At 39.8% G+C, this 441,167-nt stretch overlaps 1 protein-coding gene across 5 annotated transcripts; it reads right to left on the bottom strand.

Annotated features, from left to right (window-relative positions):
- Positions 1-16,142: 16,142 nt before the first annotated feature.
- Positions 16,143-377,359, bottom strand: SLIT2 (slit guidance ligand 2). Of its 5 annotated transcripts, XM_036330006.1 has the most exons (38): positions 377,146-377,359; positions 373,573-373,644; positions 372,325-372,396; positions 360,629-360,700; positions 180,177-180,248; positions 167,249-167,320; positions 161,636-161,707; positions 158,678-158,841; positions 155,925-156,063; positions 141,042-141,113; positions 140,534-140,605; positions 134,947-135,018; positions 133,288-133,431; positions 133,012-133,175; positions 132,009-132,032; positions 128,187-128,337; positions 122,828-122,902; positions 121,039-121,182; positions 117,466-117,609; positions 115,696-115,862; positions 114,478-114,610; positions 110,223-110,291; positions 104,243-104,314; positions 103,656-103,727; positions 101,879-101,950; positions 99,034-99,197; positions 82,860-82,984; positions 82,611-82,708; positions 81,232-81,371; positions 62,141-62,234; positions 55,322-55,459; positions 54,975-55,215; positions 53,328-53,458; positions 39,561-39,715; positions 36,914-37,208; positions 36,512-36,723; positions 35,219-35,447; positions 16,143-16,585 (listed from the first exon to the last, which is right to left on the bottom strand). In XM_036330006.1, the coding sequence occupies exons 1-38, from the start codon at positions 377,322-377,324 to the stop codon at positions 16,537-16,539; spliced, it is 4,632 nt and encodes a 1,543-aa protein (XP_036185899.1). In that variant the 5' UTR covers positions 377,325-377,359; the 3' UTR covers positions 16,143-16,536. The 5 variants fall into 5 exon arrangements, with proteins under 5 accessions (XP_036185899.1, XP_036185907.1, XP_036185915.1 ...); XM_036330014.1 differs by lacking the exon at positions 132,009-132,032; XM_036330022.1 differs by lacking the exon at positions 16,143-16,585 and having other exon boundaries at positions 31,971-35,447.
- Between the last annotated feature and the right edge of the window lie 63,808 nt (positions 377,360-441,167).

Genomic DNA, 441,167 nt, shown 5'->3' with positions numbered 1-441,167 from the left:
AACTTATGGCCTTTTATCAGGGTGACTATATATTGTGGGGGAAAAAGAGACTACTTTCCAAAAATTTTCAGACACAAGCTCTGAACTGACACTGATTCCAGGAGATTCACAGGTCACTGGGGCCACCAATCAGAGGAGCGGCTAATGGAGGGCAGATGGTTAATGTTCTTTTACCTCAAATATGTCCCACGGTGGCCCCCAGGACACCCCCAAGCTATTGTTATTTCCCCAGTTCTGTAATACATAATTGGATGTATAGACACACCCAGCAACTGGCAAATTTTCTACATGGATTCCCTGACTGGTGGGGTGAAGGTTATGACAGTAGAAAAGGTCACGTCGGAGCCAGTAGAACTGCCTTTACCTAGGAAAATAGTAAATCAAAAGCAATACCTCATTCTTGGAGGAATGTCAGAGATTATTGTCACCATCAAAGACTTAAGTTATGTAGGGGTAATGATTCCCACCACATCCTCATTCAGTTCACCTATTCGGCCTGTGCAGAAAATAGATGGATCTTGGAGAATGACAGTGGATTATCATGTACTGAACAGGTGGTGACTCCTATTGAAGCTCTTGCAAAGCCAGAAATACACCTTCACTGTCCTATATCAGGAGTATGTCAAGTCTTCAAGCCCATGCCATGATTTAGTCTGTAAGGACCTTAATCACCTTTCCCTCCCACAAGATATCTCACTGGTCCATTACATTGTGCTGACTGGACCTAATGAACAAGAAGTAGCAACTACTCGAGACTTATTGGTAAGGCATTTGTTTGTCGATTGTGGGGAATAAATCTAACCAAAATCCGCACCTCCATCTCAGGGAAATTTCCAGGGGTTCAGTGGTGTGGGGAATGTCGAGTTATTACTTCTATGGTGAAGGATAAGTTGTTGCATCTGACCCGTCCTACAGTGAATAAAAAAGAAACAGTGCTTATATCTTTAGATTTTGAAGGCGACGTGTTTGTCATTTGAGTGTGTCACTCTGACCCATTGACTGAGTGAGCCTAAAAGCTTCTAGTTTTAAGTGGGGCCCAGAACAAAAGAAGGCTCTGCACAGGTCCAGGCTGCCATGCAAGCCCTTCTGTCACCTTGGCCAGATGAGCCAGCAGTTCCAATGGTGCTGAAGTGGCAAATAGAGATGCTGTTTAGAACCTCGGGCATAAAGCCATCAAGTTATTGAGGTGGATGATAAGCAGTTTTAAACTTTTCCCAAATTCTCCCATCTCCTTCATTTTTCCCTCTGCATACTTCACCTGATGTGTGTCCACTTGGCTGGACCACAGTGTCTAGATATGTGGCCAAACACTATTCTAGATGTTTCTGTAAGGAAGTGTTTGAATGAAATTAATGTTTATATTGTGGACTTTGAGCAAAGCAGATTGCCCTCTGTAATGTGGATGGGCCTCATCCAGTCAGTTGAAGTTCCAAGTAGAACAGAAAAACTTCTCCTGATCAAGAGGAAATTCTTTAGTAGACAGCCTTTGGACTTGAAGTGCAATATCAGCTCTCCCCTGGGTCTCCAGCCTGCTGGTCCACTTTGCAGATTTTAGACTTCCTAGCCTCCATAGTTGTATCAGCTAATTCCTTAAAATAAATATTTCTACATATTAACATATCCTATTGTTTTGTTTCTCTGGAAAATCATACACCCGATTCCTCCACGCTGTGGAGTAAATTCCAGTTGTCCCACTGAGCAGAATTGAAAAGCCACATCAAAGCTCGATAAAAAGGTTAATCTGTGTTCTCAACTTCCAAATCTCAGCCCAGAATTTCTCAAATACTTATTCTGTGTTGGAAAGCACTGGCTGAATTTGGTCTCTGGCTCCCACATTGAGTTACCAAAAGAGATCAGTCTGACTGGCAATAAATTGAGTCTAAAGAGCAGAGTGAACGTATATGTCCAAGGTAGTTTATAATTAATGTCAAAAAGTTAGGATGGAACATTCTTTTTTTAAAATATATTTTATTGATTTTTTACAGAGTGAAAGGGAAAGGGATAGAGGATTAGAAACATCGATGAGAGAAAGAGAAACATCGATTCAGGTGCCTCCTGCACATCCCCTACAGGGGATATGCCCACAACCAAGGTACATGCCCTTGACTGGAATCAAACCTGGACCCTTCAGTCCTCAGGCTGACGCTCTATCCACTGAGCCAAAGCAGTCAGGGCGGATGGAACATTCTTAATTAGCTATCTTTACTGGAAATATGACCAGCCAATGGTCAATTCTTGCTTTTACTATTCACCCCACACAGATCATCTTACTTGACTTATTATTGTTAACATATGAATAGCAGAGATGAAATAAATTTTAATTTAATGTATAATTTTATATTAGAATTTTTATTCAATTTTTAAAGAAATAAAAATATTTCAAAATAGATAGGAAAGATACCGCCAGCACTTATTTATTTCTCTAGTGACTAGTCTGTAAGAGAAAAAGACCCAAAAACTTTAGTCAAATTTTAAGAATTGGCCACTAGGTGGTGCTGACTCACTATCTCTCTTTTTGCTTCTCAGCCTTCAACCCCAGCTAATATTTTGTATTGTCAACTGGCAAATTGAAGAGAGAAAAAATATCAAGGCTATTTACTGATGATGTTGAACAAGGCAGAGGTTTTATTAATAGAGAACCAAACACATTTTTTAATTCAATTGCTAGCAAAATTATTCTTCTTATTGCCATATATCTGTACCGTTAAAAGCAGAAAATAGGATCAGGATTGAAACATGTACAAAGGATACGGCCAGGCTAAATGCAATCAGCATTGACTGGGAATGTTTATCTTGATCAAATAATAAGTGCAGGAGACTGACTATAACGTACTACATCTGCTGAGCTACTTTGAAAAATTGTTTTTGACCACATATAACAGACCAGTTGCATTTTCATGATTACTGCACTCAAGGACACTCATAGGGCTTGCAAATGTCAAGGGAAATGCTTTCTGCTGGGGAGACTTTCACCTCAACGTGAAGAAAAAAGGGTCCCTGTAAGAAAATTTGCTTGGGGCCCAGGACTTAAACTTTATCATGGGTTGTCAGTTTGGGTTACATTTATTTAACATGAAACTTGTCTAACCTGTATAAAACATTCATTGTGGTCTATAATGGTCTTTCAGCAATGGCCTGATTGCGAGGTAGAGCTATAATTAGGAACCATGGGAGACATGAATAATACGGTGCCATTATTTTACATATCCTTTTTAGAGGCAAAATTCTGAATTTAAAATGCATCAGGATCTTTGATAAAAGGAGAAGATCTTGGGAATTTCAATAATGGAGCCATCCAAAAAAACACTGTAGGCATTCCTCCCTAAAAGTCAAGATGAGGGCGTATTAAAAACCATAACTGTTGAGCAAGGTATTCATGGGCCCTAAAAAACATGTTTAAGAAACAGGGCAAGAAAGTATTAATGTGCTTCTCCGGAGAAAAAGAGACAAAGATACTGGTTAAATTTAACAGCATCTGAGGTAGTTTTGAAGACAATTAAGTAAAGTCACCTTGAACAGCCAAAGCTGGCATAAGGACCAGCTACCTAGCCCAGGCAGGTCCCACCCCTCAGCCTTCTCCCCACCTCCTTCCAATGGCCCAGTCCGTGCTCAGGTTCATTAAGCAGTCAAACTTTCTAGGTGTGTTGGGGGGCTATCCTCCCCAGTCTTTAGCCTCATCCTGTTCTTATTCATGACTAAGCTTCCCTGAGGCTTCTTTCTCTTAAGAGTGATGGACTCGGGTCCCCCATTGAGATAACAATGAAGGAAATAAACGCATACACGTAGGATGCTATTTTCCAGATGCCCCGTCCCTGTCCCTCTCCAGGTAGTAAGTAGGAGAGAGTTTTACAAGACACTTAGCAATGATGCCCTGGGAGTCTGAAGGAGTTAACTTCTCTCTTCAGACAATTACCACCAAAGGGTTACTTCTGAGAGGAAAGCTATTTTTTGAAGATGTGAAGCGCGAGACTGAAGTGAGGTGGGGGCTGATGGGCACTGTTAATATCTGTAAAAAAGAAAAGAATAGGATTCAAGAGACCTCCATAAATCAAAGAAAAGACCTTTTAAAAGTAGTGATGTGCGCCAGATGGCACACACAGAAATCAATATTCCGAGTCCTTTGGGAATGGGGTGCAATTCTTTCAGGTTGCACGCAGCTTCTGTGGGTGCCTGGTTGATACTGTACAGAGTCAGATTGAATACTGTACAAGTATACACACACACACACACACACACACACACACGGCTAAAAAAGTTACGAATGCTACCATTGTATCAGGTGTGGACAAGCAATATTTCAGCTATGGTTGCTTAATTTCCAGGACATTTATGTTCTACTTTAAATTTAACCGTATAAAACTAGATGTTGAGATTAAATAAAGCAATTGAAGAAAATAACAATAGCATCATGTTAAAGGGATCATTCATTCCTTCATTCTTTCACTCACTTAATACGTACTTTGTGATAATATAGATAACAGTCTGCCTGTCCCTTGAAGCGGTTTATAGTGCAGTGGATGATTCCGAAGCACAGCCACGCACAGAGAACAATGACCAAGACATCTCTGAAGCAGGGCAGAGGAGGTCCCAAGGACCTCCTGTATAAAATAGCCTCCCTACGCTGCTTTCCAGGCTCTGTCTCTCAGTTTCAAGCCCCCTCCCTCCCCCGCCTTCCATATTCTTCTTTGCCTTGCCAGGGCTGCATCTCTGCAGACTACATTTCCCCTATGCCAGAGGGCTCCCTATTAAATTCTCCTACAGGGGGGGCTAGAAGAAAACTGGAAGGCAGCCGAAGTGGGGAGGAGTCTTGCCCATGTTTGTTGGCTTGCTGTACCCGACAGTGACAGTGTCAGGCCAGTTCAGTGGCTCCTTTCAATGGACAGACGTGTGCTATACTTTCAGAGGCAGCCTTAACATGTCCCTAGGAGACACTACCACCACTTGGCCAGTCATCCCCAACTCTCCCCAAACTTAATCCCACCTCCACAGGCACCAACAGCAGCCAGCAAGGCCACCTTCTCTTCAGTGGTCTGGATCCTCCCTCCAGGAACACCTTTTCCAAGTTTCCAGGTTCTATTCACTACATCCTGCTCCCTGTGTTCCCCAGCCCTTGTGTTAGCAGCAGGAGTTTCCTGTAGTTACTACCTCCGGTGACCGCAGTGTCCTCTTCTCACTGGTGCAGGCTTTGTCATCTTATACCTGGTCAACCCACTCTTCGTATGACATTCTCCCCATTAAAATTGCTGATGTTTTCTTAACCAGACCCTGACTAAGAGCCTCCCCATCACTCTCCTTCTCCTACATCACTTCCGTCATTGCATTTGTCAACACCGGATGCATGAGTTATCTTCCTACTCATTGTCTCCCAGGGCAGAGAATTGGTGTTTGCTTCTCTACTGAGTCCAGAGCTCTGGGAACACTTCCTTCTACTTAGTATGCCCTTAGTTCGTACTTATTGAATGAACAAGGGAATGAATAAAGAATGATGACTGACTGACTGACTGAATGAATGAATGTAAATAGTTAGGGCCATTACCAGTCTACTGCTCTTCTCCTACTCCCCACTATCCTATCCTATCCTATTTCCACCCTTGTCACTCTTTTACTTTCCCTAGACTAAACTTAGCTTTTACTGTCACCTCCTGTGCTAGTGGATACAGGGATAAAACCATCAATATTGGATAGTTTAGTCAGTGATTCTCAAATGTCCCTCCAGGGGACAAGTGGCCATGTCTGGAGGCCTTTTAGGTTGTCACGACAGGGAGGTGAAGAGCCTCCTGGCATTTAATGGGTAGAGGCCAAGTGCTAAACATTGAACAATATGCAGGACATCCCGCAAAACAAACAATTATTTGGTCCAAAATGTCATTATTTAAAAATCTTGGTTTAGACATTAGCCTGTTTAGAAGCCAGGGATGCACCTTTTGGTCCTGTAACTTTGCTTCTTTGTCTGTAGAAGGCCAAGCATTCTCAATGAAAAAAGATACAGCTCGCTTGATCATGGCCAAAGACCCAGATGTTTTTTTTAAAAAACTGTTATTTGGAATCTTGTAGACAGAATATCCAGATGACTGGCTGAATGTTGGGCTTTGGCAGAACTCTTTTTAGAGTTATGCAGACAGAGCCCATGATTAAAAGTAGCGTAATGATATAATAGCTGGAGGGCCGGGGGTGAGGGTGGGGGCTGGGCAACAGGTTGTTTATGAAGGTGCATAAGGAATGTTTAAAAGAACAGAGTGTCTTCTTTTTACAATTCAAATCCCATAATAATAATTATAAGAGCCAGCTGTTTCCCCCACCCCCCAAATAAGCCAGAGTATAGCCATTAACTAGAGATACAAAGTTTAAAAATGACATAAATCACTTGGGTATTTGCATTTTGAAGGTCATTTTTGGATGAACCAGGTGGTTTCCTCCTAGACCTCAATTATCAAAATCTATTTTCTTAAAAAAAATTTTTTTGACCCGCTTGGGTAATTGCTATTCTGATGAACTCCGACCCCAAGCTTCTTCCTCTACTCCCACACTTCCTTGAACAAGTTCACTCTATCATGTTAGCCACCACAATATCCAAGAGGTATATTTTTCTCCTAAGTGTATGGCAGTAATCCCATTTCATATATCAAATGGAATACAAAGTACTGTGCGACTGTCATAAATTTCCCAGCACAATTCCCAGAGTCATTACTTAGTGTCATCCTCTTTCCAAACGGCACTTACTAACTTTTTAGTAAACCCATGTGAACCTTCATCCTTATTTATCATCCTTTAAATTATAACTCCACTAATCAGATAATTAAAGATGGTCATTAAAAGGACATTTAGTTGGGTTCACATACTTGCTGCTAAAATGCAGTTGTTCAAAGACATTAAAAATTGCATATCCCAAAACGTACCTGTGAGATTTGCCAGGTCAAATAGAAATGCTCAGTTAAACTTAAATAACAAGTAAACAACACTTTATTTTTTATTTTCAAAGGTTATAAAACAAATGTATTTTTTTAAATTTTATTTTTCAATTAAGGTTTGCGTTTAATATTATTTAATATTAGTTTCAGGTGCACAGCATAGTGGTTAGACAATTATACAATTTAAAAAGTGATCCCCCTGATAATTCTTTTACCCACCATCCATAGCCATGACAATATTATTGACTACATTCTCCATGCTGTACTTGATATCACTATAACACTTATTTTTTGACATAAGTATGCCCCATGAAATATGTGGGATGTAATTGTACTAAAAAATGTTGTGGTTCATCTGAAATTCAAGTTTAACTAAATGTCTTGTATTTTTATTTGTTAAATCCAATGATCCTAATGCCTGTCTGTCAAGAGTCTTCATTTTTTTTTTTTAATAGAAGAAGGCAACAAGAGCCTTAGACCATAATGCAAAGAGCTCACACCTATTTTTAAAAAAATGTTTGTTTTTTTTTATTTCAGTGAAAGGAAGGGAGAAGTGAGAGGGATAGAAACATCAATGATGAGAAAGAATCATTGATCAGCTGCCTCCTGCATGCTCCCTACTGGGGATCGAACCCCCAACCCTAGGCATATGCCCTGACTAGGAATGGAACCATGACCTCTTGGTTCATGGGTCCACGTTCAACCACTGAGCCACACCGGCAGGGCTATTTTTGTAAACCCCTGTGGTACAGAATTGATTTTAAGTGATGTTAGTAAGCATACTTTCTTTTTTGGAATCTGGGAATCTTCTCTCTTAAAGGAAGAGTTGTTTGCAAAATAATTAAAATCCATATGTATGTTTACATCACTGAAAACAATGCAGTCATAAACTCTAGTTTCAAATTATAGACCCACAATATCCTGAAAACAGGCTCTGTGACATCAACCATTTATAAAGCATATAGTTGCTGCTTCCTTCATGCTCTAATGAAACTAAAACTCAGTGCCCCTCACCCTCCGTAATCACAGTTCCATGGGGAAAACCCAAGGCTCCCCTTTTGGTTGATGATCAGTGGACATGGCATGTGAAGAAAATAACTCCTGGGCCATGTCACATATGGTCCTGGAAGCAGACTTGGGCTCAGCTGATTTGATTACCTGAGTTTTCTCCTGATTAATTCTGAATGACACAGAGAAATCAATCATGAGGACAGACAAAATAATCATCGAGTCAGTTGAATCAGTTCTGTAAACTTGACCTTAACCTCCTCCTTCAACCCATGCTCATTTCAAAGAGGTTTCAATAGATATGAGAGGGGGGAAAAAAAGTTAGGGAGATAATGTTTTCCTCAGAATCTGCTGTCTAAAAAGCCAATAATTTTAACTAATTCCATTAAACACAATTTACTAGCATTAGGGATCTTTTTGTTTTTCCTCTTACATTCCTTTACCTCAATGAGAGCACACACTAAAAAAAATCTTAATTCCATAAAACATCTACTTTGAATTGAATACCATACACTAATTCAGCCCCAACTTCGCAACACAAAATAGTTAAACAAAATTTCTTCTAATAATATATTGGTGATTTGTATCGGTGAAAACAATATACTATTAAAAAATGAAGTTACATGCTTGCCTTCCTATATTTCCAGGTATGATAACAGAAGTTTCTTCTCTCCTATAGATGCAAATATCTTCTCACTTTAAAATTTCAAAGACCAGATTCCTAAATACCAGTTATTTATGAGCTCATCACATAGTGTTTAAAAGCCTGCTGTATCAAAGATACTGCTCCTGGCTACTAGACACTAATATGAGAGAGGGAAGGAGAAGGAAGGAAAGTTTTACAGTGAGCACCAAATGTGTCAAAAGACACAGTGAGAAAGTTTTATAAAAGTAGAGCTGCCCTGTCCTAACCAGTTTGGCTCAGTGGATAGAGCATCAGGCTGTGGACTCAAGTGTCCCAGGTTCGATTCCAGTCAAGGGCATGTACCTTGGCTGTGGGCACATCCCCAGTAGAGGGTGTGCAGAAGGCAGCTGATGGATGTTTCTGGCTCTCTATCCCTCTCCCTTTCTCTCTGTAAGAAATCAATAAAATATATATTAGAAAAAAAGTAGAGCTGCCCTGGCCGAGTAGGTCAGTTGGTTAGAGTGTCGCCCCAATATGGCAAGATTGCGGGTTCAAACCCCACCAGAGCATATAAAAACATCAACCAATGAATACATAAATAAGTGAAACAATAAATTGATGTGTCTCTCTCTCTCTAAAATCAGTCAATCAATCAATAAAATCTTAAAAGTAGAGTCAATAGGAAGATTTGAATAATTACCTATATCTAAGAAGTCAAAGAAGTCTCCTTAGAGTACTCCATGATTTGAAGAACAAATATGAGTTTGTCACCTATGCCAAGAGAACAAGTATATACCCATCACAAAAACAAACCAGCCTCCACTCCCGCTGGAACAGCATGTGTCTTGGGGGCATGCTATGAAATGGTGTGCTTGGGAATTCCTGGCATTTTAGGAGGTTTGAATACCAAGTATGAAGTGAAGAGTAGGAAGAAGGCTACAGAAGTGAGAAGGGCATTGGCATGCCCTTTCAAGTAAGGATGGGTCACCTAAGAAAATCTAGGGCCTGTCTAAGGGGGCAGATTGACTCATGGGAGCTCAAGGTGTGGTAGTCAACTGTCATTCAAGTGAAAAGAGAACTGCGAGTAGAAGCATCTACAACAGTGGTTCTCAACCTTCTGGCCCTTTCAATACAGTTCCTCATGTTGTGACCCGACCATAAAATTATTTTCGTTGCTACTTCATAACTGTAATGTTGCTACTGTTATGAATCATAATGTAAATATCTGATATGCAGGATGATCTTAGGCGACCCCTGTGAAAGGGTCGTTCGACCGCCAAAGGGGTCGCGACCCACAGGTTGAGAACCACTAATCTAAAGCGAGGCATCAACGAATTTGAAAGATAGAGGAAGCTTGCTTTCTGACATATGGACAGAATTCATTCAATCATCAAACAATTATTAAGGAGCTGTAATGTGAGCACCCGGCTGGATGTTCAAAGTGGAAGACAAAACACTGTATCTCCTTGTACAGTGGGGCCTTGACTTATGAGTGTCCCGACTAACGAGTTTTTTGAGATACAAGACGTCTCTCGGCCGATTTTTTGCTTTGAGTTGCGAGCTAAAATTCGGGTTACGAGCCAGCTTCAGATACCCCACTGCTAGTTGGCACAGCGAACGTCACAGTGAACGCCACAACATCAGCCCAGCATCACATGTCTCACTTGTTCACTTTATGATTTGACATACAAGTAATTTGAGTTACGAGCTCCATCACGGAACGAATTAAACTCGTAAGTCAAGGCCCCACTGTATTACTTTTCGACTGCTGCTTTAGCAAATTACCACAAATGGTGACTTAAAACAATGCAAATTTATTATCTGACTATCTTGGAGATCAAAAGTCCAAATGCATCTCACTGGGCTACAATCGAGGTGTTGGCCAGGCTGCATTCTCTTCTGAAGGGTCTAGGGAAAAGCTTGTTTTCTAGCCATTTGCAGCTTTGAGAAGCTACCTGCTTTCCTTGGCTTGTAGCCTCCTTGTCCATCTTCAAAGCCAGCAAAATGTCCAGTCAGATCTTTCTCACATCACATCATTATGAACAGACCAATCCAACTCCCTCTTCCACTTTTAAGGACGCCTGGATTACATTGGCCAACTTGGACATTACAAGATATTCTTCCCATCTCATGGTCAGCTGATGAGCAAACATTTCCATCTGCAACCGTAAGTCACCTTGCCATGTGACAACACATCCATAGGTCCCGGAATTAGGACCTGGACATCTTTGAGGGGAGGCATTATTCTGCCAGCCACCCTCATTTTAGAAGTTTATGGTCCAGCACCAAGAAGTTCTGGCGGGGTGCACCACCCACAGAAGCCACATGAGTCTGACAAGACAGGCTTGATTTGAGGAAAAGTCCAGAACATTAAGGACAGGTCGGAACGTAAGGCCCACTCCACTCATTAGGTGAGGTCTATGCTGAGCATTGAGACCGTGTGTATTTATTGGAATAGAGAAGAGGACTTTTTGTTTTATTTAGGCTACTCCCTATCAAAGATGGAGTAGCTTGGTAAAACTAGAGGAGAAAAAATCACTATTAAATAGAGTAAGAATAAAAGACCAAGCAAGTTTGATGTTCTTTTCCAGGTAAGATATGCAGTGAAATCTCAGTGGACAATCTTTTCCGGTTGCTCGGCAGACTGGCTGTGGTGGCTGAGTTGTTTATCTTTAAGAAAACACACCTATATCATTTTCCTTGACAACTACAATATAATCTGTCTGCGAGTTGTTCATCATTTTAGAAAGGGTGAAAAAAAGTCTCTTCCAGAAATTGTTTGAATCCGTGAGCTGAAATGATGATAACATCATAAGAGGCATCATAATTTATCTGGAGCATGTAAATCACCAGAGGCCCCCTCTAAGGATGCTCACTAAAATGATGAATAGCTCTGTGAGCAGTAAGATCAACCCTGAGGAATTCACCAGTGAGACTTTGACGGGAGAACTGCCTCCAATTCTCTCCCGGTTGGGAACAGCAATGACTTCACAGATTTGAAAGTTCAGTCTCTTAACCACTTGTTAAAACACTCAGTTTAAGACTTTATCCACAAGAGGCACCGTCTGGAAAGAATTGAACAATTATCCCAGGACACAGATCAAAATAGAAGCTGGTATGGGTAGCACTGGCCTGCTGGACATGTGTTTTTTTCACCTGAGTTGCTGTGTCCACTTGCTGTTGCTATGCCAGTGTAACTAGTTTTATAGACAAACTAGTGGCCCAGTGCACAAAATTCATGCACATTAAAAGGGGATTCGTTAGAGGAAATATTTTAAAATTGCTATTTGCCCTTTCTCTATAATAGAAGTGCCAGAGATTAAAGAAAATTAGTAAAATTCATATGAAAATCTTCCTCCTGTCAGAATCCGGGGTGAGCCACAGGACCCAGAATCAAGTCCCCGCCCACCCGCGACGCCTCAAAATTGTACAAGATCCAGACCCAGCCAGACCCATCCCCATTAGGCAAGATCCAGACTGGGCCAGTCCCACCCTTGTCAAGCCCCGCCGGGTGGGGGGCACAGCCTCAGGGCCCCGGTCAAGCCCTGCTGGGCAGGGGGTGCAGCTTCAGGTCCCCCAGCGCACCCTCAAGTCCCCCGGCCCGGCACCAGGGTGGGCGGTGAGGCCTGAGGTCCCCTAGTCCAGCACTGGGGCGGGGGTGCACCTTGAGGTCCCCTGTCAAGCCCCACCAGGAGGGGGGCATGGCCTGAGGTCCCCTGTCAAACCCCACCAGGTGGGGGACACAGCCTCAGGTCCCTGCTGATTTCTTGTTTTAAGGCCCATTACGGGAACTCAGCCTCCTCTGTGGGCGTAGCCATCTTGACTGTTATGGGGTGGCGGTAAATTTGTATATTCCCTCTTTATTAGATAAGATAATCCTGCATCTTCTAAGACAATAGGTCTCTCTTGTGTCTGTAGACATTTTCTGATCAATATATAACAGTGGATCGAGGTTTTCACTATATAACTCAGTGTAGGTGTGGATGATATAACTCTTTTTTTTAGTTTTAATAACTATTATGGGCTGCATGTTTGTGCACCCTGAAAATTCCTATGCTGAAGCCTAAACCACAGTGTGGTGGTATTTGGAAATAAGGCCTTTGTGAGGTAATTAGTATTAAAGGAGGTTATGAGGGTGGGGCCCTCACAGTGCAATTAGTGCCCTTATAAGAAGAGGAAGAAAGATCTCTCCCTCTCCCCCTTCCCACCTTCTCCCTTAACACATGCATGCACAGTGAATGGGCTTATGAGTGCACAGTGAGAAGGTGGCTGTCTACAAGTCAGGAAATAGGCCCTCACCAGGAACTGATCTGCTGGCACCTTGATCTTGGATTTTCAGGCTCCAGAACTGTGAAAAATAAATGTCTGATGTTTAAGCTACCAAATCTGTAGTATTTTTGTTTTAGCAGCTCAAGCTAAGACTGTAGCTGAAGAGTAAGAAATATCTTTTAAATTTATATTGTCTGTATTTTTAAATATATATATGTATATTTTTAATTAATTTTAGAGAGGAAGGGAGAGGGAGAAAGAGAGAGATAGAAACATGGATGATGAGAGAGAATCATTGATTGGCCATCTCCTGCACGTCCCCTATTGGGAATGGAGCCTGAAACCTAGGCATGTGCCCTGACCTGGAATGGAATCGTGACCTCCTGGTCAACCATAGGTCACCACTTAGCTACACTGGCCAGTCTATATTGTCTGTGTTATATGTGGTAGCATTATTATCTTACCATATTATAGCTAAGAAATAACAGTTGGAAAAATAAAAGTGTTCTGCTGAAAGTCTCCTAGCTAGGAAGCCCCAGAACCCTTGTATTCTTGACTCCAGGGTGAGAATCTTAATCTGTGCTAACCTAATTGGATTAGTTTCTTGGGTTGCCCTAACAAATGACCATAAACTGGTGGTTTAAGACAAAAGAAATTTATTGTCAAAGTTCTGGAGGCTAGGATTAAAGTGTCAGAGGACCATGCTCACTCTGAAGGTTCTAAGGAAGAATATTTCCTTACCTCTTCCTTGATTTTGGCGGGTCCCTGCAGTCCTTGCCCTTCCTTGCTTTGTCAACCCAGCACTCAATTGCTACCTCAGTCTCTACATGGTTTGTGTCCCTGTGTCTTTCTGTGTGTCTTCTCCTCTTTGTATGAGGACACCACTCATTAGATTAAGGTTTCATCTGAATGACCTCATCTTAACTAATTCAGTCTGCAAAGACTCTATTTCTGAATTAGTTCACACTCTGAGGTACACATAAATTGGGGGAAGGGGAAACTATTCAATCCGCTGCTCTATTTTTTTTTTAATCTCATCTTCCTCCAGTTCCTGATCTGAGCATCCTTCATTCTTGACAGGACCCTCTCTTATTGAGCTTCCTCACTCTCTGTGCACATTTCTGCTCCTACCCCTTGGTCATAAGGTTACCCCTGCCTTCATAGGATCTTTGCTCATAACAGTCTGTGTTCAAATTTCTCAAATATAAGGACACCATTTATCTCAGGTTAAGGCCCACCCTAATGAGCTCATTTCAACGCAATTACCTCTTTAAAGACCCTATCCCCAAATACAGTCATATTCTGAGCTGCTGGGGGTTAGGACTTTGACATACGAATTCTGAGTGGGCACAATTCAGCTCGTCACAGGGTGACGGAGGAGGTAGGTATGGACTTCAGAGCTGGACCAATATGGGTTCAGAGCTCAGCTCACACCACGTGATCTCAGGGAGCCACCTCCACGCTCTGGCCTCAGTTATGTCCATTTTGAAGGAGGGTGAATGAGACTTTGCAAGGCAGGTGCTGCACTTAGAGCCAGCGCTTGGCACAGAGCAGCTGGCTGACACATGGCAGCTGCTACGCCACTGCTCATGCTCAGTGTCACCAGCATAGCCATGATGCTTCTCAGATGGCACATCCTCTCCCACGGCCTCCTTGCTAAGTTTCCGGTAACTGGAGAAGCCTCACAGAAGTGCTGGCCCAGCAGATCCCACCCTGTTATCAGGATGGTTGGGGACAATGACAAGTTTTCTGGTCTCCCTTTTGTCTCGGTTCCGGAGACGGATCCTACACTTTGTGAACCTCTCCTTGACTGTTACTGGAAGAAAGGAAAAAAGAGAAAGAGCTGTGGTCTTTGCCTTCCAGTAATAGAATGGAGTCTGTTGCCTTGGGGTTTGGCAGAAAGAGGTGCTGGTGGCAACATGACAGGGTCGCGCCCTCCTGCCCACGGTTGTTGTTCCCACTGAGTGCCCCCCTCCCAGGACAGACTGGGGCCATGGGGGCCCACAATACAGCCTGTCACCAGGCAGCCCTGGGAAACACAAATCGCATTTTGGAATAAAACAAACAAACATCAGCCTTTGAATACTCTCACGCCCAAGGTCATTAAGTGTCACCCGCAGGGCCTGTGGGACCCCAGGAAAACATCAACCCCGTAGGCAGTCCTTTGATCTCACACCTTCTTTGGAACGATTTAATCAATTAACCATGAAGTCCCTCCACTTCGTTTATGCAGACCTATCTATAAAACGACTTTGGTCTGGCTGACACTTTACTGCATCCGAGATCAAAGATGGAAGCAAATACCATATTCAGCCAGAATAATTCTAAGGCTTTTCCCCAGCACACTCCTCCCCCAGCTCTTAGAAGCACTTTTCTCTCAAAGACAAAAAAGGGGCTGGGGGTGGGTTTGGATGTTGATGGACACAAAGAAAGCTTCCTGGGGATTTAAGGAGCCCATCAGGATAAGAGGCGCGGTGGTGGCCAGCTGAGGCTGGCGGGCTAAACGCAGCTGGAACAAAGTCCATCTTAAAAGTTGAAACTGTGGGTGGGAGAAAAAGAATAAAAGGCACTCTCTGAAGGCATTCTGAGAGTAGCCCCCTGTTTCGGAAATCAGGACATCACCGTGAGATTAATTAGATCTCCGAGAGCAGGCAGCACATCTCCTGGACTCAGGATCGCAGTCTAACCTAATCGCCTGCTATTAGTGATCTGTCATCTTCAGGAATAAGACTCCTTCCCAGGCATGTGTGCTTTGGTGAGTGGAGGTGGGAATAGAAGGATGGTTCCCACCATCCTGCCACTAAAGGAAGAGTTGAAAATGAGCATTTGTAGGGAGCCTACTGTGTCTGGGGCCAGTGCTGGGAACTTAACGTATTATCTCAACACTCACCGTCACAATAGCCCTGCTAAGGCACAGTAGACTATCCACGTTCTCAGAGGACGAACCCAAGTCTCTAGGCTGTTCAAAGGCTTGTTCAGCGTCTGCCAGAGGCTGCAGAACCCCAGGTCTTTAATAACATGAACTTATCATCACTCACTTGTGTAATTTTTCACCCAAGGGCTCCATCGTGTGAAAGATTTGTTCCACCATACACCCCAACGTAATTTATTTCCTTGATTTCTAGTTCAGACATCTATAACTGCTGATCATAGCGTTTGGTCAGCATGAGCTAACCAGTGTTAGGACCCCACGCTCATACACTCCCAATCAAAACAGAGGAAAGTGCAGACTCATCGCAGGAAAATAAATTACACCGCTCTAAACGATTGAAATTAATCATTACTCTTTATTAAGCGCCTCTCCTATGCCAGTTACGGTCCTGGGCACCTCACTCACCTGTCATTAATCCTTCCCAGGATTAAAATGTGAAACAGACATTACTCTCCCCAACCCACAGACATGGAACCCAGGCTCAATCAGGGGAAAGGCTTCCCCAGTCTCCCTTTGCTAGTAACTGGATTTTGAAAGTCAAGTCTCTCTCCCCTGGCTTCTGATCTTGACTAATTATCTTGTCAGAACACTGGTTGAGAATCCAGACTGGGGGAGTGTTGATGTAGGAACTACTACTATAGCATTAAAGAGTGATCTTCTCAAAAGGTTCTTCCAGAAGAGTTCTCTAAGGTGCAGAGACTCACCGAATCATGCTGGTCGAGGCCTTGACCTGGAGGTGAACACCCAGTGGCTTTTCAGCACACGAAGCTCTGTGAATCCAGCACCAACACACTTCATGGGCTGTTAAGTTTCATTCCGAACTCATATTGGAAGTATTTCCTGCTGCGGTTCCCAATAGAGAAAGATAAGGGTTATTTAGAAACTTTTCAAATCACTGGCTCTAACTACTGTCAAACTTAGCAGAGGAAAAATTACAAAAGAACAAAGGAAAAGGGGTTTTCAGTCCAATTCCAAGAAAAGTCAAGAAACTGGAGATAGAAGTAGAGTCTCTCTGGGTGGAGCTGAACCACCATCATCATGGGAAGCAAAGTGGAAAGTTTGGGGTGAAAGCCACATGTGACCATGGAACACGAGACGTGCTGGTTTCAATTTCTTAGAGGGTCGCGCATTAATTAACACATTAAATAAAATCTTTATTGTGGGTTCATTTTATATTTATGTGAGACACTGCATTCACCTTTTTGAAAACTATACTATAGAGGTAATGGAAGGTCGATGATGAATTTATCAGAAATGTTTCTCCTTGGAAACACACATCACCCTTAACTCTGGACCATTTTAACAAATGCATACAACATTCTGAAGTCAACACAGGCAGCAAAAGGGACTTGAAGTGAATCCCAAATACCACATTATCTAATTGAGCCAGCACTTGAATAGGCATGAAGTGATAATTATCATTCTTCCTTTTTTTTTTTTTTTTTTTTAAAGCAGAAGAGTCCTATACACATATGAAGCCTCTATAAAGGGAACTAGAAGAAAAATGAGTTGCCCTCACTTAAGGTAGGGAGGGTGGGCTGGAGCCCAAGTTCTCAGCCTCTTCCTCACCCGACCTCTACACCCTCTGCCAGTCCATGGCCACAGTTGGAAAATTACTGGCCTGTATCAACTTGTGGGTGCCCAGTACCTCCTACCTACTCGGGCTCCAAAACTGCATCTACTTGTCCCTGTGTTCTCAGATCAGCCCCTTTATTGTCCTTTAATGCATTTACCATATACCTTAAAAGTCTACTACAGGAGAAACATTGAACTAAATCTTTTTGGCAATACAAACAGAAGTCCAATATAAACCCACCTCCACTACATTGAGCCTCTAGTACAGCGGTTCTCAACCTGTGGGTCGCGACCCCTTTCACAGGGCTCGCCTAAGACCATCAGAAAACACATATATAATTACATATTGTTTTTGTGATTAATCACTATGCTTTAATTATGTTCAATTTGTAACAATGAAATTGGGGTCACCACAACATGCGGAACTGTATTAAGGGGTCGCGGCATTAGGAAGGTTGAGAACCACTGCTCTAGTAGGAGAGAGGATATCATGCATTAATAATAGCAACTCAAAGTAGAAAGTAGTTGGCTACTTTTCAGGCTAAGAAGGCAGATGATAAAGGTATTACCATTATAATTAGCTAGTTATTAATATAGGAAGGAGCAAAGGGAAGGCCAGACCTTATAAGCATGGCTATCTGGGTAGCTTCACCAGGAATCTGCAATTTCACACTCCCCAGGAAACTACCAGTCCACTCCCTACAGATCCCTGGGGGAAGGGACTGGGCAAAGGGGGAGAGAGGCACATGTGCATTAAGTTAGGATGATATAAGGAAGGTACCTGCCTGTCAGTCTAGTCTGGAACAAAGATCATTGGCTAGAGGGGGTGGAGTTAATGCAAGCCCAGAAGAATTTGTGAATACATAATTTCAAGACAAAGAAATTCTTGCTCTCTTGTTCCTCTGGTTTTGCTCCAGCTTTCTTGCACTTGTCCATGTTCCCTACATAGCCATGTGGCCCTAGAGGCCATGGCCATGCGGACTCCAACAGGCACTGGACTACAGCTGGGAACAAACTAAGCTAGCCTGTTACTGGATTGAACAGTGCAAATATGGAATGGAATCTCTGGGCAATGGCTTTAATCCTAGCTCTGCTAAGGACACAGCTGGATAGAGTGGGATGGAAGGAGAGGGGACTTTGGAAGTTCAGGGGTTTAATTCCACACATATAAATGCTACTCATTCTCCCATGTCTCAGGAAATTCCTTTTCTTGTGACATTGTTTGCCCACTTCCACTGATGGGGACATAGAGGGCCCAGCACTGATAACAAGGACATGTCTGAGTCTCTGTGTCTCTGACATGGGAAAGTAACACAATCTGAAATATAATCATAAAATAAAAATCACTACTTAACAAAAACTTATTTGGGTCCCAGGAACCGTTTCAAGCATGTCAGGTGTTTTAATCAATAACTTCACAAGGACCTGGATGGCAGCTGACATCTTTTGCTTCAGTTTTCAAATGAGAAAAATGAAGTGCAGAGAGCTTGAATAACTTGCCTAAGGTCACAATTTCTGCATTGCCAATTGGGGTTACCAGCTAAGATCTTGGTTCTTCTCCTTGACTCAGAATAGCTTTTAAGGTCAACAAAAATGAAAGTAAAGCAAAGTGAGACTTATTGAAGATACACTCCCAGTGAGGATGGGCCAGTTGAGAGAGACAATGGACTGGAACTCCTGGGTTCTATGATTTAAATGAGGGATTTTCTGGGTAGAGAATTTCATTCGCATTCAGGTATGATTGACAGGAAAGGATTATATATAACTACTAGAGGCCCAGTGCATGACATTTGTGCACTCAGAGGAGGAGATACCTCAGCCTGGCCTGCACCCTTTAGCAGTCTAGGAACCCTTAGGGGATGACTCAGGCGGAGCGGGCCTAAGCTGCAGTCGTACAACCTTAGCACTTCCATGGAGGTGGGAAAGGCTCCCACCACCACCACTGTGCTTGCCAGCTGTAAGCCTGGCTTGTGGCTGAGCAGCGTGTCCCCTGTGGGAGTGCACCGACCACCAGTGGGCAACTCCTGCATTGAGCGTCTGCCCCCTGGTGGTCAGTGTGCGTCATAGAAACTGGTCATTTCGCTGTTGGGTTGATTTGCATATTACCCTTTTATTATATAGGATATGTCTTCTATGCATGCCCTTACCCATAATGCATACAGAAAACCCAAGGTGGGGGGTGGGATGGAGTGGGGTGAGGTGGGGTAGAGTAGGGTGTCAAAACCACAGTGTAAATTTTATCATAATTACTCCAGGGCCCTAAATTAGGCCACATTGAGGTCATGTCATTTTTTTTCTGAGCTTGCTCCAAGAGTTGGCTGGTTCCAAATCTGCACAGGGGTGGTGTGCTGGCTGCTGAGCTGCCCATAGAGAGGCGGTATGAAGGCAATGTTGGTCTGACCCCTGTCAGGACCCCAAAGCAGGCCCCACCCCAGCCACTCATGTCTAACTTCCTACTAACAGCTGGGATTTGAACCCTGGCTAGGTAGCTTTTGACCTGCTCCACAATCTCATTTGTTACCAAGGAAATAATCCTTTGATTAAATTTCCATTTTTCATCAAACATATTGACTCCTACAATCCCCTAAATACTTTTAACAGCTATCACAGGCCATGCATTGAGCACATCACAGAGAAGACTCCCTTGCCTGTACAGAACTTTGTGGTATGGAATAGGAGAGAGACAACCACACTTTCAGTATCACAACTAACAGTATCACAAGTACTGAAAGGGCGAGGACTACGCCCTCTATCTTACCCTGGGTCCTCCATTTTTGGGCAGAGCCATGTGCTAGGCAAGGCTTCTTCCCGGAAGCCCAAGCCTCTGCTAGCCACACCCAGGATTTCTCTGGACTAACCAATGATAATCAAGGGAAGTGCACCCCATCACTATGACCACATCCTGTGTAATGAGACACCGACTTGCGCCTGGCCAATCGGCGGGGCCCACAGTCCCCTCTCCTGCCCTTACTCCACCCCCCTATAAAACTCCTCTTCACACCGGGCTAGGTCTCTCTCTGCCACCTGCTGCTGTGTCAGGAAGGAGGGTAGGGGAGCCAGACCCAGGTTTGAAATAAAGGACTCTTTGCTTTTGCATCGGACACGGCTGGCTCCCTCGCGTGGTCTGTTGGGGATCTTGAAATCTGGGCATAACAGTACTACAATAAGAGTAACCAAGAATAAGAAATGGCCAATTTTTATATCCATAGTGGTCTACAGTTTACAGGGTTTTCACATGCAATATCCATTTTATATTCACATACAAAATAATAAGTGAGGTAGAGACAATGAGATGGAGAAAAATATATTCAACACAATTCCTCTCTTGGTTTTCATTTTGTGAAGGAAAGAGACATTTAGAAGATGAGCCAAAGGGCCTAGGTGTGGAGGAAACAGTTTGGTTCCCCTCTTGAAAGAGAGCAAGAGAGAGAGAGGGAGGCCAGGAGGAGGAAGAGAGAAAAGGTAGAAACCCTGGGGGAGGGGTGTGGGAGATAACTAAAGGCCAGTTCTATAATGTAACTTCCCGGTGAGCCTGGTGAGACCTCCATATCTGTTGTCAAGTGTCCCTTCAACAGGTTATCCAACCACCTACTCACTCCAGTTTCCAATCACATGGAAAATTTGTGCTGATATAGAACAGGCCCATTAGCAAAATAAATAAATAAATAAATAAATAAATAAATAAATAAATAAATAAAAAATCACTGCTTACATTTTACTGTTTTCCTTCTTATCTGAATTTTCTGTTGAAGAATAGAATTCAAATAAGCAAATTTAAAGATCTAATTGATTTATTAAGCAATTCACGAATCTGGCAGCATCCAATCCAACAACGAAAAGGATGCACTCAAGGGCTGTATAAAATAGAAGGGTTTTATAGGAAAAAGGTGAAGCAAGGGCACTATTAAGGATAGAAAAGAGAGGTTTATTTTTAGGCCAGGACATCTTTTTGGAGGGAAGGGAAGGACAAGGGCTTTTATCATGCGGATTGCCTCTTCTATCTACGGGGAAATGGAGAGGGCCCAAGGACACAATATCTCATTGGTGTTGACCAGAAAATTCCAGACTGGTTGATTAAGATTATATTTCTGGGAGAGGTGGAAATAGCAATTAGGTCAAAAATTAAATCTAGGCTTGGTATCATGGGCTTTAATACAGGTGACACCATTTATGGGTTTCTCTTTAACAATTCGAATGGTATAGTTCACAATTAGGAGAATACTGCTTATGCTATTCTGTTGCCTGTTTTTCTCAGTTAATATGTTCTGAGCATTTCCCCAAATGTCTTAGTATCACCTGAATATTTGCTCCCTCAGAATAAACACGACAGCTTCCCTTGATATACCTTGGCCTTTCACAAAGCATCTTTAATATAGTAGGCAGTTGACAGACATGAGCAGAGTAGGAGCTATAAGCCAGGTAAGGAACAATTGTAGGGTGGGTCCTCACCCCAGGGTGACCTTTCCTCCCCTAGCATATTGCTGGTCATGCAGTTCAACCCTCCCCTGACCTTTCCTCCCCTGGCATGACACTAGTTATGCTCTTTTAGAGGAGGAACAGGGGGCCAGAGAATAGCCTCATATGACTCCCCTGCATGTCTACTCCTTTAAGTATTAAGCCTTCCATACAATGAGGTTCTGACCAGCATCAATAATCTTAGGAACAAAGCATGGGGTCTGTTGACCACAGAAACAGAGATTTGGTCAATAATATATAGGCCTCAGTTGTGTTTCAGCTCCAGGCTCAGAAAAGAAGCAAGAGGCAAAGCCATGGCTAACATTTGGACCGGATGCAGTGACTAATGACCCTTACCTTGGAGCTGACCAATCCATGAAGACCACAACTCTGAGGGGACACACCTGGAAAGCTGATAAATATTTTATTGAGATCCTCCTCTAAGACTTCCCCTAAAATCCCTGGCTTTAAAACCCTTAGGAAGAAGGACCCAGAGCATTCTTCCTCTCTCTGGAGCATGCCCATGCCTTTCCCTCTCTCCTTCCCCCAGACACATTCTCTTTGCCTCTCTTTGTTCTAAGTTCCAAGGGCCCTTCTTGGCCTTTGTAACTAGTTTCCTAAGCCCACGCAGCCCAGCTGGCTCACTTTTTCTACCTCTGACTTTGTAAACAAACTTTCTCCTGTAATTTGATTTGCTTGGCTCTAAATTCTTTCCCAGCCAAACTCAAGAACTGGGATTGCTGAACCAAGGTCTGGTAACATTCTGGTGTTGCTTTGCCACTAACATCCTTACTTGGTTTCCTCACTGAACTTCAGGACAACCTCTTTGACTTGGGAGGGACAGCTATTCTTACCTAGTCTAACCGGTGAAATCTCAGCCTGTGGTATTGCTGTCTTGGCATCCATTGTTTGGCCAAACAACCTTCAGGGACCCTAAATTGATAGTAGCCATCTCATGGAAGTGCATATGCTAAATAATAGCCTGCATAGTTATAGCCAAGTTCCTGATATGACTTCCCCAACAGTCTTCGTGAACAACAGTTTCCCCTATCTCAGGGCCTTTTTGGTTTGAATTGACCAAACTAGACTTAGCACAGAAATCTCAAATCATTTTACCCAAAGACCCTAATAAAGGCATGTGCCTCAGGCCTTACCTCTCTCTCAGCCAGAACCCGGCCTTGACCTCCCCGTTGACCTCTTGAGGAACACCATTTACTTCCTCCAGGACCTATGAGTAATAAAACTTCTTGATTTCAATTTCCCTTTGGTCTATTGTTAAATTCTGCTCACCATCCACCCTGTGTTCCACTTAACACATGTTAATTTAATGAAGCATTAACACCTGTCCAGGTTAAACAACTTGCTAAAGCAGTGGTTGGCAACCTTGGCTGCACATTAGAATCACCTGGGAATCTTTTTAAAATCCTGATTTCTGGGCCTCATCCTCTGGAAATTCTGTTTCTTTGTTACTAATGTTGTGGCCCCACCCCATAACAAAGAAACAGAATTTCCAGCGGGTGAGGCCCAGAAATCAGGATTTTAAAAAGATTCCCAGGTGATTCTCATGCGCAGCCAAGGCTGAGAAGCACTGTGCTAAAGGGTAATAGAAGGTCAATAAGAAATAACAAGCAAGCTCAGGTTATCCCATCAATTTGCTTGAAAACCTGGTTATGAGAGTGACTATGCAGGATACATATCGAGAGTCTACGCAAAATCTACAGCTCACTATAGTCACACAAAATACACAGATAATTCCAGCCCTGGTTCAAGGTTGTAAAAAAAACATCGTGCCTGGACACTTATTAAAAGTGGCAAGAAAGACTTTATGCAAGACTATTGCAATAGGGAAGAGAGACTGAACTCAACCCTGAATATAATTAGAAAATGTAGTGATTTACAGGCAATGGGCAGGGTGAGGGACTAGATGGAAAATTACCAAGAAAAGCTTTGGTAGGCATTAACTAGTGGGAGGATAAGAACTTAGAGACCAAGAGTGAGGTTAGAGAAGCTCTATTGGCTGTCAAGGGTGGGAGGGATTCTTGATACACTGACTTAGTAAGAATCTTTGCTAAAATCGAGCTCAGCAGGCAAAGGACAAGACCTAGTCAGGGAGAGGACTCCAAGGAGCCTGATGAAAGCTTGGCTAAGACAGGCGTCCTTGCCATGACCACTGCCATGAGGTTCAAGTAGCCCCTGGACTCCCCTTGTTTCTCTACAACTGAGATTGTGACTTTTTTTTCTTTCCTTTTCCATATCCCTTTGTCTGTCTTGGGAACTAAGACGTTTGCAACCTGGAGTGATCACTTCCTTTGGCAGCTGCTCTGTTTGTCCTGGGCTGGTCCAAGGCCAGGGAGAAGAAGAGTGGGGGTGGGGATGGTTGATGGTGGCGTGGGAGAGGGGAGGATTAGCTGGGAATTTATCCATGTGGTGTAAATTTTCTTTTTCTTTTTCTGGGAAAACACTTCCTGAGTTCTAAATGTCAGGGAATTTACTCCACAGAGCCGAAAACTGCTTCCATGGTCCCAGGATAACTTCTTAATGAGAATACAGAGTCTGTGCAGCCATTTGTAGAAACTTTTCCTGTACACAGTCTTATTATATTTGCATGCATATTTATACAAAGTCATAGCCCCAGAGAGAAAACTGCTACTGTCTGTAGGTTGAGAGACCCTGATAGTGAGGGTAATTGTAAAAGTTACTACTCTGGCCTCGTTTGGGGATCATTACTGTGACTTTAAAATTCAAGATATATCATTTTCCCAGAAAAGGCAGCCTGAATGCAGACACAAAGTCTTTGGGTGATTAATGATTAGAGTCCCTTAAGAGCGAGCTCTGGAGGAGCCAGACAAATGGAATTAAAACGTTGCATGTTACTTAACATTCCCTCAGGTGGCTCAGAAACTCCCTGCATGTGGGTCATTTGTTATATCCTCCTAAATGTCAGCTACATTTCCAGCTATCTAAAAGTTTAGTGAGAATCTTGATTGAGGTAGGGTTGCTTTTTTCTTCCACTCAAATGATGATTGCCTTTAAGATTCGTGTTCCGTTATTTCCATGGCCTTTGTTTCTGAACAGGAAAATAACAAGATATGAATACATATCCAAAAGAATGCTGTAAGAACGAGTCTCCTAGTGCAGGGCCTGGCACACAGTAGGCCCTCAATAATAGTAAGCATTGTTATCAGTATTATATGCCATGAGCATTTGGTGTTTTGATCTGTCCAGAATCGAGTTCTTATGATTGAATCCAATTCCTGTAATTCTCTTATGAACACCTCTGATTTTTTTTTTTTTTTTTTGGAGGAGGGGTGTAGAGGGCTTCAGATCATGCCAAGAAGATTGTACCTTAGCAAATAATAATAATAATAATAACTAATTATTTACCAGCTGCCAAACAATGATCTAGCACTTTTCATGGCCGGTCTCATTTGCTATCCACAATGACCCCCTGAAGGGTGCACTGGTGAAGGTAAAGAAAGGTGCTGTTACAAAGGGCTCCAGAATAGAATGACTTGAAAACCACAGAAACGAATTGATTCTGTAATAGTTCTGAGGCAAGGGGTCCTGGCTGGCTGGCTCCGCTCTGCTCTACGTGGCCGTTCAGCAACCCAGTTCCTTCCCAATGGGTTCCTCAGTCATTCTTTCTTTAACCTTCCCCAGCTCTCTGTCCATGTTGTGGTTATGGTACTTACCACTTTATAGGGCAATTATTTGATCATGTGACCATGTCTTGAATGTGACTATTAGTTTTTTCCAGAACAGAGAGTAACAGCGTCCCTATATTGTATTGCAATTATCTAGCACAGGGGTCAGCAAACCATGGCCTGTGGGCCTAATTTGGCTTGATGCCTGCTTTTATATGGCCTGTGAGCTAAGAATGGCTTTGACATTTTTAAATGTTTGAAAAAAATCAAAAGAAGAATAGTATTTCATGACACATGAATATGAAAATTTTATAAAATATAAAATTCAGTGTCTATAAATGAAGTTTACAGATTACCCGTGGCAGAGTTGAGTGGTTGCAAAAGAGACCATATGGCCACAAGGCTAAAAATATTTACTACCTTGCTATTTACAGGAAAAATTTGCAGACCCCTGATCTAGCACATTGACATTTTTTTTTTGAGCAAATTATGCTGGTATTGACTTCAAGGGCAGGAAAAGTCTTGGCTTGGAGAAGAAAGGAGGCGAAAATCCCTCACAATATTGTGATAAATAACTTCACCTTTTGGATGCCCTGTAGTTGGTGGCATTAGTGGGATCTCTCCTGAGGAACAGGAAACACTGTACTAAGACCTGGGTCTGGCTCCTTTTTCCCCAGAAAGAAAGATTAGCTTTATTCTGTCACCATCTCCATGTTAATCCAGAAGAACAGGGACACTGTGCCTCATCCCTGAATGCTAGCTGCCCAGGGAAGAAAACACAGCTCTCCTGGGTGGAGCTGAAGGGAAGGGGGCATGAAGAGCAAGGCTGTTGCAGGGGGAGCGAGGGAGGACCAGAAAGGAGTTCAATAGCGTCTCTTAGATCGAGTATTTGGGAGAGCTTACACTTTTAGTTATATCAAATCTGTTTTTAAGAATATTCAGTGACTTCATATCTGATGCTGAATACATTTTTTTAAATAAATCTTTATTGTTCAGATTATTACAGTTGTTCCTCTTTTTCCCCCATAGCTCCCCTCCACCTGGTTTCCACCCCACCTCCTGCCCTTACCGCCCCCACTGTCCTTGTCCATAGATGTATGATTTTTGTCCAGTCTCTTCCCACACCCCCCACACTCCCTTCCCCCCCAGAGAATTGTCAGTCCACTCCCTTTCTACGCTCCTGATTCTATTCTATTGAATACATTTTTAAATTCTGTCCCTTACAAGATGCTTCATGATCAAGCAGGCAGCCCCAGTTTCCATTTGCAGTGCCAGTTAATGCCATGTCTCCCCTCTGGGTGCAATAGCCCCATTCATCCTTTCTGGTTCTCCAACACACTTCTCACCACAGGCCTCTGCGGGCTGATTCGCTTTCTTCCGACAACGCGTTTCTTTATTGGTGGAGCTCCTTATCCTATATGAGGTGTTGCTCAAAGATCACCTCCACACTGAAATCTTTTCTGACCAACTTACATCAAAATAGGCTCCTTCCTGTTGTTATTTTCTATTTCAAGAGCCCTCACAACTTATTACATTTTTAATTATATAATTATTTGTTGGTTTACTTGATTTCTTGGCTTCCCAACTAGAACATAAGTCCCACAGGGCAGAGGCCACCTCTCTTTTGTTCAGCATATTCTACCCAGCACCTAGCACGTGCAATCATTCAAAATGTATTAAACAGCTAAATTTGGGGATGCGAAGGTCCATAGATATTGAGTAGCACACAGTCTACCAGGAAGACTAGTATTTGAGAGTTTAGAACAAGAAAAGCACTTGGATTAAGTAGTAATCGTCTGGCGCTATATGTTTTATGGAAGATATCAGACATAGATTTCTTTTCTTTAGAGTTTGGCCCAGAGTTAGTCGCTGGCCAGTGCTTCCTTTGGCATTTTCCATGCAAATGACTAACTCTTGTTGTAGACACTGTGTATGGGAGTCATGCTTTCAGATTGCCCCAGTCACCCTCACCTCTAGCTTCATTCCCTTGTGTAGTCTCCTTCTAGGCTGGGTCAGAGCTGAGCCTGTCTTGAAGACTCTAGGAGTGATAGTGTGTGCTGTGTTGTGATCACAGCTGTGAAGGGAATTGCTATACGACAACTCTTAATTTTCAGACTATTTTATTGGTACATTCAGATGTTAATTCTCTAAAATATGGAGGCATTTAGAAGAAAGGGGAAAGAAAGGGAAATAAAGTTAAATGAGGAGACAGAGATATAGGGATCCTATTTCACTTTCTGCATTGTAAGATCACCATGCTTTTCCTGCCAAATGATACGAGACATTTCTAATCAAACAGAGCATTGTGCATGTCATTCAATGTGTTCCTGCTAATTTCACAGCTCCAAACAGGAGCTGACAGGCATCAGAAGAGAAAAATGGCAGCTAACGTAGGAATAATAGAAACGAGAAAATCAATGTGGAGATGTAATTGAAAGTAAGAACTGGTGATGGAGGTAATTGAATGGTAATATTGTGAGCAGAAACCAAGTAGGATCCAATAACTGCAAGACTTGGCAGTTTACCGATACTTCCCTTCCTGGGATATGCACGCCTCTGAGATTGTGGACAGAGAGGTTATCGGGCACGCTCATTCAAAGAGACTCTCAGTTCTAGTTTATTTCCATGTTGCTGTTGTTGTTTTCATTACAAAGGATGCGATGACACCTGGAATGGCTGTGCAACTAGGGCATGTTTGATCCCGTCTTTGTGACGATCTCAGCAATAGAATGAATTGCTTCCTGTCCTCACTCCGAGGCACACCTGACCTGAACGGTGACCTGGAATTCTGCAGCTGCCTCAGAAAGCTCATTCCACCTCTCCAGCCTCAGTTCCTGGAAGCGAATCCCACTGAAAAGCGCTATTTATTTTCCTTTACCAAATGAGAGATAAAAGAAGATTTTAACGTGTTTTTATTGGGAAAATGAGTGCTCTTAATGGGCATTTTTCTTACAAAGCCAAAATAAGTCCGCGTGAGAAACATTTCTCCAGCATGACTGCATGCGGCCCTTCACAGCCTCTGCCTATCCATTCCGGGAATCAATACTGCATTAAGGTTGGAGTCGGAGGAGGTGGATTGTGTGACCTTGGGCGAGTCACTTAATCTCTCTGCCACAGTCGGTGTGAACAAACTGAAAATAATTCCAGCCGCTTCAAGGAAGGAGAGTAAGATTAATGGTAGCAAGACTTTTAGACAATTGTCTCTGTGGCAGTTTCTTCCACTCCCTTTTTTGTGTGTGTATGTGTGCTTTTTTTCAATGTTTGATTTTCTTTAGACTCTAAATTCAACCACCCACATATTGACACAAAGACAAAGCTACTTCCAAACGCAGGATGGCAATGCCTGCACTCGGCTGAATTTTATATCTCTGCACACAGGGAGCACTCCTAAGGGTCCTCCATTTCCCCTTTGTGGGAGGAAGAGGAAGACAAAAGAGAAATCCATTTGGAAAAGAATTCTTGCCCACATGTTATTCTCTTCACCTCATTGGGGTGATCTGGTGGCTTCTCACTCTCCGGCATCCTCTTCCCTCAACCCCACTGTGTCTGGGCCCTACATTTTGTCTCCCTTTGTTCCACTAGCCCATGTCATTGATGACACAGTTTGGTCTTGCTCTTCCAGATTCCTCTATTCCTTCTAGGACATCCCTCTAGTGTTTGCCCCATACCTTCAAGGCTCTGACTATAGGGGATTAACCAATTCTACTGACTCACTGAATGAGAGCCTAGTGACCTCACCAACTCTTCCAGTTGCCATCCTGACTCTCCTATTCCTTAGCTTTTATACTTTTTGTGAGGGTAGTTTTCTCTCACCACCTCTACCCCTCACCCATGACTATCCAGCTACTTCTTCATGACTCTATTCAAATTGTTCTTTCTTCACCTCCATTCTGAGATCACTCCATTCCAGAAATGTGAGCATCAACTAAAGTTGAGTCTTAATCCTCTGATCATGTTCATTCAATTGTGTCTTTAAATATATTTTATTGATTTTTTACAGAGAGGAAGGGAGAGAGATAGAAAGTTAGAAACATCGATGAGAGAAACATCGATCAGCTGCCTCCTGCACACTCCCTACTGGGGATGTGCCTGCAACCAACGTACATGCCCTTGACCAGAACCAAACCTGGGACCCTTGAGTTCGCAGGCCGACGCTCTATCCACTGAGCCAAACTGGTTAGGGCTCAATTGTGTCTTTAAATTAACTCACCCATTTTCTTGGCTTCAAGTACCACTTCTATATGGGTGAATCTTACATCTATGGTTTTAGATAGCTCCTCCCACAATTTGTTTTAAAATATTCTTTCCTATCATTTGTCAATCCAAAAGCATACATGGAAGGCTTGAGAAGGTTGCATTAGGAGGGATTTGGAATACCATACTAAAGAGTTTGAATTTTTATCCTACAGAGAGTTGATTGAAGATATTTAATTAAAGATATTAAATACATGATCTAGATAAATTTATCATTTTTCATTCAACAGTTGGTTGGAGGATGGGTTGAGGTCAGAAAGCTGGGCTTCCCTGATTAGGAACTCTGGTTCTCAAGCTGTTTCCAGCCTTATGCAGTCACCATACTGCAACCAAATCTTCAATTCTTGTGCATCAGAAAAGCAGAAGCAAATAGTCAAGCTCAAAATAAGGAGTAAGGCTTGATTTCCCCTTCTTCCCTGCCAAATATATCCAATGTCATCGTGAATTATTAATTCTTCCACTGTCACAGTACAGTCTGTGTTGTCACTTCAAATTCATTTGCCATATTTTTCCCTTTTCAATCCTGGCCCTTACCTTTTTTTAGACTTAAGAAATAGTCACCTGATCAATTCATTTTAAATTCTGCAGCCATCTAAACATTCCATACTGTAGGTCTGGAGAAACCGTTCCCCTATTCAGATAATCTTAGTAGACTTATAGGCCGACCAAGAACTCTGAACTACTTAGCCCTCACCCTAAATATAACCTGTATCATCTCCACCACATGCTTTTGCTCAAATCATTTCATTAGCTCAATAGTGAGTCAATACAATGTAACTGTTCTTTGATTTTCTGTATTGACCCACTACTTCCCTCTTTCCATCATTCTAGGCATGCATTGCTATCATGGCTCTTCTAGGCTCAATCCACATCTCCAGTAGTTTATTTATAGACTACATCTCTTGAGATTCAGAGAAATACTATTGCTCTTCCCTAGTATTTCTTGTAGTTTGGTATCATTGATGAGACCGGAACATCCTAGTAGATGAAGAAAGATTTTACCTTGCCAGTTGGAGGCACAGCTTTCTAATATCCTCACACAGCTGCACCTTAATGCACAGGTATTTGATGTTTTCCTTTTGACCCACTTCCTGAGCCTCTGGCCTTGGAATCCAGAGAAAGGAATGCACTTCAGTTTCAAAGCACTTGTTGGCCAGCAGTTACTTATTTCAATCCAGCCTCATCGGCATTTGAGTTCATGAAAATTCCTCTAAATTCAAGATGTATTATTCTTATTTTTTAGTGCTATTGTAAGGGTTTATATTTTCTGTTTCTTCAGAGGTATTTAATTTGGCAGTTGGGGAACTGCATTAAACACAACTAACTAGTTGCTATTTTAAAATGGAAATCCATTTTTTGTTGACATTTTAAAAGTTCACTGCAAACAGATGCTCAAAAGAAAAACGTGGACTATATGGAGTGAGTTTATAAAAGCAGAAAGTAGCCGCTGTATTCCACACATGAAATACACATATGCCTCACTCTGGTCAGACTTACTTCGTTTCCTGGACCACACCAGAGTTCTTTTGCGACTCAGGTCTGCACGCAGGCTGCTTTCTCTGCACGGACCCCACCCTTGACCCCCACATATACTCCCGTCCGCCTCCATCCGAGATCCTACTTTATTCTTTATGACTCAGCTTAAATGTCACCTCTCCACAGAGGCAGTCCCTGACCTCTCAATATGAACCCACTGTTACACCATTTTCTATCTTATAATTCCGTTGAGGGCTCTTACCACAATCTGAAAATAATATCAGTATGGTCGTTTGTATAAAATCTATTACCTACTCTAATCTCTACTCCAACTGCATAGAGTGTTTGCTCTGAAATGGCAAAAGAGCACTGGCCAGTGTTGCTCAGTGATTAGAACATCAGCCTGTGCACCCAAGGGTCTTGGGTTCGATTCCATGTTAAGGACATGTACCTCCATTGCAGTTTCACTCCCCACCCTGGTTGGGGTGCGTGTGGGAGGCAGCCAGTCAATGTGTCTCTCTCACATAAATGTTTTCTCTCTCCCCCTCTCTTCCTCCCTTCCTTCCTTCTACTCTCTCTGAAGAACAATGGGAAAAATATCCTCAGGTGAGGATTAACAAAAAAATAAATTAAATGGCAGAAGAGGTGTGCTTTATCTGACACTATGTATCAAAGTCTAGCATAGTTTTTTGCATGTGATAGGAGATAGGAAATAATGTGTTTTTAAATGAAATTGGAGGACACAGACATGATTAAGAATGAATAGCTTATGTAATTTACATAGATTTATATACTTTATATAAAGCTTCATATACTTTTAATAGTCTATATATTTTCACAAACATTCATTTTGAAATAATGGTCGCACTATGAGGCAGATGATACCATAAGGCTTAAAACCTTTAAGTCCTGAATCAATTTCAAATTCTTTCAACCATTTCTCCAGAAAGAATTGCTGCTAACTAAGCAAGCCTTCAAAAAAAAAAAAAAATGCTCAGAGCAATTTTAAAGCCAGGGTTAGTCTATTCTTGCTTAGAAATAATTTCAGGAAATCTGAAAGATTGAAATAGTTATTTAATAAACATATCTTAAATTGAACACATGTCAAATATCCATGGCATTTCCTGATGGGGCCTCACCAGTGTGAGAATTTAAAAGTAAACACATTAAAGATGTTTAATCACTCCATCTTTGCAAGTTACAAATGTACATTATTCCGTGCAGTAGCTTTGATTCTGAAATGTGCAAAATGTTTTTTAACGGTTGCAGTCTGCTGGGAATTCTCTAGAATAGTTCGTTTCCCTCTTAAAGTAATCTTATGGTCAAGGCTTTCAAAGTGAGGAGCCTTTTATAACATGAGCTATTGCCTTTAATTTGTCTCATTTGCTGGGAATTATTTGGCTATTGAATTTTCTCAAAGAAGGGCTCATGTGGAGGAAGTAGTGCCATCATGGGGCAAACAATCCCCTAGGAAACTTGCTAACTCAGCCCAAATCTCCGGCAAGTATAATTCTATTTTGTGCTTTTATAAGCAGGAAAGAGGAAAGAATACAGTTTGGAAACTACTAAGATGTCTCTTGTTTTTCCTTTAAAAAACAAAAACAAAACAAACGTCTCTAATCTAGATTACTTAAATCAACATGGTCGAGAGAGAGAAAAGCTGAGCTTTGGAAATGAGGCTCGAAGGGTTAAAAGAGCCTTAGTGGAGGGTTGTAGTTACGGAGCTGCTGCCTGCCTCTCTCGCACATGGACACAGGATTTCAGCTTCTCTGTTCTGGGCTGTTAATGCCTGTGTAAAGTGGGGAGCATGACAACCCTGTACATAGGTTTGCAGTGAGAGTTGAATGAGGTATCTCAGAGAAAGCCCTTGGTATAGTGCCTGGCATATAAAAAACAGTAGCTATTAAGATAGCCTATACCTATGAACACAAATCTAAACCATATCATTATCCTATATGCTCTTTGCTTAATGAATGATACACAACTCTTGGGGGGGAAAAAAAAGAGCAACTGATGGAAATTAAAAAAATGTTTTACTATCACTATGTATTTCTATCATTAAAATGTAGACATTTAAAACAAGAATGGATACATGTTTGAACAATTTGTGTCTGTGAGAGACTGTGTGTGTGTGTGTGTGTGTGTGTACGTGGGTGATCATGATATTTTTACTGGAAAATCAAGAAAGCCTCTTAGGATGATGCTATTTCCCTGTTCTGGATGGGCCTTGCCATTACTAACTCCTCCTGAGAGTGCCCTGGAAGAAAGGGAGTCCTGGTTTCATTGTTTTCCATCTGGTTCCAATTGAGGAAAAAAGAATAAAATAAAAAATACCATTTGTGCTTTACTTAGGTTACACCTTATACTGTTTGGGGGAGAAATGAATGGAATAGGCACTTTTCCTGCTAGCATAGAATGTGTCCTTCTACTCCTCTCTTCCATGTGGCCATTCCCAAGCCCCCAGACTTGACACTATGCTAACTGCCAGCCAACTTCTGACAACAGAAAATACAGGTTCTCTTCTCTGTTCTTACTGAATCACTATGACTAAGGGATTCTTAGGGCCGGGACTCTAAACACTGTGCAATTTCTAAGAAATTCACCAAGCTGTTAATGCAGTAAATATCTGTTTAATTTACAAACATCAGTAGTGTCACTGATATTAGTCTGGAGAAAGACAGAGCACATCTGAATGATACATGTACATCTAATTGTCTTTGTAAAAAGAGCTTTTGGAAAGAAACATCTGCATCTTTACAGGGTACCCTGGGATTCTGAGGAGGGAAGAGCACAGTCCACTATAAATCACTCTCAATTCTACATTATAATTTAGCAGCAAACATGTTAACATGAGAACATTAGGGTCATAAAGGAGCTTTATTGTTTTGGGGGGAAAAAATCACAGTTCTTGTCATTACAGCCTTTTCTTTTGCCACTCCACTCCCCCAAAGGGCCAAAAGGGTCAAGGACGTATTAATTTGTAACAGATCTACTTCCTAGTGTCAATTGCTACATGCCTTCTCTGTTTTGTGAGGACAGTTGCAGCGGCCACCTTCTGTACAAGGACTGTCTCACTCATAGACTTTACAGGGCTCTGCAGGTGGCCTGAGTGAGGCCAGTAGGTCAGTGACACCAGTGGTCAGATGTCTAAGTAAACAACAGACCAACACATCTTTATCCCCAGATATTACCCTATGTTAGTACTATTGCCAAAAAGATCCTGATTTTTAAGTTTGAAAAAATGTACAAAAATATCAGGACAATTATAAATTAATATATATTAAAGCATCAAGAAACAGCAAAAGGATGGCCTAACATGTTAAGCACAATGTACTTTGATACAATAAATATTTCTCATGAAAACGGAATACTGTATAGGGCTGTTTAGAACTCATAGAAACAAAAAAAATCATATTACTAATTTATCAATAATCTATTGGTTCTTTATCATCTCCTTTATCGTTTATATTACAAAAAAATTAATACTGGAAAATGGTCGATAAACACTTTTGTGTGCTTCTTGTGCTAGCATGCCGACCTGTATAAAAACACGATAACATGTTAGCACCCCCATCCTGTCTCCCACGAGTGGGACCCAGGTCCCGGGGCCTCTATATTTTGCACAAAATATTTCTCATCCAGGTGTCCTATCTGCGACTCCTGGGCTCCATCCCTCCGCCTCGCATCCTCACTCACACATGTGCTTGGTCCCCGTGGGCCGCAGTGACTCAGATGCGGGCTCACGGGCCTGTGCTCGGGCCAAGTTCAAGTTCAGGCTCGCGGTTGGCTCCCTGGGTATGTGCTTGGTCCCCATCGCTATTCCAATGCCTCCGGGTGACCTCCCTTCCCACTTCTCCGGCGTCGGGGAAGCTGTGGTTCACGCATTTCTATTTTTTTTTCTTCCAAATGCAGAAAAAAAAGGTCTTTATTCTCATAATAAAAATAAGTGTGTTCTGTATCTTACAATATATTTCAAATATTTCCACTAGGAAGCATTCGCGAGTCCAGCGTGGCCAAGCAGGAGACAGCATCTGCCAAGACAGCAGCCCCGAGAGGCGGTTAGGAGGCGCACCTGCTGCAGCCGCACTTGACCACCTTCTCGACCTCCTCCACGAAGGACGACCCGTCCGTGCATTCGAAGGAGTATTTCCGCCGCTTGCTCCGCAGGGGCCCGCAGCACTGGCCCCCCGCGCACCCGCCTCTGCACTCCAGCCGGGACACCTTCTTGGTTGTCTGGCAGGCGGCGTAGCCCTGCTGTTTCTGGTAATAATCTCTGATCCGCTCCCCTTGGCAGGAGACTTCTAGGGAAGAACACAGAGCACAGGCTGTGAGTCACGCAGAGGGAGTGCGAATCCGCCCTGGAGCCAGCAGGGGGCGCCTCTCCTTCCTGTCCCTTCCTGCTATTGTCAGTTACAGGGCATATAGGGACTGGTGGCTTGGCCTGCTGTCCTTAGAAAAAAATGCTTCTTTGGGGCCTTTATTTTCAGTGAATATTATCAGTGTGAGCTGTAACTACTATGGCCAGTGGACTGACAAGAAAATTGGGTCCCTAACCCTTTTTTTTTTTATGGCAAAAATGTGCCTCTTCTGTTTTTACACTCCCAGCAGCTGGATCTGTTTACCGCAGGGAGACGTTTCCGAGAGTATGCGGTTTAATTTATTAGACCTGGGGTTTAACATCATTCAGTCTGTTACTTGATACAAAGAACATTCCACGGACTTCATAAATTACCCCGGTAAGAACGAGTTCAAAAAGAGCCATCTGCTCAGAGCTTCCGTGGGCACGTTCCCCTTGTCTGGTCCCTCTTATACACTCAGCAGCATCTGGGCCAGCTGGAGGCCAGGGCGAGCTGGTCCCACAGACACGAGGGAGGAGAGAGGCGGGCCAGCACCTCAGACCCGCCCCATCCCTCGCACCTGCATAATACGCTGGGATAAACCATTCTGATTCTAATGTCAGAGGTGGTGTTATCCTCAAGCTAGAGCCTCTTTATTACCTCGCTCTTTGTGCCAGGAGACACACTGGTAATATATTTGGGTGAGAACATCGGATAAAGGTAAGAAAGGAATCCAGTTAGGTGGGCTGCTACCTACAGAAGGCAGAAGGGAGGGTTTTCACAGCAGATCAGCGTGGGAGCAAACAGCCGAGGCGGGTACAATCTTGACTCGGAAGGTGAGGATAGCTCCCGTCTGCTGCCTTCATGACACTGGGAAATCAATCAGCAGCAGCAACTACAAGTCCTGGCCTTCCTGCTCTCACTCCCCCCTCTCTGGCTCACTCCCATTGTCTCCCTTTCTCTCTCTTTTCAAAGACAAGGCCCTCTTGCTTTTCTAAGACGCGGAGGTGCCCAGCTGGTTGGCTTACCTCGGTCACAGCTGTCCCCGGTGTATCCGCTGCTGCACTCGCAGTAGGGCTGCCCCAGGCCGGACAGCCTGCATTTCCCGTGCTTACACTTGATGGCCTGGCAGGGGTTAAACAGGTCCTCCTCTTCGTCACACAGGACGCCCCCGTGGCCCTCCAGGCACTTACAGCTGTAGGAGAAGGCGTTGATGGGTAGGCAGGTGCCATGCACGCATCTGCAGAGAGGAGGAAGGCAGGAATGACGATGCATGAGCAGAGAGGAGGAGGATGGAGGAAATATGAAGGAGAGAGTTTAAGGGGCTGACTCCCTCCCTCCCTCTCTCCCTTTCTCCTCCCCTCCCTTTCCTAGGGTTTGCTTTGAGGATTGCCATATGCATGTTTCACTAACAAGTAGCCCGAACTTACTTATTTCCAAGACAGGGGTCATTGGTTCTCTGGTCACAGAGGAGCCCGGTCCATCCTTCCTCACACTCGCAGGTGAAGCCGGACTGGCTGCTGGCCTGGCATGTGCCGTGGGCACACACCTTCTTGTGGCACGGCTCACAGCCGGGCAGAATGCCGGTCTGCATGGGCACCTTGCGGAAGTCCTGCAGCTCGCTGTTGATGTAGAGGTTGCGGATGCAGCCGTGGAAACTGGTGCCATTCTGCCCGGGGGCCTGGCGCAGGGCGGCAGCCACGTTGTTGTTTTTCCCGGGCATGCCTGGGGAGGGACAGCGAGTCAGAGGTCAGGCTCTTTGGGGACTCCTCAGCCATTGACCACCCAGATGCTCTTAGCTCTCCCGCAGGGTGGCAGTATGTGGGACACGGCTATCGGAGAGACTGATGGCATGAGCATCTGGTCCTGTGGTCTCAACCTGGATGCACTTGGGAATCCCATGGGCTCTTTGAAGAAATACTATTGCTTGGGACCTCAGCCCAGACCTCCTTGATCCGATTTTCAGGGCAGGGTGGGGAGGAAGAAGAGATGTGTGTTTTTTTTTCTTTTTTAAAAATTATATTTTCATTTATTTCAGAGAGGAAGAGAGAGGGAGAAAGATAGAAACATCAATGATGAGAGAAAATCACTGATCAGCTGCCTCCTGCATGCCCCACACTGGGGATGGAGCCTGCAACCCGGGCATGTACCCTGACTGGGAATCGAACCATGACCTCCTGGTTCATAGGTTTACAACTCAACCACTGAGCCATACCAGCTGGGCGAGATGTGTGTTCTCTGCTTCTCTTTTTAAAGAAAATACTCTGGGCAATTTTAATGTACAACTAGAGAAAGGACCTAGTTCATTGATGGTCAATCTTCAATTTTTAATATTTGTTTCAAACCAAACCTGACATGAAGGCATACATATATAAAACCTAAAAGCTGAGCTACTGTTCCCAAAAGGCAGGATTGGGAAGGGGGTGGGGGTAGTACTCTCTCCCGTCTCCACACTCAACCCCTCTACCTGGACACACCCCCTGGAAGCCTGGAGTTCCACAAAGCAAGGTTAGTAATCTCTGACTAATCCTGCCTCTTAAAGACAAAAGGCCCAAGGCCCAAGGGTCTACTCAATGTCACCCAGCAGGACTGAGTTAGAGTCAGGCCATGAGATGAACCTCTGCAATCTCTCATCACAGTTCAGTCCATCCGGATTCAGAGGGTGAGAGCTGGGGGTTCACAGTGACTGTGACCCTGGTCCTGCCAAATTCTAAGCTAGAAACTAATCCAGGTCACCACTGGTAACATCCAGAGCACAGCCGTGGATGCCAGGGCCTCAGACACTCGCCATGCTTCCTGTCAGGACAGCACCTCATTCACATCATTGTTTTTCTTGCTAATTGAGAGGGAAACCATCCTATTCCAAGACATCAGAAATACAAAAGAAATTCCTCCAAACAAAGAATCAGCAATCTCTGTATATATTCATTCCACTAGTGATAGTCATGGAGTAACCCACATTTGGCAACACTGAGGAATCTTTCCACGGCCTAAGCCAGACCCAGAAATAGCTCCTGGATGAGATCCCACAGGAGGCAACTGTCCAGGTCGCGGTGGGAGAAGGGGAGGATGGTGGAGGCTTGCAGAGAAGCTGATTTCCTGCTGGCTGTTCATGTCCTCCTTGTGCCTGGACTCTGAGCTTCTGGCTGGAGGGTTCAAGAGGGGAAAGCCCTGGCTCTCACTTTCTAGGGGGTTCAATGGTTACAATGACCAAGAACCTGAGTACTCCCTGGGTCCTGCCTCATGGCATCATCATCTTTCCCATTCAAAGGAGCCAGAGTCAGACAGCTAAGTGCACAGCATCACAAGGCTAGAGGTCAAAGTCTCTATTGGTGGTTCTGGGTGCACTTGGGCTGGTCTAGGGCTTGGTTTTCTCATCTGCAACATGAATGGATGGACTAAAACAGTTGTTTCCAAGCTGGTCATACATAAGAACCACCAGAAGCGCAAGCCCGGAAGGCGGGGCCCCAACCCCTTTCTCTCCCCTCCCTGGGATTCTGACTCAGCAGGAAGGTATGTCATGCAGGGATTTAAATGTTAACCTGCAACTCAGGTGATTCTGATGCAGGTGCTTCCCCATCACACTTTGATGGGTACTGAACTATGCACTTGGCTTGAAGTTCCATGAGTTCAGGGTTTTAGTCGATGTCCATCTGGCCTTGGAGACTGGGCTGCAGTGTAGAGCCAGGTCAGAAGGATGAAGCCTGCCATTTCCAGGAGAGGACCATGACAGGAAGTTCCTTGCTCTGGGGTAAGTTCCTCTCACCACTTCCTTTTCCATAGACCAGATTGAATAATAAGGTGCATTTCTATAATGTGTACATCATCTAGCATGTGATAGACACAAAGAAATACCAATGTTCTTCTCCACCCAATGACCCATTCAGTTAAAACCAGAGCTGGGATTACAAATGGTTCCTTAACAGCTTATCTGGGCTCTTTCTTTTCTATCCTTGCTGTCTTTCAGGGATGGAGCAGTACTGGTCAATGACCATGGGACCAGGCGCCAACAACTTCAGAATCAGGCTTTGATGACAATCACACATCAGAACCCACTGGATTTGGAAGAGTGCTTACCTCCTACATAGAGTGGGGAGTCAAAATTCAGAGTGGACTGCTTTGACAAGTTGGTGATGATTTTGGGGCTCCCTCCATCCACGGAGAGGGAGAGACTCTGGTCCAGGGCAAGTAGCTCCACAATGTGAAAGTTTCCATCATTGATCGTCTCCACGCTACACACAAACAAACAAAAACAAAACTTAGATGGTGCCTCCATGTTCTTCATATTAAAGAAAAGAAGTTACAATACAAATCCAACAAGCACTTCGTGGGAGAACATACTCCTGTCTAACATGAATAAAGATAAAAAACATTGGTTGATTTAAAAATAAAATATATGTTCAAGGTGATAAAATTTCTATTCCTAGCCAAGATAGAAGCTTGTTCTTCCATTGGGAGAAGTGGAAATGAGTACATTTTATCATTATCCAGTCATTTTCTCCTAATATATAGAAATTAAAAAGACACTTGATGTATTTGTTTTAAAATGCCACAAACGTTCCATTTACAAGACAAGGAACCTACACCTGCGTCAGATACCTCCTACATACGCTAATGTTAGGAGATAATTGCCTCTGCTCTCTTCAATCTGCACATAAGACATTAGAATCAAACATACACATGAATACAGGAAGAACCAAGGTGGTAGGATCACTGTACTTTAAAAAGTGTTTATATTGATCGTTAGAGAGAGGGGAAGTGAGCGGGATAGAGAGAGAGAAACATCAATGATGAGAATCATTGATCAGCAGCCTCCTGCATGCCCCCTACTGGGGATCAAGCCCACAACCTGGGCATGTGCCCTGACTAGGAATTGAACCAGTGACCTCTTGGTTCATAGATCAATATTCAACCACTGAGCCACATTGACTGGGCTGCACTTTTTAAAATGTGTTAATTGATAATATACTCTTACTTTCTTTGCAGTTTTCAGAAGGCCACCCATCAAATGATACTCCTGGGAAGAAATCTACGTTTAGTGAAGAGGAGGGAATGCAGATTAAACAGAAAGCGTGACATAGTCGTATCTAGAAGTCCAGTGCTGACAGTGGTTCTTCAGTTTCTCTTCTATAACTTTGTAGGGCTGGGTCCAGCAATTATTCCAAAAAGTTTGAGGGGGCTTACGAAAAGTCCCAAAATGGTTAAAAACTGAGGTCAATGAACCGTGAGGATTGGGAATAGGATGAAATTGGGTGCGATCAGTACGTAGGTGCTGTGTGGCTGTGAAGTGGGGCTGTACATCTCACAGGAGTCCTGCAGTCAGCAAAGATGAGAACAGGACCCAGGAAGAAAACAGGATCAAGGCACAGTGCATGTTGGGAAGATACTCACCTTTCAGTATAGATGCAAAAGAGGGCATAATGCGAATTGGGCCCAAAAGTAAATAGCGAATATTACAGAATTAATATAATAGTGTTTTGACTGCAAAGACTTTTTTTAAAAGGCTCAAAAATGGAAATATCAGAGCATATGTTAGAGAGATTGTGAATACCCAATATTCTCTACACAAGGTGTTTCCTTAAATTCCCAGGAGCTGATATTTAGATTTGCTAACAGGTCAAGCCTGGGAAATAACAGAAGAATGTATTGACATTTCTGCTCAATGCTTCTCACCACAGAAGTCTAATCTTTTCCTTTTTTTTCCCCTGCATAAAATAGATTTTGTGATTTGACAACAATATAAAGCATTTTGCAGAACTGTGAAAACACCTGAAGTTCTCTATTTTAAGTGGTTAAAGGAGCTCCTGTGTACAGGGATCTTTGATAACCTGTCTCAAATGTCATCTTTCAAAAATGTTAGATATAAAAATCAATATTTTTGCCTTCTACACATTTATTATCCCACTAAAATCAACATTTAAAAATGCTATACAAGGACATTGTTTTCTAAATAAATTTGCATTGCAACTCTTAGTGGTCTTAAATATGACGGTTTTCTAAGGGGATATGCTGAGTAGAAATATCAACTAGTGTTTAAGCATACAGATTTTGATGTCAGGTAAACCTGGATTTAAATCCAGGTCTTGAATTTATTAAATTTTTGACTTTAGATAAGTTACTTAATTGCCAATAAATTTCAGTTTTCTCTTCAGTAAAAGTTAGTAAATATTTATCCCTCTTATAATTAATGGGAGGTCTATAGAGAATGATTTTTTTTTAATGCAGAGCAAAGCATCCAGCATATGGAAAGAACAAAGTTAAATGTTAGATATTAGTATCGTCTAGACCAGGGGTCCTCAAACTTTTTAAACAGGGGGCCAGTTCACTGTCTCTCAGACTGTTGGAGGGCCGGCCTATAGTTTTTTTAAAAAAATATGAACAAATTCCTATGCACACTGCACATATCTTATTTTGAAGTAAAAAAACAAAATGGGAACAAATACACTATTTGTATTTGCATGTGGCCCGCGGGCCGTAGTTTGAGTTCCCCTGGTCTAGACTAATAAAAGGGTAATATGCTAGTTAGACCAGGTCAGCTGGCCATCTTCCAGATGTCCAACTTTCTTCTGGACAAAGCCATGGTGGTGGGGGCTGAGGCAGAGGCAGTTAGGGGTGAGATCAGGCTGGCAGGGCAGAGCAGTTAGGGGCGAGATCAAGCTCACAGGGGGTTAGAGGCGATCAGGCCGGCAGGAGAGGGCAGTTGGGGGTGACCAGGCCAGCAGGGGAGGGAATTTGGGGGTGAGATCAGGCCGGCAAAGGAGGGCTGTTGGGGGTGACCAGGCCAACAGGGGAGGGCTATTGGGGTGACCAGGCCAGCAGGGGAGGGCAGTTGGGGGTGACCAGGCCAGTAGGACAGGGCAGTTGGGGGCACGACCAGGCCAGCAGGGGAGGGCAGTTGGGGGCTAGATCAGGCCGGCAGGGCAGGACAGGGCAGTTGGGGGCAACCTGGCCAGCAGGGGAGGGCAGTTGGGGGCAATCAGGCCAGCAGGGTAGCAGTTAGGGGGTGATCAGGCTGGCAGGCAGGAGTGGTTAGGGGCAATCAGGCAGGCAGGCAGGTGAGCGGTTAGGAGCCAGTGGTCCCAGATTGTGAGAGGGATGTCTGACTGCCTAAGGGATCTGACCTAAAGCGGCAGTTGGACATCCCCTGAGGGGTCCCAGATTGGAGAGGGTGTAGGCCGGGTTGAAGGACACCCCCCCCCCGTGCACGAATTTCGTGCACTGGGCCTCTAGTATCAGTATATAAATAATGCCATGCTATGTCAGAGTTTTCTTCAGAAAGAAACTAGTTCAGTTTCATTTTTAATAATAATTTTAAGATTAAAAGACTGGCAAAAACACAGTAGCTTGTTTGGGGGCATATCTTGTTCAAGTTACTAAAAGTTTTAAGTAAAACATTAAAATAAAGATATACATAGAGAAAGTAGTGGTCAATCACTTTTTCCTTTGTGATCATATGCAACCCTCAAAATGGTTTTCTATCAATGTTCTATGAACACTGACCTTAATTATTGTAAAAATAAGCCCTATGTACTGGGGAATGGGTTCTGGGTCACATGGGTTTTAGACAATCAATCCAGGCTTGTCATCGTCAATGGTGGTGTTTGCTCCAGTACAACTGAGTATGCAATCTTAAAGCAGGAGCCATGTATTCCTTATTTATTTACTCTTTAATGTATCCAGTAGAGTGTCTGGTATATAGTAGATGCTCAATAAATATTTGTTACGTAAGTAAAATGTGAGGGAGTTGTATTAGGCATAACATATATAATTTTTTAGTAATACTAATGCGATTATAGTTACACATAGTCTAGAGACTTCAAGCAATCTTCAGGAAGGACATCTAAACAATGCACATTATTTAAAATATCTGATTTTTCAGGGGCCATATCCTGAAGGACAATGCCGGGAGATAAACCTTATTCAGCTTGTCCTAGGTCTCATTAGATTTGTGACACTGGGTTTGTGACACAGGTAGTTTTCCTCTGCTTTATCTTCCTCATCAGGGAAATGTGATTAATAAGACCAAAGAAATATATAGCACATACTATGAGCCAGGTTCTGCCCTAAGAACTTTACATGTATTGACTCATTTGATACTCATAACAACTCTAAGGCTTGGGCACCTAGGGTATTCAAGGTGGCACAGCCTGTGGCCAAAGGAATTTGAAGCCAGGTTGCCGGGTTATAGAGTGTGTGCTTCTAATTATTATGCGTCACTTTTACAAAGAAAAGACAACACACCTAGAGTACCTAGTACTATACAATCAACGTGTATAGATGATTTCTTTCCCAAATAGCCCAGGAATAAAGTTCTATGGAAAACGACCTCATATGATGGTTGCACAATTTGTACATTTACTAAAAATCAAGAATTGTAAAAAAAAAATATGCCATAATCTTATCATGAGAGTCTGAAGGCTATGAGAAGGCATCTGAAGTGTATAGACATGAAACCTGGATTTGGATTCAATTTTCCCAATTACAAAATTCAGACTGACTATGTTTCTCTCCTCCCGAAAGCTTTGTGTCAAAGCTGATCATTCTAGAACTTGACAAAAGTTATCACTGAGCTGAATTCCATTTCTTTTCCGATGAAGGCCACACTCTGGCCTTTTAACAGATGTGTTGTGAATTTAATATTTTTATTTTAATATATGTTTATTGTTGATAGTATTATAGATATCCCCCCCCCTTTCTTCCTTCCCTCCCTCCTCCCAGCCCCTAACAGCCCCAGATCTTCACTACCCTATTGCCCGTGTCCATGGGCTATGCCTATTAGTATATAAGTTCTTTGGTTTATCTCTTCTTGTCCCCGCAACCGCACATTGAGGTATGTCAGCCTGTTCTATGCCTCCATTCTTTGGGTCTTATTTTGTTGGTCAATTCATTTTGCTCAGCGATCCCACTTCTGGGAACACTAGTATATCCTAATATTTTTAGATTCTTTGTTTTCTAAGGTGGCATTGTGGGGATGGGGCCTGGGGGGGATATGTGAGAGCTAAGAGTATTCTAAACTGGTGTTTCACGCTGTCCTGTAAAGCATACCCTAAACTGGGGAAGGACCAGGAATGCCCTTTTAAAATAAGGCAGTGTCCGACACTGCAGTTGTTACACAATAAAACAGCCATCATCGATTTTACCGTCTATCACAGTCATCGTCTACCTACCCACTTGCAATGCACAGGTCCCTCTGCGTTCTGACAAGTATTGATAAACTCTCTCACTGCCCCCTCGGGAACTATATATCTGATGACTCACAGAAGTCACAAGTGAACCACTTAACATCGAGCCTTTCCACTGGGAACATAAATTGCATTTATTACCATTATTATGTAATTCCGTTTTGCTATACTCATCTGTTACCTGACGTTTTTTATTTTTGAATTCCTAAATGGATGTATGAAAACAAAGCAGTTACTCAACTGTGTCTTGTGGTCTGCTACAGAAAAAGAGTTTAAGAACTTGGGGCTTAAGAGAAGAGAGGTTCTAACCTGTCTCAGATTTTTCTAATTTATGTAGGACACATTAAGAGTGACTTTCATATTTCTATCTCCACCATAAATCTTGAGTTATTTCAGTAACTGAATAAAGATAAATAGTTCATTGGCTTATGCAAGGTCCAGCTTTTTGCTTTAAAAATTTAAAGTATCTGTTGGCACATTCTGTGCAATTAAATAGGGATAAAAAAAACAGACAAATTCAACTGGTCACCTCATTTCGATATCTCTTGGCTGAAGATACTTCAACTGTATGGTGGGAGGGTAATAAAAATTTCCCTGCCTATCTGTTTAAATCAAAAGGAATGTCCGGGCCAAAGGGGATCAAAGGTATTTATGTATATGCATAAGAGTTTTCACAGGGACATTTTATAAAATAATGAGTTTATCAAGTAAAGCTATATTTTACCCAGTACTTCAGAGGCAAATTATCTAATTAAAATGCACTAAAATAGAAAGTGAATTCTGCCTTCAGTCAGAGCCCTATGTAAGACAATAACATTTGCACTTGGGTATTTATTCTTTAGCATCTGGATACTGAGCATGAAGAGCATCCATAAACCACAATCATTATGCACCTACTATGTGCCTATCACTACACTAGGAGCTTTGCACTCATTGCTTACAATTCTCCCAATCACACATGAAAAACAGATCTAATTCCAATTGCTCAGATGAGAAAATGTAAGTACACAGAGGTGCAGTAACCTGTTCAAAGTTATAAAGTTGGTAAAAAGTGGTGTCTTCCCCCGTGTTACATCGAGAAGGGCCAAGTTTTATCTTGGAAATGAGAAGACCATATTGATTCTGTTTCTCCAATGAGAACCAATTTATTTATTTATTTATTTATTATTATTATTATTATTATTATTATTATATTATTATATTTTTTTAAGCCAAGCCAGTAAGTTGCCTAACTCAGAGGCTGTGCACTGAACCAAGCCTAAGAGCCGGAGGGGAAATTCCCCTAAAGGTGTATGTGTTCCTTAACTACTGAAGCCAATGAATGCATGGTACAATCCTGTGCTTCTGTGAGCTATTTATTTGATTTCCTGGATTTTAAAAAGTTGACCATGTTTTCAAAGAAGCTGTCTGGTTTGGAAAATGACATTAATTTGAATCTAAAAAACAAGGCATGCCATTTTTATTAAAATGTTTAAAGTTTCTATCGAGATGACAACAGTCACTGTGAAAGGCAATAAATTATCAGCCTGCTTGAGAGAAAAATGAATTACTCTGTTTCTGTCCAAGGGATTACTGCTGATGGTAGTTTTAAGTTTAGGCTGTCATTCATTCATTCATTCATTCATTCATTCATTCATTCATTCATTCACTCATTCATTCATTTACTAATTTGTTCATTCACTTATTCATTCATGGCACTATTGCCAAGTCCTTTTTGATGCTATTCTCTAAGCAGTTTAAAAATTAGGCTACGTGTGATATTCTACATTCATTCACTAGTTAGGCAGTTCATGTCATCTCTGCTGATTGGATCCCTTAGACAGCAGGGATCTAATGTTGGTGAATGTCAATGACTAGCTCTCTGCAGTCAAATGCTCTACCACTGAGCTATATCCCCTATGACTAGCTCTCTGAAACAAGAAAAAGAACCTGGATATTTAGGGATTTCTGTGGTGGAAATACTCTCCACATGGCTGATTTCAAGGCCAACATCAAGCATGATGTCATGGAACTCAGATATGAGAAGAGATGCACATTCAGAGCTTTTATAAAATTGGTTCTGAAATCATGGTCCCTGGATGAGAGTATCACTTGGGAACTTAGAGAAACAAAAACTGGGGAACATATCTGAGATGTGAGTCAGGAGCTAGAGGTGGAGCCCAGGAATATGCATTTTAACATACTTTTCAGGTGATTCTGATGCACACTGTTTGAAAACAATTGCTCTACACCACTGCCTGCATGTCTGGCCCTGTTAGCAGTAAGTGTGTCTACAAGAAACCATGACCTTTTGAAATCAGATGTAAAAAATAAAATGAGCCCTGGCTGGTGTTTCTCAGTGGTTAGAGTGTTGGCCCATGAACCAAAGGATTGTGGGTCTTATACAAGTCAAGGACATGTACCTGGGTTGCAGGATCCCCACCCTGGCTGGGACGAATGTGGGAGGCAATCAATTTATGTGGCTCTCCCGTATCGTATCATTGTTTCTCTCTCCTCTCCCCCTCCCTTCTACTCTCTCTAAAATCAATGGGGGAAAAAAAAAATCCTCCAGTGAGGATTAACAACAAAAGAAAAGGAAATAAAATGATGAAACGTGCATGCCACTTTAGTCCTAATGGGAAAGAAATAATCACTATATCTTGGGTTTTCTGAATCACACTTAAAGCAATGTTAACTATTCCCTCTAGACACAATTCTGTGAGATAATGGTTCTCATACAGATTCATTTGAGACAGTAACTGACATCTAAAATGAAACTTTTTAAAGCAAAAATTACTCTACAGAAACAATAACTTAACATGTGGTTATGTTCCCCTAATTTTGTCAGATTTCATTTTACTAAAATAAAATCCATTTCCATCAACATTGAAAAGAAACCATGCAACTGCAAAGATGCACCTGTTGCACAAAATCATTCCTTTGTGCGATGTTCCAACAGCACATTAAATAACGCACAATTTGAAGAAAAGTTTACCATAGTCATCTTTTACAACATAAAATTACACAGTTAAACGGAACTTAAACTGAACAAATCCGCCGAAACCGGTCTGGCTCAGTGGATAGAGCGTCGGCCTGCGGACTGAAAGGTCCCAGGTTCGATTCCGGTCAAGGGCATGTACCTGGGTTGCGGGCACATCCCCAGTAGGAGATGTGCAGGAGGCAGCTGATCGATGTTTCTCTCTCATAGATGTTTCTAACTCTCTGTCTCTCTCCCTTCCTCTCTGTAAAAAATCAATAAAATATATTTTAAAAAAAAAAACTGAACAAATCCTCTAAGGTAAGAATACATAAAAACACCTCGTATTCAAACAGCAAGTGGTGTACTTTTCTAATGTCAGCTAACATGGAAACACATTCAAGTTTGAAAATTTAATTTAACTCAACAAAATATGTAGTAAGCAACAGGGTTGTTGCTGGGTTTTGCTATAAAGATGGGGAACGAATACCTTTCATCAAAGTTCACATCCTAGTTGTCTGAGCAAGGTTAGAAGTATTTGGATAAATGCCAGAAATTAGTAGGAGCAGAATTAAGACTTGAGACCAATTTCAAGTTGAAGGTAAAGGAAGGAAAAAAAAAAAAGATTAATAGTAACTCCACTACATCTATATATATATGCCCGGGAAGCTTGTACCGCCTCTCAGTGAAGTTAGGATCATGACAGGGACCCAGGTTTGGGTGAAGCAAAGGAAATGAACCCAGTTTTGGATACTCCGAAATGATAATCCCAATAGCTATCATTTTTACTATTTGGCATGCATTGTTCTAAATATTTTACATGTATCAAATCATAAAATTCTTACCACAGTCCCACAAAGACAGAACTCTGATAGGTTATCACCATTTACCAGGTGAGGCCCAGAGTGCTTAAGCCATATGCTCAAGATGCACAGGTAACAGACAGCAGAGCTGGGACTGGAATTAAGTCACATTGTCTTTAGAGCACCTGTTCCTTTTGATTACTTGAATTTTCAGTTTGAGCAAACATTCAAATAGTTCAAAAACCCAAATGATATCGAATGGTATTTCACATACAAGTCTTGCTTCCAACCAACTGTTTCCTCTCTTCCCTAGTTTGTCTATGCAAATACATGGAGATAGAAATGCAAAAATTCACCCATGTTTGACACTGTTTCTGCCTTAATTTTTTTATCCCCTTTGAACTGAGCAATAGACCTTGGAAACCTTCCAATGTAATACATAGAGAACCTCCTCATTCCCTCCCTCCCTCCCTTCCTTTTCTTTTTAACAGTGCATTCTATTTTGTGAATGTACTGTACATAGTTTACTTAGATAAAAACTAGGTTGCTTCCTAACCTTTGTCTTTATAGCCAATGCCACAGCAACTTACCCAACACACATGTTATTTCTATGTCTTCAGCTATATTCGTAGGAACAATTTCCAGAAGTGGGATTTTATAGGTTAGAGAGTAAATACAGTTGTAATTTTGATAGATATTTTCAAAATGCTCTCCATAGAAACTGTAAACAAGCTATACTTCTAGTGTTAATGTATAAGGATTGAGGGTACACTTTTAACTCCTCTGCTACACCCCAGAAAGAGCTACCAGGAAAATTTTCCTGTATTGCTACTAGGTAAATGAGAATGAAGACAATGAAAATGGGGAGTGAGGACAGCGTTGAGTTTACAATTCAATATTCAGAAAAACCTTATAGGGAAGATGCTACATTATTTACAGAAATGAGTTCTGAGGTACAGAAAATTATGTACCTTGCCTGAGTTTATATCCTAGTAATTGGCCAAGTCTAGATCTGAACACACATCTTAGGCACTATGATTCTTACCTGTCAAATACCAGGGTGTTAAAATAATTTAATTGTTCCCTGTGGTCTCTATTATACAAAACCAAATTTCTATTAAAAATTGGAAAATTGATATATGCATATTATATCTATACTAATAAAAGCCTAGGTGGCCCTCGTGCATGACGCTGCCACAAGATGGCTGCCACAAGATGGCCACGTGCACAGCGGAGGTGGGGCCTGGCAGCCGCTCCGCACAGTGAGGCCTGGGGGTCCTGCGGCTCTGCTCGGCATGGAGGAGGCTGGTCCTGGCGTCTCTGCCACCTTGCGTGGAGGAGGCGGGTCGTGGCAGGGGAGGGCAGTTGTGGGCGATCAGGCCAGCAGGGGAGGGCAGCTGGGGTCAATCGGGCTGGCAGGGGAGGGCAGTTGTGGGCAATCAGGCCGGCAGGAGAGTGGTTAGGGGGCAATCAGGATGGCAAGCAGAAGCAGTTAGGGGCAATCAGGCAGGCAGGAAGGCAAGCAGTTAGAAGCCAGTGGTCCTGAATTGTGAGAGGGATGTGGGTGATCGGGCCTAAACTGGCAGTCAGACATCCCCTGAGGGGGGTCCCAGATTGGAGAGGGTGCAGGTTGGGCTGAGGGACAGCCCCCCTGAATTTCATGCACCGGGCCACTAGGCCCTCGCGCTCTCTCTCTCTCTCTCTCTCTCTCTCTCTCTCTCTTTATATATATATAAAAGGCTGATATGCAAAGTGTCCCCTTGGGAGTTTGACTGGGAAACTAAGAATATGATCGCTTGCTATAACATGCGCTGACCACCAGGGGGTGGCATGGAACGAAGGAAGGCCCTGGCTGGCAGCCAGCAACTGGGGAAGGAAGGCCCCGGCCGGCAGCGGAAGACCCCGATTGGCTCTGATCGCTGGCCAGGCCTAGGGACCTACCTGTGCACGAATTTTATGCACAGGGCCTCTAGTTTACATGTAATACATATTAATCAATTCAGTCAGACTATCATCTCTCTATTTGAATTTCAGGTAATTGTTGTTTCTTTTCTTTTCCTTAAAAAATGTAATAACTTTTCTTGAGTGTTGTGCCATAAACTGAAGAGCAAGCATTAGTTAAAAACGATGCTTTTCCTAGACTTCTGATTCATATTGTAAAATGAGTCACATGGTATTAATGGTATTTATAAATGCCACAGGGTGTACTCTATTGCTTGTTAGGCAAAAATGGTAATGAACATAAACTCAAAATAAGCTCTTTATAGTAATTCCTCATTTGGATATAACTTATCCTGGTTTCTACAACTTATCTAGAAATGCTTTAAATATACATATTTTTGTGAGAACTAGCTTTAATAAGCTAACCTCAAGAGCCTTTATTATGGTTTCTGAAAGTATTCTACTGTTTCACTGCATAGAATAAAACAAAAACATCAATCCCAAAAATGAACCACAAAATCAATATTCTGCAATCTTTTTATGGGCTGAATCAAATTGAGGCTATATGATTTAAGGTCTATCAATACCTTCAGTGTTGGGACTAATTCATTACCATTTGGAGATGGAGAAACTATCTCATTTCACTTGGAAACCAATAATTATGTGTTTGTTTCCATGATGTAAATATTCCCAAATGGGTTAGCTCACCACCAAAAGGATTCCATTCATGGCTACAATTGGCATTGACTTTCCTGGAACTGTTATGGAGGATTAAATAGGATATGAAGGCTTTTGAAACACATTGAATATATATATATATGAATAACACAAACAACATACAGGCCAGTATCTCTACTTAGTCCCAATCAATGCCCACATATTAGTTGTCAAGCTTGTTTGGCCTACAGATGCACTGTGTTCACCACAAAGGGTATTTTAAATTATCAAAGGGTATTTAAATTATCTATGACAAATTCTGAATAATCTGAATCAATATTTAAAGGAGGGAAAACTTTATAGTTAAAAAACTTCATATTTCTGCCTTTAGTTGGAAAAGCTGGAGTTGTAGCAAATGTGGCAGATTCAGGGAGAACTGAGGAGATGTAGCCTAGTCCTGTTTGGACAAAGATTTGCTTTTGGTTCACCCCATCACAACCACTCCTATTGCATTGCCAACATCAAGCTGTTTGTAATAAAGGAATAGGTCTCTTAAACGTTAGATCTCTTCAAGAGAAACAAAATGATGCCCAGGGCATGGCTCAGTGGTTAATCATGGACCTATGAACCCTGTGGTCATGGTTCAGTTCCTGGTCAGGGCATATGTTGGGTTGTGGGCTCAATCCCCAGTAGGGGGCGTGCAGAAGGCAACCGATCAATGATTATCGCTCATCATTGATATTTCTATCTCTTTCTCCCTCTCCTTTTCTCTCTGAAATCAATAACCATATATATATATATATATATATATATATATATATATATATATATATATATATATAAGCAACAGAATGAGAATATATTCTTTTCTTTCAATTGGTCTGTTTTGTTCATTTAAATTACCTGCCTAGGAAAACAGACTGCATATAGCGTTATGACCCTGCTCTAAATGTGTGACTACTCTGTTTCTACATGTGAAGAAATTTACTAGGTAACTTTTCTGCAGGATGACAGAGTTAGTGTTGAGACAGGACAGAGGGACTCTGAAGGTTAGTCTTCTGCCTCATAAATACCTTCCCTTTCACGTCGCCAATGCATCATCAATATCATTATATTATTTTAAAAAAGACTTCCAAAATGAATGATAAAATTATCTATGATAAATTCTATGCAACCATTGGTTTATTACATGAAAGCTCTCTAAGGGCAGGAGTTTTGTTCCTGAAAGTTTGGAACAGGGCCTAGCACACAGTAGGTGCTTAATAAACATGTGTTGCATGAATAGTAACTTTATATTTCTCACTGTGCTGAGTTTCTACTGCAGTTGTTTCTCTAGAGCTATGCTCCACAGATCTTTACGGGCTCTGAAAGCTCCAGTGTGACTTACATTACATTACTGGGACTAGTGGGCTCATTGTTTTCTGGCATCTGATTTGGCCACAGGGAAGCACCAGGCAGGAGATTGTTGGGAGGTAGGAGAGTGAGGTTGTGTATTTAAAACCCTGGTTCCTTCCTTGGGGGCTCACTTCACTGAAGGTCAGAGCTCCTGCCCTGCAATCCTCTCCACATCCCTTTTCTGGTCCTGTATTTCCATAGCCTCTGCCTCCTCTCACTCCTACAGGCAGATGGGTGGGAGCAGCAGCCCTCCTTTCTAGCCCCAGGGCAAAATACTACCCCTACCAAGCTTTGTAAGTACAGGTGTTCCCCACTTTTCAAAAGCTCACTCTACTTCCACTTTACTTTAAGAGAGACACTGCATTAGCACCTGCTTTCCTAACCAAAAGAAAGGAATCTGACTGAAGGAATGGGAAGATAAGACACTTTAGCTTTTCTTTTAGAAAGGGAAGTACTAGTAGCGTTTGTTTTTCAGTGAGCCTCTGTAGAGACAGTGAGGCCCCGGGGCAGCAACTGTGGTAGCCTCAAGCTCCTTCCCAGGACCCATACCCAGAATCTCAGCATCCCGCCACCCTAGCTTTGAACTGCCTGTGAGAATATCTGTGCTCTACCTCTGTGTATTTTGTGCGTCCTTTAGCAGATATGTCCTAAGATAATGGCTTTTCTGCTTTACTCCATTTCGGTTTACAAAGGGTTTTGTGGGAAGGTTCTACTCTTGGGTAGCGGGGGAGACCTGTAGTCCTATAATATGACTTTCCCGCAATTATCCAACTCATGCCATGGGTAACACACTCATCACAGAGTCTGCTGGAGCCAACTGATCCCTCCCCTCCGCATTACAAAACAACAGAGAAGCAGTGCTTCATGAAACAATAGTTTTCACCTTTCCCAGTAACTGAGAGATCTTCACCTGTAAATGGCAGAGGCCGGGTGAGAGCCGGTGTCGTAGCTGGCGCGCACGCGTCCCCGGTAGAGCTCTACAGCGATGTGGTCCTTGTCCCCCTTGTACAGGAGGATCCCACTGTCTTCATCGGTAGCGATCTAGGGGGGAGGACACTTCCGTTAGTAGGATGGGTCGTCACCCAAACACATTTCATCAAAAAGAAACAAGACTGCTTAGTGAAGGGTTTTTTTCTAAGCTTTATGTTTTCCTTATGGCTATGAGAAAATACGATACTGTACGTTGAAATCATTACTTGAAAGATGGCCTAGTCTAAATTACTTTCTTGCAAATAAATTCCTAAGGAACTTTAAAAATACATTCATAAACATATTTTTACTCTTCCTGTACATATGGGCAATGCCAAAGCTTCAAGATGCATGTCCCATGAAATATGCAAAAACAAGGAATTTACATACCTAATTTACACTTCGGGAAATTAAAGCTGGAAAATATTTTCCACAGCATTAGAGTGCACAATATCTAACGGAAATCAAGCTTTCCTCCTTAGCTATCAACTATATTTTCTCAGCAGAGAATGATAACGTCTAATCAGGAATAAAAATGGTGGTGTTTCTGTTCTGTTGAAAAAGAACAATAACATGCACCTAAGTAAACACCGCTGCCTGTGCTTGCACTTGCAGCTTTTCACTCACCTGCTCGCCCTGCTTCTGTAATGGACTGTATTTATGGCATATGTGAAATGCGACTGCGCTGAGCAAGGTCGACTTTCATATTTCATATAAAGAAGCAAATTCTTCATAGTGATGGCATGAGAAGAGGGAAATCTCTCTTTTTGCCCTGCTTTCTGGCTTTTAATGAAGCAGTTCTGTTAAAGTTAGGACCTAAGCCCAAACAGCACTGGGCACTTCTCATAACAATCAGTGTGGCTCTGCTGGCAGCCAGGGAGACAGGCTTTTTCGTGAAGAAGGCCTGGCTGCCTCCCGGGGTCCCATTCCCCGTGACTTCTAAAGAACGCCCCGCCCCTCCCTGGGTGCCAAGGTAAACCAAATGCAGAGTGGGACTGATAAGAAACAGGCTAAAACCATTTGAACTCAAAACATATAAAATATTTTATTTACTGGATAAAACTAACCTGCCCCCTGTCACCTACAGGTATTACCTCTAATCTACTCTGACCTTGTCTACAGGGCACTGAATCACTGACTCAGAGGTAAAGGTGACTTGGTGGAAAGACTAGCAATAAATCTGTTTGTTAATTTCATGTCTATTCTCAAAGGTTTCCGGTTGGAAAGTTGTAAGATGCTGGCTGGATATTTTGCAGAGTGTAGAGCCCGGACTGCAGTCATAAAGATAAATGAATAAAAAGCCTTTACCCAAGCACAAAACAAAGATATATATTTTGTTACTGTGTGTGTGATTTTCTCAAACAAGTAATGAATAAAAATGCCCGGTTCCCACTTAGCTTAGAAAAACATAAATGTTGGCGAGAAGACTGACGCTTTCCCACAGGGGGTGCTGTCTGTTATTGTGTTCTGCGGCCTGTAACTGTCTATGTGACAAATAACATCACTCCCAAACCACCACCGTGTTTATGCTGTAGAGCTGGATTTGGCTTTCGATGAGATCGGCTCTTGCTGGTGGGGGGAACCTTACCTGAAGTGAGATGTTCGTTTGAGGCCGAACCTTGGCCGAAGGAATTTGAAGATAGGACTCCTTGTTTACAAAATTCACACTAACCAGCTTCTCACACTTCTCCCCCTGGTAGCCAGGCAAACACTGGCATACGGGCTCATTTATCCTGATGATGCACTGAGCTCCATTCTGACACTCAAAATTGTCACAGGGGCTGGTTCGAGGGAGGACCATGGGCGGAGAAAATTCACAGAACAAGCCACTAGGGAAAGAAGAGAAACATGCTGATTAGGTGTTACTGAATGGCCACTGTGCACGGAATCCCGTGAGCCCTAACTCTCCACACAGATGTGAACTTCTCTTCGCACCTGTAACCGTCGGGGCAGATGCACGTATAGCCGTTCACTGTGTCCGTGCAGTGGGCCCCGTTTTTACACTTGTGATCCTGGCAGTCGTCGAAATCCACGTCACAGTGCTCGCCGATGTAGCCTGGGGTGCAGTCACATCTGTTTGAACAAGCAAGTAAATGATTTCAAACCCAACTGAGCCAAAATAAGTCAAACAGTTGCATGTCATCTAGGAAAAGATGGCACCATCTTTAAAAAATGTACTTAGACATGCTCACAGAGCCTCAAACTAAAGGAAGCCTAGAACACAGTACTGGTCTGCAAAGTATCCCATGGCTTCTCACTGGGAACTGTCCGGGGAATGGTGATTTTTATCGCCTGACCAGAGTGAGTACCCATAATCCAAATAAGAATAGAATCAGTGCACAGGGTTCCTTCTCTCTATCTTGTTTGCTTTCCCACTTTCTTCCTCCCTTCATCCCTCCCTCTCTCTGGCTCTCTCTCTCTTCTTCCTTTCTCTCTTTCCCTTCCACCTCCCCTCCTTCCTTCCCCCTCTTCCTTCCTCCCTTTTCCCCCACTTTATTTACCTATAGTGTCCACTATTTTCAGCTCTAATTCATTGGAGGAGTTGAGATGATAAAAGCGCTATCTATGTTGTCAAATTTACTAGAAAATATTAAGCAATTTCCAAATAAATAACATTTAAAAAATTGATAATAGAGAATAAAATGCATTTTTATGAAAAAATATGTTAACACTGGATACCCTAATCCATAATAAACCCAGAGAATCATTATGGCAGAACGGGTTAACCTAATGGAGTGAGACAGGGAAGCTGACAAAGAATCCCGGGGCCAGTCTCTTGCATAGCTTCTCAGCCTGTTCCTGCTGGTGGAGGGCCGGTGGTCCTCAGCTGCTCTGATGCTGAAGGACCAGGGATAACATACAGGTGATGTTCTTGGAGCACTTCCTCTGTGCCAGACCCCGCCCTAACCACTTGGCTTATGTGGATTCACTGAATGCTCTCTGCCAGAAACCAATTCCAGCATGTTCAGCAGGGCTGCATCTGGGAATGGCTGAGGGCATTTCCCCAAACCTGAAAAGGGATTATTGCTTGGCTGCCAGAGAGCTCAGGGCATCTTAATCTACATGTTATTGCCTCCTACTGGCCAAACACCTGGACAGCCATAGGCTAATTCCCCCATTCTGACAATGCTTGTGTATATGAAACCCTGACCCTTTGAAGTGTATATCTCTGCCTCACCTCAGGACAAATTGTGTTAATGAAAAGCATGGGGTCCTGGGATGAGGAGACCTTAGACCTAAGAACTTAGAATTTAGCTCCTTCAGCTAGGCTCCTCTGACCCCCAATGCCTTTCAAAATTATGCTTCGTCTCTGGACTCCTATTTAATCTATGCACAGCCTTCTCCAGATTTGCTGAACCCTTCTTGATGCTGGGACAAGAACCCCGGCAGCTCTCCACAGCCCCGTGACATTGGTGCTACCATTACTCCGCTCTACAGGGGAGGGAAATAGAGGACACGTTGTTTAAGCATGTTACCCAAGGACATTCAGCTTGTGAGTGCCACAGCCAGAAACTGAACCCAGGAAATCTGACAAGAGCCTGGGTTCCTAACCGCTGCACGAGGCTGTTTGATAATTAATCCTGTAGGGCTGTCTGTAAAACCTGCCCCTCTCCAGTGCCGATCACTGGAATCTCTACTATGACAGCAGGTCTCAGGACTTGAGTTGCTTGAGGGAAAGCAGTGTGGCCAGAGCAGGGGTTCTGAGCTATGCTTTGTGGAGCTATAGGGGACCATGGACCCCTACAGATATGGCCATGGCAGGGGGTGAGGTGTTTCTGGTAGCTTCCCTCCACCCTCTCTCTGCCTCCCAACACTCTCTTGTTGTAATTTATCAGTTTTGCACACTGGGCTCCCATGAGCATTTCTGTTTTGGGTTTAAGAAAGGCTTCTCTGGCCCTGGCCGGTATGGCTCAGGTGGCTGGGCATCATCTCATGCACCAAAGGGTTGTTGGTTCAATTTCCGATGAGGGCACCTTTCCTGGTTGTGGGTTCAATCCCAGTCAGGGTACATGCAGGAAGCAACCTATCAATGTCTCTTTTTCCCCTCGATGTTTCTCTCTCTTCCCCTCTTCCTTCCTCTCTCTCTAAAATCCTACATAATAAAAGGCTAATATGCAAATTGACCAAACAATGGAACGACCAGTCGCTATGATGCACACTGACCACAAGGGGGCAGACGCTCAACACAGGAGCTTCCCCCTGGTGGTCAGTGTGCTCCCACAGGGGGAGCACCGCTCAGTCAGAAGCCCTGAGCCAGGCTCATGGCTGGCGAGTGAAGTGGTGATGGTGGGAGCCTCTCCCGCTTCCACAGCAGCGCTAAGGATGTCCTACTGATGGCGTAGGCCCATGGGGAGCGGGCCTACACCATCAGTCAGACATCCCCCGAGGGTTCCCAGACTGCGAGAGGGTGCAGGCCAGGCTGAGGGACCCCCCCCTCCCCGAGTGCACAGATTTTGTGCACCAGGCCTCTAGTCAATAAATAAAAAGAAAAGGTTTGCTGACTTTAAGAAGACAAATATGGAAACTATGGTTTAGCTTTACAGAATTTGGACTTGGCTGTTAGAACTGGGTTTATATCCTGGCTTTATTCTTAAGTGTATGTCATCTTCACTAAGTTACGTAATCTAAGTGTTCATTTCCTCATCTGTAACATATATAGAATAAAATCATTTCCATCTCATAGGTTTGTTAAAAGATTTAATAAAACTACCATCTATAAAATAATTAGCATAGTGTTTGATTTATAATGCATGATCAATAAACGGTAGTTATATTTTTAAATAATTCCATTAAGTCTTTATAATTCTATAAAGCCTTTATGGTTAGGCTGTAGCAATTACCCACTTTTCTATTTTAAAGCCATTAGGGTTTAAGTGAATGAGGATAATTAAAAACACCCAAGTGAATGTGGACATTCCTGAATGCCAGGGGCTTTGTCTGCAAATCAACATTGGGATTTAAGAGCTACTGGATAACTGATGAATTAAAATAAATGGGCTAGCACACAGACTTTCAGCTCTGCCTGTGTGAATTAAGACATAAAACTAGCTCACCGCATAAGCGTGCTTCCCCTAGAGCCAGTGGCTTCAGTGCTAAATCATAACACTGCAGAGTAAAGAAGTCTGAAGTGACGTGGACCCTAAGTGGCTGTAGACACTGAAATAGATGGACAAGCACCAAGAGAAGAGCCTCCATCCATGTTAATGTGAGCAGAGCTAAAGGGCCGAGCGTTAAAAGAAAGAAGTGCTCTGAAACACACTGAATTATTTATCTGAGAAAAGAAATCAAAGCAAAAGATAAGAGAGCCACACATTCACCATAGTGGCTAAGAGCTATTTTATATTCTCTTCTCTACCAATGCCATTTCTCAAGCCCCTTAGAACTTGGAGTCACATTATAACCAACATTTTTTTCTTCTTCTTTTGGTCTTTCTTTTGCTCCTCAGATCTAGCTTTAAAACAGGAAGAAAATATTTAATTAGGAATTCCTTAAAGTTGTATTATCAATAAAACCTATCATATTCCCTCAACTCCATTATCTGGCCAGGAGTGAGGAAGAAAGCAAAGACTATAAAATATACTATTTGGAAGCCCAAACGCTGACTAAGTAAGATGCATGCTTGAAAATACTGCTTATGGCATATCGTGGTCTAAAAATATCTCAAAGCAATTTAGGAGATTTATGAGGTATATAATGAAGCAAGAGAAGTAAAACCAGCTCTCTCAGCTTAGTAATAAGAAAATGAAGTAACAGTACAAGTTGTTCAAACAACATTTGTCAGGAGAGATTTTTCTTTAGCAGCATTCAAATAGTTTTGGTTTTTAAGTCCATTTTCTTTTTGCACCTCCCTTTCCCACAATGTGCAGTTTTTTAGAATGTGGGAGTAATGGCACATACTAGGACTTCACCTCCTTTCTGCTAAGCTACATCCAGCTGTAAAACAAGCTCACAAATGACTGTGAAAGCCACAGGTTCCCAAATCAGCGAACCCATAATCCAGGAAGATGCACTTTGAAGAGTGTGCACCTAGAGCTGCCTGTATGGCTCAGTGGTTGAGTGTTGATCCATGAGCCAAAAGGTTATTGGTTCAATTCCCAGTCATGGCATATGCTGTGGTTGCCGGCTTGATCTCCAGTAGAAGGTGTGCAGGAGGCAGCCGATTAATGATTCTCCCTCATCATTGATGTTTCTCTCTCTCCCTCTCTGTCTGAAATCAATAAAAACAACTGCAAAAAAGAGTGTGCAACCTCAAAAATTAAAAACAGAACTACCTTATGACCCAGCAATCCCATTTCTGGGTATTTATCCAAAGAAACCCAAAACACTAATTCGAAAAGATATATGTACCCCTATGGTCATTGCAAAGTTACTTACAATAGTCAAGACATGGAAGCAACCTAAGTGCCCATTGATAGATGAGTGGATAAAGAAGATGTGGCACATCCATACAATAGAATAGAACACGGTCATGAAAAGAATGAAATATTTCCATTTCTGACAACATGAATGGATCTCCAGGGTATTGTGCTCAGTGAAATAAGTCAAACAAAGACAAACACCATATGATTTCACTTATATGTAGAATCTAAAGAACCAAATAAATGAACAAACAAAACAGAAACAAACTCATAGATACAGAGAACAAACTGATGGTTGCCAGAGGATAGAGGAGTTGGGGGACTGGGTGAAAAAGGTGAAGGGATTAGAAACTACAAATCAGTAGTTGCAATGTAGTCAGGGGACTATGAAGTACAGCATAGGAACTGTATTCAATAATATTGTTATAATTATGTATAGTGCCAAGTGGGTACTGGACTTATCAAGCTATCACTTTGTAAATTATATAAATGTCTAACCACTAAGCTGTACACCTGAAACTAATATAACATAATGTTGAATGTCAACTGTAACTGAAAAAAGAGTATGCAATCTCATGATGGTAATAGAAGACATTGAATTAAAGATTCATCTTTCTGAAGATGAACTTTCTCATTCTGTAATGGTTTCCATTGTCTTACTAATATTTTATCTTATAATTGCATTGCACAAAATCCTATGAAACCTATACAGCAGCTAAGCAGTTATGGAAAACCACCTTCTTTGCTGATGATTTTATCTGAGAAATGATATTTGTAATGGAAGTGATAGACTTTCAACTTGCCAACTGTGGGCAGATCAAAGACATTAGGAGTTCAACTAATTTATGTACAGTATATAGATGAACAAAAATGCAATGCAGAATTTTGTATAAAGATTTTACTAAGAATTCTGTGGTTTTTTGGGAAGTATAAACTAAAATTTGAAAAGTAGTATAAAAGATATTCTTTTCCTTTTTAGTAAGTCATCAAATGGAATCAGTAGATGTTGAAACTGTATCTGTATATTCTAAAATGATAAATTTTAAGCCAAGTTGCATCAAAGAATTAAATACATCTTGAGAATAGATATTTTTCAGATTCGTCTTTAAAGGCAGTGACGGGGTCTTGGTAATACTGACCCTTACCTCCCATCCTACAGACATTGTCTGATGATCCGTTGACAAATTTCAATGTTAAGAGTCCCAGCTTGAATCCCATCTCCTCTCACAAAACTGTTCCTGACCTGAGTCACTTTTAATTCTCTGAATCCCATGGCAATGATGCCTGAGTAATTTCATCGAGAAGATCAAGTATGTGAAAGTGAGTAGCTATAGAGCAGTATAAAAATATAAGATGGTACTATTGCCACGTGCCCTCACCCATGGCAGGTGCTCAATAAAATATTGTGGAAAGGAACAAATGATGTTATTTGCTAGTTGTCTGATGTAAGCACAGCTCAACTCCTGAACCCGGGTGGGTCATCCCTGAGCGTCCGGCTTACCTTCCATAGTAAGCCAGCTGCAATGTTAAGAAACTACAAAACTCCTTAGGGGTTGCCTGTGTTAGAAGAATCACCCAGCTGGGAAGTATATATCTGAGCTCCAGCTCTGCCCATGAATAACCTTGAGATACCTGGACAGCCACTGACCACTCTGGGCCCGGTTTCCTCATGTTTAAAAGGAAGCATTTGGGCACAATGGTCTCTAAACTACTACTGTCTCTAAGGAGAGAAGTTGCTGTTGATAGACCCTTGAGATATTTCAGGATTGTGCCAAAGATGTAATTTAATTTGATACCAAACCTATTTCAGGAAGATTGCTGAGGAAGACATAAAAAATGATTTTGAAGTTCTGAGTTCAGGTGAGGGAGCTCTCTACTCGGAGTGGCTGTATGCTTTACCATCCTCCCCAAGATGTATATAAGGTGAAGGGGGTCCTATCAATGAATATGCTGAGACAACAGGCATGAACTGGGACTGTCCCTGGACAACCTGGGACATAGGGCCCTCTCTCTTCCTCACCTTGGAGAGTTAAAACACTGCTGCAGATCAAATTAAATTAAACATTCAAATAATAAAGAACCTACCAGATATTCCAAATTTATTCAGCCTTCAAAGACATTTTCATAAATATAGTCAAAGGCTATTTTACTTCATGCACACCTTCTTAGGAAGAGTCATGGATAAAAAGAAAACTCTCTCTTTTATTTTATTTTTCAGTGTACTAAAGCAAAGTCCATGCTGTTTATGACCATTTATACAAATGTTTGGACCCCAGAGAGTATGTCCCTTTAATCCTGAGCAAAGGTGTGAAGCCAGAGCCTGAGGGCAGGTGGAGAAGAGCAGCTCCCAGCAGAGGGGGCCCCCAGGTGAGCACCGAGGCAGCCCCTGACTTACTTGACTCCCTTTGGCGTCAGGATGCACTTGGAGTCGTGCTGGCAGGGGTTCAGGTCCTGGGCACAGAAGTCCAGCTTCTCTTCACACAACTCGCCTGTTAACATGGCAAACAGCGTTAGTTCAGAGAGGAAGGTGGGCAGCCTTCCGGCAGCAGGCTGTGCCATGGGCCTTACAGTGTGACCCAGCTTGAGATTGGGGGGAGAATAATCAATCACAAGACAGAAGCAGAGGATCCAAACTGCTGGTTCTGCTGGCACGCAGTCTTATGATTTGGGACAACACAAGTATTGCGATCTGTGACGAATATACTGTTGGATTTAGACAAAGGAAATCTGATTGCTTTTCATGTCTGTTATTATATTAATGTTATTCTGGACTTTTTATGGAGGTATAGCATCTACCCAGAGGATAAATGAATAGCTAATAAATATTCACAGGCTGAGCCCACTCATGTCACGACATTCGCATCCAGGAACAACCCCATCGACCACCATCCCAGAGGTCTGGGGTAAATAACTGCTGTCCTGACAGTTAGTACCACAGAACAGTCTTGCCTGTTTCAGAGCTTGACGCGGGTAGAATCATTCTGTATTTACCCTTTTATGTCTGGCTTGGTCTATTTAACGTCTGAAAAATTAATCCTCGGATCTTCATAGTCTCCAAGGTCTAATAAGTCTAGAATAAGATATTTTCCCCCACTTATGACTTATTGCAATAGCTCCAGAGAATACTTCTAAGCTACCTCCGCCAAGATAGACATGAAAAAGCAAAAGGAAAATCAATCTAAATAGAGAACATAGACTTTTTTTCTGGGCATCAGCCAGTTTGTAAGGAATAGTTTTTGTCAATAAAAGTGAGTGAAGAGCATAACCATGTGGAGTCTAGACACACTGTGTTAACTGCATGTCTGACTCTTTCTTAGAAACTTTCTTCAGATACAAATAACATGGTTCTTTTTCATTTTCAGATATATTAGGTCAAATAGGATTTTCAGAGAGAGGACTTTCCCAATCATTGTGTGAGAGATTAAGGGGACTGGAAAAATATAAAAGTTCTTTTCTATCTTACTTCTGAATTAATTTTTAATTATTTTAGTGACACATCTATAGGCTGCTGTTCATTTCCAAGAAACTATTGGAACTTTGGTTTGTTCAACATGTGTGGATTTAAATAGTACTGGTTTAAAAATGAGGAGTTTGCAGCACATCCCTTGTTAGAAGACTATCCTTTTAGTAACGCTTTGCTAAGGGGTAGAAGTAGTTGCCTAATAACTAAAAGTGGCATATTATTCACACTGCAAGCATCTTTTTCTATGATGCAAGTATATAAATGTGCTCATCTAAGTGTTACATCAACTTGATCTATGATAAGGTAGGTATTTTTTCTCTGTCTCTTAAGATGAACTCATTGCACTGAAAGTCTCATATATTTCTTGTACAAGAAAGCTTTTTGTGTCCCTAAATCTGTACAAAAATGTTTTCTCAACCATATATGATGAGCTATTTTTAAACAGGGTTTATTTAAAACTTTGTACTTTCTGTTAGTATAAGAAAGGGGTACATGCTTTACTTTTTATTCACTTTGATCTGATCCTATTCGACCCAACCCAACCCAATCCAATTAAGCCAATCTAAACTGTCATTCATATAGATTTACTATATGATGTTCTGTGCTAGATGCTGGGGCTACAGGATGGATATGATGGGTCCTGCCCTCAATCATCTCCCAATCTACACCCAGGGGAAGTCTGAGCTGGAGATAGAACATAGAGAATAAGACTTCAGCTCTGAGGGATGAACATAGGAGTTGTCCCTTTCTTCTCCACTGGATATTTCTTCATAAGCTTGTTTTGGGCAAAAGGTGAGAAAGGAAATGATTCTAAGCAATTATTGGCTAAACAGATTGGCAAGTGTGTAATCAGTCACAGCTTTAAGACTAAGTGTGCCAACTTGAGTGTGAAAAGCTACATCAAGGTCAAATATTTCTTACCTTATAAGGAATCTATGCTCTAAGAACAGCATAGCAGCAATAGTAATCATTGCTAAAGCTGTGCATGATAGTTCTTTGTGACCATTACATAGCTACACATTGGACTCTCTGGTAAGATTGATTACTTCAAAAAGGATTTGTCTTCTTGTAAGTATCACCAAATACTGTAATATTAACAAGTGTTACAAGAGCATTTTCTGCACCCCATTACTGCCTAATTCACTATTCAAGCCCAATCTCCCATTCCTATACTCTTGGCACCTGTGTCTATTCACTGGCTTATGAATTTATCTCAAATCTGTTCCCAAGCTGATGGTGTTTCATTTTGCTTTAGTAACTTTAATAAGTTCTGTTTTCAATTTTTACATCCATTCTGTGTCCCCTTCTTTATGAAAATTTCCTAGATATTAACCATTTGTTATTTATGTACAATTTTTATATGCCATGTCTGCTTCTGCCTATCTAATGGTACATATTGTATGCCCTGTTACCGACTTAACAATTATATAGTGCTTACTACTATGTGTCAGAGAGTTCTAAAGGCTGTGCAAATATGCTGTCACTAAATGTTCATGAGAATCATATAAGGTAAGGTTGTAGGGTTGTTCTGTTTGGGGAGCACTGCATATTATTGGTGCTTATTTAATTCCCTTTCTTTGAAAGTACATTGAGAGCAGTATGCTTGGCATGCATAGCTTTACATATTTTTAGAGTATGGTTTGGAGAAATACTAAAATAATAGTTATTGAAAGAAAGAGTCATGCTTTTCAAGGCAATAACTCTATCTTGCTGATCTATATTCAACTTGGATTTCAATTTAACCTTTAGACATTTTTTTCTGGTTCATTTTATTGAATAGTCACTCATGAATAATAACTAGGTTATGCTCTTTTCTTTAAACATTATTTTAGATTTTCCCCTGGCCAAATGTTAAAATAAATATTTTCATTGGGCTATTTAAATTGTTGTAATTGCATTGGAGTATGCCGTATTTGGGGGGAGGCAGCCTTTAACGTTTAAATAGTGTCCCATAGTGGTGAGACCTAGGAGCTCAATATAAGATGGGAAATGTAGCCCTAACTGGTTTGGCTCAGTGGATAGAGTGTCAGCCTGCGGACTCAAGGGTCCCAGGTTCGATTCTGGTCAAGGGCATGTACCTTGGTTGCAGGCACATCCCCAGTAGGGAGTGTGCAGGAGGCAGCTGATAGATGTTTCTCTCTCATTGATGTGATGTTTCTAACTCTCTATCCCTCTCCCTTCCTCTCTGTAAAAAATCAATAAAATATACTTTAACAAAGATGGGACATGTAGCAAGCCCCATAGATAAATGCAGGACTTGAATATCTCCTTCTCAATCAGCAAAGAAAAACTGGATGTTTGAAAATACCACTGTATTTCCAGGAATAATGGAAATAAAATGCACTAGCAGTTCTGTGCTCATATGTTTTTAGCCACTAATGAAAAACTTCTCATGCCCTAACCGGTTTGGCTCAGTGGATAGAGCATCAGCCTGAGGACTCAAGGGTCCCAGGTTCGATTCTGGTCAAGGGCATGTACCTTGGTTGTGGGCACATTCCCAGTAGGGAGTGTGCAGGAGGCAGCTGATCAATGTTTCTCTCTCATTGATGTGATGTTTCTAACTCTCTATCCCTCTCCCTTCCTCTCTATAAAAAAAAAATCAATAAAAACTTCTCAAAACCTCAGAGTACTGAGAGGAAATTATGCTCTTCTTCTTCCTCTTTTCTTCATCTTCTTCTTTTTCTCCTGTTACTCCTCCTCCTCCTACTTCTTCTTCTTCATCATCTTCTTCTCCTTCTCCTTCCCCTTCTCCTCTTCCTCTATATCATCATCATCACCATCACCACCACCATCATCATCATCATCATCATCATCATCATCATCATCATCATCATCATCATCAGTATGTGTGTAGTCAAAGCAAGACGTGTGAGTGGAAAATCAGGAAGAAATAAAAGGTACCTGACTTTGCTTTTTCAATGGCCCAGGGCATGCCTCAGGTCATATCATCAGTGGTTGCCCCCCTTCCTGAGATGATGAAGTGTGAGGTGACAAAAAGGAAAAATGGAAATGTTCTTTCCATATAGTTAATGTTATAATCTGTTAATTTTATAAGCAGGTCTTTATATTTTTAACACGGCATCAGGAAAGATAAGTCAGCCCATTGGAGTGGATAAGGTCAATGTGGTTGAATACAGATTAAATTTCGGTGCCCAAGAACTCCTCAAAAGACAGGGGTCCAAACAGACCTTGACTGTGTAATTTGACACCAATCAGGAAAGCTTATTTATTTGCTCTCAGCCCTGGATCCTTAAAGGTCCCCAATGATAAAGCAATAGTGTGGACTACCACGGTTGCCTGGCATTTATGATCTCACTTCTGATGAGACAAGGAAATTCCTCTTCCTCATGCTCCTAGTTTTCAGCTCTTTTGTTGATGAAAAGTTACAAAGTTGTGTGTGTGTGAGTTGTCTGTGTTTTCAAGAAATAGAGAGTGGTCAACCAAAGAGCCTATTGCTACCACTTCAGGATATGAGAGTTAATGTATGATTGGTTCTAACTTGTAAAAAAAAAAAGCATCATGTGTCTTAAATAGAGATGAGTTTCTTTATAAGAAAATAATGTCTGATTGTGTCTGTCTGGTAAAAATGGCAGAGAGCGGGACTGAAAATGCCTGAGTTCTATAGTTACACTAATGTGCGCTGTGATGGAACAGGGGAAGAGTGATGTTCACTTCCCTAAAAGGCTGTGATTCCTCAAAGCCTACTCTAGAAAGAGATACAATTCATTATTTACTGAACACCTGTACATGTGGATTTTATGAAGAACTTTATGTACTGGTAATGTGACCATACATCCTGGCTTGCTCAGGACAGTCCTGGTTTACACCTGTTGACCCAAAGTAATTTTCAATAGTGCCCCCATGTACCCACACAGATGCCCTGACTCGGATGATGTATGTTATGGTCATATGAGCAGTAAAAGCTGAATCATCAGAGTTAATGTTCTGTTTGGAGTGACGAGTGAACGAGCATAAAGGGAGAAATCATAGGCAGAAACTACTCTGACCGGGTGAGATGACATTTGGGTTGCTGAGTTATTGCTTGGAATGACCTTCTGCAACTTATTCAGTATAAAAGAGTGGACTGGTTGCAGAGAAGTGAACTGTTTTATTGCTCTGGGCCCCAATTCTTCATTGGTGAAATGAGGTTCTGAAATTGAAGGTATACAAGGTCTACTGTGGCTCTGAAAAGTATTTTAAAATGCTTATAAAGAGACGGATAACGCAGATAGCAAGTTAGCAGAGGGAGCATCACACTGAACTGCACAAAACAATGTTATTGCATTCAGTGGCAAAAACAAAGTGCCAGCGATGCCCAGAGCCCCCTAAGGTACCAACACTGTGAATCTCATTGCAAAGAGGCAGAAATCTCTCTGCACTTTGATGGTTCTTCCGGGAAATAGTGCCTGGAGTTGGCCTTGCCTCCTGTTTCATTTTAGATCCACGAACCGAACTGATGCTAATGTTCCTTCCTTTTTAAACACGAGGGGCCTTTCCCTTTTATCTTCATTTGTACTTCTGGTATCTTCAGTTATCGTTTTGTTTACATCTTATTACCAACTTACCAAAATTGTTTTATACCTGTTCTATAAACTTCTCCCATGGAGTGATCTGCCTATGGCTTTTCTAATGATTCTGACAGCAAATCAGATTTCTAACATTATCCTATGTTTTGAGTGGCAATTATGTGTGAGTCCCTGTGTTAAATGCTTGGAGTCTAATGGTGAACAACAATGACAACAAAGAAATGATATCCCTATTCTCCTTGAGCTTATACATGAGCAGTGGAGCAGAAGAAAGATATTAATCTAATAATTTCACAAGTAACTCTAAAATATATGATAAATGCTGAGCAGAAAATGTCCAGGTACTCTAGAAGAGGGACTGATTGTGAGGGAGGCTTTTCTGAAGTGAGCATGGGATGTGAGAGAGAAGTGGGGGTCTCAAGGGCTGACAGCGGTTCTGTGCAGGAGGTGGCATGGGGAATGTGAGCTCTGAGAGACAGGAAGTGAGCCCAGGAGAGTGTAGTGCCAGAGATGGCCACAGAAGTTGGCTGGGCCCACTTGGTAGAATGTCTTTAATCTATGAGCATTGATGGGGTACCATTGCAGGGTTTGAAGATGGATGATGTTCAGATGACAGCTGCACTTTGAAAAGAACATTCTGGCTGTAGTAGAGGATGGATTACAGAGGGGCAGATATAAATGGACATGATAGATGACTTGGCTTGCGCTCCATTGGTGGTAGAGGAGATACAAATGGCCTGGAGAGGTGGTCAGGAAGCCAAATAGGTGAACATTTGTGATGGATTTGGATGATGAGGCAGTTGAGGGAAGGAGGTGTCTGGAACTTCTAGGTGTCTGGTGTGTATATTTGGAAGTGCTTTTTAGCGACACGGGCAGCACTGAAAGAAGATCAAGTTTTGTGGTGCAAAGATCAAGAGTTTTAACTATGGTGATGTGGTCTTATGGGTTGAATGTGCCCCCCCCCAAAAAAAAATACATATGTATGTTGGAGTCCTCCAGCACCTCAAAATGTAAACTTATTTGGAGGTAACCTCATTATAGAGGAAATCAATTTTAAAGAAAAAACACACAAAATCATCAGGGTGGGCCCTACTCCAATATGGCTGATGTTCTTATAAAAAGGGAAAATGTGACAGAGAGAGAATATGATATGAAGAGCCACAAGGAGAAGGTGTCCAGCTACAGGACAAGCAGAGAAACCTGCAGCAGATTCTCCCTCACAGCACTCAGAGGACCAGGCCAGTTGACACTTGGATCTCAGACTCCCAACCTCCAGAACTGAGAGACAATACATTTCTGTTGTTTAAGCCATCCAGTCTCTGGTACTTGTCATAGTAGTACTAGCAAACCGATACAGGTGGTAAATTCTAATTTAATCAAGGTTTAGGGTGGGGAATAAAAGTATACTTCCTTCCCTCTCTCCCTCCCTCCCTCCCTCCCTCCTCCCTCCCTCCCTCCCTCCCTCCTTCCCTCCCTCCTTCCTTCCTTCCTTCCTTCCTTCCTTCATGTCTCTTTCCTTTCTTAATTCATCCCATGTGGTTGTTCTCTCCTGAGCCTCAAATTTTCTCCTGGGTCTCAGAGCTTCTCCAGTTGTCTGTAATAAGTGATGCACATGGTCCAAGACCATGACCTCTGCACTTCAAACGTGGCAAGGTCTGCACAGAGTACAACAGAGTAGTCTGGCATCGCCTTTGTTTGCTGCTCGGGCTAGAAGCCTCTCTGCAAAGCACTGGTTGACTGGGACCAATAAACCCTCAGCCCTCCCTCCAAAGGGAGCCGGCATTAACAGTTAGGGCTTGCAGGACAGGCTACCCAAACATAAATAAGTGCCAATGACAGATGACGTTAGGCTATTAAAGGTGACAAAGGCAAGAGAACCACATATGGTGGTGTCTTAGCGAGGGGGAGAAAAGTGAGTCCAATACCTAGTTCCATCAGCTTTACCATAAATTTGGAGATTGGCTTGAACTTTGAATAACAGCTGCACTTCAAAATAACTACTAATATCTGTACTATCCTTAGTTATAAAAATGATACTCTTGAAAGTGTTTTATAAACTTTAATTATGTCAAAGACATCAAGACAACACAAGTGGAGGATACCAGAGCTATTACCAATATGATTTCTGTTTCCCACACAGGCACTCAAATTTCTTAAACAATATTTTTCTAAAAAATACTGGCTTAACTCATGGCACTCTTCCAAATTCTTAACTATGGTGATGCTTTGGCAAATCAATGAATAATGAAGATTCCATCTAGTCCATGGCAGTTAAATGTTTCCTGAAGTGAATAATAGTGTAAAAGAAATTAACCACTTGTAATAGCATCTATTTATATGTACTCTGGAGTGAGAATTTTTTATTTGACCAAAATTTTAAAAAAGGTGCTTTGGTTTAATAATTTTTATAATGTAGTGTTGGGGGAAAATATCTTGAGTTCTATCCAACAAACGATTAAAGTGGGAGCATGACAAAGTCCTTACCCTATAACTTCCAATCTGTAATATTTAGAGAAATGAGATGCCCAATTTTTCAGTACCCTGTAGAAGTTCCATTTAGAAACTGCCTAAATGACTTATTATTGTTTTTACGTATTACTGAAAACTATGCTATACGGTCCACAAATTTATTATTACCGCTAAAGAGATTTGTTCTCTTTGTAAATTGTTTTAATCAAAGGCAACGTTTGAAGAGTTACTGGGATGGATGATGCATTGCTTTCTATCTACCAAGAGATCTGGGCAACAGAATGTCTTACCTAGGCTTACTCAGTCCACAAAGCCTGCTTATCAGAGAAGTTGGTCATACAGTCTCTGGATTAGGATTTCTGGAATTTTCTAATTCAAATCACTCTGTGTTAAGTATTGATTTGCTTTACACTAATGGAGAAATAGGAAAGGGTGGATTTGAATTAATAAATATCTCATCTGAATCTTTCTAAAAGTTAGACCTTTAAATTCAGGTTGGGCATGTCTGTCTACAATAAAAATAATTTCAGTTATGAGTACAATGGCACTTCTGAGATATTGTACTTCACTGTTGCTAGTTTCTGCTAATGTAGCCAGATTAATTTCTTTTTCCCTATAACAGAAAAAAAAAAATGTCAGAGTCCATTCTGAGGCTCATGGGTAATGAATGGGGTGGGGAGGGTTCTGTGGCTGACGGTGCAGCCTATCCTTGTTCCTATTTTTAAATTATGCAAATATGTATGTATGTGTGTGTGTGTGTATGTGTATATATATATGTATATATATATATGTATACATATATGTATATATATGTATGTATATATATATATATATAATTGATATTGACAATAACGGAAAGGGAATTTATGACAGCAACTTGAATAACTGGACCAAAATTCTAGTGTTATAACTAATCTGTTATGACATTTTCAAATATACTTGGAACAAGGAAGGAAGTCTGGTTGAATTCCTGACAGAATCCCCAGGACACAGATTTTTGGAGGGTCAAACGCATCATTCTTCAATTATTTGCATTAAAGCTCTTACTTGGCTCAAGAAAAACCTGAATAAATGGTACCAGTTTACTCTACTTACATTGGCACAGCAAAGGAAGTTATAAAAAAAATTATTGAGCCGAAACCGGTTTGGCTCAGTGGATAGACCGTCGGCCTGCGGACTGAAAGGTCCCAGGTTCGATTCCGGTCAGGGGCATGTACCTGGGTTGCAGGCATATCCCCAGTAGGAGATGTGCAGGAGGCAGCTGATCGATGTTTCTCTCTCATCGATGTTTCTAACTCTCTATCTCTCTCTCTTCCTCTCTGTAAAAAATCAATAAAATATATTTAAAAAAATTATTGAATAAAATAAGTGAGATTTAATTTTTGAACAGTATACTACTTGAGGATAGGACCTTTATTTATAGTTATATATTTGTGCCTCTTTATTCCCATTGCATTACCTAGCAAATTATCTGTCACAAAGTAGATACTTGATGGCTGCTGGAAAATGTGACAGATCACACTTATTGAATTGCATCTGGAGGGAAAATATGTTTTTAAATGTTAATAAAGGCGACCCCAATGGCATGAGGGACCATGTAAGGAAACAGAGAATATAAGGAAAATGGGCAGCAGATTTGAGTTCTGACATCGGCCTGAGATGGGCAGCCTGTGGACTCAGACACTCCTACACTCTCGTCTGCTAAATCATGACAATCCCAAGGGGAAATGGAGGGGATGAACCTGAGAATCAAGGAAGTGTGTGTGTAAGCACTTAAGTGCATGCTCGAGAAAGGTTATGATAAATGGATCTGAATGACTCTCACTACCAAATTTTAAAAACTCCATCCAATTCCTATCAGAAATTGTACATTTCCCATTTAATTTAGTTCATTAGATTCCACATATAAGTGAAATCATATGGTACTTGTCTTTCTCTGACTGGCTTATTTTGCTTAGCATAATGCTCTCCAGGTCCATCCATGCTGTTGCAAAGGGTAAGATTTCCTTCCTTTTTAAGGCTGAGTAGTATTCCATTGTGTAAATGTACCATAGCTGTTTTATCCACTCCTCTACTGATGGGCACTTGGGCTCCTTCCAAATCTTGGCTATTGTAAATAACACTGCAATGAACACAGGGGTGCATATATCCTTTCGAATCAGTGTTTTGGGTTTCTTCGGATATATTCCCAGGAGTGGAATTGCTGGGTCATAAAGCAGTTCCATTTTTAATGTTTTGAGGTAACTCCATACTGCTTTCCACAGTGGCTGCACCGATCTGCATGGCCACCAACAGTGCACAGGTGTTTCCTTTTCTCCACTTCCTCACCAGCACTTGTTTGTTGATTTATTGACGATAGCCATTCTGAAAAGTGTGAGGTAATATTTCACTGTGGCTTTCCATTTGATCTTTATTTGTGTAAAGAAAAAGATTCTCACCCTATCCAGTTTGGCTCAGTGGATAGAGCGTTGGCCTGCAGACCGAAGGGTCCCAGGTTTGATTGCAGTCAAGGGCATGCACCTTGGTTGCGGGCTCCTCCTAGGCCGGGGCCCTGGTTGGGGTTTGGGCTCGTGCAGGAGGCAACCAACCCATGTGTTTCTCTCACATCGATATTTCTCTCTGTCTTTCCCTCTCTCTTCTACTCTCTCTGAAAACCAATGGAAAAATATCCTCAAGTGAGGATTAAAAAGAAGAAAAACATTCTGTGTCCTCTCTCAGACCTTGCAGTGGAGCAGGGAGATGGGTGAACATAGAGGGTGGACACAGATGATGAGATTCTGGGACTCATCCCAGGTCAGGTTAACTGAACTGGACTTGCACGAAAATCATCTCCATTTCCTCCTTTCTTGCTGGGCCAGGCTGGAACTATTTGTTGCAGGCTCTGCTCAAGCTATTCACCGACATTTCATAGCACATTACCATGGGCAGATGCCCAGTCCCTAATCTTGTCAGTGCTGGTGGTAACAACTGACTTCATTTCCATTAGTAAAGGATTACTTATAAATGGCGTGACTCTATTTCTTATTTTTTCAAAATAGCCAACATTTTCTGAAGATTCTTTTTCCGTATCTGAGGCTTTCTTATTTGTGTTAACTGTCCTGAAATGTGTCCTCTCAGTTGGAAATAGTTAACTGACCTTCGCAATAGGATCAATAAACAATCCAGATCACATGCACTTCCCTGAACTTAATGAAGTCCCATTGTTAGTAGAGAAATACCAAGAACTGATCCTGAGGGACTGTGAATTCCTAAAAATATGGGAGCCGCTCATGAATGTCCTCTTGGTGCCAAAATTGTGCAAAACGGGACACGTGCACAAGCAGGGCATGGCCGCAAAGTAACCTCGTGAGATGGAGTTAACCATAATGCAAAATAGGAAAGCTCCAAAAAACATGCTATAAATGTGGATATGAAAATGTTTCCAACAAGGACAATCCTTTTATGTTCTCAATGATGTAGAATGGATTGCTCCATAATGCCTGTTTGCCAGAGAATTTGATTCATTTTCATAGTCAGGGGTCTCTCTTTGCTCATGAACTGGTGGAGTAACTATATGATGCTGTTGATTTTCCTGGGATATGAGGAATGATGACTTTAGCAAAACAACTGACCTAGTCTGAACTTGCAGTGAGGACCAAAGCCAAAGATTTTGCCTGGTGGAGAAGGGTAATGTTTTATGCATTTTTGGAAGCTTAGCACAGTGTCCTGCATAAGGTGTTTTCTCAATAAATATCTCTTGAGTTTTCAAAATGGAAAAACTTACCTCCCCAATAAATAAACAGAAAAGGAAGTCTTTTTCAGTACTTCCTCATTGGAACTAAATAATGGAGCTAATTCCAACAGCTACTGAAACTGCAGAAATATTTAAATCCTTTTTTAAAATAAATAAATCCAAGTTGGATTGAATAAGGCTTCGTTAAGCTAGACTGTTGTTCTGGGCTCAGTGGTCCCTGCCTATTAACTTAAGAGCAAACAGGATCATTAAAATGTTTTCTGAGGTTCAAAGGCTTTTAAGAAGGCTTTGCAAGGTTGAAAGATGAATGCAAACCACACAATATCATTAGGCTGCCAATGTATTCTCTATAGTTAAAACAGACTGCAGGTATGTCTGCAACTATATTAAATCTGCTATAAAGACCTTACACACCTCGAGGCGGAATTAATAACAGAGGGGTCACTATTTTTAAAAGATCATGAAAATCCAAAAACATACACAAAACCTAAAAAATGTAACCAAGCCCAAGAGTTCTTCAGCATTTACTATTTCCTTCCACTTCAAAGTAGAGTAAGGGGGCGAAGAGAACCAAAGGCTTAACACCAAATAAAGCCTTTTCATCATAGTGAGCATAAAAAAATAATACTTTTAAAAAAGGCAGTACTAAAGAATATGGGGAGAAAAATTTCATTTACACATGTAATTTCCATTAGGCAGGATTTTCTGTATCAAAATAATCCTAAGAATTTCTATGCCATCAGGAATGGCATCAGCTCATCTATGTCAATGCAGTGATGATGGTTGGAATTAAATGATGCCAACTTTACATCAGTCATACAAAGCAGCTCTGATATCTCTTGCAGATAGACATGTAACATTTTAAAGTGTTTTCCCATCTATCCTTCCATGTTATTCTGAGGTGGGATAGATGTCATTATCCCTGTTTCACAGAAGGAAAAAAAAAGGAAAGGAAAGGAAATAAAGACTGGGAGTGGCCCCATCCTAAATATTAGGATGAGAAACCTAAGCTTCTCCCATTAGCTGGACGAATTCATCAGCATCCCAGTGATGGAAAGTAGACTCGTCATCAGGGGTAATTAATTAATTAATTAGTAGATTAAATTTGCAGGCATTGATTGGATACTTCTTTTCCCTCATGTGTAGATAAAACAGACTGCTTGTCAGCACCTGAATTTTGTGGTTCCCTTTACGCTTTCCAAATGCACATCAGGGGCATTGTGTATGGCAAGCTGGCGAGACAGCAGCAGAAAAGCTTGTTGGGCATCATCGGTCAGTTGGGGCCATTGTGAGAGGTACCGATTCTGAGCCTGGACCGTGGCAGCAGATAAGCAGGGACTGGTCCTAGTGCAAGTCCCCCAAGTCAGAGGGCATGCCGTGGGGTCAGCAAGGTTTGGATGGACCCCTCTTTACAAGCTGTGGATCCTTGGGTAAGTGCTTTCTCATCGTTTTATACAAGTTATTGCTCCAACCCTTATTGTTCATGTCTACAGGGATTTAAATAGTTTCCCTATGTCAGCTAATTCTAGAACTTTTTTTTTATTATTATTTAAGAAAATTACCCTCATTGTCATAAAGAAATTGAAATTTCATTTCTAGTTAAGTTTGGGGTTAAAAAATAGAGAACAGTTTGACTGCTTTTAGAAGCAGATTCAGTCATCAGCAGATTCTTGGAAAGAAAAGACATGTTTTATAAACCTAAGCATGAAATTTAGTCAACACATGAAACCACGTGGTGATTGGAAATACGATCGCACTGCCAGGCTTGCTCCTGAGAGCGCACAGAGCTACTTAAGGGCATATTCCTGTGACAGAACAATTGCTATTCTGTTTCTGAGAGACTCAGACCTTAGACACCCCTGCCCCAGACCACCACATGAGTTAGTACTTGGAAAAAGGAGAGATGGTATTTGACCAAGAATGGTATTGAATGCATTAATCCACAGAGAACTGACCAGGCTAGATTTTTACATTTTACAATATGAAACCTTTTTTCTTTTCATGTTTGTCAACTTAATTGTGTTTGGTAAGTGACCAAACACAGTAAATCGCCTGAATGACGCAACAGAAAGAAATGAAGTCCTTAGCAAGAGGAGACAGGGTGGGCTGCTGTATAACGTACCCGCATTAGCCCTGTAATCTTCCTGCCAGTGCTTCACAGACAACTGGCACTGTCAAGACAGGCACACATGGGGCTCCTCAGAGGCCGCTGAGCCTGCCCTTGGCACTTAAAGACTTTTGGCCAACAGATTGTGTCAAAGTCCAATGTTATTAGCAATCATTCTGAAACTTTGAGATAAGGCTTCACAAAGGTTCCGTGGTGATTTCTCAGGCATGCCTACTGCCCTGGTCATTTCTAGGACTCCCTTTCCTGGGCCCTGATGGATTTGGGGAGCCATATAGAATATATTGATGTCAATGATTGGATATGGCTCTCTTTATGTTTTAAAAATACTGCCTTGCCCGGCTGGCATGACCCAGTGGTTGATTGTAGACCTATGAACCAGGAAGTCATGGTTTGATTCCTGGTCAGGGCATACACCTGCGTTTCAAGCTCAATCCCCAGTAGGGGGCATGCAGGAGGCAGCCAGTCAGTAATTCTCTATCATCATTGATGTTTCTCTCTCTCCCTCTCCCTTCCTCTCTGAAATCAATAAAAATACATTAAAAAAATACTACCTAGTACTTATGATGTACTGTAACATGAATTCAACAATGTCATTCTGTAAACCAACCTCTTGGGCTTTGACATATTTATTTTATAAAATGTTTACATAAATCTATACACCTTTCAATATTTCTCTTGTTTCAACTTACTAAAGAGATTACTTTAAGGTTATTGAAAAATTCCCAGTATTGAAAATACTTCTGTCTATACCCTAGGTATACCAAATGATCTACATTTTTCATTATAAAAATAATTCATGTTAGTAATATCTTTTAAAGAGTAAAAGCAAACAGACAAGTAGAAAGTAGCAGTTATTAGTCTTTCTTTTTCACCACCCTCTTCCTGCTCAGAGGTTTCTTTCATAGCCTTCTACAATTGGGCAAGTGCATGTCAGCTGCCCTTTTTATAGTGCTTGGCATAGCTGCCCATACAGCAAGGGCCTGCATGACTGAATCAGCATATTCATTTCAGATTTCTTCCACATTCCTTTTACATGTACATATAATGACATCCATACAGCTTTAAAAGAAAGAGGGAAACAAATAAAAATCATAGTAGACTTAAAAGGCGACTAACCTTTTTCCACCTCATTCAGATTAGCAGCTGGCAGCGACAAAGACAGAAGAGACAAAAGACTATTTACATTGCGATACAACAGCAGAGCACAGGAAGCTAGTGTATTTATAACAGAAGGGCCCAGAGTGAGCGGGCGGGCGAGGAGAAGTGAGGCTTGGATTCCTTACCTACAGCCGGCCAAGCGCACAAACAGGGGGACAAGAGGCGATAGGCAAACGCCATCACAGGGAGCCAGGGATCTGTGTCTCAACCAGGTCACTTAACCAGCCTTACTTTTTAACACGTGCACGTCATGGTTAGTGTGTGGGCATGGGAGGTTAGGAAAACGAAGAGATAAGGGGACAACGTGGAAAGATTAAAATGGTCTCAATGTTTTCCACATCTTTACATGCCCAACAGGTGTGGAAACGTTCGTGTACAGAATTTTGGTAATCCCGTTAAGTGACATCCTGGGTTACAGTGTGATCAATTGTGTGCCATCTTTGCATGTGTTCCCATGAAAGTAGGGTTGATTAAGAAACATGGTCTTGACAGAGCAGATCCAGGGTCTGACTCTTGGGAAACATGCAAAAACACATTTTCCAAGTCAACACCTAAATTCATACCAGAGTTTAAGACAGGGCGCCAAGTTCTCAACATGGCAGGGGTGCCATGTTTATAATTTTCATTTTTGTAAGTTTTGAGCTTATGTGATTGCAGGGATTCCTTGAAAATGCACCTTCAAGAAATGCCTTGGTTTTAGAAAGGATACAACAATGATTTTAAAAAATAAAACAATAAAAAACAATTTCTCAAGCTAAAATTAAAACCCTAGAGTAAATTTTAAAATTATTTGCTTAGCAATTTCTGAGTCTGACTTGCTCTATTCTTGGTGTATTTTAATTTAAAATAATACTGAATCAAACTTTTCCAAAATTAATTATGCTCACTCTTTAGAGTAGTGGTTTCAATTTAGAATCACATGGGATTAAACTTTTCAAGAATTAACCTGTCTGAAGAATTAGCCATCAACAACCATCTATTATAAACTGGAACAGATAATGGACTGAATTAAGTAGAAAACAACAGTTTTGATAACTGGGGGAGGGGAGGGTATAATAAGTTTTAGATAATATAAAATCAATATTGACCCTTAAAATGTATGTTGTTAATCCCTGAAGCAGAAAAAAGCAGATAGTTTTGTCCTCTGATAAATCAATAACTATTTACTATAATGTGCTGGTCACACAGGCTTAAATAAATTTAATAAACTTCCCAATGGTGGTTCATTTTATTTTTGATATTTGTAGTCGTGTTTTATAGCCTGCCCATCATATCGAGATTTCTCCGTCAAACTGCTTTCAGATCTCTGCATTTTCTCCATTAGCAATAGTATGTCCAGTCCGACTCTTGCCACGGATGCCAAATGTAAAGCCTTCCCCCATAATAATTTATGAGCTTTTTCCATGAAGTTTTATTTGTTCCAACTAAAGAGTTCACGTTCTCATCCATGCCTTTGGGGCATCGAGTGAAAAATCTTCAAACAGAAAGCAACTTGTGACTTGAATGATGTTTAAACAATGACAACATTATTATATTCCCTGAGCATAGCAGGGTTTCTGTTCCCAGATCGCATGCTCATTAATCAGACTCCAAACTTACATCTAAAACAATACAGCCGCATTATACGAAAATTCCTCCCTAACTGCGGACTTGGATGAAGCAGGATATAAAACTCCGGAGCCCGATTTATATTTTCCTATAATTAAAGGCCACTATGTGCCACTAACTTCAAAATCTGCAGATGGTTGTTTGATATTTTGCAAATGAGCTCATCTCACATATGGACAAAAATGCTATAGTGAATAGATGAGCTACAAAAGGGCCTCATTTAGATATTTGCTCTAATGCCAAATCATCAAACTCTTTACTGCCCACAAGACTCAGCCCAAAGTCAGAGTGGTAATATCTTCATGCTATTACGTTTCTATTGAGCTCAGTACTTTTGTTTATACTTTGCCAAAATTCAGGCAAACTGATATCTGTAATAGCTGTGCTTAAAAAGACTCAACGAGTCTCCGGAGAACCAAATGGCTCTTGACAGATAGTCCTGGCAGGTTCCCACGTGATAGCTTTAATAGATGTCACATTTTGGCTAAACAGTGGTTTTGCTAAGTTTTGTTTTTTTTCTTTTTATGTTTCAGAGAAAGAGATCTGGCACAGAGAGATGAGGCTTCATAATATTTTTCAGAGGAAGCCGCACTAAACGGAGTCACTTCGGGTGGAGATAACATGTGGGCCAGAGGATCAGGTGTAGGAAGGGAGGTTGGAACATGTAGGTTGAGAAGATAAAACAGACTCAAAAGAAACAGATAAAGAAGAAGGTACAGCAGATCTCAAGCCAAAGCAGGGAACCCCTCCAAACCAACTCAGAAGAATCTGCCACCTTCTGTAATTGATCATGAAAAAAAAAAGAAAGGCACGTGAGAATCCAAAGACCTCAGCGCTCTCAAGCCTGGGTTGTCAACACAAGGAGGATATTGACCAATTCCTGGCTCTGGATCTCATTAGCTGGCCAAGGTGTGTTTGAAGTGCTTTGGTCCAATTTCTCCGGGCCAGAGTATACTGGTTTAAATAGGCCTCAAAGATTACGTGAATTAAACTCTTTCTGTGATGATGATAGAGCAATGGAAGAAAAAGAAAATGATTCTATCTAGGTAAAAGATTTTAGTGCAGACATTGGGCTTTATATACAGGTCTGAATGAGACTATGCAATGCAACTCAATTCTGAGGGGAGGCCCCGGGGCTTCAGTGCATGCCGAATACACTTGCTCTCCTTCACTAATTCAAAATATCAAAGAACACTCAAATTCTGCCCTTTAAGGAGCCCAAGGGCTGCATATACATAACAGAGAAATTGGCGGATATAACATGTTCAGTTTTCTACTGTAGCTAAGTATATTACTGTATATGGCACTGGGTGCTTCACTGGTATAAAAAAAAATCCAACCATGAGAAGGCAGCTTCAGAGGCACTCAGAGAGATCTGGGTTGTCAAAACAACACCCCATTATTCTATCTTGCATTTTCCCATCAAGAATAGTACTTAGTGAAATGCAGAGTTGGGGCATGCCATAAATGCTTAAATGTCCATGCTTTCCTAATAAATCCTGGGACAGTTAGTCATACGATGTGACTTCATCTTTCATGTTTGGAGATGCTGACCTTAGGCATCTACATAGTTATTTCACCCACTGATATTAACTATGTATTACATCATGTGGAAATACATGCAGCTAATGAAATGTACCCAGCCAAATGAAAATGGTAACTTCAAAAAGAGTGACAGAACTCACTGCTCCACTTTTTCTTACAAATAAAATGCATAACATTCTCTCAGTGGTTTATTAAGAAAACAAGATTGTAATTGTGACGTTTCTTCTTCATAGCCACAAAACTACATCAGAATAGATATTCTGACATAATAGCCAAGTTATAAGCTTGATGTTGACTTTACAGCCAATTGGCTTATCCAGGGAAGAAGTTAAGTAGGTTGAACAGCCTTATGAGATTTATCGTCTCAAGAAATAAAACGTCAGAAAGAAGGTGACAGTCTCATAAGATTATTCAAAGTGGTCAACATTTTTATATTTGTATTTTATTTTGAAGAACATGAGTTATTAGATGAAAGCACTCATTGGTGAAGAAGCAAGTATGGATACAATCTAAAATGCTTAATTATGTTTTGACTATATTAAAAAATGCCCTTTTTACATGTGTTGGTTAGCACAGAAAAAATGCGTTGTGTGTGATACCATTCAATTGTGAGACTAATAGGTTCAGTATGTAACTCCTGATTTTTCTGGATAGCAATAACATGATAGATAACCGAGCTTGGCAGGTCTTTCATTGGGTTGGCTGAAACCATTGTTGACTTTGGCTGTTATTTACATTACCTCTAATTTCCCAAACACCTACCAGTTATTGAATTATGCAATGGTTTACTAAACACATGCAGCAAGATTCCCATGATGCATTCAGATACATGGACCGATGGCTGAGCATTTCCTACCTGTGTACTCAGGTGGGCAAAGGCATGTGTAGTTGTTAATCCCATCAACGCAAGTAGAATTATTTTCACAGTCATTATCTTCACAGTCATCAATATTGATTTCACAGTGTTCTCCTTCAAATCCATCAGCACAAATACACCTGAACACCAAAGGGGGGAAAAGTAAAAATAATAATAATAACAACTCTGCATTTAAAAAAAAACATGTGGTCTACATATTGAAAAATACTAAATACACTTTTCAATTACAGAACTTTTAACTACAAAAAATTGACTTTTAAATGACATGTTGTAAGCATTCATTCAAGGTAATATCCTGCAAATCAGAAACAATTCGAAAAAAATTAATGCTGGATGGAAATGGCCCTGTAAGTCAATAAATCCAATATATCTGCAGATCTATAACACAAGCAAAGTTTACTCTATTTTAATCTCAAGTTGTGCTCTAATAAAATAATCAATACATCTTTGCTCACAAGTGACGAGGAACTGGTTCTGATTTTTTAAAAAATGACAACACCTACTACCCTATGTATAATGTTCTTGATGTCTCAAAACAAAACCAAAAGGGAATTTGAAAAACAAATTTTGTCTTCCTTGCAATTATAAAATGTGAATGTTCTCTTTATGCCTCAACAAATGCAATTTTTTTCCATTGACATAAAACTCTGTACATTTCTTCTTGCTAGGTATCAGAATAATCTTTGAAAAGCCCTGATGAAAAAGAGACAGTTTCATAACAGAATGCAGAAATGAAGCCTATTTATTATAAAAAGTGATATTCCTAACAAGCTTTAGTAGTACATTAGCATTCTTATGCAACATTATTAGTGTCATCATAAGAACTCTATTTCATAATTCATGAAGTACATTTGAGGTAATTGTACTGTATGATTAAATAATTCCAGATTAAAAATGTTCACAGCATGGTTGTCTTCTTATATTTGGGGTTGGAAAAGAATCATTAATTTTCTGTTTCAGTGGGACCTACATCTTTTCATTACACACTGTCTTTAAAGCAATACACACAGCAACAAATGAATACATAACTTTCAGTAGGAGACTAGTTGGCTATTGATTAGCATAATATAGCCACTCCACTGTCTTGATCTAATCTAACTTGATTAATCATAATGTGTGCGTGTACATGTTTTACAATTTCTGGATTTTGTAGCTGCCTGAGCTGAAAATACTGAAACACCTCTATTTGTTTTTATGTTGCAATATCTTAGAGAGGGACTCACACATGTTCTTGTGAATTGATTCCTGGCATTCATTTTAAAATAACGTCCCCAGATTTGAAAAGAAGAATGTGTGTTTGCTTAGTTATTCTTGCTCCAATACCTCAGACACAGATCACAGACTAATGAATGACCTACCAGAATCCATCTTTGTCACCTTCTTTTAAGTGGCAAGTTCCTCCATGTTTACATGGGTTACTGATACATGCATGAATTGGGACATCGCAGTCCTGCCCCTGGAGAAGGAATGGCCAAGCAGAGTTGGGTGTAAGTAAAGTAGTTGTTAGCACAGTAAAATAAGGTAGTCGACAGCACACTAAAATGAGGCAGGCTTAGCAATGAGAGCGATGCTTTCAGATCATGGTTCCTATGACAGCTTTGACTCACCTTGAAACCATATGGACAGGTACAGCGATAAAAGTCAACTGGATCATTGTTACAGGTGCCATCATTTTTGCATGGATTTGATAAGCAAGGATTACATTTAGCTAAAATAGTCACATCCACAGGACCTAAAAAGTAATTGAAAAATATGAGAAACTGGTGCTTTCTATTTTTAGATCACTTAGGATTATTTTAATGCTTTAATGTAACAGTATATTTTGTATAAAAGTTATCGGTCACATATCTGTATATAAGTTTCTTCCATGACAAAAACAGAAATCAGCATCATCATATTATGTGGAAGAATGCAACAGGAGGCCTTTTCATTGAGGGATGGTGAGACTCCCCAACATCAGAGTGGGACTCTGGGTTTTGATTTAGGTGGTTAGTACCTGATGTTAATCATGCTAATGTTACAGGGTCAGTCCCTTCAACAGGCAACTAGCTTCAGTAGTTGAGCTCCATGGCCACTGCCTGTATCTTAATTTCAGCCAGCTGCCATGGAAAGACATGTCACCCATCCCAAAGAGGACTGTGTGTGTGCCTGTGTGTGCGTGTACATTGGGAGATGGGTGAGTGAGTTTTATGAATAAGTAGAAACTCATCAGTTAAAATATAAATTCATCAATTAAACATGAAATATTATGCACCTGCCCTGATAACATTAGTTCAGTAGTGTTATTTTCATACAGGAGATACAAAAAACAAAAAAGCAAAAACACCCTGTTTATGCACATGGAAATAAACCAAACACACGATCTCCTTCTGTATCATTCTCACCCAGAAGGACTTCCCAATGAAATGATCTCTACTTGCTATCCCATTTGTTGGAAAATATATATTTTTTAAAAAACTCACGATCCATAAAAAGTTTGGATTCAAAGCAGATTCAGTTGCAGCCCTTTTCCTTTGGTTGCACATATTTATACCATAAAAGGCTAACAGTGTAGAATCTGCACTGTCCTCACTTAAATTACGTTCCACCACCGAAACCGGTTTGGCTCAGTGGATAGAGCGTCGGCCTGTGGACTGAAAGGTCCCAGGTTCGATTCCGGTCAAGGGCGTGAACCTGGTTTTGGGGCACATCCCGAGTAGGAGATGTGCAGGAGGCAGCTAATCGATGTTTCTCTCTCATCGATATTTCTAACTCTCTATCTCTCTCCCTTCCTCTCTGTAAAAAATCAATAAAATATATTTAAAAATAAATTACGTTCCATCGATGCTGCTTTGCACTGGTGGTGAGACCTCACTATATGGTCTCTTGGCAACTGTCAGATGAGGACATTCTTTCAAGGTGACATCTTTATATATAAAACTAGAGGCCTGATGCATGAAATTCGTGCAAGAGGCTCAGCCCTTGCAGCCCTGGCTCCATCCGGAAGCTCATCTGGATGGTTGTTCTGCTGTTTGGTCTAATTAGCATATTAGCTCTTTATTATATAGGATACAAATATTTTAATCATGTCTCGCTATCACTGGTCTCTCTAAAAGACTTTATCCTCATTGAAACAACAGCAACAATTTCAATCACATGTTTGATCACATGTCCTTTTTAGCAATGTTATTTGAGTGGATTGTACAGCATGCTCCCCTTTACTGTCACTGCTCTAACCTTCCAAGGGACATCTCCCCAAACAGTTGTATGGCTTCTGCTCATATAAAGTACCTTTCATCATATTTCTCTACCAATCAGAGTTCATGTTTGTGAGTTTTTAGTCTACCAACAAAAACTCATGTATGAAAGAGAATATGGGCATGAAAACTGCATATCTTTTTTTTCTTTAAATATATCTTTATTTATTCCAGGGAGAGGGAGAGAAACATCAATGATGAGAGAGAATCATTGATTGGCTGCTTCCTGCACACCCCCTACTAGGGATTGAACCTGCAACCTGGGCATGTGCCCTGACTTGGGATCGAACCATGACTTCCTGGTTCATGGGTCCATACTCAACCACTGAGTCACACCAGGCAGGCAAAACTTCATATCTTAATAGCATTCTCTAACCCTAGGAAGTGCCAGCCAAGCACGTATAATGTTTTTGAAGTGAAATAAAAAACAGAATAGTTCTCTGTATTAGTCAACTTTTCTATTAATAAGAAGCTTGAAATATAGAGATTCCTCTTCCTATTTAACCATTTGAAATGCATGACAGATCTGGGGATGGTGGTGTTAACAGGAAGGGTTATTGTTCACTTCTAGTGACACCTCAGCCATTAAGGGAGGCCTTGCCAATGGCCCCTTCACTTTTTCGTGGAAACCAGTATAACTAATGCAGCCTCTATATCAAATTGCAGTTGGGAAATTTCTGGGATTAACACTGAAGTGATCTTTATAGAAATTCAATTTCTCACCCCTCCCAACTTATTTATTAATTAAGGACAAAACTTTAGCTAGTCAGCATATTGCAGAAATGAATGGTGGCAGTTATTTAAAGCAGAAAGTTAAATTAATGAAATACTCCACAATAAATGACTTTGTATTTGCTAAAGTTATCACACTTAGAATCAGCGATAGGAAAGGAAATAGCTAACTGGTAATGGATTCCTTAGCTAGGCCAGAAGGAAAAAGAATCTAATCTTGAACAAAGGCATTGGATAAAGCAGCTAAGACTGCATCCGGCAAAACGGCATGTCAGCAAATGCTAGGACTGGACATGTTCATCTGGCCACTTCCCAAGACCTTGAGAAAAATTGTCTTTTTGTCTATTTCTGTGCTTTCAACCTTGTAAGGCTGTGGTTGAATAGAGGAGTTCAGGGTTGACAGTTTCTAAGTTTATTTTATGGAATGTGACATTCTTCAAAAATTATGTTTGATTATTTAAATGAGACACTAAAGGGAGGAAAAACTGGATACGTGGATACAGTTTGAAGAATTCAATAGAGTATGCAGGTGACAAAATTGCCAGGCTGACATAGTCCCTGTCGAGTTTAACACAAAGTCAATATTCATTTAATAAATACCCACTGAACAGTATCATATTAATATGTACAATATAAGTTCACTGCATTGGTTTCTGATATAGCTAATCCTGCTTAATTATTTTCTATATGGAAATTCTTACTGGAATACAAAGGGAGATCATTGTCCCCTTGTATATGTTCAGTTTAGCTAAAGGAATAAAAATAATCAGCTTTACCACATACGCAGGCCTCTTCTAACACTTTCTTAAACCCATGAACTGTTTTGGTGACATCAAGGTGTGGAAAATAGCAAAACACTGAGTTCTCACTCCCTCAGGTTGGAAAGTTGCTACTATTTGCTTCTCCTTTTAAAAATACTTCATTGAAAGTCAGCTTTTAATGATAATTTCTTATTTCTAGTACTCAAGTCTGAGTAAAGGGTAATTCAAAAGCTGTTTGTAACTTATATAAATTCCAAATAGCAGCATCCTCTGATATGCCCAAATACTTTAACTTCCTTTCTACTTTATTTAGACTGGAATTCCACCTAACTAAACATCCTTCTTATACTGTGACTTATACATTTACATGGTTTATCTAAACCTTATTTCTCTGTTCTAATCCCTTGGAACTACAGTTGACCCTTGAATGATTCAGGGGTCAGGGGAACTGAACCCAAAGCAGCTGAACATCTGCATATAACTCTTGATTCCCCCAAAAGGTGTTTCTCAGTAACCATGGGGATTGTTCCAGAACCTCCAGTGGATGTCAAAATGCTCAGGTACTCAAGTCCCCTATATAAAATATGCTCAGGTCAGTGAGCACAGTCTACCCTCAGACTCCCAATTGCAGACAGAAAGCACTACAGGTATTAACTGAAAAACACACACAACAACAACAACAAACACACAAAACAAAGAAACAAACAAAACAAAACAAAAGCCTCATGTATAAGTGGACCCATGCAGCTCAAACTCATGTTGTTCAAGGGGCAACTATGCCTTATATCCGGTTTTCTCCTCTCATTTTCCTACTCATGTTTTGCTTCTTTTATAAGACCATCTTTTATCTCCTGTTTGTCTTCAATTGATGATTCATTTTCTGCCCAGGACACTTTCTCTGAGATCCTCTCCTGTAAAGCTCTTATTCAAGGGAAATGACATCTTTAATCTGCTTTCCTAATAAGATGGTATCAAAGTTAAAGGAAGATGCTAAAAAAAGAGTCATAATGAAATAGTGAAGAATTTGCACAGCTCTCTAGAAACAAACCAACACTTGCAGGATTTTACAAATTTGATTAGTCTCAGGTGAAAAGAAGGTGCCCAAGGAACAGGAAGTAGAAAAGCCTTTTAGCATAATGCATAGTAACGGACAGAAAATAGGAAGTCTATCAACCCAAGTTAGTAATCTAAATTTGTCTCTTAAACATGTAAAGTTAGGAGAATGTTGGCAGCCATTTCAATGGGTGGTTTTCAGCATTAAATGAGATGCTAATGAAAGTTTGAGTACACACTACAGTGAGTGACAGCTAGCACAGAAGCCTCAGTGAGTTCTGACTCTCTTCCCTAGACTTCCAAATAATTGATGATGGGGGGAACATGTGTGGTTTACTGAAAAGGAGACACACAGTATTCCTCTGCTTGTTTACCAAAATTTAACACAGACACTGGAAAATTAGAGCTTGCCATTCATTCATTCATCACAAGTTCACTGAGTACCTTTTATCTATGTCAGGAGCTGCTCAAATTTGGACAAACTGTAAGGGCTATTATTATTAAAACCCTGGGGGAATGGAAGTGGGTGCCAAGAAATAATTATCCATTGAGCAACAACACTCGGAGTTAATAATTTTACATTTTTAAGACTGCAAGTTTGATTTGTAAATTCGGTATGGACAACCACCAGAAATAACAGTACAACACAGAAAAACGAGAGGTTCTCTTTAAGGAATGACAGTTTGCTGCGATATAACTTGGCAATTTTCATTCTTTCCTCTTTCCCAAAGTAAACTGGTTACAAGAATTGTTAAACCCTAACTGGTTTGGCTCAGTGGATAGAGCAGCGGTTCTCAACCTGTGGGTCGCGACCCCTTTGGCAGTCGAACGACCCTTTCACAGGGGTCACCTAAGACCATCCTGCATATCAGATATTTACATTACGATTCATAACAATAACAACATTACAGTTATGAAGTAGCAATGAAAATAATTTTATGGTTGGGTCACAACATGAGGAACTGTATTTAAAGGGCCAGAAGGTTGAGAACCACTGGGATAGAGCATCGACCTGCGGACTCAAGGGTCCCGGGTTCGATTCTGGTCAAGGGCATGTACCTTGGTTGCAGGCACATACTTAGTAGGGAGTGTGCAGGAGGCAGCTGATCAATGTTTCTCTCTCATCGATGTGTCTAACTCTCTATCCCTCTCCCTTCCCCTCTGTAAAAAATCAATAAAATACATTAAAAAAAAAAAGAACTGTTAAATTATTTCCAAAACATTAGCCCTCTTAATATGTGTGTTATAGAGGAGAAAAAAAAATCTAGCTCCAGGGATACAGGATTTACTAATGTCACTGAAATGAAAGAGGCTAGTCTAAGGACTGATTTAAGACTTGGTCTTGATTTAAGAGAGCCTTCCAGCATCAGCTATCTGGACTGGAGGTGTGTTTAGCTTAATAATTCAAAGGAAAATGAAAAGAAAGTTTGGTTAACAATTTGTCTTTGTCAGTTACTTTAATCTTTAATGGAAGAACTGCCGGACCTCAAATCCATTAAAGCTTGTAGGCAGCCTTGCTTACTTGACTCAAATCACGAGCTGTGCACCTGACACCAATACTGCCACCCACTGAGAATTGTATCTCACTTTGATTTATGGCTGAAAACTCCAGACACACATTTCTAGCTATATCCCAGAGCCGCCTTCATTCTGGTATTCCTTGGAAACATGAGTCAAATAACAAAATCGTCTAGCACTATACTTGTAAGAAGTCTAAGGTATGTCAAAGACAACTAAAAATAAAATGTAGGGGGTATTTGAGGTTGGGCACAATTTAATAAGAGGTTTTCATTTAAAACTAAATACTCTGCACTCCCCTTGCTGTTACATTATTGCATTTCTTAAGCACGAATACCAATCACATATTTTAAAATTCCATCCTTAAGTCATTCAATTATCAGATATTCATTGAGGATCTATTGTGTGAAGAATACTATGCTAAGTTTTGGGAATTCAAAGCGAAGTGAAATAGTTGAGTTTTTAAAGACATATTTGTATCAATTACAGAACACAGCTGTATGAGGATGTGGGTAATGGAAATGTATGTTTTGGAATATGTTTTAAGTTTCTGCAAGCGATCAAGGGGAGTAATTCACTAAATGTGCGAGAATATGAATCTGAAGTTCAAAAGAAAAGTTATGACTAGATATGTGAAGCCATGAGGTTGAGATCAATTAATTTAATAAGGCTAAGGAGAGGACCCCACCCATGTTAATATTAAAGAGAGGTGAAAAAACAAGAGTGGTAAGAGGAGTCACCACAGGAATAAAGGCAAAGAGAATGTGCAAGAAAGAGTTGTGGCAACAACTATCTAAGACGAAAAGAGAGCAAATGAAAGTAACTAAAGAAGCCATGGAAATAGTCAAGATGGAAGTCGCTGGTATCTCTATAGTTTTATTGGAGGGGTGGAGACGGTCATGAGATAATAGGTAGTTAAAATCCCATAAATCTGCATAAAAATCCCATAGATGGTTAAAAAACAAAGGATGGGTATTACACCCCTGGAATCACCTGGCTTGGCCATTTGCTACATACACATGCAACCTTAGGCCAGTAAATGAATTTCTTGAGTTACATTTAAATGGAAAATATCAATAATTATTTTATGGAATTACTGCATCAGAGAGAATGTGAATGTATTTATTTAAGAAAAAATACTAATCATTGGTTCTCATCACTTATGAAAATAAATGTCTCTAAAATCTAGTGTTTTAAAATCTAAAATGTATAATAAAAATAGCCCTTGTTTATTTTTTAGTCTGTAAAGGTATTTGTTTTATTACAATTTATTTTTAAACACACACACATATGTGATCAAGGGGAGTAATTCACTAAATGTGTGAGAATATGAATCTGAAATTATAATAAAAGTCATGACTAGATATTTGAATCCATGAGGTTGAGATCAATTAATTTAATAAGGCTAAGGAGAGGACCTCGCTCATGTTAATATTAAAGAGTGGTGAAAAAACAAGAGTGGTAAGAGGAGTCAGCATAGGAATAAAGGTGTGTGTGTGTGTGTGTGTATTGCTGATAGTATTACAGATATTCCCCATTCCCGTTTTACTCCCCTCCCTTATTTGTTTTCTAAAGATGGTGTTTTTGGCAAATAACTAGTACACACCTGAATATTTCTTTAGCAAGTGAGAAAATCATAATCCTGCAAACATAAGGTTATTTCAAAATTATAACTATGTGCTAGTAGTGCCAATAAAAAACATAAAAAGTGACAAAGTTCTAACTAAAGCTACTTAAAAATGATATACTGAGTTTTTATTATTTCTAATTTGGGCTAAAATTATTTATTTATTTATTTATTTTTATTTTTATTATTATTTTTTATTGCTTAAAGTATTACAAAGGGTATTACATATGTGTCCATTTTATCCCCCCGCCCTAGACAGTCCCCTAGGAATTTGGGCTAAAATTATTTAATTGCCTTCATACTTTATTTCAATCACAATTATAGCAACTAATAATTTTGAGACATAAAAGACCTCCAGCTTGTTAAAAACTCCCCCTGCAAAGAAGATGCTGTCCTTGCTGAGAAAAACAATATTACAATGTAATTGCTGGAAGATACAGAATTTCCCCCAGGATTCCAGAATCTAGAAGATTCTTAACATATAAAATTAGAGGAAGAGACAACCACGTGGTGGTAAAATGTCGAACATCATGGGATACAAAAGAGCCTCAAGTTTTCTTGACGCTTTAGCTGGCCTTTACTAAAAGAGGAACTTTGACACCATATCTCTGCCTCTGTTTGAGCTCATGGCTACCAGACAGAGCCCATTGGGCCTTTTCCTCTCATCTCACTCTGTTCCACTTGACTCAGAATCTCCCGATGGCCTGATTGGTCTGGTAGTGGTATCAGTTATAGTTCCATAATTGGTTGGTTTGAATATTAACATTAATATCATATATACATATATATACATATACACACACACACACACACACATTTTTTCCTATCACTAAATTTCCATATTGTTTTGGAGTTGTCTATTTAAATAAATCCATTGGTAAACTCTAAGCTCCATGAAGGCAGAGTTGGGTTTCTTCTCTGTTTTACTTATTGTATTCTTAACACCTTAGAACTATCTATGCCTGATACATACCAGGAACTCAAATAATATTTGTTGAATGAAAGAAGGAACACATCGTTCATTTGCATTAGATTCTTCACTCCTTAGCACATTCAAGGGTTTAATAAATGTATGTCACATTAAACATGAACTGTTTAGCTGTCTGTGTAGCTAAATCTTTCTGAACCAAGAGCAATACAGGGAATATTAGACATTAAAATATTTTACATCCCATGCTGACTTTCTCAATGAAAACCCGGGGAGGGCAAAAACCTCGGCCTTATTGTGAACTGCTTAATCATTCTAATTTCCTCTGATATTTGAAAGATGAGAGCAGGACCTCTGGGTTACAAAAACAAGTCATACCCACCTGTTTCCCACTCAAGAATGTTTTACAGGGTATTAATTCAGTATGCTCTGATCATCTATTTCATCTCATTAGTTTCTTCCATTGTTTTTAATTTTAAAACTTTATTTAAAAAGGGAACTTGCCCTGGCTGGTTTGGCTCAGTGGATAGAGCGTCGGCCTGTGGACTGAAGAGTCCCAGGTTCCATTCCGGTCAAGGGCATGTATCTTGGTTGCGGGCACATCCCCAGTGGGGAGTGTGCAGGAGGCAGCTGATCGATGTTTCTCTCTCATCGATGTTTCTAACTCTCTATCCCTCTCCCCTCTTCTCTATAAAAAATCAATAAAATATATTTTAAAAAAAATAAAAAAATAAAAAGGGAACTTGATAATATCCATGGACTCACGAGTTTGCTCTGCTGAAACTGTGAGATTATACCATAAAGAAAATACTCTGAAAATGTAGGATAAAAATTGTTGTGAAAAAATTAATTACTCAAGATAGTAGCCCAGTCTTTCCTAGCAGAGGAAACCCCTAAATTATATTTAATTATAGCTATGTGAACATGTCTTCAAATAAAGAATATTCCTCTTTTTGCTGTAATTGAAATTACATATTTACAAACCTTAATAGAAGGAGTATGTACTTACATGTTTTCATGAATAAAATAAAACACATTAAACTGGCATAACTACAGGAAAAGTTTCATTAAAATATAAACAATTCAAATTATAAAATACTTAAGGAGCATCATTTTATTGCTTTTAAGCACTCAGATTTCCTACACTGAATTATTCTAATTGAAAATTAGGACACTTTGCCTCCTACCAATCCATTTATTATGTTAATATGTATAGCAGCATGTGAGTGGTTCAAACTTTCATTTCCTCAATAGTGGGGGTGGGGGAGCATCTTATTTATAGTGATAATTTGTTTTGAAAATATTTTTACTGAAAATTAGGACATTAACTTCAGAGGCAAGCTCTGCAGTCAGATGGGGCTCAAATCTGGCTCCTTCACTCAGCAGCTGAGTGATTTTTAATTAAATCATCTCCCTACATTACAGTATTTTATTCTCTCAAATGTGGAAATAATTGTATCTGCTATAGGAATGATGTGAAAATTTAGAGATACATAGCTACATAAAACTCTCAGCACAATGCAAACTGCTCAGTACAAACTGGCTTTCGTTGTTGTCGTCACTGTTATTATTTTTAGTAGTCGTGGCAGTATGGGCAGAGATCCAATCTGAAATGTTATAAATGGTGAACTAGCCCAGAACCTTAATTATATTTAGGTATAGCAAAAGTGAGTACATCCCGAAGTCTGCTAAATGCAATTATGCTGTATTTGTTGACTTCCGAATGCCTACACTGCTGGCCAACTGGTGCACACCCATGATGTTTGCTACCCAGCTTAGGGTAGCACCTTGAACATTATAGAATCCGTTAATTTGATAACTCAGTGAATATTAAACTAAACTGCCACAGTCCAGCTGAGAAGCCTAAGCCCTTAAATCATCTGTCAATTAACCAGTCTCAGCTCAGCCGTTTCCTGGAAGCCCTGGAACCCCTCCAGCACTTGGCTCCTGCTCAGCTCTGCTCCTGCAGCTCCGCCCAGGAGCACCCTGGTCCCACACTGGCCTGCTTCTCCACACAGGTGGCTTAGACACACCTGCACACTCACCCTCCACGGCCACCTGCCTCTGAGCCCTTGTAGCAACTCTTCTACCCAATATGGTAGCCACTAGCCACATGTGGCGATTTACAGTCACATTTAAATTACATAAAATTTAAAATGCACTTCCTCAGTTGCACTCGCCACAGTATGTGCCCAACAACCACTATGGCTAGTGGCAACCATACAGGATATTGCAGACATAGTATATTTCCATCACACAAAGTTCCATCAGGCAGATAGGCCAATATCCACTCCCGCACATTTCCATTCACAGGACAGTAAGTACCTGAGACTCTATATAGTCATTAACCAAATGCACAAAAAACGTAAGTCAGTCAGATAAATCTTGAGTTAAACAGATGTGTATGTACGTATGTATATATGTATACATGCATGTTTTTGGATTTGAGAACATTTAATCAATTAATGGGAACCAGGATGCTCTAAGGATGGAATATAAGTATGTAGCTTTTCTCAAATTTGTGTTACCATGACTTTTTTTCCCCCCCAAAAAATATCTCTGGCAAATTCTAAATTTTAAGAAATAGAGAGAAGCACTAGCATTTTTCAAAATAGAGTACATGTATCCTTGAGCACAGAGAAGTGTAATAGAATCAATCTGTAGTTTCTCAACTTCCCCCACACAATCTTTCTGAAACCATTCTGCCCACATTCCTAAGAATAAGAGTTATGCCAGTTTCCCTTTCCCTTTGACAATCATCTCCACTTTACAAAGGATAGGGTACCTCTCAGCCCACCAGGAATCCGCTACAGGGCACTGCCCAAGGAAACAGAGTCACCAAAGAACAATGCAAAATACTGCAAAGGCTCTTGCAGTCAATGCACATAATCTCAGAGAGTCATTTCCAATAACATTCCTCTGTCAATAACAATATTAAAATATGGGTAAATAATTATGCTGTCCCAATCAATGGCTCAAGTATTAACGGAAATAATTCATTTAAAATAAAAAAAACTTAAAAACTCACAGATTTTTGGTGGCAGGAAACTTTTTAAAATTTTAATTATATATACTTTTTTTGGTAACAAAGAACGATATAATTCTCTGAGGTATTGGAAATAGAAATTCAAGGAGAAAAACGTAAGTTCAAGGAAAAAGAAAAAAGAAGAATCTTGTTTTTGTCTTTTTAAAAAAATATATTTTTATTGATTTCAGAGAAAAAGGGAGAGGGAGAGAGATAGAAACATTAATGATGAGAGAGAATCATTGATCAGCTGCCTCCTGCAAACCCATAACCCGGGCATGTGCCCTTGACCGGAATTGAACCTGGGACCCTTCAGCCAACACTTTATCCACTGAATCAAACCGGCAAGGGCTTGTTTTGGTCTTTTAAAATTAGCTGTTACATTAGATTCCACCAAATACATTTAAAAGAGTAATGGCAGAATTTTTTTTTAAAAGTCAAACATAGTGCACTGCAAATGACATATTTTGCAACCATTTATAGTTATGGAAAAAAAGCATTGGATGCCAAGTTAAAAATGTTTGTAGGGAACATAGGTTTTGAAAATTCCTTCTTTCATCAATAAATCATGGAGAGTCCCTCATCATGTTTGTTGGTCTTTTGAAGAGTCATAATAGAATTAGTGGTTAACCTATGTTGGGTGCTTTCTGTGTGTAAGGTAACGTGTTTTACATATATATTTAATTCAACTAATCCTTTCCCCCAACTATATGGAGGGATAATTGACAAATATAATGGCATATATTTAATGTGTACAATGTGATGATGAAATATACATGAATATTGTGGAATTAAGATAATTAACACATCTGTAACTTTGCATAGTTAACAGTTTTGTGTGTGGTGAAATTGCTCAAGATCCACTGAGCAACTTTCAAGTATACAACATTGTATTATTATTATAATTTTTTTTTCTCAGAGAGGAAGGGAGAGGGAGAGAGAAACATCAATGATGAGAGAAAATCATTGATAGGCAGCCTCCTGCATGTCCCCAACTAGGGGTTAAGACTGCATGTGCCCTGACACATGCCCTGACCGGAATTGAACCATGACCTCCTGGTTCATAGGTAGACACTCAACCATTGAGCTACACTAGCCAGGCCAACTCTGTATTATTAACTACTGTGATCATACTGAACATTCCATCCTCTCAACTTATTCTTCTTATAACTGAAAGTTTGAAGCCTTTGACCTATAGCTTCCCATTTTCGCTTTCCTGCAGCCCCTGGTAACCACCATTTATTCTTTCTTTCTATAAAATTGGCTTTTTTAAATTAAAGATTCCACATGTAATGATTTATCTAGTGTTAACAAAGCTCTTTTGGGTAGGTACTGTCATTGCCTCTGCTTACACAGGAGAAAACTGAGGCACAGTATAGCTAAACTGCTCCATAACTGCTGCAAAGTGAACCTGGTTCAGCCCAGAATAGGTCAGGCCGGGCCTCTGCTCTCACACCGTGACCCCCTGCGCACAATGACCCACCGTGATGCCCTGAGCACTATGGCCTACTGTGACCCCCTGAGCACTACGGCCTACTGTGACCCCCTGCGCACAATGACCCATGGTGACCCAAAGTACCCTATAGCCTACTGTGACCCTTGCACACTATCACCTATCGTGACCCACTGCACACTAAGACCCACTGTGACCCAATGTACACTATGACCTACTGCGACCCCCTGTGCACGATGGCCTACTGTGACCCATGCACACTAAGACCCATTGTGACCCATGCACACTAAGGCCCAATGTGACCCATGCACACTAAGGCCCAATGTGACCCATGCACACTAAGGCCCAATGTGACCCATGCACACTAAGGCCCAATGTGACCCATGCACACTAAGGCCCAATGTGACCCATGCACACTAAGGCCCAATGTGACCCATGAACACTAAGACCCATTGTGACCCATGCACACTAAGACCCATTGTGACCCATGCACACTAAGGCCCAATGTGACCAATGCACACTAAGGCCCAATGTGACCCATGCACACTAAGACCCATTGTGACCCATGCACACTAAGGCCCAATGTGACCCATGCACACTAAGACCCATTGTGACCCATGCACACTAAGACCCACTGTGACCCACTGCACACTATGACTCACTGTCACCCATTGTACACTGTGACCCCCTGCACACTATGGCCTACTGTGACCCATGTACACTAAGACCCATTGTGACCCATGCACACTAAGGCCCAATGTGACCCATGCACACTAAGGCCCAATGTGACCAATGCACACTAAGGCCCAATGTGACCCATGCACACTAAGACCCATTGTGACCCATGCACACTAAGGCCCATTGTGACCCATGCACACTAAGACCCATTGTGACCCATGCACACTAAGACCCACTGTGACCCACTGCACACTATGACTCACTGTCACCCATTGTACACTGTGACCCCCTGCACACTATGGCCTACTGTGACCCATGCACACACTAAGACCCATTGTGACCCATGCACACTAAGGCCCAATGTGACCCATGCACACTAAGGCCCAATGTGACCCATGCACACTAAGGCCCATTGTGACCCATGCACACTAAGGCCCAATGTGACCCATGCACACTAAGACCCATTGTGACCCATGCACACTATGACTCACTGTGACCCATTGTACACTGTGACTCACTGTGACCCATTGTACACTGTGACCCCCTGCACACTATGGCCTACTGTGACCCATGCACACTAAGACCCACTGTGACCCACTGCACACTAAGGCCCAATGTGAACCATGCACACTAAGGCCCAATGTGACCCATGCACACTAAGGCCCATTGTGACCCATGCACACTAAGGCCCAATGTGACCCATGCACACTAAGACCCATTGTGACCCATGCACACTAAGGCCCATTGTGACCCATGCACACTAAGGCCCAATGTGACCAATGCACACTAAGGCCCAATGTGACCCATGCACACTAAGACCCATTGTGACCCATGCACACTAAGGCCCATTGTGACCCATGCACACTAAGACCCATTGTGACCCATGCACACTAAGACCCACTGTGACCCACTGCACACTATGACTCACTGTCACCCATTGTACACTGTGACCCCCTGCACACTATGGCCTACTGTGACCCATGCACACACTAAGACCCATTGTGACCCATGCACACTAAGGCCCAATGTGACCCATGCACACTAAGGCCCAATGTGACCCATGCACACTAAGGCCCATTGTGACCCATGCACACTAAGGCCCAATGTGACCCATGCACACTAAGACCCATTGTGACCCATGCACACTATGACTCACTGTGACCCATTGTACACTGTGACTCACTGTGACCCATTGTACACTGTGACCCCCTGCACACTATGGCCTACTGTGACCCATGCACACTAAGACCCACTGTGACCCACTGCACACTAAGGCCCAATGTGAACCATGCACACTAAGGCCCATTGTGACCCATGCACACTATGACTCACTGTGACCCATTGTACACTGTGACCCCCTGTGCACTATGGCCTATTGTGACCCATGCACACTAAGACCCACTGTGAACCAATGTACACTATGACTCACTGTGACCCATTGTACACTGTGATCCCCTTCACACTATGGCCTACTGTGACCCATGCACACTAAGACCCATTGTGACCCCAAGTACACTATGACCTACTTAGATACATTTTTCTCACCTAAAGGTGCAAATGTTGGAAGCTTATATTTTCAGCTAGGTTTTCAAGCCTTGGAAGGCAAGAACATAACACGAACATCTGTATGTTCCATGATAGCTAGGGTTTAGTTTTACACATAAAACATGTTTAATAAACATTTACTGATTATACATTTAAAATTTTCAAGAATTTCTCTCCTCCATCTAGTAATGATGAGTGGCTTGCTTGAAAATCTACAAATTAAGATTGACAGTAACCTTCTATCCCATCTTTGGTAAGGAATCTAAATCCATGCATTTGAGCCCGGCCAGCATGGCTCAATGGATGAGTGTCGATCTATGAACCAGGAGGTCACAGTTTGATTCCTGGTCAGGGCATATGCCCAGGTTGTGGGCTCCATCCCCGGTGTGGGCATGCAGGAGGCAGCCGATCAATGATTCTCTCCCATCATTGATGTTTCTATCACTCTCTCCCTCTCTCTTCCTCTCTGAAATCAATAAAAATATATTTAAAAATAAATAAAAAATAAACCCATGCATTTGACTAGAAAACATGGAAAAATATACAAAACAAGTTTAATAATGTTTACCTCTAGGTATTGGGATTTAGTTTTTGCAGAAATGAAACATTTCTTATTGTTTACAATTTATTCTTTAGATTTTTCTATGTTGGGTATATACTATTCTTGTAATAATAGAAAAAATATTTGTTAATAAGATGCTATTGCAGATTCACAAATACATAAAACAAAGGGGAAACCAGGGACATAAGGAAGGAAGGAAGCCACAGCCATATTATACCAGGAAGAGGGCAGCACGAGAGGCCAGAGGGGAGGTTTGGCCTGACACCGGGGGGCTCATGTCCTTACCTGGCGTCAGGAAGCCACAGGGCCCTGGCAGCCCTGGGAGCGGGGCACACGTTCAGACAAAGCGAAAGCAAAACATGTCACTTGTGAGAGGCTATGAGAGGAATTTCCAGAAATTGTGCACTCTTCACTTCTTCATGCAATTTAAAGAAAACTTCGTAATTTCCAATGGACTCTTTCTGCAATTTATTTGAAAAGCCTAATTCTTTACTTGGGTACCTCAGATAACTGCTCTGTCTTGCCCACGCGTGGGTGGAAACAGTAGTTACTGGGGCTTTTCAGTGATGCCTTTAAAATCTAGCAGCAAATGGTATTTTTTTTTCTTTTGAAATAAACATGGCAAATTTTATTTACAGAAATACAAATGATTAAATACCATACCTTGACATGTGAATTTTTTGGACGGAGTTGTGAGTAACAGTTTATCCGCCATTTCTCCAGGTCCGGCGCAACGGGCAATACCCGGTTCTTTATATTCCGACTTCACCCACTCGGATAACCACTGCATGTTACAGTCACAGTAAAGAGGGTTGGCTCCAATTGCTCTGAAAAACACCACACACACACACACACACACACACACACACACACACACACACACGTATTATTTCCTAAGGGAACATAAAGTGATGCTCAGTAGAAATTCCCTATAGATTTACTGGCAAAAACAATTGGCAAAAAAAATGAAGACATTGGGTTACCCATTTTCCTGGATTATGTGCAACTGAGATTTAGTGAGTCATCACAAGTGTTAACACACACCTGAAATTTAGACAGCGACTAGGTATTTGCAGAGACAGGTTTAAATTGGGTGGAGATCAACGCTGCCTTCATTCGCCAATTATTTAATGAGAACGCAATCACGGTGCTGGGTTCTGGGGACCCCAATATGAGACCTACATTACTCTTAACTCCCAAGAACTCCTGCTGTGAGGGAGATTAACCTATACACATACGTGCACACACACTTCCTTTAGAAGTGCTCTAGCAGAAGGATTTACAAGAGGACTGTGGACAGAGGATAACTCCGTGGGGGACTGGTGGTTAAAATGTTTAAGCTTTTAGATGAGTCAAGAAGGTGGGAAAGGCTGGGGAGGATGTTCCAGGGTAAAACCAGTGAGCACACAGGCACAAAGATGAGAAAGTGCCTGGGAAAACAGAGACACTAGTTCGCCAGAGCTGATTTAGACCGTCATTGGATGAAGGTCCCTTTATAAAGTGTTTCATTTCAGAGCTTTGGTTCCTACTCACACAGGTAGCAGTAGTGATAGGAATAGTAATCAAGGTAATAGCTAACATTTACTGCGTCATTCTATAGGCAGGGACTGTGCTAAGCTGTGTATTTACTCGAATTACATCATTTTATCCAAAATAGCAACTCTCTGATGTCAATAGTATAATAAAGCATTTCACAGATGAAGAACCTGAGGCCAAATAAGTTAACCATTGGGTTTGTAAAATTGCCAAATTTGGGCACAAGAGATACATAAAATAGCATTTAAAAACTGATTAATTCTGATTGATAATTAAGTTCAGATTAATAACATTTTAGGTCTATGGTCTACACAAAATTGACGTTACTGTTTTATTAGAAAATCCCCATAATATGCTTGTAAAATACTTTACAATACTTCACATTGCAACTTTAATGCCCAACTCTAAACAAAAAAACTGGAGTAAAAGTTAAGCTCATATCTGCGTCAGATTCAAACTCTTTTTACAAATAAAAAATGAGCAACATGATGTTTTTGAGTCATTTGGTCTTTTCCTTAGTGACATTTGCTAAGTCCTTACTATGTGAGGGATGCAGCAGAAAAAGTGCATAGAGCAGAGCTGTTTATAACCTAGGGAGTAAGAGACAAATGCATACATTAAATACAGGAGTGAACGGAACACAGGACAAAGAAGCTCAAATTGCCCTCACTGTGAGTGGGGTGGCCACAGAAAGGGATGTTCCCCTGAGCTCAAGTCACGCTGCCCAGGGCAACCCTTCCTGCTCCATCACCCTGACCTAGCGGATGGGACGGCCACGTCCTTCTTTGTGCTGCATGTTCTGGTCTGCCAGAGAGCACCACAGTCTTGCACCCAGAGCTATTGGCTTTCATTAACATCATGTCTCACTGACACCCCTGAGTGGTCCTGATGTTGACTTTGAGGTGCTGGGGTTCAAATATGGAAAACAGAGGTCTTGCTTCCTGCACCCTAATCGTTTAGTTGGAAGGATTAGTCACTGTAGGCACCAAACAATCAGATGTGCAAACACCTGCATGGAGAACACAGCCCCCATAGGACAAATTCAGATATAGCATAATTGACAACTAACTCCTATCCTCCGCCCATCCCCCTGTCTCAATTTTCTATAATCATACCTTGGGGTTTGGTGGGTTTGGGAGGGAAGGGCAATACCAAGAGGGGACATGGCAGGCAACCTCTCTGGGGAAATGGGAGCCCAGTGACACTGACATTTAAGCCAAAGCAGAGAGCCGCTCCCTGGGAATGCCCATGCAGCCTGCCTCAGGAAGGCTGTGGTTCCTAGGACCGCTCCCCCAACTTCTGTCCAGGTTGGCCATGGTCTTAACAGTACAACCGAAAATAACAGAATCATGAAATTTGACCCAGCTGAGTTTTTGGATCCCATTTATCCCATATTTTTAATTTCTAAAATTGCACTTCCAGGAAATATGGAGGTGCACATGGCTGCTATGACAAAGAACACAAAGAAAAGTGTTTCACCCAGTGTGAGGATTTGGCTATTGCCCTCTACCACATTATAAGGTCGTGAACTCTGTCTCATTTATTTCTGCATGGAACCATAGCTATTGCTGAGTCATATTTGCTAAATAAACGAATCTTGTTTGAGGCAACAAGGTAGGCTTCATGGAAGAGGTGATACTTGGGATGTGTCTTAGAACAACTGGGTTTGGAGAGACTGCATGGAAGAGAGCCAATATTTTAGAATCAGGGAACAATGAGAGCAAAGGTATTGGTTAGGACGTTGGGTGAGCAAAGAGAACTCAACTAATGGGGAGTATGGGCCAAAAGAATAAATGAAGGCCATCTTGTGGAGTTCACCATATCTACATTGAAAATCTTTACATTTTCTTTAAAATGAAACCATTCACATGTGATGATGCGACAATAAAAGGGGCAGCAGAGGATGCGTGTTGCAAACTCGCTTGCCAGGGACAGTTGGAGCCTAAACCCACACCATGAACTAGGTACTCACAGGTGTGATAATGCAGAAAGATCGTTGAAAGCACCTTCAGGCACAACAGAAATGTCATTTCCATGTAAAGAACTAAAACAAGAAAAAGAAAATTCAATTTCCTATAACTCAGAGAGTTCAGAAAAATCCCCATGCATGTATATGAAACTTCAGTTGATGATAAGCATTTTAAATCAGTGCAGACAAGATGGTCTAGTCAATAAATAGCTTTGATATCTATTTCAGAAAGCAAAAAATTAGTTCCTACCTCAAGTCGTATGCATAACATAAATTCTAGGTTGAAGAGTTAAATGTAAAAATAAAACTGAAGTGTAGTAAGAGAAAATACAGAAGAGTTCCGTTTTATAAACAGGATAGGAAAGGGTTTCAAAATCATTGTGTAAAACTCAGTAACCATAACGAAAAGGAGTGACACATTTTTGAGGACAGAAAATATATTCATACTATAAAAGATTACATATAAGGAAGAGGATGGGGAATATTTGCAACACGTATTAGATACGAGGAATAATTCCTTTGTGAAAAGACCTGCAAACTTAGAGTCAAGTGCTAGATGTACAAAGATATGTAAGTTAATAAGGGAAAGACAAAGTACCCAATAAAAACAGGGCAATGATATGATCAGGCTCATAGATTAAGCAGCACAAATGCTCAATAAAAAAAATATATTCAAATGCTCGAGTAATTGGAATTGCAAATTAAATCAGAAATGGGAAATAAAGTTGCTTTTGTCATACGATGAAAATGAAAGGATTGATGATATTCAGTATTGGCAGGAGTGCTTTAAAGCAGGTACTCTATTAAATAGTTGGTGGAAAAAAATAAATTTGTAAATTGACAAAATCCCATTTGAAGGGCAATGTGATGTTTATTTTTCGTATTCTCCCAGTACACTTGACAGTAATTTCCCGTGCAAATCATTGCTGAAATTACTAGCACATTGGTACCAAAGTGAACGTGTGGGCTGTTCTTTAGAGTGATGAACAGAATTATGAAAATTTGGAAGTAAAACATATGATAGTGAAGATGTGACAGAAAAAGAACAATTCCTATTTATGGCTTTTAAAATTGACATAGCCAGGGAATATGTATATCATCAAAATAACCAAATGTGTTGCCCTCGCCAGTTTTGCTCAGCGGATAGAGAGTGTCAGCCTGTGGACTGAAGGGTCCCAGATTTGATTCTGGTCAAGGGCATATGCCTCGGTTGTGGGCTCAATCCCCAGTTGAGGGTGTACAGGAGGCAACCTTTCAATGCTTGTCTCTCATCATTGATATTTCTCTCTCTCTTTATCTCCCTTCCTCTCTGAAATCAAGGAAAATATATTAAAAACAAAAACAAAACAAAAACCAAATATATGTAAGGGAGGGTCATAAAAGAACATCAAATTGGATAATGGTAAATTCTTAGGGACGGCACTGGGCTTGAGGATCATGTTTTATTTTATATGCTTTAAAATTCACTTATTATGTAACCAGCAAAGACAACATTTCCTACATTTCTTTCAGAATTAGTTGACTCTATGTAAAACATACCTCTAAATATTGTATATTATCAAATAAGCAATTACAGCAAAAACATGACAGAAGAGAAAATTATATTGCCCAAATTAAAGCTGATGAACAATGATGTAGTCAGATATGCTTTTCCAAATTTGTAGTAAATCCTAGTGCATATAACCAAACACACCCAAGGATCAACAAAGCAGTTAAGCCAGTAGTAAAGAGACAACTCGATCCCTGAGAAGAATTTCTTTGTTGAACATCAGATGCTTACAGTAATCGAAGAGACTTCAATCCATCGAAGGTTCGCGGAGGGATACATCTTAGACGGTTGTAACTAAGAATCCTGAAAGCATATAGAAGCCAAGTGGTCTTACTCAGGCATCCCAAAAGGGCCAGATGTCATTTTTAAAATAAAGTGGCTAAGAAGAAGGTTATTTTAGTATCTTATAAATTGAGAATACTGACACCTAATATTGTTTAAAAAATATTGTATTGTTTTAGTGAAACAACCTATATATTTCCTAAGTAAAGCCCAGAAAGCTTCCTACCTCCACAGGTGCTGAGGCCTCAACTATGCCCTCCAGAAGGTGACCTTCTGCATACATTTGCTTACGCATCTCCTCTAACTCCACCACAGGTGTAAATATCCCTTCTGTCTTTTATAGAACCCACCACCTTTTGTAATGTCTGTGTTTGTTGGCTGATTGAGGCATTATTTGTCTGTTTCTCCCAGCAAGTATTTACATTCCTCAAGGGCAAAGATGCTATCTGTCTTGTTTACCAGGAATGTCCAGTGCCTAGAAAATGCACTGTGCCCAGCGAATTAATGAAAACTCAGTACCGCACTTTCACACTCACAAGGTGAGGAGCTGGGTCATGTTGCTGAAGCTCTGGTTAGAAAGGGTGCTTATTCGGTTGTTACTTAAGTCTCTGAAAGAGAAAAAGAAGGAAATGGAGTCTACTGTTAGCACAGACATGGAAATATTCATGATTCATAGAAAGAGAAGGTCTTTTTGTTCAAGGTCATAGCAACAATGTTAGCACTCAGCTTTTACCTGAAAATAACAAGACATCGGGCAACCTTCTGGAATAGACTATAATGTTATTCACAACGATTCATGCGCCTTGCTTGGGCCAATGAGGTGTAGGCACCCGAGCCAGTTTCACTTCAGAAAAGATTTAGAGCGAGCTCACTTTTCCCATGTCCTTTCTCCTCTCTCTCCTGTAAGACTTGTGACCTTCCCCAGACCCTGTGACTGTTGCCTGGTCCCAGAACAAAGGCATGTGGAGGCCAGTTACAATGGACACATTGTATGGGGGGAAAGAAACCTTTGTCTTTGAAAGTTCCATCAGTTACACATACTTATTTTCTTGGGAATATATCCTCACCAATATATCCTCTCTCTCTCACCCTCTCCCTTCCTCTCTGAAATCAAGAAACACATATTTGAAAAACTACCACCACCACCAACAAAATGCCTTAATTAAAAACTCTGCTCTGCCCTTGCCAGTTTGGTTCCATGGATAGAGCATTGGTCTGTAGACTGAAGGATCCTGGGTTCCATTCTGGTCAGGGCACATGCCCAGGTTGTGGGCTCAATCCCCAGTAGGGGGCATGCAGGAGGCAGTCAATCAATGATTCTATCTCATCACTGATGTTTCTATCTCTCTCTCCCTCTCCCTTCCTCTCTGAAGTCATTAAAAATATATTTTTAAAAAAAGCAAAAAAATAATTCTGCCCTTGGCCAAAGTCGCCAATACATACTAGGTCTTCAGTAAATATCTATTTATTGAATGATAAGTAAATGAGAGAGATGTGAATTATTTACCGAAGTTAAATGGCTATTTATAAGTGCATTTTGTACTATGGGTTATAATTTATATTCAGTGAACTTGATCTTATTTTTGTTATATATAATACTAGGGGCCCGGTGCACGAAATTCATGCACTGGGGGCTGGGGCTGGTCCCTCAGGCCAGCCTACCCCCTCTCACATACTGGGGGCCCTCAGGGGATGTCCTACTGATGGCTTAAGCCCCCTCCCTGCTCCCCTTAGGGAGCGGGCCTAAGCCGCAGTCTGGCCTCCCTTTGTGGGAAGCGACCAGGCTGATCAGGGGAAGGCGCCAGCCCCCACTGCCAGTCACCGCAGCCACCAAGGTGTTTTCATCAACACAGACTCCAGTCCCTTCACCATGAAAAAATGACAACTTTCTTTAGGCATTTTCAAGATGTGTCTTTCATAGGATATGACATTTCTTTATTATTTTTTTTTATCCTCACCTGAGGATATGTTTCCATTGATTTTTAGAGAATGTGGAAGAGAAAGGGAAAGAGCGAGAGAAACATCAAAGTGAGAGGAAAATTTTGATTGGTTGCCTCCTGCATGAGCCCTGACCTGGGCCCCGGCCAGTGAGGAGCCTGCAACCTAGGTACATGCCCTTGATCAGAATCGAACTCAGACCCTGAGGTCTGCAGGCCAAGGCTCTATCCACTGAGCCAAATGGGCTAGGGCAGGATATGACATTTCTTAGCCCTCCAGCAGCGTACCTTCGTTTTTTTCTCCAGGAGTGAGGTGGAAAAACCCTACATCACCTTCTTGGATTCTTATTACCCAAGTTACTAAGAATATTACCAGAGGCATACAGAGAACTTAGCCAATGAGCAGTCAGAAAAGGTGTTTCCTCTGTAGTTCACACTGATCCCCAGCTCAGCCCCTGCCCAGGCCTAAGGCCTCTGGCTAGGGGTTAGGCCTGGGCAGGGGACACCCAGCCCACTCTGATGGCTGGCTTGCCCTTGCCCAGGCCACAAGGCTCTGGCCGAGCCTTAGGCCTGGGCAGGGGCCCCCTTGGCTCTTATTGCAGGCTCAGGCCCTTCCCAGGAGCCCCCTGGCTCAGATCCTCCCTAGGGTGCTCAGGGCCCACATGGGGCCTACCTCAAAGTGACCTGGGAGCCCTCTGATGTTTCCTGGACCCAGGCCACTGGTGCCTAGTATGCAAATTAACCACCATCTTAGTTGGGTTAATTTGCATATTTGCTCCTGATTGGCTGGTGGGCATGGCTGGTGGGTGTAGCAGAGGTATGGTCAATTTGCATGTTTCTCTTTTATTAGATCAGATATGTGATATATATAATATAATGGCATAATATACATATCCTATCTAATAAAAGACAAAAAGGGTAATTGACCGTACCTTTGCTACACTTCCCATTGGCTAATCAGGGAGATATGCAAATTAACTGCCAACAAAGATGGTGGCCGGAAGCCATGCAGCTGAAGTGAGCAGGAGGCTTGCTTGCTCCAGTGATGGAGGAAGCCAAGGTTTCCCGCATGCTGCGGCATGGCTCTGAGCTCCAAAAGCAAATAAGTTTCAATTATAGAAGCTAAACAAACCCCAGATACCTGCTTTCAGTAGGCCATAGCCTCAGACCTGGAGCTGGCTCTCAGCTCCAGTGACGGCAACAAAGTTTCAATTATAGAAGGCAAATAAACCCCAGAATTAAAAAAAAAAGAAAAAAAGGAGAGGTTGGGGGCTTCAGTCGCCGGCCAGCCTGAAAACGGCCCTCAGCCCCTCACCCAGACTGGCCAGGCACCCCAGTGGGGACTCACACCCTAAAGGGGGTGTGGCCATCCTGAAAACAGCCATCAGCCCCTCACCCAGGCTAGCCAGGCACCCAAGCGGGACCCCCACCCTGATCCCGGAAACCCTTCAGGGCAAACCAGCCGGCCCCCACCCATGCACCAGGCCTCTATCCTATATAGTAAAAGGGTAATATGCAAACTGACCCTAACAGCACAAAGACTGGGAATGACTGGTCACTATGACACACACTGACCACCAGGGGGCAGATGCTCAATGCAGGAGTTGCCCTCTGGTGGTCAGTGCGCTCCCACAGGGGGAGCTCTGCTCAGCCACAAGCCAGGCTGATGGCTGCCAGTACAGCGGTGGTGGTGGGAGCCTCTCCTGCCTCCTCAGCAGTGCTAAGGATGTCTGACTGCAGCTTAGGTCTGCTCCCCGCTGGCAAGTGGACATCCCCCGAGGGCTGCCGGGCTGCCAGAGGGATGTCTGACTGCCATCTTAGGCCCAACCCCCCGGGGAGCGGGCCTAAGCCAGCAGGTGGTCATCCCCCAAGGGGTCCCAGACTGCAAGAGGGCACAGGCCAGGCTGAGGGACCCCCCCCCACCCTAGTGCACAAATTTTTGTGCACCTGGCCTCTAGTAATATATAATGAAATATAATCATATATAACATTTACATATACATATTTTGCATTTTGCTTTAGGAAAAATTATGAATATATACACCTCCATATACAGTGGGGCTTTGACTTACGAGTGTCCCGACTAACGAGTTTTTCGAGAGTCTAGCTGTCTCTTGGCCGATGTTTTGATTTGAGTTGCAAGCTAAAATTCGGGTTATGAGCCAGCTTTAGATACCCCACTGCTAGTTGGTGCAGTGAACGTCACAGTGAACGCCACAACATCAGCCCGGCATCACGTGTCATTGTAATGGTGAAAATTGATTTGACATACGAGTAATTTGAGTTACGAGCTTCGTCACGGAACAAATTAAATTCGTAAGTCAAGGCCCCATTGTATTCAACAATGACACAGATATTAGTGAAGGTGTATATATTCACTAATGTTTTCCTAAAGCAAAATGCCAAATATATAAATAAGAGAAAAATTCATGAATAAATAATTTAGGATATAATTTATGTTAATTTATGTGTATTTATATTCACAAAATTTTTTTGAAGTAAAATATATGAATCGTTAAATGCAAGATCCAGAATAGCTAATTATCCATTGCTTTATTAAAGCACCAAAGGGATCAGTAAAATGGACCTATTAAATTATGAAAATAGTAGGGATGCTATGGAAGCTCTAAAATCCATGTTCTCAACTGCTGAAGTACTATACCTACCTTTTAAAAGGAAATAAATATATCTATATCAGCAAAATGACTCCTTGGTGAAACCATCTGTGGATCTACAAAGTCTCATTTTTCATTTTCAAATTGGTTTTGAATAATCACGCACTGTCCCACAAATGACCCGATTCTGCTCAAGTGACCCTTTGGAAACTGCAGCAATTTAAAGGTTTATTTAACAGAACAAAATGCACATAATCGCTTCTTGCTGCTGTTAAACAAATAACTAGGGCAGAACAAGGCGCCTTGGAGGGTATTCCTTTTTCCTTAATTTCATAGTTTGTCATCTAAACAGTCCTGGGTGCTTCTTACAAAGTGTTTTCCCGTATTTTTAAGGAAAATTGAAAATCGTAAGCATCATTTTCACTAACTTCCACCTCCCTAGTGCAGCGATTTTCAACCTTTTTTCATTTCATGGCACACAAACTCATTATTAAAATTCCGCAGAACCACAACTATATTATAACGTTTGCTGACTTCACACAAAAATAGGTATACCTTTGTTGTTGTTAATCCTCACTCATTTATGTGAGTTATTTTTTTAGAGAGTGTGGGAGGGAGGGAGGGAGGGAGGGAGGGAGGGAGGGAGGGAGAGAGGGAAACCAATAATGTGAGAGAGACACATTATTGGTTTCCCCCCACATGTGCCCCATCTGGGGCTGGATATAGAACCTGCAAACCAGGTACGGGCCCCTTGAGTAGGAATCAAACCCATGACCCTTCAGTGCATGGGCCGACATTCCAACCACTGAGCAATACTGGCCAGGGCAGAAAGAGGTATAATTCTGATACATTCAAAATTGTTGGCTATTGTGTTGGCTATTGTCATTTTTTAAATTTGACAACCGAAGGGAAAACATATCCGTGCCCCTGGCTAAATAGGCATAGCATGTTCTAAAAATTCTTGCAGCACTCCACTTGAAAATCGCTGCCAGAGGGTAATATTTACATTGAGAAATTCAACATCTTCTGCTCCCTCGGTTTCTAGAATTCACTAGTTAGGAATAAACCTCCTTATTACAGGAATAATAGAAATCTGCCTCCTAAGCCAGTCATATTTACTCTAAAACCAGATAGACTTAAACAAGATAAAGTATTTCCCTATACATTCACTATTGTTGCTAATATTTTGTTTTGTGAGAAATGTTATCAGTTTCTATCAAGGCTACTCTAACTGTGACATTATATTGGGTGAGGTTATATATTTTTAAAAATATTTTGCACATAACTAGATAGAAATTTTTGTGTGCTTAAATATAATCTTATATCTACTTTAAAATGGTAAAAAATTATTTACATACATGAATGGGAAAAAGATATTATCTTAGGACATCAAACCAAACTAAAAAAACAACAATGTTTTGAAATTTATACTCAGAATGCCAGCATCTTTGTCACATTTTCTTAAATACTGTAGAAGTAAACATAGATTTTGTAAAATGAATTTGAATACTGGAAGCCCATAACAATTCATATTTTATTATATAAAGAGAATCAAGCCTAATAAACTAGATTTATGTTTCCAGTGAGATTATTATCATCTACCATCTCTTGTTTAAATTCAAGAATAAAAATATGTTTTTCTACCTTTCCTTGGCTTGTTATAAAATAGCCCATTTCATTATGAATAGCAGTACCCTTCGTGCCAAATCTTTACAATCCTTCGATACACAGACTTAACTGAATTTGTACTTTGACGAGAGGACCTTTTCTAGGCCTCGCCATGGCCTGACTGATACACAGTAAAGCCGGAGCTAGCGATCCAGGACCAGGTGAGCGAGGGGGAGCCTCTGACTGCGAGTGAGTTATATTATCCGAAAGGCTCACTACATCTCTGCCCCTTGCTATCCCATTTTCATGAAATAGAATGAGAAGTCAAAGGCAGAAACATACCATACGTTACTTACATAAGTGTTAAGTGTTTGTAGTTAGAGAGTTCCTTAGGAACCAATGTGAATTGATTCCCATCCAGGTACCTAAAAACAAGGAAACAATATTATTATGATTATGATTATGATTATGATTATGATTATTATTTTAATCCTCATTTGATGATATCTTTTCCATTCATCTTTAGAAAGAGAGAGAGAGAGAGAGAGAGAGAGAAAGAAAGGGAAGGAGAGAGGAAGGGAGGGAGGAAAGAAGGAAGGAGAGAGAGAGAGGGAGAGAGAAAGGAAGGAAGGAAGGAAGAAAGGAAGGAAAGAAGGAAAGAAAAGAAAGAAAGAAAGAGAGATGCATGGATGTGAGAGAAACACATTCACTTGTTGCCTCCTACACTCGCCTGGAAAGGGGCCAGGGATAGAACCTGCAACTGAGGTATGTGCCCTTGACTGGGTAGTGAAACAGGGACCCTTCAGTCCATGGGCCAATGCTCTAACTACTGAGCAAACTGGCTAGGGCATATTTTTTAAAAGTAACAGTAGTGTATCCTGGAATAGTTGAAGAATATTTCACTCTTACTGGAGGTAAGGAAGCATTTAGTGATTTTAACTTCAAGATGTCATGTTCATATCCCAGCCGGCGTGGCTCAGTGGTTGAGCATCGAGTGGTTTGATTCCTGGTCAGGGCACATGCCCTGGTTGCAGGTTCTATCTCCAGTGTGGGGCGTGCAGGAGGCAGCCAATCGATGACTCTCTCTCATCATTGATGTTTCTATATTTCTCTCCCATCATTGATGTTTCTATCTCTCTCTCCCTCTCCCTTCCTCTCTGAAATCAACAAAAAAAAAAATTAAAAAAAGATTTCATGTTCCTAGCTGAGACTGCTTTGAAGAGAAGAAAAAGAAAAAATTGCTTTGTCCAATCCAGCAGATTCTTTTGTGGATCACTTGGGCTAAATTCTAAAATCCAGGAGAGACTGGCGGGTCCAGTTCTTCGTGGTTTTCTAAGAAGGCAGGCATGTGTCCCGCCATTCTCTTGTCAGCAAGAAGGTTCATTCAAATAAGCACATTTGTAGTCAAACCCCACTTTGCTTGTGTTTATGTGGAGGCAGTACCATGAAAGGCATGCACTACGGGCAGAACCTTGCTGCCGAGGGTGAGACCACTCTTTACCGCCGTAATATTATCAGCATATTAGTAAACAACAATGAATGTTTTGAAGGAGATACTTGGGAATTTAAACAGAAGTAGATTTCAATTAATAATACCTTAATATAGTTTTTACCATTGTATATCTATTTGCTGGTATTACTTGTAGGAGGTTTCTTAGAAAATCACATTTACCAAGTGCACAAAAATAGCATCTATATGCAAAAGTAATAATCAAATAACCACAAGTAAGTAAAGTGTCCTTTTCTGATGAGACTCAGCAGAATAATCAGAGAATATATAGGCTCTGGGCTAACTGGCAAGACACCAAAGTAAAGGAATGCTTAAATATCCATGATGACACACACACATGCGCGCGCGTGCACACACACACACACACACACACACACACACACACACTAAATTCTATCTCCTCCCAGGCTCTTCTCTCCCAGAATATGGATGGGGAGGGGTAAACATTCTTTCACTAACTTGGGCCACCTGTACAGAAGTGCCCACAATCAATTCTGGCGCAGGGGCATGTGACCCCCCTCCTGCCTCAGTGTTGGGGCCAATCTCAAGATCCGGGGTTGAGGTTATATTTTTTGCAGGATACAGCAATAACTGAGAAATTGCCTAAGATAACAGTCTATTTCAACTATTTCAAAATGAAAACAGTTATGAAAAAGTCACAAATTATCAAAGTACATAGTAAATATCTGATTAAGAGCCAGCACATGAGATGAGTCCTCATGCCCACTCAAAATCTCTGACTATACTTCAACTCCTCTCCCTCCTTTCTTCCTGTAGATAAATGTTTTCTTATTACCACTAGAGGGCAGCATAATCCCATGTACTTCAACACTCTCCCTTCATTTCAGAACGTAGTGCTATGCATGTTTACATGTAAAACAATCTAAGAGGTATGGAACTGATTAAAAATAATAGATACCGTTTGTTTAACATTTTCCACCAACATTATTTCACCAAATTCTTTAATAATTCAATAAAATAAGCACATGGCATTTTTCTAATACAAGCATACATAAAGAGAAATACTGCTGACTCAGTGTAGTTCTAAGAATAAGCTCTCTGGGGGAGTAAACCTAGAATTTACAAGAGATGAGTTCATTCTTCTCATCCCTGTAATCTATTTTCTTTAGCAAAAGAGATTACTTTAAAACATTTGTAAAGAAATAGATGGAAGACTTGACTACATGATAAAAGAAACACGGAAATGGCATAGACAGGACATGGATCAAACAGGTTCTCATATATGTTTTAGTAAGGAAATGAAAGAATGTTAAATATTTTAATGATTTTTAAAAAATATTTTTATTGATTTCAGAGAGGAAGAGAGAGGGAGAGAGAGAGAGAAACATCAATGATGACAAAGAGTCATTGATTGGCTGCCTCCTGCACACCCTCCACTGAGGATGGAGTCCACAACCCGGGCATGTGTCTTAACCAGGAATAGAACCGTGACCTCCTGGTTCATGGGTCGACTTTCAACCACTGAGCCATGCCAGCCGGGCAAATTGTTTTCAAAAATCAAGGTCAAAATTATTTAACGGGAAGCAGGTAAAATGACTAAGAGATAGCCAGTTAAATGGTCCAAGAAGAGATTTAGCGTCAAGACAATCTGAATGGTACGCTATGTCCTTGGTGGGGTGCACCTAGAATCAATGCATACAGACTACTCCATAGGCATCTAGCTTCCCAATACTGAATGGAGGGAAACCTTCTGAACTAAATACACATTAAAGTGAGAATTAAGTCTTTAATCACACACCACACACACAAAAAAAACAGTGCTTATCATTAACTAACAACTGCGACCGATAGTCAGAGAGGGAAACCGATCACCTCACAACTATTCAAATCCGAGAGGGGCCTTCTGTGCGCACGCTAAGATCACACGGTTTCTGTCTAAGTGTTCCACTCAGGACCAAATTAAGATTCAGAGAACTGCACAGGATTTGAAAACAAGTTTTTTGACAACTGAAGTGGCATCTCCTTAAACCTCATTAAGACTGTTCCGCCTGGACCAAAGTTTATCAAAGCTGCTCATTGGGGGTACTTGGATGCATCCGCATTAATGACAGGTACGCATTTGCATGAGGTAGAGTTGGACTTACATCGTTTTTGACGCATGGTTCCATACAGACAAAACTCAATGAGGCAAAATAACTTAACTGCACGTCAGGCATGTGTACATGGCCCGTGGTACACAGATGAAGGAATGGAACAGAGCACGCATGCATACCGTTTAAACAGCCTAGTCTCTGATTTATTCCATTGCCCACACAGAGCACCACATAGCACAAGGCGGCTAAGGAGGTGTGGGTGGTGCTTAGTGTCTGGATATTGTGCCTCGGCAATGTACTCTGTGGTTAAATGTCAGTAATGAAAATGTTAGCGCTAACTGGCCCCACGCCCTTTACAAACCGAGGGACTCTGATTCAAGCCCAAAGGGTAGTCACACATTTCTTTTTAAGGATTATGCCAGCTTCTCCCGCCTCGCCTCCCAGACGTTAATGCACCACATATGGTGAGATGTTCTCCTAGGAGACACAGGGGTAAGGGATACTTAACCAAATGGGATCTCCTGACACTGTGGATGAACTAAATACACAGCATTTCCCACGGTGCACTGGATGGGACATTAGTCTTGCAACATACTCCATGGGAAAAGGGCTATAGAAACAAGTAAGTATGGGAGCTACCTCACATTTTACCACCCTCTCTTGGAGCTCCACAGTGCACCTTGGCATAATAAAGGCACTGAGAAATCCTGCAGGGAAAGAAGAGAAACACACACAACTGGCATTTCCCAAGGTCTCTGAACCAGCTTTCGTATTATTTGTTTAAGGTTTTTTTTTTTATTGCTTTAAGTATTACAAAGAGTATTACATATGTCTCCTTTTTTTTCCCCTGTCCTTGACAATCCCCTGGCCTCCCCTACCCCCCAGTGTCTTATGTCCATTTGTTTAAGGTTTTATGTGATACTAATTAATGGCCCCTAGAATGTAATCTGCAAACAGGACTGTAAAAACTTCGGTGTGAAGCCCATTTCCCTTGGAGTATGACATATTAATTACTCAGAAAAGAAAGAAAGACAAGCTTTTACTTACAATTCAGTGACATCTCTTGGGATTCCTTTGGGCAAACCCTTCAAGCCTTTGTTACTACATCGAACCACTGTGTCCAAGCAGGTGCACTCCCCGGGACAGCGGGACAGTGGGGAACAGCTATTGTCATCATTTCCTAAATTGCCAAAAGACATACAGGGAAACCCAGATTTGCAGCTTTGAAGAGGTTAGAAATGATTTTATGGCTTTAAATTAACGTAACAAGCACCCATTTCGGGCCATATGATCACTGATGTGGAGGGCAATAAGGATTTACAGACACCATATGTTTCATACAGCTCCGTTTCTAGACAGCTGAGGGCAGAATTCCAGAAAATAATGTCCAGTGTGTATCATCAGTACAATGATAATAGTTACTGTCTTTGTGCAGTTATTTATATAAATTATACTTTTAATTAGAACCTATGTGTTAACTGAATTAAGGAGACAGACGTGAAGAGGCATAAAGGGACAGAGTTATTTCAAATGTTTCGCAAAAATGGTGTGGGTCCCTCATTTTTAAAAATATATTTTTATTGATTTCTGAGCGGAAGGGAGAGGGAGGGAGAGAGAGATAGAAACATCAATGATGAGAGAGAATCATTGATCGGCTGCTTCCTGCATGGGGATCCAGCAAACCTGGGCATGTGCCCTGACTGGGAATCAAACCCTGACCTCCTGGTTCATAGGTCGATGTTCAACCACTGAGCCACGCTGGCCGGGGAGGGTCCCTCTTTTTAAAGTATGAACTCAAATCAGTTCTGCATTCACTGGCAATAATTACAGAACCTGTTTCGCGTACTGACAGGGTTACTCCAGTAAAATGCCATGATACATAGAGTGCATGAAAAAGCGAAAATTATTACTTTTGCTGGATTTACTAGCATTTCTATTTTAGAAGTCAATTGCTTTTCTCATTTGGAAAAGATAGCTACTGGAAGAGATGCTTCGTGTAATAAAGAAATGTTAAAATGAAGCTGTAAAAACAGTACCAAGGGCCAGTTGGAAATTGGAAAATCTACAGCCTTCAAAAGCACAAAGTAGATGTGGAAAGGAAGGTGCCCTCTGAGAAAGGAAGTGTCCTCTGGCTAAAACATAACAAAGCAACGAAAAAGGTGCGCCAGGACTATCTTCGGACGGATACGCGGGGCAGCTGCACCCTTAGCACCAGCACAGTCACCTGGACGCCTGGGGGCCACAGGCCGGGCGCGGCCTCCTTACCATCATCGCAGGTGAAGTCTTGAATGGCCACGTCCTGGATGGGGATCTCTTTGAGGAAGTAGGGTTTCTGACAGCGAGGGTTGCCCGTTACAATTCTTTTCTTCCGGAGCCATTCTCCCAACCAAGCCAGGTAGCAGTTACAGTTGAAAGGATTGGCCAAGAGGTTTCTAAGCGCCACATGCAAGCAATGCAGAGTTGAGGTCAGTCAGGGTTTCTTAAAAAAGAAACCTCCTTATTTCTCAAAACCCCATTCTACCACTTCCCACACCATTTCTGCTGAAATGGTTCCTTATGTTTCATAATCCCCCCCCCCCCCAGCCCTCGATTCATACCCCATCACAATATATGGGATGCATTTTTTTTTTTGCTAAAATACATATGTGTAAAATTTACAAAATAACAAGACTTTCATATGCGGAATTCTTTCAAATAATTTCACGCAAAAAATAAAGTGAAAGCAGCAATTTAGGGCTTATGCAGTGGATCCGGAGGGATAGCTCATTTATAGATCATTTAAACTTGTCTGAGGTCTGAGCTGCTGTCAGACTCCGCTGCCCTGATAACGCAGCAACTTAATATAAAGATGAAGGCTGATTACCTTATATTATTGAGTTTAACCTGACAACAGCTATTTCATTAATTTGTCATTTCAAGATTTCCATTTCTTATTTGCTCAAGAGAATAGGTTTCCCATCGAAGCTGACAGCTGAGTTGATTAAATGCCAGTTATAAAAATGAATTCACTTCCACAAATCTCTGCACTTTTGGCATCTCACCACTTCAGCACAAACCTACTGACGATCCCATTATTTATAAACATGCCATGTTTAATATGCACAAATTAGTCACCCCATGTAAAATGTCACACTTTATGTGGGAAGGGGATTAAGTACTTTCCTGATGGAGGGACGCTTTCCTCAAATTATTTCTTCAGCGACTTGAGCTATGTTGAACATACTCCCGCCCCCCCTTCTTTTTTCATTCTTTCTAACTACCTTTAGAGTTAGACTAGTATGTCACCATTACAGGGGAATCTGATTTGATTTGTAATATTTATATTTTCAAACACTGCTTCTTAGATACTGATATGTAATATGCCTGCAATGCATTGTTCGGAGGTGTGTTTGTGTGTGTGTGTGTGTGTGTGTGTGTTTGATACTTTCTAAGTTCTGTGTCTAGACCTAACCTCCTAACCTACATAAAATATCCGTATGGTAAGGCTCAACCTATTTCTTTAATATTTTCCTAATGTCACAGTTAACGCCCTCTAGTGAACAGCCCTTCTTGCTGGTCAGGTCACCCGGATGCAGCCCCTGTCACTGTGAATGGCCCTGGAGCATGGGGTGGTGGAAATGACCCCATCAACTGTTTGGATGATACTTATCTGAAGAGCTGCCCGTGCAGGAACACTCAGGAAAAGCTACAGCATTTCCTTTGCTTGCAGCACAGTTGAGTTATAATAAAATTAAAATTTCAAAATGAAGCCACAGCACGTTATTATTAAAAAAAAAACCTGATTGAACAATACTATGATCTTGGTTACATTTTCATATAAGATAGTAGGTAATCTTTTTAGAGAAAGTTAAAATAAGTTTAACATGAAGAAATTTGTCTTAAAAAGACACACAAAACAAAACACCACCACCACTTGATCCTTGATCACATTTTTATGAAATGCCTAACAGTGCATTAAAGTGTTATCAATGAAAGTAATAAATGTAACAGGGAGACCCAAGTAATACACAGATGAAGACTATTTTTCATACTCACAGAGTAGATAAGGAATGGAGAGTGTCAAAGGCCCCTGGTGCAATCGTAGTAATTTGATTATCATATAAGGAAAGCAGCCGCACAGAACTCAGCCCTATGAAGCTGTCATTCCCCACACAGCTGATGCGATTACTTCTCAACATCCTGAGGGGGGAAAAAGAGAACATTGTTATGAAGATAAAGCATCAGGCAATCACTTTTGCCTATTTGAGGACCAAGATAACCCCTCTTTGCAAATCTGTAGCGCTCAGGACTGTTTCCTGAATGTTCTCTAGTCATCGGGAAGCCCTGTGGCTATGTACTGAGAGGCTTGTGCAAAAATAAAACAATGATGACACTCAGTTACAAAAAGCCTAGGTGTGGATTTCCAACCCCGCCTGAGGAGGGGAGGATGCGTCCCTTGGAGGTCATCATTTTGTTTGCCTGATTACATAACGTCCTAAGGCACCTGCAGCTCTGTAAGCCCGTAAGGCCCTGTGATCTGTGTATTCACTGCAGTACTGCATTGAAGGCTGAACAGAGAGGAGGCAGAACAGAATCAATAACCACAGCAGATGAAGGGCAAAGGGCATCTCAAGGACTTCCAGGCCAAGTCAGTGTCAACATCAGCAGAGGAGTCAAACTTGACTGAACGTCCACAGAGCCTGCACACATCATTTTAATTATGAAAACTGTTTCATTGTTTAAAGTCCAGAACTTAAAAGAAGCAATAAAGATCTCAGTTGTTCACAGTGAAGGTGAAATGGGTCTTCTCTTTAAACAATTCTGACCATTTTTCTTTCTTTTTCTTTTCTTTTCTTTTTCTTTTTTTTTTAGTTATTATCATTAATAGGATTAACACTGTGCTCAAGTTTTGGCTCTGTTCTTGATTTTTTTTTAAACTGATTATTTGTGGGGCTTAGAAAAATTGCAGAAGGTTTCTAAAATCTCCACATCAAAATGAGTCATTGCCATAAGTCTTACTCAGAAATGCTGAAAAGTTCATTTCTTTCCCATAATTTTTCTAATCGTGAGTTGATGACTCTGAAGATTGCAAGATGTAAAAAAAAGAGGCAGAACAAATGAACACCAAAGTGTTCCTTTAAAATCCTAGGATAAATAAGAAACACCCACTTCTGCATCCCGCCAACTCATGGGTAAAAAAAGAAGAAAGGATGAAGCCCTCATGAAGACATCATTTTATGCTATGGCACAAAGGCACAACAGAAAGTATTTCTATCAGCTCCACCCTTCACCGTGAAGAATCAAGAGCACTTGGTCTCACCCTTGTTGGAGTGAGGAACGCCTGGAAGGAGGTGAAGAAAGCTTAGCTTTCTGTCACTACAAAAATCCCTGCCACATTTCACCTTGGAGCGGGGATTCAAACCAAGACTCACTGAAATATGGACATGCACTGCTAAGAGATTTAGTAGTCCCAGAGGGTTAAGAACTCGGGGGACAGTGGGGTGTCTTGCGAAAATCTTTATAGTTCCAAGCTGAAAGTTACCACTGAGCGGAATATAAGGTCCAGATAAAGCTGCTTGAGGCCTTTGACTACCCCGAGCTTGGCTCTGAATGCTCCGTTATGTTCGTTGTGATACAGTGGGATTAAGTAGTGAGCCAGTTGGATGTCTGGCTGAGGTGCCAAAACTTAAGAGGCACAAAAACAGGGCTAGGAACATAATGAAGGAGAAAGATGAATCCTGTGAATGAAACTAGTCAAAAGAAATGTTTTGATAAGGTCTTTGCTGTGGTGTTATGAATGGAGCTGTGTTCCTCTAAAATTCATATGTTGAAGCCCTTGTTGATACCCAATGTGACTGCATTGGAAAGAGGGCTTTTAGGGAGGTAGATAAAGTTAAATGAGATCTTATGGGTGGGGCCTTAATAGGATAGGACTGGTGTCCTTGTAAGAGAAAGGGACACAGAGCTCTGTCCCCCCAGACAGAAAGGAAAGGTCAATAAAAACACAGCAAAAAGATGGCAATCTAAAAGCCAACAAAAGAGCCCTCCCCAGGAACCAACCCTCACAGCACCTTGACCTTGGACTTCCAGAACTGTGAGAAAACAAATTCCTGTTGTTTAAGTCATCCGGTCTGGTTTGTCATGCAGGACGGCAGCCCAGGACAGACCAATACAGTTGGAGTTACAGTTCCTGTTCCTCCTACTGCCCGTTCAAGGAGAAGGTTCCAATGACAAGGAGTCCCTCAACTATTGTCTCCGAAGGAAGAATTCTGCTTGCTGCAGGATCTGGGTTTTGATGAGTTAGTTACCTGAGACAGCCTGGGGGTGGGGAGCGGGGGCAGGAGTAGATGCAGCCACCCGTGGTATAACTTTTCTGCCTTCTTCTACACACTCAGTATCTCTGTCCTAAAAGGCTGAAGGGATATTTGAATATTTGCATAACATCTTGAAGAGGCTCCAAGTTAACCACGAGAGGGGTCAGCAGGTGGCAGCTGGGTCCTGCCGGATGGTTAGGTTCCAGGCTGTGCCTCAAGGGGCACAATTCTACTTCCCTGGGCAGAGGCTGTTGAGCAGGATTTGAAATTGGGATGCTAGTAACATCCCCACTGACTGGAGGAGAGCTCTCTGCTGTGATGAAGAGCAGGCCATAGACTTCCAGGCCCTCAGTGCCCTGGTTGTGGCTCTGAGGGCTGAGGGAGAGGAGAGGGTTTAGGGGAGACAGTGGAGCTGGGGCCCCTCTCCACTACCATTGCCTAGGGCTGCAACTTGGTGACAAAGAGTTTCCTGCTGTCTTCAGAGTTTGCTTTGTGTCTCTCCCAATGTTCAGGCCACTACTTTTGTCAAACATAATTACATACTTTGGAGATTATAAAAAGTACACAAGTGCTCTGTAGAAATCCAAGTAACTCTAGCATTGTCCTTAGGAATCAATCCAATTCCATCCTCCTTGGCCAGCAACCTTTAGAAACATACAGAATTTCTTTTCCCCAAGCTCACAACCCCGGGGCAAGTGAGTACTCGTAACTCTTGGCACATTTGCTTTGAAATTGGTAGTAAAAGTTCCAACACCAGTCAGTGTCTTTTGCACTAAGACCTTGCAGGGCTGCCAGAGGGGTTCCCCAGGTGAAATGATATTCTGCCAGGGGCTGGAGAAGATGCTGAAGCCAGGGACCTGGGTCCAAGACAGTCTTAGAAGGAGGGATTTGAGGAAAAGGAAGAAGAACCATTGTTCTGAGGCTGATCAGAGGATTTAAGCTCCACAAGGAGTAGAGCAAAGACCTTCTTGTTGTGGAATCGCAGCCAGGAGAGACACTTTTGCTCTTCTGCAGGCAACATGCTAAAGTCAGGGTATTAGAGGAACAGATAATCTGTATCCACAAACAACGTGTGTGTGTGTGTGTGTGTGTGTGTGTGTGTGTATGTGTGTGTGTGTGGGGGGGAGAGAGAGAGAGAGAGAGAGAGAGAGAGAGAGAGAGAGAGAGAGAGAGAGAGAGAGAGAGAGAGAGAGAGAGAGAGAGAGTGCTATGGCTGGAGTGATGAGGAAGAATGGAATCTCCATCCCCTCCCAGGATTGTAATGACCATGAAGTACAATCCTGTAGAAGAATCACAACGCGATGAGAATACTTACAATGTTTTGAGGCTTTCCAATCCCTTGAACATCTTATGCTGCACATTTTCCAAACGATTACTAGTGAGAAGTATTTCATTTACACCAGATGCTCCTTCGAAAGCTCCCTCTTCAATGTCTGTAATCTTATTGTTGCTAAAGTTTCTAAATAAAAAGTGTTGAAACACAGGTTTTACACAATCTCTTTCTCACAATGAGGGCACCGAGACATGTTTGATCATTTTCTCCTACTGAACAGTCTCCCACCATCTCCAATCTCTGCCCTGCCCAGGGCTCTGAAGGGACACCGCTTTGGGATTCCGCCAAGCCAAAGCCATAACAGTTCTGAGGGGTAATGTTTACGGTGAAAAATACCAGCCTGGTCATTGTCAACATGGTCTGAATGGGTCTCTAGGAGTATACAATTCTTGAGGTCAGGTATTGAGTTGAATAAACCTTTGTTTGCCACAAAACTTAATGAGGAACTTTTCAAAGAAATGCTCCTGATTAAGAAGTGTTCCTGAATTAATGACTAAAAGAAGGCAACTGAGTAAAAAGGAGGACGGGCTAAAATATACCAGCATTTACATAGCTTCAGAGATATATCCAAATATAAGTCTGTTCCCGCGAAATTTCTCATGTAAAAATGGGTCAAAACAACCAACTCCACTGTCAGAATTTTGTGTGATATGAAAGACTACCATGTTTGCCCGGAGGGCAAGAATGTCCAGTTGAGGCAACACCTTTCTATACGTTCCCTCTTTCTCTTTCTCACTGCTCATTCCAAGACCAGGAATGTCCACAGAACGAGGGTGATTTTTACGTATCATTTTATGCCTCTCAGAACATTGCCCAGAGTAGCTTCTCAAAAAATATATATTGTATAGAAGGGAACCTTATAGCTAAACAATAACAACAACAACAAAAAAGAGCAGTTCATGTCAGAGACAAAGGAGGACAACTAAGCCAGTAGAAACTCTTTGGGAGACAGTATATAACCCGGGGGTCAAGCACACAAAAGTAGTTTTAGTCCTCTCTGCCTCTTATAGTCTATGTGACCGTGGGCCAGTTACATGTATCATGGAAGAATGCTTCTTCCCTCTCTCATATGAGGAGGGTGCTCCATGGACTCTTGGCCTCTGCCCTGCGGCTATCATGGAAGAATGCTTCTTCCCTCTCTCATATGAGGAGGGTGCTCCATGGACTCTTGGCCTCTGCCCTGCGGCTCCCTCCCCTCATTCGCAGGGGGGTAGAGTACTGTTTTGAATGTTGCTGAAACTGCTGAGCTGAGAAAATTATGTTGAAATATGAGTTGTAGATATGTAGTCACACAGATGAGCTATCAAGCCAGTTTAGCAATTATTAATTTTGACTATCTCCTAATGAAAGTTTAATGAAGCAAAAAGTCAAATAGTTGACATGAAAGTGCTGAAAGAGAAATAACAGCACGGTTTGGGGAATAGCACAGGAAGTTACAACACATGACTGCTCCCCCGCCCCCACCATGTGCTTAGATGCTGGATTCCTGCTGTGGGCCCACAGCAGACCAGCTGTCTGAGCTACAGAAAGATGACACTGCTCTGCTAGGGAAATGGAGTTGGCATCATTGGAATATACAGAAAAATGCCAATTACTCTGGTTCCTCTCAGAGATTACCCTCAATTCGTGCCACAGGTAGTCATTATAGGAACATTTCTCTGGATTTTTTATATTTTCCAATTTTCAAAGAAATCGAAATAAAACTGCCAAGGGGTCGGAAAAACACAACAAAACTCAACAAATTCACAAAGATGGCTAATGCACGGCTTACATTTTACGTAACTGAGGAAGTTTCTTGAAGATTCCTGTAGCTTCCAACACGGTGAATTCATTATTATTGAGACGCCTAGGGAAAGAGAAAGAGCAACGTTTCAACACCAAGGGTCAGGAAGGGATTGCGTTTTATTTCTCATACAGAGGGATACCATTATTTGATCACGACCCTGAAGCAAACTATAGGACACATATCACGGAAGACCTGTGGGAAATGCCCTCGCGCCCTCAATATCCATGGAGGATTGGTTCCAGGACCGCCACACATACCAAAATCCACGGGTACTCAAGGCCCTTACATAAAATGATGAGGTATCAGTACATAACTTACACACATCTTCCTGATTACATTAAATCATCTCTCCATTACTTATACCTTATACAATGTGGATGCTATGTAAACAGATGTCATGTTGTCTTGTTTAGAGAATAATAACAAGGAAATATGCCTGTAGATGTTTCACCTTTGGAACAGGCCACCGCTGTAAGCCTAATTATGTTTGAGTAGGACATGTCAGCAGCAAAGCAACTTTAAAAAATATTTTTGACCTAAGGTTGTTTAAATTTGCAGATGTAGAACCCAAGACTATGCAAGGCCAACTGTACTGAATTTTTCCCCATTTCACTCAAATTTTAATGATCAAAATAAAATATATAAGAAGCACATAGCAGAGAAAGCCAATAATTGAAAATCAGATTAAACGCTCTTTATTTTTACTGTCCCCTCCCTAAGAAAGCATTTTAGGCCATTTTTTTTTTTCCTAATAACTTACTCCATAATTTTTATTTATTTAAAGGCTTTAGTGTTATATAATGTATATGCCATGAAGTTCACCCTTTTGAAGTATATAATTCAGTGGTGCTTAGTATATTCACAAAATTGTGACACCATTTTTTGCTACTTAATTCCAGAATATATTCATCACCCAAAAAAGAAGTCCCATACCTATTAGCAATCACTCCCAATTTGTTCCCATGCTACCTCACTTCTTGGCCACCACTAATTTACTTTCTGTTTCCATGGATTTTCCCATTCTGGTCATTTCATATAAATGGAATCATATTAAATGTGGCCTTCTGTGTTTTTTTGTTTGTTTTTACTTTGAATAATGTTTAACAAGGTTCAAACTAGTTTTGCATTTATCAATACTTCATTCCTTTTTGTGGCCAAATACTCCTCCATAGTATGGACATACCACATTGTTTAGTCATTTATCAGTGGAAGAAGATTTGGTCTGCTTTCACTTTTAGATTATTATAAATAGTGCTGCTCTGAACATCAGTGCACAAGTTTTTTCGTGGACGTATATTTTCAGTCCTTACATCTGTGTGAAATTGCTGGGTCACATGGGAAATGGAGGTCTAACTGAGAAATAGCCAAACTTTTTTCCCAAAGGGCCTGCATTATTTTACAGTCCCAGCAGCAATGTATGAGGGGTCCTATTTCTCTCACTTATGATTGTTATTTTTGTGTGTTTGCTTTAATGGCCATTCTAGTGGGTGGGAAGTGTTACCGCTTTGTGGTTTTGATTTGTATTTCCCTAATGCCTACTGATACTGAACATTTTTTCATGTGCTTATTGCCCATTTGTATATCTTCTTTGGATAAATGTCCATACAAGTAATTGCCTACTTTTCAATTGGATAATGTACATTTTTATTTCTTAATTTTATGGTTAAGTTATAAGAATTCCTTATTCATTCTGGATAGGAGTCTTTTATCATAATATATACGGTTTGCAAATATTTTCTTCCAGGTGCTAATTTTTAAATGTATAATTTTTTAAAAAATTCTTAATTTCTTAACACACACGGCCCTGCATCTAATACAATTCTTGATTGACAAGTAAGCCTCCTTAACGCATTCTCCTGCTGGAAGATGGGATTTGGATTTACTGTTTGTAGTATTATAGGCAATAAGCATAGCTCCCAACATGACTGTAAAAATAGAGTTCAGGGCTTTGGCTGCATGCTCTCCATGCCTTTCTAGAAGTCCTGGAGCTCTGGAATAGCTTAATGAACTAACAGGAATAAAAAAGCACCACTATCATCACAGGGAGCTAGTTTCTGTCATCTCTCTGAAAGCGTTACATTATTTTTAATTATTCCAATTGTTCAAAATTCATTAAGTAACAGGCACGAGTTTAGACACAGCGGGAGATCAACTATAAAACACAGTCCCTGCCATCGAGGGGCCGTAATCTCATTGAAGACAAAAGGACTATGCATGCACAGAAAGACAAGCAACTATGCAAAGTGGATAATGACAGATACCAGATGGTGCTACATATCAACATGGCTACGATGTTAAGAAAATGATGAGATTTCACCAGGCTTTTCTTGGATTTTTTAGAACACTAACATTAAACGTCTCACTTAGAAAAGTCAGTAAAGGCAAAACGTCCACGGCATAGTACCTATAAATGGTTCAAGGAACATATTTTAGCGGCAAGCGTGTGCCAGGCCCTTTGTTAGGGTGATAAATATAAATCTGATCACACTCTGTCTTTTCAGCTTTTCCTGCTATGCTACGCTTTGTGTTTTAATACCTGATAATCACCAAGTTCTTCCAGCCACGAGTCAGTGAGATAATAAAACAGATAAAAAAGACTATCTTTTTCAATTCATAATGAACAGTCAAAATGGTGATTCTCAAACTACTTTACATGGTTGCTGTAAAGACTAAATATGCAAAACATCTATGCATTGTATAGAAATGGGTTTGGGCATAAATAATGCCTAAGAATTAAATATCAAGTGAATGCTATTATTAGTAGTATTACTAGGTACTAGCTGGATTTTTGAGAGATAAATTAATTTCTGCAATTGTATCTTGGGCCAGAAAGAAGAAGTAAGATAGCCTCTAAAATATTCTTGGCCCTGGCTGGGTGGCTCAGTTAGTCGGAGCATCAGCCCATACACCAAAAGGTCGTGGGTTAGATTCCCAGGCAGGGCTCATATAGGAGGCAACTGATGGATGTTTCTCACACACACCAATATTTCTCTCCTTCTCTTTCTCACATAATCTCTCTCTAAAATCAATACACATCCTCATATGAGGATTTATTTAATATATATGTATATATTATACACACACACACACATATATATATATATACACATGTATATTCTTGTACATAGAAGAGTTATGCAAATGTGTATTAACAAAGATCAATGTAATTATTGAGAATAAAAGGGTAAGACAAAAATCCTAATATTTTGATGCTTTTGTTTCCTCCATCCCAAACTAGATTCTGTAGGAAGAGGGACTTACAGTTCTGCAGTGTACTGGAGAATGAGTACTGGGGAATGTGTACTGGGGGATGTGTACTGGGGAATGTGTACTGGGGAATGTGAACTGGGGGATGTGTACTGGGAATGTGTACTGGGGAATGTGTACTGGGAATGTGTACTGGGGAATGTGTACTGGGGAATGTGTACTGGGAATGTGTACTAGGAATGTGTACTGGGGAATGTGTACGGGGGAATGTGTACTGGGAATGTGTACTGGGGAATGTGAACTGGGGGATGTGTACTGGGAATGTGTACTGGGGAATGTGTACTGGGAGTGTGTACTGGGGAATGTGTACTGGGGAATGTGTACTGGGAATGTGTACTGGGGAATGTGAACTGGGGGATGTGTACTGGGAATGTGTACTGGGGAATGTGTACTGGGAATGTGTACTGGGGAATGTGTACTGGGGAATGTGTACTGGGGAATGTGTACTGGGAATGTGTACTAGGAATGTGTACTGGGGAATGTGTACTGGGGAATGTGTACTAGGAATGTGTACTGGGGAATGTGTACTGGGGAATGTGTACTGGGAATGTGTACTGGGGAATGTGTGCTAGGGAATATGTACTGGGAATGTGTACTGGGGATATGTACTGGGGGATGTGTAATGGGGGATGTGTGCTAGGGAATATGTACTGGGAATGTGTACCGGGGATATGTACTGGGGGATGTGTACTGGGGGATGTGTGCTAGGGAATGTGTACTGGGAATGTGTACTGGGGATATGTACTAGGGAATGTGTACTGGGGGATGTGTACTGGGGGATGTGTACTGGGGGATGTGTGCTAGGGAATGTGTACTGGGAAATGTGTACTGGGGGATGTGTGCTAGGGAATGTGTACTGAGAATGTGTACTGGGGATATGTACTGGGGGATGTGTACTGGGGGATGTGTGCTAGGGAATATGTACTGGGGATATGTACTGTGGGATGTGTACTGGGAAATGTGTACTGGGGGATGTGTACTGGGGAATGTGTACTGAGAATGTGTACTGGGGATATGTACTGGGGGATGTGTACTGGGGGATGTGTACTGGGGGATGTGTGCTAGGGAATGTGTACTGGGAAATGTGTACTGGGGGATGTGTGCTAGGGAATGTGTACTGGGAATGTATAGTGGGGATATGTACTAGGGAATGTGTACTAGGAATGTGTACTGGGAATGTGTACTGGGGGATGTGTACTGGGGGATGTGTACTGGGGAATGTGTACTGGGGGATGTGTACTGGGGGATGTGTACTGGGGGATGTGTACTGGGGGAATGTGTGCTAGGGAATATGTACTGGGAATGTGTACTGGGGGATGTGTACTGGGGGATGTGTACTGGGGGATGTGTGCTAGGGAATGTGTACTGGGAATATGTACTGGGGATATGTACTGGGGAATGTGTACTGGGAATGTGTACTGGGGGATGTGTACTGGGGGATGTGTGCTAGGGGATGTGTACTGAGAATGTGTACTGGGGATATGTACTGGGGGATGTGTACTGGGGGATGTGTGCTAGGGAATATGTATTGGGGATATGTACTGTGGGATGTGTACTGGGAAATGTGTACTGGGGGATGTGTACTGGGGAATGTGTACTGAGAATGTGTACTGGGGATATGTACTGGGGGATGTGTACTGGGGGATGTGTACTGGGGGATGTGTGCTAGGGAATGTGTACTGGGAAATGTGTACTGGGGGATGTGTACTGGGGGATGTGTGCTAGGGAATGTGTACTGAGAATGTGTACTGGGGATATGTACTGGGGGATGTGTACTGAGGGATGTGTGCTAGGGAATATGTACTGGGGATATGTACTGTGGGATGTGTACTGGGAAATGTGTACTGGGGGATGTGTACTGGGGAATGTGTACTGGGAATGTGTACTGGGGATATGTACTGGGGGATGTGTACTGGGGGATGTGTACTGGGGGATGTGTGCTAGGGAATGTGTACTGGGAAATGTGTACTGGGGGATGTGTGCTAGGGAATGTGTACTGGGAATGTATAGTGGGGATATGTACTAGGGAATGTGTACTGGGAATATGGTCCGGGATTCTGGGGGGAGAGGGACTTACAGTTCCGCAGTATACTGGGGAATGTGGTCTGGGATTTTGGCGAGCTTTTGATTGGAGCAATCGACTGTGGTCCCTTCGCAGCGGCACTTTTCAGGGCAAGCCAAGTCTGCAAAGCAGTCCCCACTTAATTTTGATCGATAGTCTTCTGTACCTATTGAGGAGTCAAGCCAAGAAAAATAAAATAAAGGAGATACTGAGTCTAAAGTTCAGAATGCTTGCTAATTTATAGGAGGAAAAAAGGAAGATAACTATAGATTATGCAGCAGGGAGACAACTTGGGGGAATTTGGTCAATGGATGTCAGGAGAGGGTTAAAACAAGGGCTTGGAATTTGCTGGAAAAAAGAGTAACCAGATTCACAGGACAGGAAAACATTAATAGAGATGAGCTTTTCACAGCGGTACTGTCTGCTGATCCGGTTCTGAGCCATTCTAGCCTATATGACAGCTAAGCACACAATGGCTATTTCGTTGTTAAACAGATTTTTTTTTTCTCAGTGTCAAGAATTTAAACGGTATCCAGTCATCCACATCTCCCTATATATCATTTTAAAATTAGGGCTTTCCAGGCAAATAGATGTACTCAGGTTTTTAATTTTTCTATGGTCTTTGATTATTCTCTCCCTCTCACTTACTCTTCAGAAATGCCTCCAAGGCCCTCATTTTTTTTTTTTTTTTTTTTTTTTTTTTTGCATTTTGATTGTATCAAGAGAGACCAGTCAGTCCTGAATTAAGCCTCAGCAGCTCGCCATGCTGTAGAAAGCTGCGTGACGTTCCATGGTGCTTGACGGAACCATGTTTTCCTCAGACCTGGCAAGCACATGGTTAGATCAAGCACAACAGAAAATCTCGCTACATCATCACTACACCATCCACTAGGCCAGGGGTAAGACGGAGAGGAAAGGTGAAGGGAAGCAGGAGAGAAGCTACAGACGTTCTGGAGATGTTGTACTGTGTACGTGACATGCATTCGTCCCACAGAAGGCCTATGACCGCAGTGAGAGCCTTACTACCGAGGGTTCCTGGAAACACAAAGGGGCTACACGGAAGGGACCCTCCCCCGTCCCTCAGAGCTGCAGAATGGAAACAACCGCTTTCGGGATCAACATCCAGGAAGAAGTTGGAGGTGAGCTACAGGGACAACAGAGAAGCTCAAAAGATCTGTGGTTTCTTCTTGGGGGAAAAAAAAAGGGCACAAAGGACCGAGACTAGAAGGTACGTCAGGATTGAAAAGGGAGGATAGTATGTTTCAGATCAGGCACTTTTACTTACAGCCCAAATGGTGAACTCCTGCAAAATTAAAAATCACCAAGAAGGAAAGAAAGACAGTAATCCCCGTTAAGATTAATAGGCATATATATATATATATATACACAACTAACTAAGGTCTCTTTCTTCTTTTCTTACTGTGGCAATGATCAGGGAATGGCACGTGCTTTGTAAACTTTCCTAATAATTTTTTGAAGCAAAGGGGTCTTGCAGGAAAAGCAATGGCATCCAAGATGCATACAAATTAAGCCCTTGTCAATTCCTTGAAAAGATGAATTCTCTGCAAGATAGATTTTCTCTTGAGTTATCACGGTAATATCTAGAATGCCAGACAGAACAGTGGTAGGCAAGTAAACATGTGAAATTAAGTGAGAAACGAATCATGGAGAGCTGCAAGGACTATCATGAGCACGTTTGCATTAATCCTTAGGTTGTGGCTAACATGCTTTTGAATGACCTTTCCAATTTATAAATAATGTCATTCAGTTAAAAGGAAATCAGGTAAATGTTTTCAAAGCTGAATATAATAGTTTCATTACATTTGGAAATTAATGCCATGACATTTATTGAAAATCTGTTGTACCGTGGTTGAAGCTTTTGTTTTAAAATTAAAATCAGAAAACACTGGGAACAAAGTCTAAATAAAGGTACAATAGGTATCTTACATTAAAAATAATCCACCTTCAATACAATGACAGTGATTCTTATTTCATGGCTCAAATTTTAATTTAAAGCTGGGAAAAAGTATTCTTCTGAGTCCTGAATTCTATAATTATTATTTTAAATAATGTAAATTAAATGATCAGATAGTGCCAATTAAGCTGTGATATCTGATAGAGAAGGTATTTTCCAAAACCTATTTTGGCTGCTGTCAATAAAGGGCCAAAATGTATCAGAATTTACTGAAACAACCTGACTTGTTCTTTATTTGCTGAACTAAAATATTTCTAAATTCTTAATGAATTATATTTAAAATAACCCTTGCTGGTTTGTTTCAGTAGATAGAGTGTTGGCCTGCGGACTGAAGGGTCCCAGGTTTGATTCTGGTCAAGGGCATATGCGTGGGTTAAAATAATATATTATGTAATAAAATAAATATTTCAAATATATTTAGTGTATAGTAAGTAATGAAGTATATTAAATATAATAGATTAAATAATTTGGCAACAATGATATTAACCACTAAAATTTGGGGATTTAAATAATATAAATGTTTTATCCCAGAGGTGTTCTAGTGTTTAGAATATAACTTTTTTGGGGGTAAGTAATAGCTTTCAGATAACTTTCTTCTTAAAAATTAGGTAAAAATAATGAATTTTAAAGATTGCCAGTGAAAGCCAATCAACCGCTGTTCAACATGTTACTTTTTATTCAGCCAATGTAATATATAAAATATTATTTGATCATTCAAGCTCAAAATAAGTAATAAAAGAAAATCTGTTAAATGCATAACATTATTCAAATAATAATAATTCAATAATGGCAAGCAATACCTATTTCCTTAAAAGAGAGACCAAACCCAGAATTCTTTAAAAAAATAGATATGGTTTTTCACACTAACACTACAGAATATATTTTTATTTATAGATGTTAAAATACATTATAGTCTAGAATATACCCAGGAGATGGTGAATGTGGCTAATCAATCACTACTTAACATATATTTTTTAAATATAGGCATTTAAAAAAAAAAACACAAGTCAAGAGGCATTTTACACAATTGGCAGGCAAGGAAAAAATAAGAACATATTTCAAAGAGCTAGTTCTAGAATCCTCAGCCTTGATCCTGTTAGGATTGTAGTGGTAAAACATTTCAATTACTTTTCTAAGCACATTTCATCATTCATTCATCAGCCTAAATTATTCAAGGCACTCAGTGCCCGTGAACTTTCATGCTGTCAGGATGCACGTCAATGTTGCTTTTGTGAAGTTAAACTGTGACCCCAGGTGTGCAAGGATGTGAAGTCACAGAGCAAGTGCAAGTGCATTTCCATCAGCAGGAAGCTGCTGTTTTTGCATAAAAAGTGAAGCAACAGCAAGCCAAGTCAAGCAAAAAGTCACAGTTTTCTAGTATGAGAACTATAAAAAAGTAAATCCCGTGACTGAAAACCACCATTCTGTGTGCTGGTGGCTGATTTCATGTGGAACTAGCTCTTTGACAACAGGGAGTCACTGTCTTTAAAACCAGCTCAACAAGCTACATTTTAAAAACAGGTAGAAAGATCAGGTATACAACGTAAGGAGAGAAAATGGTTTAAGTAGAAGGCCATAGGTTCAAACATTTTAGCTACTGTGAGAAATTTTAGGTAATGTGCCAAAGTGAGAGAGAGGGAGAAACAAGGTGGGTGCTTAATAATATCTATATTTAACATCAGACGCTGCATGCAAAGGTCAGGTGTTCGGGAAACGGCTATAAGTGATCTATGCAGAGTACATCTATCTACACAGCACCCACTGTACTTTCAAAAGCATGCATATCAAAGTTTTAGAAGCTATATTTTTTTAAGGTGAGGAAAGGGTGTCTGTAGTTAGTCCTACTACCGAGCAAAACCTACCTGGAATGAAATACTGCTCTTTAGCTAAATAAAAAAAGAGACAAAAAATAGAAGACGTACCTGAATGTCAGCAAGCAGAGATATGAGTTATATTAGATTAAGAATGGACTAAAGTTACTACAGGTAATTAAGTGAACATGTACATTTTCAGCAGGGGCTGAAGTATAATAATGTACAGTGAGTAGTAAACACATCTAGAACCTCGGGCAACAACCAGCTTTGTCTGGACATTAGCTTTTTAGTATGAATTAACTTGCCGGATGTGAACTATGCCTGGAGTGGTAGGGTAGCATACTACTCAAAACATACAGAATATATTTTATCATAAGAAAATAGAACAGATTAGACCAAAGCAAATACTAAGTTTCAATGCAGTAAGCTTTCTGTTTAATAGTAATACAATGCATCTAGAGTTAGCTTTCTATCAATAAATGTAATATTCCTAACATGTTAACAGGTGGCCTTTTGGGGAAAAAAATGTATCCTTACAGTCCTATTCAAAATAAGAGAATGCAAAATGAGAAGTCAGTATCCAGTAAGGGATCAGGAGATTTCCCCCTACTTCTGAGCCTAAGCAAATCATGTGACCAAGTCTCAGTTCATTTCCTGAAGCAATGAAAACATGATTAATTACCTGGGGTTCCTGGAGGAGAATACTACAACAAACATGAGACTTAACAGGCTTCAAAGGCACTGAGAGTTAACTAAGAGGCCCCTGTTCAGTTTGGACCCTGGGAATACAGTATGAAGTAGCCATGCATCTTTTTTTCTTGGCCAGCAGCCTGTTTCTTCTGCTTCATCTACTGTTAAAAAAATGGTACACCTAGGAGGGCTATCTGAATTGTGTTTACGGTTCTCTTTATTTTTTTCTATATGTATAAAAGACAAAGACATATGATTCTACAAGATTTGGTAATTCAGGCAAAGGCCAACTGTCTCTAGCTGTCCTGTAACCACTGTAGTTGGTGACACAGGGGGAATGCCACATGTGGGCAGAAATTACCTGAACAACGGAATTTCTTGCTTTTGATCTGTCCAATTCTTTTGTTTGCCAGACGCCGGGGGCTGGTGCAGCGGGCACCACTGGTCTCGATCGGGTTGGTGTGGAGATAATCCGCGAGCCACTTGAGATGGCAGTCACAAATAAAGGGGTTTTGGGCCAAATGCCTTTCGGAAACACACACAGAACACTTTTATGCACGACTTGCAAGGAACTCAACTCCCCAGTTTTGAGTGAAAACAACAGTCATCAAATATGATTCGAACAGCATGTACATACATGGTCTGAATGGCCCGGAGAGGCGAGAAGGTCCCCTTGGCGATGGTCTGGAGCTTGTTGTCGTACAAGGAGAGAAGGTTCAGGTTGTGCAGGTCCTGGAAAGCATCTACCCGCAGGCAGTTTATCTTGTTGGCGTTCAATAATCTGTTTGATCAAATAGTCGTAGGGTTAAAGGGTAGCACCTCCTGGACTTACCTTCAAGTTTCCGTCCTTGAGAAAAAAAACCAATGAGAAATACATTTCTTTTCATCTCAACATGGACATTTAAACTGTAATACTTTAGGCACCACAGGTTGAAGATTTGGAGTTGTTTCAGATAAAGCAAGGCTCACACAGTTGAAAGAAAGCCCAAATCTAGTGGTACCTATACATTTATTCAATAAAAAGTGATTACATGTATTCTCTAGATGTAGAGCTTTGCAGTAGCTGAAGGTGGGTGAGACCCAACCTCTGCGGTCAAGGACACCATAAAGAAAAAAATAAAAGCCATAAAACACTAGTCCATTCAGCTGCTCTATGAAAAAAATAATATTCCAAATTAAATTATTTTTATGATATTGACTTTTCTATTATAATTTTTTTCAATTACTATTTACATTTAATATCATTTTATATCAGTTTGAGGTGTACAGCATAGTGGTTAGACAATCATATACTTTATAAAATGTTTCCCCTATTTCTAGTATTTTACCTAGCACCATACATAATTATTACTATAATATTGACTGTATTTCCTATGCTGTGCTTTACATCCCCATGACTATTTTATAACTACCAATCTGTGCTTCTCAATCCTTCACTTTTTTCACCCAGCCCCCTAACCCCCTCTTCTTTGTCAACCATCACTCTGTTTCCTGCATCTATGAGCCTGTTTCTGTTTTGTTTGTTTGTTTATATTGATCTTTAGATTCCACATATAAGTAAAATCATACATTTGAAAACTGTAAAGTAGACTGACTATGAACTAGTTGAGAGAAGTAATTACATCACACTCATCTTTGCATCCACAGTAGCTGGGCCGATCTTAATAACAGCATATTTTTTTCTAATTTCCTTTTCATATAAGCATTAATTAAAATACCTGGGGTCAAGTCTTAGTCTTATAAATGTGTACGGTAAATTGTTTTTTTGAGGCAAAAGAGACCTAGCTGTTGTCTAAGCAGACTGGTCTTTAAAGATATAATCCAGGGATTTACAGAGAAATCTCTTACTAAAGATTAGTTTGAGTGCACTGCTGTGTTCTGGCCTCCTGCACACCATCCTTGTGCTGGGGGGTGTTATTCCAGCTTGTCACTCTTGCAGATTCTTTGCACAAAGGTGGACAAACATATCACCATGTTTTTCTCCTTTCCAACTATTGTTAAATCAAACCAGAGAAGCTTCACTAAGGGCAGGGATTGTAAAAGCATTAAATGACAGAGCAGATAAAATGCATATATTCGTGACAAGTGTGGAGAGAAAGGTTTGGGGACAATTTCAAAGTGTTGTGTCTTCAAATAAATAACTGTCAACAATGTTAGCACTAGGCGAATCTTTTCCATTTTATTAAACTATGTCATTTTGGGTCGAATTTTTCTGAAGCCCCCATGAAAATATGAAATGGCACACGGACAAAATATAACATTTGGTTCGACAGATCAGCAACAATCAAATACTTACAGTAGCTGTAAGGAAAATAATCCTTCAAATAAACTCTTTGGAAGTTCTGTGATTTTATTTCCATAGAGAACACTGGAAAACATAATTTAAATGAAAAAAAAAAAAATGTCAGGCACCAAACCAGTATAACAAGTTAGTCCAACACATCTGTATTCAGGAAAATAGGAAGTTAGTAAGCACTCTATACAGAGATGATGCTTATGATAGAAAGTTTGGAAAACAAGAAAAATTAACAAAATGAACACAGTTCATAATTTTATTGCCTTTACATAAAACTGTGCACTGCTAACTTGTCATATTTTTTACATTTATTTGTAAAGATAATATGTATCCTGGTGGTCATTACAGCATTATTCATGGTGGCCAAGATATGGAAACAACTGGAGTGTCCTTCACTAGATGATTAGATAAAGAAGATGTGGTACATATATACAATAGGATACTACTCAGCCAAAAGAAAAGATGAAACTGCCATTCGTGGCAATATGGATGGATCTTGGAGAATATCATGCTAAGTGAAGTAATTTAGATGAAATGGTCAAAAACCATATGATTTCACTCATATTTGGGATATTAATTTGAAAGCAAGAAATTAACAACTAAGAAAAACAAATAAACAAAAATTCATAGACAACAACAACAGCATGGTGGTTACAAGAGAAAGAGGGGGGTGAGAGGGAGGTAGTAAAGAGTAAAGTGGGTCAAATATATGGTGATGGCAGGAGATTTGACTTTGGGTGGTGATCACATAATGCAGTATAGAGGTGATGTATCATACAATTGTACACTTCAAACCTGTATTAGTTTATTACCAATGTCAACCCAATAAACTTAATAATTTTTTTTCAAAGCATAATATAAAGGAATAAATTACCATATAATTTTAATTTTGTTTAAAAATTAAACAAAAACACAGACACAGAAAAAAATGTGAAATATCTTTGGATGGCAAATGATTTGCCATCCAGAGTTGACTTGAATTTGCATATATACAGTTTTTCCTTAATTTTTACATTTTCTACAATGAACATATATTACTTTTGAAACTGAGAAAAAAATAATTCTAAAAGAAGTGGTTTTGACAAGACAATAGTGTGGTGAATGCTCTGAGTGGGAGGGGCTCAGGGGGTGGAGAGGGTAAATGGGGGGTGGTGGGAAGGGGACATATAATACTTTCAATAATAAAAATAAATATAAAAATACAGATTTAAAAACCCTTTCAAACAAAAAAATATTTTGAAAATTAAATAAGTGGATGCCATAATACATGAAGAAAAAGTTTAAATGAGAGTCTAAATAATTAATATGTCTGGTAGACAGCAGTACATGATTTCTGTTTGAAAAGGAGGAAAATAACAATACAAGAGAGATAAATAAGAGTGAGGATAAAGCTTCCCTTTTAAGATGCCAGTGAGAGGTGGGATATATTATAAAATTGAAGAAAATTCTCAAGGGAATAAATAAAGCTGGGTGCTATATTGTGTAAAGAGACTTTAAATCTGTATAGATTACCATGGTAAAGTTACATAGCAAAACAAAAAATTCATTTCTGTAGAATATAGATTTTTTTTATCTTTAAATTCTTTATTAGTTAAGGAATTACAAATGTGTCCTCATCCCCTCCATTAACCCCCATCTTCCCCCGCCCCCCGCCCCCCCCCCCCCCCACTCATGCTCTCATCCCCCTGTTGTCCATGTCCATTGGTTTGGCTTATATGCATGCATACAAGTCCTTTGGTTGATCTCTTCCCCTTACCCCCACCCTCCCCTACTTTCCCTCTGGGGATTAATAGTCTGATCGCTGTTTCTCTATTTCTTTAAAATAGATATTTTAAAGGTAAATCAATAACAGAAGAAATAATTTTAATAGTCAAAGAAGAAAAGAGATAAACCTGTATTGTCAGGGTCAAGGAGGTAAGGGAACAAAGAATGGGTAAAGTAAGAATAAACAAAAATGTTTTAAGATCAAGAATAAGAAAAGAGGAGCCTTTAGAAGCACAAAGGAGCAGATTACAGCATCAATTCACGATACTCAACTCATTACTGTTCAATCAGTTCATTCAACAATCGATATTGTACACTTACTATGTGCCAGGAACATTGCTAGGTTCTAAGCCTGGTGCCCAATTACACTAACTCCAACTCTTATTTTTTCAATGTTTATCATTTGTGCATGTCCCAGGCACCGATATGACCAAGATGAATAAGGTATGGCTTCAAAGAGCAACCCAAAAGAATAATTTGAATACTGAAGGAGTTTCATATTTTAAACCGATTGAGAATTAAAGGAGGAAATATAATGCATAGAAGTAGTGGGAGGCCCACATAAGAATTTATGGGCAAATAATTTGGTAGGTTGTTTATTTGGTAGGCTCAAATGAAAGGAGGAACAGCTGGGAGGTATGTCATGTTTGCACTGTGAAACTTATTTTTACAGAAAATCATTGTTGTTTTTTTATATATATTATGTTTAAAAAGATAATTTTTTTTTGGTAAATGAGACAATTTGGGTTCATGGGAGAAAAAGGGGATCAGACAAGGATGGAGGAAATCTATCTGTGTAGGTGGCATTGGGTATATGAACCCAAAATCTTGAAACTATTATACTAAAGAAATACTACATAGGATGGTAATAGGATTTCTCCACAAAAAGGGATAGCAGTACTAGTGCTGGGTATGTTTTTCTTACATACAATAAGATCGACATGATAAAAAAGAAAAAGAAGCAAAGATATAAAAATCTATAAAAATGAGGGAAAGATGTGTCATCACATAAAGACATCAAGTGCAAGAAGGTCAGTGAGAATGTGTGCTGTGCTCATAAGAAGGAAACAAATGTTAAAAAGAAATTAAAAGGTGCCCTGACCGGTTTGGCTCAGTGGATACAGCATCGCCCTCCAGACTCAAGGGTCCCAGGTTCGATTCCAGTCATGGGCCTGTACCTTGGTTGTGGGCACATACCCAGTAGGGAGTGTGCAGGAGGCAGCTGATCGATGTTGCTCTCTCATCGATGTGTCTAACTCTCTATCCCTTTCCCTTCCTCTCTGTAAAAAAATCAATAAAATATATCTTTAAAAGAAAGAAATTAAAAGGTAAAAATGAATTCTACTGAAAAGAATATAAATACATGAGGGATTTGCATAATACCATCCAAAGACCAAGAATGACAGTTTTCTTACATATGACTTATATCCAGCACTCTATATACAGTGCACAATTATGCTGATGGAGAAGTTTCTATAGTTCTTTGGAACAATAGGAACATCTTAATGCAGCTTCTGCACCTGCTGCTAGAAGGAAGGCTAGGAATTCTAAACTTAGTTTTACCATTGGAGTTTCCACTCTAGGATAGTAGGTCACTATCTAGGTACTAGGATGCAGCAGCACTGGTGCCCAAGCTTTGAATTCACCTGTCCAGTTAGATCTCCTACTCAAGACAAAAATATCCAAACCAGAAACCTATTAAGATGGCTATCATGTAAAAGGTGCTATGGGCAGGTTTCATTATCTAAATATACGGTAGAGAGCTATACTTATAAATTAAAAACAATGTATATCTGAGTAAAACACTCAGCAAGTTTAAAGACAGTAAAGAGAAAGCAGAGGTTACTCCCATTTTCATTTCCCTTGAAAACCTGGAGTAAAATGCATGGTCCCAAGCAGGAGAGTTAACAGGGCTCCAAGGCAAGACTGTAGGAAGTGTGAATACAGAAATTAGAATCAAAATACAACAGCCCTTCACTGCAGACCTCCGTGGAACTGGGGAGCTACTTAGGGAAGAGACGTAATTACAATAAGTGAACTACAATCTTTTGCAAAGGGTTAATTAAAGAAATGGGAAAAGAGGAAAACTATAGCTTGAGGATTTGGGGTTTACAAATTCTCTGGGATAATTAAAATCCAGAAACATACAAATTGATAAGAATCAGAAGAATCTGTCAAGGCCATGTCTGGTATCTCTTGAATTCTTCTCTTTGTGCTTTAACAAAACCAGCAGGGGAGTAATCTTGCCCCCACCTTAGAGACAGAACAGCTGAAGCACAGGGGACTTAGTAAGAATTCTCCACGTCTCTTGACATTTACTGACTACCTTTGAGGCACAGACACTTGAAGGACCAGGAATTGGTATATGGACTTGACTTCTGTTCTGCCCTTTTGGCTGAATTTACTTTGGACAGTATTATTGTCCAGAATAGCACGCACAGTACTTTATGGACAATCTGGGTGATTTAACTGTGTTTTACATTAAACTTTGGTATTTTAGAATCTGACAGCCCACCTTGAGGGCAATACAGGGCTACACTTTACATCTTCTGCCAACAATTGTTTCCCTAGCCTTGGACTTTCTGGAGTAAAACGAACAAATAAACACCCCAAACAAACAATGAACCTAAGCAGACACTGCTGAAGTGATAGTTTCTTATTTTCTTTTTTAAAAGAAATATGTAGTTTTCTGAGCAGAGCAATCTGAACACCCACGTGCCCAGGCGAGCGCATCTGTCTCGTTCTCCCCTTGGTGCAAGGGCGTGTAGTTGTTATATAAACCCTGGTGTGTATCTGGGTCTTGCACATTTATATCATGGAATTCTCACTGGCTCCCAAGGACTTCTGAAATTCATAGAGCTCTGCAGTAATTTACATCAGTAGGAACCATTCTCTAAGCATCAACTCATTAAAAATACATACAAGCCTTCGCTTCCAAACATTACAGTTAGAATCTGAAATAAAGGTTACTTTACTTGATGAACTTCTGAAAATTTTTACAAGTTTAAAGGAATGACAGACTTTACCTATTTATTTTAGAACCACTTTAGCTATCTCCCTGAAAGTCCTTTTGACATTAAAAAGCTGTAAAACTGTTCTTATCTTTGAACTGTTAGAGATTAAAGCTGGCTCTTTCAGGGGAGTCTGAAGGTGAGAAAGCAGGGAGTTGAGGGGTCTCTCCCTGGACACCTTCCACTGTTCTCTGCAAAACGCCAGCCAGCATCCTTCTAGTGGGGACTGACGCTGTCCCCAGAGATCTAGCGGCTTCAGGATTATAAATACAACATTGACAACAAAATAAACATTTCCCCTTCATTTCAGAAACAAAAATGATAAAAAGGGGGCTCTTTACTCTTGCTCTCTAAATAGCAAAATTATCAAGTCCTAAAATATATACCCTAAAACTGGCTGATTTTTTTTTTTTACTTATTGATTGATTTCAAAGAGGAAGGGAGAGGGAGAGAAAGATAGACACATCAATGACAAGAGAGAATCATCCATTGGCTGCCTCCTGCTCACCCCCTACTGGGGATCAAGACCACACAACTCAGGCATGTGCCCTGACCAGAATCGAACAATGACCTTCTGGTTCGTAGGTTGATGCTCAACCACTGAGCCACACCGGCTAGGCTATAACAGACTGATTTTAGTGACAGGTAACACTCCTCAATGAAAACAGTGGAACTCACTAATGACTAATCATAATTAATGTTATTAATAATTCATAATACAAAAACTTAAAGGAGCAATTTTTAAAAATCCAAATGAAAACACAGAGCCACGATTAAGTGTGCTTTCCTTCAGTGCTGTGGTCAATACTCACAGTGAATTCAGGGAGCGCAGTCCTTGGAAGGCATCTGGTGCTAGTTCGGAGATCTGATTATTGCTCAGGTCGCTGAGATTAGAAATAGGGTTAGGTTATATTAAATACAAGGGCAGTGAGATTTACTGCAGGAGAAAGCTATTTATTGCCTTTGTATGCTGATTTTGCACCCATCAATACATGTATATAATTTGTAACATGAAACGTCTAAAGTGTCCTACATTTTAAAACGTCACCACCCTTTTAAATCAATTATTGACTGTTTTCTTAGTTATAAAAGATGCCATGAGAATCACTCATGTGAATCAATATGTAAAATTAGAGAGAACCTTAAACTATTACACAGTTTAGCTATTAATATTACATACTATAGAACTAGCATCAAACAGTCCCATCACTTAATATTTAAGCTAACACCTAAATATTCATACTTAGATGGATGTCTTTGCACAGTCATGACCCGTAAAATTTTAAAAATTACACATATTCCAGAACATTTTTCACTCACATTCTTCTAAGCTTTTTATACGGTGAGAAAGCTCCAGGAGGGATGACCTTGATTGAGTTCTGTTCCAGACGTCTGCAATAAAAAAATTCATTTTTTAAATGGAAACCTGAGCTCTCAGCTATGTTTAATTCAAACCCGCGATTCATGTCAAGAAGAAAAGTTGATCCACTTTATGAGTAATATTTTCTTTTTTTTCCTAAAAAATGACCATTATAGCTAATTGTTCTGTGACCTAAATGTGGAGCAAGATTGGAAAAAAGACACAAGGCAATTAGAACAATAAAAAATCCTAATTTTTACGCATTGCACGTCCATTAATATTTAAGACTGGACTTTATACAAAGAGAAAGCACCTGTAGGGAATTAATTCAGGAGTACATTTTAATAACCCTATTTCAGTAAGAGAAATATGTAGTAACACTGGGTAGATATATAACATGTTTTAGAGATAATTATAACTCTTCCACAAAGGAAATTATTGTAGAATATTAAATCTTATAAACCTTTTATGTCCTCTACAGAAAGTGTATTATACATTGAAAAAAATTGTTATGCTCAGAAAATTAATTTTGAAGCTTCTTATGAAGCAAAATCTTAAATTCTAAATCCATAAGTACTACAGGCATTTTCAGTAAGACTGTCTGGATTCTGATTCATTATGTGAATATTTCATGTGGAAAGCACTGCAGCAAAGTGCATTAAACACAACTGAAGTATTTTTATGATGCACTAAAATCAAACAGTTGAAAATAACTCTCATATTTTCTACTCTATGGTTCTGCTATCAGAGAAAGACAAGATTCTACCCACCTGGTTATGAAAGAAAAAGAAATACATATGTATTTTAAGTGTTTTTGTAAATATTTTAGTCCATCAAAAATGGTGCCTCTCAGCCTCATGTCTATCCATATACATATCCTATTAAACATTTCCAGTCCCCTTCCCCTCTTCTCTTCTGCCCTATGTCCAAGACAGCTGGCTTCTGGGAACTAGGCTTTTTGCCTATTGGCTTTTGTGTGACTTGGCCAATGAGGGGCACAGATTGGAGACTGAGGTAGGAATAGGGGAGAAGCCAGGATATTGTCCCCTCAGGGAAGGTTCTCAGCAGTCCTTTCCTCTCTTCCTAATTTCACCTCTGGCTGGGGCCACCTCCTGACTTAGCATAACCTCACTTTATTCTTAGGTCATTGTAGTCCTGGGGGTGAAGAGCCTTCTAATTTCGGTGTCATCTTCTAGGACTGTTGAATTCATTCCTCATATTAAATCCCTCTACTGAAATACCCGGCATGAGCTCCACTTTCATGCCTGGATTAAATATATATATGTATATGTATATATAAATAGATGTTATATCTACTTATATATTTATAAATGAGAGTATACATAATGATTAAATGTGTCATATACATTGGCTCATTTTTATTAAATGCTGGTAATACTTTAATATATACATTATTGATTAATGAACATCAATTCAAAACAAATAAAAGATCCCTAGGAGATTTAGTAACATTGATTAGGTATTGGTCTTTTCCGGTTCCATAGCCCTTTCAAGGCTTCTCAATCCTCATTGCTCTTGAACTCAATGTGGCATTTGATATCGGTGACAATCCTTCTTTCCTTGCATGTGACACTACATTCCCCTGGTTCTCACTCTACTTTTCTTTCCCTCACCTTATCGCTTTGCTTTCTAACCCCCGACACACTGAGCTATTCCTCAAGTTTCTGTCCCTTCCTCTCTTACACAAAAGGTAAAATCCTGTCTCTATCACCTGCACCATTAGTCATAATTCTCCCTCTAAAAAGCAGAACTAATTCTGTTTACATTCAAGATAAATTCAAGTTTATTTATAAAATATGTAAGGAATAAAATTTAATTGCCCATAATGCACAACTAAAATTGGTGAGTTTATTTCTTATGCATGCATACTTATTATTTTCTATAATTGAAGTATTAGCATACAAAGGATTGGAGTTGTATCCTTTATAACAAATATCATATCATACATGTTTTCTTATATCATTAAAATTTTTGGAAGACATTATTTTAATGTCTTTTAATATCCAATTATCAAAATGTTTTCCCAAATCATTTCCAATTATTAGCCATTTAGGTAATACTTTTACATCTTTATTCATAATACTGTTCAGTCATGTGAAGGTGACTGAAACACGGCCACCTTTGGGAGCCTTACTTTATTTCCTCAGGAATGGTTAGCGGTACCTTTCTCTATATGCCCGAGGGCATTCTCTTCCTAAGGGCTTTTATCTTCCTGTATTCCATTTTTTTACAAATTTCTCCTCCACCAAGTTGTTGGCGCTTACGAGGCAGATTTACCCCAGAAGACAAGAAAAAACTTTATGAAGAAAATGTGGATTTGGCACCTCACTTACCTATGTAGGTTCTAACAAGGCATATTTTTCTCAAAAGTTCTAAATGTAACACAGGGCATTTAAATAATTTCCCTAATACATTATAGACTAGAACATTACAAATTGATGGTTTAGAGACACTTTTTTTTTTTTTTGCTGTAATCCATTCTTATAGTTAAATTTTAAGGAGTTTAAAATGTAATCAATAAAAATAAAGTTAAAAGAAAGCCATAGTTGGCATATTATTGATTGTAGAACTTTCTTCAAACCCAGGCCAATGAAACATTTCATTTTGTTAAAGATTTGCTCAAAAGATTATAATGCTATGATGAGAACAAATTAAAAAGTCTGAGTGACTAGATTTCACTGAACAGTCATGTAAAACAAGGTCATATAACTACCTTTCATAAATTTCAGGTTCTTGAAAATAAGAAAACCAGGATATATTTTATAAACTATAAACCACACATATCCCAAATGGTATCCTTACTCCTACAAAATAGAGGGGGAAATGTTTAAACCAAATTATTTAAAAAATCAATAAGAAAAATATTAAGACTTTTCAGGTGAAGGTTTCAAAAAGCAAATGAAATGTACATTTTCTATCTCTGCTGTCCTCTGACCTTCTATTTTAATAGCATAGAATCTGCTGAATTTATAAGATGCAAATATGAATCCATTGTTCCATGACGAATCAAATTAAAAACATTTAGGGTTATAAAAACAGATAGTGTAATCGCTAAAATCCACCATAATTAAGAGCCTTCCAAATGCTAGTCCTTCATAGAAAGAAAATTCATTATTTGGAATTTCAAAGTAAAAATATATTTAGAAAACTAAATAAGGGAGGGAGAAAATTCTATAAATCACGTAGTGTAAGAAAACCTTTCTTTAATGTATAAAAGTAGACAGGACCTTACCATTTTCCTTTTTCTCCACAGAATGTATGTGAACAATTCTAAAACATTTAATCACTGTGTATGTGTGTGTATCCATCTCACACTCTCTCTCCCTCTCTATCTATCTATCTATCTATCTATCTATCTATCTATCTATCTATCTATCATCTATCTGTTTTATGTAAAGCAATTTGCTGCTACCACTTCATCAAAACCATAAGGAAGCTTTAGTTAGAAGCTCAATGAGATAAAAAAAAAATGAAGACAGTTTTCGAACTGCTCCAATCCAACAATTTAAAATAATTTAACCAATAAAGACCTTTCCTCTCCACTCACATACATTTTTCTCTTATTCATTAATTACTGATTTTTATATGAATAAAACATGTCTTGATACTTTTAGAGTTCCTAAAGAATGGATTGCAACCAATATATGTCACCTTCTAGTGCCTAATTCAGATTATAGAAAATGAAAAAACTATCACATCTTACATCAGTAGAGTATTCAGCGCAGTGTCGCTGGGCAATTCAAAAGCTCCAACTAGTTCTGAAGCCACAGAGAAGATATTAAGTGATGTGAAGACACTTGAGCTCATGGTTCAATTCCCAGGCATTAGTCTCAATATCTTCAAACTAGATTATTTTGACAAACCATACAAAATAACATTTACATGCCAACACATAAGTAGCTCTCTCTCCAAGAGACATTAATGTTTTGTATCTGTCTATACACAAAGATGACCATGTGTAGCTCAGTGATTAGAAGCTTACAGAGATTGGGATTACATTATATTTACGTCACTCATTGGCTTTCTGGACCTTGCAAAGCTACTTTGCTTCTTTGTGTCTTAGTTTCTCCTTCTGAAAAATGAGGAAAGTAAAACCTACCCTAAGTGTGTTGGTAAATAATGAGATGTAGAAGAAAATATATGATATTTTTTTTCTTCTTGCACGAAAAATGGGAAAAGAAAAAAATATGAGAATATACATGAGTATATATGTAACCACACATATGACACTTAGCATTACATAATGCCTACAATACATTTTAGTCACACACATATACACATACACATAGATTATATAATTGAATAAATCTGGTACATGATTTGATCTCTAATATAAAATAAATACATATGGTTCTAAAAAATGTTTTTAAACAAATAAGCAGTACAGATTTGCAGATAACTTAGTAACTATTAAACACATATATCATTCATTTATGTATACATATAAATATATATATACATATATATGTATATATATACACACACACACACACACACACACACACATATGTATGTATATATAGTTGCAATTTCCATGATAAACATGTTTAACATGTGGCTTAGAAACTAAAATAGTTTTGACTGGCCAATGTGGCTTGAAGTTCAATTCCCAGTCAAGGCACATGCCTGAGTTGCTGGCTCAATCCCCAGAAGGGGGTGTGCAGGAGGCAGCCGATCAATGATTCTCTCTCATCATTGATGATTCTATCTCTTCCTCTCCTTTCCTCTCTCTGAAATAAAGAAAAACACATTTTAAAAAACCTCAAAAAGTTTTTACAGCACCAGGAAAGTATGAGATTGGATTGATGGTATCTGTAACATACACAGCCCAGATGCCGATTATGCATGGCAATAAAACTGACAGTTCTTTGCAATTTCCCCATCTGCTTTTAATGTAAATGGCAAAAGCAGCTGCCAGAGCACAGAATATAGATTTGATGGGGTGAAAGGGGGTGTGGGATGACTCCAGCTTCTGAATCTGGGACTTGCCAGTGTGGCCAAACCTCCTCAGCCTAAGGAACATCAGCCGGCTTTTGAAAAGGAGGAAGCAGGGATGTTTCTCTGAGGTTAGGGATTCTCTTGCCTCTTACATAATATTTCTAAAGTGGGGACTTTCTATTTCTGGAATGTTACTTCTAATGTGAGTAGTAAATGCCATTGAAATCCTTCATTTGTCCCCACAGGAAATGGCCCAGGATTCTTTTAGACCCGAATATTATTTCTGTTATGTAATTGCAGTCTCCAGAACTTTGTAAGTTTAATAAATATTTCAGCAGCTGAAAGAATATTGGCCCCTAGAGGGACCGACTTTGCATATACTAACGTTTTTGCATTAGGACTGTGCCCACACTAATTATCAGCCATCCCTTCCTTGCTTGGCATGACTTATTGCTGAAAATTGTCCATTTCCTTAATCTTATTTTATTTCTCGTGACATCATTCTAGGGTACATTCCCCTGAGTGTAAACTCAATTGGTGTTTTCATAGTAGAATTAATTCTTTTTTTCCACTTGGCCTTTGGGCCTGTAAAGCAAGACAAAAATGAGTGTTTGTTCCTATTGGCCTCATATTTCAGGCAGTGACCCTTCGAGTGTTAACATGTTCATGCATGCGTTCCTATGGATGCATATTCAAACACACAGGTACACTCAATGCACACATCACCTGATTTAGGTTTAGAGAGAAAAGTAGAGGCATATGGCTCATTAATTTCAGGGGGACAGAGTATAGATACATAATGCCAGTAACACTACATTTTCATATGTGATTTTTCTTTAGCAATCCAGCAAAGAAAAACAGAATTTCTGTTGCTTTGTTTTTCATTAATAACTAAAACCTGCCCTAGCCGGTTTGGCTCAGTGGATAGAGTGTTGGCTTGTGGAGTGAAGGGTCCCAGGTTCGATTCTGATCAAGGGCACATCCTTGGGTTGCGGGCTCAATCCCCAGTGCAGGGGTGCAGAAGGCAGCTGATTAATGATTCTCTCTCATTATTGATATTTCAATCTCTCTCTCCTCCCTTCCTCTCTCTGAACTCGATAAAAATATATTTAATTAAAAAAAATAACTAAAACCTCGTGAACACTTACCATGAATTAGGCACTGAACAAAGTCCCCCATGTGATTTTACTTATAAAAATAATATGCAAATTATCTTAAAACATCGCTTATTTGATAGTATTACTCAATGAATGGGTAGCAGTTTGCACTCCCCCAACCCTGAGTTATTAGCCAAGTTCTCCATTATTTTCCCCCTCAAGTTAGACAGCACCGTGATCACTAGTGGAATTTGAACTACATAAATTTTCAACTTAATATTTCCAGCTGATTATATAAATATAAATTAGAATTTAATTCCTAAAAAAAAGACTTTCATTAGTCTGAGAATGAATAATACTCTGACTATACCTCCCTGCCTTTACTTTTATGCTGAAGTCTACCCAGGTCTTATTTCACATCTGATGGTACCCACTTTTTCCGGTAGATGATTTTGGGAAATTACCCTACAGCACAAGGGCCACTTCTTGGAGTCTCCTCCCATCACTGCCTGCTGCTACGCGGCCTTCACCATGGCACAGACAGGCTGTTGCTATCTCATCATCACTGGGCTCCTTCCTTCCAAACCACTCTCCACTACACGATGGGAGATTTTTCTAACACATCTAACCATGCTACTACCCTGCTCCACACTTTCTTGTATCCTATTGTCATCCAAACAGGCCATCCTGCAAGATTAGACTTCTGCTTTATGTTCTAGCATCTTAAAACTCTTAATTTCTCAAAGATATACTCCTCTCACTTGACTGGGATTTTGCACATGTTCTTTCCTGTCTAAAAAGCCCTCAATTTCTCTGTTTCAGACTTGAAGATTCCTTGATTCTCCAAGGCAAACCAAGGGGCTCCTTTCTCTGTGTTCCCCGTGCACATGCATTTTATGAATTATCATATAATTTAAACATTTCTATTTGTCTAAAAGTTCAATTCTCTGCAGGGTAAACATTTTGAAGGCTAGAACTGAGTATTGCTGGATTCAGAGTCGGCACTCAGGGGGGAAGGGTGAAAAGGGTGAGAGGGATTACACATATCCATATGTATTTTTTTTGTATGTAGAATTTAAAAGAATTAAGCGTTCAAAATTTTGGAAGGAGCCAGAGCAGCAATAGCATGCAAAATCTGTTAAAAATATATGGTAAATGTGTCTAAACAACAACAAAAAAAAGAGGAACAAATGTATGTTTTTAAAGTTATACTTAGTATCACAAATGGAGGCTGTAATCAGATATAGCATTCATGAATTATTCTTATTTCCACTTCGTTATATGTATGTGTGCCAGTGGTCCAGGAGAGGCTAAAAGAACAAAAGGACTCCCAAACCTCACTCATATCCCCTCCATCATTGTGACTCCTTTTCAGCCGTTTTTATCACTGACGGAGTACGAGTAGTCCAGTGAGTGTACACAGGAAAGTGAGTTTCCATCGTATCTATTTGAATAGCATGTCTGGAAACAGTTCTAGTCTCTGAGAATTTGCAATCCATCTTAGAAAACGTTGAAACAACACTTAGTGTTCTGATAACATTGCCACACCCCTCCCCTTCCCATGATTTAAACTCTTCCCTGACCATCTTCTCTCAAACAAACAGCGGCAGCAGCAGGAGCAGCAACACAGATTTGTAGGGCTCCCAGCTTCTGAGCCCTAAAAAGGCAACCAAGAGTAAAACCAGTAGATATTAAGACTCACAGAGACATTCTAAATTGTTACAATTTATGTTCTTACTAACTATTCTCCATGATGCATGGACTTTCTGTATAATGTTTTGAACAGGTGACATGCCACAGAAAATCTATAACTGGATTGAAGAGGACTAAATGTCTACTTTATAGCCATCCATCACACTGTATTTGTAATTTTATACCTCGAAATGTGATTTAAGAAATTAATTCTGAGGATTTGATATACACAGAATCAATTTGCTATTAACGATTTGTTGCCATGGGCCAGTTCATACACAGGCTTGCCTCTGGCCTTCCATCTGAATGAAAACAAGGTTTCAACAAGCAGAGATCAACATAGCGAAGTACTAGAAACAGCTTCTTTCTTTTAAACTTAATTTCACCTTATATTACACATTCTATTCCTCCCCAACCCTCCCCCGCCCCGTCTTCATTAATCCAAATCCCTTTGTCATATGGGGGCTTGGGGCGTATCCTGATATGCTAAGTGTTGGGGCAGAAATGATGAGGAAAGAAACATGGTCCTGCCCCCCTGAAGCTTGCAGTCTAATAGAATAGTGTGACGTGATTCAAAATATCAAGTTAAAGAAATAGAAGTTCTGTGCAGATGAAAGCCAGGGGGAGGGAGGATGTTTAACACAGAACAAGACAATGACATTACAGTAGTCTAGGCATGAGACAATTTGAGATAGCCCTCAGTTTTGCAAGCATTCCTGTACCTGCATGCCTTCTCTATGCCTCTTCCACGTTCTTTTGACGTGTAAGTTTCTTAAAGTTCTTAATGTCCTGGTTTTCTGAGTAATCAGTTAGTTTCTACTGATGTTTTCAATGATTGCCCTGTACACTGTCCCAACAGGCTGAGCCATGCCCACCTTCCTTTGGCAGCTGGATAAAGAAAGGGACATGAACTAGGGAGACAAATAAACGTAAGACTGAGGCCAGTTTAGCCATTTCGCAATTGAAGAATTTCTGTTTTATAAGATTTCCTAACTGTTTTGAACCCCATCTTTTTAAAATAGCAAAATGAGGTTGGCAGCCTTTAGGCCTGTGAGGTAAGTGTGCATGGATTCCTTGCGGAGGGAATGTGGCCTTAGAGCAGTGGTCCTCAACCTTCCTAATGCCGTGACCCTCTAATACAGTTCCTCATGTTGTGGTGACCCCCAACCATAAAATTATTTTCGTTGCTACTTCATGACTGTAATTTTGCTACTGTTATGAATCGTAATGTAAATATCTGATATGCAGGATGTATTTTCATTGTTACAAATTGAACATAATTAAAGCATAGTGATTAATCACAAAAACAATATGTAATTATATATGTGTTTTCCGATGGTCTTAGGCGACCCCTGTGAAAGGGTCGTTCGACCCCCAAAGGGGTCGCGACCCACAGGTTGAGAAACGCTGCCTTAGAGGAAGATGCCTAAGACATCTGTAAGAAGACTGGAGTGAGTATTATATCTAAGGAAGGAGGAAGCCTCTTAGATGCGGGGCTGGTCAGCTTTGAATAGAGAAAAAGGAGCTCTCAGATCATGGAGAGAGTGGAATCCAAGTGAGTGCGAGAAACAAGAGCTACAGGCCGCTCCATTAAGGAGCCTACTCATTTACTTTTCCCGATGTTATGCTTAAAAGGCACTATTTTCTTTTCTACACGAAGAGAAGGACTGCTCTTTCAGGTTTTATTTTTTAACCTTGTTTAGTGCAGCTCCATCCTTTCACAGATAAATCATCTCTCAATGCTTAATTTTTAAATGATCCATCCATTTAATAAATATTTAACTTATATCTATCAAGTGCCTACTATGTGCTGGGTGCTAGCTTTGTTGCTGGGCATTCAATGGTGATTAGACCAGAATCAGTTCCCGTCTTCATCAGAACCTCAACTTTAGTAGGGAAAAGGAACAAATGCACAAATATACATATAATTACAACATGTGATGAGTAGGTGCAGTCAAATCTGATTTCTAACCTGCAAAGGGGAGGACAGAACCTGGGTCACGGTAAAATCATCAGGATAATGAGGCCTCTGGGAGGAAACCACCAATCTTTACTTAACATTTGCCTCTGCACTAGTTTTTCCAAATACACCCCACAAGGGTCAATGAGAAGATCAAATGATATAATGTGGGTATAATACCCAACATTGCAGGTACTGGACAAATGTTAGTCTCTTTCTATCCTTCCTTCTCCAAGTTATTTCAATTCTGACTTTAATTATAGGTGCAAGCACAAAATAGAAAAGAAAAAAAAAAGATGGTCAAGGCTTTTTTGGCACTTGATTACTCCAACACAGAGCACATACATACTTTCTTTTGGTCAGAATTATATTATGAGACAGTTGCAGGAATCAGGACATACCACATAGGAAATCAACTCAACATTATCGAGTGAAATATATAATAACCTCCAATAAAGAAATTCTACTAACACTTCATGGTAAAATCCAGATTTAAAAGGTACTTGAAAAATATGGGTGTTTATAATGTTCAGTTACTTATATATTAAAAACCTGAAATCTATAAAAAAATTTAAAAGGTGGATATCTTTATTTTCACATTTTCTGAATCTTACTAATGTCCTTTATTCTAATAAAAAATAAGTGTAATAAAAGAAGTAAGTTACTAAGCTGGTAAGTTATGCCAATATAACTGATGGTAATGGCGGTACTTTGTTGGAGTTGAAGATCAATATGATTTATTATCAGCTGCTCTACTGATAAAGCTGATAATGTAATAACCAGAGAAGTAAAATACACCTAAAGTTTCACATATATTGTCATCTCAACTTATAAATTTAATTTATTCTAGCTTTACCGAATACACCACCTCCCCAATATGGGCAAAACCAATGGGACATATTATTTTGTATAACTTTTATGTTACTAAATTCCACCATTATACAAAATCTATAGAGCATGCAGAATACAAAAAAAGTAGACTACATGAAATAAACCATTTTAAATGTCTCGTGTTACTTTCAGTCTTTCCTTACTTACAGCCTGTTTGACTTTAGTGCCTCCAAATCTCTCGGTGGCACTTAGGCATTTCACAAATTTTGCTCATCACCCTCTTCCTTGCCAGTCTTGGTTGGGTTCCTCAGATTCTTACACACGATATGACCACAATCTCCCAGTCCTCATACTTGACACTCTGGCATCATCTTTGGTTCATTTTTCACCATTATTCTCTCATCTCATCAAATTTCAAATTCCCTTATGTCTACTTCTCTATTAGCTATCATATCTGCTTCCACATCATCATTCTGACAGCTACTTATTAGCTCCTGCTCTCATGACATCGCCCTTCGATCAACATCATAGCCTCCTAGAGGCCCCAGGCCTGGTATTCTCTCCTTTTGCCAACCACTGCATATGCTGTCCGATCCATTAATATTGAAGATTCAGATGAAAACTCCTGTATCCAGCTGCATTCCAAATAAAGACAAAGATCTTTATACTATCCAAGGCCCTCCATGAATTGGCTCCAACCAAGCTTTCTCACTTTATTTTCCTGCTCTCTCAAGTCTCACATACCACAGTGAGCTCTGTAGTGTCTTGTATTACCGTTCTTATTGCCTTTGCTTACGATGTTCAATTAAGATAGAAAGTCTTCTCGTCTCTGCATTTCTATTCACTATCTATTCTTCAAGGCCTACCTCACAGGCTACCTCCTATATAAAGGCTTCAATGATCAAGGCATCATTTATTGAATGATTACTATACCAGTGGTTCTCAACCTTCCTAATGCCGCGACCCTTTAATACAGTTCCTCATATTGTGGTGACCCCCAATTTCATTGGTACAAATTGAACATAATTAATGCATAGTGATTAATCACAAAAACAATATGTAATTATATATGTGTTTTCCGATGGTCTTAGGCGACCCCCGTGAAAGGGTCATTCGACCCCCAAAGGGGTTGCGACCCACAGGTTGAGAACCACTGCTATACGCTAAACGCATAAAGCTCTACATGTATTAATTACTCCATCTCAAACACACAATAACCCTCAGCTTCAGATGTGGAGACAGTGTCGTGGATGAGAAGTAATTGCCCACGGTCTCACAGATAGTGAACAGTGGGTAGACCCATGGTCCTAACTAAAACTTTCTAACTCTGGTTCACACTGCCACCCCCAATTTACCCGCTCTGCAATAAATACCTTTGACTTAATTTATTCCTTTCTCAGAGTTACTATTTTGTACCTCATTTCATAGCTTTTATTTTGGATGTCAAATGTGTTGGTCTCTTGTGGAAAGGCCTCTGGATATTCATGCTGTCTTTATATAGTGTTTATTTAATAATGCTCAGGCCTGGACCGGCAATGCCTTTGGTTGAGCATCGACCTATGAACAGGATGTCATGGTTCAATTCCCATTCAGGGCACATGCTCAGGTTTCTGGCTCCAGCCCGAGTAGGAGGAGTGCAGGAAACAGCTGATGAATGATTCTCTCTCATCATTGATGTTTCTATCTCTCTCTCCCTCTCCTCCTCTCTGAAATCAAATCTAATATAATAAAAGAGAAACATGCAAATTGACCGCACCTCTGCTATGTCCCAAGCCATGCCCACCAGCCAATCAGAGCAACTATATGCAAATTAACCCAACCAAGATGGTGGCTGGCAGCCATGGAGCTGGAGCAAGCAGGAGGCTTGGTTGCCCCGGCGATGGAGGAAGCCAAGCTTCCTGCCTGCCCTGGCTGGCTATGGCCTCCACTCAAAGCAACACAGTTTCAATTATAGAAGCTAAATAAATCCCAGATACCTGCTTCCAGCCAGCCTCCACTGGGAGCTTGGGTGGCTGGGGGCCATGGCCAGCCTTCAAACGGCCATCAGCCCCTCACCCAGGATGGACAGGCACCCCAGCGGGACCACCACCCTGATCTGGGACACCCTTCAGGGCAAACCAGCCAGCCCCCACCCATGCATCAGGCCTCTATCCTATATAATAAAAGGGTAATATGCAAATTGATGCTAACAGCAGAAAGACTGGGAATGACTGGTCACTATGACACACACTGACTACCAGGGGGCAGACGCTCAATGCAGGAGCTGCCCCCTGGTGGTCAGTGCGCTCCCACAGGGGGAGCTCTGCTCAGCCACAAGCCAGGCTGATGGCTGCCAGTACAGCGGTGGTGGTGGGAGCCTCTCCAGCCTCCTCAGCAGTGCTAAGGATGTCCAACTGCAGCTTAGGCCTGCTCCCTGCTGGCAAGTGGGCATCCCCCGAGGGCTCCCGGACTGCCAGAGGGATGTCTGACTGCCAGCTTAGGCCCAATCCCCTGGGGAGTGGGCCTAAGCCAGCAAGTGGTCATCCCCAGAGTGGTCCCAGACTGCGAGAGGGCACAGGCTGGGCTGAGGGACCCCTCCCAAGTGCACAAATTTTTGTGCACCAGTCCTCTAGTAAATATATAAACACATAAGCAAATAAATAAATGCTCATGCCTGGATAGATGAATATATGTGTACTATTCCCTATTCTAAAACTACTATCTACTTCATCATATACTACATCTTCTAAGATGAAAGTCCTTCAGTACCCGTGGCTTGGAAAGTATACAGAGAGATATCCTTTTTTGGGTTTATTTTCTATTGTGCCTTGGCATGCACTTCGTACTCCCGTTCGCCTCAAAGGTACAATCTCTAAAACATAACTCGCTGCCACCGCTGCCCTAGGCTCCTGCTGTTTCTCCTTTGTGTGATGTCACCCACCTCTTCTAAAACTATATATTTTTCTCCTTCCCAGATTCAGCTAAAAAAATACTAAGCACGTGTCTTCTATGCAAGGCAGTGTCCCATCAATCAGAAATAGGATAGGAATACTATGTGCCTTCATTATCCATGTCTGGGTCAAATGGCCATAAATTCTAGAGTTCCTCAGAGGACCCTGTCTAAGACAGCAAAGCTGTAAGCACATGTTTAAGCACACACTAGATACTTTAAAATAGTGACAATGGGTCTTGGGAACTAAGGTTATTCTCACATAAATAAATTAGAGCAGTGAATTGGCCAAAAAAAAAAAAGGAAAGGAGTCTAGACTTCTGGTGGTGAACACATGATAGAGAATATAGATGTTTTATTATAAAGTTGTCCACCTAAGATTTATATAACATTATTAATTAATGTCACCCCAATAAATTATTAAAAAATAAAAATGAAATAATAAATGAATAGTTTTTGAAAATAACTTCATCTTTTTCTGCCTACAATGTAGATTTATCACAAGAAGTGGTCCTACATTATTATTTCATCCAAAAATGCCCAGTGCTATTTGTTTAGTTAAAATTTAGAACTGGCTTCTAAAACAATAATATGGCACCTAGGTGGATAAGAGGTGCTTTCTCAGTGAGTGAATACCGAGGTAAAGATTTTCCCTAATGTTTAATGCTCGAGCTGGTTAAAGGGGTCCCTCTGACATCACACATGGCCTTGTTTCCTGCACATGACCTTGGTTTGGCAGGGACAAATGCTCGCTGTAGCTGCGTACAGACAGGTATGAACCACTTTGTCAAGGGGATTTAACTTCTGATGGCTTTAACATCAACCCAAGTAGGCTCAAATGCTCGCGAATTTAAGTATCTTATATTTTTGACTTATATTATTACCTTTTTTTATACTTTGTGGCAGATTATACAATAGTTCACACACAACAGCTAAACTGCTTTTAAAATGTGAGCTCTTGAGGAGACCAAACACCGTCTAGCCATCCTGGTTCTATGATTTATTACCCCAGCTGCCTTATTTCCCTCCGCTCCGGGCTTGAAACGAACTGGGGAAGACCCACACAGTCAGACTAGTAAAGCCCTGCTTATTGTCCCTAAATAGCCCAATAACCCCTTCTCAAGGGAAGGAAACGTACTATTTCTCCTTAAAATGCATTCCTTTTCCTTCTCCCTGTGCTTAAAAAAGACAAATCTTAGCCACTTCGACAAGATACTTAATTAAACAGAGTGAGGGTCAATACCATTCTGAAAGGAACATTTGTCTAAGCTAATTGATCAGATCTGCCTTTGATAAACCCAGACTCTCCTAAGGAAAGTCAGGGTCTGGATCCCTGGGGAGGAGGAGGGGTGCCAGGGGGTTTCAGGACACATACATTTCTGTGATGGTCTCAGGCAGATTTGTGGGGATCTCCGCGAGACCTTTCCCACGGCAGTCTACGATATTGTTGCTACAGGTGCAAGCGGCTGGACAGTGCAGGATGCTGCAAGAAGGAGCCATAAATGACTGGTGACCTAAAACAAACAAACAAAACAAACATAAACAGCAAGTATATTCTTCCTCCTGAAAGTCATAATTGGGAGACATGCAAGCTTATCTCAAATAACAAACAAAGCATGTCAAAAACATTTCTCTATATACCTGATTATAAAATGGTCTTTTGTTTCCAAAATATACTTTAGGAAGCATGCATTTATATAATTCTGGGGTCAATATCCAGATGAAGCAAATGAGATTTTTAAAAGGAATTATCGTATATAATAAAAGACTAATATGCAAATTGACCAAACGGTGGAACGACTGGTCGCTATGATGTGCACTGACCACCAGGGGGCAGACGCTCAATGAAGGAGCTGTCCCCTGGTGGTCAGTGCGCTCCCAAGCGCCGCTCAGCCAGAACCCGGGCTCATGGCTGGCGACCACAGTGGCGGTGGTGGGAGACTTTCCTGCCTTGGTGGCAGCGCTAAGGATGTCTAACTGATGGCTTAGGCCCACTCCCCCACAGAGAGCAGGCCTAAGCCATCAGTCAGACATCCTCCAAGGGCTCCCCGACTGTGAGAGGGCAGGCCAGGCTGAGGGATCTCCCCCGAGTGCACGAATTTTGTGCACTGGGCCTCTAGTACCAATTATAAGTGTAAGGCTTGAAATCATGGTGAGAAAGTCTAAATTCAGATTCCAAAAGTAAAATTCTATTCAAAACTATTCTGTGTTCCAAAAATACAGCAACTTCAGACTAGTCTATACTTCATTTTCTAATAAGCTTAAATAGAGCTTGGTCTTTACTAAACTTATACAGCTTAACTTACTTTACCTCAAAAATAAAAATGTCCCTCCTGGTAGACATAGTTGTTGATTTTAAATAAGAAATCACGTGACCATAAATGTGGGGGGAAACTAGATCATACTTAGTTTAATGTCTGAATAGGTTCAAAATGACCATTTTCTTTGGAGCTATTATAATGATTTGTAACATGTCACTCTGACATTGTTAATTGACATGCTTTATTTTTTGGCTTCCTGTGGCCTAAAATATTGGCAAAGGAGTTTCCCGCAGGTATATAATTTAACTACTCATTATTTGAAAACAAAATTATTTTGAAATGAGATTTTACTTTTTGAAGGATGCACAACAGTGTCAGCAGTATTTCAGCAAATGTGCAGGTGCACACACTGGCCCTGCAGCAGGGACAACCCTCTCAGGCCTGCAGGGAGAGCACCCGCGTGGCGGGGACATGCCAGGCAGTGGCAGCAGGCTCTTGCTAACCCTGTCCCTCCCAACACCTCTCAGACTCCACAAACACACTCTCAGTCTAAAAAAGAAACGTGAACTTGCCTTCTTCCTCATCTAGAAAACGAGGGGGTGGGGGGAGGGAAGTGAAGAGAGAAAAAGTGGTTAGTGACAAATTGTGAGTCATTTCATTATCTAATTTTTTAAAAAAAATTCAACTAGGCCTATTGAGAACATTTCATGACATCACAAGGAAATTTTGTGTGGGTTATAAAAAGTGTGGGAAAGTACATAAAGAGGACTAAAAGGTAACAATAACTTAGAATCCTATATTGGCACCTCTTCTCATTCCTTTAAGAAACTGGTAACCATTTATGCCTCATTGTTTGTTGAACAGTCAGTTCTAAAGGAGAATCAGCCCTGTATTTATAAAGGAAATTATATGTTAATATGGATCAATAAAATATAAATTGGGGCAAAAATAAGTTTACAGTTTTTGTATGGAAAATAATACAATAATTAATAAATACTAATACAAGAATAAACTCTGTGTTTTGCATACTCACAACTGTAAACCTACTTTTGCCCCACCCTGTATTAACATATAATTTTATAAATATATATAAATATCTATCTACCTATCTATCTATCCATGGATTGGGTATCAGACTGCCTAGGCTGAGATCCTTGGTTTAAACTATATAACCGTGAACAAGGTTACTTAGTATATTTTTCTCAGTAATTTAACCTCTAATATAGATATTACATTTCCCTAAAACTGTTATGAGGGAGGTAAAATGAAGTGACTATATGTGAAATACTTGGATTGGTGTTTAAGCAGAGGGAAAGAACTAAGTAAATGTCATCTACTGATATTTTATATCACCCATGTCTTATTTTTGTTTTCAGATTTTTGTTACTAAAGCTAGTCATTTACGTCTTTTAAGTAGACTTCAACCCCTACTATATATGTATACACAGAAAGTACTTTGTCACTTTGCAACTATAGTTATTTTTTTTGAATTTCCCAGCAGAGATCCAGGGTTAATTAATCATATTTCCAATTGTTAAGCATAAAAGTAGATATAAATGATTACTTAAAGGGAAAATAACGAGCAGCAAAGAGTACTAAAATCTAGGGATTTCCTATATTTCCCCTGGAGTGAAAGCTGAAAAAGTCTTTCATCATTCCTTAGGTACAAGTAATCAGTAATTATAAAGCCTGCACTGATGTCTTAGAGCATATTATTATCACCACTAAAACAGAGGATTTCCATAGAGTGATTAGCACACAATTGCACACATTAGTGAGCAACACGAAACCCTGAGAGCATGCATTTTTCACAGTGTCCTTGAAGACAGCATACAATAAGACCACACCAAGGCACTTTCTCCCTTACCACTGCAGACAAATTCTCGCTTCTGAACCTCAGCGACATTATGGCCCCTCAGGTGGGAGGGGCCCATGCACTGAGTGTAGAGGCCCACGCGAGGCCTCTGCCGCAGCCAGTCCGACAGCCAGGCCAGGTGGCAGTCACAGTACAGGTTGTTGGAGTGCAGTCGACTAAATGGCGGGCAAGAGGTTTAAAGCAAAAAAACAAACACACACACACACACACACACACAAAACAAAACAGAAATAGTTATTTCAAAACTTGGAAAAATCTTTAGTAATAATATATAGCTCTGTTTCTTAACATAGAATTAGATAAAGCTTAGCAACTTGCAATCATATTACTTGTCTAAAAATGTAGCTGGTTCACAACCACAGCATCGAGTCTCTCTTCTTTCACCTGCGATCTAAGTAAATATGCGGAAACTGGAACATGACCGTGAGAATGTTTTGCCTAGGTTCATTCAAAACGGTGCAGAGAGACAAATCCAAGGCAAATCACTCTGCAGTGCCGCCATACTGATAGCCGATTGGTGCTGGGGGACGGGCGGGTAAAGAGGCGGGTAGGGCTAGGAGGCACGTTAATAAAACTCGTGGCTCCCAGTTTGAATTATTAGTTAGTCTCTGCAGGAACTGCTTGCAAAATCTTTTTTAGGAGGTCACTTTCATTTTTTGCTCGATAAGAAAGAATAATAACTCAACATAAAACACTTCTTCCACCCTGGGCAGGTGGTTCAGTTGCTTGGAGCATCGTTCCCTACATGGAAAGGTGGCAGATTTGATCCTGGTCAGGGTGCATATGGGAGGCACCTGATGGACGTTTCTCTTTTCTCTTTCATATCGATGTCTGTCTGTCTGTCTCTCTCTCTCATTCCTTCCCTCCCTTCCTCTCTCTAAAATTGATAAACATCCGTGGGTATGGATTAAAATAGAAAACATTTCTTTCAGGCCCTATTATGATTTCCTTCTTTTTGTACAATATCAGAAAAAGGGATCAGCAGCATTTGGCTCTTGGGGACCTGCCCTCTAAGAGTAGAAACTGGAATTAAAAGACATAAGTGGCTGGGAGTGAAGGAATTAAGTGAGCCCCCTCTGTGCTGGCAGGAATCCACACCCGATCGTGGATCCCTTCCAAGTGGCAAATAGCACTTCACCATTAATAAAACATCAGACAAATGTATCCACTAAATTAGGTAAATGACTTCAAACTGGCTTTTATGTTTTCTCAAACTAAAGAAAAGGACATCCAAAGCTATAAATCAAAGCATCGTTCCCAGAATCATCTATGACACAGTAATACCATTTTAGCCCTTTTTAGCTGATGTGCTCAATTCTAACCCAATAACAGTAATGGATATTAAAACGGAACTCAGTCCAGAAAGATAATTGGACCATAAAAATGGAATTTTTAAGTAGCAATGATAATATAGAATAATGAAACAAGCAAAGCAAGGGAACTGAAAGTTAGATGGCTCTTTTACATTCTCCTTGAGCTTGTAGATACGGAAGAGCCTTGTATGAAAACTAGACAGCAGACCGCAGAGCAAAAAGCTACATTGTGGGAAAGGTGGGCAACTTCGGCTCAATCTGCGTGGAAGTCAGAGTGGCGTGCTTTGGAAGCCAGTGGCACATCCTACATCATCGTTCTCGAAGCATTTCCATCGGAACCACACCCAGTACAATGGTTCAGTTACATGGGCACACGTGATATAAGAAAGGAAGATAAAAATGGAAAAGCCAGATTAGTAAGATGGACTGTGGTGGGTCTCTACAAGAAAATGAGGCACATTATCAAAAATGCAGATGATGGATGAGTTTACGGTCCAAGTGGCTTTATTTTGCAAAGAAGAAAAGCTCGATCAAATTGTTTTTTTAAAATTAAATTTAATAAGAAACCAATTTCATTAAATATAGTTGGAGTGAACTGGGCTATTAATTTGGACAGATTAGTCTCAATCTGATAGCCCCGAGGAAACGAAATCTAGTTCTATGTGCGTATTTTCAGAATTCTTTTATTTTGCTAATTCATATTCCAAGAAAATTATAAAGATGGAACATTGTATACAGAGATACACTTTAGTGAGAAAAAAATTAAATTAAGATTGATATTGCCTAATTATTAAAAATCTGTCAACTCAATTGATTTTTTATTAAAAAAGAAAATAAATATAATGTTTCCAGTTACCAGCTGTTATAAAAAAAAACATATTTTGAAAAGCCAATAAAAATATTGGCTTTTCCAAAACATACTTAAGAACACATACTTTACCCAAAAGTCCAATGCTTTGGTTATGTTTCTGGCTATTTCTCACATATTGTATATAATATAGCTCTTTGAGGTCAAGGTGATTCTGAAACTGAGTTCAAATGAGATTCATCTCTGAAAATGCTTTGAGTAAATATCCCTACCCTGGGCTTTAAGGATTAATTTTTCTCCAAGAGAAAAAAACACACATAGCTGTAGCAAATACTTTATTAGAGAACCTTTTTATTCACCTAAAATATTTTAATGTCCATCTGTAACCCCTGAAAAGATATTTTTAAATAGAAATGCTGACATAACCTTAATTACAGAAACACTAGAAGGTGATGCTGTAATTTTATGTTGCAAAGAATGTTGGCGAGCTAGTTTAGCTTTATTAGGTCTGCTTGACATACAGTAATAAAAACATAAAGATTTATCATTTATCATTTCTGACAGCCAATCAAGGAGTCTTCCATTTCTTAATGAAATGTGACCTCCACAATAACTCAAAGTAAACTTCCCAGAACACATATCATTTAAAGGAAAGCTTTCAAGTTTTCAGAATAATTTGCTCAAATATCATATCTAGAACTTTAATAAAACTGGTGTTTTCCTTGTCTACACCATAATGAACTACTTGTTCTTTGCTTACTAAAAATAGTATTCAGGGGGCATCCCTAATTGATTAGATTGACCTTTATATATGTTGCGACTACTTACAAAGTCCTAAGCTTAGGCATGTGGTTGAAACTCGCCACAGAAAGTCTGGTAATGTTGTTATTGTTGAGAGTGCTGTAGAATAAAAGAAAATAATTAAAGACTTCAGATATGAAATGTACTAATCATTCTATATATGAATGTAAAGAAAACTTGTAGTGATTATGTTTATATAAAACAACTACTGGGTTGAGATGGCATAGAGAATGTACTATATTATAAACAAGATGACAAATAAGTTGTATATTTTAACATATCACTGTGTATTCAGTTTTACCAAATATTTATTACAAATGTATGGCATCAGCCACAGTATCTTTACTGTTTCTATGTTGCTTGATGCACCTGTACCTGCATGTATGTCTGTTTATGACAAACAAGCCTGAGACAGTCACAATTGGAAACATTAAGTAGTCACATTTCCTTAGAGAGGTGTTATGTGTATTAGTGCCCGTGAGTAAATGAACATATTTGAAAGCTCCAACTGAAATCTCACAGCAGTGTCATGGAGTCGCTTCTGTCAGGTCCTGAAACACAGTCCTGCTGATTATTATTTCCTGTAGACATCAGCCACTGTTGAAATCTGAGTAATAAGAATGATATCTATATGTGCTACTTGCTCTGGGTGGGGATGAAGTGACATTCTGCATCAGTATATTAAAAGCTTAATATATTCTAACAGTTTTTAGCTGCAGCCAGATACCGTCCTTTTATTTTAGGGCTACGTGGTGATGATCATGGTTTCCTGAAACTAGACTACGTAAGATGGGTGGTCATGGGAGATATGGTGAAAATAAGCATAATTCTTTCTTGGTTCAAATTTTTCCTATTTCCCCCTAACAAGCATTGTTAGTTTGTTATTATTATTTCTACTGCTACTTCTCACTTATTCATCCAATATTTCCTGAATGGTTCTTATTTTTATGGCAATATGGAATATCATAAAAATAAAACAGGCAGGCATAAAACCTGTCTGAAAATAGCAAATAGGCCAACTGGTGAGATGAATTACTCAAGTTACAAAAACTTAGAATTAATAAGATGAAGAAAAGAATTTGCTTTTCTCTCCCTCTTTCTCTTCGGAGAAGTCTGGTTGTGACAACAAAATGTGAAGACAGCTATTCCAGGAGTGTGTGAGGACAGTGTGGAGACGGAACATGATTCTAGCATATAGTACAGTGTTGACTAAACAGGACAAGCTGCTGAAGGAGGCGAGAAAGATGGGATCAATAGCCCAGGTGGATACCTTTGATATTGGAGAGGGGTTGTAATTAGAGGTTGCAAATTCATTTGCCTACCTAGGCCAGGCAGGGAACAAACATGAGAGAAGCAGGCTGGATATGCGAAAATATGATGAGGGAGAGAGAAGGAGAGCAGTGCACAGCTGGGAACCAGGAGGGCCCTGGAAAACTAGCGATGCTCTTCTTTGTTGTAGAGTTAGTATTCAGCTCCCACGGACTACTGCTCTGTGGTACTGGAAGGCTGCTGAAGAATGTGATTTTCTCAAGAAGCTCGAGTTCAAAATTTTTAGATCAATCCTCCTAATTTTTAATTTTAAATACCGGCAACCAACTCAAATATTTCAAAAAGTCCATGAGCCAAGTCTGCTTGGGTGAAACAAGGTACATTTGTGAGGCGACGTTAGGCCAGCTGGCGGCTACAGTTGTTAAAGGTGCCATGCGGGGTGCTCGGGGGTTGAGGGATTAACTTAAACTTCTCAGCAAAGTAGGGCACAGCAGTTACATGTCTGGAACATGCACTGACCCTCTTTGCTCTCCAGTTTTGCAATGTATTGAATGATGTAAGAACTAATCCAAGTGATTTGAATTAAGTCACATAGGGGGGTAAAAAAAAAAAACAAAACAGCCCACTTTATGCAGGACCTATAAAGCATTGAATTGGTTGGTTCATGCTATCTAAAAGCCTGTAGCATTTTCCATGTACTCAAGTGAAATGAGATTTCTTTTCAAACGCCATTTAAATATATCCTGATGTTTGCACTAAAAGGTTTCACTTCTCAAAGGGATTTGCTTTCCAATGACCCCTTTTTCCGCCCTAAAAATTGCTGCTGACTTTCTATAGCGAAAATCTCCAGAGTACACACCATACTAAAATGTGACTTGGGGGATAAGATATTTTTTAAAGTAATTCAATGCAGCAGACACACATTAATTTGAAACTATAATTTCTTATGATGCCACAGAAAACAGAATTTCACTTAGTGCTGATGCTGGTGGCTATCAATTTGAAGTCTTCTCTCAAAATGTTAGTTTGCATAGTGCAACTGAAGAAATAAATTATCTTAGCATCTTTATTCAGTATCTATGTCGGCAAAGCAATTTTGATACTGGTACCTGGTAATGGAGCAATACGTGGAACCAAAGAAACTGTATTTAAAGGTTAATAATAAATACATATTAATTAGGTCTGATGATATGTTTATGCTATGGTCATGCAAAAGTCCATTTCTGTGTTCAACTTCAAAATTCTCTCTTTGTAATGAGAATGTATTCTTGTACAAAGGACATCTTGGTGTTGAAATACAAAATGTTATTCTTGCTAATTATGTAGGCCCCTTTGGACTTACACCTGGACTTATTTTTTCTATTTTCTTAGTGCCAGGCATAGGATTTGGCAGAGAGTTTGATATTTACTGGATATGAATCACCGTGTTTCAATTAAGTTAAATTATGTGCATTCTATAGAAAAAAAAACACACCTAAAATTAGCAACTCAAGGGATATATTTCATTTCTAGTCTAGCCTCCAAAGAAAAAGTAAACATTGATCTAGATTTAATTTTCAAAGTTATTTTTGGGATAGTATCTTCATATTTAGGAAAAAAAAGTTCTATATTTTACCAACCAGAATTCCACAGTAAGGCCATGAACATACAGGTGATAAACGGCCTACTTGCTTTCATCTGCCTAAACTTCCCCTTCTTGAGCTTTATTCACTCTCTCTACCTAACCTGACACATTTTCATCAATGGCCCTGGATCACCACTCCTCTTGTTTGGCCTCAGTATATTCGAACATTCGTAAATGGTTCATTGAATTAAAATTTTAAAAAATCTAAACCATTGGGAGCCTGAATTGATGTATGTGCAAATTAGCGTCCTTTCATTATTCCCACACAGTGAGATGGTCTCATCTAAAGAGCTATGATTGGTAAAAATGCGCGAAACAGAGAACAAACTTTCTGCAACCCTTTAGAAGTGAACTCCATAAAAAAGCTCCTGAGGAAATGTTTATAATAGGCGAACTTCTTTTACCTAGCAAGGTATTCGGGCTTGATGAATTCCAGTGGTTTCAGTACTTCATCCAATTTTTCCTTTAATTCATCAACTAATTTCTCTAAAGGTTATATGAATTATAAAAATTTTAAAGTTAACATATATGATAAAAGAATGTGTGCTTGACTTTATAAATTTTCAATATAAATGTTTAAATCCTTTTGAAAGAAATGCATACTTTCTGTGCCGATTTTATGTATTTATTTTATTTTATTTTTTTTAGCAAACAAACTCAGACCAATCTGTATCTTTTTGAGACATACATATTAGGTCCCCAAAAGAGCTTTAAATGTTAGATTTCGATTTTAATTCCATGAACCATAAAATGTTTATTACTCTCTGATGTGGTCATGATAGGAGGTCTTTTTAAAGCCACTTTTTAGATAGTTTGCTCACACAGCACACAATGAATGAGGTGATTGTGTTTTCATGAATTTACTGTTTCCGAAAGCAATTATATTAATTTACAACAAATAAGCAAATTAATAGTCACTGTATTAACTGGTAGCGGGATTTTACTGCCAAACACAGTGCTTGGCACATGGCAGATTTGCTTTCTCACATATTCTCTCTCTGTCCATGTAAATATGTAAATATTTCAAAGTATACATAGTATTTATATTCTTTCTGTCACTATAGAGTACTCAACATATACTCAATATGTTATATATAAATTATTCCACATCTAGTAAATATTTAAACTCTTAATAACAAAGTACATTAGGAATTTTCAATTTGTCCAAAACACTCAGCAAAATTTCCACAAAATGATTGCTATCATTCATCTTCCTAGTTAGGAGCACTGATTTAGTGTCAATTTGTTTGGCTTTATCAGGCTCCACTGAATTAAATAACTTCTGTGGCAATCTCTTCACATACAAAGTTTACTGGCATTGGCTACAGTCCTGACATCAGATGAGTATCACGAAACCATAGCTGTATCCTAATTATTCTGACTCTGAATTAGCATCAGTGAGCTTCGTGTATTAAAACTGGCTCTGGAACACAACTTAAAAGGTGGCCTCATAACTACACTGTGTATGGTTTGCACTTGGAGTATTTTTCCTATAGAAAAAGTTAAAAGTTAGGCTGTTATCAATCAAAACCAAGATGACTTCTCCTGTGGTCAGAGAACAGTATATATTCTTATAATAGTTTACCTCAATGAACTTATTCTTACATAAGCCTTTAAAAATAATTAGCAATAACATCACATGACGCAGCTAAAAACTCTATTATTCAATTATTCACAATTAAAATCAAAATCATATAGAAAATATTGCTAAAATAAGTCATTCTGATTGAAACATTACATTTTTTTTTCAGAATTACATCCTGTTCCTCAAACTTAATTTATAAAGCAATGGAATCCTTTTTTTCAGGAGGCTTTTGTGATTCCTAGATAACTTTAACCAGCTGGGCTAAAAATTCAAAACTTCTTCACATTTAATTCAATTTTGGATTTCTGCATACATTGAGTCAGGGATAAATGAGAGCATAGAAAAACAGTTTATATGGGGGAGAAATGTATACGTATATTTCAAAAGCTGTAAAAAGCTGACACTCTGACTGGAAAAAAAATTTCATAAATGGACAGGTGGCTTCCCTTGCTTTAGGAACTCTAGTTTTCATTAAAATTATTTTTATTATAATTAATCATTTAATTTAAATTAGGTTACTAAGTCGAGGATCTGTAGAGATTATTCAGTTGCTTCTAACCAATTCTGTCAGTCGTGTCTGCCCAGATAGTTCAGATCTGTGAGTTGTGCTTTACTAAGTCAGTAGTGAAGACTTGAATGGACCTATTGGGCCGCTCATTAAAATTAGAATGTCAATTTCAAAAGAACCTTGCAAAAACGATGTCAAGTTATCTGGTCAAAAAGGACATTTTACAGTGAGACAATATCTTTCCATTGCATAGCAACTACAACCTATACCCACATATCAGCTACACAGAGGTTTATTTTTTGTTGTGATTTTTCCTATACAACTGATGTTATCTTATGACTTAGCAATCCTGGAAATTCCCACAAATCCCGTGAATCAAAATAGTTTATCATAAGAAGAGACACGTCAAGGACATTATGTGTGAACATTTGCGTGTCTCTCTTACATAGACCATGTTACCTTAACATATAGCTATGCACAAGGTTTTGCACACACCCGTTTGGACTCTTCCCTGTTTTCACCATGAGTTATTAAGGCATCTCTTTACTAGACCATTTTGACCCTGGGTTTTAAGCTAACAGATAAGCTTCCACATTAGCATCCCCCCCGGACACAAAGCTCTCGTGAGGAGTCAGAGAAATCAGAGGTACTCACAGCACTTCCAGGTCCCGGAGAGCCCTGAATGCCCCATCTTCGATACAGCTGATCTGGTTGTAATCCAGTTGCCTGTTAAACGGATGAGAGGATATGTGGAAAAGGCTGAAGACTTGCAGGGTGAGGGAAAGGAAGTCTCTTGAAGGGACTAAGAAGCCCTGTCTGCGGGAACTGAAATGCTCCCCCAAATACACTCATCGGCTGAAGAATGTCAGGAGCCATTCTGGCCTCCATGCCGCCCGCCACTGAAATCTCTTTTTGTTCTGAACTGTCTGTGCAAATAGCAGCCCTTGGAGAGCTCCTGTAAATAATAACTGCACCTTATATTAAATGCCATAGGAATGCAATTTCATTACATCAAGAAAAGCTATCCATTAAGAGCTTTCAGCGTCATCTTGCTGAAACAATTTCATTAAGGTAAAGGACTGTAAATCACTTAATGTCACATGCACCCCCTCAGTGACCTAACAGAATCCATTTATCAGAGAAGCCCAGCTGCATGTTAATTTCACTATCCTTGGCAAGAAAGAGCGAGACTACTTTTAGATTTTCTCCTTTTTAAAAGCAGTTTTCCTTCGAGAACTCCAAATCAAGAAAGAGAAATGAGGTACCATAGATCTTCCCGCAGTCCCAACCAGGAATCCACGTAGCAAGCCAGCAGTTGTTCTATTTTAAGCGTCACTATGCTCATAATTTGCATTGTTTATCATTATATACGAATTCCCTGCCCTGTAAAGGCGGCATCCTTTTCAGTGAGGGAACTTCCTGAGTGATACCACTCTCCAGGAAATAAGTGTTTAAAATATTAGGAAATCAATAATCATTTTTGTTTTTCTCAAAGATGCTAATTTCAGCCCAAACCCCTACAAAACATATACTGCAGCAGCAGCGTGAAAACGCTACCTATATCTAAGGTAAAAAGTTAAAAGGCTGTATCTGTTCCTCGTAAATAACACAAAATTGAAACAAATGAATCTTTTTTTGCAGTTTGTTAAAGTTCAAAGTTTGGAGAAAAAGAATAGGCTGCTCCAAACTTGGTTAAGTCTGCTTTTTCCTGTCACTTGTTTTTGGAATTAAAACTTCTTTACACAAAGGAATTTACTTTGTTAAAATGAATGGTTAAGTAGTAAATCCTACCTGTCCTATCATTTTTTTTTCCCTAATAAGCAGTGTTTAAATCTAGTAGCTTGGTGCTTAGCGATATTATTATTCCAGTGAAGAAAAAGTATTTCAATGCTTCACTTGGGATAGAAGCGGGATGTTTGATGCAATAATCAGAAGGGTTGTCAGCTCCACGTGAAGCTGTGCAGGGGCAAGACTGTGATCAGAGGATGACTGCATCTCATCCTTGTTTCCAGCTCAGAATTCACCCAAAGGGCTAATTCATATCCGAGGTCTGTTCTTACAACCACTGTTTAAACATTCCCACAGAATCGCCGTTTTTCTCATAAAACTACTGGAAAAAAAGTGCAAGGAGTGAATCCAGAGGGGCCTCTTTGAATTCCTTACTTTAGAAATTATGTACCTCCACAATGTCTCATGAAATATACATCTCATTTCACGAGGGTCTCCAGGGGACACAATCATACAGGAGGCTCTCTTGATGTCATGCAAATGGTACAATCTAGGACATGCCATATTAAAAAACAGGCAAACTCTGGAGAAGATGCAATTTTACTGCTTTTGTCAACGAAGGCTTTCCCCAAATAATAGCTACCATTCATGCTGCTGTAATAGCCCAAAGCATTCTACTTATTGGGAAGTAATGCAGAAGTATGATTTTATTTTCACGAAGATTTTAAAGACCTTTGATATAATACGGCGGCTGCGGTTCCAAGGAAACACATTTTCGAGTGCTCTTGATTTTTACAGATTAAATTCATTTAACGATTAAGCGAATAACCTTTTTTTATTTTAAAGTGCTAAATATATATCTACACGACTATTCTCTAACCTTCCAGACGATTTATCAAAGCCATTTAAAAGAGGACAATGGCATGGAGTGTTACCCTTGACACACTACGAAAGAGAAATTGTTTCCAGACAAATTGGCAAAATCTTTTAATGCTCTCAAATTTGCCTAATGCAGTCTCCAGGTTAATCTGTAAAAGGGTGAGCGGTATGTTTGCCCATATCTTAATATCCTGAGCTGTCAAAGTATAAATCAGTGCTGACAAAGCTTCTTTTAAATCATGCATACTATCCACAAAGGGGGGCCAGCACGCTGGCGGGCACTCCAGCAAACCCTGTCCTACAAGAACTGAAAGGCAGGCTACCTTCTGTCTCCCACCAGACACTGAGGCCCCCTGGGAACTTCGCTAATTTCACCTCTGTAGCATTGCTCTGGGTCACATGCTTCCGATTCCTAACGGAGATCTTAGCACTTATTGGTGCTAAAACATTAAGACTATTTGGCTCTCACAGCACCAGAGGCTTCCTTAAAAGTTTTCTGGATGCCATCCTATCTCTGTCCACATATCTTCTGAGGACAAAGTTATTTTTATGAAAATGTGACCTGTGAATGGACAATCAAAATCAAAATGAATAATTTTTTCATCAACTGGTGGATTTTATTCTATTCAAAGGAATGTTTATGGAAATAGCCAAGCCCGCATGACTGCCCATGAGAAAAATTCTGCATAAACTTCCATTTGTTTGCATAGGGTTCAAGATAAACAGTGTCAAAAGTATGCAATAGTGTAATTTATTTCAGGGGTTCTGGACTATTTTTCTGCACCTTGTTTTTTTCTCAAATGGCTCACTCCCTTCTCCCCTACCTTTCAAACCCTGGCACTTCTGCTTTCTGTAAACGAAAAAGGATCTGTTGTCAGCCATGCATTTGGAGACAGGCAGCCTGTTTACACGAGGTTTCCGTTTGTGCCATGAAATTATTTTGAATTAAGGAATTAGTAAGAGGAAAGTTTTTTTTTCCTTCTTCTCCAAAAAGTAATGTCACAACTGCCCTCGCTGGTTTGGCTAAGTGGTTAGAGCATCGACCCACGGACTGAAAGGGTCCCAGGTTTGATTCTAGTCAAGGGCATGTACCTTGGTTACAGGCTCCATCCCTGACCTGATGGGGGCTCTTGAGGGAGGCAACCAATTGATGTGTCTCTCTCATATCGATGTGTGTGTGTGTGTGTTTTTTCTCTCTCTCCCCCTATTCCTTCCATTCTCACTAAAAAATCAATTGGGAAAATATCCTCAGGTAAGGATTAACAAAAAAAACAAACAATAACAACAACAAAAAGTAATGTCACAACTATTCAGCCAGACAGAGTGGAAATCTGTTGATTTGGGGATGCTAAGAGCACTAGGCACTTCGGGGCGACTTCAGGATGCTTTCCTGGCATAGGGGCCGCTTTTATGGAGGAAGCAAACTACCACTTTCCTGATTTTCTGGGAAGAAAAACATGGTAGAGAAGGTATGATCAGTAGTTTCAGACCAACAGCGGACATGTGCTAGCACAGAGTTTTGTGTCTTCTCCTTATTTTTCTACCTCCAACCCCTTTCTGTTTAAATTCCAGATCTCCCCTCTGTCTGATCCTTCACTGCCCTAGTCTGTGGTGTGTTCTAACGCCTTTGCTTTATCTTTAATTTCATAAAAATGAAAATATTACAATGAATAGAGAACCTTCAAGACCTCTCTTGGCACCAACCTTCTATGATTCTCTTTTCATTGGCAACACCTCTCCTGGTGCCCTAAAATAACTCTAGACACCCGTGTTTCCCGCCTCGTACTGCTAAATTTAGTCTCCGACAACGCACTGTCTTTACTTAGAGATGGAGCTCTCTGTGCCTCACAAACAACAAATTTCTAAAGCTGGTCTGATATTTTTAACACTAAAAATAATTTAGCCTAGTTTCAGATTTTGATCAATTCTAGATGAGAGACAATATATAATGTTGCTAAATATAAGTTTTAAAAATAGCTATATTAAATGACAGAAAGGTAAACCGTTGCTAACTTGGCATTCTGAAATGTAGTCAGAGATGTTGTATTCTGTTACTTTTAAGTGTTTCTCAGGGATTCCTTTTTTAATTTGTTAAGTTTAAATAGCATACTATGTTTGAGTTATATGTATAAAACTTTCCTTCCTAAATTAACTTCAGTTCGTGTTTTTTTCCTTACCCATAGAAAATTTATATTTCACTTCAATATCTTATTACAAATCGATTTTTGAAAGAATTAGAACATAAACTATTCTTAACTCTGAAATAATAGTGAACATAAAACATCTCTAATAATTTCTAAATCAGTCAGGTTCCCTCAATGTCTCAAAATAAATTATTATGACTCTGCTCTGGCTTTCCAGGTGTCTTTTTCTTAAGTTACAGGAAATACAAGTTCCGTTCATATTCATATGACTATTATAAAATGGCAAAATCCAAAATTTTAGCTGACTTAAAATGCATCAGAGTAATAAGGATCAATATGAGGGCATGAGAAATTTTTGCTATTTGGGAACAAAGGTGATGGTGCATATAAATTAACTCATTGAACGCCATAAGCGTCTGTAGATGCAAACGACAGACCTTCCCCATATGCCACGTGCATCTATAAAAAAAAAATTTCCCTAAGTGGCAGACCTGACCAACTTTAAGATCATTGTTTTTGTGAGAATTTTCAGCTAAAAATATTCAAGAATACCCAAATTGTGAGTAATATATTTATTTTTATAATATTCATTGCAAAGTGATTTTTTAAATTAAATTCAAAATATCATGGTATATGGGATGGTTTCCATTTTGGACACGTGCCAGTTAACTGGTGAAGTAGGAGAAAAAGAAAAAAATGTTGTTAAGGTTTAAGGATTTGGGCATGACCCGTTCTATTTTTTTCCCCTTGCATGTATAAAATTCAGGCCAATAAGTGCCTAAACATACAAATCTCATACAAATAACAATTGTTTAAGAACTAGTCTAAGATTTAAATTACAATGAATGGAAACATAAGAATGATGTAAATTGATCCATATAAATAAACATCCTAGACAGAAGTTTCAGCGACTCTTATCATTTACCTCAGCATAAAATCACAATCTGAGTTAACCTGGGTATTAGTCAAGAAAATAACCAAGATAAGGACCATTCTGAGGAATGCAAAATAACTTTCATTATTTGTGAAATTAACCTTTTGCAATCTTTCAAACAACATTTTGTGTTTTGCTTTGTTTTTCATAGGAATAAAGAATTTCAGTTTTTATTGAAATAATTTATGGGATGAAGTTACATTCAATTGTCAATTGTTGGGAGGAAACAAAAGTAGCTTTAAGAGAGACGAAAACAAAAATAAATGAAAGACAACCAAGTTGATCTGCATGTTCTGGTAACACTAAGCAAAATAATCGAAGGTGGTGGAAACTGAAATTGACTATAATTGCGACCAGTTGTGATGAACAAACATTTGGTCTTGTTCAAAAGATTCACAGAGACATTTGGTCCAAGCCAAACTGCGTACCTAACCCTGCAATTTTCAACCTTTTTCATCTCATGACAGGTAAACTAATCACTAAAATTCTGAGGTATAGCATAAATATGCATATTTTTGCTGCTCCGATGAGAAATTGTATTATTATGATTATTATTCATTTTTAATCCTCGACTGAGAATATGTTTTATATTGACTTTTTTAGAGTGAGGGGGAGAGAGAAAGAGAGAGAGAGAGAGAGAGAGAGAGAGAGAGAGAGAGAGAGAGAGAGAGAAATCGATAGGTTGCCTCCCATACACATCCTGACTAGGAATTGATCTTGCAACTTTTTGCTGCACAGAATATGCTCTAACCAACTGAGTGACCTGGTAAGGGCCATTGTATAATTTTGTAGAAATCAAAACTATGTATAATTTTGATTCATTTACAGCAGATGGGTCTTATTGTGTTAGCTGCTGCCATTTTTTTGGTTGACAATCCAAAAGGAAAGAAGTCAGTGCCCCTGACTAAATAACCAGGTATTGGCGTGTCTTAAAGATTCTTGTGGCACACTGGTTGAAAATTGCTGACCTAAACCTTTGTGGCATCACCAGTCAGGCTTTGAGTCAAGATGGGTAATTATTGCAATACAGGCACAATGGGATTATTGGACCAATAAAACATGATAGACTTTTAAATGTCTTAATTCTATAAACAAACAGTAGAAACACATTCAAAGGACTATTTGAAACCAGGGACATTCTAAGCAGAGGCGTTCTGAACAGCACCAAATATCAAGGACCACTCAGCATGGACCAAATGTTGGCTGAATGCTTTGGACAGGACCAGATGTCCAACAAGGGTATTTATTCAATGCACAGCAATTGGCAGAGACTGTATATGCACCATCTCATTAGTCCTCATAACACCTTCAATAAAACGTAAGTATTATCATCTTGATTTTATTAACGAGAAGCTGAGGCTCACACACTTCAATAACTTATTCAAAATAGTAGTAAATAGTTGGTGAAATTTTGATTCAAATTTAAATTTATGTACATTTGGAACCCCCACTCAATAACAAGTGGCCAGGGTAACAGATTCAGGAGTTATTCATTCTGAAAATGGGTAAGTGTGTGTGTGTGGGGAGGGGCAGGCTCAATTAAATCTCTGATGGCCAAGTTTCAGGGAAGAAGCCAGCAAATGAAGAGAGGTAAACAAATCCTGAGAAGAAAGAGATTGCAGTAGTCTGAAGTAAGCATGTGTGAGGGTCGGAAAAAACCTGATCCTTAAAAATCTGGTAGATTCCAGGAAGACAAAAAATAAAAACAGCATTCCCTATGATGGAGATTGGCACAGAGAACAGTTGTAAGCAGAGGCTCTACACTGTTTACGGTAAATGTTCTCCAGAGAGAGGCCATTTGGGCTTGAGCAAAGAGCCTGTGTGCAGATTAAGTGGGAGAGAGGGATGGGAACCTGGGTGGAAGTCAGGTATGAGCAGTTAGATTGTCTAAAGAGACTAGCTGCTATGCCATTTAATAACAATCACTTCTTTCTCAGGGAAGAGTCTATATTCCTATAGACCCTGCAGAACTATGACAATATTCTTCTGTGTCCATAAGGCTTTGCCATAGTATCTATAACAAAGTGTTTTTTTATATATAAACTAAATGATTTTTAATGAATTTTTATTGATTTCAAAGAGGACGGAAGAGGGAGAGATAGAAACATCAATGATGAGAGAGAATCATTGATTGGCTGACCCCTGAATGTCCCCCACTGGGGTCAAGCCCACAACCCGGGCACCTGCCCTGACCAGGAATGGAACTGAGACCTCCTGGTTTATAGGTCGAAGCTCAAGCACTGAGCCACATTGGCCAGGCAATACACTGAATGATTTTAAAACAAATAATGACGGGATGAAAAAGAAGGCTTTGTGAAAATAAATCTGCCTGCAATGTTAAATTACCTAATGAGAACATGAAATGCAGATCAAAATTTAATTTTCAGGCCACTGAATAGTATAGAGGTAGCAAAGAGAGGCTGTTCAGTGTTGAGGAATGTAGGAACCTAAAGAGCTGGCCTGTCTCCAGTACAACATAACAGCCACAGCAAAATCATGCCAATTCCTATTTTGTACATATGTGAGTTGGATTCACAATTAATCAGACATCCTTGTGTTTTATTTGTTTTGGAAAGTGTTTATGAAGATTGTATAGATTCATTGTTACATGAGCGAATGCCATCATTGACGGAAGCAAATTTGGAGAGGTTGTTGGAAGCACACTTGAGCATAGCTGTTGGGGATTATCACAGAATTCAGTGTGCTTTTAGAGTGAGTATTAACCAGGAAAATAACAGGACCACGGACAGTTCCCATGGACAGTTCTATGGGCATCTTCCTGATATATTTCACATTCAAGGACCCAACAACAGCTGGTTACCTCTTATGTCGATAGACAAACTTCTGGGTGTTAAGGGGAGCTCTGGGCCTCATAATACAAAACTCAATGTACTCTGTCTAAGGGTAGAGCCATCTCTACAGGTCTGTTCAGACGGTTTGATGTCCCACTGAAGGCCTGTGGCATCTAATCCAACACCAAGGATAGCAGACCCCTTGAGAGAGGAACTGATCTCCCCTTCTCAGTCTCTTCAGCCTCATCTTACCGAAAACACTCTAGAAAAGAGCTGGGGTCCCTAAAAGCTACAATTTCAATTTGATGCCAATAGATTTTATTTGTATGATAATTATTTAATAAGTATGTAAGTATGAAAAGAAACATCTTGCCCTAAACATGTAAACTAGCTGATTAGAGTAGACATTTTGCAATTCTGACTTAAGTTATGTGACAAAGCTAAAGTAAGTTTTGCATTTGTATGGAAAATATATTATAACAATATAAATCAACTCTTCTGTTTGCCAAATCTTCTTATTGCCAATAATCACTGCAACCCAAATTGGGTAATTTGTTTCCTTAAATGTCATGGTCATACACATCTGTTTCCCAAATGATACCATGACTTACTCAAAGAGAACTAAGCTAGATCCTCTTTAACCTAGGCTCTTGCCTATCAATTAATGCATGTCAAAAAAAAGAATAAATGTAATATTTTCCATAATGTACTTTTTACCAAGAGGAAGTTTTCCCGGACAATGATGGTAAGGTTCTTACCAGATGGAGGGTTAATGCATTTGGGATAAAGCAAGTAAATGGAAGGGAATTTATTTATGAACAATGAAAAGTAAAGTTTCACTGGAACATGCTGTACATTTGGAGGATGTACTGCAAAATGAAATTAGAAAAAAGGCAAGTGTGATTTATATTACACAGTATAGCTGAAATAATGCTTGTTGAAATTTAATTATTTTTAAGTATCCATCTTGGACTCACTAAATAAACTAATAGTGAAGTATGACAGAGTTTGCTTTTGTGATATGAATAACAACTAGCAATCTGCTTAATTTTTAAGTGTATATATTTGTACTTTTTTTCATTTAAATCCTAGAATAACTATAACTAGGGATGTTTTCTTATAAATACAAGAGATTTTGGAAGGATTTTTATACTCAGAAAGTACATACTGAGAGAATAAGCTTGCAAGGCTCAGCAATAAAGCAAGGTTTAATTTGAATATTCCCCTAAATTATTCAACATTATTCAATTAAATGGAAATATCTCATAAATCCTTGTTTAAAAAAAACACAGTAGCATAATGTAACATGTCTTTGTTTAAGATCTGATCAGAAGGCAGTGAAGGCTTTACTGAATCAGTGTTAAATACATGAGATATATGCAAAATTCATTTTTTTTAAAAAGTGGTATAAACTGTGATTACCATTTTGGTGAGGCCTGGGTTGGTAAAGATAAAGTATCAATACTTTAATTCATACTTGATTGGGGAGTTGGAAAACACAGATGTAAATCTTATGGAAAAGTGCAGCCGGGGACTGTTATAAACACTATAATTTAGGTGGTATTTTAATATGATCTTGTTATTCTCCAATCTTACCGTCTAAAATGTCAGGAAAACGCAAGTGGTTTCCATTGCAGCCAGAGAAACTTAGGTAACAAAATAAAATATAAAGAATTTTAATCCGGTTAAGGAATTAATAGAGAAAAGCCAAAAGGGTATGGGAAGTCAGCCCCGGAGATGCTGAAGAGCAAGATAAATGTCCCTCTGTCTGGCATGGTTTCTGTGTGGCTGGCCTGCAGGAAGAGGACTAAGATCCGCTAATCCGCAAAATGTCCGCAGCATCAGTTTCATATTGTCAGGACGCTGCCTTGAGCATAGTTGGCCAATCCACCCGCTTAAAGAAAGGCCTTCCAGTGAAAGTCTGCTAATAACTGGAATTTGCTCTGAGTAAGGCCTGACTGTGGTAAATCCAATACGCCCAATACGGTGCATCAGGTTGGCTTTTAGTGCTAAACAAAATACCACCTTGATGCCACCTAAGCACATATTCCTTCTGTCTAACCTTTGTTTTTTTTTTCCTCTTTTACTCTCAATGACCAGGAACAGTAGCCATCCTGGCACCATACAGGATTGTCCAGATTGTAAATGCATATCCTGGAATGCAAATAGGTCTGTACCTCTCCTTCCCACACTGAATATTACTAATATTATTAATGCAAATATATTTGGCCTTTATTGAGGCATTACTTGATAATGTATGGTCACCCCTTTAATAATATTATGAATTCAAGTTTACCCTCATATTAAATATACTTTACCAGATATATATATTTTTTTCACTTTTTTTCTTTTTCTTTTATTTTTTTAAAATTTGTTTTATTGCTTAAGGTATTACAAAGAGTATTACATATGTCTCCTTTTTTCCCCCCTTGACCTTCCCCCAGCCTTCCCTACCCCCCCAGTGTCTTGTGTCCATTGGTTATGCTTACATGCATGCATACAAGCCCTCTTAAGAGATCAACCAGATATATTTTTAACTTTTAATGAAAAAAAATTGAACTTTATATAAAGACCCATGAAACTGGACATTTTTTGAACAATGTAGTTTGAACTATATTTTAATTATAGTTCAAACTATATTCATTAGCTATGATCCTAATGAATTAAATAAACCTAAAAATGCATTGTGGTATTTCAACATTGCTCTGATAGTCTTTCCCATTGTTACATGAAAGGCAGTAAAAATAGTGGGAATAAATTCTATCTTTGTACAGCCTCTTTAGTAAATTCTGACTTCCTCCATCCCACCCTTGCCACTATTTCTGAATATAAACCAACCTCTCCAGATTCCTTTATATTTTCTTTTATAAACTCTTTCCTACAGAATTCCCTAATAACTTCAAACAATCCTTTTTTTTAATATCTCTTGCTCTCCTCAGCACCTATAGCACTTAATATCAGCATCTTGGGTGAGTCATTTAGCACTTTCTGATGTATTTTATTTTTCCATTCTGTAGCTCATGTCTAAATAACCCCTAATAGACATGGGTTTCTTATCCATTACTACTATTGCAAATGCCCTGCTTTTCTGTCTTCTTACTCTATCTTTTCCAAGGTTAACTTCTAGCTGTTGATTAGTGAGTACTTGCAGAATGAAAACCACTCTATTTCACTGCATTTTACTGTTATAAACAGTCTTGTACATATCTTTCTCCCCTAATACTCACAACAAAACCAAGCAATTATTATGTTCATTTTATAAAAGTGAAAACTAAGGCTAAGTTTACTAATTTGTCATAGCTCCAAATCCAATAAAAACCAAAAGATTCTGAGACTCCAGTACTAATCTCATCTCATTGAATACATAATAACTCTCTTTAATTTTGGGGTGGGTGGGGATAACGCATGTGGGGAAAAAAGATTTTCAAAAATCCTGCTAAGTCAATAATGCATTCCCTTCAGCACACTGGCTAGCACTTCACTTTTTTGTTATCTCTAAACTTTTAAAATCACTTTTTTTTTTTAAGGATAAGAGAGGAGGATATTACCAAGAATCTCACCATGACCTGCATCCTGTTCCAAACTGTATCCTTAAATTTGGCAGAAGGATTACTTATAGACTTGGATTCCATGAATATCTTTCCTAAGAAGCAAAAGCCACCTGTTTTAAGGACTTAGAGATAATACTATGGTAAGATTGTAAGTGCATTCCCAAAGGGTGGTCAACTGTAGCCATTACTATCCTTTTACAGTGACAAATAGGCAACTTGAGTAGGTGCTACATAGGATCTTTATGTTCCGACATAATATACAGAGGCCGTTTTGAACACTCTATATCGCCGAGTCTACAGGCAGACTTCTCGGAGCCCTAGCTAAAGAAGATAAAGAGAAAGCAAATAAAATCCTTTGAACATGTAAACACTCTTAAAAAACTAGGGCCACGATTTCAATGGCTCTACACAGTTACATCCAGAAGCCTCTATTTCTCTCTTGACTTGTACATGTAGAAAGTACACATTTAAAACAAAAACCATGTACACGGGAGAGAAGCTATAGAAGCCAAGACGTGTAGCATTATAAACAATCATCCTCTTTGACGAGGAAGAACATCTGTCTCACTTTTTCCATCGAAAAAAATGTTGGATCCCACCATGGAGAATCCTGAATATAAGTTAAGTCTTGACACAGCCCCTGCCCGGTTTATGACCAGTTAAAAAGTACTGAATTCCTGATAGTTAATCTCAGCATTCAGGGGCTTCTCTCCCCCTACATTTCAAGCTAATGCAAAGGATAAAGAAACATTTTATTCCCTCACTTTCACAGTGAATCTAAAACCATCATTTTCAAAGGATAACATGGTATTTTAAAATGTATGAAAGTATATACTGGCAATATTAGTATTGCCACTGAGATTTTAAATCCAATACATATCACCAGAGCCACGGGCACTTAGAACAAACACTACAGTTTAAAGATTGATCAAGGGAACATACAGAAAGCAGTATTCTTTTTCTTGTTCCTATTTAAAGAAGGTTATGCATATATTCTTCCATAAAGATATGAAGGAAAATAGATGTAAGAAAAATATTCACACAAAGGGAAATGCATAATTTTTCTCTTCTCATATTGTTGGTGTTTAATGAAAATGGTGATCTAAAAGCTATTTTAGAAAGCTATAGCTCTAGGCTGTAGGTATCTCTAACGAGAAAATATTATCTACTCTTTCTGGAAAAAATAGTTTATAGTCTGCATATCCAATAAACAGCAGTAACAACCAAAAAGGGAGTTATTGAAATAAGCTGACAGTAAAAGGCAGAAAATACATTGCAAATATCTTTTAATCAAATCACTTCTCAGATTTAACAAGATTAATCACAAGGTTTGAAGAATGAATTTGATAACCAGTTCAGATTCAAGACATCTAAATGAGAATCCTTGCCGATAAATTGTGAAAACAATATAAAACTTACTTTACAAGCTCTCCTAATCAAGCATAAAAATACATTGGGCTTTCACCACTTCTCATTACTGTTTCTTTAATATAAATTTAACATTAAAATAGGATGGCTTTAAAAAGCCGTATACATTTTTAAAAAACTACTTACAAATTTTTAATGTCAACTGCTCCACGGAAAGCCTTCCTTGGAATTGCCTGAATTTGGTTTTCACTGAGGTCTCTAAAAAATAACAAAAAAAGAGAATAAGATTAAGCTATAATATATTTGATTATTTTAATCAATTTATTTGAGAAGTTATAGACTACTTCTAAAAATGTACTAAAAACATCATAATGAAATCCATAGCATAACATGCAATTTCTAATACAAACATTTTATATTTCTCGTATAAATTACAAGTTTAGACTAAATGGTGTTTTGAAGTACTTTTCCAGATCTTTAATTGCATAATTAATTCTAGAATATGGTTCTCTTAAATTTAAGAGTTGATTCAATTCTGTGCAATAAAATATTTATTCAAAACAAATAGAAAATTTTTCATAACTCAATTTCAAGGGGTTCTAAAGTGTTAGCACTGATATTTCTACATCACTGACATAACTTACAAAGTATATAGGAAAGCAGTCCATTTTAACATCCCAGAGAAGAGAGTGCAACAATTGATAAAATCTGCGCAGTATGATTAAGTTTTCATAGCACTTTAAGTAATCTTGAAAATGGAACATGGCAGTACTAACCCAACAATAAAACAACAGTTCTTGCATGAAATATTAATAGCAAGTTGAATTAAAACCTTCTTTAAATAATTCTATTATAACCATAAACACAGCCTGTCTTGTATTTGCATTTTAATTTAATTGAGAAATACATTTTAATCAAAGGAGAAAAGCACTCTAAGTCGGAATGAGAAGTTAGTAAAAAAAAATCACTCATCTCATGAAATAGAACATTATTTTACCTCCCGAGTTCGGATGCAATTCCATGTGCTCACGTAGTGTTATTAGCCTTAACAAGTAGGATATAAATACACAATGAGCAATGCCACTGGAAAGCAGAAAATGCTTGCCTCATTTTAAGCAACTACTACATAGCAGAAAGTTGAAATATCAAATAAATAAATGATTAAAATAACCAGTATGGTGCTAAAATTATCACTAAAATTTTAAGATAAGTGCTGCTCATGAAGAAATGCGAAGCTACGAACCACGGAGCATAGCTGATGAAAACAGAGCCATTTTCCAGCGATGTGGAGGCAAACTGGACAGATTCATACTAAAGCTTCTCATGGCCAGAGCTCCTTGTTCACACACTTATGGCCACGCAATAAGGATAATTGCAGATGGAAAGATTTAGTGTGTGGTCTTGACCTCATTAACACTAAGTTTTAAACAACTAAGATTTGCATTTATAGCTCACTATCCACAGTGTTCAAAGAAAAATGTTTGCTAAGCAATTTGTAAAGAAATAAATATTAGTCTATTTAAAGAGTAAAGGTCTTTAGTTGAAAAAAAAAAGGAAGCAAAAACACATACATTATTTCCAACAGTGAACGTGCAGTATGTGCTTGAGTGGAAGTTCGGGCGGCCACCCATTCCCTAAGCACTGTGGCTCCGTCACTGCTTCCAACCATTTTGGGAAATCCCTAAGAGTGATAAAGCTTCATTTCTCTAAAAAGTCCTAATTTCTCTAGCTTGTCTTTAATTGAGACCAACTTCCTTACTTTGTTTACTTCCTTACTTTGTTTAATTACAGAGAGTTAACGATATGTATTTAAAAGTCCCGATACTAGAAACAGTGTTCGAAGGAGGCTACTGAGCAAGGAGAAGGTAAAGAGAGATATTGGAGAAAGAAAACACATCAGAAAGTAATAAGAAATGAAGAGGGACAAAAGATTGAATTCACGCAAATCTGAATCTATAATGCTCCCTGAAAACCAACAGTAGTGGTTCTACTGTGGTGTCGCTATTAATTCAATGTATTCCCATCCAGCCAGCCGGAGCCATTTCATTCACCACCTGCGGACTCACCTCTGCTGAGTCTCTAGCCTAGCACAATTTGTCTCCCCGGGTCACAGTCTCAAATGGGGAGACGTGGAGTCGGGGGAAAGGCAGGGGATATTTAGGTGGAGCATGAGACATCACTGAGAATCCGTGGATTGCAATCAGAACCCATTCCTTCTGAATTTGATTTTAGTCCTTCTGATTTCGTTCTTTTGGTTTGAGGCAGAATTCTAGAACAGGGAAGGGTTTTACCTGCAAACCCTACCAGTCTGTTCTTTTTACGAAAGAGTGAGCAACTGTCTGTTTCAGAGGCTCCTTCCTCCCCGAAGGTCAGTGGTGTCTGTGTGGATTATGTACATTACTTCCCAGGCAATTCTATGGGGTCTCTGTCTGTGCCAGCCCACTCTGCAGGCAACGCCAGTGTGGATTCCAGGTCCCTTCATGGAAGTGGGCATGGTCTTCATGACAGGAGGAAGTTGCTAAACATGTTTTCAGTGCCTATTGTATTTAATAGTTAATTTTAAGAACTAATAGAGTATCAAATTTGATCTATATTTCCTTTAATCTCCATAACCATCATGTACAGTAGGTATTATTACCCTGGTTTTACAGGAAAGGAAACTAAGCTTCAGGGATATCAGGCATTAGTGCTAACCGATGAGACAGATTGTTAAAGTAAATGTATAGAAACAAAACAGATACATATTGAGTCTAGATTTAGGGAATTTAAAGGTGATACCAGGAGGTACTTAATCAATCTCAATGTGTCCTTCCTGTGGCTTAGAATTTAGAAGGCTTTTTCTTAACGCATTCTAGCCTCTGATTTATGGCATTTGCAAAACGATGGGTAAGATGGTGTTAGAAGAACGGCTCGTATTTTCTACAAAGAATCAAGTGGGGACTAGCCGTTATTTCTAGCCAACACATTGATTTAATATGTGCAAGAAACTGGATGATGTTGCAAGGATTGCTGAGCTGTGTAAAGCCCATTCCTGGCTTCAGGAACTTTCAAATCCAGTAAAGATCCATGCTCCTAGCCAAATGAGATCTAAAAAGTGAGAAAATAAGAGTAAGGAGAAAGGTAATGTGAATGCGTTAAGATGTAAAGGTAGAGGGCAGGGCGAGGGTCAGCATTTCCAGTAAAATAAATTGCACAAGCAAGAATACGGAGGTGGAAAAAGAGAAACATTTATAGGAGTAGCTTTTGGTCAGGTTTGTTTAGAGTGGAGTAATGGGAGATGAGATTGGAAGGACAAGTCGATGGTATAGACTTTTTGGTACCAATTAAGGAGCGAGCTCTTGTTTTAGCAATGGTAATGGATGGAAGGGTAATGGACAGAAACAGGACAGAGACTCTTCCTTAGATAAAATAAACTGGCAACCAATACCTGGGGTCAAAGGCTCACATTCAGAAGACCACATACAAGACTCCTGCGCTGGCTGGAGAAAGGGTAGTGAGAATCTCAAGCAATATAAGAACCATTAACACATGGCTTGCTTATCCTGGGCCAATTAATGGGTGAGGCATCTCTCGCTGTAGATAGAAAAGGTGGAGAAGATAACCAGTGGTATCAGAGACACATGAACAACCAAAACACAGAAATAAATTGTCTGTGAATATGAATAGGCAAGAGAGAGAGGAGACAGAAGTGACTTTGAACTTAGGTTCGGGGGACTGTAAACAAAACTGAGAAATCAGAAGAGCAAGTTGCTGTGTCCATTATGAGTTAGAACAGCGGTTCTCAACCTGTGGGTCGCGACCCCTTTGGGGGTCAAACGACCCTTTCACAGGGGTCACCTAAGACCATCGGAAAACACATACATAATTACATATTGTTTTTGTGATTAATCACTATGCTTTAATTATGTTCAATTTGTAACAATGAAATTGGGGGTCACCACAACATGAGGAACTGCATTAAAGGGTCGTGCCATTAGGAAGGTTGGGAACCACCGAGTTAGAGAGATGTGATATATATCACCCAGTTTGATGGTAACAAAGTTAATATATGGTAAATAGGCACACGTAGTACCTGAGAAAGGTGATCTAGGAGATCACAGTGGTATTGAGTCATTGGAGGCTTGACGGATTCAAGATACTTTCAAGATACAATGGGATCCTTTTGAACCTTGATAAAAATGATTGAGCTCAGTAATTCTCGCCTCTAGTAATGGGGCTGGTGATGAGGGGCAGGAATACAAGGAGAGAGGCAGTATGCCAAAAGAATTACTAGCATAGACTGTAGACCTCAACTATTAAATTATATCTCCGCCATTTATTAACCAGCAGTAGAGGCCCGGTGCATGGATTCGTGCACCAGTGGGGTCCCTAGGCCTGGCCTGCAGGGATCAGGCTGAAACCTGATCTCCAACATCCCCTGAGGGGTCCCAGAATGTGAGAGGGTACAGGCCAGACTGAGGGACCCCACCTGTGCATGATGGGGGCTGGGAGGGACCGTGGGAGGGCTCCAGGGCATATCTGGCCCCATCTTGCTTGCCCAGTCCCAATCCACCAAACCCCAGCAGCAAGCTAACCTACCCCCTGGTGTCTGCCCCCTGGTGGTCAGTGCACATCATAGCAACTGGTCGAACAAACGGTCAGACACTTAGCATATTAGGCTTTTTATATAGGACTAGAGGCCGGTGCACAACAATTTGTGCACTCGGGGGGGAAGGAGGGGTCCCTCAGCCCGGCCGATGCCCTCTCTCAGTCTGGGACCCCTCGGGAGATAACGACCTGCTGCCTTAGGCCTGCTCCCGGGTGGCAGAGAGCAGGCCCAATCCCTAGGTGCAGCCCCTGGTCGGGCTCAGAGCAGGGCCGATTGGGGAGTTGGGGCGCCGCCTCCTGTCATGCACAGAGCAGGGCGGATCGGGAGGTTGCGATGCCACCCTCAGTCACGCTCAGGGTAGGGCCGATTGGGGGGTTGGGGCACCGCCCCCTGTCACACTCAAGGCAGGGTCAATGGGGAGGTTGCAGCGCCACCCCCTGTCATGCACAGAGCAGGGCCAATCAGGGGGTTGGGGCGCTGCCCCCTGTCACGCACAGAGCAGGGCCCATCAGGGGGGTTGGGGCTCTGTACCCTGTCACGCACAGAGCAGGGTCGATCAGGGGGTTAGGGAGCTCCCCCCTGTCACGCACAGAGCAGGGCCCATCAGGGGGTTGGGGCACCGCTCCCTGTCACACACAGAGCAGGGCGGATCAGGGGGTTGGGGTGCCGCCACTGTCACACTCAGGGCAGGGCCGATGGGGAGGTTATGGCTCTACCCCGTCACACACAGAGCAGGGCCCGTGGGGGGGGCGGGGGGTTGGGGCGCGGCACCCTGTCACACACAGAGCAGGACTGATCAGGGGGTTGGGGCGCCGCACCCTGTCACACAGAGCCGCAGGGTGATCAGGGGGTTTGGGCGCTGCCCCCTGTCACTCTGATCCCAGTGCCAGGAGGCCTCGCGGCTCTGTTGATCCTGGTGCTGGGAGGCATATTACCCTTTTACTATATAGGACAGAGGCCTGGTGCACATGTGGGGGCCGGCTGGTTTGCCCTGAAGGGTGTCCTGGATCAGGGTGGGGGTCTCCACTGGTGTGCCTGGGCAGCCTGGGTGAGGGGATGATGGCTGTTTGCAGCTGGTCACACACCCTTCAGGGTGGGGGTCCCCACTGGGGTGCCTGGCCAGTCTGGGTGAGGGGCTGAGAGCTGTTTTCAGGCTGGAGGGTGATGGAAGCTCCCAACTGCTCCTTTTTTCTTTTTTTTTTTTTTTATACTCGACCAGCTTTAGCTCTGAGGCTCCAGCTCTTAGGCCTCCGCTGCTGAAATCAGGTATCTGGTTTGTTTCGGTTCTATAATCGAAACTCTGTATCAACTCCAGCTCTGAGATCCCAGTTCGCTGAAAGCAGGTTTCTGGGTTGTTTTTTTTTAGCTTCTATATTTGTTACAATGTTTGAAACTGCAGGCTCAGAGGCCAGCAAGGCAGGCGGGGAACGTTGGTTTCCTCCGTCACTGAAGCAAGCAAGCCTCATGTTAGTTTCAAGCTGCCTGGCTGCCAGCCGCCATCTTGGCTGGCAGTTAATTTGCATATCGCCCTGATTAGCCAATGGGAAGGGTAGCGGTCGTACGCCAATTACCATGTTTCTCTTTTATTAGATAGGATGTGACCTTGGGAAGTTTGTATACCCTTTTTTTGCTTCAGTGTCTTCAGATGTAAAATGAAACAATAATTGTGTCTACTTCACAGGACTGTTAGGTGGATTCAATGAATTCATACTTTAAGAAATGCTCAGAAATACCTGCCACATAATAAGCACTATAGAGAATTCGGATATATATATATATATATATTACAATTATTCCATTAGGCAATGCTACATAGCCCTGAGTGGATTTGCTTTGTTCCCTGAAGATTATAGAAGAAAAAGTGAAACATAACTTATGGTAATGTTTTGTGAACTGTGTGGAACGAGAGGAATGAGTCAGAACTACTGAGTTAGCGAGATGGAGCTGCCAAGGATAGTCTGTAATTATATCACTAGGCAATAGAGTGTAAAAATGTATTCCAAAGTAGGGAAGTGGCTTGATTGGACTTGATTTTTAGGAAGATTAAACTGGAAATTAAATTTCAGAGCAGGAAGGGACAATGAGCAGTAAAGTCATATTGGGCAGTGTTGGTGGAGAAAGATCGGTCCCCAGTGAACTAGGAAATTCTACTTGGAGAATGTTGAGTAATAAAGTTGGGAGTTGGCCCCAGGTCAAATTATAAGGTCTTCAATGTAAATTAAGGCTAGTGTCATCTTGGGAAGAGCTGGAAGACCCTCAAATTTTCTGATTAAGAAAATAACAAAATTCAAAAAGTACAAAGAAAATTTGGGGAGAACAAGTAAGGTACTTGGAAAGCTGGGATTGAAGACAAGAATAGTTTTGTGATATTTTGGTCACAAATATGGAAAAGTATTGCATGCTCATAGATTATAAAAATTAATATTGTCAAAATATCCATACTACCCAAAGCAATCTACAGATTTAGTATAATCCCTGTCAAAATTCCAATGACATTTTTCACAGAATTACAACAAACCATCCTAAAATTTGTAGGGGACAAAAAAGAGTTTGAATACCCAAAGAAAGTTTGATAAAGAAGAGCAAAGCTGGAGGCATCATGCTCCCTGAATCTAACTATATTATAAAGCTATAGTAATCAAAACAGTATGACATTGCATTAAAAACAGACACACGGACCAATGAAACAGAATAGTGTGTCCAGAAATAAACCTGTATATATATGGTCAACTAATTTGAGAGAAAGGTTCCAAAAACAGAGTGAAAGGATAGCTCTTCAATAAATGATGTTGGAAAAACTGGACAGCCAATACAAAAGAATGAAATTGTATCCTATCTTACACCATACACAAAAATCAACTCAAAATGGATTAAAGACTTGAACATATGACCTGAAATCATAAAACTCCGAGATGAAAATATAAGGGGTAAGCTACTTGACATCAGTTTTAGCAAATCACATATCTGATAAGGATTTAATATCCAAAATATATAAAGCACACACACAACTAAATAGCAAAAACATTAAACCAGCGGTTCTTAACCTGTGGGTCGCAACCCCTTTGGGGGTCGAACGACCCTTTCACAGGGGTCGCCTAAGACCATCGGAAAACACATATATAATTACATATTGTTTTTGTGATTAATCACTATGCTTTAATTATGTTCAATTTGTAACAATGAAATTGGGGGTCACCACAACACGAGGAACTGTATTAAAGGGTTGCGGCATTAGGAAGGCTGAGAACCACTGCGTTAAACAATCTGCTGAAAAGTATGCAGATAAACTAAATAATTTTTCCCCAAAGTCACACAAATGCTAACAGGTACATTAAAAAGGTACTAAACATCGCTATACAAATAATGCAAATTAAAACCACCATGTGATACCACCTCACACCTGCTACAATGGCTACTATAGAAAAGACAAGAGATACCAAGTGTTGGTGAGGATGTAAGGAAAGGGAACTCACAAGCACTGTTGGTGGGGATGTAAATTGGTGCAGCCACTGTGGAAAACAGTATGGAGGTTTCTCAAAATATTAAAAAGGCAGGGATTTCATTCATCTTGTTTCTACAGAACTCCTGACATGTGATAGGCCTTCCTAAGGGAGGTGAGGAAAGATAAAGAAACCCTGAAGTAAAAACTGACAAAAACATGGCAACATGCCTTAGAGACAGAGATATTGAGTATAAGCCTGTGCCTGGTGCCCTGATGAGTAGTCACATCTAATATTATAGACACAATGAGGGAAATAAGGAGAGAAAACTGGACTTTCGAGAGGGCTTTGAGATATATTGGTATCAGGCAGCACAGGGGAAGTGAAAGGGAATGTTTCATAAAACGCTGGAGATCAGAAATTAGAGCTCAACGAATAGATCAGAGAGAGGAACACAGATTACCAACCCTTCGACCATGGTGAGAATGGAACTATGCACTACATACATGAATCTTCTTTCAGATGGTACATATCAACACACTTCACATCTGCAGGTCATTGTCCCTGATGCTCAGTGTACTCACAATTTCAACATGGGAAAGTGGGAAAGTCAGCTGTGCTTTTCATTCATTCATTCATTCATTCATTCATTCATTCATTCATTCATTCATCCATTCATTCATTCATTCATTCATTCATTCAAAGGCATACATTGACAACACGAAATCTGATATACCCACAGCTCTGTGATAGTTCTGTCTCCTCTCTGATGCTTTTGATTACCCACTTGACTGCTGCTTCTTGAACAGCGGGGCTGTCTCCTCTACATATGTCCTTTCTTTTCCAGGCCTTACTACCATCCTACACAGAATAGGTTCTTTTATCATTCTTTGATAGAAGTATGAATGGTCTATTTTTAGGTATCACTGGGGCTGTTCTTCCACTAGAAATTGTTTTGTCACTGAGAGCCTGTAGCAAATTCTAGTAGTAATAATAAATATATATTTTTCTTCTAATCTCTAATGTAATTGATAAGACTGTGCTTTCTATGGGGTCTTACAGTTGTCAGTTAGTTGTATAAAAGACTTCATGACACTTAATAATAAGAGTCATGAAGTCTTTTATACAACTAACTGACAACTGTAAGACTCCACAGATATTTAAGTGTGAAAAAGTGTGCACTTCAGAATAGATGAAATAAGATGATACCCAAAGCTAATCTATATTGGGCAATGACTATCAGGCCGCACAGTTAGATCTGTTTCCATAATCACATCAGGATGTACTTTTTAGTCTCATTTAAAGACAAAGAACTGAGGTTTACAGAGGCTACACAATTTCCCTGAGCTCATAGCGCTAGTAAGCTAGAGGAGCAGAGATTCGAACTTGGCTCTGTTGTCCTCCAAACCTCATACACTTAACCACAGCTGTCCTGCCTCATACAAGAAGTGGCTTCTGGAGAGGTCTGGCTCTCTGGCACTGTGGTTTCAATGTGTGGTTGTAGGATCACCCAGAGGAGTTCTCTGGGGAGGTTGTTTAAACAGCAGACAGACCTCAGCGCTCCTCTCCAGAAACACTAGGAGAACCTCCGAGGGAGCTGCCCAGCAACCTGCCTACTAGGTAACATGCTCACTGGCTTTGAACTGCACGTTAGTAGCCCACTGGCATATCTACCACCAATGGTACTTCTAGCTTTTATAAACATGGCGCTCCTTTACATCCGTCCAGTTGGAAGTAGTGAATGCCAATAGTAAATAAGAAATGAAAAGCACCATTAAAGCCAAGAAAACTATGCATAGCATGAAAGGCATATATGTAGGATATAAAAGGCCAATTTTCTTATTGTGTTAACATATACATAGCAGAAAATTGACCATTTTTACCTCTTTATGTGTACAGTTCACCGGCACTAAGGGCATTCATAGTGTGCAACATTCTCCACCATTGATCTCCAGGACCTTCTGAGAGGACATGCTAAAATTCTTTTCTCCACAATGTAATAACCTTAAAATAAGGATACTAACCATGAAATGATAATTCACAATGTGAATAATTTCCCTTTTCTCTTTCTTCTCTTCAAAGTAGCATCATTGCACTACTGCATATTCATATCAATCTTGCCAAGTGATATTTAAGTCCCATGTGGGTTGCCTATCAGTACTCCTATTAAGTGCATTCGAGGAGGAGTTACCTAATTGGTTAGAGTCATCAGGTAATAAAAGACAGTGTATGGCAACAAATAAAAAATAACCTCCCAATCTATGTTTTTCATTAGAAGGGCCACTGAACCAATAACCCATGTTTTTTTGTCACCTCTGAGCACAGAGATAACCATAATGGCCTCACCTCCCCAAACCCTTCCCCAGATGGCCTGGTATTTGGAAGGTGGTATACTGGGACAGGCCTGGAATTGGGTTTGGATAGGAATCCTTGGCACTCCTCCATAAATATGTAGGACCATGTGATCTCGGCTAAATTACTGAGATTTTTCTCAATCATGTTTTATTTTCTCTAACTCTAGAAACACTACCAAACATTCCTGTGCCAAGGGTACTGTAGGGATTGGAGGGTCTGATGTTTTCTATGTGATGAGTGAAGTGCCTTGCCCAGTCTTATCACCCCAAAACACTCACACATGTTACTTTCCTGCACTTCCATCAGTTGAATTCAATTCAAATCAGGAATTATGTTCTGAGCGCAGTGTGTGCTGAACACACTTCTAGCTCTTAGAAATAAATGATGAAAATAATACTGTCTGTGCTCAAGGAGTTCATATTTGGGAAGGAAAGCAGGCCAGTAAGGTGATCATTACATGACCGAACTGATAAATATACCAGTAAGAAAATAGAGTTGGCCTGGAGGTCAAATCACCCCCAGTATTGCCGACAACAATCAAGGCTTAACTACAACAAGACTGCGCACAAAGACCACAAGGGGGTGCACCAAAAAAGCATAAAAAATGCGGAGACAAAGAAACATGACAGAAATGGAGGATATAGAGCTAAAAACCGCAATTTTAAGGTCTTTCAATAATTTTCTAAAAACTGCCGATAAATGTAGTGAGATCCTCACGAAATCTAATGAGACCCTCGATGTTGTGATAAAGAACCAACTAGAAATTAAGCATACACTGACTGAAATAAAGAATATTATATACAGACACCCAACAGCAAACCAGAGGAGTGCAAGAATCAAGTCAAAGATTCAAAATGCGAAGAAGCAAAAAACACCCAACTGGAAAAGCAAAATGAAAAAAGAATACGAAAATAGTGTAAGGAGCCTCTGGGACAGCTTCAAGCGTACCAACATCAGAATTATAGGGGTGCCAGAAGATGAGAGAGCGCAAGATATTGAAAACCTATTTGAAGAAATAATGACAGAAAACTTCCCCTACCTGGTGAAAGAAATAGACTTACAGGTCCAGGAAGCGCAGAGAACCCCAAACAAAAGGAATCCAAAGAGGACCACACCAAGACACATCATAATTAAAATGCCAAGAGCAAAAGACAAAGAGAGAATTTTAAAAGCAGCAAGAGAAAGAAAGTCAGTTACCTACAAGGGAGTACCCATATGACTGTCAGCTGATTTCTCAACAGAAACTTTGCAGGCCAGAAGGGAATGGCAAGAAATATTCAAAGTGATGAATACCAAGAACCTACAACCAAGATTACTTTATCCAGAAAAGCTATCATTCAGAACTGAAGGTCAGATAAAGAGCTTCACAGATAAGGAAAAGCTAAAGGAGTTCATCACCACCAAACCAGTATTATATGAAATGCTGAAAGGTATCCTTTAAGAAGAGGAGGAAGAAGAAAAAGGTAAAGGTACAAATTATGAACAACAAACATGCATCTATCAACAAGTGAATCTAAGAATCAAGTGAACAAATAATCTGGTGATCATAATAGAATCAGGGACATAGAAAGGGAATGGACTGACTATTCTTGGGGGGGAAGGGGTGTGGGAGATGCGGGAAGAGACTGGACAAAAATCGTGCACCTATGGATGAGGACAGTGCTGGGGAGTGAGGGCGGAGGGTGGGGCGGGAACTGGGAGGAGGGGAGTTATGGGGGGAAAAAAAGGGAACAAATGTAATAATTTAAACAATAAAGATTTAATAAAAAAGAAAAAAAAGAAAATATACACTGTCCCCAAAATAGAAAAGGAAGGAGTATTTCATTTTGCCATTGCCTGGAGTGTTGAGGATGGTAGAAGATAGTGAAAACAAAACAAAAACTCAGCTATGGGGTAATTTTATTTTTTCAATTGAGGTATAATTGACATATTACATTATATTCATTTCAGGTGCATAAACTAATGATATATATATATATATATATATATATATATATATATAATGATAAAGTTACTTAAGCTTACATATAGATTCACAGGATACATGTGCATACACAATCTACTTTACTCATGTATTTTTTTTCCTGTTAAACCTTTATATATCCATTTCCCTCTGCCTCAAATAGTTTCATGTTTTCCTTCACTTAGTTAAATCAACTCTTAAATAGCCTTGGAGCGGCCCTTAAGTAGCCTTGCTTCATTTTCTCTGAAATAGCCTATGGAGTAGGCTCCCTTCCCCATGTTCCTATAACATGTTATATTTAACTGATATACTGGGTTGTGATTGCTACATTACTCGTTGACACATCCCACTGGAGCTGAAAGTTCCCTGAGAATGGCTACTGAATAATTCATCATGATTCCCTAGTGCCTAATACAGTGCCTGGCTGTGGCCAATAAAGCATAAGTAAAAATGTCCGTAACTGAATAGCAAATTAGTACTATACTTAATGACATTTAGGTTCTCAAGTAAATTACTTACTTAACAGATATTTGATGTCTCTCTTAGGATATCTTATATGAAATGTCATCTCCTACTCTGGTAAATTAAGACTATGATGTACTTATTCTTTGGGCTTCCTAGATATATGGTAAAAATAATCTTTTGGAGATCCAAATACCTTTACTGAGATCAATAAGATAAAGGAAATAGCAAAGTTGGAATGATTGTGTAAGTACAGGTACCACACATTTTAAAAGGAAAAATCATCAAAGCCTTTATTCAATCTAAACTCAGTCTCAGCTGATACTTACAAACACTGTAATGCTCTCAATATGAGTGAGTTTAATAATTTAGTCAATAAAATAAGATGTCAACTGAGATTATTTCCTGAACACAACTCAATGCCTTTATATCAGAAATCCACTATTCACTTATTAAAACATATCAAAAATGGTATCCTATTTTCTCATCAAAATAATGCAAAAGGAAGACCAAGTATGCATAGAGATGAATAAAGAACAAACACAAACTAATGAGTATACACATGTGTAAAAAATATTAGGACATAACAAGATGAAGTAGAATATAAATCAGAAAATGCTTTAGAAAGAGGAGAGCATTGAGCTGGGTCTTAGGAAAAGTGATGAGGATGGTTTGGGCAGAAGAAATGGGAAGTTAATGCTAAAGAAAAGAGCAGCACAGGAAGACAAAGACACAGATATTTTATGGGTGACATCATTGGGAGTGAATGGTAAGAATTTTGCTGCATTTAACATTTAATTAGAAGGAAAAAAGAGAGGTTGTATTGGGAATCCAGAATAATAAAATTCTGGGGAGTTTTCAGTTAATCTTATTATCAGTAAGAAACAAGACGAGTGAGTAACTAAACAAGATCTAAGGTTTCAGGAACATTTGTGCTAAAACCACTACAGCACAACATCTAGATACATCACAACAGCAAATTTTGTTTTTGTTTTCTTCTCCCTATTTGTTCTTAATCATACATGTTCAACGAAAAGCCAATGAAATGTGTGTACTCAATTCTGCCTTTATAAAAACGTGTGGCATACAAAGATAATCAACCATCAGTTTCAGTAGAAAAACACCCACAAGTCAGGAATTGATCAATAAAATTGGCAAATGTCACATTTCAACAATCATGACCTCCCCCCTAAGAGAAATTTTTGCAATAGCTTTAATAGCTTTACTGAGACATAGTTGATATGCTAAAACATTACCTATCTGAACTGTAAAATTTAAGTTTTTAGGTTATTTATGGAATTATGAAATGATCACCATTATCTAATTTTAGGATATTGTTATTACCCCCAAAGAGACCTTGTACTCATTGGCAGTCACTCCCCTCTCCCACCTCTGTGCTACATGTGTCTGCACTTCATTTTTTATTGCCAACTAATATTCCACTGTATGGATATGCCCTATTTTATTTATCCACACTTCAGTGGATAGACATAATAGACTCTGTAAGGCAATTTCAAAAATCAGTAACTACCTCTAGAGGAGACTACTGTATTTAGTATGCTCCTTTGTGACATTTTTGCACTTGATTTAATATTTCCTAATATAACAGAAGTCCAATGATTAGTCCATGGCCCTCAGAAAGTGGCTACTGCTTTAGACCATCTTGAATCTTTTCAGACACCACACTCTCCTCAAAGACTTCTTTGTTTTGGTTCAACTGCATTTATTGGATTATGTGTTCTTCCCCTAATTCTACCTCTATAAATCAATGGCAGGATATATTCTTTTGATCATGCTCACAGAATTTGTACAGATAAAAACAGCTCTAGATTTGTTTTGAACTTGGGATACAATTGTTTTACAAAGTGGGAATACATGTTTTTCCTCTCACTGCTTTCTCTCCACATATGTATTCTGTACAGATATAGAGCTAAATAAATATTAAATAATAAATATATTTTCTAAATATATGTGCATGTGTGACAGAAAGAGGGAGAAAGACAGAGTGAGAAAGAGAGAGAGAAGAGAAGCTTATATATGCTAACATGGGTATATAGAGAGATATATATTAGTTACATGGACATTACTTCTACCTACTTGTAATTTAGGTAGGAAAATTGTGAAATATTATGATCAAAGAAAGTTTGTAATTTCATATTTAAAAGACCTCAATGATTTTCAATTTAAAACAAACCTATAACTCTAAAATGAAGTAGTTTGTGAAATAATTTTTAAAAAAGAGTTAGGGAAAAAATAATTGCCAAGTATGTTTATCCTAAACACTCTTTATAGATCCTCACTAGTCCTTTCCTTTCTTAAAAAAAAGGGCAACTTTCAGGAGTATGCTTGTATTAATCGTGAGGGTCTTTGTCTCTTACTTGTTCTAAAGATCTTTAAAAGATGAAATGTAATCTAACGGTGCTGAAATACTGCATCAGCTTTTAACCAAAGAGCCGACACTGCAGTGCTGTTATTTTATTGCTCAGGACGTATGGTTTCCAGTTGAGTATCCCATTAACCTCAGAGTGCAATGATATCATTTTAATTATATAAATTGAAACAGCAATATATAATACCTATATCATGTAAAAATGGATTCACTTTATGTGAAAGTGTCTCAACTATCTTTCACTACGAGGCAATAAATCTGTTTTAGATGGCAAACCTGCCTGTAAATTTAATTACTGGTAATTTTATTTTCCTCCCCAGTTTAACCTCTCTTAGAGTATGACCAGGAATATCATAAATCTGTACTTCCTTTGGAAACTACTGAGTAATGATAAATGAGTATTTGCCCAGATTTCAACTTAGAAAAGCAAATAAATATAAATGTGGGTTGGAAATAATGATGCCAACCCAAAGTCATCGCAGCTTAAACTCCTAATTTGTCAAAAAGTATAGTTTACTTACTGAAGCTCTTTTTGTTATAACATAGCATTAAATAATGCATTTCATGGAAAATGATTATTTTCATGATTTAAGAGCCAAAGAGCTGTGTGTGGATTTTAAAGGAGTTGCACACGAGAGAGATGTGTTTGCATTCACTTAAGAGAAAGACTAGTTTACATGTAGTGCAGTCTTGTGCATTGAATTACCTGGTATCACTAGAGTGTCTCAAGGATCACACCACAGGGAACTCATGCAAGATCAGGGAGAAGTTGGCAGGGGCAGGGGAAGGGTTCCCCATCAGTGCTTGCTCTCCTTCCTCAGAATTCCCTACAGGGTAGCTATTTCTAAAGGGAGGAGAAAGGAAGCATGGCTCGGAAGGGTGAAAAGTAGAGCATTTCAAGGTTGATTAAATGTGACACATGCCAGGTGAGAACAATCATATGTCTTCCTGTGAACAGAGAAGAGTACAATGTGTGCTTAAGAGCCACGCCGCTCAAATAGGAGCGTCTGGACCAACATCTGGGCTCTGCCTCATGCCGGCTCTGTTACTTTTGGGCAAGCCATTCCATCTCTCTAAACCTTCGCCCCCTTCATCTCTATAAAATGGGGATAATAAAAGATGCTTGGTTATGGCTTTAAAGAATTGAAAGCCTGTGCAATGCTTGGTGGATCTCAGCCTAGAGAAAGCACCGGAAAATGCTAGACTTGCCGCGAGCCACGTGCAATTGCGCATGTTTCCTTCTGTTCCCTCTTGTGGGCTGGGTCTCTGCCTTAATCATCTGAGTTTTATCCTGGAAATGCCATGTATGAACTCTATGACCTTGAGTTAGATTGCTTAACTTCTCTAAGGCTTAATTTTCCAACCTTTAAGACTAACATTTAGAACATTATATAGAACTGTTGGAAAGATGACATGAAATATTTATCACAGGGCCTCCCACATATTAATAATGTTCAGGAAATGTTACATATTCTCATTTAATGTGGAACTGTACACCAACAAACAGGACTTTGAAATATGACTGTAATGTAGGTAAAATTTTAGCCAATTATACCTAACAAAATACGACTCAGGATAAAACAGAATAGCCCTTTGCACAGTTTTGAACTATGTTGCTGCCATTATCAATAAATACTTAAAAGAATCCCAGTAAGCACCAAGCTATTTTAAGAGACATTTTAAAATTCAGAAAATTTAAATTCATCATATACCGTTCCTGAATTACAAAGCAGGATAAGAGGTTCATAACCCGTATCCGGTTATGTCATAATGTTCTGAATGTATAAAGCCATTTTACAATTTTTGAAAGGCGATCTTAAGCTAATGTCTCCACTTAATGCATAAACCACCCTTGATTATGCAGCTAGCAGACATTTTGTGGGAACGGAAGTCACATTTTCATGATATCCTGACTTCTGAGTATATCTAAAACACAAATAACCCCAGATATAAAATGGGGAAAGCAACTGTTGGTTCTAAACATGGCGAGCTACCCCGGGCGGGCCTCCATGAGGGCGAGAGTGGGGTCGAGCACAGGGTCTCCATCACCCCTGCCCGCCTGCCCTGCCAGCAGAAAGGCCTCAATCCAAGCTCAGATCGGCGATTCCTTGTCCACTGCCTGTTGTTCCATCGTACCGTGGTGATGGGGCGGAGAGGAAACTGCTACAGTGCAGAGAGAATTAAAGAAGGTTAGGAAAAATCAAAGAACTAACTAAGAGCTGTGTTCAAGTAAGAAAGGAAGAGGGAGAAAAGAAGAGGGTAGAGAGAGAGAAGGGGTGACAGGGGCAGGGTTGGCAAAGGAAGACAGGAAGAGAATGAGAGAAAGAAATGATGGGAGGTACCAAGCAATATAGAAGCAAGATGTTGGCAACTTGTGCAAAAGAAGAAAGAGTCAGAGCTGAATGGCTCCAAGTGCAATTCCATTCCATATACTTAGTTTAAAGGGATTTGCTTCTTCTCTGAGACATTGTTCTGTCGCTTTACACACATCACACAGTTCATGCTCATAACACTAAGAAGCAGATCCTATCTCTAACACACCAGTGAGGAAACAGAGCCTTAGAAATGAAAGGAACTTACTGGAGCATTTAACAGGTACTGGGGCTAAAGAAGTGAGCAGAACAAAGCCCCTGCCCTCGGGAAGCTAAGGCTACAATGCGACAGGCTGGACTTGTTCCTGGTTTGGAAAGATGCTCAGAGTTTGCATGAGAGAAAGAACTGATGCATCTAATATGCATATTGCACACACCGTTCACATCTAGCCACTTGGTAAAGTTTTCTTTAGCTTGTGACGCAGATTTTGCCATTAGGACACCCCATCAATTCTACTTTGACCATGTCAGCTTATGCGATTTCAATAAAACAATTTCCTTTAAAATCTCCAATGCAACTCAAATACTTTGTGTTTCTGCCAGCTGTCAATGGGCACTTTGACCCACCCTGAGTTACCAAAGCTCTTTTCATATCGTACATCATAGCATTTCAGTTCAAGCTGATGGAGAATGGCACTCCCGCTCTACGGACTCTTCCATTTGCTTTAACTCTATTTAGATGCCAGAATAAACCCAGGCACAGTTTTGCTGTGTAAGTCCATCTATTGGCCCCGAATCAATTCTGCCCAACAACTGTTCCAAAAAAGCACTTAAATCAATTTGCCTCAAAGTACTGCATAAAATGATATATGCACAAACTATATTTAGTTAATACACATAGAAAATTAACCCCAGCAGAGTCAGGCAGGACTCGCATTGAAGCACAGTTCTCAGTTGCAGTATAGCTTTGTGAGAAATATTCATTGATAAAATAATTCCAACACGCATGCCATGTGTGTGTGTGTTAATAGGAAATTAACCAGCAAAGTATGAATATTTGTTTTTACAAGATCTTGGGAAATATTTACACATTAACAAAACTTAATATAACATTTTTTTAACTTGTATTTTTTAAGTGGCATTAGAAGGAAACAAAGGGTTCATCTGCAAAGAAAACTGCATCTGCCGTTTAAAGTGAATGAGTGAGGTTAAAAAAAAAATGTCAGTGGATGAAAGTTTTCCTTGATCAGAAATGTGGGTAGAAGTTTCCCTGTAGAGCACATCTTTGGAAATAGGATATGGCCTCCTCCGCCTGGAGTGGTTACATGTTTTCTGGCAGTAGGTAAGGGGATGGGATGGTTATCATTTCCCCTTTCTGATATTAGAGCAATGGGCCATGAGAAATCCAGGTAGGAGAAAATGGAATAGAACTGTAAAAATCTAAAATGTGCTTACAATACGGAACTCTAATATACAATTGATCTGGGGTGCTCTGTTTGTAATGTCACACTGAAGGAAATGTAGCTGAATGCCATAAGGGTATCCTCCTGACTGAGTCAGTTTGATGGGATCTCATAGCCATTCTTGTAGCCTCACTGGAGAGGGGGAGCAACATTATTTTAATTGTGTGTACAGGGAGACAGAAGTACACGTACTTCTCTAATGTTCTGTTAGAGATAAAAGAAGTATTTTGAACATACAATGAAGAGTCTGTTACCCAACTCTATTTTGATTAAGTTCAGACTTTATCAAAGGTACTTTTCTCTATTCAGGAAACCAAAGTTGATGACATTGTAAAAAACAAACAAAGAGAAAGTCTACAGGTTCTGATACTGACTATACTCTTAGCAGGTTAGACATTTCAAATTATGTTTTCAGGAACACAGACAAAAGCATTGAGCTGTCATTTCTGAGGTACATAACCATTGCAGTGGATTTTAATTTGTTTAGCAAGTTATAAATTAAGTAGCTTCAATCGTATTTTTTAATGTAAATACTCAAGCTTTCATAGGTTTGTGTTTTGCCTGTACTGTTTCCAGTTTCTAATTATTGGTCATTTTTAAATTCCTTAATAGTCCAATTAATGCTCACAAGGTTGATGTTCTATTTTCTTCTTTCTAAGCAAATCAAAGCTAAAAATACATGTCTCTGTAAGTTACAAAGCAATGCAATAGAATAAGATTTATACATTGTCTCTACTTTTAATGAAGCCTGCCATGATATCCATAGTTACTAATAATAACAATTAAGAGCAATTGAATTTTCAAGAAAAACAATGAATCTCCATAATCCAATACAAACTCAAAACAGAAAGCCCTTTTAGAAATGGGGGGAATTTTATTTTCCTGTTACTCCTGAAGGGAACTCATTTTTAAGAATCATATTTTAGGATGCTTACGCAACTATGGCCACTTGGTCACGTAGAAGAGTAATCTTTAAAATATACAACCAACGTATTTAATACCATTAAACTAGTGCATTCTTACTTAGCACACTAGTATTAGTGAACATTTTTGAAGGATTATGAAGTGGGTTGATTTAAGCCTCTCAGACAGACAATGGATGACAAGGTACGTAGATTGACATAGCCTGGATCATGTACTTTCTGGGCTCCAAATGTTGTCAGTAAAGGCTTAGTAATACCCCATTTCCTTTTGGCCAATCAGTTCTTTCTTCAGACTCACTCTTAACATCTTCCCAATGAGGAAGAGCTGTGGATTCCCCTAATACTACTTCTCATTCCCTTCTTTCTCCTCGACTATCCAGTGAGTAAAATGACCAAAAACCCCAATAATTCTCCCTTTATTGCTATTGCCAAGTGATTGCTTCTGAATTAATTATCTGCTTATTTAATGTGTATGTGTGATAGAGAGAGAGTGAGAGAGGGGGTGGAAGGGGAAGGGAAGAGAAGGGAGGGGAGGGAACTTGAGGGAAGAGAAGAGGGATACTGAGTCTCTTAGGTCTCACTTTTTTCTGAATAGTTGTTTCTTTCACCCCAGCCATGCCTTGGCAAACAAAGACACTCACCCCTCCTTCTCTCCCATAGCCTCTCTCCTGCAGAAAGGGCAGGGCACCTACCTGTTGGCTTTTTCACAATCTGCAACCCATTTCCTTCCAGGAAACATAGGACATGGCACTCTCCCTGTGAGACTATCTTACCTACTAACTCCATCTTTTTCTCTCCAGATCAAGAAAGAATGTTGGGATTCAAAAGAGAGCACTGTTATAATAGGGATCACCTCAAACAGGCTTTAAAACAGGAATAGTTGGAAAGAAGCTACTTTAGCTACGATAACTCAAAGTGACTCCTGATGCACCACAGGCCCAGGGAGAACCTCTGGATCTTTCATTGGTAAGAAGGTTGCATGGGCCTGACCCCTTCTCCCTTCTCCGGATGCCCAGGTCCCTCACTTTCAGCCCTGGCGCCTCATAGACTATGCTGCCTTCCCAGCTGACAAGGAAAACTGTCGGGCTTAAAAGTTGTTGCCAAAAAACCTAGAATTATTTTATTTTATTTTTTTACTTTTTAATGAATGGTCTTAGGAAGTCAGAATCACATAATGTGTGGCTAACAGGGAAGGAGAGTCGATGCTGTCTTTTTAAAGGATGGATGACCTTCCAAAGAATATCCTTCCCCTCAGCCAGCCACCTTCTCATCAGTCTCTGTCCTGCTCACAATTCCTATGTATCTGGAAATCCTGGGTTTTACCTCTAAGTTTCTTCCTGCCTTGTTCTGGGGAAAACACTAATAATAAATCATACCTCAACCCAGCCAGTGTGGTTCAGCTGTTGAGCATTGACCTATGAACCAGGAGGTCACGGTTCTATTCCAGGTCAGAGCACATGCCCGGGTTGCAGTCTCAATCCCCAGGGTGAGGTGTGAAGGAGGCAGCCGATCAATGATTCTCTCTCATCATTGATGTTTCTATCTCTCTCTCTCCCTTCCTCTCTGAAATCAATAAAAAAAATATATATATAAATAAAATAAATACAGGCCACCAAAACTAAAATGTATAAGATGTTCACCAATGCTCTCATTTGATACAATAAAGAACAGTTGGGTGTACACTAGAATTTTGAACATCATTTATTTTGATGGTGTTAACTATTCATTCTCTGTACATACAGTTAATGATGTGAAAAGCTGAAATTAGGTCTTGAATTTAGGGTTGTAATGTTTTACATGTAAAATTTAGTGAACTATTTAAATAGATACACGTGCAGAAGGGTCTTCTTGATACAGTTGTTCATTGGCAATAATGCATATTTCCTTTTAACTGTTCTTAATTTGCAATATTTTAAAATATATTTTATTGATTTTTTACAGTGAGGAAGGGAGAGGGATAGAAAGTTAGAAACATCGATGAGAGAGGAACATCGATCAGCTGCCTCCTGCACACCCTCCACTGGGGATATGCCCGCAACCAAGGTACATGCCCTTGACTGGAATCGAACCCGGGACCCTTCAGTCCACAGGCCGACGCTCTATCCACTGAGCCAAACCGGTCAGGGCTAATTTGCAATTTTAAAATTGTAAAGTGCTTTTGTGTAAGCTACCTGATGTATTTCTGACAGTAAGAGAAAAGACATTTGGACAGTTAGCCTTGCATACTGATTTTTGGCCTTCCTTGGCTCCAGACTGGCTGGAAATCCTGGATACAATTTCAAACACTTTCTCCAAACTTCCCCCATAACTTGTGCATCTCTCTTTCTTCTTTTTTACCCATCCCTTAAAAAGTAGCGCTTCCTCACTCTCACTCTGCATCAGTAGGTGAACGTGGCATCCAGGGCTGACGGGAACCATGGAGCATTACATTGAGTCGATCCCTTCCTTACTGCAGAGCCGAGACAACCTGGGCCACCAGAGAAAAACAAGAGACCAAGCCCATGCTCTGCTCTATTGTTAACAATATAGGCTTCCCCTTCATCTGCTTGCCTCCGGACACATACTGCTTTAAGTGGGCAAACCACTGAGAAAATTCCCATCTGACAACCGGCTATGCAGAAGGGCCAAAGGAATTAGCGGTAGTTGAGCAGGCAAGGTTTGCTTCAGTGCTTTAAGCTCTCAGACAGTTGTGCCCAGAGCCTCGAGCAGCTGGCTTCTGCCTCTGATGGTGAGTGAATGAGAGGGATGCTACGGTTGGAGTGATGGCTTTTAGACAAGAAGGAAGAAGTCTCCATGGCATTTACGAAGCATCCACTATGGGCCAGGGTTTTGTGTACTCTCCTCATTAGCCTATTTGACATCCTCAGGGAACTCAAAAGGCAGCCAAGGGTAGAGAGTCACTTCATCTCTCCAAGGCTGCCAGACTAGCCAGTGGTAGAACTTGTGTTGGGACCCAATTTTATGGAGCTGAAAAGTCTATTCCACTAAAACAGTGACTCTTATATTTCATGAGAGAAAGGGGAATGGAGAACCCTTTGAAACTTACAAAATCTGTGGACCTGTTACTGGAACAATATACATGGGCACACCTGCAAAATCAAATACATGACCCCAACAATAATAATAATATTCTCCTGCAGCTAAGTATGTTGCTGCTCACAGAATACAGTAAAAACAGCCTAGTTACATCCAGGATGGAAATGATACCTCCTAGAAGAAATGACAGCGATAATGTCTAAAAGAGGAGATGGCACAAGTCCCTTTCAATCTTCTGCTTTTACGTAAATCCTTTGTAACATGTTCTATAACGGGCATTCCTACAGTTCTTACTTGAGAAAAATTCATTTAACTTTGGAAAATTCTTTAAAAGATCTTTTAAAAATAGCTCCACATTAATAGTATAAAAACATGGTGAATTCTTCAAATATGATGTTCAGGTCAAGGAACATCTTCTTTTAAGTTAACACGTTAATATAAAAACACAATTCTGGAAAGAGTAGTCTTTAAGCACTCTGAGTTACTGAAACAGAAACCAATTTGTCATTTTAATAGCAGATACTTTAATAACAGGGCTGGCTGCAGAGCTCTCTGCATTAATGGCCAGGAGAGGGGCAGGAGGATGCAGGAGCTGGGGCCAATCAGTGTTGCCAGTGCTCCACTGAATCACTGTCTTCAGCTCCCTCTGAGGCACTGGATACAGAAAGGACACCGATTTTGGGTCCAGGTAACGGGGTTGATGCTATTGTTGATGCTATAAAGAAAGTATGGGTTTGGATACCCAGACAGAATGCAATTAAACCTTCAAGTATGTAACAGAGACCTAGGCCTCGGAAGCAGAGCTGAGCGTCCCTGCAGCATCACAGAGAGCTTCCTGCAGGAGGTGGACCTGCTCATTAAAGGTGTTTGAGTGCAATAGAAGGTAAGACATGGAATTGAGAAATTGGCAAGCTCAGAGACTTTAAAGAATTTTTCTCTTAAAAAATGAAATTAAAGGCATGTACTATGTTATTAAAAGATAGCAATGAAAACAGCAATGGTGAGACCAAGTATTTATCACACACTGTCCTGGGCTCTGACTGTGACATCATTGCTAATTCTAAAAAATTTTTTAAAAATACTGTGATGTGGTCAAAAGGTTCTCCATTTAGAATGATGAAGCCCAAATCTGACAGAGGTGTGCCTGACTCCAGAGCCTGAAGACAAGGAAAGCCACTTACTAGAAAGGCTATCACAACTGCCATAAAACCTGCAAGATAATTAAATGCCAGGTAAGTTCCTTTTCCCCCGGAAGACAACTTTTAGAGAAAACAGCAGAATAAAAATAAAACAAGAGAATGACATGACTACACATTTGTGGTTTTCACTTTCAGGGGCGCCCGGCAGTCCCCCTTCCTGGAGCCATTCTCATCCTTGTCCATTTGCCACGATGTCAATTGGTGCCAGTGGTTTCCATGATCATTCTCTTCAAATTTCCCACCTTACCCTTAGCCTCCTGGATCTGGAAAAATAAGTCTGTTGTCTAATCCACTGAGAGAAGTGGAATTTCTCTACAACAGTGTTCCTTCTCCTACCAAATTGATGAATGTATCTGTACTCCCAGAAACTCTGTCTGGTGTCTCCCCATCTCCAAGGATGATGCCCTTTGACCCACGTTAACACAGACCTCTCCCAGCGTGTGTTGAAGTAGCATTCCCTTTGTCTTTGGTAATCTAATGGTGTTGTCACTAACAAAGTAAGCCCAGCATCTGACACTCTGGACTCTTTGTCTTCCTTGAATGTCTGTCTTTGTCTCCCGATTCTCTTCTTGCCACACTGGGTGCTCCATCTCAACCTCATATTTTGTTTCTCTTCTCCAGGGAAACCATTACATAGGGATGCTCTGATCTACTTTCAAGGCTTCAGTTACCCTCAAATATTCCATGATGACCTCTAGGATAGAGAATTGCAGACTAGTACTAGTACATAGTAAGTGCTCAATAAATGCTTACTAATTGTGGTTACGAAGCCATTTGTGGTCTAGTTCCAAATTACATTTTTAGTTCCCTTTTTTGCTTTTCTCCTGTTCTCTCCCCATAGCTGATAACTTGATGCGTTAGCCATGTTTCAATAAACTTGTAATGAATGAATGAATGAATGATGCACTCAAGCGCCTTGAGCTAAATGTTACCAGTTTGGGTCAAAATGCATTTAAACTTTATGAGAAAATGTATCATTTCCATGCCTTGTCCCCTAAAGCACCAATCTCTCAAACCTTTATAATCTCCAAGGTTTTGTTCTTGAGACATATTTTAGGCCTTTTCCAAGAAGGCAGCTATCTCTCATGTGGGAAAAAATTAAGTCCTATCCATTTGTGTCTGCACACAAGGAGATGTTAAGCCAAAATTTCAGTAGCCCTTTTAAAAAACCAAAGTGAATCCTTTGTGCCTTTCTCAATACTTCATCTTTTAATAAAAGACTTCTAATCACCAAAGCTATGCGTGTGCATGCACAAATAATGTGAACAATATAGGCTGAAAATGTCACTGCATTCCCTGATATATTGCTATAAAGGACTTGGAGATTTCCCAGGCATGATATGACCTATAAGAAACAAAATTCTATTCAACTCCAAGATTTGTATTCTTGTGACTTATTCTAGTCACTTGTAAACTATTGGAGCAAGAAGAAGTAGCCTTTTTCTATTTCAGTATCTTATTAGTGACATTCCAAGTTTCATTTATTTTCCTCAGCCTTCTCTCACATCTGAAAGAAGCCTCAATTCATAACTTACCTAAACACACTTTAGAAAAATGATAAGGAGACATGAAACTTGAGGCATCATTTCAATTGGAGGGACAATTCCTTGGGTTAGCTGGCGACACAGCAAAGGCTCCTAACCTTCCTCCTTCACAGGGAACACAGAATCTCTGCCTCCGGTCTATGCCCTAACTCATCGTCCATCTTTCTAACCAAGGAACTTTTAAAAACACAAACATAGTCACTTCATTCCTTGCTGCAAAGATTTCTAAGTCAGCCAGCTGTGACTCTCTCCTATCCCAGTCACATCTCGGTCTCTTCCATGCCCTTTACCCTTCATGAAATCCATCCCCATTCTCCAACACGATCTACCTCCTCTATTGGCCAAGTGCCTTTGTACATACTAGCTTGCTAGCTGCCTGTGCCCCGCCCCCCCCAACACACATGCACATCTCCTTTCTCTACAACAAGAAACTATGAGCTCATTAAGACCCCACAGAGCCCAGCCAGTGTGGCACAGTGATTGAGTGCTGAACTATGAACCAGAAGGTCACGGTTTGATTCCTGGTCAGGGCACATGCCAGGGTTGTGGGCTTGATCCCCAGTGTGGAGCATGTAGGAGGCAGCCGATGATTCTCATCATTGATATTTCTCTCTCTCCCTCTCCCTTCCTCTCTGAAATCAATAAAAAATATATTTACAAAAATCAAAAAAGGCCCCACAGAAACCAATTCAAGTTTTCCCCAGACATTTTCCTTCCCTACGCACCATTTTAACATTTGTATTTTTCTTCCTCTGTTTTCTTCCATATGTATGAATAGCAATTTATACATATATTGATTGAATCCGTTGCTTTGTTGTAATGTTATTATGTGCTTGTCTTAGTAAAATAATTTTTAATCCATAGGAGTTTGGTTTTCTGATTAACTAGTCTATGTTATACCCAGGACATGATAACTACAAGGACATTTTTTTCCAATAAAGTACTTTATGGTTCTTGTAAAGTGGAAAATAAATGGTTAAAAAGTAAAGTTTTGGCTGCGGTACAGTGCATGGGATGTTTGATAATCTACAAGGGAATTATCAGAGCCAGTGAGCAGAGAGGACACATTTCCAAAAGCTTTTCTTTAGATTGGAAGTTACTCTCCTCTAAGCAAACCTCAGGGGCTATAACATCCTCATTCAGAGAGATGAAAAGGCTACTGATGATGCACATGTATGTGTAGTTGTGTACATATGTGTGTGAGAGAGAGAGAGAGAGAGAGAAGAGATTGGATGAGGGAACCTGATCACCAGTTACCAATAGTGCTATTATTTTGTAGAAACTGCATATTGAAAGCAAGCAAACCTACCTAGACATGCTGTTGGTAGTATTCACATTGCATATTTGTGGCAAATTTAAACAAAAGATTGAACATTCTTTGTAAGAGGTATAAACACTTGATATAAGAAAATGGTCACAAAACGTGTCAGCCAACAAAAGCATCAGCGAAGGAGGTAAAAGCCAGGTCATGAAAGAAGAGGCTCTCCACTAGACCAGGACACACCGCTCCCCTTGCCACACTGACACAGCTGTGTCTCATCAGTTCCCGCCCAACGACGGATTTCAAGGCCATCATAGATCACATTGTCTATTAGTTAAAAGTTTGCTGTTTATGGAGAATTTTTTTTTCTTTCATATGGAAGCTTCAGCCACTTTCAATTAACCTTGTTGTGGCCCTGAGCAAAGTCTTGTTAACGAAAGGCTAGATATTTGAGTCAGGGGTGGGTGCAGCTTTAACTGCAAGGAAAATCGGTGCTCAGATGTGCAGAGAAGCTAAGATGTTCCATGAAGGCCTGCTTTGGGCATTCCAACTCCTTCCCTAGTTCCTCAGCTAAAATGAAGCCCCCTCCACTCCCAAATATTAGAGTATAATTGAATGAATTTTAGCTGGTGTTGCAAAAAGATATCTCAATAATCACATCCATCACAGTTTACAAATAAATCCAACCCACCGCAAGGGATAAAGGCCACCAAAGAACCTTCTAGAACTTAAAATCACAAACATTCAGCCTCAACCTGAGAAAATGGCAACTTCCGTTTCAGAGGTGCCACGGTTTAGAGGACGTCACTGAACAGACGACACCATTTCAGCAAATTTCACGCAGTCCCTGTTTTATTCTTTGTGTTGTTTTCTATTGCCCCGTATTTCAGCACTTTCTTAGGCTGTATGCATCAGCTGAAGTTCACAACAGCCTCTGCCATTTACAGACCTGAAGCGGTCAACATCTGTAGAACGGCTTCCGAAACTGATTCAAAGTCTGCAACGTAAGCATATCCGACCCCAACAGCACACAAGACAATCTATCTTCTTTGGGAGATGGACACATGGTTCCCACTCTGCCTGGTGGTCACGCATCCTTGCCAAGCCCAGATGCAGTTCCAGCTCCAGGGCGACGCAGCCCAGTGATGGATCGGCTCAACCCAACCAGGCTATCATCTGTATTTGGAAACCCTGCTGTGTAGCACTGACAATATATACATTTTTATTTCCCCTACCATGTTTCTTCAAGTATATCAAGATGTTCTGCCAGGATGACAAGCAGAGGGTTCAATTTAATGGTATAGAAAGAGATGCCAGATTGCTTCCCCAAGCAAAATTTCGTAATTGGAACTTTTACCAATTAATTGTACTTTTGGCAAGCCCACTGAAAATTTAATTAAATGGTGAAACTATTTCATTAGAAGGCTTTGGCAAAATAAACCCAATAGAGGGAAAGCTCTATGTGATTCAGAATGGAAAGTGAGGTGTTTGCTGGGTGCTTTAAGCCACAGGTTTTAATTTAATGTCTTCCTCTCCTATTCTGTAGTGATTTCCTCAAGAACAGAGGCTGGCTGACCCTAGCCAGTTTGGCTCAGTGGACAGAGCATCAGCTTGTGGACTTAAGTGTTCCGGGTTCCATTCTGGTCAAGGGCACTTGCCCAGGTTGCAGGCTTGATCCCCATTAGGGGTGTGCAGGAGGCAGCCAATCAATGATTCTCTCTCATCATTGATGTTTCTATCTCCCTCTACCTTCCTCTCTGGAACCAATAAAATACATATTAAACAAACAAACAAAAAAGAACAGAGGCTGAATGCTGTTTGTCTAAGTTCCTGCAGCATCCACAGCACAAAGTAGGCATTTAGCAGATATTACTAAACCCACACATGGATTCGGATGGTAGTGCACTGAGAGCTCTGGCATCCCAGTTTGAATCAAAGCCCTTCTACTGATTAAATGAATGGCTGGTACCAGTTGAACTCTGACCCCCACAAATTCATGTGCTGAAGTCCTGACCCCCTGTACTGCAGGGTGTGAACTTATTTGGAGATGGAGTCTTTACTGGTTAAAATGAGGTTATTAGGGTGAGCCCTAATCAAAAATGACGGGTGTCTTTAAAAAAATGGGGAAACTCAGACACTGAGAGAGAGACATGGGAAAATGCTGCCTGAAGAGGAACAGAGATGGGGGTGATTTTTCCACAAGCCAAGGGGCTCCCGGGCTTCCCAGCCAGAAGCTGGGCGAGGCATGGAAGCCCTTCTCCTGCACAGCCCTCAGAAGGAGCCAACCCTGTGGCATCTCGATCTCAAACTCCGAGCTTCTAGAATAGCCGTGGGCAAACTACGGCCCGCGGCCGGATCCGGCTCGTTTGAAATGAATAAAACTATTGAAAAAAAAGACCGTACCCTTTTATGTAATGATGTTTACTTTGAATTCATATTAGTTCACACAAACACTCCATCCATGCTTTTGTTCCGGCCCTCCGGTCCAGTTTAAGAACCCATTGTGGCCCTCGAGTCAAAAAGTTTGCCCACCCCTTGTCTAGAATGTGGGACAGTACATTTATGTTGTTTAAACCCCGCAGTTTCTCAGCGTTCGTTACAGCAGTTCTAAAAAAACTAACACTGTGGCTTAGAGCAAGTCATTTAACCTCTATAAGTCATTTCTTTCTAAATTAATCCTCACTCAACGATATTTTTTCCATTGTTTTTTTTGAGAGAGTGGAAGGAAAGGAGGAAGGAGGGAGGGAAGGAGAGAGAGAGAGATTGTTTGCCTCCCTCACACATCCATACAGGGGCCAGGGATCAAACCTGCTACTGAGGTATGTGCCTTTGACCTGCAATCAAACCCTTAACCCTTCAGTGTGCAAGTGGGTGCTCTAACCACTGAGCACACCAGCCGAGGTGAACCTCTATGAGTTTTATGGCTAAGATGGAGATACTACCTCAGCACTGTGCCTGCCACATGGCTAGTACTCAGTAAACGTAGCCTTGAAAATGACAAAGAAAATAATCGACCGCCCAGCAAATATGTATGAACCACGTTTTGTGTGCAGAGCCCTGCTGCATGTTCCTGGAAACAGATATGAATGAGGCTTAACCCTTGCAGAGCTAACATTCTAGTGAGAGGAGCAGATAATAGCAGACAGGTATCTCCAATGATAGAAATTCTATGGAAAAATGTAGAGCAGGGAAGGAAAATACAGCATGAGAAGTTGAAGAAATAAAATGTTATATAATTTTGTCTGTATTCATAAAATCTGAGAAAAAATTATAAACCATAGGAAGAAGCTGGTAGCAAGCCACATAGCTAACTGAGAGAAGAACATTCGAGGCAGAGATAACAGCAAGTGTAAAGGCCCTGGGGTAGAAATATTCCTGACATAGCATGGTTAGAGCAAGGAGACACGTGTTTCTGAGCGCGGTGAGCAGGACGAGAGCTGTAGGAGGTGAAGTCTCGGAGAGACTATGGGAGTCAAGATAAGGTAGGGACGAGCAGATTGTGATAAAGCCACTAGGCTGTTGGGGGCCCTTGCAGGGGCGAATTTTGCAGAGGGGTTGGCATGATCTAACATGTTAACAGGATCACTCAGGCTGCTGTTTGGAGAATCACAGGAAAGGGCGTAAAGTGGAAGCAGAGAGCACTTAAGAGCTTATTCCCAAGGGTGATAAATTATAGATAAACTAGAGGCCTGGTGCAGAAATATGTGCACGGGTAGGGTGCCTAGGCCTGGCCTGCGATCAGGGCTAATCTGTGGGGCAACCAGTGGGGTGATCAGGGCCCTTCTTGCACCCACCTTGGCTGGCCTGGCACTGCCCGCTCACCGGCCCTGCCCCCCGCCACCGCCAGTCAGGGCCTGTGGCCTGTGGGCTGGGGGCAGCTCCTGCGTTGAGCATCTGCCCTCTGGTGGTCACTGCACATCACAGTGATCGGTCATTCCCCCCGGCCGTTCCACTGTTCAGTCAATTTGCATATTTGGTTGTATATAGATAGATTATAGATAAATTACAAAGATATTCCTTCTGCCAGCAGGGAAAAGCTAGAGTTTAAAACCCACTGGCCAGCTGGACATCATTGCTCAAAGAGGAACTTGCCCAGCTATAAAAGATTAATTTCAAAATGCCTCTTAAAACAAAACCCAGGACTGAGGACACAGTGGCAAAGAACAGCTTCATCTATTTGCAGAGGGAAACGAACAAGACATTTCATTGTGACATGAAAATAATACACAATGTATGCATTCCGTCCAAGCGGGAGAAAGGAATAAACACAAACCCAACTCCGGGAATATGAAAGCACACATGTGGGCTGCTTTATTGATGTCAGATTTGAACAATATGTCACGATGCAGTTGAAATGCTTTCCTAGCCCAGCGGGTCCTTTTGCCAACCAGCCTTCTTTCACCGCGAACTAGATGAAGAAAGCCCACTTCTGTGAGGCCTGTAGACAGTTCACTAGGCAGGAATGCGTGCTGCCCCCCTCCCAGTCTTAAGTTAGAGCTGTGCCCAGGCCCGACCACAAGGGTCTCAGGACTGCTGCTGGCTTTGATCCGGTTGGCAGTTGCTATAAGATCTAGAAGCTAACTAAGTCTACGGCAGCGGTTCTCAACCTGTGGGTCGCGACCCCTTTGGTGGTTGAACGACCCTTTCACAGGGGTCGCCTAAGACCATCCTGCATATCAGATATTTACATTACGATTCATAACAGTAGCAACATGACAGTTATGAAGTAGCAACGAAAATAATTTTATGGTTGGGTCACAATATGAGGAACTGTATTTAAAGGGCCAGAAGGTTGAGAACCATTGGACTCTATGGTGTTTTTACTATTCTTCTGACATATCTTTGACAGACAACAACAGTACAGTTGATAATACTGTTTTTGTAAAACGATCGGGAGGAGATGGGAGAATGTAATGTGGCTATAAAAAACTTTACTGCCCAGCCAGTGTGGCTCAATGGTTGAGCATTGACCTATGAACTAGGTCGTCAGAGGTTTGATTCCAGGTCAGAGCATTTGCCTGGGTTGCTGGCTCGATCCCCAGTAGGGGGCGTGCAGGAGGCAGCCAATCTATGATTCTCTCTCATCATTGATGTTTCTATCCCTCTCTTCCTCTCTGAAATCAAGAAAAACATATTTTAAAAAAAGAGAAAGAAATAAAATTTACTTGAATTAGCAACAAAAATTCCAATGGCTCATCTTAAACATATTCTGCCACAGTGAAAACTCTCCAAATTAGAGCACAGATACTTAAGTCAGCACTTTAATTAAGGACAGAGCACGCCCCTCCCTTTCTGTTTGTAGGATTTTTCTTTTGCCACTAAATTAATGAATCTATTCAAGAAAGTCAGATTTTTTAAAGAGTTCTCCTAATTGTGTCATTTTTTCCAGCTTGTAAAATGCCTGATAAGAGCTCTTCAGTTTTTCTTTCGCGTTGTGAAAAATAGTCTGAGGGCAGCATCTATGCACGTGGAACAGAATGCACTGTGTCCAGGAACAACACCCATAAACCCTCAAATTAAGTAAGTCACTTTTCTTCACACCTCTGGTGGCCAAGTTGAAAAAAAGAAGGAAAAAAAAAAGAAAAAGAAAGGGCAAACACGTCTGCAGCAATGAATGAAGGCTCTGCAGGCCTTTCATAATATTCCAGTGGGCCGGGGGCCGCGTGGAGAGGCCTTACCTCATTTCCCACACAGTTTCTGACCTGTTTTGTCTGCCTTTTCTCAGAAGGATTTCGCTTGCTCCACTGTGGACTAAGCAGTAAACTAATTATCTTGTTCAAATCCCTTTGTAACGCCCCTAATCCTATTAGTTATAAGAATGTCTGAATACTGATTGCAAACCTTTTTTTTTTTTTTTTTTTTTTTTTTAGCCCTTTTAAAGAGAGAGAAAGGTCCAGGGTTTGGTCCTAAAGGGGGGCGTGAGGGGAACCCTAGCCTGTTCATTGGAATAAGGCAAAGGCAGTTCTGGTCATCCAATATCCCAGGCCACTGAGCATAGAGAAAAAAACTTTCCTGCATTCAACTCATTCATTCCTTCACGTTCTCGCTCTCTCTCTCTCTCTCTCTCTCTCTCTCTCTCTCTCACACACACACACACACACACACACAGGGGATTTAGTTATCATGTGCCTCTACTTGACTGCCTTGAAGAAGTCAGGTCTGAACACTCCCACGCCCAGGGGAGCACCACGAGCCCTGGCCCCAGCTAGGAGCTTGACTTCTCTTTCCTTCTTTTAATGAAGAGGGTGGTGCTCTTATGACAAGAAGTCAAAGGAGCCCTAGGAAGTAGAGGAAATGAACACACGTTATGGCAGACCTCCGCTAGCCCTGGGAGTCTCAGCGTCTTTTCTTCAAAGAACTCTCAGGAGTCTTGTTCAAGGACCCGCTCTCCCTGGGTAGAAGACGCCAAGACCACTGCCTCCTGCTGTCTGTTACTGAGGGCACTTTAATCACGTTTCCTTTCTTGTTCCCGCTGGGGAAGCAGCCAGACTGCGGTGAAAGGCCTGCAGGCGGAGGCGGTGTTAAAGAGCATGAAATGTATCTGACTTCCACAAAGGATGTGTTCTGCCCTCCCGTTCCGGCTTCTGCCAGGCCGGCTGCTCGGGTTGGCTGCTGTGTCTTAGAAAAAGCAAATATTTGCTTTAAACCTGAAGGCACGATGCTAACTTCCCAGGATTCTGTCTGTCTTTCCAGCCCCCTCTTTCCCACCTACAAAGAATGTCTATGTTCTTGGCATATGAAGTCGACTTCTTTTTACATTCATAAGATAGGGTCTCTCCCTTACATCCCTTTTTTCCCTGTGAGCACAAGAACTCATTGTTTTAGAAATGATCTGGAAGTGAAGACAATAAGTGGAGGGGAGAGTCCCTTCTTTAACACATTTTCGGGGTCTGAGAAAAAATGTTACAAATCCGGAGGAAAGAGCAGGGTCCTCAGATAAGGTTGTGAGACTGCCAATGTCAAGGACTAGTTGCTTATATTTGGATATATCGCCATCTGTAGTAACCAATGGAGTCTATTTAAGAGACAGAAAGTTGTGCTTCTCCTGGACAGTCTTCGGCATATGAGCATGAGTTAGCCCGTGTTCATGGTGTGCATATGGGTGGCAGTGCACAGAGGGTGAAGGCTGTGGTGAGAGAGGGATCCACCACTCCTGCCCACGGCCTGCCACTCTAAGGAAATTAAAGTCCTCAGGAAAGTACCTGTTAGGAGCTGTTTTAAAATAATTAGGGGTGTGGAGCATGTTTTATGATACCTACATATTGTTATTGGCTGCAGAAGGATTCTAGGTAGTTTACAGAAATGTGTGTGATACAGTAAGATGCATATATAAATAACCCATGGAGAAGATTAACTTTGGGGTCCTTCATTCACAGAAAACCCTAAGTAAGAGAGTGACTCAGCTCCACATCCCTGGCAAAGAGGAGACACCCTGTCTTTAACATGAGGGCATTCCAGCCCCCCATTAAGGAAAAACACACTTCCCCCCAATGCTACAGCATCTGCTTGGGGGTCATGTGATAGATGGGGCATGTAGTCCTCAAAACATCCCCACACAAATACAAGAGTAAGTCACAGCAGCTTCTCATAATATTCCTCAAGAAAGCTGAGGGCATTGGCCAGTATGGCTCAGTGATTGAGCATCGACTGATGCACCAAGAAGTCACTGGTTCGATTCCCAGTCAGGGCACATGTCCAGGTTGTGAACTGATCCCCAGCAGGGGCAGTGCAGGCTGCAGCCAATCCATGTTGAAGCATTGATGTTTCTCTCCCTCTCCTTCTCTCTTCCTCTCTCTCTCTAATATCAATAAAAACATTATTTTTTTAAAAAAAAGAAGGAAGGAAGGAAGGAAGGAAGGAAGGGAGGGAGGGAGGGAGGGAGGGAGGGAGGGAGGGAGGGAGGGAGGAAAGGGCACAACAAGATGTACTTCAGCTGGGACCAGAACCACACAATTGAGCAGGAGCATGTAACTCTCCAGCAAGTGTAGCCTGTGAGTTTGGGTCAATAGGCAAATGTGAAAGATACAAGAAAAAAGAGCATTGGGAAAATATATACTAATTTTATAATAATAATTCCCATAGTATGCCTCCTCCATTGCATGGTTTGTGTCTGCCTCATTTTGATATAATCAACATGCTGAGTCCTGTACCATTCTAAAAACTCATCAACTTCCCAGCAATTGAATGTTAGTTTTGCTTCAGAAGATCTACATAAACATGCTGTTTGCTACAACCACACATTGAAAATGTAAAGTGCATGATGGTGCTCCTGAGCCTAACTCCCTCCCGTGAAAGCCACTGTCTGCAGAAGATAATCCACCCAGGACCGAAGGGACTGGACGTGCCCCTCTACTCTCCCCATACATCCTCCCTCTCTCTTCTTCACTCACCAGTCATCTTTCTGTTTCTCAGACGCATCAAATGCATTCTGCTGGGATTTTGCATTTTCTAGTCTCGTGGTCTCCAATGCTGTGCAATTCTTGACTCTCTCTCTGCATCGTTAACTGAGCTCCGATGTCTTGTTCTCAAAGAAGCCCTCCCCTACCCCTCATGGAAAATAGCTCTTCTCTCTTCCCACTCGTTCTCCAACCCAAGAACCTCTTTGACTTTCTTCAAGTATCTCATACAAAATTTTAGTTTATTCACTTACTTTATCATTACTTCTAGGTTCTCCATTACAGGATATAATGTCATGAAAGTAGAAATATTTTTAACATAAGCTGATAACTTTGGTATCTAATAGGTCCCTCTGCAAATATCTGCTGAATATGTGAATTGATCAAATTTGCCATTAGGGAAGATTATGTTTTTCAAAATATAGGGTAGTAATTTAATTAAAATCTACTTTTCAACTTTTAGAAAAATGAGGATTGCCTATGGGATATCATAGAGATCTCCCCCCCGAAACACACACGCAAATTCTGCATTGATTATTAAACAGGAACCAATAAACTGCCATCACAGGTAAGTCTTAAAAGTGCTATAAAGTTACTTTCTTTCTATTACTAAAACCACCTCTGATGCCCAGAAAATGCCCACAAACTGCCTGTGTTCAGAGGCAGCCTGATCCCCAGGAAGGAGCTTTAAAAGAGAGTAAATATCAAAAGGTCCATTTGTGCCATTAAGGGTCCTGGCAACTCACGACAGAACTACAGCAAATGGATTGTTTTCTGAGACACAAAGCTCCTTGACCATGAAGGGAGAGTGAGGCACATTCCCTGACCAGCAGGCCTGGGGCCACAGCCCCCGCCCAGTCCCCCACAGATGACTGCAGTGACCGGGCTCCGGGGGAGTCCTAAGTGGAGAGTGAGGTGGACAGCCACGTTAGCACGTCAGTGATTTCCCACTTAAAATTAGGACTGCACAGATGCCCCCCTGTAAGCAATTAAATCCAAGTTCTAAGAAGCCGCGCAGAAGTGAGATCAGGAACCCAAAGGCAGATCAGCTATTAGCAGCCAGAATAGCTCAAGTTGCAAGCTGCTGTATTTTCTGTGACAGCCACTTAGTGGCACTCAAAGGCTGAGAAATGGTTCTGTGAGTCTAAACCATAAGACTCATGACCTTCAAACACTTTATCGTAAGCATATTCTTCTTTACCTGCCAGTGAATATCAATCTTCTTACCTGAAAACGACGAAATCTCCCTTGTTAGGTAACAATAACAAGAAGAAAAGACACTTCAAAACAGGTTTTAAAGAAAAGAAAGCAAGGAGTGGTCACAGATCAGGATGGTATCTTCCTCTATGAAGGCCAGAAGCAGGTGTGACAGAAAAAGACATGAGGGACAGGTGTGGTGAGGTGACAGGTGCCCTCTGCACCCAGAAGGGCGAGTATTTAGGTATTTACTTTAAATATTCTGAACGTTTATGCATGATATTCTGTGTGTTATTTCACAGGATAGTAATTACTTCTGATCACGATTATGTGCCACAATACACCTAACCTCGAATGGTAATGAATCTTTACCACAGAGTTAAAAACCGTGGCATTAAGGGCCAAACATGGTTGTGAATCTTCCTCCCTTCCTCCCTGTGAGACGTGGCACAAGTTATTCCTCTCTGGCCTCGCTTTTCTTTCTGATGTAAGTAGATGTAAAAACACCGACTTTGCAGGGCTGGTGTGTGAATTAGTTGAACGTGAAGGCAGTCGGCACAGCATGCATCATGAGTGACCTCGAAATGGGTTTTCTTCCTTTCTCCCTCCCCACCACCTTCCTTTCTCTGCATCCTTCAGGTTAGTAATTTAGGTCAGAAGCTTTAGGAGTGAGTGGAAGGGAGGTTAAAAGCAGTAGAGAACACATGCTTGAGGGGAAAGAAGAAAAGACCTGGAAAGAAAAAGCAGTATCATATCTAATCATTATTGGTAACTTTTTGGAGACAACTGTTAGTATCTGACATTGTTGTCAGGTTGCAGTTAAAAAGAATGCAAACTCATAGCTTTGCCTGGGTGGCCTCCCTTTCCTTGATCAAAAACACCTGGCAACCCTGGGCACGACAGTTCCTACGAGGACACTGGCATGCAGCTATTACTAAGTTGGGGCACAAAACACCATACCATGACTAGCTCCTGTAGAGTGGTTTAAAATGCAGCCATTTGCTTTCAACGTTTAGAATCCACAATGATAAATTTTTCACAAAATGCCTTCCGCTTCTCTGGATGTATGGATCTATTCCGTAAGAATACAGATTTTCCTATGACCTTTGAGTATGTGCAATGTTTTCTAACAGGAACCTGCATCTAACAGCTATCTAACAGGTGCAGGTACATACACACACACACACACACACACACACACACACACATACATGTACTGATTTATAGTACAAGTATTGGCACAAATACAATTTTTCTAATGGTGTACCTTCTGTGGAAGTAGCATGGTTTAGTGCAGTGGTTCTCAATCTGTGGGTCACGACACCTTTGGCGGTCAAACGACCCTTTCACAGGGGTCGCCTAAGACTATCCTGCTTATCAGATATTTACATTACGATCCATAACAGTAGCAACATTACAGTTAAGAAGTAGCAACGAAAATAATTTTATGGTTGGGTCACAACATGAGGAACTGTATTTAAAGGGCCAGAAGGTTGAGAACCACTGGTTTAGTGGAAACAGATGCGATTAAGTCTAACAGCTATTGGTTCAGACTGAATCACTATCCTTCACAGAACATGGATACCCAGGCACCTCTCTCAGCTTCCTTTAAGCCTGTTTCTTTGCCTTTCGGTTGAAGATGTGAATACCTTTCATGCTTACCTTGTAGATTTTCTCAAGGTCAAATGAGATAAAATAAACATACTCCTTGAACCCAGGACAGCTATACCACAAAGGCAGCTTAGAGTGCGGTTAAAGCGTAGAGGCTAGAGGGTAAGGTCCTCTCACTCAGTTCCATTCCCAACTCTAAAATGTACTAGCTTTGGGACCTTGGGCAGGTTAACCACCTCTCAGTCACTATTGACCTCTGTGTAGATAACTGTGGAGTCTTCTCCAGATGACTGTTCTAAAGTAAATGCAGCCATGGGAGCCTAGCCCGTTCTGCACACTACTCATCACCACAGATTGTTAAATCATCATTTCCATCATCATTAAGTACCAGGTAATCTTTTATTCTGCGTCAATGGCTTTTCAGCCAAGTCTCACTTCCTGCTCTCGAGGCTTCAGCTCTGCTTCCTTAAGTGACATTTAAGGCTCTTTCTCTCTTTCTTCTCCTCTTCAATGAATCTGCAGAACTGAAAGCTACACTATTTATCTGTTCCTCACAATTTTAGTTATCACCAGCATGCAAGTGGCCCTACCTGTCAAACTCTGGAGTCTTTCCCATTAATACAGCTGTACACTGAAGTTTCTCCAGGTCATCTCTGATTGATTAACCCCCTGCCAAATCCAGTGGAATATGATTATTTTGGGGAATATTTTTCTTCTCCAACCTTCTTTTATACTAAACTCCCTCTTCTCTAAATAATCTGATTCCTGGTCGCCATGTTTATTCTTTTCCTAGCTTCAACTACGTGTTCATACATGGATAGCATTCGACAAATCTTCCCTTTCTCTTCCACATCCTACATGGTGGAGATTTTAGTCAGTGCTATGCTCATGTGTAACAATTCTGGTGATAGCCTTTCCTGCCCCACCGCCTCCACCTTCCAGGCTCAGAGCTGTGTCACCCAACAAGCATTGGCTGAGCCACAGTCAGCAGGCACGGGTGGGGCAGGTACCACACTAGGCACTGAGAAGGCAATGATGAAGCAGGCAGCATCCTGCCTTCATGAAGCTCACAGTCTAGAAATCTAATGAACAAAATAAACTGATGAACAAAATAGATCCAGAGACATAGAAGCATGGAACAGACTGGCGAATCTCAGAGGGAAGGCTGGGGTGGGTGGGTAGGTGCAAGGAGATTAACCAAAGAACCTGTATGCATATATGCATAACTCATGGACACAGACAATAGGGTGGTGAAGGTCTGGGACAGGATGGGCAAGAGCAGGCTAGAAGGGGTCAAGAGAAAAAAGGAGGACATATGTAGTAATTTCAACAATAAAGATTTTTAAAAAGAAAAGAAAAAATAAATAAATATAATTCTACTCTAAAATCCCAATAAAAAAGAAGCTCACAGCCTAGAAGGGAGCACTGACCAAAAACACTCATTCATCCAATAGTGTAATAGGGAAAAACACAGGTCTCCAGGATGCACCAAAGATGGCATCAAAGCCCAAACGGAGGGGTCAGGGATGGTACAGAAGAGTCCTGAAAATCACGTGGTTATGCAAAGGATTGGGGTGGGAGGAAGTGGCAGGCCATGCTTGAAAAAATGTGGAGCCAATGGGGGAACACAATCTTTCAATGCAGCTGAAAATAAACCTATACTTGAGTGTCTCCATATATTACCTTAAGGTTTCAGCTAAAGAGCACTTTTATAAATAAAGTATCCATATAAATTCTATTATCTTTTCTGATTTTTGAAAGACTCTAAGAATTTCTTAGGAACTTAAAATTGAATTTACTAAAGAAATTTCAATTTGTTGAAGGTGGGTTTTTATCTGTCAAACTGATTATAGACAGGAAGATTTAGGAAACATTTTTAGAAAATTATTTCTGGTAAGTTTTAATTGCATTTTAATCAATATATCATGTCTTTGAATAGGCATTTGGATTTCTACCATATATATACACCACACACATAACTATAGACTTTTTTCCAGAGATATTTCATTTATATAAATAAAAGTCACCAGTCTCTTGGACAGTACTTATTAAAAACAAAACATCTGTTGAAAGCTTGGAAATATATGGGCCACAGGTTTAAAAAAAATGACACTAAAGAAACCTCAAAGCAATAACAAAAACATTCAAAAAATTGAACAAAGCATAAAACTTTGTGACAAAATAAAGCATCCTTTTTTAAGAAAAGAAAGCCATCTATTAAACACATAAAGTTTACCCAAGTCCATAAAGCCTGAAGCTTAAGACCAATCTAGAAATAACTAGAGTTAAAACAAGACTGCAGTAAACACAATGAACTTGAAAGTGTTTAAGATGTATAAACATTTCACAGGGAAACAAGCATTCACCATTCCTTGGGAAACAGATGGGGGTTTTCATGGGGTGAATGATGCCTTGTCAATCAACTACTTAGCAAAAATAAGCATGCAGACAAGGGGAAATACATAGATATAATTTATTTGGACTTGCAAATCTGACATTAGTAAAGTCTCATTCATTGTTACTTAAAAATTTGAGTTACTCGAACTGGGGCCAATGAAAACTGATCGCTATAAAAATAACTACTAAGAGATGTCTGCGGATGGAAAACAAAGGCTGATGACAACTGTAAATCTCTGAAAACAGAAAGGTATCTCACCACATCTTAACAAATACTCCTGTGACTACTTATAAAAATATGTAAATGCCCAGAAAGGGAGTGAGTACATTGACTTAGATTGTTTCTTCATGACAAGTGTTGCATTAAAACAAATTCAACTAGAAAACTGAGCTCTACAATATCATGTTGGACTACTATATTTTGGTTGTTTATCCTAAATATTTTAACAAGTATGACAGATAATATGAAATGAAATTCAAAATATAAGTCTGATAAAAAATACTAAACACTATTATTCAAATTACTTGGATATATTAAATTTTGAAATCTACTGTATGAATCAGCAATAAAATGTACACATCTACAAGTAGAACAAAGCATGCCTTTAATGATTAAGAAATAGGACTTTATAACACACTAGAGGCCCAGTGCATGAAATTCGTGCACAGGTAGGGTGCCTAGCGACTGCCGGCTACCGGCTGGGGCCTCCCTTCCCCAGCTGCCGCCCGGGGCCTTCCTTCCTTCCACACCACCCCCTGATGGTCCACGCACATCATAGCAAGCAATTGAACTCTTGGGTCGGTTGAACTCCTGAGGGGACACTTTGTATATTAGGTGCGTATATATATTTATATAGATAGATAGATAGATAGATAGATAGATAGATAGATAGATAGATATAGATGTAGATGTAGATAGATATAGATATAGATATAGATATAGATATAGATATAGATATAGATATAGATATAGATATAGACTAGAGGCCCAATGCATGAAAATTCGTGCAAGAGTAGGCCTTCCTTCCCCTGGCAGCTGACACCAGCTTCCCTCTGACACTTAGGACCTGGACTTCCCTCCTCCGGCCACTGGCAGGCACCCGGGACCCAGGCTGGCTTCCCCCTGGCCCCCTGAAGGCACCCAGGACTCAGGTTGGCTTCCCTCTGGCCCCAGCTTCGTCAGGAAGGATGTCCAGAAGACATCTGCTCTAATTAGCATATTACCCTTTTATTATTACAGATAATATAGATGTGGATAACAGTTAAACTTTTTCAAGCTTTATATTTAAACTAGAGGCCCGATGCATGAAAATTCATGCAAGAGTAAGCTTTCCTTCCCCCAGCTGCCAGCACCGGCTTCCCTCCAGCACCTGGGACCTGGGTTGGCTTCCCTTGGGTCACCCACAGTCATCCGGGACCCGGGCTGGCTTTCCTCGGGCTGCCCACAAGCACTGGGGACTAGGGCTGGCTTCATCAGGAAGGACATTGGAAAGACATCTGGTCTAATTAGCATATTATCCTTTTATTATTATAGATAAATGGTCACTACAATATTTGAATAAATATTGAAACATTTATGTAAGCTGCTTTAACATGGTTAGTATTTTTAAAGCTATGACAAATTTCATAGGTCTCTTCAGTGCTTTTAACTATATGATTTATTTTCTCTAATTATCTCTCAAAACATTTCTCTACTAGGATTTTATTCTAGAATTCCATAGATAGAAAGGGAAATCTAATTCAGAAGCAAGACATGTCAGAGGACAATGGAACTTTGTCATTTTCATGAAGCTAAGGTGCTCTGAACTTGATGAGCAGATAAGGTATTTTATGGTTAGTTTGACTCAATTTAACAGTCCTGAAAAGTGGCAATAACCAATGGAAAGGGTGCCAACAAAAACATCTGTGCCCTGCATCTTATTTCTGGGTCAACAATGGGTAACTTGACAATGAATGAATTGTTTCACTTATACATTTAATTTACTAATTCTATAAAGCAATGCAAAAATATTGCCTTTGCCTGCAAGATCAGTCTAAAAAAGTTAAGCAATAAAGAGAGAGACAAATCCAATAGATCCTTTAACCAGAAAGTGGTACATCAGATTGATTGCATGAGCCAAGATTACATTCCTTTTATAAAAGATATGTAATGGAAAGCTATTTTTAAAACTCAAACATTTAAATAAACCTATAGTCGTCACTTATTAGTGGTGTAAATAAACACAAATTAAGCTTGCAACTTTCCTCACTCATTAAAACAATGTTAACACATAGCATGATTTCAAAACATTTACATTTGTATTGTGTTTGTACATTATCGTGCCTTTATTTCATTTATTTATTCAGTAAATGAATATTTACTATATGTCCTTTAAATGCCAATTCAAAGAGAGGTCCCCTGTGAAATTTCAAGCAGTAAGAGCCAAATGTTTTTCCCTGGTTAATGAGAACTCTATCACTTAATCATTTATAATTAGAAGAGTACTATTGTCTTCCACCTTAAAACATAATTTAAATTCTAAATGACAGGTCTGTATAAACATTTTAAACATTGTAGTTCTCAAATTCTGGATGAGTCAGACTATGGGATTATAATTCTAGAATTCTAGGTTCTTCCTCTTGGTAAATATTCAGGAAGTTTGCAAAAAAGAGTAGAGGATTAATATTTGTGATATATTCACTAAGGGTACTTATTTGTAACCTTTCCATTTCCCCAGGTCTCTCTTTATGGTTTTCAAACATCCCTACTCCATCCCAATTAAGTTGTTTTTTAGAAAATTTGACAAAATTAGGATCCCACCCAATCTCAATGTTTCCCTTTTTGTCTAAATGTAAATTTACTTCGGGTGTACTCTAAAAATCTGGTTGTAGTACAATGCAAATTGTGTCTCTCCTTTGATGGGACTGGGCGGGAGGGAGAGAAACAGAAGGAACATGGGGTAAACCAGATGGCTGAGTTGTAGCAGCGATGACAGAATAATGTCTTAGAAAGTATAAAGAAACTTCAGTAGAGGAAACAAAAGTAAGGTGAATAGATTAAATACACATTATCTAAAGCACCCCCCCCCCCAAGTGATTTTAAATAGCGTTTCTGGACTTAAAACCTCCAAATGGAGAGAAAAAAATAGAGAGATAATTCAATATCCTCATTTCTTGCTTCATAGCCACTGTCCTTTCTGTTTCCCAAAAAACCTGTCTTCTTGTATCAGATCCCTCAGAAGTGAAGTCACTTCTATGGCATTCTGGCTCCATCTTATTCAGGTCATTGTATAAATGTCTTCTCAGGCCAGGCCTGACCTGAGTAATTAAAAGAGCCTCTAACGCCCCCTTTTGGTAACTGTCTTTCATTACACCAAAGCCATTTAACTGTTTACATTAGAATGTGAACTTCCTGGGAGTAGGGACCCTGTTAGATCTGTTCAACCAATGTCCCCAGCACTTAGAATAGTGCCCAACACACAATATGAATAAAAGAAATGAACTAAACAGAGAATAACATTAAGCTTTATGTACATTATTTGCAATAAAACAAAATAAGTGATTTCACATCTGTATGGAGGAGGAGAAATGAAAATGGGGGAATCTCCAAAATTACCAATGAGAAAAATATGTAGAAATCAACAGTTAGGACTCATTATTTCTAATTTAACATGTGTGCAAAATGATCATCAATATTTACATCGTTCAGTGTGTTATTCACTAAATGGAGCTTTCACAGGCTCACTGCAAGCAGCAATCTTCCTTATCAAATTTCCTCCATATGGTCTTAGCATTCCAATTATGCATTCTCCTCTTATTGGACATTTTAGAAGCTGAAACTTTAAAGCTGAGGGTTGTATATAAAAAATGTTGTGTATCAGAATTCAACTAGCCCAACAATAGCATAAACAATTACATTTTAAATGGCATCATACTATTAGATCAAACCAGTTGAAATTGACAGGGGTTATGTGTAAATCGAAATGGTCAAATATTGGCAACTTCCTATGGTTAAAATGAATATTCTTATGTAGAAAACAGAGCACAAAAGTATCACCGGCGCAGAAGTTTCTCCACTAATTTTCACTTTAACATGTATCTCTTTCCCAAAACAGGCCACATGCTATGCCTGTGTTAAATATATCAATCATGTTAATTCATGCCTGGATTAGTTCCTGATTTCATATGGACACCTTGATGAAAAGTTGGACAAATCAGAAAACATTTTTAAAAGTTCCTTATAACAGATTATCTATAATTCACACCGGAAACACATCCAATCTGGGAGACCTTTTTGTGATATAGATATCTTGATATGTAAATTTGAGCCATCTCACTAAAATGGCAAAGCAAAATGTATTAGGAGGTCTGAAGTAGGATCCTGAGAGAGCCTCTGTACATCAGAGCTGGCTCCATAGGCCCTGTGTCCCTGAATTGTCAGATTCTAGCCAGCTTCTCACAGGATCCCCCTCCTCTCACTGCACTGTAGAAATACACCAATTTATGATATTTTCTTAGCCTTCTGGGGGATGTGGAGAAAGGAATATGGATGTTTTCAATACAACCACCTCTTGTAAAATAGGAACGATATGATTCACAATGCATTTTAATGACCTCATAAAAAAATTTGACCTATGCTTTTCAAAAATCATTCAACTTAAAGCTTTTTAATCATCAAGCTTAAAGCTTTCATCTTAACTCCTTAATATGTGTTGCTCCTTTTAATGTCAACAGGAAATCAACACTGAGGAGGAGACATATGGTGAAGAGAGGGATGGAGGAACGCATCATGACTCAGCTCTCCTCGCTGCAGGAGAAAAATAAAATGTTTATATTTTTAAAGGTTACTACAAAATGTTCCACCAGCAAGACTGAGAATTCGGAGCAGCATGTAATGATCAGACTAAAGTTACTTTCAGGCAAACTTTGGATTTGAAAGCTGTGCTTAACTTTCTGGGAAAGGCAAGCAACTAATAAACAAATGACATTCATCAGATTCTTCTTCATCAGATTTAGGGACCTGAAGGTTTTCTCCATTTTAATATCTGGGCCAAGTGCTGCAATGTTGATTAACTAGTCTTGTTAATTCCCTCTATTCTAGTCCTAGGTCAGTGATGGCGAATCTATGACACGCTTGTCAGAGGTGACACGTGAACTCATTTTTTTGGTTGATTTTTCTTTGTTAAATGGCATTTAAATATATAAAATAAATATCAAAAATATGTCTTTGTTTTACTATGGTTGCAAATATCAAAAAATTTCTATATGTGACACGGCACCAGAGTTAAGTTAGGGCTTTTCAAAATGCTGACACGCCGAGCTCAAAACGTTCGCCATCACTGTCCTAGGTGCTAGTTCCATAAGATGATGTTAGTCAGCTGCCAGGACAAAATACCATACACCGGGTGGCTTCAACAATAGCATTCGTTTCTCTCAGAGTTCTGGAGGTTCACAATCCAAGACCAGAGGGTCAGAATGACTGGTGTCTGGTGAGAGCTCCGTTCCTGACTTGCAGATGGCTGCCCTCTCTCAGTGTCCTCACAGGGAGGAGAGACAATGAAAGCAAACTTCCTGGTGTCTCTCCTAATCCCAACATAAGGGCCTCACCCTCATGGCCTCACGTAAAATTACTCCTGAAGGTCCCATTCCCAAAAACTGTCATATTAATGGTTAAGGCTTCAATATATGAATTTGGAGACCAGAGGCACAATTTAGTCCTTAGCAAGTGGAGAGGGACTAGATGAAATTATAAAAAATAATAGATTTAGGAGATGGAGACATGAGAAAAGAACAATATAAAATTGACACATAGCAAGGATTGTGCAAAACACACCTGTAACTTTGCTCTTTGTTGGTTAAGAAAGTTACTCTTAAATGCCTGAGCTGACACTGTGACCCAGTGACTGGTTTCTAACTGAATCACTGGCTTTGTCAATGGACTAATGGGTGTGGATGGTCCCTGATTTAAGCTAAAAACTCATAGAAAACATTCTCCTTAGCTCCAAGAATCAAAATATATAGATTTCTCAAGCAGACATAAATGTCCAGGGAAAACAAAAGTTATCTGGTACCTGCAGAGTTATGTAAATGACATCAAGTGTTTGAGGAGAAGCAATATGGTAGACCTCACATTTTCTATATATGCAACATAAACACAGTATCTATTCCATGGCCATTCCTGCATAATGCTGATAACAATAATCACAGTTATTGTTGTGACTAAGCATTTTCACACTGTCTAAAGCTGTCCTTCATTAGTAGCTGGTTAAGTAGCTGGGCAGGAGGGACATTTTTCTGGGTTTTATTTGTGACTTGGATATCCTCTAGCAATTTAAGTACTTTGTCCCAGCAATGAGGGTTTCATGTTTTCCCTAGTTCATAAAGTTTTCATAGGCTCAAGAACAAAAATATGCATGCAAGAACTCCACAAACTGCACACATCTAAGAGATCTCTGTGATTCTTATATTTACAGATGCAATACCATGAATTTTAAATACCTTAAAAATAGCAAGAATATAAAACAGTCTATGGCTAGGGGGAAACATAATATCACCAAATAGCCAGCTAATATCACAAAAAATAGCCAGCTTTTTAAAACATAAATACAGAAAAAAAAAGACTTTCACCTTTCATTCTCACATTTGGACATAAAGCACCCCGATTTCTGTAGCAGAAGCCAGTTGTGTTCTGCCATGTCTCCTTGGATGGAGCCCTTTATCACTTTTGTTTGTGCAGTTCTCAGCATGCTTTCACTCTCTACAACCAACACCTGAGCCGCCTTTCCAACAGCCCACCCTGGGAAGGCTGGGACAAACGTCCCCCCTGCCTGTTCACACATGGCCTTGAACCAAGGACTGACTCTAAGCTCCAAGTCCAGGATCAGAACACGTCTTGGTCTGACATATGATGCCTTCAGTGCTCTCCAATGGGACTGAGCCAATGTGATTCCCTGCTAAACCTGATATCTCAGCCTTCCTGCTCCCAGTTCCTCCTCCCCACTTAGAAACACTTCCTACAAATGATTTCACATGCATCTGTGTATCAGAGTTTGTTTCTGAAGAATCCAATCAAAGATATTCCCTCAACTTTCAGACCTGAACATGTAACCCATGCGCTGGTTCTGGCATCTGGCCACAGTGACATTTTGAACATTTGACTTAGCATCAAACTGTCACTGGTCAAGCAGCTTTCTGCTTTGGTTGACTTTATCCTCAAACTCAAGCAATGCTGTGTTCCTTCCCTTTTGTCTTTGTCCAGAGAGCAGCCATCTTTGCTCCTCCCTAGGGCTACATAAAGTCTTTATGTTGATGGTTATTTTAGTGTGGAACTTCATTCACCTTGGTGTCTATTGGGTTGGTCAAGAATATTTTTAAAGTCTGACTTGCACATACTTACATGGATTTTTAGAGTAGCTATAATGCATTATACACAATGTTTGAAATGTCTGAATGCATTTGAAAGCACGTGAGGTCATAAAATACCATAATTAAGTACATATAGTAATAGTGCCAGGTAAGTATCACCTTCTCCCATTTTGAAGATGGAAAACTGAGCTTCAGGGAGGTTATGTCACCTGCTTTAGGTTATACAGGTGGCAGGAAGAGGAACTGCCATCCAGTGCTGCCTGGATCTGGAATCACTCCCCGACACCTGTTTCCCACAGGAAAAATTGGGGCCACATACTCCATGGAGCCCATTAGTATGTGTTTTCAGTTTCTCTGAGTGACTTGCCAAAATTCATCACAATAGCAATACTTAGGAACAGTAGTAAATAATATAAGTAAATAATTATAAATAATAAGTTAATAATTAACTGGGCATGTACTGAAACTCACCGATGTTCATTAGACACCAATTCTTTTGCTTCTGACCACTATATCCTATTGTCTCAAAGTCACAGAGGACTTATCAGATCACAGCTTACAATGTCATTATGGACTACCCAGCTAGCATAACAATCATTAAACAGTGTTCCTAGAGAAAAATGTGCTCCCCATTTTAAAAAGAAAACTTGAACAGAAGGCTTTAAGACATAAAATGAGAGAATTGCTTTCAAGTTATGGGCAAGTCTGACTATATATTAATTACCATGGACACTGAGAGCATAGAAAACCACATCTAGCATCTCGTAACTTTGAGAGATTCATAGATCTATAGGTCTAGAAGCCTACTTTAGTCCAGGTAATTCATGTGTATCCAGGTAGGACAAAGCTAAATCAACCAGAACGGAGAGAAGCCCAGCAGGCTAGATACAAATATGTTACCTTTAGTGACTGCATGCTCCCACCCGCCGTGGCTATTGTACATTTGGGAATATGTGCAACACGACAGACAATGTAAGGAGTTAGCAGAGAATGTGTGAAATTTTTCAGAATTTGGAAGAGAGATATCAAAGGTGTGTGCATTCACATTCTATATAAAATAAGTAAAATTATTTAAATTTTAAAATTACAAAATTCATTAGATGTAAAAATTATACAAACACATGAGTTGTGGGTGTTCTTGTCATAGCTACTGGCTTCTAACAGTTGACATACTTTCTAGGTATTGTAGGAGTATTTGTTTTCTAATGCAACACTGTGAGTGTTACTACACTGCACTATTTGCAGATGTTTTGAAATTAGAAGTGTTTCCTAACACTTCCTTATCAAGATGGAGCAGCACTGAGAGTCGCAATGGTGCCATCTACTGGGAAGCTACAGAACTAAGCAAATAATGCCATGGTATGCATTTCATGGAAACAGAAAATAATATTCTCTGATACTCTTTTAATGAAGAAATTCCATTAATTAGCGCTTTTTATTTACCTACTATTGAAACCTCAGTAAATTAAAATAATAATAGTCCAAGGGATAAAATGGGTTCCTAAATCAGATAAAAGGCATTTAAATTGTTATTTATATAGCTACATGTGTTGATTTATCCATTCGTATGTATACTACTTCAACAGATACTTATTGTCAAACCCGACAGTGTTCAAAATGTCTCTGTGTCTCCAAGTAGTACATTCTATTGTAGGAGAGACACAGCGAACACTTCAGACCATTTCATAGAGTGCTGGCAACTTATCAAGGTGAAGCATAAAGAGGGAGGCACTGCCTACAGTTGGGGTTGGGATTGGGGCTGGAAGGAAGGCACGTGCTACTGTGCTACTTAGGACAAGTGGATTAGAGGACACTGGAGGAGGTGGTTTTAGTGAGCACAGAAGATATGAGGAAGAGGGTGCTTGGTGCAGATCTGGAACACAGAGGGAGAAGCACATATAAAGTCTTGAAGTGGGAGCAAGCTGGGCAGGAAGAAGACAGCTCTCAGGTTATTAATAGAGGCTGAGAGTGGTAGGAAAGATAGAAGAACTGGTAGCACTCTCTCCTAAAAATGAATCGATAAAAAATAAGAAACATCGCTGTTAAGTGGGAAGGAAATGAGGATGAATCAAGCAATGTAATGAACCCTCATCTATGAACTTTGTGAAATCTCCAGGTTCCCCATATGTGGTGGATATTACTATCCCAGTTCAGAGGTAAGGTAATAAAAGACAAGATGATGTGATTTCCTCAACGTCTCCCTGATGAGTAAAGAGGAAAGGTCAGATTTGAACTCAAGGCTCTGTTCTGTTTCCAGGATGCTGATGTAGTCATGTTCAAACTTGAGTGAAGAAAAGATTCCTTAAAGGTTCCTCGCAGGGAGGAATTCCCTGGGGCTGGGAAATCACAGGAGGCCAGTCAGATACATTCAAGATCAGGCTTTGCTTGTTTAACTGAACAAGGAACTTTCTAAATAACTCCTATGTGAATTGAATGAGAACTCAATGAAAGACTTGTTGAACAGGAATTGCATTTTTCCTCTTGTTATCAGAACAATTTTGCTCATTCTTAAATTGCTTAATTGTTGTAAAGCTCATGTTTTACTCAATTAATATTTTAATTAATACAAATGATACTTTAATATCTCAATTTTAACTTTAAATGTTAAATAAGAGGGCAATATGATTTTTCTTCATTTGTAAATTTTTTCAAGTGGTTATTTTCCTCAGTATCTCAGAATCATTATATAAGAAACTAGAGGGCCGGTGCACAAAAGTTTGTGCACTTGGGGTGGGGGGAGTCCCTCAGCTGGGCCTGTGCCCTCTCGCAGTCTGGGACTCCTCGGGGGATGACCACCTGCTGGCTTAGGCCTGCTCTCCGGGGGATTGGGCCTAAGCTGGCAATCAGACATCCCTCTGGCAGCCCGGCAGCCCTCAGGGGATGTCCACTTGCCAGTAGGGAGCAGACCTAAGCTGCAGTCGGACATCCTTAGCGCTGCTGAGGAGGCAGGAGAGGCTCCCACCACCACCACTATACTGGCAGCCATCAGCATGGTTTGTGCTGAGCAGAGCTCCCCCATGTGGGAGCGCACTGACCACCAGAGGGCAGCTCCTGCATTGAGCGTCTGCCCCCTGGTGGTCAGTGTGTGTCATAGTGACCAGTCATTCCCAGTCCTTCTGCTGTTAGGGTCAGTTTGCATATTACCCTTTTACTATATAGGATAGAGGCCTGGTGCACAGGTGGGGGTTGGCTGATTTGCCCTGAAGGGTGTCCCGGATCAGGGTGGGGGTCCCGCTTGGGTGCCTGGCCAACCTGGCTGAGGGGCTGATGGCTGTTTGCAGCTGGTCACACCCCCTTCAGGGTGGGGGTCCCCACTGGGTGCCTGGCCAGTCTGGGTGAGGGACTGAGGGCCGTTTTCAGGCTAGCAGGCAACTGAAGCTCCCAGCCTCTCCTTTTTTTCTTTTTTATTCTGGGATTTATTTACCTTCTATAATTGAAACTCTGTTGCCTTCACTGGCACTCCCAGCTCTAAGGCCCGGGCTGGCTGAAAGCAGGTCTCTGGGGATTTTTTAGCTTCTATAATTGAAAGTTCGTTGCTTTTGGAGCTGCTGCTTTCGGAGCTCGGAGCCGGGCCGTGGCAGTGGGGGAACCTTGGCTTCCTCCATCACTGGAGCAAGGAAACCTCCTGCTCACTTCAGCTGTGTGGCTGCTGGCCGCCATCTTGGTTGGCAGTTAATTTGCATATCTCGCTGATTAGCCAATGGGAAGCATGTCCGAGGTACTGTTAATAACCTTTTTTGTCTTTTATTAGATAGGAAGGTATTATAGACTGAAATCTGCCTTTCCCCCCCACCCACCGCAATTCATATGTTAAAGGACTAACCCACAGTGTAACTATATTTGGTAACAGGGCCTTTAAGGAGGTAATTAAGGTTAAAGGAGGTCATAAGGGTGGGTTCTTAATCCATAGGGCGGAATCTCTCTCCCTTCCTCCCTCTTTCTCTCTTCCAAAGTGTGTAACTGATCTTAGATTTTAGCCTCCATATGGTGAGAAAATAAAAATTTTTGTTGAAGCTACTGATCTGCAGTATTTTGTTATGGCAGAAGAAAGGATGATAATACTTTCAAGAGTTGCATTTTCAATATCTAAACATTACCCTTCTTCTTTTTCCAAGGATTTGGAAATACAAGTGAGAACTTAAGAAACAAATGCCTGAACAAAAGGGCCAGAATAAAACATAAAATTTACTGATATTAATATTACGTCTTCATTAACTGAGTGTTTACTACATATCTAGAATTGAGTATAAAAACTGAATAAATCAAAATCCCTGTCCACAAAATGTTCATAATCTTCTTGAACATAATTTCATCTATCTTCAACATATATAAATATAAAAAATAATTTTGACTACAATGATTAATTTCCCTGAGCCTCAGTTTCCTCTCTGTAAAATAGGAATACAGAGCCATTCTACATATGATCTATCAAAGTTCAAACTTTCATTTTCCATGGGAAGAGTGCATTGACCCTGTTCTCCCACAAGAGATGGTAGCTAAAACTGTAATAAGGCAGTAACTTAGGACTTTGAGATAAATAGGCTTATTTATAAATTGTTTTAAAAATCTTAAAATATTCATAAAGCTTCTATAATTATATCTGTGTAAAGAACTGAATGTGGTAATATTTGGGAATATGAAAACTTAGTAAGCAGTAAAAAACATACCTGCTATTTTTATAACAGCTGAAACACTCCTCGTAGCAAACACTTCCTCTAACCAGTTGCACAACCCAGAGCTTAAATATTTACAAAGGTTTTTCCTGATCTCAAATGAGATATGTCTTGCTCCAGCTGCACACTTGTAGACATTCATTCCCTGAAAGTATCCAAACTTGATTATACCTACTCTCAATCAATTCTGTATCATCATAAGTACCCCAAATAGAATACACAAGTAGAATGTTATCTCTAGTCTGGGAAATTCAAAAAGAGCGTCCTTAGATGCCCCAAATATATTGTGTCCAAATGCAAAGGTATTTATCGAAGTTAATCATTGTCTGAGATCTGTGAAACACCATTAATATACCAAAATCTGCATTGAGAGAGGAGGAGAAAAAGAACGGGGAAGAAAGAATAAAAAAATAATGACTAAAAACTTCTTTTTTTTTTTTTCCCAGAGAGGAAGGGAAAGGGAGAAAGAGATAGCAACATCAACGATGAGAGTGATTCATTGATCGGCTGCCTCCTGCATTCTCCATACTGGAGATTGAGTCCACAATCGGGGCATATGCCCTTGACCAGAATCGAACCCGGGACCCTTTAGTTCGCAGGCTGCCGCTCTATCCCTGAGCCAAACCAGCCAGGGCCCAAAATTTGATAAAAACATTGATTTCCATGTTAGAGGAAGTTTCTCCTCTGCCAGGGACTGGACCTCCTTGGACGCCAGGCATCTGAAGACAGAGAAGACATGAGAAGTCATGGCCATATCCAAGAGTCTTTATTGCAGCCCAAGTAGCCATTAGACAAAGCAGTTCTTGCTAACACAGTGGCAAACACAGGAGCCTGCCTAGCAAAACAGCCAACACCAGCTGGTCAGTAATACATCTTCCATACAATGCAGCCCCGCTCATAGGAACTATACAGGAGCCAGCCACAGGCTGGTCAGTAACGTATCTCTATACCCACTTAGACAAAAGAGGCCTCTGGCCAAACAGTGACCACAATACTTGGGTTACAGAAGGACATGCTTGCGCAGTGCATACAGTGAAACTGCTGTGTCCATGCAACTGCCTATGGTAACTTGGCCTTGAACATCCTGATTAGGATTCCCAAGCTCAGATTGGCCTTGAACATCTGGTGCACTTTAGACAGGGACCCCACACTCCACATCTAAAATATCTTCATAGCAATGCTATTCAAAATGCCAAAAGGTGAAATCGATTTGAAAGTCCACCAAATAAAGAATGAATAAATAAAATATATAAGGGAATATAATTTTGCCATAACAAGGAGTAAGTATCGATATATGCTACAACATCAACCTTGAAAACATTAAGTGAAGTAAGAAGCCAGATACAAAGGCCACACTTTGTATAATTACACTCATATAAAATGTCAATAATAGGCCATCCATACAGACAGAGAGTAGACAGCAGTTGGGCAAACAGTAGAGCAAACACAACTACTGTGCTGGGAGCTAGAGTAGGCAGCGACTGCTAATGGACTCAAGGTTTCTATTTAGGGTGATGAAATTTTCAAGAACTCTAAATTGAATTCCAGAGTCAAAAGCTGAGTTTCCACACTGAATGAGATAGTAATGTCCTCGCCCCCAAATGAATTTATAATCTAGAAGGACTAGAAGCAGGCAAAAGCCAAATGCAATATCATCGGGTGTTTAGGGGGAGTGATGGGGAGGAGGTTAATTGAGCACAGCATAGGGCAGTGATGGCGAACCTTTTGAGCTCGGCGTGCCAGCATTTTGAAAAACCCTAACTTAACTCTGGTGCCGTGTCACATATAGAAATTTTTTGATATTTGCAACCATAGTAAAACAAAGACTTATATTTTTGATATTTATTTTATATATTTAAATGCCATTTAACAAAGAAAAATCAACCAAAAAACTGAGTTCGCGTGTCACCTCTGACACGCGTGTCATAGGTTCGCCATCACTGGCATAGGGTCAGTAACCTGAAATTTTAGCCTGCAGAGGAATGGAGTGAGGGTCAGTTTTGGGGCAAAGCATCCTCTTTCTGTGATCTGAGCATAAATATTAGAGAAGGTAGCTAGGGCCCCACACAATCACCCTTAGAATAAGAAGCAGGATGTGCATAGTCCTGAGATTCAAACAGAGATAGTAATACAAAACTGAGGCCCGAAAGGGTCTTTTGGCCTGAGGTTGAAGTTGGGGGTTACATCCTCCTGGTGGGATAATTTTATTTGTCTACTTTTATTACATTATATTGTACTAATTTGTTTCTACCCAATTTCTGTCTCCTATTGTTTGGCTGTGAGCTTCTGAGCTAGGTGTCATGTCATGGATATTGTGTCTACAGCTGATCACTGAGATTGATAGCTGTTTAACAAGCCCTCTGGTGAACAAATGAGTAAAAATAAGAAGCATAAAACTGACTATACTTCATATGGAACATTATAATTCACTTACATTTATCTCATAGTATGTTATGCAGGTGGAGATAAGGAACAATAGCTGATCACTACTGTTTCCTCACTTTCCCTCTGCTTTTCTTTATCAGGAGCCCCATCTCAGCCTCTACCGGAAAAGACTTGTCTATCAGAAGCGCTGCCAATCAAAGTGCTTCGTTTTGTTTTTGCTTTTGACCACAGAACAGGCCTTCCACACTGCAATGGACACAAACTTCAGTGTTTGGCTCTCCTTCACTATGTTCATTTTTCATTAGATACATAAGGAGCTTAAACTATGCAAAGACATTTTAGTTTTCCCCAGCTACTTCCAGGTCCAGCGTGCAATCAAAAGCTGCTGACTATGGGCATCTCATATGATGCTGAAACCACTGCCCACTGAGCTTTGCTCAAACAAAAAAGAAGTGGGCAAAGAGAGGTTTCACAGTCACCTGGCCTTCTAAAGACACTGCCAGGATCCTGACAGTTGAGTGTCCTGATGTTTTGCTGGTGTGTTTGGGACCAAGATGTAAGATCCCGAAGTCAAGTTCTCCCAGTAGCAAGCAGTGCTGAAGGAGGGTTGCCGAGGCAGAGCCGGCAAAAGGGAAGGTATTGTTGGGTTCAAACCAAACAGAACTACAAAAGACAGACATTTCCAGAATGATTTTTAGTCCAGTGTTGTCCTTCACAACTTGGAGAAGTAAGTATTTTGATCCAGATTACAGGGACTGGTGATTCAGCATTACCATATCTAAACACATGTCTGTCCATTTTCTTCTATATTCATCCCTTCAATTTCTTTTTCCTCAAGATAAAATTCTAACTTAAAATAGAAATTAAAGAAGAGCAGGGATTGGGGGATTACATTCTAGTGTTTGGAAGAGAGGCCTGCGCTTTTAAAAACCTTTCTCATCAGCAAACCAGCCACTAGTGTTCATGTAATACACTTTGGCCCTTTGAAATCTCCTGGTGGCAGCGATCCTGTGTTTAGAGACAGCAGCAGGAGCCTGGTCGTGCGATCAGGGTGCACGTGAGCCACAATTATGCCACACAAAATTCTGGCTTTAAAAGTAATAAGATTTGCCCGGCCAGCGTGGCTCAGTGATTTAGCGTCAACCTATGAACCAGGAGGTCAAGGTTTGATTCCTGGTCAGGGCACATGCCTAGGATGTGGGCTCGACCCCCAGTGTGGGGCGCGCAGGAGGCAGCCAATCAAGGATTCTCTCTCATCACTGATGTTTCTCTCTCTCTCCCCCTCCCTTCCTCTCTGAAATCAATAAAAACATATTTTTACAAAAAGTAGTAAGACTTGTCTGATCTGGGAGGAGAGATGTTTCTAGTAATGATCAAAGTAGCGTTTTCAGCAAGTTGCTTACAGAGGCAGTGTTGAATTTTATAGGGGCATAACATATACATGTAAAAGTCCACTAGTCTAAGAACACAGCTTGGTAGGGTTTAACAAGATGAATGCACTCAAGTAACCACAGTCAAAATACAAAACACTTTCAGCGACTCCCTCTCCCATGACATCCCAGTCATTTACCTCCCCGAAGGATAACACAATTTTGAATCTTCTTAGAGTAGATTACTTTTATCGATTTTTGAACTCTATATAAATAAGATTTATGTAAAATAAATCACGCAGTCCATACTATTGGGCTTACTAGTATAATGCATATTTTTTAAAAATCCTAGGGAGTTTTTCACAGTATTTTAATAATGATAAATTCTTTAAATACTCATTTTAGTCATCCAGACTTACTGAACAATACAAATTAACCTTCAAATTCTTTAGAAAATATAGCAATGCTTTTAGGATAAGTACCACCTATCTAAATATAGATTCTAAGCTCTTCAGAACCTTTCCTACATTTAACTATAATTTTATAACTATACAGATATATATTGTTTGTTTAAATGTATAAGACAGACATGGATTTGTAATGATTCTAGGTTGGGGGGGGGGCAACACTTCCTCTTGTCCATTCTTTCATTAATTAATTCGTTTATGAATTCTCTATTGAACACATGACTGGCACCAGGTTTTGTGCCAGTCTGTCAAAAACCATATATGACTACTAATACCCACTGAGCAATTCTTATGTGCTAGGCACTCTTCCAAGAGCTTCCCTTGTATTAACTCTCATCATCGTTGAGTTAACCTTATAAGATTCAGAGAATTAAATTGTTTGCCCAGGGTGACAAAGCCAGCGACAGAGCAAGACCAAAGTCAAGGCTGTCTTTTTCTAGAGCCTGTGTTCATATCCTGCCTCTACTCTCAGGACAGGCGGCTTATCGAGTGGCATTCTAGAATTCTAGAAAACATTTTAAATTTAATTTAGAAGATATTTAACTCACATCCTAGAAAACCTCATTAGTACACTTAAGAATTTGCTAAGATACAGTAGAAACTAGTACTAAACTCTCAAAAATGTGAGATAAGGATATTATCCGAGTTCATTCATCATCATATTTAGGTCACATGGTCTCTGTTGTTGCCTGGGAGTGCTCAGAACAATGAAAAATAATGCAACTGGGATATTTTGAAGATTTTAAAAAGTTGTTCAAGTCAACATTTGGATACAGTTATGGACAAGCAATCCATCTTTATTGCAGGAAAAACGAAAACTTCAAGTGTGTATGGTTCAGAGAATTAATCTTCCAAACTTCATAACTGTGGGTGTTTTAATCATTTTTAAAAATGAATAAAAAAACATTGACTTCTCTTCAACTTCTACATTGGATGACTAATAAATATTAAAACTGGAAGCAGCCCTTAAAGAGCAAAGTAACGTCATATATAAACTTTTCACCTACAAAGGGCCTCGACTTGGAGAACCGTAAATCAAACTTTGCATCCAATGCTCCTCTAACAGCACTTAGGCATCTGTATCCAAACCACAGCATACTCTTCCCTAATAAAGTCCTTCCTTCTTTGCTAATTAAGATAGTACCAAGCAAATAAATAAATAAAGTCCCTTATTCAGTCCTGAGCACTGAATGCTCCCAGTAGGTAGTCTTTTTACAATTCAATTTCCCCAGTGGGACAAGAAGAGGAAATGAAACAACAAATGGTACTCCTGATGAACTCAGCAGAAGCTGCTGGGCCCCAGGGAGCCCTGCCAGGTCAATTAGTTCATCATGCTAACAGAACAGCAATCCAGAGACCATGGCCCCAACAACAAGGCTCAAAAAAGGGAAGTTCAATGGCCTGTTGTAATGCTGTCTTCAATGGAAACTCCTAGAACTTGGTGTATGGATCACCAATAGTATTTTAATGTATGTTACTAAGCAAAAATTCATGGTCGGTCAAAATAGGAATATTATTGCATCATTAGATATCTAGATTAATTATAATTACCATCTATATGTATTTTTCATTAAATAGTACTTACTTGTATTTCCTGGACCAACTAAATATTGTATGGAATAGTAATATTTTAAAATTAATATGGTTTCTTTCCAATTTTCCAACTGTATCTTATTCAACACCAAAATATAATATAGAAAAGTAGCCTTCGCCCTAACCTGTTTGGCTCAGTGGAGAGAGCATCGGCCTGTGGACTCAAGGGTCCCAGGTTCAATTCTGGTCAAGGGCATGTACCTTGGTTGCGGGCACATCCCCAGTAGGGAGTGTGCAGGAGGCAGCTGATTGATCTTTCTCTTCGATGTTTCTAACTCTCTCACCCTCTCCCTTCCTTTCTGTAAAAAAATCAATAAAAAATATTAAAAAAAAAAAGTAGCCTTCATTTTTAACAAGCTATTTCTTAGTCTAATACAAGCAACATATTAGATCCAAATGAAATTTGATGGGAACAATTATCAAATTTTTAAATATAATAAATAGCTTACGATACATTTCTTTAAAAATGTGAGAATTTTCAATGAGTGAATATTTTTGTAATAACAATATCACCTTACATTTATGTACCATTTAGAGCTAACAAAGTAGTTCTACTTGTGTTACTTTCTTTAGTATCTCACCATTTTATTGTTTTAAAACAAAAAATGTATTTAACATCTAAATCAAATATTTTGCCATATCTTAATTTTAAAAAATTCTCATGATTTTACACATTTAAATCTTTATTTAAAAGTTTTAAAACATGCCAACATTTTCTCATGTAGATACTTAATTTTTTTCTCTAATCATATCTGAGAAAATGGGTCAATGCTATTTTCCTCATTTCTCCTCAAAGAACTGAGGATCTAAGGTGACAAGTGGCATTTGTTGATGACTGTCAAAGCTTGAGTAACCTCTAGCCTCTCAGGTGTAGACCACTAGTTGCATTCTTGAGGGGCATTAACCCAGAAACGCATAGACCAGCATGTGTTGAATTAACCTGGAGCCTCAAGGTGAACTGTGTAGGGTAGGAAGTACAGGGGTATGTAAAAAAAATAAAAGCTATATCAGTTGAGCAATACATATGCTTAAACTAACATCCCACATTATTCACAGTTCACTGATAGCCTTCTTCAGTATAGCAATAATGCTACATTTCTTATATTTCTTTAATTAGATAGTTGATATATATGCAGTTTAAAAATTGACTGTAGATAACCAAAAAAAAAAAAGTGCTACAGCAATAACAAAAGCCACATAATAAATATGAACTGTTCGTGTTACTTTTAGAAAGAAGCAGAATTATAATTGTTTTGCTATTTGCTCTTATATCAACTAAAAAGTACATGAGTTAAAATAATTCGAGTTTTACATAGATAATTTAATGCTGATTTTTACGTGTGACTTCAGCAATAATTGTAACTCAATTTTCTTAGGTGCCATGAAAACACTAGAGAATAATATTAGAAGAAGATTAAGACTTGGGAGCCTTTTGAGTCTTTGATTTGAATGTTGGCTTTTCATCTACCCATTTATGTGATTCGAAGCTTATTGTTTATTCACTGTGCCCATCCTTCAAGGCCCATCATCCTGCCTCTTCCTTTCATCTGCTCAGATACCTTCAGGATGTCTGTTGTTTCACTGCACTGAGGGGCTCACCTTCCCACGTATCCCCCGTTGCCTCCAGAGTAAAGGAGAGGCATCTATTCAAAGATCACCAATCAAATAAGAAAAGAGTAAAGCAAACATTTTAAAATAAAAATTTAAAAATTTAAAAACAATCTAAGTACCCTCTAAACCACTATTTAGAACTCACGAATAAGAATACTATTTTTTTAAAAAACTAAAATTTATTAAATATGATGTTCTAGTCACTGGGCAAATGCTTTACATACAGTAACTCCTTCAATCTTCACTACCAACCTATGAAATGGATATTGATTCTATCCTATTTTTAGATGAAGTAACTTAGTCAAAGTCCCAAGTTAGGCATCAAACACAGACTGTAAAATCCATTCATAAACTCTCCACTTACAGAAGATGGCAGAACAGAGGTTAGTCTTGGGGCAGAAAGGGATCATCTACTTTCTCCCCCAAATCTAGATATTGGAACTGCTCACCCAGGTATGTCTGCAGAGATACCTGAGCTGAGTGTAAGTGAACCCACCCTGCATAGATGCGGATGCAGGTCTGCTAAATGGAGTGGGTTGGAGTCAGCATGCAGAGAGGCAATTTTAAAAAGTGCCCTTTTGGTGACAGAGGCATGGTGATGACATGAGAGAATCACTCACCCTTTACAATCACTTCTTCTACTTTCTTTCTTTCTATCAGGCCTTTCTGACTTCAATTCTACATTTATTCAAATGATGATGATAAATGAAGATAATAAGGACAATGAGGAAGCCCATTTAGCTTGAATTCAGTGGTTCATTCTTGCAAACATATCCTCACAAATAACCTAAGCTCACTTGCCCTTTTGGACTTTTGTAGCTCATGCCCTCAGATCCCCACTGTGAATGAATCCAACTGCCCATCTTCTCTGCACATGCATCTTAGCTGCTGAGGGCTCATGGGACAATCTCAGAGTGGGTTAATATCTATGTAGATTCATGATCACTCTTTTTGAAGGTCTCAGCTCTTCTCAAACTTCTGATCTCCCTCTACCAGCCTTCCTAACATGCTACAGAAGCTAATGATTTTTATTTACCCAGGAAATAGAAAGGTATTAAATAGAAGTTCTCTTTTTTAAAAAAAATATATTTTATTGATTTTTTACAGAGAGGAAGGGAGAGAGATAGAGAGTTAGAAACATCGATGAGAGAGAAACATCGATTAGCTGCCTCCTGCACATCTCCCACTGGGGATGTGCCCGCAACCCAGGTACATGCCCTTGACCGGAATCAAACCTGGGACCTTTCAGTCCGCAGGCTGACGCTCTATCCACTGAGCCAAACCAGTTTCGGCTAGAAGTTCTCTTAATGGCCAAAATCTGAGGCTATAAACCTACCAGCTTCTGCACAGCACCTTTTTTCTTTCTCTTCTATGCTCTACATTTGTCTTATCTTCCCAGAACCCTGGAGATGTCTATTATGAACGTTCTCCTCTAACTTTAGCCACACCCTCTCGATAGGTTCCTTTCCATAAGTGAGCAAGTCTTACTTCCCATCTTAAATAAAAACAAAAAACCCTCATTTCCCTTTCCTCTTCCAGGCAGTCACATTTGCCCACATCTTTTAAAGTCAAATATCAAACAAGAGTTTTTTTACTCATATTCTTTGTCCTCACTTCCTGCGTTTTCCAATATTTCTTCTATTCTCACTACTTTACCTCATGTGATCTCACTACAATTAATTTGGCCTCAATATCCATTTCACTAAATTGCATGGAAAATACTTAGCCCTCATTGTACTTGACCTATCAGTAGTATTTCACCCAGAGGGCCCATCCCCTCATTTTTCAAAACTCTCTTTCCTAGAGATCATCACATTTCCATTTTCCCCCTCTTTTGCTTCCTTTATTACTTCCTCTTTTAACTGGTCATTAAATGTTGGCTTTTTTTTCAAGTCATAGGTGCTCCTAGATACTCTTCTTTAGTATTCCACATCCTTTCCTCCTTCATAAGCCAATCCCAATGTCTTCAATTTCCATCTCTATGTTTATGACATAGATTTATATCGACAGTCCTGAGCTTCTGTACTCCAGAGTCAGATACCCATCCAACCATTTTCCTTATTCCATAGCACTAAAGACCTAATTTGAAGAGAAAAAAAAAGTTTAATGCTAAACTTATAAATTTCCCCATATCTAAACCTGCACCTCATCCTATATTTCATAAATCAGATGCTCAAATGAGAAACCTGGAAACCATGGTATATTCATCTTTCTACCCAGCAATCACAAAGTCTTACATACTCTTTTTTAAAGATTCTAAAATCTATCTACTTTTCTTCATTCCTTCAGTCATCCTTCTAGGCCAACATGCTACAGTCTCCCTTATGCATTATTAAATTGCCTCCTATCTGCCTCCTCCACACCCACATCTCCCATTCAATTAATTTTCCCCACAGATTTATAGGATGTATAGGTATGCTCAGTAAATCAAATTCATACAGTTCAAAAGTATAGAATGTTAAAGTGTACCTTCCTGTTAAAATATATGCCTAATCATTTCATTTCCATACTAGCAACACAAACAGAAAGACTTAGAGTGCATCAAGTCACTTATCTTTACAGAAACGCTGAGCTCTATGAGATCTGGCTCCTCTGCCTGTCTCCAGAATCTCTACAGTCAATACATATACATGTCCATTCCCGTACATCATACTCTCCACCTGGAACACTCACTGAAACTGTTCCTTCCTAGGTAACTAAATGTTTCATTCTTTGATCTCAACTTATATAGCATTTTAATTAGTGTGGCTTTTGCGACTCAGTACTAGGAGAGATGCCCTCTTTTATAGCCCAATGTCATTGGAAGTTGTTATTTGTAAAGTTTATTTATTTGATATAACTCTTGCCCTCCAGAGTACAAGATGCCTCAAGGCAATAGCTGCACCTGTCTTAAGCATTAGGATCGTAGTATCATAGGAGTCTGTACGAAAGAGATTAGGACGCAGACACACACAGAGGAAAGTCCATATAAAGGTACAGGGAGGAGATGGCTAGCTACAAGCCAAGGGGACATTTTATCTTTATGATTCATCTTTCAAAAATATTAGTTTACTTATATTAATTAATTACAATGTTTAACACTAACAAAACAAAACAATTCTTGTCTAAGCTGTTTCAGAAATTCCATCATCGTATAATAAATTTCTAAGAAAAGTGAAAAAAAAATTGTTTTTGTTTGCTTAATTCTAAAAAAAATCCATAATTGGGTTTTAGTGCAGGTAAAAGGTCAGGGTTTAATTTATAGAAAGCATATTTTCAACAGTTAAACTTTGGTCTATATGAGAGCAATTAACTGGTTAAAATTTTAAAACTTAATCATCTATGTTGAGAACCAGCATGCAGCTATCTATAAAGGCAATTAGCATTTTTATTAGCAATGTGGCCAATGATTCTATGATTATTTAAACTGGCTAAGGAAGAGAATAAAATAATGGCTCACCCACTCACTGCTGCTGAAATGCTCTAATAGGTGAGTTGGATCACATCATTTATCTCCTGAACAAATTCCCTCAAAGGGCCCTAATGCCTGCAGGGCAAAATGTAAAATCTTTTGATTCAGGAGCTTAGCCAGGTTTCCCCCTAGGCATCTTTATCTTCAGACGTGCTGCCCACTACAGGCATCTTCTAAAACAGCCATCCAAAGTATGTTGGGTTTGCCCAAAGGCGTTCTCCTGATCAATGCAGTGCCTCTTTATGCTGGAGTGAGCCAACAAAGATCTATTCATCCTTCAAGTCTCAGCTTAGGAATTACCCTCTAATTTATGTTATTTAGCAAAATACCTACTCATCAATGTTTAATATTTTCAGAATATAGAAAAATTGTAATTACATAATTAAAATGGCAACATGATCATGCACTTCCAGTAAATAGTTTTCCATATTGTTTATCTTAGAGTAAAAGATGGTCAGGACAGTGGATGGGGGAGCGGGGAGTGGTATGCAAGCAAAAAGCAACATTTCTACCAGAGAGTCTCTGAGCCATCAGGGTTTACTGTCCAAAAATACCAGCTCCCACCGCCACCAGCAAAGATTGATATTACTATTTCATGACCAGCTGTGTGCTATCAAGATAAAAAGAAATTACTCTGTCCAAGATCACTGCCATCAGCTACTATAGTCTTAGACCTCAGCGCTTTATTTACAGAACTCCCAACTGACAAATAATAGAATTGCATAATGAGTATACAAATGCCTTTTCAAGAACAGAGCTTGAGAGCTGTTTTTATAAAAATGCCTCCTGCAGAATTATGGAAATGCAGTGTGTGACAGTCAGGAGGGACAGGAACACCCATAAGCTTTGTTGCCTTCTAATGGAGTCGTTCTCGAGTAGCATGAAAAAGTGGAAGCTAAAGTGCTTTAGCAAGGTTTGGGCCTATCTCTCCATGTGGTCCTACAGTGTGAAGAATAGCAGAATAGGTGGCATCCATTTATAAGGGAACACAGGGCTTCAAAGAAGTCCCATTTGAATAGACAGGATTAGTAGGTTGCTTGGAGAGGTGTAACGCTACAGAACACACCCATGGCCGAAAAACCTTATTTTGAAAGGGTCATTCAACCATGACTCTAAACAGGAACTTTATAGAATTTCCAATTTCTTAAAGGAATCTTTTAAATCAAGTTGTGTTATTGATAAGGAAATACTGAGAAACATAACTTTAAAAAAATTAAAATACTTTCTGGGATGGAGTTCGTGCTGTAAATTTTTTTGAAGTTTTATCTTCCCTAGTAGTTAAATCTTTTCAAAAGTTTTCTATGTTTTGTTGTTGTTGTTTTTGTCATTGAAAACCCTTTATACTTGCCTGACTTTAAGGCACGAATTGTGAAACAGTCAAAGGCTGGCAGTTCTCACACTTCCTACTACAGTCACCAAGAATTCTTTCATTGTGTGATTGAGGCTGATGCCAATGCAAGTGAGACGACGTCATCATAATCATCGTAAAATAATACAGCCAAGAGGCAGCATCTTTTAGTAAGTCATGCTGTGCAAAGGCAATCTGCATCTAGCTCCAAGCACAAAAGGATGCAATTGATTCAGTCCTGCTGGCTGTCCCAGGAAAGAGCACTGCCTTCAGTCCCTGTGGTCACCAGTATCGGGAATGCCGATGCAGGTAGCTTGCAAGGCCAAGCAGCTAACCCTGGCCCAGCCTGACAAGCTGTGAATGGTTAGTAATGAGCCTAAACTTTCCAAGTTAAAATATGATGATGGCTTCATCCTCTCCAGTAGGGAGCCGTTGTGGAAAGAAAAGTGTGAATGGAGGAGCAGCGTGAGGAAAGCATGCAAGCCTGAACCTCATAACTCAAAAGGCTTAGTCGTTTACTTCACATTCCCAGGGACACATGCACATGTTGTCGGCAACATGAAGTCCAGTCAGGGGAGCCCCAAAACATGCTGGGGTGGCTTCTCTAAATGAACCAAGAGGGTGAAAATTTTATTTTAAAAATCAAGGTTTTAAAGATTTTTTAAGATTCAAGAGCAAAATGAACCTACTGGAAAACACTTGTTGACTGAAGGTAGCAATGCTAACACTTGGCTCGCCAGAAGACAACCTCCCCATAACTCTGGTCAGTCCTTCCCAGTGGCCCAAGCACTCAGGCTACTGCGAGGACCAGAAGCAAACAAATCTAATCAGGCTATTCTATTTGTTCCATAGACTCTCAAAGTGGAAGAAATCAGAAGGAATTCAAACAGTGTGAGCAAGTAAGCATTTATAGGTGTCTCTTAACTATTAGATATACATAAACACCCTTGTTGCTGACAACAGGCAGACTATATTTTCACCGGAAGAACACAGGCTTACTAGTAGTCTCCAGTGAACTGATTGGTGATAGTTGGTATCTATCTATACATAAAAGGCTAATATGCTAAGTGTCTCTCTGACCGTCTGATTGGTTGCTATGACATGCACTGACCACCAGGGGGCAGATGAGCAATGAAGGAGCTGCCATAATGCGCACTGGCCATTTACAAAGAAACGGCACCATAGACCTGGAGCTGACAAAGAAACAGTCGGCTTCCCCCAAGTGAGACACAGGCCTCACCACCACCCCGGAGTGACAGCCCACCAAATCCCAGCCAACGCTACTGAAACTCCTTGGTGCAAAATGTGGCCCACAGCCCAGCCCAGCCCAGAAACGGTCGCTGTGAGCTCTGGGTAATGACGTCACGTGACAACACCCAGTTCCCTCTCCCTAGCAACTAGCCTCCTTGGAGTGTCTTCAGTCCAGGAACCCAACTTGCTTTATAGCCAGGTGAAAACATTTTACAGTTTAACCAAATGTCTGTGAAGCATTTTCCCATGCCTCATCTCATTTGATCCTCACAGAAGTCCTGGAGTAGGTAAATAGGAGACTCAGTAGAATCCTACTTTCTTTCTTTTAGCTGGAAAACAGAGATTTAGAAAGTTTAGAAATTTGACCCAACTGAGAAGAAGTAAGAAATGGTGGACCTTGAAAATGACTTCAGGTTTTCTCACTGTGCAGAATACAGTTAAACACTGTTGCAGTTAAATATTTTACCCTTTGTTCTCCCTGTGTGATCTACAATAATTATCTGCTTTGGTTGATATTTACTGCTGTGCTGCTGACAATTATCTGAAAGAGAAGTTGGGGTGCTTCAATGGACTGGAAAAAGTTTAGGTAAGTCAGAAAGCAGGTCTAATTAAGCAAGTTTATCCTATCTAATAAAAGACAAAAAGGGTAATTCACAGTATCTCCGCTATGCTTCCCATTGGCTAATCAGTGAGATATGCAAATTAACCGCCAACCAAGATGGCGGCTGGCAGCCACACAGCTGAAGCAAGCAGGAGGTTTGCTTGCTCCAGTGATGGAGGAAGCCAAGGTTCCCCCTCTGCCACGGCCCGGCTCTGATCTCTAAAAGCAACAAAGTTTCAATTATAGAAGCTAAACAAACACCAGATACCTGCTTTCAGCCAGCCGTGGCCTCAGAGCTGGGAGCGCCAGTGAAGGCAACAGAGTTGCAATTATAGAAGGTAAATAAATCCCAGAATTTTTTTTAAAAAAAAAAAAGGAAAAAAGGAGAGTCTGGGAGCTTCAGTTGCAGGCTAGCCTAAAAACGGCCCTCAGCCCCTCACCCAGACTGGCCAGGCACCCCAGTGGGGACACCCACCCTGAAGGAGATGTGACCAGCTGCAAACAGCCATCAGCCCCTCAGCCAGGCTGGCCAGGGACCCCAGCGAGACCCCCCACCCTGATCCAGGACACCCTTCAGGGCAAACCAGCCAGCCCCCACCCATGCACCAGGCCTCTATCCTATATAGTAAAAGGGTAATATGCAAACTGACCCTAACAGCACAAAGACTGGGAATGACTGGTCACTATGACACACACTGACCACCAGGGGGCAGACGCTCAATGCAGGAGCTGCCCTCTGGTGGTCAGTGCACTCCCACATGGGGGAGCTCTGCTCAGCCACAAGCCAGGCTGATGGCTGCCTATACAGCGGTGGTGGTGGGAGCCTCTCCTGCCTCCTTAGCAGTGCTAAGAATGTCTGACTGCAGCTTAGGTCTGCTCCCTGCTGGCAAGTGGACATCCCCTGAGGGCTGCCAGGCTGCCAGAGGAATGTCTGATTGCCAGCTTAGGCCCAATCCCCTGGGGAGCAGGCCTAAGCCAGCAGGTGGTCATCCCCCGAGGGGTCCCAGACTGTGCGAGGGCACAGTCCAGGCTGAGGGAACTCCCCCCCACCCGAGTGCACAAATTTTCATGCACCGGGCCTCTAGTTATATATATATATATAAAGGCTAAATTGACTCGTGCATGTGCAATACATATAAAGCTCTTGCTGGCGCAAATAGCACACGTGTGTTTCAATCTGTCATTATTGATCATGAATTTGGTTGACACTTTTATTATAGAGAAAGGGCAAATAGCAACATTAAAATATCTCTTCTAATTAATTTTCTTTCAATGTTCATGAATCCTTGCACCAGGCCACTAGTCCCTTTATAATCCTGCATTCATGACTGAGTCAGTACCCGTTTCTTCCTCTAGGGGTCAGCACACTAGTGCGGTCAATGATACCTGTTTTGAACCTGAGTTCATAAGACTAAGTGGTCTTCAAAACAAATAAAGTACCAGATGCCAAGAAATCTATACTCTACCGTTTTCCTTTTTTTTTTTTTAGCATTGGATTTAACCTTTTATTTTTTTTAACTTAGAAAACTAAAACAATTTGTGGTAAAGAATTAAGAAAATAGTTACAATACCTTATATAAATTTGCCCTGACAACATGAGTCTGTTCAGGAATTATCAGAATCTATAATTCAGAAAGATAACCAAGCCACCAATCATTTCCCCAAATATTCTATCATCAGTATGCTACAGTGGATAATCAGAAATCATGTGAAAACATATTTTTAACCATATACTTTAAAGTATTCAGATTTTCAACAATATGGTTTCAACAAATAAATTATGTCATAAAAAGTCCAGCTCCAGTCTAATGCATCAGCCATAAAAGAAAAACAAAGTTGCAGCAACAACTCTAATAGTTTTTACTAAAAGGCTTTTTGGCCTTTACAACCAAACATATATTTGTGATAAAGCGACTTGTCTGAATACTCCCTGAGGCACAGAATACTTTCCATTTGTAAATAGATTGGTTGTGGGTACTCTAAAATTACAATTCTGGCAACAAAATGATGTAAGTTTATGAATTCTGGAAATGTGAGTTTTTGTTTCAATTAACTTGAAAATTAACTTTAAAGCAATCGAGCACTGTTTTAAGAATTTTGTAGTATATAATTAAGTAATGGATTTCAGTACTTTTCAATGAAATAAAAACAAAAGCACTGCTTAAAGTATTTTAGGAATAGTGTCACTAACTTAGTATATTATAAAAACGTAAGACTTTTTAAAAAATGTTCAACAATTATGATTGAAAAATAATACATTTTTCAGTTAAGTTTTAATAAATTTCAATTGTAAAATGTCAAAGAAGCACTACACTGGATGAAGAATACAACAAAAACTAAGAATAGAACAAAAAAATAGAAGAAAAAAAAAGGTTAAATCCAATGCTAAAAAAAATGAAAAAGGTAGAGTACAGATTTCTTGGCATCTGGTACATTCCTTCTTCAATGCAGAGATAGGCCTGCATTGCCACAGGAACTTTGTGATGTATTTTTCAAGACTTTTCAACCCAACCTACTGGAGTAGTTTTAGGAACTCAATCCATGCCCTGGAATCCTTCTGTGAGAAAATATCAAGTCCTATACAACTTATATCCTAATACATCTCCACATCAATCTTCCTATATTCCACTGCAAGTCATTAGCCTTGAAAATTCTGATAGGATTTGCCACATCCATGCAAGTTGTTTACATTTAAAGATGCTCATTAGTGCAGGTAAGACCAATAGTGCCGATTATTTAATGCGTTGCAGTTTTCCTCTTCAAATAACACCTACCTAGAAAATTTTGCATTTCTATTAGACAGCAGTCTTTGTACTTAATTAGAATAGTAAGGTTACATTGTACAGTAATAAACACTGATTAATTAATCCTGATTTGTCTGGTCTGTAAAAATGATCTAAGTTTCTTGCAGGGAGATATACTGAGGTTATATGCCCACATTTTTTTTCCTGACAGGAGAAAAAATATCAAAAAGTGTGGGGAACCCTGAAGAGTTTTAAATTCTAATGTCTTTCAGAGCAAAATTTCATTTACCTGACCATACACAGCCAGCTGGTATTCTTGGATGCCAAGAATAGAACTCTGGGTAATTTAAGTCAGAGAAGGGATTTTCCAAAAGACTGGAGAACCAAGCTCTGTAAGCAGGTAAGAACCAAGATATTCAGGTTTTATAAAAAATCAGATATCCATAAATGTCTAGCAAGGAGGCCTCTACTGCTGAACAGTGAGAGGTGGACAGATGCAGGCACCCCTGGCTTCTTGCTCTGGTCCCTGGTGATCCTACAGCCACCACCTCTCTAGATTGAACTCTACCATTCCTCCTTCTTAACCTCTGCTCTGAATCCAGAGAGCCAGAAAGGAGTCTAATAGGCATATAAATCCTGTGCCTCTTTGTGCACCCCAATGTTTATCAGCTGAGGACTCTGCCACATATGTTCACCTCGATAGACTCTATCTAGTTGCCATGTCAGAGAGAGAGTCCTCATAGAGCAGTCCTCAAAGAGCAATGGAGGCATTCCTAGGGATCTGCAAGTGTGAACCATCTATAATAATAAAAGGGTAATATTCTAATTAGACCAGACGTCCTTCTGGATGAAGCTGGGGCCGAGGTGAAGCCCGGGTCCCAGGTGCCAGAGGGAAGCTGGTTCCGGCAGCCGGGGGAAGGAAGGCCTACTCTTGCACAAATTTCTTGCATTGAGCCTAAAGTTTTTATAATAATATTAAGATGCTATTTGCCTGTATTTTGTTTCATTTTGATGACATTCCTCTTTAATAATAATTACAATAACATATTGATAATACCCTCTAATAATAATTAAAATAATATATTACTGATGATAATAACACCTCCTACGGCAATTTTTACTTATAAATTACATTATCAGAAATGATCTCATTTGATTATCTTACACTTGATAGATATGTATTAATAGCTACCCACCACACACTCACAAATTTAAAGATAAGGAGACCAAAAACAGATATTTTCAGTTCAAGCTACAATGAACTAACTACATTTTTAAAAACCTTCATTTAGCTCATATCTCCACAATATTTTTAATGCTGCTCTTGGAATTTACTTCTCTCTTTTCAGCCTATTTTTCTGTAAGTGACCTAAATGTATTCTAAAATTGAGCTCAGAAGTCACTGACTTTCACTGGACTATTTGTTTTCTTATTTTGAGTTCTATGAATTTGTTATGTATTCTGGATATAAATTCATTATCAGATATAATATTTGCAAATATATTTCCTTAGTCTATGGCTTGTTTTTCATTATTTGAGCAGTATCATTTAAAGACCAGAAGTTTTAAATGTTAATGAAGTCCAGAGTTTCAACTTGGTCTCTTAGGATTATGCTTTTGGTATCATATCTATGAAATGTTTGCAGTCTTTTGCTAATAAGTGTGATGTTCTATGGGGGTTTTCATACATGTCAGTTATCAGCTTGAGGAAGTTCCTTTCTCTTCCCAGTTTCATCAAGTTTTTTGTTTGTTTTTAAACAGGAAAGAATGTTGGATTTTGTCAAATATTTTTTCTACCTGTGTAGAGATGGGCTTATAGTTTTCCTTATGGTTTGTTACTATAATAAACTAAATTATTTGATATATATTTTAATAGGAGTGGCTTAAAGACAGCACAAGCTTATTATAGGACAGCCTGTAAGTCTAGAGCTCAGTGAACTTCATTTCTTAGGGTCGAAATCAAGGTGTTCACACCTGAATTCCATTCTGGAGGCAGAAGGGGAGAATGCACTTCCAGAATTGTTCAGGATGCTGGCAGAATTCAGTTAAGTGTGGCGCTAGAACGAGGTCTTCATTTCCTTGCGGGGTCCGCTAGGGACTACCCATGGCTCCTGGAGGCCTCGCTCTGGACCCTGGATAGAGGGTTTTACATCTTGGATTCAGCAATGGCACATGGGTTCCTCCACCAGGTACCACATCTCCTCTGCCTCCTCTTCTGCTATGCCTAGTATTTTCCTTTTGCAGTCTCATTTTCATCCTAGCTAATGTTCAGCAGAATTGTCTACAGGCTAATGACACTGTGATATTTCAACAGATTGAGTGCGGAAGCCAATATGAGCATCTAGCTGTCTTCTTTTCAGCCAAAAATCAAGATTTTCAAAAATGTAAAGCAATACTACTCTTTTCACTGTTTATTTTAGTATATTTACTGTATCCATATAGTATGTAAATTATTTTATTGTTTGTATATATATGTATATTATATATAAATATTTCTATTTTATATGCTATATAATATATACTATATATTTTTAAAATATATGTACATTTTATACATATAATATATATATATATATATATATATATATATATAATAAAGTTAACGTTGTAACAGGATTATTTTGCTATTTAAAATGGCAGACACAATTCAATGTATGGATCATATATCATAGACATTTACACTTGAAACCTATATGATCTTAATAGCCAATGTCACCCAATAAATGCAATTAAAAACTTAAAAAAATTAAAGATTGGTAAAAGCAGAGGTTAAAGATATATAAAAAATTATTTAATAAACATTTTTAAAACTTCTGTTTTAAGTTCCAAGTAAATGTAGATATGTAGATATAGATATAGCATGGGGATAATATATAGATGTAACTAACATAAACCAAATCTTTTTACATTCCACAACAAATTTTAAGAATATGAGGGAGTCCTGAGACAAAAAAAAAAAAAAAAAAAAAGTTTAAGAACTACTCTAGTGGGCCTTACCCCAGCTATGAAATGATCTGGTTCGAAAGACCCCCTCACTGCTCACGTCTGACTGGTGGGAAGTAGTCAGGCCCCCCTCCGCACCAGGATACAGGCAGGAAATTCTATCCTGTAAGGCAGAAGGCTAAGAGAAGATTGGTGCCCACCTCAGAAAGCACATTCTGCCTCCACCAAGAGGCACTTTTCCCCCCAAAGGAAAAGTGTACAAGAGGCTGGGAGCTAACTCTATAACAAATGCCCTCCATTACTCTGTGGGTTCATCTGAATGAGACTGCTATTCAGAAAATACTACCTTTCAATTCCTCTAATAGAACAAAGTACTTAAAACTGTAGGCATACAAGAGAGATAATGATGCATTACTACACAACCTGATAACCTATTACTTTGGTCCTTGTATGTGATAAATCCCAGATTATCCTCTTAAATATTTATAATCCCTATTTCCAGATTATGCCTGGTATCAATCTCTCCCAATACCCATTTAGGAGAAATTGGATTGTATGATATGTATAAATAGTTCTCAATAAATCAGTGGCTGAGAACTCAAGAACTGATTTTTGATATGATGTTTAACAATGGAAAAATGAGGTTTTTGCATCATACTTCTAGTTGGTTCTATTGCAGGATCATCACTATTCATATCTCAGTAAGTTAAATTAAATTCATAAGACATCAAATGTTTAATGAAGAATATTTTCTGAGAGATTTATGTTTGAGATGATTTGTAAAGATACAATGTGTTGGTTAACACAAACACAACCCTTTGCCAAAGAAACAGGTTTGTATAAACAATGTTTAAGTCTCACATAAAGCCATACACATTAAACTGTCAAGGTTAATGAAGAGTAACTGAGAAATTATTAATTCCAACTGTCATCTGTCTTCTTGCCTCCTTTCAATTGGCTAATTTTAGTAATCGCTGTGTGGGATAATCAGAAAATTCAGTTTAATAGATTTATATTTAAGAAGAGTCAACAACTTTGAATACAGTTCAAATTATTCTCCTATGAGTCAAATGTATGAGTTTTATACACATGCTTTCATCACACACATTGTGGCACTTATGTGGAGCATGGTGAAAAGAGTGACTTGAATAATAATCTCCTTTACTTTCCGGATTATGCCTTAGTTATAAAGAGTTCAAATTAAGTGATACGGAGTTTCTAGGTAAATTGGATTTTACTAAATTTGAGATGTTACTTAATTATGACCAAATAAATGTCAAAAGAACATACATTTGGAGAGGGAGCAAAAGATAGAAATATCAATGATGAGAGAGAAACATTGATTGGCTGCCCGGGCATGTGCCCTGACAGAAAATTGAACCAAGACCTCCTGGATCATAGGTCAACACAACCACTGAGCCACACCAGGTCAGGCAGCATTCCAATTCTTGATGACACCTATCTGATCCCATGAACATTATCAACCTGCTCCCATAGCCAGAACATGTCTCAGGCCTTAAGATCTTTCAGCCAATACAGTAATTTATTCTAACTTGCTTTCAGAACTGTAAAGCATGTACAAGTACATATGAAACTTGTCACTATCATTATAAAACAAGTGCCATTGCTTTGACCTGAATTCATTAAAAAATGGAAAACTTAAACTTCTGGCTAGGATTGGCTGATCTCCTTGTATGGCTATATTCCAGGATTATCGTCCAAGGGCCGCTTTCTAAAGTAATATTAAGCTCTTCTCATGATTTGCTTCAATCCATTTATCAGCCTACAACTCTGAACCAATTACTGAAAAATATCCTTAGTGACACATCTGTCAGTATAATTGTTAAGATTTATCTGAAGATAGATTTTTGTCTCTTACTTTTAGTCAGCTTTCCTGAGGTATAATTAAGGAGAAAGAAATTTAAGTAATTTTAAGTATGCAGTTCAGAGGTTTAACAAGTGTATGCAGTCAGATAATCACTAAACCTATCACGATGCAAAATTAGTCCATCACCCCCAAAACTCCCTCATGCCCATTTGCTGTCAATCTCTCTCCTCAGTCTTGACCTCCCCGCACAACATCTGGTCTATTTATATCATTATAACTTTGCCTCTTTTAGAATATTATGTGAATGAAATTGCAGTTTGGAGTCTTTTCTATCTACCTTCTTTCACTTAGCATAATACTTTTTGAGAGTTGTTCTAGGTGCCAATAGTTAAGTCCTTTTTATTGCTGAGTAGCAGTGTTCCATTGTATAAATTTACCACATTTGTTTAAGCGTGGTAATAGCTGAACAATGAGGTTTTTTTAAATTTTGTTTTGGGGTTTTTTGTGTTTTTTTGCTATTTGGCTATTATCTAAAAATCTAATGTGAATATCTGCATATAAGCTTTTGTCTGGACAATAATTTCAATTTTTTATTTGAAAAAGAGGCAAGAATAGTAAGCAATGTGCATATTGCAACTTTGATAAGCCCACTTACATTGAGTAATTTTTTGATGATTCCCCAAGATTTTTGCAAAAACAATAATGTTAGAGAGTCCTGCTGCTTCTTTGCCAAGCTATATGATGTTTTAAGACTTACTGGGCTGCTTAGAATATTTTAAACAAGGTCAGAAGGGAGTGGCTGCCTAACTCCCGAACTTAGAGGAAAGCATTTACCCTGTTAGAATAAGTTAACTCTAGGTTTTTCAAAGATGCCCTTTATCAATTTGAAGGAGTTCCCTTCTATTTCTAGATTGCTGAGTGTTTTTCTTTCTATTATGAATAAGTGCTAAATGTTATCAAGTGTTTTCTCTTCTTAAAATAATTTTAATAGGTTGAATTGCAATGATTGATTTTTCAAATGTATTCCTGGGATAAACCCCAACTGGTCATGTGGATTAACCTCTTTATTTATTGCTATGCTAATTCACTCAATTTTTGAAAAAGAATTTTGCATCTATGTACATGTATGCTGAATTGCAGTTTTGTTGGGGGATTTTTTTTTGTAACAAAAATTGTCTGATTTGTTATAGAATGTGCTTGGACATATTCTCTCCTCTTCTATTTTCTGGAAAAGTCTATCTAGAGTTTACTTTATTTCTTCTATAAAGGTTGGTAGAATTTACCAATGAAGACACCTGGGTTTGTAGCTTTTTTGTTTGCTTGATGTTTTGTCTTGTGGGAAACTTTGTTGTTCAATTTTTAATTTAATTTTTAGAACAATTTTAGGTACAGAAAAATTGTGCAGAAGGTACAAAGCTTTTCCAAGTACCCCTTATCCTCTCACATGCACAACCTTCAGATTTAACCAAAACACATTTAAAATCACACACTGAGTTTACTGGTCTGTGACATTGTTTTCCCTTGGTCTCCATCTAAGTTTTACCTCAAGGGCCCTTTGTGGCCATGAATCGGTTTCTGCTCCCAATTCACTTATTGTCTAATGTAGAATATGGGTACTTTGGCTACTATTCTCAAAGGGGAGCACTGGTTTCTACAGACTTTGAAGCTTCCAAACTTGCATGGATCACTGAATGTGGCCAACATCCTGGATATCTTGTCTACCTTCTTCTACTTGAAACCTGAGAAAACAACCTCACAAGCAGCTGTGCCTTTTAAACTGCTCCCATCATTACAAGTTTATTCTGTAGGAGGGTATATAAATCCAGATATGCTGAATAAGGAGTTTATGATAATTGCCTTATGTCACAGCATCACTATCCAAGTGATTTTACTCTAAGTGACATGTGAGCTTTTTATCTGCCTTGTTTGCATGACTTGTTACAACTGCCTAGCAGGAGAGAATAGGACTCATGATTGTTATTTTATACAAGTAAATGTTTCCATCATTTCAGACAAGTACAGATGTTTGTATATTATTAGAGACTTTTTTCCCATTCTATTTCAAATTTCTTAATATATACATTCACTTTCATTGGGCTTCTTCAAATTTCAGTGATATGACATCTACTCTTTTATTCAAAATCAATAAATTATCATAATAAATACTTCAAAAATGTAAATATGGTTTCAGATCTCTAAGTACAGACCAAGAGAATTGCTGCAAATATTACAGGCAAAGCTGTATGTGTCCATTGTTACAGAATGTGCATATTTTAGTCATGCATTAGTCTTCTTTTGCACATTTCCTACCATTATGTCCAATGAGACACAACAGAACATGAAGAGCAGAACTCATCAGCAGGACTGATGATGCCATTCTTTCTTCAACAGTTATACAAGGGATGGATGGGTGCACTATTATTAATCCACTTAAAATATAAACAGATACATGATAAGCAACATAAGGATGGTCCAGTTCTCCAAGCGAAAAATGTTGGAAATCACACTGATTGTAACTAATTGCGTAATATCCTCTGCGCGCGCGCACACACACACACACACACACACACACACACACACACACAGACACACACACACACACACTAACCCTGTAACAATGTTTCTCCATGTCCCATTGCTCCATTCTTCCCAACTAGAATGCCAATGATGCGGTGAGAAAAGGGAAGAAAAAGAGAGCAATAGGAAAAAGGCTCAATGTCAAATTTGACAACATATTTATGTCTGAAATGTTAACAAATTTCAGCTCCTGTGGTCTTTCCAGTTGGCAGAAAAGTGATCAATGTATTGAGTGCATATAAACTCTGAGTTTATATTATCACAGCTACAAACCCCACAATCATTTCTTTAAGGTGTTAATATATGAACATTCACTAACAACCGGAGGTATGTTTCCTACTTACTGGCTATAGAAGAAATAGGAAAAGAAGGATGAAGAAGCAAAGGACTAGAAGGAGAGAGGAAATGGAAGGAGAGAAAAGGGGAGGAAAGGGAAGAGAAGAGAGAAGGAAAGAGTTAAAAAAGAAAAGAAAAAGTGGGAGGAGGATAGGAATGGAGCAACAGGAATAGGCTACATTTCAATGAACAAAAACTCCCTTTATCAGAGGGTCAGCAGGAAACTATCGACTCTTAGGCAATTAAGAGGACTAAACTCCTTAAGAAGAGGTAGATCAATGCCAGAGAACAGAGAAATGGAAATCTAGAGCAAAAGTCCAAAATCAGAGCAGTTAGGGTCAAGTGAAAGCAGTAGATTGAAGTGCAAGCTTACTGCATCCATTCAGTGAGCAATCTTTCTCTTCACACAAACAGGAAGCAGGTTAAGAAAGTAGCAGTTGCCCGGCTGGCATGGCTCAGTGGTTGAGTGTTGACCTATGAACCTGGTGGTCATGGTTCGACTCCTGGGCAGGGCACATGCCCAGGTTGCGGGCTCAATTTTAGTAGGGGGCATGCAGGAGGCAGTTTATTAGTAATTCTCTCTCATCATTGATGTTTCTGTCTCTCTCTCCCTCTCCCTTCCTCTCTGAAATCAATAATAAAAATTTATTTAAAAAAGAAAGTAGCAGGAAATCAAGTGCCTACAGGCAGAAGCACCTATATGCTACCAGGGTCCTTGTAACCTCAAGGCACTTAGAGGGCAGAGGGGCAGATAGCCGTGGCTAGTAGGTTCTAATAGGGCTGCAACCACTTTCCTTCAACTGTGGGACCTGATTCCTCCACTGTGAGTGGTTGGCTGGAATGGCTGACCTCTAGGTTCCACCAAAGCTCTGAAGTATGTAACTGTGAATTTGAGTAAGAGACAACCAAGAGTAGAACTTCAACTTGAGATGTGAAAAAAATTAACTGTTACATAATGAAAACTTTGACTTTCCCATTGTTCACATAACTATCAAAATTAAGCCAAAATGGGCCTTTGTGTAGTTCTGAGCAATGATTGTTACCTTCCAAAGAGGCAGCTGGTCCCACTCAAAGTTCCTCCTTCTTCCCACCTACTTTGTCTAAACGTTTACTTACTACACAATGAAAAATGAGCACTTTTTGATTGGGTACTTGTATGTGTTAAACTCTGCCCTTCTCCATTCACTTTGAAATTCTATTCTCAGTAACTCAAAATGTGACCTTAGTGTGAATTAGGGATCTTGCAGATATAATGAGTTATGATGAAGTCATTAGGATAGGCCTTAACCAATAGGACTTGTATAAAAAAGGGAACACCAGGACACAGAGACACACCCAGAGGGAAGATAACACAGAGAGATTCAGGAAGAAGAGGGCCATCTATAAGCCAAGGAGAGAGGCCGGGACCAGATCCTTCCCCCACAATCCAGAGAGAACCAGGGGACTGGATTTTGGATGTCAAGCCTCCAGTTTGTGGTACTTGCATATCAGCCCTAGGAAACTAATCTAAGTGCACTCAGTGTACCTGCAGCCCTTTTCTCTAAGTTCCCTGAACACATCATCATATGAAATCCTCACTGTACCTCCCCAGTGTAGGTATGATTCCAAAACCCACGCTTACACAAGTGGGGAAGCTGAGATGCTGAGAAGTGATGCTAATAACTCACATTTAGTTCCTAAGTGGCAGAGCAGAGATTCAAACGGAGACAATCGAGAGAGTGTGAGTTTGACCGCTATACACACTGACTCTCATAGATAAGAACAATTCCTAGGAGACAAAACTTCACCTGGTTTTGCTACTATTTCCTTCTTCTTGTCCAAGCATGTCAAACTTGAGGCCCACGGGCCACATGCCTCGTTTATTTGGCTCTTGTTAGCCTTTGAGTTTGACATGCTTGTTCTAGTCCCTGCTCACTGTTCATGCTGCCAAACATCCTTTTGCCACACAGGTTCCAGTTAACTCCTACTTCTGCTATAGCATTTCCTGAAGTGGGCTGTGCCTCTTCTAAGTGCTACTCCAGAGACACATGGTGCCGTAATTGCATGGTGTCACCATTGGTTTTCAATTGTTTGTTTCTTCCAGCAGATTCGGAACTCCTGGAGGAACTGGGATGGGTGTCACACTTGGTCATTTTTATGTATGTGGCTCCTAGAAGCAAGCCTTTCACATCAAAAGGATTCAATACATATTTGTCAAGTGAGTAAGTTAATGCTAAAGGAAGCCCTATGGAATTCTGTAGAAGCTAATATATTAAACACACACACACACACACACACACACACACACACACACACACACACGTGTGTGTATTAACTATGCATATGTACTAGCTACTAGTATATTAAAAGACAGACAAAATTTATAAGGAGTGACACCAAGACTTCAATACTGAGCATCGTTAAACTTATATATGCAAAGAAAAATACTTGAGTTTCTTTAAATTTTTTTCAAAGCAAATGGAATAGCCTATTTGTGAAGCATTGCATACATTAATGAGTTAGGCATTTCAAACATTGGTATTTGTATTACATTTAATTGGAAAGTGAAATACAGAGGAGCCAATCCAATAGAAGTCAACAGCAGAGTCAAACTCAGTGTCAAAAAGTGGTTTTCTTGAGTGTGATAATAGAGGCATAAGGATTAGAAGTTTTTCTTCTAGCAAGGTCTTCTCTTTCAGAAAGCTGCCAAACTAATTTTGATTATAAATCCCCTAGCAGCTTTAAAAAATGTCATGGGGAGAGAGGTCAAAGATATGCTAGTTGAAAGAAGTGACTTGAGATTAGAAATGCTGCTTCACATATAAATATAATGACAGCATCTAACACCTGTTATTTACAAGGAACTGAGCAAGCAATGAGTAAATAATACTTCCATGTGTAAACACACTCCGACAACATATCCGCATCTGATGATTTCTTTAACGGTGATGTGTCCTCTCCATTAGGTTTATACAATAAGATGTTTATCCCATTGCAGAACATTTGAAACAAAAGGGTGTTACATAATAAAAGAGATATAATCTAAGAGATCTTTTCCAACTCTAGAGATGAATATTGTTCAACATCAATAGATTTGACTTCAGTTTTGCTATTATGATGCTTGAAGCTTTGAGTGGGCTTAAACATCTTGTCCATGGCTTGCTTTATATTAGACAGCAATTGTAGAAGTAAAGTGTAAAATTGAAAGAAAGCAAGTAAATATATCAACAAGAATAAAACTAAAAAAATAAGGTATTTTGCCGAGTGTAAAGTCAAAATTTAGCAGGATCCATGCAATCGAAGAGAATGAAATATAAAAATCTCCAAAGGCATGTACATTTTAAATAGAACAAAGTTAACTTTGGAAATTAGAAAAGTAATATATAAATATATTTTTATACTTTAAAAGTAACATAAAATCATGACTTTTAAAAGTCTAAAGAATGCTTATATTGAACTGTATTTCACATCTTCTCTTTGGGTTTCTTTTCTACTTTAATCTTTATTAAATTTAATGAGGCCACAAAAGAATGTCCAGTAACTGGCCATAAAAAGTCACTAACTCTGAAAGCAGATAAATCTGGATTTGAAGTCAATTTCTGCCGTTTAAGCACCATTTGACATCAAGCAAATTCCTCTCAAAATAATTTTTCCTCATCTGTGGAATGGTAGTGAAGATCACACCATCCCCAGGACTGGTATGAGGACTAAATGAAATTAGGCGTCAGAGTGGCTGGCATAGTGAGTGCGTGGTACATGTAAACAATGTTAGATAGCAGGACTCTGAAAGGGGCCGAGGAAGTAGATCCAAATCCCTCTAACCACTCAGAGCGACAAAGCAATGAGAATAGTGATGCTGGACTGGAATTTCTCTTTTTGCTAAAAATGTATCACACAGAATAGTCATTAATGAAACCTAAGTAGTTAGGCATGTCTATTGAGTTCTTCCTTATAATTAAAATAAGTAAATGTGCTATCTTAGGCCAAATTAAAAAATCCTTATAACAACACAATATTTTGGCTGAATTTATATGTATTTAGTGGAGGAAAAGTAATTTGTTACACAATTCCTTTTGGTCAGGAATAATGGTGGGTACCAATGATAGAGAGCTGAGATAAGAGGAGTCAGAAGAGGTGCCCCAATGACACCTGTATGTGGATTTAAAGAGGTATTCCTCCTTCAATACAGTTACAGAAACATATATTTTGTTGGGGAAAAAGCGTTTTGCTGTTTCATCTTTAAAAATATACAAATTTGTGTGTGAATGTGAATGAGTCTGAATGGGTGTGCGTGGCAAGGGAGGGGTCTCTGAGTTGGTGTTAGTGTGCACATTTGTGTGGGTTTGTGTGAGTGTCAACATCAATGTGTGTTATGTGTGCACGGCTGTGCGAGACTGAGAGCGTGTAAGTGTGTCAGCATGAGTTTGTGTAAGTGTGCAGGCAGACCCTTACAAGGTCTCATTCGCATCTGATGGTGCCCCTTAGACATGATGCTCATGTGCACTCCAGAGCCTGCATAACTACAGCGGTGGCTCTGAGGGCAAGCCAGCTCGAGGCAGGGAGAGCAAATAGGAAACCATGTCATTTCCAAATAACTGGAGATTGTCTTTACTGAGAGCAATTTGTTGAGAGAAAAGCAATAGTATTTGAAAGGTATTTCTGAAGAACACACAGTGCTGCCTAGTGACTCCGTCACTGAGAGGATGTTGGGGAGGAGGTGTTTTTAGGATAATAAATAATATTTGATCAGGCAAATGTTTTATCCAAATCTCCACAATGACACAAAGGAATTGGGGCTTCCTCCATTTTATAAGAAAATGTGGACTTAAGAAGTTGGTTGTTCAAGGTCGCAATGGTAATAAATGATGAGATTACTATTTGGATCCAGATCAATCCAACTCCCAAATTGATGCTTACAGTTACCATCACATGGCTATTCACCAAGGTCTTAACTTCAGGAAATGGAGGATGGTTTGAGGGGAAAGATAATAAATTACCTTTTACACCTACTACTAAGTTTGAGATGCCCATGGCAGGTCTAAATGAAAATGACTGAGCAAGCTAAAGATTCCAATCTTAGAGCCGCTGTCCCACTTAGAAGCTGAACTTGAAATTCCTGACTCAAACTAGTGAGGCTGGTTCCAGGCATGTACTCCACCATTTTGTATCTTAAGTACAAAAAAATAGTATTTCGTTTGAAATCCGCTGTATCCCCTTAAGATGCTTCTCCTTTCTTGTGCCTATCTCCCTATTTAATGGGAAGGGTGAGAATGACTAGCTCAGAAATGCAAGAGAAAAAGAAATCAGTGGAGGTATTTAATTTTCCAAACAGCCTATTTGAGTCTCCTCTGGTCAATGTTTGTGGAGAGAGAAAGGAGTTTTCTATATTGTGAATGTGATTTTTCACACACCAGTAATTAAACCTGGCTAAGGCAGGCTATAGCGTTAGTTACAGATATGATGAAAAGCACAGGTGGTTCTCAAACTTCTGGCGGGAGGCACAATCTCCTGGAGGACTTGCCCAAACACAGTGGAGGGTCCTCCCCTAGATGTTTGACTCAGTGGTCTGGGGGGCGGGGGGCAGTATTGTTATTTCTAGCAAGTTCTCATATGATATGCCATTGTGACACAGAAAACACCTTGAGAATTATTCATGTAAGGAATGTTCCCCCCAGATACAAATTAGAAAGTCTTTCATCCAAAGAAGAATAAAGATTTGGAAGAGACATCATCACTAGGTTCAGAATGACACATGGGTCTCTGCTAGTAAGAAGATATCAAACCCCTTCAGCCAAGAGGGTGGAAATGTAAGATAGGGCCACTTCCAATACTCCCAGACATGCCAAGCGATAGGGACAGGCTGAGAGTAAGCTGGAGCTCCACTTCCTTTTTACCAAAGGAATGAAGCAGAAGAACAAAGAAGTTTCTAGACTTCTCCCAGTAACTTTATCATGAGCATTCTTTACTTCAAAAAACCCCCTCCACTAGACCCAAAGCCATGATTATAGTAATGAGTTAAAAGGAGTTTTCCAGATCCCAGCAAAGACCCGGGGCACACAGTAGGTGTTCCAATTTGATACTGCATTTATTTGCATTGATTTTTACTCGACTGAAATGGAAGTCATTGCTGTGAATCCTCCTCATTCACTTGTTCGGTGGCATCTACTTTGAGCACTACAGTGTAGAGAGATGGTATGGCTTATCTCAAACACGCAGAACTATTTTCAATTACCTTTGAAAAAAGTCTAAAAGCTGTGTTTAGAAATGTCCTTTTCCCGAGGCTTATTGAGACCTTTAATCTGAGTCAGTCTGGGAGATGACTGGTCTTAGAAATTCCCTTGCATTCCCCCTCACCCACCCTACCCCCTGCCCTTCTATCTTTTCTACCTCATCACACTATTTCAAAAAATCTGAAAAACTAACAATACAGTGCTGGATTATATACATGATTTCAGTTTAGCTGAAGAGTCCCATTAAAAGTTCCTCAGCTTCAAGAATCCTGTTTAGAGAATTTGTCAAGTAAGACTTCTGATTGTATACAACTTTCAAGTTTTCAAGAATGGAAGTAAGAGAGAAAGCGTGAAAGAGGACAGTGTTATCTGTCTTCCTTTACAAACCAATAAATCCTCCAAAGAAAGCCCAGAGGGATGCTCCTCCAGCGCAGGCCCCTGATACGACCTCCAAGCCTTCTCACCCCTGGGACAATGGGCTGAAGGGATCCATCCCCAGGAGCTTTCATGGGAGAGAATCAACCTGCTTTTTGGAGAGATAATGACTCTGCCCGACGGTGACAAAAAAGGCAAACGGGCTTAAAGTCCATCGTTTTCTCATTCCAAACCCGATGGCAGAGACCGGGAGGCGAATGACCTTGAACATACTAGAAGCCCTTAATGAACTGAGTTATTCATAGCAAGTGACAAACCTGCAGGAGAAAGAAATGCTAACATCTTTCACCTCTAAACGTTTCTGGATCAGTCAAGGGGACAACAGAGAAATAATAAGTACAGATATGAACTTATTTTACTGGGAGGTATATGCTTACGCTTAGGATGTTTTCTGAGAGACCTACAAATGAACCAAATGCTTCTTTAACTGGTTTAAAAGTAAATACCTGAATTCATTTTCTTCATCTTCTTATTTCCACTCACTGAAGTTGAACACAATGCTGTACAGTTTTATAAGAAGCTTTGAGACAAATGGCTCCCTGAATATACTCTGCTTGGGACTAGGTATTGCCTACTATCGCCTCTGTCAGATTAATGTTTTTAAGTACAGAGAAAAACATCTCAATTATCTCTGCTAAAAGAATAAAAGATCTTTCAATTTGTGCCTTGGTGTAGCGTAGGCAGTCAATAAATATTTGCTGAAAGAGCAATAGTAGAGGTAACTTCTTTTTTTTTTTGGATGTGATTTGGGGCTGCATTTCCTTACTTTAGAAAAATTGAACTTATTCACTGGGAATTCATATGAATTCAAAATATAAAATGGCATCACATGATCTAAATACGGCTCCTGAGACACTGAAACACATGCTGTGAGAGATGAGAGGAAAAATAACAGTGCTTATTTAGCCTGCAAAGCATTTTCTCCCACCATCACATATGGCTGTGGTGGGACCATTGATGGCAGTCCTCATCCAATCTGGGCCATCACAATGGTCCTCGGACCTAGGCCTAGCCAATCTTAATGTCCTATTGCCCTCCACACTGATTTGCGAAAGGATGAAAATGTGGCCAACCAATGCTAATCATATTCCTTCCAGAAATATTTGATTAAAAGCATGTGGGAGCAAGGTGGGAGGTGGGGGTCTCCTGATTCTGCCATAATGAAAAACCAGGTAAGTTAGGAGCTGCAAATATGTATCTTTTACACAATGTGTTATGAATCTATTTTATAAAAAAAAAAACACACAAGGAAAGTAGAATAAAGAATGGGAGAAAGAAAATAGGGAGAAGGCGAACATGGGAGGAGAGAGGGCGATGGAGCAGGATGGATGAAACTGAGAATGAAAACAGACTCAGGGGCTAAATATTGAACACATCTCAGCCTGTGGTTCCAGACATGCCTGAAGCCAGCCAACAGCAGACTCCCATGTTAAAGGAGCCAATCAATTATGGAATAAATTAGTTAAAATTATTTTTTGACACTTGTAGCTGAAAGAGTGATTCATAGTCTTTGATCTCAAGATTAAGACACAGTTGCACATACATAATTACATTTATTTTTAAGGTTAAAAAGTGCTATTCCATAGGAAAATACAGAGGGGTGGCTCTGCGGTTAGAATAGGAGAAAATGGGCAGCCTCTACACACCATGTGGATGAAAATCACATGAGCAATGACAGGAAGAGCATTCTGAGGGGAGGATGAATGTGAATAAAAAGCAGTGTGTTAGGCACTGTTCATTCAACGACAATCCTTCTGCTTAGCCATCTTCCAGGTAGGGGCAGCCATGCAAGAGTTCTGGCCAGTGAAATGTAAGCCAAAGACTGCTAGGTAAGGTGTCTGAGAGAGTTTCTACTTTACTGAAGAAAAAAAAAAAGAAAGACACAAAAGCTGGTATAGTCCTTTATCTTGCGATTTTCCACATCATCCTTTTCCTTGCCTGGAATATGGATGAAAGGTTGGAGAAGCAACAGCCATATTGTGAACATGAGTTGATAATCATGAGGCCCAAAGCCAACATATTAAGATGGTACAGCAGACAAACAGAAAGAGCCTGGGGTCCTGAAGTTATTGTTGAAGAGCTATACTAACCCTGAACTGCCTGCCTACCTCTAGACTTTCATATCCTATCTAATAAAAGAGTAATATGCAAATTAGCCATCACTTCATGATAAAGATGGTGGAGACCACAGCCAATGAGGGAACATGCAAATTGACGCAACAAGGCTAGAGGCAGAAGGCAGCTCTGGCTAGAATGAAGGCAGTGCTGGCAGCCAAGGGAAGGAAGGCCTATTCTTGCACGAATCTTTGTGCATGGGGCCTCTAGTATATGTGTGTGTGTGTGTGTGTGTGTGTGTGTGTGTGTATATATATATATATATATATATATATATGTATGTATATGTAACTGCTAGCGGCCCAGTGCACAAAATTTGCACACTCAAGGTTCCTCAGCCTGGCCTGCACTCTCTCACAGTCTGGGAACCCCAGAGGGAGTGAGTCTAAGCCATCAGTTGGACATCCTTAGAGCTGCCATGGAGATGGGAGAGGCTCCTGCCACCGTCGCTGTGCTCGCCAGCCATCAGCCTGGCTTCTGGCTAAGCAGCACTCCCCCTGTGGGAGCGCACTGACCAACAAGGGGCAGCTCCTGTGTTGGTGGTCAGTGTGCATCATAGCAACTGGTTGTTCCACCGTCAGGCTGAAACGGGGGCTCCAACATCCCCCAAGAGGTCCCGTATTGCGAGAGGGCACAGGCCAGGCCATGGGACACCACCGGTGCATGTTTGGGGACGGGGAGGGATGCGGGAGGTTGGCCAGGAAGGGACCGCAGGAGGGCTCCAGGCCATGTCTGGCCCATCTTGCTCAGTCCTGATCAGCTGGACCCCATCAGCAAGCTAACCTACCAGTCAGAGTGTCTGACTCCTGGTGGTCAGTGCACATCATAGCGACTGGTCAACCAGTTGACTGCCTGCCCCCTGGTGGTCTGTGCATGTCATAGCGAGCAGTTGAGCGGCCTTAGCATATCATTAGCATATTATACTTTGATTGGTTGAACAGCCAACCGGATGACCGGACACTTAGCATACTAGGCTTTTAATATATACGATATATCAATAGTGTGTCTGAGATTCAGCAAATTGTATGTTCTGTTACATGAATCATTTTTTAATATATTTTTATTGATTTCAGAGAGGAAGGGAGAGGGAGAGAGAATTAGAAATATCAATGATGAGAGAGAATCACTGATAGGCTGCTTTCTGCACACCCCCTTATTGGGGATCAAGCCTGCAATCTGGGCATGTGCCCTTACTGGGAATCAAACCAGTGACCCCTTGGTTCATAGGTCGATGCTCAACCACTGAACCACACCAGCTGGGCTACATAAATTACTTTTAACTGATATAGGGATGTAAGACATTATACAGTATATATGAAAAAAAGTTACAGCTAATATCCAGCAGTTAAACGCTTATAGGGTATACAAAGGTTTGAGTAGCTGGTATCTATGCTGAACCTGTTGTTAATCAATTTGCGAATGACCACTCAGAATAACAAAAAGTTTATAGTCAATTGAAGGTTAGGAAGCAGTGAGAATGGGAGCTGGAAAGAGATTGGGAATAAATTGTGGTGGACTTGAAATACCATTTTAAGAAGTATAACTTTAGTAGAGAGCATATAAAAATCTACGTATGTGCACATAAAACATGCTATATTGATAAGTTAATTTTGTGGAAGAGTGAGAATAGTTCTCAGAAATTCTCTAACGTTAACATGTAAACCAGGAAAAACTTCATAGTATGCTGCAGTTAACAGTTTGATTTTGTGACCTCCAGAAAGTTTATTTTAAAAATTAACTTGAGTATTTGGGTTATAAAATTCATAGCCTGGAATTAGTTATTATATCATTGAAAACACCTGGCCTCCCACAGAAGCTATTTGCTTGCGCTGGCTAATTTACATATGTGAGCAAGAGAAAATGAAGTTCAAGCTTTTCTCAAAATAACCTTCAGAACAGGAAAATGTCTTACAGGAAAACAACTTTACATGTAATTACACGAAATGGCAGTTAAGATATTAAGCATAAAATGTTGGCAACTAGAAAGCAAGCTATTATAGGATGGTAACTGTCTGATTTTTAGGTTCTACAACTTAATTTGACTTAAGAATTTTTAGATTTTCTTATTTTTCTTTATCTTCTAAAATGACACACAGAGCAGTTAAGCTCCCCCCACCCCCAAACCCTGGGATTTTTGCCGTGGAGAGCTAGTGGGTGAATAGCCCAGCTCTCCTAAAATGCAGACCCTTTATTTTTCAACTATTTGAACCATTATTAAAACCAATGCTTACACATACTTGCCTACGAGCAATCAGACAGGATGCAGAAAGCTAGCTAATTCCATTTGCAATCACTCCATGGGGCACAAAGGCTGCACCCGGTATGTCTCCGAGTGTAAAGTCTGCTTCTCAGAATCAATCATTTGCACACAAGCTGACAGGCCTAATACCCTGATGGACCAGCTTTCCCTTCCTTGTTTATTTCAGGTTGAAAAATCAATTGAAGATGGCCTTTCTGATCTGATCGTGTGTTTTTGACACATATTCAAGAAAATAACTTTCCTATTGCTATCTTAACATAGAAACTGGGAAACACTACTTCAAAATACGTTTGCAATTCCTCAGCCAGAAACAGTTTTTCCTCCACCTTCCACAATTCACAGCGATCTCTTTCAAGATGGGAATATTTCCAGTGCATTAAAAACATTACTCTGTCGTGATCTTTCCTCTTAAAATTTGTTGTAGGAAAATGCATGTTGCCTAGTTTTTTTTCTATCAACCTTTACATTACTTCTAGATTCTAATGGCTCTGATTTCCTGATTCATCAACTTGAATCATAAAGCTTTTAAGTCTGCATAGAAAGTTTGTGTGTGTATGTGTGTGTGTGTGCACTCATACCTGGTAGACATCTTCCTTCCTCCCTCCCTCCCTTCCTTCCTTCCTTCCTTCCTTCCTTCCTTCCTTCCTTCCTTCCTTCCTTCCTTCCTTCCTTCCTTCCCTCCTTCCTTCCTTCCTTCTTTCTTTTTGTGAGGGTGGTAGTCTGTCTGTAAGACCTTTCATTTCATTGGCTGCAGTTGATTTACTATTTTTATTGTTATCATGAATATCCCTCCGAATTCCAGAAGAATTCTGATTAGGAATACGTAGCTGTGTTACAAGAATTTACCCACCGTGAAAGCCCAGTGGAAAACAGGTGCTCCTACTCTGACATATTACCATGGGACAGGAGTGAAACCCAAGGACAAAAACCAAAGTAAGCAAATGGAGATGCAATCGTCCCCAAGTTATTATTCTTGTCTGCAAAAGTAATTACGGTAAGGAAGACACACTTCTATCGTTTAAATGATCACTGCAGATGAATGAAATACACCTGAATTTTGTTTTGTTTTCAAAATGGCATTGTGGCTCAATTGTGCTTTTACTTTTGGTCATACATGTTAAAGATCATCCACATGATCCAAATTAAGAAAATCATATAAATCACAAATGTTTGTATTATCCTATTTTAATGTTATGGTCCTTTACTCTATATTTACTTTTCATGAGATTCACTCTAAATGTCCAAACTAATCACATAATTTTAATTAGACATCTGAAGCAAAATTTAGTGCTAGGGTTTATTTATATTTTATTGCTTTTATTATCATGGTTTAATAGCACATACATGCTGTTATTGTTTCAGTATTGGAAGGTGTACTTAACCTAGAGACCCAGTCCCAATGTGATTTATAAACATGAAAATCTCTCTTTTAAATATTTTTATTCCTCCTGGAAAATAAATTCTAAAGAAAACATTTTAAGAAAAATAACACTGATATTTAAGTTCTATAACAGAAGTGTGCGGTTAAAATAAATTTATAAAAAATAAACAGGAAATCAAAACCTTTAGGATTAAGTTTCAAGAAAAATAAACCCTTATGCACATGTATTTTAGATATAGTTTAAATATTTTAAAAAGTCTCTTTTAAAAGAAAACATACACATTGCTGAGGAATAAAAAAGATACAAGGTTCAAAAACTAAATATAAAAAACTGAAACAACATTCTTAGAATATAAAAATTAATTTAACTGAAATATACACATCAAAATTAGGACAATGTGCAAATTGGCTTAGAAAGTTAAATCAAGAAAAACAAGCTTTTACTTTTTTGCAAATTCTCAGAATCCAGTAAAAGTATTCAGAGTCTGTCATTTCTCAAGTACCCAGTACACGTATTATAGTCTCTCCAGACATTGCTCCATGTTCTTGTCATGGCATTCTCCCTGCCCTCACCCACCCTCCGCTCCCCAACTCCAGAAGTTTTAAGTTAGGTGTATAGAACTGGCTTTAGTAAGGTGGTTTAAAATTTCAAGGGATATGAGTATGTCCTTGTTCTGGTCTGTTATGTCACAGAATGCAGTTTTAGGCTCTGTCACCTACCTCAGGGAATATGTAATCTAGTGTGGGAGAGGAGGCAGGGAGGGAGAGGAAAACTATGCAGACTTTCCTTCACACTGAGTAGTAAAAGCCTATTTTCCAAAACAGAAATAAAATCATTATCCTTATTTTATAAAAGAGGGCCTTAGGACCTGAGAATTTAAACAACCTACCCAAAGGTCACAGAGCTTTCAGAATTTAGGGATTTATTTTCATTGAAGGAGCATTAATAAAAATGCTATACCATTTAAGTCTTTCTTTGTTCTTTCATTCTTTCTTTCCTTCTCTCTTTCCTCTTATTGTCCTTTAAAAAATGTAACTGGTCAAAAGGAAAGTTTACATCTATAATTTGGATTCTTGAGATTCCCTTCATATTAAAGCCTTGCAGCATTTGTCTGGAATGAAATGGGGGGGTGAAAGCACTTAGAAATTTCAAGGGAAGGTTAAGCCAAAATGCAAAATGCCTTCCCTCCCTCTGCCACACACACCTAAAACTCTCACTGACTAGAAGAGAATCTCTGTTCAGCTCTCTACAGAAAAATACAAGGCAGTTAATATTGGTCATTGTGGGATTTTTAGTAGGAGGACTTAAAGGGAAAGAGTGTACAAAGCTTTCCTATCCCTATGTACCTTTCAGTGGAGCTGGATTAAAGTGAAGACAGGGGATGAGCAGTGTACCACCTACATTCTACACCTTTTCTCCTCTCTGCTGCTCACTGAATACTCTTTCTTCTCATCCATTACCTCATTTTCTCATCCTAAGGTGCAGTCCCATTCATGAGAAGAGCACTTTCATTCCACTTCCTCATTCTATTAAGCCATCTCCATCCACCATGATGAATCTACTACCTGCTTGCAATCTGCATGGGTCATAAGGAGGGCTAAGTGCCAGGAAAGTCACAGCTGACATTGTATTTACTGCCTCCACAAATGCACTCACTCATTTAAAGAAAAAAATGTCTGAGTGCTTCATGTGGCAATCACTGGCTTCCTAATAGTATCATTGTTAGAAAACGTGTTATAACTCATGTTATAATTATAAAAGCCAATGAGTATAGCAGTTCATCAAAAAGTTAAACCTAGAATTGCCATGTGACTGTGCAATTCCACTCCTAAGTATATATCCATAAGAATTAAAGCAAGGACTTGAAGATGTTTGGCGTGTTGTTTTGTTTAAATATAATAAATGACATTAATTCAAGGTTTCCCAGTACCTGTTCTTTGGTCTTATTCTTATGAATGGTTCAAGCCCCAAGCATTGCTTGCCTAGAGACTAAGCTCCTCAGCCTAAGGTAATAATCGCCTTATTAATATTACTGCCTCTTACCTCTCTGCCTTTACCCTATCCTCCTGACTACCACAAATATAGTCTTCCCAACAGATGAATCTGAACTTCTTTTGTCTATAATTAATAAGTGCTTTATAGATCTCCTCTTTATCTAACAGGTGGCATGTGAATCCCGCAGAATGCCATGAAAGGCCCTTCCTGATACTGGCTTCTTTGAAAATCACCAGAAACCTCTCCTGACTCACTAAAGCACGAACTTAGTAGGCCACGTGGAGTACCTCACCGGCCCGTCCGTGCCAACTGAAACCCCTCCTTCCTTCAACCCAGGTGAACACATCCTCCCAGACCCTACTCAAATGTCACCTCCACAGTGACGCCCTCCATGCTCCCACAGCACGCATCACCATGCCTTCACATACAGCAGCTCGTCATGATGACTTGCTAAAGCAGTGATGTCCATGAGCAGGAGTTCCATAGGGACACAGACCATGTCTTATTTTCACATCTCTTACTGTGGGCTTGGCACGTAATGGTCCTCAAAGATCCAGAGTATTTTTCCTGGTTTCTCTGGAAATATCAGAATATCTACTCACCCTTATTTATTGAGAACTCAAAATATGGGGCCCAATTTTACAGAAATTGTAACTGTGCCTTAGTTGTTGTGGTTGTTGCTTTGCACACAGTGCATCTATTCTTCAGTGCACTATTGATTTGAACCCTCTAAACTCCTGCAGCTATGGTTATCTACCTTAAGGTGATGACTTCATAGGCCATTGCAGATATCTTCTCTGCCTATCGTAGTAAGAAGGTCGGAGGTGTAGTAGAGAGTCATAACCTCTGGAATTAGGAAAGACTGGGGGGAATCTAAGTTAAATTAATCTCAATGAGCAAGTGTTCCTCAATTTGTAAAATGGAAACAATGCTACTTAAGTCATAGGGCCGTTCTCAGGCTTGAATGAGGCAAAATACATAAAGCACCATGGAGACAGGCTGTCTCCCACAGAGTAAGTACTTGAGCTCTTTCATCTTTTCCTTGATAATTATTTCAAAATCACTCCATGATGCTTATTTTGATATTCTACCTGCCTTACCCATTTACATTCACATGAAAATCAGACTCCCACCCTGATGACAATGAAAACACCAGATGTGTAATTTACTACAGTAATCTGTAGCCTGCAATTAACTGGTCTGCATTAAAAACAGAGAGGGTACCTGCTTAAACAGGCAACAATATGCCTCTGCTTTGCTCCCAATACAGATGTAGTAAGGCCTGTCTCATCACTTTATGGTATTTGAGGTGTAACTTAATATCATCAGCAATTGACCAACAGATCCCAAGAGCTATCCTGAGGCACACTTAGGCAAAGGAGACATAGAAGGAATGAGAATACGAAGAAATATATCTGATTTTCCTGACCAATGATTTAAATTCTTTATTTCACAAACAATATAATGGATAAATTCAAATCAATAACCATCATGGGTCATATAGTTATTTAAAAGTAAAAAAAAATGACATGAAAAAACTTAAAATGTATTTCTACAAAAACTAAAATCCATGTACATGAAGAAATTCTTTAAAAAAATAAGTTAGGAAATAGTATTCAAATATTTACATAACCATTATATAAGAGAGTTTCAATATCTAATAACCAATTTAATCTATGTGACCTGCCAACAGAGAGCTGTAAAAGGGAGTGTTGTTCTGTTTAATTAATCAGTTAAAATTATAGACTATCAGAATTTGAAAGTTAACTGGAAAAAAGAGAAAACTGTTAGGAGACAAAAGTCTAAGTAATTTTACATTTAGGTTAAGTCATATCCAATGATAGCATGCCTCTTAAACAATGCAGAGAACATCTTTCCTTTCTTGTCCTACATAACAAACATATAATTTCTTACTCCTTATAACAAAAAAAAAAAGATGAAAACTATCTAGTGTTACTTTAAAAAGAGTCTTTTTTTTTATAAAGCTAGTAATGGTATGTAGGTATTATGTAGTGGCATATATTTAATTCACACGTGTTGGTATAATATTCCTGTTTTATAACTCAGAAGTATATACTTGGATTAATACTGGAAAAAATATCACATCAAAATGTTTTTCATTATTAAGTTGCTGTTAAATGACTTTAAAAGAGAAAGTGACCTAATACCAAAGCCAGGTAATCTGTTATAAACATAAGGCCACTTTTATATTCCACTAGAGGCACAATGCATTAAATTCGTGCAAGGGGCTTAGTCCTTGCAGCCCTGGCTTTGTCTGGAAGGTCGTCTGGAAGGATGTCCGGAAGGTCGTTTGGCTGTCCAGTCTAATTAGCATATTATATTTTTATTATTATAGATAAGCCCTCAAGACTGACTCAGACAAATTTAACCAAGGAAAAAAAGTAAGCAATATAATTTCCTGTTACCTAGTAATGAAACTTATTTAAAATATAATAAAAGCATTAAAATTCCAAATCAAGGTATCTGACTTTTGACCTCCCCATTTTTAAAGGGGTGGTGAGACTGATGCAACCTTAATGGGAATAGATCCAAATTTCCAGATGAAGAGACTGGGGTAAATGTTCATTTTAAATGTTTTTAAATAATCGTGCACATGACAAAACACCGGTTTGACAAAGTTTTATAAGACGTTCACTTTGAGAGGAACATTTTAGTTTGTTTTACCTTGGGCCAACAACTTTATAACTTGTTGAAACTTTCGGTTTTTTGTAAACATGCATGCCCCACAGACTGGGAATCCATTTTTCTCTTTTCTCCATGTACAAGATCATTAGTTGACTGAGGAGATTTTGAAAAGAAACGCCAGTGGCTGGATTTCCTGCATCTCTAAGCCCTGGACTGGGAGGTATGGCAAGTGGCTGGGAAGCTTTGCGCTGAAAGAGGAGCGTTTCCAAGCAACCTCGCACAGTTGAGCAGCCAGAGCAACTGAAACAATGGCCACACTGGCAGAGATCCATTAAAGGGGAGTCCACAGAAACATGTTGTGTGTGTATCCTTCCTTTAACACACACACACACACATACAGAGAGAGAGAGAGAGAGAGAGAGAGAGAGAGAGAGAGAGAGATTAAATATGACCTAGAGTAAATAATAAAGACATAACTAGAGAAACCCATCTAGAGAAAGTTGGTATACTCTCCATGTTCTTTTCATGGTTTTTCATGCAATAGACTCTATTTCAGGAAGGTTTAACCTATCTGTGTGAATAAGCATTCACCTCTTTCTCAGCTGTCAATCCAAATTATGAATATAGTGCGTATAGTGTGTTAGGCTCCATTTCACAATGCACCGATACATAGCGAGGCGATTTCATCCTGTGCCACTGGTAAGCTCAACTTTAGTTTGAAATGGAAACACACTAAATGAAAATTGATGATAACTAATGATATATGCTGGGACATCATCTGGCCAGGACAGAGAGGGAAGAGTAGAAGAGAAGGTCACATATAGCTTTTCTCTGATAATTTGAGAAATCATCTACCTTGGAAATCCAAGCGTCTAGACTCCCAAGTTTTAAATATATCTTCTTAGGCTCACTGTTGTTCTAACATTGATTACTTATGTTTCATTTAATGATCTCAAGATCCTGAATGGCAATCCAGAATGAAATGTCCATTAAAAATAGACTGAATAATAAAAAGCTCCTGTAAAAGGGAGTGTTGTTCTGTTTAATTAATCAGTTAAAATTATAGACTATCAGAATTTGAAAGTTAACTGGAAAAAAGAGAAAACTGTTAGGAGACAAAAGTCTAAGTAATTTTACATTTAGGTTAAGTCATATCCAATGATAGCATGCCTCTTAAACAATGCAGAGAACATCTTTCCTTTCTTGTCCTACATAACAAACATATAATTTCTTACTCCTTATAACAAAAAAAAGATGTTTTTTTTTCCTATTTAACATTCCTATTTAACATTATTACTTATAGGGCTACTTGATCTGTGTATTTTAAACATAAATCGATTTCTTATAATGCTAGCTCCTTAAAAGCATCACTACTTCAGTCAAATGTATGCATTGGGTTTATAAATTGAATGATATTGGATGACCAAAAAAATAATTAGCAGTAATACTCGGAATAAACTGAGTATTATCTCTTTCATTGGCTATTTAAGAAAAAAATTTGAATTTGATAACAATCAGAATTATATAAAAGATAATTTCTGATAGGGGGTCATTCTCTTTTGCCTTTTTACAGGTGGAAGTCATCTGAAAAGACCACCTGGAATATTAGAAATAAGTAAAGTTTGGACCATTAAAAAAGCATGGGTTATACTATCTTCTTAGAGCTGATATGACTTAGACGATATTTGTGTTTTCATTCAAAGGTTTAATTTGGTATGTGTTTTATGCAAGGCTCACCTGCATTTGCTATGAAGAACAGAATTTAAAACACAAGATGTTCTTAGGAAAATACTTTTTTGTGTGTGTTAATGTCACCTGTCATGAACACATATTTTGCAACCAAAAACAACAGTGGTATATTCTCTTGCAGAGAACTCTACAAAAGGAAATGTGAGTAGTAATTAAACACATCACTTTTTGACATTAAATAAAATAAAACCAGCTTTCTGTCAAGCTCTAATACATTTAGAAACCCTCAAAGGCACAAATTACCCTTATTCAATGGCTTTGCAGTAAAAGAAATCTATAGAAGCAGGATCAATTTACAGGCCATGGTCAAACCTACTCTGTTTCCTAGCAGAGTAGGTGTTAAGCAGTATGGTTTAATATTCATTCAACCAGAAGAAATGCATTACACATCGAAGCTATATGCAATGTTGATAATTACCCACCTGTTGCCATGGTAATTTTGGAAGCTGCAGTGGTTATAATTAAAATTCCAAACCAATAAAATCACCTTACCAAAACTTAATAACTTTAATCAATTCAAAAATTAGGAAAATATCTTTCCAATTAGTTTTAACAATAATTAACAAATTGAGGGAAAGCAAAAAAAGAAGGAACATATAAGATGCTATTCTTTCTTGTTCTTGCTATATTCTCTCCCTCTGTCACTCTCTCTAACACACACACACACACACACACACACCCCATGTGCACATATTTTTATTTACTTTTCTTTGAAATTCTGACAGTAATTGTATTAATTGTTATCATATTTCAGCAGATGGTGACAACATATAATTAGATTTGGTAGGCTTTGCTCACTGAGATCCATTTCTATAGTTTCATCTACCATTTAACCACTTAGATTGTTTGCAAACCCTACTTAATAAAGAGTAAAGACATTTACAACACGCTGTGCTCATTCATGCAAAAATACTGGTAGTGTTTGGGTGCTTTTTTTTTAAGGCATGAAGGTACCTTCATGAGCCTTTCTGAGCACATGCCATGAAGAAAAGGTTTATATATATTTTTTTGTCTAAGATAGGCACCAAAACTTGGGAGCATTGTCGTTGCCCTTAAAAACGTGCAGGGTGATTGCACAGTTGGATGAGAATTCCGTGCCCTTGGTCGTCCAATCAGTTCAGGACCCAGATTAGGACTGTCAAATTGTGTCAGGACTTTTCGGTGAGTGCTCACTAGAGTGCCTTTAATCCCCCAGGGCTTTCTCAAATGTCACCGCCATCTGGAGGAAAAGGAGCTTCCCCGCTGGGCTCCGCTGACCACAAATTACTTTCCAAAGAGAAAGACAACAATAGAAAGCAGTTAATAAATATTTGATTTTTTTTCCCAGAAAGGGAAGGCAAAACCATCTTTCCATCTCAATTTAGCATTAAATGCTTTTATGCAATACACATAAATGAGAAAATAAGGCCTGCCTGGGATTCAATTTGAGAGCAAATGAAAAAGTTCATTACAAAATGGAAGAAATATCTGAGAAGGTATTTGAGTAACTGCTAATGTTAGCGTTCACTTTTCTTTGCAGTTTGCTCTGGTTTTAGAATAACTACCCATCACTGCATATCCTCTGCAAAGAGCGTGATTATTTTTAAGTTATGAAAAGTGCACATTTGTCTGTGATCCCGCCTATTCTCAAAGTTGAATGTGCAGTGTTACCAGAATCTCAGTTAGTAACTTGAGTTTAGAATAAGCTATGCTCAGTGCAATGACCGTCCCCACCGCAAGTCCCCAGAATAAATCCGGTTCTAGTTTCCTTGTTCAAGGATGTGACCTTTCTTCTCCAAGGAAAGTCACTTCCTTGTCTGGCACAAGAGCGACCGGGGGACCAGACGCACGGCTCCTTGAAGGGACACTGCAGCTGCGCTCAGGATCCACGGGCTCTGATGTCCTTACCTGCGCTAAGTGTGCAAATGTGGTTGTAAAACCATTTGTGTGTAGGGCAGTAAGTGGTACATGAGTCTGCTCTAAGCAAAAAAGCTGCTTTTTAAAGTTTCCAATGTTTGGCATTATTGGCACTGGATCCTGCCTTGGTGCTTGTGCAGTTTTAAAGACTTTTGGATAACACGCCTGACTGCTGTAAAAAAGCTTTATTATATCCCAAAGAAGCTTAGTACTATTGCCATTATGCTTGCTTTTCTAAGGGATGCCTTTGAGAGTATTTCTTTACATTGAGAATATAATAATTGAGTTATGCATTAATCTTACAATTTCATCATCCTTTAGAGTAAGGTTTTGCTGGCCCTAGCTGGTTTGTCTCAGTGGTTAGAGCATTGGCCCATGGACTGAAGGGTCCTGGGTTCAAGTCCCATCAAGGGCAGGTATCTGGGTTGCAGGCTCAATACCCCGCCCTGGTCAGGGCTCCTGTGAGAGTCAACCAGTCGTTGTGTCTCTCTCTGCCTCTCCTCCTCCTTTTCACTCTCTTTCAAAATCAATGGGAAAATATCCTCAGGCGAGGATTAACAAAAAAAACCCACACAAAAATAAAGTAAGGGTTTGCCAGTTTTTGGTTTGTTTTTTTTCTATAAAGTTCAAGCCTTAATTTTCATGAAGGCCTAACTGTCTACCTTTGACACATATTAATTATTTCAGAAAGGATGTACATCTATACTTGCTATGTGTACCCCAAATTTGACTCAATACAAACCTATTTTTCTTATTACAACGCCTCTAGTGAAAACCCAGGACCCAATCTCAGGACCCAATCTAGAACACAGGCAGGTGTGATGCGCTCTGAGGACTCATTTGATGCTACTCCTTGTTGCCCAGTCTAATCGCATCTCCTGATTATACAACAGCATGCTTCCTAAAGGTTTAGAATAAAGTACTTTTTCCTGTTTTATTGTATACTTGTGGACTAAATAAAATTTTTCAAAGACAAAAGATCAAACTCTGCCATGAGATTAATATGCTGTGAGAACTAGCAAATTTGAAGGTCCAAGTTAATAGACCCATTCCAACAGCCGAGACATTATGTACAGTTTACCCAATTTGACATATTTTATGCCCCAAACCTCTAGGCTTGGTGATTAATATTTAATGTGCATTAACAAACTGCTCTACTTTTTAGCTTCTATTAATTTGAGTGAAAAATATCTTAACTCCTAATAATAAACACCAGAGAAATGATAATGAAATTTTTGAATTATAGCTGTTATATCAAGAAAAACTACAAGGTGAGAAGTGGCTTCTATTCCACACAACCTGCAGAGGTGACAGGGTCAGCCAGTGATGAACAGCATCATGTAATGAGCTACGGTGATGATTTTAAGTTCAGTCAGTGCCAGGGTAAGAACTGCTGTAACATAGTCATTCAATTTCTCATTGGAATACTAAGAGGAAAAGGCTCTCCAAAGGAAAAATCACATACACAGAGGCATGCAGCTCGGACATTTGCCAGCATAAACTGAGAACCTATTCAACAAGCAACACATGCGATGTTATCTTGTTCTATAAAGAAATTCAAACATTTTCACGATAAAAATACAATGGGCCCAGCCGGTGTGGCTCAGTGGTTGAGTGCTGACCTATGAACCAGGAGGTCATGTTTCGAGTCCCAGTCAGGGCACTTGCCAGGTTTGCGGATTCCATCCCCAGTGTGGGGCGTACAGGAGGCAGCTGATGATCAATGATTCTCTCTCATCATGGATGTTTCTCTCTCTCTCTCCCTCTCCCTTCCTCTGAAATCAACAAAAATATATTTTAAAAAACCCACACAAATGGAACTCAGGAATATGACTGTCACATGTCAATCCCCAGTAAATTAAATGCCAAGACAAGAACTAAGAGAAGCTTTTAAGAGCCCTGTGGGGAGGACAAGCTTCAAAACAGGAACTGCATTATCGTTTGTGGAACTCTGTTGACATGGGTGAGCACAAACAAACTCAGCTGTCGAGGCAGGAACATTTTTCAGCACCTCATTAAAGGAGCATTGTTTATGTGACGTGATAAGTACTCACAGACACTCATTGCTAACACATGTCCCAAAATATCATCGCGTCAAAACTACATGTCATAGCCAAGCCATGTTTATGTTATTTAAGAAACAAATTACATCAAACCTCAAAAACAAACACGTTCAATGATCTTGTGTTTCAAAGTCTACTATAAACAATTGTAAATGTTTTTGCTAATACTCTCAAATATTTCATTTGCCGTATTAAAAGATACTATAAGAGAACCTAACAGGAACAAATAAGCAGTCTAAAATTATATTACTTTTATAAATAAAGTTGAAATTATGTACATACTCAAAGAGAAAAACAACAGTACTTCTTTGTAACTAAATCACTGTTAGTACCTTTCACTTTTTAACTGAAAAATTATTTATATAACAGTAGTATACTTAATATTTTCAATACATCTTATTTTCTGAACTATGGGTAGAAATTGTAACAGAGGTAGTTCTGAACTATCAGTATGAGTGACAGCTTCATGAGATGATGAGAAATGTTATGAGATGAGTTGCCGTGATATAATGATGATGTAATGATGGATAACGATGGCCTATTCCATCTCATATGTGGACTAGGGAGATATGAACATTACTGACTCTAGTAAAATGAAAATAGCACAAGCTTTGGGAAAGCTGCCGGTTCCACACTACATTTAAGTTATTTTAACGATCAAGGTTGAAGGATATTAATACTACATCATTAAAACAAGCAAGGAGAAAAACATAATCAATGAGAAAATACTCTATTAACGACTTTAATTAAGCTATGTTACATGTGGTTACGTTTAAAGGAACAAAGTCTAAAGCTTCGAGTTTACAAAAAATATATGATGGCCACCTCTCAGTTATTTATGTGAATATCTGAAAAATTCAGTTTCGAAGACCAAAAAGAATCACTATTTTTGTAGCTTATTTTTAAAGGCAAATGCAAATACTGAGATGAAATATTCCATGGAGGACATCAATTAGACTGATTCAGCACTCAAAAGATCGAAGAGTAAGACAGTGTACTGTGAAGCTGTGTGGTAGCCAAGGAGACATATGTTATTCTTCTCTTGGGGAGAAGGGAAAGATGTCTACCACCCTAGAGGTCTTGAGGCTAAGACACAGAAGGAATCAGACCTCTACACTGAGATGGCCCATCAACCTACACCTCTTACCTAAACTCAACCCACAGAGCCAACATTTGATTCTCCATTTTTACACAGATGTCTTATAGGAAGTTCAAATATAAAATGTCTAAGGCCATGGTTCCCAAACTATGCACCAAAGCAACTTGGGGGAATTCGCAGGGCTCTCAGGATATTTTAAAATTTCTAGAGAAACACAATGATATTGAACATCTGTTGGAGACCACACCAGCAATTTTCTGAAGGTAGTTCGCAGTTCCAAGATATATGGTGCTCACACTATGTTCCTTTTGATGACATCATATCTTTGTAAAGCTGGGATTCAGGGATTGCTGTTAGAAAAAAAGGGGGAATTACTGCAAAAAAAAAATCAATGTAGAACAGGAAATGAGGGTGGCAAAATTTAATCTTAACCGCAGGTCAAGAAGTTGTGTGGAGTTCAACAGGTGCACACATCTCCTTAGAGGATAAAGTATTATTTTCCTTTCAATTTATATGTATTATTTTATCGAACAGCTACTTAGTGGTTAGGACATAAATCTTTATTAAGTTGTTTGCACTTAACTATTTAATAAACAGAACTCTTGTAAGTTGTTAGAACATAAATCCTTATTAAGTTATTGGACTTAACAACCAAATAAAGTTGTGAGTATTTCTTTTGGACTATGGCAACATGAAAAAATGTCTAAGACATCAAGAACATTTGTAAAGTTCTGGTTCACGTCCAATCACTGTAAATGGTAGAAATCTAATCACATTTTCAGTCCAGCACCCTGATTTTCCCCTTGGGGAAGGCATACTTTCCCCATTATCAGCCCAAGCCCTTCAGCTGAAGTTGATTTTACTTCTGAGTCTAGGAATAGACTAACCTGAGGCCCGGCTAGCAGCAACATCACAGTCTTCATGCCACGGCAATTGTATCACAAGCAGATAAACGACTTAATTGGAACTGAGGCAATGTATTGAGAGTTTCCACTGAGACGATTAGGAAAGAGGCAAGTCATTTATTTCTGCAAAGCTTGAACATTGGAGGATGAGCTAGCAGAGACTGTAGAACTAGAAAGTGAGATGAAGGTCAAAGCTGGCGAGGGAATCAAATCAACTCCTACTGACAGAGTCGAAGCACCTATATTCCAGTCACTTGGACCACATCTCAAATACTACATGACTAGACCTATTCTTCCAAGACCCAGCATAGTGGATGTCATTTAGAACCTGGCTACCCACAATATTGTCCATGAACTAGAGGCACTTGCATCATCTGAAAGCCTGTAAAAAATGCAAAATCTTGGGCCTCATCCAAATCTACTGTATCAGAATCTGCATTTTAACAGGTGGTTTGGATGCATATTAAAATTTACAAAGTGGTGAATTAGAAAAAAATAAACTTAATAACATTTAATTAATTATTTTTTTAAGTCACCACTGGCACAATTTTGCTGAAGGACCTGAATTTTCTTGATTGGTTTATACACGCAGCATCTTTAAAGAGACTTGTATCTGCTCAAATCCAATGCTCAAATTATAATAGTAATAGCTGGGGTCTATTTTCCCTAAAACATAGATCTCTTTGTGAAATGCTATGGCTTAATATCCTTCAATGGCTCTCCAGTGACTTAGAGAATAATGTCAATGCTCATTAGTATAGCGTATAAAGGCCCCACAACCGAACTCCTGACTCTACAGGTTCATTTCCCTTCACTCCATCCTTCGCATTTGCTGCATCTGCCATATCACACCACTTGTAGTCACCATACTCTGCATAATTTCTACATGCTGCTCTTCCTCTTTAGAAGTCCTCCACATTCTGACCTTTGCTCATTCAATTCTCTCAAATTCTATTTCAGTTGCTAACTTGTCCTAAAAGAATGAGAGTCTAGCAAAACAGGAAAGAGCACCAGCTTTGAGCTAAGCCTGATGTTTCTTATGCAGATAGTCCATGGAAGTCCAAGCCCATAAGCATTCCTGACACACAAATTTGAATAAACTAATGGGCATTTCACATTTCAACTTATCTTTAGTGAAGAATTTTTTTTATGCCTGTAATCTAGTTCCCACAACAAATGCAATATTCCAAAATAAGGAAAAGAATGCAGTCTTCTTACGTGTGCATGGAAATATCTTGCAAAGTGAATTGCATAGCTGAAATGGTACATGGTTCATGAAAAGCATACTTCAATTCTTTGGTCGGATGAATGTGAAACCTGCCTCCTCTGCCTGATCCAGTCTCTAGTGTTCTGGAAAATGAGTAATATCTTGCTAATTCATAAATGCCTTCTCCCTTCCTTTTGATGACCATCCTTCAATTTGGCTACTATTCCCACTAATTTTCTAATGTGTTTTTTTTTCTAAAGGAGAATTAATATTTCCTAACTATATATTTGTTGCAGTATAGTTTGAGAGCCTTTCATATCTCAGTAAGTTTGAATTATAACAGTGGCTCATAAGCACGGTGATTCTGTTCCCCGGAGGGTATTTGGCAATGTCTAGAGACATTTATAATTGTCAGAATTGGGGGATGCTATTGACATCTATTTCACAGAGGCCAGGGATGCTGCTAACCATTCCAATAAACAGGTCATCCCCTCACAACAAAGAATTCTTTGGTCCAAAATGTCAATAGCGCCAAAGTTGACAAACCTTGGATTATGGGACAAATGCAGACTTTGGAGACTTCTTGCTCCTAGGTGTCTCTTTCCAGGAAGCTGGCTCTACAAAGCTAGGAGAAGCAGGATCAAGAACAGTCACACAGGAAGCGGAGTTCATTATGGACAAGAAAAGGGCCAAAGGACCTTAAAGCACCCATAGGGACCATAGGGAAAAGGTCCTAGTGTGCAATAGGATGCTGGCTCTGGACACTCAAATGCTCAGCCTTGGAAAAAATCCATAACTGAGGCAAAGGGCTGAAGAGCTACAGGTTTTCAAGGACCCATGGGGATTTGTGGGGGCGGGGGATGCATCAGCACTGATCAAGATGAACTAAAGAGACTGGCCCTGCCATTATTTTCCGGGTAGTATTCAATTCTTATAGAATCCTAAAGGATGCCATTGTGCCTGAGATTTAACTTCCCACCTGCCTTGTAGGATGGGAATTTAAAATAAAATTTCTTTTATTGAAAAGATAGACAGTAATACATCTTACTGTCTAAATGAATGAAATACTCTTTGCAACCTTCCACATTCTAGAAGCAGTAACTAATGGTGGGTGCCACCAATACAATCTCTTCCAAAATTAATCTGTATGAATTTATAGAGCATCAATTATATTATTGGCAAGATGTACATTATAGGAAATAAAATTAACCATGTTTCCTTGCCATTCAAAAATATGTTATATGGAGGAAAAAATAGCTTTCATGTATAAAGAAATGGATAAAAAATAAAAGAGGTTAAGCAGGTTTAATATCATTAAAGGTTCTTATAGTTAGTTAGATGGGGATCAAGGGTGACTATTCAGAAAATAATTCACTAGAGTGGATGGAGTACAAATATTCAGGGTGTCAAGATAGGAGATGGGAAAGGACACAAATCATGTGTGAGGAGTTTGGCAGTAAAAGGAAAGTTAAAAGACAATGTTAACCATATATCCACTCTCCCTGCCTCAGTCAGTGGCAACAGATGGCTGGCTATTCTATAAATGTAAGTCTTCCTATATCCAGGCAATGTCAAATTTTTTGCTAGTAATGTTTCAGTGAAGGAGTAGGGGGAGAGGGATTATCATCAAAATATTGAAGCCCACCAGGAAAAGGTAGATACTACCTAATAAAATTTCTCAAATAATTCTTCTTAGATTGCCCAAATCAGAACGAATTCTGTCCCCTACAAATTATTTTTAAAAAAATATATATTTTATTGATTTTTTACAGAGAGGAAGGGAGACTGATAGAGAGTTAGAAACATTGATGAGAGAGAAACATCAATCAGCTGCTTCCTGCACACCTCCTCTGGGGATGTGCCTGCAACCAAGGTACATGCCCTTGACCGGAATCAAACCTAGGACCTCTCGGTCTGCAGGCCGACACTCTATCCACTGAGCTAAACTGGTCAGGGCCCTACTAATTCTTTTATAGCAGGTTGTTTTCTTTATTTTATTTTATTTTTTTTAACACGTTATCACTACCACCTGATCACTGGTGTGTCTCTGTGTGTTTGTCTACCCTGGTCTGCTAGATTGTGAGCTATGATGGCAAAAAGATCATATGCTTCTATCTGTGTGGTCTCAATGTTTAAGAAAGACGAACCTCAGAAGGTAGGGGAGGTGGGGGGACAGGAAGAGATTAACCAAAGATCTCACCTATGGACAGAGACAGGGATCTTACCTAAGGCCTGGGGTGGGGTGGGAACCGGGTGGAGGGGGGCAATGAGGAGAAAAAGGGGGACATCTACAATACTCTCAACAACAAAGATTTTTAAAAAAAGATGCTTTGCATGGACTAGATCCTAGACAAACAAAAAGGCTAAATGACTGAATGTCAATGCTCAACTGTATTAAAAGTTTTATGTTTCTAAAGGCCAAACCAATGATCAGAAATAGAAAGCTGATGGGTTTCCTAACATTAACATTTAGCTTTAATCATTAACCTGTCTATTCACAGCTAGAACCTATAGGTGTTTGATAAAGATTTGCTGAATGAACGAATGAATGGCTCAACCCAAACGACCATCAGATACCTATTTTAAAGAGTTAACAAAGGGACAAAGAGATAAATTAAATCAATATTTTTATTTTAAAGCAGCATATTCTAATGTAATATTTTTGTCTTAGATTTATTAGACTTGTGCTCAGTATTCTAGCCTCAGTAAACCTTCATTATGAAATACAGCTCAGACGTGTATGTAGCATGAGTCAAATTCCATACTCAGCCCTTCCAAAATCTAAAGCTATGAAGAGAATCTATGAAGTTAAAATGACTTGGTACAACCCTGTTAACAGATGTACTGAGTCTTGATTATTCCTGAGAGCAGGAATGAAATAAACAACACTATAATTTTTCATTTTGTCATGTTAGCACTGAGTTATTGATCATGAAATATTGGAAGATTTACCTGGACTTCCATTATTTTTATTATGTTCCCAACAATCAAAAAAAGGTACGTATGCAATCTACATTATTAACCACAGATTTTGGCACATAGTGTTAAGCAGATGTTCAGATAATTCAAAGGCACAATGGGATGAAAACTTAAGGGGAAAAAAACGCTAATTTCCTAGAAATGTGATTAATCATTAGTAATCATAAATTGTACACATTTCTAAGAATCATGTACCTATCTGCCCATTTATCCAAAGAAATCTAGCAACTTAATTTAACCCACTGAACACAAAATGTGTTCTATTGCCTTTCAAACCTATGACAATTACTAATAAGCTTATCTTTGATTATGACTCCTAAGAACAAGAACAAATTCTGTGAAGTAAATCACCTGAACAAAAAATGTAATTTTATACAAAAAAATTACCTTATTTGTCAAATAAACAGAATCTAAAAATCAGTACATTCATGGTGATTTTTGCAAATAAAAGGCACAAATTATAGGATCTACGTAACACCAAAAGAAGCTACAACTATTTTAAATACTTAGTGTGGGCAGGCATTATAATTAACTAGTAGTAATTAGTCTCTTAAAAAGTGTATTTATCAACAAGCTGATAATTATTTAGTGGAGTAAAGTTTGTGCTGATTTGATTTTCAGACTCAGGGAATTTTAGAAGGGCAGGATGCTGACCGTACAGCGGAGGCCTGAACACTTGCCTGGGATAATTACGTCTCCTGTCAAAGGCCCCTCTCAGCGGCGTTCCACTAGATTAACCTGCAGACGGATGTATCCTCTCAGTCCTGACCTGCTCTGGGTCCATGTTGAATGAAGAATGACAAATGCCTGGAGGAAATTTTCTCTCCCTCTATTTGAAAACAAGTGGATTACCAATCACAGGAAACTTCGTCCGAAACACTGAAAGGCACCGTAAACAAAGCAATGGGTGGAGCTGTGTACTAGTAGATGTCTGTCTGCTTGAGGGATAAGAAGTTGTTGAGGTCCAAACACTGACTCAGAATAGTATCTCGTCCAATTCTTTCTTACCCGACAGAGGACACATTCTCCATGGCTATGGAAGGGGAAAGCCATTCCTTTACTTTCTCTTTGCCAGACTCTATGCTGAGCAGGACAATGCTTTCCTTGCTCTTTTTTCCAATACTTTGAAAGCACATCCACAAAGTGCAAGACCTTCACCATCTTGGGGACTATTGACGACCCCTCCTTAATGTCTCTATGCTGCCTTCTCTGCCCTTCCCGGTATCTGCATCTCCACTTTCCCTCTCCACCTTGAAGGATTTGTTTCATCCCAAACCTTCTCAGTGAGGCTTATCCAGCCACTCTGTTTGAAATCGAAACCAACCACCCTCCTTACTTGTTCTATCTTCTCCCCCTAAAAAACGTACCATGTTCTAATATATTACTGTTTATTGTCTCTCTCATCTGGCCAGCATGTCAACACCATGAGGCTGGGCCTCTCTGATTATGTTGTTCATTATTATATCCTAAGTGCCCAAAAGAGAAGCAGCACCAGGTTTCCAATCAATATTTAATGAACAAGAGACAGGTACCCTCTTGGTTTAAAAGAGATGGTAATACATGGATAAATAACCACAACTCACCACTGAATGTGTTTTTGTGGGTTGTGTTTCCCCCTCTCCCCCTGTGACTGGAGGAATATGAACCCTTTCTACGCCGTAAGTGTCTATAGATGCAAGGGGTGGACCTCCCCCACACGCCATGGGCATCTATAGCTGCAAACCTCGCATATCAACTCTGGTCGCCCAATTTTAAAATCAGACTTGTTAGCGACATCTCTGGGTGTGTAAAGAAAATTATGGTAACTTAAATTCGTAAATATTCCAGTGCCTATGGAAGAAATGGGGGATGGTTTCCATTTTGGATGCATGGCAGTTAACTGGTGAAAGACAGAATGTGGAAAGAGAGGGACAAACTAAGAGAGGGGAGGGGGGAGGAAGAGGGAGGAGAGAGAGAGGAGAAAGGGAGGGAGAGAGAGAATGAGAAAACAAGGCTTTGGAAATGGCAAGACTGGGGGACGAGGTATTCAGAATACAGGTCAAGAAGATTAGCAAGGATCTATGAACAAACTACTACTACTTAAGGATAAATTACAATGATCTTAGATTCACTTGACTATGTATTTGGCACCAATGGAACCCTGAAGAGACAGGTAAGGACAAGAACAACATTGTGAGAAACAGAAAGTATTCCTAAACCTCAGATATTTTACTCTCATTCCCCAGGTGCATTGCTTTTTTTTTTGATTTAGAGTCTTTAGGATAAAAATCTAAGACCATGGCAGGGCATACACGCTATTTCAGGATTACACTTTGGCCGGTCTTTCGACTGGAGGTTCAGATCTTGTCACTGTCTTCAAATCAATCTACATTGTAGACTCACCCAATCCCCTTATGAGATCTAAAAAGGGTAATGCATTTCATGCCTCTTAATGTTGCACTTGTCACCCCCTTCTGACACATCCTTTGCCCAGAGTCCACATGAAAACCACATACAGATTCATTTGTGAAGCTTCCTTTTAAGCATTCCCTCTGAAGATTCCACCCAGCGGCCCGAGTAGAATTAGAAACATCCCATTTTTCTCCTACAATCTTCGTTTGTGTGCCTGTGTCGGTACTACATTTTGAGCTGCTGGAGAGCACAGAGTGTGTTCAATTACTGCTCACACCCCTGGCACTAAGATTCTTCCTGGCATACAATGGCTTTTAACAAATATTTCTTGAGTACGTGGGCAAGTAGACTCTTAAGAAACTATAAAATCCTAAACTGCCTTTTAGAAATCCTCCCTTCCTCTCCTACCGCCCAAATTAAATCAGGTCCAGTTATATTATCATGTTAAAGAGCCTGATATTATCTTTTCAATATTGGAAACATTTGCAATCCATACGGAATGCATAATGTATGACATTCTGTCAAAATATTCAGTTAACCTCCTAGTCCATTTATTGATCAAGAGAACAGTAGATGGTTGGCATTTGTTCTCATAAACAGGGATTGCATAAATAGCAGAGGAACTCTTCCCTGATCTCGTCAAATCATACATTCCATTTTTACTTATTTCTTTACTGAAAAAGGTTCAGACAGTGGGCTCATAAGCCTGCTTACCCTGACTACATGTAGCCCTTAGCCCAAAAGAAGCTTCACTCTGCGTGTCAGGAAATAAGGTGGATTCGCCTTGATACACGCCAGACTGCCTGCTCACGTCTATTATTTACCAGGAGGCTCCATGGGAGTGAGATATGTAAATCCTGTCCCCATACACACCTCCATATTTCTGACTAAAAGTGATGCTGGGAATAGCCTGCCCCAAGGCTGACATCAAAGGGCCACATTCTGAATCTTTCAGGGGCAGCTTGCGGCACCAGCTTAATTCCCTGAATGTTATGGAAGTCATTTTCGCCATCAGGAGGGGAGTCATGGTGACCAACAAGGGACTGATGCAGTAAAATTGACCAGCATGGGCGGGAGAGTGCTGCCCCTCTTCAGCATCAGATATTAAAAAAATTACCTCCATCCTCTGTAATTCTAACATGAGGGAGGAAAAAGCTTCCGACCAGCCCTGTCAAGCTGTGACAATGTGGATGAGGAAAAAATTTAAATTTATGAGAGACTGCAAATACATCATTTAAATACACACCAAAAAGGCCTTACTTGTGAGTGATATCCTTGAAAAATTACCTAATAATTTATCCAAAATGAGCACCTCCATTCCAATGAGTGACAGTTGGCAGGTTTTCTTGCTTTTCCCTTGGATTTACAACTAATTTATTCAGCAGGTTCGAAGCAACTGAATTTAGGGTTTTTAATCCACTGAAAAATCTGGCATATTTAGTGACATCTTTTTTTTTTTCTTTTAAAATAAAAATCAACTGGTACCTGTACAAATTTTTGGTTCATTTTTAAAAAACATATTTATTTTTATTCATTTCAGAGAGGAAGGGAGAGGGAGAGAGAGATAGAAACATCAATGATGAGAGAGCATCACTGATAGGCTGCCTCCTGCATGCACCACACTGGGGATCAAACCCGCAACCCGGGCATGTGCCTGACCTGGAATCGAACTGTGACCTCCTGGTTCATAGGCTGACGCTCAACCATTAGCCATGCCGGTTGGCCTTTTTTTTGGTTCTTTTTAACCCAGGAAAAGCAAAAAGGAAAAGGTCAAAGATGGATCGGTTGAGAAAAGAACGGTTAAGCCATTTGCTGCGAGTGGATATCAGCCTTTTTGCTTCTTACCCACTTGGGTCTACATTACCCAAAAATATTTAATAATTCATATCTGGCGTGGCTATGTACAGGTACCATTATCATCTGTTAGCACTGAGCTCTGAAGAGACAACTGAATTAAGTGTTGTTACCCAAATGTCACTCTTGACTCTGCAACTAACTTCCCAGTTAATCTAGTGACTACTACTTAAACTCTTTGCTAGTTAAAAACCTGCCCTTCCTTAAAAAGCAATAATTACTATACTTCCTATTACAGTAGTTTATTGAAAGAATTCTAATAAAACAATTTGAATACTCTTATGAGAGACATAGGGAAGCAATTAGATCCCCCAAAATGTATGCATATTTCTTAACTGTTTTATCAGAAGCCAACCTCTAACAAAAATGTATAATGCACTAAACATATTAAGAAGAAAATAATGTGTAGTCCTACATGGTATCAACACTTCTGATTTAAAGATGCTTTGAATGTTGATCCAATGACCACAGTGATGATGGAAGAGGGGTCAGTAGTTGAAAGTTAATGGGATGCAGGCGGCCCTATTCACACTTTGAACATGTGAAAACCATTCCTCAGTTGTGTTTATGGCTTAATTTTAGGTCCACATCTTCACACTTTAAAAGAAAAACAAATTTCTTCTCTTTAGGAGAGAAAAGTGTGGGCTAGAAGGGCAATCTCAAAACTGCACTAAGCTGATGCAGGTGCTTGAGCCACGTGCAAACTCTGATGTGCCTAAGCATCACCAAGGGATGAGAAGTTACCCTCCTCCCTGGCTGTTTTCTGGAACACACTGCTCCTGGGTCCACTCTTCTATTCCACCTCAATGGGATTCCTCTGGTTTTTCTTTCTCTAAATGTAAGTAGTCCCTTAAGTGGGGTGGCCTTAAGCTCATCCCCATCAGTCATTTTATTGTAACTCCCATGCAAATCGATGGCTCTAGATACAATACATAAATTCCTGAGTTTTCTCATTCTTTTATCAAGCCAATCACAGTGAACTTGGAAAAAATAGCTGAATAATATTACAAAAATTACAACTGGTTAGGTCAATTGGCACCAAACTTTGGAGCAAATATCTATTTATTACAACTAAGCAATCTTCTAAAGTAAATGCAACTGACAAAATATTTTTTAACATATTTTTATTGATTTCAGAGAGAAAGGGAGAGGGAGAGATAAAAACATCAATGATGAGAGAGAATAACTGATTGGCTGCCACCTGCATGCCCTTTACTGGGGATCGAGCCCATAACCCGGACATGTGCATAACCTGGAATTGAACTGTGAGCTCCTGGTTCATAGGTCAATGCTCAACCATTGTGCCACACTGGCTGGGCCTGACAAAATATTTTTAACTAGTCCTTCATCAAGTTCTCTTCTGAATCCATTCTTCATAATGTTTTCTCCTAAATGATCACTATGCAAACACATGAAATAAAAACAATACAATACTGTGTATTGGACCTGCATTATTTTTCAAACAAATTAACAAAAGAACTCTCTGTGGCTCGACACTTGAAACAAATATTGAAAAATCAATGTCTTGCCACCTTCAATGGGCCAAAGCATCCTTCTCCGTGTCCAGTGCAGCAACAATGGACTAGAGAGAAACATCTGTCAGTGAACACATTTTGAGACCAGGCTCCATGCTTGGTTCAGATTCTCTCAGAACAAAGTAAATTTCTCAGCTGCTGGAATGTGACTGGCAAACTTTGGAGTGTTTCAAAGTCAATCTGTTCTCAAAGAAAAAAAGGGAGGTGAAAAGTGTGTAATCATATGATTTAAGAATGAGTGCTTAAGGAATGATTCAGGGGCATGTGCTGGATTCGAAGTAAAAAACTGAATTTTACCTTCAGGTTTACTCCACCCAAAGAAACTCTGAGTGTGCTGACAACCACAGAGTGAACTTATTTCCAACTTCTCAGCTCACAAAATAAAACATAAAAGGTTTCTCAATCAACTACTAATAATCGAAAGTTTCTTTCCCCCCTCAGAATTTAATAGCACACTATAAAGTTTAATAGTTTTCATTTTAAATTAGTATAAATAAGAATATTCTCCTCTAAATACTTTTTTTGTTTTGAAAAGAAAAAGATAATTTCTAAAAAGTCATTAAATCATTTTGTAACTGGAAATTTGTAGATACTCTTAAAAAAACTGACATTTTCAAAAATTTAGAAGGCATTACTTTTTTAAGAAATGTTTCTGGAAGAGATATTTTCTTTCTTTTAAAATAGGGAAGAATACTTATGTAAGACCTTGATTTGGGCTAAATTTTTCCTTTCCTGTCCTAACTATGTCCCATGAAAAATCTCGTGTCACTTCTAGAACGATTGTCAGAATCTCTGAAAATGTACTACTCAATAAAAGCATGAAAAGCAATGGCAAAATTATCAGATTTAACTTTTTGAAAGCTCTGAAAATTAGCTAAAGGCCTGCAGCAATCTGAGAACATAAGAAAAACAGCTAAATTGGAATAAAAGTAGCAAGACTTTAATGCTTTGATTTGTCTGTTACCATTTCCCACTCCCCAGCGACAAGGTAGGCTTAGGAACCTGCATCCTCACAAGCATCATAGCTGTGAAAAACAGCAGTCCCCAAGAATCAGGAACAAAACAGAAATGTCTGCTCTTGCCACTTTTTTTGAACATTGTATTGAAATTGTTTGCCAGTGCAAGCAGGCAAGAAAAACAATATTAAAAAACATCTGGACTGGAAAGGAAAGAAGTAAATGTACTTCTTTTTACATATGAAATTATTTTGTATGTAGAAAATCCTACAGAACACACACACACACACACACACACACACACGCATGCACGCACACACAATTGGAACTAATTAATGCAGCAGGGTTGCAGGTTCATGATCAATATACAAAAATCAACTATATTTCTATAGTCTAGCAATGAATATAAATGAAATTAAGAAAACAATTCTATTTAAAATGGCATTACAAAGACAAAAGTGCTTAGGAATACATTTAACAAGAGGAGCACAAGATTTGTGCACTGAAAACAATGAAATATCTATTGAAAGAAACTAAAGAATACCAAAGCAAATGAAGAGCTATTCCAGGTCTGTGGATCAGAAGACTTAATGTTATTAAAGATGGCAATATTCCCCTAATTGGTCTACAGATTCAACACAATCCTGATCAAAATCCCAGGAAATTGACAAGCTAATCCTAAAATTCATGTAGATATACAATGGATCAAAAATATCCAAAATAATTCTGGGGGAAATAAGTTGGAAGATTTATACTTTTTGATTTCAAGCTGATTAGGAAGCTACAGAAAGCAAGACAATGTGATATTGGCATAAGAACATAAATATATATCAATTGCAAAGAATTCAAAGTCCAGAAGTAAAGCCTTATGTTTCTGGGCAATTGATTTCAACAAGTTGTGAAATATATAACCTTTTTGACAAATGGTGGTGGGATAACTTGCTATCCACATGAAGAGAAATAAAGCCATACATCTATCTCCCACCATAAATAAAAATATAAACTAAAAATATAAGTTTTAGCAAATACATAGGAATAAATATTTTAATCTTAGATTAGCTAATGCTTTCTTAGATATGACAATAAAAAAGTCTCATTATCATTAGTTAATAGGAAAAAACAAATCAAAACCACAGTGATATACTACTTCAAAATGAGTAGGATGGCTAATATAAAAGAGAGATGATAATAAGTGTTGACAAGGATATGGATAAACTGGAATCCTCATACACTGTTTGTAGAATTATAATATGATCCAGCAATTTTGTAAAACACATTGGCAGTTCCTCAAGAAATATCATATGACCCAGAAATTGTACTTCTGGGTATATATACAAGAGAATTGAAACCAATGATCCACACAAAACTGATACATAAATGCCTACCACAGCATCCTATAAAATAGAAACCTAATATGCTAAGTGTCTGGTCAACCAGTCAGCCGTTCAACCAATCAAAGCATAATATGCTAATGATATGCTAAGGCCACTCAACTGCTCACTATGATGTGCACTGACCACTAGGGGCAGACAGCTGACCTATTGACCAGTCGCTATGATGTGCACAGACCACCTGGGGGCAGACGCTCCAACTGGTAGGTTAGTTTGCTGCTGGGTCCAGACAATTGGGACTGAGGAAGATGGGCTGGACATGCCCTGTAGCCCTCCCATGGCCCCTCCCTGGATGGCTAACCTCCCGCATTCCTTCCTGGACCTGATCATGCACCGGCGGGGTCCCTTGGCCTGTGCCCTCTCACAATCCGGGACCCCTTGGGGGATGTCAGAGAGATGGTTTCGGCTCAATCCTGCAGGCCAGGCCAAGGGACCCCACTGATGCACAAATTCGTGCACCAGGCCTCTAGTTATAAAAGTAAAAACAACCCAAATGGCCATTAACTGATGAATTAATAAGCAAAACATAGTGTACCCATGCAATGGAATATTATTTTGCAGCAAAAAGTAATAACATATGGATGCATGATACATCATGAAAGAATCTTGAAAACATTAAGCATAAGAAGCCAGTCAAAAAAGGCTATGTATTATGTGATTTTATTGATATGAGTGTCCAGAATCGACAAATACATGGAGACAGAAAGTGATTGCCAAGAGCATAGGGGTATGGAGATTGAGAGATACTTCTAATAGTTACTAGGTTTCTTTTGGGGGATGATGATAAAGTTTTAAAATTTGATAGTGGTGATGATTGCCCAATTCTATGAATATATTAAAACACTGACTTACACACTCTAAAAATTAAATTGTATAGTATGTGAATTATATCTCAACCAAACTCTTTAAAAAACTAGTGCCAAAGATTGATACAAAAAATTAGTGAGAAAGTTCATATAAAACCCACACATTGTGACAGACATCACAGTATTCAAGGACTGTTAGCTATAATTAGCTGTGATTACTATTTGGAAACATAAATGCATTTACATAATTAATTTGTAGATTATAACATCATACAAAACATTTAATTTCTCTTTTTCAATATGAATGCAGTATTCTTACCCACTGCCTGACTAATTTACTCTTGCATATCCATAGTACTGCTTTTGTAAATAAATATAATTTTATAACAATAGCTGTAAAGTGTACTTCACTCACTTTATACCTAGAAAGTGTTATCTTCTGACACAATTCTTTGTCTCCAAGTAGTACTGTTTTTTTCCCATGTCACCATGATCTCCTTTCTCTATAATGTTGTTTATTGTGTGAATATACAGAAATCCATACAGAATTTTAATAAAAGTTACACATTAATAATATGCCAGGCATCACAAAAGACACTGAGTAACAACTGAATAACCAATGCCTCTAACAGTACTTTTGCCAAAAATGCAGAACCAATTTACAACATAATGGTACACGTCCATGCCCCAAAAAGCTGGGTTTTCTTACAAAAGAATTTAATTGTCTACAGCAAGTTTTGTTTGTTTACTTGTTTTTGCTGGCTTTCTTACTGGCTTACTCTAAAGGCTGTTGCAATTGGAAACCAAATATACTCATGGGGATTGAGAGTTTATAAATTTACCTATAGTTTATGACTCCTGTTTCCTTGTCAAAAATTGGACTATATGATCTGCAAAAGTATTTTAATCCCATAGGCCATGATTTTATATCTTAACATGAATATTTTGGCACAAATTAAGCCTCAGTATTATATAAGTTCCTCCCCCATTGTCATTTTTCTGGAGAAAGGAAATACCCTTCCCAAATCAAAAGAAGTCCCCAACCCGAGTGTGAGAAATGACGGTTAGTGAGTGCATGCTAGCAAACATTAATAACTATCTTGGGGGATTATATAATTATTATGTATAGAACACTTCATGCTTTGCAAGTGCTTTAAAGCTATTAATTAGTTTTTCCTTTCAAACATGCTGTGAATCAGCCAGTTATCACTATCCCCGCCTTTCACAACAGGACCCAAATGAAAAGAATAACTGGTTTCTCAAAATCCCAAACTGCTGCTGTGTTATACTAGTAAATGAGGAAGGATTCACAGTAGTGCTAATCTAACATCAATCACGTCATTATCACCACATACGTTATTTTCACTCACACTTTGCACAATTACATTTAAGATTTCAGTGGTATTTGGAGACCTCAAACCAACATCAGGGTCTATAAGGAGAGGAGTTTGGTAAACACATCTGATTTAGCAGTGCTGTCTCCTGGAATATTGATTTAATCTAAACCAGCTGAAAAGACAAATCTATACACTAGCTGATGAAGAAGAAGAAGAAAAAAAAGACTGATCCCTTAGCTAGATTTTCAGAGCCAATATTGCCAAAGTTCTGGTCACAGAGGTGTGAAGTCAGAAAGTTTTGTAGATCACTGCTAAAGGTTTAAATGGGAAAACAAGACAAAACTTAAGTGGTAACAGGAAAAGACAGATACAAGAAAGACCCCTAGCTGGTTTGGCTCAATGGATAGAGCATTGGTCTGTGGACTGAAGGGTCCCTGGTTTGATTCTGGTGTGCCAGGGTTGTGGGCACGATCCCCAATAAAAGGCATGCAGGAGGCAGCCGATCAGTGATTCTTTCATCACTGATCTCTCTCTCTCTCTCTCTCCCTTCTTCTCTGAAATCATTACAAGTACATTTTTAAAAAATTCCACAGCTATTCTAATTTTATCATCTTTCTTTTATACATATATTTTTCTATTGACTTCAGAGAGGAAGGGAGAAGAAGATAGAAACATCAATGATGAGAGAGAATCACTGATTGGCTGGCTCCTGCATGAACCACACTGGGGATTGAGCCTGCAACTCACATCTGTGCCCTGGCCGGGAATCAAACCATGACTTCCCAGTTAATAGGTCGACACTGTACCATTGAGCCACACAGGCTGGGCAATAGCTATGGAACTTAACAAAACCCTAAAGAAGGTGGGCAAGGTAAGGCAAACTCATCCCTCTAGAAGGCAGCCCATGTTTTTCTCAGGATGGTTGGGGTGCAACTAAAACCTGGCATTGTCTGCTGTGGAATTATTCATGACCCTAAGCACATTATCCACAGGCAAATAATTAGTACCTCTCTGAACATCTTCATTGCCCATGACAACTGCAAGCATTATTCTGACCAAGTATTATCAACTCAGCTCAGACTGTTTTAGGAACCATAGAGGCCTTTTTTTTTATGAAGAATTCAAAGTCTGACTTTGAGACCAATGAGCAAAATTCATTTCTCAGTCCAAATGTGTACTTGATTGGCTTATTTAGATCAAATATACTCTCATGGTTTTACTAGAAGGGACTTCTGATACCATCCATCCATCCTCAGCATAAATGCTACCTCCATTGTGAAACCTTCCAGACTGTATATGCTGCTCTTTCTTCTATGCAATAAACACACTTAGGAAATGTCCCCATGAAAGCAATTATCTTTATTGAATTACTAGAGGCCCAGTGCATAGGTGGGGTCCCTAGGCCTGGCCTGCGGACATCCCCCGGGTGGTCTCAGATTGCGAGAGGGCACAGGCCAGGCCGAGGGACCCCACTGGTGCACAATCAGGGCTGGGGAGGGACTGCGGGAGGGCTCCAGGGAGTGTCTGGCCCGTCTTGACCAGTCCCCATCAGCCAGACCCCAGCAGCAAGCTAACCCTGGTGGTCAGTGTGCGTCATAGAGACTGGTTGAAGGGTCAAATGAATGGTTGGACACTTAGCATATTAGGCTTTTATAATATAGGATAATGTAATATAATTATGTAATATATAATTATAAAGTATTGTGATTATTTTACCATGATTACACAAAAATTGTAGTTATATCTCTTTTTTTTATTTTTAAATATATTTTATTGATTTTTTACAGAAAGGAAGGGAGAGAGATAGAGAGTTAGAAACATCGATGAGAGAGAAACATCGATCAGCTGCCTCCTGCACATCTCCCACTGGGGATATGCCCGCAACCCAGGTACATGCCCCTGACCGGAATCGAACCTGGGACCCTTCAGTCCGCAGGCCGACGCTCTATCCACTGAGCCAAACTGGTTTCGGCTGTAGTTATATCTCTTATTTCATATAAGTGTTACTCTAATTTTCTTAATAACTAAATAAGTTTGTTTACATATCAATGTCTGTAATGGACTATACATTTCTTGAATAAATCGCCCATGTATTTTCATCCTTGTATTCCCTTCCCTAACATCATGGCTATTTTATTATCTGAGTCTCAATTAACAATAATAATGAATGAATGAATGAATGAATGAATGAATGAATGAATGAATGAACAAATGAATGAAATAGCAAATGAGTGAGTGAATGGATATCTCCATCTTTAATCTCTTGCCTGAATGCTAAGCTATTTTCTGTTACTGGATATGTCAAGGTAATATCTGGGACTGGCCATGTCCTATTCCTCAAATTCTGCCCTATTCTCCAGCTCCCATGACGGGGGTTAGCAGCAGCATCATGAATCAGTATCTCTCTGTGTCTCTATCTCCCTGGACCTATCTTTCTCTGCCTCCCTTCCGCCAACGCTCTTATTTCTGGAACACTATTCTCAGTTCAAGGCCCGACCCAGCGCCATTTATCCACTAAGCATCATCACCACTCTACCACAGTCCATTTTCAGGTTGTCTTTCCTGTTGGAACGTGAATTCCTTTCTCCTTGAGCCCTTATTTTGCTCTTTGTTTTGAATTACAGCTTCTAGTGGAATGCCTAGTGTATGACTGAAATCTAATAACCATTGTTTTTTATTTTTCCTGAAAATTCTACATATCCAAATTCAGTTTTTCAAATGACTTGTGTACCTCTTATTCTATCCTATTTATTGTGGCAAAAGCTGTCAATTAGAGCTAAAGATAAAAAAAAAAAAAGACAAGCTGCAAACAGAAAATGCAGTTTATTAGCTAACTAATTTAACCTTATTATAGAGTTTAGAAGTTTGGTATTTTTCCACTTTTTAAGTTCGAAAACTAATTATTTGTTTAATAGTAAAAATATAAATAAAATATATTTCTCCTCTTTACCTAAAGGGTTTTATCCATCTAAAAGCTCATAATCACCTAACCAGTTTGGCTCAGTGGATAGAGCATTGGCCTGCAGACTGAAAGGCTCCAGATTTGATTCTGGTCAAGGGCATGTACCTTGGTTGCGGGCACATCCCCAGTAGGAGGTGTGCAGGAGGCAGCTGATCGATGTTTTTCTCTCATCGATGTTTCTAACACTCTATCCCTCTCTCTTCCTCTCTGTAAAAAATCAAATATATATATATATATATATATATATATATAAAACATTTTTAAAAGCTCATAATCATGGGTTCAAATTAAAATATTAGCAAAATATTTGGTATGTATCACTCATCAAATTACTTCACTTGTCTGGATAGTTTTACATCTACAAAAAAAGTTTTAGGACCCTCAGTGGTGATCAAAATGTATCAGTTGAATCCTATATTTCCATTTAAACCATTCAAAGAACTGAAATCCCTGGGACAGTACCCAGGAACCCTTAGGTTCCCTGGAACACACTTTGATGACCACTGCACTCTATACAATCCTGATGTCTCTCATTTTCTACAGCTATTTAATGTAGAGCATGCCCTAAAAGCCAAATGCATCATGGCCCATGTGGTCATTGAGATTGTTTGTAAAATTAATACATGTCCATAAGCTTCAGATTGAAAGGTCCATATTCGTACACATACATCAAACAGGCAACCTGGGGATGGCTTTGACCGAAATCAGACTGTCAAGTTCAACTAAGATAGATATTCAAATAAGGGCAGAGGTCACAGTGCTCACTGGTTTCATATCATTTTAACTTTTGATACATAAGCATAAATTATACTTGGAACATTTATTGCTTAAATTTTAATTATAGTAAGTTTTTAAAATGTTAATCACTTAGAATAAGAGTGAGTTTTGCGAATTTTCCAGTGAAATAAAATAAACTACTTTTAATTTTAAAACACTTTAGTAATAGTCTTTGCCTACTAATTATAAAGAATGCTAACCAATTAATTAAAAGAAGGGAGAAAAACAATTATTCAATGTCATTTCCAGTCTTAAAGGTATGAATAAAAGCAATACAGCTTCATGTGTTCATTTTTAAAATAAATCTTTTTTTTTTCAGAATTTTTATTTATTTATTTATAGGATCTCTCTCAGCCTAGCTATCGATATTATATAACCTAACTCATTTATACAGAATTCTGAGGTTTCATTTTATAACCAAACTAAATTAGTTTCCTGGAAAATAAATAAGCAGTGAGAGGGGGAAAGGTATCACTCCCAACCAGGCAGACCTGTGTGCTGGTCCATGTTTAATGTCATAATACAGTAAAATAATCTGGCAAATGTTGCTGTTAGGAACTAGCTTCATTAGAAAAGCCAGGGTAAAAGCTATAGCTCTGCATGCCCTCAGCATATACTTGCTAATTAAAGCCATATGCACCCATCAATCTGGAAAGTATAGGAATAATAGGAGGAGAAACAAAGAAACTAGCCTAGAGCCCTGTTGTTCCAAAGGGCTGAATGTATTGACATTATCAAAAAGTATGCTGCAGCTCTGGAAGTTTAAATTTAAGCTTTCAGGAAACAATTCCCGTGCTAATTCCTAAACAAATGTTTGTTAAAATAAACATAATCCATATTCTGTGTTTTAATCTGAGAGTCGAGGAGGCAACATCATTGAATGAGCATTCCTTAACCTCACAGAACACTGAATTGTGTGCTTAGGCGACAATCTAAAAAGGAAAAAAAGGCGCAGTTTAAGAAACACTTAGCAAAGTTTCTAACTGGAGAGTCTGAACTCATTCCCGTGCTTAAAAAAAAAGGCTTCAGAATGCTTCCAACATGTCAGGCAAATAAAGGCAAATTAATAGAGTAAAAACTGAGTAGTAATTCCAAGGAGACTTGGAATAAGAGTCACTTAGAGTTCATTAAGTCTTACCAACAGAGGTTAAACCTAAGCCAGCTTTTGAAAATCAAGACAAAATTAAAATAGTTGAAAAGAAGAAGAAAAAAATAAAAAATATATAAAAAGCAGGCACATGCAAAGAGAGATCCAGAAAGAATAAAAGCGCAAATGTGGAAATGAGCAAGATGGGTAGCTGTGCTCTCTGAGGTACAGAAACCCAAATTGGGTTCATACAGTGAAAAAATGTAGGGCTTATGACAGGCTTCAAGAGAGTTAAGTGCCCTTCAAAACATTCATTTCATAAAATTAGCCAAACTGAGTCATAATGCATTTCTTTTTGCATAGAGTGAGAACCGTTTTGATGGGAAGAAAAACAGCAACAAAACAAGAAACACTAGAATCTCAGAAGAGCTGTTTTGTGATCAAAATTATTCTAAAATATATTTAGATAGCCTTCCATTAACTTGACTTGCAGGCTGAGTCATCCTTAGCAGGAACTATCCTCACCACTGTAAATGTCAGGATATGCAGTTTACTTTTCACACTATTTATACTCCAACTACTTCTAAAACAGATTTTTGAAGGGCACAGATAGAGTACAGTCCTAAAAGAACATTAACATAGTAAATGAGGATGAGCAAGAACCTAGCAGGAACACTTATCTAAGAAAAGCCACCACCATTTAAGCAAAACCGAGGGCTGAATTTCTGGTAGTCACAGCAAAAGCTAAGATGAATTCCTTCAGTCGTTTATTTATTCCTTTATCATGAAGCAAATATTTATTGATTGCACAGCATATATAAAACTATGGCCAAATATAAAGAGAAAGCTTTGTTTATGGAGAGCTAAACCCCTTCCAGTTTGGGATTCAAAGAGTCATTTAGTTGTTTTGATATATATTTATTTTTTAATCTTTATTGCTGAAAGTATTGCATATTTCTCCATTTTCCCCCATTGACCTCTCCCAGCTCACCCCGGCCCCCCACCCCAGGCCTTCACCACCCTATTGTCTGTGTCCATGGGTTATGCATATATGGGTTATGCAAGTTCATTGGTTGATCTCTTCCTGCCCACCCCAACCTCCCCTGCCTTCCCTTTGAGGTTTGACAGTCTACTCAATGCTTCTATGTCTCTGGATCTATTTTTGTTCATTAATTTATATTGGTCATTAGATTCCACATATGAGTGAGATCATGTTTTGATATTTAAATGAGAGATAACAATGGGCATAAGGAAGGAATGGTGTCCTTCATGTCAAAGTTACAGAAACTGTGAATGTTCCATTTAGGATTATTTCTTAAAATAAACTTTGATGAAATTTAGGGCAGAATATTTGTAATTATTATGTAAAGGAGATGCTTTCAAAAAATAATACAGGTATGATCCATATTAATCATCTAATATAAAAATTTGGGAGAATAAGTGATTATGCTCTTTATAGCAACATTACAAAAACTGTAACCTGCTACTTAGGGCTTATAACAAACCTTGATCAAGCTACGGACAAAATACCTGGTTATCCTATATAATAAAAGCCTAATACTAGTATGCTAAGTGTCCAGTCATCGGTTCAACCAATCAAAGCGTAATATGCTAATGATATGCTAAGGCTGCTCAACCACTTGCTATGATGTGCACTGACCACCAGGGGACAGACAGTTGACCTGTCAACCAGTTGCTATGACATGCACTGACCACCAAGGGGCAGACGCTCTGACTGGTAGGTTAGCTTGCTGTTGGGGTCCAGTCGGTCGGGACTTAGCAAGATGGGCTGGACATGCCCTGGAGCCCACCCACAGTCCCTCCCTGGCTGGCCAACTTCCTGCGTCCCTCCTTGGCCCCGATCATGCACCAGTGGGGTCCCTTGGCCTGGCCTGCACTCTCTCGAAATCTGGGGCCCTCAGGGGGTGTCGGAAATCCGGTTTTGGCCTGAACCCACAGGCGAGGCCAAGGGACCCCACCGGTGCACCTCTAGTACAAGTTACATTTTAGTAATCTGAGGTAGACTGGAAGACTGGTGTTGCAGATACTTTTCAGGACATTTACTTTGCTAAATTAATATTTTCTTTTGCTTTCTCCTGTTTTCTTCTTTAATCTGCCACACCTTACCCCTACACCATTCTCCAGTATACAGGGGTGGGCTTAGATTTCCTGACCTGTGCCATTGGCCACAGTTAATTGCATCACAGTTTACTGGACATCAGACTAAAGCTGTCCTGTAAGACTTCGTTGTTGTTTTTCCCTAGAGCAGCGGTTCTCAACCTGTGGGTCGCGACCCCTTTGGGGGTCGAATGACCCTTTCACAGAGGTCGCCTAAGACCATCGGAAAACACATATATAATTACATATTGTTTTTGTGATTAATCACTATGCTTTAATTATGTTCAATTTGTAACAATGAAAATACATCCTGCGTACCAGATATTTACATTACGATTCATAACAGTAGCAAAATTACAGTTATGAAGTAGCAACGAAAATAATTGTATGGTTGGGGGTCACCACAACATGAGGAACTGTATTAAAGGGTCGTGGCATTAGGAAGGTTGAGAACCACTGCACTAGAGCATTATTCTGAAAGACTCTCATTTAGTTTAGGTTGTTCCTTTAAGGAGAAGGGAGATAAACGTGAGAGCAGTTAGAAAGCCAGCTTCTATAACAGCTTCTCTTTGCACTTGGTGAAAGATAAGGAGGAAGAGGGGAAGAAAAGGGGCAAAGGAGCAGAGGAGTGAAGGAAGTAGAAGGGAAGAGCTTAGGAAAGGGTGGAATAGAGAAAGGGGAAAAAAAGGAGGGGGAGGGAGAGGGAGGGGGAAAGGGGGAGGGAGAGGAAGGGAGAGGAAGGAAGAAGGAGGGAGGCTGCATGGCTTCCAATGGCTTTTCCTTTTTCCTGATTCTATTTCCAGGGGTTATTGAGAACTGGTACTTTTTTCCCCTTTGGTTACATCATTACATCCTCCTCCTGTTTAAAAAGTGTTTCTAAAAGAATATCCCCATAATGACCATCTCTGCTTTAACACCAATGGACGAGAGCAGGGGACTACCTAGTCCAGTGGGGTGAGCAGTGCCTCACCAATACAATATTCTACATCATCTCAACTGCCCCAAAGCACTGGGAATATGGAAAGAGCAAAAGTGGTGCTGTCACGCCTAGGTCCTGAGTCCAAGGTTTCTACTCCAGGGGTCGCAAATGCCACGTGATTTGGTCCTCAAACTGGTTAGGTCTCGCCACAATGCCTGGCCAATCTCAGTTACTTTGTAGCAAGCTCCATTTCACCACCCTATGGTCCTGACTTTCCTTGCTTTTCATATGGTCCTGACTTGCTTTTCATTCTCCCCCCTCCCCCACCCACCCACACACAACTGCTTACCATCTTATTACGTCTTCCCCTCCTTAAGTGTTTAAATACTTCTGCCTTGCAAATTTTCAGTTGTCATTAATTAAATGTTCTTCAAAGTATCTTAAGTATCATGTTATGAACTTACAAATTAAAAATATTATTTTAGGCATAAAGTAAATGATTTCATGAATATAAATTGAACACATTATATGCAATATACTGTGCAAGACACATGGGAAGAATTAAAGAGGAAAAATCAACAACACCCTACCTAGTGACAGAGTAACTTAATTGAGCCTATGAAAGTTTCTGCCTAGCTGTTTCTCCTACATAATCTTGATGCTGCCCAACCAGGAATTTTTCTGTACCTAATAAGGTCTACAGCTCAATGAATTGAAATTGAATATCCCTTTTTTAATAGAATGTTAAGGACATTTTCCATTTTGTCTGAATTCTTGTATCTGCATAGATAATGGATTTGTTCCCTCATCTGCTTTTTTTGCAGGAAAAATAAAAAGGCTAAAATTTAGATTGAAACTTATGTGCATTTGTCATAAATTTTAAAGAAGTCTTTAAATCTTATTTATTCAATTTATATTACAGCTCTCATTTTCCACTAATTTTAAATATAAATGTGTGTACCTATAAGCATTTGTTCTGATAATTCCTTCCAACCCTTTAAGGGTTAAAGGACAGCGTCATTCTCTATTCCAAGTGCCTTACTCTCTTCAGTGACATTTGACTGAAAGGCTGGCTTACTCTTCCTGGAAAGCAAAATATCAGAATCTTGATATGGATAAATACTCTGGAAATCCAAGGTCAAAATACATTTTCAGTTGAAATGTTCTCCTTAGAATTTAAGAAGAACTTTAAATGTGTTAATATATTTGCCCATGTGGGAGATTCCTGCTCTAAACTCCGTAGTCTTTCCACTCTCACAAAGAGAACAGCTCTTTTAGACACAAAGATATTTAGTCTTTTTATCTGCAAAATGGGGATAATAAAAGTACTTACATCACAGGATTTTTATGAGGGTCTAATGCCGTTTTCCTATGAAAGGACTCATAAGTTCTAAAGCATCTTTAAAACAGTACTTATCCACCTAATCCAGTGGCATAGTGTCCCTGAGAGTTGGTGGTTAGAGCCTGATGCTAATAGACAAGGTATAATACAGAGTCCAGAATGTTCAATACCATTAGTCTGTGTCGTTCTGAAAATTCATCATCAAAGACTATTAAAAAGCTCTGTGCTAGACACTAGGGGAATGGAAATGGGGCTTCGGCATCGACTTTCTTTTTTGGGCATAAGACATCTATACTAATAAAAGGGTAATATGCTAATTAGACTGGGCATGTTCCAGACATCCTTCTGGACAAAGCCATGATGGCAGGGGCTGAGGCAGAGGCAGTTAGGTGATATCAGGCTGGCAGGGGAGAGCAGTTAGGGAGCGATCAGACCAGCAGGGGAGGGCAGTTAGGGGGCAATCAGGCTGGCAGGCAGAGGTGGTTAGGGGCCGATCAAGCAGGCAGGCAGGTGAGTGGCTAGGAGCCAGCGGTCCAGGATTGTGAGAGGGATGTCCGACTGCCAGTTTAGGCCCAATCCAACCATCAGTAGGACATACCCCAAGGGGTCCTGGACTGGAGAGAGTGCATGCCGGGCTGAGGGACACCCCTCCACTCCTCCCTCTGTGCACGAATTTCATGCACCGGGCCTCTAGTAGAATATAATGATTAAGGAGAATAATGCATGATTGTCCTTAAAGAAATAGTCTCACTATTGGAGAAACAGGATTGGATTTTATTTCAGAGGAGTTTCATGGAAGTGAGACATAAGCATGGGTGAGGAAGAAGTGGTTGGATTAAACAAACAGAAAAGAAAGATGGGCAGCATGGCAGGCACAGAGGGCCCAGCATTCACAAAGGGCTCAGTTGTGAAGGGAGGTTCTGGAGAGCGAGGCAGGCAGGAGCCATGTGCCTGGAATCTGGCTGGCCTGTCCTGAGGCGGGTGCTGCTCTCTGTTCTTCATGCTCTGGACTCTCCTTGTCCTGATTCCACTCCAGTGAATGGGCAGCAGAGTGTGAGACAGTATTTCTTGTTTCTTCTCACAATGAGGTCTCCTCTGGGCAGCATCCTTGGGCCTGAGCATTAGGGAAATATCTATATGTGTTTAGATCTGCTGGTCCCAGGCCAGAAGCTAGTCATTGTGAGCCAGTGCCCTGAATGGCTGGTCAAGCCATTTGGACTTTATGTGTCTCACGTTCTAGAGAGACTAGAAATGGTGTGGTCAGGGAGGGATTGCTGGTTATTAGCAGAGCAAGAAGCAGTATGGGCCAGGCCCAGAGGAAGCAAGGAAGTGGCAGATCCATAGGACCATATGGGGGAAAATCAGCAGAATTTTGGCAATGAAGTGACTATCAAACGACTCAGTGGCTTACAGCCTGGGCTTCTGGGTAGAATGTGGGCTTGTTAACAGAACGAGAAAACCACAAGGAGACCCTAGTTTGGAGGAAAAATTATAATTATAAGTTCAGCTTGTAGATGGCTGAGTGGGGTTGTTTCAAAATCAGACAGATGGGGGTGTCTAGCACAGGGTCCTGGATTAAAGGCCTGGAGCTAGAGAACGGGTTGGAGAGGGATATACAGATCTGCACATTGTCTACATGCACGTGATATTGGACAGGGAAGGCCTATATAGAAGTGAAGGAAGAGGAAAGAGGGAAAGAGAACTCCACATAAGAGGAGAACCTCCCACGAACTTACAAAGGCAGGGATGGGGAAAGGGAGCAGGGAGAGTAAAGAAAGCTAAGTGATTACAGAGACCAGCAGATTTGGTTATAACATAAGTGAGCTCTGGAATCCCAACCTCAGCCAAGAGGCAGGGAGAAGAGTGTATGATGAGTGAATGGAAGACAAACAGATAAAGGGAAGCTTGAGGGCATAAAGAAGAGAATCCAAGAAAAAGGGGAAAGGACTGAGGATTGGAGGAGCAACTGACGGGAAGTTTACATGGAGGGTAAGACATAATTACTGACTTTGAATATTATAGAAATACTTTGTGTTCTGAAATCGGAGGGGAGTAAAAAGGCCTAGGGGTAAAGAGAAGAATTGTTGAGGAAAATAGAAGAAATATTTCAAGAAATTAGATCAGAGGCTCACCAAAGTAGAAAGTGAGACCATTGCCGAGAGTAAGAAGTCAAGGCTTAAATGAAAAAAAGTATTCAGGTTCAACTGGGTCAGGAGGAAGCTTAGAGCTGGAGGGACCTAGCATAGGAAGGAATATATATATTTATTAGAGAAATATGCTAATTAACCAGGACGCCATAACAGGTGGACAGGACAGGAGGTTGTGCTGCAGGGGTCTCCGCGCCTGCGCTGGGGGAGGGCCTGCGCTGGGGGAGGGTCTCATCAACAGTGGCCACAGCTGCTTCAAGGGCTGGAGAGGGAGGCAGGGCCGGACCGGAGGGTGGGCGGCGCCGGGCGATTTCGAATCGCACGCTGGGATCCTAGTAGAAGCATAAGGAGCTTAAGGAAGGGGATGTGTAGGCAGGAGGAAGTAGGCAGAGTGGCTGTGATGGTTAAAGAGGGGACCATCACCCTGTTTCCTAAGCTTTACCTTTGTAGTGTAGGCAGATTAGAACGATAATTTCTTATAAAATTGTTTTGCAATATCCACATTTTGTATTTTATTTTTCTAATATATATTTTTATCGATTTCAGAGAGGAAGGGAGAGGGAGAGAGGGTTAGAAACATCAATGATGAGAGAGAAACACCGATCGGCTGCCTCCTGCACACCCCCCACTGGGGACCGAGCCCACAACCCAGGCATATGCCCTTGACCGGAATCGAACCCGGGACCCCTCAGTCCGCAGGCCAACGCTCCATCCACTGAGCCAAACCAGCCAGGGCAACATTTTGTATTTTAAATCAAAAGAGTAGATACACACGTACACACACACACACACACACACACACACACACATATATATATATGCATCAGACTTTTTGATATTTGTACTTGACCATGACACTCTGAGATACAGAGTAATTTACAACAATAAGAATAACAGAAATATAGTAACAGAGCAGTTATGTTCAAAATACTGTACATAGCTTAGATTAATTTTCACATGAAATCTAAGAGCTCAGTCCTGTTATTATTCCCATTTTACAGTTAAGCAGGTGAGGACTTAGAAAAGCTAAGTAACCTGACTTAGATAATACAGATAGTACATAGCAGACCAAAAATGCAAACTGAGGGCTGGATAACTGCATGGTGATGTCAAGGGTCCTTCCTCCGTTCTGACCACTGAAAGGACAGCCAAAGTCTTACAGCTGAGAATCGGTGTGCACTGAGATCAAGATGGAACTGAATGAACAGGCTGCAGCTGGACCCACACCAACAGGAAGATATATATTCTTTTCCATGTTACCTGCACATCTTCCCTAATATTCTCTGGCCTACAGCACAGTTCATAGAAATCGCGTGTCCACACAGCAGGTCAATAAGCTGACGGCTGTATATGGGGACACCTCCCTGGACACAGCATCCAGTGAGAAAGAGTCCTTTGATCACTGGCGGGGATCGCAGCAGCCTGAGCCCTCCACAGCCCTCAGAGCCAATCCTCACGCCCAGGCCTTGCTCAGAGACAAGAAACAGCTTTATTAGAAAGAAGACATTCCAAACAAGGACTCCTGGACAGAATTCCCAGGAAGGTTTTCAGTTTGTTTGCTTGTTTTTGTTTTTTTTCGTGCTGGCCCAAAGCCAGTGTAGCAGTATCCCCTCAGGCTCTAAAATCTAATGAAAAAATGGTCCTGAGAAAATGATTGACAGGGAAATTCATTTGCACACCCTTTGCATTCATCCCTTCAGTAATTTTTAGTGAGTGCCTAATATGTGCAATTTGATCCTGGCCCTTGTGGAATTTCAGACTGATAGAAATTCTTAAAAAATCTCTCTCTTTCACACACACACACACACACACAAAATTAAATTTAAAAAACACAAATAAATATAATTCCAAACCCAGTTGAATAAATATGTGCCATTATTATTGCTAAATTATAATTTTTCCCATGTAAAAATCAAAAGGGTGCATCCATAATTTTCTAAATGCAATATCCCTCTTGTTTCCCATTCCAAGTTAGATCTATAATAATAGTTGAAGGAAAAAAAAACTGAAAAATAGGAGTAATTTACAGTTCAATAATCACATCTCATTTTATCTTCTGTCTTTGAAAGCCTTCATAGTTTTAAATAATGTTTGCAAGTGCAATAATATTTCTGTACTTGTACAATGCACTGTGTAACAAACTGGAAAACACAGGAACTACTTAAGAGAAATATTTAGATTGTGTCTAATTTAAATAGATAGTCCATTGGGCAAGGACTGTGTGTAATTCTATGTCAGGTACAACAGCATTGCGAAATGTTGGCACTCAATACATGTGAAATAATAACGACAGTCCTTCCCCTTTAAAGTATATAATTACGCCCGCCCCCTACTGTGCACCAAGCTCAGAGACAGATCTTTTGTTTATTAAAGCCATAGCCCTGAAGGCATACAGTACCACGGCTTCAATAGGAATCGCTGTAAAGTCCTCTCTACTTTAGGCAAAATTTTAAATATCTACAAATCCCCAAAGAACATCTTAATTTAGCCGTCCACCGTCTCTATTACTTAACCAAATGCAGGAAACCTCTCCCAAGTCCCCAAAGTGGAATCCAACCACCAAGTGGAAATGTGTTTTCAAAGTTAGTTTGAAAATATGTCATGGAGTAAAATTACTCTTCACTAATTTACCATTTCTCTCCTAAAGCAACGTGGTGAGCGGCTGAGCCAGGCTCTGAGGGCTTGAGATGCAGGAAACGTTCAATAGGTTCCCAAGCTTGTGTGCAAAGTGCGTTATTATCCAAGTAGCCTGAACCGAGGAGGGGACAAAAGTGACTCCTGTGCAGCTGTATGGGGGACATTTGCACTACAATGAATTGAGCAAAGCAACAGGTCAAGTTAAAAAATATTGCAAAAAGCAACAGCAGCCAAAGCCCCTTGGAGGGAAATTTGGGATGGGAAGCACTTGTGATTCGTTTCATCATTATTTCCCCCTCGTTTCCCGTGTTTGTATTTGAATGCTCACACTTGAAAGCTAGTTTCACAATCACCTCTTCCACATTTGGTATTGATGAAGTTCAACATATGCTCAGCAATTCACTGCTACTAAAATAAGAAATGCAAATTCAGCTAAGTGAGCTCCAAATCTACTGTTCAGCTGGGCCCAGGCTCCTTTGTAGTTTGTGGAGAGTATTATCATTAGTAGAGAAGGGTTAATGGCAAAGGCCGAAGATTGTTTAAAAATTCACATTACCAAAGTGGATTACATTGCATCTACCGAGAGGATCAACAACGTAAGCCTACACTAAGCCATTATTGCAGAAACAAAGCTTTCATTTTAAGCCTTTGGAAACAAGCATGAAATGGACAAAAGAAAAAATTCTTCTGATGTAAGAACAAGGCAAGTACTGCATGCTTTTCATCCTTACTCAGTTTAAGAGCCATGATGAATGTGCAAAAAAAAAAAAAAAAAAATGGACCCTCTCCCCCCAAGAACACATCAGGAAATTATCACATAGTCTTTTGGAAAAGTTTCATTTCTCTAGCTGGAAATCCAACAGAAATCCTTTATTTAAATGGCTTCGCCCTTTTGTTGAGAATCAGCCACAACATGGAGATGTACATTCTTTAGGATTGTCTCATCGTTTATTCTTTTATCTTCTAATGAGAAGAAAAAGAACGATTTTGAAAAGTGCATTCCTGCAGCCAGCATCATGGTTCACCCTGTGCAGCAGTAATTCATCGCAAACAATATTTGTGTGTGGTGACTAAATGACAAACCACCCCTTAAGGGCGGGAACAGGGCCCGGCCCGAGGCTGGTTGTATTTGTAATATTTTCCACAACACACTGGGAAGTGCAGTATTGCTATCCCATCTTACAGATGTAGAAACCGAGGCTCAGAGGGGTTAAATAACTCACTCTACCTCACCTGATAAAGGAACAATGGTTCAAACACAGGTCTGACTGAAATGTCAGTTCATGGCACCTCCCATTCCAGCAATGCCTTCCAATGACAAAACAAGTTCCTGTAAACTGAAAGTTCTGTTAATAAATTACCTACAAGATTCCACATGAAATTGAAGGCTCTCTGACAAATTTGTTTTCTTTACAAATTTGACCTCAAGAGTGAAGCTCTTTTTCGGCATATGTAAATGAGACCTATAAAAGTTGTGTCATCATTAGCCCTGACCGGTTTGGCTCAGTGGATAGAGCGTCAGCCTGCGGACCGAAGGGTCCCAGGTTCGATTCCAGTCAAGGGCATGTACCTTGGTTGCGGGCACATCCCCAGTAAAGGGTGTGCAGGAGGCAGCTGATTGATGTTTCTCCCTCATCAATGTTTCTAACTCTCTCTCCCTCTCCCTTCCTCTCTGTAAAAAATCAATAAAATATATTTTTTTAAAAAGTTGTGTCATCATTAATACTAAGTGATAGATATACAGAAAGAAAATCTCATAAATTATAGCAGACATTAATTAAGTTCTCCTACTGACATATACCTTTGGCAAATCATCTGACACCTTTCATGCTTCAGAATATGGCCAAAACCAGCAAGTAAGACAAACAAATAAATAAGAAGGCCCCCAGCAGTCAAAATACCCTACACATGTGTCCATGAAGGAAGGCCATGCATTTTGCACATAGGAGATAACTGTGGGCCTTCCTTCTGGGCCTATGAATACTTACTTCAAACATAATCCAGCCAACTTGGTTATGTGCTTTCCTTACTCACAATAAACAAAAAACAGTGAATTGGAAATTAGATAATAAAAAAGCCCAAGTGTTGCCAGAAATATGAGGCTAATGCTACAGAAAAATATGCACAAGAATTAAAAATTTATAATATACCAGTGGACACTAATGTATAGGTATAAATAAAATCATAGTCATTCTGGCACAGTACACCTATTCCAAAGGAATATATAATAAGATATAAATATAAGTCTATAAAAATATTGTCATATTAAGTAATTATAATAAATATTTTCTTGAACACATTTAATGTAATATTTTATATAAAATATATAATTTTATTCTTTCGATTATTTTATTTAAAGATAAGTATATAAAATATAAATATAATAAAAGCCAATAGTTTCACAATGAGAATCCTGGAGATAAATGCCTACTAGAATACATTTTCCTGCTTAAAATTCTGAGCTTGAAGAATAGAAGTTTCACTAAACGGAAGCATTTTTTAGCAGATTAGTCTAAGCAAAGCTTCTTCAACTAGAATATGAGGCCTGAGTCTACTGGGACCCGACACACAGTGTCCATGGTGCCCTTTTAATAGTAGTTCTAAATTGTCTTCTCACTTGTTTTCAGGGCATGAGCACACCCCTGCTTCATCTCCTTCACTAAGTGTGTATTTATGGGTTAGAAATGAAGAGGTTTTGATTGTTGTGTAAAGTTGATAATAAGCATGTAATAAAACCTTAACCTAAGATGAAGATTAGCAATTTAGTGACATGGAATTGACGACATATTTATAACCTGCAGAACTGTAAACCCCTTGTAGGTAAAAAGACCATGAACAAATCTCTCCTCGACCTCCCCGGCCCCTCCTGCCCCCGCCCACCCCCCCACCCCCACCCCCCGGCTCCCAAGACTTAGCAAGCAATAAACTTTGGAATAATAGAGCAAATGAATGTATCAAGTTCATTAAGCTTTGCCCAGTTTACATTTTTGGAGACTGGTGGGAATCAAGAAGGAAGTTACTTTATTATGGGCTCTGTTCTTTTTTTGTTTGTTTGTTTTGTTTTGTTTTGTTTTAATATATTTTATTGATTTTTTACAGAGAAGAAGGGAGAGGGATAGAGAGTTAGAAACATCGATGAGAGAGATCGATCAGCTGCCTCCTGCACGCCCCGCACTGGGGACGTGCCCGTAACCAAGGTACATGCCCTTGACCGGAATCGAACCCGGGACCCCTCAGTCCGCAGGCCGACGCTCTATCCACTGAGCCAAACCGGTTCGGCTATGGGCTCTGTTCTTAACCTTGCTTGGCTCACTCCTATAATCAAGCAAAGTCCAAACTCAGCAGGAAAATCATTTCTGGACAAAGGTACCTTGCTAACAATAGCTTTCATTTAACCTAAGGAACAGATATATATGAGAGAGGGAGGAAAAGCTTTTGGATATAGACTTTTCAATTAGTGAATGACTGAAATGTTTACTAAACACCTACTATAATGAAAACATCACTGTAGATTCTATATTGACCTCTGCACTGATAAAAAGTTTACATCATTGTATATATTGGTACTTTCATTTCTAAAAGGAAGTTTACTAAAAGTCCAATAGCTGAATCAGGGGCATGATCACATTTTTTTCATTTTTCATTTTGCTACCGAATACGGATCCCTTTCCAAAAAAGTTACAATTTACATCCCTATGTTGAAATGTGCTTATTTCCCCCATCCCCTCACCAATACTGGATGATATCGATATTTTTCCCTTTTGCCAATTTTATGAGGAGAGTACCGGATATCCTTGGATTTGCATTTCCCATGTTACTTGGGCAGCTCTCCATGAACTTATTAGCCATCTGCAGTCCTTCTTTGTGCATTACCTGTTAATATCATTTACTCAATTTCCTTTATATTGTTTGTCTTTTTAAGACAAGTCATAAACATCTTTTTATATGAGAAATATATAACTCTTATCCTGTTCTACTTTTCTTTCTTTCCATTAGTTCATGGGAATATGCGCATAGAGTAAGCCACGGAAACAGATAGCTAGGACTGCTGGCCTGGTTTGAAACAAACACTAGTGAGCTTAAAGAAAGCTTGTGATACTTTCTAAAACATTAAGCTCCACAAGGACTGGGATCTTTGTTCCGTTAAATCATGTGTCTCAACAATCTAGAACAGAGCCTGGCAAATAGTAGGAACTCAGTAAATATGTACTTATACATTTACTCAAGGCAGAGGTTTGCTGCATAAGTCTGTATGTATGTTAACCTCTAAAACTGTGAAATTGGCTTCTCCAACTGGGAAGGAAGGTTGTTTGTACATTGTCATCATTTAGTGTTTCTAATCTTTACCACATCTTAACATCTCTTTAATCCTAGGGGAAAGATATGGTTATTTCTGTTACATATATGGATAAAGAACTCAAAACTCGGAAAGTTGTCCAGGATAATATGGTCAATAAACAGAGAGCTGGAATATAGAGTCAGGTGTTTTTGATACTGGATAGAGCATCAGAGAAACCTGAATTTATATCCTTCTCTGTCAGCACATAGCAGTATATCTGATCTGGGTTGGCAATATGCTTACCATCTAAGTTATAACTGTACTAGCCCCAGGACAGAGAAACAATGTAAGATCTACAAACCAAAAATAGCAATTCATTTGCAGTCACAATATATAAAATATTTATTTCGTGGCCATAAAAATAGCTGTAAAAATAGCTGTAAAAAAATAGCTGTAAAAACATGGGCTCTAAGACATTAAAGCGGTGATGTAGATATTTTTAAAAATAAAAAATAGGAGACAGAAAACAATCAGAAGTCTACTTTTTGAAAAAGGCAAATATTGTGTAAGAGACTCCAGAAGAGTGTAATTAATTCAATCAATGTGGTTTAGGAACAAAATCCTGCAACTAGTCTAGAAACACTATTCTAACCATGGAACTAAAAAGACTCCTAATCATGTCAAATTCCAACATAATCATATAAAGATAGTCTAAGATACATGTTTAACAATAAAAACAAAAAAGCTTTCAGGCCAAAAAATAAATTTAATAATAACTTGAAATAAGACATATATACTTTAATAGCCGCGTGTGTGTGCAAATTAAGTCTCAGTTAATCTGAATAAAATTTGATTATCACTGATTGGACTATTCTCTATAGCTCTAGAATAATCATATTAATGCAGTGGAATCATTAAATTTATCCTTTTTCATATTTAAGTGCTTTTTTCAATATTTTCATAGTGATTGTCAGGGATTATTATTGGCTATCTCAAATTCGCGTGTATGTTTATAATCAGCATTTATAATTAAAAAATTTCCACAGGCAAAAATGTTGGGTTATTTCCTTATATTCAGATACATCATGGCTTGTTTTCACTGTAAAGTTAGATCACACTGCAAATATCTCAGATAAAAATCTGATAAAGGCAAGCAGAGACACAGATAATGAAGTATTATCAGGAATACCAATGGTTACCACACTTGGGGATTGGCGGGTACTGATAGAAGGTAATAATGCCATGGAATCACTCGACTAACACTATTCAATGAAAAGCCTTCCTACCAAAATGTCACATAGTCTGCTGTGGCAATCCAAAGCCTTTGGTGTCATTCTTCTTAGGGTTAGAGTTCTTTTCTGTCAATCATCTATGTGAAAAAAGATTCTCAAAGACAAGAAAGCTTGGATTAAGGGTCAATATTGATCAAATACATTTTAAGTAGCAGCACAATAATAATCTCTATATTGAAAATTCATAATAAAAATTATAAACAATTACTTATAGACAGAGCCCCATGATAATTACTAGAATAATAATTATTAAAAGAAAGTAAACTGCTGTAAGTTTGTCATTTGAATAGAGATAAAATGATTAATTATAAGTTTTACCATAAATAACATGTTGTGGGTTTTCCTTTAATATGTTTTGTATATTAATTTTATCTGAAATTAATATAACACACAATGTCTATAACAATTTAAGAATGGCAATTACTCTTCAAATTTTTGGAGAACATTAATTAAAATAATAATCTAAAACAATTTGTACCTCAGATATACACATTTCTATTTCCAAAGTATGCAATAAACTGACAAAATTTTTATAACTTTCAATGTGAAGTTATGAAGTCCATACAAGATAAATAAAAGGTACTCTACCTTTCTCTTGATGAGAAACTCAATATGATTTAATCATGAAAAATCTTTATCTCATAATATAACATTTCTCATAAGTTAATAATACAATATTGCTCATAAGTTCATTCTAATATTTATCACACTGGCTTTCCTTTAATTTTCATAAAGCAGTGTCAATTCAATAAACCACTGAAGTGACTAAACCTGAAACATTCCTTCTCAGGAGATATTTCCAGGAATTTTAAGAATATTTTTATGCAACTACTTTCTCTGTGCTTTTAAAAGATCTTCACAAAGACACATTTATTATACAGATTATAAGAATTAAATGGAGCCCAATTTGACAAGTCCAAAATCCAGGCGTGATGCAGGAAACAAGAAACTTTGCTCCTAGTTTACTTTTTAACCAAAGAAGCTGCTGAGGTTTAGCTAGAAAAGAATGCTCCATCTCAGCTCTGGTCCAGCCACCCAGAACGTTCCCCTCTGTCATCCCTCCTCCCACCACACAGCAAACTGCGTGCTGTGAGGGCAGAGGGAGTGGAGGGCAAGACACAACATTCCCAAGACATTCTGACGGAGATGCAATTATACAGCCCTTAGTATTTCACTCCAGAATAAATTGACTATCACACTATCAGACATAAGTGACAGTTTTTAATTATAATCATTAAACTCTTTGTGGTTCCCATTAAAATGCCTAAATAGTGAGTAACCTACATTTTACACGCTGTAACTTAAAACCAGATATTTAACACAGTTCGTGGAAACCCAATATCTCATCCTACAAGAAAGAGTTTCATTTTCTAAAAAAAAAAAAAAGAAAAGAAAAGTTCTGAGAAACTGTTCTGAAAATACAAACTTCTCATGTTGCACACCTACACTGTCATGGTCATAACAGAGACTGAATTCTTTAGCTAAGCTCTCTCAGGAAGCAGTACAGTGCTCGCAGAGAACACCAAGGCTAAAGAGCTCTATTCCAGTGGAATAACCAGCGGCTTAGACAGGGAACAATTTCAATTGCATTCCTCGATCAGAACGGGAAAAGCTCACAGAAATGACTGGAGTGAGAGGCATGAAATAGTCTGTTTGCATCTGAATACTAACTCAAATAACCTTCTGGATATGCATTTTCAGTGACTTAATAGACTATATTTCAAATAAAATTGGCATTAATTTAGCAAGCAATCAAGCCTCAATATTCTGTATAATTTACTAACTAGTCTATAAAGTCCATTTACAATTATAATAGTAAAAAAAATAAGGAAAACCTCCCAACCTACTACTGACTGCCTGAAACAGTATGTAATATAACTTTGAGGGGGAAAAATAGTACAAATATAAATGTTTCCATACTAACTTGTATTTAAAATACAACTAGCCCTAGCTGGTTTGGCTCAGTGGATAGAGAGCATCAGCCTGAGGACTGAAGGATACTGGGTTTTATTCCAGTCAAGGGCACATGCCAGGGTTTCGGGCTTAATCCCCAGTGGGGGGCATGCAGGAGGTAGCTGATCAATGATTCTCTCTCATCATTGATCTTTCTATCTCTCCCTCTCCCTTCCTCTTAAAAATCAATAAAAAATTTTTAAAAAATAAAATAACATACTAGAATGTCCATCTACAATGCACCAAGTCCTGTGCTAAGATTATTACCTCATTTTTAATTTTTAACACTGCCTTCCAAATAGAAGGTAAAGACATGCAACATTATTGCATCACATTTTCAGTTATAAATGTTTACCTGTAAACATAAATATCTGCAGGATAATCTTGTTATAACAGCATGTTTTTGAAGTAGGATGCAGAGTTTAAATTCAAAACTGTGTGTGTTTTTTAAATTTCCTATATATTCATTTGAAAAAGGGGAAGGGATTAAAGAAAAACAACAACAAAATAAACCTCATAGACACAGACAACAGTATGGTGATTACCAGTGAGGAAGCGGGGCTGGGAGGAGGTAGAAGAAGGTAAAGGGGGGGCAATGGTGATAAAAGGAGGCTTGACTGTGGGTGGTGAACATACAATGAAATATACCGATGATGTATTATAGAATTTACAATTGAAACCTATATAATTTTATTAACCAATGTCACCCCAATAAACTCACTAGAAATAAAATGTAAAAAAATTATTTTGGTATAAAATACTGGGTTCAGAACACAGAAATTTGTGGACTGCCTATACTGTGATAGAGCCTGAGAATACAGATAATAATAAACACATTCCCTTCTTTTGAAGGTTTATAAATGGAAACTAACTTGAAATTAAGTTATAAAATAAGGCCTGGTAGCATGAAAGAGTTTCAATCTAATGACACGGGGAGAGTGGTGTTGGGGACAGAGCGCTCTGCAGCAATTGGGGTAAAGTTATTGATGGGAAGCATGTTGCTAGGCAGCAAGACCATTTTGGACCAATGTGAAAATCTAGGGCACTGGTAAACAGGATAGAAAAGAAAGAGGAAGATTCGAGAAATACTAAGAAGTCAGACTGTCGGGGATTAAGGTTTACTGGAGGCAGAGATGAGAGAAAAGTCCTAGTCTGACACCCCGGTTTGTGTCCTAGGTGACTCAGGTAGTGAGTGTCCTGAGAACTGCAAAAGAAAATAGAGGAAATTGAACAATTTGTGATGGGATGAAGAAAGATCGGCGTGGAGAGAGAAAGAGAACTCTTTTGGGAGTTAAGTTTAGATTGCTAACTTTTTAATCCAAGTTTATATGAATAGCAAGAATTCTCATATATGAATCTGAAATTCTGGGATGGAGATCTAGATTTTAGGGTTGTCAGTGGTAGTTTAAAACTTGAAACTACCACATATTCCTGCCCTGGCCAGTTTGGCTCAGTGGATAGGGCATCAGCCTGCGCACAGATTGGAGGGTCTGGGGTTCGGTTCCAGTCAAGGACACATACCTGGGTTGCAGACTCAATCCCTGGTCCTGGTTGGGGCATGTGTGGGAGACAACTAATTAATGTGTCCCTCTCACATTGAAGTTTCTCTCTCTCTCTGTCCCTTCCCCTCCCATCCACTCTATAAAAAAGTCAATGGAAAAATATCCTCAGGTGATGATTAAAGAAAAAATAATAAACAAAAATACTTGAAAATTGCCAAGCTTGTCCAGAAAGCATGTATAGAATGAAGAAAAAAAGAGCAAGAAATTTGAGGCAATACTGATGTATGAATATAAGATAGTGGTAAATTCTGTCCACTGTAGAAAATGAAGACAAAGACTGGATCATCAGGTTTAGTGAGAGGAAATTAGGAAGATTCCCATTGTTTTAGCAAAAGAAGTTTTAGTGGTGTGACAAAGGGCAGAGGTTATCATAGTGGATGGAGAAATCAGGTAGTAGATAAAGCAAATAAATGTTTATAACAGGATGTCCAGCTGTAGAAAAGTAAAACCTATACATAAGCTGTGTTTACTAAACACCACTGTCAATTGGGTGCTATATCCCACATTCTAATTCCCACTACTCGTCTTTGAGAAGTAGTGGGAATTTTACAGAAACAGTAACTAAAACTCAAAGAAGTTGGATTGCCAATCAATATGGCCTAGCCAGAAAGTGTTAGAGCTGGGAATCAAAGTTTCTTCTCTTGGACTTCGAAGCTCATGGGTCCTTCACCACGTTATTTCCTTTCACACGTGCTGTCTGACCTGAAAGATTCAGTACAAACCACTCCTTTCACATCTGATCCATAGATTCTGAGCCTTTGCTCTCCTGTGATTTAATGCATCCAGTGACCTACTGGCACCTTGGAGAGCTCCAGGGACTCTATGATCATATGAAGGCATCTTCACACTCTTCTCATCACTTATGCAAACTCCAACTCATTCCCACCCTATGAATGATAGACTTTCACTATACTCTCCAGGGTCTCAATCTTATACTCCTTCCTCTGCCCATGAAGGCTTTCTACCTTCTCCATCTGGTGAACTGTAATCTTTCAAGGTCCATCACCTTTCAAATATGATCTGAAGAGGGTAAAGGGGGTCAAATATATATAGTGACAAAAGGAGACTAAACTCTTGGTGATGAGTACACAAGGCAATATACAGATACTAATATATATATATATATGCATGCCACTAATGTCACCTTAAAAAATGTAATTTTTAAAAATCTGATCTCCAGTTCTTCATGAGGTGCGTCTCCTGTCAAAGCTAATGGTCCCCTTGCCGTGTATCCACAGGACACATTTCAAGCACTTTTCATTCAGAATCATAATAATTACTTTCATCTCTCCCCTGTGGGAATGTGAGTCTTTCAAAGACAGGGATAGTATTTTATTCAATGTAGAATCAATAGTTCATAAAGCAGCGTGTGGCACATAGTAGATAATAAGCAACTGCTTGCTGTGTAGTGAAAACACTGTGGGGCTTGGAGGTGGTGCGGGGAGAGGAGACGTGTGCGGATCTCCAATCCCAGTGCTGCCTCAGGGCACCTCTGTGGTGCTGCCTCAGGGCACCTCTGTGGCTCTGGCAGGTCACAGTCCGTGAGCCCTGTGTCCCCATCCGCATAGACGTCATAATACTTACCTTTAAGAGATGCTATGAGGATTTAAAAAAAATGGACACAAAAAATTAGAGTCCCTGGTATGTAATTAAGTACTAATAAACGTTAGTTTCCTGTCTTTTTAGCCGCCTCCCTCCCCCCTCCCCCCATCTTCTTGAATGCCTGAATGCAGAGCAGGTAAGGTTAAAAGGGTAAGTGCATTTAATGGTTAAACAAATATCACTCAAATCTGCAACTCAGAATAAACACTATAGTAGGTGCTGCATGCGTGTCAGAGAGAGAAATTTCTGCACTCAAAGAGTTGACAATCCTATGAGGAATATACAAATTTCATTCAAATGACGACTCTTAAAATAAGGCAAAATACTGAGTACCCTAAACTAAGTGCTTGGATACTGCTGTGGGGAATGCCATGAAGGGTGCAGCTGCTTTCAGTGAAATACCAGAAGTGGTCCCCATGACCTAGAACTTGAGTATAAGTTTTGAAGAACAGATTTTAAGTTGGAGTCATGGATATACAGGAATCGGAAGGCTCTGTAGAAGATTCAGCATGAGCAAAGGCACAGATGCAGGGAAAATTTCTCTGGGAATGCCGACCGGGTTCGGTTTGACTTGCTAGAGTATGAGAAAGTGAGGTGAGATAAAGACCTCATACTGTACAAGCCTAAACAGTCAATTCATTATCTGGCATATAATTCTCACACTTCCTAATTTAAGTCCCTCTACACTACTTATCAGAATTTTCAAAGTTATACACAAAAAGAAAAGGGAGTTAGAAAGATATTATATTCTGTCAGTGGAAACAAATTCTATTTACTATTGATGGCTGACTTCCACTTACTACTAATGTTGACTACATGTGACTATTCAGCCCCAGCTTGCAGGATTTCGAGAACAGGAAAAAAGAGATTCTGTACATAAAAAAATAAAAATAAAAAACACTGCCTATGTCCTTCTCCACTGACCAGTCCTCCTTTTCCTCTATCCATACTCAGAATGTTCTACTGCCCCCTGCTGCTTTAATTTCAGAAGCTAAAACACACACACACACACACACACACACACCCCTTTTATCATCTTTTACTGATTTTACTGATTCCATTGTTTTACTTTTTTTTCCTTCCTGTTCTTCTAGGATGAGCAAGGCTCTATGGCTTGTTTCTTAGACAAACTAAATTTTAATAGCAATGAAGGGGTAAGAGTTATGTAAAGTTTCGCAGAAGGAAATTACAGCTTTGAAAATCTAGCACACTGAAGCAATTCAATGTGGACATCATAACTTACTTAGGACTTTTCAATACTTGTACATTTTCATCAGAAAATAGTAACCAACCCCCAAACACATCATTTCCCCCTGGTTCAGATGGTACCCCAAGCTCTCTAACCCAAGTATACAATCTGTAAGTATAACTGGAGGTTTCCCACACATGGTATTCTGTATACATTTGATTAAATGTAATATAAAACATAAGCCTGGCTTAGCCAATGTTACTGAAATTTGTTTATTAATTTCAGTATCTTAACATGCTATAGATCATGATTTTTTTTTTCAATGTATTGTGATCTACCAGTTCCCGTGTAACAAATAGTTATTTTTGTTTATTTTTTATTATGTATTGGTTTTGGATATGGAGCTTAGTAGTTACACAATCATATACTTTACATAGTCTTCCCCTTGATATTTCGGTACCCCCAACTGGCACCAAACGTAGTTATCACAATATTATTGAGCACATTTCCTCTGCCTTACTTACTTCCCAGTGTAACGATTGCCAGACGGACGGTATTCCCTGTGCTGTACTTTACATCCCTGAGACTATTTGTAATCAATTTGTACCTTTTAATTCTTTCACCCTTGTCACCCAGCTCAACGCCCCTCCCATCTGGCAACCATCACCTCATTTAAGGGTGACTCAACCCAGTCTTCCCAGGTTCATCTCCCACCGCTCCCCCTCGTTACCTCTCATTCTCTTTTGTAGGTCTGGGTCTTCCATTCTGTCTACCTGGAGGGCTCTGCCCCAGTCCTCAGCCCCAGGAGCATGTAATTACCTCTTTTTTTATTAATCTTTAAATTCTTTATTAGTTAAGGAATTACAAATGTGTCATCATCCCCCCCCCATTAACCCTCATCCCCCCCTCCCACTCATGCTCTCATCCCCCTGTTGTCCATGTCCATTGGTTTGGCTTATGTGCATGCATACAAGTCCTTTGGTTGATCTTTCCTGCCCAGCTGCTCTCTCTCTAGCAGACCTCTCACTCCATCCTCAGCCGACTCCAGCCTACTCCAGCCAACTAGCTGGTCAGTAACCTACTTTTATACCATTTAGACAAAGAAGACTTCGTGCCAACAGTGACTTCAATCATATCTTCTACAGAAGGGCACAGTGTACCTTGTGTCCTTGCACCCACTCATGGTATCTTGGCCTGATTAGGATTCCCAGGCTCAGAGTCCTTGGACATCCCTTTTAGGCACATGCCCAGAGCAGCCTTTGGTTATTCTGGTGTATTGATAGCAAGGCCTTTGTGCTCCTACCAGCCTTGATTATCCAGGGTCCTGACATGGTTCCCACACACACTTATATCCACAGAAACTGTGATCACACCTCTGACTTAGTATTAATGCTGTTCCACTGTTAGCATGCTTGTCCTTTCAGTGGACTGTGGACTCAGAGTGCCCCTTGAGGTCCTTAATAAGCCCAGGGTTATAGAACTCGATGTTTTCTAGTCCTAATACAGCTTGGTACATAGGAGGAGAGAAAGAGGCATCTCATGTAATTTCCTTCATGTCTATGAAATTTGCTGCCTTCAGGCACTGTCTCCAAAATAAACATATCACAGTTGAAATTATATATCGAATTTAGAGCTTCTCTAAGATTAAATATGTTTAATGATAAATGCAAATAAAAATTTCCTCTTCAGTGAAAAATAAATGAAATCTTATATAATAAAGAAGTAATATGCAAATTAACCCTCACACCCTCACAAGATGGCTGCCTATGACCAGGCTGGCAGCGGGGTGAGTGAGGGATGACCAAGCGACTGAACAGAAGGCTGAGTGGGGTGACCAGGCCAGCGTCGAGGTTGGCCATGAAGGGTGACCAGGCTGGCAGGGGGGGCAGTTGGGGGCAACCATGCTGGCGGGGGGGGGGGGCAGTTAGGGGCGATCAGGCCAGCACGCAGAGGCAGTGAGGGGTGATCAAGTCAGCAGGGGGTGGGCAGTTAGGGGCAATCAGGCAGTCTGACATCCCTTGAGGGGTCCTGGATTGGAGAGGGTGCAGGCTGGGCTGAGGGAATCCCCCCCACCCCTGTGCACAAATTTCATGCACCAGGCCTCTAGATAAATATAAGAAGCCACTATACTTTGGTCCAATCCTTGTTTCATTGCATGCAATAAGCAAAAGGACTGACTTCTAAGGGTTCTGATAAGATATAGGCATGCTCCTGAAATTCAGCCACTGAAAATCTTTGAATTAAATTCTATATTTTTAATAGAAATCAGTGAGCCTGCATTAAAATTCCTGCACAAGAGTAAAACTAAGGTATTCCTTGTAACACTACTGTTATTTCCAATTCTTCACAGGGATACAGCCATTGAAATTTTCAAAAGTATACTGTTTGAATTAATGACACAGTATCTCTCATATTAAACTTTACTGTAATGTTGTCATAAGATTTCAGTAAGTGAATAGATTCTTAACATGGTCATAAAGATGATGACAGACTGTGAATTTGTATCATGTCAGCTCCAGATCCCATGTAATCAGACAAATGGTGTGATCCATAACCCACTGAATGCATGATAACAGACCTTACTGGATGATAACTATTTGCTTTAGAAGCACAGGGCTTTCTAGAGTCTGACCCATTTAACATCCCATCTTATCCCCATCACTTGCTCTTCTCTCTTGCCCCTTCACTACTTTGGATCACACATGTCATTTCCTCTAGTAGATGTTACACCCCCAACTTAAACTCCCTACACGAATACAACTCCTTTTCATGACCCACCTCCAATGTCACCTCGTCCACATAGCATTTATGAACATCTATCTGGAAGTTAATGCTCTATGCTTGACATTGTGCAGCAATTTCCATTTCAGTACTCTGAGGTCTGGCCACTGCTTTGTGTAGATGTGTTCCTCCTTCCCTCCCACAGGAGTCCTTGAGGGAATGTGTTCTATTCAACTTGAACATTCCATGTTGACTGGCGTGTAGTTGGCACCAGATAAATGTTTTCAGACTGCTAATAACCAAGAACGGAACAAAATGAAGTTTAAATCTTGACTTTTCATTTGAATAGTCAATTACTTAAATCATGAACAAAAAGACTGACATTTGTATTAGGTATTTTAATTTTAGCTAGGTCCTCATTCATATACTTTAAAATAAAACACTGCAAATTAAAAAGACATAAATCCTAGATTATGAAAAAATAGATTACAACACAAGCAAAAGCACAATTCTGAAATGTGGCATATGCCTCTGTACTCTTGGCAAAATGATGAAAAGAAAAAAAAAACTCATCTGCATTTCTCTAGTTCTATTTTTGCCATTTATTAGATATGAAATCTTTCCATAAAATGAGGTCAATAATATATCCTTTTCTTATCTCACTGAATATGGATATGAAAATGCATATGAAAATTCTTTCCTTAAGCTAAAATGCAAAACCTTATTATTACTGTGTCAAAAAGTTGATATTAGGTGTATTTTTGCATTAGAAATGATTAAGCCTGATGAACATTTAGCCCAATCACTGTCTAGCACACTTAGGGAGAATTTCCCTTTGAGAAATAAAATATTCATCACTTCTAATTATAAATGTTACTGTTGTCAAGACAACTTTCCTCATGAGGGATACGATGATTCTAAAATAGTCTAACAATTTTTTTAAAAATCTCAATTCTTATTTACAAATGAAAACACATAATTCCTTCAATATATCACTAATCAAAATAATCTTATCAATTTAAAAGAAATGTTATTTGGAAAAGGTTTCAATAAAGTTCTCTTCCTTAGGTCTATCACGGAATTAGAATTCGTGACATGAAGACTTAACCATGCAGCACTTAAATTAAAAGCAGGGTATTTGGAACTAAGGTTATAAAAGTAGCAAACACAATAGAGTTAGCATGCTCCATTAATGCAGGGCCATTGGGGTAAAATGACGTTCTAAGCCATGAAGAACAAAAGGGTAAATGGATATAACAGGGAAATCATTTTAGCAAACATGGATCTTGGCCATTCCTACAAGCGTGATGCACTACAATACTGCAAAAATTAGACACTTTAAGTTGAAAATTTCAAAAATTTCTCTTTCTTGATATTGAGAGAAAGCTGTATCCAAAAATAGTCAATATTCCAAGTGATAAAAGTGTAGTGTTATCTTTATTCATAAATTCACAATTGTAAAATATTTATAATTTTTTAAACTTTTCCACATGTCATGTGATTTTCCCAACAACCTTGTGAGCAAACAGGGAAGTGAGCACCTAATTTCATATATGAGAAAACAGGACTATATACTCTTCCATAGCAAGTAATAATTCACCCACTCATTCACTCATTCACTCATTCACTCATTGATCCACCTTTTGGGCAGTAGCTACTAGGTGGCAAACACTGTACTTTACGCTGAAGGAATAAAGGACTAATGATATTAAGCTCTTAATTAGAAAATCATAAATAGCAAATCCAAGTTTTAAAAACTGCAAATTCAGTAAAGATAGTATTTTTGGCTCCTGCTAGCATAGCAATATTCCATTGAAGCTCTAGGCATCACAGAGGCTAAGGATAAAGAAAAAAAGAAAAGGGGTTCATAGAGGAAAAATATATAAATTTCTTCTTTTGCCAAAACCAAACAATAAGCTGGAGATTTATTTCCCTTAAAACTTAAATAAGCAATCAAATATTAAGCAGTTATTTAACATATGATATACATCCTCACTATGTTAGTCACTAAAGATATTGGGAGTAAAGACCAAAGTTTTGTTATAATTCAGAACAAAAAGGATGTTTGTGTGTGTGTGTATCTAAATGTGAGGCAACCCAAACACATTCCTCATACATTATAACTTAGGATATACAGATATGTTGCTAATTGCACAGAAAATTATGACATGATATATATTGTAAACCATGAAAATATTTAGATGTCCTTGTACAATATAACTCCATGTCCTTTGTCAAGATAAATGTAAATATCAGACTGAAAATTTTTATAATCTCTGAGAGTATCTTATGAACCATATACCCCACAGTAATTCAAATAAGTAAAACCACACTTTCTACCTTGAGAATAGAATACAGAACCAAACAATTATAGAAATCCAATACCACCCTAACTGATTCATTGTGAAAGACCTTGAACCTAGTTGAAAATCTTTATTCTAAAGAAAACAACACATGTGGATTTTTAAAAAATCCATAATAGAGTCATGTGATTTTAATTATTTTATATATTTTATTAGTTTATGAAGCAGAAAAAAACACCCGTTTTTATTCACCTAAACCTAATATGCATGTAAATGATTTTTGTGAGTATTAAAATGTCCTATATGTTTTACACTGATTTTTATTATGAAAAGACTACAAAATTAGCTTTACCTTGAATAAAAATATCATACACTGTAAAACAGTGACCTTTTATTTCAGACTTCCCTTGACATGACCATTGGAGATGGTTAAACTTAGTATTACAGACTAAATCATAATTAGTACAAAATACTGCAGCATTTTTAATGACGACTTTCTTTTATCAGCCATGTAGATGGCCAAGACTAGGAGAGCCTTTGGCTTTGACAAATGGGCAACAGCAGTGATGCCCAGCAACCTCCATAGAATATGGACGTGGCTCCCCCTGTTGGGTCTGAACAGCGCACATTTTTGACCAGCACATCACAGAGCTTAAAATAGAATAAAATAAAATAAACAATGTAAATAAAATGAAAGACCTACCAGCACACTGGAAATCTCTGGCTTTTAATATATTTTACTTTTATATTATATCTTTTTTCTAACTGAAAAGAAATCATGAAGACTAGCATATAGTCACTAGAGAAAAGAGGAATTAAATTGCAATGTAATAAAATAGATAAAACGTCCAAATAAGATGTATAATCTCATGAATAATATTGTTTTCTTTTGTCATCTAAAAAAAAAGCCACTCTTTGAACTAAACACACACAAAAATGAAAGTTACTCCTACATGAAAAATATGGCTTAACATCCTGGTAACAAAATGTTTTTACCATTGTTGATGCATAAATATTTCAGAAGGAACTTTTCAAAAATTTAAGTGTGTTCATTCCGATTGCTCGAAGCAGTGCAGAGGTTTATCTCTCTTAAGAAACAGCCACATCTCTTAATGGAGAATGGCTGCGACAATTCAGCCACTGGGTGAGCTTTCTTTAACCTGCTTGCCTGAGCAGGTCTGAGAACAACTACTGTGGCAAGAGTGGGAATTAACACAGCGCAAAGAAACCGATACAATCCGTAATCACTTATGAATGTAGGAAAGCAGGGGAAACATATTATACAAAGTAATACAGCCACTGAAATAAATATAAAATTACAATAATAACAATTTTATGGTATAATAAAATAATTCAATTTTGTTGAGTAATAACAATTTTACTTTATTGAAAAATAAAGCATTAATTTGCAAACTCCAATTTGCAAATGAAGAATTTATCATCAACATCCCTGATACTACCTCACCTCAGCAAAGGCTCAGCCATCATCACTGTAAGGCCTATTGGAAAAATTATAAAGTTTGGAGAGAAATGAGGCATTTTGAAGGGGGACTCGAGGAAAAGAAATTAAAAACCACCACGAAGACCTAAGTCCTTAAACATCCATAAACGTATTGAGATGTTTCTATTGTACCTCATTTGTCTTTTTCATACTTCATAAATTATTTTTGAATTTTATCTTGTTACTTTTCTTAGAATTTGGTCATTTAGAAAGTTGAGGTTAATGAGCCTTATCAAAAAGTCCAGAGCAATAAAATAGTCCAAATGCCATAACTTCCAGCGAATCTGTCCAAGCTGACTGCTTTCCCTTTAAAGAGCAGGCGAGGTAACAACCTCTGGGCCCTGCCTTCATATAGGTTCACAGACCGGCTCCGGAACCCCTGAGAAAGATGTGCAAAAGGAAAGAACAAATAGGGAAAATGGCTCCCTCTGAAAATTTCTATGGAACCATTTTCTTTCCAGAAAACCAAGAGAAATACCCATTCCAGTGCTCTCTCCTACACAGATGCTTTTAGAACCCAGGACTAAAGCAAACATTGGCATTGTATCTTAGATTCATATGAATTAAATAGGATGTATGTACTGGCCACTGGCCTGGGAACGGAACCAATATTTACAACATCGGGTTTCTATAGAAAACCATGTTCCAAGTTCTAAATAATTTACAAACATTTGGTATATACTAACATAAAAATCTTAAGAGCTACATCATGAAGATAGGATATAGTTGAATTCATGTTGATCTTTTTCTTCTTTTATTTTTATTTTTTTCCCCTCCCATTTATCCTTTGCAGTCTGACAAAGAAATGATAAGACCATGGTTTATACAGGTATACAGTTTTTGTTTGTAAACACCCTATGGGATTGTTAAAATTAGCAGCAAGAATATATAATAAATCTCTGGCAGCCTTACTCTGGTTTCACCGTAGTCACTCTCCCCTATTAGAGTTAGCCTTGTTGACATTTATTAGATTGACCATTTTTGCCTGGGGAATCTCAAAAATGTTATTTTCCAGATTTTGCTGGTTAGCAAACACAGATTTTACTGTGCGTGGTTTCTCTTGAATCTGGAATAAATTGTCATCTGCTGGCAAATAGCTCATTGAAAGCATCCAAGTTCTTAGCATTCAAGTTGAAGAGGAAAAAAAAAATTAAGAACATTTTGGCTCCAAACTCTGAGGCAATCATTAGAACATTTTAGAAATGTAAAATGATTACAAACCAAAAGAATTTCTTCCAAACTTTAAAAAAAAAAAATCAGAACCATAAAAGCTTCAATTTAGATAACATGCTTTCACTTTTAATGTATTACTGAAAATGTGAACTATCTTAAAAGAATCATTATTATGATAGTACTCATTTAGTTTTATTAACTATCTAAAATATGTTACCAAAGCAGGCTGAAATAAAGCTTTTTTTAAAATAAGGACTAAGAAGTACAGTAAGAAATGCTGTGAGTTAAGAAAACTACTCTTAGCATGATGTCACCAAGATGGAGACATAGGTCATTCCTCACTTTGCTCCTCCTCACAAGAAGAACTAATATCTCTTCAAGTACAAGACAACACTGAGGGAATTCTAGGACACAGGGGTGAGGCTGAAACACCCCCTATACCTCAGAGACCAAGACAGACCAGATTAGAAGAGTAAGAGAGGCAGCTACACATTAACTGCATCTCCCCAGTATAGCACAGTACCACACAGAGCCTCTGGTTCCTTCCAAGGGAAAGAACCCAGGATGGACAACCAGCCTCCCTCAACATTGTGGGCCACTTCATAGGAGCCCCTACTCTGATCTCTCACCACACGAATGGCAATGGAATGTGCAGGGCCCAATACTGAAAACCTGGCAGTGATGGAGAAGGGGGTAGCTTTGTAAGAACCAGCTCAAGATCTTGGCAGACTGAGTTCATAACTGCAGTGCCCAAGTAGTAATCTCAACCAGCGGCTTTGCTCATCTGCAGAATCAAGCTGGGGCACACTGACCAGGGAACTCAGCGGGAGGCAGATCGGCCTGATTCGGGTTCTCAAAGGAGTAGTCTTGCTGGACCTAGAACAGCCTGCTTTGCCCATGCCAGAGCTAGGTACTGAGTCATAGCCCCACCTGCTGTGACTTCCCAGCCCCATATGATAAGAAGGCTGGTGACAATTCCCGGAAGCTGTGTGGCCCAACAGCACCCATCCAAGAGGTAGGCGGGCACAGCTGATAGCCCCACAGCAAAGTCAGCGCCTTGTTTGGTCATGGAACTTGGAGTGTAGGTCAACAAACAGAGTTTTGCCAGTTTCAGAAGTGCTTGCCCCTCAGCTCCTGGCAGGTCCTCTAATTCATGTTGCTTCTTTTTGCCAAATACAGCCATCAGCCTCTCTAGCCCGCGAACCTAATGAAAGCACATAGGAAGCTGTGAAGCCCATTTAACAGTCCTACATGCAGTGGCACTTGAACGGAGAGAATAGCCCATGGCTTATAGCACCTGCAGAGCAAAACCTGTTGCCTCAATGGACCAAAAATTCAATGCACACTCAGGCCTGATTTATGTCCCCAAACAGTAAGCTATACAGGCTCTTCTAGGTCAGGAAATCTAATTCATAATCTCATTTAATATTGACTACAGTACCCAGTCTCAACTACCTAGTAAGCCTAACCAGGAAATCAAGGCAACAGCGGAATCCATCCTTATAGCTTCACTCGGGTAGGGAGCAAAGCCAGCAGGCCTAGCCAACTGTTCTTAGCCAACTGCACATGGCCCATCCCTGTCATCATGGCAGGAATAGTTACATAACCAAAAAGAGACCATAAAAGCAGGCCCCACTTGCCTAAAGGCATTACTAGTAAGAAAACCCATAAACCCAACTGAACTAACTAGTGAAGAACTACCTCTGCCAAAGTAAAGCTTGAAAAGTCTGGAAGAGGAGCCTCATAACTCACATGTGCAGATACCAATGTAAGGCATTATGGGTCACCAAAAATCAGGTAAATAGGACATTATCAAAGGAAACTAACAAAGCTCCAATAACAGATGCTCTAAAAGAAGGTCTATGAACTATCAGACAAATAATTCAGAAAAATCATCCTAAGAAAGGTTCTTTTTCATCATAAGAAAGTTTTATGAACTAAAAAAACACAGACAATAAAAATAAAATTAGGGAAACAATGCATGAACAAAATGAGAAGTTTCACAAGAAAACAGCAACCATCAAACAACAACAGAAATCCTAGAGTTGAAAAAAAATTATAATTGAATTGAAGAATAATTTGACAAAGGGACAGAAAGTATATTTACAAGAAATGCTAAAGGAGGTTCTTTGAGTAAAAGTAAAAGAATGTTAGTTAACATCATAAAAAAGATATGGTGATAATGGTGTAAAAATAACCATAAACATAATAATCTGTTAATAATTACACAACATAAATTATGTAAATTTTAACAGCAATAATCTAAAATGTGAGGAGACATAAACATGTGAAGTATAAACATTTTATTGAAGTTAAATTGTTGTAAGTTTAAAATAGGGTGCTACATATTTAATCATATAAACCTCATGGTACCTACAAGGGAAAATCTTGTATAATTACACAAAGGTAATGATGAAGAAGTCAATGTGTACTGATATCAAATGTCATCAAAACTCCCAAAAATAACACAGAAGGAAAAGAACCAAGAAATATTGGATCTTAAAACAATAAGAAAATAGTTGCAAATGACATTAGTAAATCCTCATTTATCAATAATTACTTTAAATGTAAATGGATTAAATTCTTCAGTTAAAAGACAGAATAGCAGAATAGATGAAAACACAGACACACAAGATCCAACAAAATGCTGCCTATGGCCGAAACCGGTTTGGCTCAGTGGATAGAGCGTCGGCCTGCGGACTGAAAGGTCCCAGGTTCGATTCCGGTCAAGGGCATGTACCTGGGTTGCGGGCATATCCCCAGTAGGGAGTGTGCAGGAGGCAGCTGATCGATGTTTCTCTCTCATCGATGTTTCTAACTCTCTATCTCTCTCCCTTCCTCTCTGTAAAAAATCAATAAAATATATTTTTAAAAAAATGCTGCCTATGAGAGGCTTACTTTAGCCTTAAATGGTAACCCCCCCCCAAAAAAAAGCAAGAGAAGCTATACTTATATCAGACAAAAAAGACTTTAAACTAAAAATGGTAAAGATAAAGCTCCTTGTAAAGAAGTGGGGAAACAAAGCCTTGTTGTGAGAGAGGGGACAAATTGGCACTCTGGAAACCCGGATATATTAACAGTAAACCACTTTCAAGAACAATGACAAGAGTTTCGGATTGCATACAACATAATACTGTGCTTGCATTGCCAAGCTGTCACCTACTTATTGACAGAGAAGAAAGGGCAATTTCTCCATGACACCTGTTAAGTCATAGGCAGAAAATTTCAAGTTAGAAAGGCTATAACTTTCATTCACTTTTAGATGGTCTCAATCTGTTTGACGAAATGTGCAAACTGCTTTCCTTTTCAGAGTTTAAATTCAGTTAACATGTTAAATGAAAGTTAGCGTTTGTTCCTTTTACAGATATCCCACCACACTGAGAAAGGGTGGTGTGGAAGCACAGAAGAAAGGGGTGCATTTAGACAGCTAAGGCACAATATTGTCTACATTCAGAGAGCCAAGAGTTTAATAAAAATGGCACAGGGGTAACTTCCTGAGGCTTGGTGTCTATAGTCGAGCATCACAGAATGAAATATAAGGGCACAGTGGGGTTGTTTACATGCCAATCACTTGTCGGTTTCACTGGTCCTCTACAAATAACCCTGGTATTTGGAAACTGCTTTACCAATCAGTGTAATTAGAATTTTTAAACACAGCCATAGACACTTCTTCTAAAACTATTAAATTAAATCACCAGCAGACACTAAAGGAAAGGTAACGCCATGGTAACGTTTGTGCAACTGAAAAATTACATTTTTATGACTTGTTTCCAGTTCAAGTCATGGGTCTATTTTTACTTTTATTTTCTTTGTTTAATGCAACATGCTACTAACGACATCTCTTTAAATAGTTGACATTATTATAAGTGGGTGGAGTAATATAATAAGCTAACTGATATCTCTGTGTTTAGAGCAAGAAAATAGGAACTGCATTACCAGTTTGTTCCTATCGGTATAACAGGAGGTAATTAGTGGACATTTGTTTGAATTGTTAGTTTTTCTAAAATATCTACCATATGTAAAAAAAACCAGTGGACGACCAATCCATACATGTGTGAACATACCACTGTTTCCTAGACATGTTCTTGCATTGAATAGATTTCATGTATGACACAGGCCACTGTACAAGTAAAACGAAAATGTAGTCTCTTCTAGAGTATTCTGTGTCAAAGAATGAGATCATCTGAGCACAAAACTCTGCTAACACTTTATTTAACAACATCTGTCCTTTCTTGTTCTCTGCTGTTTCTTTTCAAAAGTCGTCTGTCGAAAAATCAAGCCTGTAAACGTAAGTAGATTTACTTAGAGTTGTGCCCTTTCAACTGAACACAGATTTAAGACTTTTAGAAGAAAAAGATGATTGTGCACAAATCGGATGTTTCAAGATAACTTCTTAGAATCCTGAAAATAATATAAGATTTTGTTTTGATCTATTTCACTTTATTGGGTTAAATAGCTTCTCAGGCAGCGCCAAGTCACTCTTGAGGCGGGCAGGGTGGAGTGAGGACTGAATTGAATCAGCAATGAAATAGTTCCCCTTATCCACGGGGGATACATTCCAATTCCCCAAGTGGATGCCTGAACTGTTATTAGCACTAAACTCTGTATCAGTGGTTCTCAACCTTGGCTGCACATTAGAATCACCTGGGAATCTTTTTAAAATCCTGATTTCTGGGCCTCATCCTCCGGAAATTCTGTTTCTTTGTTATGGGGTGGGGCCACAACATTAGTAACAAAGAAACAGAATTTCCAGAGGATGAGGCCCAGAAATCAGGATTTTAAAAAGATTCCCAGGTGATTCTAATGCGCAGCCAAGGCTGAGAACCACTGACTTAAAGGAAGCATTTTATGGCTTTCCTTGGCATTCCATATTGCCAGCGTCACGATGCTTGCGCTTCGGGGCCACTATTAAGTAAAATAAGGGTGACTTGAGCACAAGCAAGGCAGTAACCTGAGTTGGTCTGATCACTAATACAGTTACTACGTGGCTGGCGGGTGGGGAGCTCTACAGCATGGAGATGCTGGACAAAGGGATGACTCACATCCTAGCCCTAGATTTCCTCATGCTACTCAGAATGGCATGCAATTTAAAACTTATGAATTATTTATTTCCAGGACTTTCCATTAAATATTTTTGGACCATGGTTGACCGCAGGTAGCCAAAACCAAGTCAAGCAAATCCACAGCTGAAGGGAGATTGCTATAAATACGCTAAGTTGAATTGACTGGCTGTTAAAACAGCTGATGTGTCTTCTGCCCAAGTACAAATCTGAGTGAGGACTTCCCCCAAAAAGTCATGGACAAATCAGGAGTCGGTGGCACAAACTGGCCTTGCTTTAAATTAAAGTGAAATTAGTACTTTTCCATTGAAATGGAAATTGGAAATTATTTACCCCAGAGATTTGTAAACTAAGATAACTGCCTGCACAGTGGTTCTGAGAGGGGCCCCAGGAAGTGTTCGGGGGAGGGGCTCCTTATCATCCTTGCTTGGGAGAAATTCTGGTTAACCTATGTTACATCTTGTCATTTTGTATCAGATTCACTTTGCAGTGGAATTCAATGACAGTAATATTAAAATTAGAAACATTTAAGACATGGGCCTTGTGCATCTCCCCAATGCAAGCCATCCCCAGGGGCCTTTGGCGCAAACAGTGATTGTTTATTCCAATGCTAAATCACTGTGGTCCTTTTAGACGTCTAACATTTGATTCTTTTTTTTTTTTTTTTTTGAGAAGATACCCCTCAGAAATGTTAAAATGTTTGATTAAGTAGCACCTAAATACCCATCACTTTCCTCTATACATTTCAAGTTTCCTCAAATGATCCCGCTAGGCAATTCAGGCCTTTTAATACCCTCAGTGAATTTCTCTGAATGTCTTTCAGTTTGTCTCTGTCAATATTATGATGTCACTTCATAACATGAGATGGCTTATTTTATGGACCTGAAAAGACATGAATTCTAATAATGGCTTTACCTTTTACTAGTCAACTTCCAGCTTTCTCATCTGTAAACTAAAATATATAATGGCTCCTCCTCGAAAGAATGTTGTATAATTTAAAAATCCATAGATAGCTCCTTGCAAAAGACAAACAATACGTGAATTTCCTTTCCCTCTACTTTAGACTAAGAAATTATTAGCCAGGATTATAAACAAAACAAAGCAAAATACCCTCTAAGTGAGACTGGAGAATTTACGGGAGAAATTTGACAGTGAAACATTTACTCCGGTGGCCTCAAGATATAAATCTCAAAATGTATGAAACATGAGACCCAGTGGAGGCTAAGGCCTTTGAATATTTACCTGGGTCTATACAGAGCCCAGCATAGCGCCTCGAACAGGTGCTTTCTAAAGACAAAGAGATATACAATAAGCATCACATGTAGTTCTGTGAATTTCAGAAAGGTGTCTTTAAATAACAACAAAAGCCAACAAGGTGAAATTCTAAGAAAGGGGACCTGGCTCCCTGGAGCTGGAGTAGACTAGGCAGCAGAGTCTCAGGGGGACCCTTATGCGGGGAGGCTCGACCCAGGAGCCACAGTGAAGGTGCCTCCTCCGCAGGCTGAACACCCTCGGGCAGCTCACATGACATCGGGCACCTGTTTCTCACCTAAGTTTCTCAGGGCCTGTCCAGCATGGGAGTGTATCATTCTTCTATGCTCATATGGAAAATGAAGGCCACAGTCATACACCTATGCCTCCAGTGCTTCAAACAACAGAGTAAGGGGGGTTGGTATATGTGTCAGGAATAAAGCTAAGTGATCCCAAACCCTGATACAACAGTAAGTTGCTTTTGTGATCCATGTCACACAGTCACAGGCTAGGAACTCCACTTGGTCATCATTAGTGCCTCAACTAATCAAAACGCTTAAGGAATTAGCTTTTTTTGTTGTTTATAGAGGCTTTGATTACAATTTAAAAATCTTGACCAGTTGGGTATGGCTCAGTGGATGAGCATCGACCTATGAACCTGGAGGTCACAGGTCAATGCCTAGTCAGGGCACATGCATGGGTTGCAGCCCGACCCCCAGTGTGGGGCATGCAAGAGGCAGCCTATCAATGATTCTCTCTCATCATAGATGTTTCTCTCTCTCTCTGCCTCTCCCTTCCTTTCTGAAATCAATTAAAAAGTATTTAAGAAAATTTTAACTTTCATTATTTACCTAAAACTATCATATCACAGCTATGCAATTTCATTGCAAATATCTCCTTATGTGTCCTTCTAGTGTCACCCCAAATGAGGGCTTTATACCCTGGCATTATTTCGTGACCGCTCTCTAGCCTTCCCAGGGAATTATCTTGACCGATGACACCTGCCTGCTAGATAAAGTCTGAATGAAGTCCTTAGCCCAGCATTTCGGGTTCTTTAACATGATTCCAATGTATACTTCTTGGGTGATCTCTACTTAATTTAATACAACAAAACCAATAAACACAGCTTTTTAACCACTTTAACTAATATCCTTCTCTCTGCATGGATGCTTTTTTTCTCTCTCATGCTTTTAGAAATTACAGAAATCCCCTAAAATGGAATTGCTGTGCTGCTTCCTATGTGCTCCAGTCAGAAGTGACTTTTACTCCAGGCCCTGTAACACCCATCTGACTCAGCCTGGTTCCAGGCACTGATGACAGCTCCACAGTTGCACCATTACTCAACCTTGTGTTGTTTGGTCCTTAAAGTAGACCCCAAAAAAAGGCTAGGAGGTTGTTATTTTCTCAGAAAACAGATTCACCCATTAGCCAACTAACTAACCAAGTAGTCACATTTTTAACTAGTTTAATACAGATAAGGAACAAACTTTTATTTCATTCTATTTTATTTTTAAATATGTTTTTATTGATTTTTAGAGAGAGAGGAAGAAGGACGGATAAAGAGATAGAAACATTGATGAGAGAGAAACATCATCAACTGGCTGTCTCCTGCATGCACTGGGGATCGAGCCCATAACCCAGCAAGTGCCCTGACTGGAATCAAACCGGTAACCTCTTGATTCATGGGTGGACACTCAACCACTGAACCACACCAGCCAGGCCCAAACTTTTCTTTTAAGGTAACCATCGCATCAAAGCTCACCCAAACAGCCGTGATTGCATTACAGCTACTAAACATAAAAAAAGGATCCTGCCGTGAACATGTTCAAAACTCAAAAATTCTATAAACCCTGCACTGAGTACCATGCCAGCCACTTGTACATATTCTTACTTCTTATAACAAATCTGTGAATTCATATTATTTTCATCTTACAGAGAAAGAAACGAGTTCAGAGTGGTTAGTTATTTTGCCTCACTCACACATTTAGAAAATGACTGGGCCATGATTCCAGTGAGCAATATTCTGACTCCAAGCAGAGCTGTCTGTTTGTGATTAGAAGCCTAACATTCATTCATTAGCGTCATATCCCAGAGGCAGACAAGAAATGAAGTAGTTGCTTTACATCTAAAGAGTTAGAGGAGGCCAATGAGAGGGGAACAGAAGACTCACCCTAAAGTCCTCATCTGCTCGGAACTGGCTTAGAATTAGTGGATCTGCCTTTCCAAAGCGGAAGGTGTTGGGCTGGACCTGAGTGAAGCCTGAAGCCAAACCGTAGCCACAGTCGGTCCAGGCTCTGTTTCAGCACATGCACAGGGACAGCTGGTACACATGTGACTCACATACACACACGTACACACATGCTGTGGTGCACAGGACACACACCTGCATGCCCACAGTGGTGCATGGGATGTTCAGGATGTCACTACCCTAAACTCACTCGTCCCTTTCTTAAGGCGAAAAGGGATGAAAAATGACATCCAGAGACCAATAGGCAAACGCCTGCACTCGCCGCCTCCCACAACCACATCAAATTACAACTGAAATACAGAACACCCATCATCCAGACCTGCCGGAGAGCTGGCTGAATGGAAGTCCTACAAGTAGAGAAGTAAAGAAGAAAGTGCACTGAGACTGGTAGGAGGTGCGGGGGTGCAGAACGGGCTGGACCAGCGTCCACGTGGGCCGCTTTTATAATCAGGAGGGAGATTGTCTCTGCGGAGGCCGCATGGAGGAGCAAGGGGTCCCAGCCCCACGCCAGACCCCTAGCCCAGGCTCCCAGAGTTGGGGAGAGAAGTCCCGTAACTATGAGCTGTAAAAACCAGTTCAGATGGGGGCTCAGTGACACAGAGGCTGCTGGAGACCCAACTGCTCCTCTTAAAAGGCCAGCACCATGAACTGAACTTACAAGGTCCTGCTTCCTCTGAGCTCCAGCACCAAGGCGAGGCTCTGGGGGCCGCAAACACATTAAGGAGGAGCTGTATTGTCTTGCCCGAGACCCCACCTCATCCAATTTACAGCCCCACCCAAGCTGTGTCTAGTGGCTTTTGCATAAGTTTGGACATTTCTTACATCAACAATACAAGTACACATGTATTTAAAAACTATTCTGGAAACTATCCTAATAGAGTGGGGATATGTAAAGAGAAGATGATTTAACCTGAAGGATCACGGAAGGCTTCCCAGAGGAGGTGATGTTTGAACGGGAATATGAAGGACCTAAACAGAGTAAACCAGGGATGCTCTGGGACACAATGACCAGGTCTATGAGGGAGCCCAAAAGGTAGGCTTTACCATCCCTCCGTGTGAAAATAAAGCAAAAAGAAATCAGCAATTCTAAGAGGTGCAGTTTTATGCACCTAAACTAGCGGTTCTCAACCTGTAGGTCACGACCCCTTTGAAGGTCGAACGACCCTTTCACAGGGGTCGCCTAAGACCATCCTGCATATCAGATATTTACATTACGATTCATAACAGTAGCAACATTACAGTTATGAAGTAGCAATGAAAATAATTTTATGGTTGGGGGTCACCACATGAGGAACTGTATTTAAAGGGCCAGAAGGTAAGAAACTAAACTAAATGAAACTAAACCAAAACTAACCTAAACTAAAACTTGCTCTAACAGCAACGTTTGAAATCCCCATGGTAAAGTCAAATGAAAAAGTAAAATGTAAGTTCCGAACCCTGGCAGACTGTGGATTACTTCCCCACATCCATGAGCCGTCTCTCCTCTTTCTTAACAGAATCCTAATCAGATTCAGTTACCCATCCTTCCAAAAGCCCGGAGAGATGTCTCAACTAGTTTGAATCAGTCACCCCATGGCATTTCTTGGTCTACCGTTATGCACCTCTCCTAAGTTGGCTCAATTCAGAAGGAAGGAATTCAGAATCCATTTGAGGAGAGCACATATCTTCTCCTCTCCCCCTCCTTCTCCCCCCTTTTCTCTGTCCCTTCTTTCCTCTTCTCTCTCCCACTGAGCAGAAACCTGTGAGCCTGAAACCCTAAATGATGGCCATTTTGAAACCAGGAGCAAAGCCTTAGGACAAGCTGAAGTTGAGAATGGAAACATGATGAAACAGAAAGAAATGAAAGGCTATGGCCTGCCCTACTTCTGAATGTTTTGCTCGGTGCGGGGCTAGTTTACCTTACTACTGAAGCCAAAAGCATATAATGAATCCACTAACCATGCCACCTATTTCCCGGCCTTCAGTTTATGTCTTATTGATAAATTAAAGAAAACTAGAGCTTGTTCCGTAGGCATCCACTGCATGAACCATCATCCTGGCACTTCAGAAATTAAAGTGAAAGGTCCTAATTTTCAAGTACATGATTTAGAGAAAGCACACAATCCAGCAACGTGTCAGTTTCTAATAACATACTAGTGATGTGCACTGAGAAGTGATGGTGTAAGCACTTTATTTACATCACACACTCAGTCTTCACAGCAGCCAGTAAGAGATGTGGTCTATGACCTTCACTTACCCGTAAGGCAGCCGGGAGAGGACAGTGTTTCCCACCCAGCACACTGCGCAAATTAGACTTTTAACCCTGTCCTGTCCGCTCCCCAAAATCGCCGTGCTCTTAACCACAGTATGTCGGCTCACGTGTCCTTTCTTTACAAATTCTCAAATTAACAGAATACGCCCCCATAATCAACATGATGGAACAGAATAATTGCCAGGAGTGTTTACCTGACGTTGCGTTGCCTTACCAATCAGCACGCATAAACATAGTTTTTGCATATATGAACTGTTTAAAAATCAGACATAACGTTACTGAAGGCTTTCTTTTTTTTCAAAAGGAAGTTTTCTCTCTCCATGATAGAAATTTAAGTTGGAGGCAAAGAATGGAATGTCCTTCTTAAATCTACTTAACAAGCATTTATGGAGCCTGTACTATGGATTTAGTGACAGGGTAGGTGCAGGAAGCATGCAAATGATAGGGACTTAGGAGCTGCCACCGACAGCTTGAAGTCTGGAAGGAGAGAGAGGGGGACAAACTCATTCTGCTACCAGACAGCTGTCACCTGAAACGTACGGAGGCATAAGAAAGCTGCCAAGCGGGGTTGAAGGGGGAGCAGGCTAGGATTCAATGCCACCATCCCCCCCCCCAAAAAAAAAAGCCTCAGAGAACACACACACATCTGAGTTCCTTCGGTTCAGTCTTAAAGGAAGTAAGCTCCCCGAGTCAAGGAGGCGGTCCCAATAAGGGGCCAGGACCTAAGGTAATGGTGAGATAAATAAAATAGGACCTCTGCTGTAACATCCTCTTGAGAGACAAGGCATACTGTTAGCAAAAAGGGGGGTGAGGGGTATCCTTCCAGGTAGTCCAGAAGGAAGAGGCATTCCAGGAAAGTGGTATGATCTGTGCTTGGCTGGACTGAGACCTCCAAATGGATATCACTGTTCGCCTGAGGCATTAAGTAAATTTCTTTAGTGAAATCAAGTCGGCCTTCATGGTGGAGGAGGCACAATCTGGATCTTGGGTGGTGAATAGAAGTTTCCCTGGTGATGAAGAAAATATCAGAAGCAAATGTCCAGAGGCTCCAGAGTAGCTAACTTACGTGCATCACTCTTCCAGTGTACGGTAAAATAAGAAAACGTCAAGAAATAAGAACAATGACTTGGGACCACAGAGGGAATGTGAAGGCCAAGGTAGGAATTTAGACTACAGACTGTGGGTATTAGTCAACATTTAGAGAAAAATAATGGTTCTATGAACTTACAAGCCCTGTAATGGTGGGCTAGTCACTCAGTTAAGCACTTTAGGGCAGAGTTATTTTATCTATAAAACTGAGGCAGTGAAAATTACATATCAGAGTTCCTTTGAATGCAATGCATGGGGAAAGGTCCTGTAAAATCTAAACTGCTGCGCTAAGGTGCACAGTGATTCTGGACTGGAGAAAGGACAGGATCCTGGCTGTCCTTCAGGCCACCTCTGGCAGTTGGACAGACGATGGTGTGGGTGGAGAAATCACGGAGCAGGGAGCCTGGTTAGGAAGGCTGCGAAAGACAGGATGGGAGAGGATGGATGGATGGCTGTGCTCCTGGGGAGGTAGTCAGCAGAACTCGACAGGGGAGATCACGGGAGGGAATGTGTCAAGGTGACACTCAGCTCCAAGTTTGGGTAAGTGATGGGATAGGGCGGGACACAGAGCGTGACAAGCTCCCTGCAGGCACCTGTGTAAGCACAGCTAACAATGCATAAAACATGGTGAGGATGTGAAATACATGAGAAGGCTCATGAATTTCTAGTCTTTTTTTTTTTAACCAATTAAAAGAAACGCTTGTCCCCAGTGCATTTACGTGTGCTGGAGTGCACAGCGCTGTATTCAAATGCCAGCCTGCCACTTGGGCAGATTCCATGATCTCTTTGGGGGCTCAATTTCCTCATCTGTCATTTGGTTCTCCTTTATAGTGTTGGAGAAATGAGTCCTGAGTAACATGAATATAGCACTTGGCAGGGCTCCTGGGTCATGTATTCCATCTACGAAGGCTATTCAACGTCTTCAATACTTCATCCCCCATCCCATCCTCATTGCCACCTCCTCCTCCAATCAGAAACCACTTCTCTGCATGGAGGGAAGGGATCAAAGCAGGTGTTAATTCACCAAAGCTTCTACCTAGCTGCCTCCAGCCATACACACGGAATGTCAGTGTGCTCCTCCCATTGAACAAACAAGTGCTTTGAATTGGGGCAAGAAAAGTAAAATGGGTAGTACAGTCCCCTGAGGAGCTCCTACAGACTGCAACCAAATCAGGAGCAGAGGCAGCACACACTGCGTGGATGCAAACTTCCGTCTGTCTGCCCCATGGTCTGTGAGGCCAGGGTGGACGGAGGGTTGATAACCTCACTGCTGCTGGCCGATCCCCACCCCCCAGGCATCACTGACTCACTCCCCCTGTCCTGCCCTCCACGATACTGTTCCCCGTTTCCCAGCATCCCAGCTGAGCTGTGATGACTCACTGTCTGTGGGACTGGATTTGTTCAGCTAAGATAATGGCCTTTCAGGTGCAGGCGCTGTGAACTCCTTTGTACAGGGAAGACAATTTAGGTGGAAAGGGAATAAATTGCTGGATTTAATAGTGACAAAATGGGAAGCCTAATAGAAATGGCGAAGAACCGTGGAAGCACAGAAAATGATGTCAGCGGGGCCTTGGCAGTCCACGGATGGACACACAGCGTGATGACACAAAACCAGCTGCCTCGGTCACTTTCTGTGACTCCAGCAAGTTCGATTTTGTAGTAGTGTTGAGGCACTATTGTCTTATTTGCAAATGAAACAGAATCACACACGCAGACAAATGTATAAAAATGTTAAGAAAGAATCAATACATGCTATAAAAGATGCCATTTTTTAAAAAGCATTTTCTGCAGGCTTTCACAAATAGAAGGGACAATATCACCCTAAGTAACTGGCACAAAAAAAGCCGCTTATATATAAGTGCGCATCTTATATAGATAGAAGACATATTGATTTTGTAAACAAGCGTATGGATTGCTACTCCCTTTAAACTGAAACACCATCAAGGAAGAACAAATGCAACGATATTGAAAAGTTCAAGCCTCAGATGCTTTTTGTGGCCCGGTTGTCATGAAGGATGACGCTGGATCCTTTGTCCTGCCTGCACTTGTCCGTCAGCCTATGAGTATTTGAGTGTCTGCTCTATGTGAATACTGCTCTGTGGTGAATAGAAAGACGAGGCCCAAGGCCTCAAGGAGTGAACCACCCAGTAAGGGGATTCTGTTAACAAACAGAATATCAAAATGAAACAATTTCTACAATATACTAGACTTAGTCAAGGTAGCATACTTTTAATTTCCTCAGCTAGTTGTGTGTGAATTAATCATGCTAAAAAGTCAGTAAACCACCTGGCTTGGTTGCTCAGTGGTTGAGCATCGACCTATTAACCAAGAGGACAAGGTTCAATTCTGGTCAAGGGCACATGCCCAGGTTGTGGGCTCAATCCCCAGTAGGGGGAGTGCAGGAGGCAGCCAATCAATGGTTCTCTCGCATTATTGATGTTTCTATCTCTCTCTCTCTCTCTCTCCCTTCCTCTCTCTGAAATCAATAAAAAACATTAAAAACAAAGTAAGTAAGCCTATTTGCACATTGGAAGGTGTCTCTTGTCTGGTCTTGCACAGCCACAGGAGGGAAGGCAGGTGGCCCAGGCAGGGAGGTGGCACCCTCTGAATGGCAGCAGCCCCTGTTGAGGGGCAGTGGAGTGGTGTCTGGTTCACAGCAAAGCCAGGTGGGATTTCAACTTTTCAGAAGCAGAACGGGGAAGACAGAAAAAGGTGAACTCAGAAACTCGCAGAAGGAAAGAGGGAAAGAATACGTTGCCTGCGATGTAACTCTGCCCAGTCAGCTCCCCATTCTGATACTAGAGGGTGGTGAGGAGGTGGGTGTGGGGTGGTACTCAGCCCAAAGCCAGAAAGCAATAAACCAATGACTTTAACAGATGATGATAGATGTTTGTTTGCTTTCTCTCAACCAGCTGAAGAGTTATTTGATTTATGAACAAATATTTAACATTAGTTGAACTCTGTGGCAGATGTAGTGCATCTTCCACTCCTCTCTATGAGTCCGTGACCTCGATGTGCTAATGATCTCCATCTTACAGAAGGGGATATTGAGGCAGAGAGGAAAAGCAACATGCTCCAAGTCATACTAAGAAGGTTTGAAACTAGGATTCCAATTCTGTCAATGTTGCTGCAAAGCTATATTCATTCACTCAATATTTCTTGTGCACCTACTATTATTCTCTGCCTCCAGGAAATTGGCATTTTAATTGGGAGGGACAGAAACCAGATAAATAAGTAAAATATACAGTAGGATAGATGGCGATGAGCCTAAAGAGAAAAAGAGGGTAGAGGGAGAATAAATGGTGATGGGAAAAAATAATAAAACAAAGAAAAAAAGAAAATCCCATATTCTTGTCAGTATCCTATGTAGGGTAATCTGCATGTACAATATTCCTTCCCCTTTTATATTCCAATATGGAACTGGATTAAGGATATTTCCCACCTTACCCAACTAAAGAAAAACAAACAAACATTTTTGTGGAGATGGGGGTAAGAAAAAGAAAAAGAGAAAAGGGAAGTAGAGAGGGTTGGGATTATCAGCTTCCTTATGCAGAGGGCACCTAAACTATCACAAAAGGGGCTGTTGTTATGCTTTTATTAAAATCCAAAAAATAAATGTTTGTAAATATTGGATATATGTGAAGTGAATTATTTCTATTAAACCCATTTACCATCAGGCTTCAAAGTAGTTTTGTTTTAGCCATAACCTGGTGTTTCCTTTGATATCTTTCCCCTTGATATTTAAATAAATAAGAATTGGCAGTTGAAGCAGCACACTGGGGGAGCTAAGAGAGGGGCTGTAATTTTCAGTAATGATCGATATAAGTATCCTGGTGAGAAGACCTACCTGTCAGATCCATGGAAAACAGTTGTCTTAGGAGATTTATCATATTATTAATTCTTTTTTTCTTTTTATTCCTATCCCTAATCCATCATATCATATCTAAGTGTGTGTGTGTGTGTGTGTGTGTGTGTGTACTATTTAGTCTTAGAGAGATTGATTTTGATTAAAAAAAACACACAACACTGAACAAACTGAACTCTATGTTGATTTCAAAATCCATCAACCATATACAAATTGTACATAAAACACCTGTGGCTTAACACCCTCTCTGGAATGAGAAAGACGCCTGCAAGCTTGCAGCCCACCTAGAGGATGCACCCTGCCTCGTGTTGCTGAAGAATGCTGCACAGTGCAGGTCTCAGTGCCACAACTACACAAGCAAGGCCAGAGAGAGAGTGAGGTCATAAAATATCCTCAGTCGTTAAAGTAGTAGTTGAGCGATGCTGTGTGTATGTGTTCTAGAAAAATTTAATCGTTTTGTAGAAGTTTCCATGGCTTAGCACTCGCATTTGCTTAGATGTGTGTGTGAATACATGTAACAAATGCTTTTACATAAAACACACACACACACACATCTAAGCAAATACTGGTGCTAAATTAATGAAATTCTTATAAAAGGATCTAAATTTCTTTATCCCTGGAATTAACAAAAAAATGCAAAGTTTACCTTCAAAGGTGGGCTAAAAAAAGAAAACAGATTTCTGAAGCTAATGGGCTATAAAAAATTATTTATCTGACCACATTGGTACATACAAAATAACATTAAATTCCGACCTACCATTTCTAAAATAGTTTTTGTGTTGTTGTTCTTTTTCAAATCACAATTACAATTAAGGAAAAGTTATCAGGCTGTTCTTGTCACTTGGGTTAATGAGTGAAGTGGGGGAAGCAGAGAAAGAGGAGGCTTATGCAGTCACATAGCTTTCTTTATGTCTTTATGGCACAGAAACGTGGAGACCAGCGCACCAGTGTGCCCGGCGGTCACCACGGGGGATATGACTTCCATTACTTCCCGACACATCTGCCCACACAGCACTTTCTCCTGTATCATCAGAAAGCACTCTCTAGGACTCACTGCTTTAAAATACAATAAATATAAGATGACCAGAACCAGGGAGAAGAAATCTAAACCTGAGTCATCTTATAAAAATACAGTTAAAGTAACTTGCAATAGATACCATACTGATAATATGGGTATAGCATTTATTTGGAAATAACTAAACCTCTACAACATATGCTTCTCTGCACTTTTACAGTGTGTTAAACCAGGCCACTTAACTTAAAAATAAAGCAATATCTGGATTCCATTGTTGTATTAAACCTTTCTTCTCTCTTTACATCAGTGTATGGTTTTTGAATGGGGAAGGGTTAAAGAACAACATTTGGCCATTTTCATAACATCCTGTTATATTCATGCTTCTTTTCAGCCTCTCTGTCCTACTGAGTTCAGGTTCTTCCACTGATTTTGATCTGGCATCCCCATCTCAGGGCAGCAGAACAATAACCACAATAACCGACAACTCAGAGAAGAATAAGAACTAATGTTGATAATGGACATCCTGCCCCTGGTGCAATGCTTTGCTGTAAGAATGACAAGAATAAAGAACAAAAAACCTTTCCAGACCCCCTTGGGCGAAAACACTTTGCCCTGAAATATGATGATGTGATTTTTAATGTAGCTATTGTAGCTACAAGTGTTATTCACACAAGGTCGCTTTTTCAAAAGCTGTTTGCTGCAGTAATTTCCCTGCGTCAACTAAATTCCAGAGGATTACATGGTGGGTGGGGAGAGGAAAAAGGTATTTCCTTTTATCAAATGTAACTATGCTGCTTTCTCATTCCATCACGTCCCTGTGTAATGAAAGAAGAATCCAGGGTGGTCACTTGGAGTACCTGATTAACAACTTTCCTTGAAACTATTCATTAGGTGTGGAATTCATTCCCCTTACAGAGGGGGAAAGAAAACCAGAAAACCGCACTGAGGCAGGGCGAGAGCTGGTCCTTTAGAAACAGGCTCCAGATTCCAGTTGCCTCCAGGGCACTCAGGTTCTATACATTCTATTTTCCTCAAAAGGTCAGGAAAATCAAATTGTCCTGGGCGCACGATGCATTTACTAGGGAGAATCACGGAAAATCGTGGTCGACCTTGCTCTCAAACCTGTTTCAATCAAAAGACCACCACACAAATCCGAACCTAAAAACCTGCCTCAACCAGCCCCCTTTATCTGCCTTGCTTGGTTTTTGAGTCATTTCTTTATGCTATCATTAGTGATGTTTGAGAGGCGGGTGATTATTGAAACTACTTCAATCTTACACCACTTACCTCATATGGAGGGATTATCAAGTATCAGGATAACCACTTAATAATGCATAACCATCAAATCTCCTTTAATCTTTTTTTTAAACCTAAGCCTTCAAACAATTCACATTTAATAGCAGAGCCACGCAAAATATAAGCAGGCGCTATTTATCTAGTAAAGGAACCCCCTTTATTTTCTAAATGCTAATAGGAGAGAGAACAACCTCAAACTCATTCATCCACAATCTAATGATCTCTTTCTTGGTTTATTAGCATGAATAATTCCACTATTATCATTCATAATAGTCCAATGAAGAGGGCCCTATACATTTTTGAAAAAGAGCTAGAACAAATCTTTGATATGTTAGATTTCCTCTCCTTCTCTCAATTCTGTTCCAGCATCCCCTGGAAACCAGGAGGCCTTGTGCTAAATTGGGGTGATGTGATGGTGAACACATCTGACGTGGTTCCTCTCTTATCTCAGCTACTGTACGTTGGCAAAGAAACTGGTCCTTAAAAAGACATCAAGTACCTTTGCTCGGAATCTGCATCTAGAGACCAGCAGAGCTGGGCACATAACCAGCACACCTTCTGACGTCAGATCCACTGTTCCCTTCCTGCCACAATGTATTTCACTCCAAATCCAAACTATTGCTACTGTCTTTTTCAGGCTTAATTTCCATCGAGCATTCAGCCAGCAAGTATTTATTAACCAAACTTGCACTAGGCTAGATCTTTGTATGCAAAACAAAGACAAAGGTTAGAAAAGGGATCTTTGAAAAGTTAGCATGTGTTATGAGCATGGAATAATACTTAATAGCACAATATATGAGACAGATCATAACAGAGGAAGATAATTATAAAAACAAAAAATAAACAACAAAATACTTAGCACTTACTAAATGTCAAGCATCATACTCACTCAGCCTTAATCACTGACTGAATGATTTAATCCACACAACACTTCCACCAGGTAAATTCTACCATCATCTTAGTTTTACACAAGGGGAAACTGAGGCACGGGGCCAGTAAATGAGTGACATGCCCATGGTTACACATTCAGAGATTCACGCTCTGGCAGAGTGAGACAAGTCTGTACTCATAATCACTGCATTATGATGGATGACTCTTTGGAGGAAATCGAAGCCTTTACACAGTGTCATTAGAGGTAAGGTTATATGAGGAGGGCAAGCTACTATAAATTGGAAGGAAGGAAGGGGTCCTGAAATGAGCTGAAATTTCCAAGCAGTATTAGGAAAATCGGCTTGCCTGGGACAAAGCATGCGTGCTGTGATCACAATGATTAGATTAAAGACTGCCTGTTGAATCAGTCTAATGTCTTGAAAGTCAGGCAAAAAGAGTTTCATTCAGAAGGGAAGTTCATTTTAACTTCTTAATCACTACAGAGTAGAATAGATATCCCATCTCTCAATCTCATTATATGTAATGATTTTAATAGAATAACTACCAAATATATTTGTTAAGTATAGTACTTGTATTTAGAACAACCATTCCTATTTTTTTAAGAAACAAACCAGGAGACTTTATCTAAAATAAATCCTGGAATCTCTCTTTTTAACTTCCATAGTTTCCAAATTATCAGTGTATAAAAGGTCAACACTGACTTTCTCAGTCTAAGTACACATCACTGTCTTTCTTAGTGTAAAAGCAAGGCATTTATCTTATGTTAAATGAAATTTCCTATAATTTCCCTCAATGTTTATTCTCCAAGCATTTTTAATATTCACAGAGTACTTATGTTTCTCTAGCTCTTAGTATCTCCACCTCCCAAACACACACACACGGTAGGTTTGGAATATTGGTTGGCATAATGAACAATATTATTTAGAATATACTGGGTATCCAGTATGTGAAATAATCAGATTTTGTTTTTCCTCTCTTATTCTATTTCTAGTTCATACTTTTAAACTTCCAAGCATTTTGTATCTTGCAACTACCTCAAAAGCAAAGTGTAGATCCTTATGTAACACAGATAAAGTTTAAAGCAATGTTCCCACATGGGGGCTTTTGTTATTAGAAAGTGAGTGGAGAGGCAGCTTTGGGAAGAAAATGATCAATGTGGGTCAAAACAAAAATGAGGGAAGTTTTAGAAAAAAGCTGAAACTTGATAGAAGTTAGGAGAGCATATAACACTGTACGACGTGCCTATGTAATGCTCAGCAGTATTTTCTAAATGAGAGTCTAATTCTTGGTTCAAAGCAGGGCTTTCTATTAAGAGATTGTAATAACATTCAATCCTCCCTGCACTCTTTTACCATGAATAACACAGAAAGGCAGGTTTTATCCCACGGCATCTGAATTTAAACTTTAAAAAAAAGCATACACTTTTTTAGTTTCGGTATGAATAAAAATAGCGTACTTAGGAAAACTACACTTAATGGCATGCTCATTTCTGGAAAAATTAAGAAAGATTTTACTTTAACAGCATGTCTCCATTAAATACTGTTTTTTAAAGTTCCATATATTCAGTATGAAGTGGCATATCCATATAAAATAGGAGGAATAACAGATATAAACTCTAATACTTTTTTAGAAAAATGAAGTGTCACCAAGTGTTCAGAGTGTGCGGCTGCCTTTGAGAGAGCATATTATATTTTCCAAATGTTAATAACTGGCCTCAAGACTTTTTTTCTTTTGAGGTCATTGTTTTAATAAAGATCAAGAATAAATTAAGACATTTAATAACGTCTAATCTTTTAGTACTTGATGAAGTGAATTTGAATTCTTATATTAATGGCATCATTCTCACTATTGTCTATATATAAATCTCTTTCATCATATGATAGTAACTGGCTCTAACTAAATCATCATGAAAATATAATAATAATGTACCCCTTTCCTTCCACGAAATCTCGTTGCCTATCATTACCTGCTTTAAGCCTGATTCTTTAAACACTATAACTATAATGGTAGTTAAAAAATGTAAAATATTTATAATTAGTATTATAAATGTATTAAACTTAAGGTAAACTGTCAATTTCAAATGTCTTACAGTAGAAAGTTTAGAACGTAAATCAAATAATATTTAAATATTAAATGTTTACACAAAAATAAAGTGTTCAATTAAGGCTTATTTTTTGTGTTAGTCAAAAACCTTGAAAATTAAGTACACCAAATTTTAAATGTCATTTAAATTAATATTTTAGAAAAAAGGGTCAAGGTTAAACTGTTTGTCTTCCTTAAGAAGTTCATAATGTCTTTTGTGTCTCTACTTAGAAAAAAAAATCTCAATGAAACTTGGATATTAAAACCTCCCAGGAAACCAACAATAAAAGCCACTAAGAATTTCACAAGTTTTTCCCCCCTCAGGTGTTAATTAAATGATCATTTAACACTGAAATGTAAACACAACATTTTCATCTCCTGACAGCACAGCCTATTAAAATCCGGGGTAATAAAAGTCTTGGTGTTAATGCTCTGAACCAAGTTCCCACAACACTCTAAGATGCCTTGTCGTGTCTAAGGTTAAGCATGTAGACACAAAACAAAGCTTGCGCCTACTCGACTTCCAGTCCAATTTTCCCATCGCCCAGTGACCTAGGTAACACTTGGAGCAATAAAGAATAAATTTAATTTCTCCAGCATTTTGTGAGGATTAGGAACAATTGTCGGCTTGCAATGACTTTTTATCCTCAGATTCTTTTTCCGCCCGAGCATTCCTCCCCGGTCCTAAAAGAGAATCCTGATGGTTTAAGACACAGAACAAACAGAACTTTAAATTAGGCTTTTTTTCAATCAATTGGAACTGTTGGAGGGGAAGCAATCGACCTTTCTCTGTGGTTCTCAGCTATTCACATGCTTCAAGCTTTCATCTCTCACTGGTAGAAGGAACCTATCATGACAGGGCAAAGCTATCTTTTCCCATTCTGTTTCCAGACTTATTTATTTCTCTTTTCTTTTTTTTTAAATACTGAATCCAGTTGCCATACTTAGCTGTACACATTCATGTGGGGGAGGCACAGATGTTCTCTTAATAACATTTCACACAGCCATGTCGGACCCTAGACCCTGGCTGTTGCTATCGACAGGACTTTTTACTTTTCTTTGCTTCCTTCTGTAGAATTTAGGATTGTTTTTTGTGCATTTTTTTTTAATTGCTGCCTTAAGTTTCTTATATCACAATTTATCAGATATTCCCTATAAAAAAATTCAGTGATTGCAACTAACTTGGTTATGGGCAACAGATAATGAAGGGACAAACACCACCTTCATCTGACTGCGAAGCTCATGTTTAGGTTAAAAAAAAAACACAAAACAAAACGAAACTAACTTCTGGCTCAAACCTATTTTATGTTGTTTAAATCCAAAGCGTTAAAAGGTTTGCAATTTGCACTGCATTTAGACATAGTGTTTAGTCTAAAAATGTACTTTTAAGTCATGTGATGTTTATTAAAGATCACAGAATGTTCCATAGATGAGAACATATTTTCATGTTACAAGCTACATTGATAAATTATCTTATATTGTTTCAAAAATTGAAATTTTTAATTAGCGATAAAAATGTTCTTTAGCAACATATGTAAATCTTCTTAACTTTCAGAATAGCCTAGTCAGATATCCTAATTCGTACTTTTCCTGCATTGTGCTATTCAGGAAAACACATCATTAAAACAACAACCTAAATACGTGACTAACATAAGTAGTTTCTGAGTCACAGCCTCTGTTTCCATCCCCATTTCATTTTATATAGGAATTTTAAAACTATATGAATCATCAGCTGTGAGAGGGTAAGAGATCTTATTAAGAACAGTCTGGCCTTGATATACCTCATGTGGCCAAATAAGGAGAAATAAAATGGTACAAATGCACATCTTATGTTCATTTATAGTAGTAAAAAATTGTCTATGCTTATGCATATGTTATTACATTGAGAATAAATGCAAGAAAGGGGTGATTTGCTGACTGTGGGCAAGTTGCAAGGACTTCTGTGTGACTATTACTTTTACTTCAGTTTGCAATGAGAGGATGACGATAATACAAATGCAATTCCTACCATACTTGAAAGTTGACAATGTTCTTTTGAATATAGAATCGAAATTATCACTTGGAATATCCTCAGGAGGTAAATAGGATCCTTCACATTTTACAGATAAGGAAACTGGACTCCACAGGAGTCAACCTATTTCCCAAGACAGCAGAGCCACTAATGGCTGAGGAGGCCCCGAATCGCCAGCACGTTACACCACCGCTCTCACAATATCAAGTAACTGACCTCAGTGTCTTAAAACGTAATGTAAAGAGAATGAAAATGCTGCGGAACCCTCTTCCTAAAATTAATATTTATGTAAACGTCAGTCACCAAACTATCTTCTTGAGATGGCAATAGCAATTTTATGACTTACAGTCAAATTTTAAAATGCCCCCTGATGATGTGGCTCCATTGGCATCTTTTTGATGTGAAAACCACATACTTTAATCCATGTTTCAGGAAACACAATCACTCTCGCAGATGAACTCTCTATGCTTCGATGTACATATCACAGGTCATATGTTAGCCATGGCTGAGGCCCACAGACACCACATATTATGTGGGGCTGAATATTATGCCACTTTTTCTCCCCAGCATGCATCACTGTGTCCTCCAGATTCAGGTTAGTATGCCACGGGTATTGGTGGAGATGAAAACATTTGCATTTGGGAAAGCAGCCTCTAGACAAGTACAGGGGAGTAGGAGAGACCCTTGCACTTGACTTTCCTGTGCCTTGAACGATGCTGTGGATTTCATGCTCGTAGACAACTCTGTGGCGGGCAAGAGCAGAAACCTGCAAAGCTGTGACTTTCTCCAGCAACACGTCCTCTAATGGAGATTGCTTTGAAGTAAAAACTATCAACATGAGGCCTGGCCAAAATCTCAAATACAATCTTAATCTCCATGGGATGCATAACTTCTAAATCCTAGGATTACATGTTGCTCTAAAAGCAAAATCAAAAGTAAGTCCTATTCAATGCCCTCCCCCCCCCCCTTTTCATAGCAAATGGGAATGGCCACTGTGACATGGGTGCAGATACCCCCATATCAAGTCTTTTGTCCACCTTCTTATAAACAAATCTTTGGTTATGTAATCTCCTTAAATTAAACCCTCCTCATATGTCTCTATTTTTTTCAAAGTGGCAAGAACAGAGTCCCTTGGGCCCAGATACTGATTAATAAGTTACTTAATAATAGGGGCCTTGGTTTTTTTTTATTCACTGTCAGTTAACACTTTGTAAGTTTTATCTCTCTTACTGGTTTTGTTTCTAAAGCTAAAGAGTCAACCTGTTCCCCTTAGCAAAATGCCAGTGCTAACAATGCAGGTAGCATCTCCTTGCGCGGGAGGGCCACACAGGCACTGCCAGCTCTGAGGAACTTTTCTCCTCCGCCCCTGAGCTCTTGGGCAGCCCCAGCTCTAGCACGCGGCTGCAGCTCTCACAGCAGCTCACTAGATGAGTAATGATGTCGATCTGGCTGGACAACGGTAACCGTAGCAACTGCAACCTGCAATTCCTGCACAATCGCGGTCGGATTTATGGTGGCTGGGGCCAAACAGGCCAAGAGGACAATGCCGCAGGAAGCGGTGGCACCTGACGCCTTCGGGCGCCCGCGCTTTCATCAGAGCTGGCAGAAATTAATTCGAGGGGAATTTGTACTTGGTCTCCGCGGTTGTATTCCGCTTTTATCCTTAAATATAAGACTCTTATGAGACTACATTGACATCAGAGAACTGGAAGGTTCCTTTTATATAAGTACAGTATTATGTTAAATCGGGGTAGATGTTTTGCTTAGGTGAAAAATAGGTCATTTTGATTTGGCTGTGTCTACCAAAACCCTCCTACAGTTTTGAAAACTTAAGGGGACTAAACATTTAATTAGCCAAGATATCCTTTAAATCGAATCTGGTTCTCCATTATTCATAATGCCTTCCCAGTGTTACTATTTGCTCATGCAAGTTACAAACCCTGAGCCCACAGCGATTGAATTCAATACATCAAACACTGAGAGCCTTCTAAAGGCCAAGCCTTATACTAGACCTTGGGGATATAAAACAAAATGTTTTCATAACACATGTATACCAGCATTTATATGCATTGCATGGAAAAAGAAAACTAAGTTAATAGTTGACAAGTATACTACTGGTTATATCTGGGTGGTGAAATAAAGAATCATTTCTACTTCCTCTTTTTTATTTTTCTGAATTGTCTAAGCCTTTTTGACACGAACATGTGTTACTCTTATCAATATTAAAAATCAAAAACTAAGGCTCCTTCTATGGGACTAAGTAAAAGGGAAAAAAAGACTGCTTAACTGTATATTTGTTATACTTTGCAAATTCATTTCTAACATCATAAAACAAAAGGTTATGTTTCCCTCTAAAAAAGTCCAATTATTATTATCAAAAACAACTTTGAGAATCTGAGATCCTATATGATAGCAAATAAGTGGACCTGATCAATCAAATTCAGCAGCCAAACTCTATTTGTCTCAGGTAACTAGTCACTGGGGCAGGGGTCCTCAAACTTTTTAAATTGGGGGACAGTTCACTGTCCCTCAGACCGTTGGAGGGCCAGACTATAGTTAAAAAAAAAAAAAAAAAAAAACTATGAACAAATTCCTATGCACACTGCACATATCTTATTTGGAAGTAAAAAAACAAAACGGGAACAAATACAATATTTGTATTTGCATGTGGCCCGTGGGCCGTAGTTTGAGGACCCCTGCACTGGGGCATAAAAAAGTCCTTAGATTTAAAATTACTATCTATAATGTTAGATGATTTCATGGCTCTGAAGCTCCCTGGGGTATAATAAATGCCACGTATGAACGAGAAATTAAAAAAAAAACAAAAAACACTTTAATTCAAAGAAGTAAAGAAAATTAATCATGGGACCTATGTATTTATTTTTGTTAATTTTGTTTTGTTTTGGTAGATACAAATGAAAAATGAGTTTTTGCTACATGTGTTGGATACTTAAGCTTATGCTCAAAGCCTGGGTAAATATAATAATACTGAAAGAAATAAACTGAAAACCACAGAGCAAATATTTATAACCAAATACTCCACCACAGGGCTGCCAGTGAAATTCCTCTCTAATAAGCCCAGCTTAGTAGTTGTAAACTCAAGTTGAAAAGTGTGAATCACTCCCTAGTAAGTCACCTTTCAGGTGACATTTCTCAGGAAGATCTGTATATGCTACTCATATGTATAATTAACTGCTACTCACACATTTCAACCAATCGTAATTGACCATTTCAAAAGCCACTGAAAAAGCTGTCGGTTAACCAGCTCCAGATAGCTCTAAACATAATTTTCTCCACTCCTTACACTGATACCAAAAACGCAACTTCGGTTTTGGAGGAGGAACCAAGGAGACGATGGAGTAACTACATACCTGAAAAAAACTATGCGTTGTCTCTTTTAACCTCCAACCTAAGGCCCTCTACTTCCCCTCCACTTACACTTTCCATCTGTCAACAAGTGCTTGTAATTTTATTACGCTGTCCTCTAGTTTATGCAGAGTTGGTATTATTTTACAGAGTTCTGTTAATGGACTGGATAAATGGTAATGCTATTTAAACTAGTCTCTTGCTCCAACAAACACAGCTGCAACTGTACTACTATTTCTGAGCAAACATCTTGACCTGAACATGTAGTGCTCTCTCAACCCGTCCAAAGAGAAATTGGAGCAGACAGCAAAGGAAAAGCATATTTGGCCGCTAGCAGCAACCAACCGTGCCGAATCATAATTCATATACAGTGCGCCCTCTCTTCCCTTCAGACTGCACTGAGAGTCCAAAGGGTAGTCTGTGTGCTCTTCACCTGGCATCTCATGTTCAGCCAAGAGTCAAACGGTGATTAGTCATTACACAAGTGCAACAAATATGTACACACTCAGGGGTGGGAAGAAGTAGGCTTACAGTTGTGAGTATGAGAAACAGAGTTTATCCTTGCATTATTATTTATTAAGTAAGTATTGCATTATTTATTATTTACCTATTTTTGCCCACCTTTGCCATTTCCAGTACATCAGACTAGCTTTAATCTAAGCAAACAATGATAAAAATCAAACATCAGTGTATGAACAATGTATTAAACTTGTAAACGTTTTCATTGCTTATAATGTCCTGTAAAACTGTCCTAAGTAAGGATTAGAGATACAGTAGGTTTGGGAAAAGAGAGATGTTAATTAGCATTATGCAACCATTTATAATGAGAAATTAAATTCTAAGTGTGTTTCTTTCATGAATTCTAGATGTGTATGCCTTTATTACATCACATAATGGGGAAACTATGGATCAATTAATATGCACATGCAATAACCAGTCAAATACTTTCCCTGTCCCCAAATATTTTCCCTGTTATTTGTCAAAAATCCTACATCCTTTGTTCTCTGGCTGTGAAGGGAAGCTTCATTTTTATTTATTTTTCCCCCTTTATTGATTAAGATATTACAAATGTGTCCTTATCCCCCCAATGTCCCCTCATCCCCCCTATCCTGCCCTCACCCTCACCTCCTGTTGTCCTAATCCATCGCTCATGCATATATGCATGCATACAAGTCCTTTGGTTGATCTCTCCCCCTCACCTCCATCATCCCCTATCTACCCTCTGAGTTTTGAGCATCTGATCGATGCTTCTCTATCTCTGCATCTGTTTTTGTTCATCGGTTTATGTTGTTCATTATAATCCACAAATGAGTGAGAGCATGTGATATTTATCTTTCTCTGACTGACTTATTTTACTTAGCATAATGCTCTCCAGCTCACACATCTACATACAAAACTATCCTTTAAAATGCTCATTTAAAAATGAAGCTTCCCGAAGCCCATTTTCCCAAGTGTTAGAATATTTGCTTAGGGTGAGCTAGTAGGCACCTGTATCATCTAAAGAAAATGTGAACTAACGCCCTTCCTCTTGGAAATTACACTAACCAGGCAGTTGGCTTCCCAAGCTTTTGTTCCTTTATTTATTAACAATTCTTAATGGTGGCTGTTTAATTTAACTAGTGGTCCCCATCATAAACAACTGGTCTCATGTAGCTTGTGAGTAATCCTCTCAGAGAAAGATCACTCGCTGCTAACAAGCCACTAAATGGAATCCAAGTGAGACAACAGCACCTCAACTCAAAAGAAGATTCCTGATGTGAAGATGCTGAAAAACATGACACCTCCAAGTTTCTAAGTGTATGCAGTGTCTGTGTCAGGTGTCAACCCCCCAGGGATTGTAAACATTGAGCCATCAAGGGCTAACTTCAGGAATATCAAAGCAGTCAAGTCCCACTTGCAACCAGTCCCATCTAACAAACAAAACTTTACTTTCCCTCACTCCCCAGGGGAGAACTTGGAGCTATACAGGAAATCACAGCCCTGACCCATTGCCTAGCTAACCATTTCCCATTTTAAAAATGCTTTTAAATAACTGAAAATCCTTGCCTTAAAGTTTCATAGGTTCTCTTTCTTTAATTCACTTCTTTAAGGTTTGAAGTCTCCATCATTCATAGAGCAGCTTAAGTTACAAAATTATAACAAACCATTAAAGAAAATCCCCTGTGATATTGTACTATGTGATATTGTAAATAAATAAATAAAAAGAAAAGGAAAAAAATGATAACTGAATATGGTTGGCTGGTAGAGGACTCTGAACTGGATTATACCACCTGAAATGAAGACTCTTAAAAAAATTAACCCAAGTACTTCTAAAAAAATCAAACTTCCTGTTTCTCAGAGATAGTGTTAAGTTTCTTCACCTCTTTGGCTTCATAATTTAAATGCTAAATGACAGTCATTCTGTTTAAATTCTATTTTCACAGCTTCTTAGGAAATGGACACTTTCCTAAAGAATGTGAATTGTTTCTAGAAGCACACAATTAGCAAAGTGGTAGTTTAACAGTGCTCACTGTATACTAGCCTTGAACCCAAAGCTTCCAAGTCCCATCAATCACCCAAAATTAAAGCAGAAAGAATACTCTTAACCCCATTTCTATGATCCTTCTTAGAAACAAAGCACAAGCATTTAAAGACTAGAGGTTCGGTGCACGAAATTTGTGCACAGGTGCGGTCCCCTAGGCCTGGCCGGTGATCGAAGCATGACACATTTGGTCTCCAGAGGGCAGTTAGTGACTCATATTGGTCTGGCAAGAAAGGGCAGGTCCCAGCTGACCTCTGGGCCCTGGGCAGCACCTGGGCCCTGGGGCCCCCATGTGCCCCCCTCTGCCTGAGTCCCCCTGCAGAGATGCGGTGAGAAGGCTGGACACTGCAGGCCAGGGCACAGTGTGGGCCTCTGGGCTGCACAGCGGTGCCACACAGAAGCCAGGCAGGCAGCACGCTCTCTCCTGGACACAAGCTCTCTCCTGGCCGACGCCTGCCATGTTCTGCACCACCCCCTGGTGGTTAGCACATGTCATAACAAGTAGTCGAACTCACTGTCTCCCGGTTGAACTCCTGGTCGAACGACTGCCCGAGGGGACAATTTGTATATTAGGCTTTTATTATTTAGGATAAGGATCAATTTATATACATACATATAATCTTTAAAACAGCTTACATCCTATTTTCCTGGGTAAAACTAGTCCAGAGAGAATTATTGTTTAAAAAGGCAGTCTCTGGGCTTCTTTCTTTGATTTTTTTTTTTTTTTAATTTACTTAACGGAGTCAATTAACCAGCAGGGAACACAAAGCCGAGAAATACTGCTAGGTGATGGGCTCTCCTTGCAGGTACAGTATCGGGAAAGTCAGACTCTAGAGGAAGATCAGGTGTGTTGTTAGCGGGCCACACCTTTCCTGCTGGGGAGATTCTCTCTATAGTGAGCTGAGGTACCGGGAGGTCCCCACAGAGATCCTGGCTCCCCTGGGGGCAGGGCTGTGGAAGGACGGTCTCCCCTCTTCTGGAACTGACAACAATACTGAATTTGTAGGCTGCGGAGCCTTGGCCACAGAATCAAGTTCAGAAAAGAGCAATCCCTACACACACGACCATATGGGACTTCCCACCATCCCGGCGGGGGCCATTCTGAGCAGATACAGCCCAACAGTTTTCCACAACATCCGTGAACATCAGTAATTGCTGCGATGTATTTTCCCAACACTGTGGCTTATCGCCCATCTGCACGAAATCACTCCCATGGCTGAAAATCTAATTGTAAAAGCTTTCAAAAGTGTGTTTTCACTATTATATACTAGGTCAGAGAACAAGCATTTCAGGGAGGAAAAACTGATCCTGCCTAAAACTCATATTACACCCCTTCCCAAGTACTTCAATGACATACTTGATATGAAACCCTTAGTCATTCAGATTGCGAAGTTTGGAATTCTGGCCTTAAAAGGAACATATAAGAAGAAATGTTCAGTCCTTTTTGAATATCTTATAATACAGAAACAATGTTTAAAAAGCTAACATTCAGAACCCTAACTTGATAAGGAAACGAGGCCAACTTCCCCCAAAAAAGAAGTGTGGTGTCATTTTTCCCATCAGAACTGAATCAAGTGTTCAAAGAGAAGTTAGATACATCTCCTCCCCAGCATCACATGAGCAAACCAGAATGATGCAATCACAATCACACATTCATAAACAAGTCAATGCTAAGCAAACAAAACCACTGGATTCACTGGGAAACCAACCTTAAATTTCCATTGAAAACAAAGGCAAACTCTTAATCCATGAACCTAGTGATGAATACATTCCAAGAAAGCACATGGAAACAAATCCGAAATACATTTCATAAAACACAAGGTGCTACCCAGAGCAATGGTCACCAAATCGGTCTACTTACAGCCTGTAGAGCTTCGAAGTCCCAAGAAACAGCAACTCAGGAAACAGCTGAAGGTTATTTCTGTTTAAACGCCTTTTGGGAAAGAAAAAGAAAAAAAAAAGCGTCTGTTACACAGAAAATACCCAACAATGAAACTTTGATTTGGTAGTGTCATGCCTCATCCTGTTTTGCAGGAGAGAAAGAAATGGCATTCAAGAGAATCCAAGCATTGCAAATCAAAAGTTGGTTACACCTTTTGCTATATGAGTCGTTAAGGCAATTTTCCATTATGCTTACTCAGATCATGATTACTGGGGCTACACTCACATCCCGCGCAGTATCAGTCAACCGGAATATACACAGTGGAAAAGGATTTGACTCAGACTCTGGTGGTTCGGTAAGGAGAGAGTTCAACCTTCAGCAGAAATATCTCAGTAAGTGGCGCCCTAAGATAATTCATACACTGTCCCAAAAGGCCTATGTTATCAGCCAACGCACTGTGGGGAGATGAAATTCAATTTTGTTAGCTTTTCATTTAGTTCAGGGGTGGGAAACCTTTTTTCTGCCAAGGGCCATTTGGATATTTATAACACCATTTGCAGCCCATACAAAATTATCAACTTTAAAATTAGCCTGCTGTATTTGGTCAAACATTTAATTAACTCATCCCTAAAGCCTGGGCAGGGCCATACCAAATGACTTTGCAGGGCCCTATATGGCCGGTGGGCCAGATGTTCCTTACTCCTGATTTAGTTGCAGAAAGAAATGTGTGCAAAAGTGTCAGTGTGATAGGCAAAATCTGAGGGAAACCAAAAAGTTCAAACCTGAACCCATCGTTCTTGACCCTTGACTGAATTTGATACTGACTTATTACTAATTGGTGTCCCAGATGCTTAAATTATGTTTTTAAAATGTTTAGCTAATATTATAATGATTTCAACGTTTTAGAAAAGAATTTGATTCCAACTCTAACTAATTTAAGTCTCAATGCTATGTAACCAGTCTTGGAAAGACCCTCAATGCTAAGTTCTTTTAGATCATGCACTCTCGCTAAAGAGTGGGCCAATTCCGGCCTAGATGTATGAATGCTCCAACCTCATTCATTTCAGGTATACAATTTAACCTTTCAATAAAAATGAATTTGTATTATTCTGCTTTTCCCAAATGTGAATAAAATGATGAAAAGCTGATGCAAAATTCACACTTAAATGACATACAAGCTGCTATAAAGCACTAGAAAAGGGTAAGGAGTCCCAAAAACTAATGTCACACTGAAGAAACTGGAGGTATTTCGTAAGTCTTAAAGATAAATGTTCAGCGGACAATAAAGGAAGGCATATCAATCGATGGTGACATATTTAAATGGTCACCTTGGTGTAAGCAGAATTACACATTTGGTCTCCAGAGGGCAGACATGGCCAAAGGATTATAACTCTTAAGAAAGTAGATCATGGGAAAGACCATTCTAGCAATCACAGATATTAAGAAATGGAATGATCTGCCTTTAAGACTCCCAACTTCGTGTCCCATATTCATTCAGAGGCTTCCCAATTTCCTTTTCCCCCCTGCGAAAAGTGTAGTGACAAGAAATCCTACACAAGGTGAGAAGTTGGGCCAGGTGGAGTTCAGAACCTCCTCCAGTTCTAAAATGCCATGAGGCTACGACGGCAACCACAACTTTCGTTAGTGACTCATACTGTGGAGAAGTTGGTCATCTTCGGAAACATTCTCAGCACTTAATAAAATACATACTCATAAAAAACATGCCAAGATAAATAGGGGGGACATAGTAAAATTAGTGCTGAAAGGGTACACTTATTGCCCACTTACACGGATTGTTATGAATAAAGCACAAAACAAGGTTAATGCTAAAGTGCAACAAAAGCTTCTATTTATTTATTTTTATTTGCTGAGCCTGACTCTGAGGAAGGAATGCTCTCAGAGTCCACTACTACATGATTGTCATAAAATATTATTTACTTATGACTTGTTATATTTTTTTAAAAGTGAGTTACAAAGATTCACAAGAGTAGTAATGAGAATTTTTCTAGGGAAGCAACCAGTCTTGGAAAGACCCCCATTGTTCAAGAGCCAGCCCGGATTTCTGAACGACAGAGATGAGCTCTCATCATCTGAACCAAACCATCGGACTAACGAACATCACCAATGATTCTCCAGCCACTCTAGCACACTCCTTCCAGCCCTGTCCCTGCAGAGGCTGCTCTCTGTATGGACTGCTTTCCCTGTTCTCCAAATGGCACTTTCTTACATCCTCTGGGAAACTCCCCCGTTTCCTCCAATAGTTAGTTCCTTCCTGTGCTGCAATCTCACATCCCCACAGCACTTGATAAGTAAGAGGCAGCCATGCTGCATTATAGGTACTCACTCCCACTGGTCTGTGTCTCTTCAAGTATAAAGATGGCATCTTTGTATTCTCTCCCTTCTTCCCTGACACTCAGTAGGTCCTAGGAATGAGAATAGACTGCTCCTTTTGCATTGTGATGGAATCCAGCAAAGCCCTGGCATACGTATTTTAAATTCGGCCAACTTTCCTCTGGCCTGCTCCCTGAGCTATATGCCCTGGGTTTTACAAGCTCTCCCATGAACCTACCTACTGCCACACCTGCTTTCATGTGCCCTATAGAGCAATTACCTCCTTTCTTTTCCATCCACCTCCCTCCCCTCTGCCATTCTTAATACCATCTACAAACTGGAAGGAATTCAATGTTTTGATATATATAGTATTGATTTCAAAGGGGAAGGGAGAGGGAGAGCGATAGGAACATCAATTATGAGAGAGAATCACTGATCAAGTGTCTCCTGCACGCCCTCTACTGGGGATTGAGCCTGCAACCCGGGCATGTGCCCTGACCAGGAATAGAACCCTGACCTTCTAGTTCATAGGTCCATGCTCAACCACTGAGCTACACTGGCCAGGCAGGAATTCAATGTTTTTAAAAATTCAGATATATAATGCAGTGATAGCTACAATTAGACTTTTTGTTGATGGGCCTACATCAGTACAATTTCGGATATTGTGAGAAAGTAGATATTTCAGATGGGGTGCAGTGTCTTCTTCTTAATTTTTATTTTCACATTTCCAGTGGTTCTCAATAGCTAACACATCACATGAGCTTACTATGTGATGGTCACAGTTCTGAGAGGTTTACATGAATGATCTCACTCATTCTCCAGGACAGCCCCATGAGTAGGTGCTCTTATTACTGCTGTCCTGAGGGAGGCACACAGCGCACAGATAGCAGACTTGGAACTTGAATTCAGGCGAGGCAAGTCCAGAACCTATCACTCCTCTCAAAGGGACACAGTCTAAGCATTCCTACATAATGATTCAAAATAATAGGATGCTGAAAATTTCCTTCTCACCAATCTTTCCTTGGGAAAAACATACCTTATATAGCCCACTCCTTAACAATGAATGAACCGCCTGAAAGTAAGCCACCAAGTTTTATTTTAAAAACAAACTGGCTCTATGTTCAGCTTACTATCTTAAATATCTGTTTAAAATAGCTACAGTTGAGACAAAATGAGAAATACATTTATTTTCTCTGAATTCAAGTCCTTTATCATCATTCCATGAAATTTATTATGAATGATCTTAATATTTCTAAACCAGCCATGCTTACAAGACAAGGTAGTATCATACAATATAGAACAGATAAGTGAAGTTGTAACAGGCACAGAAAAGCAATATGACCATGCTTTCTCCTTTAAAAGAGTATTAATACACTTCTGGTTCCTGTTCTATTCTTTCTTCCATCAATACTAAGAATAAGTGGAAACAGAAACATTAAAATAAAAAGTGACACTCTTCCATAATCATCAATCAAGAAAAAAAAAATTATAACCAGAACTTCTTGTGCCATGACCAGAAATTAAATCCTTAAATGAAGAGGATACTTAAAAAATCCAAAATTACTTTAAAGACTATTAAGGTGCATAGCAATTTCTAAATAGAGCTGGAGTACAAGTAACTTCTCTTCTTTTAATGCCACAGAATACTTCCTAGCAGCTTGAAGATGCAAGTGTCATAATAATAACTGTAACGCAAATGAGTTAAGGAAGTTAAAACCCAATAGTCCCCGAACAGGAAAACAGCACGCAGCGAATTAAGGGTATCTCAGAGGAGGATTTCTAGGAGCCAGCATACATTAGCTCCATGGGCAGACTAGGTGGGTCAGTTACCTATTGTCCTGAGCAAGGATACTCAATTGTATCCAAGGAGAGGTGACACGGATTTAGTGACATCCAGCTCTTGTGTCAGCACCAGCCGGATGGAATCTGCCCACAAGATCTCAGGGCTGATTGAGAATCCTCTGGATGGGGATTCACGGCTTCAGAAAGGTGGACAATGAGTCTCAGAGACACTTTTCCGTAAGACAAAAATGAGAGGGATCCCAATAACTGTTTTCTCTGTGCTGTGGGCTGTTTCTGACTGTGCCCTTCAGTGGGGTGAATGATCTGTCTGTATCGCCCCAAACAGCTGTCCTCTGAAATGCTGATTCTTCACAACCTTCAGATTTGAAGGGCAGCCTGAGCATTATTGACAAGCATTGGTTCACATTGCCTGTCTGCTGCTCCTGCGATTTGCCCGCTGATAGAGGTTACAGTCTCTTATTGTTTCAGTGTGCACCTCGATTCAATCAGGATTCACCACCTTCACCCCAATTCAAAATGTGAAGTGAAAACAGTTTTACCAAAGCCAGTGAAAAATGTATGCCTCATATTTACCTGTAATTATAAACATAAGGTGTTTTAGCAGCGTGCCTGGTCTGTAACAAGTATTTGATAAATGCTGCCTTAGAGAGTCTATCATTTACAGTCTCCCATTTCACATATATAAATGCCTTCTCAGTTAAATTTTCACTTGGTCTTTTCAAAATGTATTATCTTCTCATTTTTTAAAGCAAAGATTTTTAACAGGTAGCTACCATTAGATGAATAATATACAATGTATATCTCAACAATGATATTGATGATTTCATCTTTTATATTTCACTATAGGCCCGGTGCATGGTGGGGTCCCTTGGCTTGGGCTGCGGGGATCAGTGGACATCCAGGCTGCCACAGCCCAGCCTTACCCACTAGCTCGTCGGGCTCCAGCCCGCTGTCCATGTTGATTCCACACAGAACGAAGTAGTGCATGAAGCGGCAGGCGGCCAGGAGGAGTTTGAGCCTGGGTGCTGCACCAGGCCGCTCCGGCTCATCCCGGCCCCGCTGCACCTGCCGCTGCTGCTCAGGCTTGCAGGGGGACTGTCTGAGGGAGAGGCTGGTGCTGCTACAGCTGAGCTTGCCTGCCATCAGCCTGGCATCTGGTGTCCATCCATCAGCTGAGCTGTGCTCCAGCTGTGGGAGCTCACTGACCACTAGGAGGCAGCTCCTGTGTTCAGCATCTGGGCAGCTCCTGTGTTCAGCATCTGCCCCCTGGTGATCAGTGCGCATCATAGCTACCGTCCGGTCATCCGGTCGTCTGGTCGCTTAGGCTTTTATATATATAGATGGTAGAGAGATCAAAACTTATTAGTAAAAATGTTGCTTCCTCTTCACGCCCTTTAGTTCTTGGTATTTCTCTGCATATTCAGAGAGATTATGAGAAATACTCTAAAATGAAACTTGAAGGGGTTTTTGCACTTTCTTCACATCTCTTCTAATCATATGCCATATGATAAGAGTCAGAATGAAAACGATAGTAAATATGAATGTTCAAAAGTCAAATTCATTATATATACATTTTATTAGATTCGTAATATAAAATAATTCTTAAACTGAGCTTTGGAAAAAATAGGAAATTTTGAAATATATAAAGAAACACATAACCCTTAAAAAACCCCACATAATTCTTTAAGTACTGAGCCTGTTGTAAAACTATGTATTATCTTACTTAAATCGTGTTCCACACCGTTATGAGATATAATAATCAACTCTGTCCTAAAGGTGAGGAAACTAAAGTTTTCAAAGATAAAACAATTTGATCAAGATTGGAATTGAAACCAAGGGTTTCCGATGTCACTCCTATCTATTCTTTCTGATTTTAAAAGGAGGGAAAAGCGTCTGTATCAGCTTAAAAAGCATAGTCAACAGCACAACCAATGAGGATTTGACACATTCCATAGGATACCAGGCAACTGCGTATAGAAAGGCCAGATGCCTCAGCAGAACCTAGAGCAGTAGCTCATGGCTGGGGAACACCCACCTGAGCAGAGTGGATAGTGGATGGACCCAGAAAGTCGGACAATCAGATACTTTTGTTGCAAATATTATCTTAAAGCAACGTACCAACGTTTGGTATTAATACCAAACCAGCCCTGTTGTTCCCACACTCTCATTCTGACAGCATTTTCACCAATATTCCTTCCCGACCAGCAGTAAAAAAACTGCTTTGGATTGGGGGGGGGGGGGGGGGGGGGAGGGGCGGGAAGGGGAGAGAGCCATGTGAAATCTATGTAGGCAAGCCTCTCACTCCATGTAAAACTGGAATATTCAGTCTAGAAGGCATACTTCAAGCAGAAAGGTATCCAACAGGAATGAAAGACAATTCAATGTAAAATATTTGACCTTCACTGCTTCCACACATACATTGTAACAGTGCAAAGTAAACGACTCGTTTCGGGAGACGTATAAAAGACACAGCATGCAGCAAACACTGCCACAAAGGATGGGCCCAAAACAGATGTGGGAAAAATACACAGCCCGCTGCTTCAGCATTTATAACACGGCCCCCAAAGAGCAAACAGGCCTTCTCGCCACCGCTCAACTTCAAGGCCCATAAAAACGGTGCATGAGAAACGCTGTCGGATGGGTTCAGTGTTAGGCTACCCTTCTAATACTGCATGGGCAGTAAAGCCTTATGAGACCCTCGTCTGTAAATGTCATGTAAAATAGTTCAATACCACTTACATACAGATGCGAGTGGACATTTCATCGGTATCACAGATCAAGCAATAGAGTCCATCCTTGAACATTTTTATATGATGCAGTGTACATACTCTGCCCGTTTCTAAGGTTTGATATGCTCTTCAAAGAGCCTTTCCCAAGAAAATCACTGCACTGGTTTTAAACTCGGGTGTAAAGTTGCCAGAGAACAATTCTTCTGAGATGAGCTTGCGTTCTTTTCCAAGGAGATTAGCATGTGAGTCTGCCCCCACGTTAAGAAAAGGAATGTGTTCTGTGTTGCCCACAAACTGCAGGATTAGTCAGGAGAGGGACTCCCTACCCCTCCCTGGTGAACAAGGGATAAGGGGTGCTCTCCTTCAGGCCTGCTCCTCAGCCTCTTCTCTACCTGAACTCATGTGTAACGACCTGTGACAAAACCTCAGCCTCAGCCTCACACTGGCTGCCACAGGCTTACATATAAATGGTGTGTGCACGCAGAAAAACGAATGCAGAGCCACCTTAAAAAAATAATAATCGATGTGCCTTTTACGTATCCTTTCAGGACAGTGTAGTGTTGAGGCATATTTAGGCTCTGCTAAACCGGGATTTAGACATTTGTGAATTAAGATGAGTACATTTATATCATCTTGGTAGAAACTTTAAAATAGTAAGGGGACAGGTTTATTTTCCAGGATTCCTTAGATGGCTTTACTATCATATATTTTCAGGACTCATGACCAAGTTAGTAGGAAAATTGCAATTCGCACCCAGAGAGTCTACAACTTGGAGAGTTTAAAGCAATCCTGGTTTGAAAAGCACACGTTTACACAGGACTGGTAAGAAAAGAAGAGCAGTCCTAGCCCTGGCCTTTTTCATTTCTGCAGTTTCCTTATTGTGAGGGTATAAACTGGGGTCAAGTTAATGAAAAGCCTAATGTCCCAGGCTTTCTACGGTATGTGATTGGTTGTCATTAACATAATCTGGGCCTATAAGTATTTTATTTTGCATCTAAGCATTTCATTGCAAGTAGGATAAAATATCCTAATATTCTTTTGACAACCTTAAAATTTTTCAAAGACCTTTTCACGCTCTTGCATTTGTGTTATTAAGAAACTTGCTAAAGCAGATGAACTTCACTAATGAAACACGGAAGTGGCCTGGGTCTCCTTAAAAGGCCTAAACTAGAACTTTAAGGACTATAGCATAATTCCATAAATTGTAAGTGAACAACAAAACTTTAGCCCAGCACACAAAAGTCCTGGGTCCCAAAGTGATTGTTTTGACCCTAAAACATTATGCACCAGCCAAGAAATACCTTGAATTGACAGTTCTAAATGGAGACTTTATTGCAGATATATACAGGTATCTTCTGTGAAGTATTTTTAAAAAAAAGTATATTTCCTAAAAGTTTCAGTTGTTTACTGTAGCTTATTTGTAGTTTGTTTTCCTTAATTAATTTCCATTGCACTTAATTAATAACTAGTCATGCAAGTGCACTGGATTTCATTTGAATATTTTGATGAAGCGATAAGACCTGCTAATAGAATCTACCTGGGGCACCTTCTCACGGCTTCATTTTCATCCCAGATGTGCAGGTACTACTGGCAGCACAGAGCACCCATGAAAAGGTGCTGCTGCCCTCATCAGCTCTGGGAGTACAGTCAGAAACTGTCTATACCGAAGTAATGTGTGCTCATGCTCTATAAGCCTGATTAAAATTTATTTCTTTGACAATGATTCGTAAGCATGAATTCTGATGATGATCATACCATCTGATGTTGTTTTCTACACAATAGAAAGAAGTGTGAAGAGAGAGGGAGCAGGGGGTAGATTTTAATATCTATCTACTTGAGATTTTCACTAATAGTCTTACATGTCATTGATTCTTTTAGGTGGGAATAAACCCCTCTCTTCTAACTATAATGCTTTGGCTTACAAATAATGACTTGCTCATTCTATGATAAAATTTAATTCAACTTAACAACATGCCCTGGTTCGTATAGATTAAAAGTTGGATTTCTAAAAGTGCACAGATGTTATTTTCTGTTTTCAGGTTTGTCTTCTCTCTCTAGATATAAAACTCTATAAACATGAAATAAAATGGGAAAAAAAGCTTATAATTTTAAAATACTCACAATCATCATTTGGAATTGCTTTGATTTTACCATTTTAAAGTGAAAAAAATAACTTAAAACCATAACTTGCACACAAATAAAATTAATTGTATTTATTTATTTTTCTTCTCACAAAGAATGAAAATTAAGTTACTATAAATATTGTATGAATGGCATTTACAACATAAATCTGCAATCATACACCTTTTCATATTCTGGACTTTCCATTAAAAATTCACATCTAAATTGCTAAAAAAACATGTAAGCTCATACAACATATAATTAGCTAAAAGTTAACTCATTCATTATTTTGTTTCTCTTACACTTGGAGCTTAAAAAAAAAAAAAGGCAATTTCTGTGATGTTAAGGATACCACCAACTAAAATAAGGATATATACCACAGGCCATAAAAATGTTATTAAAGAACTCCCTGGATAGCTTCTTTTATTTTTACTTTTTAATATAATATACTAAAAAACTTTTAAATAGTTTATTGCACAATAACTGGAATGCATGCATTCTTAAGCAAAACTGCCTTTGCATTTAATGTATTTTTAAAAATAAATATTTGAAAAGTGTATCCACAATGTTCCTAAGAAATGGTTTTGAATTCCTGAGTCCCAAGGAGATGAATTGGCTGTCAGATAACAATGTGCTTCCATCAGATGGACTTGGCAGTTGTAAACAAAAGGAATTTTCTCAGCTTTTCCTCACAAATATGAAATATTTGCTCTCGGCCAACAGCTGGGTGATTTAAAGAAGTCCTGCATATATATTAGTTTTCATTCAAAATTACAAATCCTCCTCCCACTCTGCAACATCTGATCACATCTTAGTAGAACAGAAAATTGTTCTGCGATGAAGTGACATTCCCAGGGGAAGTCAAAGTCAAAAACTAGTACCTACTTACAACTCTAATCAAATTTCAGATCATACGGCATCTGGTTAATAATTTTTAAGAAAAGTTAATTTATTCAAGATGAAAGGTTAAATGATACCCTGGAGTGGCTTAAAAAATAATGAGAAAGTTTGATATGTTGTAATGTTTCTAAAGGTTTGATATGTTAGAATATTTCTGAAAACGTTTACTATACAACCTAAATAGAAGCTGCCTGAAAAGCCACTAAGTTTCCCACAATAATTTGAAAGTTGTTTAAGAATCAAACATATAGGTTTCCATGTGGTGACTAGTTAAGTTATTCATGAAAAAACTGTTAATATTTAAATGATCATTTAAAATTATGTATTCAACTTACTAAACATTAAAATTATATCGATACTTCTTTTTAAATGAATGCACTAAAATACCTTTACAAGATATTAGGTATTCGCTATTCATAAAAGCCTATGAAGGAAATCAAAGAATAAATATTTTCAGAGTATTTTTATATATGAATAGGTAATGAACTTACGGACTTCGTTTATAAATTTAACGAAATGTTTGCCTTATTTTTATTCCTCTCTCCCTAACAACCTCAAAGTAGTGATTTTAAATGTACTTTTAATTCCAGAATAATATTCCCTATATTGTAAGATTTACCATGGATAAAATTTTATAGTAAAATAAATTAGGCATCTCTGTGTTTAATGTACTTGAGGTGATAAACATGTATCCTATATATTTACACATATCTTAGAAGTTGACAAGCATTTTTCTATTTAGAGACAATTACACAGAATTAACTTTTGCCCTTAGGTCCAGTGAATGTGAATGTACAATGCCTAAAACTAACTTAATATTTCATTATTTTAAATAAGCGCTTTATTTTTACCTAAAGTACCTATTAAAGCAGTCATGGAAACATTACAATAATCCTTGCTACTTCTAAAAAAGTTGTATTTGCCCTTAAAATGCAAATCTACTAAACTTGAATTATCAAGACATATGAGAAATGGAATTCATACATCAAATTACAAAGTGTGTAATTTATCCTAATTATTACAGACAGATGTTTTGTCCTTTGTAGATACACACTGTAGATATAATATAGTAATGGCACTCAGGTAATATATACCAATCCTTAAAATTTTGTGTCTGAAAAAAAAAAGTATTTTAAAGTCTGAATTCCATTTCCCTTTTTGGAAAAAAAATAACCACCCTTGGAAGACATAATTCTTACTTCCATATCTGTTAATCTTTAAATGATTTTTCCAGCAGAAAAACTTAGAAAGTCACTATAAAATAATGAAATACAATTGTGAATAGAAGTAATTACCAATATTCACCGTCAGTGTTAAATATCAGAAAGCAAATCTTTATCATTAAGAATTTAAAATAATTCGTCAACTATCACTGATGACACACAAAGAAACAGCATGGAAATGAAAATACTATTAGCAAAACTTTTCTTTTCCATAATTCAGCATGAATGCAAATAAAATGACCACCTTTCTTCCTACATAAGCAAATAAAACAAACTACATGAACAATAAGAAAACCATGTACATCTCAAGTACCAAGGCAGTGCTTATCAAGGGAGTAAATGTTTCAGGAAAGTAAGTCTGTATTTTTAGCTTTATTTCAAGTTAGTCCTATTTATGTAAAAAAAGGGGGTCTTTTTTTTTAAATGAGTCTGAAAGCCACTTATTCAACCTCTTGTTTCTATAAACTTTCAAAGACTAAGACATGAAATTAAAGGCAGGGACTTTGAAATTCAAGTATTTTTAAAAACACAGTTATGTCGTCATGAGTTTGGAATTGAAAATACTTACAGTCTCTCCAGTTCTTTAAGATCCTGGAATGCTCCTCTTTCAATGGTGCTGATCTTATTCTCCATGAGCTGACTGAAATGCAAAATATAGCAGGAGTCTTAATGTTAGCCCTCACCGTCAGAATAAGTTTCAATTCAGCAACTAAAATGTGCAACTTCTTTCTCTTTCTCTTTATGAAGTTAAATTTTGCTCTGGTTTGAGATTTAATATCAAATTCAATGATGATATATTTGAGAGAAGTCAGGGAGGAGAAATAGCATCCACACCCCAAAACTTCCAGGAAAAAATCCTAACAGTGACATGAAATTCACTAGCCAAAACTCTGCACCTTAAAGCATAGTATTTTCTGGAAAACAACCTATGGCACTGGAGCTCTGATGGATGTTTTTCAGTAAACTGACTTTCAACTGAGGTCTTAACTAAGAGAATAAATATATAATAATTCATCATACACATAGTTCAGTTAACTTATGGATATGCATCAGAAATTGGACGCATTCATAATGTTCAAGTGTGTCTTTTAAAAGAACACTGAACACACAATGATCCAAGTATATGTTCACTGTGAGGGAAATATTTACAAACCTGAGGGGAAAAGAATTTTACATTATATTGAATCTCAAATGATGTTTCACTCAGAACTAATTTAACTCACTAATGAAAGAAGTAATTCAATTACAAGAATTTTATAAAAGTTACAGAGATATAAAATATAAGAGTTAAAAATATGACCAGTGTACTTTCATAAAAAAACATGTCCCATCATAAACTCTGTAGAAAGCTGGATTGTTTGATTTTAATTTTAGAAATTATATGCGTGTTGTTTGACAGAAAAGGCTAAACATTTCTATATTAGTAGTAAAAATGCAGACCCACTTAAATTATTTCTAGTAAATCTGAAATCCTAAAAGTGCATCAAATGTCTCACATTACTTATTCATATTGTGAAAGTAATTATTCTACATTTTTATATGTCTAAGGCACTTAGGGTATGGCATTGCAAACACTTGAGGCCATTTCTACAGTACTGTTTCTATGGCCTGCATCCAACCTTAAAATAAAAGCCTACATTTTAATAAAAGTTGTAGTATAGTGGTAAACTAAAAAAGAAAGAAAACCTAGACCTTATAAATGTTTATGTTTTTGTTATTTGGACAGTTTTTAATATTGAGACCAGTAACAATTCAAAATATGCAAGCTTAAAAAAAAAGAAAGAAAATTATTCAAAACACAGAAGAACGTACTTACAGAACTCTTAGATGTCTAAGGCCGGCAAAATCCATTTTGGTAATCCGTGTGATGTTATTTCCATTCAAATCCCTGAGAGAAAACAAAAAAGAAAATGAAAGTCCCACTTTATTTCTATCAATAGCTAGTTAAAAATTAAAAACATAAACTAAATAAGAACTTGAAGTTAAAGATCAGTTCCAATGACTAAAGCAGTTTGCAAAGTAAAAGAGATAAAGGGGTAACCTTTGCAGGAATTTTTTAAAATGATCATCAACAAGTTTACAGAGTCCCTACCTGCTGGCATGAGACATGAAAACGGATTATCTTGTCACAAGAAGTGCTCTTTTTTTGCATGTATAGGAGTGCTTTCAATTTTCGTTTCTTAGTTTTATATTTTTTAATCATTTTTCTTATTTTTCAGGTATAGTTGGCATTCAGTGTTACAGTAGTTTCAGGTGTTTGCTCCAGTGATTAGACATTGTTTAACTTACTATGTGATCATTCTGGTAAATCTCACACCCATCTGACACCATACACAGTTATTAGAATATCATTGATTCTGCTATGCTTTACAGCCTCATATAATCAAGTTGTACTTCGTAATCCCTTCACCTCTTGTCATCCATTCCCCAAACCCCTCTCAACTAGCCACCATCAAAATGTTTTCTGTATCTATCAGCCTGTTTCTGCTCTGCTTGCTCACTTATTTTGTTTTTAGATTCAACTGTGGATAGATATGTATCTATTGCCATTTTATTATTCATATTTTTAATCTTTTTTTTTCTTCTTAAAGAAGACCTTTTAACATTTCATGTAATAGTAGTTTGGTGGTAATAAATTCCTTTAGCTTTTTCTTGTCTGGGAATCTATTTATAAGTTCTTCTATTCTAAATGATAGCTTCCCTAACCTGGTGAAGGAAATAGACATACAAATCCAGGAAGTGCAGACAGTCCCAAACAAGATGAACCCAAAGAGGCCCACACCAAGGCACATCATAATTAAAATGCAAAAGGTTAAAGACAAACAGAAAATGTTAAAAGCAGCAAGAGAAAAACCCTTATCTACAAGGGCGGACCCCAAAAGACTGTCAGCTGATTTCTCAATAGGAACTTTGCAGGACATAAGGGAGTGGCAAGAAATATTCAAAGTGATAAAAAGCAAGGACCTACAATCAAGATTACTCAACTTTTGTTTGTATAAGGATATGTATATTGACTTCACAGGAATTCTGCTATTATTGTTAGGCACATCCCCAAAAAAGTTCCCTTCAAAAAGTTAAAGGAACAATATTTTAATACTACTCTGGAAGAAATTTTAAATATCCCAAATTCTCTCCTGAGGTGGCAGGGTGGCTGAACTTCCTAAGGCAAAGAAGGAAGTGCCATCAAAAGACCTGCACTTCAAAGACTTGCATTTATAGGCATTTACCTTCCAACAATTCTATGTTTGTATGAAAACTAAACTAAACTCTTCTTTTGCAGCTTAGGGAGCCCCTTTTACCCCCCTCCCCCCCACTGTGGCTGTAAAGGGAAAACTGCTAGCTGGGGCAATAATGCAAATAGTATTCAGGCCCTGACGGGTTCTTTTTGCTCAGATTTCAGCACCAAGTTTCCTTCAAGAGTCACACAACCCCTTCTCTGGCATCTTAGGTCAAGATCTAAATTTGCCCTGGTTCCAATCATGTCAAGTAAAACCAGGCTTCGCTGTGGTTTAAACGTTCTCCTTCACGGAAGTAAGCCTTCTCTTAGTTTGACTTTATAAGATTGTGTTTGAAATCTATATTTAATGAGTCAGTGATAGAACTGTATACGCCATCACTGAGTAAACTATTTTCTGAAAACTCTATACTAGTAGATTCCTCATAGGGATTTTTTTTCCCCCAAAGACATAAAACTCACTTGCTATTTTGTCCCTTTTTGTTAAGTTAAGACATATTAGTACTTAAAACTGTTCTGAATAGCATGACATGCCAAGTGCTGAAACAGAATTCTGCATTGCTTTCTCCCCAACCCACTCTCCACATCAGCTGAGCAAAGTACCATCAAGTTGTCCCTACAATTACTGAGGTCTTCACTGGCTAGTTGACATAATACAATGCCCTACTCCCAACCCTGGACACATGTGGTGGTTCACATTTTAATAAGACACCCTTAGTAAGGCGCCAACTTACCCAGCGCTGAGGGAAGGAGTGAGGCTGGGATGGGGGAGCCATTTGCAAAGAATCAAGGGTTCAACTCTGGCCTTTAAACTGTGGGCCAGGCAAGTGGATTAGATAAGTTCAATTTGGTTTACGTGCTGAGTGAGGGCCCTGCTAGTGGAGACGTGCAGATTGGAGCAAGTCCTCTCTGCAGCGTGCAACCCTCATATCCTGGGGCGTAGAGACCTGGAAGCTAAGTCGGGAGCGCTGGCCCTGGCCGTCCTTGTCCCGCACCCACCCTGACCACCGGGCCCACGCGAAATGGCGAGTGGAGTGCGCCCAGGGCGCTTGGGCAGCGCCCAGCACTGCCCACTGTGATCACAAAGAGAACGGCCTCCATGCTCCACTTCCCTGAACTCAAGGGGTGCCCCAACTGGAGCGCGTGGGCCGGCCATCAACACCGGCTCTGGGATTACTTCTTCATTAGAGACTCGCAGAGACAAGGAGGCGGGGATGTCTGCGGGCAGTGGAGCGGGAAGAGGGGAAGGCAGGGGAGCTGCTGCCAGAGGAAGGGACACAGAAACTGCCAGAAAGGTGGACGGGAGCACTAGGGCCCCGCCGAAAGGGCTGGAGGGGGCAGCCAAGGGCTGCAAAGTCCCTGAACAGTGAGACCTGAACTGGGCTGGGTCTGGTTAGAGAGGCAGCCCTAATTTCGCCTAAGGTTGGGAAGTGGACCGCTTCTGCAGTCGCCTCTGCGACAGGTCCCTAGGGGCCCGCCACAGCCTGCTTTCCCAAGAGAAAGGGGGGGGGGGGCGGGAAACAGGACAGGGAGTCACGCGTGGCCACAGCTTCCCGGGGCATCCTTCCCTCCGTGACTCTTGGGTGGATCCAGACGCCTCAGGATCCCTTCTCCCCTCCCTGCGGACCCAGGGGGGCTACACAAAGCCAAGGAGTGGAGGTTTCTTCTTTTGAGTCCCCCCGCCAGTCCCTGCGCCACCCCGCGGCGACCAGAGTGGGGACTCGGCCTGGAAACTGCCCCGCGAGTCTTGGCAACGCAAGGTGACTCTGTTGACTGAGTCTGGGGAGCAAAGTCCTGTCTTCCTTGCCCCGAGCACCCGCGATCACTTGTCCTCCATCAAGTTCCTTGACGCCCCAGGTCAGAGAACTGGACGGCACAGGTCTACGTGCATCAGGACAAGAGCGGGGAGAAGGGACCCAGTGCAGCTGCCAACAGTCCCGCCCCTCCTTGGGCAGCGCCCTCCTGTCCTTCGCCCCCCCAAAGCCTCCAACCTCAGGATGGGCGTGCAGAAGAGCTTGTGGGGGCTGCCCCTGGCACAGGGACCGATGCCGCTAAGTCCTTCCAGTCTCCATGCTTGAGGCACACGACCCTGATGGGGCGGGGGGGGGGGGGGGGCGGGGGGGAGGAGGGGGGCGGAGAAGAGCCCATACTCACAGCCTCTCGGTGTTGCGGGGGATGTTCCTGGGCACGCTGCGCAGCGCCAGTCCGTGGCAGTCCACCGTGCTGCCCGAGCAGGAGCACTGCGCCGGACACGCTTGAGACGCCACCTGGTTCAGGATCGCCAGCACCAAGCCCAGAGCCAGGGACAGCGTCTGCCAGCCGCCGCCGCGCATCTTCCCCCGCCGCCGCCTCCTCGCTCGCCAGTGCCGGTGGTTCCTCTACCGCACGCTGCTGGGCGCCAAACGCGCTGGGGCTGAGGCCCAGGGTCTGGTGCAGGGCTAGCAACCCAGAGTGCCCGGGCCAATGTGCAGGAAATAAGGCGGACGTGACAGTTCTAATATTCAAGGTAGAAGAGCTTGGCACAGGTACCCGCCTCCCACCTCCCCTCCACCCTACTCCAGCGGGGCGGGCGCTCCTTGCAGAACTTTAGGTCCTGAAGATGAGTCGGTCTGGCTAAGGCTGTTCGAAGACCCGGGAGACGCCGGGAGGAGATCAGGAGTCGCCAAGACCAACTTGGTGGGAAAGAACTGGGCTCTCAATAGCCGCGAAGATGCAGGAGCCCGTGGCGCGGGGAATGGGCCTGCTCGGGTTCCACCACCTCCTCTGTGAATCCGATTCCGGCGGGAGGCTCAGAGGCAGAAGAGGGAGGCTCAATAGGAACGCTGTCCTTGATGAAAGCGGGCTCTCTGGAGCTAGAAGGCGCAGGGGCCCCGTGGGCCAGGAACCGTGCGTGCAGGGCCACTGGGCATGGCGCGCTGGGGCGCACAGGCGGGCGCACAGCCAGGGGGCGCGGGGAGCTGCTCCCGGAGACCAGCGCGGCTCCCTCGCAGGGCTCCCCCTGACCCGCGGCTCCTCGGCGGCAGGGGCTAGTCCTCGCTGTCTCCCGACAGCCCACGTTCAGGGCGGTTTGCAAAAACACATGCACTTCGCGGAAGGCTGCCTCCGCAATCCCGCCTCCCGCCGGGCGTCCTAGGCGATGCTGGGCACTCGGGCCTGCCCGGAGGTCAAACAGGAAAGACAAAAGGGCACTGGGGCCGCAGCAGCCGGCGGTAATATCCACTAGTCACGACCCTGGCAGAGGAAATCCAAGAGGCCAAGTTGAGGACGAGAGCTCCTAGGAGGACTGCTGGCAGGCCAGCCTGAAGGAGTGGAAAGGCCAAGGTGGAGGTGTCCGCGTCCCGCGTCCTGCGGGAGTGTCCGGGGGAGGGGGGATGGCGTGGTGGCAGTTGGCCGGTGGGCGCCCAGGGGGCAGCGAATGGCAGTCCGCGTGCGCGCCGGTGCCGGCCCCTCCGGTCTCCCGGAGACCGCGCAGCTCCGCGGCAGACACCTGATGGCAAAGGTGGAAGAAACCAGAGCGGGCTCCCGGGCGGGCGCAGCCCCCCGCTCCGCCCCTCGACGGCCGCCCACAAGTGGGTCCTCCTCCTCCAAGTGAGGAACTTTTCCCAGGCTCAGCAGCCCGTCCGCGGCCACGCGGGGAGTCCTCCTGCCGCCGTCGCGACGCCCGGCTCCCGGCGCTGCACCTGACGCTGCGGCCGCGGTCCCGTCCGGAGCAGCCCGTCTCCTCCCGGCCCCTTCTCCTCTCCCGGCGGCTTCGGCTCGCCCTTCTCCGGGCTGGGAAGCGGGGGCGAGGGCCGGTGGCGACCCGGAGCGAGGGCTGGGTGGCTCCGCGGACTCCGGAGCTCCAGGCAAGTGTCTAAACAATAGGATGGACGCGGCAGCCCGGGCTCCCGCGGCTGCGGGAAGGTGGCTGGCGGCGGTGCCTGGAGGTGTTCGCTTGGGCTGCCTGGCGCCGAGCCCCGCCGAACAACCGCCGGGCCAGCGCCTCCGGAGCGGCTGCCGGGTCCCGGACCGGACGCTCCCCTTCCTCTCAGCGCTCCCGCCGCGCCCCGAAAACTCCGCAGCTCCAGCCGGCGCCCGGGAGCCACGATGCTCCCATCACTCGCTGCTGCCTTTTTTTTTTTTTTTAATCACCTTCTGTGGCAGCCTCTGCGGCCGCTGCCGCCACCACCTCCACCACCAGCCCGTGCGGCTGGCGCGCTGGCCAAATAAATAACCCCAAGTCCCAAGTTAACCGGCGCCACCGGCCTTATATACCCGGCCGGCCCCCAGCCTCGGCCCCGCCCCGCGCCGCCGGCCCCGCCCACTGGCCGCGCAGGGAGCCCGCACCTCGCCCCGGAGAGGTAGGGCCACAGCCCAGCGCCCGGCCAGGAGGCGGTTGGCGGCGCGGCGCGTTCCCATGCACCACGACTAGCGCCCTCGCTCCCACGCGCAGCAAAGTTTTCCGGGGAGGAACCGGGCCCCCGGGCCCCCGCCCCCAGTTCCAGGTCCCCAGGGGTGACCCGGCCTCGGAGATGGTGGCTCCCAGTGGGGGCCTGGGGAGAGGGCGGCTTGGAACGCGGCGTAAACAGCGCTGCCAGTTGGTGCTTCTGCTGCAGCCTTTGCCACGCGATCCTAAGGGGGCTGCTCGGGGTTTGCAGCGCAGCAAGACAGAGAGAGGATGGTTTTTTAAAAAAATGTTTTTAAATCCTACCAAAATAGATCTGCCTGCGCTCACAGACACGCACACGTGTATTTTGGGGAGCTTCAAAGTTCAGAGTTTTTGCAAGTGGGAAAACGGTGGTTTTCCACCTTCTATCCAGCCTGCCCATGTCTGGAACACCCCCTTCCGTTTAACCCTTTCCTTATCATCACACGCTTGACAATACCAAGCTCAGTTGATGTCTTGAATATGTAATATGCTCACAAAACTCTAAGGGCGTGAGTATGTGTGTGATTTTAATGAGGAGGGGAAAAATAAATTCCTAGCAAGCACCTTGCATGGGAAGGAAGTTACGAATATTTTCCCCCACTATGTCTTGGAAGAGAATTTCCTGGTTTCTTTTTGTCTTTCTAATGTGATGTGTGTCTGGCAACTGCTGCCACCCTCCAGCTCCGCCCTCACCGCCCCCCTCCCCCCAACTAAACCAATGTCGCTATTGGTTTGTTGACATATAAATCCATCAGTAACTTTGCATGAATTTAAATGCCTCACCTAACCCTCCCTTGCCCCATTTCCATCAGGGCTGTCAGGGGAATTTGTGCAAGCCCCCAGCCTAATGCCAATTTCACAGTGTGATAATTATTTGTATAATTATCTGTCACCCATTTGAAAGAAATAGGATCTGTCCAATTCCCCTTTTTATGTCCAACATCTAACAATAGGCTGGACACACAGTAGGAACTCTGAAACGGACTGATTTCTTTAAGACAATAATATACTCAATCTGAAGTTTCTCCATTATCCCCATTAATATTTTTCCTACTTAAGTTTTTCAAAATGTCTTTCCCCCTTGGTCCCACTCTACCCCACTCCAGGCCCTTCCTCAGGCCTTCACTGCACTATAGTCTGTGTCTATGTAAAATGTCTTTTTATAATAGCTACCTCTACCTATGTCATTTTGCCTGCCCTCGAAAACTTTTAAGGGCATTTTGAGGACATTTCCAAAGACAAGGTACTCTTAGGATACTCATAGATTTACAATGCTTGATTCTTTTAAAGAATCCCAGACATTTATTAACTCTCATTTGTCCTTCTAGATTTTAGCTTAAAGTTCTTAAGAAGGAGAAGGTGGAAGCTATATTCACATTTTCTTTAAAGGAACATGAGATAAAGAACAAGTACCTATCATTGATGAAGAATTTTCCTATCCCTCTCTACCCCCTTCTATTCCCAGTGAATTTTCTTTAGTCTATACCAGTGAATCATATGGTTGAAATATGTTTACTACCACACTAAATTCATTAATTTCACAATTTTTATACCTTCTTAGCAACAGGATGATTTATGTTCAATTTTACCCACCACATAGAATCATTTCTCTATATTTTATTTGCAAAAAAAAAAATATCCTGTATTCCAATATCCTACATAATAAAAGGCTAATATGCAAATCAACCACACTGTGGAAAGACCAGTCACTATGACATGCACTGATCACCTGGGGGCAGATGCTCAATGCAGAGCTACCCCCTGGTGGTCAGTGAGCTCCCGCAGGGGGAGTGCTGCTCAGCCAGAAGCCCAGAGCCGGGCTCATGGCTGGCGAGTGCAGCCGTGGTGGCAGGAGCCTCTGCTGCCTCCACAGCAGCACTAAGGTAGTCTGACTGTAAAGCTTAGCCCACTCCCCGTGTCAGACATCCCAAGAGGGCTCCCAGACTGCAAGAGGGCACAGGCCAGGCTGAGCCCCCACCCCCCTACTAGTGCACAAATATCGTGCACAGGGCCTCTAGTTCACAAATAATGCTATGTGATCATTACACAAGGCAAGTCATAGACATAAGTTCAAGTTCGATTCTTTCTCTGGCTCACTTTCCATTCTGTGTACAATGGAGAAAAGAGCTGAAAGTAGCATTCAGAGCAACAGGCCTACAGAAACATATAGTTTAACTTGATGCAAATTTAAATAAGAAGGTATGTCCAATGGATTTTATTAAGAAAAAAAGAGGAAGATTGCAACTAATCCATAAGAGACATGGCACATTAATTTCTGTCTATCAACTTTTCAGGTAATAAAGGGAAATTCATACATGAGTGACCAGTTTTCTCATTTTTACAAATAGTTTATATTGTTTCTTCAGTATTATTTCAATGTGTTTTTAGAGGCCTTACCTTGCTTCACTACCATTAAGTTCTAGGTCTTAATTCTCTGTTGCTCCCAAATGAGTTCTGAGTTTCTCTTTGACTCTGTTCCCCCCTCCTGAAGGAAGCCCTTTGTGGTGCCTCTTATCACCACATGAGGTCTCCATAAATCCTGACCTGGATTAACCAGAAGTGGAATCCACTAGAGTCAACATTCACATCTCCTATTACGTTGAAAAAAAACAAGAACAAAAACAGTTACTGAAGTAATTTAGAAAACAATTTAGACACTTAAAAACCTATACAGTTTTCTGCCATAACCGGTTTGGCTCAGTGGATAGAGCGTCGGCCTGCGGACTAAAAGGTCCCAGGTTCGATTCCGGTCAAGGGCATGTACCTGGGTTGCGGGCACTTCCCCAGTGGGGGATGTGCAAGAGGCAGCTGATCCGATGTTTCTCTCTCATCGATGTTTCTGGCTCTCTATCTCTCTCTCTTCCTCTCTGTAAAAAATCAATAAAATATATTTTAAAAAAAAAAAACCTATACAGTTTTTAAAAAATACAGAGCAAGACATTTTCTCTATTTGCATTTTCTTTGGAAAAAAGAGTTTGTGAAATTGGGATATAAGGGGGAAAGGAAAAGAGAAGAGAATTACTAAAAAAGGTAAATATGAGTTAAAACAAAGGTAAATAACAGTATTAGTATCAAACTCATGAAACTTACAGAATAATTTTGTTGATTTAACTGCTTTCATGCTATGATCTTGCATTGTTGCAAAAGATGTTCATGTTAATTATAATTTTTTCATAATATCTCTGTATTGAAAATACAGATATGGAACCCTCAGATCATTAAAGATTAAAGTTGAACCAAAATTTGTTTCACTCTTAAGTACCAAGTCATTGGATAGGGTTAAAACCACAGTGTAGTTCTAGAAGGTTGCTATTTTATTTGAGTTCAGGTGAGGGTGTTAGTCTTTGGCCAGGTCTGATTCAATGCAGAGCTGAAATCAGAATCTGAGTTCTCTGATCTCAAATCCCAATTGGTTCTCCTACAATCAACCCTATTATAGAACCTCTGGAACTCCCAGGGGTCAAGATATCTGTACTTGGTCAGAAATGGCTCCTCGGGCAGAAGATATATTGCTATAAATGTCTATGGTCATCTAAAGGGAGCAGTGGAGAGAGAATATCCACAGCACCAGTGCCCCAAGGAAACTGAAACCCAACCAGCTTCTGCAACTGGCTTAAATGTTGAGATGACTCCCGAGGGCAGTGGTTCTCAGACTGTGGGCCCTGGACCTGCAGCCTCAGAAACACCAGGAATTGTAGTTAGAAATGCATATTTTCAGGCCCCACCTCAGACCCACATAATCAGAAAGTCAGGGGGTAGAGACCAGAAATCTGAGTTCTAACAAGTCCTCCAAGTGGTTTTAATACTCACTGAAGTCTGAGAGCCACGGCTCTGTGGGAGCTTCTCTGGGGTTGTACCTGAGCCTGTACTGAGAATCAAGCCGGGAATGTACCATAGGTAGCACCTGCTGAACTGGCTAGCTTCAGTTCACTAGCATTAAACAATGGTACTCTTCGGATAACCTCTAGGGGGCACCAAAATATTTTCATGTACAGCCCCACAGAGGCAACCAGAGCTTAGGCTCCTATTCCAAAGCCATGACCTTGAGAGGTGGAAAGAGCCTCCATCTCAGCAAGCTGCACCAAATATTATTTCTCAGCCAGTTAAAACATTTATTATACTTGTTTTCCCCCAGTTTAATATTTCCTATAAATGGGAATAATGATACTTTTCATGATTATTGCGAAGATGAAGATGCTATCTCTCCAGTTTACATGATGCATACGGTAAATATGAGTGTTTTCCCAGAGCTGGTCTAGTTTCTGGTTTGATTTAAAAGTGATATACTCAAGATCTATTTTGTAAAGTGAAATTCCACACTATAGCAACTCCCCTAATAGCTTTCCTGACAAAAATGCCAACTTCATCTTTATCAACGAAATCTGATTATCCATATGGTACCATAGATCTGTTAATGTGTAACATATCAATAGGTACCCTGCTGTGTAAAACTGTTCATAAGCCATATTTTAAAGGTTTAAAAGATGCTCAATGTGCTCCTTTTGCAATTGTAATATTTCTGCTATGTAGTGGGAATTTATTTGTAAGAGATGAGAGGCAAAGGATGTCAGAATAGCAAAAAACGTTTTTATGAATTAACCTTTAATGGTAACAAGATGTGAATAAAATTAAATTTGTTAAATAAGAAAAGATGGTATCTCTCAAATTAACAGCAGTGTCTGGCAGAGAGCTAGGTGCTCATTAAATAAAGGGCAATATTGTTATTTTTATCATTACTGCTACTAACAAATGAACATTTTAAAATTACCTATATGCAATGTGAGTCTAGATTAGATATTTCCATTAACTGCTATTATGACAAGTAGCTTCTTTTTTCTTTTTTTTATATATGTTTTTATTGATTTCAGAGAGGAAGGGAGAGAGGGGAGAGATAGAAACATCAATGATGAGAGAGAATTATAGATCGGCTGCCTCCTGCACACCCCCTAGTGGGGATAGAGCCTACAACTCGGGTATGTGCCCTTGACTGGAATTGAACCTGGGACCCTTCAGTCCGCAGACCAACGCTCCATCCACTGAGCCAAACCAGCTAGGGCCACAAGTAGCTTTTGGTAGGAAGGCCTGGAGAACCCTGGGAAGGGTGAGGCTGAGGCTATACTTGAAGAATAGAAGATCAAGCCCTTCCCAGGCCTACAGGATTCCATGAACAAAAGAGTGGACATGGATAAGATTGGTTTCATAATAATGATGTCCCACGTTACTCTTTGGAAGGGTTGAAGTTGGGTTTAGTGAAATTAACATGAAAGTGTGGCCCTAGCCAGTTTGGCTCAGTGGATAGAGCATTGGCCTGCAGACTGAAGGGTTCCAGGTTGATTCCTATCAAGGTTATGTACCTCAGTTGCAGGCTCCTCCCTGGTGTGGACCTTGGTCAAGGTGCAGGCAGGAGGCAACCAATCGATGTCTTTCTTTCACATCAATATTTCTGTCTGTCTTTCCCTCTCTCTTCCATTGTTTCTAAAAATTAATGGAAAAATATCCTCGGGTGAGGATTAAGAAAAAAGAAAAGTGTGAAATCTTGCCCTGCTATGAACCAGGAAGTCATGGTTGATTCCTGGTCAGGGCACATGCCCAGGTTGCAGGCTCTATCCCCAGTAGGGAGCATGTAGGAGGCAGCTGATCAATGATTCTCATTGATGTTTCTCTCTCTCTCTCTCTCTCTCTGTCTGTCCCTATCCCTTCCTTTCTGAAATCAATAAATATGTATGTATTTTTTAAAAGTGTGAAATCTGACTGTATTGCTAAGTAGAATTCTTGGGAAGCTATGAAGATCTATCACTTAGATTTTTCTGGCCTCAGTTTTTTTCATGTCTGCAATTTTGGGATAGACCAGTTGAACCATAAATCCTCCCCAGTTCTCAGTAATAATATAACTATAGTTACTAAATAATGCCTGTGTTCCAAACACTGGAACATCAATCAGCTGCCTCCTGCACACTCCCTACTGGGGATGTGCCTACAACTAAGCTACATGCCTTTGACCGGAATCAAGCCTGGGACCCTTGAGTCCGCAGGCCGATGCTCTATCCACTGAGCCAAACCGGTTAGGGCTGGACAATCACTTTTAATTCTCACGACAAGCCTCTGAGTTCGAGGTTATTTTTATCCCCCACTTACAGTTAAGAAAACTGGGGCTCGCAGGAATTTTATTCAGTTGGTCATGTTCATACAGCTAGTACGTGGCAAAGTAGGAATCGGTGTTCGAGTCTGACACCAAATCCCATTTTATAAACATCATAATAAACTATCTCAAGTTCTGTGATTCGAGGGTGCTGTGCAGGACTTGTTCTATATCTAATTAAAAGTATATTATGGAGGTGAAGGTGGAGTCAAGTGGCATTTGAACATTAAATATCTTAAGATTCTTGGGCAAGAACAACAACCAAAAAATGCAAAAGAAATAGTTAATACTCAATGATGCAAGTTAAAAAACTCATTAACATTTAAAGGCCCAAGGGAAAGTACACAGTGAAAATGTTAATGGCTTTATGAGGTTAAAATAAATTTGCAAGAATTTAAGGATGGAGGCAAAGGAAATGCAGTTATAAATAGTTTTAAATTGCCTAATCTTTGACTTACGAAATCTAATAATGTGCCTTCTGACTTTGCACAGAAGAAAAAGATGTTTCTGTGTTATTTCAGAGGGAAGGGACAGGAGCCCCTCAAACCTTCTGCAACATCCTTCTGCTAATTTCAGAAAGGTTGACTTTCTCCTACAGGGTAATCATATCATGGTAAAAGTACAAAGAAATTTGCTGTATCTAGCATAAACTCAAAATAAATATTTGTAAATCCCAAAGCTAAATAGTATATATCTTAGATGTAAATCAAATCTGAAAAACCGAGGCAGTTCATAACCACTATTGGAAAAATATGTAGTTAAAAGTAAATGCCTACCTAATGCCCAAAAAGCCATTTTCTCATACAAAGAGTCACATTAGTGGCTTAACCCAGGAGGTGGCGAACCTTCTCTGAAAAGGACCAGATAAGTGTTTTAGGCTTTGCAGGCCTATAGTCAAAATCAAGAATATTATGTATACACGTAATATAATAAATAAAGAAAACACATTTCCACAAATGTTTTCCTGTTGTAATTAAAAACATAACAATTCATTACAATTTACTGCAGAATTACAGATCTAGTAATGAAAATTGTGGAATTCTTTTTAAGGGGGTACCATTTTGTTTAATTGGCCCCAAGTGTTTCCTATCATCAAATCATTTGCTAAGTTTAATATGTAAAAACCATTTTTTGCTCACTGGTAATACACAAACACATGGCAATGCCAATTTGGCCTTAGTCCAAAGTGGTGGTTATTCATGCATGAGGTCACAGTTTCCTAAAGGGTTGTGCTAAAATTCGAAAGGATGTTGTAAAAAGCTCTGACCTCCAAAGTGGTATACCTGTGACAAGCAGTGAATGTCTTCCTCAGAACTATCTACCACCCTATTTCTTTTTAAACTTTTTTATTATTATTACTGATGAGAGAGAGAGAAAGAGAGAGAGAGAGAAAGAAAGAGAGAGAGAACATCAGTCAGTTGCCTCTTGTACATGTCCTGACTGGGTAGTGAGCCCACAACCTGGGTATGTGCTCTGACTGGGAAGCGAACCTATGACCCTAGGGTGCATGGGATGATGCTCCAACCAACTGAGTCACACTGACCAGGGCTACCACTCTGTTTCTTTAACTCAAAAATGCAATTGTGAAAGAGCATATAGAGAAAATTCCATTTCACTTCAACAATATAAAATAAGTTAGTACAAGGTAACATCCATTTCTTGCATGTGCTTTCTGTAGAACCATGCATAAAATAAAGATGATAATAAGTAACATTTATTATTTCCTGTATGCAGGTATTATTCCAAGTGTTTTGTTTATTTCCTCATTTAATCCTCATTGAAAACTGTATCATCTTACAGACGATGAGGTTGAGGGACAAAATGTTGAGTAAATTGCCTACATTAAATTAGGGATGAGGGAAATAAAGCCAAGAAAGGTTGAAAAACATGTCCAAGGTCACTCAGCTAGGAAAGGCTAGAGCCAAGATCATAATCCAACCAGCCAGGGTCCAAAGAACAAGACCTCTCAGTAGTTCATGAAGGAAGTTTATCATAATGAAATTAAAACTATGTCTGTGAACTTATATAAACTGTAAAATAATGTATTAATGTTCCTATTTGCATTATGATTATTATTTTTAGTTGAGGATGATGAATGCAAAATACAATATTAAAACATTTAATAGAGAATTACTGGGGTGAATATAATCTGACTTGAGTCAACCCTTTCATCTCCCGTCCATATTAATAGGATTACCTCATTTCTTTTCTATGACTAAGATACACTCTCCTTAGTTACATTAGACAAAAGGAATATTTTCCCACCAAAACACTGTATAAATATCACAAGTCCATGTAAATTCAGGGGAAAAAACATTATATAAAGAAGAATCTGTAAGTATAAACAAAGAAATTGAATTTTTGAACAAATACAATGTCTGAAAACCTAGAAATGTTACTTTAGGTCTTGCTAACTAGTGGTATCTTCTTTTGTAAGAAATAGCAACTCATAAAGCTGTGTTCTTACTAGTGAGCATAGCACAGTGAAAAATATTCCCATGTATGATTTCCTAAGCAATATGATGAAAAATAAAATGTGCATTCTAATGTCATTCAAAAAAAGTATATCAAAGTGAAGTAACTTCCAAGAACTTGTTCGTTCATTCCAAATTGCTTTATTTTGTGTTTAAAGTAGGTACAATAACTGTAAATCCATTCAGGATCATGGTCATAATTCTTTTTTTGCGTGTGTATGTGTGCATGTACACATATGTGCATGTGTTTCTTTTATATGTTCCTCTTCCTTGGTGCTTTTGTAGGGATCTTATTAATTTTAATTTGTCTTCTATAACCTATCCTATGTGGAAAATAAGGGACTATGTAATATCCAATCTTAAAGGAGTTGTATAGATTAAATAAGTTATTATATAAAGCACTTGGAGACTTCCAGTTCTGGAACAAGATGGTATAGGCTCACATAGCCCCACACCTCCCCTCTGAGGACAACTTAATGCCCTGGAAAATAATTTCACAGCCAATGATAAAAGGACTCAGAGAGCTGGAAAGAAGAATGTGGACCAGCAATGGAGCTCAGGACCTGAGGAATGCCAACACTGCAGTTTCCTAGGTTTTCTTTCTATCTCACATAGTGGCGGGAAAGGGAAAGCTTAAGAGAGACCTCCTGGAGAGCTCCAAGACCTGTTCATACCTAGGGCACCAGCTGGCTGAGATCCAGCTGAAGGGCATCTTTTAAGTCCCCACAGACCAACCTAACCACAGTTGCATAAATCACTGAGACACTTACTATTCAGGCAAAGTGATCCGCCTCTGTGGCATGAGACCCATGCTCAGAATCTTCTGGCTCTCCTCCCCACACTGGCAGAAGATGACCCAGGATATTAATTTAGCACCAGTAGGAATTGAGCAGCATCAAGACAGTGAACCAGGTCAGAATTGCATCGGAAAGGTTATGAAAACTTAACTGTCACTGGTACTAGAGCCCACTGAAGTAGGCCAGAACCTATGTGCTAAAAGCAAACATGGTGCCTACAAGCTAAAATAGAAGGTTTAAACAGTCTAAATTGCCTCCTAGCCACAACAAACACAATGTCCAGGATACATTAGGAAAGTCATTCATCCTACCCAGAACAGAAAAAAACCACAACTTGAATGAGAAAAGATGATTAACTGATGCCATTCAGATGGTGGAGGGGATGTTAAGACATTCTCAGATGAAGAGAATTTGTGTTGGCAACAGACTTACTCTAATAGAACAGCTAAAAGAAGTTCTCTAAGACAAAAGGAAATGATAAAAGAGGGAATACCTGGCAGGAAGAAAAAATAATGGAAAGAGTAAAATGATAGGTAAAGAAAATATATTGTTCTTTGCCGGGAGCCGGTCCATGCTTGCTGTTTCAAGGGACCTGGCATATATGGCATACTGTTCTTAAAATGTTTGCTCACCTTCTTGGCACTATGTGTTTTAACCAAGGTCACCTCTCCGAGAAAGGTTGTTTCCCCAGGTAGGGATTTTTCCCTGAAGTTAGGGAGGGAATAAAACCTCTTAACTAAGTGCCAGGCGGGTAATTAATCACTTTAACTATGAACAATCATGCTTAAGCTACATAATCTTTACTCCCTGGAATGGAGATGAGAAACGCCCTAACCTTTGTAATTGAGATTGATAGGATTGAATCAACTGGTATAAATACAGATGTAACAAGACAGAAAGAGACAGAACTCAGAACACAGAACGAAGAAGACAGAACTCAGAAGAAGGAACCTACACAGACAGAAGAACTTCGCTGGAGAGAACATGGCAAAAGATCCTGCATTGAACCTGACTACAGAAATTGGCAAGAGAACCTGACTAGAACCTGGTGACTGAACCTGGCTGGAGAACCTGGACAGAACCTGGCTGGAGAATCTAGCAAGGGAACATGGCTACAGAACCTGGCTGGAGAACCTAGCAAGAGAACATGGACACAGACCCTGGCAGGAGATCCTAACCAGAACTTCGCTGGAGATCCAGACCAGAACTTGGCTGGAGATCCTGGATGGAGATCCTGGCTAGCCTGCTGATCAACTGAACGCTGTCTCCATGTCATTCCTTCTTCGCCGACTCCGTCCACACCTTTGGGGACCCCTGGACCTGCTGGGGTTGGACCCCGGCAGTTCTTTTCTTTTATGCATTCTAACTTATGTTTGATGGTTTTAAAAAAATTATAATACTGTAATAGTTGATTGTCAATGCATGTAAATATTGAAAATAATTATAAACAGTTGAAAGTATTTCCATTTCCACATTAAGGGATTATTTGATTTAGTTCAAATGTATATTGAATCATATTAAGTGCTTGGTACTGGTCTACATGCCAGAGACACATGGATCTTCCTGTTGGGGAGTTTGTTGACTAGTGGGTAAGCAATAAAAAATAAGATATTACAAATCACTTTCATGCTGTGATCAGAAAAATATGTACAGATGTGTGAGAGAAACTAGAAAGATAATACTATCCTGTGAGAGCAGGGAAGACTCAAGGATGACAGAACTATAAGGAAAGTTTAAAGAATTGAAAGGAGTCTTCCTGGTATACAACTTGAATAAATACCAATTCAAACGACATAAAACCATGACCTAAATGCCATAGCCCATACGAAAATACATTATCTCACGTAACAATAAACCCAGAGGCAGAATCAGGTACTGTATGTGTATGTAAACAACATTCTGAAAAACTTATACAAACTTACACAAAAACTTATACCCTTAATAATAATGTTTATTTCTCACTCATGCTTCCTGCCCATTCTTGGTCAGTTGTACTCCATTCCATGTCATCTTCACTGTTTTTCCATATCATCTTCACCCCAGGAATCAAACCCCCTGGGCAACCTATTCCTAAACATTTGTGATCGTCATAGTGGAGTGAAAGATAATATAGAGATCCTCCCTCTGGCTCTTGAACATGACATCATGTGGCAAACATGACTTCTTGTATTTCATTGGCCACATGAAATCACATGTCAACCTATCTACCTATCCATCCATCCATCCATCCATCCATCCATCCATCCGAAGAGATTTATTATAAGGAATTGGCTGACATAATTATGAAGGCTGACAGGTCCCAAAATCTGCTGTCTGCAAGCTAGAAACCCAAGAGAGCTGATAGTGTGTGTTCCAATGTAAAGGCCAACAGACTTGGGATCCCAAAAGAGCAGATGTTTCAGTTCAAGTCTGACGGCAGGAAAAAGCAAACAAACAAACAATATTCCAGCTTGAAGCAGCAAGACAGGAGGAATTGCCACTTGCTCAGGAGAGGGTCAGTCTTCATTCTATCCAGACCTTCAACTGACTGGATAGGCCCATCCACATTAGGGAGGATAATCTGCCTTACTCCGTCTGTCAATTTAATTATTAAACTCATCCAAAGTCATCCTAATAGAAACATCAGGATAATGTTTGACCAAATATCTGAACACCTCCTGTCCCTGTCAAGTTGACACATAAACTATAACATTCCCCAAAGTATTTATATTTAATTGATTCAGGGTATGCTGGGCATCAACATTTTTTAAAGCTCCCACGTGATATAATGTGTAGCCAACATTAGGAATCAATGTACAAAAGGGTGGTCCCCCTCATAGAGGATTGGGAAAAGTGGGAGGATTAATGTTGGGGTTTTCTATGTTAAGTAAATAGGGTCTTTATTTTTCTCTCAACTTTTTGACTTAGTATTAGTATTTGCTACTTTAAAAGTCAATAAAATATGTGTGTGTGTGTGTGTATGTGTGTGTGTGTGTGGGGGGGGACAACAAACCCTATGTCTTTCTTCAATTTGGAGTCATGGAAAGAGAGACAAATAGATTATGGGGGAAATCTATAAACCAATATGCCATTAATAACAAAAGGAGCCACATGCAATATCATATAAATGATATTATATATGACTAGAGGCCCAGTGCACGAATTCATGCATGGGTGGTGTCCCTTGATCGAGGATTATTCCAGGGGGCTGGCCAGCAGGAGGGAGAAGGGGCTGCTGGAAGTTGGCTATGGGAGCACACTGACCACCAGGGGGCAGCTCCTGCATTGAGCATCTGCCCCCTGGTGATCAGTGCACTTCATAGCAACTGGTCCACTGGTCATTCCAGTTGTCCAGTCATTTGATGGTAAAGGTTGCTTAGATTTTTATATGTATAGATTATATATATATTTCTGACACATACATATGATATTTTGGTATTTTGATGCTTATACTTTTTGCATAAATCAGTAGCTTTTTATTAATTTATAATGAAAATATTTCATGTAATTATCTGCTTGGTATCCCTCTAAACATAATCTAATATTATTAAAATTTACACAGATAAGAAATATGACAAAATAAGTATTTTATTTTCCTTCAAATATTATATAAGTGTGTATATGTATGTATGTGTGTGTGTGTGTGTGTGTGTGTGTGTGTATAGCTAATATGCAAAGTGTCCCCTCAGGAGTTCTACCAGGAGTTTGATCGCTCGCTATGATGTGTGCTGACCACCAGGGGCAGTGTGAAATGAAGGAAGGCCCCGGCCAGCACCTGGCAGTTGGGGAAGGAAGGCCCTGGCCAGCAGCCAGAAGGAAGGTCCCGGATGGCAGCTGGAAGGCCCTGATTGGCCCTGATCAAGAGGCAGGCCTAGGGACCCTACCCATGCACCAATTTCATGCACTGGGCCTCTAGTTTATTTTTATTTATGGCTGTAGATTAAAACTTATTAACCCTATCTACTCAGGTAATGAAAGTGAAGAGGTACTCATAGTTTGTAAAAAACCTTTTTTTTTAAAAAAATCAACTCCCTTTTAAATCACATATTAGATGGATTCATAAATTGAAACCTGCTTAATTGGCCATTAAAAGCTGTAGAACAATGTTGTCTCTCTGTATTTTAAGAATTAAGTCCCAGTTGTTTTGAGAAAGCAACCAGAAGATTGCGAGAAAGTGCCAAGTATCCTGGGGAGAGATGGGAAGTAAAACGCCACATTAACTTCCATTGTTCCCAAGTCATTGCACAATGGTCGTCACTGTAAATACTGTAAGTGGATCGCCTATTTAAAAGGTAACCTGCTTTTCACAAGGAAAGGTATCCCACTTCATCATAAGGCCAACACACTTCAAAAATAAACAAGCTAATATTCTTATTCATAATGTATCCTCAAGCAGTTCAACCATCAAATGTTTAACCATTTAATTTGGAAAATGCTTTAATTTAATTACAGAAGCCAACATGTTTACTTCCCCTATAACCATAAGGAAAGTCTACATTATAATGTAATAAACAATTTGCATCCCTGAATGGTTCATAACAACAAAAGTGATCTCTCACTCATCTTCCTGTGCATTGGGGATTGGCTCTGAGCTTTGCTTCATGCTACTCTCTCTGGACTAAGGCTAATGGAGCGGCCACTATCTCAGACCTGGCTAGTCATTGAGTCTTACACCACAATGAAAAGCTCCATCCTGAAAATGACATCCTTCTTGCATCATAACCCACTGGCCAGATTCGGTCACATAATTCACTCAAAAAGTGGGAGAGGATGTACAGCCCTCCCATGCCCAGGAGGCTGAAAGCTGTAAATATTTGATGAACAACATTACAAACTATCATTTTCTGTCCTTCAGGTTACCAGATATTCAACTCACTCTACCTCCCACAGGCAACATATACTCGACCCTGAAAGAAGTCAGTCCAAAAGTCCCATTTTGCCATGGCATCAAGTTCAAAGCCTGGCTCTCTGGATACAATACAGTAGACTCCATATCAAATCTGAGGGTGATTTCTCTTGCTGCAGACACTCTTGAACACAGGAGTTATTTCTCCAGGCTCTCTACACAGTAGCAGAACAGGGACAGAGTAACTGCACTAAGCACTCCCAATGTGTTAATAAGGAGAATAAGAGATATGTGGCAGGCACTAACCCGATCCACAGCTATCATGAAATCCCACTAAGCAGAGATGGCCAGGATCTTCTCTCTTGGGGGGTGAGAATGGAATACAATGTTTCCTTAATTAGACCACGATTTTGCTCCCTTGCAAGGGAGTCTCAAGTCCATTATTTTTCTCCATGATCCTTGGCTCTGCCATATTTGCCATTTGCAGTGGGCATTATATTGGAACATGTCTTCCTTGTGGGCTCATAGCATTTGCGCTCTGCTATGTGCCTACTAAAAGCGGGGAACCGAGTGTCATTTTAAACCTTTAACAGTCTTGGACATTTACAATTTGGGCTTATATTTTCTCTAGTTGTACAATTTTTTTACTAATGTTCTAGGGTATTTTTATTTTTATCTACAGGATGTCCCAAAATATGTATACACACTTTGAACGATTATCAAGTCAGTGTTTACTAACATACAGTCCATTTTCAAAAAACTTAAAAGGACCTACAGAAATGAATATATCTATATCTATATCTATATCTATATCTATATCTATCTATATCTATATCTATATCTATATCTAATCTATATCTATATCTATAGCTATATATTTTTTTGGTCAATGCCTGTTTTCAAACTGATGGCTATTCTGATCCCAGCACTGCTAATAACATGAAGCAATGGAATTGCAAACATCAAAAATCATTTCATTCTGTATTTGTGGGCCCTCAATTCCTCAACTGTTACTGGTTTTCTACCATAAACTTTATCTTTTACTAGTGGCCTGGTGCGCTAATTCGTGCACATTGAAAGGAAATTAATTAGAAGAAATATTTTAATATTGCTATTTGCTCTATCTCTATAATAGAAGTGTCAACCAAATTCACTATCAACAATGACAGATCGAAACACACACGTGAGATTGGTGCCAGTGAGAGCTTTATATGTATCACACAGGTGTGAGTCAACTTGGCCTTATATATATATAGAATAAACTTGCTTAATTAGACCTGCTTTCTGATTTAGCTAAACTTTTTCCAACCCAGTAAAGTACCCTAACCTCTCTTTCAGGTAATTGTCAGCAACACAGCAGTAAATATCAACATGAAGCAGATTATTATTGTAGATCACACAGGAAGAACAAAGGGTAAAATATTTAACTGCAGCAGTGTTTGACTATATTCTGCACAGTGAGAAAACCTGAAGTCATTTTCAAGGTTCACCATCTCTTACTTCTTTTTAGTCGGGTCAAGTTTGTAAGCTTTCTAAATGTCAATTTTCTGGCTAATGAAAAGAAAATAGGATTCCACTAAGTCTCCTCTCTACCTACTCCAGTAATTCTGTGAGGATCAAATGAGATGAGACACAGGAAAACACTTCACAGACATTTGGTTACAGTGTGACATGTTTGCACCTGGCTATAAAGTAAGTCATGTTCCTGGGCTGAAGAAACTTCAAGGAGGCTAGTTGTCACTTGGGAGAGGAAGCTGGGCGTTGCTACATGACGTCATTACCCGGACAGTCAGACACTTAGAATATTAGCCTTTTATATATATAGACTAGAGGCCCAGTGCACGAAATTCGTGCGGGGGGGGGGGGTGGTACCCTCAGCCCAGCCTGCACCCTCCAATCCAGGACCCCTTGGGGGATGTCCGACTGCTGGTTTAGGCCCCATCCCAGGGATCAGACCTAAACCGGCAGTTGGACATCCCTCTCACAATCCTGGACCGCTGGCTCCTAATCGCTCACCTACCTGCCTGCCTGGTCGTCCCTAACTGCCCCCCCGCCCCCTGCCAGCCTGATCACCCCTCACTGCCTCTGCATGTCAGCCTGGTCGCCCACAACTGCCCCCCTCTGCCGGCCTGGTTTCCCCTAACTGACCCCCCCACCAGCCTGGTTGCCCCCCAACTGCCCCCGTGCTGGCCCGGTCACCCCCAACTGCCCTCCCCTGCTGGCCTGGAAGCCCCCAACTGTCCTCCCCTGACGGCCTGGTTGCCCCTTATGGCCCCCCCCACCACCACCACCACCAGCCTGGTCATCCCACGCAGCCTGCTGTTCAGTCGTTTGGTCATCCCTCACTTATCCGCCTGCCAGCCTGGTCGCCCCACACAACCTGCTTGTTCAGTTGTTTGGTCGTCCCTCACTAACCTCCCTGCCAGCCTGGTTGCCCCATACAGCATGCTTGTTTAGTCTTTGGTTGTCCCTCATTAACCTTCCTGCCGGCCTGGACGTAGGCAGCCATCTTGTGAGGGCGGGAGGGTTAATTTATATGTTACCTCTTTATTATATAGGATGTGTTCCCATAAAAAAGTCCAGTGGATACATTTTCTTTGTTCAAAGCTTGATCTGGCTTCACCCATTATTTCAAATCAGTTAAACCTGAAAGTTGTGAAAATTAAGTGAATTATCAGCAGTTAAAGTATGTATACATGTTTTGGGAACCCCTTTTATGTCAACACTAGAGGCCCAGTGCATGGGTTCATGCACCAGTGGGGTCCCTTGGCCTGGTCTGCAGGGGTCAGGCCAAATCCGGCTCTCTGACATCCCCCGAGGGGTCCCAGATTGTGAGAGGGCACAGGCCAGCCAGGCCAAGGGACTCCTATAGTGCAAGGTGGAGCTGGGGAGGGGCCACGGGAGGCGTGTCCAGCCCATCTCACCCAGTCCTGATTGGCTAGACCCCAGCAGCAAGCTAACCTACCAGTCAGAGCATCTGTTCCCTGGTGGTCAGTGCACATCACAGTGACCGGTTGAAAGACTGGTCGGACACTTAGCATATTAGGCTTTTATAATATAGGATGTGTTGATAGCTGCCTACACTTCTTTGCTAGAGAAATGTTTAGCTTGGCTGTATTGTTTTGCTTCCTCACTCTCATGACTCTTTTTTCTCAACACAATTATGAGTATCAAGCTTGGGCCTTGCAGGACTAGGAGACTCACATTTGGCCTATCTTCATTGATTCATTTTGTACAATTATAAAATGGATACCATCATAATCCATGTGCAAATTTTTAACAATAAGCATGACCAGGCCAGCTCAGCATAAGACAACAAATGGATGTGTATAAATATTTAAGAAGTATAAATAAATGAACAAGCTGATACATAAATACACCAATTCTCATATATTGACCTTGACATTAAATCAGAAAAATTGGAAATCATGTATAAAATTGTGGTTTTGTTTTTTATTTGATTGAAAGAAGGAAAAATACCAAAGACTACTGCATTATTGTTATGGATTATGGTTGAGTGATTTGTTGATGAGTTGAAAATGTTTATATTAGTGATAAAATATATAATTCATAAAGTACTATATATTTAGAGAGAAAATTTTTCCCATAACTGTTTTATGATAAAAATGTTTCACATAATTTGTTTTTCACTGACAATAATGCCAAAGTAAATTACTTTATAAAATTTAGATAGTTTATTGTCTGTATAAAGTTCAACTCTGAAAAATTTTGCTCTGCAGAGGCAGTAGTAACTGAAATTATCAACAAATTTTGTAAAATAATACTTAAATTTAGAAATGAACTATGGATTTTATATATTGTGTTCAAACAATGTAAAAAGGTCTCATAGGTAAATTATCAGATCATAAAAATATTTAAAATATTTTATGTGATGAAATGCTATCACTTCTATTATACTTAGCATCTTTCTAATGTGATATTTAGATCCAACTGTATTACTTATATAGCGCTTTGCAAATTTTAAAATATTGAATGATATAAGGCAAACCAAAAAGAGCACTATTTGTTCAATTTTATCAAATTTATATTTCATTAAGCCTATATTTTAACCTTAAAATGGCACAAAATATAAGTATATTTAAAAAGATTAAAATAATCTAATTATAAAGGAGCATAGTATTTAAATAGACTTTTTTTCCTAAGAAAATACACTAGTTGAAAATTAAGCACATTAAAAGACGTTCACCATCATCAGTCATTAAGGAAAAGTAAATCCAAACCACCATGACAAACCACATTATACACACTAAGATGGCTAGAATAAAAAGACAGATAATGACAGGTGTTGGCAAGACTATGAAGAAAATGGAACCCTTATATATAGCTTGTAGAAATTTAAAATGGTGCCACTGCTTTAAAAAAAATAGTTTGGCAGTTGCCTAAAAAGTTAAAATAGGGCTCTCATATGACCAGTAATCAACTCCTAGATATATATCCAAGAGAACTGAAAACATATCTCCACACAAGAACTTGTACACAAATGTTCATAATAGCATTATGTATAACTAGAGGCCCGGTGCACGAATTCATATACCAGTGGGGTCCCTCGGCCTGGCCTGCAGGATCAGGCCAAAACCAGCTCTCCAACATCTCCTGAGGGGTCCTGGATTGTGAGAGAGTTCAGGCCAGGCCAAGGGACCCCACCGGTGCACATTTGGGGGCAGGAGGGACGTGGAAGGTTGGCCAGCCGGGGAGTGGCCGCGGGAGGACTCCAGGGTATGTCCGGCCTGTCTCACTCATTCTCGATCAGCCAGACCCCAGCAGCAAGCTAACCTACCAGTCGGAGCATATGCCTCCTGGTGATCAGTGCACGTCATAGCGAGTAGTTGAGTGGCCTTAGCATATCATTAGCATATTATGCTTTGATTGGTTGAACGGACGGCCAGATGACCGGACACTTAGCATATTAGGCTTTTATTATATAGGATAGCCCCAAAGTTGAAACAACCCAAATGTTCAACAATAGATGAATGGATAAATAAAATGTGGTATGTCCATGCAATGGTAGTGTATTAACAGGAATGATGCAACCTGAAAACATTATATTTAGTGAAAAAAAAGCCACATTTCTACTTATATGAAATGTCCAGAAAAGATAAATCTATAGAGGCAGAAAACAGACTAGTGGTTTCCTCAGGTGGAGGGATGCTGATGGTCATGACAGCAGGGAGATATAGGAGGTGAAGAGTAATTGGTAAAGAGTTTCTTTTCTAAAAACTATTGAATTATACACTTTACAAATGTGAATGGATGGTATGTGAATTATAACCCTTTTTCTTCGATACTGCTACGTTACCTATTCCAATCACCATTTCAATTTGTACATTCTAAAGGATTAAAAATAAAACAATATTATTCAAAATTCACAAACTGTTACATTTCATCCAAAAGCATAAGTCAAAAAACAAACAAAAAATACTGAAAATGACAATTATGTTTTCAAAATTATTTTCCTATAACATTTAAAAGTATATATTACATTAAAAAGAAAGATGTGTACACTGCTTTGCTATATAGGATGTATTTCAAATTTTAAATCAAAATTATTTAAAGCAAAATTGAAAGCAAATCTAGCAAATGGGGGGGCAACAGTTGTTCGTATGGAAAATAAAAAATTATAATACAAGAATAAACTATTTTGCATACTCACAACTATAAATGCACTTTTGTACCACCCTATATAAGTGTATATATGCTAGAGGTCCGGTGCATGAACTCATGTACCAGTGAGGTCCCTCAGTCTGGCCTCCTCCCTCTCACAACCCGGGACCCCTCAGGGTTGTTGGACTGCAGGTTTTGGTGCAATTCTCACAGGGATGTAGTAGTGGGGCTGCTGCCACTTGGTAGCATGCTGCTGTGGAGGCAGGAGAGGCTCGCACCACCGTAGTTGCGCTTCCCAGCCCTGAGCCCAGCGTCTGGCACCTGTCAGACAGCTGAGCGGCGCTCCCTGGTGGTCCTGCATACCTAAATATGCATATATATGATATGGATTTTTTAATATTGGGAAGTATTATTCACCTATGAAGAACTCAGCCAAGTGAAACTAAGCACAGTTTACTCAATGTTATCATCTGTGTTCCTCTACCAATATCTAGATTTATATATTCACATGTTTTCTTCTAGGACATCCATTATATAAATATCTGACTGACAGTGCAGATTTCAGTAAATTCCAGACTTACAGTGCTATTTGCTATGTATAGTTGACACTAGTTCATTGCTTGCTTGCACCCATTCTTCCTTAAACATTTCCTAAAGAGAATCAGATATTCATTTGGGGTATTTTCCTCCCCCCCACAGCCTATGGGAATGGAGAAAAAATGACCATCATCACAAGCTGTAGGGACAGTCTCCTGTTACCTCACATAAAAGATCATTTTCCAATTCCATGGCCTCACAACGATTCAGAACTAATTTCAGACTCAGGCCTAGAATGTTAGAAGTTTTCTCTCTCCCATGGGTATAAACAGCTGGGATCTAATTACCTGAGTAATCCCTAACCAATTTGACAACCATTGCTACAAACTCCATGGGCACCCTTCTTAAATGAAGCTGACACTTTATCTTACATGGCAGATAGGAAAGACAAAATGAAAATGCACCACTGTTGCCCTGGCCAGTGTGGCTCATCTGGTTGGAGCATTGTCCCGTACACCAAAAGGTGGTGGGTCCGATTCCCAGTCTAGACACATACCCAGGTTGTGGGTTTGATTCTCAGTTGGGGCATGTTTGAGTGGCAACCTATTGACGTTTCTCTCTTGTAGGGTGCGGCTATAGGGTTAAGTCTCGGACTGACCTGTTGACAAAGCCATAAGCAAGTCCCAGCTTAGAGGGCACAGTCCTCTTAGCATAATTAGGCTTGACCTTATGACGCTCCCTAGATCTTATCTTGGTAGCTAATGGGCTGAGGGAGATGTAGCAAGTGCTGCCAAAACAAGTGAAACTCACAAGAACATTGTAACTGTGGTGACCACTACCTTATTTACCTCTGGCTATAAAATAAAGGCTCAGCTTGCCTCTGGATCTCTCTCTGTGGCCCCAGCCAGGCACAGGAGATCCACCTAGACCAGTGATGGCAAACCTATGACATGGGTGACAGAGGTGACATGCAAATTCATTTTTTTGGTTGATTTTTCTTTGTTAAATGACATTTAAATATATAAAATAAATATCAAAAATATGTCTTTGTCTTACTATGGTTGCAAATATCAAAAAATTCTATCTGTGACACGGCACCAGAGTTAAGTTAGGGTTTTTCAAAATGCTGACACGCCGAGCTCAAAAGATTCGCCATCACTGACCTAGACCCAGCTTATTCTGTCTGTCGTTTCTTCATCCATTCGCCGCCCTCACTCAGGCTTTCAAACCCTTGGCTGAGCTGGCTCGGCCCACTCTCTCACATCAATGTCTCTCTCTCTCTCTCTCTCTCTCTCTCTCTCTCTCTCTCTCTCTCTCTCTCTCTTCCTCTCTCTCAAATCAATAAAAAATAATAATAAAATTGCACCATTGTCTTCATTACTGACCCCTAATCAGCCAACCCAAGCAGTAGGCACATGAACCAACCAAGGTCAAAGATGTGCTCTTCTTGGAATTTCAAATGACTGGAGTAACACAAAGAGTGAAAATGGTTGACCCACATTTATCTGGGGAATGTGGCTTAAACACAGTTCACACAGTTCAGTTAGGCTCCCCCCCGCCCCCCAACAACTTTCCCCAAAGAACTTTTGGCAAAGTTACCTATGATCACTAGTTGCTATATCCAGTGGTGAGTGCTCAGTCCTATCTTAGCTACACTCTCAGGGTATTATGTATTGATCAGAGATGCAAATGCCCTTCTCAAAGATACACCTTTTACACATTGCTTCCAGTTTTGCTTCTCTTCTATTGGCAATTCAGTGTCAGTATCCTTTACTGTACTTCCTGACCTCTAAACCAGTGGTCTTCAAACTTTTTATCTGTGTACCTCTTTCCCATTTTGTTTTTTAGTTAACTAAATATTTTCATGGTAAGGTTAAATAGTTGCACAGTTATAAGTGCCAACATATTTTGAATACAATCATTTCCCATAAAACCATGACATCATATTTATAAATGTATCTAGTGAAATCATTCAACTGTAATAGATTGATGCATAACTTTATCCATTTACATACATGAACACAGTTTTCTTTTGCAGTAGGAAATTATAAGCTAATAGAGGCCCGATGCACAAAATTTGTGCACGGGGGAGGGCAGGGAGGGGGTTCCTCAGCCCAGCCTGCTCCTCTCACAATCCGGGACCTTTCAGGGAATGTCTGACTGCTGATTTAGGCCCCGTCCTGCTGCGGATCAGGCCTAAACTGGCAGTCGGACATCCCTCTCACAATCCGGGATGGCTGGCTCCTAACTGCTCACCTGCCTGCCTGATCACCCCTAAACACTTGCCTGCCTGCCTGATCACCCCTAACTACTTCTGCCTGCCTGCCTCATTGCCCCTAACCACTCGTCTGCCTGATAGCCTTGGTCTCTGGTTGTTCTGGTCGTTCCACCATTTCAGTCTCTGGGCTTTTATTATATAGGATTCCTTTTTCTCCTTAGATGATTCTTTCTATTGTGTTCCCATCATAGAATTTTACCCTAGTGTCATTTTAAGCCATTATATTGTGAAATATACCTTTAGAAAAATTCCCCAGAGATGGACAACTTCATAATTTATCATGATGCAGCTTCATGTACCCACCAGTTGGGAGACAACATTCACAGCAATGTGGAAGCCTCCCCTGTCCCATCACAAACTTTGTCTCCCTCTCTGATATAACATTATCACTTGTATTTCTTTATGTGTTGTATGGAGCTTTCTTTCCTGTAGTTCATGTACCCATCAGGGAATATTATGTATTATTACTCTGTCCATGCATATTCCTTTTTCACTGTTATATGAGTGCTCCCTAAGGAACTACATTCACATAGCTGAGAATAGGAGAGGTTTCCTTATAAAAATGAAACTTAGTCCTTTGATCATCTTTCAGACTACATGCCCCCAAATTAAATGATTCATCATCACAAATTACCTTTAATAATGTTTTAGATAATAACTGTATTAAAGTCTCATCCAATTTTGTGGTGATAGAAGAATTGGAAACCATGTCATGATGTGTATAAAAATCTGTTCTCGGTCTTTAGACTCCAATTAGACATTCATGCTTTCACATTTCTCTTTGTTTGAAATCCAAAGTTATTAACCCCTGGGGTCAATGCAACATAGAAAGATTCACAATGTGTGAAAAGAGTATCATTTGTTCGTAAAGTGCGTAAAGGTAAAATATTTTGAAAGGAAAGATGGGAAATAAGAACATTTAGGAGCTCAACTGAAAGGTCTCTGGTCAATTAATTCTAGCCATGATTACTTGTAACAATGTTGAGAACATGGAAATTGATTTCCCCCAAACTCTCTCAGCCTGAATTCTTAGAAAGTTCCATGGACATTCCCAGGGTACACATAGGCCAATTAGAAATTCCGTTTATTGTTTCCAAAATTTGCTCTTGGACCATTTCTCTTTCTCATTATACTCACTTATCCAACCTCATCACACACACACACACACACACACACACACACGTGAGGTCTCCCATATTTATATCTCCAGCCCAGAGATCTCCCTTAACTCCAGATGGATATATACAACCTGCTACTTGATATCTCCAGTTGGATGTCAAATAACATCTCACAATGAATACTTCAAAACCTGGAATTCTGATGCTCACTCCCAACCCAAACCCTATCCCCCCTTTAGTCTCAGCAATGAGAAAATCCACCATTCAGTTTACTCAGCCTAAATATTTCTTGCTATTCCTTGAACACACCAGACGCATTTCTACTGTTGAGTCTTTGCATTGGTTTCCTGAGTATAGAACCCCCTTCACCCAGAGGCCTGCATACCCTGTTTCTTCTTTCCATTCTTGCTCAAATATCACTGTATTTCCAATGCATTCACTAACCATCTTCACTAAGGCAAGTCTCCTCTCACCTACTCACTGCACACTCTCATTTTCTTGGCTTTATAGAGCACTTACATTTGACAGGCTATACATTTTACTTACTTCTTCATCATGTATCTTTTCCCACTAGAATGTAAGCTTCATGAAAGCTGGAATTCTGGTTTGTACAGTTTATTCTATAATCCCAGCACCCAGAGGACTGTCTTCGACATGGTAGCCACTTAAAAAATATTTACCAAATTTAAGAATGTATAAATTAATCATGTAACAGACATCCACAAAATAACTCAGGTTCTCTGCACCAAGCGTGTGGGATGACTTCATGGTCAAGCCAAGCATGATGCTGATGAAAAGATATGAGTAGTTAAACAGAAAGGGAACTTACATTACAAGAGCTACCTGCCAAAAAGAAAAAAAAAATGACCTATAGCAGCATAGGAGGACATGGACATCAAATCCATTTGAATTACTACTGACTGAGAAAAGGTTAATGTTCATGGAACACTGACAGCAGTGTTTGTACTACTGCCTACTTCCCAGGGCACTACAGTGAACTTTTAGTATTAGATGTGTAAATTCTTATATAATGACTTTAAGATGTTCCAACATTTATTAGTAACATCTCATATTTAAGCAACCCAATCAGAAAAGGTTAACTGGTAGCAATGTTGAAATATATTTATCTCTATTTTTTTTCAAATTTAAGGGTTAATTCTGGCTTTCTAAATATGCGCAATGATGCAAAGTATCACAGGAAAGAACACAGTGCCAAAGATGCAATTTCTATCCTTCAATTTGAAAAAGAACTGGCATATAAATTTCTTTTGAATGTGAAAATTAGACTGTCTGAAATTTTACCTAGAGTAAGAGCCCTTCAGAAAAGTTACCTTCTTGCATTGCAAACTTTCACTTCATTCCTCGTGTCAACTAAACAGGTATTTGAATATTTGATTAGCAAGGGAACTTGATATACGTTGGAATCAACGTTTTCTTCGATTGTGCAGTTACTTGGTGCAGACTCTGAAGCACTGGAATGTTTCTGTGTGTGTGTTTGGATCGTGGTGACAGCCTTCTTTTATCTCGTTTCAGTGGTGCATTACAGGGCTTGGACTTAATAAAGGATGAACTCTCTTCCCATCAAGATGCAGCCATAGAGTCAATGTACAAGTGGTGACTCACTCCCATAAGTGGAGCGGGATTTCATAATTTTACACAGATTTCCATAGAAAATCACTCATGCTTTATTGTGTATATAATCAATTGCTAAGAAATTGGCATAGAACATCCCACCCTCACCCCCTCACTCCCAGTTGCCTAGTACTGTGTGTCTGAATTTTGGCAGTGTTCCATACTTCTAAACATGCATGTTCATCATGCTACTGCCTATATGAAAGGTCAAGAAGGAGATTTACCACCTTAAAACTAATTATCACAGTGCTTTGCATAACAGGAGGTCTTAAAAAAACACATCAGCAATCTTTGTGTAAATATGGGAGCTAGAAAATTGTCCATCTTTTAAAGATTGTTTATTGTATATGTCTTCCAAATAGAATGTAATCTTCATGAAATCTGAACTTCTGCTTTGTTTATTTTATTCTATGTTCCCAGCACTTAGATGGGTACATCAGGAATGGTTAAAATTATCTAATTCTTTGGTTAAAATCACATTTTCAGACTTTGTGTAGATATATGAAGTAGATAATTTTAGTGTCCATGAGTCACCTACAGACCAAGCTAATTTTTTAAAAAAAATATATGTTTTCTTTTTATTTCAAAGAGATGGGGGAGAGAGAGAAACATAGCTGAGAGAGAAATATCAATCAATTGGCCACCTCCAGCACACGTCCTACTGAGGATGGAGCCCACAACCTGGGCACTTGCCCTGACCCCTTACTGGGAATCAACCAGCAACCTCCTGGTGCATGGGACGACACTCAATCAATTGAGCCACACTGGCCAGGCCAAGATAATCTTATATTTGAAAAAGAGGAGTGATATTTTCTTTGCAACATCAAAAACCATTAAAGACATTATTGTATAATTCTCTCTCAAAGTGTCCTGCTGAAAATGTACTTTTTTGAAATATGTTCTCATTTCTATTTAAAGTTTGATATTCTAAGGGATCTAACTTAGAAAAATCTACAGTTTTCTTCTTCACATGAAAATTCTTTAAAAAAATAGCATTATAAATAAAGTTAAATATAAATGATCCTTGCTTAAATTGTGTTTACTATGCCAATATGGCTTTGGTGAATTATGTTTTATTCTAGCTTAGGGAAAGCTTGCATAATATCCATGAAATTGGATTGGCTCTTTTGTTAAGGAGTGGTTATCTTGATTCTGAAACAATTTAGCAAACAGCTACCCCACCTAATGTTCAACAAATAAATCACTGTCACCACTGAGCATTCAAACAGGAGAAATAATTCATTTGCTAATTACCTTTGCAATTGGTGTTCTTGCTACTTTTCAGGAGTTCTCTGGAAATCACCATTCCCTTTTCCATGGTCCTACTTATAATAAGCATGACCTATTTTAGTAAATTTTATGAAAACTCATCTCACCTTTTTGTATGTGTGTGTGTGTGTGTATTGCAGTATCAAACAGTAAACAGACAAAAACTTTCTTTCATGTGTATAGATATCCACCCATCTTCACTTTAAAATATCTTTTGAGCCCTAGCTGGGTTGGCTCAGTGGACAGAGCATTGGACTGCAGAATGAAGGGTCCCTGATTCGATTCACAGTCAGGGCACATGCCTGGGTTGCAGGCTCAATCCCCAGTAGGGGGCATGCAGGAGGCAGCCAATCAATGATTCTCTCTCATTATTGATGTTTATATCTCTCTCCATTCCTCTCTGAAATCGATAAAAACATTTTTTGAAAATCTTTTGATTAGTTAAAAAGCTAATATCATATTGAGATATTCAGTGGGTTGATTTATCCTATTATTTAACTTATTTTTTGACATTAAATATCAAATTTTCATCCTGACAATATAACATGAAATACTCTAAAATCTCCTTCAACCATAGAACACATAATACTGGCAGGGATCCATTAATGAGTTGGTTTAAACTTCTCTGAGTGGACAACCACACAGCTCTGAGGGTTTCAGCTTCTGCAGGCTCCAGCCAGAGAGCACAGCAAGGTCTCTCTTCCTCTGAGTTCACAACCTGGTATGGAGTTTTTCTCTCACTGCAGCGTGGAGGAACCCATCCCCCCAAAGCTCCCCAGTGGCAGAATTCTCATCACACTGGACAATGCAGCACCTCGATCCCAGAGCATGCCAAGGAAATCTTTGCTATTTTATTTTTATTGATTTTAGAGAGTGGAAGGGAGAGATAGAGCGAGAGCGAGAGAGAGAGAGAAAGAGAGAGAAACATCGATGTGGCTAAAAGGTTCCAAGCTTCTTCTGTAGAGGATGCTCTGAGACCCAGCCTAGACTGAGGTGCCTGTACTCCAGCTGGTGGGTGCCTTGTTTGCCACAGACTCATAGCACAAGCCTTTCTAGGAGGTGCCCTGGACCAAAAGTAGCCCCGTCCCCAAACCCCTAGAGCTAGGCCCCTGTCCAAGGACAGTCCATACCTACACAATGTCTGGTTTGTGATTTCTGAAGGATCATCTCATCTTCAAAGCTTCACATGAAACCCTAGTTGTAGCTACTTTGAATTTCAACTTCTCCTTCTGCCCAGTCTTATTGCTCTAATTTCCCCACAGGGCACAACTAGTGCAGGCAAGTCTCCACTGCCCGACCTTACTAGCTCCATCTCTCTAATCCAATGGATCACTACAGCTTCAAAATTCACACTTCCAGACTGTCAGTTATAATTGTCATGGTCTTCAAAACCCAGGGAGATATTCCTATGTGTTTGAGTTTGCTTAGGATTACCTATTTCATGCTCACCACCCCATGAGGTAGGCGCGACTATTGTTCCCAATGCACAGATTGAGGAAACGGAGGCCTAGGGAGGATAAAGAGCATGTCCGTCTTCTCATACTACATCCAGACTGATCTTCTATCGAGAGAAGAGTCATGAGAAAGAAGTGCAGTCCCCAGTGTTCTTTCCTCAAATATTTCAAAAAGTCCACAGGTGCTGCATCTGATTATGTTTAATCCAGTGCAAATAAAGAAACCCCAAGTCGAGGTCCTCATTGCTCATGCAGAAAACTCTTGACTATTCACCTTGTCTCTGAAACAGGGATGACTCTGATGTTATGCCAGAATTTTTTAATACTTCCTGCCATTCTGCATCACTTTCTTGGACAGAGTAGTATGAGTCTGTCTTTCAATCTGTCTCCATCTGCAACACACTAGTCAAGAATCCTTGACATTTGTGTCTGATGCTGTTCCCTGTTTCGCTGCTGATTAAAATGTCCTACACCTTTACTGTCTTTGATCGTTTTGTTTAGTTTCTTGAGAGGGTGACATATGGTTTGAAAGTGACATTTAAGTTTTCATATTTTTGAGCTACCTGGCTTTTGTCATATCATGCAAATTTGCAAGCCTTTTCTCCTGTCATTAGCCATTATTTGAAAATAAAACCCCTATACTAACTAATAATCTTGCCCAGTTGGTGAACAAGGATTGTGATTTTCTTTTTTACTATTTTAATGATATGGTGCACATCCTTATAGATATATTTAATTCCTATCTCTTTTCATTTTTACTTAGGTTATGATACTAAAAATGGGATGACTGCATTGAAAGTTATGAATCCTTTGACATCTTTGATAAATAATATAAACATTTTCAGTTTTTTTGGCTATTTTAAATTTATTTTTACCATCAATATATAGAAACAGCTTTGCTAGAAATAGTTACTTTGACATATTCAAATGTTATATTTAAAAATTTCTAGTTAGTGTTTGATTTTCATTATTGGCCTTCAAAACATTAAGAATATGTATATTTTGTGTCATCCTTCTGTCCAGTGGGTTTTCTGCTTTACCTTTGTTGTATATTTTGATGAGAATTTCTATATCTGTTTTGTTTCATTGAACCAGGTTTGAGGACATTTTAAAATGTTGGAGATAAATCGACACTCATCTTCTTAAATTATTGACAACAATTCTCTACATGTTAAACTTTGAGATAAGCTTCAAATTATTATTATAAAATACTCAAATTGGGATTTAAATGTCAATATATTTATAAATATGTGCACCATATCGTTAATAAAATGAGAAATATGCAAAATCCTTGTTACCATCAATAAGGGATATCAACGAACTCAATAAGGGGATATTAATTAATTAGTGTATGCAGGAGTTTTTAAAAGAGGTACACTGAAAGTAATTAGTATAAGGTATTTACAGGTCAGTGAAGAGACAGTCTTACCAGGGCATGTGACTTGTATTTGCAGAGAGTAAGTGATTAGACAGGAAGGGCAAGAACTGATTATGGCTTCCCTTGAAAGACAGAAAGTTTGATTTGAAGATTATGGGATGCCATGAAACTCTTTGGACAAATGACCTATGTGCTGAAATTAACATTTCACAATGATAAGAACTAGCATTGATTATGTCCTTGTATTAAGCCAGGAACTCTTCCAACTTCTTTACAATCAATTCAGCCCATGGGAAAACGCCATGCAGTTGGTATTACTTTTACTCTCATTCTACACATGGAGAAGTGGTAAAAAAGAATCAAGTGACATTTTCAAGGTTGCATAGCTTTTAGCTGCCTTCATCATTAATTTGTATTTACAGTAGCACAGATTTATTCTTTTAAGTAAAAGAATAATTTTATTCATCATTAACTTATTTTTATAGTATCACGGATTTATTCTTTTTTTTTTTTCTATCACTCCCCATCAACCCAAAAGAACAAAAACCAAATAAACAAGTCTGTTACAAGAATATTTTTTCTAAGACTTCTTTTTCAAGATAATTTTCCTCTCAATAACTTCCATAAAGGCACTGGCCAGGTATCTCAGTTGGTTAGAGCATTGTCTCCATATATCAAGGTTGTGGGTTCGATCCCCGGTCAGGGCACATATAAGAATCAACCAATGAATGCATAAATAAGTGGATCAACAAGTAGATGTTTTCTCCCCCTCTCTCTCAACAATCAATAAAAAAGTGTTTTGTTTTTTTTTTGTTTTTTTTTTTTTAAGAATTTCCATATAATAGAGCCAGGACAGCCTAGGTATAAAAGCTCATTTAAGAAATCATCAGTCATATAAGTTTACATTGACATGTTTAAAAGGAGAAAAAAAAAAGAGAGAAAAACAAACCCATACTGTTCCATTCTGTGTGATGCAAGGGTAAATGAGCTTCTGAGACTATACCCAGTGCTCAAGTTAAACCATTTCATGGATGTAGCTACAGAGTCACTCTTGTTTCTTACAGAACACCTGTGTACTTACAAATAAAGCTCTAAGAACAGGCTTTATAGACTCTGAAATGTTTTACTTTGTCATGATTGTTTCTCAGAGGTTCTATTTTTATATTGTATATAATTTTATTATTATTATTTAAACATGCTGACTGTTTGTCTTAGTGAAATCTCCCAAAAGGCAAAATGATGCTTTGAAAATGTGTTGACTAAAAGAAAATTTCCAGAAAAAAAAAATAGTTACTGTCAAAAGCATTATAAAACTGCTAATAATAGGGAATGGAGAGGCAGGTTTAACCTCAGAGCAATTGCCTTCCAAATTTGTATTCTGCATAATTAGTAATGCTGACTTTTGTTTCGAGCAGAAATCAGTAATAAAATGAAATTGCTGAACTCTCAATGATCAATAAATAGCTAGCTGATATAAAAGAGCACAGATGAAGTCTACTCAAGAGAGCCATACAACACTGTGTATTGGCCCAATAATAAGATATGAAAATGATACGTTTCAGAGGGATTTACAAATTAGAATAAGTAATTCTAGTCATGCAAAGCGATGATGTGAGAAAGTTTTGCAAAACTCATTTGAAGAACATAACTGACACAATCTTTGAAATTGAGGGGTCTCACGGCATTTTCAAAATACTCTCAGCATTACTCTCCCAATCCCATAGGTCATGCTCTTAGAATTGCTGTCAACTTCTCTTTCAGTTCCAACCTTGGTAAATCAGCCAGCACTTGTTGCTTCCTCACTGTCTTGCAGAGGCGCTCTTCAGCTCTTTTTCCACTAATCTCACCTATGATCAAAACAGTTGATTGCCACTGTCAACCTATAGATCAGCGGTTCTCAACCTGTGGGTCGCGACCCCTTTCAGGGTCGAACGACCCTTTCACAGGGGTCGCCTAAATACATCCTGCATATCAGATATTTACATTACAATTCATAACAGTAGCAACATTACAGTTATGAAGTAGCAACAAAAATAATTTTATGGTTGGGGGTCACCACAACATGAGGAACTGTATTAAAGGGTCACGGCATTAGGAAGGTTGAGAACCACTGTATGGCCTTTCTTCCTCCTCTTTCTTTTTTCAAATACACAAAACCAACTGCTGATGTTAACGCGTTTGCCCACTCAGCTGTCTGTCCACCCATCCGTTTGGCAAATAGGTAGAGGCAGCTACAGCATCAAGAGCAGATTCTGTTGCTTATTATGCCTCGAATCCTGAACAATGTTTTTAGCCTCTTTAGTCTTCAGTTCCCTCAGTGATAGAACATAAACATAATGAAGCCACCTCCATGGAGTTATTTTGAGAATTAAAGGGGATAATGGTGTTAAGTGCTTCAAGAAAAAAGTAAATGGTGCCATGAGAGCTTAGAATAGGGATTTAACCTAGTTAGGTATGTCAGGGGGATGCCATGGGAAGTGCCGTTTAAGAGGAAAGCCAAAGAATGAGTTCATATTAACTTGGTCAAAAAGGAGAGAATATTAAAAACCCAGGGCATGTACTGAGTGGAATCAGGATGAGTACAAATAGAGATAGAAGGTCGGTGAGTCTAGTGCAAAGAGAGCAAGGTGAGGCTGAAGAGATTGATGGAGGACAGCTGATAAGGAGCCTCACAGGACAATTTTGGAAGTTGCGAGCATCTGGCCACATTATCAGATTTAATGTGATATTGCAGTGCAGAGATGCCTGACTGGCTGACAGTAGACAAGTTAGCTATTTTAATAATCTCACTGAGGAGAAAGGTAATGGGAACTTGCATTAGGATTGTGGTGACAGAGATGAAGAGAAGTGAATGGATCGGAGACATCTTGGAAATAAAATTGCCAGAACATGGAATAAATGATTGGGGGGTGGTTGAGGAAGAGGGAGCAGTATGGATGACTCAGGTTCTTGGTTTGTAACTAAGAGACATCTAACCCAAAGGATGAAAAGTCACATGTTCGATTTGGGATATTTTGAATTTCAGGCACCCAAAGGACAAAATTTTAAGGAGTCATTTTGCTAATTGAATGAGCATGAGTGGTGGGCCCAGACAGCAGGTTTTATTTATCCCTAATTGTGTGACCTTAGACCAAGCATGTCAAACTCGTGGCCCACGGGCCACATGCCTCGTTTATTTGGCCCGTGTTAGCCTTTGAGTTTGACATGCTTGCCTTAGACATATCACTTAACCTGTCTGAGTCAGAATTACCTCATTTAAAAAATGGGAATATTAATATATAATCTACATACTCATTCACAATTTAAATGGTCCTTTCCGAGCCTAGCTTCATTATATTTCCATTTATAAGCTAGTAACCAGCATAAATATAGTCACAATCTAATTATGTATTTCCGATTGAACGTGATGCTGTTTCCTTATATTAGTATGTGCAGAAAGCAAAATTCTAAAGTTTAACTTGAAGATGTTGAGAAAGAACACTAAAGTACAATAACTGTTTCAAAATCTTCTATGAAGTCAAATAGATACATTCAATGCCAAAATAATCAAGAACAGGCAAGTGACAAATACATTAGAACACCCACCGAGAAACCTGTTTTCACTTTGGAATAAATATTTTTTTCTCACAAGAAGACTGCTGCATTGAATGGTAGAAAACTGCCACATTTAGAGGAAGTTAAGCAATATCTGTATCCAATTAAAAATAAATTAGTCATAGCTATGATCAAGGGGATTTCCAAACTAACTACGTTTGAGAAGATCAGAAAAATTAACACTAAACTGTCATTAAAAAGGAAAAATTACTTATATCATTTTAAATAAGAACTTAAAAATTCAGTGAAGATATGGGATGATGTTTACTCTTTTTTAATATGTCCCTTCCCTTCAACTTATTCCAAATTAAGTCATAAATCAAAATTCCCTATTCAGATTACAGAGTACCAAAACTGAAAGTTTAGAATATTTTAAAGTAAATATAGCATCAAGGTTTTAATGTTTTACTGACAAGACAATAAAATGATCCAAACAAAATCTATTTATCCCCAAAAGGAGCAATTTCCCCATATTAATATTGCATTAATATTGTTTTTCAAATGTACTTTAAAGCCCTAAGGAAAATGTTAAAGGGTGAGAATTGAATTTTAACTTGGAAAAACAGCTGAAATTTATCAATGGGAAGATGCTGTTGAAATCCCAGATATTTTAAAGGAGGTCCTTGCCGGGAGCCGGTCCATCCTTGCTGTTTCAAAGGACCTGGCATATATGGCATACTGTTCTTAATATGTTTTCTCACCTTCTTGGCACTATGTGTTTTAACCAAGGTCTCCTCTCTGAGAAAGGTTGTTTCCCCAGGTAGGGATTTTCCCCTGAAGTTAGGGAGGGAATAAAACCCCTCAACTAAGTGCCAGGCAGGTAATTAATCACTTTAACTATGAACAATCATGCTTAAGATACATAATCTTTACTCCCTGGAATGGAGATGAGAAACGCCCTAACCTTTGTAATAGAGATTGATAGGATTGAATCAACTGGTATAAATACAGATGTAACAAGACAGCAAGACACAGAACTTAGAACACAGAACTTAGAACACAGAACTTAGAAGACAGAACTTAGAAAACAGAACCAAGAGGCACAGAACTTAGACACAGAACCTAGACACAGAACCTAGAGACAGAAGAACTTCGCTGGAGAGAACATGGCAAAAGATCCTGGACAGAAACTGGCCACAGAACCTAGAGACAGAACCTAGCGAGAGAACATGGCAAAAGATCCTGGACAGAAACTGGCCACAGAACCTAGATACAGAACCTAGCGAAAGAACATGGCTGAAGAACCTAGAGACAGAACCTGGCTACAGAACCTGGATAGAACATGGCAAGAGAACCTGACTAGAACCTGGTGACTGAACCTGGCTGGAGAACCTAGCGAGGGAACATGGCTACAGAACCTGGCTGGAGATCCTAACCAGAACTTCGCTGGAGATCCTGACCAGAACTTGGCTAGAGATCCTGGCTGCTGATCAACTGAACGCTGTCTCTGTGTAATTCCTTCTTTGCCGACTCCGTCCACACCTTTGGGGATCCCTGGACCTGCTGGGGTTGGACCCCAGCAGTTCCTCTCGTGGACTTTTCTCTAATATTCAGTAAGACGGTTTTTGTTTTATCTAGAGACGAGAGTTGATGGAAAGTTGGCAGGCCCCCTAATCCCATGGTTCTCAGGAATGCTGGCTAGCCTGCCCTTGGCTGCCAGCCTCTCCTGAAGCCACATCGCCTCAGGTGTGTCCTGGGAAGGTAAATCATTGAGTTTCCGGTGCTGTCCCTGCCCCTCAAGGCAATGCTGGTGGATTTGACTGCCAGATTCAGCTCATTCTCTCTCTTTAAAAAAACAACAACACACAAAAACATTTTTTTTAAATTGATTTCAGAGTAGAAGGGAAAGGAAGAGAGAGAGAGAAACATCAATATTGAGAGAGAATCATTGATCGACTCCCTCCTGCATGCCCCACACCAGGGATCGAGCCTGCAACCCACGCAAGTGCCCTGACCAGAACCAAACCTTGGCCTCCTGGTTCAGAGGTCGATGCTCAACCACTGAGCCACGCAGCTGGGCTGGGCTCATTCTCGCTTTATCTTTCTCTGAACCTCACTACCCTACAGTGCTGTTTGCACTTTCTTTCCTCCTTTGGGAACTCCACCCAGGAGGTCCACTGGCTGCTGCTGGAGACACCATAGGGTCACTGACAAGACCGTAGGGGTGAAGTCTGATTGTGTCAATTCCCATCCTGGTTCCATCACCTTCTCTTATTAGAAACATGGGAAACACTCCCTCAAATGGAGCCCCAATTTATCTCCTCTATCAAACACGCAAGTGACAGTAAGAGCACCAAAACTGCAGGCAGTAAAGATCTTTAATGCATATGGTGTGAGCTTAATCCGTAGTAGATGACTGCTACCTCCTGAGGTGTATTCTTTGAGGATTCCTTGTTCTCTTGACCATGTTATTTATCTCCTTCCCCAAAAATTACTTGTACTGAATATCATTTCACCTGGATCTCTCAACCTAATAAAATAATTGATACTAAGGTATTATCATGCTTCCTTTAATATTTTCACTTAAAAACTCCATCTCAGCTCACATGTAATCTTACTTTGTGAGACCTTCCCAAGCCAATTTAGGAACATTTCTGCCCTTAGCTGGTTACCTCATCATTAACTATTGCCTATGCCTGTGATTTTCAACCACTTTCATCTAATGGGATACATAAACTAATGATTAAAATTCTTCAGCACACCTAAAAATATATTTTTCCCAATCTGAGAAAAATATAGGTATAATTTCTTATTGATTCACACTGATAGCTATTGTTGTATTGACTGTTGTAGGTTTTTTTTTATTTGATAATTGAAGAGAAAAGAAGTCAGCGTCCCTGACTCCATGGTCAGGTATTGCATCTTTTAAAAATTCTGGCAGCACACAAGTTGAAAAATGCTGGCCTACGCTGTTTATTTTTCATTAACTGCTAATACATAATTGTCTTTTACCCACATAACTAGTAACTCAAAGGCAATGAGTCTATCTTTAGCTCTATCATCAGGACCAAAATTAAAATGAAAATAATATCTGCTAACTAAAGATGTAAATATTGTAATACATTAATAGCTAAAGACATTGGCATGATTTCACATTTTAATAAAATCGCATCAGCCGAAACCGGTTTGGCTCAGTGGATAGAGCGTCGGCCTGTGGACTGAGGGGTCCCGGGTTCGATTCCGGTCAAGGGCATGTACCTGGGTTGCGGGCATATCCCCAGTAGGAGATGTGCAGGAGGCAGCTGATCAGTGTTTCTCTCTCATCGATGTTTCTAACTCTCTATCTCTCTCCCTTCCTCTCTGTAAAAAATCAATAAAATATATTTAAAAAAAAAAATCGCATCAAAGTGTTAACTCAGATAGGAATTATTATATAGACTAGAGGCCCGGGGCATGAAAATTTGTGCACTCAGGGCCATCCCTCAACCAGGCCTGTGCCCTCTGCAGTCTGGGATCCCTTGGGGGATGTCTGAAAGCTTAGGCCTGCTCCCTTGGGGATTGGGCCTAAGCTGGCAGTCAGACATCCCTCTGGCAGCCCAGGAGCCCTCGGGGGATGTCCAACTAACAGCCATTAGTTGGACATCCTTAGCGCTGCCATGGAGTCTGGAGAGGCTCCCGCCACCACCACTGCACTGGCCAGCCATGAGCCAGACTCTAGCTGAGTGGCGCTCCCCCTATGGAAGCACACTGACCACCAGGGGACAGCTCCTGCATTGAGCATCTGCCCCCTGGTGGTTAGTGTTTGTGTCATAGCAACCAGTCTTTCCTGGTTGTTCTGCCTTTAGGGTCAATTTGCATATTACCCTTTTATTATATAGGATTTTAGAGCTGGATGGCATGATACTTTGGGGAAGTAAGATAATTCTAAGAGCCTGGTAAATCATACAGTATTATTTATATGTGTAGGAAAGTCCCTGCCTGAAACATCTTTCATAAGACTTGGTGATAATGGGTATCTTTCAGGCATTTGGGAATCTTCAAGAGAAGCAAAGTTATCATTCCTCTCCCTCACCTTCCGGAAATGGGACAGTGAATAAGGCAGCTGGAATCTACACTATTTATTACAGAGGGATCTGTTATTGGAGACTGTGTTTAATATCTGTGGGCTAGTGGGCTTCCAGAAGTGGACAGACCATACACCTTGCGACAGAGGTTGTTACCATTTTAAGACTGTAAGGCAGCCTTAATTACTATGATCTGAAAATATAGTCGCATCTCCAAAAGTAAATATTTGATGACTGGGTCAAGGATGAATGAAGTTAGTTACTATCCCAGGAACAGAGGGACTCTGCCATAATTGCCAGGAATATTACCATTTGAAGAAGGAAAGAAGAGAGGAGAGGTGGTGGCTGGAAGAAGAAATGAAACAGGAGCGGTGTCTCTTCCTCCTTCTCTTTCATCCTAAATGGGAATTACATTGTGTTTATGCTGATAGATAATCCAGGAGAGAGAGGAGGAGGAAGAGGAGGAGGAGGAGGAGGAGGAGGAGGAGGAGGAGGAGAAGAAGAAGAAGAAGAAGAAGAAGAAGAAGAAGAAGAAGAAGAAGAAGAAGAAGAAGAAGAAGAGAAGAAGAAGGAGGAGGAGGAGGAGGAGGAGGAGGAGGAGGAGGAGGAGGAGGAGGAGGAGGAGAAGAAGAAGCAGAAGAAGAAGAAGAAGAAGAAGAAGAAGAAGAAGAGAAGAAGAAGAAGAAGAAGGAGAGGAGGAGGTGGAGGGAGAAGAAAAGAGAAGAGGAGGGAGAAGAATAAGGAGGAGGAGAAAGAGGAGGAGTTGGAGGTGGATGTGGAGGAGGAGGGAGGTATGAGTAGAAGCAGAATGAGGTAGGAGTCGAGAGGCGGAGGAGTCGGCGGCGTAGTATTAGCCGAGGCTTGAGCTGCAGTAGTATTCGATGCCGAGGAGGATAGCTCCGAGAAGAATCAGCCGCTACTCATACGCCGAAGTCAGAAGACCCGGCGTCTTAGGGACGTGAGTCGTCGTCGCTCGCCATCACCCCAGGCCTTCCCTCTTGGCGCACAATAGGATAATTGATTGAAACTTGACCATTGGAGGAACTGATCTTTGAAATATGAAGGAACATTTTCTTCATTGAAATCAGAGGAAGAAGGGAAGTTGGTGGGGGGAAAACCAGGGAGGATTTAGATGATCACTGGAAGGACTTCCTTTCTGAATGCTTCTGTTTTTACCATCAAGTATGAGAGAAAAAAATCATAATTGAAATTTTTCAAGAGTTGGGTGGGAAGGAGAGGTGCTAAAGATATGAAATACTGTGAGTTATGGGAGAAAATGAGAATACTAGAAAAATATAATGGGCTACAGAAAAGATTTGAAGACTCCTTTAAGCACTGGTGAATTTCTCAGCATAAGATCCATATACCTAGAAAATTAAAAGTTGGCTCTTGTCTAATTTTACTGGTAATTATATCTACTTAAGCATTAATTGCAAGCTTTTTTTTTTTTTTACTGGCACTTACAACTTATACTTTAGCACACCAAGTCAAGGGGAAAAGAGAAACGACTCAGGAGTATACTAATATCACTTTTACACTGATTTCAGGGCTCATCTAGAGGAAGAGTTCCTGTAAGATGTCTGAAAACTTCTGAGTAAAATGTTAAACTTTTCAGAGTCTAAAACAAATAAGCTAACAAAAACAATGAAGACTTTGGAACATGAATTTAAAATTAACTTACCTCTCTGGCCTGTAAGAAGTTGGCTTTATGAATAAAAACCTTTTCCAGGGCTACAGATGCAGGTTGGAAGAGAAAATCCTCACCCCAGAATTCAGGAAACTTCCTAGCAGAGTTGCACCTACAGTGTAAACACAATAGGGAAAGCTAAGGAAATGCTACCTGACTCCTTTCTCCCTCTCCTTTGGCCTTAGCCCAGTTCAGGATACATGATTTATCACCTATATTATTACACAGGTCTCCAGGTTTCATTTTATTATTATTACTAGAGGCCTGTTGGACGAAGAATTCATGCAATAGGCCTTCCCTTCCCCTGGCTGCCTGCACCAGTTTTCCTCCAGCACTCGGGACCCAGGCCTTCGCTGCTACAGCCGGAGCCTTCAGTCTTCGCTGCTCCAGCCAGAGCCTTCAGTCTCGCTCCACCACTTCTTGCCTATGTATGCAAATTAACCGCCATCTTTGTTGGGTTAATTTGCATACTCTCCTGATTGGCTGGTGAGTGTAGTGGAGGGATGGTCAATTTACATGTTTGTCTATTATTAGGTAAGATGATTATTATTATTTTCTGTTGTTAATACTCACCCGAGGATATTTTTCCATTGATTTTTAGGGAGAGTGGAAGAGAAAAAGACAGAGAGAAACATTGATGTGAGAGAAATGCATCGATTGGTTGCCTCCTGCATGAGCCCTTACCATGGGCCTGGGCTGAGGAGGAATCTGCAACCAGGTACATGCCCTTGACCGGAATTAAACCTGGGACCCTTTGGTCTGCAGGTTAAGGCTCTATCCACTGAGCCAAACCAGCTAGGACCAGGTCTCTAGATTTTAAACTTCAGTGTCTCCAATCCAACCTACTTGAAACAATTCAATAGCTTTTCATTGCACTCCAAATAATGATGAAAATCTGCTGCTTTAGGTCCTGAATATCTGGCTCCTGCCTTCCTTTCCAGGCTCAACTCATACCCTTGACCCTTCACTCTACTGCAGTGACCTTTTCTCAGAACCTTGAACAATCTGTTCTCTCTGGTGGTCTCAGAGCCTTTGCCCAGTTGTATTTCCCAGAGTTCTCCAGAGAATGAGAACCAATAAGGTGTGTGTGTGTGGGTGAGAGAGAGAGAGAGAGAGATTAAAGAATTGGCTCAGGCGTGACTGTGGAGGCTGGGAAGTCTGAAACTTGCAGGGCATGCTAGCAGGCTGGAGCCCCAGGCATGAGGTGATGTTGCATTCCCCAGTCCAAAGGCCTTGTGGAGGCAGAAATCCTTCAAACCTCCTTTCTCAAGAGAGAGACTTTTGTCTTCTCTCACAAACCTTCACCTGATTGGATGAGGCCCTTGCACACTGTGGAAGATAATTGACTTTACTCAAAGTGAACTAATTGAAATGGTAACCTTATCTAAAAAATACCTGCACACCACATAGAGACTGGTATTGGCCAAATGCCTCCCATTTCCTATCTCCTTTCCTGCTTCACTCCCCTTTCCCTCACTCCAGCCATCCTGGAATTGAGTGCCTCACTAGTCTTAGCACAAAGGCTTTGCCTTAGGTCAGTGATGGCGAACCTATGACATGCATGTCAGAGGTGACACGCAAACTCATTTTTTTGGTTGATTTTTCTTTGTTAAATGGCATTTAAATATATAAAATAAATATCAAAAATATAAGTCTTTGTTTTACTATGGTTGCAAATATCAAAAAATTTCTATATGTGACACGGCACCAGAGTTAAGTTAGGGTTTTTCAAAATGCTGGCACGCCGAGCTCAGAAGGTTCGCCATCACTGCCTTGGGCTCTGTTTTGTAGAGCACCTGGTTTAGACACTTATTTACTAGGGTAATCCTTGTGATGGGAGGGTAAGATCCAGTTTGTGTCTTGAATGCTCACCTTGGCTGCTAACAGATAGAAGGGGGAGAAGAGAGGAACCGATGGCCTACTTAGGAGTTTATAGAGACGGTCCAATAAAAGGTGATGGTGGTTTGGAAAAGAATGGCAGCTGTGGAAATAGAAATAAGGGAAAAGGTTGGAGATTTAGCTGCCTCTTTCTCCCTAGTCCTTTTCATGTGCGCTGTTCATTGTTTGTTTATGCACTTGCCTACCTATGAAAGCTCTGTCTATAGGAAGTGCCAGTGTGCTTCAGAAATGTACTATGTTTCTGTTTATGAATGAGGCAGAATGACACTTCCAGGTGTTCTGAAAACTGTACCAATAGTTCACTCAGACGATTACAATGGACTAACCCTAGGAAGGGGAATAGATAGAGAGAAATATTGATATATCTCAAGATGTTCTGAGAGGGATAGGGGTGCTATTCATTGTTATTGTAGGACTACAAGAAGAATAAATCAGAACTATCTCAGAAAAAATCTGGATAAATGTTCACACTAGGTATACATCTGCTGCATATAGTTTGCTACCAACTTAAAAAGTATAGCAGTCCCATAAGTCTTCCTACTTATAAATGTATACCTGCGATAGGATCTGTGCTGGGCGAAAGTCCATTAGCTATTAGTTTTCTTCACTAAATGCAAAATAATGTGAGAGTTCTATGAAATTATTTTATTATCTATTAGATAAAGGAAACAGAAACATCATAGGGTAATATGTTTAAGCTCTCCTGGCTAAGCCCAGCGATTTGGAAAGTACTAGAGACTACACTAGCCTTTAAGAGCTCCAGTCAAGCAGAACCTACTTGTCTATCTCTTCCTCCATTTACTTTTTGCGTAACCATATCAGCCTCCTATATCCTAAAACACTAACATAATAGTCTAACTTTTAAAATACTTTTAGCTGTGAGAGAATATTTACTCCAGGATTAAGCCAAAATAACACCATAGGGATTTATTAATACATTTATGTATTCATTCAACCAATAATTGCCTATATAACTATGAAAGCCCTGTCTATAGGAATTGCCAGCGTGCTTCAGAAATGTACTATGTTTCTGTTTACGAATGAGGCAGAATAACAATTCCGGATGTTCTGAAAACTATACCCATAGTTTACTCAGAAGATTACTATACTTTTTAAGTTGGTAGCAAAATATTTGCCGTGGACGTATACCTAGGGTGAACATACATCCAGATTTTTTCCGAGACAGTTCTGATTTATTCCTGTTGTAGTCCTGCAATAACAATGAATAGCACCCCCCTTTCCCTCTCAGAACATCTTGAGATATATCAATATCTCACTATACAATAGGCAAGATTCTTGATGCTGGAATGCAACAATGAAAAAGCAGACAAACCTACTGCCCAAGTGACACTCATACCCTAATGGGAGAGCAGAGAAGTCCCCCCCCCCCAAACACACACACCAAACAACAATAACAACAACAACAAAGGCTATATTATAAAATGGCAGATGCTGTTCAGTGAGGAAACTTTGGCAGGTGAAAGTTGGCAAATGGCCAGATGCACTTCTTTAGAAAAGTATCAGGTGGGTTTCTCTTAGGAATGGTATTTGAGCAGAGATTTGAAGACAGGAAGGAGGGAATAAGGATAATAGTTGTGTGTGTGTGTGTGTGTGAGGGGGGTGGGGGGGTAGGGGAGTGGCATTCCAGGCAGAGGAAACAGAAAATGCAATGTCCTGAGTAAGAATCAGAGTGGCCTCTTCAAAACAAATTTATTGCTACAGAGGAGTGGGCAAGGGAGGAAGAGTGTGAGCTGACTGGGAAGAATGGCCTGAGAAGTCCAGGAGTAGGAATGGCTTCAGGAAAGATTTGGTTCAGAGTTTAAATGATGATATCAAAATTTCCGTTTGGGTTAGAGTTTGTTGTCTCATGAAATCAAAGAATGAGTTCACAACGAGATGAGCAAAAGCAAAGTTTTATTACAGAAAAGCTCCCTGATATAGGAGCTTTCCCATAAGTCTTCCTACGTATAAATGTATAGCAGTCCCATAAGTCTTCCTACTTATAAATGTATACCTCTGACAGGATCTGGGGAGGGGACCCAACCCAGTTACGGGCAGTTCCTTTGTTTAGGGGTTACTATGTGCCCTACTAACTTCCCATTGGTTCGTTTCAAAAAAAATCGGCTCTAACAACATCCATACATTTTACACTTCAGGGTTCCAGCTCATTTTCCTCATCCTGTGTATTCAGCCCTGGATCATGGCCCTTTGTTGTTGGGATTTTACATGGGCCAGGGTGGGGCTGAGGAACTGGTTTCTGCTCATACTGGCAGGCTTCAGTTGCACCTCCCTTATACATTCCTCACCTCTCCCCTCCCACCCCTCAGTCCAGCTCCTAACTGCCCCTAGCTGCTTTAACTCCTCAAAGTCACTTAAAGTTCTTTTCTCTATCATAATCTCTTGGCTCTACTTCCTTCTTTCTGAATCCATTCTCATGTAAACTTCTTCCTCAAGGCAGCATCAAGATACTTCTGTAGCTTCAGCAATCCTGGATTCATTAAAAGGGAGTCACCCTCTCCTAATAGCTCTGGAAGAACCCCTACATTCTCTGCAATTTCACCACCTTATGTCTGCACCCCTACAAAAATCAAAGGACCAGAAATTGGTCCTGTGACCTGGATTTTGGATTATACAACCTATTATACCTGGGACTAGGGAGTGGACTAATTTTAAGGCAGGGATGCCCAAGCACAATAGGGTAGGGATGTTCAAATAAAAAATCCAGAGCTGTTAAAAGGCAGGGGGTGAATGGATGCTGAATGGAAAAGAAAATTCAACACAGAGGCCATAATAACTTCTATCATCATCATCATCATTATTACTACCACCACTACCATCATCATCACCATCACTATCACTATCAGTATTACCCATGTTGAGAGAAAGGCATTGTAATTACCATTTATAGCACAACCTTTCATGTTTATTTTTACTTTAGGTTAATAATTTAGCAAACTTCATTGATGAGGGTGTGTGTGTGTGTGTGTGTGTGTGTGTGTCTGTGTGTGTGTTTAATATGGGTAAAGTTCTTCACAATGAATCTTTTTAAAAAATAATTTTTAACTTTCTGAAAGTTTGAAATGAAAGAATCCTGTCCTTTACCGCTCACTAGTACCAGATGGATTCACCCAGTGACTGCATCTGGGATTCTGGTGGCCAGATTTGGCGATTTCAGCAGCTCCCACTGACTATAAGCGAAGACAGCAGGTGGGATGCACCTCTGTGAGGGCATGTTACAGTTATGGAAGATTGTGTGCATGGGCTTAATATTTTTTCTTAAAAACATAGTATTATATAGTTAATCAAGTTAACCAGATAAAAATGGCTTTTAATCTGTCAAGTAGGTATTACCAATATTTAATTAAAATAAAACTTTGCCCCACAGGCCTTTGAGTCTGGGAGACCACTGGCATTTTTAGAGTTTGATTTAGTTGACAATTTTTATACACTCTGGAAAAATATCAAGTACACAATTCTGTAGTAAAAAAAAAAAAACAAAAAAAAAAACCCTGAAATACTTGCGGTGTATTCTTTTTATCAATTTAGTCCTCCCTAAATTGTACTAAACCTGGTTTTTAGATAAAGTTAACATAATTTCAGCTTTAAAAAACTCATATGTGCATAAGGTTTACCAACATTAAAAACTAAAACAAGTTTATTTCTCTCAAAATAATTAAGATATTTTATCCTACATCAGTACATACTGTGATCAGTAGAAACATTATAAGTCATATTTGTGGTTTGGAAAATTGGCCTTTATACAATGGTGTGGCTACAAATTCACATTTTAAGATTCAAAATGGTTATTTGGGCTCATGCATTCCCTTCTTCTTACTAAATATCATTACACAAGGAGTCTAAAAATAAGAATATATTTATCATGACTTGGAAGCATAGGGTTTCCATCAAAGGTTGAGGCTCTTTGAAAAATTGTTGACAAGTATCAAGCAGATGGAGGCACAGGAGAGGTCTGTCTATTAGGTAGGTGGGTAGCTTTTCTCATCATAAGACCCGGAAAATAACAACCTACGCTTGGAATAATAAGGAATGGAGGTGAGAGTTAGCTAGCTAGATGATATGGAGGTGAATACTATGTCAGAGCTCTTTGTACTCAAGTGACTAGTCACAGCAGATTCCTTTAAACCTCTCTTGACATACAACAAACATGGAGAAGCAACCACCACCAACTGCAATAGTAAAGAATTTTCCTCAAGGCTTAGCTTCCTTGTAACTTTTACCTTCCCATTTGAAAACGCATTTCACAACTAATTCTTGGCTACGTTACAGGCTGGAGTGGGCCAGGAATCAGTCACCTGCTTTAGTGGCTGGACAGGACCTGCTAGACAAGCAAAAACACATCCTTCCCTGTGCCTTGTGGCCATCTGGATCCCCAGTCTACCACAATCAACCCACAGAAAATATAAGCATCCTCCTCCTTTTTTGCAGGGGATGAAAACTTAAGCATAACCCCCGAAAAATAAACCACAAGTTATATTACTAGGCAAGCATAGACCTCTTGTTTAAGAACATGCAGAGCAAAATCACCAGGTGTGTGAAAGGACTCAGTAGGCTAACAGAAGGTAGTGCAGAAGAATCAGTACAAATGCAATCCTGTGAAATGGACTTCATAAAAGAGGAAAGAAACCCAAATTTCTTCCTTTTCTTATTTACCGGATAATTGGAGAAACATTGTATATACCAACATGGAGCAATATGAGATTAGGAACTCACATTCCTGGGGAAAAACATCATTACTAAATTTTACAAAGCAAACCTCAGACAAATGAAATATATTACAAGTGACAATCTCAAGTAGGGACTTAGGAAATAAGCTAAAGAAATTCTCTCAGAAGTAAATAAAAAAGATAAGGGAGGAAAAAAAATCTTACTGAGGATAGAACTCTAAGAAAGTCAATATATTAATAATACAAAATTCCAGAAAATAAAATCAGAACAAATGAAAGAGAAACAAAAACAAAACAAAACAAAACAAAAGAATAGAAAAAGAAAACTTTTCTGTGAGGAAATAGAGATTGTAATTTTAACATTAAAAGGACCACTGAATACCAAATAAGTTAATAAAAAATATGTATATAAACATATGTTGTATTTTTAAAAATAATTTCAAAGAAAAAGAACAAATTAAACAGGCATCCATTGTGAAGAAGCACAAGAAAAATATTACCTACAAAAGAGAAAATTTGGATAATTTCTTTTCTTTTTAAAAAAGGTAGACAATGGAGAGATATTGACAGAGATTTTAGAAAGAATATTTATAACCCACGAATTCTATATGTTCATTAAAGGTATTGCTCAAATGTGTGAGCAGAACTTGTATGTGACTTCTAATGTGCATTCTTTCCTTCAATTTTAGTCAAACATATTATAATTTTTTTCCTTGCAATTGTGACTATTTTCTTCTTGTTGATCCAGTGAAATGTGACCGACAGTGTGTAAATTTCCCTAGAAATGGAAGTACAACATCATTTCCCATCTCTTTTTTCCTTCATTCTCCTGCTTAGAAAGTGGATATGATGACTGGCACTGGAGCAAGCAGCTGAGATCATGAATACGATAACTGCTGCAGCGAGGAAGCGCAGAAAACTGGGTCACCAACAACATTCGTGGCTCTCTCCGGTGAGGTCTGGACATCCTATGCTCAGGCTTCTCTTTTATGAGAAATAAATTGTAATACACTTTAAGCCATTTTTCATTTGGGTGTTTTTTTGTTATTAAATGTAACCAAATATCATCCTAACCAATATGACTTACAAAAGGGGAGACACGATTCATATGCTTCTAAGGACTCATGATATAAAGAACCTAAATATCTTTTCTAAAAAAATATTATTTAGGAAATACTCCGGCCACCGGAGAACTGAAAAAATATAATGACTCAGATATGATTAAAACATGTGGCCATAGGAACAGTAAAATTTGAGAGTTGATTTCCAAACAATTGCTAAAATGGATATAAACAGATGTTAGATGCATAATGTAGCAATTAAATTAATACTAATCATCTGATTGTAAAACTCAAGATTATTCTGCAAAATGTGAGAGTTGTGGGATGTGAAGGAAAAAAAATACAGCGTACAAATTGCTCATCCCATGAGGCAGAATCAATGATTCATTCTAAAATGGATAATTACATTGCAAGAGAATTAGGTGTTCAAAGTCTTAAACAGATAGGCATCCACTAATAGAATAAAAGTAGTAATGTTTTTATTCCTTTGGAGACAAAAGATAAAGCACTAGGATCAAAAGATAGGAAAAAGAAAACAGCCAGGCTGTATAAATAGCCAGAAGTCGATGACAAGGCAATAGAAGTAAGATTTCATTAGTCAGAATTATTTGGGGTTCAAGTGAGACTTTTGTGACTTTAAGTTCAGAGACACAGTTAAGATTTGTTTAAGCTGCTCTGCGTTACCCTCGTGTACTCTTCTTGTAGCGTGTGAGCAAAACACAGTCCCTGCCCACCCTGCTCCCTAGTACTTGCATGTCTTCACCTCCAAGCTGCCTGAGGAAGTACATCATGGAGAGGAGGAGGTGGGGACTTTTGCCTTCCAGGCAGAAATGGCCCAACTCATATCTCTCATCATCAATATCTTCTATTCCAACAAGGCAATTTTCCTTAAGGAATTGATCAGTAATACTTCTAATGCCTTGGATAAGATACATTATGAGAGCCTGACAGACCCATCCAAGTTAGACAGTGAAAAATAGCTGAAAACTGACATCATCTCAAACCCCCAGGCACGCACCTTGACTCTGGTGGACACGGGCATTGGCTTGACCAAAGCTCATTTCATAAATACTCTGGGAGCCATTGCCAAGTCTGGTACAAAAGTAGTTATGGCGGGTCTTCAGGCTGGTTCGGACGTCTCCATGATTGGACAATTTGGTGATGGCTTTTATTCTGCCTACCTAGTGGCAGAGAAAGTGGTTGCAATCACAAAGCACAGTGAAGATGAGCAGTATGCCTGGAAGACTTCTGTTGGGAGTTTCTTCACTATACAACCTCACCACAGTGAGCTTCTTGGCTGGGGTACCAAAGTGATCCTCTACCTCGAAGAGCAGACAGAGTACTTAAAGAAGATGTGGGTCAAAGATCCCTGGTCAAGGGCATGTACCCCAACTGCCAGTTCCCCAGCCCTGACCAATGTGTCTCTCTCACATTGATATTTCTCTCTATTTCTCTCTCCCCTCCTCCTCCCTTCCTTCCACCCTCTCTAGAAATCAACGGAAAAAATATCCCCAGGTGAGAATTAAAAATAATAGTAAAATTAAAAATTTTAAAGATATGTGTATTAGTTTACATATTTAAAAACTACCATTGCACTCCATCTTTGTAGAACAAGATAAAGTAAATTAGGGAAGCTTTGGGTTAAAGTCCATAAGGTCCCAAATTGGTTTGGGGGGGTTGTGCCAATGTGAAGGCAAAGATGGTCCCAGGCACCCATCTCAGGCCTACTTAGACTGGGCACATGTGGCACCTGTGGGCATTTTTTATTTTGTAATAAATTCAGAAGGCAGAGAATTCTCAGAAAAGAAAAGGCAGGAGCCAGAGAGAGGTTTCATTTCTCTAGCACTGAGAAACCACCAAGTCCTACAGGTTCCACAAAATGCCTAGTGAATTCACAAGCCTCTGGAACTTAGGCCCATAAAACATTGTGGAATTTCACCAACCCACATGTCTTCAAAGAGTGTGGTTGAGGGAAAGGGAGAGGAGTATTCAACTTCCTTTTCCAAAACCCAAAAAAGGGCACTGAAATGATCTGCATGCTCCATATTCCAAATAGCTTGACTGATGTGATGCGTGAAATTACATAAACAGGGTGTCCCCCCAACATGCATACACACTTTAATGGATGATAGCTCAATTTTGAAAATGAAATGTATTTTAATAAACACTTCCTTTATAATTATTCAAAATATGTGTATACATTTTTGGGATACATATACATATAATTTACATACATATTTGCATATAAATTATATATAAATATCTATATATCATTTATATAGCTATACACATACTAGTAAGTATCATGTAAAATATATGGATATGTGAAAAGATAAACACTGAACTATGATTGCTCAATTTTTGGTGCTTTTAATTATTTATATCTGTATTTTCCCAATGGACATAATATAATGAAAAGGGTGACAAGTCCACAAATAAAATTAGTTTCTATGTATTATATTCCCTTTCTTGCTTTTAAACACACACACACACACGCAATGAATGCATTCTCCTGAGAAGACCAAATTAAGGACAGAGCAAGGCTGTATGAATGTGTTCGTCCAAATGGTATCTTTTTATACTGTATAATTAGTAGCAATTAATGTGATCTGTGGTTGGGTATGAACTGGGAGTTGAGGGGGGGGGGGCAGAATATCTCAGAAAATGCAGGGAAACTGTATCAAACAAAGACATCCTCCCTTGGCTTAAACCTGGTCCAGTACAAGGGCTGTCTAGGCCAATTGGGAGAAGTTTGATAGGCTCAGCTTTTATCCAGTTTTAAAGTTTAACCTTGAGTCATTTTACCTAAATCAAGAAGCTTTTTTTTTTTTTTAGATTCAGATCATGTATGCTTTTCATAAGCAGCGGAGGTATTGCATATATGTTCCAAGTCAAATTTTGGAAGTAGTTATTCTTGAAAGTTTTTTTTTTCTTTCCTGTGGCATTTCATGGAAAACACTTGCACCAGCCAACAAGTCATGGGTATGTTTTGTTAGACCAAAAGAGTCTTAATATGAAAAAGCTAATTAAAGCCAGGGGAATAAGTGCAATTGAACAATTTTGGTTTATAATACAATGATGTAGGTGGAAAGAATCTTGAAAAGTAACCTACTTCAACTATTGTATTTAAAATAAAGGATACCGCCAACCTTCCATTTATCACCCTCTCCAACAAATGGATATCTGCCCTGTTTTCCAAACGATTTAGGAAATATGATACAAGCCCACCAGGTTAATTCTGCCCTCTGGTAATTTTTAGGATTGTAGAATCATTTGAATATATTTTGTTGCAAATTAAACTATAAAACATTTTATTATTCGTGTATTATCATTTGTGATCTGATTCTGGGGCCTCCATATATCTTCTTTCCTACTATATTTCAGTTCCCAGTTTCCATTTCCCTGCTGCCTAAGTTGGGATTTGTTGTTACAAGCAACTAGGACTCATCTGTGTTAGTGCCACAATGTAACTAACAACTTTGTAATGGGTCCACCTGGCTGGGCTGAATTGTTTCCCAGAATCCACTTTAACGGTACATTTCATTAGGCTCAGAGATAAAGAAGATTCTCTCCAGAGCTGGAGAGAGGAAGGAAGGCAGCAGCTGTTTTGCAGGACACATCAGCTGTTGCCAATCGGCTGACTTACCTCCTTCACTCCTGAATCTTTCAAATCGTCTTACTTCTGGGGCTTATGTGTGTCGGACACAGGTTCAAGGACTTGAAGAAGGGTTCAGCTTGCGCAAGATACTCACTGCAAAGTCAGAAGCAACAAGCATGGACACAGGCTTCAGTGCACCCCTGTGGAGTTCCAGCTCTTCTCATGGGGTTCCACTCTGCTGTGGTCTCCTCTACCCGATGGTTTTCCCGGGGAACTTGGGGCTCTCGCCTGTTAGATGTCCAGGCCCCCAGGTGTTGACTCCTTAGCCAGCATCTATCATTAGGTGAGCAAATACTCTCTAATAAATTCCTTATATACCGACATAGGGTTACCCGATAGACAGCCGGACAACATGGGTCGATTGGGGATCAACAAAAAATTGCAGCAACCTAGCAAAAGGTGAGCTGTGCAGCAGCCCAGACAAACTTAAGAGAGAAAATCTCTTTTCATGGAGGGGCTTTTGTAAACAAAGAGTCCATTGGAGGAACAGAAGTATGGTGGCTTTTCATTGGCTGAGCTATGGCAGCCTCCCATTGGCTGGGCTGTTACTGGGCCAGGAGGACGCTCTTCTTCCTCCTGCAGTTGCAATAAAGAAATACCACTTCCTGTGGGAGATGCCGGCGCAGTTTCCCCGCGCTGAGTGACAGGTGAGTGAGAGGTCTCTCCTCCATCCTCCGGCCTCCGCTTTAAATGAGGTTTCCGTTTTTTAATGTTCACCATGCGCCGTGCGTTCTCTCCCCGGGTGGCACCCTGCCTGCTGCTGCAGGAACAGAGCTAGCGAGCAAGAGTGGAGATGAGAAACCAAGGCTGCCCGTCGTCTCCATCCCTCCGCAGTTTAGCTCCCAGGTTTTCCGCTTTACACGGTTTCCCTGTGCATGTCCAGAAAACCTGGAAAATACTGCCCAGCGAGTTAGGAGGATTACTTAAATGCCCAACTACTTAAAGAGACACTAATTCCCTTAGTCAGTATTTGTTTGCCTCTCACGACAAATTCTAAGTCTCAAGATATAGACTTTGCTGAACACATATGAATCCGTACATCATGGTGGTGAGCCAGCTGCTGTTTCAGGGTGGGGGTGGAGGGCTGGTTCCACGGAAGAAATGGGGCGCGTCTGGCACCCACCACTAGGTCAGATGCAGCTGGGACTCCAATGGCATTTTCACGGGAGAGGAGAAAATTAGGGTCTGGCCAGGCCTGATGACTACCAGGACACACGGATAAAATCGTGATGGTTGTTTCTGGCTGGTGCCTGTTCTGATCAACTGATACAATGTCCTGTAAGTTAAACATTTCAATATCACTGCCCTCCCCCCCCCCCCCCCCCCCCCCACACACACACAGATTCAACTCAAAATGTTCACTCATTCATGCAAAACAGGTTCATGGAGTCTGTTATAGGCTGTAAGCACAATGTAGACATCCGGGAAAGCTGAGTCGGGAGGCAAGGCTGTAGTGGAAGAGTGTGTAAATTAGAGGGAGAGACAGACCCTTCCAACTCCAGTAATGGAAACATTGGATCCAGAGTCCGGTCTTTAGATTAATTCTTCACTTTTTCATTTATTATTATTTTGACCATGTAATTTTTAACAACTATATATTTTTATTGACTTCAGAGAGAGAGAGGGAGAGAGAGATGGAAACATCAATGATGAGAGAGAATCATTGATTGGCTGTCTCCTGCACGCCCCCCACACTGGGGCCTGCACCTGGATTGAACCGTGACCTTCTGGTTCATGGGTCCATGCTCAACCACCAAGCCACACCAGCAGGCTTGACAATGTAATTTTATGGCATAGTAAGTCTGCAAAGAAATAGACTACCTACATACTAACTTCATCATTAAATCTGTATGATCTTGGTTCTGTTTTTTAATCTTTCAGGGTACAGTTTTTATGTCCAAAATTCAGGGTAGAATTGTTATGAAAATAAAATAATACTGTGTGAAAGAATGTATCATAAGAGAGGCATGTGCCCCTTTTTAAACAAATTTCATTGGAGCTTTTTGTTTAATCAAAATTTTTTAAAACTCAGGAATGCTGAAATTTTCAAATTCTTTTTCAGCAGCTAGAAATACAATCATAATTTTAACATTTGGCTATTAACTTGATCAATTATACAAATAGACTTTTGAAAAAGCCATTATTATATTTGTAGAATTAAGCCTGCTTGATTTTTTTGCAGTCTCCTGGATTTAATTAACCTGGAATGTATTTACGATTTTAAACAATCTATATGTGGAGGTTATGATCTTGATTCACAAACAAAGAAGCATCACCGTTTTTACTACTTTTAAATCAATTTAATTCCAACTTCAAGTCCATGTGCCCCTGGGTTGGCAGGAAATTCAGTGTCAGTTATTTTCGGGTCTCTTTCCTATTAGACTCAGGCAGTACAGTTTCTCTGGTCTTACAAAGCACCCAGGCATTGGAGGAAACCCTTGTCATCAGTCATCTCTGCTCCTCAGTTGCTCCCAAGTCACCTATTGTTCTGTCCTAGATCCCCAAGCTGCCATTTCTCTCAGAGGTTTTACTGCTTCTCAGATGATGCCAGAGCAGAGTGCAGGCCCCTGAGGTTTTAGGGAATTATAAATCTCTCCTTTCTCACCAGTTTGAGGAATTTCTTCTTTTCTTCCCTCTCAGTAAAAACTGATCTCCACCTGGAAGAATCTCTTCAGTGGCACTTTTGCAAAAGAGGAAGAGAATCGTTTAAGGCAACTAACTGATTTCTATCATAAATGCTTAGGGCTGAGTAGGGGCATATAGCTAGAGACTAGCAACATAATTTGATAACATGAATTGTGACACTTTCCACTTCTTCCAGGCCTTTTGACAATTTAAACAACACAAGAATATCAGCTCCTTCTCAGGGTTTGGAAGAATTTTTTGCTAAAACTATGTGAGCTTCATGCCTAGCTTTTTTTTTTTTTATGAGTATTTCAATTGGTTATTGGCATATTTAGATTTTGTTCCTTTATTAAGTCAATTTGACAGTCTCAACTTTTCTAGAAAAAATGTTCCTCTTATTGGTTTTGTTATGTGTTCAGAGAATTACACCTTAGCACTGCAATTTTTCAAAATCTCATGTGTTCCTGGGTTTCCAAATAACAGTCTTTATTTTTTATTTGATTAGATTATTTAGAAAATGTGTCTATTTTACTGTTATATTTCAAAAGTTCACCTCTTAATTATATACTTAAATTAATTCTAATTTAATTTTTCTAGTTTCAAGTGTATTAATTTCTGCCTTGTCTTTCAGCTTCTTTCACTAGGTTTGTTTTATTTTTGTTTTCGAGCTTTTTAAATTCAATGCTTACTTAGTTCCTTTGTTTTCAACTCAATGTTGCATTTGCCTCCATCCTGGCAATGGTCACGCCTTAGTTTTGATGGGGCTGGTAATTGTTTTGTAACCTTCTAATAACAGTTTTGTTTCCATTGTCCAAAGGTTCTTTGTATTTGTTATATTTATAGAATATTTTAAATTCTTCATATATTTGATGTATATAATTGTTTTATACACAGGCAAACACACGCGCGCGCACACACACACACATATCCCCTAGTTTTATTGAGGTGTGATCTGCAAACATTTTCTTTGAAATTTGTTTTGAAGGATTTATATTAATTATTTTATATTTTTAACATTAATGACCTCCACTTTCTTCTTGTCAAAGAACATTTGACACTGAGGCTAAGAGTTCAAAACCAGTTCTAGAACTTCCTATGTGCCTAGCACTATATTTGTTCTAACCAAGGTTCCATCCTGTTTCAGGAACTTAATTGATGATTGCTCATTATTCTCTTACGCAATGGTGGTCTCATTATACATTCTCTATCCTTGACTCATAAAACCCTTGACTTTAGTTTTCTTTTTACCTCCTTAACTATAATTTCTCAGACATTTTATTAGCTACTCTTTCTCTGTGTATCCCTTTATTGTAATTTTTATCTTGGTTCTCTCTCTTTTTGCAAATGAGATTGTGTTGAACATGTTCCTTTATTTTTGTAATATCAACTATTTATTTTATATTTTTTTCAGTACCTTGAGCACATCTTTCATACTAACAACTATCCTCCCAACATAATCAGCAGAACATTATTTTGTCTCTTTGAAATTAATATAATGTAAAATATAAGATAGTAAAAATGATTTCTGCTACAATGGAGTTGAAATATTTTTAAAGGCTTCAATGATAAGTACATGAAAAGTTTCTTGATTAATGCAACATAACTATAATAAAAGAATAGATATTTCAGACAATAAGTATAATAAAAATTCAAAGAAAAGATGCCCTTGATTTCGTTTAGGTGTATTACCAATTATTCTCTCTAATGTATCTTTGTAGTTTTTTCATTTAAGTGAAATCTTTCCCTTGAATTTTTCTCTATTAAATCTCATTATCATTATTAAGCCCAATTTATCCAGTTATAGAGAATTCTGGGATTGTTTGAAGATATGCTCTAGATTATGAATAAACGATATAAATACAACCAAGATTTCAACATCAGCTTCTATGAAATCCTGTTATCTTTTCAATCTCTGAGCAAAGATGAGGAAAATCTGTGAACATTATTAGTCAGCCAATTATATATTGGCCTAATGCAGTGGTCGGCAAACTGCGGCTCGGCAAACCGCTGCTCGCGAGGCACATGCGGCTCTTTGGCTCCTTGAGTGTGGCTCTTCCACAAAATACTGACTTCTGCTTATGGGCCCCTGTACGTGTGCACCCGCACGTGGTATTTTGTGGAAGAGCCACACTCAAGGGGCCAAAGAGCTGCATGTGGCTCACGAGCTGTGGTTTGCCTACCATGGGCCTAGTGCAGTGGTTCTCAACCTTGGCTGCACATTAGAGTCACCTGGGAATCCTTTTAAAATCCTGATTTCTGGGCCTCATCCTCCGGAAATTCTGTTTCTTTGTTTTAGGGTGAGGCCACAACATTAGTAACAAAAATACAGAATTTCTGGAGGATGAGGCTCAGAAATCAGGATTTTCAAAAGATTCCCAGGTGATTCTAATGTGCAGCCAAGGTTGAGAACCACTGGCCTAGTGGGTATATGATATCTAAGCCAGGTTTTCCTCATTAATTAGTATATATTATATTGGCATATCATATTGTGTAACAAAATGTCTCTTTAAAATCAATATACTTTAAATGATTTGTCTTTTCCTAAATCTTTCATATATATCAATCTTGAACTTTGTTAAATTAGATTAGTCAGATATAGGTGTTCTTTATCAAGCTATACTGGGGTTTATCTAGTCCCAAGTTCCTTTCCACGTTGTTGAATTTACTTTAAAAAGCAATATAATCTGAATTCTTTTGGACTCCAGATCTCTCTTTTCACGTGAATATAAGCAAAACATGCAATCTTAACTAAGTAAATACATTAAGTGTGCTGATTTGGCAGATTGATGGATTATTTACAGGACAAACATGAATTATTCTTAAAATAAATCACTTTTGACTCCCAGTTTCTCCTCTCATCCTCTTCCCTTTCTGGCCAAATAAATTCACAGTCACATTCAATATTTGACAACTTGGAAGAAAAAGCTACACTAAAAAAATGTAGATGTGCCTGTTGAAAAATTTGATGATAGTTTATTACAATAAACATATGTCCATTGCAACAATGGAATTTGATATAATGATATAACCTCTATATTAACATTGCACATCTGCTTATTAAAGCGTCATTTTATCATATGCTCTTTTGCTTACTTGCCAAATGACCAACTTTGTATTTACCATTTTAATCTTAAGTCAAGTTGAGATATCCAAACCAGGAAATTCCTCTCCTCCTTGCCTTTACTTGGGAAATATTTTTTAATTTCCTATTTATATTACACTAGCTGCCCGGTCCCTTGGCCCAGCCTGCAGGGATCAGGCTGGAACCAGCTCGGTGCATGGATTCATCTAGGGCATGTCTGGCCTGTCTTGCCCAGTCCAGATCGGGGCTGATTGGGGCCAGCTGGCCAGGGAGGAACTGCAGAAGGTTGGCTGTCTGGGGAGGGACTGCACCGGCCTCTCTTGCCCAGTCCCGATCAGGGCCGATCAGGCCATCTCCCCCAGTCTCTACCGGTCGGAGCATCTGCCCTCTGGTGGTCAGTGCATGTCATAGTGACTGGTCAAACAGTGGAACAAATGGCCAGACACAGCGTATTAGGCTTTTATTATATAGGATAGCTGTGGATCATATAGAAATGATAGTGGCAGCCAGTTTTGGTTCATAATGATCAAAAAGAAACATGATTTTCAAGTAATGATTTCAATGAGAGAACAATCAGATTTTTAAAACAGCCATTACTGACTTATGTTGTTTGCATTTTATTACTTAATTCTCACATAGCCACTGGCTGAGGCTGAGGGAAAGTCTTATTGTTTAGTCCTAATAAGAAAGACTAGCTGTGAAGAGTCACTAAGTGATATCCTGAAAGAATATAAGGTGCACAGTCAGGAACATATATAATCAAAGGGAGTAGAATAGTTGTTTCACTTTTATTCTTGTTACAATATGCTTAAGGGGACAACATTCACAGAGGATTTTTAAGGCAGTAAAACTAGTCTGCATGACACCATAAGAATGGATACATGTCAATGTTCATTTGCCCTAACCCATAGGCTGTGCAACACTAAGAGTGAACCATACTGTAAACTATGGATGTTAGGTTATTAGGATGTGTCAATGTAGGTTCATCAATTATAACAAATGTACCACTCTATGAAGGGGTGTTGATAATGGGGGCCGCTGTGCTTCTGTAGCAATAGGGCATATTTGGGGAATCTCTACATCTGCTCAATTTTGCTGTCAATCTTAAACTGCTCTTAAAATTAGTCTTAAAATTAATAATAAAAATTTAAAAACTTGTTGGAGCATGTATAATACTTGGATGATATTTGTGGCCACATGGGGGCGGTCTTCTTTGACCACATGAGGGAGGCCATCTTGGGTGTTGGAGTGATGGTCAATTTGCATACTGGCCGTGACTAATTAGCATATCTTGGCTAATTAGCATATCCCTCTTTTATTATATAGGATGTTACTGACATCTTTTTTTTAAAAAAATATATTTCTTTTATTGATTTCAGAGAGGAAGGGAGAGGGAGAGAGAGATAGAAACATCAATGATCAGAGAGAATCATTGATTGGCCGCCTCCTGTACAACCCCCACTGGGGATTGAGCCCGCAACCCGGGCATGTGACCTTGGCTGGAATCGAACCTGGGACCTTTCAGTCTGCAGGCCAATGCTCTATCCACTGAGCCAAACCAACTAGGGCTGTCATCTTTTTATAGAGTATAATTTATCTGGATTGTATTTGTTCCACTTACCTTCCCATGTCTAAGAGATAACAAAAAAGTATGGGGACTACTTTTCACATCTTATTCTTTCTCAAATCTCTAAGGAATTTAAATTTTTTTCTTGTTCTATAATACATTTACTTGAAGTAGCACAAACAGATGTTCTTCAGTTTTACACAGTATTGATAAAATTTCTGCCTCAGTGTAATACTCTTTGGGGCATGGGATGTATTGTCCTCAAAAGGGCTGTTGTAATTCCAGCTTAGTTGACTTATTTTTTTCAACAGGTATTGCTCTGGACTGAACGTTTGCTTCCCTTAAAACTCAAAGCAGAAGCTTGATCCCCCACGTGATGGCATTTGGAGGTGGGATCTTTGGGAGGCGATTAGGTCATGCAGATAAAACCCCGATAAATGGGATTAGTTTTCTTATAAAAGAGACCTCAGAACCTCTCTTGTTCCCCTTAGGCCGTATAAGGACACAGTGAAAGGATGGTCATCTATAAATCAGGAAGCCGGTTCTCACCAGCTACCAAATCTGGAGGCATCTTGATCTCAGACTTCCCAGCCTCCAGAACTGTGAGTAATAAATGTTTGTAATTTAAGGCCCCTAGTCTATAGTGTTGCTGTTATAGTAGCCAAAAGACTAAGAAAGGTACCATGAGAAAGTTTTTTTTTCCAATCCTATTCATAAATGTCTAATTAGCATAAGGAAAAAAATCACTTCGCTTCTGCTTCCCAGTACATGATTTATTTTGTTATCTTTTTACAATAGATCCTTTAATGTCATAAAGATTCTGTCTCATCTAATTCCAACATACCTGGCAGATGTTACTAGTTATTCCTTTGAACAAGACTGTGAAATAAGTTGTACATCTTTTAGATGAAGAAGGTCAGGTTTGAGAGATTGCCCAAGGTTATATAATACTATATATATATATATTTAGAATTCTCAGTCTTCAGTGTCTCTACTTTCATAAAATCAGATGGATCTGAGCTAAATGATGTTTTAAATGGAAAAAGTTTCAAGGTAGGGACATGTGACTTCCAGTTGAGGGATGGCAGTTTAGCAATTCAGTGGACGTGGTTGTAAGAATACATTGGTTTTTCATTCAGAAGTGGATTGTTTTTATCACTCCTCATAATTTCTTTTGTGATCTTACCAAGAAGAGATCTAATGTTAGATATAAGAGATGTCTATAGCCTAATATGAGAAGTAGGCTGCCTCTTGTGTGTAAAAACTGGGAGAAATAAGGAAGCAGTGGAAGTGATGGTGCATTTACTGCAAACCCACTTCTCACTTCAGTTTTTGATAGCTACAAACACCATTTCCCCAGGGAAATTACCAAGTTATCTATCTCAAGTATTATACAGAGTGCATATAAATTATCATTGTTAATATATATTTGGTTATATATAAAACTCATTAAAGATATCAGTTTACTACATTAATTTCTGCCTGTTTGGGACAGATGTATCAAGCATAGTATCAGAGAAAATAAAACACTACTAGCATCTGTACTTCTATTTTTGCTCAGTATTTTGTTTATTTTCAAAGATTCATTGTGGTAATATGAACTAAGTTAATTAGCGGCAACAGAAACTTTGAATAATTCAAAGAGGCACTTTAGGAAAATTGCAGTTTTTTCCAATTGGCTACATCATACGTTTGTTATGATGAATAATAGTGAGGCAGCTGTTTGGGTTGATTTATTGTTTGTACATAAAAAATTCATATTATAATTTTTAGCAGAAATGAAGCTATTTATAGTAATTACCTTTTTCAAAGGCATCAATGCAGAGATGCAAGGGAATCCACAGAAGTATTCATTGTTCTGAACCTTCAAAGATAACATGTACTACAGGATCAAGAGGAAGCAAGAATCAAAGCTATGCTATTCAATCCAGCTTCTTGGAACTGTTATAAATAATGTTGGTTCCAAAAACATTTTTTATATTCTTTTTTACAGTGATTTTTTACTCAAAGCATTTTTTGACAAATGTTATTTTTTTTTTTAATGTACTTCCATTTGGTCTTTTGTTTTCAATTTTGCTCATTAACGAAATCAGTTGAAAATGATTCTGTGGTGTGCTGGTTTTTATCTGTTTGCTCTCCCGCTCACCCACCCCATACCATCTGTCTATCCCAACCATATATTCTCCAGATCGCTCTTAATCTTCTTTCTGGTCTCTGTCCTGGAATTCTGACTTTTCTAGATTGCATGACTTGATTCTTTAGCCCTTTGGGTTCTAGTTGTATTTGGCTAAGGAAGTACAACATGAAATGGAAAGGTGATAAATAGAAGAAGGTTAAAATATATAGTCTCCATTTTCTTCTGTGTCCTGGCCTGGTTAGTTTCTGTTTCCACAGTGGCATCTCCTAATGGCTTGGCCCTTCTTCCATGGACTCAGCTCTCATGGAGGGCTGATTCTATCATTACCTCCCCTTTAGCTCTAGGGGTAATAATGGCTTCCAATGGCTGCTACTGTCTGGTCATTTCCCCATCCCTTATTAGTTTTGTCATTTCTGCCCGCATCTCTGTAAGTAGTCCTTTCATTAAACTTCAGCTAAGACCTTTTGAATGGGACATCTGTTTTTCCTGGGCACGGAATGATAAAATTGGTTTACATAAAAAAGGAATCTATCACCTATAAAGAGAACAAAAGGAAAAACCCTTTTACTGTATCAGCCTATTCCTGAATGCTTTTCATACTTTGCGTCCCTCATCTTTCTCAGCTCATGTCAGTCTGAGGCCTGGAGGAGAGGAAACTGGAGGAAAAACAACCCAACAACACTCTCCTTCTGCCTTCTGATCTTTGGTGCTTGCCATTGACTGAATCCCAACAACCAGGATTTAAGGGAGTTTGCTGACGCTGTGAGAGACATAAATCAGCGGGGACAGGGCAGATGGTGGACCTGAAGAGACAAATGCAGCACTGCTTTTGGTTTGCTTTCTTGTCAGTGAACACAGTTTTAGAAGTTCCACTTGCTTTATACTGTCATAATCCTCCACAAATAACCCATAGGATAAGCCAGTGGTCCCTATGAGATGAATTAAGATTCCATCTATCACTGGACCTCAATAAATGCCTACTCCTCATGGACAGGCTGCGTTTAGACGTTTTAGTGATTGGTGGCAGTTCAGAGACTTTATTTAGTAATCTTCCTGAAGTTCTGAGTAGTTCCCTTTTGCCAGTGCACGGCTATCCAGGTAACTGGCTATAGGTCGCATAGAGGTCTAGGGAATATGCTGTGATCAATACCCAATATTGATCAATGGCTATGATGCAAATCCTATCTCAAAGGGAACCAACCTCCCCTTCAATGGAGAGCCTCCAGGCCTATGTTTTCATTTAGGTCTTGGAACTAGATAAGAGGCTATAAATTCGCATCATGATGACTTGAATTAGATTTTTAACACTAGACTTAGAAATTTTCTTCTTGTATATATTAAGCCACACCTCAGTAGGCTGCTCATCTATTTCATTCTGAGGGACTTAGTAATCCGTAAGTCACTGACACAGGTTAATGCAAGTCAGCACACTATTGCCATTGCAACCCTTGCCTTATGAATGCGATTTTAAGCACCTTATTTTTTATGGTTATGACCCTTAATCTGGCTTCAACTTCTTTGGCATACCATTATTTCCACAGAAATACAGAGCCATTTCTACTGAAGCATCTCCCACCATCAGTCATCTTTGGCCTATAGAAGACATTCACCACAGTGATTTTCAAAGATGCGTTGCTAAGGGAGTGTCCACTTGGTTCTTTCAGGGTGACTGATAGAAGGGAGCTTAGCAAGTTGCACATAAGAAATCTACTAGAATTTTCCCGTATCCCTAAACCTTCAGATTCCTTCTCTATCATCAGGTGGTTTTCAACTCAGAGCGCACATTAGAATCACCTGGGGAGCTTCAGGAAACCCAGTGCCCAGGATGTACCCCAGAAATATTAAAATTGGACTCTAATGTGGCACCTACACATTAATTTCTGTTTTAAGCTTCTTGGTGATTCCAATGTACAACCAAGGCTGAGAGCCACTGAACTATGCCAGAGAGTTTCTAGCATTCTTCCTCATTACTTGTAAGCCATCATGGAGCCCCAAATTCAATTTTCTAGTCTTTTATTGTCAACACCATTCCTTGGGTACTTAAGTCCAATTTATTACCTTTCAAATCTCATATGAATATACCTAGAATTTGGAAATTCATAATTCTTATCCTTTCCCTTGTCTGCCCAATTGCAGGGTCCTGTTCTTTTTCCCTCAGTGCCCTTTTTAGCATAAGATATGTGGCTGGTTTTTTCATTTAGTTGGTTTACAACCATTCAATTACTTTCAGTCCTTAGACTCGATTC

Source organism: Myotis myotis, unplaced genomic scaffold (genome assembly GCF_014108235.1).
Source record: "Myotis myotis isolate mMyoMyo1 unplaced genomic scaffold, mMyoMyo1.p scaffold_m19_p_1, whole genome shotgun sequence".
In the NCBI taxonomy this organism is placed as follows: Eukaryota; Metazoa; Chordata; class Mammalia; order Chiroptera; family Vespertilionidae; genus Myotis; species Myotis myotis.
This window is presented reverse-complemented; position numbering and strand designations above follow the sequence as displayed.

Bases quoted from the DNA above. Each gene is read 5' to 3' on its own strand.
- SLIT2 (XM_036330006.1), bottom strand. From the start codon at position 377,324: ATGCGCGGCGGCGGCTGGCAGACGCTGTCCCTGGCTCTGGGCTTGGTG. The intron at 141,114-155,924 runs GTATGTGTCCTG...TTTTTATTGCAG, and splicing joins CCTGAGACCATCACAGAAAT to ACGTCTGGAACAGAACTCAA. The intron at 101,951-103,655 runs GTAAGCATCTGA...TTCTTGTTTTAG, and splicing joins TTGAAGTCTCTTCGATTACT to TTCTTTACATGGAAATGACA.